The sequence below is a fragment of the Muscardinus avellanarius genome (genome assembly GCF_963383645.1).
Source record: "Muscardinus avellanarius genome assembly, chromosome: 7".
NCBI lineage: Eukaryota > Metazoa > Chordata > Mammalia > Rodentia > Gliridae > Muscardinus > Muscardinus avellanarius.
In genome coordinates, this window is record NC_137793.1 from 55,904,807 (window position 1) to 56,481,522 (window position 576,716).

General features: G+C 39.5%; 3 protein-coding genes across 3 annotated transcripts; 2 read left to right on the forward strand and 1 right to left on the reverse strand.

Annotated features, from left to right (window-relative positions):
• Positions 1-38,760: 38,760 nt before the first annotated feature.
• On the reverse strand, positions 38,761-39,225 carry LOC308264746 (ubiquitin-conjugating enzyme E2 L3; the record flags this gene model as incomplete). The annotated part of the gene is made up of 1 exon (XM_080698216.1): positions 38,761-39,225. One exon carries the CDS (start codon positions 39,223-39,225, stop codon positions 38,761-38,763), a length of 465 nt encoding a protein of 154 aa, XP_080554342.1.
• A 42,751-nt stretch (positions 39,226-81,976) lies between these two features.
• On the forward strand, positions 81,977-436,798 carry BICC1 (BicC family RNA binding protein 1; the record flags this gene model as incomplete). The annotated part of the gene is made up of 21 exons (XM_080698910.1): positions 81,977-82,169; positions 197,342-197,388; positions 301,599-301,668; positions 393,746-393,825; positions 396,497-396,655; positions 399,678-399,731; positions 400,221-400,415; positions 400,643-400,894; positions 403,067-403,198; positions 405,979-406,165; positions 408,087-408,248; positions 408,876-409,072; positions 409,215-409,347; positions 409,881-410,037; positions 412,916-413,081; positions 416,494-416,533; positions 416,944-417,098; positions 424,521-424,677; positions 428,714-428,874; positions 431,464-431,563; positions 436,668-436,798. Exons 1-21 carry the CDS (start codon positions 81,980-81,982, stop codon positions 436,796-436,798), a joined length of 2,925 nt encoding a protein of 974 aa, XP_080555036.1. The 5' UTR covers positions 81,977-81,979.
• Positions 436,799-488,303: 51,505 nt separating this feature from the next.
• Positions 488,304-488,714, forward strand: LOC308264806 (protein FAM107B; the record flags this gene model as incomplete). Its single annotated transcript, XM_080698321.1, has 1 exon — positions 488,304-488,714. Exon 1 carries the CDS (start codon positions 488,319-488,321, stop codon positions 488,712-488,714), a length of 396 nt encoding a protein of 131 aa, XP_080554447.1. The 5' UTR covers positions 488,304-488,318.
• Positions 488,715-576,716: the final 88,002 nt, after the last annotated feature.

Below are 576,716 nucleotides of genomic sequence, written 5' to 3' on the forward strand. Positions count from 1 at the left end.
TGATTAGAAAGAGAATTAAAAGTTCATAATGGTTTGCATAAGTCTCCAAAGGGTCACGCATTAAAAGCTTGGTCGCTAGCCTGTGGCAATATTGAAAGGTGGTAGAACCTTAGGAAGTGGGGCCTGGTGGGAGAAAGCGAGTTCCTTTGGGAAAATGGGGGGTAGGGCCCTGCTTTCCTACTCCTTCACTTCTTGGCTGCCATGAGGCCTCTGCCATGTGCTCTCACCACGAGGTTCTGCCTCACTACAGGTGCAAGCAATGGGGGGCCAATGGACCATGGACTGAAATCTACACATCTATGAGCCCAAACCACCTATTCCTCTTCTTAAGTTGATTATCTCAAGTATTGTGATGTAATGTCATAAAGTTAGCTAGTATAGCATTAAATCAGATGTTATAAAGACAAGAAAACTTTTCTCCCATCAAATTATAACATATATTGACATCTTTTCTTATACACTAGAAAAAGACTAGAAAATGGATAAAACATTTAAAAAGTCCATTATCCTTATAAAACTACAGTGTCTTTTCTTCCTGGCCTTATTCAGAAACAAATGAATTTTTTTCATAGCTATAATCTTACAAACCCAGCTATCCAAACTTTTAAATTATTATTCAACACATTGGATATTTATATTGCTACTACTATAAATAATGAATGCCCCATGAATATGTTTATGTATATAATCAGTCTTTTCTTTTTTAGGATAGATTCTTAGCTATAAGATATCCATATAAAGAATAAAAACAATAGGCCGGGCTTGGTGGCGCACGCTTGTAATCCCCGCGCTTGGGAGGCAGAGACAGGAGGATCACGCAGGTTCGACGCCAGCCCCGTGCTGGTTTAGGAGACCCTGTTTCCAAATAAAAATATAAAAATAGGTCTGGGAGTGTAGCCCGGAGGTAGAAGGGCTTCCAGGAACCCCAGTACCACCAAAAAAAAAAAAAAAAAAAAAAAGAATAAAAACAATAGCCAGGTGTGGTGACACACACTTGTAATCCCAGCATTCGGGAGGCTGAGACAGGAGGATAGTGATTTGTGGACAGTCTCAGCTACTTAGTGAGGTCCTTTGCAACTCAGTGAGACCATGTTTATTTGTGTGTGTGTGTGTGTGTGTGTGTGTGTGTGTGTGTGTGTGTGGTACTGGGGTTCCTGGAAACCCTTCTAACTCCGAGCTACACTCCCAGACCTAGTTTTATATTTTTATTTGGAAACAGGGTCTCTTAAGCCAGCGAGACTGGCTTCGAACCTGCGCGATCCTCCTGTCTCCACCTCCCAAGCGTGGGGATTACAAGCATGTGCCACCACACCCAGCGAGACCATGTTTTAAAATAAAGAATAAAAATAGGGCTGGGGGTGTAGCTCAGGGGTAAAATGCCCCTGGGTTCAATCCCCAGTACTGCAAAAAATAAACATTAAATATTTTCACGTACATTGATATTTAATTACTAGAGCTTTGACATTACAAAGTCCTTGAAGTGATACATTTGATAATCTTTATATTTGAGATCATTATGGAGATTTCAGTAGTGAGATCATTAATGAGGACTTTGCCATGTTTATGAATATAGCCACAGAATCTAGTACAGTGCCTAGTGTACATTAAACCAATACTCGCTGTGTTTTGTGTAAGTAAACTGATGAAAAAGTGAGTGACTAATTCATCTGTAATGTGAGTTTCAACCCATTTCTTGCCATCTGGATGTAGTTTATTTCAAGTGTATTTTGTGTTATTGGCAAAATTTGGAGAGAGTTTACTCCTGTGATCTGGGTTTACAGAAGACTAGACTGTTTCCCCCAAAACACAATCTGCAACAGTATCTGTGTGAGATTTTTGATTTTGCTTCCTGGACTACTGTGGATGTGTTTCCACAGGCTCCCTTTTGGAAAACAGAAAGCAATCTTTTCTGGCTGCAGAAAACTTTCACATCACTTTTTATCTCGGTGAAGTCAGAGGCTAAGTTCAAGCCAGAACATTTAAATGTTTTGACTCTTCTCTTACTGGCTTCGGAAAACAAGTAGGTTTATTCTCAACTTAAATTGGACTACTGTTTTTGTTTTGTTTTGCTGTATGATGATTTTTTTTTTTGGTTCAGGGAAAAAGAAAAACAATTTCGGTTCAGATAAAATTGCTAAAAAAGTTTTATTTGGGATTTAGCCAATCAGAATTATGTACAAGTTTGAGATGGAGATCATATATATATATATATATATATATATATATATATATATATATATATTTGTGTGTGTGTGTGTGTGTGTGTGTGTGTGTCTGTGTGTGTCTGTGTGTGTGTGTATAGCAAGAGATTGAACCCAGGGGCATTCGAACTTCCAAGCTACACTCCCAAACCTATTTTACTTTTTTATTTGGAAACAGTATTATACTATGTTGCTGAAAGCCTCTCAAAGCTGCGTGTGTGGCCAGCTTTGAACCTGTGATCTTCCTGTCTCAGCCTCCCAAGTGCAGGGATTATAGGTGTGGGCTACCACACCCAGCTTCATTTGTCTTTTACTAGCATTTTTTGGCACTGCCTGTTCTGATCATTTTCTTACATATTTCACTTAAATTTAACTATCATAATAACCCCATGAAGTAGGTATCATTATTTTATTTTGCATTCATTAGGAAAATAATACTTTGAGATCTTAAATTACCTGTCCATAAGTACAAAGAAGTAGTAGAGTCAGAATTCAAAGTCAGAACAGATCTGTGTGACACCAGTGTCTATGTTCATATATACATTTACAAAGTACTTGTATGCAGGTTCTACTCTCATTCTTTGCAGCCTGGAGAGGTAAATGGGTGAGTCCTGTCTGGCATAGATGGAGACAGATGGAGAGATTATGTTTCTGCCACCCAAAGTCATCCTGAAGAGTTATCAGAGCCAGGATGTGAATGAAGACCATAAAATCTACCTTTTCCACTCATCAATGCCTTCCTAGAGATATTCTCTTCTGTTTTACTTTATAGTGGAGGAAAAAGGAGTCCAGAATAGTGCAATGATTTACCAAGATCAGAAAGCTAGTTAGTAAAATAAGACTGAAGCTGAGGTTTTCTGCCTCAAAAGCTGGTGTCCATTCTACTGTGTCTATGTAGCAAACAAAAACTAGTTGCTTTAAAGAATGTTCAATGTGAGTTACAGTGCAAACCAGAAAACACATCAATACAAGACATCCTGTACAGAGATTTTTAACTCATTCTCATTTTGTTAAAATGTGCTCTATCATTTGAGATACCTGTTCGGTCTACTAATCATCAAATATGCACTGAACGACTCATGTGAATGCACCCAGCACTGGGGCCAAGCCTGGGGTGGGGTCCCCATCATCAATATATGAAGAGTCTCAGGATTAGCAACTCTTCCTTCCCCAGTATAGACCTCAAAAGCACCAAAGTAAATAGAATTTCTTCCTCAACAGCTGTATTTATTTTGGGCTGTCTTTCTACCTAAGTGACGCTCGTTTGCTATCCTCAGAGCTTCTGAACCTGTTTATTTTCAGCCTCCCAGAGGCAGCCAGCTGTTGAATTCCTATTTCATGGATGAAAGAAGTCAACAAATTCTTCTGAAGGGAAGCAAGTCATTTGAAGCTCTTAAAGGATATGACCCAAAGGAGAGTTTACCAATTGTGGCTATTTTCTAAACAAGACACCATCTTGCTTTCAAATATCTTATTCAAATAATTAAAAGATGGAATTGGAGATAGAACTTGAACACTGAACATTATACAATAATATAAAAATAACTAAGAACTAAGATGCAATATAAGCCTGAGGTTTAAGTGTTATAAAACGAATGTAATTGAACAGAATCTTCCCAATTAGTGGGCCAGACTAAGCTCACAGAAATTTCATTTAGGCAACAAGGTGTGTGTGTGTGTGTGTGTGTGTGTGTGTGTGTGTGTGTGTGTGTCCTGATATTTGAAAAATGGAATTTGCCTTAAGAAATTCAGATTCTGACTATATTGAAACACCAAATTTGACAGCATGTACTTATCCTCATGTGGAGCATCAGTGGGCTGGAATGATCAGTGTGTTGGGTAAATCATCCCTTACTCAGTTTGCCACAGTCCTCAGCACTCCCTATTTTCTTCCCAGTGCTGAGGACAACTCTCAATTGCCATTTCTCTTCCAACTTGCAGGGTTGTTTGTTTTATTCTCATCCACTGCAGTTATGCACTAGGCCCCACAGGCCTGGGAGTGTTTTATCCCCCTTCGGAGTCATTGAGTGCTGTATTGGGAAAGGTGAGGGTGGATATCACACTTGACTGCCTGTTGGTATGTGATCAGCACTATGATAGGCATGACGCTTTATTTAAGACTCATGGCAAAGCCTGACAGGTAGGTGTTAGCATTTCCATTTTACAAATAGGAAAAGTAAGGCTCAGAAAGTTTGATCAGTTAGAAATCAATGAGGTAGCAATTAGCTAGAATTCAAACCCAAGCTGCTGCGGTTCCTCCCCCACAGATACTGCCTCCTGGAGAACTAGGAAATGCTAGAACTGGGCCTCAAACTCCAGCCTTGTGACCATTTGAACATGTCTTAGTATATCAGAGGCTCAGACCCCACTATATGCAAAGGAATAGTTAGCAAACACCTCTTGGTGAATCAAGAGAAACCAGAATAAAAGAGCTATTTCCACTGGGAAATGACTTTTATGTCCAAGAATATATTGAAAATAATATACTGCAATAGTTATTAAATTGTAGGAAGATTAGCCCATCAACAGAGTCCACTGGTGCTTCTGGAGTAAACTGAAAGTTTGGCATGTTACTGGACAACTAGAAAACACCATTAGATATCTGAGGACAAAGAGCAAATCCTGTCACAAAGCTAAATAAAAAGGACCACAAATAACAAATAACTTGGGCAGACAAAGCAGAAGTAAATCTCTATTTTAGACTTTGAAGGGCAAATCTAGACCAACCATCTGCTGAGCAGTGGCCACCAGAGGCCAGAATTTAAATAAAATGAAACCCTCAAAAAGCCTCCCTGTGGGATTAGGGAGGGAGCTCAGTGATGGAACATGTGCTTAGCATGCATGAGGCCCTGGTGAGATCTTTAGCATTGGAAAAAAACAACAAAATACCTCACCACTTTGTGTTTTAGTTCATTCATGCTTCTATCACAAAATACCTGAGGGCAGGTAATTTGTAGGCAACAGAAATTTTTTTTTCCACAATTCTAGGGGTTGGGAAGTCCAAGGTCAATGAACCTGCAGGTTTGGTTGTCTAGTGAGGACTGCTTTCTCTTCCAATGTGGTACCTTGATGGTTCATACACCAGAGGTGTGTGTCCTTAAAAAGTGAAGCAACAGGGGCAAAACATGCTAGCCACACTGTGTGAATTCTTTTATAAGCACCATAATCCTATCCATGAAGAGAAGAACCTGTTTGGCCTGATCATCCCTTATATGGCTCACTTTTTTTTTTTTTTTTTTTTTTGGCAGTACTGGGGGTTGAACCCAGGGGCATTCTACCTTCAAGCTACAGCCTCAGTCCTTTTTTTTCTTTTCTTTTTTTGAAACAGGTCTCACTAAGTTGCGAAGGGCCTCAGTAAGTAGTTGAGGCTGACCAAGAACCTCTCCTGTCTCAGTCTCCCAAGTACTAGGAGTATAAGCATAGGCTACCACACCTGGCTCTTCTTTTTTTTTTAACTGTATGCTTTTTAATGAAATGAAAGAACATTTTATAAACTGTAGTGATATCAACAATAAATGCATAGTTGCATTTTTCTCATATACACACTTAAGTGAACTTCACTCTAGTCCTCCTGGGAATGAGTAGCTTCACGTAGTTAAGTTTCTGAAGTAATGCTGACCTTTGCAACCTCTTTGAGAGAGAGGATGGGCCTCGTAGCACTATCACATCAGCAGCATCTGAGTTTTAGGAAGGACACATTCAAACCATAACACTTTGCATAAAGGTAATTCTGGGTAATGGAAATACAAAAGAGTTGAAGATCAGTTATTCAGTTTTCTATTTATTTATTTTTGTACTAGGGCTTGATCAGGGGCATGCTACCTCCAAGCTACACCCTCATCGCTATTTTATTTTTTTATTAGGTAAATAGGGTCTCGCTAAATGGTTAAGGGTCTCATTAAATTGCTGAGTATGGCTTCAAATCTGCAATCTTCCTGTCTCAGCCTCCTAAGTACTGGGATTATACATGTGCACCACCATGACCCACTTTATTTTTATTTTGAAATAGGGTCTTGCTAGCATTTGAGAGGCTGAGACAGGAGGATCACGGTTCGCGGATAGCCTCGGCTACTTAGTTGCAGAGGACCTCTGCAACTCAGTGAGACCCTGTTTCAAAATAAAGAATAAAAAAAAAATAGGGCAGGGGTTGTAGCTTGGAGGTTGAATGCCCCTGGGTTCCATCTCCAGACCCACAAAAAAAAAGGAAGAAAGAAAGAAAAAGAAAGAAAGAAGGAAGGAAGGAAGGAAGGAAGGAAGGAAGGAAAGAAATAGGGTCTCGCTAAGTTGCTGAGGGTCTAAATTTCTGAGAATGGCCTCAAACCTACAATTCTCCTATGCCAGTCTCCCACATACTAAGATAACAGGCATGTGACACTATGCCTGACTTTTTTTTTTTTTTTTTTTTTGGTGGTACTGGGGTTCCTGGAAACTCTTCTACTCCCAGACCTATTTCATATATATATATATATATATATATATATATATATATATATATATATATATATATATATATAGGCAGGGTCTCTTAAGCCAGCAAGGCTGGCTTCAAACCAGCGCGATCCTCCTGTCTCTGCCTCCCAAGCGCGGGGATTACAAGTGTGCACCACCATGCCCAGCTATGCCTGGCTTTTTTATATTAAAGAAAGAGATTTGGTAAATTTAAAAGCTTGGACTCAAATCCAGGACTTCTTTGATTCTTTTCACTGTAACACTGTTTTCAGAAAACAGATGGGTGAGAGCAGAGGGTAAGGCATTCTAGGTAAAAAGATGGAGTGTTAGGAAATTTTAGGCTATTTAAAATAGCAGAGTTGAAGCCACTGAAATCCTAGTCACCAAGGCACTTGGTGACAAGAGTCACCTGGTTTATTGCTTCACTATCACAAATTTCAGAGGACTGCATATGTTGGCCTCTACTGAAATTTCTAAAGGTTGTGTTTTTAAAGACTACCTTGATTTATTCACTCCTTATTCCTAGCTATGACCTATTAGCCTCACATACAATATCTACTCTGGTTCAGACTTCTGCATCAATCCTCTTCCTGGTCAAGGTAAACTGCAGAATAGTAGCTAAACTATAGGCATGCTTTAATTTGAGTAATGGTTAACAGCAGCAATAAAATTAGTAAAAAACAAAATGGTAATGACTACAACAGTAACAAACAATAGTAATTACTTTTAATGAGCTACTTGCATGTACTAAACAATTTGCATGCTTGATTATATTTATTTATTATATTCCATTGTGAGGTGCAAGGGACTCCCATGTTTCAAATTAACTTTTTTTTCTTTTTCTTTCTTTTTTTTTTTTTTTTTTTTTTTTTTTACAATATTAGGGATGGAACCCAGGGGCATTCTACCTCTGAGCTACATCCCTAGTTCTATTTCTTAGTCTTTATATTTTTTTGAAGCAGGGTCTCACTGAGTTGCAAAGGGCCTCACTAAGTAGCTGAGGCTGTCCATGAACTGTGATCCTCTGGTCTCAGCCTCCGGAATGCTAGGATTACAAGCCTGCGCCACCACCACGCCCAGTCCAGACTAACTTAAAAAAAACAAAAAAACTTGCATAACAGTCTTGGAGGAGAGAGAGAGAGTTTGTTTCCTGTCAGCACTAGGCAGGCATGTTCACTGACACTCATAGAAGATTTGGGTTCCCTAAACTCAGAGTTTCTCTTTTGTAATGCAGCCCTCTTTGCCCTCCCTGGGAGAGTTCAGGCTAGGAGCACTGGTACAAAACCACTATCACTCTGGTCACTGCTTTTACCAGAAATCATGAGCTGTCCTCTGTTTCTAATCCGGAATCTTGTCTTCTAACAGGATCCATGCAATTGTGGAAGACTAACCAATCAGTGTACAAGCAGAGTAGCATCTCAGACCCTACACAGTCCTTTGAAAAATTTTATACTCCCATTTTATAAAACAGAGCTGGGAATGGTGGCACATGCCTATAATCCCAGTACTTGGGAGGCTGAGACAGGAGGATCACAGGTTTGAGGACAGCCTCAGCAAGGTAGTGAGACTCTCATCAACCTAGTAAGACCCTGTTTCAAAATAAAAATAAAATAGGTCTGGGGTATAGTTCAGAAATAGAATGCTCCTGGGTTCACTCCCCAGTACCTAAATAATAACTAACTAAATAAATAAATAAATCAGGAACAGATTTTGGGAGATATTTTCAAATGCTAGTATTAATTACAATTGATCTTATATCTCAGTCTGTAATCTGAAGTCCCCCTTGTAGATATTAAAGCTCCTTTTCAAAGCATGTTTTTTGCACTGAAGTCCCAGTTTTATTCTCTGTTGCACAGAAAATCATCCATCTATCCACCCATCCCAACATTGTTTTTATTTTATTTTATTTTATTTTTTGGTGGTACTGGGGTTCCTGGAAGCCCTTCTACCTCCGGGCTACACTCCCAGACCTATTTTTACATTTTTATTTTGGAAACAGGGTCTCCTAAGCCAGCGTGCATGGCTGGCTTAGAACCTGCACAATCCTCCTGTCTCTGCCTCCCAAGCTCAGGGATTACAAGCGTGCGCCATCATGCCCAGCTCCCAACATTGTTTTTAAAAGTGGATTAAGGGTTCTTCTGTGATAGAGTCTCACTACTAACTGAGGCTGTCCTTGAACCTGTTATACTCCTGTTTGGGGTTCTTCTGTGATAGAGTCTCACTACTTACTGAGGCTGTTCTTAAACCTATGATCCTTCTGTCTTGGCCTCCCAAGTGTTGGAATTATGGTGTGTACTATCATGCCTGGCTTTATTCCAATATTTGATAAGCATACAATATCTTTCTTGTTCTTATTAGTTCTTCTAGGGAATGAAATCTTTCTTTGAAACCCAATTCCTGTTCCTCATAGGATTGTGGTGGGAATTAAATAAAAATAATGGTGTAAAAACATATAATATACCAGATGTGGTGGTGTACACCTGTAATCCTAGTACTTTGGAGGCTGAGACAGGAGAATCACAGGTTCATGGCCAGCCTCAGCAACTTTGGCCCTCTGTAACTTAGTGAGATCCTGTTTTAAAATAAAATAATACAATGGGACTGGAAGTGTAGCTCAGAGGTAGAATGTCGTCGGGCGTGGTGGCGCATGCTTGTAATCCCAGCATTCGGGAGGCTGAAACCTGGAGGATCGCAGTTCGCGGACAGCCTCAGCTACTCAGTGAGGCCCTCTGCAACTCAGTGAGACCCAGTTTCAAAATAAAGAATAAAAACTAGGGCAGGGGGTGTAGCTCGGAGGTCGAATGCCCCTGGGTTCCATCCCCAGACCCGCAAAAAAAAAAAAAAAAAAAGAGGTAGAATGTCCCTGGGTTCCATCCCCAGTATCACAAAATAAATTAAAAATAAAATAATACAATAATAATAATAATAATAATAATAATTGTATTCTCCAGCTTCAGGTTGTACCTGAAATACTAGAATACTTATTTTCAAACAAAACATAGATCCCTAAAGGATCCCTAAAGGTTCTGAATCGGTAGTTCTAAATTAGGACCCAAAATCATAATTTTTAAGGAGTCTCAGATAATTCTGATGTGGGCTTTAGGCTTCTTTGAGATGCACTGGGTATATGGGATAAAATGAACAAGGCATACCAGAATATTTACTATCTAACCCTTGCTTATCTCTTATATTGCCATTTTTTACTATGTGTTTTCTATTCTAGCAACTCTTAACAGCTTCTTCTTCTTTTTATTTTCCCTCTTGTGGTACTAGGGATTGAACTCTGGTCCTTTTTATTTTGAAGTAGGGTCTGGCTAAGGACTTGAAGGCCTTCCTACATTGCTGAGGCTGGCCTTGAACCTGTGATCCTTCTGTCTCAGCCACCCAATTACTGGGATTACAAATGTGCACCACCACACCCAGCTTCCTAGAAGCTTCTCATACCTTCTACTTCCATTTTTCTATACCTGGACCATTTTTCTCTTCCACACAGAGAAGTTAACTTTAACTCATCCTTTAGTTTAGCTTTTTCCTCCTTTACAAAGCTTTCCACTATCCAAGATGAGGGAGGATTTCGTTTCTCTTTCCTCCCAAATCTTGCTGTACTTGCCTCTATCATTCATTTCTACCTTTTACTAAAGTTATCTACTCAATATTAGGTATACAAAGATGTATACCTAATATTGGAGATATTTAATTTTCTTGCTCTGTTTATTTTTACTTTTAGATTTTTGTTTTAATATTCTGTCAATCAATTGGCCTTCCCATATTGGTTAGTTAACTCCTACCCTGATAGATTTTTGTAGAGACTGTTTCCTTCGCTAGTACTTAAGGGAAGAAAATGCAATATATTAATAAATAAAGTCTCCTTCGTTTCCCAAATCCATCCAAAGTACAATCATCTCCATCTGTGTTTCCTCTCTCACTTTAATAATCAGAAGTGGAAAATATTTAGTATCCCACTGAGTACTCTAGTTTAAATCTGTACACAAGATAAATTGCATGGGGGTGTTTAATATGTTTTGCAACAGAACCTTTATCTTTGCCCAGCGGCCTGACTGTAGTTTAATAAAAGAAAGGCCCTTTGAATACATCTTGTGTAATATGAGGTCCTCTATGAATAATTTATCAGACAAGGCTCTTGTTTCTGTTTATGAAATTATATTATGGAAACCATTAGGACTAGACCTGTGCAGTAGTCAAAGTCCTAAGAAGTTCCAGTTAGAAATATGCAGGAAAATGTGGCTATAACTCTTCAAACATATGGCTAAGTTCAGGGGAATTTCTTAGCTTCTTATGTAGCATCCAAAAGTTTCCAATTATCAACAAAAGATGGCATACCAGCCCAATTACTCCTGATGTATTCCAGTAAAGGATTCCAAGTAACCATAGTTGTGTGGGCGTATGTGGTCTGAAATAACAGGAATTGGTGAACATCTCAAGTGTAAATACACAACGGGGAGATCATTTACATATCACAACCAGACAAACGTATCCCACTGAGCTGAATGTGCTTTCAACAGGAAACAGAGGTTTGAGGGGGCCACCTCTCCCCCATCCCCAGCCCTTGTAAAGTATTCGCAATCCATTTTGTTTCCAGATTTGCAAGAGATGACGCCAACAGCTTATTTGCTTCCTGTGTTAACAAACTTGAAAAACACAGTGCCTCTTACATAAGCTAAGCAGAAATGTGAAAAGCTATTGTTAACAACCTGGTTACCCTAAACTTGGACAAAGAAATCATAGGCAGCGAATGGAAAGCCAGTTTATCTCACTGAGCCTTAATATGACCCCCCCACCCCCATTCCTAGATAACTCCTATTCTCATTGGTTTGGGATCCTTTTAAAGGTTATTTATTTTTAGAGCAATTTTGTGAGCCAAAAAAATAGCAAAGTAAAAGAGGGAAAGAAGACTTGTACAGCTTCAGGAAAACACACATCATCTGCTTTGGAGGAAAATCATCCCTGGGGAAGAGGCCAAAGGGAGATTCTTGAGGGCAAATTCCTGGCTTCCCAAATCCTGGGACCACATACACTATTGCCACATACTCTATCTAAATATCAGCAGAAACTACCAAGTCCCTCTCTGAAGTGGTAATAATTAATTAATTTTCTTTCTTTCTTTCTTTCTTTCTTTCTTTCTTTCTTTCTTTCTTTCCTTCTTTCTTTCTTCTTTTTTTGTGGTGCTGAAATTAAACCCAGGAGTATTCTACTCTTAGTTATATACCCCCAGACCTATTTTATATTTTCTTTGAAAGCAGAGTCTTTCTAAGTTTCTGAGAGCCTAAGTTGCTAAGGCTGACCTTGAACCTCTGATCCTTCTGTCTCAGCCTTCCAATTACTGAGATTACAAGCATACACTACATAGCCCAGCTGAAAATAGCAGTAATTTAAGCCAGAACTTCTGCAGATGCAGCTTAATCATGCCACCAAATTTTCTGTTTTTTTTTTTTTTTTTCCATTTATGAAGTCAGCCTGATCTTCAATGCTAAAATAATTTTCTAGTCTTATCATCTGCTGTATTTTGGATCTTAAATGTCTCATTAAGGCCCATGTGTTGAAGGCCTTGGTCCTTGGCCTGGCCCTATTGCAAGGTGATGGAAGCTGTCAAGAGGAAGGGCCTAGTGAAAGGCTTTAGATCACTGAGGGTTTGCCTTGAAGGGGATTGTGAGACCCTGGTTTCTTCCTCTCTATTTCTTGTTCACAGCTGTGAAATGAATGGGCTTCCTCTGCCTCATGTTGTTACCCTGAGGCACTGTGTTATCACAGGCTGCAAACCATGGGGCCAATTTGTTATAAGCCAAAACCACCAAAACTGTGAGTCAAAAAAAAAAAAAACCCTACCTCTTTTTCAATCAGTTCATCTTAGTTGCTTGTTACAGTAATGAAATGCTGACTAATCTTTTTTTATTAATCTAATAAAACCAGATTTTTATGTTGTCCCTGAAATAGCAGCTTCTCATGGTTAAATTCATATGTTCACTTGGCTGGACCAGATATGTGTTCTACATTATTCTGGATGTTTCTATGAAAGTGCTTTTTAATGAAATTAACATTTAATCTACTTCAAGTATGAAAGATTGCTAGCCACATAATATGGGTATGTCTAATTCAATCCATTGAAACAAAAACTAAATACCTGTCCTTACCTCCCCCAGTAAGGGGGAAATTCTGCTAAAAGATGGCTTCAAACAGAAATTGCAATGCTGGCTGTCCTGGGATCTCCGATTGGATGGCCTTCCCTACAGAGTTTGGATTTTCCAAATTCTGCATAATCATGAGACTCTAATTGTCTGGAGGTTTCTTTCATTCCAACTTCTGAGATGATGCAACCACCAAGAATATACTTTATCACCTCCTGTAGTGTTTCTACCTTGGCTTGCCATGGTTTTTACTAAGGGCACTTTCCCCACATTGCCAAGAGACTTTCTGCCGGGTCTTGGCCAGTTAGGGATTTACCAAGGTGCTCCCAAGCACCCAGAGGCCACCACAACGATGCAGTAGGGCATGTCTCTCCTAAGTGGAGTGCCTATTGCACTTACTCAAATAGAAAGGATCCCAGATGCTCCCCCCAATTTTTAGAAATGGTTTCTAGGGAAACTGCAAATAAAGTGCATGAAACCGAAAAGTAACTTGGCAAGGCAATTTACCTCTGTAGAAGAGTTTGCCACTGACGTAGAGTCTGGGTAGCAAGCACACCAAGCAGGCAGTCTGCTTGGCTTTTAGTCCTAACACGATCCTGCCCCTCACCCTGATTTAGGGAGGGATTGGGTTGACAACTTTGTGCAACTGGCTACTTTCCCAGACAGACAATAACTTTGAGGCAAAAATTAACATTTGGGAGCTAAGATGGATGACCAAAACTAAGAAGGTTGACTTCAGGAAGATTTCTGATCAACTAAAAGTCAACTATGAGCTAAAATGGATGACCAAAACTAAGAGGGTTGACTTCTAGCAAATTCAGGGAGTGAATTTGTGTGTGAAACAGATGCATGTATCATTACAACAATGAATGCCCATGCTGTAGTTACAAAATGAAAGGAGTACGCTGCTATGTAATTTGCTACTTCAATAGATAGTTTTGATTTCTTACACTTATGCACACAGGTGCTAATGGTTTTCTCTCACCTTCCCCTTTTGGTACTAGGAATTCAACCAAGGGGCATTCTACTGCCTAGCTACACTTATATCCTCTTTATCTATCTTTATCCTATTTTATTTTGAAACAGGGACTCACTAAGTTGCTGAGGATCTTGCTAAGTTGCTGACTGGCCTTGAACCTGCAATCTTTCTGTCTTAGCCTCCCAAGTACTGGTATTATAGGCATGTAGCACCATGCCAAGCTTAATGAGTTTGTTTCTCAGGATAACCCTAATACATAGAACCAAGGGTTTTTTTGTTTTTTGTTTTTTGTTTTTTGTCTTTGCTCATATGGTATTACTGAGGTGGGAGCTCAGTCTTGTCCTAGTAAACAATTCCTGGATGAAGAACAAAGAACCAAAGTGCATGGTGGCACACACTTGTAATACCAGCATTTGGGAGGCTGAGACTGGAAGATCGCAGTTCTCAGACAGCCTCAGCTACTTAGCAAGGCCCATCGCAACTCAGTGAGATCCTGTTTCAAACAAAATAAAAAGGCTAAAAAAAAATAGGGCTGAGGGTATAGATTGGAGGTACAATACCCCTGGGTTTCATCCCAAGTACTGAAAAAAAAGAACAAGGGACCAGGAGAACAAATCTTCCTCCTCAAGAACCCCTTCCAAGATAAGCATAATTGGGACATAATTTCTGGGCAGCTACAACCATAATGTAAGGCTCTTGACTACTAGAACATGGAATGATATAGAGACTGACCATTATTCTGTTTCTATAAATTGCTTATGCTAGGTAAAATTTTTCCTCATTTCCCCTTCCCAAGAATTAAGTTGGCTATTGTATAAAAAATAAAGCTTGTAATTTTGAGGTTCAGAGCTCAGACCTGGAACTTTGTTCTCTGACTCACCAGGTGAATAAAACTTATCGCATCCTGATCTTGCCTCTGAATCCTGCTCACTGGAAGCAGACTCTCCTGCAACATTACAAATAGAATTGATAGGAATTCTATTAAATCTAGAATGTGTTGAGTACTTACTAAGTGCCAGATACCATGCAATAACTTTCCATGCATTACTTTTACTTAATATTCAAAATGATCTATTGGATGAGGACTCAGAGGTAAGAATCATTCCTTAAGATCATAGAACTAAGCCGAGCGTGGTGATGCACACTTGTAATCCCAGCATTCGGGAGGCAAAGATCAGAGGAACGCGGTTCATGGACAGCCTCAGCTACTTAGGGAGGCCCTCTGCAACTCAGTAAGACCCAGTTTCAAAATAAAGAATAAAAATAGGGCAGAGGGTGTAGCTCAGAGGTCGAATGCCCTTGGGTTCCATCCCCAGACCCGCAAAAAAAAAAAAAAAAAAAAAAAAAAAAAAATCACAGAACTAGTAAGTGGTGGAACAGTAAATACTAATAGCTTCAAACCTGTATGTGTTGCACATAGAGGGTTTTTTGTTTTATTTGTTTGTTTGTTTTGTTCTGGGGGTTGAACTCAGGGCTTCATACATGTTAGGCAAGCCCTTCACCACTGAGCTATACCTCAGCCCCTAAAAGGATCCTTATTATACTGAGTCTGAACTTCCACAAGAAATTACATATTTGAGAAAGTTCATTTTTTCCACCATTTTAAAAACAGAATCTTTTAGTAACATTTCTGAACCTCTTGTCCCCATGGTGAGCATTTGGAGAGTGGGAAGCACATCTTGTGTCTATCGTATCCCATGCAACAAGTCCTATATGTGGTAGATCTGCCATTTATTCCAGGCAACTCCCTGATTACCTGGAAATCACGATTCTACAAAGGAAAGCAAATTTAAACAAAGGGAGAGTTGGTGAGGTTGGCCTCTGGCATGCCAGCCTTAGCTCTGTGCTCCTTTTATCCTCCAGGTCCCATTATTCAAGGTACTTAGCACTGGAACATTGGGAGGCAGAGGGATGCAAAGGTGCAATCAGGACCAGCCAATAGGTGTTAGAGCCAGCTCATACCTGCTCATAATACTCCATTACATGTTGTTGTTTTTAAGTATGACCATTTACACATTTTTTTTTTTTGGTGGTACTGGGGTTCTTGGAAGCCCTTCTACCTCCGGGCTACACTCCCAGACCTATTTTATATTTTTGAAACAGGGTCTCTTACGCCAGCGCGGCTGGCTTCGAACCTGCGCGATCCTCCTGTCTCCGCCTCCCAAGCGCAGGGATTACAAGCGTGCGCCACCACGCCCGGCCATTTACACATTTTATAGAGTACATTATGGTAATTTAGTAAATGTTTACCACATGAAATAATCAAATCAGGATAATAATAAGAATTTTCAACTCTTCAGACATTAGTCATTTGTATGTGTGGGGAAACTCATACTCTTCTAATTTTGAACTGTACCATAGATTATTTAGTAATTTTGAACTGTACCATGGATTATTTCAACCCATACTTTCTCTTTTGGGCCAAAGAAGAACCAGAACTAATTCTTCCACTCTGTTTTGCTGCACCTTACTGAACTTCTTTTCATACCCTCTATCCTCTACCTTTCTCAATCTCTAGTGGCCATTATTCTAGTTGATTTACAAGTACCTTTTCTAAATTCCATGTTCAATGTTGTAACATTGAAAGCTTGAAAATGGTGGTATGGGAGTATTCTCAACATGAAATAAGCAAATATTGCAAATCAGGGCTTGTTTCCCTTAGAGATCTGGCTCATCAATAAACTAGGATCTATCTAAAGATGGCCCAATGGCCTCCTGCTTTTCCTCTGCTGATGGAGGACATGGACGAAGCCTGAGGAACGGAAGGTTCCTGAAAGAGTTACAGGAGATTCTATGAAAGGTGGAATTCTCCAAAACTCTGGGCGTGACCACTGTCTTTCCGGAATTTGCCCCCCAGGACCCACCCGCAACCCGCAAGGTCAGGGGGCTGATCTTAGAGACCTGTAATCATGGGGCTAATCACAAGACCTGTGATGTCACAGGCCTTCCTTTTGTCTTGTTTATGATTGGTGATTTACTTGTCTTTCACTTAATGCCTCACCACTGTTCTTTGGTGTTTACACTTTTCTACTAGGGAATCACTGGGAAATAGGGAAATTTAAAAAATCTTGTGTCTAAAATAAAGTGGTCAGTTGCACGAGAGGCAATGGTCCGTGCATTCATTTCAGGGTAGTTGCTCATCAGGCAATTACATTTCAGTACAGCTACTCATTAGGTAGCTGTTGCTTTCAGGACAGCTGGTCATCAGCCAACTGTCCAGTGTTCAGGGCAGCTGCCCATCAGGTAGCTGTTCGATTTCCCCTCTCAGGTCTCTCCCTCCCAAGTCCCGGAGAAGAATCTCCACACTCTGCTCCCCTAGTCTTTTGGACTTTTAGATCTATAAAGTGTCTTCTATAAGCACTTTTTTTGGTAGGTGATCAGAAGAATACCATGGCTTATGATATTCAGTTCCTCACTTTCGGAACTGGTTTCTCAGTGGAAAACTATCAGATGCACAAATGACATGAATATTGTTATTTGATTATCTCATTTATACCCCCCTCACATTTTAAATTCACTGGCTACACCCCAAGCTCCATTTTGTTTATGTTGAAACAGAATCTCACTAAGTTGTTAAGAGCCTTGCTAAGTTTCTGAGGCTGGCCAAGAACCTGTGATCCTCCTGTCTCAATCTCCCAAGTATTGGAATTACAGCATATACAAGCCCGGCTCAGACTTTACATTTCATGAAACATTTTTAGATGTTCTGCATCAAGACAGTTTTTCAATTGCATTAGTGACAATAAATGGTTATCCTGTGTCCAGATACAGGGTGCTATTAAAAACAGAAAGGGAATGGGAGGAATAACCATGTCACCACTTTCAGTAAAAAAGGATCACTGCCCTAATTATTCCTTCTCTCCTGCAGAAAATGTATCTATGCTCATCCTCTTCTATCAACTCTAATTAAGATTTATTTGTTGCTTATTTATTTGAGCAATTGTTATATGCCACTCACCAATCTAGGTGCTTTACATGTTTACTTTCTTTAGTTATTAGAGTAGCCCTGTGATGTATATAATATTTAAACTTTACCTTGGAGAAGAGGAGCCAGAAGTTCAAAGAAGTCAAGTAAAATGCCCGTAGTTCCAGAGCTGGGCTGCATGCTTATCCACTAACTTGTACTGGCTGCAATGCCTGATCTATGGGCACACTGATGTGGCATTCTCAGGTAAGTATCTGGAATTGGATAAGTTCAGGAATCATGCAAATAAGTGTAGGGACTCAAATAAGTTTAGGAAAATTAAAGGACTTTTCTTGCAGAGAAATCTCAGAGCCCTTAAAAATACTGTGTTCCATAAATCTTTGAGGGACTAGGATGAGTATATAGCTTTTCCCCAAACATCTTTTTATCACAGACCCCCTCCTTCTAGGGGAATTTTTCAACATCTGCCATGCTGAGGGAGATACTTTGAGAAATACTGCTCTAGAATAATGAATTTTATTACTTTCTTTCTGAAAATGTAAGAATAACAAAAATTGAACCCCCCCAAAATTTGTGAAATCAGTCTTTAATGTTTATAGGAATATCTTAAAAATAAAAAGCAGCAAAGGAGATGCCCAGCTTGATCACTCTTCTATTTAAACGTACATGACTTAAAATTAATTTTCTAATAATCATAATCAGCCTCAGATGATTTGTTATCATCAAAGACATTTAAGAACCTGGGTCACAGTCTACAGGGAGTTAGTTACTGGAGAGCGGTTCCCCATCTTCTAAGTTAATGGGCAACTATGTTGGCACAAGTGTGAGCCTCACAAAGACATTGAAAAGGCAATTCTCATTGGGAGACAAATAGCCAATGATGCGAAAATCCCAAGCAGTCTTACCAAAATGAATATATAAAAACATAAGCAATGTCTGTCATTGCTTGATAGGATTATGAATGGGTGAGATTGTTCCTTTTTGGGGTACTGGGGATGGAACCCAGGGGCATTCTACCTCTGAGCTATACCCCCAGCCCTACTTTTTGTTCTTTATTTGGAAACAGGGTCTCACTGAGTTGCAAAGGGCTTCAGTAAGTAGTAGCTGAGACTGTCCTTGAACCGAAATCCTCCTGACTTTTACAAGAGTGCGCTACCATGCCCAGTGAGATTGTTCCTTTTACTTGTATTTTTTTTAATGGTGCATTGTAGTCATACATCTTCATGGAGTACAAGATGGTAGAGCATATATGCACACATCACTCAATTAGCCCTTCTCCAATTTCCACCCCATTCCTTCCCCCCTCCCTCCTTCTCATGTTTGACTTAGTGATTGACTTTGTTATGTTTGTGAATGTACATCATCTACATTAGGGAAATTACCTCTTCCCCTTCCCATCCCCTCCAGTTAGGCCTTCTTATTTGCTCATCTATAGTTTTGCCTCCTTCAGTTAGAGTTTCTTCTCTGACCCTTTTTTTCCCTAGCTTCCACATATTAGGGAGAACATCCAATTTCTTACTTTTTGTGACTGACTAATCTCATTTAGCAGAATGTTCTTTAGTTTCATCCATTTCCTTGTAAATGACAATTTTGTTCTTCCTTATGGCTGAGTGAAATTCCATTCTGTGCATATCCATTTGTCTTTTTATGGACATCTTGGCTGGTTCCATAGTTTGGCAATGGTGAATTGTGCAGCTATGAACATAGATATGCATGTATTAGTTTGGTAGTTTGGTTTTCATTCTTCTGGGTAGACACTCAGAAGTGGCATTGATCTATTATATGGTAGGTTTGTTCCCATTCTTCTGAGGATCCTCCATACTGTTTTCCAAAATGGTTGCACTAACTTGCAGTCCCACCAACAATGTATTAGAGTTATCACTTCTCCATACCCTCACTAGCATTTGCTATTGTTTTTTTTTTTTTTTTTTTTTTTGGTGGTACTGGGGTTCCTGGAAGCCCTTCTACCTCCGGTATACACTCCCACGGGCTACACTCCCAGACCTATTTTTTAACATTTTTATGTGGAAACAGAGTCTCTTAAGCCAGCGAGGCTGGCTCCGAACCAGCGCGATCCTCCTGTCTCCGCCTCCCAAGCACAGGGATTACAAGCATGCGCCACCATGCCCGGCTATGCTATTGTGTTTTGAATGATTACCATTCTAGTTGGAGTTAGGTAGAATCTCAGGATGGTTTTGATTTGCAGCCCTCTGATTGCTAATGATGTTGAACATTTTTTCATACATTTATTGGCCATTTGAATTTCTTTTTCTGTGAAGTGTCTATTTAGTTCACTTGCCCTTTTGTTTTGTTTTGTTTTGTTTTGTTTTGTTTTTTGTTGTACTGGGGTTACTTCTACCTCTGGGATATACTCCCAGACCTATTTTATACTTTTTTTTTTGGAAACAGGGTCTCTTAAACCAGCATGGCTGGCTTCAAACCTGTGCAATCCTCCTGTCTTTGCCTCCTAAGCGGGCTGGCTTCAAACCTGTGCAATACTCCTGTCTCTGCCTCCTAAGCGCACAATTGCCCATTTTTTGATTGGGTTATTTGTTTTCTTAACAGTGAGTTGAACTCTTTGTATACTCTAGATATTAGTCCTCTGTTGGAGGAATAGTTGGAAAAATGTTTCTCCCATTCTACCAGTTCTCTGTTGAGGATCTTGATAGTTTTCTTTGCTGTACAGAAGCTCTTATGTTTAATGCAATCCCACATATTGATCTGCCTTTTAGTTTCTCATGCCTTTAAGGTCTTCTTGTTGAGAAAATTTTTACCTTTGCCTATATGTTGCAGCATTGGACCTATGTCCTCTTCGAGGAACTGCAAGGTCTCTGGTCTAATTTCCAAGTCTTTGATTCATCTTGAATTAATTCTTGTGCAGGGTGAGAAAGTTGAGTTTATTTACATTTTCCTGTATATGGTTAACCAGTTTTGTCATCACCATTTGTTGAAGAGGTTATCTTTTTCCAGTGTATGTTTTTGGCCCTTCTGTCAAAATCAATTGGTTGTAAGTATACGAATTTGTTTCTGAGTCTTCTATTCTGCTCCATTGGTTTAGGTGTCTGTTTTTGTGCCAGTACCATGCTGTTTTTATTAGTTAGAAGTCAGGTATTGTGATGCCTCCTCATGGTTTTTGTTCCTGAGAACTACTTCAGCTATTCTGGTGTTTTTGTTGTTCCAAGTAAATTTTAGGACTGATTTTTCTATGTCTGTGAGGAATAATCTTGGTAATTTAATGGATATTGTGTTGACTCTATACATCACTTTTGGAAGTATGGCCACCTTGATCATATTTATTCTGCCTATTCAAGAACATGGAAGATCTGTGCATCTCCTAAGGGTTTCTTCAATTCCTTTTTGTAATGTTTTTATAATTTCCTTTGTAGAGGTCTTTTACCTCTATGGTTAAGTTTATTCCTTGGTATTTGTGTGTGTGTGTGTGTGTGTGTGTGTGTGTGTGTGTGTGTGTGTGTGATATCCGGAGTGGAAGTGTTTTCTGGACATCTTTTTCAGTGGATTTATGGTTGGCATACAGAAAAGCTTCTGATTTTTTAAGATTGATTTTGTATCTAGACATTTTTTAAATTTTATTTTATTTTATTTTTTATTGATGCAATGTATTCATACATCATAAAGTATCACATCCCTAAGGCTCTGACCAGCAGAGCCTAGGGAAGAAACAAACGAACGCCGACTCTGTTGATGAAGCTACTTCCTCTTTTAATGCTCCTTCTCAATAATAATAGTGCTGCTGCTGCTGCTGCTGCTGCCAATGCACACAGCAGGCAAATATATATCAGTCTCATAACCCCTCCCTCATCACTCCACCAACCCCAAGCTTCCTGCAGCTAGGGCATGCGCATTTCTAACCCTCTCATAGGTGGGCTGGTGGTAACACGAGGCACTGCGTCACTGATCATCCATAGGGTGCCTGATAGGGCTCACTGCGCAGGCTCAGGGCACTGCCGGCCTTGTGAGCCTCGTGACTTGGCTGCAAGCCTAGGCGCCATCTTGAGTCCACGCTGGCAACAAGCCTGGGTGCCATCTCGGTCCAGCCGAGTGGGCCCCGACATCTCCCCCTTTTTGTTTTATTAAAAATAAGGCTCGGGATCGTGCCTGTCTTAGGTTGTCGAACTTCAAGGATCATTCTTACCCGTCTTTGGGAGAACAATAGCATGATTGTTTCCCTGTCTTAGGTTGATATGATCCCGGGGACGATCTTACCCGTCTTTGACTACCGATCCAGCATATTGAGCCAAACCTGAGGAGATGAGCCAACATCAAGGCTGCCATAGCTTGCACCAATATGCGCTGTTGTTGCAGTGTGTGTTGTCGAGTTCGCCTGATATATCCAACCAGGAAACAGCATGCTACCACCAGCAAGAATGCCCAGAATGCCATGCCACCCCAATCTTTTAAGAAACCCAGTGTTCCATGTATCAAGTCCATCCATTGTTGTACTGTGGCGACTTCTACGCGGGTAGAATTAATTGCAATGATAGATGCTCGAAGCTCAATCATGGCATGTTCAAATTCACGGCTCCAAGTTCTTAGAAGCATCTTGCTTAATTGACGAGACAAATTGTCTGAATGGGAGAAATTTTGATACTGCACATACATTATACATAATCCAGATAATTTATGAATACATGGTACCATGGCTATTTGCCCCAGAATGTCAACCTGTTCTTGTAACAGGTCTACTCTTTGATTTACCATTAATATGCCAGTTTTAAGTTGTCCATTTATTTGAGCTTGCTGAGCCATGGCAGTAGCCACATGTGAGGATAGAGCATTCATAGTGGCTGCAGTATTTATAGATGTCGCCAAAGCGGCAGCAGCTGTAACTGCCGCGGCCACAGAGGCCACAATTACAGCAATAAGAGCAGAAATTCCAAAGTCTCTCTTTTCTTGTTTCAGCAAAACTAGAAGGGAATTTACATTCACTCATATTGGCCAAGGAACTGCTATAGGCAGTCGCATTGCTACTGCCCAAGGGTGCCTAGAAGCATTCCAGCAGAGAGTTAGAAAACAGGTATCAATAAAACAACCTAGACTATCATTAACCAAAGAACTATTAGAAACAAGCCAAAAAAATGGAGTAGTTACACAAACAGGAGTGGGTCCAAATGGGAATCATGGTCCCATTGAACAATTTACCTTGACGCTAGCCTCAAAAGTATCGGAAAAATTTTGAGAATAGCTGCAATTTTTTACAGTTCCCCCTGAAATCATAGAAAAATGGTGGCAATGGTGGACACAGGTAAAGGAAGAGGGAAAGCAGAAATAATTCCCCAAAGATCTTTTTCACCCATTCTAATGTAAAACATTACCAACAGAGTTAGCAATATCCATTTGTTGCTTGGCATCTTCCATTGGCTCCTGTACATGGCACACCAATCTTTCAGAAACCCAAATTGGCGAGTCTTTGTCCTGTGGGAAAACACACACTGACCCTCGAGCCCACGTTAGCACTGGATCCGGACCATTCCATGCTCCTGTAAGAATATCTTTCCACATTGCTTGCCCTGCATAGCGCTCATGAGGCCTGTAATGTCTTTCTGCTGCCGTTCGTCCATTGGCATCCAACGTTAAAAAATTTAGAATAAATAATATAAGATTTAGTTTATCTTTTGGTGTGCGCCATTGAGCCCCTATTCCCCCTTTTTGTTCTTTAAAGCAGACTTAATAGTGGCATGGGCTCGTTCTACTATGCCTTGGCCCTGTGGATTATATGGTAATCCATGATTTAAGTGTATAGCCATTTGGGCACAAAAATGAGAAAATCTCTGAGAAACATAAGCAGGTCCATTATCAGTTTTAATTTGGTGAGGGATGCCCCAGGCAGCAAAAGCCTGCAAACAATGGGAAATTACATGTTGGGCCTTTTCTCCAGTATGAGCAGAGGCAAAGATGACTCCGGAACATGTATCCACGGAAACGTACATATTTAAGAGAGCCAAATTCAAGAACATGCGTGACATCCATTTGCCATAGGTGAAGAGGTCGCAGACCTCGAGGATTTACTCCTGTAGTAGGCTGTGGCAATAATGTCAAACAATTTTTGCATTGCAATACAATGCGTCGAGCTTGTTCTTTAGTGATTTTAAATTTTAGTCTCAGCGTTTGGGAATTTACATGAAATTTATTGTGAAATTCTTGAGCCTGTAACACTTTGTCCTCATTTGAAAAAATAAGTACAGTTCGAGTATGAAAATCTGCAATAGCATTGCCTTCAGCAAGCGGTCCAGGGAGTCCTGAATGAGCTCGTATGTGGGTTGCATAGAAGGAACATTTTCGGTTCCAAATATATTGTTGTAACTTAGCCAATAATAAAAGAATAGTAGATTGTCCCTTAATGTGTCCTACACATTCAAGGCTATTAAGTGCCTGTACTACATATAAGCTATCTGAAATTAAATTGAATGGAGTGGAATCATAGAGCATAAATACTTGAATCACTGTCAAAATCTCTACTGCCTGTGCTGATGGATGGGGAAAAAGAAAAGTTTGTGGATCTGAGCCCTCTTTGAATATCACTCCCATACCTCCTTTGGATCCATCTGTAAAAATATTTGGCGCTCCAGCAATCGGTGCAGATCGAGTGATTTTAGGAAAAATAATAGGGTGAGCCAAAACAAACCTGAGCCATGGATGTTGTGGATAATGATTATCGAATTGTCCTCTGGACATGGACAATAGCCCAGTCAGAATTGGTGGCAGCTAGAGTGGCAAGCTGTTCTTTAGTATATGGAGTGATGATAAGATCAGGCTGCATCCCAAATGCAGTCAGAGTTGCCTTTAGTGCCTTAATAATTATTTGTGCAACACAGGCTGGATACCATGGCAACACTTTTTTGGGAGAATGAGGGAGGTGTACCCACATTATGGGACCCTCTTGCCACAACACTCCAGTGGGTGTGAGATCTGTGGTAAGAATACATAAGAGCAGTTTTTTCTGATAATCTATACGATCCACTTGTGCTTCAGATAATCTTTCCTCTACAAGTTGAATACATGTTCGCGCCTCAGGTGTTAAAGATCACGAAGAAAGTAAATCTGAATCCCCTTTTAGCAAATCAAACAAAGGTTTTAGGTCAGCATTACTAAGTCTGCAATATGGTCGAATCCAATTTATATCCCCTAAAAGTTTTTGAAAATCATTTAAAGTTTGTAAATTGTCCACCCTCAAGCTAACCTTAAGAGGACAAATAATAGTATCTTCTAATTTGGTGCCAAGGTATTGTTTAACATTTCTCTGTTGTATTTTTTCTGGAGCTATAATTAAGTTCCATTGTTTAAGACATAGTATAGTTTTTATAAGCATTTCGTCCAAAATTTCTGGGGTTTTAGCACATAATAAAATATTATCCATATAATGACAAATCATGGAAGAGGCAAATTCTCTCCTAATAGATTGTAGGGCTTTATCTACATATATTTGGCACAACGTGGGACTATTAGTCATACCCTGTGGTAGCACTGTCCATTCATATCTTCGATCCACCTACTGATGGTTAATGGACGGTATTGTAAAAGCAAATCGAGGGGTATCTGTAGGATGCAGTGGGATAGAGAAGAAACAGTCTTTGATGTCCAACACAACAAGTGGGCCAATTGGCAGGGAGGGCTGATATGACTGGTAGCCCCAATTGCACTGGTCCCATGATCTCCATACTATTATTTACTGCTCGGAGATCATGTAAGAATCTCCAGTTACCTGATTTCTTTTTGATAACAAAAATAGGGGTATTCCATGGAGATGTGGAGGACTATAAATGTCCTGCCGATAACTGCTCCTGTACCAGCTAGTGGGCTGCTGTAACTTTTTCTTTAGGAAGGGGCCACTGAGAGACCCACACTGGCACATCTGTTTTCCATTTAATCTTAAAATGTTCGGTGGCCCCATAGAAAAACCCAGTCCTCTTTTATCTTTAAGATTGTTTCTTCCCATCATGGGAACAGGGGACTTTCGACCTTGTTCAAATCGGCCAAGCCCACCTGTCCCTGAATAGCCTGCATCATGCATAAGTTGTTGACTTTGAGGGCTATATACAGATTCAGTAGTCAATTTTACTCCCATTTGTTGTAAGACATCCCGACCCCACAAGGATACAGGAAGCTCCAGAACAAAAGGTTGGAATGTCCCTGAATGACCTTCTTGATCTGTCCAATTAAGGTGAACAGCACTGCAGCTTGGACTATTTGCATATCCTAACCCCTTAAGTAATTGATCTGTCTGTTGTAATCCCCAATCTCTTGGCCATTCAGATAATCTAATGATACTACGGTCTGCTCCTGAGTCCAAGAGACCCCAAAAAGAGACTCCCTGTATAGTGAGTTGACACATGGGACATGACCCCATCCATATCCATAGTGAGCCATGCTCCAGGAGGACCTGTAGAACCAAAGCCCTTATCATTTCTTGCCTGTCTTTGACTAGGAAAAAGAGAATGTTTACTAGGCAACAGAATTATCTGAGCAATGCGGTCCCCATCATTTATAACAGAAATCCCACGAGGGGAAGAAACTAATATTTTCACATTGCCTGTACAGTCCTGGTCAATAACTCCTGGATGCACCACTAGACCCGATAAGGTAGTGGAACTTCGGCCTAGAAGCAGTCCTACAGTATTAGAAGGAAGGGGTCCATGAAAATCTGAATCTACTTTTTGAACTCCCATTTCAGGGGTTAATATGAGTCGGGCGGTGGCACAGACATCCAATCCTGCACTCCCTGGGGTTGCTCTCCGTATGGTGGGAGAGGCTGCTGAAATCGAGGCACCTGCCTCATGTCCTGCATTCCCTGTCTCCTGTTGAATTGCCCCATACATTTGAGGGCCCTGAGGCACAGGGCCCCTCTGCCTGTTTTTTGTCCTAGCACTTGATTGCGGTGGGGGAAGAGGCTTTCCATCTACATCCCATCGAGATCTGCACTCTACAGCCCAATGATTGCCTTTTCTACACCGAGGACACAGATTGGGAATCCTCTGGGCTGGTCTAGAAGATGCTCCAGAATTAGTCTGTATACAATCTCTTTTAAAGTGTCCTGGTTGACCACATCGGAAACAATTCCCTGAACTGCCTCTCTGCTTTTGATTGTAAGGCTTGCCCTGCAACCCAGCAACAATGGCAGCAGCTATGGCTTGTCCTTGTATGACAGAGTCAGTTATGTCTCTGCATACCTTGAGCCATATTTCTAGGCCCTTATTTTTATAGGGACGTATTGCATCCCGACAAGGCTTATTGGCTTGCTCATAAGCTAGCTGTTTAATCAATGGCATGGCAGCGTCCACATCAGGGAAAACCTGAGAAGCTGTTTCCACATGCCGTGATAAAAAATCAGCAAAAGGCTCATTGGGTCCTTGAGTAACTTTTGACAAACTGGCTCCTAAATTACCTGTCCCTGATAACATCTTCCATGCCCTTAATGCTGCTTGATATATTTGCCCATACACCTGCTGTGGGTACCCATTTTGATTATTAGCAAATGGTCCCTGTCCCATTAACATATCCAAATTCCAAGCAGGTTGCCCTGTCTGAGCATTAACACGAGCTTGATCAGAGAAATATTCTATATAGGCTGACTTCCAATTAAGATAGGCTCCACCAGACAATACAGCCCTGCACAAATTCATCCCATCATTTGGAGTCATGGAGTATCTTTCAAAGGATTCTACCAGTGACAAGGTAAATGAGGCCTGCACTCCATATGTAGACACAGCTTCTTTTAATCTTTGAACAATCTTCCAATCTAATGGCTCATGATACCTTTGCTGATTCTGGTCAAGAAGCACAGGAAATGCTCCTGGTGTAGGCAAAATCTCCGCCCACGGACTAACCTCAGGTCTCTTCCGCCTATCAGACTTTCCTTTCTCAGTAAAATATGGCGGCGGACTAGGAGAGGGAGGGGGAGGAGCGGAAGATTCAGGATGTTTCCCTTCTCTGCTATAAGACATTTTGAATCTGCGCCAAGATTCTAACAAAGCTTCTTCCTCCTTATCTCTCTCTGGTGGAACAGGCCATATCTCTTGTTCCTCCTCGGAGGAATCGGAGGAGTTGCTTTCAGAGGACTCCTCATCCCTCTGAGAGTCTGCCTGTTGACCTTGCCCTGAAATCTCTTCTTTTGCTTCCTCTAAAACATTAGAGCCTTCAGCCAGAACTTGATGATACCTCCCTGTTTTGTCTGTCAGGCATGATTTAATTAAGCTCCAGATAGCCAATGTCCCAGGTGGGAGAGCCCCTTCGGCATCGGCCTTAAGAAGATCCTGACCAAGACATTTCCACTGAGGAGTGTTAACATATCCTTCCTCTAAAAACCACGGAGCTACAGTTTTAACTGTGTTAAGAAAATTTTCTAAAGTGGCTACTTTCACTTTCACTCCCCCCTTAGACAGAATGTTACGAAGAGCCTCTTTGACCTTCATGGTAGCAACCTTAGACCCCATGATAAGTTTTACTTCTTCGCAAATTCCTGAAAACCTATCGTCGCAAATTCCTGCGAACCTATCGTCGCAAATTCCTGCGAACCTACACAGCGCTGTCCCTTGCTTATCTGCGAGCCTTATTTTATCACTTACCTGTGAATTTTTTGCTACATTGGTTTTTTTTTTTTTTTTTTTTCTCTCTCCCGGGTCTCGGCGCCACTTATCGCATCCCTAAGGCTCTGACCAGCAGAGCCTAGGGAAGAAACAAACGAACGCCAACTATGTTGATGAAGCTACTTCCTCTTTTAATGCTCCTTCTCAATAATAATAATGCTGCTGCTGCTGCTGCTGCTGCTGCTGCCAATGCGCACAGCAGGCAAATATACATCAGTCTCATAACCCCTCCCTCATCACTCCACCAACCCCAAGCTTCCCGCAGCTAGGGCATGAGCATTTCTAACCCTCTCATAGGCGGGCTGGTGGTAGCACGAGGCGCTGTGTCACTGATCATCTGTAGGGCGCCTGATAGGGCTCACTGCGTAGGCTCAGGGCACCACCGGCCTCGTGAGCCTTGTGACTTGGCTGCAAGCCTAGGCACCATCTTGAGTCCATGCTGGCAACAAGCCTGGGTCCCATCTCGGTCCAGCTGAGTGGGCCCCGACAATAATGGTGTAAAGGAAATACTTTTGTAGACATACATGCACACATCGCCCAGTTAGCCCCTACCCGATCCCCACCCCGTTCCCTCCCCATCCCTCTTTCCCATGTTTGGCTTAGTGGTTGACATCTAGTTTTATAGCAATTTATCCAATATTAACAATGATAATCTCACAAAACAGTTTCATTTGTCTGATACCAAGCTTTTGATGACTTAATGATAACATTTCAATATTTCTTTTTTGCTTTCTTTCTTACCAGAGATTATTTTTTCTTTTCTTTTTTTTAGGTGAAGCTATCATACATTTATTTATTTATTTTTCAGAAAAAATCTATCCTGATATGGAATATGGATTCTAGATACCCAAAACAATCCCGAAGATGAACAAAGCTAGAAGATGTATATTTTCTGATTTCAAACCATATGAAGCTACAATAATTGAAACAGTGTAGTACTGTTCTAAAGGCAGATATATAAACCATTGGAGTTAAATAAAAGCCTAGAGATAAATTCTTCCATATATTGTCAAGTTATTTTTGACAAGGTTTCCACGAACATTTGGTGGAGGAAATACTAATCTTTTAACTGAATATTGTTGAAAATAATAATTGCATGAAAAAGAATAAAATTGAACCCTTACCTAACACATATACAAATATTAACTCAAAATAGATAAAAGACCTAAATATAAATCTTAAGACTATAAACTTTTAGAAGAAAATCTGGGTCATAAAACCTCACAACATTGAAATTGGCAGTGATTTCTTGGATATGATTTCAATGGCACAGGCAACAAAAGGGTAAATAAACTCCCTAAAAAATAAAACAATATTGTATATCCAAAGACAATGTAAACAGAGTTAAAAGTTACTGATAGAATGGGATAAAATATTTCCAAATGCTATATCTGAAGGTATATTAATATTCCAACTAAAAATCCTAGAAATTAGCAACAATGAAAGCAAACAATACAATTTAGAGATAGGTAAAAGACTAACATAAATAATGAATCTCCACAGATAACCAATCTTAGTTGTCTGTTGGATGGAAAATCTTGTTTCTCTGATTCTGGTGTGTGTTACCTAATTCTTCTTTGTAGTTAATCTCTTTGAGTATTTTCTCTAGCACTGGTTTTGAAGACATAAATTCCTTCAGTTCTGTTTGTCATGGGAGCTTCTTATTTCCCAATGTAATTTGATAGAAAGTTTTGCTGGGTAGGAAATTTTGGGCTGGAAGTTTTTTCTTTCAGAGTTTGGAATATGTTACTCCAAGCCCTTCTGGCTCTCATGACTTGGTTTGGGAAGTCTGGAGTGATTCTAACTGGTTTGCCTCTGAATGTCACTTGGCCCTTTGTTTTTGTTGCCTTTAAGATTCTCTGCTTGGCTTCCACATTGGTCATTTTGACAATTATGTGGCATGGGGATCCTCTTCTCTGATCCTGTCTAAAGGGAGTTCTATAAGTTTCCTGGATCTGTGTATCAACCTCTTGCTCTATGTTTGGAAAATTTTCTGCTATTACTTCCTTGAAGAGATTGTTGATCCCTTTGGTTTCACCTTCTTTTCCCTCCTCTATTCCAATTATTCTTAGGTTAGCTCTCTTAAAATGGGCCCATATTTCTTCAATGTCAGATTTCTGCTGTCGGATTTTTTTTTTCTAAATTAGAAACTATGCGTTCATTTTTTGAATAATCATCTTCTAGGAGAGAGATTCTATTCTCCATGTGGTCTAATCGGTTGTTTGTACTTTGAATTGAGGCCTTTACTTCATTAATTGCATCCTTTATCTCTCTTTGGCTCTCTCTGAATTGTTGTTGAAACACCTCTATTATTTCTACATTTATTTTCCTGATTTGATCTTCTAGAAATCTCTGAAATTCTGTTTTATCAGGTTCTGATGTTGTGGGCATTCATTGCTCCATTGTTATTCCTCTTTCCCATGATTTTGGAAGTTTGCGCCTTCTCTGGGTTCTTCCCTGGGTCACTACGACTTCATTTAAGGTGCTGTGGATCTCGAGTCTATGGTATCTCAGTTCCCACTACTCCTTTACTGGGTTGTATCGCAGAGTCTCAGACCCTGGGAATCAATGGAGGCTGCTTTAGACCTTGGGGGGTGCCAGATTGGGCGTTCTCCTATGGTGTAATATCTCTGCCACCACCCCTCCCCCACTGGGTCAAGTCCCTTGGAGTACAGTACTGGGATTTCTCCTCTAGGGGCCCCAATTTGACTCACTGTTGAGTGCACAGATGGAGCTGTTGTGAACTCAGTGAATTCGCTGCTGCTGCCGCCGGTAGCAATATGGCACCGCTGATACGCCCTTGCCCGTTAGGCTGGCGTATTTCCTTTCTGTTTTTGAACTCCACTCTGAGTCCCTGCAGGGTGCGCTGAGCCCAGCCCCTGGGAGCTTTATATGCTCCCTTTGCCGAGAAATCTGCCAAATCCCGCCCGGCTGTTCCACAGTGGCTCACCTCGGCTCGCTGTCCGCCGCTCCTCTCTGGAGCTTGGTGGGCTGTTGAGTGCGTTGGTCTGGTGCTGTCCGGTGACCTCGCCGCTACCATCAGCAGTAAGGCACTACTGCCGCGTTCTCGGGTGTGAGGCCGGCGTATCTCCTCTCTGGTTTCTGAGCCCCGTTATGAGTTCCCTTCCTCTCTGGAGCCTGGTGCTGCAAGGCAAAATGTCGCCCGCCGCTTCACGCCGCAGCTCCGGCTGCAGCAGTGTGGTCTGGTTTCTGGTGTCTTGTTTTTCCAGCCCTCTTTTTCTCTGTCCCTTAAAATTACATTTTTTGTTTTTCTGCTGATGGTGTTTTCTGGCTATGAAAGGCGCTGATTTTGTGGTAATAGAGATTGGTTGTTAGCGGGGCTCGTAAGCCCCATTTTGCTCTGTTGCCATCTTCCCGGAAGTCTGTATCTAGACATTTTGCTGAACCAGCCTTGCATCCCTGGTATGAACCCTACTTTGTCATGGTGTATGATTTTCATAATGTAAGTTTGAATATATGTTGCTAGTATTTTGTTTAGCAGTTTTGCCTCCAAGTTCATCAGTGATATAAGCTTATAGTTTTCTTTCCTTGAGCTGTCTCTATGTGGTTTTAGTATTAATGTAATGTTGACTTCATAGAATGCATTTCGGAGAGTTCTGTTAATTTCTATTTCATGAAATAGTTTAGGAGTATTAGGATAGTCCTCAAGAGCTCTTCTATAAAGGTTTATAAAATTCACTTGAGAAACTATTTGGTCCTGGGCTTTTTTTTTTTTTTTTTTGATAGTAGACTCTTTATTGCTGCTAATATCTTTGATTGCTATTGTCAGTTTAAATTTTATATATCTTTTTTACTTAGATTATGAAAGTTATATTTATCTAAAAAGTTGTCAATTTCTTTCAGATTTTTTTGGAATATAGTTTTTCAAAGTAATTTCCCATAATTCTCTACATTTCTACACTGTGGTAATCTCATTTTTAATATCTTATTTTTATAATTTAGATTGATTTTTTTTGGTTGGGTTGAATAGTGGTTTATCTATCTTGTTTATTTTTTGAGAAACCATCTTTTGGTTTTGTTGGTTTTCTGTTTTGTTTTTAATTCTCTAATTATTGATTTCTGCTCCGATTTTTAATAATTTCCTTTCTTCTTCTGGCTCTGGTGTTAGTCTGTTTCTGTTCTTCAAGAGTCTTGAGGTGTGTCCATTTAGTTTATGATGTTGTTTATATTGAAGCCAAAGGAAGAATCTTAAAAGCAACAAAAGCAAAAGACCAAGTGACATTAAAAAGGCAAACCAATTAGATTCAGTCCAGACTTCCCAAACCAAGCGATGAAAGCCAGGAGGGACTGGAGTAACATATTTCAAACTCTGAAAGAAACAACCTGCTGCCAAAGATTTCCTACCCAGCAAAACTATCTCTCAAAAGGCATCTTTACCAAACTTTTGTCTAGATCAGTCTAGTGGTGTGAGAGGAGTGCTGATGTCTCCCAGTATTAATGTATTGGGATCTATGTGTAACTTAATGTTACAAAGAGTTTGTTTTATGAAAGTGGCTGCACCTATGTTTGGGGCATAAATGTTGACTATTGTTATTTCTTCTTACTGGATTGTTCCTTTTACCACTAAAAAAAATTACTTGCTTTGTTGGGCTTGAACTTGTCTGATATCATAGTTGCTACTCCCGTTTGTCTTTGAATTCTGTTGGCATGGATTACCTTGCTCCAGCCCTTCACCTTTAATTTGTTACTATCTTTACTTTTAAGGTGTGTTTCTTGCAGGAAGCATATGAATGTATTCTGATTTTAATCCATTTTGTCAACTTATGTCTTTTTATTGGAGAGTTGTGGCCATTTAAGTTCAGTGTGATTACTGAGAGATTATTATTATTATTTGGTGGTACTGGGGTTCCTGGAAGCCCTTCTACCTCTGGGCTACACTTCCAGACCTATTTTTACATTTTTATTTGGAAACAGGGCCTCCTAAGCCAGCGCACGTGGCTGGCTTTGAATCTGCGTGATCCTCCTGTCTCTGCCTCCCAAGCGTGGGAATTACAAGCATGCGCCACCACGCCCGGCCAGAGATTATTTTTAATTCCTAACATTTTGAGTTTTAACTTCTATTTGAGGTGATGTTTGTTCTTTGCTTAGTTGTTTGCTTGGTGGAAATTGTTTCTCTGGCTCTGGCATTTATTACTTATTTCTTCTTTGCAGTTAATCTCTTGGAATATTTTCTCTAGAGTTGGTTTGGAAGACATAAATTCTTTTAGCTTCCATTTGTTGTGGAAGATTTTTATTTCCCCAACGAATCTGAGAGTTGGTTTTGCTGGGTAGGAAATCTTTGGCTGCAGGTTGTTTCTTTCAGAGTTTGAAATATGTTACTCCAGTCCCTCCTGGCTTTCATCGCTTGGTTTGGGAAGTCTGGAGTGAATTTAATTGGTTTGCCTTTTTAATGTCACTTGGTCTTTTGCTTTTGTTGCTTTTAAGATTCTCCCCTTGGCTTCTATATCAGTTTAGTGATATGTGACATGGTGAGACTCTGATTTTTTCTAAAAAGGATTCTGCAAGTTTCCTGTACTTGTACCTCTTTTTCTATGTTTGAAAATTTTTCTGATATTACTTATTTGAAAAGATTGTTGGCATTTTTGATTTCAGCTTCTATTCCATCTTCAATGCCTATTATTCTTAGATTAGCTCTTTTAAGATAGGCCCATATCTCTTCAATATTCAATTCATCCAATTCATGCTGTTTTTAAATCATATACTATATGTTCATTTTTTTGTGTGTGTGGTACTGGGGTTTCTAGAAGCCCTTCTACCTCCGGACTACACTCCCAGATCTAATATCCTAAAATTTATATATATATATATATATATATATATATATATATATATATATATACTTTTTTAAAATTTGGAAACAGGGTCTCTTAAGCCAGTGTGGCTGGCTTCGAACCTGTGCGATCCTCCTGTCTCCATCTCCCAAGCATGGGGATTACAAGTGTGAACCACCAAGCCTGGCTATATGTTCATTTTTGAAGTGGTCATCTTCTAAGAGCAAGGGTCTATTCCCCAAGTAGTCTAATCATTGTTTATAGTTTGTATTGGTGTCTTCACTTCAATGATTGTATCTTTTCTTTCTTTCAGGCTTTCTTTAAATTCTTTTCAGAAATCCTGTGTCATTTCTCTTGTTAAATTTCTGATTTGTCCTTCTGGAGATCTCTAAAATTCTCTGTTGTCAGGTTTTGTTATTGTGGAGTTGCGGGAGCTTATTGCTTCCTTGTTATTATTCCTCATGATTTCATAATGTTTGTATCTTTGTTGCTTTTGATAGATTTCTCTCAGTCTGTAGGCATCAAATGGTATATACAAGAGCAAGTTGTGTTGTATTCAGTGATGAAGTTTGAGTGAGAAGAAAAATGATGCAGTCAAATGCAAGAATAGGGTAAAATAACAGGAGTGAATAGAATGAGAGTATGAGTTTGATAAGGTAGTATATAGTAGATATTAGAGATAGTGAATATGTAGTCGGATTGTAGTAAATAATGTAGAGTATTTAGTATAGTGATATGAAATGGATTTAACACAAGACAAAAAAAGAGAAAAGAAAAAAAGAAAAGGGATGGAGAGAAGAGAGTAGATATGTAGAAGGGAGGAGGTTTGTAATAGGGGTGGAAGGGAGCAAACAAGAAAGTATATGCACACACACATACACAAAATAACAAAAAAGAAAACAACAAAATAATACAAATATATAAATTCTGAGCAGACTTGGCCTTTGCAGTTTCTCTCTTTGCAGGTGCCAAGTGGTACCAGCACCTTTAATGTGGCAAGCCTTGGTTTCTGAGACTCTCAGTCCATGCAGGCAACCTGTATCAATGGGGCTGGGTCTAGTGTTAAGCGCAGTTTTCCCTCCACACTTTCTACTGATGCTGAGCCCAAGCCTCTCCCTGCCTGAGTAGGTGGTTTGTGCCACTGGAGCCAAACCCAGTGTATACATAGGAGTCCCTGATTTCCACAGGTAGGGTTGGGTTTGTCTGACTTCTTCCTAGTTCCCATAATTGGGTGGTCTGTGATGATCTCTGGAGGGCCTACAAGGGCTCTGAGCTCTCGAGCTGTAGGCTTTTTTTTTTATTTTTTTTGCCTGATTTGCCCTGGGAGTTGTCTGCTAGTCTGAGCTTCTGCTATATCCAACAGCTGACTCCACTACCCCCTACCCCTTTGCCAGGTTGAACCGCATAGTCTCAGACTCTGCAACTCTGTCGCTTGATACATGAGTCCCTGCTGCCAGGCTGGAAAGTCTCCCTGGGAAGGACAGCTTCATTTACAGTGCTGCTCTGGATCTCTGGAGGGCCTGGTGAGCTGGGCCACCAGTGCTTCAATTCATAGCCAGTGTCTGTGGAGAAGGAGCTAATGGCTTACATTTTTTATATTCTGATGAGTTGCAGCCGTTTACTTCATTTAAAATCATTGGCTTTTTTTGCTGGGGGTTTCTGGCAGTCTGGCATGGAGAGGCAAGATGGTACCACTTGCAGCACCTGTGGCTATAGTCATTAGAGACAGGCAAGATCCTTTTCTACTCTCTGAAGGCATTCTAGCTTTTTTCCTGCTGCCTTTCACTTGTTGGTGCTCTATTCAAATTTATGTTTATTTCTTTCTTTTGTAAGAACTTTGTTTTTGTGGCAATAAAGATTGTCAGCAGGACTGATATATGCTGCTTCCCTTGGTTACCATCTTCCCAGTGGTCTTTTATCTGTATTTTTGAAAATGTCTACAATTACTATGCAGTATTTCTGAAATAAGGGAATAACTAAGGTAGGCTGCTTCATAAAGAAAAGAGGTTTATTTGGCTCACAATTTTGGAGGCTGGAATTCCATACAACATGACACAGAATCTCACTAGAGCCTTCCTGGGCTATGTCACATCATGGCAGGAGTACATGTGCATCTGTGTGGTTTTTGCCCTTTCCTTATATAGCCACCAGGATTCAATCAATCAAGCACATGTGACCATAACAACCTCATCTAATCACTTTCTAAAATTACCACCTCTAGATACCATAGATGAATATCATTAACATATGGCTTTAGGAATTAAATTTTATCATAAATTGGGGAAAGGTTTATCATATTCAAACCACAGCAAGGTTTTTTTTTTTGTTTATTTGTCTTGTTTGTTTGTTTGGCTTTGTTTTGTTTTGCAGTACTGGGGTTGGAATCCAGGGGCATTCTACCTTTGAGCTACACTCCCAGCCCTATTTTTTATTCTTTTTTAATTTGAAACAGGGTTTTAAAAAATGAATTTCACAGTTACTTAAAAGGGCAGATAAGTTTTAAAAATTTCAAAGTTCAAAGAGGAAAGTGGCTCTTCCACAAAGTCACACAGTCAGTCAAAGGTCAAGTTGGCGTTCTTGACGCCCTGATGAGGGCCTTCCTTAGAATACTACATGTTCCACCACAGCCACACAAGGTGAGCACTGCTGGGGCTATCCCTTCTCAGGAAAGGAGGGCCCTAAAAGAGGAGCAACATGGGTCCCCTGGGTGGCTTGGTATGCTCCCTCTCCTGACCAGCAGGGAGACAATGCTGCCACCTCTGTGCCGAGGTTCTCCTGTCTGTGGTTCAAGGTTTACTACGATTTTTATGATCGGGGGCATCTCTGGAGAGGGGGAAAGAGCTTGCATTAAAAGTGATATAGAATTAGCCTCAACCTCTATCCTATAATACATGGAGCATTGTGGCTGCTGGTTTTCTTCCAGTCTGTTCATTGGTATCGGCACCCCCAGAAGAGATGGAGAAAAAAAAATATCACATAAACTTGAGCACCCCTCCAGGGAAGAGTGGCTGGAACCACCTAATGGGAAAGTTTGGAGAATCTCTGGCTGCTGAGGTTGGTAGATTGGGAGGTCTGTGGTGATTCTGGAACTCATTTTACAAAATAGACAATGAAGTAATTGATTGATTCACTGTTTTCCATTAAGATTGAATTTTTGTGGTTTTCTTATGAAAATAAGAACTAGAGGGATGATGGTGTAACACTGGAGAAAGGATACTGGAACCTCACCCACCTGGCTTTGCCTTCCCATGCAATTTGAGAAGTGGAAGTTGGAAAGGGATAAATGAGAGAAGAACTTGGAGCAGATATCCTCTCACAGAGACATGGATCTGGAAGGAACACTTAGAAAGCCCTGGTGCTAGCCGAGTGGAGTGGCATATGCCTGTAATCCCAAGTGCTTGCGAGGCTGATACAAGATAACTGCAGGTCCAAGGACAGCCTCAGCAAGTAGTGAGACTCTCACCAACCTAGTGAGACCATGTTTCAAAAAAAAATATCAGGCTGGGAGTATAGCTCAGAGGTAGAATGCCTCTGGGTTCAATTCCTAGCACCACCAAAATAAAAATAAAAAAAAGAAAGCCTTGGTACCAAAAGCTAGCCTCTGCAGTTTTCCTATGGGGAAATTAAATTTTACAGATGAGGAATAGCAACTACTTAAATATTTGTAGAGCATCTAGCAAGTGCCAGATACTGAGCCAGAAACTGAAGCAAAACAGATGGGTCTCTGCCTTCTGCAATCTCAAGACCCAGAGAGGTGAAATAATGTAGACCTAAAGCCAGAATACAGACTCTGTAAGTTCCAATTACTGATTTTTTTCTCTTCTTTCTTTTTTTTTCTTTTTTTCTTTTTTGGTAGTACTGGGGTTCCTGGAAACCCTCTACCTCCGGGTTACACTCCCAGACCTATTTTATATTTTTTATTTGGAAACAGGGTCTCTTAAGCCAGCAAGGCTGCTTCAAACCAAGCGCGGGGATTACAAGCGTGCGCCACCAAGCCCAGCCCTGCTTTGTTACTTTTGTTTTTTGTTTTTGGTACCGGAATTGAACCCAGGTGTGTTCTCTCAAGCTATATCCCCAGCCCTATTTTATTTTATTTTTATTTTGGAACAGGATATTTAAGTTGCAGAGGGCCTTGCTAAGTTGCTAAAACTGGCTACGAGCCTGTGATCCTTCTGTCCCAGCCTTCCAAAACCTGGAACTGCAGATAATGTATCACCATACCTAGCTCCAATTGGTTATTTAAAGAATTTTTTTGTCTTGTATACTTTAAGCACCTAAGATTTTTTATTTGACTGGAAAATTCACTAAACATCTGTGAGCTTCAGTTTCACTAGCATAAAGGAATTTATAGTTATTTGTTTATTTACAAAATATTTGATATTTGCTGAGAGACATCTATAGAACTCACAAAACAGGAGCTTTTAGCTGGGAGCAAACTTTCTTTTTTTTTCTTTTTTTTTTTTTTTTTTTAGAACATCTGAAAATTTTAATCCTTTCTTTACAGGTTACCTAGACCACTTTTGATTAAGAAAACTGTAGAAAGTTAGTAACTGCCGCAAGCGGATGCCAGGCGGTGGCCCGCACCGACTTCCAGAGAGTCCTGCTTTGCGGGGTGTCTGAGTGCGCTGCTCGGGGTCTCTGCTCACTCGGTGGGATCACTCGCGGAAGGTTTAGTCCACAGGTCGCTTTTCCCCATATTTCTTTGTAAACTCCTCAACGTTCTTACAGAATTTTTTACGGTCCTTAGAGTATTCTTCAGCTAGGTCAGCCCGGAGCGGGTGCTCGGGCTGGGGGTCGTTCACCAGTGCTATGAGGGACTGGATTACTTGGTCAGTCTTGGTCGCTGGCTTCCAGTTCTCAGCACTAATCACCGGTAGGCAGACCTGCCCTTTTTCATCGATGTTTGGGTGATAGATCTTTGTTTTAAATGTGATCTTCGGTGGTTTGAATGGATACTCTGCTGGAAAGTTGATTTCAATTCTGAAGGCCCCCTTATCATAGGGAGGGTTGTCAGGAACAATAAGCCCTTGCCAAGTCAATAAATTAGCTTCATCAACCTGGATGTTACGGAAGTTTTTCATTCCACATTTGCGGATCTCTTCAAGCTCCTTCATCAGCCTCCTGCTGGCCGCCATCTTGGATCTGGTGCTGCTGCTTCCCCCGGGAGCATCTGTGAGTGGTTCTCTCTGAACAGTAACCAGCAGATAGCTGAAAGTTCCAGAGTTGGCTGTATTTTCTTTTTGCCATTCAAAGTTGGCTTATTCTTTTCAAGTATCTTGAATACCAACTTGCGTTTTTTCCCCCTCTCTTCTTCCCTTACGACTTTTTTCCTTTCCTCTTTTTCTTTCCCTCCCTCATTTTTTCTCTCTTTACTTATCACTTTTCTATTTGAAGTGAGAATACTAACCAGCAGATTTATGTACTTTGAGGTACACCCTTAGCCCCCCCTTTTTAAATTTTTGGTGGTACTGGGGATCCTGGAAACCCTTTTACCTCCAGGCTACACTCACAGACCTATTTTATACTTTTTATATGGAAACAGGGTCTCTTAAGCCAGCACAGCTGGCTTTGAACCTGCGCGATCCTCCTGTCTCTGCCTCCCAAGCGGGGATTACAAGCGTGCGCCACCACACCCAGAACCTTAGCCCCGTTTTTAAAAAAATTGAAACAGGGTCTGGCTAGGTTGATGATCCTTACTACTTGCTGAGGCTGTCCTTGAACTTGTGATCCTCCTGGTTTAGCCTCCCAAGTACTGGGATTACTGAGATTACATGTGTGCACCACCACACCCGGCACAGGAACAGTTTAAAGTCATAAAGCTGTGCACTTGCATTTGGTATGACTAAGATACTCTTTCTTTGTTGTTGCTCCCAGTGTAACTTTTACTTACTCTTCCTGAATAAGAACTTTTCCTGTCTCAAGGTTTTATTTGACATCAGGGACATCAGTACAGGATCCTATCCACCACTGGATTAGGCAAACATGTTACTGGCATTTATCCCAAAGGCAGCCAGGGTGAGAGGGAGAAAAAGGAAAAAGTGAGATGACATGATTGATTCTTGACAAGTCCAGATAAAGAGGAGGGAAAAAGTACTAGTCTTTTATCGGAGCAAATAGTGTTATCTCTGCAAGGACATAAGAATTTCCAATATTAACCAACCTGTACCCTTTAGAAAACATTTTCTCATAGCTGAAGAATCACATTCATGTTGGCAGGTGATTTATTAGGGCAGGAATGTAGTTCTTGGATCACTGCCTTGTTAGTATGGAGAACACAGAGAAATAAGTGGTCTCATCTGCTTTTATTTCAGTTCACTTGTATATAATTTTTTCTTTCAACTTTCAGAAGATTCATGGAAAATAATTAAAACTAACAAGAGTTTATAAGCATACCACTAAACATTGTATAACAGCACTTTGAGGGTATCATTTAAATAAGTAAAAAGGTTAAATTATATATATAATATAATATATATTTATATATATATATTTATATATTTTTTGGTGGTACTGGGGGTGGAACGCAGGGGCTTTCTACCTCTGGGCTATACCCCCAGACCTATTTTACTTTTTATTTGGAAACAACGTCTCACTAAGTTGCTGAAAGCCTCACTAAATAGCTGAGGCTGGCTTCAAACCTGTGCGATCCTCCTGTCTCAGCCTCCCAAGTGTGAAGATTACAAGACCGCGCCACCCCTCCCCAGCTAAATTATATATTCTTTGAAACATGATTTTTATTTATTGACAAATAACATTAAACATTTTATCATGTACAGCACAATGCTTTGGAAACATACATAAACATTGTGAAACAGTTAAATTTAGTAAATTAACAAAGATAGTAGTATCTATCCTTGCATAGATATTTTTATAGTAAGAACACATAGCCCATTCTCTTTACATTTTTCAAAATTCAATAGTCATCATTAACATTAGTCATCTTACTGTATGACAGACCACTTGACATGTATTACCAGCTCAAAGACAAGCCATCTTGTTGAGATACTCCTGCTAAGTTGAGAGTTCCCCAGGCAATCCATTCACTCCTGGTAGGGTGTGTGTGTGTGTGTGTGTGTGTGTGTGTGTGTGTGTGTGTGTGGTGTGTGTTTTGAAAGGCACTGGGGCCCCAGCAGGTATGGATTATGGGTCAATGGGCTGGCTGATGAAAAGGACAGGTCCAGGCTGGGGAAGCAAAAAGCCAGCCCTCTGCACTGGCAGAGTCTTGACGCTGCTGTGGTGTGACTTCTTGCACTCTGGAAGTGCTCTCTGGGAGACCAAGCATGTGCTGTTACAGACATTTTCCTATTGGTAGGGAAAAAAATGACAATTCTTTTAGCACAAGTTTTTCATCCAGAGCAAGAATATCACAACCAAACAACAGGATGGAAATTAAACAGTTCGCTAGAAAATCCTACTTGATTCTTTTCCCCACTGAGTTTTTACTCTTTTACTTAATGTCTGTCCTTTTGTTTCCTCATCAGAAAAACTGTACCATCATATTTTATATAAAAATTTTCTTTTAGAGTACTACAAGTAAGAGTGTGGTATCTCTGGACACCATTACTATACTATTACTTTCACTCTGTTACTATTACTAGTGCTACTATGTCTAAGCTTACTATTGTTACTATGCTGGGTGTCTTCAGCATTTTATTTGGAATTCAACATCTGTAATATTATTTGGAGGTCCACATATTTTGAAGTTTATCTCTAACAGAAAATCCAACCTATGTTGGATAAAATTAAATAAGACTACTGAGTTTCACTGCTGTTAAAACAGTGAGCTAAGATAACTTGAAATCTCACTATGCATAAATAGAAATGATCTGGATAAATCATATTTCCTTTTTTTTCAGTACTGGGGATTGAACCCAGGGGTATTCTACTCCTGAGATATATCCTAGCCATTTTTATTTTGAAACAGGGTCTCACTTCATTTCTATTCACTGGCCTTAAACTTATGATCCTCCTCTCTCAGCTTCCCAGTGTACCACCATGCCTAAGTAAATTATTTTTAAATGCTCTTAAACTATAAACTTTATTTTTTTAACTGCCTGCATAATTTATTTAATCATGAATGCATTTTAGCATTTGTGCTTTTCAAGGAATTAATTCATCTTGTCAATTTTATAGCTTACTTTTTGTTTTTATGGTGCTGGGATTTAATCCATGAGCCCATCTACTACTGAGCTTCATTCCCAGCGCCCCCCCCCCTTTTTTTAGTTTGAGACATGGTATTGCTAAGTTGCCCAGGATAGCCTCTAACTGGCAATCCTATCTCAGTCTCCCAAGTAGCTATGATTCCAGGTGTGCTCCTTTGTACCTGGTATAAGTTTTAAATGTAGAATTGCTCATTTTATTTATTTATTTATTTATTTATTTATTTATTTATTTATCTATTTATGGTGGTACTGGGGTTCCTGGAAACCCTTCTACCTCTGGGCTACACTCCCAGACCTATTTTTTTATATTTTTATTTGGAAACAGGGTCTCTTAAGCCAGTGAGGCTGGCTTCAAACCTGAGGGATCCTTCTGTCTCCACCTCCCAAGTGCAGGGATTACAAGGGTGCGCCACCACGCCTGGCTCTTTATTTTTTTAATGTCTATAGGATCTGGGTATTATTTTCTCTTTAATTTCTGCTAGCAGCAATTTACATGTGTTTTCTTTGTTAATTTTCGTATAGCTAATTTTATTTTATTGATTTTTCTTACAAGACTTTTGGTTCTTTTTATTTATTTCTTAATTGTTCTTTTTTCAATTTTATTGATTTCTACTTTTCTCTTTACCATGTCCTTTCTGCTTGAATTGATTTTGCTGTACTTTTTTTTCTGGCTTCTTAAGGTCCTTTCTGTTAGCATTAATTCTATAAAGTTCTTGTAACACTGATTTTGAAAAGTCAGCTGCCATCTGGCTATGGCTGTGCACACTTGTCATTCCAGTACTTGGGAAGCTGACATAGGAGGATCACAGGCTTGTGGCCAGCTTCAGCAAGTTATTGAGGCCCTCCACAACTTACTGAGATCCTGTTTCAAAATAAGTGATGTATGTATGTATGTCACTGTCAACATAATTTACATTATGATGTGAGATTATTTTGTAGTAATAAAAGCATATTAATTAAAAAACAAAAATAGGTAAAATAAAAACATATTTTTAGGGAAACATGCATATAGTACAGAAAAAATTAGATAGTACATTTGTTGGAAAAAATAAAATAAAATAGGGCTGGGAGTGTAGCTCAGAGGTAGAATGTCCCTGGGTTCAATCCCCAGTACTACTACTACTATACTACTTCTACTATGGACTATTACTACTACTACTGTATGTGCACACACACACACACACACACACACACACACACACACACACACACAAAATCAGCTGTCAATCTTATTTATTATTTTGTGTGTGGTACTGGAAATGGAACCCAGGGGCTTTCTATCTCTGGGCTATACTCCCAGAACTTTTTTATCTTTTATTTGGAAACAGGGTCTCACTAAGTTGCTGAGAGCCTCACTAAGTACCTGAGGCTGGCTTCGAACCTGTGCGATCCTCCTGTCTCAGCCTCTCAAGTTCTAGGATTACAAGCACGTGCCACCATGCCCAGCTCCCTGTGTCTATTTTTAAGAATTTCTCATTCTTTGTTTTTAACAGTTTCTATAGTATTTAAGTGTGGTGTGTTTTATTTCATTTTGTTCTGCTTTTGTATTCATCCTCTTAAAGATTATTGAGCTTCTTAATTTGGTGAGTTTATATCTTCCATAATTTTTGGAAACTTTTTATTTATATGTTTTCTTATTTATTGTTTGTTTGTTTGTTTATTCATTTATTTATTTTTTTGAAACAGGGACTTGCTATGTTGCTGAGGTTGGCCTCAAACCTGTGATCCTCCTATTTCAGTCTCCTAGGTGCTGAGATTATAGGTATGCACCACAGAATTTGGTTCAGTCATATATTTTCTAATATTGCTTCGGATCTATCTCTTCTTCCTCTCCGTTGGACTTTATTAAGTGTAAATTAAATGATTTGTGATGGGGATTGAGTCTGTATTGATCGTTAAAAAGAACTGTATTAATTGCTAATAAGAATAAGCTTTCATACTTAGGCTTAAAAAGGATAAAAACTCCCCAAGGACACGGGAGGATGATACAAGCCTTCTCTAAAAAGGGCATATACATTGTTAACCAAGTAACACATCTTGCTCAGAACAAAGGCTTGCACCCGAGACAATGGGTGGGCCTGCACCTGCATCAGGTCAGGGGGAGGTAGAAAGACTATTGGTTCATCAGGATGGGAGATAATAAATCCTTATAAAAACTGTTTTATGTTCAAAAACTTCAGTGTCTAACTTTCAAGGCACTCCACTGTGTCCCTCTCTGACGCAGTGCTTTATTGTTCTGCTCTTTCTTTCTACCTTTATAATAATAAAAATTGCTTAAGCTTGCAGCAGTATAGTTCTGGCTATTTTTTCTAAACTAGCTAAGAACAAGAACCCACGTCAACATCTCAAATTGTTACTGTTTGAGTATATCCCATATTTTGATCTATGTTTTATTTTCAGTTCAGTTTTTCTCTATGGTTCAATTTGAATAGTTTCTATTGATCTGCCTTTGAATTCACTAATCTTGACTTCTATTTCCAGATTGCTTTAAAGCGCATTCAATGAATTATCAAATCTAGGTCTTTTCAGCAATAAATTATATGTTAATTTTCTTTGTTTTCTTTTCTTGTGACACTGGGGATGGAACCCAATGGCATTCTACCTCTCAGTTACATCTCCAGCCCTTTTTGTTATTATTATTATTTTTTATTTTGAATCGGGGTCTCACTAAGTTGCAGAGGGTTTAAGTTACCGAGGCTAGTCACAAACCTGCAATGCTCCTGTCTCAGCCTCTCAAGTACTGGGATTACAAGCATATGCCACCATGCCTGGCTTTATGTGCTAATTTTCAAGGTTGTGAGCCTAGGAGTGCTATGATCATAACTTTACATTGAGAAGGTTAATGTGGCTGAGCCTGGTGATCCCAGGTGTGCATTACCTGGGAGACTAAGGCAGGAAAATGGCAGGTTTGAGGCTGTCTCAGAAAAGTGATGAGGCCCTCAATGATTTAGTGAGACCTTGTTCTCAAATAAAATAGGGCCCTAGTTGTACCTCACAGGTAGAATGGCCCCAGGTTCAATTCCTGTGCCACAGAATTAAGTAAGTAAGTAAATAAATAAATAAGTAAAGAAAGGTTAGTGTGTGGCAATACAAAGTTTCCTTAACGCACAGCTTTATTTCTATTCCTAAAAACATTCCTTGACTTTTTCAATCAAATTTCCTTTTAGTTAAAAAGTTAAGAGCTCAGTGTTCTTTATGGCCTCAATTTAGGTTTTAGGAGAGTTTAGTGGCTGCAGTGGAGGACATCTGTTTGTTACAACAATAGTTCAGAACAGCCCTTTTTTTTTTTTTTTGTAGTACTAGGGATCGAGCTCAAGGCATTCTAACATCCAAGATATATTCCCAGTCCTGTTTTATTTATACTTTGAAAAAGGGTCTCATTAGGTTGATGAGAGTCTCACTACTTGCTGATGCTGTCCTTGAACCCATGCCCAGCTGGAATTCATGAATAGAAGGGACAGCATGATAGCTATAGTTTCACCTTAGGGCTCAAGCAGAGAAGACAAGCTAGGGGCAACAAAGAACACAAAATGGAGTCTCAGTAATCTATTGCTGCCTCCTTTGTGGGCAAGACAGCCAGGGGCCTGATAAAACAATACTGCATGTCAATTTCAGAAATGCAACTCGGCCATTTCAGTGTTTCCTTTCTGGGTCTCTGTGGACTTCTAACCCTTACTTTAACAGTAAGGCTATATTATCCTCATTTTCTTCTGCCATCACTTGCTGTTTTTCTTTCTCCTGGGTTCAATGAGTCATTTCCTCAAGTTCTCCCTGGTTTGGCTCCAAAAATTTAGGATAATCAAGAACTGCCCTTTTCTCCCCTCCAGACTTACATTCCTTTTCCATACTAAGAGCTTTTCTCTTTCTTCACAGTGTCTGAGGTGAGTGGGCTCCAGCCAAAAGCCTTCCTTCAACCTTACTGTGTGTCTAGAGAGCTCCCCAAAAAACGGAATTCAAGAAAGAGGTAACAGAATGAGTGGTCTCAGCAAACAGGGAGGAGGCAGACCCTCGAATTATCCAAGTTGCTGATGTGAATGCATCAGTGAAATAGTTAAGCTATCAAAATTTTCTTTTAGGAAAACATGAAAGCATTCAGTGAGTTCTGAGAAACATAATGTATCTTCCCATTCTGCCTTCTAGGGCTTGTATGCTTCCACCTGGTGTAGCTGTTAAAGCACTTGAGTCCTGAAGTAAGACAGATCTGAATTCAAAGCCATACTACCATCTCCTAGCTGTATTACCATTTGGGCAAGTTATTTGACCTGTCGGTATATTTTTGTTTCCTCATCTGAAATAAATAAATGAATAAATGAATAGATAAATGGACATAGTAGTATTAATCTAATAGAATTTCTAGAACAATTACATGAAGAAAAAAACATAGGAAACAACTCACAAATTGTAGACATTATTATCATTCCTATAAGAATCTCAATTGATGCCTATCATTTGGTCTGATGTTTTTCTGGGATGTCCACATAGTATATAATAAACAACTGGGTCTAGACTGAACATAAAAAAAAAAAAAAAAAAAAAAAAAACAGGAGCTGGGTGTAGTGGTGCATGCCTGTAATCCCAGTACTGGGGAGACTGAGACAGAGGATCACAGGTTTGAGAACAGATGCAGCAATTTATAGAGGGTCCCAGCAACCTACCTAGACCCTATTTAAAACAAAAATAAATGGCCAAAAGTGTAGATTGGAGGTAGAATGCCCCTATTCAATCCCTAGTACCACATAAAAAAAAAGCAAACACCAGCAAACTATATCCACCAGCCAGTTCAGGCCTCTGCTCTCTTTTAATGGAATCTAGCCACACCCACATGCTTTTAAGTTGTTTTAGTTGCTTTTGCTTTATACCACGAGAAGCTGAGTACTTATATCAGAGACCTGATGGCCTGAAGGCCAAAAATATGTACTAGATGGTCCTTTATAAAAAAAAAAAAAAAAGCATGTCAATCCCTGGTCTAGATCAGCATATTTAAAAAGTTTTAAAATAAATTGCTTTTAAAATGTTTAAAGTTCAGAGTTGCAATTCCTCTAATTGAAAATGCATATACTAGGCAAGATGAGTGCAAGCAGGATCGCTCTAGAAGTATCCCACTCTCATTGAAACTCCTGGAGTCTGGGAATCTGCAATTGGTTTGGACTTTTTTTGTAGGTTCTTCCATATGCTTTAAGAAGAAAGAAAAAGCAGAATACAACCCTCAGGGACATGAATGTCAAACATCACAGTATATCATTAGAGGTGACTTAGTCTATAGAGGGAGAAGACAGTTTTGTGAGGCTTTAAATGTTTTTCTTTGCAGCCGGGTATAGATCTTGGTAATTGCTGGGCTACTTCTTGGCTGATTTAACAGTATCACTAATTTTTTGGTTTTTCCCCCTCTTTTTTTTTTTTTTTTTTTTTGGTGGTACTGGGGTTCCTGGAAACCCTTCTACCTCCAGGCTACCAGACCTATATTTTTATATTTTTATTTGAAAACAGGGTCTCTTAAGCCAGCAAGGCTGGCTTTGAACCGGCATGATCCTCCTGTCTTCGCCTCCCAAGCACGGGGATTACAAGCGTGCGCCACCACACCTGGCTTCCCCCTCTTTTTTATAATAATGTTTTAATCATTCTGTCTCCCCCTTACCTGCACTTCATACCACACCCTTTCCAGATTGGCCTCTGGCCTTTTGTCTTCTTCCAGCCTTTTTTTTTCTAAAATGGTTTATTGGCCTTTAGTTTTCTACCCTCTGCATCCCCCAGATGAAGAAGTGAGTCGACCAAGTGTCCTAACCACCCTCAACCTCACCAACTGTAACGCTTCCAGCAGGGCCTGAACTCCATGTAGCAAGAGAGACTGAGTCATAGGAAAGGCAAATACCAATGGAAGCCTGTATTCTTTGAAGTCCAGAGTTGAGAAGCAGGGAAACCAGGGAGATGTTTCCCAGTGAGAACTCAAGGAGGTGCTTGAGGCCAAGAAACAAGGCTGTTTGCTCCAGCTCTGCCCTAGACTCAATGCAGACTGGTGGCCTGGTCATTTGTCTCCCCCTACCCCCCAGCCTCAGACTCTCTTTGTAAAATGAAGAAAATAATTTCTGTTCTAATTGCCTCCTTGGGCTATTATAATGAATATATATATATATATATATATATATATATATATATATACATATGTAAGAGCTTTCTTATTTAAAAAAATCTTCCTATTTATTTATTTATTTATTTATTTATTTATTGTGCTAGAGATTGAACCCAGAGGCATTCTACCTCTGAGCTACACTCCCAGCCCTATTTTTTTTAAAAAATTTTGAGACAGGGTCTTGCTAAATTGATGCAAACCTCACTGAGTTACTCAGGCTGGCTTCAAATTGCAATCCTCCTGTCTTAGCATCCCAAGTACTGGGATTACAGTTTTGCACCACCATGCCCAGCTTCTTTTTAAAAATATATGTTCAATTTATATGTTTCCACTTCAAAGCTGCCATGTGCCTATGTGGTATAAGAATGTTTGTCAGTCAGGTATGGTGAAGCATACCTGTAATCTCAGTACTGGGGAGACTGAGACAGGAGGATCTCAGGTTCGAAGCCAGCCTTAGCAATTCAGGGAGACCCTCAGCAACTTAATGAAACCATGAATCAAAATAAAAAAGTAAAATAGGGCTAGGGATATAGCTTGGAGATAGGATGCCTCTAGATACAAAACAAAAAAGAATATTTGCTATATTGTTGTTTTATGGCTACCCAACAGCATCTGCCATCCTTCTCTTGTAGAACCCTGATCTCCTCTGGGGAGCTAACTTGCCATTCTATTGTGTACAGTTTTACTGAGATGGAAATCATAATAGCCAAAATATGGAACCAACCTAGGTTGCATGTAGCTCCTTCATTAATCTACCTCAGCCTTCTTCCTCTCCCATCCTTTCATTCTAGCTTTAGTGAGGTTCTCCTCCATTGTCTGGAGTCCCTCTGGTATCCCTAATACTCCCTAGTTTGGGCATATTAGAGAAAACATAAGTCTCTCATCTTTCTGTGCCTGGGTGATCTCACTTAACATAATGTTCTCCAGGTCTTTCCATCTTCTTGCAAATGACATGATTTTGTTCTTCTTATACCTGAGTAGAATTCCATTGTGTGTATTACCCATACTTTTGCAATCCATTCATCTGTTGATGGGGACCTAGGTTGGTTCCATATTTTGGCTATTATGAATTGTGCTGCTATGAACATGGGTATGCACATGTTACTATAGTTCTCTGATTTGAACCCATTTGGACAAATACCCAAGAGAGGTATAGCTGGATCATATGGTGGATCTATTCCCAGTTTTCAAAGGAATCTCCACACTGATTTCCATAGTGGCTGAACTAGTTTGCACTTCCACCAACAGTGTAAGAATTCCTCTTTCCCCACATCCTTGCCAGCATTTGCTGTTATTTGATTTCTTTATACTTTCCACTCTGATTGGGGTTAGATGGAATCTCAGCATAGTTTTGATTTGCATCTCACTGATGGCCATTTGTACCTCTTCTTTTGTGAAGTGTCTATTCAGTTCATTTGCCTATTTCTTGATTGGGTTATTTGTTTTGCTAGTGTAGAGTCTTTAGAGCTCTTTGTATATTCTGGATATTATCCCCCTATCAGAGTGGTGGCTGGTAAAAATTGTCTCCCATTCTGTAGGCTTTCTCTTCATGTTCTTGATGGTTTTCTTCAATTAGCAAAAACTTTTTAGTTTAATGCATTCCCACTTGTTAATTCTTGCTTTAATTTCCTGTTCTTTGGAGGTCTTGTTGAGGAACTTACTGCCTGTGCCTATATGTTGGAGTGTTGAGCCTATGCCCTCCTCAAATAACTTTACAGTCTCTGGTCTAATTTACAAGTCTTTGATTCATCTCAAGTTCACTCATGTTCATGGTGAGAGGTAAAGATTTAATTCCATCTTTCTACAAATGGATTGCCATTTCTCCTAGCAGTGTTTTTTTTTAACATAAATGGGTGATGGATTTTGTCAAATTATTTTTCAACATCTATTGATATGACCATGTGGGTTTTGTTCTCAGTGCTATTTATGCAGCGAATAACATGTTGATTTGCATATGTTGAACCAGCCTTGCTTTTCTGAGATGAAACCAACTTGGTGGTGTACAATTCTCTTGATATGGCTTTGAATGCATATAGCTAGTATTTTGTTTAGAATACCCCTGCCTGTTTTTGGTCTTCATTAGCATAATATCTTTTTCCATCCTTTCACTTTCAGTCTGTGAAAGTCTTTGGCTGTCAAGTGAGTTTCTTGCAAACAGCATATATTTAGACCTGGGTTGTATAGTCTGGGGTGATTTTTACTGTTTTGCCCCTATATGTCACCCATTATCTTGTCCTCACTTCTTTTAAGATTATTTCCTTGGCCTCTATATTGGTCATTTTGATTATTACATGGCATGGGGAGGTTCTTTCATCTTGTCTTAATGGTGTTCTGTATGCTCCAATTTTTGGAAGATTTTCTGAAATTATTTCTCTGAAAAGATTACAAATGCCCTTGGTCTATACCTGGATCCCTTCTCCAATGCCTTTTATCTGTAAGTTAGGATGTTTCATATCGTCCATAGTTGTTGAATATTTAGGTTTTGTTGCTGTAATAACTTCTGTATGCTGTTGAATATGTTTTCAATTTTGAATGGACTGTCTTCTAACAGTAATATTCTACTTTCCATGTCATCTAATCTTTCAGAATTTCTTTCTGTTGTTGCCTTTATTTCATTTATTGACTGTTTAATTTCATTCCAGACCTCTTTCTGATTCTTTCTTAGCATCTCCATTTCCTTTTTATTTTGTTTTTTTTCTTTGATGTAAAATTGTTAGCTTTTGTATCTTGTTTTGTTACTTTATTCATGTTTGTTTTCTCTCCCTCCCCAAACTTCTTCACACTAGTCTATCTACTCTCTTCTTCACACTAGTCTATCTACTCTCTTCTCTCAAAACTTTATTTTCCCTCACTGTATCTCCATGTTTAATATTTGAGGTATTTTATATCTCCAAACTTAAATATTCAACTAACTACAAGAGTCCTACTATCTAACCTTCTCTCATTCTCAACTAGATACTACCTTATTATACTTAAATTCTTACTCAAACTAATCATATCCTCTAACTTACCCAGATCCTGTACCCATCACCACAGCTCCTCCCCCATTACCCAACCCTCACCATTGGAAAAAGTACTGCTTACCTGTTGACACCTCTAAATTCCTATTACTAAGATTGGATTAGACATAATACCCACAAAAGATGTGAAGACAACAGAAAAATCAGCCTGAGAATCTTGAAAATACGAGAACTAGGAATAGTGAAGAGACAATAGAAATCACGAATACTGACCAAAAAGAAATATAAGAAAGAAAATTCCAAATCCTGATCTACAATATGATGAAAGGCCTCAAAACAAGTGCACAGGGTTGCCTGGTCCTGCTCCAGGTCTCTGGGGGGCTCACTGTGCTGTTGGGTCCCACGGCTTTTCTGAGTGTACACAGTTACCTGGTCCTGCTCTGGGTCTCTGGAAGGCTTTCTGTGCCACTGAGGGTACCGCCTTTAGTGAACACATGGGCTTTTGGCTCAGGCACTGCTCACTGCTTAAAATGTTGGACATTTGTGGCTGCTTTCAAGCACTTGGATTATTTTTCTGAATTTTTTTTGGCTGCCATGCTGGTGTGGGCCAGAGCCAGGACTCATGTTTTTGGCCCACAGCCAGCGATGGCACCGGTGGCTGGTTTGCAGCAGGGCTTTTTGCAGTGGATCTTGCAGTTCAGAGTTATTGATTTCCTTCCGCCATGGTTCTTATTTCTGTTTTGGTTCATCAGCTCTATTTATTTTGCTTGTCTAGACACTGCATTCTTGGTAGTTGAACTTTATTTGTTTCAGCTACTGAGATGTGCTGTATTCCGCAGTCACCATTTTGAGTCTCTACCTTGGTATTCTTACAGGAGACAATGAAAGAGAAGTTTCTCTTCAGACTTTTTGCAGCATCTGTAGTAAGAAGACAGTAGGCTTAATCTTACTTATATATTGAGGCAATAAATAGTAATGAAACTATATGTATGATTTGAAGGTAACAAAACTCTTACCCTCCATAATCCATTCTCTTTATTCCTCAATCAATGCACCTTGGTTTCTTGTATAAAACCATTACATTAAAGTGAAAATCAGAGTGTATCTGAAAAAATAATACATTAAGCTACTGCCCCCATGAACTCTCTAGCTAAAATTACCTCATAAATTTTATTTTAATAATTTTCAAGACCTAAGACAGAGTCTCCCACCTCCCAAACATGATACATGTATACATTTGTGCACACACCCCCATATATATATATATATATATATATATATATATATATATATATATGGTGTATTTTTTGGTACTAGGACTCATATTGCTTTGCAGTTTAATAGCTCTGAAGTATTAGGTTCAGTTCTTCTTTAAAGTTTTTGTAAATTCAGATAGGAATCCATCTAGATCTGGGCTTTTCTTTGATGAAATACTTTTTATTGCTCTTTCTCTTTGTTTGCTATTGATCAGTTTAGGTTTTCTATATCTTCTTGGTTCAATTTAGGTAGGTTGTATGTGTTCAGAAATTTGTTGATTTTTTTCCATACTTTCTAGTTTATTGGAATATATTTTTTAAATAGTCTCTGATGATCCTCTGGATTTCCACAGTCTTTGTGGTGATGTCATATTTTTCATTTCTGATTTCAATAATTTGAGTTGATTCTCTATTTCTTTTGGTTAGTTTGGCTAAGGGTTTGTCAATCTTGTGAATCTTTTCAAAGAACCAGCTTTTTGTTTTGTTGATCTTTGTGTTTTTTAAATTTTTTCATTGATTTATTCTATGATTTTAATTATCTCCTGCATTTTACTGAATTTGGAAACAGACTGTTCCTATTTTCCTAGGGCCTTGAGGTAGGTTATTAGGTTGTTTACTTGGTGACTTTCTGTTTTTCTTATATGAGCGCTCAGTGCTATAAAATTCCTCTTAACACTCCCTTTAAAGTGTTCCATAGATTTTGGTATGTAATGTCTCTTTTTTTATTTAATTCTAGGGATATTTTTGGTGGTACTTCAGTTCCTGGAAGCCCTTCTACCTCCGGGCTACACTCCCAGACCTATTTTTATATTTTTATTTGGAAACAGGGTCTCTTAAGCCAGAGCAAGCGGCTGGCTTCGAACCTGCGCGATCCTCCTGTCTCCACCTCCCAAGCACGGTGATTAGGAGCGTGCGCCACCACGCCGGGCTTCCAGAAGTGGTTTCTATTGAGGTCTTTAAATTCATTTATTAACTCCTTGATTTCTTTCAAAGCATCTTTTCAGTTCTTAAGACCTCAATTTCTGTTGATATGCTCTTTCATTTCCTGTATACTTTATTTGAGGCCTTTGATCATATTGAAGTTCAAAATTTGAAAATCTACTTCTGGAATTTCCTGTAGGTTGATATCTTTTATTTTATTTATTTATTTATTTATTTATTTATTTATTTATTTTTGGTGGTACTGGGGTTCCTGGAAGCCCTTCTACCTCCGGGCTACACTCCCAGACCTCTTTTTACATTTTATATTTGGAAACAGGGTCTCCTAAGCCAGCGCGCGCAGCTGGCTTCGAACCTGTGCCATCCTCCTGTCTCTGCCTCCCAAGCGCGGGGATTACAAGCGTGCGCCACCACACCCGGCTGGTGATATCTTTTATTGTTGAGTTGTGAGAGCTTATTTTTTCCTCACTCTTTTTCATTCTTATGTTTTCGGAGTTCTTGGGTTTTTATTTCAGTTGCCTTTGCATGTTCTTCCACTCTGTGTGTGAATTCTGTGTCTATTGGTAATAAAGTTTAGGCTGGAGGTATGTATTTGCCTCTATAGATTTGTCTCATATAATCAAACTTCTGTGTTTTTCCCCAGATTCTCTTTAACTAGATGTAGTTCTTAGTGCTGGCAAATCAAAGTCTCTGACTAGCTGTAGACTACAGTGCTTCTCAGGGCCAATCTCCAAACTCTGTTGAGAGTATGATGTTCTGTTCAGAGCCTATAGCCTGCTGGTTGAGATTTAATGCCCCATGACACTACTGCTGCTCTGCTGATTATGAACATGTGAAACTCAGAGCGCTGACCTTTAGCCTTTGTGGCTAGTCCTCCTTAGCTCAGTAGGGCCAGTGATTGCTATGTTTGCAGCCTGGCTCACTGAGCTTTGATGACCCCTCAGACACTGCCCCTGATCGGCTGGTTACAATCACATAGAGCACTGTCAGGCACTGGCAAACATGCATGCCAGGCACAAACTCTGCTAGTATAGAGAGTGTTGAGTTCCCAGTCTGTATCTGTAATCACATGAACCCCCCTTGGCTCCTGGCCTCGGGACTTTAATGGCCCAAGGTCTGGCAGGGAGAGATCGTACAGTTCAAACCCTGGGGCTTGGATAGCTCAGTTATTCAGCCCCAGGGACATCACTTCTCTGAGTGGCTGTGACAATATGAGCCATTGTTGGCCTCTGGCATTGGTGCTTGTAGCACCCAAACATGGCTTGGTAGGAGTTTATAGTTTTCACTCTGCAACTCTGTAGGCTTGTAGAGTTATTTCACCTCACAAACACCATGGCTGGCTGTCCTGTGGTGCTTGATGGAGACCCTGCAAGGATACAGCAAACTGCCAACGCTGTGTCCTTCCCACCTGAATTTCCCTAGGGGTTGCCTGCTAATTCACATTTCTGTCTTGTCTGCTTGTAGCCCCCATCCTCATCTCTGCAGGGGTCATCTGAAAACTCAGACTCTGAGTCTGTTCGCTCCAAGCATGTCCCTCTGGCTGAGGAGGGCAGTCTCCCATTGGGACAGCTTGTTAAACCACAGTCTTGACATTGGGAAATATGGGGATAAATGAAGCACAGCTTGACAGCGGGAGAAGATTTTATTCTGGAATAAAACCTTGGAGGAGTCAACTGATTGGCATAGAGAGTCTAAGACAGTCAGGAGCCCCTTCCTTACAGACTAGGGGCTTTTTATGGGAGTTAGGATGGGTGGAAGAGAAAAGTAGTTGTGTATTTTTCTGATTGTTGAGTTTGACACTGAATCAGAGCAGGTAAATCTATGGGGTTGGAGAAAGGTTGTGGTTAGAGGGGTCTTCCTGCTGTTCTTGGAGTAACTTATTCTCGACCTCTTCCAGCCAGGCCTCAGAGTTAGAACTTAGAGTGCCCACAGTAAGCACTACTCAGTTCCCTGCAGGCAGAGATGTGTTCTGCTGCAGCTACAGAATCTAGCAGGGTCATCTGGGTAGTCAGGTCTTAGTTGAGAGTAGAAAGAAAAGTTCGATTGCATTTGATGATGGTCTGTAGTTCCTGGCTTCACAAGATTCTGATGCTTCTTTGCTGGAGTTAGTCTCTGGGAGTTGTGGTTCCAGCAGCCACCTGCTCTGGTGCAGCCTGGCCAAGATAGCACCATTTCCACTTTCTGTTCACCAGGCATGATATGGGGGAGAGCTACTGTCCTTTGTTCTCTCTTCTGCTCCAATTCCACTGACTGTCATTCTATTGCATTTTGGCTGCTTATCTTCCCTTGTTCCAAGTCTTGAAGCACCTGAGGCATGCTGTCTCCCTCTATTTTGCCATCTTTAGTCCTCTAGAAAGCTTTTTACTATTGTGTAAATTTGTATTATTTATGCATTTGTGTTATTTATATAACTTGTGTATTTGTGTGAATTTATGTTTTGATTCTCTCAAGAGTATTTTCATTCTTTAGTTTACTTTTGCAGAGTGTAATGACCATTCTTGTTTGGAAGGAAAGTCATTGATGTCATTTTGTTGGGTAAATTGGTGGAGAGGTGGAAGGAAAGTCTTCTCCACTTTTTTCTCTCCTTCCATCTTTATTTAAGGCTGATTCTATTGGCTCTGAAGACATGTTGTTCTTGTTTATAAATGCCCACTTTGTCACTTTGTGACAGTTCACACGTGTGTGTGTGTGTGTGTGTGTGTGTGTGTGTGTGTGTGTGTTGATTGGGGGCTAAGCCCATGGGCATTCTACCTCTGAGCTGCATTCTTAGCACTATTTATTTATTTATTTTGTGGTACTAGAGACTGATCATTCTACCTCCAAGTCACACTACCAGGCCTATTTTATTTTTTATTTTGAAAGAGTCCCACTAAGTTGCTGAAGGCCATGCTAAGTTGCTAAGGCTGGCCACAGATCTGCAATCTTCCTGTCTTGGCCTCCCAAGTACTGGGATTACAAGTGTGCATCACCACGTTCAGCTGTGACTCTGCCTTTATACACTGATTCTACCTCTTATCTTCCCAAAGGCTATCTCCATTTAACTCCTATGTCCCATCCTAGGGCTTTGAAGGCAAAGAAATCTTCTTTTTCTTCTTTTTTTTTTTGGTACTGGAAATTGAACCCAGGCATGTTCTATCTCCAAATTCTATTCCCCAAGCCTTTTAAAACTAATTTTTTCTTCTAATTTTGAAGCAAGGTTCACTAAGGTTGCAGAGGCCTGCCTTAAACCTGTAATCTTCCTGTCTCAGCCTTCCAAGTGCTATGTGTATAGACGTGTGCCACCACACTTGTGCACCACGCATGGCTCTAGCACTACCTCCTTCCTTTCTTTTGGCGACAATGCCTGCCAAACTGCACCTCTGATGTTTCTACTTCAGGCAGCATCCTCACATCTCAAATCCTCTTTACTTCTGTATCCAACCCTGAATAAGAAAGTGCAATCTTCCTTCTTTGTGAATTTAAACTGACTTTGATCATAAATAATAAGTACAGGAGACTGTGGTAAGACAACATTATCCAGGAAAAGGAAGCTATAAAGATTTTTGTACTTTTATTGCTTTTTATTCTGTTTAGAAAGTAAAACATGCTGGCTTAAAAAGATGGAACAATTTAAAATATATGAATGAGAAAGACAAAGTCTCATGTAACCTCACCACACAAGTGGCAACCACTGATAATATTTTGGGGCATAGTGATCCAAAGATTTTTTGTAATAGTGCTGAGTTTTGAGGTATAACAAATTGGGCATACTAGAGAAGAACTGGTTTCCCAAAACTCAAAAAACCTTTGAAAATACCCAGATCTGCTTTTAGGAATCAGTACAAAACCTTCAATAAATCTGTTCTTTTCAAAACAAATACTCAAAATAGAAAAACGAGTTGGTATTAAACTCACTTTTTTGTTTAGTAACTACCATTACTACAGTATTGATTCACACACTGTTTTCTTAATAAACTAAGTGAATTCCAGATACATAATAGGTAAAACAGGTTTTCATGGCCTAATCTTGAAACTCAACCATAATTTAAAAATATTATTTATGTTAGAAAAATGTACCAAAAACTTTGGCAACATAACTTGGGACAAGCCAATGTTACTTCCAAGTGAATGTAGCTTTTGATCAGAAATACTCAGAAAGGAACTAACTTTGGAGTTGATTTCACTTTATTAGCTGGGAAAGAAAATCTGGCCAGGCATGGTGGCACATGCCTGTGATCCTAGTACTTGGGAAGCTAAAACAAGAGAATAAAAGGTTGGATACCAGCCTCAGCAATTTAGCAAAACCCTAAACAACTTAACAAGTCCCTCTTTCAAAATGAAGATAAATAAGTAGAAAGGGCTGGGAGTGTAGCTCAGAGATAGAATGCTCTTGGATTCCATCCCCAGTCCAGAGAGAGGAGAGGAGAGGAGAGAAGGGAGAAGAGAAAAGAGGAAGGGCAAAGGGAAGGAAAGAAAGGAGAGGAGGGTGAGGAGAAAGGGAGGGAAGAAGAGAACGAGAAGAGAGAGGTGAACACCTCTGGCTTGGGTTGTCAAACTTTGGGTGAGTCATTTAGATCTTACTATATAATATTGTAGCAAATATCATCTGTATGCATGAACATTACATTTTGACTACCAAGAAGGCAACAAATATTGACTTGAGAAAGAAAAATGTGACTGTTTTTAAATGTCCACTCATTATTTTAGAAAACAAGAGTTGATTTTAGGGCTACAACTGGCAAAGGCAGCACATTAAATACAGCTGAGTCATTATGGCATGAAAGTGCAAAGCTGGGACCTAAGGCTTCTCTTGCTGCCCTTAAGAGAGGCCACATTATCTACATGTTTTTCTTCTTTCTGTGTACTGGTAACCCCTGCTCTTCTATATCTTTGACTCATACATGATGACTTTGGTCATGAGCTTGACACTGATCCAGACTTGAATGTCTTTGAAACTTGGCTTTCCCAGCTGAGTTAGGCTTCTAGTGTCTCTATTTGGAATTGCCAGAATAAGAAAATATGGCTTAGATTGTATCAGATGTCCACCCATCACTTTATCAGTTGTGATCAGGGATGTAGTAGGAATTGTGGGTGCGAGTCAGTTCTCTTAGAAAAAGTGGTAGCAGCAAGAACTATCATATTTGATAGAACATCTCATTTTAGGGAAAAAAATGGGGCTTTCTATTCTACACTTCTAATTCGTCTTTGGAGATATTTTATTTCAGTATAATTCAACTCAACAAATACTCAGATATCTTCAATTTGAAGACATACTTTGTGACAATGTAATGTATCTGATATCTCATCACATTCACAACCATTGTTCTATTTAATGATATGGTATGGTGGTATTTTTTCTTTACTTGCCCTCTCCCAGCCCAAAGCTATTATTAAACTGGTGAGGTCTTATTTATCCAGTTATGCATTTATTTATTTGTACTAGGGATTAAATCCAGGGGCATTCTACCTCTGAGCTACATATACTGGCCCTTTTTATTTTTTACTTATGTTGAAATGGTCTGCTAAGTTGCTGAGACTGGTCTCAAACCTGCTATCTTCCTGTCTCAGCCTCCCAAGTACTAGGATTACAGGCATGAGCCACCATGCCTGGCTTAGTAAGATTTTAAAACAGGAAATATACCCAGGCATGCGTGGTGGCACAACTTGTAATCCCAGCATTTGGGAGGCTAAGACAGGAGGATCACAGTTTGTGGACAGCCTCAGCTACTTAGTGAGACCCTTTGCAACTCAGTGAGACCCTGTTTCAAAATAAAGAATAAAAAATAGGGCTCAGGGTATAGGTTGGAGGTAGAATACCTCTGGATTCAATAGCCAGTAATGAAAAATAAAAATAAAACAGAAAATATGGCATTTATTATTTACAGGTCATCAATTACTTTCCATCGATGATATAGTCAACACCTCATTAGATCTGAGGACATGTTGGCAGATGGAGAACTATACTAATATCTTTTTTCCCCCACCATCCATTAATCATGCAGCAAAGAAAAAGGAGAATGTTCATCTTTGTTTTAGATGAAGTCCGTTAAAGATTTTAAGGTGGTCTCAGGAAATACAGTCTAGGAAGAATATTTTTATATTTGTAAAAATAACATATTTTCATATTTATATTTTACATTTTTTTATTTTATAGAATAAGAATTATCATTGCTGACTGAGCAGAAAGTCAATGTCAGAGCATGTGTGAGCACAAAATGTAGGTTCATATGCAATCGATTTCCAGGTAGTTGCCTCATCTAATTCACTCAGAATTTCTTAAAAAAAAAAAAAAAAAAGCTTCCTTTGGAACCCAAGTTCTTTCTACTTGGTTTTAGCTCAAAGGCGAACTTTTTTTTTTTTTTTTTTGAGAAGGTTAAATCTTTTCAGATGTTTTTGAGGTGCACCAAGATGAAGAGCTAAACCATCCTCTGGTATGCGTGTTTCCATCTTCCCATTACCTAAATGGATTTGAACTTAGTTTAGTTTAGTTTTGTTTTCAAAATTGAGAGTTTCATGGTCTTCTCAAAAGTTAGTTTATGGAAAATAATTCCTGTCAAATCAATTCTGAAAATAGAAACTTTTGTACTCATTTAGAAAAGTAAATTTTTTTTAAAGTATGTGAAAGATACACATAAAATATACATATAATCTACACATAGAAACTCATAAATTGGAAAACTGGCAGGTAGAGTTGTTAAAGTTCCAGAAAAAACTTGAATCAAGTACAAAAAAATAGTTAACCTTTAAGGCATATGTGGATTGAAAAAAAGGAGCATTCAGGCTAATAATGGGGGCCTCCTTGGTTCAACTTTGATTTTTGCTAGCTGTGTGTCCTTGATTACATTGTTTTCCCCCTTTCTGTGTCTCAGATTTCATTTGTAGGGGTTCATGGTAAAATATCTATTTCAAGCCAGGCATGGTGACACACACCTGTAATCCCAGTACTTGGGAGGTTGAGACAGGAGGATTGTAGGTTTGAAGCCAGCTCTCAGCAACTTAGTGAGACACTGTTTCCAAATAAAAAATAAAATAAAGCTGAGGGTATAGCTTGAAGGTAGAATGACCCTAGTTTCAATCTCCAGCATCATCACACACACACACACACACACACACACACACACACACACACTCACACACACACACTCACTCACTCACCCACACTCACTCACTCACCCACACTTACTTACTTACCCACACTCACACAATTTACTTCTAAAGGTTGTTATAAGGATTAAATCAAGTAATGACTATCAATGTGTTTTCTATTAATAACATTTAAAACCTCCTTAAGATAATAAAGATATTATTTAATTAAGTAAATATTGCCATTTAGTGATCACTCCATTTTTAACCTCACTTCAAACTCAGTAGTCTTTCCACTTAATTCAGTGGCTTCCAGAGATGCACGAAGTCTTTCTTTGCAGTTGCAGTTAGATGGAAGCATTTGGAAATGGAAAAGATTCTGAGTCTGAGCTCTTCAGTATGCATAGTAAACATTCCATGCTGCTCACTGTATTGCACATTTGGAGATAATCTCCTGACACTTGATATGTCTCTGGAAAAACAAAGGCTGACTCATGTAGAAACAGTAGACCCTCTTGGTTCCCAGCAGACCCAACTGGGCCTCACCACCTCACCACATCACCCCCACTGTTGGCCGTGTCTGAGAACTGTGAAATGTGGGTATCTCTGATGCCACCAAAAATCCTACATGGCTTCATAAAGTTTTTTCATATGATACTAATACATTCCTGAGTTTTAAGAAACCAGAGCTCCAAGCTTCTCATTGGTGACTGTTTTATCAAGTGCCTTAAAACATGGGAGAGACTCTTTGTTCAATGACTTTATAAATGAAGAACAGATTTAAGCTACACATAAATATTGATTTCCATAGTATATATGTTCTAAAAATTATACTGTAGACTAATTTTATAAACAGAATGCGTATTACATTGCTTTTCACAGATTTATAATTTCAGATAATTTCTTTTACTAGAGACATTTAATACTATGGTTTTTATTTATTTTTTTTGTACTAGGAATTAAATTCAGGGACATTTTAACTCCAAGCCCTTATTTATTTATTTATTTATTTATTTAATTTTGAAGCAAAGTCTTGCTAAATTTCTGAGGTTGGACTTGAACCTGCAATCCTCCTGTCTCAGCCTCCCAAGAACTGGAATTAAAGATGTACACTACCATGCCCAGAAAATACTTAAGGTTTAAGTGTTTTTTTTCCTCTTCTTATTTTACATCCTACCAATGCCTATTCCCTCTTCCAGGTCCATATCAAGTAGCTATAAAGACACCCCTTTTGAATTAGAGTAACTAATGCTACTTTCCAATTTACTTCTTACATATTTTGTTTATTTATTTACTTCAGTGCTGGAGATCAAACCCAGGACTTCAAACATACTAAGTATGTATTCTGTAGCTGAGCCACATCCCCAGCCCACTTGCAAATTTGAATTTCCATGTGACAGGTTGTCTTAAAGTAGAAGCATACGTCTAAACATTTTTTTTTTTACTATCAAATGGAAAACAGAAAATAAATTTCAAAGGTAGACAGTTTCCCCAATTTTTAACCCTAGGTTTAGTGAATAGCATCAATCCTAAGAAAATAGGAAATTTGGGGGTAAAATCTTTTAAGGGTAACAAGAAACCTTGTTCATTTATGACACAAAACCCAAGGTATCTATTTTCTCTTAGCACAAATACTATGTGTTGGCTAGCTAGAAATGGTTGTAATTATGTGGCATACAATAAAGGGTTCCCTTGATGTCAAAAACAGAAAAATGAGTGAACCAGAACAGAAATTATGTAATGGGTAAACAGCTTTGCAGACAAATGAATTTGCCTGATTTTAATAAAACGTTTTTTTTTTAAACTTTCAGTTTTATGGATATATAAAAATACTCTGTTTTTTAAACTGAAGTATGAGAGTCAGAATCACGTTTAATTCTATGAAACAAAATAGTCATGTTTAACAGGATAAATAGGTTCTACTTTTGGTACTTTTTAAGACTTTAAAAATACAAAACAACTTAAAGCCAATCTTCATATGCTTTATAAACAAGGTATGGGGATGGTTAGGTCACTCTTGATGAATTATGACATTGATATTTTGTTGTTTTTAGCTTCACTTTTGATCTCAACAAATATACATCTAGTCTCTTGGTCTCCCATAATTTTATAATCAGGGTTTTAAATTTTGTTTTGTTTTTGTTTTTTTAGTGGTACTGGTGTTCCTGGAAGCCCTTCTTCCTCCGGGCTACACTCCCAGACCTATTTTATATATTTTTGTTTGGAAAGAGGGTCTCTTAAGCCAGCGAGGCTGGCTCCAAACCAGCGCGATTCTCCTGTCTCCGCCTCCCAAGCACGGGGATTACAAGCATGTGCCACCACCCTTGGCTACAATCAGGTTTTAAAAAATAACACACCTGGACATGGTGGCGCACACTTGTAAGCCCCACGCTTGGGAGGCAGAGACAGGAGGATCGTACTGGTTCGAAGCCAGCCTCGCTGGTTTAAGAGACCCTGTTTCCAAATAATATAAAATAGGTCTGGGAGTGTAGTCCGGAGGTAGAAGGGTTTCCAGGAAACCCAGTACCACCAAAATAAATAAATAAATAAATAAATAAATAAATAAATAAATAAATAAAATATAAAAAGTAACATATTTGTAATACTATATTTTTCTGAAAGCTGCTTTCTTAATTTAACAGTATATAGTATCAACATTTGTGTGTCACTCTATGAAAGCTTTGACCTTTCCTATATTTGCATAGGATTCATCAAGTCCTGGAGAGAACATTGGATTTGGGAGGTATTCATTTGCTAGACATTCACATAAATATAAGCATTGATATGTTTTAAATAAATAATTTAATAAAGGAAATTGACTAAGCTTTATTAAAAGGCAAAATGGGAACATTAAGGTAATACAGATAAATAATGCAACTATGACTTGTGGCTGGGGAAACTGAGGAAAGATGTAGGGTATTAAAATTCACACTTAAAGGGTCCTGTCGACTGGGAATGAGACTTCCACAGAGGAGGTGATGCCGCACGCAGCTGGTACCTCTGAGGCATGTAACAAGGCTGGCTCTAGCAGTGGAGGAAGAAACTAGAAGCTGGGGCCAAACTTTGTCACTGGATTGAAGGGCACTGCTGGAGCTGCAATGCTAGAAACAGAAGTCTCTCTTCTTTCTCTTAACTCCTCGTCTCCTTCTATTGCTGCATTAATAGAGCCTAACAAAGAGAGATGACATTCACAGAGTTCGGGTCCCAGAATCATGGAGTTTACACAGAAGGTGGTTTGTATCTGAGAATCCATAACTTACCCCAATACAGAGTTCTTGGATATAAATGTGCTTCCCATCTTATAATCATAGGATACTAAGGGATATCTGGACATGTTTGTGTCTCTGATTTTTTTATGACATATTAATTCACAACTATAAACAAAAAACCTATAATCAAAACTTCATTGAAGTAAACATGAGTAATGCCAATTGATTTGTCAGTAGACAAACAGCAGGTGTTTCAAAACTTATAAAAACGTTCTGATAGGAAAACTTTTATTTCACTGGAGACTGAACCCAAAGGCATTCTACCTCCAAGCTATATCCCCCACTTTTTTTTTTCAGTATTGGGGATTGAACCCAGGGGCATTCTACCTCTGAGCTATACCCCAGCCCTATTTTTTATTCTTTATTTTGAAACAGGGTCTCACTGAGTTGCAAAGAACCTCACTAAGTAGCTGAGGCTGTCTGCAAACTGTGCTCCTCCTGTCTCAGCCTCCCAAATGCTGGGATTACAAGTATGTGCCTGGCTCCCTACTTCTTAATTTAATTTTATTTGTTTTCTTTTGAAACAGGATATAACAAGATTGCTGAGAGCCTCACTTCTTGCTGAGGCTTTTCTTGAACCCATGATCCTCCTGTCTCAGCCTCTCGAGTACTGGAATTTACAGGCATACACCACCATGCCAAGCTGACTCTTGAGTTTTAAAAGTGAGAAATCATATGTCAGGGAGACAGTGAACACACATAAATAGCCTCCAGTATTGTGATTTTTTTCTCTATCCTTGCCCCCTGCTTTTCTTTTTTTATTGAGGTTCCTATATTGGCTATCAGTGGAAGAGTTAGAACCCAACCACTGTGACCTTCAAGCCAAAAGAAAGAGAAAAAAGTCAGAAATATGATGATCTTTGCCAAAAGGAGCAAATTTTTCTACTGCTGGTTTGAGCAATTTATGGTACTCAATTTATTAGCATTGGGAAAAAAAACAACCAAAGATGGGCTAAGTTTTTGTATATCTAGCTTTGGAATTTTATAATACACTATTTCCTCTTTAGTTTAGCCAATCACACGCTCCCTTTGCATGTTATTTTAGCCATTTTGCTTTTGGCCTTAGAAAATGCAAATTATACTACTCAAAAACAATTTTAATATAGGAATCAAATCCAGATTCCACTTCTTTTCACCAAGTGCCCATGGTAATCAGAGAATATTGTATAAATGTTGGTAGAATCTAGCTTGGAATTAAAATATGGCAGTAATAAAAATATATTTGAGGGAGAAATTCAATCACTAATATGTGGGGTTTGGGTTGTTTGGATTTTTGAGAAAATTGTCTTGAGCACAGATTGAAAGATGAGTCTAGGAGTTTTCCTATTGATTTTTAAAAGGAACATTTTTGTTAAAGACTAATTTCCCCTTTTGTGAGAAAATAAATACATAATAGTATACTTTATTACTCCAGTGACAGATGTATTGTAGGCAGTGACTATAAGCTATTATAATTTGAACTCCAGCCAGCAAGAACTATCTTTGGTGAAAGACATCAGAGCTGACATTTAATAGGTCGGATCCCCCTCCATGGGACAGGAGGCGGAATCCTGGAAGCTAGAAACAGTGATATCGTGAGACTTCAGGCATCTTGAGGCTGACTCCAGATGCTGAGACTCCAGATATTGTGAGAAGACCAGCATTTCCATGCTGCTAGCCCTACCTCAAGACCCCAACTACATAAATACCCTCACTTACTCTCTGTGACATGACTCTGCTGACCATGATTCTGCTGACAGGTCATCGATTCCTTCCTCCTCAGTCGGCGGACCTGCTCAAAGGTGCCATTTTCTGATTTCACCCCAATTCCCCATATCTACTCCTCCCTCTTCAATCTCACCTAACCTGCACCTTCCCCCCCCACTTCTACCCTCTCCTAAGGGGCCCTCAGACCCCTATTCGAGATTTGATGAACACAGCACTTAAAGTTTTTAATTCCCAAGAGGAACAGGATAAAGTGGAGCATATAATCCGACTCTACCAAAAGGCAGATTTGAAAGCCCGTGCCTTAGTAGCAGCCGTACGGCCAGCAGTGGCAGTTCAGCCTTTTGGATGATGAACGCCACCTAAGGGGTGGAGGACAGCAAGGACAACTACCTCCCAGAGCCAGCTTCTAGCACAGAAAGACCACGCCCACCAATCAAACCATGCCCGGGCATGCGGCCAGGAAGGCAATGGAATGGTGCCCTTGGAAAAGCAGTGAATCCCAGGTACATCAGTGCACGGGGACCGCCCTTCCACACCAGGCCCCACCACTAGCCCTACTTGGCCTGGCCAAAGACTGATGGCTCCCGGACTCCTCAATCTCGATCACCCTTGTCAAGCCCAGGGTAATTCTCAAAGTAGCGGGTAAGCCAATCTCCTTTTTATTTGCCTGCTCAGTACTTCCATCCATTTTGGGTCCCAGTTTTCCTTCTCCAATCCGGGTACAGGGAATTGACAGTAATTCCTCAGCCCATGCACTACAGGCCCTCTTTTACAGGACAAAATTGTTCTGCCCAAGGCTCAGGCCAAAGCAGTCATTAACCTAATACATAATTCCCTACACATTCAGCCTACGGCACTTAAACATTTCCTAAAACCTTTGTTTTATTCTCTCTTCCTTCAACAGCTGATTAGTAAAGTCAGTGCTTCCTCATCTGCTTGCACCACCGTTTCTCCCCAAGGAGGCCTACGCCCCTCTTTTCCTACTCACCAAATGAGAGGACATCTGCCAGGACAGGACTGGCAAATTGATTTCACCCATATGCCTCTCACAAAAAACTAAAATATCTTACCACAGATGACACCTTAATAGGTTGGGCAGAGGCTTTCCCCTCAAAGGACGAGATAGACAGCACAGTGGCCAATGCTCTATGCTCAGACATTATCTCTCGGTTTGGACTTCCCAATTCCTTACAGTCTGATAATGTACCAGCTTTTATTTCTGTGACAGGTGTCACAGGCCCTTGGCATTTCTTGGAAGCTCCATATCCCATATCAACCAGAGTCATCAAGAAAGGCCCACCTGTTTATGTCTAGAAATTCACCATGCAGGAGACCTATTTGCCTCCTACCACAGAATGTTGGACCGACCACAGATGGGATCGGTGCAGTGCTCTATCTCACTTGATGCCAGACAACCATAAGTATTTAACTCTTTCTAAAATCTGTTACTGATGCTCCTGACTCAATAGCATGTTTTCCATTTGGCCAGACTGACCCATATTTACTCACTGCTAAAAAGGGTGGTGTTTCTCAGGGGAAAATGCTGCTATTACATTAATGAATCTGGTCTAATGGAGGAAAATGTCTAAACTCTGGCCAGTTTAAGCAAGAATCTAAAAACACAGTATTGACAGTTTACCTCATATCTGGAAGGGTTCCAAGGGCCAGTAGTTGCTGGCTCCTTCCTTTCCTGGGACCCATTCTCATGATTTGCCTTTTCTTTTTAATAGCCCCTTGTCTGCTAAAGTTCATTCAAATGTGCATTATCGAGCTGTCCAGGGTAACCTTCAATCAACTCCTGCTGCAGCCATACTTCCACCTGCCTACTTCCTAATGACCTAACCTTTTCTGGCCAAGGGGCCCCTATAACGACGTCCCCTCTGACAGCAGAAAGTAGTTATTGACTTGGTCATCACCCAGTATCACCAAAAGGCCAGGATGATAGGTCGGGTCCCTTCCCCTCCTCTCATCAAATAGGAGGTAGAACTGTGGAAGCCAGAAATGGAGATGTCTCAAGATTCCAGACATTGCGGGGCAGACTCTGGATGCTGTGAGACTCCAGATGTCATGGGGCAGACTCCAGATGTCATGAGAAGACATGCATTCCCATGCTGCTAGCCCCACCCCAAAACCCAGGCTATATAAATACCCTCACTTCCTCTCTGCAGTGTGACTTGGCTGACCATAATTCTGCTGATTGGTCATTGGTACCTTCCCCCACAATTGGCAGACCTCGCCTAAAGGTGCCAGTTGATTAAAGAGGCTCATTTTTGCCTCCTTTGTGATGCCCAACTCAACTTTAGCATTGTAACATTGAGACTATGTTTTGTTGGAATAGAAGTAGGGTTTATTTATTTATTTATTTTTGTAGTACTAGGGATTGAACCCAGGGTCATTCTACCTCTGAGCAAACCCTTAGCCCTATTTTTTTATTCTTTATTTGAAACAATGTCTCACTAAGTTTCAGAGCACTTCACTAAGTAGCTGAGACTGGCCCTTAACCTGAAATTCTCTTGTGTCAGCTTCCCAAATACTGGGATTACAAATGTGTGCCACTATGCCCAGCTAGGAGTGGGGATTTGGAATAGTGATTTCAAATAACTTCAGACCTTATGGAAAATGCGTTAATATGAGCATTATCAAGCATTTATTCTTAGCCTCTCATGAATTTTAAATTCAATTGTATTTTTAAGAAGCATTTCAAGTAATCCTGATCACATTTGGGAATGGGATCATAAAATTTTCTTTAGTCTGAAATTTTTCTTATATTAATTTCATTATGCAGAACGGATTGCTAACAAAAAGGCAAAACGTTCAGGACAAGTCTGTTTTTGTTTCTTTGTTTGTTTTGTTGTTTGGGGCTTTTTAAAACAGTACTAGGGATAGAACCCAGGGGCATTTTACCTCTGAGTTACACCCCCACCCTATTTTTTATTCTTTATTTTGAAATAGAACCTCACTAAGTCGTGGAGGCTGGCTTTGAACTTGTGGTCCTCCTGTTTCAACCTACCAAGTACTGGAATTACAAGCATGAACCACCACACTTGGCTTGTTTTAAAATTTTAAATTATAGCTTTCATCTGTTTAGGGGTGTCTTTGTGTCATTTTTTCATTATTTACTACATTAAACTAACTTTCTTTCTTTCTTTTTCTTAAATTTTTTTCTTCTTTCTGAATCCAGGATCTTGTGCATACTAGGCAAGGGCTCTACCACAAAACTACATTCTACTCCGTTAATTTTTTTATTTGGGGACAGGGCAACTAAGTTGCCCAGGTTTGCCTCAAGTCAGTGATCCTTCTGCCTTAGACTCTTGAATAGCATAAGCATTTTCCATTGTGCTAGGTATTATTCAAGTTATTTTCTTTTTTTCTCATAATTCAAATTCAGTCCATTTCTGTTGTTCATTTTTAAGCAAAAGTAGTTTTTTTTTTAACCAAAGAAGTAAGAATACATGGCTCCTGCTATAGCTGGAAACTTCCTTCAAAGGCCTACTTGTTAAAATGTTGGTTACCAGCCTGTGACACTATTGGGAGATGGTCGAGTCTCTAGGAGGTGGAGCCTAGTGGGAGGAAGTTAGAACACTGGTAGCATGGCCTTGAAGGAAATATTGTGACTCTAGCCCTTTCTTCTCTCCTTTTTGCTTTCTACCTGCCATGAGGTGACAGGCCTGTTCTGCCACACACTCCTGCCATGAGGTACTTACTGTGTGCCACATAGCTGAGTGACCAAGAACCGAAACCTCTGAAAAAATGAGCCAAAATAAACTTTTCCTCCTTCTAATTTGTTTGTCCCAGGTGTTGTCACAGTGATAGAAAGCTGACTAAAATAGCTCCATACTTTTAAGATTTGTCTTCTCTGTTTTTTTTGTGGTACTGGGGTTTGAACCCAGAGTCATTCTGCCTCCAAGCTACACCCTCAGCCCTATTTTTATTTTTATTTTGAAACAGGGTCTCGCTAGGTTGATGATATTCTCACTACTTGCTGAGGCTGTCCTTGAACCTGAATCCTCCTTCTACTCCATTGAGAGATGTGACCTGGGAGGAGCTTGGCTTTTTAGTTTTGAGAGTTCACAAGGTACAGAGTGCATCAGCACTAGCAGTCAGAGCTGACTGCCATCCATCACACTCTCCTCCACTTCAAGTCCTCTAGGACTCTTACCATATCCACTGTTATTTTCAAACCAGCTTTATGAGCTTCCAAAGAACAGCTCATAGTAGTTTTGGGTTCTCCTGATGCTGTTTCTAATAGTCTCTGTATTATGGCTTGTGGGGTTATCTGGTCATATGATATATTGTTTGTGGGCTTTTGGATTTCCAATTTAGTTGTTTTGTCTATTTTTTTTTGGGGGGGAGGGCAGGATTCAGGGAGTTTCAGAAAATAAATTCTTAATCCCTTCCTTCCTTCCTTCCTTCCTTCCTTCCTTCCTTCCTTCCTTCCTTCCTTCCTTCCATTTTGCAGTTTTGGGGATTGAACCTAGGGCCTCATGCATGCCAGGCAAGCACTCTACCACTGAGCTGCATCCCTAGCCCCATTATTTATTTTTTAGGTGTATAAATGTCTTATCTACTCAAGTAAATTTCTTAATGTTTCTAGTTAAGCACAGAATAGTTATTAACATTGATATCTATCACTTACTGAATGCTTGCTTTATTCCAGATAGTGAATGAATGAAATGTTTTCAAATCTTCATATAAAGAACTTTGTATATAGCTGTTTTATGCCTATTTTACTTTATTTTACTATGGTACTGGGGATTGAGCCCAGAGGTATTCTACCTCCAAGCTACACCCTGGCCATATTTTACTTTTACTTGAAAACAGGGTCTCTCTAGGTTGATGAAAGTCTCACTAGTTGCTGAGGCTGTCTTTGAACTTGCAATCCTCCTGTCTCAGCCTCCCAAGTATTATGCCCATTTTAAAATAAAGGGTAATAGCCAGGCGTGGTGGCATACGCTTGTAATCCCCGTGCTTGGGAGGCAGACACAGGAGGATCACGCAGGTTTGAAGCCAGCTGTGCTGGCTTTAAGAGACCCTGTTTCCAAATAAAAAGTATAAAATAGGTCTGGGAGTGTAGCCTGGAGGTAGAAGGGCTTCCAGGAACCCCAGTATCACCAAAAAAACAAAGAAAAAAAAAAAAGAAAGAAAAAAAGGGTAATTAATTGGGCATGGTGGTATACGCTTGTCACTCCAGGATTTGGGAGGCTGTAACAGGAAGATATCAGGTTCACAGCTAGTCTTAGCAATTTAGTGAGGCCCTCTACAACTTATTGAGATCCTGTTAAAAAAAAAAAAAGCCAGGCATGGCTGGCATGGTGGCACATGCCCATAACCCCAGCATTTGGGAGGCTGCGACAGGAGGATTGCGGTTCAAGGACAGTCTCAGTTACTACTTAGTGAGGACCTTTGCAACTCAGTGAGACTCTATTTCAAGATAAAGAATAAAAAAAAAAAAAACAGGGCTGGGAGTGTAGCTCGGGGTAGAATGCCTCTGGGTTCAATCTCCAGTATGTCCCCCCCCCAAAAAAAAATTAAAGATAAAAAAAAATAGGGCTGGGGGTGTAACTTGGAAGGAGAATGCCTCATACACAACACACACACACACACACACACACACACACACACACACACACACACAAAGGGTAACTGTAGTTTAGAGTGGTAAAATAACATCAATGGCCATACTATCCTTAATGTGATGTGCCCCCATTTTATCTGATCTTGGAATGTAAGTAGGGTCAGCCTTGATTAGTACTAGAAGGGAGAGGTAAAATGTCTGGTCCTAGTTGAGGACATGTAGTCTCTAAGCATGTGCCAATGATGCTTGGCTCCTGGTATTCTCACCCTTGAATAATCCTTTCTCCTTGAGTATAGGCTGTACAAAGGAACTTAATTCTAATGAACAAAATATAGAAAATATATGTGTGGCCTTTCTGTGATTAGCCCACAAAATGCATGGGGCCTAGGCATTTACTTTTTCTTACTTCCCTACTTACTCACTTTGATGAAGGCCAGCTGTCATGTTATGCATTGCCCTAGGAAGAGGTCCAGGTTGAAGGAAACTAGGGAGGCTTCCAGCCAATAGCAAGTGTGTTAGTCAGCTTTCATAACTGTGATACCCAAGATAAACAACTTAAATGATAAAAAAATTTATTTTGGCTAAAACTTAGAAGTTTTAGCCCATGGTCACCTGGCTCCTTTGGTTTGGGCCTGAGGTGGCATCATGCATCATGGTGGGAATGCTTGATGGACCAGCAAGTGGAGATGGAATGCAGTGACCAGAAAAAAAAATGAGAGGAAGCATCCAGTGTCATATTATCCCCTTAAAGGACACAGCCCCAATTACCCAACTTATTCCACTAGGTACCTCCTTCTACAAGTCCCACCATCTTCTAATAGTGCCATAGGCTGGCAGCCAAGCCATTAACACACAAGCCTCTTGGGGACATTTAAGATCCAAACCATAACAGCCATCAAGGGAGTGAGGCCCTCTCTCCAACAGTCTTGAGGGAATTGGATTGTTCCAACAATAATTTGAGTGACCTGGGAGTTGATCCTTTCTCAGCTTAGCCAATGACTCCTTGATTGCAGACTGAGAGATATCTTAAGACAGAGACCTAAATTCCTGACTCATGAAACCCCACATATAATAAGTGCTTGTCATTCTAAACAGCTAATTTGGGAGGTAATGAGTAATATACAGGTCATATATGTAGTAAGTGGCCCAGTTGGCTGGGAAGCCAGGGATCTGACTCTAGGGTCTGTTTGATTTACTTCTACATGGCCAAGCCTTTGATTAACTTACATTTTTTTTCAGTACTGAGAATTGAATGCAAGGGTGTTCTATCTCAGAGCTATACCCTCATCCATTTTTTTAAAAAAATTTTGTTTTGAAATGGTCTCACTAGGCTGCTAAGAATCTCACTGCATTGCTGAGGCTGTCCTTGAACCTGCTGATCCTCCTGTCTTAGCCTCCCAAGTGCTGGGATTCCAGGTATGGGCCTGGCTAGCCTGTACTTTCATGAGTTACTATTTTTACTACAATGGTTTTGATAAGTCTTTCAGTTCTTTGATTGTATTTATTCTTGATTGAACCTTTGACTAGAAATTGCCTGTTGCTGAATTGAGTAATTATTTTTCAAGAGTATAATTTATTCATATCATGAAAATCTAGAGCTAGAAGCAGCCTAAAAATCATGTAGTCCAAATGAACCTAGTCCCAATTTTTTATGTTACAGTTGGAATGGGACTGTGGGCTCTTCTTCCTCTATTCAATTATGATTTGTTGAATAGGGAAATTGAAACTAATAGGCAGCTTGGTGCAGCTTTAACACGTCTTTATTGCAAAACCAGTAGGAAATAGAAATAGAAGAAAAAGCAGCATGCAGGGATGCTGGAGGGCCCAAAAGTGGAACTCTGTCCCCCCTCTCCTTCTCTGGCCTTTAAATAGATTTTGTATCCGTATGTTCATATCAACGTTACCAAGGCAATAGGCTAGTAACTTATTTCTTAGGCAGGGGTGCCTCTTTGCCTCTGGACAGTACACTTATTAAGTGCAGGAGTCAATAATCTACCTTGCTCCACCTCTATTGTATTGGGCTGTATTGGTTGCTCATCAACTATGGTTGCTTTGAAGCAGCACATGGAGTTTACCTTTCCTATACCGAGGCTGGACACAAAGAAGAGGAGGTAAACAGAGGCAATCATTGCTTTTAGTCATTTCCAGGGCTAAAGGATTCAATTGTTTCTAGGGCTTTTAAAGCTAAAGGCCTTGATTTCCTTTACATTCTTACTATAGGTTAATCATAACAACAAAGGGCAGAGAGAGAGGAGCTCTGCATGTAACAGCTGATGCACCTCCCTGCCTGAATGTCTGCACAGCATCCAGACTCTGTCTGCCTTTTACATTTTGGAAATTAATACCAGAGCAATTTTCCAATACCAGTACATTTTATAGATAAAGAATTAGTCTCAGCAAAATTAAGAGACTTTCCTAACATTACACAATTAGTAAAAGAATAGGAATTAAGCTCCAGTTCTTCTATGTCCAGAACTCTGACTGTTCTGCATGGCGATGGCTCATAACACTACTTTGAGCCTGGAGTGGATTCAGTTTGATTCTCATTCATTTTAGCCAAGAAAAAACAGCAATTTTGAAGGGAATGGCTGACAGATAATAACTAGTATTTTTGTTTCCTATTCTTTTTGTCTCATCTTAAAAAGGAGATCAACAGCCTGTGTTAACTGAATGCCTATCTTCAATTCCTTGACCACAGCACTGGATCCAACATGGAAACAAAGTTCCACGTTGAAAGTCAATTCCAGATGATTTATTTTGGCTGTTTGGACTGCTTATTGAGAAGCATTTCTTGAGCTGGAAAAAAGCTGTGATCGACTAATAATGTCAGCCATGAAAAGAGGTCGGGGGTGTGGTAGAGTATGTACCATGTATTTGCCCATTGGGATTTCTGTGGATTTTGGTCCTGGTCCTGCCTTTGATGAACATTCTCTTTCTGCTATGATCCATTCTTCCCACACAAGCTGCCCAGGAAGGCTCACTTTTAATGCTCCATTGGCCCTAATTTCTGGAATTGATTTCTTCTTATTTGATGTGAGATTTAGCACATAAGTGGCATTGGTGGAATTTACCTTGTAACTGAGTGTGGTATTAGAAGCAGAGCCAGTTCTCACATCCTTGTGGGTTGGATGCTTTAATGGCTTTGTAGTTTTGTTTTTGGCTAGATCTTAAATTCACATTGCCAGCAGACTGTCAGTTCATTAAAAAAAAGAAGAAGAAGAAGAGGAAGAAGAAGAAGGAAGAGGAGGAGGAGGAAGAGGAGGAGGAGGAGGAAGAAGAGGAGGAGGAGGAGGAGGAGGAAGAGGAGGAAAAAGTACAATTTTGCACATGCTTACTTTATTTTTTTTGCAAAATATTTAATTTTTCTAAGTTCCAGGGGGTCATGAGAATCAATTTACACATGAATGTTAGTCTAGGAGTAAAAGGATGACAGTGTAAAATATTGGTATTGTACATCAAAAGCACAACTAATATGTACCTTGAAAAATGGACCACTGAAGAAGCTATGTGGCTGTGTGAAAATATCTCTTTGGGTGATAGTTTCAACAAAATAGTATTGCTGTCTCTCCCTTCCTCCTTGTCTTCTTGGCAAAGTCCTGTGATAGGCAATGTTAGAATTCAAGCAAGTGAGAATAGTTCATCTCTTATTCTTATGACTGCTCCTTAACTTTTTCCCTATTGATCCTCCTGTTCTTTTTCTTTTTTCCGTTATTTTTGTGTGTGTGTGGTACTGGGGTTGGAATCCAGAGACCTTCTACCTCCAAACTACACCCCCAGCCCTTTTTTTATTCTTTATTTTGTAACAGGGTCTCACTGAGTTGCAATGGGCCTCACTAAGTAGCTGAGACTGTCGCGAATCTATATCCTCCTGTCTCAGCCTCCTAGGTACTGGGATTACAAGCGTGTGCCACCATTCCCGGCTTTATTCTTTATTTTGAAACAAGGTCTCATTAAGTTGCAGAGGGCCTCACTAAGTAGCTGAGGCTCTCTGCGAATCATGGTCCTCCTCTGTCAGTCTCTTAAATGCTGGTATTACAAGTGTGCGCCACCAATGCCGGGCTCATCCTGTTTTCTTTTTGATGATCTGTGTTTTCTCTATTAACAATTTTCAGCATAGATGTGTTGAAAACTCCAGTGAAATTTTTTACTTTTAATCAGAAGCTTATTTTATTAAAATAGTAAGAGAATTCTAAGACTTCCTCTCTCACCTGGAAAGCTTCTACCCTTGACTTGGGAAAAACACAAAACTTTGTCTGATGGAAAAGTGATATAAACAGAACATGACTTGATGCTCTGAGCTGTATAATTTGGAAAAGTTTAGGCTCTGCATGTTCTATTTTTACCCATGTGTAAGTGTGTTTGTGCGTGCGTACGCATATGTGTGTGGGTACGTGTGTACACTTGAAGAATTTAAATGTTCTTTGTGTCTTTGAGTCTCAGTTTCTTGATGTGTAAAATAAATCGGATCAGATGATTTTGTAGTTTCAGTATTGGCTATTCAAAGTTCATTTCATGGGACATGGCACTCAAGCCAACTTGCCTCCCTCTTCAAGGCTGTTTCCTAGGTTGCAAGTTGAGAAGAGAATGCTCCTACCAGCTGCTTTTAATTCTAGTGTTAGCATTTTAATCTTTCTTACATTCCTCCTCAGTGTAGTTACTCTATGATCACATAGTTGTCCAAACTATATCACAAATTATTTTTTTTTTGGTGCTACTGGGGCTCCTGGAAACCCTTCTACCTCTGGGCTACACACACACACACACACACACACACACACACACACACACACACACACACTTTTATTTGGAAACAGGGTCTCTTAAGCCAGCAAGGCTGGCTTCGAACCTGCGTGATTCTCCTGTCTCTGCCTCCCAAGTGCGGGGGATTACAAGCATGTGCCACCATGCCCGGCACAAATTAATTTTTAAGCATGCTTTTAGGAAGACAGTTTAAAGCTTGTCCAAGTTTAGCAGGCAATTACCGGGTGTTGGGAACACAGGGTGAAATGACATGTTTCCTGCCTTCCGAAACTCAGACATCAGACAACTTACAATGATGATAAAGTTGATGATGACAGAGATAATAAATGTGAAGATAACGACTTTAATGGGAATAAGCACAATTTTACCTGGAAACAAAAGATAAAGAGAACCTAAACAGGCCTGGTGGGCTGTTTGTGAAGGCCTTGGGCAGGGCAGGGGACCCTGGGGAGAGAATATACAGGCTGGAGAAACACTGTTTGCAAAGAGCTTGAGATGAGAGAGCAGGCGTACACTGGGAATTACAAAGAGCTCAGTATTGTTGGAGTGTGAAATGCAAAAAGAGAAATAGGTGGGATAGTCAAACAGGAGCCTGTTCCAAGCTTTGTAAACTATTTTATCTAACAATACCTGGCCATATGTTGAGATTATTCAAATATAAATGAAATGCCAAGGTTTTAAATTAAAACAGAAACACAGTTTTAATATAAATTCCTGAAACCATTACAAAATACATAGATATTCAGGATTCATATTTTTGTATTTTTGCCTTAAAGAAAATTAATTTAGGAAATCTAAGAATGCCTAGAGAATCAGTTCACTTTTCTTTAAAATGTTCTCTGAAACCAGACATGGTGACACACACTTATAATCCTAGTACTTGGGAGATTGAGACAGGAGAATCACAGGTTCAAGTACAGCCTCAGCAAGTAGTGAGACGCTCATTAGCCAGTGATCCCTGTTTCAAAGTAAAAATAAAGCAGGACTTCGGCTGTAGCTCAGAGGAGAATGGCCCTGGGTTCAATTTCCAGTTACACACACACACACACACATGTTCCCTGAGGAGTTTTTTCATCAGGTGACTGCCAAGCAAGGTTGATATATACTTCTAAACTAATATTCACATCTTATTTTTTCTAAAAACCTCTTATGTGTTTTCATATTTTGTTTAATTAAATATTTGATGCGACCTTAATTTTTTAAGAAAGCCTTACTCCATCTAAAGAAATATCTACACAAATGTATAAACAAATGTTTACTGATCTGTTCCTACACTTTAAGTGGACTGAAAAATATACTTTTATTGAATAAAATGGAAAGACAAAAACACATGAAGCACATATGCTCTATGAAAACAAAAGTATCACCAACTACTTTCACTCTGGTTCCATTTTTGTAGGAAAAGTATAGGACTCAAGTTATGGATTCAACATTTTGCTATTTATTATTTTTAATTTCATTGTTGGTATAATAAGCATGTGTTACTTAACTTCCTTTTCTAAAATTAAATTATGCACCATTATGGTTTAAAGAATCAAATTGTTCTAGAAAACTGTATAAAAACCAGAAATGCCATATGCCTTCTCCCCATCTCTTTTTTGTGGTACTGGGGATGGAACCCAGGGACATTCTACCTCAGAGCTAAACCCCTAATCCCATATTTTATTCTTTATTTTGAAACAGGTCTCACTAAGTTGCAAAGGTCCTCACTAAGTAGCTGAGGCTGGCTGTGAACTGTGATCCTCTTGTCTCAGCCTCCTGAATGCTAGGATTACAAGCATGCACCACCACGCCTGGCTCAATATCTTAAATTTTTACTCTCATTATATTCTTAAATTCCTATATTCCTAAATTTCTAATCTTGCTATATTATAATTTAGGTTTGTTCAATAGTCATGGTTTATATTATAGTTATGTAAATGCTAGTTACAGCTCAGCCATGTTGAATACTCTAATTACTTTGACTTCTCTGCATAGTATTTTGTTATATTTGGAGTTAATAATTATCTTTATTTTTTCATACCATGGTTTTCTATGAATCAATCATTAATTTACCTCTGAAGTCTTCACAACTGTTTAAATTCCCTCTGAATATGTTCATACACTTTAAAAGTTCTATTTCATGTAGAAGAAATCTTGTCTGAGACTTCTCACTTATTCTAATGTGAGTTCTTGCACTATTATCTTGAAGAACTCTTTTGTCTCTATCATGTGCCAGATCTTTCTTTTTTTCAGTATTAGGGATTGAACCCAGGGATCATCTTACCTCTGAGCTATATCCCCAGCCTTATTTTTCATTCTTTATTTGAATCAGGGTCTCACCAAGCTGTGGAGGGCCTCACTATGTATCTGAGGCTGGCTGTGAATCTGCGATCCTCCTCCCAATACAGCAATCAGCTTCCTAAGTACTGGGATTACAAGCTTATGACACCATACCTTGCATGTGCCAGATCCTATGTTTTTTCTTCAACTTGATTAATCTTATTTGGGTGAAACACAATTTTCAGTATTTGCCTCAGTCAGGGTATAAGAAAAATAATTTTTTGGTGGTACTGGGGTTCCTGGAAACCCTTCTACCTCCGGGCTACACTCCCAGACTTTTTTTTTTTTTTTTTTGGAAATGGGGTCTCTTAAGCCAGCGCTGCTGGCTTCACCTGTGCAATCCTCCTGTCTCCGCCTCCCAAGTGTGGGGATTACAAATGTGTGCCACCATGCCAGGCAGAAAATAATTTTTTTTGCGTATAAGATCTCTCATATGCAATAATGAATTTAATCTCATGTTTTGTTGATAGTTTTGCTGGGTATACATTTCTATATTGAAAGTTATTTCCAGTTAGGTGTTGTTCTATTGACTTCGGGTTCCTAGTGCTACCCACAGGGATATTATTACGATAAAATGATTGTTTGCAGGGATGACACTTCCCCTTTCCTGCTTGGTTAATTTCTTCTAAAACTTCTGTTCTAAGTTCCAGAGTGAGTTACTTTTTCTGAGAATCCTCACTTATCTCTTTGAGTGGATCCAGTTATATCTTGAGTTTTATTGCTTCTTGGCCTTTTGGCTAAGGTCAAGTGTAGTATCTTGAGTTTTTATTCATAATGGTTACTATTGGAATAACTTTTTACTTTATTTTTATACTTTTATTGGTGCATTGTAATTGCACACCATAGTGAGATTCAAAATGATACAAATGTACATGCACATATCACTTGGTGTATTTTCTTCCACATCCCCCACACACCTACCTTCCATCTCTCATTTAGTAAGACTGATTGTGGCACCTTCATATCTGGACATAAAATTATAGGAACTATCTTCTCCTTAAATCCTTCTTTTTTCTCTCCCTACCTCCCATTCCCAGTTCTCTCTCACTAGTCTACTGGTCCTTCTCTTCATTTACCTGAAGTCCTTTATGTTTCCTATTTTCTCTCTAGCTTCCACATATGAGAGAAAACATATGACCCTTGAATTTCTGGTTGGTTGACCACAGTATAGGATTCCCTAGTTCCATTTATTTTCCTGCAAATGACATAATTTCATTGTTCTTGATGGCTGAATAAAATTCCCTTGTGTATATATACTACATTTTCTTTATTCATCTATTAATGGACACCTGGATTGGTTCCACAATTTGGCTATTATGAATTGTGCTGCTGTACACATGGATATGCATTTATCATTATAATATTTTGACTTTAAATTTTTGGGAAAGATTCCAAGGGGTGGTATATATGAATCAAATGGTGGTTTCATTCCTAGTCTTTTGAGAAACTTTCATACTAATGTCTATAGTGAATATACTAATTTATAATTCCAACAACAGTGTATATGGGTTTTTATTTCCACACATCCTTTTTCTTTTGTGGTCCTGGGGTTGGAACCCAGAGGCATTCTACCTCTGAGCTATACCCCAAGTCCTATTTTTTATTCTTTATTTGGAAACAGTGTCTCACTGAATTGCAAAGGGCCTGCCTAAGTAGCTGAGGCTGTCCATGAACTACAATCCTCTTGTCTCAGCCTCCCAAATGCTGGGATTACAAGTGTGAGCTACCACACCTCGCTTTTCACATCTTTTTATTATTGTTTGTTATTTAATTGTTTGTATTTTTGGTGAATGTCATCCTAACTGGAGTTAGATGGAATCTCAGTTTAGTTTTGATTTGTATTTCACTGATTGCTAGTGATGCTGAAAATGTGTGTGTGTGTGTGTGTGTGTGTGTGTGTGTGTGTGTGTGTGAGAGAGAGAGAGAGAGAGAGAGAGAGAGAGAGAGAGAGAGAGAGAGAGAGAGAGAGAAAGAGGATCAAACCTAGGGCGCTCTGAGAAAATGAGGATCAAACCTAGGGCGCTCTACTTCTGAGATACATCCCCAGCCCTATTTTACTTATTTATTTTTATTTTGAATTAAGGTCTTGCTAAATTTCTTAGGCTGGGCTTCAATCTGTGACTCTCCTATCTCAGCCTTTCTAGTAATGGGATTACAGGTGTGCGGCACCATTTCTGCAGTAAACATTTTAAACATTTGTTGGACATTTGTTTTGATTAGGTTTATATTTATCTGAGTGTTTCATTTAGTTTTTGGTGTTATTCTTTCTCACTAAAATGTTGACTCCAGGAGCACAGGGATTGTTCACTATTTCCTGGGCCTGAGTGTCCCCCAAATAGTAGCATCTCTGTAAATATTTGTTGACAGAAAAAGATCCAAACATCCCTGATGGGAAGAAGTAGGGATGCTCCCAGGCAGACTCCTTAGTGCTGAAGCTAGTGTCTTGCAGTTCAACCAAAGATAAATTAACAAGTTCAGAGAGGAACACCTTGTGATAAATGAGAGCAGTTAAGCTATGGGTCCTTTCTCAGTTCACCAGGAAGCTACTCTGAGCAGGAGGCTTTTCTGCTCAACAAAGAAGGATTTTGTGGAGATAATGTATCAGACACATGAGTTTGATTCCTGCTCCATTATCTGCTGCTGCGTGGCCTCCAGTTACATCAGTGAACTTCTCATAGTATCCTTGCCTGTAAAGCGCACAACATTACCTAGTAGAATCAATTCTTGCTAACTAGCATTGAAGCTGTAGGAACTTTTATTTACCTTAAGCATATAATGCGATTATCCACAGGCTCAGGCCAATGATTCAGCTTGCCAGCAAGCCTCCCTCTGCAAGGTGACAAAACGCCATTTTCATTCTCCAAGAATAAAAGTATCATAAAACAAAGGAGGGCATGAATCAGTGTGAACTTGGAAAATAGAATTTGCAAGGGCCCCAGCTGGTGCAGCCAACATTCTCTTCCTTGGTCCTTCATGTGTGAGTCTGAGAAAGCTGAGAGAGGTTACTGGCCATCATCAGTGGGAGACTGACTTTAAGGAGAGGAGCCCTCAGTCCCTAACAAGACGGCAGTGCCCAGAGGCTAGAAGGATCCAGTTTACCACCATTTCAATTTCACAATGTCTGTTCTGCTTTTGACCCCATTCCTTGTGAATTACAGGGAAAATGACTTTTTTTTTTCATTCAAGAAACAAAAACCTTTCTTCCTTAAGAATAGAGTGAGCAAGCCTCTTGCTGGCCTCCTTCACAGGCGTGCGGGTGGCACTCTGCAGAGGAGAGAGGTGTCTGGTTTTGAGCTGCTTGCAAGCCTTCTCTCTTCTCCTGATCAAACCTGTGGGATGCACGGGGTCTATGCGTGTTAGGAGTGAACAGTGAGTGGTGTACACACTTCGTGCACTTCACGCGTGGGCTGAGCTCAAACGTGGCCCGTGCCCTAAGTCTGGAGGCCTCGGAGAGTGTGTACACCGATGGAATCCGCACGTGTAAGTGCAGCGAAGTGGTCGTGCGTGCACCTCGAAGCGTGCCCCGCCTGGGCGCCGCGGCCGGCGTGGAGAGCCCGCCCGTGGGGGCGCCGCGCGGGCGCGGGTGAGCGGGCGGCCGGCCGGCCAATGAGCGGCGGGGGCGGGCGCGCGCGCGGGGCGGGCGGGCGCGCGCGGGCGGGATGCGCGCGGGGCGCGGCGGCGGCTGCGCGGGGCAGAGCTAGCGCCGCGCGGGACGGGCCGCCCGAGCCCACCCGAGCGCCGGCGCGACCATGGCCGCCCAGGGCGAGCCCGGCTACCTGGCGGCGCAGTCGGACCCCGGCTCCAACAGCGAGCGCAGCACCGACTCGCCGCCGCCCGGCTCCGAGGACGACCTGGCCGCCGGGGCGCCCGCGCACCGCCCCGAGTGGAGCGAGGAGCGCTTCCGCGTGGACAGGAAGAAGCTCGAGGCCATGCTGCAAGGTAGGCTGCGGCCGCCGCGCAGCCCGGACCTCGGCGGCGGGGGTCGCGGGCCGCGCCCCGGAGCCGCGGGCGGGGACACCTGGCTGCGCCCCGGGCGCCCGGGCCTCGCCTCCGGGAGAGCCCGGGGCGGGCGGGCGGCTGAGGGGCGGCGCGGCCCGGGCCTGACGCGCGCTGGGGTTGCTTAGGCTCAGGAGGTCTCCGTGCCAGGGCTGTCTGACTTTGTCTTTCCGAACCTCTTGGAGTCGAAGGAGAAAAAGAAGTCTTTAGTTTCCCTGGGACGTTTGCAGGCAGAGAAGACTTAATCGTATAGAAATGGAAATAAATTCCGACTTTTTACCTTAAGGATTGGAGTAGACGTTAAGACATCCCAGGCCATTTTGACCTTCCTCAGAAATGTTCATGACCAGAGACGAGGTAGTTTGACCATCGTTCTTAAGACTTGTGAGGACCAAGTATTAGCCTCACTAAGGAGAGTGGTGAAGATTCATTCAGTAGCTAGTGCCCTTTTATCGCAGAAGGACCGGAGCTTTCCAAATTTTGTCTTGTGGCTTTCTGCATAACTTATTTCGACTTTATCAGTCATTATATCGCAGCATGGGAGCGAGTTAGCCCTCCGTGGAAATGCAAGGGCTTTTTAGAACAATTAAGTAAGTTATTTTAAGAGAGAACAACATGTTTTCCAAAACAATAACTTGGTGGAAACAAATAGCAGGAGTTTTTGGCAGGCGTGTTTGGATGTGCTACAAACTGTCTCCGTTGTTGCTTATTTTTATTGATAAACATCTCTAATGCTTGTCCTGTCTCTTTCCCCCCTCAAATTATGTAACTTTCTGGGAGAGTTGCTTCTGTGATAAAACTATTCAAAATAGAGTATTGCAAAGTAGATTTGAAAGTTAAAGCCCAGTCACATTTTAGTAACTCATCTTAGTTACTCATTGTTATAAGGTTCCTTTTGCCTACTTTCTGATTATAAAAGAAAATATTAAATTCATGTTGGAAAAATATTCTGTGATTGTTGGATTGAACTGATAAGACCACATTCCCATGGTGTTCAGTATTTTCAATTTAGTTTCTGTGTGAGTTTGGAGTGATGTGGAAATGTTCTTATCTTTTTCTAATAATACTACATCATTCTTACTTTAGCACAAACAAGTAATAGCAGTGATGTTAGCTTTGGAGAAGCCCATATACATAACCCGGGCTTTAGAAGTGTGTTTCTTTTTCAAGTTAGTTCATTTTCAGTTTGTATGCATGAAGTATAGGTGAGATATTCAAAGGCTAACCCCTTTTAGATATTATATTCTAAGACCAAATTGTTGATGTTTTAAAATTATTTGCAGTGATAAAAGTTTCTTTCTATCTCTCTCTTGTACTTGGAAATGAACCTAAGGCCATCCTACCTCTTGAGTTATACTACCAGCTTTATTTTATTTTATTTTTTATTTTGAAAAAGGGTCTCACCAAGTTGCTGAGGGCCTTGCTAATTGCTGAAGCTGTTTTCCAACCTGCAGTCCTCCTGTCTTAGCCTTCAAGTACTGGGATTACAGACATGTCAACACACCTGGCTGATAACAGTTTTTTTTTTTTTTTTTAAATAAACTAAGTCAATAGCAACTGGGCATGGTGGCAAATGCATGTAATCCCAGCATTCAGGAGGCTGAAACCAGAGGATCGCAGTTCGCGGACAGCCTCAGCTACTTAGTGAGGCCCTCTGCAACTTAGTGAGACCCTGTTTCAAAATAAAGAATAAAAAAGAGGGCAGGGGTATAGCTTGGAGGTAGAATGCTCCTAGGTTCCATCCCCAGACCCGCAAAAAAAAAAAAAAAAAAAGTCAAAAGAATTAACATTTCTTCATTAACTTATATAGAGTGAAATGTTTAGTTAGTGATTGAACACAATACTTTGGTTAACTTTACAAAGTCACTTATAAATGAATTACCTCTTTTGTGAAAAGTAAACTTTGAACACAGTTGACAATAGGACCTAATACAGTTTATCAGGGCATTGTTTGATGCAGGCTTCCCAGTATCAAATTATATAGAGCCATTGTGTTTAGAGTAATAAGACTAGTTTCTGGCATTGAATGTAATAATGTGCCTTACTGCTTTATATCAGGTGATGATAGCAAGTGTGAGCCCTGGAATCACTCAGATCTCTCTTCAAATCTCCATGAGACTTTGGGAAAGTTTCTGGTCCTGTCTCTGTCCTCAGTTTTCCCATCTGTAAAACGGGGTTGATATTAGGGCCTTTCTCTTAGAGTTGTATGAGAATGGAATAAATGGATAGAATGGATAATGCCTAATAAACTAAAACTTGCTAAAATGTTAGTAAATAAAAAACTTCATAAATACGAGTTGCTTTTATTGTTATGGTTTTTATTGTTTGTGGTACTGGGGATTGAACCCATGGGCTTTCTGCCACAGAGCTACACTCCCAGCCCTTTTAATTAATTAATTAATTTTTTATTTTGGAACAGTGTCTCACTAAGTTACAGCATGCTGGCCTCAAACCAGTAATCCTCCTGTCTCTGCCTCCCAGTTACTGGGATTACAGGCATGTACTACCACACCTGGCCTGCCGCTATAATAATTATTATTGCTGCTGCTGCTGCTGCTGCTGCTGTTGTTGTTGTTGTTGTTGTTGTTATTATTATTATTATTATTATTATTATTATTATTTTGTGTGTGGTGGTACTGGAAATTGAACCCAGGGGCATTCTACCTCTGAGCTACACCCCCAACCTTACTTTTTATTATTTTTATTTTGAAACAGGGTCTCACTAAGTTGCAGAAGGGCCTCATTAAGTAGCCGAGGCTGGCCATGAACCCCCCCATCCTCCTGTCTCAGCCTCCCAAGTATGGGGATTACAAGCATGTGCCACTATTCTTGGCATTTATTTATTTATTTATTTATTTATTTATTTATTTATTTTTGCGGGTCTGGGGATGGAACCTAGGGGCATTTGATCTCCGAGCTATACCCCCTGTCCTATTTTTATTCTTTATTTTGAAACAGGGTCTCATTAAGTTGTGGAGGGCCTCACTAAGTAGCTGAGGCTGTCCGCGAACTGCAATCTTCCAGTCTCAGCCTCCCGAATGCTGGGATTACAAGTGTACGCCACCATACCCGGCTTTGCTTTTATTATTTTTAATAGTAAGTACTACATCATGGATTCAAATGATTTCCAATGCTTTCCACAATTTATGACATAAGGCATATACTTAATAAATAGTTGGGGAACCAAAGAATTTTGCAAAGTTTTGTAATTACAGAAGTTAAATTTAGGTAGGAAATATGGCAAGTCAACAAGTTTAGATTTTTTTGGATGGGAAAACTTTTCATTTGAAAGGCTCAAATAAGTAAAGGTTGTATTTGGTTGGGTTTCTGATTATTGGGAATTTGAATTTTCTCTTTTTCTTTTTATAGTAGCCTTAAAATACATGTGGGTTTTTATATTTAAATCTGGATAAGATTGTTGTCCTTGAAGTCTTTAGAGTCTAAATTCATGATTATAATGCTTGGAATTTGTTTTTAGAGAAACTGTCCTGGGGGCAAGTTAATCTTTAATGGTTGTATTTTTATTGGTAGAGAAATTCTTCTACGCAATGGACCAAAAATTTAGTGAGGTTAAAATATGGGTAGTAGTGTAGTAGTCAAAGACGTGAAATACCATTCTTGGGTGATCACTGAATCCTAAAATAATTAGTATGCATAAAACCACCAAACTGAAAATGTAGAGAAAAGTCACTAAGTTTTTTTTTTTTGTGTGTATATATATGTTTTGCTTAGTAAGTACTTTAGAACAGCAACAAAGAATGTCTTGACATTTTTGTTGAAATCTGAATGATAGTTAACTCTTTTCTAGTCAATGTTTTTTAAGTGGGAATATTTATTTATTATTTATATTTATGTTACTGGGAATCAAACCTAGGGCTGCTTAACCACCTAGCTACATCCCTAGCTCTTTTCATTTTCTGTTTTGAGACAGGGTGTTCCTGAGTTGCTCAGCCTGGCCTCAGACTTGAAATGTTCCTGCCTCAGCCTTCTGAGTAGCTGGGGGTACTTCTGTGTACCACTGCCTTGAATGGGAATTTATTTTTTAGTTTAGTTTAGATTTTTGATGAGTATGGTTAGCCTGAGAGTAAATACCATGGGCAGCATTTTATAGTGATAAAAATAATTTTTAGTTCATTTAATATTAGTCTTCAAAATTTAGATTTTAGCTTCATATGAGGTAATAGTGTTGACTCATTTAAGTTAATTAAATTTGAGTTGTGGTATGTAAATAAGAGGGAGAATGTTACAAAGGAAAATATGGAAGAAAATCAGAAATAAGTCAAGAGAGTCAGGTATATATTCTTTTTTTAGTTTTAACTATTTATTCATTTTAAAATTTTTATGTAGATCATATTGAAAATGGCATACATTTACACTTCATTGGTGCCCTTCCCCCGCTTTCCCTTCCCCCCTCCCAACAATGAGTATCCAGATTGACCATGCTACATTTATACTTTTACACATATTTGAATGTAGTTTCTCTATTAATCAGTCTCAGCCTTTTTTCCTCTCCTACCCTTCCATTCTATCTTTGCTGAGGTTTCCCCTCTATTATCTGGAGTCCCTCTTGTATCCCCAACACTCCCTAGTTTGGGCATCTTAGAGAAAATTATGTCCCTTCTCTTTCTGTGCTTCAGGTATACATTCTTAGTATTTGCCAAAGCACTGAGAGGCAAATACAAGGTTCCTATATTCTTTTACATAAAAATATATGTGTATACCATAAAATTGAAAATTTCTACATAAAATTTTGAAGCATAAGCATTTTCAAAGTTCTGAATGCCTTGTTTCTGTAGAGAAAGAAGGGCATTTTCATAGGGTCCAGGGTAAACAGAGATTGACATCTGGTAGGTTTTACCATTCTGCTTCAGAAGGCTGTAGAAATCACGTTGCATTTTTGCAATATGGGGCAGAACTGAAATCATTTACAGCTGCTTGCTTGAGTAACAGAACCAGCCACCAAAGTATAGGTTGTCCTACATGAGTCAAAGTATGAGCAGCAATTTTGTTATCTCTTCAACTCAGCAAATTTTAGTAGAGATTGTCTTTGATTTGGTGAATAGGCATTAGTTTCTCAAATATTGTTTGAGAATAGAAAGAAATAGTAAGCAAAAATATTTGACAATGGGAGAGTACTGGAAATGAAGATAAAGAATAAAGCTAAAATAAATAGATCTTTCTGGTTAATACTTGATCAAGGCTAACAGATAAGAACAGATCAAGTAACTTTATGAAGCTTATGCCCATAAGTGTATGCAGAAGGCTATAGGTCAGATATTGATTTGAAACTTGGTGTTACTTGAATAGGAAGCTTGGTAAAATTTATTACATGCAGTCCTATTTCTAAAACGGAATGTTAGAAATAGTTCTTATGTCTGGGCGTAATGGCACATACTTGTAATCCCAGCCTATGGGAGGCTGAGGCAAGAGGATCTTGGTTGGTAGACAGCCTCAGCTACTTAGGTTCTTTGCAATTCAGTGAGACCCTGTTTCAAAACAAAGAATAAAAAAATCAGGCTAAGGGTGGAGTTCAGAGGTAGATGCTCCTGAGTTCTATCCCAGTACTTGGGGGGTGGGGTGGGGAGAAGAAATCTTATTTCTGGAGGGTTTTTTTTTTTTTTTTTGTACTAGGGATTGAATCTAGGGGCATTCTACTTCTGAGCTCCATCCTCAGCCCAATTTTACTTTTTGTTTTGAAACAGGGTCTTCCTAGGTTTCTGAGAGTCATGCTACATTGCTAAGGCTGTCCTCAAACCCACAGTCCTCCTGTCTCACTCAGCCTCCCAAGTACTGGGATTACAGATGTGTGCCATCATACCTGGCCTGCGGTGTTTTTGACAAGAGGAAAAAAGATATATGTAAAGTATCACATATACTGGCCATATAGTAAGTGCTGAATAAGTTAATTACAATAACAATATTCTTGTTGGTCATGGTGGCTCATGCCTCTAATTCCAGTACTTAGGAGGCTGAGACAGGAGGACTTCAGGTTTGAGGATAACTTCAGAAACTTAATGAGACTCTCAGCAATTTAGCAAGACCCTATTTAAAAAAAAATAAATAAATAAATAAAAAGGACTGGGTGTATCTCAGATAGAATGCCCTTGTGTTCAATCTCTGTTACCCAAAAGAGGTATACATTATTATCTTGAGAATAAAAATCAAGCTTATTGGAAAACATGATTTTATAAATGGTGATCATTCACAGATATCTAAATATTATTATTGGCCTTCCTGGTATCTTGCAGTGTGTTAAGTGAATTAGCCCTTGTAAAAGCAGTAAGTAAATACTGAGTAAGGCTTCACTAAACATGATACTGAAATTCTAGATTTTGCTCAAGATGAGAGGGCTTTAAACCCTCTTTAGTTGTGATTGTTTTTGCTTTGCATATTTTTTACTCATTGAATGGTCCTGAATCACATTTACTCCTGATATTTTGACCAAAAAATAGCAGCAAAATCTATCTCCTACTTATATACTGCTCTGAAGTTGAGTCCTTCATTGATGTCCAGAAAGAAGCTTTTTCAAAGAAAATGCTGTGTCTAAGCTAGCATGTTCTGTTGTCCCATGTGTAAAATGGGGATAATCTTCTGGGGATGTTGTGAGCACTGAAAGAAGACTTAACACGCTCTCCCCAGGGCTAGGCATGTGAAGCTTAGCAAACTTTAGTGCAGCAGCAGTAACATTGTCCCACTTGATGGATAAAGATTTCAAAACACTAGGAAAAAAAAAAAAAAAACACTTGCCAGTCTTATAATTTTCTTAAAATTGAATGGGGGGGATGTTTGATTTATTTTTTTTAATGAAAGTCTCCTTAAAAAAACCAGAAAGTTTGTCAGGGCATTTGCAGTTGCACTAGAACGCAGAATTGAAAGGTAAAATAAAACTGCTTTGTGAACTAATTGAAAACACATCCTAGTTTGTATAGCTGGGCAATGAAGAGCTGCAGAGTTGCCTTCAGACGAGTATGGACAGAACTGTCACTTTACCACTGTGGAGGCCCCTGGAGATGTATGATGGGCTCCTGGGGTGGAGTTAGCACTCTTGGTAACTGTGCACTCTCATTATATCTTTGTGTAGGCATGTGTAGTTTTGGCTAAGTTGATAAGTTCCAGCATAGCTAGAGAGGTTCATTATATCGATAACTTTTATAGGCAGGAATGTATTTGGCTTTCACTCAGAAAAACTTAACACACCATCGTTTACACATATCAGGAGTTTATCTTCTTCCCTTTACAAGAAGTCTGGACTAAGTGGCCCAGGCCTCACATCCACGAAAGGGCATCAAGGAGCCCAGCATCTTCCTGTCTCCTTGGCTCCACTGTCTTCATCCTATGGCCTCAGTCTGCTATATGGATTTGACTGTGGCTGGGGGTCCCTCTGTCTCCATGCAGGGAAAAGGAGTAAGAACAAAAAATTGTTTTTAAGATGTTGTTTTTTTCATGTGACAAAGAATTCTCTCTCCTAAATTTTTTTTCCTTTGTGCATTGTTTGTTACAAGGGAGGCTGGGAATATGTCTTCTTTTTTAATCTCTCTAGTTGAAGTAGTCAAGGGATAAGGAAGTCAGAATGGATGTTAGTGAATGAACTCAGTTTCCCCACAGTGGGCAAAGCAGAGGAGCCTGTGACCCCAAATTCTAAGTGAGAAAGCCGTAGCTTATTTCTATTAGAGACTTGGTCCTGCATTGGTAAACCCTAGACATTTAGATTTTTGGTTATCCTAATAATAGAATTTTTTTCTTAGCTTAATCTAGTAGTAGACCTAAATCCAAAAGAGGAAACACCTTTGATCATCCAGAGCTGTTCTCATCTTGTTACTCGTTTTATCAACAGGACTTAGGGCCACAGTATTTTTTTTTTTTAATGTGGTGCTCAGGATTGAACCCAGGGCCTTGTTGATGCTAAGCATGCTCCATACCACTGAGTTTTACCTCCAGCCCCTGAAACTATCTTTTTGTTTCCATTTTTTTTGTCTATGTCAAATTTTATTTTTATTTTTTGGTATAGGAATTGAATTCAGGGTTATTCTGTCTTTAAACTACACTTTCCGCCCTTTTTATATTTTTTGTTTTGAAACAAAACAAAAAGGTAGCTGAAGCCTCAGCTTCAGGTTAGATCTCTAACCTTGATCTTCCTGTCTCATTTCCCAAGAACTGGGATGACAGGTGTGTGCCACCACTCCCAGTTAGGTAAAGTTTTTTTTAACCCCCAAATTTTGTGACACAACACCAGTGCTCATTTTACTTTTTATTGATCTAACATGTATTTCCAGCCCTTCCTCTTCCCTCCTTTACTCATCTCCAATTTCTTTTGGAATTGACTGGTTCAGTGTAGTGCGAGATTTTGCCCATTTGACCTTATATAGGTTGGTCACTCTAGTATAACCTGCCCAACAAAGCCAGAAGTTGTTCAGAAGATGAGGTCATTTGGAGGCAGTTTGATAGAATCACCATTAATTTGTGCCATGTTTTAGTTTGAAATTGTCCAGAATGATGAGCTGATAAAATTTACCACTTGGCTCATACTTAGTATATCCATTTACTTTTTTTTTGGGGGGGGGTACTGGGGTTCCTGGAAGCCCTTCTACCTCCGGGCTACACTCCCAGACCTATTTTATATTTTTGAAACAGGGTCTCTTACGCCAGCGCAGCTGGCTTCGAACCTGCGCGATCCTCCTGTTTCCGCCTCCCAAGCACGGGGATTACAAGCGTGCGCCACCACGCCCGGCTTCCATTTACATTTTTAAAAAATTTTTATTGGTGCATTGTAGTCATACATCTTAATGGGATAAAAGACTGTGGAGACATACATGCACACATCACCCAATTAGCCCTTACCCAACCCCCACCCCATTCCCTCCCCATCCCTCCTTCCCATGCTTGGCTTAGTGATTAACTTTGATATGTTTAAGTACATCATGAGCTTTAGAGAGTTTCCCTCTTCCACTCTCCCATCTCCTCAGTTAGGTTGCTTTACTTGCTCCTCTATAGGATCTCCTTCTTCATCTAGAGTTCCTCCTGTTACCCATTTCTCTCTAGCTTTTGGATATTAGGGAAAGCATCCAATTTCTTATTTTTGTGACTGAGTAATCTCACTTAGCATAATGTCCTCCAGTTCTATCCATTTCCCTGTAAATGATATAGTTTTGTTTTTCTTTATGGCTGAGTGAAATTACATTGTGTACATATCCCACAGTTTTGTAATCCATTCATCTATTGATGGACATCTTGGCTGGTTCCATAGTTTGGCAGTGGTGAATCGTGCAACTATGAACATAGATACGCATGCATTAGTTTGGTAGTTTGGTTTCCTTTCTTTTGGGTATATATGCAGAGTTTACTTTTAAGATAAAAGTTTTCACTTAAAAAATGCATGCTGGAGCCGGGCGTGGTGGCACATGCTTGTAATCCCAGCATTTGGGAGGCTGAGACCTGATGATCGCGGTTCTTGGACAGCCTCAGCTATGTAGTGAGACCCTCTGCAACTCAGTGAGACCTGGTTTCAAAATAAAGAATTAAAAAATAGGGCAGGAGGTGTAGCTCAGAGGTTGAATGCCCCTGGGTTCCATCCCCAGACCCGCAAAAAAAAAAAAAAAAAAAAGCATGTTGGGCATGGATCTTTTGGGAGGCTGATGTGGTTTGCAGATAGTCTCAGCTACTTAGCAAGGCCTTTTGAAACTTATTGAGACCCTGTTTTAATATAATTTTAAAAAATAGGGCTGGGGGTGTATCTTGGAGGTAGAATGCCCCTGGGTTTTATTCCTAATACCTCAAAAAATGCATGAGGTAATAGTGACCATATATATATATATATTTTATGTAAAATTCTTAATAAACTACCAAGGAGGAGGCACAGGTTTAATGCTCATTTATGATGGCTTTTGTAGTGTGAGGGGATGACCTGGCAAGAAACATGTTGTTCTGCTGCAAGAGTCACCTCAGTTGATTTTTAGTCCTTTGGATCTAGCATTTATGGCAGTATCCAAAACACTCCAAACTCCCAAGAACAGGAGCAGTGGTGTACACCTATAATCCCAGTACTTGGGAGACTGAAATGGCAGGATTTCAGGTTCCAGACCAGCCTTAGCAACTTACTGAGACTCTCACCAACTAAAGCTCTGTTCCTTCCCTTCCCTTTTCTCCCTTACCCCTTTTCCTCCCTTCCTCTCTCCCTTTTTCCTTTTTCTCCTCTTGTCTCCTCTCCTCTCCTCTTTTTGTAGGGATTGAACCTAGGGGCATTTTATCTCTGAGCCTCTAGCCTCATATTATATTTTATTTTTAAAAAATTTAAACAGGGTCTCAGTAGGTTGCTGAGAGCCTTGCTAAGTTGCTGAGTCTGTCCTTGTAACTGCGATCCTCCTATCTCATCCTCCCAAGTACTGGGATTACAGGCATGCACCATCATGCCTGGCTCTGAGAACCTGTTTCAAAATACAAAGGGAAGCTGGGCATGGTGGCGCACGCTTGTAATCCCAGCATTTGGGAGGCTGAGACAGGAGAATCGTGGTTCATGGACAGCCTCAGCTACTTAGTGAGGCCCTTCACAACTCAGTGAGACCCTGTTTCAAAATAAAGAATAAAAAATTGGGCAGGGGGTGTAGGTCGGAGGTCAAATGACTCTAGGTTCCAGCCCCAGACCTGCCAAAAAACCCCCACAAAACAACAAAACAAACAAACAAACAAAAAACAAAGGGGCTGTGGATATAGCTTGGAGATAAAATGCTCCTGGAGGTTCAAACCCTAGTGTAAAAAGAAAATAAATCAAGTGAAGCACTTTATGAGTGTTACACATTTATGCACCTTTCCCCAACTATTATTCTACTAGTGACTGTAGGTGATGAAAGCATTTATATATGCAGCAAGTATTATGTCCTGTTCCTATTTATGATGTTGGCATATAATAATAATATGCTCACCTTCTAGCTACAAGATAGTTCCTCTATTTAGTAAGAAAGACTATATATTAGTCTGCAGTTCAATCTGGAGCTTAACTACCATTTTCACATAGGAAGTGCTTACATGTAGGACTTGAAAATTAGCCATTGCTTATATTCTCCAGATTTAAAAAGCAATACAAAACTTATTATTGGATACTTGAAAGTACAAACAGATGTAAAGAGAAAAAACCCAAAACTCATCCCTATATTCAAAATCCGGCAAAAATCTCTGATGGTATTTTAGGAATTTTTCCTGGTCTTTAAAACTTAAGCCTACACATAATATATTTTTGCAAGACAGATGGAGTTCCTGCCATATGTCAGGTGTAGGTGCAGTTAAGATTTGAGGAGGCAGATGAAACCAAGATAAATATGGATTACCTCTTACCTAATGTGACTTTATTTTTTTTTAATTTTTTATTGGTGCACTGTATTCATACATCATAGTGGGATAAAAAAAAAAAAACTTTTGTAGACATACATGCACACATTGCCCAGTCAGCCTCCACCCGATCCCCACCCCATTCCCTCCCCATCCCTCTTTCCCATGCTTGGCTTAGTGGTTGACATCTAGTATTATAGCAATTTATCCAAAATTAAAAATGATAATCTCACATAACAGTTTCATTTGTCTGATACCAAGCTTTTGATAACTTAAAGATAACATTTCAATATTTTTGCTTTCTTTCTTACCAGAGAATATTTTTTTTCTTTTTTTTTTTTTAGGTGAAACTATCATATATTTATATATTTATTTTTCAGAAAAAATCTATCCTAATATGGAATATGGACTCTAGATACCCAAAACGATCTTGAAAAAGAACAAAGCTTAGAAGATGTATATTTTCTGATTTCAAACACTTAGAATTCTATCATGGATATTTTCTATTTCATTAAATATTCTTTTTTTTTCTGGTGGTGGTACTGGCAATTGAACTACAGTACCAGCTCTATTTTATTTTTTATTTTGAAACAGGATCTCACTAAGTTGCTAAGGGCCTCTCTAAGTTGTGAGGGCTGGCTATGTAGAGCATCCAATCCACAGTGCCCATTGTGGGGCAGGTACTCAAGATATGGCAGTAATGAATATTAATACTTCTGTCCCAAATACATTGACCTGAAGAATTTTTGCATTTTTTATTAACATAGGAAAAGTTCTTACTGATGAATTTTTTTGGGCAAAGTACACGAACATTAAGGCTCTTGATAAATCCTGAAAAATTATTATCACTTTATCATATTGAGGATTGAACCTGGGGACATTCTGCCTCTGAGCTTAACCACCAGCCCTTTTTAATTTTTTTATTTTGAAAGAGGGTCTTGCTAAGTTGTGGAGGCTGACCGTGAACCTGTGATCCTCCTGTCTTAGCTTCCTATGTACAGGGATTAGAGGCATGTACCACCATTGTTATTTTCTAGAAAGGTTAGGAAAAAAGAGATAACAGATTTTGAGGATATCTGCCCTGTTATATGTGATATATATAGCCTGGATTCTTGAGCAGGTGGTTCTGAGATACTAGAGAACACTCAAATTATCAAGAGTTAAGAGTTCTATTTATCTTTTTCTGCACTGAAAAAATTCAAGTCCTGCTTATCTTATCTAATTAGTGTTTGTAGGTATATATATAATTTTTTTTTTTTTTTTTGCGGGTCTTGGGATGGAACCCAGGGGCATTCGACCTCTGAGCTACACCCCCTGTCCTATTTTTTTTATTCTTTACTTGGAAACCAGGTCTCACTGAGTTGCAGAGGGCCTCACTAAGTAGTTGAGGCTGTCCCTGAACTGCGATCCTCTGATCTCAGCCTCCTGAATGCTGGGATTACAAGTGTGTGCCACCACACCCGGCTAGTATTTCTTAATAGTGTTCATGGAAACCATCTGGGGAGTTTGTTTAAAAAACCCTGGGCCTCTGAGAGTCCAGATCTTTAGGTCTGAGGGTGGTACTTGGTAGTAGTGGTAGGGATTTAAATTTTGAAAAGGATCTTGTGTGAGTTTAATGTAGGTGGTCCCAGGACCACACTTTGAGAGACGTTGCTACATGGTTAGTGGATGGTCAGATAATTATAATTAGGAAGAGTCAGAGTCTTCTCTTTCTTTGACTTTCTTTTAGAACGTAGTTTATTACTGCATGTTGTTTACAGTAGCTTGTTATAAGCAACTTGGGGGAAGTTATTCCTATATTCCTGTGAGGACGATGCATTGCCTTTATTATTGCTCAATAGAACCAGAATGCATTTGATTTTCTTACCCATTCCCATTAACTTAGGCATAATTAATAGCGACTTTTTTTTTGCACTACTGGGGATGAAACCTAGGGGCATTCTGCCTCTGATCTATACCCCCAGTCCTATTTTTTATTCTTTATTTTGAGACAAGGTCTCACTTTGTTGCAAAGAACCTCAGTAGCTGAGGCTGTTCTTGAACCATTATCCTCCTGGCTCAGCCTCCCAAATGCTGGGATTACAAATGTGTGCCACCACACCCGGCTTTTATAAAGAGAACTTTCAAAAAAGAAGAATAATCATCAGCAATATCATTATCCCTGCTTTAAAATATAGTCCTTAAGTGTTTTTTCTTTTTTGCAGAACTAGGAATTGAACCCAGGGGCATTCTACCTCTGAGCTACACCCCAGGCACTATTTTTTATTATTTATTTTGGAACAGGGTCTCACAAAGTTGCAGAGGACCTACATAGCTGAGGCTAGCTGTGAACCTGTGATCCTCCTGTCTCAGCCTCCCAAGTACTGGGATTACAATCCACCATGCCTGGTTTAGCCCTTAAGTATTTGCATAGAGTTTTTGTAGTTGTTGTTATACCATTAACTACTATTTATCACTCAGCATTATAATCTATTAACTTTTTGGTAATAGGAACTATTTTCTAAGTAGCTTTCAGAAATAAAATTTTATGGTTGAATAGTAGTACATTTGTTTGAAAAAAATTAAAGTTATGGATTACCTTCTAGTGAATTTGATTACAAAGGCTACTCCATCATCCCTACCTTTTTTTTTTTTTTTTGGAACTGGAGATGGAATTCAGGGGCGTTCTACCTCTGAGCTACACCCCTAGCCCGATTCTTTCTCTTTCTTTCTTTCTTTCTTTCTTTCTTTCTTTCTTTCTTTCTTTCTTTCCTTCTTTCTTTCTTTCTTTCTTTCTTTCTTTCTTGTGGGTCTGGGGATGGAACTCAGAGGCATTTGACCTCTGAGCTACACCCCTTGCCCTATTTTTTATTCTGTGTTTTGAAACAGGGTCTCACTAAGTTGCAGAAGGCTTCACTAAGTAGCTGAGGCTGTCTGCGAACCGTGATTCTCCGGTCTCAGCCTCCTGCCACCACACCTGGCTTTTATTCTTTATTTTGAAACAGGGTCTCACTGAGTTGCAAAGAGTCTCACTAAGCAGCTGAGGCTGTCCACAAACCCTGATCCTCCTGTCTTAGCCTCTCAAATACTAGGATTACAAGTGTGTGTCACCACTCCCAGCTCAGGAACTGTATTCTGAAGAAATAAGTTTAAAGTGTATGGTTACTGAAGATGGTGATTTCAGCAGCAGAAACTGAGTTTTTTTGAGTGATTAATATGTGTGATACACCATTCTTGGTGCTTTATGCTAGTCATCTCAGCCTCCAGGTAACAACCCACGAAACACAAATGCTGTTGAGGTTTGTATTTTTCAAAAGAAAATCTATATCTTTTTTACATTGGGAGCCCTGGCTTCCTTTTGGAATTCCAAGTGGATATAGGCACTAGTTTCCTCTTATAGAAGTTGTAGAGTCTAGACTTTTGTGTGGTGTGGAGAGAGATCACATGTGAGTTCAAGTTACTGATCTCTGCTCAAGTGTAGCTTCCACTGCTTCTAGCTGGAATGAAGATGATCTTGGTGGTCGACACAGGGGTGGCTAGAATTTTCGGTGAGAATGCAAGCTCTGCCTTCTCCCAGCTTTGGTTAAGTTTTCTCATTTTCCTTCTCTGTGAAAAGGGAATAATAACATTTCTTTTGGGAGTTATTGTGAAGATTATGTGATAATGTTATGATTGACTCATAATTGCTACCCTTTGTAAATGGTCTGTAGTTTTTCAAATTCATCTTCTGTTTTTCTCTAGCATGTATCCCAGTGCTGTGAAATAGCTGGACTGTGTTTATAGAATAAATGACCTATGATGGATCTGATTTTAAAACTTTGTACCGTTTTGAGCCCAGTGTATATAGCCTTGGCCCCATGAAATGGAACTTTATTTTTTTACTTTTTTATTTTTTTAGTTCATTGCTATTTAATACTCATGAAAACATAATGTACATCAGATACAATTACTTTGGATAGTGATATACTTTGTTTTTTACCCTAGAGTTGTTAAGTCACTTTCAACACTTATTAGTCAAAAATGTACATGGAAAGCTGATTACTTTTATTTTTATTTTATTTTATTTTACTTTTTATAAGTGGAACATATTGAATATGGTGTACATTTAGATTGTGCTTCGTGCCCTTCCCCCCATTCCCTCCCCCCTCCCAATAAAGAGTGTCCAGGTTAACCATGTTATATTTATACTATTACATATATTCGTATGTAGCTCCTCCATTGAACAACCTCAGCTTTCTTCCTCTCCTATCCTTCCATTCAAGCTTTGCTGAGATTTCCCCTCCATCATCTGGAGTTCCTCTGGTATTATCACTACTCCCTAGCTTGGGCATATTAGAGAAAACATATGTCCCTTCTCTTTCTGTGCTTGACTAATCAAACTTAATATAATGTTCTCTAGTTCCTTCCATCTTCTTGAAAATGCTATTATTTTGTTTTTCTTTATAGCTGAATGGAATTCCATTGTGTGTATTTCCCATAATTTTGCAATCCATTCATCTGTGATGGAGATCTAGTTTGGTTCCATATTTTGGCTATTACAAACTGTGCTGCTATGAACATGGGTATGCATATGTTAACGTAGTTCTCTGATTTCAACCCCTTTGGAAAGATACCCAGGAGTGTTATAGCTGGATCAAATGGTGGATCTATTCCCAGTTTTCTAAGGAATCTCCATACTGATCTCCATAGTGGCTGAACTACTTTGCCCTCCCACCAACAGTGTAAAAGAGTTCCTCTTTCCCCACATCCTCGCCAGCAATTGTTGTTGTTTGATTTCTTCATGTTTGCCACTCTGATTGGGGTTAGATGGAATCTCAGCGTAGTTTTGATTTGCATCTACCTGATGGTTAGTGATGCTGAACATATTTTCATGTATCTATTGGCCATTTGTATCTCTTCTTTTGTGAAGTGTCTATTCATTTCAGTTGCCCATTTCTTGATTGGGTTGTTTGTTTTGCTAGGTAGAGTCTTTTGAGCTCTTTGTATATTCTGGATATTAGCCCTCTATCAGAGTGGTGGCTGGTAAAGATCTCCCATTCTGTAGGCTTCCTCTTTAGGTTCTTGATGGTTTCCTTTGATGAGAAGAAACTTTATTTTGAAGAGATCCCACTTATTAATTCTTGCTTTAATTTCCTGTGCTTTGGAAGTCTTACTGAGAAAGTTACTGCCTGTGCATATATGTTGGAGTGTTGATCCTATGCATTTCTCTAATAACTTCACAGTCTCTGGTCTAATTTCTAAGTCTTTGATCCATCTCGAGTTGATTCCTGTGCATGGTGAGAAGCAAGGATTCAGATCCAACTTTCTACAAATGGATAGACAGTTCTCCCATCACCATTTGTTGGAAAGGCTGTCTTTTCTCTAGTGTATGAGTTTGGCCTCTTTGTCAAAGATCGATTGACTATAGATGTGTGGGTTTGTTTCTCTATCTCTATTCTGTTCCACTGGTCAGTCTGCCTATTGTTGTGCCAATAGCATGCTGTTTTTACTACTATTGCTCTATAGTATAATTTGAAGTCCAGGATTGTGATGTCTCCTGCCTGGTTCTTGTTGCTGAGAATTGCTTTGGCTATTTTGGGTCTTTACTTTTTCCATACAAAATCATAATTGATTTTTCCAGGTCTATGAGAAATGTTGTTGGTATTTTAATGGGGATTGCATTGAATCTATAGAACACTTTTGGCAGAATGGCCATTTTGATGATATTTATTCTGCCTATCCATGAGCAAGGGAGATCTGTCTTTCCATCTTCCAAAGTCTTCTTCAATTTCTTTTTTTAATGTTTTATAGTTTTCTCTGTAGAAGTCTTTTACATCTTTGGTTAGGTTTATTTCTAGGTATTTTATTGGTTTAGAGGTTATAGTAAATGGAATAGTTTTCTTTATTTCTTTCATTGTGGATTCATTGTTGGCATAAAGAAAAGCAACTGATTTCTTTAGGTTGATTTTGTATCCTGCAACTTTGCTGAATTCGTTATTCAGCTCCAGAAGTCTTTTGGTTGAGTTCATTAGATCTTCTAGATAAAGAATCATATCATCTGCAAATAAGTATAGTTTTAGGCCCTCTCTTCCTATGTGAATTCCTTTGATTTCCTTCTCTTGTCTTATTGCTGTGGCAAGAGGCTCAAGTACTATATTGAAAAGGAATGGTGATAATGGGCATCCTTGTCTTGTGCCTGATTTTTAAAGGGAATTCTTAGTTTTTCTCCATTCAATATGATGTTAGCTTTGGGTTTATTTTATATAGCCTTAATGATGTTGAAATATGTTCCTTCTATTCCAATTTTCTGCAGTGTTTTTAACATAAATGGGTGTTGGATTTTGTCGAATGCTTTTTCAGCATCTATTGATATGATCATGTGGCTTTTGTTCTTAATTCTATTTATGTGGTGAATAACATGTATTGATTTGCGTATGTTGAAGCAGCCTTGCTTTTCTGGGATGAAACCAACTTGGTCATGGTGTATAATTCACTTGATATGGTTTTGAATGCATATAGCTAGTATTTTGTTTAGAATTTTTGCATCTATATTCATTAAAGATATTGTTCTATAATTTTCCTTTTTTGAAGTATCCTTATTTGGTTTGGGGATTAATGTGATACTGGCCTCATAGAAGGAATTAAGGAGAATTCCATCTCTTTCAATTTCCCGGAACAAGTTGTGAAGTATTGGTATTAATTCTTCACAGAAAGTTTTGTAGAATTCAGTTGGGAACTCATCAGGGCCTGGGCTTTTTTTTGTTGGCAGAATTTTGATTGCTGTTTCTATTTCTTTGTTTGATATTGGTTGGTTTAGGCGTGCTATGCCTCTTGGTTCAGTTTAGGTAAGTTATATGTGCTTAGAAATCTATTGATTTCTTCCATGTTTTCCAGTTTGTTGGAGTATAAATTCTCAAAATAGTTTCTGTTAATCCTTTGAATTTTCCCTCTGTCTGTGGTGATGTCTCCTTCATTTCTGATTTTAATAATTTGAGTTGATTCTTTCTTTTGATTAGGTTGGCCAGGGGTTTGTCAATCCTATTAATATTCTCAAAGAACCAGCTTTCTGTTTTGTTGATTCTTTGAATTGTTTTTTTGTTCTCTATTTCATTTATTTCTGCTCTGATTTTAATAATTTCCTGCCTTCTGCTGGCTTTGGGATTAGACTGTTGCAGTCTTTCTAGGTCCTTGAGTTGTGTCATTAGGTTGTTTGCTTGGTGGCGTTCTGTTCTTATGTGGGCACTCAATGCTATGAACTTTCCTCTCAACACTGCCTTCAAAGTGTCCCATAGATTTTGGTAAGTTGTTTCTCTATTTTAATTTAATTCTATAAATTTCTTTATTTCTCCCCTAATTTCCGCTCTTACCCACTCATCATTCAAGAGTGTATCATTCAATCTCCATGTATTTAAATAGTTTACTTTGGGTTTCCTGTTGTTGATTTCTACTTTCATTCCATTATGGTCTGAAAAGATGCAGGGAATTATATTACATCTTTTGAATTTGCTGGTGCTTTCTTTTTGTCCCAGAATGTGATCTATTTTGGAGAAGGTGCCTTGGGCTGCTGAGAAGAATGTGTGTTCTGTTGTTCCTGGTAGAAATATTCTGTATATGTCTATTAAGTCCATTTGGTTTATAGTTTTCATTAGTTTTGAAGAGTCTCATCTTTTGCCTTGAAGGTCTATCCAGTGGTGTGAGAACTGTATTGAAGTCTCCCACTATTATTGTATTTGGGTCTTTTTGAGATCTGATGTACAAGAGGGTTTGTTTTACAAATATGGCTGCACCCACATTTGGGGCATAAACATTTACTCTCATTATATTTTCTTGGTGGATTGTTCCTTTTAATAAAAGGAAGTGCCCTTCTTTGGGGCATAAACATTTACTCTCATATTTTCTTGGTGGATTGTTCCTTTTAATAAAAGGAAGTGCCCTTCTTTGTCTCTTCTGTCTTTTTGAGATCTGATGTACAAGAGGGTTTGTTTTACAAATATGGCTGCACTCACATTTGGGGCATAAACATTTACTCTCATTATATTTTCTTGGTGGATTGTTCCTTTTAATAAAAGGAAGTGCCCTTCTTTGTCTCTTCTGATGTGTTTTAGCTTAAAATCTGTTTTGTTGGATATCAGCGTTGTTACTCCTGCCCATTTTTGGCCCCATTGGGATGATATATCTTTTTCCATCCTTTCACTTTCAGTCTGTGAATGTCTTTTGCTGTAAGGTGAGTTTCTTGCAAACAGCATATATTTGGATTATATTTTTTAATCCACATTGCCAATCTGTGTCTTTTGATTGGAGAGGTAAGTCCTTTGATGTTCAGTGTTATTATTGAAATATGTTGTTTGTTTCCTGTCATTTTGTGTTCTATCTTCTGTTGGATATAGTATTTTTCTTCATACTTAGATGCCCTGCTGATCAACTTCATCTCTTCTCTGGTTCTGGAGTCTGCTTTTTTTCTTCTTCATGGTTTATTTCTTTAAGTATTTTCTCTAGTGTTGGCTTAGACTTCATGAATTTCTTGAGGTTCTGCATATCTTGAAACACCTTTGTTTCTCCATCAATTTTTAATAACAGTTTTGCTGGATATAGCAGTTTTGGTTGTGTTGATAATTTGTTTGTTTTCTCCTCCCCCACCCTTCTTACAAACTTCCCCACACTAATCTATATACTCTTTTCCCCAAAAAACTTTTCCCATACTATATCTCCTTGTTTAATATTTAAAGAATTTCATATCTCCATACTTACTCTATTAACTACAAGAGTCCTACTAATTAGCTCTCTCATTCTCAACAAGATATTACCTTATCATACTTAAATTCTTTCTCAACTTAAAACATATCCTCTACCTAATCCGACTCCTGTACCCATCAGACTGGCTCCTCCCCCATCACCCAACGCTCAACATTGGAAAAGCACTGCTGACCTGCAGATACCTCTAAACTCCTAATACTAAGATTGGATTAGACATAATATTCACAAACGATGGGTATACATTAGAATAACAGGAGTGAGAATGTTAAAAATACAAGAACCAGGAATAATGAAAAGATAATAGAAATCATGAATACTGACCTACAAGAAATACAAGAAGGGGAGTTCAGAATCTTGATCTACAATATGATGAAAGGCTTTAAAACAAGTCTACAGAAAATGAAAGGGGAAATAGAAACACTAAGAAAGAATCAGAAAGAGGTCTGGAATGAAAATGAAAAAGTCAAATGAAATGAAGACAGGAACAGAAAGAAATTCTGGAAGATTAGATGAAATGGAAAATAGAATATCACTGTTAGATGACAATTCATTCAAAACCAAAAACACAGTCAACAGCATACAGAAGTCAGTACAGCAACAAAACCTAAGCATCCAGCAACTATGGGACATATGAACTGTCCTAAATTACGGATAAAAGGCATTGAAAAAGGGATAAAAGTACACAGACCAAGGGCATCTGTAATCTCTTCAAAGAAATAATTTCAGAGAATTTTCCAAATATGGAAAGAGAGTTGGATCTTCATGTTCAGGAGACACACAGAACACCCCACATCATATAATAATCAAAATGACTAAAAAATACGCCAAGGAAAGAATCTTAAAAGCAGTGAGAACAAAAGGCAGGGGACAGGTGCCCAGGGCCAGTGCCAGACCTGGGGCAGACGCTAAGACCTGCAACTTCTCTGGACGCACTCAGATACCTGGCTTCCTTGATCAGGTGTCTGAAGGACTCACTGTTCTGCTGTGGTCCCATCTTTGGTGAGCACACAGACTTCTGGATCGGGTGCCACTCGCTGCTTAAGGTGTTGAGGCTCTATATCTGTTTTCAAATTCTTGAGTTATTTTGCCGTGGTGATGTCAGTCAGCACCAGGGATTGCAGTTTGGCGGCACTGGCAGGCAGCCTGGTTGTGTCTGCAGCAGGTCAGATGCCCACACTTTCTTTTTTTTTCTTTTTTCTTTTTTTTGCAGTGGGTCTCAAGTTCAGGGTTTCTGGATTCCTTCCGCCGAGGTACCTTAATCTATTTTGGTTCCTGAGATATATTAATTTTGTTGGTAAAGACTCAGCCTTCTAGGTAGTTGAACTTTATTTCAGGGGTTTGTGAAGCTCCCAGAATCTCTAGGTAGGCTGATTGGTGAATATCTTTCTCTATACAAATCCTATCTGTAAAGCCAGGTGTGGTGTCACACCCTTGTAATCCCTGTGCTTGGGAGGTGGAGACAGGAGGATCATGCTGGTTCCACCAGCCTCACTGGCTTAAGAGACCCTGTTTTGAAATAAAAATATAAAATGGGTCTGGGAGTGTAGCCCAGAGGTAGAAGGGTTTCCAGGAACCCCAGTACCACCAAAAAACAAACAAACAAACAAACAAAAAAACAAACAAAACCCCAAAACAACAACAACAACAAACCAAATTTTATCTGTAAAGACTGAAAGTAGCTATTTTTTTCAGATAAAGCAATCACAACAACACATGAAGAAACAGGGAAAACCAGCTTAAATAAAGGAACAGTATAAATCTCAAAAATGAACTCTGAAGAAATAAAGCTTTATAAATTACTTGGTAAAAGTTTGGTATACTGTGAGAGAACACAGACAATAAAACCATACACTGATAAAATTAGAATATCAATAATGAAATAAAAAATATAAAACAGAACCAAACAAATTTTGGAGCTGAAGATAAAATAACTGAAAAAAAAGGGCTATTGGGAAATCAGCAGGAGATTTCATCACACAAAAGAGAGAGCCAGTGAACTTGAAGACATTAAGATAGGATATTTGAAATTATAGTCATGTGCCACAGAATAGTGTTTTAATCAGTGTCCAATGACATATATGGAAGCTGAAAAATTCCAGGTGTTTAACAATATAGGCATTATAACATTGTAGTATAACTTGTTACATGTATTTGACAGTGCTGGTATAAACAACACATTATACTGAGTGTAAAGAAGTATAACATATACAGTTATACATATTATAAGATCTTTGATAATAGTAATGAATTACTATGCTACTGGTTTACACACTTAATATACTATTATAATTTTAGAGTATACTCCTACCTATTAAAAATAATTACTGTACAATAGTGAGTTCTGTTAGGCAGGCAGCAGTCTCACATATCTATGTTTTCCTTGTTTCTTGACGGTATAAAGGACCCACATTGAGTGATTCACCTATATCATCTAGGTTTGTATAAGGACACTCTAAGATGTTTGCACAGTGACAAAATCATCTAACAATATATTTTTCATAGTGTATTCCTCTGTCCTTAAGTGATGCATGGCTGTGCTATTTCAAAGGAACAAAAACAAAAAAAAATTAAAAAAAATACATCAAGCATAAAGGGCTTATGGGACACCATCAGGTGGAACAATACTATATGTGTATTATGGGTATTTCAGAGGGAGAAGATAGGAGGAATGAGGAAGAGAGCATATTTGAAATTATAATGGCCTAAACTTCCAAATCTGAGGAAAGAAATGGACATCCATGTTCAAGAAGCTCAAAGGACTGTAGCCATGATGAAACCAAAGAAAACCTCACTAGAACACATTATAATCAAACTTTCTTTTTTTAATTTATTTTTTATTGGTGCAATGTATTCATACATCATAATGGTATAAAGAAAATACTTTTGTAGACATACATGCACACATCGCCCAGTTAGCCCCTACCCAATCCCCACCTCATTCCCTCCCCATCCCTTCTTCCCATGCTTGGCTTAGTGGTTGACATCTAGTTTTATAGCAATTTATCCAATATTAACGATGATAATCTCACATAACAGTTTCATTTGTCTGATACCAAGCTTTTGATGACTTAAAGATAATATTTCAATATTTCTTTTTGCTTTCTTTCTTACCAGATAATATTTTTTTCTTTTAGGTGAAACTATCATAACATTTATTTATTTATTTTTCACAAAAAATCTATCCTAATATGGAATATGGACTCTAGATACCCAAAACAATCTCGAAGGAGAACAAAGCTAGAAGATGTATATTTTCTGATTTCAAACCATATAAAGCTACAATAATTGAAACAGTGTAGTACTGTTCTAAAGGCAGATATATAAACCATTGGAGTTTAAAAGCCTAGAGATAAATTTTCCATATATTGTCAAGTTATTTTTGACAAGGTTTCCACGAACATTTGGTGGAGGAAATACTAATCTTTCAACTAAATATTGTTGAAAAATAATAATTACATGAAAAAGAATAAAATTGGATCCTTACCTAACACATATACAAATATTAACTCAAAATAGATAAAAGACCTAAGTATAAATCTTAAGACTATAAACTTTTAGAAGAAAATCTGGGTCATAAAACCTCACAACATTGAAATTGGCAGTGATTTCTTGGTTATGATTTCAATGGCACAGGCAACAAAAGGGTAAATAAACTCCCTAAAAAATAAAAAAAATTATATATCCAAAGACAATATAAACAGAGTTAAAAGTTACTGATAGAATGGGATAAAATATTTTCAAGTGCTATATCTGAAGGTATATTAATATTCCAACTAGAAATCCTAAAAATTAGCAACAATAAAAAGCAAACAGTACAACTTAGAGATAGGTAAAAGACTAAGATAAATAATGAATCTCCACAGATAACCAATCTTAGTTGTCTGTTGGATGGAAAATCTTGTTTCTCTGGTTCTGGTGTGAGTTACCTATTTCTTCTTTGTAGTTAATCTCTGAGTATTTTCTCTAGTGCTGGTTTTGAAGACATAAATTCCTTCAGATTCTGTTGTCGTGGAAGCTTCTTATTTCCCCATCTAATTTGATAGGAAGTTTTGCTGGGTAGGAAATTTTTGGCTGGAAGTTGTTTTCTTTCAGAGTTTGGAATATGTTACTCCAAGCCCTTCTGGCTCTCATGACTTGGTTTGGGAAGTCTGGAGTGATTCTAATTGGTTTGCCTCTGAATGTCACTTGGCCCTTTGTTTTTGTTGCCTTTAAGATTCTCTGCTTGGCTTCCACATTGGTCATTTTGACAATTATGTGGCATGGGGATCCTCTTCTCTGATCCTGTCTAAAGGGAGTTCTATAAGTTTCCTGGATCTGTGTATCGACCTCTTCTCTACGTTTGGAAAATTTTCTGCTATTATTTCTTTGAAGATATTTCTTATCCCTTTGTTTTCACCTTCTTTTTCCTCCTCTATTCCAATTATTCTTAGGTTAGCTCTCTTAAAATGGGCCCATATTTCTTCAATGTCAGATTCCTGCTGTCGGATTTTTTTTTTCTAAATTAGACTATGCATTCATTTTTTTGAATGATCATCTTCTAGGAGCAAGATTCTATTCTCCCTGTGGTCTAATTGGTTGTTTGTGCTTTGAATTGAGGCCTTTACTTCAGTAATTGGATCCTTTATCTCTCTTTGTCTCTCTCTGAATTCTTTTCGAAACACCTCTATTATTTCTACATTTATTTTCCTGATTTGATCTTCTGTAAATCTCTGAATTTCTGTTTTATCAGGTTCTGATGTTGTGGGGTTGTCGGCATTCATTGCTCCATTGTTATTTCTCTTTCCCATGATTTCGAAAGTTTGTGCCTTCTCTGGGTTCTTCCCTTGGGTCACTACGACTTCACTTAAGGTGCTCTGGATCTCGAGTCTGTGGTATCTCAGTCACCACTAGTCCTTTACTGGGTTATATCGCAGAGTCTCAGACCCTGGGAGTCAATCGAGGCTGCTTTAGACCTTGGGTGGGGTGCCAGATTGGGCGTTCTCCTATGGTGTGATATCTTTGCCACCACCACTCCCCCACTGGGTCAAGTCCCTGGGAGTACAGTACTGAGATTTCTCCTCTAGGGGCCACAATTTGACTCAGTTTTGTTGAGTGTGCAGATGTAGCTGTCGTGGACTCGGTGAATTCGCTGCTGCTGCCAATGGTAGCAATATCACGCTGCTGCCACGCCCTTGGCCGTGAGGCTGGCGTATTTCTTTTCTGTTTTTGAGCTCTGCTCTGAGTCCCTGCAGGGTGTGACGAGCCCAGCCTCTGGGAGCTTTAGATGCTCCCTGCGCCGAGATATCTGCTGAAAACCTCCTGCCTGATCTGCAGCGGCTCACCTTGGCTACCTGTCTACCGCTTCTCTCAGGAGCCATGTGGGCTGCTGAGTGCGTTGGTCTAGAGCCGTTTGGTGAATTCGCCACTGCTGCTGGCAGTAAGGCGCTGCTGCTGCGTCCTCGGGCATGAGGCCAGCGTATCTCCTCTGTGGCTCCGAGCTCCTTTATGAGTTCCACTCCTCTCTGGAGCCTGGTGCTGCAAGGGAAAATGGCACCCGCCGCTTCACGCCACGGCTCCGGCTGCAGCACTGTGGTCTGGTTTCTGGTGTCTCGTTCTTCCATCCCTCTTTTTCTCTGTCTCTTGATATTACATTTTTTGTTTCTCTGCTGATGGTGTTTTCTGGCTATGAAAGGCGCTGATTTTGTGGTAATAGAGATTGGTTGTTAGCGGGGCTCGTAAGCCCCGCTTTTCTCCGTCGCCATCTTCCCGGAAGTCTCAGAACCAAAGTTTTCAAAGACAAAAATAATCTTTAAAGTGGAAAGGGGAAAGCAACTCATTGTGCAGAGCATGCTCCTGTAACATAATCAGTTGATTTCTCAGCAAGACCTTTATAGAACAGAATTGAATGAGGTGATATATTAAAAAGTCTGAAATAAAACAAAACTGCTAAGTAAGAAGAATTTATATGGCAAAATCATTTTTAAAAATGAGGGGGAAATATAGACCTTGCTGGATAAAGAAGCGTTAAAGAGTTAATCGCCTATAGACCTGCCTTACTTTAGTCCTTTAGGTTTAAATAAAGGAAAGCCAGAAAGTAGCATGAAAGCATATGGAAATATAAAGTTCTGGTAAAGAAAACACCTGTAGAAGATTCATGAAAAAAAAAAACAACCCAAAACCAAGAAAGCAATCAAAGCATGTCACTGAAAAACAAACAAACAAACAAACAAACAAAAAAAGCAGTGAAATACAAAGGAACATAGTAAGAGAAAAAAAGGGACAAAATAGAGCTATAAGAAATAGAAACATAAGTTGAGTGTGGAGGCACATGCTTGTAATCCCAGTACTTGGGAGGCTGAATCAGGAGGATTGCAGGTTCAAAGCCAGTCTCATCAGTTTAGTGAGGCTCTCAGCAACTTAGTGAGACCCTGTTTCCAAATAAAACATAAAATAGGTCTGGAGGTGTAGCATGGAGGTAGAAGGTCCCTTGGTTTCATCCTCAATACCACACACACAAAAAAAGAAATAAAAAAATAGCTGGGCATACTGGTACAATCCCACACATGGGAGACTGAGACAGGAGGATCGCAGATTTGCTGCCAGCCTCCGCAACTTAGCAAGAGACTTATCAAAATGAAAAATAAAAAGGGATGAGGATATAGCTCAGATGTAGAATGCCCCTGGGTTCAATCTCTATTACCACCCACAAAAGAATAAGAAGAAAAGAAATAGAATATATGATTAAATTAAAAGGCAGTAGTAGGTCCTTCCCTACTAAGAATTACTTTAAATACAAGTGGATTAAAATCCCCAATCAAGGCACATAGCATAGGTGAATGGATCTTTAAGAAGTCCAACTATATGCTTTTTACCAGACTATTTTGTTTTATTTGTAGTGGTGGAGATCAAACCCAGGGCCTTGTTCATGCTAGGCAAGTATTGTACCACTGAGCTACGTCCCTAGCTCTGAGACTCCCTTTTTATATAAGGACATACGTAGACTGAAAGTCAAGGGCTGGATAAGGAATGATAACCAAAAGAGAGCAAGGTGGCCATACTTACGTGAGATGAAAAAAGTCAAAAACTGTCACAAGGTAAAGAAGGACATTATATAATAAAAAAGTCACCTTGCCAGGAAGTTATAACAATTATAACAAATATAAATAACACATGTACTTAATAGAATATTGAAAAATAGAAAGCATTGACAGTTGAAAAGAGAAACCGCACAATAATAGTTGTAGGAACGCCGGGCGTGGTGGCGCACGCTTGTAATCCCCGCGCTTGGGAGGCGGAGACAGGAGGATCGCGCAGGTTCGAAGCCAGCCACGCTGGTGCTAAGAGACCCTGTTTCAAAAATATAAAATAGGTCTGGGAGCGTAGCCCGGAGGTAGAAGGGCTTTCAGGAACCCCAGTACCACCAAAAAAAAAAAAAAAAAAAAAAAAAAAAGTTGTAGGAGATTCTAGTACCTCTCTTTTAATAACTACATGAAACATTAACGTAGAAACTGAAGACTTGAATAACACTTTAGGTCATTTGGACCTAAATGCATATATAGAAAACTCTGAGCTGGGTGGGGTGGTGCACGCTTATAATCCCAGCATTTGGGAGGCTGAGACAGGAGGATCATGGTTTGTGGACATCCTCAGTTACTTAGGTCTTTTGCAGCTCAGTGAGACCCTGTTTCAAAATAAAGAATAAAAAAATAGGGCTGGGAGTATAGTTCGGAGATAGAATGCCTTGGGTTTCATCCCCAGTGTTGCAAAAACAAAAAACAAAAAACAAAAAAGAAAAGGAAGAAAGAAAGAAAGAAAAGAAAATTAAACACTCTGCCAAACAGATTTTTCTCAAGTGCACAAAGAGGAGTCTCCAAGAAAGATCATGGGCTAGGCCACCATACTAGTCTTTACAAATTTAAGGAGATTGAAAGCATATAAAGCATCTTTTCTGGCTATAGTGAGTTAAGCTGGAAACTAAAAGCACAAGCAAAATTGGAAAATTCATGGATATATGGAAATGAAATAACATATTCTTGAAAAATAAATGGGCCAAAAGAAATCACAGAAGATACTAGGAAATATTTTGAGACAAATGAAAATAAAAATGGAACATACCAAAATTGATAGGATGCAATGAAAAGCAGTATTTGGGGAATTTTATAGCAGTAACTATCTACACTAAAAACAACCATCACAACAAAGATTTTAAATCAATAACCTTATTTCATAACTCAAGCAACTAGAAAAAGAACAAACTAAACCTAAAGTTAGCAGAAGGAAGAAAGACAGTAAAAGTTAGTGGCATAAATGAATGAAATAAATACAATAAAAGTCAAAGAGATATAAGAGTTTGTTTTTTTGACAAGATAATGAAAGATAACAAGCTCAACAGTTCCTTAGCTAGACTTAGAAGAAAAAAGATGCAGTAAAAACCAGATATGTAAGATGAGACATTATGACTGATGCCACATAAATAAAAGAATTATAATAAATCACCATGAACACTTTATGCCAGAAAATTGGATAACTGTGAGGAAATAGATAAATATCTAGAAATATATAACTACAAACACTGAATTTGAAAAATTAAAATATTTGAACAAAATCATAATTACTACTGAGATTGAATCACTAATTTAAAAAAACTATACAACAATGAACTTCCCAAGTCTACATGTCTCATTGAAAAATTCATCCAAACATTTAGAGAATAATTGACACCAATCCTCAAACTCTTCCAAAAAATGAAAGAAAACAAAAATTTATTTGATGAGGATGGCACTACCCTGACACCAAAATCAGATACTATAAGTAGAGAAAATTATGGACCAATATTCCTGATTATTAATATAAAATTTTAGTAAACTAAATCCAGAAATATATGCAAAGGGTTATATATCATGACCAATGAAGTAGGTTAAATATTTACACATTGGAAACTACAAAACATTGAAAAGATTAAGGAAAACAAAAAAACAGAAAAAAGAAAACACAAAATGTCATTTTGTGCTCACTGGTTGGAAGACTTAATATTACTAAAATGTCGAAAAGTCCATACTTCCTTAAATGATCTACAGGTTTAATACAAACCCCATTGTAATGCCAATGCTATTTTTGTAGAAGTACAAAAAAAATCCTAATATTAACATGGAATCTCAGAGGGCCCAGAATAGTCAAAACAATCTTGAGAAATGAGAATAAAGCTTAAGGCACATCACTTCCTATCTTTAAAATAGACTGCAAAGCCACAACCATCAAATAGTATGGTAGTTCATAAAGACAGACTAATGTAACAATGTAAAGAATCCAGAAATACTCAATTATATTGTAAAATAACTTTTGACACAGGTTCCGGGGCTCCATAGTCTCTTCAGCACATGGTGCTGGGAATACGGGATTTCTACCTGGAAAAGCATCTGGGAAGATCCTTATGACCCACATAGAAACTTAACTCAGAATAGATTCAATACTTAAATGTAAACTATTAACCTGAAACTAAAACTATTTAAACTCTAGAAGAAAACATAGTTGGAAAGATTCTTGACATTGGATTTGGCAAGATTTGATGGAGATGACACCAAAAGCATAGGACATAAAAGCAAAAATAGACACATATGACTACATCAAACTTAGAAACTTCTTTGCAGCTAAGGAAATAATCAAGTGGAAAGGCCACCTATGTATTTGGAAATATTTGTAAAGCAGGTATCTGATAAGGAGTCCGTATCTGGAATATCCAAAGGACTTCCATAACTCAATAGCAAATAACCAGTCAAATTAAAAAATGGGCAAAGGGCTTGAATCTAAATTTTTCCAACGGAAATATAAAAGTAACCATTAAACATGAAAAAATGCCCAATTTCAAGTAACTATTAGGGAAATATTATTCAAAACCACAAAGAGGTATCACCTCACATCCATTAAGTTGGCCATTATAAGAAAATAAAAATAAAAAACAGAAAATAACAAGCATCAGAAAGGGTGTAGATCCGGGAAGATGGCGACCGAGAAAAGCGGGGCTTAAGAGCCCCGCTAACAACAAATCTCCATTACCACAAAATCAGCGCCTTTCATAGCCAGAAAACACCATCACCAGTGAAACAAAAAATCACCAGGCTCCAGAGAGAAAGCGGACTGAGAACAGAGCCACAGAGGAGATCCACCGGCCTCACGTCAGAGGATGCGGCAGACGCGGCAGCAGCGCCATACTGCCGGAGGCACCGGCGAATTCACAGGATGGCTACAGCAAGCCGAGGTGAGCCACTGCGGAACAGCTAGGCGGGATTTCTCCGCGCAGAGAGCATCTAAAGCTCCCAGTGGCCGAGCTCAGCACACGCTGCAGGGATTCAGAGTGGAAATCAAAACCAAGAAGAAAAACACCAGCCACACAGCCGAGGGCGTAGCAGTGGCGCCATATTGCCACAGGCGGCAGCAGCACCGAATTCACAAAATTCAGTACAGCTCCATCTGCGTACTCAAGAACAGTGAGTCAAATTGCGGGCCACAGAGGAGAAATCCCAGTACTGTACTCCCTGGGACTTGACCCAGTGGGGGAGGGGCGGTGGCAGAGATATCACACCATAGGAGAACGTGCAACCTGGCACCCCCCACAGTCTAAAGCAGCCTCTATCGACTCTCTGGGTCAGAGACTCTGTGATACAACCCAGTAAAGGAGTAGTGGGGTCCGAGATACTACTGACTCGAGATCCAGAACACCTTAAGGGAAGTCATAGTGACCCAAGGGAAGAACCCAGAGAAGGCACAAACATCTGAAATCATGGGAAAGAGGAATAATACTGGAGCAATGAATGCCCACAACCCCACAACATCAGAACCCGATAAAACAGAAAATCAGAGATTTCTAGAAGATCAAATCAGGAAAATAACTGTAGAAATAATAGAGGTGCTTCGAAAAGAACTCAGAGAGAGCCAAAAAAGATAAAGGATGCAATTAATGAAGTAAAGGCCTCAATTCAAAGCACAAACAACCGATTAGAACACATGGAGAACAGAATCTCGCTCTTAGAAGATGAGCAATCCAAAAATGAACTCATAGTTTTTAATCTAGAAAAAAATATCCGACAGCAGGAATCTGATATTGACGAAATATGGGCCCATTTTAAGAGAGCTAACCTAAGAATAATTGGAATAGAGGAGGGAAAAGAAAGTGAAACCAAAGGGATCAACAATCTCTTCAAAGAAGTAATACCAGAAAATTTTCCAAACATAGAGCAAGAGGTTGATACAAAGGTCCAGGAAACTTATAGAACTCCCTTTAGACAGGATCGGAGAAGAGGATCCCCATGCCACATAATTGTCAAAATGACCAATGTGGAAGCCAAGCAGAGAATCTTAAAGGCAACAAAAACAAAGGGCCAAGTGACATTCAGAGGCAAACCAATTAGAATCACTCCAGACTTCCCAAACCAAGTCATGAGAGCCAGAAGGGCTTGGAGTAACATATTCCAAACTCTGAAAGAAAACAACTTCCAGCCAAAAATTTCCTACCCAGCAAAACTTTCTATCAAATTAGATGGAGAAATAAGAAGCTTCCATGACAAACAGAAACTGAAGGAATTTATGTCTTCAAAACCAGCACTAGAGAAAATACTCAAAGAGATTAACTACAAAGAAGAAATAGGTAACACACTCCAGAACTAGAGAAACAAGATTTTCCATCCAACAGACAATTAAGATTGGTTATCTGTGGAGATTCATTATTTATGTTAGTCTTTTACTTATCTCTAAATGGTATTGTTTGCCTTTATTGTTGTTAATTTTTAGGATTTCTAGTTGGAATATTAATATACCTTCAGATATAGCAATTGGAAATATTTTATCCCATTCTATTAGTAACTGTTAACTCTGTTTACATTGTCTTTGGATATACAATTTTTTTTTTTTAGGGAGTCTGTATACTCCTCTGTTGCCTGTGCCATTGAAATCATAACCAAGAAATCACTGCCAATTTCAATGTTGTGAGGTTTTATGACCCAGATTTTCTCCTAAAAGTTTATAGTCTTAAGATTTATATTTAGGTCTATTATCTATTTTGAGTTAATATTTGTATATGGGATTAGGTAAGGGTCCAATTTTATTCTTTTCCATGTAATTATTATTTTTAACAATATTTAGTTAAAAGATTAATATTTCCACCACCAAATGTTCGTGGAAACCTTGTCAAAAATACCTTGACAATATAGGGAAGAATTTAGCTCTAGGCTTTTATTTAACTCCAATGGTTTATATATCTGCCTTTAGAATAGTACTACACTGTTTCAATTATTGTAGCTTTATATGGTTTGAAATCAGAAAATATATATCTTCTAGCTTTGTTCTTTTTCAATATCGTTTTTGGTACCGAGACTCCATATTCCATATTAGGATAGATTTTTTTCTGAAAAATAAATACATAAATATATGATAGTTTCACCTAAAAAATAGAAAAAAAATATTCTCTGGTAAGAAAGAAAGCAAAAAGAAATATTGAAATGTTATCTTTAAGTCATCAAAAGCTTGGTATTAGACAAATGAAACTGTTATGTGAGATTATCATTTTTAATTTTAGATAAATTGCCATAATACTAGATGTCAACTACTAAGCCAAGCATGGGAGGGAGGGATAGGGAGAGAATGGGATGGGGATTGGGTGGGGGATGACTGGGAAAAGTGTGCATGTATGTCTACAAAAGTATGTATCCTACTATGATGTATGAATACAGTGCACCAATAAAAAAAAAAAAAGGGTGTAGAGAAATTGGGATTTTTGTGCACTATTGGTGGGAATGTAGAATGTAGAATGGAGTAACTGCTGTGGAAAACAGTGTGGCTGTTTCTCAAAAAAAATTTATAAAATAAAAATAAAAAGATGAGCCAGTGATCCCACTTCTAGGTATATGTACAGTAGAATTAAAAACAGGATCTTGAATAATATATTTTCACTGCACTATTATTCCCAGTAGTACAGAGGCAAGCTACATGTCATCAGAGGAATGGATAAAGAAATGTGGTGTATATATATATCCAGTGAAATATTCGACCTTTGAAAAGAAGGAAATCCTATCATCTGCTCCAACTTGGAATACCCTGGAGAACATTATACTGAGTGAAATAAGCCAGTTACAGAAAGGCAAATTGCATGATTCTACTTGAATGAGATTTCAAAAATAGCCAAACTCTTGGAGACAAAAGGTACAAAGGTGGTTGCCAGGCCTGGGGAAAGGGGTAAGGATGGTTGTTGAAGAATATAGGGTTCAATTTTACAAAATAAAAAAGTCTAGAAATCATTGCACAACAATGTGCATGTAGTAATCACAACTACACTGTACATATATTTAAAAATGATAAAGATGGCAAATTTTATGTTGCATGTCTTTAACTACAATTATAAAGAATAAACTTTCATCTGATTTTTTAAAATGATAGAACAAATTTGCCTTGGGTAAATATTTATATTTGGACATGATCTTTTAAAAACTGAAAGTTTTAAAAATAAAAGAGCAAGAGCAAAGACACTTGAAGAATCTTAACTGGTTCTTTATCTTTCATTAATAGTTTAAAAGAGAGAGCATGTTCCATTTTCCATCAGAGTGAAAGCAGTTATCCATTGAAACCTGAACCGTGACTGCTTCCTTCTGAGACTTGTATAAAAATCAGTCTTCACGAAGTCAGAGTCCTGTGGTAACTGGAATTTTGTAATAGCATTTACATTTGGTGTTAACATGCACATAACAGGAAAGAGAATTCAGTTATTTTTAAGCTCCCAAATCCAGTGTGCTGAATAGACATTTCTTCTAAAAAGTAAATATAAAAAATGGATTTGTGTGACTTGAACTTTAAAAGAAATGTTCTTGCATTCCACAGTTAACAATTGTAACAGTATCACTTTCTCAAATTTCTGTATTTTTAAAGGAGAGTATCATGGTTTGGCTCAGCTGAGTTAAACTGTTGCTGGCTTGCACATTCCTTTTGGTTACACTATAATCTTAACTTCAATTGGAAAATATGTCATTTTGAATGTTTATTTCAGGGTACTTGGCTTGAAGCACCTCTGTCTAGTCTTGAAGCATGAATGTATATGTGTGATCTGTGTTATATATCTAAAAAGGAAAAAATAGTAAAAAGTATTATACTGTACATGTCAGAAATATACTTCAGAAATTATATGAAAAATAATATTTAGTGTTTTATGATAATATTATGGCATGGATATAGAATATCCCCCCAAATCACACACATTGCAGACTTGGTCCCTAGTGCTGCGGTGTCTAAAGATGGGGCTTTTTGGAAGTGAGTGTATCCCAAGGGCTCTGCCCTTGTGGACTTATCCATTGGTGGACTTGTAATTTGAATGGACTACTGTGGTGGAAACTACAAGCAGGGGTGGCATGAGGAATTAGGTCCTGGGGCCTGCCTGTGGGGACCATGTCTTGACCATAACCTTCCTCTTTCTCTGCTTTCTGGCTGCCATGAGTCAAGTCGCTTTCCTCTGTCATTAACTCCTGCCATGGCAGTGCTTCACCTCAGTAATGGAGCCTACAACTGTGGAGCCAGTGGACCAGGGACTGAGACTTCTGAGACCACGAGCCAAAGAAAATCTTTCTTCCTTGAAGTTGTTCATGCCAGGTAAAACACCTGGTCATATTGATGAAAAGCTAACAGAAAAGTGTGCTTCTGAGTTATATATAACTATAAATATATAATGTCTGTATCTGTTATGTGCTGCATTGTTCTCCCCTGTTCAGTTCAGAAGTTGTAACCCCCAGTATCTCAGAATGTGACCTAATTTAGATAGTGTCTTTAGAGAGGTTGAAGTGAGGTTATTAGGACCTAATCCAATATTCTTCTTAAACAATGGGCCCTTTGGGCACAGAGATGTGCATAGAGGGAAGGCCATGTGAAGAAATTTGGAGAAGACAGCCATCCATAAGCCAATGAGAAAGACATAGAAATGATCCTTCTTTCACAGCCTGCAAAAAGAAAGAACCTTGTTGACAACTTGATTTTGTATTTATAGTTTCCAGAATTGTTGAACCTCCAAGTATGTGGTGCTTTTATGGCAACCCTAGTAAACTTGTCTTATGTATTTATCTACTGTTCCCTACATCAGGATTTACATTTTAAGGTATAATATGTGATTTGTCTTTAAATTTTTTCATATTTTTTAGTATCTCCTAAATATTCAAAGGAAGTTAGTTTCTTAGTTTTTCAAACAGAGAAATTAAGATTGGCCATGATGTTGAAGCTATTGTTTTTGGGAAGTAGACTTGGGTCCTCTGACCCTACTTTGCACAAATAAATATCAGATTTTCTCTTATTCAGAGGTTTATACATTTTTTTTGTAATTTGTAGCAGCACTAAAGTCCACTAATAGATTGAAAAGATGGAAACAAACCACCTACCCTCATCTGGCACCAAAATTTAAAAAAATTCTCAAAAGTACACATATTGGAATTAAGTTTTCTGGAGATTAGAAGCAGATGTTTTCAGATGAACAGTTTTTCCACTGCCCCAAGGTATAAGTGGCATTTGTACTGTGCTCATTTTGCTGTTGGTGGAAATAACAGGGCTTGGGTGAGGGGAGGATGTGGTGTTCTTCAGCTCTGGCCCTCTGCATTCTGTGGCATGCTGGGATGTCTGCAGTTACTACCTTCAACCTATGCAAAACCAAAAAGTGAAGGGTGACCACATGGACAATTGGAATTAGAGAACAAGGAAGCTTATTTAGTACATGTATGCCTCTCCTATCTTGTACTCCATTAAGATGTATGACTACAATGCACCAATAAAAAAAATTTAAAAAGTGTTAAGTATTTTTGTTGTTGCTGTGAAGGTGGGGGTGGGGGGGAGGATTATCTTTGGGTGAAAAAGTTCTGTAACTACTTGAATTTTGCAGCTGAAGATAGTGAAGTTCTGTAACACAAATGATTTCCACAGTAATTTTTAATCAAGGAAAAAAACTATCTTATACTAGCATCCTTTTGTTCATGTTTTTGGCTCTGTTAGTTGTCCAGTAGTTTAGTAAATAAAAATATACAAAGATTTGTTATTTAAAAAGTTTTTAATTAAAGCCGGGCGTAGTGGCGCACATTGGTAATCCCCGCTGATTGGGAGGCTGAGATAGGAGGATTTCACAGATACGAAGCCAGCCTCAGCTATTTAGTGAGGCTCTCAGCAACTTAGTAAGACCCTGTTTCCAAGTAAAATATAAAATAGGTCTGGGAGTATAGCCCGGAGGTAGAAAAGCCCCTGGGTTCCACCCCCAGTACCCTCCCCCCTCCACAGTTTTCAACTAATGTTTAATGTAGAGCTATAAAGGTTGTGATGTATCAAGGAACTGAAACCTTTTGGGAATCTCCTAATGACAGGTAAACTTTATTATCTATTCCCAAAACAAAGTTCATGTTTAGCAAATAGTTAATCAAGAGACATTATATGATTTATTGTGTTTATAAATTGGAGAATTTTCTGACACTATTTTGGGGATAGAATTATTTACTTTATTGCCCATGAGTGCCCTTTGTAAATATGTATGTTTTGTGGGTTTACTCTTTCATCCATTCTAAGCATTTCCAGATCCTTAGGTTTTTGTTTGTTTGTTTGTTTGCTTGCTTGTACTGGGTACTGGGGATTGAACTCAGGATCACTCTACCACTAACTATATCACAGCCCTTTTTATTTCTTATTTTGAGACAGGGTCTCATTAAGTAACTGTGCTCTGGTCTTAAACTGATCATCCTCCTGCCTCAGTCTCCGTAGTGGCTCGGATTAAGGTCTATGCCACTGTACCTAGCCAAATCCACAGTTTTTCAGTTATAAAACATTCTAGTCACTTCATGGTATTTTTGTTTTGTTTATGTTTTAAATTATGAATAATAGTATATAAAATATAGCAAAATTGGATAGTTAAGTCCATTATTACCCTGACTCAAACCAAGAAAAAAAAATTATACCCCAGAAGTATTCTGTTCATGGCCACTCTCTTACCCTTGAAAGCTACAACTATCCATTTATTTATTTATTTATTTATTTATTTATTTATTTATTTAATGGGTTTGGGGATGGAACCCAGGGGCATTTGACCTCTGAGCTACACCCCCTGACTTATTTTTTATTCTTTATTTTGAAACAGGGTCTCACTAAGTTGCAGAGGGCCTCACTAAGTAGCTGAGGCTGTCCGCACACCCAGCTTATCTTTTTTTTTTTTTTTTTTTTTTTTTTTTGGTGGTACTGGGGTTTTTGGAAGCCCTTCTACCTCCGGGCTACACTCCCAGACCTATTTTTTGTATTTTTATTTGGAAACAGGGTCTCTTAAGCCAGCGCGGCTGGCTTAGAACCTGCGTGATCCTCCTGTCTCCATCTCCCAACTGTCGGGGGATTGCAAGCGTGTGCCACCAAGCTTGGCTTATCCTTATTTTTATGTAACAACTTTCTTAGTTTTAAACCTATATGTTTATAAATTCCTAAGTCCTTTACTTGTTTTTTTCTTTTAACCCTTATGTAATAAAATAAATAAAAATAAAAGCCTATAGTATGTAATTGGTTGTTTCAGACATTTCTAATTCAAATTTGAGATTCATCCATATTGTGATATGTATGTATAGTTTATTGATTGATTTTCATACTATTTTCCTTCATCCTAAAAAGCTTCCTGTAGCATTTCTTATAGTGTGATCTGCTGGAATTTTCCTTTGGCTAAATATGTTTATTTCTGCATACTTGATATTTTTCCCCCTGGGGAGTATTACATTATTGAATATATCGCAATTCATTTGTTCCACTATTGGCAGTCATGTTTATGTGTTTTTTATCTTTAGATATGAGGAATAAATCTTGTTTGAATTTTTTTATTGGTGCATTGTAGTCATATATCTTAATAGGTTACAAGATGTAGAGACATACATGCACACATCACTTATTTAGTCCTTCCTCAATTCCTACCCCATTCTGTCACCCCTCCCTTGGTAGACTAATCTTTTAAATTTGTACCTTATGGATGAAAATGACATTTGGTAAGAATATATTTAGCTTTAGAAGATATAATACTTAGTTTTCCAAACTGATTGTACTATCTTACATTCTATCTGTAAAATAAGAATTTTGGTTGGCTATTTGGGTAGTCACTTGGGGGTCACATATATTAAGTGTAGGACATTCTTACATTGCTCCAGTGCCTGACTCTAGCATCTAGCGGAGAGAGTGTCAAGGACCCAACTTGGTTCTCAAACACCTCCCATCCCCGCCCTCTGAATTAGTTCTTGTTGCCATGGAAAATGCCACAGATGCTGTGCTTACCTTCTTGGCCCTCAGTTCCCCACATGGATGAACTTTGAGGATATTTTGCTGAGTGAAGATAGTCATAGTCAAACCTTATATAATTCATGTATGAGATACCTAGAATAATCAAATTTATAGACATAAAAAGTAAAATTGTGGTTGTCAGGAGAGAGGGGAAGAAATGAGTGGGTATGTTCAGATTGAGAAGATAAAAACATTCTAGAGATTGGTGGTGATGGTGACACAACAGTAGGAAGTACTCCATGTCACTGAACTCGCCATCTTCCCGGAAGTCCATGACTGATTTTTCTAGGTCTATGAGGAATGTCATTGATATTTTAATGGGAATTGCATTGAATCTATAGATCACTTTTGGCAGAATGGCCATTTTGATTATATTTATTCTGCCTATCCATGAGTATGGGAGATCTTTCCATATTTCAAGGTCGTCTTCAGTTTCTTTCTTTAATGTTTTATAGTTTTCTTTGAAGATGTCTTTTTTTTATCTTTGGTTAGGTTTATTCGTTTTATTGGTTTTGAGGTTATAGTGAATGGAATTGTTTTCTTTATTTCTTTCAATTTGGATTCGTTGTTGGCATAAAGAAAGGCAATTTATATCTTTGGGTTGATTTTGTATCCTGCAATTTTGCTAAACTTTTAATCAGCTCCAGAAGTCTTTTGGTTGAGTTCTTTGGGTATTCTAGATAAAGGATCATGTCATCTGCAAATAAAGATAGTTTTAATTCCTTTCTTCCTATTTGAATTCCTTTGATTTCCTTCTCATATCTTACTGCTGTGGCAAGAGTCTCAAGGACTATATTGAAAAGTAGTAGTGATAATGGGCATCCTTGTCTTTTTCCTGATTTTAGAGGAAATTCTTGCAGTTTTTGAAATGGTCTCACTGAGTTGTGAAGGGCCTTGCTAAGTATCTAAGGCTGTCCTCAAACCATGATCCTCTGGTCTGTGCTTCCCAAATGCTGGTATAACAAGTATATGCCACCATACCTGACTATATTTTAAACTATTAGGCACATTATCACAGTAGAAATAGGAAATTAATGCAGGTGTCTAGTACAAGGAGCACAGTGTTAATATCAGAAATGAATGTTCTGAAAGCATTCAAAAAATATGTCAAGACAAGTAGTCAATGGATTGTAGAGTTCCATATTTGTTGCTTAAAAAAAAATGAGGCTGGGTATGGTGGATTATGCCTGTAATGCCAACACTTGAAAGATTAAGACAGGAGGACTGCAAGTTTCAGACTAGTCAAGACAGCTTAGTATTTTTTTTTTTTTTTTTTTTTGGTGGTACTGGGGTTCCTGGAAACCCTTTTACATCTGGGTTACACTCCCAGACCGATTTTTATATTTTTATTTGGAAACAGGGTGTCTTAAGCTAGCGTGGCTGGCTTGGAACCTGCACGATCCTCCTGTCTCCGCCTCCCAAGAGCAGGGATTACAAGCATGCGCTGACAAGCCAGGCAGAGAAAGCTTGGTATGTATGTATGTATGTATGTATGTATGTATGTATGTATGTATGTATTTTTGCGGTACTGGGGGTGGAACCCAGTGGCTCTCTACTTCTGGGCTATACTCCCAGACCTATTTTATACTTAATTTGGAAACAGGGTCTCACTAAGTTGCTGAGAGCCTCACTCAGTAGCTGAGGCTGGCTTCAGACCTGTGTGATCCTCCTGTCTCAGCCTCCCAAGCATGAGGATTATAAGCGTGCGCCACCACACCTGGCTAAAAGCTTAGTATTTTTTTTTTTTAAAAGGGCTGGAGAGTCTGTGGTAGAACATTGCAAGTTTTAGTTTTCAGCACCCCCAGCCCACATACTACACCAATTTTGAATGACACTTTTTGTGTCATTTCAAGGCTATTTAGGAGTTTTGCCTACAAAGTACAAAAATTAATTTAGAGGTGTCAGGTTATGGGTTATAGATGAGAAGGACTGATAACAATGTGGCTTCTTGCAGAATTTGAGGTGTATGGTGATCTGTAGGATTAAAAACATTGGGCATATATAGACTTAGCAAGTAGTGAGACTCATCAATCTAGCAAGACACTGTTTTCAAATAAAAATAAAATAGGGCTGGAGTTGTAGCGTGGAGGTCGAATTCCCCTTGGGTTCCATCCCCAGTAACACACACACACACACACACACACACACACACACACACACACACACACACACGTGTGCGCGCGCACGATTTAGAGTTAGATAAAGTGATTTCAGGCTTTCCAGGGAGTACGAGTAAGGTAAAAAGGGAATATAAAAGGAGACCACGATGATTAGGCGGCAGGTTGGAAATATGCTGACTTTCAAGTGTTTATTGGAAATCTAGGAACAAATGTATATACAGTAACTGAAAATAAATGAAAGAACTGTGGCAAATGAGACATCCTATAAGGATGTGTTAAATAAATGAACATAGATTACATGGTGAAAAAAAACATTGGGCAGTTTATATTTGAATGTGGATTATTTGGATGCTGTAGAACAAGAATTTAATTAAAAATTATTTGTATTATGTTATTTATTTATTTATTTATTTATTTATTTATTTATTTATTTATTTTTGGTGGTAATGGGGTTCCTGGAAACCCTTCTACCTCCGGGCTACACTTCCAGACCTATTTTATACTTTTTAAAATTTGGAAACAGGGTCTCTTAAACCAGAGTGGCTGACTTTGAACCTGTGCCATCCTCCTGTCTCCGCCTCCCAAGCACGGGGATTACAAGTGTGCGCCATCGCGCCTGGCATTACGTGTGTTTTAAACAGTTACTGTTAAAGCAAATTGTATTTTTCAAGGGCATTCCTTTTTTTGTGTGTGTGTGGTCCTGGGTATTAAACCCAGGTGTATTTTACCTTTGAGCCACACCTTCATAGCCCTGTTTTTATTTTGAGACAGGGTCTCATTAAGGTGTGGATGGTCTCACTTAATAGATGGGAGGACATGATTTGCAGCCAGCCTTAACTACTTAGTGAGGCCTTTTGCAACTCAGTGAGACCCTGTTTCAAAATAAAGAATAAAAAATAAAATAGGGCTAGGGGTGTAGCTCCTAAGTAGAATGCCCCTGGGTTCCATTCCTATGCCCCTACTCCCAAAACAAAATAACAAAAACAAAATGGATGAGTAGCTGAGGCTGGCTGTGAACCTTGGATCCTCCCTGTCTTAGCCTCACAAATACTGTGATTACAAGCTTGGGTCACCATGCCTGGCTTTCGAGAGTATTTTAAATGAACACAGTTTTCATTGGATGGCTGGTGAAGGCAGGAGTTGACTGAACTCATAGTAGTTAACTTCATATTATCAGGAGCTAGGAGTTAAGAAGACCTGATAAGGTTGTACTAATTCTATCCTGGAGAAGAGCTGAGGGTCACCATTTGTCTCAAGTTAGCTCAGCCATTTTATGGTAGAACCCTGATCAGAGCTTAGGTCTCTGGACTGTAGACATAGTTGTCTTCTCCTGTCTTGCCACATGTAAAGATAGATATAGTGGGGGAATTTTAGGTTCTTCAAGTTGAACTTCAGTGTTCCCTCCAGCCTGTGGTTATGGAACTGATGATCCTAAGAGCCTTCTATCGGTAGCTGTTCTTATGATAAGATAGCAAGCCATTGTTAAAACTCAGACAGGGATGTTCTTATTTTATAGCTCAGTTTCTAAAGTTTCTACATTTTTGGTTTCTCCTTCCAATAGTAGTGGTTTTGAAACAGTATAGTACAGTTTCAAGAAAGTGTAAAAGTCAGATAAAATGTGTGTTATGTTTGCTCAAACAGCATACTTGTGATTAGAATTAATTTCTGTCTTGGACCCATGAAACATAAACATTTGTTATGGTACAAATGAAGGACCTAACTTAAAAATTTTGATTTACCAATCTGATTTTTAAAATACTTACGTAAATTACATGTAAATTTTTATATTCGGATTTTTAGAATTATAGTTTGGGAGTAAATTCTGTTATATATACCTCTTTTCTATTACACATATTAGTGTTTTACTATTTTATTATATTTTAAGCTTAATTTTGATGTTTGTTTCTCTTTTGGTTTTGTGCCTGATCAAGAACATAACTAGAGTCGGGCGTGGTGGCACACACTTGTAATCCCAACATTCAGGAGGCTAAGACCAGAGGATCATGGTTTGCAGACAACCTCAGCTACTTAGGCCCTCCGCAACTTAGTGAGACCCTGTTTCAAAATAAAGAATAAAAAATAGGGCAGGGGGTATAGCTCGGAGATCGAATGCCCCTGGGTTCCATCCCTAGACCTGCAAAAAAAAAAAAAAAAAAAATTATAAACCCTGAACTCATTATTTTCAGTTTGTAAGGTTGTTCAGATTTTGTGGTAAACAGTGCAGTCTTTCAATAATAAAAGAACCAATGAGCCAGGCGTTGTGGCACATGCCTGTAATCTCTACACTTGGGAGGTGGAGACAGGAGGATTGTGCAGGTTTGAAGCCAGCTGCGCTGGCTGTTTCCAAATAAAAATATAAAAAATAGGTGTCTGGGAGTGTAGCCCAGAGGTAGAAGGGTTTCCAGGAACCTCAGTACCACCAAAAAAGAACCAATGATAAATATCTCACATAGTAGGCCGAGTAGAATAATTATTTTTGCTGAAATTTAATTATTTGAAGTAAAAGTGCATTTTGCGGAATACTGGGGATTGAACCCAGGGGCATTCAACCTCTGAGGTATATCACCCACCTCTTTTAATTCTTATTTTGAAACAGGGTCTTGCTAAATTGCCAAGAGTCTCACTAAATTGCTGAGCCTGGCCTCGCCCCTGCATCCTCCTGTCTCAGCCTCTCAGGTACTGGAATTATAGGTATGAGCCACCATAGCCAGTTTAAAAGTACATTTTTGAGATTTAAAAAATAATTTTGCAGCCAGGTGTGGTGGCACATGCTTGTAATCCCAGCACTTGGGAGGCTGAGACAGGAGGATGGCACAGGTTCAAAGCCAGCCTCAGCTACTTAGTGAGTCCATCAGCAACTTAGTGAGACCTTGTTTCCAAATAAAATATAAAATAGGTCTGGGAGTATAGCCCAGAGGTAGAAAAGCCCCTGGGTTCCACCCCCAGTACAACTAAAATTTTTTTTTCTTAAATTACCCTTTTATAGTGTATACAAATGAGAATGATGTAATGTACTTTATTTCTATTCTTGTGACAATCTCAATGTCAGGCTTCTTGTCTACAGCTAAAGAAAGTGGGGTTGTTGGACTCTTTCTCAGGTGACTGGCCTGAATAGCATACTAAAGATTATGACTTTACCTGGGTGTAGTCACACAGGTTTGTAATCCCAGTACCTGGTAGGCTGAGACAGGAGGATCACAGGTTCCAGGCCAGCCTCAACTACTTAGTGAGGCCCTCTGCAATTTAGTGAAACCTTGTTTCAAAATAAAGAATAAAAATTGTCAGGGGTGGTGTTGCATGCTTGTAATGCTAGAGCTTGGGAGGCTGAGACAGGAGTATCACACAGGTTCAAAGCCAGCCTTGGCTACTTAAGAGGCTCTCAGCAACTTAGTGAGACCCTGTTTCAAATTAAAGTATAAAGCAGGTCTGGGAGTATAGCCTGGAGATAGAAAAGCCCCTGGATTCCACCCCCAGTACCCCCCCCCCCACGCATGCATGTGCACAAATAGATAAAAAGGCAAAATAAAGAATAAAAATAGGGCTGGTGATGTAGCTTGGAGGTAGAATGCCCCTGGCTTTCATCCCTGATACCTATACATACATACACATACATGCATACATACATACAATAAATAAAGATTGTGACTTTGGATTTCATGTATTTTAACCTTCACAGCTCTTTGCCTTTGTGTACTGTCGAGGAGAGAACAGGCCATCCGGTTAGTTAAAAGGTAGAGTCATAGTCGGGCGTGGTGGCGCACGCTTGTAATCTCTGCACTTGGGAGGCTGAGGCAGGAGGATCACGCAGGTTCGAAGTCAGCCTCAGCTACTTAGTGAGGCTCTCAGCAACTTAGTGAGACCCTGTTTCCAAATATAAAAAAATAGGTCTGTGAGTATAGCCTGGAGGTAGAAAGCCTCTGGTTCCACCCCCCCACAAAAAAATGGTAGAGTAATTTATAATACTGAGGTCAGTCTTAAAAACATGAGCATAGAGAGGCAAATTTTTTTTTTTTTTTTTGGTGGTACTGGGGGTGGAACCCAGAGGCTTTCTACCTCGGGCTATACTCCCAGACCTTTTTTATATTTTATTTGGAAACAGGGTCTCACTAAGTTGCTGAAAGCCTCACTAAGTAGCTGAGGCTGGCTTTGAACCCATGCTATCCTCCTGTCTCAGCCTCCCAAGCGTGGGGATTACAAGAGTGCACCACCATGCCCGGCTGAGAGGCAAAATTTCTTACTGATCATCATTAAGATTAAAAAAAAAGGCAGCTGAGGTCTAGGTAATACGGTTCTCTCCATGTGCAGTTAGTTAATTTTCCATGAACAGATCAGCATTCTTATCTTTTTATAATGATTAGTAACCCTCTGTAAGGGGAATCTCAGTGAGTGAAAAATGTGGGTCACTGAGGTCTCTCATGTGAAACTAAATGTTGGCCTGGCATCTCTGGAACTCAGACAGTGGCTGAACAGGTTTCGCCTCGGTTAAGTCAAATAGTTTTAATCATTAAATGGAAATAGATGAAGTTGATGAACAAATATAGTGGCTTCAAAGCCTCCAGCTTTGCTTGGAGGTGATGTGGTTTTACTGAGGCTCTGTTCTGTAGGTATTTCTCTGTAGCTGTGTTGTTCTGTAGCTGATTTCTCTCAATATGGCCTCTACTCTGGGGATCACTGTCTTCCCAGTTCTCATTTGAATAAGAATATTAAATTGTATGTTTAAAAACACCTTTTGTTAATTATGGTTATTTAGGTAATTCATAGTATGAGAAGCCTATTTGGCTGGGCATGGAGGCATATACCTATAGTCTCAGCTTCTCAGGAGGCTGAGGCAGGAGGATTGCAAGTTTGAGGCCAGTGTCTGCATTTTAGTGAGGCCCCATCTCAAATAAAACTTCTTTTGAAAAGGGCTGGGAATCTAACTCCTGGGTTCATTCCCCAGTACAGTATGAGGAAAAGTGGGGGTTGGAGAAGAAAGCCTATTTGTAAGACCATGGAATTTTTATTTTGATGTGTTGGGGATGATTAATATTATGATAAATTATTGTCCTGGAATGATTGTAAAACACAACCTGTGTACTTTCAGGTTGTGTTAAAAAATTCTATAGTCTTTCTGGAAGTCTTGATAATGTCTATTATTGGCATAATTGTATGTGTGCAAGATTGCAACATTTTTGAAATGTGGCAATTGCATTAGTAATTCTAAAATAAATTTAATAGGTCAATTTGGTCATGTAGTGAAAATTTCATGTAAGGGAAAAATATACATTCAGATTTACTGAAAGTCTTGTTGGACCATAAATCCACTTAGCACAAGGTTGCAACTTGATTAAGGATATGAAGGGGAAAAGAATTTTGATCAAGAAATGTTATTTTCAGAATATAGATATGGAATTAATGTAATTTTAACCCCTCTAAATGCCAAATTTTATTGTTAAAATTAAATAGCAGTTTGATAGAGCACTTGATACAGGCAGGTAGGAACTTCGTAGGTATTTTTTCAAATCATTTTTCTGATTGTTTATGAATTTTTAACAGCATTTAAAATAGTATAATTATCTAAATATCATTTGTTGAAGAATAAGGTACTGTGGTTGGAGAGATTAAGAAGAAAACATTCTTACATTACTAAATGTACAGATCAGGGGGGGATGACCCAGGCAAAGGACAAGTTTTAAATGTTTGTTTTTTTCTGTTATATTATTAGGATTTTATTTTTAAAGAGTCCTGTATTTTTCTTGCATTATTATTATATTTTTGTTCTATTGGAACTTCTTGAGTAATTTCTTTATATGGGTTGTGGTAGGTAGAATAATCTCCTCCCCAAGATGCTCATGTCTGTATTCCTGGGAATTGTGAATGCTGCCTGCCTTACATGGTAAAAGGGACTTTTGTAGATAGATTAAGGATCTTGATATTATTTTGAACATTATTTCTATTTGATTGATTTCCTTTAATATTATCCTCTAAGATTCTAATTTTGATTTCATTTTTGAAAGATGCTTCCATTGGGTAAATAATTCTAGGTTGACATTTTTCTTTTATTACTTTAAAGACATTCTATTCTCTTTTGTTTTTTATGATTTCTGATGAAAAACTTGACCTTCATTATTGTCTTTGTTGCTTTGTAAGCAGTATGTATTTTTGTAGTTTTTTGTGTCTTTAACATTGATTTTAAGCAATTTGATGATAATATATGTCAGTGTTTTATTCTTGTTTTTTTTTTGCTTGAATTTATGGACTTATAGTTGCAATTAGATTTGGAATTTTTTAACCATTATTTTTAAAAATCTTTCTCCCTTTAACAACTCCATTTACATGTACATTAGACTGCTTGAGGTTGTTTTATAGCTCATTGTTTTTCATTTTCTTGTAGTATTTTCAAAATCAATTTTAGATTCTATTACTCATGACTTTAGCTCTGCTAATTATTTTCTCTACAAAGTGTAATGTGCTGTTAATACTACCCAATATGTTTTTATCTCCAGACAGTGTATTTTTATCTGTAGAAATTTACATGGAATTTTTTAAATATCTTAACATTTTCCATCGTTCCTCTAGCTTTTTGAACACGTAGTGACAATTTTTTTTATGTTGTCTGCTAACTCTACCATGTGATGATTTGGGGTGAGTTTCAGCTAATTGATTCTTCTCCCCATGGATTTTATTGTTCTGCTTAAAGAGGCAGATAAAGTTTAATTGTGAATTTTAATTTGTTATATCCTGAATATCTTTTTCTGTGTGTGGTACTGGCGATTGAACCCAGGGACATTGTACCTCTGAGTTACACCCCTAGCCATATTTTTTATTCTTTATTTTGAAACAGCATGTCACTAACTTGCTGAGAGCCTCACTAAGTAGCTGAGGCTGGCTGTGAACTTGTGCTCCTCCTATCTTAGCCTACCAAGTACTGGGTTTACAAGTGTGTAGCACTATGCTTGGCTATCTTTGTATTCTTGAGCTTATAACTGTTAGGTGATTAATTTAAATCACTTGCCCTTTCATATTTTGCTTTTAAACTTTCTTAGGTAGAACCAGGGTAGCATCTAGGGAAAATTTTCCTACTACTAATGCACAGTTCTTCTAAGTATTTTTCTTGGTATCCTGTTAATTTTGATGCTTTCCACTTTGACCAGTGGGAATAGGAGTTATTACCAACCTGTGTGTGTGAGCTCTGGAATATTTTCTCTAGTACTTTGGATTGATCTTGGGTAGTTACTTCAAGAGCATGGGTTGATTAGTACTCAGCTGAGGAGAAGCCCTTGCAGCTCTCCAGAGATTTTTGTAGCTTTCACTTCTGATACTCTGCTCTGCAAGCCTTAGGCATCTGCGTCTTCTTGGACTCCCAGTTCCAGCTCTTGGATTGAGAAACTGCCAGTTGTGCCTGCCTCCCATGCCTCTTTATGCCATCACCTGGAACTGTATCCCTGCAGAGTGCTGGCTCACTTATGTGATTACTTTGTTTATTGTCTATCAGAAAGGACTTTCCTTTGTTGTTCCATGTCCAATGTAAAACCATGGTTGAAGATATTTTGTCCATTTTAAAATTGTTTAAAGTGTGAGGTTGAATCCAGACTCAGTTTCTATATTTTGCTGGTGAGAGGATGTCCCTTGCCTTGGAGGTCTTAATTATCTTCAAGCAAAATTCTTGGAGTCCATTTGGGCTGCCAGAACAAAATATCAGACTATGAGCTTAAAAATAACAGAAATCTATTTCCTATAGTACTGGAAGTTAGAAGTCCAAGAGAGCTAGCAGTGAAGATGTCTGAGGGCTGGTTCCCCATGCATCTTCTAGTTATATGCTCAGTTGATGGAAAGGGCTTCTTTATTTTACTTTATTTTATTTGCTTTTTTTGTGCTACTGGGGATAGAGCCCCAGGGACATTCTACATTCTTAGCCCTTTTTATTTTTTATTGTGAAACAGGGTCTTACTAGGTTGCTGAGGGCCTTGCTAAGTTGCTAAGGCTGTCCTTGAACCTGTGATCTTCCTGTCTCAGCTTTCCAAACACTGGAATTACAGGCATGTGCCTCTGTGTATGACTGCCCCTTTTAAAAGGTCACTAACCATTTATGAAGCTCTGCCCTCAACAGTTAATCACCTCCTAAAGATTCTGCCTCCCATTTCATTACTTGGGGATTAGATTTTCAGCAGATTAATTTTGGGGTAAAATAGACATTCAAACAATTCCACTTAGGATTGCTCTTTTTTGTTGTTGTTAATGTCATGCGGTGTTTTGTTTAGTAAAAGTATCCTAACCTTTATTCTTCTGCTTGAGACTTGATAAATGACATATTTATGTTGTTTAGGAGATTTATGATGAAATCTGAAAGTTTTAAAATATAGTAAAAATTTTCATAGTTCTACCAAATATTGAAATATTATACTTCCCAAACTGAAAAATTATATTGAAATTCGGCCATTACATATGTTGGTTGATTTATGGAATACATAAAAAGGAGATATATTTTTGGTACTAAGGATTGAACCTGGGGGCATTCTACCTCTGAGTTGCTCTACTTCAGCCCTTTTTATAAAAATTGAAACAAGGTCTTGCTAGGTTGCTGAAAATCTCACTAAGTTGTTGAGGTTGGCCTTGAACTTGCAGTTTTCCTACTCTGCCCCTCAAGTACTGGGATTACAGACATGCACCACCGTGCCCAGTTTGAAAAACATGAACTTTAAATCCAGAAACAATGGCATGTTTTAAAGTTTCCTTTGGTATATCTTAGCAACAGCAAAAATAATTTTCTTTTGGTTGCATTTTTATAAGTGATAAAATTTTTATTGATGTGAGGAGGTTATTGAAATTTATTGAAAAAAGTTGCCAGAAGTTTTTCTGATGTTTGCCCAAGAGATAGTTTGCATATTTGAGTACCCAAACGGTTGTGTTTAATTACTAACAGATTCCTTTGCCACATTTTATTATGACTCTATCTTTTGTTTTCTCAGGTAGAAAAATTAAAAGTCCTGTGCTGTTTTGTAATAACTGTATGTATGTCACCATTTGAAGAGAGAGTAAAAGCTACCATCTTTTTAAAGATTTTTTTCTTAATTAAAAAGTACTCTCAAGCACACGCTTGTAATCCCAGCATTTGGGAGGCTGAGACTGGAGGATTGTGGTTCGCGGACAGCCTCAGCTACTTAGTGAGGCCCTCTGCAACTCAGTGAGACCCAGTTTCAAAATAAAGAATAAAATATAGGGCAGGGGCTGTGGCTCAGAGGTCAAATGCCCCTGGGTTCCATTCCCAGACCTGCCAAAAAAAAAAAAGTACTCTCAAAATTGCACCATTTACAGGGAAATGGATGGAACTGGAGAACATTATGCTTAGTGAGATTAGTCAGCCACAAAAATAAGATGCTCTCTCTAATATGCAGAAGCTAGGGAGAAAATAGGTCATAGGAGGAACTCTAGACAAAGAAGGACAAACTATATATGTGCAAATAAGGTGACCTAACTGAGGGAAATGGTGGGGGGGGATTCCCTAATGTACATGATGTACATTTACAAACACATCAACGTCAGTCACAAAGCCAAACATGAGAAGGAAGGAGGGGGAGGGAAATGGTGGGATTTGGGGAAGGGCTAATTGAGTGATATGTCCATGTATGTCTGTACCATTTTGTGTACTCCATTAAGCTGTATGACTTAATGCACTAGTAAAAAGAAAAAAAGTGCTCCCATTTGAACTTTATATTTTTGTTGCATACCTAAGCCCAGGACAGTAGTTTCAAGTTATTTTCAATATTTCTAATTCCATTCTGTTTGTGGGCTGTTCTAGAAATTATGTGGGTTTGAAGCAGTCTTTCACAAAGTGCTTTGTGATGTTTATATACTATAACTAGTAAATATTGTATGTATATATATATATGTATATGTTTGATTATAACTATTTTAAATACATTTTTGGGTTGGAATGGTGGTGCATGCCTGTATTCCCAGTACTTGGGAGGCTGAGACAGGAAGATTAGTAGATTTGAAGCCAGCCTCAGCAACTTGGTGCAGTTCTCAGCAACTTAGCGAGAAAACCCTGTTTTCAATAAAAATAAATAAAATAGGACTTGGGGTATAGCTCAGAGGCAGAATGTGTCTGGGTTCAATCCCCAATCCCCATTTCCCCCACACAATGAAATCCCAGGGCTATATTAGGCATATTATAAAATATTTAAAGTTTTTTACTATGTATGCTTCTAAAATTATACACTTCCTATGCCTTTTTAGACACAATAGGTTTCTCAGTGTCTTACTGTTCATATTGTGGCATTTGCTTTTACACTACGATGCTCATCATTTTATTTTTATGCTTTCCTGTTCAGGTTAATTTAGCTCTGAAAGTTAGGAACCTAATCTGTTCTTCTTTCTCCTTCTGCTCTGTGGTTCACATGTGTGTGACTTGGTTTAGCAGCTAAGTTTTTTAGGAATTTTGTTAAGTCAATAAGATTCAGAGACAGGATTTAAAGAATAGAGCAGAGTTTTTTGCTGAGGTTTATGGCTTAGTTCAGCTAGTCTCCTCGTGGAAGCCAGAATAATGCCCCCTCCCTCAGGTGTTCATATCCTAATTCCCAAACCTGTGAACATACTACCTTATATGCTATGCTAGTCTGATTCCCATTAGTATAACAGAGTACCTGGGTAAGGTACAGAGGTCTATTTAGCTTATAGTTCTGGAGGTTTCAGAGCAAGCATAGGTTCTGGTAAGGGCCCCTTTGCTATATCACATTGTGGTGCTCCACATCAGGTTGGAATGTGTTCAAGGAGGAGCAATCATATGGAAGCCAGGGAGAGAGTGGAGAGCACCTAGACGTGCTCTTTCATAGTCCTTCACACTCTCAGCAACTAGCTAGGAGCACACCAAATGACTGCCCACAAAGTTTCATCTCTTTTTTTCTTCTTATTTTTTAAAATTGATAAAGTGTGTGTGTGTGTGTGTGTGTGTGTGTGTGCGCGCGCGCACGTGTGTGTGTGTGTGTGTGTGTGTGTGTGTGTGTGTAGTACAGCAAGATGTTTTGAAGCATGGATCCATTGTGGACTGGCTAAATCAAGTTAGTTAACATTCATTGCCTTACATGCTTATTTGTGGTGGGACTATTTCAAATCTATTATCTTAGTAATTTTCAAGTATACAGCATGTTATTAACTCCAGTCAGCACTCTTATTTTCTGTATATTTTAATAACATATTACTTGTACATATTAATGAGCCACATGGGGATATCTCCCCACATGCACATAGTTTGCATTTAGGCACTGCCTCTCAAAGCTCCATCAAGGTCACCTCCCAGGGACCAGTATTCCAACCTGAGCCCTGAGGGAAAACTCTTAGACCACAGGTCATGACTGAGGGACATTCAGATTAAATTGATGATATTGAAATGGAGAAATTATACTGGAGTGTCTGATACCCTATATGACTATCACTGTCCTTATAAGAAGAAAATTACACTACAGAGAAGAGATGGTATGATTGTACAGACACTATAGTGATATTTTTGAAGATGGCAGAAGAGGCTGAGCTAAGGAATGCAGATGGACTTTAATAACTAGAAAAGAGACAAGGACTTTCTCCTAGAGCTGCAGAAAGAACATGGCCCTGCCAGTAGCAGGACTGCAGATCAGAGGTTCCCATTATAGGCAGTGTGGCTCCCCATCCCCACCAGAAGGTGCTGGAACAAAATGTGCATACATAAAATGCGAATTTGTCACTCTATCTTTCTGTTCTTTTAAGGAAGGCATATTTATAGGGGGATTCTTAGTAATATTCACCTGAAAAGGGGCAGTAAGTAAAATAAATTTGGGAATTTATACAAGCCCCATTTAGGATTTCTGATCTACAGAACAGATAATAAATTTGTATTGTTTAGAGTCACTAAGTTTGTAGTAATTTGTTCCAGCAGTAATAGGAAATTAATAATCCCCTAAGGATTATTTTGTATTTTTTCTAAGTATAATACAGAATATAGAACATGCAAACAGTACATAAGAGATAATGATTAAATAACTACTGACTTTGAAGGCAAGACTTTTAATTTTTTTGTTTTTAAAGGCTTGACTTTTTAGACTTAGCATGTATCAGAATGTGTAAGAATGAGCAGGGTCTGGTGGCACATGCCTCTAATCTCAGTATTTGGGAGGACTGTAAGTTCAAGACTAGCCTCAGCAACCTAGTGAGGCTCTCAGCAACCCAGTAAGGCTGTATTTCAAAACAAAAAATAAAAAAGGACTTGGGGTGTAGCTCAGATGTAGAATGCTCCTGGACTCAATCTTATGTAAAACACACACACACACACACAGAGTGATATTTCAGGATAATGGGTTAAAAATAAAGCCCTCTCCTTTCTAAATTTGTAGGATTAATAACAGATATCTTTTAGTTCATTAAAAATCAACTATACTCAGGGATTTAATTTTCTTATTTACTTAAACATAGCTTATATATTTTAAGGCCTTCTTACAGCACAAAAAGTCAAACACTTTTTAAAAGAGGAAAACTTAATACTGAATTTTCTTAAGTGTTACTAATAAGTGGCTAGGGGCCTTAAGAATGGAATTTGTTTTCTCATTGCCAGCTGGTACATGATCGCTATCAATAGCATTGATGGAAAAACAGCTCTCAACACATTCTCCTATTTCATAGGTCAGTTGAATTACCTAAGCCCAAAGTTCTGTCTGTGGTCGCCATCCATGCCTGTGAGTTCTGGCTGCCATGAGAAGGGAGTAACTGTCGATGGTGTCATCTTGGCCTGGCTGCTCTTCCTGACAGTCATGGACTGGGCCTCCTGTGCTTGTTTTGTTTAGGAGATAACTCTTTCCTGTCAGTATACTTGGGAAGGGACCCTTCCAAATATAAGAGAAGAATATTCTTCTCTTATTAATAGTTTCAGCATTTTGCATACCTGTTATTTAAAACCACAGCTAGCTAGAAGTTGCTCACTGGAAGTGTGGAAAATAGGTACCTAAGCCATTTGCTTAGAGGTCATCAGCATGGAACAGTAGAAAACCTGAAGGGTGAAGTTTAACAAGGTATAACAAGAAATAAAAGCAATAAAAATATTCTTGCCGGCAGAAGAATACTGGCAGCTGCTGCATTTCTGGAGGCTACAGCATCATGAGTGGTGTGCATGGTGATGGTCTGGATTGGGCCATGTCTCTTGTGCCTTATGAAAGATGGAAACAATGTTTTAACATGTTCCTAGGAAACTTTTAATGCTTAATTTAAATTTTGTTATTGTTTCAACCTAACAGGATAAACTTTAGTTTTTGTAATAGTCCAAATCCCCAAGGCTGAAGTTTTAAGTGCATATCTCATTAATCAGCCCTTACTATCAGCCTTCAAAAATTATTTGAACTCTCTTTTCTCTCTTTAGGAGAGTTATGTAGAAAAGGAAAAAACAAGGATTTGTTCTCTCTTGGAAATAAGTATAAGGAAGTGTGTGTGTGTGTGTGTGTGTGTGTGTGTGTGTGTGTGTGTGTATGCGCGTGCATGCGTGCATAGTTTATGCTCAGTTGGTTTATTTGATTTTGTTTCAATTCTTAATTCTTTTGAGTCCCTACTGAATGCTATAACTAGAGTTTCTTAGCCAATGGAAACCTAAGACAGCCCCTGGCAGTGTACAGTTAGATTTAAATACAGTTAAAGAGACTACTCAGAATAGCATTTTGAAAGTTCTCCTGTGTAGGGAGCCCCTGAGTGGCTGTGCCTGGGGAGGTAGAGGCATGGCCAGGGGAGGCAGTGACCTCCCATTCTCAGGCCAGCTTTTGAAGAACCTTGAAGCAGAGGGTCCACTATGTAGAGACTTTTAACTGGGAAAGCCTGGAGAACTGATATACCTGGATAACTTGGTGAGAGACTGTTTGATCAAAAGGCTTGGAAAGAGTAGGGAGGAGATGGGGTGGGGGGAGTTCATCTCTCCTAGAGAGGAAAGCTTGTTGTTAGTGTCGTTCTGTTATGGCCATCTGAGTTTGGGTATTATTTCTCATGTCTACCTTGCGTTTCTTCCATGTGTGATTGGTGAGATTCATAGTGTCCATTTCTAGGAGAGCTTCCATAAGGACTGGTTCAGACATCTAGAATTCAGGAGCACACCACCTGGAATCCAGTGTTCTCCCCAGTTATTCCTTCCTTTTCCAGTTCTCAAGACCCCTGCTGACCACCCGTGGCTCTGGGAGGAGGCCGGGCCACCTGGGGGTGGCCTGCAGAAGCCTAGGACTTGGACAAGAAGGGGTGGGCTTGGGGATGCCCCTGCATGGGCACATCTGGCTGCTGCTTTTAGAGAGGAAAGCTCTTTGAGAGCACTATACCCTGGATCCAGCCAAGGCCTTCAAGCACTCATTTTGTTTTTGTAGCACTTATCCTAATGTTCCAGTGTTATCTCTTCACTTCAAAGATTAAGCTAAGAACTTCTGGCAGGGATGAAAGGGAAGGAAGAGGGTTGCTGGCTCTCAAAAACAGAGGAGAGGACTTCCGGGAAGATGGCGACCGAGAAAAGCGGGGCTTAAGAGCCCCGCTAACAACAAATCTCGATTACCACAAAATCAGCGCCTTTCATAGCCAGAAAAAACCATCACCAGTGAAACAAAAAATCACCAGGCTCCAGAGAGAAAGCGGACTGAGAACAGAGCCATAGAGGAAATACACCGGCCTCACACCCGAGGACACAGCAGACGCGGCAGCAGCGCCATACTGCCGGCGGCACCGGCGAATTCACGGGACGGCTAGAGCAAGCCGAGGTGAGCCACTGCGGAACAGCCAGGCGGGATTTCTCTGCGCAGAGAGCATCCAGTGGCCGAGCTCAGCACACGCTGCAGGGATTCAGAGTGGAAATCAAAACCAAGAAGAAAAACACCAGCCACACAGCCGAGGGCGTAGCAGCGGCGCCATATTGCCACAGGCGGCAGCAGCACCGAATTCACAAAATTCAGTACAGCTCCATCTGCGTACTCAAGAGCAGTGAGTCAAATTGCGGGCCACAGAGGAGAAATCCCAGTACTGTACTCCCTGGGACTTGACCCAGTGAAGGAGTGGCGGTGGCAGAGATATCACACCATAGGAGAACGTGCAACCTGGTACCCCCCACAGTCTAAAGCAGCCTCTATCGACTCTCTGGGTCGGAGACTCTGTGATACAACCCAGTAAAGGAGTAGTGGGGTCTGAGATACTACAGACTCGAGATCCAGAGCACCTTAAGTGAAGTCATAGTGACCCAAGGGAAGAACCCAGAGAAGGCACAAACTTCCGAAATCATGGGAAACAGGAATAATACTGGAGCAATGAATGCTCACAACCCCACAACATCAGAACCCGATAAAACAGAAAATCAGAGATTTCTAGAAGATCAAATCAGGAAAATAACTGTAGAAATAATAGAGGTGCTTCGAAAAGAACTCAGAGAGAGCCAAAAAGAGATAAAGGATGCAATTAATGAAGTAAAGGCCTCAATTCAAAGCACAAACAACCGATTAGAACACATGGAGAACAGAATCTCGCTCTTAGAAGATGATCATTCCAAAAATGAACGCATAGTTTCTAATCTAGAAAAAAATATCCGACAGCAGGAATCTGATATTGAAGAAATATGGGCCCATTTTAAGAGAGCTAACCTAAGAATAATTGGAATAGAGGAGGGAAAAGAAAGTGAAACCAAAGGGATCAACAATCTCTTCAAGGAAGTAATAGCAGAAAATTTTCCAGACATAGAGCAAGAGGTCGATATGCAAGTCCAGGAAACTTATAGAACTCCCTTTAGACAGGATCGGAGAAGAGGATCCCCACGCCACATAATTGTCAAAATGACCAATGTGGAAGCCAAGCAGAGAATCTTAAAGGCAACAAAAGCAAAGGGCCAAGTGACATTCAGAGGCAAACCAATTAGAATCACTCCAGACTTCCCAAACCAAGTTATGAGAGCCAGAAGGGCTTGGAGTAACATATTCCAAACTCTGAAAGAAAACAACTTCCAGCCAAAAATTTCCTACCCAGCAAAACTTTCTATCAAATTAGATGGAGAAATAAGAAGCTTCCATGACAAACAGAAACTGAAGGAATGTATGTCTTCAAAACCAGCACTAGAGAAAATACTCAAAGAGATTAACTACAAATAAGAAATAGGTAACACACTCCAGAACTAGAGAAACAAGATTTTCCATCCAACAGACAACTAAGATTGGTTATCTGTGGAGATTCATTATTTATGTTAGTCTTTTACCTATATCTAAAGGGTATTGTTTGCCTTTATTGTTGTTAATTTTTAGGATTTCTAGTTGGAATATTAATATACCTTCAGATATAGCAATTGGAAATATTTTATCCCATTCTATCAGTAACTATTAACTCTGTTTACATTGTCTTTGGATATACAATTTTTTTTTTATTTTTTAGGGAGTTTGTATACTCCTCTGTTGCCTGTGCCATTGAAATCATAACCAAGAAATCACTGCCAATTTCAATGTTGTGAGGTTTAATGACCCAGATTTTCTCCTAAAAGTTTATAGTCTTAAGATTTATATTTAGGTCTATTATCTATTTTGAGTTAATATTTGTATATGGGATTAGGTAAAGGTCCAATTTTATTCTTTTCCATGTAATTATTATTTTTTAACAATATTTAGTTAAAAGATTAATATTTCCACCACCAAATGTTCGTGGAAACCTTGTCAAAAATAACTTGACAATATAGGGAAGAATTTAGCTCTAGGCTTTTATTTAACTCCAATGGTTTATATATCTGCCTTTAGAATAGTACTACACTGTTTCAATTATTGTAGCTTTATATGGTTTGAAATCAGAAAATATATATCTTCTAGCTTTGTTCTTTTTCAAGATCCTTTTGGGTACCTAAAGTCCATATTCCATATTAGGATAGATTTTTTTCTGAAAAATAAATATATAAATATATGATAGTTTCACCTAAAAAATAGAAAAAAAATATTCTCTGGTAAGAAAGAAAGCAAAAAGAAATATTGAAATGTTATCTTTAAGTCATCAAAAGCTTGGTATCAGACAAATGAAACTGTTATGTGAGATTATCATTTTTAATTTTAGATAAATTGCCATAATACTAGATGTCAACTACTAAGCCAAGCATGGGAGGGAGGGATAGGGAGAGAATGGGGTGGGGATTGGGTGGGGGCTGACTGGGAAAAGTGTGCATGTGTGTCTACAAAAGTATGTATCCTATTATGATGTATGAATACAGTGCACCAATTTAAAAAAAAAAAAACAGAGGAGAAACTTGTGTGCAGACTCCCACATTAGTACACTACATCTACTCCAAGGAAGTTTCTCAATCTCCAAAATCCAGCCAGGGTACTTCAGGTAAGGACTGGTCTTGTGTTAGCTGCTTGGAACTTCTTCCCACCTTCTCCTACTCTATGTGCTTCATTGTTGCCCCTTTTCTCTCAAGTCAGTGGATTATCAGAAGAAAAAAGGTAAGGATCACAACTGAAGAATCATATTTGTAAAAACTTTATGCCAATGGGAATTTCTCCCCAGAGCTGCTGGTCTGGAAGCAAGAGATCATAGTTGCTCCTCAGCACCCCCTACTTTTACCATTTGTGTTCCTTAGGAGGGGCATTTGTAAGAGACAAATTAAGGTATCACTTCTTAGGTTATGCCTGAGTTTTCAGTTTGGCTCTTTCCTCCAGTAGCACAGATAGGGAAATGATCCTGGATACTATATATTTTTGAAAGTGCTAGACAAATGATGTTTATGTCTCTTTTAAAGATGCATAGAGAGGTGGGGGTATGAGGGAGATAGAATTTAAAATTTAGTTTCATGTAGAAAACAGTTTGTACAACCAGTAATATTCACTGGAGATGGTGTGACTTAACATCCTCTATGCCAAGTTTCCTGGAAGTTCTCCAGGCTCAAAGCTCTTTAATCATACAGCTTATTGAATTTTTTTTTTCTGTTGCAGTGCTTCTCACCACAAACAGCATGTGTACATGTCATAATATTTAAACATCTTGAGGGCTCTACAAGTGTAATTTAAATGGAATGTCAGGAATGTTTTAGGGCAAATATTTTATGGATATCCTTCAAACCTATAGTTTTGGGAATGATTTCTTAATCAGCTGCAGTAATCAGTAAATAGGCAAACATGATATCAAGCAATAAGAAGATAAATGTTTATGTATTTCTTGGTTCTGGGGAGCTCAAAGCATCTAAATCAGAAAAATTATTTAAAAGCAGAAGACACTGTCCATTTCTGATGCCAGGGTTAGAGAAATCTTTGGCTAAGTTTGTTTCTTTCTTGCCTTGCAACCTTAAAATGTGTGCTGTAGCGTGATGCCGGCCTGTGTTTTTCCTGGCCTGTTGCTCTCCTAGATTTGGCTTTGGTAGATCTCAAGGTTCTCCAAGTTGGCCAACCTTTCTGATGAACTCTTTGAGCCTGATAGGCTGGAGGCGATTGCAGGCGCAGCCAAGATGATTGGATTCTACTGCTGAACGAGGAGAAGGGGAGTTATTCACAACACATGCAGGCTTACTTGATTCAGTTGATCCTATAGATTTTCAACTTTAGAACTGCTTCTTAATCTGGCTTTGTATGTTTATCTTCCCCTTAACTTTCTAGCCATAATATATTTGAGTCAGTAGAGCTTAGAATTTGTGCCTAATTTGGGCAAATACAGTTTGAAAACTTAAAGGTTAGGGAAGCTATGCCAAAATAGGAAATTTGACTTAAACCAGAACTGTGTATTTTCCAGACCTGAACCCATTTAACTTGGAATCAAAAAGCTGACTGCTAATTTAGCATCAACACAGCCTCAACAGAAACAAATGGGAAGCAAGTATCATGTTGATTCTGCTCTTCTAGATGCGTTTACATCTGTGTAACATGAAATAGGATCCTAATTACCCGTATTTGTGAAATGTTTTATGAAACCATTTCCATTTGGGGTTTGCAAAATTACCTCTACCAGTCTACTTTTGTTCTTCTGTGTAAAAATGTTTACTTGGCTGGTCATTTTCACTACTCAGCGAGGTATCCACATCACCATTTTCTCATATCCTTCACCTTCATCTGTTATTGCTTTGTATCTGTTCTTTTTGAAATTCGCTCCTGTAGATCATGCAGTTTGAATTGTGAAGCTGACTTCCCGCTTTTCTATTTCTGCTTTGTAGACTATAAGTTTTTAAGAAGATACTCTTACTGAATTCTCTCATCCTTAGCTGGATAGTTCTGAATGGAGCCATATGATTTCAAAGATTCGCATAATTTTTTAAAAATTTTATTTATTTATTTATTTATTTTATTTTTTGGTGGTACTGGGGTTCCTGGAAGCCCTTCTTCCTCCGGGCTACACTCCCAGACCTATTTTATATTTTTGAAACAGGGTCTCTTACGCCAGCATGGCTGGCTTCGAACCTGCGTGATCCTCCTGTCTCCGCCTCCCAAGCGCGGGGATTACAAGCATGCGCCACCACGCCCGGCAAGATTCGCATAATTTTATTGAAAGAAATTTTTGTCTGTCCAGTGGGCCTATCAAAGTACCTAGCTCATGGAGACTGCTTAAATACTTATTGAATGATAGGGTTAAACAGTGTATTATTTTTATAGATGATTTTACTTAAAACGAGAGTTAAGAAGATTGCCTGGAGACTAAAAAGATATTATTTGTATGGGGATTTCATTATTAATCTAATGTGAACAGATTTCCTTTAAAGTATTTACACATGTCCAGGCAGTGGGGCATTCCTGTATATGATTCAAGTACTCAGGAAGCTGAGATAGGATGATTGCAGATCCATAGCTAACATAGCAATTTAAGCCCTCTGCAACTTAATCAGACCCTGTTTCAAAATAAAAAAGTAATATAGAGCTGGCGTAATAGCTTGGTGGTAGAATGCCCCTGGGTTCAGCCTCTAGTACATAAAAAAAGTAGTTATTTCTTAAAATTACATTTATGTAATTACACACACACACACACACACACACACACACACACACACACACACGTATATATTTGAAAAGCACAAAAGAGCCGGGCATGGTGGCGCATGCTTGGGAGGCTGAGACAGGAGTATCGCACAGGTTTGAAGCCAGCTTCAGCTACTTAGTAAGCTTAAAAAAAAAAAAAAAAAAAAAAAGCACAAATGAAATCTCGCCTAAACACATTCCTCTGTCATTTATATCTTTACATATATTAGAGCACATATTTACACTTAAATAAGTAGAAGAAATATCAACAAGGACTATATCTGGGAGACGTTAAGTGTGAGAAAACCAGATAATCAATGGAAAAAATAACATGCTTTTGGTTTCCTGACATGGGGTGGTGGGGGGATATGACAAACATTTTTATTGTCATCAGTATTGTTCAGTATTATGATTTTCTGTTCTATCACATGCCATCATATGTCATTTGGTTTATTTTGGTTATGCGGGATATGAGAGTAATCTGATGCTTACTATTGATAATTCTCTATCGGTATTAATGGAAGGAAGTCAAAGCACAGGATTCATTTTTGAGATTGGATTCTTTGTTATCTGAGGTTTTACCTCAAACAGAACACTGGTCCAACACTTTGGTGTGGCTTGGATTTTGGAAGCTGCATGTTTTCCTGACTGGCTCTCTTTCACTCTTGTACTTTCTCTTCGGCCTCCTGCCTTTTCTCAAGTTTTAAGTGGGGCTGGTTGTGCAGTAATACTTGAGCTGAATTACTGTCTTCTGTGTCATTTGGTCCAGTTTATATCACATTATTTAATGAATCTTTTTCTCTAGCTACTTTTCTTGCAAGAATTGGTAGCTAGATTCTTCATAAAAAGATAACTAGATTCTGAATTTCAATCAACAGGAAGTCAAATTTCACCTTTGTCATTACTAAAGGTACTGGCTTTGCAGGACAGAAATCCTGCAGCTCTTGAGTCCCTTCTAGGCTGTTGTTAATGTCAGTTTTCATGGTATTCTGTTCTTTTTGGTGTAAGTATCAATAAGTGTAATAGACAGTATAGGTGGGAGCTGTGATACTTCAACAGACTTCTTAAACAGGCAATCTAATGACAAGCAGTTCTCACTGAATTCCACCTCACGTGTAAACCCTTGTAAACCAGGAGGCCCAGTTGAGTGACTTCTTAGACTCAGGGTAGACCTATTTCTCTGGTTCAGTGTTCTCACAGTGCTATGTGGGAAATGTTCATTTAAGGCAGAAGATGCTTAAGCATCTTCATTGATGTCTGGTCATCTAGCAGAGTACAGACCTAAAGGGCTTGGCCTTTCTTGGTTCCTATGAAAAAGAATTTTTAACCTTCATTTTCATAGTTAACAAAGCCTCTGGTATTTATGAACAATAAAGAAGCATTCAGACTCTCCTTGGCTGGCTCTGAGGCCTTCAGGTGCTGAGGAGCGCTCCTGGGGCCATTCTCCACTGGAGGACCACCTCTTCTGAGGCCAGGGTCAGGACCCACTGACGTGCATTTATCCAATAGGAGGTTTTGGTGATTTTTCTTGTATGTGAGAATCATATTGGAAGATGCATTTGGATTTGAAATGCAATGAATTTGAAATATAAGGAACATATTTGTGGTGGATGAGAAAAATTGGAAACACATTGGCTGTTAAGACTGACCTAGAAAACCTGGAACATGTGGCTTCCAGAAAACAGGCCCTTTTAGTTTGCTTTTTTTTTTTTGGGCAGACGCAACTAGGAAGTCAGATAAAAACAGAAGCAGCCTAATAGGCATTTTTACCCCTAATAATTTTATATATATATATATATATTGCATATTATTAGACTTAATTATGTATTTACATAAGTATCAAAACCTATACAACCTTTTTACCATTATCAAAAACTTCAAACATTCTTTTTTTTTTTTTTTTTGGTGGTACTGGGGTTCCTGGAAGCCCCTACCTCTGGGCTACACTCCCAGACCTTTTATATATATATATATATATTTGGAAACAGGGTCTCTTAAGCCAGCGAGGCTGGCTCCAAACCAGTGTTGATTCTCCTGTCTCTGCCTCCCAAGTGTGGGGATTACAAGTGTGTGCCACCACGCCCGGCTCAAACATTCTTAAGACTCCTTTATATTTAATTTTTTCAAAATATTTATTTTGCTATTATTTATTTATTTATTTTTGGTGCTGGAGATGAACTGAAGGTTGCTCTACCACTGAGCTACATCCTCAACCCTTCTTGTTCTTTTTTTGAGACAGGGCCTTGGTAAATTGATGAGACTGGTTTTGAATTTATAATTATTTATATAATCTCAGTCTCCCAAGTACTGGGATTATAGGCATGTGCCACTATACCTGGCTACATTTTAAAAATTAAGGACCCCAAAGGAGATTTCATTTGTGTGGATTATAGCTATTGATATTGACTGTATCTCTCTTTCTCTTTCTCGCACACACACACACACACACACACACACACACATACACATTTTTGTTGTTTTGTATTACTGGTGATTGAATCCAATAGCACTCTACTACTAAGCTATACCTCAGTCCTTTTTTTTTTTTTTTTTTGGTGGTACTGGGGTTCCTGGAAACCCTTCTACCTCCGGGCTACACTCCCAGACCTATTTTATATTTTTATTTGGAAACAGGGTCTCTTAAGCCAGCGAGGCTGGCTTCGAACCTCCTGTTTCTGCCTCCCAAGTGCAGGGATTACAAGCGTGTGCCACCACACCCGGCCTACCTCGGTCCTTTATATTTTTTTATTTTGAGACAGAGTCTTGCTGAGTTTCTGGTAGCTGGGATTACAGGTATGTCATGTCACCTAGCTTGACTATTATCTTTTTTTGTACTACTGGAGACTAAACCTAGGGGTGCTGTACCTCTGAGACATACCTCTAGTCCTTTTTATTTTTTATTTTGAAACAGGGTCTCACTAGGTTGCTGAGAGTCTCAGGCATGTGCTACTGTGTCCAGATGACCATATTCTTCATTGAAAAGATTTTAATGTAGTATTATACTTGATCGTAACATTAATTCTGTTGAATATTAATAAAAGTTATTTTTCATGAAAATCAGAATTTTCCAAAACAAATTCATTGAGGCAAATAGATGTGTTTGAAGTTTTTGCAAACCTCTTCAGTATTTGATGTGCTAGAAGACAGCTGGCTGCTCATATCTGCTTGTGTGTTCATCTGTCCTACTCTCAATTTATTTTTTGTGTCTCTAACAAAAAAACTAAGGATTTTGCACACCCTCACTGCCGCTTTTCTTACAGCCTTTGAAAAACTTCAGTGTACACTTGTGAGAAAAAGAACGAAAAGACAAAAAACACAGTACTAAATGAAAGTAGTTTTGACTAACAGGTGGCAAGGACCCTCAGTATTGCTGGATACTTTGAGATCGATAGCTTCATAGTTTCAAATAGTGTTCTATCACTGACTGTTCTTTTTGCTACTGGGAGAAATAAGTATTGTTTCCATTATAGGGGGGGGAACCTTGGAATCCAACGGCTTGCCCTTTGAGTATTTATGGAAGTCCCTCAACTACTAGAGCAGCCAGTTCTTTTCTTAAATGCAGGTCTTCTGGTAGCTCTGGGTATGTGATTGTTCTTTTTCAACATACATATTTACCATCTGTTATCTTCTACTTCCACTTAGAATTCACATCGAGTGGATTTGTCCTATTTGTCCTATTTTTTTGTGGTGCAGCTATCTTTTAATGCAACTTCTTAATAAGGGATTACTTGTTTGCAGAGGATTATAGTTTTGGGTGATTTTTCTAACATGTTAAGTTTTCATCTGTAATATTTTGAATGATTGGCATTTATGAATAAAATAACTGATAGTATTTACTATTTTTTCATTTTTTGGTAGTACTAGGGATTGAACCCAGGGCCTCAAGCATGCTAGGCAAATGTTCTGCTACTACTTTACATCCCTATCCCTTTAACTTTTTTTGTTTTGTTTTGTTTTGTTTTGTGTGGTGAGTGGTGTGTGTGCACATGTGTGTGCATACACATGCACACTTTAAGTAGGTCATTTGAGGATAGTGGTTTTGTTTTCTCACCGTATGTGGATTATATTTCACGTTTTAGAAGAGTGAGTAGATCTGGCAGCATATTATGTAGCCTCTAATTAGCCGTGTTTGTACTCTTCACAAGCTGTGTCCTCTATGGAGGTCAAAAAAAGTCTCTTTCTCCAGCGTTTCAGAAATAAATCTGTTCTGTGGGATCTGAGTTTTAAAATTTCAGAACTGCCATATAGTGTACCAATTCTTTAATAGTAAGAATGAATTATGAGAAAAAAATTATGAGTAAAGTGAGACACACCAAATAAAAGCTGAATTTTTATTATTCCACCCCATGTACATTCAACAGTTTTTGAAGTCACCATATGAGTATATAAATGCTTACCATTAATTTCTGTTTTATAGTTACTTCCTTGCTCTCTGGCAACACACAGTTCATATACTGGCAGGGAACCACCCTGTAAATAATACTGAGCTTTCTCACCCCATTCTGACCTAGAATATTAGTTATCTTACTTCCTGTCTCTTATCTTCAACCTCACTTCAAACTAGAGAATTCTTATTTCTGCTTCCTAAAATGATAAATAAGGATGGACATTAGAAACTGTTAGAAAAGTAAGGAATGCATATTCAAAATATGAGATGACTAAGGTCCATTACTATTACAAAAATACAGAAACATAAGTCCAAATGACATTGTTCTAAATCCATTTTCTTGACTAAGATATCACCTTTTGACTTGTTTGAAGAGGGAAAATATTGAGAGGGAGGAAGAATGGTTGAAAGAAATCCCAGATGTTTTGAGTTAAGGAGAAGAATGACTGATTGCTTATTTTTTCTTTATGGAATTCTTACATAGTTGTTTTATTGAAGAATTCTGATAAAGGGAGGAATAGAGCTATAGCTGGTCAGAAGGGGTGCTGCTAAGAAACAAGGCAAATAGGTTGGCTGGACTGGAGGAGGCCCTAGCAAAGGGAGAAAGCCGGTTTGGTCTGATGAGGTTGGTTTCCATGGTGCCCAGCTATTGGCTGGACCTGTGATTATGCAGTCCATGCTGGGTTTCCCAAATGCTCTTTGCATTTGGTAGGCAACCACCATGGTAGGTTGAGATTAAAGGTATAATCCATCAAGTGCTGAGCAAGGGCTGGTTCCTTTTCATAGAACTTCACTGAGTCCTCACAACACATGAAAGGAGGATAGGAGAATAGTAAGGCTCATGGAGGTGAGGTTCTTATTCGAGGGCATGCAACTAGTAAGAAGTGAGGCTGGAAGTGGAACCCATATCAATCTGATGCCAGAGCCTCTTGCTTTTTTTCTATTTGTTTTAAATTTTAAAAATTGGGTATTGAGACCTGAGCAGGGCCCACAAGCAAACCATAGCACTCCTGGAACACCAGCATCCCAGTATAGTTTCCTGGCAATTCATACAGTACTTCTCCAGATAAAGAAGATGGAAGATGGTGAAGTATCTGTTTCCAGAAACATTTTTAAGGAAGTCAGAGAAAGGCCAAAAGGGACTTAAGTTTCTCCAGAGAGGAAGTTGAGAAACTCAAGTATAGCAAACCACTAATGCCAGATGTTATTTATCCAAAGGTTTTTTTTGGCTACATTGCAAAACTTTCTGGATCTCTACTAGTTCTCAGCAGTCTTTCCAAAGCTGCTTTGAGCTTTTAAAATATACATACCTGAATTTGAAACCATGGTCATTTAATCCAAAATATGCTCTTAAAACTTTGTAATAATAATGGTAGAGGCACAGAAGGAATCACTCCAAATGATTATTTGAATTATTTTATTCCAAGTGGAAAAAATATTTCTGAGCTGGCAACTATTTTGGTTAGAGTAAGCCATGTTTGTACTTTTTTTTTAAGTCACATTTAGCTCTCTCTTACCACATGCATGTGAAATGTATCCTACTTAAATTTTAATTATTATCCCATAATGGAAGTCTAAAGGATATCATTGTAGCTGTCTCTGATTTCTCTACCTAAATGAAAACAAAAGCTCCTAGGTCATCCTCAGGCAAAAAATAATAATAATTTACTACCCTGTAAATGGTGTGGAGAGATAAATAAGAGTAAGGGCAATTAAAATATTCTTCTCTAAAAAGGGCTAATGATGTATAGCCTTAATTCTCTAATTATTCTTTTCCTGTGTGTTATTTTCAGTAAAAGCACAATTTTAATTTCTTTACTTTTGAGAATAATTATTTTTCTTTACTGAGAATTTTTGAGTTACTCTTTTTTGTTCCTAAAAGTTTAGTTAAAGAATTTCTTCTAATTGTTGTTTTTTACTTTTCTACCAGCATATTCTGCAGTCTTTCTTTGTCTTCTTCAATACAATTGTGGGAGAATATTGTATTCCAACACACTACCCTAATTGATAGAAAACTTTGGGGGATGTATTGTTCTGGTTAATCTATTTTTTTTCCTAATAAAGAGTCATGAAGTGGGTTTTGTTTTCATCCCCTTTTTGATTCTGGCTGTTGAAAACATTCCTAAAACAATAGTTCACATTCCTGCCTTAGTAAGCACAGTGGAAATGATTGACTCCTGATGGGAAAAAACCTTGTGTGCTCTAGTGTAACTCTTCCAGATACCTCTTTTCCAGAAATGAGCGATAAGCAGAGATTTGAAAGAAGAGGAAAAAAGCTCTGTCATAATTGTTAGGGTGACAGTCTCTGGTTTCTGGAACCCCTACCTCCTATCTACATGAGAATCTACATGAGAATTCTTGTCTGAGCTCTGTGCACCACATCTACTTCCAGATTTCGGCTGCCCTTCTCTTGTGAGTTCACACAGTTCTCTGTGCTACCCCTTTTCTCCTCCTCATTGAAAGCTGTCCCTCTGCATTGCCTCCTTTCATGCACACGAGAGGGGCAAGGCAGCCCTTGCTTGAGCCTTTAGGATTCACTCCACCCCCGGTACCGCCAAAATAAATAAATAAAAAAAGATTAACTTAGAATCGTGGCTAATTTATTATTTCTTGAGTTTGTTCCTCTATTTCTTGAGTTTGTTCCTCATGAAAGTTATGTCTCAAGAAGTTTCAAACTTGAACCTCATTGAGAATTGATGAGCAGCCCAAAGGCCTTGTTCACATGATACCAACACTGGTGGTCAATCAGACTGTACCCTCACATGCTCCCCCTAAGGACCTATGACCTTGTGCCTGGTGAGCTCACAGTTTGTCCCTTTGCCACTTTGGCTGAGTCAGGAACTGGTTCAAAAGAAGCTCAGTAGGAATGAGCCACTTTGTGCTGTAGAGGAAACACTTTGATCTTATCTCTGGCTAGGCTGCTTGCATGAGTAAAATGAAAGAAAAGTACAGTAATGATTTTTTTCATACTGGTGCCAAGGTGGTCTTATACTCATAGTAAAACTTGAATTGGAATTATTCCCACTAATAGAGTAACTCTGTGTCAGGCATTATTTGTGGCAAACATCATGACATTAATGGCATATAAGCAGATCTCAGAGCTTGGCCTAGGTGACTTAGCCCTAGTTTTACAATCCACCCCCAGGCAGAGAGATTCTAGGCTCTTGTTGAATGTCTCATCACTGCAAGTTTGCTGCTTCTTTCTTTCAAAAGGGAGGCTAGGTGAAAGTGTTCATGCCTGACTCTTACTAATTTTTTAAGCAGTGGAAGTTTTTTTCCCCTCTCTGACTCTGAGCCAGCAGTGAAGCGCAGGTCCTGTGCCCTTTTTATCCAGTCTCCTTCTGGAGTACTCTGTCCCTTTGGTTGATGGTTAATGTGGTCAATTCTCAAAGAATTCAGGCTAATTTGTCTTCAAGGTAATCTGGTTAGAAAGGTAAATTTACAACACAAAGAAACTACTGTTAAGTGTTCCAAAGTATAAGATTTTGTATACTTACACAAAGTACAAATGGGCTTTTTTGATTATTCATATTTTGGATAATATATATTCATATATAAAATCTTTATACATTATTTTCATTCTCAATCATTCCTTTTTAAAGTTTCATGGTATATGAGAATTGACTGTATTATATTTTCCCTTTATTTTTATTTTTGCGGTACTGGGAATGGAACCCAGGGACATTCTACCTCTGAGATATACCACCAGCTCTATTTATTATGCTTTATTTTGAAACAGAGTCTCACAGAATACAAATATTGTATTTGATTTTGGGGAAGGTTTTAATCAGAGAAGAAAAATGTGCTACTCAAGTTTGGAAATTGATAGTATATACAAAAATTACTCAAAATATTTAAGAATTTTACTTTCATTTAAAAAATAAGTGATGCCTTCATTTTTTGCTTTGAAATAAATGATTCTATTTTACATAGCCAATTAAGTAAAGGAGGCAAAATAATCTGTTTATAGTCCTGCTTTTATAAGAATGACATGAAGTCTTAGATAATTGTGCTTAATAATCTTGAAAGTACCTGTTGAAGAATCTTTTAGGAAGTCTTAATCTAACTAATTTTAATATTTCTTCCAAAATTTGAACATTTTATATCACCACAAAAATTAAGTACTAATGATATTTATATTGAATATAAATTACATAAATTTTGATAATTTAAAGTTATTTATGGTCTATATTATTTTACACACACATACACACACATATATACACAGATATATGTGGTTAATGCTATTTTTAAATGTTTTAGTGTTACTGACTCACAGATAAGATCGACAGGGTTTTTGTTCTGGTCAGCATTCTCACATGGCAACTTTCAGATGATAAAAAAACTTTCAGATCATTAAAAGGTATAATCTTTTTTCATTCATTTAATCATCAAATTCCTCAGTTCTGCCCCTCACTATTTGAACATTTTGAACATTTTATATCACCACAAAAATTAAGTACTAATGATATTTATATTGAATATAAATTACATAAATTTTGATAATTTTAAGTTATTTATGGTCTATATTATTTTACACACACACACACACATATATACACAAATATATGTGGTTAATGCTATTTTTAAATGTTTTAGTGTTACTGACTCACAGATAAGATCGACAGGGTTTTTGTTCTGGTCAGCATTCTCACATGGCAACTTTTCAGATGATAAAAAAACTTTCAGATCATTAAAAGGTATAATCTTTTTTCATTCATTTAATCATCAAATTCCTCAGTTCTGCCCCTCACTATTTCTTTAAAAGATAACCAGGTTTTTATGAGCTTTTTGCCTCCTTCCTGTCATTCATGTATATATAAGCATATATTTTTTATAACTTGTTTTGTTTTTAAACCATAATTGTAGCATTCTCTACACAGTTCTTTTAACTTTGAGTTTCTCACTTAATATCTTGAAAGTTAACTTCACCAGTATTCATTCTTTTAAATTTTTGACTGAATATACTAACATTTAGCTAGTGTGCTGTAGTGGAGATTTCTGTGGATTTCAGTTGATATAAGGACATGTGCATATGCAATCTCAAATAATACTACAAAATTGCTGTCTATAAACCCTCCACTTAAATTTATAGCAATAACGATTGGTTTGCTTAGTTTTCTAAATTTTCACCACCATTGCACAGCCTTTTCGAGCTTTGTTAATCTGAAGGAGAAACTACATTTTAAATATAGCTTTTTTTTTTTTTTGGTGGTACTGGGGTTCCTGGAAACCCTTTTACCTCTGGGCTACACTCCCAGACCTATTCTTTTTTTATACTTTTTTATTTGGAAACAGGGTCTCTTAAGCCAGTGAGGCTGGCTTAGAACCTGCGTGATCCTCCTGTCTCCGTCTCCCAAGTGCGGGGAGTACAAGCGTGCGCCACCAAGCCCGGCTTAAATATAGTTTTAAACGGGCCTTTCCTTTGAGATTAAGCATAAGATAATAATAACTTTGACTTTCAAAATAGTAGATTTGGTCACCAACCTCTGGGGCCCTTTTTAAATCAGTTTATTCTCTGTCTAGATGATACACATTTTTGTTACTGTTAGTTGTCATCTGCTTAGATGTTTCAAAACCCACTTGCATTAGTTTCTTATTTCTTTTGCAATACTTTCTTTTACACTTCATAGCATACACCAACAGAAATAGATTCTTATAGTTTTAGAAGTCAGGGTTTGAACTGGATCTTAGTGAGCTAAAATGAGCTTCTAGGGACCCCAAGAGAGAATCCCTTTTCTTGCCTTTTCCAGTCCCTAGAGTTCACCCACATCTCTTAACTCAATAATCCTTCCTCCATATTTATTTTTATTTTTGGAACTGGTGATTAAACTCAGAGGCAGTCTACCTCCTACAACCTCAGCACTATTTTATTTTTATTTTGAAATAGGGTCTTGCTAGGTTGATGAGTCTCACTACTTTCTGAGGCTGTCCTCAAACTTGCAATCCTCCTTTCTCAGCTTCCCAAGTACTGGGATTACAGCTGTGTGCCACCATGTCTGGTTCTTCCTCCATCTTTAAAGCCAGCAGCAAAGTGCCTTGAATCTCTGATTCATGTGCATCCCTCTTTTACCTATTTAATGCCCCTTATGATCACAGTGAGCTCATTCAGAGGACCTGGGATAATATCTCTCTTTTTGGGTGAACTGATGAACAGTCTTAATTCCATCTGCAACCTTTATTCTTCTCACCATGTGACCTAACATAATTTCCGATTGAGGTGTTAGGACATGGAGCCATTAAGTTACCTGCCACATTGTGCAAACTCTGCATACCCACAACAAAATTCAGTCCTCCTTCCTTACACATGGTCTTCTTCTATGGTATGTGTCTTAGCAAATAGATCTCTTATCTATCAGTGGAGGAATTAGATAACTCAGAGTTATCCTTGATTCCATCTTAGTTTTCTTTTGCTTTTACATATAATCCGTTACCAACACTTATAGATTCTGTTGTTGAGATAGGTGTCAAATAATAAAAATAAAAAAAGAAATCTCTCTCTGCTAAAGCTACTTAGGAACTTCCTAACTGGAATACCACCATATATGTTTCTTCCTGTTATATCCTTTTGACTTTTGAAATTCACATAGTCTCCATACTTTAACTAGAATAATCTTTTAGGAGATGTCAGTTTATTTATTTATTTATTTATTTATTTATTTATTAAATGTATAAATATTCTGGTTGTTTTCTTCTTCTGAAAAGCTTTAGGATAAAAAAGAAAAAAATCCCTTCTCCACCCTTACTCCTTATTCACATTCTCTGCAGTCTTGCTTTCAGTTCCCACCCTCTCTCTAGGCCTTCACCTGTCTTCATGTCTTTATTTAGTTCACTCACAATTGTTTTCATATTTTTCTTAGTACATTTATTTTAGTGAAGTTTCTTGTGGTCCTTGCTCTGTATCAAGGACCCCAATTAAATGCTTCCAGTCCTCCCTCATATACTTTTTCTTCATAACTGTTGTCACAGTTTTGTGTCTTGTTGAGTCTCTCTGTGTTGAAAGTAAACAGGAGGGTGTCATAAACACACACACACACACACACACACACACACACACACACACACACAGTTTTCAGTACTGTGTCTGAACTGTGCTCTGCTGAAATTTTCTGTAAGATATAATATAGCATATACCTTAATGATGTTTCAACTAGGGTTTGTAACTTGCCTTTCCTATTTCTGTATATAGGACTCAATCCTTTTAATTTTACCTCTCTTGTCTTCCAAGCAGGGAAGGGAGGAAATAATTCCTTCTCATGAATTTCATTCTCCTCAAGAAGTGACCATGTGCTGTGTTCTCAGGCCCCTTCATGTATTGACTGGAGTTTGAGCAGGATGATGGTTGTGGAGTTAGGGCCAGTTCTAGTGTTCTTTTAAACTCCAAACTCTAGGAGAAAGTGGCTTGTGCAACAGTCAGTGCTTATTGGCTGCTCTATGGGTATACATTGTGGAGTGTGGAGTGCTGGGTTTAGCCAGGATTCTAGGGTATGAGGATTATTGCTATGGTGCTATTATATAATCTAATTGTCTTTGTGATTAACTGATGTACTTCTCATTGGATAGAAAGGTTCACAAGTACAAGAATCTTATCTGTTTCTTCCTCTTAACTTATTTCTCAATGTAGTGTGATCAGCTCTTTCAGTTTGTTAAGGGCTGAAGGGTTTTGGGGGTATGGGTATTTTAGTGCTAAAACTGGGAATTCTGGGCAAATTGGGGTGGGCTGGTTAGTCTGATTTGAGGGTTTTCTTGTATAGCACAATGACAAAGTGGGAATGGAACATGTTTTGAATGGATAAGTGCTGAAGAGTTTGATAATGGGTAACAGGCAGGTTATAAATAAATTTAATTGTGCTTGTTTTCCTCTATTAATAAAATTTCAAAATAAATAAAGTTTATCACTGTGCAACTCCATTTGTATATGATGAATTTTGTATGCCTTAGATCTCTAATTTACAGTTGTACTTGGCCAGTAGTAATGAAAAATTAGAGGTTAGAGTATGAAAAATGGAATTCAACTGATTAAATTTTATGTGAAGTAGATAAAAATTATTTGTGGTGTTTAATAAGATAGAAATGCTGCAGTGCTGCCTAAGTAATTACTCTGTTTTCCTTTTATTTTGAAATGCTTTGCACTCGGACGAAAAGCTTGAGTAGGTTATGTGGTCTGATCTTACCCAGGGCTGTGATATAACACTTGGTGTTGTTATTTCCCAAATTAATCTTTTTAAAAATCAGCTATGATTTTTAAAATTTGGTTGGACCTCTCACTCTTGACTGGTTCCTAAGGACAAATGCTGTCATTAAAAGATCCAGTGATGCTAGCTAGGCATGGTGACATACACCTGTGGTCACAGTACGTGGGAGGCTGAGACAGGAAGATTGCAGGTTTGAGTCTAGCCTCAGCAAATTAGTGAGACCCTGTTTCAAAATAAAAACTAAAACAGGGTAGAGATATATCTCAGAGGTAGAATGCCCCTGGATTTCATTCCCAGTACTCCTATATGAATTTGGGTGCTCATATTCAAATAAAGAGCTACTTCCTTTCTTGTTTTTCTCATCCATTTTTTCTGTTTTCATTATTGTAATCTTTGGCAGTAATGTCATACAAGCAATAGGTAGATCAGAGATTTCATTGTGAGACCACTCCTTTTCTAAATGCCACCATATACTTATTTTCCCTTCTCTTTAGTAAGAAAACATAGTGGTAAAGTATGCTTATTGTGTGTGTGTGTGTGTGTGTGTGTGTGTGTGTGTGTGTGTGTGTGTGTAGGTAGGTAGTAATCAGGAGAAAAATGGGTCATTCTATATATTGACTCATGCATTTGCTATAATTTCTTAACAATGGTTAACTCACTAGTTTGTCTAATTAAAACAATGTACAGAGTAGTGTATTCTCCCCATGTGTGACAGATAATTATGTACTTTCAAAGAGGTAGTAAAGATGGTTGGTTATACATTAGTGGAAATACAAAGTTTTTATCTGAAAGATAGGGTCTGGTATGCTACATACAAAATACACAGAATTGCCAATATTCACTTTAAGTGTTTCTTCTAGGTTAACTTTATCATTTAAGAGGTACTTTGTTTTAGTTGGGTGCAGTGATGAATGCTGTAATCCTATTAGGAGGCTGAGACAGGAAGATTGCAGGTTTGAGGTCAGCCTCAGCAACTTAGGAAGACCCTCAACAACTTAGCAAGAGCCTGTTTCAAAAAAAGGAGAAGGGCAAGGATGATGAAGCCTGGAGTGCAGTGTCCCTTGGTTAAATCCCCAGTATCAAAAAATTAAAAAAAAACCCAGGAGGTACTTGATTTATGATTTAAAATGTTCCCCAACTGTCACATGATAGTTTATACATGTTTATAGTGTAAATGTCAATTACAATTTTTAAAATCAGACTTAAGTAGAATCTTTAAAATTCTACTTTTCTTTATTAACCCATTTATTCATCCACTCATTCAATATGTATTATATGTCTGCAGCATTTCAGTTGTCATAGATTGGGAGGTAAGTGGAGGTAAGTGGTAAAGTTAGACATTAAGACCCATTTCCTGGTTTGCATGAATTCAAGCTCTGTAGTTGAATATTTTTGATAATTTCTTGTAGAAAAACAATTCCACAAATATTCACTTTTTTGTGTGTTAACCACTGCTGTTATGTGCCCAGAATACAATGCAAATAACACTTGCAGAATTTCTACCCTCATGTGGCGTGTTATAGATTCACACATACTACACACTATATAAATATACATACATGAAAATGTACACATAGGTGCACTGGCATGCAGTTATATATGTATGCCAACTTAAACATGTATGCCACCTGGAAATACATGTTTTATGTGTCTTTGTGTGTACATCAGTTAGCTCATTTCCATAAGTCAGGTATCATCCAACATCATTAACTCATAGCCAGGTTCCTTGATCTGTATTCTTTTGATTATGCAGAGGCACAGGGATCTGCCTGCTAGTTTGATGACAGGGCTTCTTTTTATTTGTCTGTCTTGTGCAAAGGATAAGAATGATATTACCACGTGTGGCTTAATTAAAGCCTCATGAACATATGTCTGATATATAATTTATTTGTCATGAATATTTAGTGCTGCAGGTGCCTTATGAATAGTTAGTACCCTGTGAATATTGGATGCTTCATGCTTCTTCACAGTCTTTATGTTTTCATATGTAAGTTCTACTTGCTTTATCTAATATTGTTACTTACCCGTGCCTAGTGCATCTTATGTAGTTCATTTATTTTCCTCTCCTTTTGAGTAGAATTGAATTTTCTCAAGCAGTATAGCAAATGTACATTGCATCTGTTCAGTTGTAAAGTTCTATGAACTTAGTGGTCAGAAGCTTCAAAAGGAAAAATATTTTCCTAAAGTTTCAAGAGTATGTACACTTATAAATATTTTCCAGTATGTGACTTTTCATAAAATCTTTAGTATATTAAATTTAAAAAATGAGCAAAATTCTTTGGAAAGGACAGTATTCTTGAGAAATTTATTCACATTAGTTGATGGTTTATTCACATTAGTTTATGGTTTTGCCTAAAGCTCAAACCATGAAGCCTGTAAAGGGAGAAGGTAATACTGCTTGCTGGCTTAAGGTTTTTGAATTTTAACTTGCCAATTTCAGTTTTTTATCTTATACACATATTTGGTATATTTATAATTCAAAGTTATGGCATGTGGAAGTGTTACTTTGTATGATAAAGTGGTAGACTAATATAAATAGGTTTTAGCTAGTTAAGAAGCTCTGTTTTATTCTGACCACGAGTTGGGTTCCTGTTAAGCTATTGAGTAATCAGGGGGTTAAAGGTTAACAGCTGCTTGCATTTTGTATTTCTGTGTACAGTGGTTCCCTCTTATCCACGAGGATATTTCAAGACCCCAGTGGAAACCTGAAACTGAACAGAACCAAACTCTATGTATACTATGTTTTTTTCTTTTGTACTATGATTAAATTTAATTTAAAAATTAGGCACAGTGAAAGATTAACAACAACAGCAATAAAATAGAACAATCATGGCAACATGCGATGATAAAAATTATGTGAATGTAGTCTCTTAAAATATCTTAATTTTTTTTGGCAGTGCTAGTGATTTAACCCAGAACCTACCTTGCTAGGCAAGCATCCTACCACTGAGCTATATCCCCAGTCCTCAAATATCTTACTGTATTGTAGTCACCCTTCTTCTTAAGATGATGACACAGTGACTACTTGGTGAGATAAACTGAGATGAATGATGTTGGCAGTATCACAAAGCATTAAGCGACAGTGTAAGGTTTACCTGAACACAAGCACAATAGTACCCCAAGAGTTGATCTGATAAGTGAGATAGTTATTCAGTGACTAATGGAAGGATGGTGTACACATTGTGGATACACAAGGCAAAGAAATGATTCATATCTTGGGTGGGATAAAACAAGATAGTGTTCAAGTTTATTATCCTATTCAGAATGGCTGGCAGTTTAAAACTTAATGAATTTTTTATTTCTGGAATTTTCTTTTTTTTTTTTTTTGGTGGTGGTACTGGAGTTCCTGGAAGCCCTTCTACCTTTGGGCTACATTCCCAGACCTATTTTTATACTTTTTTATTTGGAAACAGGGTCTCTTAAGCCAGTGTGGCTGGCTTTGAACCTGTGTGATCCTCTTGTCTCCACCTTCCAAGCTCAGGGATTACAAATGTGCACCACCATGCCCGGCATGGAATTTTCTATTGGATATTTTCAGACTGTGGATGACATTTGGCAACTGAAACCACAGAAGGAGAAACCTTAGGTAAGGGAAATTTATTGTAAGAAGTAATTTATTCCTTTTTATAATTAAGTGGTCAAGAAGGAACCTAGGATTTGGCATCTGTCTTCCACCTTCATAAAGGATATCATATAAGTTGATTGAAAAGATACTGAACAGGCATAACACTCATCCCACACAGGCTTTGAATGGTGGTTTGTGTACAGAAGTGCTTTTCAAATGTGATCAGAAACAAAATAAACTTAAATTAGCAATCAAAAATATATCCATACTATGAATATTCCATAAAATATAAAAAGAGCCATTCATTCACTCAGCGCCATTTTCCCACCCTCTTTTGGACTATAAAGCCAAGGCCATTTTATGAATGGCTAGAAGCATTTATGTATGTTGAGATTATTTTATAAACATATTTGGAAACAAACATGCTGGTTCTAGGTCAGTGGATGACATGGCTGGCAGGAGCATAGGTGCTTGGGTGCCTGGGCACATCTTACTGGCTTGAATGTTTGGGGCCCTGATGTATATCAGTTACTTTGTTTTACTAGAGGGAAGAAAGAATGTCCCTGATTTGGTGGTTGGTTGAGTTTCTTTTGTGGTTTTTTTTTTTTTTTTTGGTGGTACTGGGGTTCCTGGAAGCCCTTCTACCTCCGGGCTACACTCCCAGACCTATTTTTACATTTTTATTTGGAAACAGGGTCTCCTAAGCCAGCGCATGCAGCTGGCTTCGAACCTGTGCGATCCTCCTGTTTCTGCCTCCCAAGCGCGGGGATTACAAGCGTGTACCACCACGCCCGGCTCTTTTGTGTTTTAATAGGTTGAATTTCTAGTTTAGATTTTTTACTGTACTTCAGTGATGTGATATGGTAAGAAAGACATTTCTTGTATTAGAAGTGCTTATTTGTGGCACTTTGGAGCCATCTAAGTAAGCAGGCAGGTCCTGCAGCCAGAAATGTTCTCTAGTGCATTCAGCTCCAGGGGGACAAACATATGATGCTATAGGTGCCTTGGGTCTCCTGTGTAGTAAGAATAGATCTCATGATTCTTATATTGCTTTGGGGATACAATAGCTGATATACAGCAGTGACTGAGATCAGGCTAAGTGCAGTGCCTGGAGGAGCACGGTTGATCTTTGTGTCTCACTTCTTCAGGGCAGGCTCCTGCCCACTCATAGTGGCATTACGTTTAGCTGCCACAGGCTCCAATTAGAGAGACCAAAAATTACCATGTGGCATGGGTCTGGGGGTTTTCTTGGCATCCTGGACTCTCAGTACCAAACCCAGGGCAAGTTAGTCACTGTGTTTCTCTGACTGTCACCCCAGGCTTTTGTGACCCAAGGAGTGTGCTCACAGTGGAGGCCCTCAGCCAGTGATGACAAAGACTGGAGGGTGGTACCAACTCTAGAGGCACTGAGTTGCCTCTCTGCTGTCTCTGAGAGCCCCACCCCCAAGTGGTCAAATGCCTGTGTAGGACTCCTTTGTTCTAAAACATTGCACTTAGCCAGGCGTGGTGGCACACACTTGTAATCCCTGCGTTTGGGAGGCGGAGACAGGAGGATCGCGCAGGTTCCCCAGCCTCGCTGGCTTAAGACACCCTGTTTCCAAATAAAAAAAGTATAAAAATAGGTCTGTTAGTGTAGCCCAGAGGTAGAAGGGTTTCCAGGCATCAAAAAAAAAAAAAAAATTGCACTTTTCACCTCCCTATCAGTACCTCCTTGGAATGATTACCTTTTGCAAAAATGACTTTCTAGTACTTGTCACAGGGTTGGCTTCTGGGAAATCCAGTCTAAACTATATTGGTAGGAACTCTCTTAACCTTCTCATCCCTTAAAAGAAAACTGAGGCCGGGTGGTGGCGCACACTTGGAATTCCCCGTGCCTGGAAGGCTGAGACAGGAGGATCTCGCAGGTTCGATGCCAGCCTCACCTGGCTTAAGAGACCCTGTTTCCAAATAAAATATAAAATAGGTCTGGGAGTGTAGCCCAGAGGTAGAAGGCCTCTGAGTTCTATCCCCAGTACCACCACCAAAAACAAAACAAACAAACAAAAAAATGAGGTGTAGGAAATATCAGTAGTTTTGTTCAAAGTTGTATAGAACCGGCACACAATAAAACTAATAATGAGCCCTTGGTCATTACCTTAGATACAGATTTTTTCCCTTCCTCAGTCACTTGTAATGCTTCCCAGAAATCTAACAAATCTAATCTACATAATCCTTCATATGGAATTAACAGCAAACAGCCATTAGTCTAGTAAGATTATAGATGGTATGCTCTTCATTTGTCTCTGCTTACTTTAGAAAGTCTGATACTTAGGAATCTGATGGTCTTGTTTTTACTAAGGAGAAACATATCTTTTTTGTGTATATGTGTAGTATTGGGGATGTAATCCAGGGGCATTCTACCTCTGAGCTACACTCCAGCCTGATATATATATGTGTATATATATATATATATATATATATATATATATATATATATATTTTTTTTTTTTTTTTTTGATTTTGAAAGAGGGTCTCTAAGTTGTGGAGGGCCTCACTAAGTTGCTGAGGCTGGCCTTGAACCTGTGAGTCTTATGTCTCAGTCTCTCAAAGTACTGGAATTACAGGCGTATGCCACCACACCTGGATAAAATTAATCTTTTCTATACAGATTATCCCAAACCCCTGAGGAGTAAGTGCTGATATGTTTCATCATGTGTTGTAGTTTGGCCTTGGCTAGAAGCAGAAATTGTGACATCTGTAGCCAGATTAGATGTAAACCTCTTGCTTATGCTAAGGAGTTATGTCTGCCTATTCTGGGCTCCCATTCTGGAGTTCTCTGTGAAATGACTCACTATAAGGAAGTCTATTAAAAACAAATCACTTCCCCTTTTAGAGCATCTCTTAAGAGTTTTCCCTAATGAATTTTGGTGCTTTCAGTTCCTGTAACTGGCAAGAAATTCAGTGTACTCAGAGGAAAGCTTCAATTGCCATAGTACTTGTGTTTTTCTTTTGAAGATAATGATTTGAAATGTGAATATGTTTTCCTTTTTGAAAGACACTGGAGAAATCTACCAGACTTAAAAAAAAAAAAAGATTTCATTTTGCAAATCTACATCCTAACCAAAAGTGCTCTAAGTGTCTCTAATAAATCTGACTTCATTTAATATTCCCATTTAAAATTCTTTCCCATTGTCTCTTACAGTTTTATAGGTTCTTTAGATTATTTGGTAGGAAAAGGCTAGTGCCATTCAAATGATTTACAGGCATAAGATTGTGCAAAAATGTAGACTACAACCTTATGCCCATGTGTAGGAACCAATGGGAAGTATCTACTTTAACAGTGATCTAAAAGGGTTTTTCTTTTAGGAAATGGATTCTTGATCACAGGTGCTCTCTCTGACTTAAAATAGACTTGCTGTTCTAGACTGCATATACTTTTTGACTGTTTCACAGCTCCCTTTTGGGAGATATGCCAGGTTTGGGGAGCATTCACTGCTTAGTGCTGCATGGCTCAGCATGGTTTTGCTTCACATCTGCTTAGCATCATGTATCTGAAGGTGCCACATGCATATGTGCTACAGAGCATGCTTCAGATGCAGTTCACTCATAAAAAGATGAGCAGTTATAGGAAGAATTCAGCCTGTCTTCTCTGGGGACATTTTCCTGGGTCAAGACTGAAAAGCAGATCTGTTTTATCAGTCATTGCATGGAAAAAACCATGGAATGTGTCCAAGACTGTTTGTGCTTTCTTCACAAAATGCTATAATCTGGGTAGCTTCTAAACAATAGGGATTTCTTCCTCATAGCTCTGGAAACACAGAAGCAAGTTTAAGATCAAGGCACTATCAGATTCAGTGTCTTGATTCCTGTTCATAGACTGCTTCTTGCTGTGGCTGCACATGATGGGAATGGTAGAAGGTCTTTCTTGGGTCTCCTTTACCAGGGCACTCATCCCATTCTCTGAGAATCAATGGCTTCACAACATGATCTAACCTCCTTGTGAAGTCCCCTCTTACCATCTCCTGGAGGCTTAGGATTTCAGCATGTGAGGTTTTGGGGGACACAGTGTTCAGATCATAGTAGAAGGTTAAACTTAATTGATGGGGAGATTTAGGTGTGATGAGAAAATTTGTCTGTGCCAGGTTGACTATTAGGTACCAGTAGTGGTTTTAAGAATGCTAGTGTCTCCTGAGAAATTTACTATGTTCCCCATTCACCCTGTAAACACCAGCTTTTCCTGACACGTGTCTGTGCTGTCTCTGTGGACTGTCCAGTAAATGAATTGCCCTGAATTATTCCTGTACCCTTTTCTAGCCTGTGCCTCCAATGTTCATTCATTTGTCAAATACATGTAAAGTAGTGCTTAGCAATGTTTCTCAAATGGTGGTATTTTTTTGTTCTAGAATGTGTAGAATATGTTTTCTAGAATATGACAAAGCTTTGTATTCTGTCTGTACTTCCTATAATTTTCATAAATATGGTTTATAATCTTGCCAGCTTCTCCTTCTTAGCATGAAAATTTCTTTCTTTTTTTTGTGGTATTGGGGATGAAACTCAGGGACATTCTACCTTTGAACTACCCCTCCCCCAGCCATATTTTTTATTCTTTATTTGGAAAAAGGGTTTCACTGAGTTGCAAAGGGCCTCACTAAGTAGCTTAGGCTGTCCACAAACTGAGATCCTCCTGTATCAGCCTCCCAAATGCTGGAATTACAAGCGTGCACCACTACACTTGGCTTAGAATGAAAATTTCTACAAAAACATTTATTACAGGAAAAGTAGCCATTATATTCATTATATTAATTGCCCATATCTGGACACATTCCTTTTTTTCTGTGTTGCAATGAGATGTACATGTCATAATCTATAGTTGAATATTAGTTTTAAAATCAGGATAATATAGCCGGGCATGGTGGCGCACGCTTGTAATCCCCGCGCTTGGGAGGCAGAGACAGGAGGATTGCGCAGGTTCGAAGCCAGCTGCACGCACTGGCTTAGGAGACCCTGTTTCCAAATAAAAATGTAAAAATAGGTCTGGGAGTGTAGCCTGGAGGTAGAAGGGCTTCCAGGAACCCCAGTACCACCAAAAAAAAAAAAAAAATCAGGTTAATATCTGTCTTCTCTTTTATCTTTACTTGTTTTTCCTACTTTGGGGGAAAAGTGGTGATAGAGAAAGTTGGAGTTTTTGAGTTAGTATTTTCAGAGTTTTAGTTGACTTTTTTTTAACTATAGGTTCATCAAAGAATTTTTAAAAATCGCCAATTTTTCTCTTACTTTTTGTCCTCTGCCTCTCCTCAGGAAGAGCTGGGCATAGTATCTGATGAGCATGGCTTGCTTGACTAGTGTTCTAAAGCTAGTTTCCCTCAGTTTTGAGAGCAGGAGGGAGATGGGCAGCCAGACATTTCTTGATGCAAATGTTCTCAGCTACACTCCCAATGTGTGTGCTCTGACCAATGTGATTTTGATTTTGTGATCTTTCACAAAATCTAATTGAAGAGAGGTGGGTGGGGCCACTGGAGTTTATATTTAGGGATTCATTACATCTTTACAAGTTTTTGCATAGAATTATTTCAGTATGTATCCCACAGAAGCACAAGTTATTGTTACCTAACGGCTGGTGGGAGGTTTCTCTTCCTGTACCCAGTGCCTCTGATACTGGGCAAGGTCAGCCTGCTTAGGGGCATCTCACAGCTCGGGCAAGAATGCTAGAAGAAACTGGTTCTCCATTTTTTCTGTTATGATGAGCACACAGCATAGCACCCTATTTTTCAAAGTCCTTCTGTTGGCTTGTGATTGTCCTTGTGAAAGGTGTTTATGTGGAAGCCTTACAGCTGCGGAGTCCTGATGACACCAAATGGGTATGGTCAATTGGATGCATTTCATGTGGCCAGGGCCAGCACCAGGGGATGGAGAAGTTCAGGCTGCTTCTGGGTCAGGGCTGTGGGGAGGAGTGTCCCAGGACTTGCTAGAAGCACACATTCCAGTTCAGATAGACAATAAAAGAATCTGGGTAATATGTACTCTTTCATATATTCACTTTGATTTTGTGATTCTTAAAATATCCTTTGAAAATCAGGCTTTTGAAAAAGTAAGTTTTTTTTTAGATCTGTGAGCCAATAGGAATTTCTAGTAGTCCGTATTTTCTCACAAGTAGATAATTTAAAATATGATTAGTTTAATGAAACCCTCAGTTTGTGTGTGTGTGTGTGTGTGTGTGTGTGTGAGTGAGAGAGAGAGAGAGAGAGAGAGAGAGAGAGAGAGAGAGAGAGAGAGAGATTGACTGTGTGTGTGAGTGATATCACTTTTGGGTGTAATTTTCAAAGTAATATATCAATATTCCAAGAGAATTTGGGAAGTAAAATGTAATATATCATATTCTTTTCTAGCATATTCATTTTGACCTTTTCTTGAAATCCCTAGTTTTTGTCTGTATATTTAAAGAATAATGGTTATAATCATATTGCACATGTCACTTTATCAACTTTTCATATTACTATGTCTTTTTATTGAACTCAGGGAAATTCTGCCTCCAAGCTACACCCCAGGACCCCCCCCCACCCAATTCTTTTTTTTTTTTAAAGCAGGATCTCGGTAGGTTACCAAGAGTCTCACTTATGTTGCTGAGCCTGTCCTTTAACTTGTGATCCTCCTGTGTCAGTTTCCCAAGTACTGAGATTATAGGCATGCACCACCATGACTAGTCTTTAGTTTCTTCCTTTTCAAATGTATATTGTATTGAAATCATTTTTTCTTAATGCTTGAGGCTTTTGTAAATCATTGGAATAACCTTTTCAAATGACCTTAATGTGTTTGAATAAGTGCTGAAATTTAAATTTTCTTAATTCTTTTATTGCTTTCTCCATATTTTGGAAAAATATAGTCACTATTTTTATCTTTGTTTCACTATCTGAATTAAATTCTGAGAACCTAGCCTCCTAGAAATGGAATTACTGGATCAGACACATGAAAATTATTTATTTTTTTTAAGTCCTGGCAATTGAACTCGGGGTTGCTCTACTCTTGAGCTATATCCATAGCCCCTTGTATTTTTTATTTTTTGAAAACAGGGTTGTGCTAAATTGTTGAGGCTGTTCTGGAACTTGTAATCTTCTTGTCTCAGTCGGTATACCAAGTATTGGGATTACAGGTATGTATTACTGTGCCTGGCAGTTTTTCTTACATAGGCCAAATAATTCTTCAAAACAAATACATGAATTTACCCTTCTGCCATTGTGCAAACACTACTTAATATAGATGTTTATGATAGTAGTGAATTTTAGGAATATTATAGTTATGTGATTATAATATGAAGCCCTCATCTGAGGTAAATATTTCTTAATTCCCTAGAATAGTATGCCATTTAAAAAGAATGGATTTTTGAATATTGTATCTGGCCCATTGAAGATCAGAAATTTATTTTCACATCTCTTTGAAATTAACCTAAACAGACTTAGCAAAATTGTAAAGCTATTCTATGAAATTTTTACACTGTCTGTTTTAGCATAGGTGCCTCAGATATAAAAATCCAGGAGTTGATAGAGCATTGTAAGAGTCAGGACAAGGCATATTAGGTTTTTAGAAAGGTTTTGAGATTGATGTATAGCTTAGGCATTTAAATTCTTTGAATTTAACAGAAATGAATTTCATTTTCCCAAAGTAACAGAGTGCAAAAAGCAGTCAATAGAACTGTTCCAAAAAATGAATACAGATAGACCTATTGTCCTCTATGATAGCAGATTCATTTTAATTGAGATTGCATTTTATTCCATAACCAAAGTTACAATTCTTGGGAATAAGAATAAAGTTATGGCTTAGAATATGACCACAGTGTTTGCAACATAAATACATGTACATATTTTTGAAAGGAAATAGAGGCAACAATATCTGTTATAACTTTTATCCTAGGCCAAAGATTATTACCTTAAAATTACTCTTCAAGCATTGTTTGACATAAAAACCACATTTAAATGTGGTTTTTTTTTGCCTACTGATGAAAATCATATTCATATTAACACACTGAAGATTTTAAATGGACTAAATTATAATCAGATGTTAGATTTAGATCTAGTTTAACAAAAACGTCTTTTCAGAGACGAAAATTGATGGCTTAGTTCTTAATGTGTCTGTTTTTTTTTCCCAAATGAAACGTCTTGAGAGAATCTGCATACTTTTGTAAAAGTAGGCTTGTGATTTATCAGCAGTATACTGCTGAGTTTAAGAAATAAGAGCTCCCCTAAATGTTTTCCTAGACCTCTGCATGGGGATGCTTTGATTTATAACTTGATTATTCAAAGACATGTGTTTTAGGAGGTTGAGGTTGACCCTGTTGGGAGTATAGGCCAATCCCCTCTATCTACTCTTCTACTCTATCTACTCTTGTTGCCTGTGTTTGAATATCCATACTCAGTTCATACAGCTGTAGGTCATAGACGTTTTGCTCCTGACTGGAGAAGAAAGCCTCTCAGTTTATGGGACATGACTGCCTATTCTGTCAGCTCTTAAGACCTCATCTAATGAAACAATGTGCAACAGTCTGAGTTCGGCAGGCATCAAGAAGGGCAAATTTACCACGCTTGTAATCCTAGTACTTGGGAGGCTGAGATAGGAGTATCACAGTTTGAGGACAGCCTCAGCTACTTAGGCCTTCTGCAATTTAGTGAGAGTCTGTTTCAAAATAAAGAATATAAAATAGGGCTGGGGGTGCAGCTTGGAGGGTAGAATGCCTCTGGGTTCCATCCCCAGTACCATACACACACAAAAAGGCAAATTTAGAGTCAGTATGAGTGTTAAAGCCTATACATTCTGTCCATTAGTTAAAGGAAAAGCAGTTGTGAATGTAATTTACCATGATCCGGGAGTTAATGTAAAATGTAGGATAGATGACAATGGGCAACTGGGTTAGAGAAAGCCAACTTCAGTGGGAGTTTAGAATTGGCATTGAAGCCAGGCATGGTGGCATACACTTGTAATCACAGCATTTGAGAGGCTGAGACAGGAGGATCACAATTCAAGGCCAGCCTCAGCTACTTAGTGAGGCCCTTTACAACCCAGTGAGACCCTGTTTCAAAATAAAGAATAAAAAATAGTGATGGGGGTGTAGCTCAGAGGTAGAATGCCCCTGGGTTCCATCTCCAATATGAAAAAAAAAAAAAAATAGAACTAGCATCAAGATCACCATGCAATTCTGTTAATGTCTCAATGCTCAAAAGTTAACTCTAAGAAATACCTAACATGGGGGTAAAATGCAGAATCCTGGACTCCAATAAAGATTGATTCAGTGGAATATGTGGTTGGTGCCCCAAAATAGTATTTTTTTCATAGGCACTGAGTATACCTTCATGTTTGTATGCCTATAGTCTACTGGTTAGTGTACTGGTTGGTATGTTTGCTAAGCAGCCCTACTTAATTTTAACCAGTGTAGTATCAAATGATAAAAGATACATTTTGTAGCAGGGCGTGGTGGTGCACGCTTGTAATCCCAGCATTCAGGAGGCTAAGACTGGAGGATCGCGGTTCACGGACAGCCTCAGCTACTTAGTGAGGCCCTTTGCAACTCTGTGAGACCCTGTTTCAAAATAAAGAATAAAAAATTGGGCAGGGGGTGTAGCTCTGAGGTCAAATGCCTCTGGGTTCCATCCCCAGACCTGCAAAAAAAAAAAAAAAAAGTGATAAAGTTTAATGTGTTTTTAACTTAATGCATGTGGAAAAACATACAGATGAATTATCCATTATTTAATTCATAGGTTAATTTTGTGGGGAAAAGACAAAAATTATACAGTGGCAGGACAGAATCCTCCTTACAGTTGAAGTTCTGATCTTTTATAATGCTGTTATAAAAGATTAGGAGTATGTGTGTGTGGGGGTCATTGACATTCTCTAGATACACTTTCTAAAGTAATAAAGGAAATGATAGAAAAATTGACACCTAGGTACTCACTTATTATTTAATGAGTTATTTAGCACTTAATAGGTAAGTGATTTAGTATGTCATAATCACTTAACAAGAAATACTAAGTACCACCAACATAAGGCAGGCTGGTGGAGTTTTTCATGATTTTTTTTTTTTTTTTTTTTTTTTTTTTTTTGGTGGTACTGGGGTTCCTGGAAGCCCTTCTACCTCCGGGCTGCACTCCCAAACCTATTTTTATATTTTTATTTGGAAGCAGGATCTCTTAAGCCAGTGCAAGCTGCTTGCTTCAAACCTGCGTGATCCTCCTGTCTCCGCCTCCCAAGTGTGGGGATTACAAGCGTGCGCCACCACACTTGGCTTCATTATTTTTAAATGAATTCAAATCTATGTATATTTTTTTTGTGTGTGTGTGGTACTGGGGTTCCTGGAAACCCTTCTACCTCTGGGCTACACTCCCAGACCTATTTTTATACTTTTTTATTTGGAAACAGGGTCTCTTAAGCTAGCGTGGCTGGCTTTGAACCTGCGTGATCCTCCTGTCTCTGCCTCCCAAGCGCGGGAATTACAATTGTGCGCCACCATGCCTGGCTATTATTTTTTAATGCTTGTGGGTATTGTCAGCTCATTGCTTTTCCATCTGTGTGACTTTTCTTCTGCTTTCTGACTGGATTCTACACTGCCAAGAAGACTTAAGAGCAATAAAGCCCTTCGAGAGTGTTGCTCTTTGGTGTGTGGTGTGGAGGGCCTACTTAATGCCAGTGGCATCCCCAGATACTCCTAGTATAGTTTTCCCATTCCTACAGGGGAGACACAGACAGTAGAACCCTCAAGACTTCCTACTCCTATCTTGAGGGCTACTGTAATAAACTAACATCTTCTATTTATTGTTTTATAGTTTGATATATAGACCACATAATTTTAGCCCACCTCTAGCCCTGTCCCTCCTTTTTTAGATGGGGTCTTTCTATGTTGCCCAGGCTGGTCTCAAACTCCTGAGCTCAAGTGATCCTCATGCTCCAGCCTCCTGAGTGCTAGAATTACAGGTGTTGCCACCATGCCTGGCCAAAAGTCTTTTAAAATAAAGTGTTAATATATAGACTCTTGGGGCCAAAACAAAGAAATTAAACAAAGGCATAATTTTCATCTTTTATAAATCATGGGTTAACATTAGCTCCACTTTATACTTAGAAAATGTAGTTATAATGTGTCTTAGTTTCGGCTGCTATAACAGAATATCATATGTTGGGTAGCTTGTAAACAGTAGAAAATTGTCTTAGTTCTCCATCCTAGAATGTCCAAGCTCAAGAGGCCAACAAATGTGGTGTTTGGTGAGATTTTGCTTTCTGATGAAGTGTCTAGCTGTGTCCTTCTGGCTGGTGGAAGGCATGAAGGGCCTCTCTGGGTTCTCTTTTATAAGGCCACTAATCCTGTTCAAGAGGTTTCACCTCAAGGCCCCATGTTCAAATATTACCACCTTGGGAGTAGAATTTTTTTGTGTGTATGGTACTGGGGGTGGAACTCAGGGACTTTCTACCTCCTGGCTATACTCCCAGACATATTATATATTTTATTTGGAAACAGGGTCTTACTAAGTTGCTGAGAACCTCACTAAGTAGCTGAGGCTGGCTTCAAACCTGTGTTTCAGCCTCCCAAGCTCGGGGATTATAAGTGTGCGCCACTATGCCCGGCTAGGGGTAGTATTTTAACATATGATTTTTTGGGGGAGGAAACATTAGATTATTTGCTATGGGCTCAGGCCAGATTGTCACATGTCCCTTTTTATTCTCTTGTGGTGTGAGTACTGCACTAAAATAGGCTATTATATGAAAAATTAACATCAAATAATACATGAACAAAGCTTAAAAATAAAATATTATAAGAAGACTTATAAGGAAATCACAGTACCTGTCCTATAACATTATGCTCTGTTACTTAGATGCAGCCATTTTTGATTTGTGCCCTCTCTTCTCTTATTGTCTTTGTTACATAATCTGTTTTTGCTTTCTCATAATTATACTCTTATATAGAAGAAAGGATTTAGTTCTCCACTTATTTCCTTCATTCTCTTTTTCTCAAACTTTAGTCATAGCTTTGGATAATTATTGTTAATTATTCATATTCCACATTCTTGTATTTTTTCCCTGAAATGCCAAGGAATATACAAATATTTCATTTTCTTTTCTATTTTTCCTGGATTTGGTAATTGCTTTATTGTTTTTCTTTGGGATGAATATTTCATGTAATGATTACAAAGTTTTCTACACAGTCTAATCCTCTCAGTATAATTTTTCACATGTCAAGATGTCAGATAATTAGTCAATTATATTTTCTCTCCTGAATAACTTTCACTCTTGAAGCTTTGTCCTCCTTCCTCCCTTACCATTGGCCTGGGTTGGCTTTATAGCTTTCATCTTGAGACTTTGTTTTCATACTGCGACTATCTCTCACTCCTTTTTCTAAATTTCTCAGTTTGCTATTTTAAGGGAAATCTCTGACATTCATGGTCTATTCACATTTTGGAGCATACAACATCTAGTATAAAATAGTAGATAAATTATTTATTTTTCTCTGTGCAATTTTGCATACTTGAAAAAAATCACCAAATTCTTTTTTTTTTTTTTCTTTTTTGGTTGTACTGAGGTTCCTGGAAACCCTTCTGCCCCCAGGCTACACTCCCAGACACCTATTTTTTTATATTTTTATTTGGAAACGGGGTCTCTTAAGCCAATGAGGCTGGCTTCAAACTTGTGTGATCCTCCGGTCTCAGCCTCCCAAGTGGGGGGATTACAAGCATGCACCACCATGCCCGGCAACATCACCAAATTTTATGCTTAGTTGAGAATTTAGCGAGGTAAATAATTTTGGATTAAAAAATTACTTCCGGAGACTTCCGGGAAGATGGCGACGGAGGAAAGCAGCTCTTACAAGTCCCGCTAACAATCAATCTATTACCACAAAACCAGCGCCTTTCAGAGCCAGAAAACACCACCAGCAAAGAAATAAAAATGGTAAATACAAGGGACAGAGAAAAAGGGCTGGAAAAACAAGACACCAGAAAAAAACCAGCCAGAAGTGCCGCGCCCGCCATGGCGCGAAGCGGCCGGAGCGGCCGGAGAAGCCAGAGCCGCAGCGCGGATTGGCCGGAGCCGCGGAGCAGAGCAGCCGGAGCGGAGCGGCCAGAGCAGCCGAGTGGAGCGGCCAGAGCATCCGAGTGGACCTGCCAGAGCAGCTGAGCGGAGGGGCCAGAGCAGCCTTGAGCGGAGCGGCCAGAACAGCCGGAGCAGCCAGAGCCGCATCGCGGAAAGGCCGGAGAGGCCGGAGTGGCCAGACCCGCAGTGCAGAGCAGCCAGAGCTGTGGTGCAGAACGGCCAGAGCGGCGTGGCCTACATCTCCCCTAGCAGCACCAGGCTCCAGAGAGGAGGGAGACTCAAAACAGAGCTCAAACCCAGAGAGGAGGTACTCTGGCCTTGCGGCCTAGGATGCAGAAGCAGCATCTTACTGCTGGCGGCAGCGGCGAGTTCACCGGACGGCCCTAGACCAATCCACTCAACCAGCCACCAGGCGCCTGAGAGGAGGTGTGGACAGTGAGCCGAGGTGAGCCGCTGCTGAATAGGCGGACGGCAGTCAGTAGTTTCTCTGGGGCAAGGAGCGTCTAAAGCTCCCAAGGGCCGGGATCAGCACACCCCGCAGGGACTCAGCGGAGCTCAAAACCAGAGAAGAACCACACTAACCTCACAACCGAGGACGCGACAGCAGCGTCTTACTGCTAGCAGCAGCGGCGCATTCACCAGACAGCTGAAGACCAACGCACTCAACCAGCCACCAGGCTCCAGAGAGGAGGGGTGGACAGCGAGCCGAGGTGAGCAGGTGCTGAACAGCTGGGCGGCAGTCAGCAGTTGGCGCAGGGAACATCTAAAGCCCCCAAGGGCCAGGCACAGCACACCTGGCAGGGACTCAGAGCAGAGCTCAAAACCAGAGAAGAAATACGCCGCATCATGGCCGAGGGAGTGGCAGTGGTGCCATATTGCCAGTGGCGGCAGCAGCGAATACACCGAGTTCTCTACAGCTCCATCAGTGCACTCAACAACCGTGAGTCAAATTGCGGCCCCTAGGGGAGAAATCCCAGTACTGCACTCCCAGGGACTTGCGCAGATAGTTTCCCTGAGTCGGAGATTTTAGCAGTGCAGCCCAGTGGGTGAGTGGCAGTGGCACAGATATCGTACCATAGTCACAACTCCCCGCTGGAGAACGCCCAACTTGGCACCCCCCACGGTCTAAGCAGCTTCGATTGACTCCCTGGGTCTGAGACTTTGTGATACAACCCAGTAAAGGAGTAGTGGTGACTGAGATACCACAGACTCGAGATCCAGAGCATCTTAAGTGAACTCGTAGTGACTCAGGGAAGAACCCAGAGAACGTACAAACTTCCAAAATCATGGGAAAGAGAAATAACAATGGAGCAGTGAATGCCCACAACCCCACAACATCAGAATCTGATAACACAGAAATCCAGAGATCTCTAGAAGAACAAATTAGGAAAATAACTTTAGAAATAATAGAGGACTTTCGAAAAGAATTTAGGGAGAGACAAAAAGAGATAAAGGATGCAATTAATGAAATAAAGGCCTCAATTCAAATTATAAACAACAGATTAGACCACATGGAGAATAGAATCTCTCTTCTTGAAGATGATCATTCCAAAAATGAATGCATAGTTTCTAATTTAGAAAAAAAAAAAAACCGACAGCAGGAATCTGACATTGAAGAAATATGGGCCCAGTTCAAGAGAGCTAACCTAAGAATAATTGGAATAGAGGAGGGAAAAGAAAGTGAAACCAAAGGGATCAACAATCTCTTCAAGGAAGTAATAGCAGAAAATTTTCCAAACATAGAGCAAGAGGTCGATACACAGGTCCAGGAAACTTATAGAACTCCCTTTAGACAGGATCAGAGAAGAGGATCCACATGCCATATAATTGTCAAAATGACTAATGTGAAAGCCAAGGAGAAAATCTTAAAGGCAACAACAACAAAAGGCCAAGTGACATTCAGAGGTAAACCAATTAGAATCACTCCCGACTTCCCAAACCAAGTCATGAAAGCCAGAAGGACGTGGAGTAACATATTCGAAACTCTGAAAGAAAACAACTTCCAGCCAAAAATTTCCTACCCAGCAAAACTATCTATCAAATTAGATGGGGAAATAAGAAGCTTCCATGACAAACAGGAACTGAAGGAATTTATGTCTTCAAAACCAGCGCTAGAGAAAATACTCAAGGAGATTAACTACAAAGAGGAAATGGGTAATACACGACAGAGCCAAAGAAACTAGAATTCTCATCCAGCAAACAACTAAGCAAAGAAGAATAAACAGTATCTCAAACAGAAATAAGATCTTAACATGTTGGGAATTAAAAATTATCTCTCTATAATCACACTGAATGTAAATGGCCTCAACTCCCCAATAAAAAGACCATAAAGTGGCAAAATGGATTAAAAGCCAGAATCCATCCATCTGCTGCTTACAAGAAACACACCTTACAAGGAAAGATAGGAACAAACTCAAGGTAAAGGGCTGGAGCAAGGTAATCCATGCTAATGGTACTCGAAGACAAGCAGGAGTAGCAACTATGATATCAGACAAGTTAGACTTCAAACCCAAACTTATTAGAAGAGACAAAGAAGGTCACATTTTACTGGTAAAAGGAATAGTCCAGCAAGAGGAAATAACAGTAATCAACATCTATGCCCCAAACATAGGGGCAGCTACTTTCATAAATCAAACTCTTTGTGACATGAAGTCACACAAAAATCCCAATACAATAATACTGGGAGACTTCAACACACCTCTCACAATACTAGACCGATCTTCCAGACAAAGGGTCAGTAAAGATGCCTCAGAACTAAAGAACAACATTAACCAAATAAACCTGTTGGACACATATAGAATATTTCACCCAACTACAGCAGAGTTTACATTTTTCTCAGCTGCTCACGGAACCTTCTCCAAACTACATCACATCCTGGGACACAAAATGAGTACTAGCAAATTTAAAAAATGTTACATAGTTCCCTGTGTCATTTTAGACCATAATTGAATGAAACTAGAAATGAACTATAAGAAGACCCAGAGAAACAACATAAACATGTGGAGAATGAACACCACACTTCTGAACGAAGAATGGGTCATAGAAGATGTAAGAAGTGAAATCAAGAAATTTCTAGAAACAAATGAAAATAAAGACACAACATATCAAAACCTCTGGGACACTTTGAAGGCAGTATTAAGAGTAAAATTTATAGCACTGAGTGCTCACATAAGAAAAACAGAAAATCTTCAAATAAATAGCCTTATGACACACCTCAAAGCCCTTGAAAAGCAGGAACAATTGAACCCCAAAGCCAGCAGAAGACGGGAAATTATTAAAATTAGAGCAGAAATTAATGAGATAGAGAACAAAAAAACAATACAGAAAATCAACAAAACCAAAAGCTGGTTTCTTGAAAAAATTAACAAGATTGATAAACCACTAGCCAACCTAACTAAAAAAAAGAGAGAATCAACCCAAATTATGAAGAGAAGAAAAAGGAGACATTACTACTAACAGTGTAGAAATCCAGAGGATTATCAGAAAGTACTTTGAAAAACTATACTCCAACAAAATGGAAAATCTGGAGGAAATCGACAACTTCCTAGATAAATACAACCTTCCTAAACTGAGTCAAGAAGATATAGAACACTTAAACCAACCAATAACAATCAAAGAGATTGAAACAGCAATAAAGAGCTTACCATCAAAGAAAAGCCCAGGACCAGATGGTTTTTCAAGTGAATTCTATAAAACCTTTACAGAAGAGCTAATCCCAATACTACTCAAACTATTTCGGGAAATAGAAAAAAACGGGACTCTCCCAAATACATTCTATGAAGCCAACATCACACTAATACCCAAACCGAATAAAGACAGTTCAAGGAAGGAAAACTACAGGCCTATATATCTGATGAACTTGGATGCAAAACTATTAAACAAAATACTAGCAACACGCATTCAAAACCACATCAAGAAAATCATTCACCATGACCAGATAGGGTTCATCCCAGGGATGCAAGGCTGGTTCAATATATGAAAATCAATCCATGTAATTCATCATATAAAAAGAATCAAAGACAAAAACCACATGATCATCTCAATAGATGCTGAAAAAGCATTTGATAAAATTCAACATCCATTTATGATAAAAACACTGCAGAGAATTGGAATAGAAGGAACATATCTCAACATTATTAAGGCAATCTACAACAAGCCCACTGCCAACATCATATTAAATGGGGAAAAACTTCAAGAATTCCCCCTAAAAACTGGAACGAGACAAGGATGTCCACTTTCACCACTTCTCTTCAATATAGTACTAGACACTCTACTCAGAGCAATACGACAAGAAAAGGAAATCAAAGGAGTACAAATAGGAAAAGAAGAACTCAAACTTTCACTATTTGCAGATGACATGATACTATATTTAGAAAACCCAACAAACTCAACCAAAAGGCTTATAGAACTGATCAACAAATTCAGCAAGGTATCTGGATACAAAATCAACCTTAAAAAATCAGAAGCTTTCCTGTACACCAACCATAAATCCACTGAAAAAGAAATTCAGAAAACACTTCCTTCAGGATCTCCAACAAAAAAATAAAATACTTAGGAATAAACTTGACCAAGGAGGTAAAAGATCTCTACATAGAAAATTATAAAACACTGAAAAAAGAATTTGAAGAAGATCTTCGAAGATGGAAAGATCTTCCATGTTCATGGATTGGCAGAATAAATATCATTAAAATGGCCATCCTCCCAAAAGTGATCTACAGATTTAATGCAATGCCCATTAAACTACCAAGATCATTCCTCACAGACATAGAAAAATCGGTCCTTAAATTTATCTGGAATAACAAAAAGCCCAGAATAGCCAAGGTAGTTCTCAGTAACAAAAACCACGCAGGAGGAATCACAATACCTGACTTTAAACTATACTACAAAGCCATTGTAATAAAAACAGCATGGTACTGGCAAAAGAACAGATATATAGACCAATGGAGCAGAATAGAAGACCCAGAAACAAGCCCACACACTCTCAGCCAATTGATTTTTGACAAAGGGGCCAAAAACATACACTGGAAAAAAGATAGCCTCTTCAACAAATGGTGTTGGCAAAACTGGTTAACCATATGCAGAAAATTGGATGTTAATCCCACTTTTTCACCCTGTACAAAAGTCAACTCACGATGGATCAAAGACTTGGAAATTAAACCAGAGACCTTGAAGCTCCTTGAAGAGGGCATAGGTCCAACACTACAACACATAGGCACAGACAAACATTTCCTCAACAAGACCCCAAAGGTACAACAAATTAAAAGGAGAATCAATACATGGGATTGCATGAAACTGAAGAGCTTCTGTTCAGCAAAGGAAACTATCAAGAACCTCAATTGAGAGCCAACAGAATGGGAGAAGATTTTTGCCACCTATACCACTGATAGAGGACTAATATCTAGAATATACAGAGAACTCAAGAAACTCAAGACTAAGAAAACAAAGCATCCAATAACAAAATGAGCAAATGAACTAAATAGACACTTCACAAAAGAAGAAATTCAAATGGCCAATAAATGCATGAAAAAATGCTCAACATCACTGGCAATCAGAGATGCAAATTAAAACTACCCTGAGATTTCACCTAACTCCAACTATAATGGCAATCATTCAAAACACAAACAACAACAGATACTGGAGAGGATGTGGAGAAGTGGGAACTCTAAGACATTGTTGGTGGGATTGCAAATTAGTGCAACCACTTTGGAAAACAGTATGGAGACTCCTCAGAAGCATGGGAACAAATCTACCATTTGATCCAGCAATACCACTGTTGGGTATCTACCCAAAAGAAAAGAAACCAAACTACCAAACTAATGCATGTGTATCCATGTTCATAGCTGCACAATTCACCATAGCCGAACTATGGAACCAGCCAAGATGTCCATCAACAGATGAATGGATTACAAAACTGTGGGATATGCACACAATGGAATTTTACTTAGCCATCAAAAAAAAAAAAAAAAACTCAATTACATCATTTTCAGGGAAATGGATGGAACTGGAGGACATTATACTAAGTGAGATTAGTCAGTCACAAAAAATAAGAAATCAGATGCTTTCCTTAATATGTGAGAGTTAGGGAGAAAAGAGGAGCAAACAAGACAATCTAAGGGAGGAGAAAGGAGGGGGGAAGAGGAAAATCTCTAAAGCACACAATGTACTTAAATATATCAAAGTCAATCACTAAGCCAAGCAAGGGAGGGAGGGACGGGGAGGGAATGGGGTGGTATTTGGGTAGGGGTTAAATCAGCGATGATTACATGTTTGTACACACAAGTTTTTTACCCCAATAAGTTGTATGAATATAATGCACCAATAAAAAAAATTAAAAAAATTACTTCCCCATAATTTAAGGCGTTAATCTATGTAACTGCCTGTGGCTTAACTGAGATTTCTAATACCATTCTAATTACCTATGATTGATTTTTATTTTTCTAAAGGTTTTAATATTTTTTATTTCAGATGTTGTGAAGCCTCAAAAGAATATGCTTTCATTTGAGTACTTTTTATTCAGTTAGCTTTACTAATATGGAAATATACATCCTTTTATTCTTTCTGGGATTTTTTTTTTTTAAATTTCAGAATCTTGGGTGAAAAGATAGCACTGATTTTATTACACTTTTAATTTATAAGATTTCTTTCTCATTCTTTAAAATTTTCCCTTAAAATCCAATCTTTTGATGGAAATGGATAAAGGAGTATGTTACTTTTTTCTCTTTCTGATAATACTAATTGTATGTAAAATAAGTTTCTCATTCTCTTTTCTTTCCCCCCATTTCCACTGTGTTAGCTTTTTCTGTTATCAAAATGCCTGATAAGATTTATTTTTGCTCATGGTTTTAGAGGCTCAGTCCATGGTTAGTTGGCCTCATTGCTTTGGGCCTGAGGTAAGGCAGAATGTCATGATAGAAGGGCATGGCAAAGGAAAACTTTTCAGCTAATGGCAGCCAGGAAGTGGCGGTGGCAGTGGGGAGGTAGTGTCAGGGATAAGTCATAGTCCCCACTGGCACACCCTCAATGCCCTGCTTCCTGCTAACATGCCCCACCTACCTAATCCTTCCTTAGCATCTGTCTACAGCTTCTACCACCTCCCCGCAGTCCCTTCAGTGGTTTATGGATTAATCTACTGATGAAGCCATCCCTTATTATCTAGTCACTTCCCCAAAGTGCCACCTCTTATCATTCTACATTCGTGACTAAGCCTTTAACACATGATCTGTTGATGGACATTCTAGATCCAAATCATAATACTCACCCTGTCTTTCCCTACCTTTGACGTCTCCCTGGTCTCCTCTTTTCTCCTTCCTTTGTCTCCTCCTTATGCCCCTCCTTCTATTATTTTGTGGGTTTTTTTGTTCATATATTAGAGTGAGGTAGTAAAACCCATTATGTTTCAGTGTGATTTGACTTGTGGTCCTTACTGTTGAGGGAATGACCTTATATGCTGATGGGGTTTCAAAGTAGATTGTTGCTGTGTGGCCATCTTTGACAGAGTAGACTCCACAGGTTGAGTAGTATGTCCCCTATGGGCCTGAGCTGGAAGATGATACATTAGAACCAGGCATATGGGCAACCCAGGATCCAATATTAACCCTAAGTAGGAAGAACTGCTTTAATTTTCATGACAGTGTATGGTGGGGTCCCTGGATACTATCTGTACTACTGAACCTTCTCTTTTAGGTACCCTGTGACAGCCAACCAACCAATAAAACCCCACATGTTTCCAAGCATCCCTCTGGGGGAGTGGTACTCTCTCCTTTAAGGAATCAGTGTAAGCCAATTCATTTCCCCAGGCCCTCAGGAGGTCCGCTCATTTCTTGCTGTCCTGTACCTCTGGCTCCCTCGAGGCACATGTTCTATTTCAGGTTCCTTCAACCATTTAAAGAAGGAATCAAAGTTTCTGAATCAGATATATATGGGTATCAAAACATTGTATGGTATCAAAAAATTCTCTGCCTGGAATTCCCTTTTACAACATCCTTATGTCTAAATCTGATAATAATTAGCTCAAAAGTTTCCTACCATAGTCTTTCTTTGAATTTCTGAACTGTGTTATCTGTGACCTTTAGCCATTTAGAGTCTTGTCATTTTATTAGTTGGCTGTAAATTTTTAGGTCCAGGTTGAGGGCTCCCATTTATTAAGTATATACAGAGTTCTTATTTCACAATTGAGAGATGAAAACAGAGCTTTATGGAGGCCAGAAAACTTGATCAGAGATCCACCAGTAGTAAATGGCAAACTGAACACAAAGTTTTCTAACTCCATAATTTGTTTCTTCTTTCTGTTCTTATAGGGTGCTAAGGAATCTTGTGTAAATAAATTATTATGTGAGGTTTTTTTTTTTGACATAAAGACAAGCAAGAGTAACTCAGATGAAATCAAGCATTTTTTTTTCTTGGCCCTCACCAAGCCCCAATTTTGTGGAGAGAACAGTAAAACAGACTGCCTTTCTGCATATAACCTGAACTTCAGACATGCCTGAAACACATTTGTTTCTGATTTAAAACAAGTTGGCTTGCCCCACTGCCATGTTATTACATACACAAAAGAAACATAAACTTCATTCCATTAAATAGCCATCAACATAAACTCTTAAATAGTTTCATGGCTTTGGGTTGGGCCAAAGCAGGATATTAAGGAAATGATTATTAATGTTACATATTTTATTCAAACTGGCCCTAATTCTTTAATATTTCTACCCCCAAAAAATTACCAAGACTTTTTCTTTCTCTTTCAAAATGTTCCCTGAAGGTTAAGACAGATACAGCTCTGATTTCAAGCTGCTGACTCCAATAATTTGAAATCTTTGTTTTCAATCCCTCATATTCCAGCACCATGCTTTTTTATTGAGTCCTCCCAGGCACTGTCGGATAACAGCTAAGTTATTGCTGTACAGTGGAAATATAATGTGAACCACAAATGTAACTTTAAGTTTTATAGCATGTTAAGAATGGAAAAGAAACGGTGAGATTAGTTTAATAATGTATCTTTATTTAACCTGTTATATAAAAGTTATATCATTCCAAATATAAAAAGATTGAGGTTTTTACTTTTTTTTCTTTACTAAGTTTTCAGAGTCCAGTGTGTATTTTACTCTTGGAGCAATTCTGGACCCTCAGACTAGCTGCATTTTAAGGGCTCACTGGCCATATGAGGCCGGTGGCCATCATGTTGGATGGTATAGCTTCATAAGAAGGTCATTGTAAACTCCCTATGGTGTATTCGGTTCTCATAATTCTGTTAAAGTAGATGAGTAATTTTATTAAGAAAACACGCAGGCTGCTATTATGTAAATACCCAAAGTCACCAAATAGTCTTATAACCTCAGGGCAGACTATATGATGCTCAAGAAATTGTTTATGTAAGAAGAAATAGAGCTGAGCATGATGGTACATTCCTGTAATCCCAGTACTTGGGAGGCTGAGATAGGAGTATTTCAAGTTACAGGCCAGTCTTAACAACTTAATAAGACCCTGTTTCCAAAACAAACAGTCTGAAAGCAAGACATTTGATGTGACCAAAACACCTACCAATCACTTAGACTGAAATCCCACTGATGGGTGTTAGTGTTACCATGAACAGTCCACGGGAAGTCTTCAGTGTCAGGCCAGTAAACCTGAATCCTGAATAACTTCTTAACCAGAGTGCCTGGAAGAGTTCAGTTAAAAGTTGATTGAAAAAGTGAATAATGTTATTTAGATGTTCCCAAGTTTTTGTGAATATCTCTTTTCCTGTATTTGAGAGCAACAGATGTTTCCTGAAACCTAAATCCCATACATTTGCGAGAACTTGCTGCTATGCTTACAGTATATCAGAGCCAGTGCTGTCTAAGACCCCAGCACTGGCATGCTGGCAGGATTTTATTGCCTTGAGAGATGACATGTGGGAAAATATCCCCTGCAAATCCGCATTTTGAGAAGTATAGTCTGCAAAGCCTTAACTCACAGTTGTTCCCATTGTTAGAGCAGGAGACCGTCCCTTAACCCATCATAATATTTATAGTTTTTTATTTGTTTTATTAAAATATTTGGTGGAAAATGCAATTTGAAAAACGGCCCAAACGATGTCATGGTGTAGTCCACTTCCTGGCCCATGTTCTTGTTTCATATTGCCCTGGACAACCCATTTCTTCTTTAATACTTTTAGCTATAGAGTCCTTTTAAGATTATGTTAAACTCATAGGTGTTATCTGTATTGTTCCATATTTTCTTTGACCTTTCAATAAAAAATGGCCTTTAAAGAAAATAGTCTCTAATTTGAAGTGCTGTGTGTGTGTGTGTGTGTGTGTGTGTGTGTGTGTGTTTATCACACCTTTTTCTCATTATGGTTCATATATTTTTGAGTGTCTATTTCTTTCTGCTTTGAATTTGGTTGTGACTCAGAAGTGTTAGATTGTTTAGTGTTTTCAGCTGTAAAACTTTTTTACTATAGGCTTAAATTATCAAAATTTCTCCATTGAAAACTGTACATGAATACTATTTCAATCTATAAAGCACTAGGTTAATGAAGACTTTGATCTATAGAGCCTAGTAAGGTGTCCATTATACTTCTTTGGTAATGCCTTATTTATTGTGTCTCCTTTAGTGGACTCGTATCAGTGTTTGACTTTTACACTTTTGCCAGATTGCCTTTTACACTGTGGGCAGAAAATGATGCTCTGACAAGCCAGTGATGGCACTACCTTGGGTCAATCTCAAATAGGAAGGAGAATTTAAAGATTACTTTTCTCATTTTTCTAAAATTTTTATCATTTTTTTGTTTAAAGATCTTCTGAAAAATATAAAGGAGAAAGTAATAAGTGACTCAGTTCTACCACTTAAATAACTCTTAATATTTCTTTTTTAAATTTTTTATTGGTGCATTATATTCATACATCATATTGGGATAAAAACATGTGTGTACATATATGTACACATCACTGATTTAACCCCTATTCAATTCCCAACCCATTCCCTCCCCGTTGCTACTTCCCTTGCTCCGCTTAGTGGTTGACTTAGACATGTCTAAGTACTTTGTGTGTTTTCAATATTTTCCTCTTCCCCCCTCCTTTCTCCTCCTTTAGGTTGCCTTGTTGGTTCCTCTATAGGATTTCCTTTTTCATCTAGAGTTCCTCCTATGACCCATTTCTCCCTAACTCTCACATATTACAGAAAGCATCTGCTTTCTTATTTTTTGTGACTGACTAATCTCACTTAGTATAATGTCTTCCAGTTCCATTCATTTCCCTGAAAATGATGTAATTGAGTTTTTCTTAATGGCTGAGTAAAATTCCATTGTGTATATATCGCACATTTTTGTAATCCATTCATCTGTTGATGGACATCTTGGCTGGTTCCATAGTTTGGCTATGGTGAATTGTGCAGCTATGAACATAGATAACACATGCATTAGTTTGGTAGTTTGGTTTCCTATCTTTTTGGTAGATACCCAGAAGTAGTATTGCTGGATCAAATTGTAGATTTGTTCCCATTCTTCTGAGGATTTTCCATACTGTTTTCCAAAGTGGTTGCACTAATTTGCAATCCCACCAACAATGTTTTAGAGTTCCCACATCTCCTCATCCTCGTCAGCATTTGTTGTTGTTTGTGTTTTGAATGATTGCCATTATAGTTGGAGTTAGATGAAATCTCAGGGTAGTTTTGATTTGCATCTCTCTGATTGCCAATGATGTTGAGCATTTTTTCATGCATTTATTGGCCATTTGAATTTCTTCTTTTGTGAAGTGTCTAGTTCATTTGCTCATTTTGTTATTGGATGCTTTGTTTTCTTAGTCTTGAGTTTCTTGAGTTCTCTGTATATTCTAGATATTAGTCCTCTATCAGTGGTATAGGTGGCAAAAATCTTCTCCCATTCTGTTGGCTCTCGATTGAGGTTCTTGATAGTTTCCTTTGCTGAACAGAAGCTCTTCAGTTTCATGCATTCCCATATATTGATCCTCCTTTTAATCTGTTGTGCCTTTGGGGTCTTGTTGAAAAAGTGTTTATCTGTGCCTATGTGTTGCATTGTTGGACCTATGCCCTCTCCAAGGAGCTTCAAGGTCTCAGGTTTGATTTCCAAGTCTTTGATCCATCTTGAATTGACTTTTGTACAGGGTGAGAAAGTGGGATTAACTTTCAATTTTCTTCATATGCTTAACCAGATTTTCCAACACCATTTGTTAAACAGGCTATCTTTGATCCAGTGTATGTTTTTGGCCCCTTTGTCAAAAATCAATTGGCTGTAAGTGTGTGGACTTGTTTCTGGGTCTTCTGTTCTGCTCCATTGGTCTATGTATCTGTTTTTGTGCCAGTACCATGCTGTTTTTTTATTACAATGGCTTTGTAGTATAGTTTAAAGTCAGGTTTTGTGATTCCTCCTGCATGGTTTTTGTTGCTGAGAACTACCTTGGCTATTCTGGACTTTCTGTTATTCCAGATAAATTAAAGGACTAATTTTTCTATGTCCGTGAGGGATGATCTTGGTAGTTTAATGGGCATTGCGTTAAATCTATAGATCACTTTTGGAAGGATGGCCATTTTAATGATATTTATTCTGCCAGCCCATGAACATGGAAGATCTTTCCATCTTCGAAGATCTTCTTCAAATTCTTTTTTCAGTGTTTTATAATTTTCTATGTAGAGATCTTTTACCTCCTTGGTCAAGTTTATTCCTAAGTATTTTATTTTATTTTTTTTGTGGGAGATCCTGAAGGAAGTGTTTTCTGAATTTCTTTTTCAGTGGATTTATGGTTGGTGTACAGGAAAGCTTCTGATTTTTTTAAGATTGATTTTGTATCCAGATACTTTACTGAATTTGTTGATCAGTTCTATAAGCCTTTTGGTTGAGTTTGTTAGGTTTTCTAAATATAGTATCATGTCATCTGCAAATAGTGAAAGTTTGAGTTCTTCTTTTCCTATTTGTACTCCTTTGATTTCCTTTTCTTGTCGTATTTCTCTGGCTAGAGTGTCTAGTACTATATTGAAGAGAAGTGGTGATAATGAACATCCTTGTCTCGTTCCTGTTTTTAGAGAGAATTCTTGAAGTTTTACCCCATTTAATATGATGTTGGCAGTGGGCTTATTGTAGATTGCCTTAATAATGTTGAGATATGTTCCTTCTATTCCAATTCTCTGCAGTGTTTTTTTTTATCATAAATGGATGTTTAATTTAATCAAATGCCTTTTCAGCATCTATTGAAATGATCCTGTGATTTTTGTTCTTGGTTTTGTTTTTATGGTAAATTACATGGATTGATTTCAATGTTGAACCAGCCTTGCATCCCTGGGATGAACCCTACCTGGTCATGGTGTATGATTTTCTTTATGTGGTTTTTAATGTGTATTGCTAGTATTTTGTTTAATAGTTTTGCATCCAAGTTCATCAGAGATATAGGCCTGTAGTTTTCTGTCTTTGAACTGTCTTTATTCATTTTGGGTATTAATTTGATGTTGGCTTTATAGAATGTATTTGGGAGAGTCCTGGTTTTTTTTATTTCCCGAAATAGTTTGAGAAGTATTGGGGTTAGCTTTTTTTTATTTTTTATTTTTATTGGTGCACTGTATTCATACATCACAGTGGGATACAAACTTTTGTAGACATACAGTGGGGTTAGCTTTTCTATAAATGTTTTATAGAATTCACTTGGGAAACCATCTAGTCCTAGGCTTTTCTTTGATGGTTAAGCTTTTTATTGCTGTTTCAATCTCTTTGATTGTTATTGGTTGGTTTTAGTGTTCTATATCTTCTTGACTCAAATTAGGAAGGTTGTATTTATCTAGGAAGTTGTCGATTTCCTCCAGATTTTCCATTTTGTTGGAGTATAGTTTTTCAAAGTAGTTTCTGATAATCCTCTGGATTTCTACACTGTCAGTAGTAATGTCTCCTTTTTCTTCTCTTCATAATTTGGGTTGATTCTCTCTTTTAGTTAGGTTGGTTAGTGGTTTATCTATCTTGTTAGTTTTTTCAAGAAACCAGTTTTAAGTTTTGTTGATTTTCTATATTGTTTTTTATTCTCTATTTTGTTAATTTCTGCTCTAATTTTAATAATTTCCTATCTTCTGCTGGCTTTGGGGTTCAATTGTTCCTGCTTTTCAAGGCCTTTGAGGTGTGCCATTAGGTTATTTATTTGAAGTTTTTCTGTTTTTCTTATGTGAGCACTCAGTGCTATAAATTTTCCTCTTAATACTGCCTTCAAAATGTCCCAGAGGTTTTGATATGTTGTATCTTTATTTTCATTTGTCTCTAGAAATTTCTTGATTTTACTTCTTACATCTTCTATGACCCATTCTTCATTCAGAAGTGTGGTGTTCAATCTCCATATGTTTATGTTGTTTCTCTGGGTCTTCTTATAGTTGATTTCTAGTTTCATTCCATTATGGTCTGAAATGACAAAGGGAAGTATGTAACATTTTTAAAATTTGCTAGTGCTTATTTGTGTCCCAGGATTTGATCTATTTTGGAGAAGGTTCCGTGAGCAGCTGAGAAAAATGTGAACTCCGCTGTAGTTGGGTGAAATATTCTATATGTGTCCAACAGGTCCATTTGGTTAATGTTTTTTCTTTATTTCTGAGGTATCTTTACTGACCCTTTGTCTGGAAAATCGGTCTAATGTTGTGAGAGGTGTTTTGAAGTCTCCCAGTATTATTGTATTGGGATTTATGTGTGACTTCATGTCACAAAGAGGTTTTTTTTTTTTTTTTTGGTGGTACTGGGGTTCCTGGAAGCCCTTCTACCTCGGGGCTACACTCCCAGATCTATTTTTACATTTTCATTTTGGAAACAGGGTCTCCTAAGCCAGCGCGCGGCTGGCTTCGAACCTGCGCGATCCTCCTGTCTCCGCCTCCCAAGCGCGGATATTACAAGCGTGCGACACCACGCCCGGCACAAAGAGTTTGATTTATGAAAGTAGCTGCACCTATGTTTGAGGCATAGATGTTGATTACTCTTATTTCCTCTTGCTGGATTACTCCTTTTATCAATAAAATATGACCTTTGTCTCTTCTAATAAGTTTGGGTTTGAAGTCTAACTTGTCTGATATCATAGTTGCTACTCCTGCTTTCCTTCGAGTACAATTAGCATGAATGACCTTGCTCCAGCCCTTTACCTTGAGTTTGTTCCTATCTTTACTTGTAAGGTGTGTTTCTTGTAAGGAGCAGATGGATGGATTCTGGTTTTTAATCCATTTTGTCACTTTATGTCTTTTTATTGGAGAGTTGAGGCCGTTTACATTCAGTGTGATTATAGAGATAATTTTTAATTCCCAACATGTTAAGATTTTATTTCTGTTTGAGATACTGTTTATTCTTCTTTGCGTAGTTTTCTGCTGGATGGCTAATCTTGTTTCTTTGGTTCTGGTGTGTATTACCGATTTCTTCTTTGCAGTTAATCTACTTGAGTATTTTCTCTAACGCTGGTTTTGAAGACATAAATTCCTTCAGTTCCTGTTTGTCATGGAAGCTTCTTATTTCCCCATTTAATTTGATCGATAGTTTTGCTGGGTAGGAAATTTTTGGCTGGCTCTTGTTTTCTTTCAGAGTTTGGAATATGTTACTCCATGCCCTTCTGGCTTTCATAAGTTGGTTTGAGAAGTCGGGAGTGATTCTAATTGGTTTGCCTCTGAATGTCACTTTGCCTTTTGTTGTTGTTGCCTTTAAGATTCTCTGCTTGGCTTCCACATTGGTCATTTTGACAATTATGTGGCGTGGGGATCCTCTTCTCTGATCCTGTCTAAAGGGAGTTATGTAAGTTTCCTGGACCTGTGTATCGACCTCTTGCTCTATGTCTGGAAAATTTTCTGCTCTTATTTCTTTGAAGAGATTATTGATCCCTTTGGTTTCACCTTTTTTTTCCCCTCTTCTATTCCAATTATTCTTAGGTTAGCTCTCTTAAAATGGGCCTATGTTTCTTCAGTCTTCAGTGTCAAATTCCTGATGTCATATTTTTTTTTCTAAGTTATAAATTATGTGTTCATTTTTGGAGTGATCATCTTTTAGGAGCTAGATTCTATATTCCATGTGGTCTAATCTGTTGGTTATACTTTGAATTGAGGCCTTTACTCAATGATTGCGTCCTTTTTCTCTTTTTGGCTCTCTCTGAATTCTTTTAGAAAGTCCTCTATTATTTCTACAGTTATTTTCCTGATTTAATCTTCTAGAGATCTTTGAATTTCTGTGTTATCAGGTTCTGATGTGGAGTTGTGGGCATTCATTTCTCCATTGTTATTTCTCTTTTCCTTGATTTCGGAAATTTGTGCCTTCTCTGGTTTTTTCTCTGGGTCACTATGACTTCACTTAAGGTGCTCTGGATCTCGAGTCTTGGTATCTCAGTCACCACTACTTCTTTACTGGTTTGTATTCTAAAGTCTCAGACCCAGGGAGTCAATCAAGGTTGCTTTAGACCATGGGGGTGACTGGCTGGGCGTTCTCCCATGGGAAGCTGCAACTATGGTGTGACATCTCTACTGCCCCCCTGGGTTGGACTGCAAAAATCTCCGACCCAGAGAGACTATCTGCACAAGTCCCTGGGAGTGCAGTACTGGGATTTCTCCTCTAGGAGGTGCAATTTGCCTCATTGTTTTTGAATGCGCTGATGGAGCTGTAGTGGACTCGGTGAACTCCCTGCTGCCACCGCTGGCAATATGGCGCCATTGCCACGCCCTCGGCTGTGAAGGTGGCGTATTTCTTCTCTGGTTTTGAGCTCTGCTCTGAGGCCCTGCATTGCACTGTGTGCTGAGCCTGGCCCCTGGGAGCTTTAGACGCTCTTTGCGCTGAATAAACTGCTGAATTCGCCCAGCCATTCCGCAGCTGCTCACTTCAGCTCTCTGTCTACCCCTCCTCTCTGGAACCTGGTGGCTTGTTGTGTGCGCTGATCTGGAGCCTTCCGGTGAACTTGCCGCTGCCACCGGGAGTATGGAGCTGCTGCCATGTCCTTGGCTGTGAGTTCGGCATATCTCCTCTTTGGTTTTGAGCTCAGTTTTGAGTCCCCCTCCTCTCTGGAGCCTGGTTCTGTGAGGGAAGATGGTGCCAGCACACACCGTGGCACCATCTGCGGCACTGCAGGCTGGTTTCTTTTCTGGTGTCTGGTTGTTCTTCCAGCCCTGTTTTTCTCTGTCCCTTGTATTTACAGTTTTTATTTCTCTGCTCATGGTGTTTTCTGGCTATGAAAGGTGCTGATTTTGTGGTAATAGAGTTTGATTGTTAGGGGGTCTTGTAAATGCCACTTTTCTCTGTTGCTATCTTCCTGGAAGTCCCTTAATATTTCTGATACCCTTTTAGAATTTTTTCTAACATGTACATGGTATATCCATCTGTGTGTGTGTGTGTGTGTGTGTGTGTGTGTGCGTGTACACACGTGTCATTTTGTATTTGTATTTTTATGTTGACTTGTACACAGTTTCATTCAGAATTAAAATCATTCTGAAATTTTGTCTTGTACTTCAAAAAACCTAATTCAGTTTTGGTTTTTGACCATGGAAACTTATATAAAAATATCCATAATTTTTAAGAAGAAATAATTCTTAATGCAGTTACTTTAAAATAAAATATATTTTGTTTGTTTTTTTATTTTCAGCAGGCGTACATAATTTTTTTCAGAGCAGGTGGTTTTCATTTGTTCACAATGTATTTGGAATCAGGGAAGAAGTTTTGGGAAAGATGGTATCTGAGAATCTCCACACTTACTGTAATACATAGCATTCAGATGACACTTTCACACTAAAATCTAAGCTGAAGTTTAAAGTTAATTCGGAAGTGAAAGAAACTTTAAAAATAGATAATCTATTCTTTCCTCAGTAAGTTCTCAGAGCTTTGCATGCTAAAATGCTATATATAATTCATGAATATTAAAAAAAATCTTGGAAATATATAGAAACTTTGTCTTCTAAGTCTTTTATCGATTCCCCCTTTAATAGCATTGGCCAAGTTGCCAGGGAAGTTTTCTGGAAACAGTTAATATACATAATAAAACATCTGGCATAGCACTTTTAGCATGTGAGTTAAATTGTTACAATAAGTGAAGGTATTACATTTGAGTAAAAGATTTAATGGGAGAATCAGGCTACCTGAGGGCTTCATTTATCTGTCAGGTGACCTAAGCATACAGCAGCCCTCTTAGTTGAAAGTGTGCTGGTTGTGTGGCATTATAAAGAAAGAGGAATGCCCTGAATCTTTACAGATTTGTAGAATTACTTCTCTATTATTTGTAATTTTAACTTTTCTTCTCAAATTCCATAAGGGGGGACAAGCTCCCTGCCTGTCAAGGTAAGGTTTGAGATATTCCAGACTGGTTTAATTGTGAAGTACATCTTACTTGTGTTTTTAGACTTAAGTTAACAAATGATTATATCTTATAACAGAAAAGCATTTCAAAATGAAAAGGATATTTAAATATACGTTTCATTATACTCTAAGGAGGAATTTAAAATGGAACTTTCCATGTTTCCCTTTAATTCAATAATTAACTGGACATGCCATGTAGTTTGGGGGGACCATAATAGTTCACACTTGTTTCAACCTTTGCTGTTTTTATTGGAGGTGCTTTTGCTATTTTTCTTGTGAAGCAGAAATTTGAAATAAAATATGGCAAAGCATTGGAGAAATTATAATAAACATGAAAAATGAATTGTTCATCTCAAAATACGAAGTGCTTCACCTGCACATTTAGTCAGTCATTTTTCAGTAGTATTGAAGTAATTTAATACTGGTGTGTTTCATGTCTTGAAAATAAAGACAGTTGCTTTCATTGGCAGGAATAATCTCAGGCTTTTTTTTTTACATTCAAGGGAATAAACTACATCATTAGGCAGAATTCATATTGTAAAGGCAGTTTTATAAAACCAGCTAAATCATTGTGTGTGTTTTTGTTATTGTGGAATAAAAAAGATGTGGGATTATTAGCATACATGATTTCATAAGACTCTAGAACTCTTTTATTACAGAATATAATCAGACTTCAAATGGTCAAGGAATACCATGTATAAGTATAGGTTAGCTTATTTAAGAGGTAACATTTTACCCTCCAAATAACAAATAAATTTGAGGCAAGATATTAGCATACCAATTTTTTCTTGTAATTCAACTCTGATGGTCTCCCTTCTGTGCCCTTTATGTTTCATGTCTAACTGGAGCCATCCAGCTCTATTGCCGGATTAAGACTAAAATGACTAGCTTCTTTGGGCATTAAACAGAATAACTAAATTAAATATGTTTTAAATTGAATTTGGATCACAGTTACACATTGCGACTGTATAAAGCCCTCTGGGAAAGCTGTCAGTAGAACTAGAATTTAATTTTGTCTTTGTTACCAGTTAGGTAGCTTTGAATATTACATGGGTCAGAGCTATAATCTGAAGGACGGAGACTTGCCCATTTCTTTTAATTAGCATGGGATCCAGATTTTTTTAGAATAATTTTATTGTTACATTGTAATTATACATCATAGTGAGATTTTGCCAAAGTGATATATTTATATCTGTACATAGCACTTGAAGTGTTTCCCTCCTGATCCACTCCACTCCCACCTCTATACAAGAGTGAGATTGGTAGTAAGATCTTCCTATATGGATATAATTTTTTATTTGACTCTTTTATTAAGCCTCATTTCCCCCTCCTTTCTTCCTTTACTTTACCCTTTCCACTATTCTATGGTCGGTCAGTCGGTGTGTTTGTCTGTCTTTCTCTTTGTTTCAGAAGACCATTTAGTTTCCTGTTTTCTCTCTGGCTTCTACTAGTGAGAGAAAAACATATGATGCTTGACTTACTATTTCTTTTTTGGAGGTGAGGGTACTAGGGATTAAAACCCAGAGGCATTCTGTTTCTGAGTTACACCCCCATTCCTTGGGTTTTGTTACTTGCTGAGGTTGTCCTTGAATATGCAATCCTCCTATCTCAGCCTTCCAAGTACTGGGATTACAGGCATGTGCCATCATGCCCAGTCCTTCCTAGAGTTTTGAGGAACCTCCATACTGATCTTCATAGTAGTTGTATTAATTTATAGTGTCACCGACAATGAGTAAGAACTCCTATTTCCCCACATCCTCTCTGGCCCTTACTAATCTTTGTAGCCTTAGTGATTGCTACTCTAATTGGAGTTAGAATCACATTGTAGTTTTTATTTGCATTTCCCTAATTGCTAATGATGTTGAACATTTTTTCATACGTTTTTGGCCATTTGTGTTTCTCCTTTTGAGAAGTATATATTCAGTTCATTTACCCATTTTTTATTAGGTTACTTGTTTGGGGGGTATTAAGTTTTTTAAATTCTTTACATATTCTAGAGACTAGTCCTCTATCAAAGGAGTAGCTGGCAAAGACTTTATCCTTTTCTGTAGTTTCTCTCTCTCCAGATTCTTGTTTGTTTACTAGGCAGAAACAGTTTTTATTTTTTTGTGGTGGTAATGGGGATGGAACCCTTCTACCTTCAGGCTACACTCCCAACCTATTCTATACCTTATTTGGAAACAGGGTCTCTTAAGCTAGCAAGGCTGGCTTCGAACCCGATCCTCCTGTCTCCGCCTCCCAAGCGTGGGAATTACTAGCGTGCAGCACCACACCTGGCTAGGCAGAAACTTTTTAAGTGGATGCCATCCCAATTATTAATTCTTGGTTTTATTTTCTCAGCGTTAGAGATCTTATTGAGGAAGTCTTTATCAGTACCTATATATCAGATTATTGGTCCTATGTTTTCGTATAGTAATTGTAAAGTTTCTAATATAATTTATAGGTCTTTTACCCATATTGTTTTTTTTTTGTGAAGGGTGAGAGATAGGGTCTAGTTTATTTCTTCTACAAACGGAAATACAGTTTTCTCAACACCATTTGTTTAAAAGGCTGTCTTCAGCATTATGTTTTTGACATAAATATTGTGGAATAAAAAAGTGTCCATCTCTGTTCTTTTCTGGGTCTATAAAATTAAAAATTTTCATGCCTGAGTTTATATTGAGAAAAAAATATTTTGCATTGACCTCACAGCCCCACTCACCTTTTAACTTTAATTTCTTGGGAAGAATTTGTATTTCCATACTGAGGAAATTAGAGTATGTTTGAGTATAAGATTCTCAAATTTGGGCACCAAAGAATCCTTAATTGGGGCAAGAGATGGCTTTTGACATGTCCCTCTCTTCTGATTGGCTTCTGCCATTGACATATTTGGTTGCTTGGAGTCAATTGAAGTCTTTCAGGAGACCCAGCAACCTCACAATGAAGTAAAAATGCTCTATAAGAAGTGCCAGTGCCTTGGACTAACCATAGTTGTCATCTGAGATAAACATCTAAGCAGGAATCTAACCAGGGTCTTTTACCAGGACACTTAGGAGCCAGGGAAATAGATACGTCAGAATTTAAGGGAAGTTGGGTATGGTGGCCCATGCTTGTACTTCCAAGTACCTGAAAAGCTGAGACAGGAAGTTTGCTGATTCATGGCCAGCCTTAGCAAATTTGTGAGACCCCCCCCAACAATTTAGTGAGATGATTTCAAAAACTAAGTAAAAATATTAATAGGAAGTGAGGTGTAGCTTGGAGGTAGAATGAACCTTGGCCCCTAGGTTCAATCTATAGTACAAAAAAATTTAAGGAAAACCAGGCTTACATATAGAGTTACTTGTATAGTATCCCTCCCTTACCTATTTTTTAGTTACCTATGATAAGTGGTGATCTGAAGGTATTACATTATTTCATAAATAGATAATATTTAAGTTTTAAATTACATGCCATTTTGAGTAATGTGATGAAGTCTAGTACTGTTCTTCATGAGATATGAAACACTTTTGTCCAGTGTACCCACACTGGATATATGACCCACCTGTTAGTCACTTAGTAGCCATCTCAGTTATTAGATTGACTGTCACAGTTTCATAGTGCTTGTGTTCAAGTAACCTTCATGTGAAAGATGAAAACTACACCTGTCACTCACCTTATTTAATTTCATCACATAGGTGTTATATTCTCGCACATTGTCATAAGAAGGATGAATACAATACAGTATTTTGAGAGAGATCTTATAGTAACTTTCATTGTAGTATATTGTTATAATTGTTCTATTTTATTTGCTATTATTGTTCATCTTTTTCTGTGCCAAAGTTGTAAATCAAACTTTATCATAGGTATGTATGTGTAGGAAAAATGTATATATAGTGTTTGGGAGAGTAGTTTTATTCATCTAGGGGTCTTGGGACAGTTCTATGGAAGATAAGGGGTGACTACTGTTCATTGACTTGGAATAAAAAGGTCAGAGATTTTTGTTGCCAATGAATGTTTCATTTCTGGTTTCTTTCCTGTGACTCCTTTTCAAATTGGAAGTTTTAAAGGTGTGAGTTTCTGGTTAAATTGTAGTTTTAGGGTGAGGATATAACTCAATGATTGAATGCTTTCCCACCGTGCCCGATACCTTTGGTTTAATCCCCAGTAATACTATAAGAATAAACAAATAAAATCTTAAATTTTAATGTTTTCTCCTGGAACATAGTTAATTATGGCTTGGGTCTAACTAAAGAAATCTTCCACTCTTTATTCGTCCAAGGATTAAAGGGCCATTCTGTGAGTTCTGTTCGGTGTTTTGATGGACAACAGGGCTGTGTGAATGCTAGGCAGGTGCTCTACCACAGCACTGCACCCTCAGCCCTTGAGGTTGGGACATGATATGTCGGTCTTGAGCAAAATAGTGTGCTAAAGGAAGTTTCTGTGACAGGATGGATTGTATCATGAAATTGAAACTGATGAATTCTTAGTTGTGAAGGAGTTCCTATGATGAAAAGATGGTTATCTACTTTTTATGATAGACTTTGGAGAATATATTTTATTCTAAAAATTTCTTTTCAAAGAAGAGTTCCCACCCACCTCCCACATTTCTGTCTTTGTCTTGTACTTTCACTACCAAGTCAACATAGGTATCAGTGAGTTCAGCCCCTTTTAACTATTTTTTAACCTTGCACAAAGATAGTCCATGAGACAGCTGGGCTGAAAAGCCCCATGATACTGGTTTCCAGGTTTGTGTCATTAGTTTTAGGCATTGACAATTTATCTTGCTTTGGTGTCTCCTCACAGTCACACTTGCCAATTTGCTTATGATTCAACTTTACATTCTATATTTTTAAAGCTTTGTTATATTATTATTAATTATTGTTATATTTTCAAGTTAGAGTGAAAATAATAGTTTGTAGTAAACTACAAGGAATTTATTTGCAGAAATGTAGCATGTATATCCCTGTCACTCTTGATTATGATGTGAAACTCTAATGCACCAATAAAAGTACATATACTTGTAAATAAGAAATGTATGATTTAAATGACCCACATCAATTCATGCTATTGTGTTGAATTTTAAGTTCCACACTTTAAAAAGTGAAGTTATTAAGGTATTGTTGAAAAGCTATTGACACTGGGAATTAGTTTCCTTTTGCTGCTGTAACAAATTATTACAAATCCAGTGGTTCAGCACAGTGTCCACTATCTGACAGTTCTGTGGCCCGTTGACTAGGGTACATGGCCCAGCTCCCTCCAGGCTATGGGGTGGCCCATTTCTTTGACTTCCAGCTTCTTGAGGCTACCTGTGTTCCTTGGCTAGTTAGCCATCCTTTTCTCCATCTTCAAGTCTTTCTCCTCTCTCTCTGTTCTTGTTGTCATATGCCATTCTCTCCATCTCCTTTATTGTTTATCATCATCTTGTGCTCTTGACCCTCCTGCTTCCTTATGATACGACATGATTATTTTGGGTCCATCTGGATAATTCAGACATTCTTCCAATCTTAAGATCATTCTTGAGATCATTTGTAATTCACATCTGCAGAACCCTTTTACCATATTAGATGATGTATTCATAAAGTCCTAGGGATTATGATGTGGATGTTTTCATTGGGCCTTAATTTAGTCTACTTTGCATGACAATATTATTTATTTATTTGTTTTTTTTTATTTATTGTAGTGCTGGGGACTGAATACAGGAGGATTTTACCTCTTAACTACACTCTCAGCCCTATTTTTTATGTGGAAACGGGGTCTCATGAAGTTGCTGAGAGCCGTCCTCAGTTGCTGAGGCTGGCTTCAAACCACAATCCTTCTTTATCAGCCTCCCAACTACTAGGGATACAGGTGTGACACGACTATTTTTAAAAAATTTTTTTGGCTTTATTCTTATACATTTCCTGAAACATAAATGTGTACTACATCCTATTGTTTTAATTAAAATGTGTTGATAAAAAACTACACAATTTTACAAAAAATTATAGAAGGCACCTTATTTTTAAATGTGAATTTTTGATGAAAAAATAATTTAAAATTCAATATTTATTACTCTGGGTTTTAAATTCTCTATTGAATGTAACATCAGATTTGTAGTAGATATTTTCCAAAACTTGTTAAGTAACAAGTATGACTCTTAAATGATTGCCATACTTCTTATGTCTTTCATTTAACAAGTGTTGTGGGCACACACATGTGTACATGCACACATGAATAGTCATTCTCTTCTCTACTGTGTTATTACCCAGGAGGTATTATGGCCACCATGGTCTTCTAGACTTCATTTTCCAGGAGTTTTGCTCCACTTTCTTTCTCTATTCCTTCCAGAGATGGTTCTTCCATTAACTACTGTTCTGACCTACAGCTAAATCAGAGTCCTTTAACCCAAAGGATACAGTCTGAGGCAGCTTCAAGAATTGTCTCTTTGTCCCTTCAGCACTCCTCACCACCAATGAATACAAAATATTCATAGTCATAAGTTCCTTTTGACTATTGGCAGAAAATTGGGCTTATCCTGTGTTTATAGGCTATTTACATTTACATATAAAATGATGTTCAAATACAGTAATCTTTTTTTTTTTTTTTGGTGATACTGGGGGTGGAACACAGGGGCTTTTCTACCTCTGGGCTATACTCCCAGACCTATTTTATACTTTATTTGGAAACAGGGTCTCACTAAGTTGTTGAGAGCCTCACTAAGTAGATGAGGCTTACACTGAACCTGTGTGATCCTCCTGTGTCAGCTTCTCAAGCACTAGGATTACAAGCATGCGCCAACCATGTCCGATTTACAATAATCTTTTAATTAATCTTATATGATACTGTTATTGGCTGTGACCTTCATCATTATTACTATCCAATACTCATGTTTTGTCTCTGTATGTATGAACAAAGGAGAGAATTAAAGTAGAGAGGATGTCAGCTGAAATCCAATATATTATATTGACATTGTAAAACATAAAACTGAGAGGGCTCAGGAGTAGGTTGTGTCCTATGTAAGGCAGCCTGTGCCTGTGAATTATTGCAGAGCAGAAGTGCGGGGAGCACTGTGGCTGACGACTTCCATCCTTATATATTCCTGTCATTCCCTCACTGTGAAGGGATGAGATCACTTTTATCTTAGTGAGATCAGTTTTATCTTAGTGCAAGACTTAGAATTCTTGCAGAATATTTATATAATGTAAAGTTGTGTGATTGGTCAGAATTAGTGCTTTATTCTTTAGCATCTTTGCCTCTCAGATGAGGCACTGCACTTTGGGAGAGCAAAGATGACATCTCATATTCTCACATCTGATAGCTGAGAGTTTTCTTTTTTGTTAAAATATACAAATTGAAAAGAGAAAATATTTTAATGTGTACATTTTTATTTACAGCTGCAGCTGAAGGAAAAGGCAGAAGTGGTGAAGACTTTTTTCAGAAGGTAAGTTGTTCTTTACTCCTGCCTCGGGGTAAGTGAAGGGAACTGTCTCTATCTCCACAGCTGCACTAGAGGTTCCTGCGATCTCCTGTTCCCAAGGAGGAGAGTAGGTTTGCCAACTTAGCTGCAAACAGTGGGAAGATGATTAGCAAATGCTGTGTGAGGCTTGACCACTCTAAGAAGGCTCCTTGTGGGGCAAATCCAGTGAAGATTTTGTTTGAAAGCAAAGAAGTGGTAAAGGCTGTCAGATGAAGTTCTCATGTAGAAGTCAGCACAGTGCCATTCTGATTATGACCCTTTACTGACATATTGTAGAGATTCTTCTCTGGGACTTGGGAGGGAGAGACCTGAGAGGGGAAACTGAACAGCTACCTGATGGGCAGCTGCCCTGAACACCAGACAGTTGCCTGATGAGCAACTGTCCTGAAAAGTAATTGCCTGATGAGCAACTACCCTGAAAATGAACACACAGACAATTACCTGACGAGCAACTGACAAAAGTTTATTTTCCAAAACCAAGATTTGTACCCTTTTCCAGTGAAATTCCCAGTAGAAAAGTGTAAACACCAAAGAACAATAGTGAGGCATTAAGTGAAAGACATGTAAATCACCAATCATAAACAAGACAAAAGGAAGACCTGTGATGTCACAGGTTTTGTGATTAAGATCAGCCTCAGATCTTGTGATTAAGGTCAGCCCCCTGGCCTTGTGATTAAGATCAGCCCCCTGACCTTGCAGGTGGGTCCTGGGGGGGCAAATTCTGGAAAGACAATGGTCACACCCAGAGTTTTGGAGAATTCGACCTTTCATAGAATCTCCTTTAACTCTTTCAGGAACCTTCCATTCCTCAGGCTTCGTCCATGTCCTCCATCACATATGCCCTGTTTCCTCCTTCTTCAAACTCATAACAGACCTGGGAGGTAGAAAGGAATCCCTCATAACTTTCCTTATTTCTCTCAGGCATGGCCATATGTAGGATATTATAATTGATAAAACATCCTTTGAGACCAATCTCAGGATTGGACAACCGTGGTTATTATGTTCCTATGGGCCAACCATATGTAGCAAGGAGCAATGGGAGCTGGAGCTGATTGAAAGATGAATACAAGAAATTAGGATTCTATGTCATTCTCAAAATGAGTGTTTCATACAAGGGACAATATCTCTCCTTTGAAAAGATGGGCTTGAAAGCATGTATAGAGGAACAGCTGTACAGATGTCCTAGAAGAAGAGAAGCAGGGACCAAGAATGAAGTTAAGTAAATCTTGAGAGCAATATCAGGCCTTTGGAAAACACCTGTGTAGAAAAGATACCTTTTTACAATTCTTTCTTTCTTTTGCCTCTGAGATCCAGTTTTTTAAATCAGTGTTACATTTAAAAAGATTTCTTTCTAAGGGAATAATAGCAAAGCAAATATTGTCAGAGGTGTATTTATGTTGCCATTTTTATTTTGAAAATATTTATTTGCCATCAGCTATGTGCTACACACTGGAGAGATAAAAATGAGCCAGACCTAGTTCCTGCCTTAAAGGAGTATGTGATATCTGGTGATACAGTCACATAAATAGACAGCAGGAGAGTCTGGAATCTTTCAGAGGATTAGGCACTTGCCTAGCACTTTAGGAGATGTGCAAAGGCTTCTTGAAGTCTCTAAAAGTACAGATGTTAGCTAGGTGAAGAGGTAGATTTAGGTGGGTTAGAAAGGACATTTGAGCCAAGGAAATAGAATGTGAGAAGGCTTGGAGGTAGATGAATACATATTGTAGTAGGCTTAAACACTTGGCAGGCACACAACATGTGAGGGGTTTATAGTGTAGGCTGAGGTATGCTGTCCTGTGGTGAAGTGCCTTTCCTTGTATAGGGAGATTTTTCCTAAAGAGAGTCAAATAAAAAATTTAACAATGCTACACTGGCCATTTCGAATATAGCAGACCACCAGTTTCCTACCCCTGCTTTAGGTTCATGAAAATGAAGTTCTTGCACTAAGCTTGGAACGCCTGATGGGGCATTGCCAGGTACTGGTTAGTATCCAGCTGATACTCAGTGCCTGCACATTTTTCTGGGGCAGAAAAAGATAGACAACAGGTCAAGAGAAGACAGCAGACATCATGGATTTGCCTTTGGTTGGCAAAAATGACATAGTAAAGATAGATGCTATCTATGGAAGGATTTCTTCTCTTTAGTGTTTTTCCTTAATAGATGTAAAACGTAGACAGATTGGCTTTTGTGATGTCAGACATTTTCAAAGCTGAGTCAAAATATGGTATATGTAGTCATTTTCAAAGCTGAATCAAAATATGGTATATGTAGTCATAAAGGACTTTCATTCTTAGAAGATTTGCTCTTATTTATCAACCTTTGTGGAGCCATATATACATTCCAGCAGTTTAAGTGGAAACACATGTCTAGATCCAGGAGTACATGTATATCCCATAAACTCTTGAGTTGGAAATGTAGATTCCATCTATGATCACAGATTAATGAGGTCTCTAAATGGGAGTGATTTTTGTCTTCTTGTTTTCTTCTTTATTTCTTTAGAAAGTATCTCCTTGATAGATAGATAGGTATTTCTGTCAGCATTCTTGCAGCTATAATCTAAAAGATTGACCCTATAACTTAAAGGAAAGAAGATTTATTTTTCTACAATTTCCTATTGTCTCTGTGATGCTGGCGATCATGGATCTTGGGGCATGGTGCCTGGCAGTGGAAAAAGGGAGAGCACATGGATTGTTTTCACATCATGGAGGACAGAAGCAAGAGAGCAAGCAGGGAGAGGAGGAGCCATTTATGTCATCTCCAAGGCCACATCCTGCTGGCCTACCAGATACTACTTCTGGAATTACAACCTTCTCCTAACATTAAATGGGCTTTTTTAAGGGAAATTTTATATCTAACCATAACAGTAGGCGTCCATATAGCATTTGGATATTCATGCTGGAAAAAACATGTAACTTAATAAAAGGGAAACACCTCAAGTTCCAGAAGAATAATCTTCAGTGTTTTAACCAGACAGAAATATTCGTTATGATACATAATAATTTTAGTTCTTATTTTTTGGTTGTGTCTGTACTTAGAAAAGGAGGGACTGGATACAACTTTATCAATATTCTTGATAGTTCTTTGTCCACTTCTAATGCCAACTCTATCTAAATGAAACACATGGAAATGATACTCCAGATTTTCTGTGAGCTCTTTTGTAATATTTTAAGCAGTTCATGGCTTACTCACTGTCTGTCCTGTTTCCTTTTAATCACTTTTTTTCTTTGTGAAAATGATTATGATCTGACCTTGGAGGGGAAAATGTGTTACAGTATATTAGGTGGGGATAGTACAGTGATTGGATTATAAGTATGACTCATCAAAGCTGAGTGCTTTAGGAATCTGCCATACTGGTGGCTGAGAAAGCAAGCAAGCATCATAATTGATGAAAGCCAGGTTTCCCTCTCTTAAAGCCCACATCACATATTTTGAATGAAGGGATATTTTATATTCTTTAAAATATATTGAATATTTATTTGGAAAATTGAGTATAAACTATCCTTGTCACAAGAACTACCAGTATGACTAACATAAATGAGATACTGTTCAGTGGCTTGTGTGGTCTGTTTTTATCACCCTCAAACTCACACTTTTTAGGCAAACAGATTACTTTTGGCATTTTGAGACTAGAAAAGTACAAGTGTGGCCCTTCAGGGGAAAATTGATGAGAGGAAAATTTGGCTCCCTCCATCCCTCAGAAGGAGCATATTAGGTGGCTTTAGACAGGGACAACTTGAATCTTTTTGTGGGGGAGTGGTGGCAGCAGAGGTAATAAAATTACTTCTACTCTTTTCCACCAGCCATTATTTTGTATGTGTTGGCTGGACCATATTTCTCTAGTAATGGAAGTAAGTTTTGGTTTAATTATTTAAAAGGGAATTAAATTAACTAAAGCCAGTGAAGGTACTTTAACATTGTCTTGAACATAAAAAACAGACTTAAGTAAAATTAGGATTTTTAAAGTTTTAAGTATTTAATAGTTAATACATTTACATGGTTCATAGTTCACATTTACAAAAGTATATACAGTATACAGTGAAGAGTGTCTGATGTCAGGATGGTTTAGGAGGTTTTTTCTAAGAAGGCTGTGAAGCTTTATAGGGTTGGCCTTCAACTTGCTCATCATTACTAATGGATATTTAAGCACAAAAGCTCATGTGCAGGGACACTGAGCTCAATTACTTGTTACATTATGGTCCTGAGAATGTTTCAGTGAGAGACTTTGTGACCATGATTCTCTCATTCTCCTGCACAGATAGGGATAACAGGCCACCTAGAAGACTCAGGAAAAGAGAGGACCACCTTCCAAATGTTGGCTGATCTTATTCTGTAAAGCTGTACTTTTGTATTTTGGGGAGGGGGGTACTGGGGATGGAACCCAGGGGCATTCTACCTTTGAGCTACAGCTCTAGCCCTAGGTTTTAGTCTTTTTTATTTTTGAAGCAGGATCTCACTGAGTTGCAAAGGGTGGCTGAGGCTATCCACGAACCATAATCCTCCGGTCTTCGCCTTGAATGCTGGGATTACAAGTGTATACCACCACACCCTGCTTATAGTTTATAATCTTCTATTCAGAGCCTACTCTACATGTGAGTTAATGAGAAAAGATTGAGAATAAGATGAAGTGATGTACTCACCATCTGTTCTTCTAGCTGGATGAGTTTTGTCCTATCTGTGCATGTATTTGAACACAGGAAGCCTGATTGTAGAATTCGTGTTTTCATAGCATGTCTTAAAGACACCTGTTTTCTGGGTTGAGTTGCACTGGAATGGTGTATTGTTGTCTTTTATTTTGGCTGTCATTTCATGCAACTGCTTTATGAAAACCATATTTCTTGTTTTATTCTCCTTTCTGGAACCATAAAAGCAGAAAATATCATCGAGATTCTTTCAAACTGTATGCTTTAAAGGATAGTAATAACCTAATTGCTACTATGATTTTTAAAGTGAATAATGATTTTAAATGAATGTCTCCTGAAAGTTTAGTTATTACTGATTAAATGATTTCTCTTTTTGAAACCAAGCTCAAAGCATTAGATTCTATAGAGAATTAAATTAAATTTGTAAAAATAGGTTTTTGAAGAAGGGTTGCAAGTTGGGACTCCATTACTGACTTGCAGTGTAAGTGGTCATGGAAAAGCTCAGTTAAGGAATTCATTGGTATTGCTTTAGAAAGACGTATGTATTATTTTGTAAAATGCTCTCTCTGTGTGGATTAAATGCCTATCTTAATTTCTGCAATTGTTAGTGTTAACTGAAAAATCTTGAGATACAGAACTTTCTTACGTTTGAAGATAATGGCATTAAACAATTAAATCTTAGTAGTCTTTTGTGTAGGTATGTGTATACTTAATTATGCCTTTTCATTGTCATGTGAATAAGATTAGTTTTATATCTTAGGTAGACATAAGACAAATTGAGTATATATATATAACATTATTAGAGATATGTCTGAAGCTCAGAGTATAAGACATTAACTTGGTAAAATTATAATAATTAAAATTGCTCAAAACATTATATTTGAAATATGGTAGGTCTAAATATTGGATTATTAACTATGTAGGTAGCAAAATTATGTTTTTGTGGGTGAATACTTAATGACTTGGAAATCAATTACAGTACAAATACAAAAACAAGGACAAAAGGCACATAAAGAGCTTGACTCACAGTTTTTTGTATATATGCCAGGTTGTTAACAGCACCTATCTTAGTGGTAAAATTATGGTCAGTTTTCATTGTACTTCTCTACAGTGAACATCAGTCATTTCTATAAGCAGGATTAACAACCACCATTACCTTATACCGAAAAGCAGCAAAAATAAGTTTGGCGTTGCCCGTGGATTCATGAATTGTATCCAATTTATAGAATATGGGCTATTTTTGTTGTTGTTGTTGAAAGAGATCTAAGAAGTTAGACTGCCTATTGCGTATTGAAATTCATTCTGTATTACCTACAAGAGGTATAAAGACAGGATCAGTCTCAGATATATACCAAATAGACCATTTTTAGTCAATGCTAATTTTTAGATATCCCCCATTTGTCCCTGTTTTGCTTTTTGGAGGCATAAAAAAGTAAAATTAATTTTTTTACATCCGTGCACCTTCTTTTCTTCAGAGGGAAGATGATTAGTTTCTTATTTTTTATGACTTAGTTCAGTGACCTGTCACCATTCTGTTTACTTTCAGTAGTAAAAACAATGCCATATTTTCAATGTGGCAATAGTGCCTAGGCACAGCCGTTAGGATGTAGTCTGATTCATATAATTACAGTGAGGCTGTAATTCCCACAGCATGGATGTGATCCAGAAGTTCTAAAGGTTATATAAGCTCTGGCACTGCTGACTTGGTCGCAGACATGAAGAATTGACATACCTTCTCATTCTTCACCCAACTAAAGGGAGTAAGTAGAAGCCAATGTCACCATTAGTCATGTGACAGAATATGTGAATACCTCCTGATTTTAGATGGGCAGAGAAAGGCCTCTTACATAGAGGCCATCTACTATGACTCTTTAAGCTCTTGACTTCCAGCTTACCTTAGAGACGATTTGGCAGTGGTGGTGGGCAGAATATGAAAATGTGGAAAGAATCATTCTTTTTTATTTTCATTTTTTAAAATTTTTATTGGTGCATTATATTCATACATTATATTGGGATAAAAAAAAAACTTGTGTGTACATACATGTACACATCACTGATTTAACACCTACTCAATTCCCAGCCCATTCCCTCCCTATCCCTCCCTCCCTTGCTTGGCTTAGTGGTTGACTTTGATATGTTTAAGTACATTGTGTGTTTTAGAGATTTTCCTTCTTCCCCCCTCCCATCCCTTCATTTAGGTTGTCATGTTTGCTCCTCTATAGGATTTCCTTTCTCATCTAGAGTTCCTCCTATGACCCATTTCTCCTTAGCTTTCACATATTAGGGAAAGCATCTGTTTTCTTATTTTTTGTGACTGACTAATCTCACTTAGCATAATGTCCTCCAGTTCCATCCATTTCCCTGAAAATGATGTAATTGAGTTTTTTTGATGGCTGAGTAAAATTCCATTGTGTACATATCGCACAGTTTTGTAATTCATTCATTTGTTGATGGACATCTTGGCTGGTTCCATAGTTTGGCTATGGTGAATTGTGTAGCCATGAAAATAGGTACACATGCATTAGTTTGGTAGTTTGGTTGGTTTTCTTTTGGGTAGATACCCAGAAGTGGTATTGCTGGATCAAATGGTAGATTTGTTCCCATTCTTCTTAGGATTCTCCATAGTGTTTTCCAAAGTGGTTGCACTAATTTGCAATCCCACCAACAATGATTTAGAGTTCCCACTTCTTCACATCCTCGCCAGCATTTGTTGTTGTTTGCGTTTTGAATGATTGCCATTATAGTTGGAGTTTGGTGAAATCTCAGGGTAGTTTTGATTTGCATCTCTCTGATTGCCAATGATGTTGAGCATTTTTTTTATGCATTTATTGGCAATTTGAATTTCTTCTTTCGTGAAGTGTCTGTTTAGTTGACTTTTTTTTATTAGATGCTTTGTTTTCTTCATGTTGAGTTTCTTGAGTTATCTGTATATTCTAGATATTAGTCCTCTATTGCAGGTGTAGGTGGCAAAAATCTTCTCCCATTCTGTTGGCTCTCCATTGAGGTTCTTGAAAGTTTCCTTTGCTGAACAGAAGCTCTTCAGTTTCATGCAATCCCATGTGTTGATTCACCTTTTAATTTGTTGTGCCTTTGGGGTCTTGTTAAGAAAGTGTTTATCTGTGCCTATGTGTTGGACCTGTTCAAGGAGTTTCAAGGTCTCTGGTTTTATTTCCAAGTCTTTGATCCATCTTGAATTGACTCTTGTACAGGGTGAGAAAGTGGGATTAATTTCCAATTTTCTGCATATGGTTAACCAGTTTTTCCAACACCATTTGTTGAAGAGGCTATTTTTTTTCCAGTGTATGTTTTTGGCTCCTTTGTCAAAAATCAATTGGCTGAAAGTATGTGTACTTGTTACTGGGTCTTCAGTTCTGCTCAATTGGTCTATGTATCTTTTTTTTTTTTTTTTTGCAAGTACCATGCTGTTTTTATTACAATGGCTTTGTAGTATAGTTTGAAGTCAGGTATTGTGATTCCTTCTTTATGGTTTTTTTTTGTTGCTGAGAAGCACTTTGGCTACTCTTGGCTTTTTGTTCTTCCAAATAAATTTAAGGACTGATTTTTCTGTCTGTGAGAAATAATCTTGGTAGTTTAATGGGCATAGTGTTAAAACGGTAGATCACTTTTGGAAGGATGGCCATTTTAATGATATTTATTCTGCCAGCCCATGAACATGGAAGATCTTTCCATCTTCTAAGATCTTCGATTTCTTTTTTCAATGTTTTATAATTTTCTTTGTAGAGATCTTTTACCTCCTTGGTCAAGTTTATTCCTAAGTATTTTATTTTTTTTTGTGGGAGATCCTGAGTATAAGTATTTTCTGAATTTCTTTTTCAGTGGATTTATGGTTGGTGTGCAGGAAAGCTTCTGATTTTTTTTTTTTTTTTTTTTTTTTGTGTGTGTGTGTGTTACTGGAGTTCCTGGAAGCCCTTCTACCTGGTCTGGGCTGCACTCCCAGACCAATTTTTTTTTTTTTTTGAAACAGGGTCTCTTAAGCCAGCACTGCTGGCTTCGAACCTGCGCGATCCTCCTGTCTCCACCTCCTAAGCGTGGGGATTACAAGCATGCACCACCACGCCCGGCAAGCTTCTGACTTTTTAAGATTGATTTTGTATCCAGACACTTTCCTGAATTTGTTGATCAGTTCTATAAGCCTTTTGGTTGAGTTTGTTGGGTTTTCTAAATATAGTATCATGTCTTCTGCAAATAGTGAAAGTTTGAGTTCTTCTTTTCCTATTTGTACTCCTCTGGTTTCCTTTTCTTGTCTTATTGCTCTGGCTAGAGTCTCTAGTAATATATTGAAGAGAAGTGGTGATAATGGACATCCTTGTCTCATTCCTGTTTTTAGGGGGTATTCTTGAAGTTTTACTCCATTTAATATGATGTGGCGGTAGGCTTATTGTAGATTGCCTTAATGATGTTGAGATAAGTTCCTTTTATTTCAATTCTCTGCAGTGTTTTTTAATCATAAATGAATGTTGGATTTTATCAAATGCTTTTTCAGCATCTATTGAAATGTTCATGTGATTTTTGTCTTTGATTCTGTTTATGTGGTGAATTACATGGATTGATTTTCATATGTTGAATCAGCCTTGCATCCCTGGGATGAACCCTACCTGGTCATGGTGTATGATTTTCTTGATGTGGTTTTGAATGCGTGTTGCTAGTATTTTGTTTAATAGTTTTGCATCCAAGTTCATCAGAGATATAGGCCTGTAGTTTTCCTTCCTTAAACTGTCTATTCAGTTTGGGTATTAGTGTGATGTTGGCTTCATAGAATGTATTTGGGAGTGTCTCACTTTTTTCTATTTCACGAAATAGTTTGAGAAGTGTTGGGGTTAGCTCTTCTATGAAAGTTTTTTAGAATTCACTTGGGAAACCATCTGGTCCTGGGCTTTTCTTTAATGGTAAGCTTTTATTGCTATTACAATTGATTGTTTTGGGTTGGTTTAAGTGTTCTATATTTTCTTGACTCAGTTTAGGAAGATTGTATTTATCTAGGAAGTTGTCAGTTTCCTCCAGATTTTTCATTTTATTGGAGTATAGTTTTTCAAAGTAGTTTCTGATAATCCTCTGGATTTCTTCACTGTCAGTAGGAATGTCTCCTTTTTCATCTCTTATCTTCATAATTTGTGCTGGTTCTCTCTTTTTTAGTTAGGTTAGCTAGTGGTATATCTATCCTGTTGATTTTTTCAAGAAACCAGGTTTTGGTTTTGTTGATTTTCTGTATTGTTTTTTTATTCTCTACTTTGTTAATTTCTGCTCTAATTATAATAATTTCTTGTCTTCTACTGGCTTTGGGGTTCAATTGTTCCTCCCTATCAAAGGCTTTGAGGTGTGTCGTTTGGTTATTTATTCGAAGATTTTCTGTTTTTCTTATATGTGCACTCAGTGCTATAAATTTTCCTCTTTAATACTGCCTTCAAAATGTTCCAGAGGTTTTGATATGTTGTGTCTTTATTTTCATTTGTTTCTAGAAATTTCTTGATTTTGCCTCTTACATCTTCTATGACCAATTCTTCATCCAGAAGTGTGGTGTTCAGTCTCCACATGTTCATGTTGTTTGTTTCTCTGGGTCTTCTTATAGTTGATTTCTAGTTTCATTCCATTAGTCTAAAATGACACAGGGAAGTATGTAACATTTTTTGAATTTGCTAGTGCTCATTTTTTGTCCCAGGATGTGATCTATTTTGGAGAAGGTTCCGTGAGCAGCTGAGAAAAATGTGAACTCCGCTGTAGTTGGGTGAAATATTCTATATGTGTCCAACAGGTCCATTTGATTAATGGTTTTCTTTATTTCTGAGGCATCTTTACTGACCCTTTGTCTGGAAAATCGGTCTAATGTTGTGAGAGGTGTGTTGAAGTCTCCCAGTATTATTGTATTGGGATTTATGTGTGACTTCATGTCACAAAGAGTTTGATTTATGAAAGTAGCTCCACCTATGTTTGGGGCATAGATGTTGATTACTCTTATTTCCTCTTGCTGGATTACTCCTTTTATCAATAAAATATAACCTTCTTTGTCTCTTCTCATAAGTTTGGGTTTGAAGTCTAACTTGTCTGATATCATAGTTGCTACTCCTGCTTGCCTTCGAGTACCATTAGCATGGATTACCTTGCTCCAGCCCTTTACCTTGAGTTTGTTCCTATCTTTACTTGTAAGGTGTGTTTCTTGTAAGCAGCAAATGGATGGTATCTGGTTTTTAATGCATTTTGCCACTTTATGTCTTTTTATTGGGGAGTTGAGGCCATTTACATTCAGTGTGATTATTGAGAGATTATTTTTAATTCCTAACATATTAAGATTTTATTTCTGTTTGAGATACTGTTTATTCTTCTTTGCGTAGTTTTCTGCTGGATGGGAAATCTTCTTTATTTGGTTCTGGCGTGTATTACCGATTTCTTCTTTGCAGTTAATCTCCTTGAGTATTTTCTCTAGCGCTGGTTTTGAAGACATAAATTCCTTCAGTTTCTGTTTTTCATGGAAGCTTATTACTTTCCCATCTAATTTGATAGATAGTTTTGCTGGGTAGGAAATTTGGGGCTGGAAATTCTTTTCTTTCAGAGTTTGGAATATGATACTCCAAGCCCTTCTGCCTTTCATGGTTTGGGAAGTCTGGAGTGATTCTAATTGGTTTGCGTCTGAATGTCCCTTGGCGTTTTGTTTTTACTGCCTTTAAGATTCTCTGCTTGGCTTCCACATTAGTCATTTTGACAATTATGTGGTGTGGGGAACCTCTTCTCTTATCCTATTTAAAAGGAGTTCTGTAAGTTTCCTGGACCTGTGTATCGACCTCTTGCTCTACGTTTGGAAACTTTTCTGCTATTACTTTCTTGAAGAGATTATTGATCCCTTTGGTTTCACCTTTTTTCCCTCCTCTATTCCAACTATTCTTAGGTCAGCTCTTTTAAAATGGGCCCATATTTCTTCAGTGTCAAATTCCTGCTGTCAGATTTTTTTTTTACATTATAAAGTATGCATTTATTTTTAGAGTGATCATCTTCTAGGTGTGAGATCCTTTTCTGCATGTGGTCTAATCAATTGTTTATACTTTGAATTGAAGCCTTTACCTCAATGATTGTATTCTTTATTTCTTTTAGACTCTCCGAATTCTTTTTGAAGGTCATGTATTATTTCTATAGTTATTTTGCTAATTTGATATTTTAGACATCTCTGAATTTCTGTGTTATTAGGTTCTGATGTTGTGGGTTTGTGGGCATTCATTGCTCCATTTTTATTTCTCTTTCCTATAATTTCAGAAGTTTGTGCCTTCTCTGGCTTCTTTCCTGGGTCACTATGACTTCACTTAGGGTGCTCTAGATCTTGAATCTGTTGTAATCTCAGTCACCACTACTCCTTTACTGGGTTGTATCACAAAGTCTCAGACCCAGGGAGTTAATCGAGGCTGTGCAAGACCATTGGGGGAGCGGTGCCAGGTTAGGTGTTTTTCCACAGGGAGCTGTGACTAGGGTGTGGTATTTCTGCCACCTCTAATCCTTCACAAGGTTGGACTGCAAAATACTCAGACCCAGGGAGATTATCAAAGCTGCGCAAGTCCTGGTGGATGCAGTACTGGGGTTTTTCCTTTAGGGACTGCAGTTACACTTATAGTTGTTGAGTGCGCCGATCTCTAGCTCTCATGGACTCAGTGAACTTGCCAATGCTGCTGGTAATATGGCATTGCTACTGCATCCTCGGCTGTGAGGCTGGCGTATTTCTTTTCTGGTTTTGAGCTCCGTTCTGAGTCCCTGGAGGGCGTGCTGTGCTTTGCCACCGGGAGTTTTAGACGTTCTTTGCGCCAAAAAAACTGCTGAATTGCACCCAGATCTTCCGCAGCTGCTCACTTCATCTCCTTGTTTCCCTTTCCTCTCTGGAGCCTGGTGGCTGTCACAGGCCCGGTGAACTTTCTGCTGCTGCTGCTGGCAGTTTGGCACTGCTGCCGTGCCCTTGGACTTGAGTTTGGCACACCTCCCTTCTGGCTTTGAGCTCTGGTCTGAATACCTTTCTCTTATGGAGCCTGGTGCTGCGAGGGAAGATGGTTCCGGTGTGGCTCCACCATCCTTGCTCCACTGTGCGGGCTAGTTTCTTTTCTGGTGTCTGGTTGTTCTTCTAGCCTTCCTTTTCTCTGTTCCTTTTATTTACAGTTTTTATTTCTCTGCCGATGGTGTTTTCTGGCTATGAAAAGGCGCTGATTTTGTGGCAATAGAGATCGATTGTTAGCGGGATTCGTAAACGCCGCTTTTCTCAGTCGCCATCTTCCTGGAATTTCTCAGCATCATTCTTGAAGGGTTCAACTGCTTCAACATTGACTTCATACTCAGAACTCAAATACAGTAAAATAAATAATAAGGATTTTATGGTCTTTTATATTTTATTTAGATTGGCAGCTTTCAAAACACATTAAGGTTGGTTATATTGAAGTTTGTACCTCTGGCTAGGTTTCTTTTTTTTTTTTTTATTCCTTATAGGAGACTTTAATTATGAGTTGGTAATGATTCTTAAAGTGAGGTAGTCTTTCTTTTTTGTGTGTGTGTATGGTACTGGAGATGGAACCCAGGGGCATCTACCTTCAATCTATACCTTCAGCCCTTTTTTTATCCTTATTTATTTATTTATTTATTTATTTATTTATTTTGGTGGTACTGGGGTTCCTGGAAGCCCTTCTACCTCGGGGCTACACTCCCAGACCTAGTTTTACATTTTTCATTTTGGAAACAGGGTCTCCTAAGCCAGCACACGGCTGGCTTAGAACCTGTGAGATCCTCCTGTCTTCGCCTCCCAAGCGCAGGGATTACAAGCATGTGCCACCACGCCCGGCTATCCTTTATTTTATTTTATTTTATTTTTTTTTTTTTAACAATTTTTTTATTGAACATAAATAGTATACATTTACACTATATTTGGTGCCCTCTCCCCCCCGCCCCCATTTTCCCTTCCCCCCTCCCACCAATGGTTGTCCAGGTTAACCATATCTTATTCATAATTTTACACATGTTCAAGTGTAGACCCTTATTAATCAAGACCGGCCTTCCTCCTCTCCTATCTTACCATCTAAACTTAGCTAGTATTTCCCCTTCAATATCTGGAGACCCACTGGTATTCTTTGTGTTTCCTAGTTTGGGCATATTAGAGGAAACATATGTATCTTCTTCTTCCGTGCTTGGCTGATCTCACTTAACATTATGTTCTCCAGGGCTTTCCATCTTCTTTCAAATGATATAATTTTGTTCTTCTTTATGGCTGAATAGAATTCCATTGTGTGTATTTCCCACAGTTTTGCTATCCATTCATCTGTTGATGGTGATCTGGGTTGGTTCCATATTTTGGCTATTACAAATTGTGCTGCTATGAACATAGGTATGCATATGTTGCTGTAGTTCTCTGAATTCAACCCCTTTGGAAAGATACCCAGGAGTGGTATAGCTGGGTCATATGGTGGATCTATTCCCACCTTTCTTAGGAATCTCCACACAGATCTCCATAGTGGTTGAACTAGTTTGCATTCCCACCAACAGTGTAAAAGAGTTCCTCTTTCCCCACATCCTCGCCAGCATTTGTTGTTATTTGATTTTTTTATGCTTGCTACTCTGACTGGGGTTAGATGGAATCTCAGTGTAGTTTTGATTTGCATCTCCCTGATGGCCAGTGATGAAGAACATCTTTTCATGTATCTATTAGCCCTTTGTATCTCTTCTTTTGTGAAGTGTCTTTTTAGTTCATTTGCCCATTTCTTGATTGGGTTGTTTGTTTTGCTAGTGTAGAGTCTTTTGAGCTCTTTGTATACTCTGGATATTAGCCCCCTATCAGAATGGTGGCTGGTAAAGATCCTTTCCCATTCTGTAGGCTTCCTCTTTAGGTTATTGATAGTTTCCTTTGATGAGAAGAAACTTTTTAGTTTGATGTTATCCCACTTGTTTATTCTTGCTTTAATTTCCTGAGCTTTGGAGGTTTTGTTGAGAAAGTTACTGCCTGTGCCAATATGTTGTAGTGTTGAACCTATGCTCTCCTTTACTAGCTTCACAGTCTCAGGTCTAATTTCTAAGTCTTTGATCCATCTTGAGTTGATTCCTGTGTTTGGTGAGATATAGGGGTTTAGATTCATCTTTTTACAAATGATTAGCCAGTTCTCCCAACACCACTTGTTGAAAAGGCTGTCTTTTCTCCAGCGTATGTGTTTGGCCCCTTTGTCAAAGATTAATTGACTAAAGATGTGTGGGTTTGTTTCTGTGTCTTCTATTCTAATCCACTGGTCAGTATATCTGTTTTTGTGCCAGTACCATGCTGTTTTTACTACTATTGCTCTATAGTATAGTTTGAAGTCTGGGATTGTAATGCCTCCTGCGTGTTTCTTGTTATTGAGAATTGCTTTGGCTATTCTAGGTCTTTTCTTTCTCCATATGAAATTCATGATTGATTTTTCTAGGTCTCTGAAGAATGTCACTGGTATTTTAATGGGAATTGCATTGAACCTATAGATCAGTTTTGGCAGAATGGCCATTTTGATGATATTTATTCTGCCTATCCATGAGCACGGGAGATCTTTCCATCTTCCAAGGTCTTCCTCAATTTCTTTCTTTAATGTTTTATAGTTTTTTGTTGTAGAGGTCTTTTACATCTTGGGTTAGGTTTATTCCTAGGTATTTTATTGGTTTTGAGGTTATAGTGAATGGAATTGTTGTTTTTATTTCTTTCATTGTGGATTCGTTGTTGGCATAAAGAAAAGCCACTGATTTCTTTAGGTTGATTTTATAACCTGTGACTTTGCTGAATTTGTCAATCAGGTCCAGAAGTCTTTTGGTTGAGTTCTTTGGGTCTTCCAGATAGAGGATCATGTCATCTGCGAATAAGGATAATTTTAATTCCTCTCTTCCTATGTGAATTCCTTTGATTTCCTTCTCTTGTCTGATTGCTGCAGCAAGAGTCTCAAGGACTATGTTGAAAAGGAGTGGTGATAGTGGGCATCCTTGTCTTGTTCCTGACTGTAGCGGAAATTCTTGCAGTTTTTTCCCATTCAATATAATGTTGGCTTTGGGTTTGCAGTATATTGCCTTAATGATGTTGAAGTACTTTCCTTCTATCCCAATTTTTTGCAGTGTTTTTAACATAAATGGGTGTTGGATTTTGTCGAATGCTTTTTCAGCATCTATTGCTATGATGATGTGGTTTTTGTTCTTGATTCTATTTATGTGGTGAATAACATGTATTGATTTGCGTATGTTGAACCAGCCTTGTTTTTCTGGGATGAAACCGACTTGGTCATGATGTATTATTCTCTTGATATAGTTTTGAATGCGTATAGCTAGTATTTTGTTTAGAATTTTTGCATCTATGTTCATTAAGGATATTGGTCTGTAATTTTCCTTTCTTGAAGTATCTTTATTTGGTTTGGGGATTAATGTGATACTGGCCTCATAGAAGGAATTTGGGAGAGTTCCATCTCTTTCAATTTCCCGGAACACGTTATGCAGTATTGGTATTAGTTGTTCACTGAAGGTTTTGTAGAATTCAGCTGGGAACCCATCTGGGCCTGGGCTTTTCTTTGGTGGAAGAATTTTTATTGCCATTTCTATTTCTTTGGTTGTTATTGGTTGGTTTAGGCTTGCTATGTCCTCTTGGCTAAGTGTAGGAAGGTTAACTGTGCTTAGAAATCTATCAATTTCTTCCAGGTTTTCAAGTCTATTGGAGTATAAATTTTTAAAGTAGTTTCTGATAATATTTTGAATTTCTTCACTATCTGTGGTGATATCTCCTTTTTCATTTCTAATTTTGATAATTTGAGTTGATTCTCTTTTTCTTTTGGTTAGGTTGGCCAGGGGTTTATCAATTCTATTAATCTTTTCAAAGAACCAACTTTTTGTTTTATTGATTCTCTGAATTGTTTTTTTGTTCTCTATTTCATTTATTTCTGCTCTAATTTTGATGATTTCTTGCCTTCTGCTGGCTTTGGGAGTAGACTGTTGCAGAATTTCTAGATCCTTGAGTTGTGTCATTAGGTTCTTTACTTGGTGGTTCTCCGTCCTTTTTATGTGGGCACTCAATGCAATAAACTTTCCTCTTAGTACTGCCTTCATGGTGTCCCATAGGTTTTGGTAGGTTGTGTCTCTGTTTTCGTTTGTTTCCATAAATTTCTTTATTTCTTCCCTAATTTCTGCTCTTACCCATTCGTCATTCAATAGAGTATCATTCATTCTCCATGAATTTGAATACTTTCTTTCAAGTTTCCTGTTGTTGATTTCTACTTTTATTCCGTTGTGATCTGAAAAGATGCAAGGAATTATATTACATTTTTTGAATTTGCTGGTATTTTCTTTGTGTCCCAGGATGTGATCAATTTTGGAGAAGGTTCCATGGGCTGCTGAGAAGAAAGTGTATTCTGTAGTTCCTGGTTGAAATACTCTGAAAATGTCTATTAGGTCCATTTGGTTTATGGTTTCCTTTAGTTCTAACACGTCTTTACTCAACTTTTGCCTTGAAGATCGGTCCAGTGGTTTGAGAGGCGTATTAAAGTCTCCCAGAATTATTGTATTTGGGTCTACTTGGGATCTTATGTCCAGAAGGGTTTGTTTTACAAATGTGGTTGCACCCATATTTGGGGCATAAATATTTACTATCATTATATCTTCTTGGCATATTGTTCCTTTTAGTAAAAGGAGGTGCCCTGATTTGTCTCTTTTGATGTGTTTTAGTTTAAAGTCTGTTTTGTTGGATATTAGGGTTGCTACCCCTGCTCTTTTTTGGTCACTGGTGGCATGGTATATCTTTTTCCATCCTTTCACCTTCAGCCTGTGAATGTCTTTGGCTGTGAGGTGTGTTTCTTGGAGACAGCATATATTTGGATTATGTTTCCTAATCCACATTGCCAGTCTATGTCTTTTGATTGGTGAGTTAAGTCCTTTGACATTAAGAGATATTATTGAAATATGATTTTTGTTTTCTGCCATTTTGTGTTCTGTCTACTCTTGGGTGGTGTGATCTTTCTTCTTTACTTAAGTGGCCCACTTATTAACTTCCTCTCTTCTCTGATTCTGAAGTCTGCTTCTTTTTTCTTCCTTATGGTTTATTTCTTTAAGAATTTTCTCTAGTGTTGGCTTTGAATTCATGAATTTTTTGAGATTCTGTTTATCGTGAAAGACTTTGGATTCGCCATTGATCTTGAATAGTAGTTTTGCTGGATAGATTAATCTGGGCTGGAAGTTATTTTCTTCCAGGGTCTGAATCACGTCGTACCAGTCTCTCCTAGCATTCCTAACCTGGGTTGTATAGTCTGGGGTGATTCTTATTGTTTTGCCTCTATATGTTACCCGACCTTTTGTTCTCGCTGCTTTTAAGATTCCTTCCTTAGCCTCTATATTGGTCATTTTGGTTATTATGTGGCGTGGAGTGGTCATTCTTTGGTTTTGTCTCAGTGGAGTTCTGTATGCCTCCTGGACTTGAAGATCGAAGTCTCTTTCCATATTTGGAAAATTCTCTGAGATTATTTCCTTGAAGATATTACAGATGCCCTTGGTCTGTACCTCTATCCCTTCCTCAATGCCTATTATCCGTAAATTAGGGCGCTTCATATTATCCCATAATTGCTGGATGTTTAGGTTTTGTTGCTGTAAAGATTTCTGTATATCGCTGACTGTGTTTTCGTTTTGGGATGTACTGTCTTCTAATATTGATATTCTGTTTTCCATTTCATCTAATCTTCCAGAGTTTCTTTCAATTGCTGTCTTCATTTCACTTATTGCCTCTTTCATTTCATTCCAGACCTCTTTCTGATTCTTTTTTAGTGTTTCTAATTCACCTCTAACCTCCTCTATACTTGATCTGAATCCTTTCATCATATTGAACAACAAGATTCTGAACTCCCCTTCTTGCATTTCTAGTAGGTCAGTATTCGTGATTTCTGCTGTCTCTTCATAATTCCTTGTTCTCATATTTGTAGCGTTCTCTGTCCTGTTTTTCTGGTTTCTACCCATCGTTCGTGAGTATTATGCTTAGTCAAATCTTAATATTATGAGTTGGGGTATTGGCTAGTCAGCAGAGCCTTTCCAGTGTTGAGGGTGGGTGATGTGGGAGGAGCTGGGGTGATTGGTAAAGGAGTCAGATTAGGTAGAGGATATGTTTAGGTTGAGAAAGACTTTAAGTATGGTAAGGTGAAATCTTGCTAGGAATGAGAGAGTTAACTACTAGGACTCTTGTCGTTCGTGGAGTAATTATGGATGTAAGAAATACGTAGGGTATTAGACCAGGAGGTATATTATGTGGAAAAGTTTTGGGGGAGAAAAGTATGTAGGGTTAGTGTGGGAAGGTTTGTAAATAGGGGTGATGGAAGGAGCAGACAGACATAAAAAAAAAAAGAATAGAAAAAAAATCCACACAAGGTACCAAGACTATTATGTAATCCAAGAAAAAGGGAGGAAAACCAATCAAAGGAGGAGAATGAAAATAAAGGAAGGAAAGCGGAAGAAAGAGGAAAAAATAACAAGAATAAAATAAAAGGAACTAGCAGCTGTGTGAAATAAAAAAATAAGGCAAACAATCCAATATATATATATATAAAAACAACATGTGAAAGTAAGAGAAGTGTGGGTTAAAAGAAAAAAAAATAAAACAGCAATAACCATACCAAAACAAAAGCACTGTAAAAGCAAAATAAAACAAAACATCCACCTTAAAAGTAAAATGAACAGTCCTCCTTATTTACGCATATGGGATCAGGTCTATATAATATGTGCTATCTGATTGCTTTGGTAACTTTCAGGATACCATCCAATGTCTCTTAGTTTTCTTTGTACTCTATTTTTTATCTACTTAGGTCACTCTGGGTGTTTGGACACCTTGTCTCCTTTAGCTGCTTTAGGTTTATGTGTCCGGATGTCTGGTTTCACTTTTATTTGATTCTGTACAGTTCACAGGTTCTGCGAAATTCTAACCTGTGGTCAGTACCTCTGCACTCACCACCCTAGGCTCCAACCTGTGCTTCCCTACAACATGGGTGGAGAATGACCAAGGTATAATTAGAACCTCCCCCTGAGGTCCTGTGCAGATATTGTGGCCCTCTGGAGTTTCCTGTGTCTCTGGAAATTCCAGCTGGGTTAGCCGGTGTGGTCCCAAGATGTACCCTGGGCAAATGGATGCTGGTTCCTGGATGCCCACGCTTGCTGCCAGAGCTCTGCCTATTCCAAGAGTGCAGGCTGGGTGTGCTGCTTTTACTGGACCCAGGAGTGAGTGGATGCAGCTGTCTGTTGCTGCTGGTATGCTCTTCCAAGGTGTATTGAGCTGAGTTCTCGCTTAGAACTAAGCATCTGGCTACCAGGAGAGTAGGAACACCTAGCGGTGGGCCAGGAGTGCAGGATAGGTGCTCAAGGATCCAGTGCGTGGTGCCCAGTAATGGTCTCTGCCTCCCGCGGGATGTAGAAACTGGGGGGTGCCCCAAGGAGATTTCCGGTTTACACAGGGCTTTCGCAGCCTGGAAGGCCATCTCTGGCAAGGTGGCGGGGGGGGGGGGGGCGAGACACACAGGAAGGCTCCAATTTAGTGAGAGAGTGGCCCAGGCACTGACTGCTAGCAGGGGACGGGGCACAGACAAGGTGCGCAGAGGAGAGTGCTCGGGTCTGAGGCTTGGGCGTGCTGGGGGGGTCTGCACTTCCCTGGGCGCCCGCAGGTACCTGTCTTCCTTGGTTCAGGATTCGTGGGAGTCTCTATGCTGTTGTGGTCCAGTCTCTGGTGAACACACAGAATTCTGACGGTGGGTGCTGCTCGCTGTTTTCAGTCCTGGATTATCTTGCTGCGGGACTATCGGGACTATCGGGCAGGCAGCTCCGCGGGCCCGCGAAAGCAGCCCGCCGCTGAACAGTGTTCAGATCCGATTGTATCTGCAGCTGGTCCGGTGTCCGATCTATGTTCTTCTTCTTCTTCAAGTTCAGAGTTCCCCCGAGGTACCAGGATTTGATTTGGTTCCTGGTATGTATTTATTTTGTTGATTAAGACACAGCTTTCTAAGTATTTGAACTTTATTTGCTTCAGCTACTGAGGAGTGCTGTGTCCCTCAGTCGCCATTTTGGGGAAAAAAAAAAAAACTAAAAAAAAAAAAAACGCTATCCTTTATTTTAAAACAGAGTCTCACCAAGTTGTGGAAGGCCTCACTAAATAACTGAGGTTGTCTGAGAACTTGTGATCCTCCTTTCTCAGTCTCCCAAGTACTGGGATCGGAAGCATACACCATCACACCTGACTGTTTTCTTTTTTTAATGAATATCCTTTGCTTGGTGTGACACATGATCAGTCGCACTGCGCATGCGGCTATCGCCAGCAAACAGAGAGGCGCGTGATCTAGCGCCTTGCCGTGGTGCCATCTTAGAGCTGCTGACCCACCTTGGACCAGCCGAATGGGCTCCGACATCTCCCCCTTTTTGTTTTATCAAAGAAACAAAATGCACTCAGGGTGCGCTGAGGGACTGTGCCTGGCTTAGGTTGTCGAATGCAGCAAATATTCTTACCTGTCATGGGATAAACAACATCATGGTTGTTTTCCTGTCTTAGGTTGATATATCTCTGCACTCGATCTTACCCGTCATTGACTACCAGTTCAGCATATTGAGCCATATTTGAGGAGATGTCCCAGCCTCTAAGGCAGCCATGGCTTGGATAAGGACACATTATTGTTTTGCTGCTTGCCGCTTAATTCGACGTATGTACCCAACAATCATACCACCCATAACCACCAGCAAGAACGCCCAAAAAGTGACTACCCCCAATCCTTAAGAAATCCCACAGTTCCATGGATCATATACATCCATTGCTGAATCGAGGCGATTTCTACGTGAGAAGCATTCATGGTCACAATTGACGCATGCAGATCGGCCATGGTTCGTTCAAATTCCTGATTCCAATTTCCTAAAAGCATATTGCCATTCTGCGGGACAAATTAGCTACACAAACTACATTATGATACTGAACAGATGTGATGCATAAACCCATTGACACTAGCATTCCAGCAGGGGGTCAAAAAACAGGTATCATTAAAACAAGATAAACTGTCATTAATTTCAGACCCACTAAAAACAATCCAACAGAACGGTGGAGCCAAAAAGACAGGGGTTGGCTTAAATACTAAGGACTGTCAACTAGAGCAATTTACCTGTACGCTATCCTCAAAAGAAAGTGAAAAAATTTTGAATATAACTACAATTTCTTACAGCTCCCCCTAACAACATGGACATAGATGTTATATCTGTACAACTACCATTATCCCTGTGGTGATGGGCAGAGGAAGTGGGAATGCCGGAACAATCCCCCACAATTCTCTCTCACCCTTCCCCAGATGCATCATCACCAATAATTGCAGGATCAACAACCCGATGCTTTGGTTCCTCCTCCTGATCTCGAACATGGCGGTACAATCTTTCTGGGACCCAAATAGGCGTTTCCTTGTCCTGTGGAAAAACACACACAGAGCCTCGAGCCCATGTTAGTACTGGATCTGGACCATTCCATCTCCCTGTCAACACATCCTTCCACATGGCTCAGCCTGCCCTTCGCAAGCAAGGTGAACAGTGCCGTTCCGCTGCAGAACGTCCATCCACATCCAATGTTAAAAAATTTTAAATAAATAAAGTGAGATTGAGTTGATCTTTAGGTGCTTTCCATTGTACTCCTATTCCCCCTTTTTGTTTCATCAAGGTACGTTTGAGAGTAGAATGGGCTCATTCCACAATTCCTTGTCCTTGAGGGTTAAATGGCAACCCATGACATAACTGGATTTGCAATTGAGTACAAAATGGGAAAATCTTTGAGATGTATAAGCAGGGCCATTATCAGTTTTAAATTGCTTAGGTTTTCCCCAAGCTGCAAAAGCTTGCAGACAGTGGGAAATAACATGCTGAGCTTTCTCACCAGTATGAGCTGATGTAAAAATAACACTAGAACATGTATCCACAGAAACATGCACATATTTCAGAGAACCAAATTCAGGGATATGAGTAACATCCATTTGCCATAGGTGAAGGGGTTGCAATCCATGAGGATTGATTCCTCGCGAGGGCTGTGGTAATAAAGTAACACAATTTTTACATTGCAAAATGTTGTTTCTGGCCTGTTCCTTAGTAATTTTAAACTTCCATCATAATGTCTGAGCATTTACATGAAATTTAGTGTGAAAATCTCGAGATTGTTGCAAATTATCCTGTCCCATGAAGATAAATACCGATCGGGTATATCAATCAGCTTCGGAATTCCCGCCGGCGGCTAGAGGATCAGGAATCCAGAATGAGCCCTTATATGCATGGCATAAAATGGACATTTTCGATCCCAAATGCATTGCTGAAGCGTAGCTAACAAAGATAATATTGTGGACTGTCCTTTAATCTGATCTACACACTCAAGAGAATTAACAGCCAGTATTACATATTTACTATCAAATCAAATTAAAAGGAAGAGACTTGTATAATACAAATGCTTTAATAACAATCAAAATTTCCACTACTTGGGCAGAAACATATGGGAAAAGAAAAGTTTGAGGCTCATGACCTTCCACAATCAAGGTCCCCACTCCCCCTTTAGAGCCATCTGTGAATATATTGGGTGCTCCTGGAATTGGAACATTTTTAGTCAGTCGTGGAAAAACCACTGGATGCACCAATATAAATTTAAGCCAAGGATGAGCAGGATAATGATTATCAAATCTCCCTGTTATAGTGGTATGAACCACTGCCCAATCCGTGTCCACAGCTGCCAACATCGAAAGCTGATCAGTTAAATATGGAGTGATAATAACATCCTGCTGTTTACCAAAAGCTGTTATGGTGACTTTTATTGCTTTCAATATTATTTGAGCTATACTGGCTGGATACCAGGGCAATACTTTACTAGGGGATGAGGAAGATGAACCCACATTATGGGACCCTCTTGCCATAACACACCTGTAAGGAGTAAAATTGGTAGTTAAAACACACAATAAAAGTTCTTAATATAATCATTTCAGTCCACTTGAGACTCAGACAATCTGAACTCCACTAACTGAAGGCATTTCCGAGCCTCAGGGGCTAATTCCCGAGGGGAGAGCAAATTAGAATCCCCCTTCAACAAATCAAGGGTTTCAAATCGGCATTGCTAAGTCAGCAATAGGGACGTATCCAATTAATATCCCCAAGAAGTTTCTGAAAATCATTTAACGTTTTTAATTTATCTACACGAAGGTTAACCTGCAAAGGGCATACTATAGTTCCTTCTAGCCTGGCCCCAAGATAATGCTTCACATCCTGCTGTTGAACCTTCTCAGGAGCAATTTCTAAATTCTATTTTCTTAGATGGCTAACAGTTTGTGCAAACATCTCATCTAATATTTGCTGATGTTCTGCACACAATAGGATATCATCCATATAGTGACAAATAATAGAGGAGGGAAAAGAATCTCTAACAGGCTTTAACGCTTTGTCAACATAAAGCTGACATAGAGTGGACTATTAGCCATACCCTGGGGTAACACCGTCCACTCATATCTCTGATCCACTTGTTGATGATTAATAGAAGGCAAAGTAAAGGCAAACCGGGGGGTATCCAGTGGGTGTAACGGAGTGGGAAAAAAGCAATCCTTAATATCTAACACCATAGTAGGCCAATCCCGAGGAAAGGCTGAAATTACTGACAGTCCCAATTGCACAGGCCCCATAACCTCCATGCTGTCATTTACAGCTCTCAAATCGTGCAGCAGCCTCCATTTCCCAGATTTTTTCTTTATCACAAAAATAGGAGTGTTCCAGGGCGATACAGAAGACTGTAAATGACCAGCATCTAATTGCTCTTGTACAAGTTGGTGGGCGGCTACAATCTTTTCTTTAGGAAGGGGCCACTGAGGCACCCACACCGGCGCATCAGCCTTCCACTTGATTTTCAATTGCTCAGTGGCCCCACGGGAAAACCCAGTCCCCTCCAATCCTTGGGATTAGCCCTTCCTTTCAGTGGAATAGGGGAGGACCGGCCTTGCTCATAACGGCCAAGTCCCCCTCTACCTGAATAACCGGTTGATGTCATGAGTTGATGGCTCTGAACACTATACGCCGAATCAGTGGTTAACCTAACACCCATTTCTTGTAAGACATCCCGCCCCCACAGGGACACTGGGAGTTCCAAGACAAAAGGCTGGAATGTTCCCGAATGCCCTTCTTCATCCTTCCATTCCAGATGAGTGGCACTGCAATCTGGACTTTGAGCATACCCCAATCCTTTTAATAATTGATCTGTTTTTTGTATGACCCAGCTTTGAGGCCAGTCCGAGGCCTTAATAATACTCCTATCAGCTCCAGAGCCCAACAACCCCCAGAATGAAATTCCTTGGATTTGAAGCTTATACATAGGCCGGGACCCCATACCCATGGTAAGCCATGCACCTGGGGCTCCTGAGGAGCCAAACCCTTGATTTCCTCTTGGACCCTTTCTACTGGGAAAATTGGCATGTGTACTGGGTAATATAAGAATTTGAGCCACATGATCTCCTGCATTAATGACTGATATCCCTCGAGGGGAGGATACTAATATTTTTACATTGCCTTTATAATCTTCATCTATCACTCCAGGATGCACAACCAACCCAGATAGAGTGGTTGAACTTCTTCCCAAAAGCAGTCCCACTGTATTGTGGGGCAGAGGTCCATTAAAATCTGAGTCTAATTTCTGACCTCCCATTTCAGGGGTTAATACGAGTCAGGCAGTGGCACAGACGTCCAATCCTGCACTCCCTGGGGTTGCTCTCCGTATGGTGGGAGAGGCTGCTGAAATCAAGGCACCTGCCTCATCTGTGGCCCTACATTCCCTGTCTCCTGTTGAATTGCCCCATACATTTGAGGGCCTTGAGGCACAGGGTCCCTCTGCCCTTTTTTTTTGGCTTTGCACCCGATTGCAGTGGGGGAAGAGGCGTTCCATCCACATCCCATTGAGATCTGTACTCTCCGGCCCAATGATTGCCTTTTCTACATCGAGGACACAATTTGGGAGTCTTTTGGGCCTGTCTAGAGAGTGCTCCAGGATTAATCTGTGTGCACTCTCTTTTAAAATGTCCCGGCTGACCACATCAGAAACAATTTCCTGAGATACCTTTCTTTTTTTGATTGTAAGGCCTGCCCTGTAACCCAGCAATAATGGCAGTGGCTATGGCTTGTCTTTGTATGACTGAATCAGTTATGTCCCGGCATACCTTAAGCCAGATTTCGAGCCCTTTGTTTTTGTAGGGACAAATGGCATTCCGGCAAGTTTTATTTGCTTGTTCATAAGCCAACTGTTTAATGAATGGTATGGCAGCATCCACATCAGGGAAAATCCGAGAAGCTGTTTCCACAAGCCGGGATAAAAAATCAGCAAAAGACTCATTGGGTCCTTGAGTAACTTTTGACAGACTGGCCCCTAAATTACCTGTCCCTGATAACATTTTCCATGCCCTTAATGCTGCTTGATTAATCTGCCCATATACTTGCTGCGGGTACCCATTTTGATTATTTGCAAATGGTCCCTGTTCCATTAGCATATCTAAATTCCAAGCTGGTTGCCCTGCCTGAGCATTAACACGAGCTTGATCAGAGCAATATTCTATATAGGCTGACTTCCAATTAAGATAGGCTCCACCAGACAGTACAGCCCTGCACAAATTCATCCAGTCATTTGGAATCATGGAGTACCTTTCAAAGGATTCTACCAGTGACAAGGTAAATGAGGCCTGCACTCCATATGTGGACACAGCTTCTTTTAATCTTTGTACAATCTTCCAATCTAATGGCTCATGATACCTTTGCTGGGTTTGGTCTAAAAAGACTGGGAAAGCCCCCGGAGAGGGCAAAACTTCAGCCCATGGATTGCTATCTTGCTTAGTCATATGTTGCTTATAAATTTTTTCTTCAGCAGGGTTATATGGCGGCGGCATTATTGGAGGAGGACTAGGAGCCGAAGGCTCGGGAGGTTTCTCTTTGCGGTGACGCATGATTCGGAAACGCCCCCATTCTGCGATCAGAGCTTTTTCTTCCTCATCCTCCTTTTTCCTAGACCACCCTTCTATTTCCTCATCAGATGTCTCACTATCAAACATTTCTTTTCCCCTCTCTTGATCCTGACATTCTTTTTGACTACCTTTAGATATTTCTTCCTTAACTTCCTCCAAAACGTCTGCCCCCTCTGCTAAGACCTGCCGATACCTCCCAGTTTTATCTGCAAGGCAAGATTTAACTAGCGTCCAAATGGCTAATGTACCAGAGGGCAAGGGCTCCTCGGCATCTGCTCTTTGTAAATCCCTCCCTAAATGCTCCCACTGAGGGATGTTAACAAAGCCCTCTTCCAAAAACCATGGTGCTATATCTTTTACAGTGCAGAGGAAATTTTCAATAGTAGCTGCTTTCACTTCTACTCCTCCCTTACACAGAATTTTATTCAAGGCTTCCTTTACTCTAAAAGAAGAGACTTTTGACCCCATTGCTACGTTGCTTCCCGCGATCCTTAATATTCGTCGCCCTGCCTGGCAAACCTTATCAGCGCTGCCCTTCGTCGCTTACCTGCGAACTTACCAAACTAATCTGTTGTTCCTGGGTTTCAGCCCCACTTATCGTTCCCCAAAACTCCGACCCGCAGGGACTCAGAGAACGACATGGATACCTCTTCAGCTGGAACAAGAATTCTCCTTTATTCACGCAACCACCTGTATATATACAACTTCGAAGGCCCTCCCCCCTGACCTTACAATACAGTTTTCCATTGGCTACTCCATTGATGGACATGATGAACGCAGGCACTGATCATGCACCTGACACATGATCAGTCACACTGCGCATGCGGCTATCACCAGCAAACAGAGAGGCGCGTGATCTGGTGCCTTGCCGTGGCGCCATCTTAGAGCTGCTGACCCACCTCGGGCCAGCCGAGTGGGCTCCGAAATTAGATAAAATATATTACTTTAAAATTACACTGTGGAGCTGGGCATGGTGGCATATACGTGTAATCCCAGTACTTGGGAGGCTCAGACAGGAGAATCTCAGGTTCAAGGCCAGTTTCAGTAACCTAGTGAGTCTGTTACAAAACTAATAAAGCAATATATTGCTGAGTGTGTTTCAGAGGTAGGATATGCCCGAGTTTAGTCCAAAAACGAAGAAGAAAAGGAAAAAAAGTTGTCCTGTGGCTAATTCACATTCTTACTTTTGTCTCTGCGTAGTATTTTTTAAGTACTCTTTAGTATGTGATCATGGTTTCAGCATTTCCATGTGAAAATGGAGAGATACAAGGTAGTATTTGTCCTAACTGAGTCCACTTTTGAGTCCTCAAGCCACAGCAGATAAGAGCACCAGGGCCATTGTTGAAGCTTTCACACAGATGGTGAACATAGCCTGCATGGCAGTTTCTAGAAAATCAGCCAAGCCAAGGTGGTCTCCAGTGAGTTAGGGAACTAATACCTGGCCTGAGGAGGAGTAAGAACAGTTAAGAAAGGTGGTAACATGCACTGAAGCCAGGGGATGACAAGTGTAATGTGTGGAAGAAGCTAGGAGCCAGTAGTAGAGATGCCTCCTTAGATGAGAGAGTAGGTCAAAACACGGAGAGAGGTGTCCTGGCCTGAGAAAGTCTTCTGCCCGGAACCGCTTTGCATCAACATCTGTGGCTAACTTAGGAGTCTCCTTCCCTCTGGTCTGGTCAGAAATGCTGTGAAGCCTAAACAAGAGCCAGCCTAGAATGCCTAAATGGATCTGGTTCCTGAGGTTTAAAGGGGGCTATACACTCACAGTTTAACAAACTTTGGTGTTTGTAGAGTAGTTAGTCCCTCAACAAGTGACTCAATTAAATTATGTCTTACCTTTTTCCTTTCTTTCTCTCTTTTTCATAGAACGAAACCAGATTGGTCTAGAAGTAAATAAGTATGTCTTCCCTTCCCTCCCACTGACTACTTTTTAGGACTTCTGTCACATTCATATTTTCTGCCTAATGTCAAAGTAATGGTAGGTGAGGAATGGGGAATTGAGAAGGAGATGAAACCAACTATAGGGACAACATAGAAGCTTCTGTTTCTTCTTTGATTTCCTATTTTCTCTTTGATTTCCTCTTTGATTTCTTCCTTCACCATCAATTAGTTTTATGAAAGCAGAAGGCTACAAAAAGTTTCTTTCCTATCACCTGTCTACTATGGGGTTACTGGGAAAACTTAATCCCCTATCAGTAAGAACACTTTAAACTCTATTATTTTGGAGTTGTTTTCTTAAATGAGATTTCTTCCTCCCTTTAACCCAGTGGTCGAAATTCGCATGTAAGTAAGTAGAAGCCACTGTTTGAGAAGCATTGTTCTTCTGGCCTGGTTCCTGGATCTGGATCTGTAGGTTTGGAAAGCCCTAGCTTTTCTTGGCTTCAGCCAGAACACAGAGAGGGATATATTAGCAAAATTGAGGAGACATTATTTTCCATTTTTTTTTTTTTTGGTTGTACTGGAGGTTAAACCCAGAGGCTTTCTACCTCCGGGCTATACTCCCAGACCCATTTTATATTTTATTTGGAAACAGGGTCTCACTTAAGTTGCTGAGAGCCTCACTAAGTAGCTGAGGCTGGCTTCGAACCTACGTGATCCTCCTGTCTCAGCCTCCCAAGCGCGATTATTTTCCATTTCTTGATTGGATCATGGATATGTGTTTCTTTTTGAGTATCATTTCACATCTGTTAAGTAGTATGACCAAGCTCCCTCATCATGTGCATCCAAAGCTTTTCCTGCCTTCTTATAGGCTCTTAGGGAAAAAAGCAGATATGGAAATAAAAATCTTCCACAATACACAGAAGCTAAAATAACTTCTATCTTTCAAACCAGCACTAGAGAAAATACTCAAAGAGATTAATTATAGCTTTTGGCCATCGGGTGCAGAAAGTAAGCCGGATTTTTAAGATGGCAACCGAGTAAAGTGGTGTTTGCGAATACCGCTAACAATTGATCTTTATTACTAAAATCAGCACTTTTCTTAGCCAGAAAATTCCACCAGCAGAGAAATAAAAGCTGTAAGTACAATAGACAGAGAGAAGGAAGGTTAGAAGAACAGCCAGACGCCAGAGAGGAAACCAGCCCACATTCCAGCTGTGGCAGAGCTGTGTCGTGGGCGCCATCTTCCCTTGCAGCGCTGGGCTCCAGAGAGGAGGGGAACTCAGAACGGAGCTCAGAACCGGAGAGGAGATATGCCAGCCTCAAGGCCTAGACATGGCAGTAGCACCATACTGCCTCTGGCAGTGGAGAATTTACTGGATGGCTCCAGATCAGCGCACTCAACCAGCCACCAGGCTCCAGAGAGGCGGGGTGGACAGGGAGCTGAGGTGAGCAGATGCTGAACAGCCAGGTGTAATTCAGCAGTTTTTTCGGCGCAAGGAGCGTCTAAAGCTCCCAGGGGCCGGGCTCACCAAGCCCTCCAGGGACTCAGAGTAGAGCTCAAAATCAGAAAAGAAATAACGCCAGCCTCACAGCTTAGGGTGTGGCAGCGGCACCATATTGCCTTCCGTGGCGGCAGGGAGTTCAACGAGTCCACGAAAGTGCACTCAGCAACCGTTGGCATTGGCTACTGTTTACTGTCATTTTGTGAAGCAGAGAAACAAAATTTTGGTGTTCATGGTTCCTGACTTCTGAACCCTGCTTCTCCAACATCACCCAACCCTCACCACTCTAAAAAGTACTGCTTACCTGTTAACTCTTCTAAATCCCTACTACTAAGACTGGACTATACACAGTACCCACAAGCAATGGGAAGACAAAAGAAGAACAGGCCTGAGAACTTTGAAAATATGAGAACCAGGAATAGCGGAGAAACTACAGAAGTCACGAATATTGACCTACAAGAAATGCAAGAAGGAGCGTTCCGAATCTTGATGTACAATATGATGAAAGGATTTAAAACAAGTCTAGAGGAGATGAAAGATGAGTTGGAAACATTAAGAAAGAATCAGAAAGAGGTCTGGAATGAAATGAAAGAGTCAATAAGTGAAATGAAGACAGCAATAGAAAGAAATTCTGTAAGATTAGATGAAATGGAAAACAGAATATCAATGTTAGAAGACAGTACATCCAAAACCTAAATCATGGTCAGTGATATACAGAAATCTTTACAGCAACAAAACCTAAACATCCAGCAAATATGGGATAGTATGAAGCGCCCTAACTTACGGATAACAGGCATTGAAGAAGGGATATAGGTACAGACCAAGGGCATTCATAATCTCCTCAAAGAAATAATTTCAGAGAATTTTCCAAACATGGAAAGAGACTTGGATATTTATGTCCAGGAGGCATACAGAACATCATTGAGACAGGACCAAAGAAGGATCTCCCCACACCACATAATAGCCAAAATGACCAACATAGAGGCCAAGGAAGGAATCTTAAAAGCAGTGAGAACAAAAGAATGGATGACATATAAAGGCAAAACAATAAAAGTCACCCCAGACTATACAACCCAGGTCATGAATGCTAGTAGAGACTGGTACGACATGATTCAGACTCTGGAAGAAAATAACTTCCATTCAAAACTACTCTATCCAGCAAAACTACTATTCAAAATCAATGGGGAAGTATTTCAGGATAAAGAGAATCTTAAAAAATTCATGAATTCAAAGCCAACACTAGAGAAAATTCTTAAAGAAATAAACCATAAAGAAGAAAAAAGAAGCAGACTTCAGAACCAGAGAAGAGAGGAAGTTAATAAGTGGGCCATTTTAAGTAAAGAAGAAAGACCAAACCACCCAAGAGTAGACAGAACACAAAATGGCAGAAAACAAAAACCATATTTCAATAATATCTCTTAACGTCAAAGGACTTAACTCACCAATCAAAAGACATAGACTGGCAATGTGGATTAGAAAACATAATCCAAATATGTGCTGTCTGCAAGAAACTTACCTTGTAGCCAAAGACATTCACAGACTGAAAGTGAAAAGGACGGAAAAAGATATACCATGCTATTGGAGACCAAAAAAGAGCAGGGGTAGCAACCCTGATATCCAACAAAACAGACTTTAAACTAAAACACATCAGAGGAGATAAATCAGGGCACTTTCTTTTTTTAAAAGGAACAATACACCAAGAAGATATAATGATAGTAAATATTTATGCCCCAAACATGGGTGCAACCACATTTGTAAAACAAACCCTTCTGGACATAAGATCCCAAATAGACCCAAATATAATAATTCTGGGAGACTTTAATACACCTCTCACACCACTGGATCGATCTTCAAGGCAAAAGATGAGTAAAGACTCCTTAGAACTGAAGAAAACCATAAACCAAATGGACCTAATAGACATTTACAGAATATTTCAGCCAGGAACTACTGAATACACATTCTTCTCTGCAACCCATGGAACCTTCTCCAAAATAGACCACATCATGGGACACAAAGAAAGCGCCTGCAAATTCAAAAGATGTAATGTAATTCCTTGCATCCTTTCAGACCATAATGGAATAAAAGTAGAAATCAACAACAGGAAACTCAAAAGAAATTATTCAAATACATGGAGATTGAATGATACACTATTGAATAATGAATGGGTAAGAGCAGAAATTAGGGAAGAAATAAAGAAACTTATGGAAACAAATGAAAACAGAGACACAACCTACCAAAATCTATGGGACACCATGAAGGCAGTATTAAGAGGAAAGTTTATTGCATTGAGTGCCCACATAAGAAGGACAGAGAACCACCAAGTAAAGAACCTAATGACACAACTCAAGGACCTAGAAAGACGGCAACAGTCTATTTCCAAAGCCAGCAGAAGGCAATAAATTATTAAAATTAGAGCAGAAATAAAAGAAATAGAGTTCAAAAAACAATTCAGAGAATCAATAAAACAAAAAGCTGGTTCTTTGAAAAGATTAATAGAATTGATAAACCCCTGGCCAACCTAACCAAAAGAAAAAGAGAATCAACTCAAATTATCAAAATTAGAAATGAAAAAGGAGATATCACTACAGATAGTGAAGAAATTCAAAAGATTATCAGAAACTACTTCAAAAATTTATACTCCAATAGACTAGAAAACATGGAAGAAATTGATAGATTTCTAAGCACAATTAACCTATCTAAACTCAACCAACAAGACATAGCAACCCTAAACCAACCAATAGCAATGAAAGAAATAGAAATGGCAATAAAAATTCTTCCACCAAAGAAAAGTCCAGGCCCAGATGGGTTGGGTTTCCAGCTGAAATTTACAAAACCTTCAGTGAACAACTAATACCAATACTTCAGAACATGTTCCGGGAAATTGAAAGAGATGGAACTCTCCCAAATTCCTTCTATGAGGCCAGTATCACATTAATCCCCAAACCAAATAAAGATACTTCAAGAAAGGAAAACTACAGACCAATATTCTTAATGAACATAGATGCAAAAATTCTAAAAAAAAAAAAAATAAATACTAGCCATATGCCTTCAAAACTATGTCAAGAGAATAATACATCATGACCAAGTTGGTTTCATCCAAGAGAAACAAGGCTGGTTCAACATATGCAAATCAATACATGTTATTCACCACATGAATAGAACCAAGAAAAAAACTCACATCATCATAGTAATAGATGCTGAAAAAGCATTCAACAAAATCCAACACCCATTTATGTTAAAAACACATAAAATTTATGTTAAAAACACAGAAAATTGGGATAGAAGGAACATACTTTAACATCATTAAGGAAATATACTGTAAACCCAAAGCCAACATTATATTGAATGGGGAAAAACTTGAAGAATTTCCTCTAAAGTCAGGAACAAGACAAGGATACCCACTATCTCCACTCCTTTTCAATATAGTCCTTGAGACCCTTGCCGCAGCAATAAGACAAGAGAAGGAAATCAAAGGAATTCACATAGGAAGATAGGAATTAAAATTATCCTTATTTGTAGTTGACATGATCCTTTATCTAGAATACCCAAAGAACTCAATCAAAAGACTTCTGGAGCTGATTAACAGTTCAGCAAATTTACAGGATACAAAATCAACCCAAAGAAATAAATTGCCTTTCTTTATGCCAACAACGAATCCAAATTGAAAGAAATAAAACAATTCCATTCACTATAACCTCAAAACCAATAAAACACCTAGGAATAAACCTAAGCAAAGATAAAAAATACATCTTCAAAGAAAACTATAAAACATTAAAGAAACTGAAGACGACCTTGGAACATGGAAAGATCTCCCATGCTCATGGATAGGCAGAATAAATATCATCAAAAAGGCCATTCTGCCAAAAGTGATCTATAGATTCAATGCAATTCCCATTAAAATGCCAGTGACATTCTTCACAGACCTAGAAAAATCAATCATGAACTTTATATGGAGAAAGAAAAGATCCAGAATAGCCTAAGCAATTCTCAGCAATAAGAAACACGCAGGAGGCATCACAATCCCAGACTTCAAATTATACTATAGAGCAATAGTAGTAAAAACAGCATGGTACTGGCACAATAACAGATATACTGAGCAGTGGATTAGAATAGAATATACAGAAACAAACCCACACATCTTTAGTCAATTAATCTTTGACAAAGGGGCCAAACTCATACGCTGGAGAAAAGACAGCCTTTTCAACAAATGGTGCTGGGAGAACTGGCGATCCATTTGTAGAAAGATGGAACTAAAACCCTATATCTCACCATGCACAGGAATCAACTCAAGATGGATCAAAGGCTTAGAAATTAGACCTGAGAATATGAAGTTATTAGAGAAATGCATAGGATCAACACTACAACATACTGGCACAGGCAGTAACTTTCTCAACAAAACCTCCAAAGCTCAGGAAATTAAAGCAAGAATTAACAAGTGGGATAGCATCAAACTAAAAAGTTTCTTCTCATCAAAGGAAACTATCAATAACCTAAAGAGGAAGCCTACAGAATGGGAAAAGATCTTTACCAGCCACCACTTTGATAGGGGGCTAATATCTAGAATATACAAAGAGCTCAAAAGACTCTTCACTAGTAAAACAAACAATCCAATCAAGAGATGGGCAAATGAACTAAATAGACACTTCACAGAAGAAGAGATACAAAGGGCCAATAGATACATGAAAAGATGTTCTACATCACTGGCCATCAGGGAGATGCAAATCAAAACTACACTGAGATTCCATCTAACCCCAGTCAGAGTGGCAAGCATAAAGAAATCAAATAACAAATGCTGGCGAGGATGTGGGGAAAGAGGAACTCTTTTACACTGTTGGTGGGAGTGCAAACTAGTTCAGCCACTATGGAGATCTGTGTGGAGATTCCTAAGAAAGCTGGGAATAGATCCACCATATGATCCAGCTCTACCACTCCTGGGTATCTTTCCAAAGGGGTTGAATTCAGAGAACCATAGCAACATATGCATTCCTATGTTCTTAGCAGCACAATTTGTAATAGCCAAAATATGGAACCAACCCAGATGTCCATCAACAGATGAATGGATAGCAAAACTTTGGGAAATACACACAATGGAATTCTATTCAGCCATAAAGAAGAACAAAATTATATCATTTGCAAGAAGATGGAAAGCCCTGGAAAACATTATGTTAAGCGAGATCAGCCAAGGACAGGAGGAGAAGGTACATATGTTTTCTCTAATATGCCCAAACTAGGGAACACAGAGTATACCAGTGGGACTCCAGATAATGGAGGGGAAATACCAGCAAAGTTTGAATGGAAAGATAGGAGAGGAGGAAGGCTGAACTTGATTAATGAGGGTCTACATCCGAATATGTGTAAAATTAGGACTATGACATGGTTACCCTGGACAACCATTGGTGGGAGGGGGAAGGGAAAATGGGGGCGGGGTGGAGAGGGCACCAAGTATAGTTTAAATGTATACCATTTATGTTCAATAAAAAATTTGTTTAAAAAAGAGATTAATTATAAAGATGAAATAAGTAATAGTTAGAACCAAAGAACAATAATTTTTATCAAACAACTATCAGAGACCCAGAGTAAGCACATAAACACATGATGTACATTCACAAACATATCAATCACTAATCCAAATATGAGCTGGAGGAGGCAATGGGGTAGGAAGTGAAGAAAGGCTACGTGAGTGATATGTGCATGTATGTCTCTATTATCTTCTATCCCATTAAGATGTATGACTACAGTGAACCAATAAAAAATAAAAATATCCCGAGTAACCACATATACACATTGAGAGTGAACATGACACTGCTGAACAAAGAATGGATCATATAAAAAGTAAGGTATGAAATTAAGAAATTCCTAGAGAAAAATGAATATAGAACATAAATCAAAACTTCTAGAATACCTTAAAGGCAGCATTAAGAGGAAAACTCATAGCACTGATTACTCACATAAGAAGAACTGAAAATCACCAAATAAATAACCTAATGATATACCTCCAAGCCCTTGAAAAACAGGAACCCAAAAGCCAGTAGAAGACAGGTAATTATTAAAATTAGAGCAGAGATCAATAAAGAAGAGAATTTTAAAAATACAGAAAATCAACAAAAACAAAAACTGGTTTCTCAAAAAAATAAGATAGATAAGCCACTAGCCAACCTAACCAAAAGAATCAATCTACATTACTAAAATCAGAGATGAAAAAGGAGGTATTACTACCAACTGCAGGGAAATCCAGAGTATTATCAGAAACTACTTTGAAGACATATACTCCAACAAAATGGAAAATCTGGAAGGAATTGACAAATTTCTAGATACGTACAGCCTTCCTAAACTAAGTCAAGAAGATATAGAAAATTTAGACTGACTGATAACAATCAAAGTGATCGAAGCAATAATAAAGAGCCTAGTATCAAACAAAAACCCAGGACCAGATGCTTTCCCAAGTGAATTTTATAAAACCTTTATAGAAGAGCGAATTCCAATACTCCTCAATCTATTCTATGAAATAGAAATGGGACTCTCCCAAATATATTCTGTGATGCCAACATTACATTAATACCAAAACTAAATAAATACATGTCAAGAAAACTATAGGCCTATATTGTTGAACTTAGATGCAAAACCGCCAAACAAAATACTAGCAACATGCACTCAAAACTACATCAAGAAAATTTTACACCATGAACAAGGCAGGTTCATCCCAGGGATGCAAGGCTGATTCAAAATATGAAAAACAGTCTATATAATTCACTACATAAACCGAACTAAAGATAAAAACCACATGGTCATTTCAGTAGATGCTAAAACGCTTTTGAGGAAATCCAACACTCATTTATGCTAAAAGAACTGCAGAGAATCTGAATAGAAGCAACACAGTTGAACTTAATAAAGCAGTATACCATAGGGCTTTATTATCATATTAGACTGGGAAAAAATTTGAGAGTTCCCCCTAAAAACAAACAAGACAAGCCTTTCCATTATCACCACTTCTTATCACTATAGTACTTGAGACTCAAGCCAGAGCAATAAAGCAAGAGAAGGAAATCAAAGGAGTAAAAATAGGGAAAGAAGAACTAAAACTATCACTATTTGCAGATGATATGATACTATACTTAGAAGATCCAACAAACTCAACCAAAAGGCTTATAGAACTGATCATGGATACAAAATCAGTCTAAAAATATTAGAAGCATTCCTGTATGCCAGCCATAAACCCAGTACTAAAGCCAAACAACAGCAGTAACAAAAATGAGTGCCTTTTCAGAGGCAGGGTGAAGGACTGGGGCGATTTGTTTAGGTTAAAAGTGAAAATAGGTTAAAAGTGATTTTATATATATATTCTGAATTATTTCTGAATTAAAAAAAACTTGAACTGTGCAAACCTTCGCTCACATTTTTATGGGTCAGATTAAACTACTGAAGTCTGAACTAAAGATTCTGATTTCATAACTCTAGATGTAAGGCTTAGGCATTAGTTAAAAGTTATATATATATTCTGAATTAATTAATTTTGAACTAATTATAAGTTCTTTTAGTGACAGGCTGAGATGTAAGTGGAAATATTTGAAATCCAGAATAAAACTAAGAGACCATATTGATTCTATTCATTGACTACTGAGAGATAATGATAATTAAGAACAATAGCCAGTATAATCAAGCAGTGTACAATGAAGTTTGCTTTGCTGTTTCTGACTTCTTTATTAATGTGGAGTTGAGGAGGGTATTACTACTGTTTTTCCAGATGATGAATATATTCTCGGGGAGATCGACTTTTAACTATACTTTGAAACATCTTTTCATCTCTTTTGATTTATTCATTATATTTTGGAAAATGATTGCAAAATTCAGAATGATGGCATAAAATAGTTACCATCTTTGAACTTAAGTTCTGAACCTTCTATGATATGCATCTATTAAAAGTTTTTATTTTATTCCAGGAAAATATTTTAAAATTTTGGCTTTGCAGTTTATTTTTGGCAATGTTTTATGGAAATTAAGATTTCTGAGAAATGAATATAAATGATTCAAATTTGGCCTGTATTACAAAATTTGGTTCTATTTGTATAAAATTAAAGAGTCCCTTGAAGCCTCATTGGCCATCTGTTTAGCATACTTTAGTATTATCATTAAGCCACCAGTATGAAGAAGTTTAGAGAAGGCCAAAAATGTTTTAAATCCAGTTTCAAATTCATATGTAGAATAAATACAGCCAATTTTTAATTTCTCAGGGATGGATTTTCTAATAGAATCATTAACTGGAATTCATGTTTCCTTTTCCATTTTTTCACTTCCACTGGTAACCATTTTAGCAAGAGAAAAGTGGAAAGCAAACCTTAGTTCAGGTTTGTCTGGGTCAGATTAAACTACTGAAGCCTGAACTAAAGATTCTGATTTCATTGCTCTAGAAGTAAGACCTAGGCATTAATATTCTTCAAAAGTTCATCAAGTGGCCAGGTGTGGTGGTGCACGCTTGTAATCCCCGCGCTTGGGAGGCGGAGATAGGAGGATCGTGCAGGTTTGAAGTCAGCCTCTCTGGATTAAGAGACCCTGTTTCTAAATAAAAATATAAAAAATAGGTGTCTGGGAGTGTAGCCCAGAGGTAGAAGGGTTTCCAGGAACTCCAGTACCACCACCACCAAAAAAAAAAAGTTCATCAAGTGACTTTAATATGCAGCTGGAATGAGGCACTACTGATAGAGTGTGGATAAGCAAAGAGAGAAATTATATATTCATGCTCTCCCAGTGCTGCTATAGGTTAAGGAAATATATGTTGTATAGATATGATTTATATGTATAATGAAATGTATATATAATATCTGTATATGCATAGTTATTATACAAAATATGTACTTATTCTTAGATTTAATTCTCTCAGAAGTAATTTTTCATGGCATAATTTTCAGGAGGGTATGTTGTAAAACCTCAATTCGTACTACAATAAAAGATATTTTATGAAAAAATACTATGGTTAGGCAAGTCTGAGAAATGCTGTATATCAAGTTATTTCATAAAATCTTCTTGATATCCCTAATGTGGTAGTTATTAGCACTTGGGATTTGTTATAGGAATATGTAAAATGTAGTACTTTCTAATATTATTTGATGAAGAACATTTTTCCTTTAGTGGAACTCCAGTGTACAGAAGTAGGCAGCTAGTGAACTGCTTGGAATCCCTTTGTTTTACTGAGTTCTGTGTGAGGGCTGGGTGTCATGTAGGTGTGAAATGAAGTAGTAGAAACTGTCTTAGCCTATTATGTCCCAAATTTTCAATTCTGTGATTATTTCATCTAAACTGACACAAGTGAATTAAAATAGTTTGGAAGTTATATTCAATAGCTTTATATAGAGAGATATATGTTTTCAAGCGCTGTGATATCCATCTCTTACTTTTCTCAAAAGAATAGATTCTAAAAGCAATCTTTTCCAAATGACCATAAGTAGTATATTTATTTCTCAACTTAAATGTATAGGTGTTCTGCATCAGGGATGATGGGACAAAATGTGTTAAGAAGCTTTTCAGTGAGCTTCATAATAGGGTTGAGAATATAAAATGTTGGAAAGTATCCAATCCTTTCTTAAAACACAACTGTTATCATTTTATATCCATGCATAGAATTTCTTTGACATCTCTTCATTGCCTGTAGGTAGAGCTGGATAGCCATTCATAGGAAGTCTTGTTCCTTCCTACTCTAGCTTTTTCTTTCATTGTTTTTCAGCCCACTCCCCCTTGCATCATCCAGTGATATTCACCAAATTATGATTATTGTTGATTCTTTTTAAAAATTTTTTATTGGTGCATTATATTCATACATAATATTGTGGTAAAAAACTTGTGTGTACATACATGTACACATCACCGATTTAACCCCTACCCAATTCTCACCCCATTCCCTCCCCATCCCTATTTCCTTGCTTGGCTTAGTGGTTGACTTTGATATGTTTAAGTACATTGTATGTTTTAGAGAATTTCCTTCTTCCCCCCTCCCATCTCCTCATTTAGGTTGTCTTGTTTGCTCCTCTATAGGATTTCCTTTCTCATCTAGAGTTCCTCCTATGACCCATTTCTCCTTAGCTTTCACATATTAGGGAAAGCATCTGTTTTCTTATTTTTTGTGACTGACTAATCTCACTTAGCATAATGTCTTCCAGTTCCATCCATTTCCCTGAAAATGATGTAATTGAGTTTTTTTTTTATGGCTGAGTAGAATTCCATTGTGTACATATCTCACAGTTTTGTAATCCATTCATCTGTTGATAGACATCTTAGCTGGTTCCATAGTTTGGCTATGGTGACTTGTGCAGCTATGAACATAGGTACACATGCATTAGTTTGGTAGTTTGGTTGGTTTTCTTTTGGGTAGATCCCAGAAGTAGTATTGCTGGATCAAATTGTAGATTTGTTCCCATTCTTCTGAGGATTCTCCATACTGTTTCCAAATTGATTGCACTAATTTGCAATCCCACCAACAATGTTTTAGAGTTCCCACTTCTTCACATCCTCGCCAGCATTTGTTGTTGTTTGTGTTTTGAATGATTGCCATTCTAGTTGAAGTTAGGTGAAATCTCAGGGTAGTTTTGATTTGCGTCTCTCTGATTGCCAATGATGTTGAGCATTTTTTCATGCATTTATTGGCCATTTTAATTTCTTCTTTCGTGAAGTGTCTGTTTAGTTGGCTTGCCCATTTTTTTTATTAGATGCTTTGTTTTCTTTGTGTTGAGTTTCTTGAGTTATCTGTATATTCTAGATATTAGTCCTCTATTGGAGGTGTAGGTGGCAAAAATCTCCCATTCTGTTGGCTCTCGGTTGAGGTTCTTGACAGTTTCCTTTGCTGAACAGAAGCTCTTCAGTTTCATGAAATCCCACGTGTTGATTCGCCTTTTAATTTGTTATGCCTTTGGGGTCTTGTTGAGAAAGTGTTTATCTGTGCCTATGTGTTACAGTGTTGGATCTATGCCCTGTTCAAGGAGTTTCAAGGTCTCTGGTTTTATTTCCAAGTCTTTGATCCATCTTGAATTGACTTTTGTACAGGGTGAGAAAGTGGGATTAATTTCCAATTTTCTGCATATGGTCAACTAGTTTTGCCAACACCATTTATTGACCAGGCTATCTTTTTTTCAGTATATGTTTTGGGCCCCTTTGTCAAAAATCAATTGGCTATAAGTGTGTGAACTTGTTTCTGTGTGTTCTATTCTGCTCCATTTGTCTATGTTTTTGTGCTAGTACCATGCTCTTTTTATTACAATGGCTTTGTAGTATAGTTTAAAGTCAGGTATTGTGATTCTTCCTGTATGGTTTTTGTTGCTGAGAAGGACTTTGGCTACTCTTTGCTTTTTGTTATTTCAAATTAATTTAAGGACTGATTTGTCTATGTTTATGAGGAATGATCTTGGTAGTGTAATGGGCATTGCGTTGAATTGTAGATCACTTTTGGGAGGATGGCTATTTTAATGATATTTATTTTGCCAATCCTTGACATTGGAAGATCTTTCCATCTTCTAAGATTTTCTTCAATTTCTTTTTTCAGTGTTTTATAATTTTCTTTGTAGAGATCTTTTACCTCCTTGGTCAAGTTTATTTCTAGTATTTTATTTTATTTTTTTGTGGGAGATCCTGAGTGCAAGTGTTTTCTGAATTTATTTTTCAGTGGATTTATGGTTGGTGTGCAGGAAAGCTTCTGATATTTTAAGATTGATTTTGTATCCAGATACTTTCCTGAATTTGTTGATCAGTTCTATAAGCCTTTTGGTTGAGTTTGTTAGGTTTTCTAAATATAGTATCATGTCATCTGCAAATAGTGAAAGTTTGAGTTCTTTTCCTATTTACTCCTCTGATTTCCTTTTCTTGCCTTATTTTTCTGGCTAGAATCTCTAGTACCATATTGAAGAGAAGTGGTGATAATGGACATCCTTATCTCATTCCTGTTTTTAGGGGGTATTCTTGAAGTTTTACCCCATTTAATATGATGTTGGCGGTGGGCTTATTTTAGATTGCCTTAATGATGTCGAGATAAGTTTCTTCTGTTTCAATTCTCTGCAGTGTTTTTTTTTTATCATAATGGATTTTGGATTTTATCAAGTGCTTTTTCAGCATCTGTTGAAATGATCATGTGATTTTTGTCTTTGATTCTGTTTATATGATAATTACATGGATTGATTTTCGTATGTTGAACCAGCCTTTCTTTCCTGGGAAGAACCCTACCTGGTCATGGCGTATGGTTTTCAATGTGTATTGCTAGTATTTTGTTTAATAGTTTTGCATCCAAGTTCATCAGAGATATAGGCCTGTAGTTTTCCTTCCTTAAACTGTCTATTCAGTTTGGGTATTAGTGTGATGTTGGCTTCATAGAATGTATTTGGGTGAGTCCCACTTTTTTCTATTTCATGAAATAGTTTGAGAAGTGTTGAGGTTAGCTCTTCTATAAAGGTTTTTTAGAATTCACTTGGAAAGTCATCTGGTCCTGGGCTTTTCTTTGGTGGTAAGCTCTTTATTGCTGTTTCAATCTCTTTGATTGTTATTGGTTGGTTTTAGTGTTCTATATCTTCTTGACTCAGTTTAGGAAGGTTGTATTTATCTAGGAAGTTGTCGATTTCCTCCAGATTTTCCATTTTGTTAGAGTATAGTTTTTCAAAGTAGTTTCTGGTAATCCTCTGGATTTCTACACTGTCAGTAGTAATGTCTCCTTTTTCATCTCTTCATAATTTGTTTTTATTCTCTTTTTTTTAGTTAGGTTGGCTAGTGGTTTATCTATCCTGTTAATTTTTTCAAGAAACCTGTTTTTGGTTTTGTTGATTTTCAGTATTTTTTTTATTCTCTGTTTCATTAATTTCTGTTATAATTTTAATAATTTCCTGTCTTCTACTGGCTTTGGGGTTCAATTGTTCCTGCCTTTCAAGGGCTTTGAGGTGTGTCGTTATGTTATTTATTTGAAGATTTTCTCTTTTTCTTATGTGAGCACTCAGTGCTATAAATTTTCCTCTTAATACTGCCTTCAAAATGTCCCAGAGGTTTTGATATGTTGTATCTTTATTTTTATTTGTTTCTAGAAATTTTTTTGATTTTACCTCTTACATCTTCTATGACCCATTCTTCATTCAGAAGTGTAGTGTTCAGTCTCCACATGTTCATGTTGTTTCTCTGGGTCTTTTTTTTTTTTTTTTTTTTGAATTCTAGTTTCATTAAACTATGGTCTGAAATGACACAGGGAAGTATGTAACATATTTTGAATTTGCTAGTGCTCATTTTTTGTCCCAGGATGTGATCTATTTTGGAGAAGGTTCTATGAGCAGCTGAGAAAAATGTGAACTCTGCTGTAGTTGGGTGAAATATTCTATATGTGTCCAACAGGTCCATTTGATTAATGGTTTTCTTTAGTTCTGAGGCATCTTTACTGACCTTTTGTCTGGAAGATTGGTCTAATGTTGTGAGAGGTGTGTTGAAGTCTCCCAGTATTACTGTGTTGGGATTTATGTGTGACTTCATGTCACAAAGAGTTTGATTTATGAAAGTAGCTACACCTATGTTTGGGGCATCGATGTTGATTAATCTTATTTCCTCTTGATGGATTATTCTTTTTACCAGTAATCTATGACCTTCTTTGTCTCTTCTAATAAGTTTGGGTTTGAAGTCTAACTTGTCTGATATCATATTTATTACTCCAGCTTGCCTTCGAGTTCCATTAGCATGGATTACTTTGCTCCAGCACTTTACCTTGAGTTTGTTCCTATCTTTACTTGTAAGGTGTTTTTCTTGTAAGCAGCAGATTGATGGATTCTGGTTTTTAATCCATTTTGCCACTTTATATCTTTTTATTGGGGAATTGACATCATGATTAGTGTTGATTGTAATAGTTGTAGAAAAACTGAATGTCTTTTCCTCTGTGTATATATTAATCTCTGATTCTCTCAGGTAGTTTTACAACTCAAAATTCACCTTTTGGAGGTGTTGTAAACTGGCCCAGAGTATTTTCGTCCCCCCAACTTTTCATGACACATTTTCCTTTCTGCATTCTTTTGTTTAGATTTTTATTAAAGTAATTTTCTTACATTGTTCTATCCTTTTGAGTTGGAACTATTAGTACCCAACTAGTTATTTCTGAAGGGTTGTATTGAGGAACTTAATTATTTTAGGGTACGACACATTGTTTTCTCTGTGTATTTTATGCTAAGGAATGTTATAGAATCCTGACACAGTAGAACTGAAAGGGACCCTAGAGATTCTCTAGTTTAGTGTGCAAATGAGGAAAATAAGACCTAGAGAATATAAGTTATTTATCCATATCACATGACTATCCATTTTTTGAAGCTGGAGAGAAACCCACTTGACCTTTCTATTTACTGCACTGACTTCTTATCTTTTAAAAAAAGAATAAATGTGTACCATGTTGTCCCAGGACTTTGGGAGGCTGAGTCAAAAGGGTTGCAGGTTCTGAGATGGCTTCAGAAACTTAGCAAGACCCTGTTTCAAAATAAAAATGTAGCCGGGCATGGTGGTTCACGCTTGTAATCCCCGCGCTTGGGAGGCAGAGACAGGAGGATTGTGCAGGTTTGAAGCCAGCCTTGCATGCTGGCTTAAGAGACCCTGTTTTCATAAAAAAAAAAAAAAATGTAAAAATAGGTCTGGGAGTGTAGCCCGGAGGTAGAAGGGCTTCCAGGAACCCCAGTACCACAAAAAAAAACAAAAACAAAAACAAAAACTAGCTGGGCGTGGTGGTGCACACTTGTAATTCCTGTGCTTGAGAGGCGGAGACAGGAGGATAGCACAGGTTTGAAGCCAGCTGTGCTGGCTTAAGAGACCCTGTTTCCAATAAAAACTAGGTCTGTGAGTATAGGCCGGAGGTAGAAGAGTTTCCAAGAACCCCAGTACTACCAAAACATAATAAATAACTAAATAAAAAATAAAAAATAAAAATAATGTAACAACGGCTGTGGGTGTGGCTCTGAGGTAGAATGCTTCTGGATTGAATTCCCAGTCCAACAAAACTCATCTGTGTTTGTTTAAGAAAATCTAAAATCTCCTATTGGCCTTTTTTGTTAATGGGAAAACAGAGTAAATTAAATATTGGTACTTAAAGCGATAAGAAAGAGTACTGTCTTCTATTTCATTAAACACACATAAAAGATGCTGTAGAGGTTCTTAAGGAACTGTTTTCTGAGATGGACCTGAGAAATAGGTGTTCAAGAGTGACTATGGTGCTCATTCCTTCATATACATTGTCTTCTTCTTTCTCCCTTTTCCATCTACTGATTCTTACCATACTACCAATTCTTACCATACTGTCTCATTCTTACCAATGAGTACTATAAAGGTTACTGAGCAGGGGCCATGAGGTCTGGCTTCCAGTTACAAAATCTGGGGGTAAGTCACCACTTGCAATATCTGGGGATAAGTCTTTAGCAGCTGATCTTCTGTTCTCTTACAAAATACGATAATTCCATAAAACTAATTTTAAAATCATTTGAAATAATTCATTCAAAGCCGGGCGTGGTGGCACACGCTTGTAATTCCAGCATTTGGGAGGCTGAGACTGGAGGATCGTGGTTCGCGGACAGCCTCAGCTACTTAGTGAGGCCCTCTGCAACTCAGTGAGACCCGGTTTCAAAATAAAGAATAAAAAATTGGGCAGGGGGTGTAGCTTGGAGGTCAAATGCCTCTGGGTTCCATCCCCACATCCACATTGAAAGGAGGAAAGAGGATTTAATTAGCTGGAGAAGAACCCATCTATTTCAGTGTTGGCTTCTTCAGGTAGAGGCACCGGACTTACTATTGTAGGATAAGGTTCCATGTCTCTAGCTGCTTGGAAAAAAAACTACACACAGATCTTGGCAGCTTGTCTCTGTTTAGAGATGATGGTTGTGAGTTTTATTTGGAAGGACTGTCTTTTTTATTCTTATATAAGGAAAAGATTTCATTCATTTTATTTAAATGTTTATGTATTTTTTATTTTGTAGTAAAAATGATCCCTTCCTCTTTTTTTCCCCTCCCTTCCTGCCCCTCTCATATTAGTGTTAGTGGTGGTAATGTTCTCATGTATATGAATAGTTGGTCACTATTAGGAATATTGTTAGTCCTTTATTGTGTAATGAGAAATTTTTGGTGTCTGATAGGCAAGATGAGGTTTGCTATCCATAAAGACTGCTTCAGGACACACTGAACTTTGATTTGGGATACAAGGATATTTCTATTTCTCTTGGAAGAATATAATAAAAGAAATCCAAGCAACTTTTTATTTCAGGAGCTGCCAATCATCTTTGTGGCTCAAGGAACATTTTGTGTCTCAGCCACAAGAATTTGCATTTGGGTTCTGTTGTGCATGGTCTTCCTCACATGTTGTATGCTTTCAGCTATGGCTTTGTGGCCCTTTGCTCTGAGGTGGTCAAAGTCCTTTAAGAGTTACTTTTTAATTTCCTCTCTCTAACCCAGTGGTCCACAGGTATGGGTAGTGGGAGCCATACTTAATAAATGTTTTGAAAGCTTTATCAAATATTGAATGCAGGGTAGTGCCTTAGACCTCTGCAAGAACATGATAAAGTTGCAATTCATAGTTGTTCACTGTGAGTAGATGTACATTGTTGGGGGCTGAACAAATGAGGTAACCAACAAATTGGTTCAGGTCTGGTGGACTAGAGGGTATTGAGTGACTTAAGTACTGTGGTAGCCCAGGGAAGCCACTTAAACTGCATCTGTGAGGTGAGGAAGGCCAGGGGACTTTGAGGAGGTCTGCAAACAGGAAGATAAAGGGGCAGTTTTCACTAAATTAGAATATAGGATTTTGATAGTGTATAGTGTTATAATAAAAACAAAAAAAAGCAGTAAAGATGACGTCAGTGTTTCTAATATTGGAAATGAAAGACATAGTAACATCCAGAAGGAAAGCTGCTTTAGAAAAAAGAAGTGTATTTGTGGGGGGGTATGGGGGATACTGGGGATGAAACCCAGGGGCATTCTACCTCTAAGCTATACCCCCAGCCCTGTTTTATATGTTTACTTTGATGTTGAAGTAGAGATGTTTAGAGGAACTCAGAAGAGACAGCTGGGTTGGAAATAGTGACTTACTAGGAATTAACTTGCATTCCAGAAATAGTGAGGTTTTTCCTGTAGAATTGCCTATAAGCCAGACTTGTCTTATTTGTCTCTTTAATACAGAACACAACAAATGTGTTTTATGGTAAGGAATTATGGAATGAAAAAAGCCATTTCATTATTGAATGAAAAAGAGGTTAAAATGTTGGATGGGATATGCAGGAATATATATATTCTTTTTGAAACATGGGTCTGAATTGGGATGATTTGATTCAAGCTATGGTTAAAGGAAGAAAGCTTCATTTGACTCTTGTCTTTTTGGCTCTTTTCCTGCCTCTGGCTCTCTCACTGCAACTCATCTTTCCTCTTTTTGGTCTGGGTACTTCTGAGATGTAGACCAATGTCTTCCTGCAAATATGCATTAATATGTAGGTCACCCAGAGTTCACAACTTGAAAGTTCACTTATTCCAAAGAGCCCATGGGTCACATCAGCTGCCTTTGGGTTTTGTGGTACTGGAAAATGAATGTCAAGAGCCTGCTGGTAGCAGTGGAGCAAAGCAGAGGGGAGACTTCAGAGAAGAGCAATCCCAGTGCTCAGTGACTTTTTGGCTTCTAGTTCCTGTTCATCAAGGGAGGGATAGAACCATGTTGTTGCTAATGTTATAATTTTTTTCCCCTTCTCAGTTCCTTTCTTCTTTCTTCCCTACCCCCTTCTCTCTTTCCAATTAACAGATAAGGATTGCATAGATTTGCAGCATACAACATGATATTTTGATATATGTACCCATCATGGAATGGCTAAATGATACTGCGCAATAGATCTCAACTTATTTCTTCTAAATGAAATTAAATTCTTTTTTTATGTACAAAAGATACATATTTTACCTTAAGTGTTTCTAATAAATAAAATAAGATTCATAGTCAACTTTATGGAATGTTTTTGCTTCATGCAAGATATGCCACTTTTATATTTGTCAAGGCCTTTATTTTTCTAAACCTATCTAATGAAATATAACAGGAAGATCTTCAAAGATGAGCCCGCCATTGAAATTAATGCAGATTAATCTTCTTGAACATCATTTGATACTAAGAAATAGGTTAGGTGCACCAAGGAGTTCAGAGCCTTGTAACTAGCTTTTGTTGACCAAAAATGTGCCATAAATGATTAACTTTTCATTATGTGTAAGGCAGTAATTTTTTTTTTTTTTGTGGTACTGGGGTTCCTGGAAACCCTTCTACCTCCAGGCTACACTTCCAGACCTACTTTTTATATTTTTTATTTGGAAACAGGGTCTCTTAAGCCAGCGAGGCTGGCTTCGAACCTGTGCGATCATCCTGTCTCTGCCTCCCAAGCAGGGGAATTACAAGTGTGCACCACCACGCCTGGCTGTACTTTTTTTTTTTTTTTTGGTGGTACTGGGGTTCCTGGAAGCCCTTCTACCTCCGGGCTACACTCCCAGACCTATTTTATATTTTTGAAACAGGGTCTCTTACACCATCGCGGGTGGCTTCCAACCTCGGTGATCCTCCTTTCTCCGCCTCCCAAGCGCGGGGATTACAAGTGTGCACCACCAGGCTCTGCTGTACTTCTTTTATGATGGAAGCAATGTCGAGTAGAGTTTTTTCTTTTATCTTTTTTTTTTTTTTTTTTTTTTTACTGAGGATGGAACCCAGGGGCATTCTACCTCTGGGCTACACCCCCAGTCCTATTTTTTATTCTTTATTTTGAAACAGGGTCTCACAGAGTTGTAGAGGGCCTCACTAAGTAGCAGAGGCGATCCACGAACGTGTTTCAGAAGTTAAGTAGTTTTAAAGGATTGTATCAGAAAAAGAATTGAATCTACACATTAGTTTTTGTTCTGGTTTTATATCATATGCCGACACATATTTAGCAATATTCCTTAGGAGATTTACTTACTGTTTGGATACTGAAAGGTTGTCATGTAAGAAGAAACCATAGTTACTGCAGAGAGTTTGCATCAAAATATTTACCTATAAACAGGGTTATCACAAAGTGCAATAATTATATTAAAATGGTATTTGGACTTTTATTTATAAGACAAAATTTTGACATATTACAAGTGAAGTTGGATTCTAAAGAAATTGTAGAATGTCTTTCCTTTTCTGTGCGAGTATTGGGAACTAATTTCAGAAATGTCTTTGATACTAATTTAAAAAATGTATTGACTTCAAATGCTTTGGCATTAATTTTAAAATATAGAAAGTAGTCAGAGCCTGGGTGTTGTGCAGGCACTCAGACAGGGAAGGAACCCTGCAGAGCACCCCCCTCAAGAGGGTGATTAGCAAGAAAATAGAGGTAGCCTGGGGTCTTTGCATTTTAAAGAGAAGTTTATAGGGAAAGTAAATTATAGCAGACAAGCTAGGATGTGGGAGGATGGCACAAGCCTTCAAGAGATCCCTGACTTCTAATCAAGTAATACATTTGGGGTCTTAAAGATGTGAGCTTACACCTATAGGAAGACTCTTGGTCAGACAGGATGTAAGATTGTGAATCACCACATCAAAAGACTTGCCCTGGAGAAGGGGCGGAACTAGTCAGGTCAGGAAGATGATTGGTTAAGCAAAGATTCAGAATAAAATTCTTTATAAAACAGTTTTTTTGTTTATTGTTTTTTGTTTTGGTGGTACTGGGGTTCCTGGAAGCCCTTCTACCTCTGGGCTATACTCCCAGACCTATTTTTAAATATTTTTTAAATTTGGAAGTAAAGGGTCTCTTAAGCCAGCATGGCTGGCTTCGAACCTGTGTGATCCTTCTGTCTCTGCCTCCCAAGCGAGGGGATTACAAGAGTGTGCCACCATGCCCGGCTATAAAACTGTTTTATATTAAAAACTTCAGTAATGTTATTTTCAAGTTACACCACTACACCCCTCTGGTGTAGTGCTTTATACGTTTTGTCCTAATTTTTCTACCTTTGTAATAATAAAATTGCTTAAGTTTACAGTAATAGAGTTTTTGGCTATTCTTTTCTAAGATAGCTAAGAACAAGAACCCACGGCTACATCTCATACAGGTACAGTTTTGCTGTACCACCATTACATTTCCTCTTGTGATCTCTTAAATCTCTGAGACCAAAGTTGTTTCTATATTCATTTTATTGTTGACTCTTCAGATGGTGGTTGTAGCCACAGAATTATTATTTTTTATGGTACTGGGGATTGAACCCAGGGCCTTATGTATGCTAAGCAAAAATACATAAAATACACTAAAGTACAACCCCAATTGTAGCCATAGAATTAAAGGTATTCAACATACTTTTGGTGAATGATTGAATAACATGATAAATTTACTCATTAAAATATTTTTTGAGCCCACTCTTGTGTATCAGGTACTGTATTGGACCTTAGGAATACAGGAAAATGATTCCAACTTGAATTCTGACATTATGGAACAAACAAATATGACAGAAAGGGTTAGACACAATACAAGGAAATAAAATAACTATTGATTATAATGCACATATGAAATAAAAATGGGATGGGCTCATTAAATGGATGAACACTTCAAGTATAAAAGGACTCTCCAATTTTTTTAAACAAAATAATTCTGGGCGAGTAGCTAAATTTTAATCATTTGTCTTGGATAGATAGAAAGCTTTCTTAAGTATTTAATCAATTTAATTAAGCAGTTATTTGCTTCCATTTACACCAACTTATTTAAGAAATCTTGCCCATCAATGACATAATTACATTTTCTTTTCATTGTTTTTATGGAATTCTTTTACTGTTCTTCTGAAACAGTAATCCATTTATTGGAGCTGAGACTCATCAAGAATGATTAAGCATCTCATTTGATGTTTAACTCTATTACCTATGAGGCAGTTGGTAAATGATTTCTTTTTATAGAACAGCCAAGGTTGGTGGTGGGGATTTAACCCAATCTAAACAGTGGGATACCCAGGAAATGATTTGGCAATGTGATAGCGGCTATTCATTCTCTCTCTTGTGCTGGACAGACTCAGTATTGTTTGCCTTTTAAATTAGGGCAGTGCTTGGGTTGTGGTTTTGTAGTTGTGTCCTTTCTTCTTGTTGGGATTTTTCTGGAGCTTGTTGCAGATTCAGGAGCAGTTGTCACTCTTCTGAGGATTTTGATGCCCTCTAGGTTGAATCTGTTTACCTTCATGTTGCTGGACATGTCTCCAGCAGTGATTACAACTGGACAGAAATGCTGAGTTGGTTTCTGCATGTTGTGGGCTATTAAAGCAGCTATTATTCACTGAAGACACTAATAATTTCTAGTTTTAAGTTTTAACAATACAACAAAGCTTATTATGTATAACTTAGAAAATCAGTAGCTTCTTGGTTAATAATGTGCTTATGTAGAACCCCCCCCCACACACCGAAGGGATTTTTAAAAATTGTGATGAAATACACATAACAAAACACCATTTAAACCATTTTAAAGTAGACAGTTCAGAGGTATTAAACACCTTCACACCATTGTACTACTTAAGGGATTCTTGCTGTGAAATAGCAGCCCACCCACATTGATATCTCATATTTTGATGGTCATATATTTACAGGGAAAGAAATTTAAAGTTGAATCATAGATAAAAATATTTATCTGGAAACACAAGTTTTGAAGTTGTTCCAAATTTACAGTAATATTATAAATAGCCAGGGCTCTAAGAGGGCAGCTTGCATATTTAAGTGAATAGCAAATTGTGACTCTAAAGCTAGCTCTTGCAATTATTAATCAGTAGGTAGGTGCTGAATGCCTAGAAGGAAGCATGGGGAGGTCTCTGCTTTGTGTGAGTGGTAGGACAGGCTCTGTGCTCCAGGGGTGAGTGAAAATTGAGCAACAGCTGTTCACTGTGGCTTTTTATCCCTAAGCTGTAGGGGATGCTGAGGGCAGAAGCTGAGTACTGTCCTGTGTAGATCTTAGCCTGTCTTCCCTGAAATGTTTATTCAGTCCATATATGTTAGGTTCCTGAATGTGGACAAGTGACTCTGGCCAGGGAGAGGAGGTCACAGAGATGAGTTTTAGGCTGGCATCTTTTCTGGAATGTTGTGGAACTTTTTCTGTAATGAGTTCCTGGTGACTTGAAAACATTTTCAAAACCTTGTCCTCGTGTCTGGCTGTGCAGTCATTATTTCTGTTCCTTTTGTCCTTCCTGACTCTCATCCTCTGGGCTGCCAGTGATCTCACAGGAAACTGTGATTGACTACACAATCCATCATTCCATTACACAAATCGCCAAAAACACATGTGCCCCTGAACATATGAGCTAGTGTTTTTTTTTTTTTATCATTCTAGTGTCTTAATGCCTATGAGGTGTTACTTATTAATGGGCTTATAAACTAGGTATCTCTCCTCTCAGACACCAGAGAATGAAGTTTAGCATTTTCTGACATTTTCAACAATCATTACCAAAGGTAACTGGGATGTGCTTCTCAGTGTAAAACCGGGGGATTGAAATCCTTGCAGCTAGTTAATGCTTAGGATGCTCTGTGATGGTGCCACTCTTGGGTAGGATTGAGAGAAGGCTTCTCACTTACTTGTGAGTCCAAGAGCCTTGCAGGGATTTGAATCATTCTCCTCTGTTCATAGCCCTCTTTGCTATCTTCTTCTTTTGCATATAATTTTGTCAAACCTCCCAGGTATTTCCTGAAGCAATTTTCTCCCTCATTATCTGTTAGCACCTGTCCATCAGAGACATCTTTTTTAAATTTTATTTTATTGGTGCACTATAGTCTCACATCATAATGTGGATCATGATGACAGTGGCATATATACGCAGTACTTGGTGATCTCCCCCCCACTTCCCCTTTTCCCTCCCTTCCAGTACTAAGTGTCCAGGTTAACAATGTTATATTCACATATATACACATATTCAAATATAGCTTTTTCATTGATTAACCTCAGCTTTATTCCTCCCCTACCCTTCCTTTCTGGCTTTCCTGAGGTTTCCCCTCTATTATATGGAGTCCTTCTATCAGAGACATCTTTGAGTTATTCTAAACCTGCTCTTGGCTGGGCTGTGTTAAATACAAAATTTCTGTATCTTTAGAGCGAACCCTGAATGCCAGAGTGGTCAAGTTTTACAGTACATGGTTTTATATCTTGCTCCCCAAAGGAATTTGAAGTGGCTTAAAATTTACACTTAGAAACGTAGACTAAAAATAAATACAAAAAGAAATTGATATGAAAGCTAAGTAAGAGTTGGAAAATAATTTGAAGCAAAGAACAGTAGTTTATATACAACACAGGTAAGAATCTGAAATTCTCTTGTGGCTGAAGCTGAAAGGTAACCTGACCACTTAGAGGAATCTCAAGGTTAATGAGATTAAATGTGAATTAGTGGTTCCCCAACACTATAAGCTTTACTGTCTACTAGTCTCCTAAAGGAGACTCTACAGGGTGTGTCAAGTAGACATGTCCTCAGTATACCTACCCTGCTACCTTGTTACACCTCAGTATAGGAAATAAAATAGTTGCTTCTTCTTCTGTGCTTGGTAAGACTTAATAGCAGTTAGAAATTCAGAATATCTAGAATAATTTATACACCTATGAAACAGACTCCATAGCTATTATTTCTCCCACCTGAGTTACATAAAGTGATTATCTAGCCTGTACTGATTTTATTCATACTAACAATTATGATTCCACTTACAGTATATACTACTCTTTCCCATGTAGCCATATGGTGTCAGACAACATACTAAGACACTTGCTACACAAAGGAGTTCTTAATCCTTGTAGAGACCCTGTAGCCTTGTTCTTATTTTAGAGGAGTAATACTAGTTCAGAGACTATTATGGAATCTATCAAGATTGCTAGACTGCATCCACCTGTGTGCTTGGCACTGCTTCCACCACCTGAGATCAAGTGATTGTTGTGTAAGGGGATAGTTTAGCTCTTTGGAGCCAAATCCCTAAAGCAGCCAGCTTTTTCTTGTATTAGTCTGTGCCATGAACAGCAGAGAAATAGACTACACCCACCGGGGGCCAGGAGCCTCTGTTAGAACCGCCTGGGCTGCATACATACTTTGTGGCATTCCACAGCTGGCTCTTTTTAAGACTCCGTGAAGCTGTACAGCTAGCCCCACAGAAGAGTGGTGGGAAAAATTAGATAAGACACAATGTACTTAAACATATCGAAGTCAACCACTAAGTCAAGCAAGGGAGGGAGGGAAGGGGAGGGAATGGGGTGGGAATTGGGTAGGGTTTAAATCAGTGATGTGTGCATGTCTGTACACACAAGTTTTTTACCCCAATATGATGTATGAATATAATACACCAATAAAAATTAAGAAAAAAACCTAAAGCATGTAATTTACAGAAAAACTCCGATAGAAATACACATAGCAAAATTTTACATTTGTGTAAGAAATATCCTTTCTCACCAGTTAGGATAAAAGCACCTATTTTCATGTGCTTAAGCAAACAATAAACTTTGACAAGTGACTAAAAAAAAAGAATAAGTATTTTCTTGCTTTGATTTTTAAATATTTGTAAGCTTTGAAAATATAATTGAATTTAATTTGGCTAATGTTGTCAAAGACAGCAGTCTTATAAAAAGAAATAATCTTTCATGTAAAGATATTTGAAATGATATTTTTTCTATGTCTTCTTGATTAAAAATTTAAGATAAGGCCGGGCGTGGTGGCGCATGCTTGTAATCCCTGCGCTTGGGAGGTGGAGACAGGAGGATTGCATTGGTTCAGAGCCAGCCTCGCTGGCTTAAGAGACCCTGTTTCCAAATAAAAATATAAAAATAGGTCTGGGAGTGTAGCCCGTACGTAGAAAGTCTTCTAGGCACCCCAGTACTACCAAAAAAATAATATATTTAAGATAAGAGCAATGTATAGATAATATAGATTCAAAAGTTTTAGTAATAAGTCTATCTGCATATTTTAAGCTAGAAGCAAGGTTACTTTTAAATGTCAATTCTTAATATTGTTTCAACTGTTAATGTTATGTTCATATTCTAAAAGGTTTACTTTATAGGAACAGATAATTTGCTTTATATGGACAGAAAGGACAGTACTCTACCCTGCCACACATATACACCCCCTTTCTCTTGTGTACCTGATGTACCTTAGGTCAAGGTTGGGAACTGATACTTTGTTTTAAAGATGGAAAAGATATACAATTAGAACCATATTGGCATTTTGGCTGGTATTTATTTTTCCAGGATGAATGTGCTTTCAAAAATTGCTTGTAGTTGCTAGGCAGACTTCAACAAACACAGAGGACATTACACAACCATCCAACCTGGCTGGTTTCTCAATTTAAATTTTGTGATCCTGGCTTTAAATGTAGTAAATTCTATTACTGTTTGAACTTGGAATACAGAATACTCTTGCCAGCAACCCTATTGGCATTCTGAGGCAGTCATGAAATAGAATTTTCTTCCCCAGGAGGCCAGTTGACTAACTTTTAGTGAGGGCATATTGTCCAAGACTGTGGGCCAGATTATTTGGATTGAAAGGTGAATAGAAACTATTTAAAGAAAATGACCCCTCTTGCCAGCAGCAGCCTTTGCAGTTGGTGCATTCCTTCTGATCACCGGATCTAAATACCCAGATACTCACTTATGGTTGGCCCTTACTTAAACAGCATTTCTAGGTGAATTTGGAGCAGTGTCAGAAAAACTAAAGAAATGCTATTTGTTTTTTCTGGAATATCAATTAGATATGCAAAAGGATTTTTTCCTCTTTTAATTTGTTTAGAATTTTACATCCAAAGGCTTGTCCATTTATTGATCTTTTGTTAGTCTCTTTTGTTTTATGCTGCCTCTTAAGGCCAACTTCTAAGAATGCTACTATGCTCTTTACTAATAGATTGGAAATCCAGACTAATTCTGAAGGATAAGTACCTTAAAGACAGTACCTTTTAAATGTGCCAGTCAAACTGGGATCAAGATTCTGAAACAGAACTATCTCCCGAAATACAGTAAACATACACAGTTGGGACAGTAATAAGAATGTCAGATAGGAAATTTAACTGAATCTTTCATAGGAGTGAATAAGGTATTATTTATCTGGGCTAAAATTCTCAGTAGTAAGGTAACAGAATTAACTTTGTTGTGCTTTCTAGTAAGGAATAACTATCATATCGCCTTTTAAAAAGGTTTTAGGGTTTTGCAGCCTACCCACTTCAACCATTTGGAGGTTCATTGCACAGAAATGAGGCAGTGGGGCTGACTGGAGAGATTGAGTCCCCTCGGCATGTAGAAACTCTCATTGCTATTAAACCTGTTTATTTAGTTTCATGTTGCAACATTTTCATTGAAAATAGAATGGTTTCTGTGAACCTCCTGCATACACCTTTTTTAGGAAATACATAGCAGACATAAGAGATGAAACAATTTTATTTTAAGCTATACCAGGTAATTTGTAAAATAACCAACAACAAATAGATAGGGCTTTAGTTGGCAGACAGTGGTCTCTTTTACTAGTCCTGAATTTTCTAAAAATTAAATAGCACAGTCTGATTTAGGGAGTCTGCTAATTTTAAATATAACAAAATATTTCTTTTCATAGGTTAATATTCTATTTGAAAAAATGGCTCCTTCCTTCCTTTCCTTAAGTAAACATGATTTTATACTCATGAAGAAGGGAGAATACAGAAAAATTACAGAGCAAAGAGTTAAGAGTGGCAAAATTTTCTCCCCAAAGATACCATATGCAAACATCTCTCCATCTTCCCTATAGTCAGTCAGTCAGTCTCTCTCTCTCTCTCTCTCTCTCTCTCTCTCTCAAACACACACGCACGCACACACACACACACACACACACACACACACACACACACACATTTATTTTATAAACTAGTCAGACAGCCTCAGCTACTTAGTGAGGTTTCTTTGCAACTCAGTGAGACCCTGTTTTCAAAATAAAGAAAAAAAAAAAAAACAGGGCTGGAGGCGTAGCTTGGAGTTAGAATGCCCCTGAGTTCCATCACCAGTGTACACACAACACACACACACACACACACACACACACACACACACACACACAGAGATAAACAAAGAAAGAAGAGAGAGAGAAAGAAAGAAAGAAAGAAAGAAAGAAAGAAAGAAAATACTTTGTCTCATAAGTAGCATTAGACAATGGCTGTTTGCCTATCATAACAATTGTAAAAAGAAAATGCCAATTTTTGCTGTAAGCAACTTAGTTCATAAACTAAACTTGAACATGTATTGTTTTGGGATATAGAGTGCATGTCAAAAATCTCTTTGATATTTTGCAGAATCAGAAATCTGTGGTCTTAAGCTGGGTGTGGTAGCACATGCTTATAATATCCAGTACTTGGGAGGCTGAGACAGGAAGATTTTAGGTTCATGGCTAGCCTCAGCAACTTAGTGAGGGCTTCTGAGACTTAGTGAGACTCTGTTTCAAACTAAGTAAAATAGGGATGGTGATTTAGCTCAGAGGTAAAATGCCCCTGGGTTCCATTTCCCAGTACCACAAAAGAAAGAAGGAGCAAGCAAGCTAGCTAGCTAGCTGTAGCCTTAAGCTTACTTCAGAAATTTTCAAGAACTTAAAGATAATTCATGAGTTTGGGAAATACCATACAGAGACATGAATCATAGTGGTTATAATATCACAGACCAAAAGAATGATTTTTCCCCCAAGGTGATTTTTGCCACTCCTGAAAAATACCATCTTCACAATAAACTGTGTGTGTGTGGGGGGGGGTTGTTTTTGTTTTTGTTTTTGCTTGTCAACACTTTGAAAACACATGAGTTTTTCATGTCACAAAGTCTGTTCTGAGAGCTTCCAGCTGCTTTTCTTTTCTTGTTGAGGAGGTGTAACAGCTATCCCTTACTACTATAAGAAAGAGTACATATGGGATTCAAGGGTCCCCTCTATACCCTCCCATTGTGCATGTATGTCCTCATGAGACATAAGTACAGCTCGACAAACATACAACTAGCTAAGTTTTCTCTAGCTCCCATCAGAATAATTTGACCAGAATTACAAAGAAAAGTTGACAAGCATTGCTACTATTTACTGGTTTTCCATGTGAGCATACAAAGAATATACTGTGTTCAGTAATGTATTTTCCAGAACCTTCAACTTCTCCTCCTAGCTTCTATGACATACTGAGCTCTTATCTTATTGTAGTGTTTTCAAGCCTTATTTTAACTGAAAAAGATTAAAAAAATACATAACATATCCCATATGTAAAGCTAGGGAGAAATGGGTAACAGGAGGAACCAGATGAAGAAGGAGATCTTAAAGAGGAGCAAATAAGGTGACCTAACTGAGGGGATGGGAGGGGGGAGAGGGAAACTCTCTAAAGCACATGATGTTATGTACTTAAACGAACATATCAAAGTCAATCACTAAGCCAAACATGGGAAGGAGGAATGGGGAGGGAATAGGGTCAGGATCTAGTATGGGCTAATTGGATGATGTGTGCAGGTATGTCTCCACAAGTCTTTTATCCCACTAAGATGTATGACAGCAATGTACTAATTAAAAAAAAGTTTAAAAAAGCCACAAACATATTTGTAGAAAAACAATTCTGCTATTTCAATAAGCTTTGGGGTCATAAGTAAGGGCAACATCAGTGATTTGACTTAAACCTTCTTCCAGAGTAGAGTGGATGAAGTTATCTGTGTTAGGAGAGGGTGTGGTGCTTTGTAGCCAGAATATAAATATATTTCCACCCCTTTCCTTATGGAGCCATGCTCTTGCCTGCAGCAAGTGGTACATTGTCAGTGCCCCAATGCTCTGCTGATCCTTCGGTGCTGACCCATTTTAAATATCATTTCCCTCTGCCCTTTGCTGAGGAAACTCTTGAATGAATCCCAGCTCCAAAAAGTCATTTCTCATATACATTTTTACAGTGGTATGTGTAATATGTTTGTATGTGTTCTGCTTTATCATGAACTTATGTACTTTCTGTAGAGATGTCCGTCTTTGTTATATAGAGTCATTCTCACTCTACAGTAGAATACTATGGCTTTGATCCTTGGAATAAAGCACAGCATGGCTGCATTGTGTTGAACCCTGTCTTCTATCTGAGCATATTGCTGCTTACTTCTCATGCTTCTCTTGATCCTGAAGACTTCTGATCTCTCTTTCCCCTCTTTACTTTCTGTCTTTCTTTTGATCATTCCACTATGCTTGTTATTATCACAGGACTTGAGTAGAACAACTAGGACTCAAAGTGAAGGGCCCCATGGCCCTAGCATTCTTCAGAGAGCTCTGGAGGACCTGCCCACACTTCAGGCCATATATACCTTTCCTTCACACTCAGCAAGAGGTGGCAGAAACTGCTCTCATAGCAACAGCTGACACCACAGACCACCCGGATTCCCTATGTAACTTCTTCCCAGAAAGATGAAAAAAGGGGAAGCATTATTGCGGGTATGTGAGGAGACCTGGTTACACAACTCTTTGGATAACAGATTTGGCGTGAGTCCCATTGACTTGGGAAATTTGAGAAGGAACTCTCTAGCAGCCTATTACAGGGCAAGTAGTAGCCACGCAGGGTAGCTGAGCTTTAATGCTCTGGGAACCCACCCACAGAACCTGCTGCCTGCCTGTAGAGCCTGGCAACTGGACAGCGGCAGATATTTTGCTGATGCCAGAGGATAAGGAGACCTAAAGAAATCTGTTTTTCTTATGGCAGGAAATCAGGCAAGGGGAACCCTCATGGATGTATTTTAAAAGTTCACAGATACCACAAGAGTTTGTACCTGTCTTAGACCTTCCCTGTAGGGCCTTCAGTAGCCCAGCTAGCATTAGCCAGAGAAGCACTAGGAGGCATCAGTGGGGATAATTGCTGCTGTACCCAGGTCAGGAGGAGACACTTGCTTTTTCTCCCATCTCTTCTTCCTTCTAATAGCTAATTTCTATTGGCACTGTTCCATGGTCTTTCCATATTTAAAGTCATTGAATCCTTCAGGCAAACCCTCAGTTACTTTTCTCATTTTGCATTAAAAAAAAAACTTAGAGAAAGATAGTACTAGGTGATCTGGTTTTGTCTTTTTTTTTTTTTGTAAGCAACCATTAGAAATATATATATATATATATATATATATATATATATATATATATATATATATATTTTTTTTTTTTTTTTGGTGGTACTGGGGTTCCTGGAAGCCCTTCTACCTCCGGTATACACTCCCACGGGCTACACTCCCAGACCTATTTTTTAACATTTTTATGTGGAAACAGAGTCTCTTAAGCCAGCGAGGCTGGCTCCAAACCAGCGCGATCCTCCTGTCTCTGCCTCCCAAGCGTGGGGATTACAAGCGTGCGCCACCACGCCCGGCTAGAAATATATTTTTGGGGAAGATGGTGACGGAGAAAAGCGGGGCTTATGAGCCCCGCTAACAACCAATCTCTATTACCACAAAATCAGCGCCTTTCATAGCCAGAAAACACTATCAGCAGAGAAACAAAAAATGTAATTTCAAGGGACAGAGAAAAAGAGGGCTGGAAAAACGAGACACCAGAAACCAGACCACAGTGCTACAGCCAGAGCCGCAGTGCGAAGTGGTGGGCACCATTTTCCCTTGCAGCACCAGGCTCCAGAGAGAAGGGGAACTCATAACAGAGCTCAGAGCCACAGAGGAGATACGCCGGCCTCACGGCCGAGGACACGGCAGCAGCACCTTACTGCCAGCGGCAGCGGCGAGTTCACCAGACGGCACCAGACCAACGCACTCAACAGCCCACCAGGCTCCAGAGAGAAGTGGTGGACAGCGAGCCTAGGTGAGCTGCCGCAGGTCAGCTGGGAGGAATTCAGTAGATTTCTCGGCGCAGGGAGCATCTAAAGCTCCCAGAGGCTGGGCTCGTCACACCCTGCAGGGACTCAGAGCAGAGATCAAAAACAGAAAAGAAATACGCCAGACTCATGGCCGAAGGCATGCCAGTGGCGCCATATTGCCACCCGTGGCAGCAGCAGCAAATTCACCGAGTCCACGACAGCTCCATCTGTGCACTCAACAGCACTGAGTCAAATTGTGGCCCCTAGAGGAGAAATCCCAGTACTACTCCCAGGGACTTGACCCAGTGGGGGAGTGGCGGTGGCAGAGATATCACACCACAGGAGAACGCCCAACCTGGCACCCCCCCATGGTCAAAAGAAGCTTCGATTGACTCCCAGGGTCTGAGACTCTGCGATACAACCCAGTAAAGGAGTAGTGGTGACTGAGATACCACAGACTTGAGATCCAGAGCACCTTAAGTGAAGTCGTAGTGACCCAGGGAAGAACCCAGAGAAGGCACAAACTTCCGAAATCATGGGAAAGAGGAATAACAATGGAGCAATGAATGCCCACAACCCCACAACATCAGAACCTGATAAAACAGACATTCAGAGATTTCTAGAAGATCAAAACAGGAAAATAACTGTAGAAATAATAGAGGTGTTTCGAAAAGAATTCAGAGAGCCAAAGAGAGATAAAGGATGCAATTAAGGAAGTAAAGGCCTCAATTCAAAGTACAAACAACCAATTAGACCACATGGAGAATAGAATCTCACTCCTAGAAGATGATCATTCAAAAAATGAACGCATAATTTCTAATTTAGAAAAAAAAATCTGACAGCAGGAATCTGACATTGAAGAAATATGGGCCCATTTTAAGAGAGCTAACCTAAGAATAATTGGAATAGTGGAGGGAAAAGAAGGTGAAACCAAAGGGATCAACAATCTTTTCAAGGAAGTAATAGCAGAAAATTTTCCAAACATAGAGCAAGAGGTCGATACACAGGTCCAGGAAACTTATAGAACTCCCTTTAGAGAGGATCAGAGAAGAGGAACCCCATGCCACATAAGTGTCAAAATGACTAATGTGAAGGCCAAGGAGAGAATCTTAAAGGCAACAACAACAAAAGGCCAAGTGACATTCAGAGGCAAACCAATTAGAATCACTCCCGACCTCCCAAACCAAGTCATGAGAGCCAGAAGGGCGTGGAGTAACATATTCGAAACTCTGAAAGAAAACAACTTCCAGCCAAAAATTTCCTACCCAGCAAAACTATCTATCAAATTAGATGGGGAAATAAGAAGCTTCCAGGACAAACAGAAACTGAAGGAATTTATGTCTTCAAAACCAGCGCTAGAGAAAATACTCAAAGAGATTAACTACAAAGAAGAAATAGGTAATACACGCCAGAATCAAAGAAAAGATTTTTCATCCAACAGACAACTAAGATTGGTTATCTGTGGAGATTCATTATTTATGTTAGTCTTTTACCTATCTCTATATTGTATTGTTTGCTTTTATTGTTGCTAACTTTTAGAATTTCTAGTTGGAATATTAATATACCTTCAGGTATAGCATTTGTAAATATTTTATCCCATTCTATCAGTAACTTTTAACTCTGTTTACATTGTCTTTGGATAAACAATATTTTTTTTTATTTTTTAGGGAGTTTATTTACCCTTCTGTTGCCTGTGCCATTGAAATCAGAAATCACTGCCAATTTCAATGTTGTGAGGTTTAATGACCCTGACTTTCTTCTAAAAGTTTATAGTCTTAAGATTTATATTTAGGTCTTTTATCTATTTTGAGTTAATATTTGTATATGTGTTAGGTAAGGGTCCAATTTTATTCTTTTTCATGTAATTATTATTTTCAACAATATTTAGTTAAGAGATTAGTATTTCCTCCACCAAATGTTCGTGGAAACCTTGTCAAAAATAATTTGACAATATAGGGAAGATTTTATCTCTAGGCTTTTATTCAACTCCAATGGTTTATATATCTGCCTTTAGAACAGTACTACACTGTTTCAATTATTGTAGCTTTATATGATTTGAAATCAGAAAATATATATCTTCTAGCTTTGTTCTTCTTTGAGATTGTTTTGGGTATCTAGAGTCCATATTCCATATCAGGATAGATTTTTTTCTGAAAAATAAATAAATAAATGTATGATAGTTTCACCTAAAAAAAAAAAGAAAAAATATTCTCTGGTAAGAAAGAAAGCAAAAAGAAATATTGAAATGTTATCTTCAAGTCATCAAAAGCTTGGTATCAGACAAATGAACCTGTTATGAGATCATCATCATTAAAATTGGATAAATTGCTATAAAACTAGATGTCAGCCACTAAGCCAAGCATGGAAAGGAGGGATGGGGAGGGAACGGGGTGGGGATTGGGTAGGGGCTAACTGGGCATTGTGTGCATGTATGTCTACAAAAGTATTTTCTTTATACCATTATGATGTATGAATACATTGCACCAATAAAAAAATAGAAATATATTTTCCAGTCTAACCCATTACATAAAAGGAAATCCACATAAAAATAAGTGAAACAAATTTTGTGAAACACATGTAATTCAATCTAGTATTTTTCTATTGTTTTTTTTCCTGATAAGTACTAGTCACCACCTTCTAAGTAGATGATCTAGAAGAGGTTTGAAGGGAGAAAGAGCAGTGTCCTATTCCCAAGATGAATACTCTCCTTCCTCCCCACATTCCCATCCCCCTATGAGCTGTAAGTCCAGTTGATCCTGGAGAGGAGAGAGTTTTGAGTTAAGATTTAGTTAAGGTTGTATTAGCCCTCAATCATTTTGGCTATGTCAGGGACTTGTGGTCTAACCAAGGTGACCCCATCTTCAGTCATGGATGGTGCCTGTCACCCATGGGCCATTGGCCTCAGTTGTCTTATTTTAGGTTGAAGTAGAGATGTTGGCCTTCTCGTCTGGTCCTCAAGCTATTTTGTGCTACTGGCCTAGAGCAGGCTTTACTGAAAGGGTTTTATTGTGAAAAATCCGACTTATTAGTGCATTTTTTTGACTTGTAGTACATTGCATTTATTCATTCTTCCTTGGTTTATAATTTTAGTGAAATAGGCCTCTATATTCTATTTTACATCTTTTAAAGTTAACCTGGAACTTCCCTTTGTTAAAAATCAGTCAAGATGTAAAGATGGCTCAGCAGGAAGAGATGAAACTAACTGCACTTCTTCAAAGTTTACAAGACATATGATATTAATGGCAAAACTTGGAGTTGGTCGAATCATGCTTTTTAGAGGCTGAAAAAATTATTAGGCTCCCTTTCTCCCCAACTTACAAATTACTTCCATAGGTACTGAGGAATGCCTGCCATGAACCCTTTCCAGGCTAAAATGATTGTGACCAAGCTCTAAGCTTTGCGACCTTAATTAATTGCCCATTTGTCTTGAAGTCAGAGTGAAGTTGGATGCTTCTTGAAAGGAGATTTTTGCATTCTTCACATATACTGCTTCTGTAGAGTCTTGTCTGTTTGGCACTAGGCCTTCTGCCTATGTTGAGAGATGGGGAAGGAAAGACCCAGCACATGCTAGTCTCATGGAGGACATTCTCCATTGCATGACAGATGGGAACCACTGGGTAAATTGCTTGCAAATCAAATATCAGTGTCAGAATCTCTATGCTTCCACCTTGAAAAAAAAGACTTGCTTTTAGCTTAATGGACAGCTGTGAGTCCTGTTCAAATATGATTTTTCTCTTAGCTTGATAGAGGCATAAATAAAATGTATAGCCTAAGATAGTGATTGTACAAGCCTCATGCTATGAAACTCTATGTTTCGATCCTACTCTTGATTTTATGATTCTTCTCTTCTAATTTTTCTTCTGGGACTTTTCATTTTGATTCTCTTTCTTTTTTATGTTTTTTGTTTCTTATGTGCTTTTTCAGACCTCCAATCCTCATAATAAGACACATACATCTAGACTGATATAACTGAATAGAGTGTGTTTGTGTGTGTGTGTGTGTGTGTGTGTGTGTGTGTGTGTGTGTATTTTTTTTCCCCTGATGGTACTGGAGATGGAACCCAGGGGCTTTTCTACCTCTGGGCTATACTCCCAGACCTAGTTTATACTTTATTTGGAAACAGGGTCTCACTAAGTTGCTGAGAGCCTCAGTAAGTAGCTGAGGCTGGCTTTGAACCTGTGCGATCCTCCTGTCTCAGCCTCCAGTGTGTATTTTTAAGGCTTTAAACATTTTTTTTAAATCTGCTGCCTAAAATAATGGTGGCATTGAAAACAAGTTATGTCCCCAAATTTATAGTGGAAGAGCAGGACTACAGCTTTTCTACAAACTTTGAGATCTTGTTCTAGGTTTTGCAGGGGTAGGTTTAAAATAAAGTAAATTTGTCTTGAGATAAAAGGAGTCATTTAGTTGAAAGATATGCTCAGTAGTTTGATAATATTAAAATTTAAAGAGCCACCCAGATGACCATTTAAATTCCATAACAGATTGCAACAGAAAGAATGTGTAATATTCATATCAAACAGTTCAGAAGAGAAAGAGGGGGTGAGAGGTATTGATTTTTAAAAGAAAAAGACCACTTAACTGTGTTACTTAAAGAAGCCTTTTCACTTTCCCTAAACTGGTTGTCTCATCTATAAAATGAAGACTGGATTAGATGAACATAATGATACTGCTAGCTCTAAAATTTTGTGATTTTACCAAAATAGCTAAAATTGAAACTCAAAAAAAGTACTTACCATTACTGTTTGCATTAAGTAGAAATTGGAGTGTCCTAAGTTTTGAGGCTCAGACCAGAGACTCTAAATGCTGTCTTGTGGCATTGTGACCGGGGCTTCCGACTCAGCACCAGGTGTTTTATTCATAAATCTGAGCATCTGATAGTAATTTCTCAAAAAACAAAATCCAAGAAGTTTTTTGTGCACACAAATGCCTGCATGATTATAGTAGATGTTAGAAAGATTACTTATGCACAATCATCTTCTTGGTGAGTTTTAATGTGTCCATCATAGGTATTCAATGAATATTCATCGTTTTGGCATGGAATTCTATAGCATTATCTTCCTAAAGTGGTCAATTTATAAAATGGTCTATTACTTTGCTTTGGAATTAATTTAAAAATATTTAATTTAAATATAAAATTTTAAGGTTGGAAAGGAACTTCGAGTACTACCTTGTTAAACATTTTTTGTTTTATAATTTTGTGGGAGGAGAAGGTACAATATTACTATTTGGTGGAATATTCTTTGTTTTTACTTCTTTATTTCAGAACTCTTAAGCATATACTGTATGTATAATAGGGGAAAAAAGGAACTGTGCTTAGCATGTAGTTGGAACTTAGTAAATATTCTTTTTCTCCTCTCAAATTGGTTTTTGCTTAGTGGAAAACTTCAAAATTATAAATCCATACACATGGGGCTGAGCAGAATTTTCCTCAATACCTGTTACATATGCTAGAATATTTTGGCCATACAAAATAAAGCTTTTAACCACTAATATAAGGATCACAGAGAAAACAGATTAGTGCATGGTTATTATCTTAAAGTGATTCATTGATTATAATTTATAAAGTCAATGAGAATACAGCATTTAAGAAAGGAATTATGCTCTGAAATGTTTGGTATATTTAGTCAGCATGAATCAGTTTTGGTGTTTTGTGCAACTAATGGTAGCTGCCATATTTCACAAAATATGATGCATTTTCACTGAGCTGGACAGGAACAAACACTGTCCTGAGTTTAGCCAGAAATAGTTTGAGGATTCATGGAGTTTTCTCCGAAATTCCAGGGTTATTGCATCATCTTGCTAGGGCTGGTTTGTTTTCAGTTCTTTTGAAACTGAGCCCTATTAATGATACAAATACCCAATAAATCATACCCACACTAAATATGTGCACACCTAAAGCAGTTGCAGAAATTTAAAACTTCTTCTGTAAATGGCAAACTGTGAGCTCCTCTTCTGAAAAGTAGCTTTATTTTCAGGAAATTATAGACCCCTAGTTCTTCAAAATATGTGAAGTTTGAATTCAAAATAGTCCAGCATGGAAAAATGCTGGTCTGGTTTTCATTTGCCAACTGTTCAGTCCACAGGCCGTGTTCAAATCAGAGTCTTGTCCTTTTAACAAGGATCATTGCTTTTTCCTTGTCCTGGCAAATACAGGTTTAGCCAGATTTTGACCTCAATCAGAAAACATCATAATTTAAATTATAGAGGGTTTTTTTTGTTTGGTTGGTTTTTTTTTGTTTGGTTGTTTGTTTTTGGTGGTACTGGGGTTCCTGGAAGCCCTCCTTCCTCCGGGCTACACTCCCAGACCTATTTTATATTTTTGAAACAGGGTCTCTTACGCCAGCACGGCTGGCTTTGAACCTGCACGATCCTCCTGTCTCCGCCTCCCAAGTGCGGGGATTACAAGCGTGCGCCACCACGCCCGGCTAAATTATAGAGGTTTTGATAAATTTGGATTTCCAGGATTTTTATTCCTTAAGTTACTTGATCTGAGAATATAGTTCTATCACATCATATTTTTACAGCCAGCCAAAAGAATGGAAGTAAGTAGTACCCCGCATTCTGCCAGGATTTTCTCCAACCTTCAGTGAATTACAGATGGCCAATTGCATCTGGACACAAAGAGGTTTATAATATTATAGTGTCTCCATCATGATTTACACAGTTGAACATATATTATGAGAGGGACGGTGACCTGGCCTGGGATTCACTTGATAATTATAAGCTTCCCTGCCTCCTGCATCAGTCTCGCGCTAGCCTTGTCTGTCTTAGCATCTCTGTTTTGGCCAGGTGCTATAAAAATGAGCTATCAGCTACTCCTTAGATGTAACTTTGACATGTCATTGAATCTACTTTAATATCCTCCTCTGTCCCTGTTCTTGCTTTTAATTCATTATTCTCAAAAGATCAACACAAATGCTATTTTTTCATGAGATCTTCCTTCATCATAGGGAGCTGGAAGTGACCTCTGTCTTCTGAAATACTCTGTGTTGTATTGTCTACCATTCTGATTTTTTTTTAATAGTACTGGAGTAGTAGTGGTGATTGAACCTAGGGATGTTCTACCACTGAACTACACCTCCAGCTCAATTTTTGAAACAGGATCTCACTAAGTTCTAAGAACCTTGCTAAGTTGGTGAGGCTGGTTTTGAACCTGTGATCCTCCTGTCTCAGGCTCCCAAGTCCTGGGACTACAGGCATGTGTCACTGCGCCCAGGCCATTCTGAGATTTTTGTTCATGAACCACTGTGTTGCATTACAGTAGATGTGCTATGTGGAAATCATGGCAGGGATTGCTATTCTTGCATTTTTGTGCTCTAGAGGAATATGCCCTGTGAAATTTTGTGTGCCTCAGTAGGAGCTCAACACTGTTGACAGAATGAATGTTCCTTTGATTTAATTGTTAACCACTTACATAGACACAGTGGTTATGGACAAGAGTGGGAATAGTCAGAAGCCAGGGAACTGACCTTAAGGAGGATTTTCTAAAAGTAAAATTATTTTTTTTTCATGTTAAACATTCTTTACTGGATTAATATATTTATAGGATCAAGATTCAAAATATAGGAAAGAACATATTTAAGTTAAAAGATCTTCAGTATCTTTTCACAGCAGGCAATTAACATTTCCAGTTTTGCAACTGTCTTGTTAACTTTAACACTGTATCTAAGAACTTCTTCCAGATGAGTATGTAAAGATCACTCATTTTTATTCTTGTTGCACATTATAGATTATCAAACTCTGTGGGTACATCATATGCTCTTCATCCAATCACTAGTTGCTGGACTTTTAAGTTAATTTACAATGGTGTCTTGTTACAGAGATGAAATTTCAACTATTTGCAAAACTCTAGTTTTTGTGGGAGGGAAACTAGAAGAGAAGCAAGATCTTGAGTCCAAGCATGGATTCAAATTAGAGTTTCAGAGAATCATCTCTGAAAATAGAGACAATTTAGTCGGTACATCTTGTTTTATATAAACTTTTTTTAGTTAAAAAAAATGACAAAAAATTTAAGTTTTAAAGAGACAACCCTGAACTGAGACCATCCAGTGTTTTTCAGATCAGACTCAGACCACTTTCCCCTGTTCTTCTCAGGGCATCATGCTGAGAAATGTACTGTGCTAATCCTACCACTGATAATATGAGCTGTGATCGCCCACTCAAGTTGATTGTCTGAGTTGGTTTGGACTGCTATAACAAACCCATTTGGCACAAGACAGCTGACAGTTATGTTTGATTTCGTTTGTTATTTAACCTGAATTTTTATTTGGAATTTCTGAGGATTCATGAAGCAAGTAATGTATATAAATAATTTGTAGCTTATCTGAGAGCAAAGTCAATAATTAACTTGTGAGACGAATAAAACAACAAGAGACCAAAGACTTGCTTTCTCGCCATCATTAATACTCTCTTCAGTGCTGTCAACACCAGCAGTGTCAACCTCACAGCTTATATCTTTGCTGCCTAAGGCAGGTCATAGCCTGGTAGGTTTGTTTTCTGAAACAGAATTCTCAACATCAGTAATTGTGTTTGCATAAGTATAGGTAAAGTTATGTGTGTTTGCATAGGGTAGTTAAGGATTGTTATGAGTATTTGCATAAGGAGCCTGACTTGGTGGCACAGGCTTCTAATCCCCGTGTTTGGGAGGAAGAGACAGGGGGATTGTGCAGGTTCAAAGCCAGCCTCTCTGGCTTAAGAGACCCTGTTTCCAAATAAAAATATAAAAAATAGGTGTCTGGGAGTGTAGCCGGGAGGTAGAAGGGTTTCCAGGAACCCCAGAACCACACACCAAAAAAGTATTTGCATAAGGAAAGGAAAGTTTATATAATAATTTACATAGTAAATTATTCAGTAGATACTGTGTATCACAGAAGGCTAAACTGGTGGCTCTCAGTTTTGGATTCACTTAACTGTGTGAAGTACTGGTTCGTGGTCTTCACCCAGAAGATTTAATTGGTATTAGAGACAGCCTTCCTAGTTAACATTTTATTGATCTTACCTCATCAGTCGAAGTAGTCTTTTTTTCTGGCATGGAACTCTTTTCTCCCCTAAATACTATAGTGTATAGCTCTTCAGAAGAAGGGGACTCTCTACTACATATATATTTCATGTAATTTGTGAACTCACTCTATAGCCTCCTGACCTATATCTACTTCTGTGCATGGCTTTCCCACTTTGGGTCTTGCTTGCTTTTTGAGGTTGTCCCTCTTCCTTGAATGTCAGTATCTCCATCCTGGGAGACTAAGAGAAAGGAAAGGAAAGGAAGATGGGAATATTAAAAAAAAAGAAAAAAAACCTTGGTATTATTGAGGAAATCAGCATTGATGCCTAAACATTTAATATAAACCATATCCTAAACATATATAAACCATATCCCCTGTTCAGATTTCACCAGATGTCCCAACAATGTCTCTCTTTCCCTTTCTGGCCCTGGGTTGTATACAGGAACTTGGGTTTAATTCAGTTGCCATGTCCCCTCACTCCTCTTCAGTGTGGAACACAGCCCTCATCAGTCTTTTCCCAGTTCCTCAAGTCCTAGATGGACATTTCATTCTGTAGGATAACCCTAACTGGGACTATCTTGTGTTTTCCAGATCAGATTCAGGCCACATTTCTCCTGCTCTTCTCAGGGCATCATGCTGGGAAGTGTGCTGTGCTGATCCCACCACTGTTAATGTGAGCTGTGATCACCCACTTAAGTTGATGTCTGAGTTAGTTTGGGCTGCTATAACAAATATCTTAGGTAGTTTACAAACTATATAAATTTATTCCTTACAGATCAGAGGCAGACACTAAATCTGCCAATTTCAGAGTATTGGCAGATTGGGAGTCTGCTAAGAGTCCCCATCCTCTCAAATGGTGTTTTCTGGCTGTATCATCACAGGGTGGGATTGATTGCACAGCTCTCTTATACTTCTTCTATGAAGTCACTAATCTCATTCACAAGTGTGCTGCCCCTGTGACTTCATTACTCCTTATAGTCTCTATACTTCATACTATCACATTGATGATGGTTTTAACATAGACATTATGGGAAGACACTTTTATACCACAACATTGGAAATGCTAAATTTTTCCACTAGGAGGTCACCATTATCCCCATGGAATTTAGTAATTATTTTGTGAGAACATGCTCTCATACTATGCCAGTATATTTTTCTGCATTAAAATTTTAACTGTAGGCCTTAACATTCAGCAATGGATCCCTCCTTTTTCAAACTGTTGGCTCAGATAATTACCAGTTGGTAATTAGTTAGTTATTTTCATTATTCATCTGTATTGGTTGGCATTTTATAAGAAATAGCTTTATTTTATTTCCTAATTATGTCTTGTTTCATTTATATCAGTATGGATTAATAGATTTCCATTTTATTCATGGATTAAACTCTGATCATTTATTTATTTTGATTTTGAAATGTTTCCAGATTTGGTCTAGGAATGCTTACATCTTAGCTTCTGTGTTCTTTTGATATGTTCCTATTCTTCTTTGAACATTTTCTTCCTTCTTGGCACAAAAAGATATTCCAGGCTTATCTTGTATGTCCCCTGCCCTAGCCTGTATCCTTGGTCTTATAAATGGAAAATAGTAGCAAGAAACCATGTTCTGCATCTTACTTCCACTAGGGCATAATTGCTTCTAGTTTTTCTCACTATATAGAATTAGGAAATGTATCCATGCATGCATGCATATCACACACATGTTGATGACTAATTTCATACCCCACTGTGACTATAACTAAAAGAAAATGAATGTGTTCTGATAGAATTATAACCCAGTTTCTCAGTGTTCTTTTTTGCTTACTCTCTTCTTAAAAGGTGAGAAAGCTGGCTTCCATTATCCCTAATATATTAATTTTATGTCCAATTATTTTTGCTTAATGTAACCAATATCCTAAAAGCAGAGGAATCTTTCCTCTGCCAACTTGGTGCTTCCCCATCACCCTCTTCCTTAGTTGTCAGGTACACAGAGGTGATGCCCCTGCAGGACATCCTCACCCTCATAGCCCCACTTCCCCAGGATGGTAGGGGAGAGCGCCCCCTGAGGTGATTCTAGGTACTGCCAAGGTATTTGACATGTTACATTCCTTGTGTTTTTTCGAATATTTCAAACCACAGATCTCTTTTTCAGGAAATAGTTGAGATTAAAAAAAAAAATCTTCATCATCAGCTTTTCGTTATTTTTCCATTTCTCCTTTAAGTGGAACAGAGTTCATTTCTCATGAATGGGAGGCTGTAGAAGGGTGTTAATAGCTGGATTTGGTTCTCATGTTTTTGCATCCTCTGTGGTAGAAGAACAGTGGTGTACAGTCTGGTGTGACCTGATACTTTGGGACCCACCAAATGTTTGTTGGCAGATTTTTTTTGGAGGGGTGGTTCTTCTCAAATGTGTAACTTTTAAAAGGGCTCATATAATAAGCTTGGGCTATCTCAAATTCTCTCATACCTGTGCATCACTGTGTGATTCATGATGACCTAAGTATTTTCATCTGGTTTTCATTTTCTGAAAATTGTTATGTTGGTTGCTATTATCAACGGTGTTTAGGTCTAAAACAATTTAAATGAAGGTATGGAGTAACCTATGTATGCTGTGTTCAGGTTTTGCTCATTTGTTGGCACAAATTTATCCCACAAAGATTATTAATATGTTACAAGTTTACATTGGATAATCCCTTGCATAGAGGAAAATAGCTGAAGGCTTTGGAAGGTATTTGAGTATGTTCAGTAAAATTCACTTACTTAAAAGTTGAAATATGTATTATTGAATTTATACTGATTTCAAGTCTGATGGAATTTGGATTTCTAAGTATGAGCCTCTGTAGTATTATTCAATGATTAAAGATAAATTCCATAATTTAAATATTTGACACAGTTTTAAATATTAAGCTGGTGCAGCTTAATATACTAGTGCATGTATACAAGTATACATGCTTGTAATACTAGTGCTTGGGAGGCTGATACAGGAGAATTGCAGGTTTGCAGCCAGCCTCAGCAATTTAGTAAGGCCTTCCCCAACTTAGTGAGACCATTTCAGGATAAAAAAAAAAATCAGGCGTGGTGGCACACACTTGTAACACCAGCATTTGGGAGGCTGAGACTGAGGATCACAGTTTGTGGACTGCCTCAGCTACTTAGTGAGGGCCTCAGTAACAGTGAGACCATTTAAAAAAAAAAAAGAATAAAAATAGGGCAGGGTTTGTAGCTTGGAGGTCGAATACTCCTGGGTTCCATCCTCAGACCTGCAAAGATAAAATAAAATAAAATAATTTTAAAAATAGGGCTGGAATTATAGGTCAGAAGTAGAATGTTCCTGGGTTAAATCCTCAGTAAACAGACACACACACACACACACACACACACACACACACACACACTGAAATGGTAAAGGCAAAGATTAAAAACTAGAGTACAATTTGAGAAGAAAACGTTTATTTTTTATAATGTGCATTTATTGGTGCATTATGGTTTCATATAATGTAAAGCACGTTGACAGTGTCATACATGCACATAGCACTTAATGCTCCCCCACCTTCCCATTTCCCCCATTTCTGATACAGAGTACTGAGATTGATGTTGGTATTTTCACATATGTACACATAGTCGATGGTAATATTTCCATTAACAAACCTTAATCTTCCTCCCTCCCTTCCCTTAGACCACCTCCCTAGCTCCACTGAGGTTTCTTCTCCATTTCTCTGAGTCCCTTTGGTATTCCAGTTACTCCCTAGTTTACACATGTTAGAGAAAACATATGACCCTTCACTTTCTGTGACTGGCTAATCGCACTTAACATAATGTTTTCCAGATCCTTCCATTTTCTGGCAAATGACATAATTTTGTTCTTCTTTATTGCTGAGTGGAATTACATTGTATGTATTTCTCATAATTTTGTAATCAATTCATTTCTTGATGGATACCTGGGTTGGTTCCATAATTTGGCTTTTGTGAATTGTGTTGCTATGAACATGGGTATGCATATATGTAGTTCTCTAATTTCAACCCCTTTAGAAAGATACCCAGTAGTGGTATAGCCAGATCATATTATGGATTCATTCCCAGCTTTCTGAGGAATCTCCATACTAATTGCCATAGCAGCTGAAGTAGTTTGCAATTCCATTAACAGTGTAGAAAAGTTCTTATTTCTCTACATCCTCACCAGCATTTATTGTTATTTGACTTCTTGATGATTGCCATTCTGATTGGGGTTAGATGGAATCTCAGTGTAGTTTTGATTTGCATCTCTCTGACTGCTAATGATGTTGAACAGTTTTTCATGTATCTTTGGCCATTTGAGTCTCTTTTCTGAATTTTTTGTTCAATTCAGTTGCCCATTTCTTGATTGGGTTATTTCTTTTTTTAGTGTAGTCTTAAGTTCTTTGTGCATTCTAGATATGAGTCCTCTGTCAGAGAGATGGCTAGCAAAGATCTACTCCCATTCCATAGACTTTCTCTTTAGACTCTTGATGGTTTCCTTTGATGTGCAGATTTTTTTTTTAGTTTAACGAAATCCCACTTGTTAATTCTTGTTTTAATTTCCTGAGCTTTGGGGTCTTGTTGAGGAAGTCTACCTACTTCTATATGTTGCAGTGTTGGACCTAGGCCCTCCTCTATTAGCTTTACAGTGTCTGGTCTAATTTCCAGGTCTTTGATTCATCTCAAGTAGATTGCTGTGTAGTGTGAGAGGTAAGGATTTAGTTTCATTTTTCTACAACTGGATAACTAGTTTTTTCCAACACCATTTGTTGAAGAGGCTTTCTTTTCTCCAGTGTATGTGTCTTGCATCTTTCAATTGACTATAGTGTATGGATTTGTTTCTGTGTCCTCTATTCTGTTTCATTGATCCATGTGTCTGTTTTTGTGCCAGTATCATGATGTTTTTATTTCTATAGCTCTGTAGTATACTTTGGAACCAGGAATTGTGATGTCTCCTTCATGGTTCATATTGCTGAGAATTGCTTTGGCTATTCTGGATCTTTTGTTTTTCCATATGAAATTTATGAATGATTTTTCTAGGCCTATGAAGAATGATATTGATATTTTGGTAGGGATTACATTGACTCTGTAGATCACTTTTTTTTTGGTGGTGGGACTGGGGTTCCTGGGAACCCTTCTACCTCTGGGCTACACTCCCAGACCTATTTTTATATTTTTGTTTGGAAACAGGGTCTCTTAAACCAGCGAGGCTGGCTTCAAACCTGCACAATCCTCCTGTCTTTGCCTCCCAAGTGCGGGGATTAGAAGCATTGCACCACCACGCCCGGCTGTAGATCACTTTTGATAGAATAGCCATTTTGATAATATATTTTCTGCCTGTCCAAGAGCAATTGAGATCTTTCCATTTTCTGAAATCATGTTCAATTTCTTTCTTTAGTGTTTTATAATTTTCATTGTATAGGTTTTTTTATCTCCTTGGTTAGGTTTATTCCTAGGTATTTTACTTGCTTTGAGGTTATTATGAATTGATTTATTTTTAGATTTCTTTCTCTGTGGATTCATGGTCATCACAGAAAAGCTACTGATTTTTTAAGGTTGATTTTGTATTTCATTACTTTGCTGAATTTGTTAATCAGCTCTAGTAGTCTTTTGTTTGCATTTTTTGATCATCTAGATATGGAGTTATATGTCATCTGCAAATAAAGATAATTTTAATTCTTCCTTTCCTATTTGAATTCCACTTTTATCTTTTTCCTATTGCTCTGGCAAGAGTCTTGAGGACAATATTGAAAAGGAATGGTGATAGTGGGCCATCTTGTCTTGTTCTGGATTTTTTAAAAGTTTTATTAGTGCATTGTATTTATACATCATAATGGGGTAAAAAACTTGTGTAGACATAAGCACACATCACCCAGACAGCCCCCACCCAGTGCTCACCTCCCTCCCTCCCAATGCCTCCCTCCCATGCTTAGTTTGGTGGTTGACTTCGATATGAATAAGTACATCATGTACTTTAAAGAGTTTCCCTCTCCCCACCTCCCATCCCCACAGTTATTTTGCCTTATTTGCTCCTCTATAGGATCTCCTTTTTCACCTGGAGTTCCTCTTATGACCCGATTCACCCTAGCTTTCACATATTAGGAAAAGCATCCGATTCCTTACTTTTTGCAACTGACTAATCTCGCTCAGCATAATGTCCTCAAGATCCATCCATTTCCCTGAAAATACTGCAGTTATATATTTTTTATGACTGAGTAAAATTCCATTGTTTACCTATCCCACAGTTTTGTAATCCACTCATCTATTGATGGACATCTTGGCTGGTTCCACAGTTTGGCTATGGTGAATTGTGCAGCTATGAACATAGATACACATGCATTAGTTTGGTAGTTTGGTTTGCTTTCTTTTGGGTAGATACCCAGAAATGGTATTGCTGGATCAAATGGTAGATTTGTTCCCATTCTTCTGAGGATTCTCCATACTCTTTTCCAAAGTGGTTGCACTTATTTGCAACCCCACCAACAATGTTTTAGAGTTTCTACTTCTCCACATCCTCACCAGCATTTGTTATTGTTTGTGTTTTGAATGATTGCCATTCTAGTTGGAGTTAGGTGAAATCTCAGGGTAGTTTTAATTTGCATCTCTCTGATTGCCAATGATGTTGAGCATTTTTTCATGCATTTATTGGCCATTTGAATTTCTTCTTTTTTTTTTTTTTTTTGGTGGCACTGGGGTTCCTGGAAGCCCTTCTACCTCCGGGCTACACTCCCAGACCTATTTTTATATTTTATTTGGAAACAGGGTCTCCTAAGCCAGCGCAGGTGGCTGGCTTCGAACCTGCACGATCCTCCTGTCTCTGCCTCCCAAGCGTGGAGATTACAAAGCGTGCGCCACCACGCCCGGTGAATTTCTTCTTTTGTGAAGTGACTAGTTCACTTGCCCATTTTTATTGGGTTGTTTTCTTAGTGTTGAGTTTCTTGAGTTCTCTGTATATTCTAGATATTAGTCCTCTATCGGAGGAGTAGGTGACAAAAATTTTCTCTCTTTCTGCTGGCTCTCAATTGAGGTTCTTGACAGTTTCCTTTGCTGAACAGAAGCTCTTCAATTTCATGCAATCCCACACATTGATTCGCCTTTTGGTTTGTTGTGCCTTTGGGGTCTTGTTGAGAAAGTTTTTATCTGTGCCTATGTGTTGCAGTGTTGGACCTATGCCCTCTTCAAGGAGCCTTAAGCTCTCTGGTCTAATTTCCAAGTCTTAGATCCATCTTGAATTGACTCTTGTGCAGGGTGAGAAAGTGGGATTAATTTCCAATTTTCTGCATATGGTTAACCAGTTTTTACAACACCATTTGTTGAACAGACTATCTTTTTTTCCAGTATATGTTTTTGGCCCCTTTGTCAAAAATCAATTGGCTGAAAGTGTGTGGACTTGTTTCTGGGTCTTCTATTCTGCTCCATTGGTCTATGTATCTGTTTTTGTGCCAGTACCATGCTGTTTTTTATTACAATGGTTTTGTAGTATAGTTTAAAGTCAGGTATTGTGATTCTTCCTGCATGGTTTTTGTTGCTGAGAACTACTTTGGCTATTCTGGGCCTTTTGCTATTCAAAGTAAATTAAAGGACTGATTTTTCTATGTCTGTGAGGAATTGTTCCTGATTTTAAAGGACATTCCTAAAGCTGGGCGTGATGGCGCATGCTTGTAATCCCAGTACTTGGGAGGCTGAGACAGGAGGATTGCGCAGGTTCTAAGCCAGCCTTGGCTACTTAGTGAGGCTGTCAGCAACTGAGTGAGACCCTGTTTCCAAATAAAATATAAAATAGATCTGGGAGTATATCCCAGAGGTAGAAAGTCCCTGGGTTCCATTCCTAGGACCACACACACAAAAAAAGGGACATTCCTGCAGTTTTTCCTAGTTAAATATGGTGTTGGCTTTGGGTTTAGTGTATATTTCTGTAATGATGTTAAAACACATTCCTTCTATTCCTATTTTTTGCAGTGTTTTTAACATGAATGGGGTGTTTAGATTTTGTCAAGTGTTTCTTCAGTATCTATTGAGATGATCATCTAATTTTTTTGTCCTTAGTTCTATTTATGTGGCAAATATCATGTATTGATTTACATATGTTGAGCCAGCCTTGCTTTCAAAAAATTAAAACATAGAAAACTATTTTTAATATAGAAAACTATATTTTTAAGCCATGAGGATGGTCAGATTTGGGGATTTTTAAAAAATTTCTATGAATGAGGATTAAAATGTTCCATCACTTACATTTTAAATATCTGTGCATCATGTTTCTCTGTATTGAGGGCTTTTGAGAGCCTCTGTGTAGCTCCATTGTCTTTTTTTTTGCATGTTTATTGAAATGCATTTTCATACAGGGCACCAAAGAAAACTTCAGTGACTATGGAATCCGTTGTACCTCCAGGCCAAAATACCATCAACACAGATCATGGAAATCTTCTACTAGGGTATAAAAATCCCAATGCCCTACTGAAAAATAGTATTTTGTTAAAGCACAAAATTTGTAGTTCATTTCTAAATTTACCTGTGTTGTCATATCCCTAAAAGCTTCTTTGTCTAAAGGATAGTCTGTTAAGATATAGCTGAATACTTTTAAGAAGGCATTTCATATGTTTCCAAATGATGATAAATGTGGAAGTTAAATAAGACTGAGCTGTGTTGCCCTTTAGTTCTGGCATTAGAAATGCAAAACTTGGCCGAGCATGGTGGCACACGCTTGTAATCCCCAGGCTTGGGAGGCTGAGACAGGAGGATCGCGCAGGTTCGAAGCCAGCCGAGTAGCCCGTGTAGCCTATGGGAGTATAGCCCGGAGGTAGAAAGGCTTCCAGGAACCCCAGTACCACCAAAAAAAAAAAAAAAGAAAAGAAAAGAAAAGAAATGCGAAACTTCTAGTTAGCTGTCTCCATAGCACTGTCTGTATTTAAAAGGCAAATAACACACTTCAATCTGGAGTTTGGGGAAACTCTTGAAAAGTGAAAAACATTTGCCAAAAATATCAGGTATTTTGCCTAGAAATTTAGTTATCAATTCCTTTGTATCATAGTGAAACGGTGTGATATCATCCTTATTTTTGTAGTTTGATTCCAACTCCTTCTTTTAGGAAACATTGGAAAGAATCATTTTATTGATTACATTGAAGTTTTATATGACTCACTCTAATAAGCATATAATAAATTGCCACAAAAAAGCAGAGACTATTTTATAATAATCTGATTAGAAACTGCAAAAAAGTATTGAGTTCTGAAAACTCAGTTTCATGTGGCAAACTTGTGTTATATTATTTATTTCTTACTATTAGTTTCCTGACAATGAAACTTGAGCAAATGAAAAAAAAATACATTTCCATATAGGAAATTCCACAGCATGGGCACTCAGGTATTTGCTGAGTAAAAAAGTAAAAGATGGCCTGACGTGGTGGCGCACAATTGTAATCCCTTTGCTTGGGAGGCAGAGACAGGAGGATTGCACTTGTTGGAAGCCAGTTGTGCTGGTTTAAGAGACCCTGTTTCCAAATAAAAATATAAAAATAGGTCTGGGAGTGTAGCCGGCAGGTAGAAGGGCTTCCAGTAACCCCAGTACCACCAAAAAAAAAAAAAAAGTAAAAGATGTCATTTTTATTTGTAATTGGTTTTGAAAGCTTAATTAGTAAGTTGTATTTTAAATAACATTTTCATCCCCCAGCCTTCAGCACCTGACCACAATTGATTTGTTTTCTCTTCTCAATGTTTTGTCTTTTCTGGAAGGTTGTGTAAATGAAACCAGAGAGTATTTAGTCCTTTTAATTGAACCCAGCGGCATCCTGCCTTTAAGCCATACTCCTAGCCCTATTTTATTATTTTATTTTGAAACAGTTGTTGAGAGTCTTGCTAAGTTGCTGAGGCTAACCTGGAAACTTCGATCATCCTACCTAGTAAGTACTGGCATGACAGCCATGCACCACCACACTTGGCTGAGTAATTAGTCTTTTCTCTTCATTTTACTTGGGATAAGTGATTTTACATTTATCTAGGTTTTGGGGTGTTTCAGTAGCTCATTATTTTGGTTCTTAGTAGTAGCCTATTGTGTGGATGTATAGTATTTTTTAAAAAATTATTTACCAGTTGATGAGCAATTGAGTTGTGTATAGTTCATGGCAGTTATTAATGAAAGTGCTACAAAATTCACAGACAATTTTTTGTGCAGACATATTTTTATTTTTTTTGAATGAGTGCCTTGGAGTGGGATTGTTAGGTCATAAGGTAAGTCTGTGTTTTCACATTATAAGAACCTGCCAAATCATTTTCTAATGTGGCCATATAAGTTTGGATTCCCACCACCAATACATGGGAGTTCCAATTGTTTTACATCTTTGCCAGCACTTGGTATTATCCATCTTTTTATTTATTTATTTATTTTTAATTTTTTTGGTGGTACTGGGGTTTCTGGAAACCCTTCTACCTCAGGGCTACACTCCCAGACACCTATATTTTATATTTTTATTTGGAAACAGGTTCTCTTAAGCCAGCGAGGCCAGCTTGAACCTGCGGGATCCTCCTGTCTCCGCCTCCCAAGCGTGGGGATTACAAGCCTGCGCCACCACACCTGGCTATCCATCTTTTTAATATTAGCCATTCTAGTGGATTTGTAGTAGTTTCTCATTGTGGATTTATATTCATTTCTCTGGTAACCACTGTTGTTGAAAATTTTTTCATGTAATTATTGGCCATTTATAGTTTCTTTTGTGAAGTGTTTGTTTAGGAATTTGCAAACTTCTTAATTGGGTTGTTTACTAAGTAGTCAGAGTTCTGGATACAAATCTCTTATCATACAGGTTTGTAAATATTTTTTCCAATTTGTAGATTTGTTGTATATTTCAGACATTTCCATTTTACTCTTTTGTATAGCTTTCATCTCTGGTAAAACCTCCCTTTCTTTATAAACACATTGATGCTATTTTAGTTAGGATATTATATTAATGACAGTTATCTGAAAGATCTTGGCCATTTCAGGGTCTGACTTTGTTAACAGTTTTTTGTTGATGTTGGTTCCTCCTGTGTCGGGAATCCAGCCCAACAGCTGGCGGGGCTTGGCGAGATGATGAGTACCGATGACTCGAACACAAACCCACGAGCTGGGAGTCAAGTCAAGCAAGATCTCATTTATTTCTCTCCAAACAATCCTATATATAGCACCAAGCCACGAGGGGAATTCCCATGAGAAATAGCCTAGCCTATCCGGGATAAAGATCACTAGCAGTAGTTCACTGCCAATCCCAGGCCAGTACAAGAGCCATTCATGTGTGCGGAAAGCTCCTTTAAAGGTAAAAAGGGAAAAACAGGCTCAGTCTCCCCACCCATAATGAATGGGGAAACCACGCCTTCCTAGCTTCCTCCAGGTGCCATCTTTAGCCCATTTTCTGCTGAATCACTTTGCTTAAAGTTTTGCCTTAGGCTGTAGGCCACTCAGGCCGAGGAAGGCTGCATCTCCTTAGGCGCTGTATGGACACACCCCATCACTCCTGCCTCTAGCTTATTTTACTCTTGTAATTTTTTATCAAATGTCAGGTATTGTGTGTTAAAGAGCAATGAAGATTTGGTTATATTAAATTAATACAAATAGAGCATCCCTAATCTGATCATGTAAAATCTGAAATGCTCCAAAATCTGAAACTTTTTGTGTAAGAATGCTTTGGAGAGTGGAACATTTCAGATTTTGGATTTTCAGATTAGGGATGCTCACCTGGTAAAGTCACTATGTGAATGCACTCAAACCTGAAAAAACCTGAAATCTGAAACACTTTTGGTCCTGAGCATTTTAGATGAGGGATGTTCTACTTGTACCCATAAATGGTATTTCTCTTTTTCTGTAGTGTATCAGTACTGTCAGTAGTTGACTGGATTTGAATTTTGTTGTTTTTGTAGTAACTTACCTTCAATGCAGTAGACTTCAGATTTTGATAGCAGTAGACTGCTGCTGTTTTACATCCTTGAGTTTAGTATGAGGCCTGCAATGCAGATGGATTTCTCAGTGTCCCTCCTGCACCCTTGGCTTTTAGCCAGCCCTGCATGCCTGTGCCACAGTACCTCTCTGTGTGTTCTTACCACTTTTGGGTCAACATTCCTTCCCTTCTCATAAATAATTATTTTTATATTATTACTATTATATTATTATTATTATTATTATTATTATTAGCGGGTCTGGGGATGGAACCCAGGGGCATTTGACCTCTGAGCTACATCCCCAGCCCTATTTTTCTTTTATTCTTTATTTTGAAACAGGATCTCACTAAGTTGCAGAGGGCCTCACTAAGTACCTGAGGCTGTCTGCGAACCATGATCCTCTGGTCTCAGCCTCCCAAATGCTGGGATTACAAGCGTGCGCCACCACTCCTGGCTTATGAATAATTATTTTTGAAATGTGCATTTCTGGTCATCTTTGTTAGTATTTTGATTCAAACTTTTGATACCTTCTTTATGTCTTTAAGCATAAAAATTCTGTTGCATTAAGCCCGGTATGGTGGTTCACACTTATAATACCAGCATTCAGGAGGCTGAGACCGGAGGATCACAGTTTCGCAGACAACTTCAGCTACTTAGTGAGGTCGTCCGCAACTTAGTGAGACCCTGTTTCAAAATAAAGAATAAAAATAGTGCAGGTAGTGTATATTGGAGGTCGAATGCCCCTAGGTTCCATCCCCAGACCCACCCCCCCAAAAAAAAGAAAAGAAATTCTGTTGCATTATAATAATGTTTATATTAGCTTACCTTTTTTGTAGCTTATTGTTTGTATTTATTCTCACTAACCATGGCTTTCCCCCTCATATTTTTAGTGATTTGCTTATAAGCTCCTATTAATTGGACTTTTATCCATGGGACTTCTTTGAAGGCTGTGTTTAAATTGCTTTGCTCCAGAGAATATTTGCATCTTCATTAGCCTGGGAGCATAGGTTAACTCGGATTACTTTGTTTTGTGATTTCTATCACCATTAGTACATGAAAATTAGCTTGGGTTTGGGAATTCTTAGAGGACACCTTTTCCTCTCCTCTCTCCACTAAGTCAAACCCAGGCACTCATCTACTTCACAGAAGTTCAATAAGGGAAAATTTTGTTTCATTTAATACTCTGGGGCTTATGTGTTTCTTATCTGAACTTTATTTTCTATTCTCTAAACATGTTTGTTAAGATCCAGGGTATAGGCATTGAGCGCTAGTAGACATTTTTGTGGCAAGTGTTGGCCCCAGCCCTTACTTAATTTATTACCATTTTTTAATCTCTATGGAATTTTACTTTCACAAAAAATTTATATTTTACTCAACATTTTAAGGTATTTTCTGCTTAAATGGTTTTATCTCAATGCCTAGTTCACGTAATTGCTACAAGCACAAGTTTCATATACTGCCCTTTCCTATATAGTATAGTAGTTAATATATAGTAGTTAATATATTTTGTCATAACCACATTTTTCCTTCAATCAATATTTTAGTAGCTTGTTGAATGTGACTTTTTGACTTTTGAATTTCTAGCAAAACACACAGAAGGCAGGAGGAAGTGTGATAGAGTATAAAGATGTCATTTTCTCTTCCTTTTCCTTTTCCTCTTTTTCATTCTTTAAGGTTCTGGGGATCAAAACCAGGAGCATTTTACCTCCAAGCTATACCTCATTAAGTTGCTGATGCTGACCTTGAACCTGTGATCTGCCTGTCTTAGCCTCTCAAGTGCTGGTATTACAGGACTACACAGTTGTGCTGGGCTAAACTTAGACTTTTCAAGTATTTATAAACTAGAAGTACATGACCAGCATTTATTACCTGTGTGGTCTTGGGCAAATGACCTAGATTTTTAGTTCCTTTACTCACCTGTTAATAGGATAACAGGCTTACTTTTAGTAGAACAAAAGGCCTCATTAAATAAAGCAGCCCCATAAAAGATCCCATCTTGCATGATAGACACTACCATTAATATTATTCTCTTCCTCTCTTAATTACTTGGTGAATTATTCAGTATGCACTAGAGTACCTCCCTGAAAAGACCTTTAAGATAGTGAAAATAATGATTTGCTTCTTTTTAACCTGTCTTATCTATTTAATATTTAAACTCCTTTGACAGGTATATTGGAAGTGCTTTTTCTTTTTTTATACTGATTCAGTAAAGAGAAATTCAGTTAGTCCAGCCATATAGCAAACTCTCAGCTTAGCACAACTTGGTAGTTTCAAGGAAGGCAAGGACTATTACTTACCAATTAGGATATTATTTTTCAGCTATTTACTATGTGTTCTGTTCGTCTGTGAAATATAAAAAGGATGGAAAAGAAACACTTTTTAAAATTCTTCTTGGCTTTCTAGTCCTTGTAGTCTGGATATACAATTTCTCAGTACCTGTTAGTAACACTTCTGTAACAAACTCATGTTTTTAAATTGGTGCATTGTAGTTATACATTTTAATGGGCGACAAGATGGTAGAGGTATACATGCACACAACACTCATTTAGCCCTTCCTCACTTCCCACCTCATTTCCTTTCCCCTTCTTCCTTCCAGAGTAATGATTTTTCTAGTGAAGATAAGAAGCATTTGAGGGAAGTCAAGTCTCATTTGTTCATTTTGGACATGAAAAAAAGCATTAGGTAGAAATCTTTGAATACTCTTGTAATCTGACTTTAGCAAGTAGTTTTGACTTCTATGTTAAAGATTATTTTTCTCCTTTCAAAATCAGATGATTTACTCAGTACTGAAACAAAACTTTTAAATGCCTTGGACGCAGGGCAAGCCCTTCTTCCTAAGGGTGTGTGTGTGTGTGTGTGTGTGTGTGTGTGTGTGTGTAATAAGAACATTAAAGTTGGAAACAAACAGGAAAGATGGGGTGGATATAAATCTGAATACCTATCACCAATCCTTAAAATATTAAATTTACCTTTTTATGTAATTAAAATGTATAGTTGAGCCTTTTCATTTTGCTTCTGAGAAAATGGAATGTCCTAGAGGTGATTTACAGCTCTAAAAATATACAGTGTTACTTAACATCAAAGCTGAGACTGAAAGATGCTCCTGACTCAGCTCCATGGGTCCTAAACAAGCTCTTTAATCTCTCCAAATTTCCTTTTAAAGTACTCAGAAATTGCCTGCTTCATGAAATTTTGCATATGAAGCAGAAGTAATGTGTACATTTTTATGCAGTGATGTTGCACACCAGGTACTTAGTAAATGTTACTTCCTTTTGTATCATCTTGACTTCTGCAAAATTATATTTTTAGCATAATAAACTAAAAGCTGGCAGTAAACAGTTTACAAAGACTCAAGAATTTATTGGTTTTCCACTTTTAAAGAAAATGTATAGAAAGCAAACTATATGTAAAATTCTTTTAGAAGATTCTCTGAATTATTTAGCTTGGAAAGAGGAGGTATTCCCCTCATCTTAGAACTCTTGATTTTAATTGGTACAGTAGTGTTGTGGGCCCAGTTTACCAATATATACAAAAAAGGTTTTGCAAACTTTTCTTCTCCCTTTCTTTGCTGAATTCCTCTTCTGTGAACTTTTGATTCTCACCAAATGACCTTATAAAATAAAGGGAAAGTATCCATGAAGCTTAAGACTTATATTTTTCCACTCACTTTTTTTTCAGACTATTTCATAGTGTTCTGAATCTCCCTTTTAGGTTTGACCCCGATTAAAAGAATCTCGAAATTCTACTTTGTCACAGCAGCCTATATCCCAGTGGTCACATTGGAGCTACACTACTTCATTTGCCCTTCAAAAAGCATTAATTCCAAGGATTATATCAGTATAAATAGATGTAGTATGTAACTAGAAATGCTGGAGTTGGGAACAACTGTGGCTTTAGTTCACTCTTCCATTCCCTTAACAGAGCATCTCTAGAAAGAGATGGTGTCTGTATACTTCTTTAAGGGTTTCATAATCTTATTTTGGAATATAAAAGGATGGTTAAAAGTTACATATAGTTAAAGTTGGAATTGATAAAATGTATAGTCAGGGAAACTACTTGTCTTAGAATAGTCACCAAAAACTATATATATATATATATATATATATATATATATATATATATATATATATATATTATTTTTTTTTTTTGTAGTACTGGGGGTGGAACCCAGATGCTTTCTACCTTTCTACCTCTGGGCTATACTCCCAGACCCATTTTATATTTGGAAACAGGGTCTCACTAAGTTGCTGAGAGCCTCACAAGTAGCTGAGGCTGGCTTCGAACCTGTGCAATCCTCCTGTTTCAGCTTTCCAAGCGTGGGGATTACAAGCATGTGCCACCACACCCGGCACCAAAAACTGTATTTTAAGAATGAAACCTCATCTGCTAAAATGAGTATAATCCAGCAGGGCACAGTGCATACACCTGCAGTCCTAGAACTTGGGGGGCTTAGACAGGAGTTTTCACAGGTTCAAAGCCAGTCTCAGCAATTAACAAGACCTTGTTTTCAAATAAAAAAATGAAATAGGTTTGGGGGGTGTAGCTTGGTGGTATAATGCTCCTGGGTTTAATCTCTAGTACTGCAAAAAAAGAAGAAAATATTCAATATTAAACCATAGTTTTACACTTAGTATATATAATTAGATCTTTAAAATACTTATGCTACTATATGAAAAATTTTTTAAAAATATGTAGTATCTGTGATAGTGTTTGCCACATAATATAGTCTGCATAAATATTGGATGAGTAAATGAATGAGAGTTGACATAGAGCATCTTAATTTGTAATTGGCTTTGAAAATTCAGTTTATGAGCTTTAACTAAAAGGACAGTTTGATTATTTCCTAAAGATAAATTTTAAGAAAATCTAGCTAATTAGCTTTTAATATTTTATAGTTGCTAGTTTTTTTCAAAGACAGACTTTAAGTAAAATCCTTGTGTGTGTGATAGTAGAAATTAATACTATAGCTCCGGGCGTGGTGGCGTACACTTGTAATTCCCATGCTTGGGAGGCTGAGACAGGAGGATCGTGCAGGTTTGAAGCCAGCCGCGCACGCTGGCTTAGGAGACCCTGTTTCCAAATAAAAATATAAAAATAGGTGTAGGAGTGTAGCCTGGAGGTAGAAGGGCTTCCAGGAACCACAGTACCACCAAAAAAAAAAAAAAAGAAAGAAAGAAAGGAAGGAAGAAAGAAAGAAAGAAAGAAAGAAAGAAAGAAAGAAGACTATAAACAGTATTCCTAGAGAAATATTTTAAATTTCTTTAATGAGTGACATGTTAGTTGGTATGCCAGTGATCTACTTATTGAATAGGTCCTAAATAGTTGCCATAGTATAAAAACTATAAAACAGAATCCCTTAAAATATACGTAATTCAGAATGACTATTGTGTTCCCTGTATGGCCTTAAATAGATATAACTAAGAATGACCACTGTTTTCCCTAGATAAGCTGAGATTGTCTCCATAGTTTTTTCTAAATTAACATGGTTTAATTGATTAAAATGTGCCAAAATAATGCTGTTATAACTCATTTCTGTAAGATACATATTTTGGAATTTTGATGATTTTAAATGACATTTGGATTCTACTATTCTTTTTATTTGAGTTCCATACAAATCTATTAGCAGCAAACATTCATGGATCATTCACAGTAAAAGAAGGTATGGACAAAGAAAGGAAAGTGAGCTCTGTTTATATTATTGAGAAATTTTGGTTCATACTTTTAAAGAAAGGCAGTTTGTTTAGTGAAGTTTTTTTCTAAAATTTTAGAATTAAAATTAAAAAAAGAAAATTGAGAGACATTCGTAGAGAATACCATATCCTCACTATCTAAAATATATAATTACTTTTAAAAAGATAGTTTCTTTATCACATGTAGCTTCATCTATCCTACCTAAACACTAGTCCATCTTATTTTTGATGCATTTAAAACTAACATGCACACATCAGCATACATACCAATGTTCATGTTTGTTGGGACCTTTTTATTATTAAACTTAAATAAAGTAAACATAACATTAAGTATATGTCAACAAATGCATACATCTGTTCCATTTAAACTCTTATTTTTGATGCATTTAAAACTAACATGCACACATCAGCATACATACCAATGTTCATGTTTGTTGCGACCTATTTATTGTTAAACTTAAATAAAGTAAACATAACATTTAGTATATGTCAACAAATGCATACATCTGTTCCATCTAAACTTTTATGAAGACATAACTACATAAGCTTGAGAAAATTTTCTCTTGCCCCTTTCTAAAAGCTCCACTGTATATCTTACCCCTGCCCACCACAGCGACCAGTCTTCTGAGTTTTCTCACCAAGAATTAGTTTTGCTTGTTCTGGGATATTATACAAATGGAAGCATACAGTATGTACTCTGTAGTATAAGGTTCTTCCATCTAGCATGGATTTGTTGAGTTTCATTCATATTGCTGTAGGCCAATAGTTCCTTTTTTTACATTAACGAGTGATGCAACATTTCAATTTGTTTACACATTTGCTTATTCACAGATGCCTAGTTCCAGGGCTTTGCTATTATGACTACAGCTGCTGAAAACAAGTCTTTACTTTCTGAATGGTTCCACTTGACATCTCACAGGAACTTAAAAATCAAGCTCATTGATATGTGCATCTTCTCTCCAAGTGCCTGTTTTCATAAATGTCACTCTCATTCACTGTATTGCCCAAGTCTCAACTTGGAACCATCCTGGATGGCTCCCTTTCCCTGTCTCACACCACACAGTCCCACCCAGATCCTGCAAGCACTCCTTTCTTCACATCTGCTCCCTTCATCCTGGTGCCACAGTACATCCTGTTGAAGGTACCTCAGTCTTTCACATGGGCTGCCAAAATAACCTAACTGATCTTCTTGCCATCTACCTAGACTTTCATTCCAATTTTTTCTCCAAACTACAGCCAGTGATCTTTGAAGAAATACATATGATCATGTTGCTTACATATGAAAAGATATCTAGTTGTTTTGCCATTGCTGTTAGAGTAAAGTTTCTAGCTTGCAAGACTATATGTAATTTGAAACCCCTCCCCCCCATCTTCCCCTTTCTCATCTTTCTGGCTACATTAGTCATGCATGTCCCACAAATTTCCTACTCTGTCAGTCTCCCTAATTAGATCATTCCCATTTTTATACAATTATGTTCCAACATCTCCAACATTAAAAACAGACAAAAACTCTTTCTGTATTAGTTGGAAATAGAACTGTTTTAAAAAACAGAAATGTAAAACAATAAAAATATTTGTTATTTAAATAAATTATAAACATATTTCTCAAGAAGACTTTGTAAAGCAAGGTAATCTTAAGAATGGTGGGTAGTGGTACTTTCCATAGGCCTCAGCAACCTAAGGTGTTTCTACCTTCATAGTTTCCACCCCAAGGGTATGGCTGTTACCTTAATAATATGAGTGTTATCTTAATAATAACAGTCCATTAGCAGGATGGAAAAAAGACAGACAGGCAGTAGATGATAAGATTTCTTCACATCTGCTGTCATTTCCCTGGCAGAACTTCATTACATGGCCACCCCTATCTTCAAGGAAGGTAGGGTACTTTTAAGTGTTCAAATGACCAGCTAAAAACTTGGAATCTACCCGGAAGAAAGTGGATATTGCAGTAAACAGCTAGACACTGCCACATTTTCCATTACAACCCATTTCCAGTCAGCCATTGTTCTGTTTCTCTATTTCTTGGTAGAGTCAAAATTTCTTGCAAGAGCTTTCTATTCATGATATTCTCCTCTTTCAAATTATCTTCTTTCCTCAACTCACTATAACTTCTTTCATTTAAATTGTGGTTTCATGGTTACCCGGTATCTCAGTATTTAAAAAAAAAACAACCTTTAAAATGCTCTGGTTGGTTTGTATTGTTTTGTTTTGTTTTGTTTTGTGTGGTTTTTTTTTTTTTTTTGCAGTATTGGGGATTGAACCCAGAGGCATTCTATCTCCAAGCCACACCCTTAGCCCTATTTTCATTTTTTATTATAAAACAGGTTTTCACCAAGTTGTGGAGGGCCTAAGTACCTAAGGCTGGCTGCAAACTTGTGATGTTTTATTTTTATTAATGGTCTTCAGTTATTTTTCTTGAGGGACTCTGCTATATGGGAATCAGCCTTGGGTTATTTATCTGATTTTATCATGGAAGCTCATTTTCTTATCTGTTTAGTATCTCCTATTCAGTGCCTAAATGTTGAGATTTCTCAAGTCTTATTTGTTTTATATTGTGGTAACATGTATATAAGATGAAATTTCCATTTTAAACATTTTACAGTATACACTTCAGTGTCATTAACTATTTTGGAGCAATTGTGGAGCAACCATTACTATCATCCATCTTCAGAACTTTTTATCTTCCAAAATTGAAACTCCACCGACTCCATACCCATTAAAGAACAACATGCTGCTTACTCCTCCCCAGTCCCCAGGCTAGCTGCTCTACTTTCTATCTCTGAATTCTCAAAGATAGTTTTGCATTTAAATTGCAGGTATCTTTGTCTTTTCTTTATGACCTCCTGGAATGTGAGCCTCAATTTCCTAAATATCAACTATATAAGTCAGATTTATATTTACAATTTAGATTTTTTCTCTAATCTGTAAGTACTTGGATGAAAATATACTTCAGTGACTTTTAAAATATAATCTTTTACTTTCTTATCCTAATTTGTTTTCCTTCTTTCTTCCTAGTCTCTGTGATGTCACAAACCATTTATTTATTAAAGCCAGTGACATTTATTAAAGCCAGAGCATTTTAGCTCTTCTTTCTCTTATATCAAACCTACTTCATATTATACTACAAATTCTACATTGTTTACTAGAACACTACTTTATCCTTACTATCTCTAACCTCTAGTATATACGAATATATAACAAACTCATACTTTCATTCTGTTCGAATCTACCTGAGATTTTACCCTATTCATCCATTTACTCCTGCACGTCCCTCCTTCCTCAACCTTCACTATTAAATATGATACAAACTGTCCTTGGATTTACCAGCTGACACCTAGAAACTGAGAGAAATTCATCAAAAGCAAGAGACAAATGTGTGAAGCAATGAAAAGGAGGAACAACAAATGAGCAATGAGCACCCACAATTCCACAACTACAGAATCTGATAACATGAAATTGCAGAGTTCTCCAGAAGGTCAAATCAGAAATGTAATTGTAGAATTAATACAGGAATTCTGAAAAGAATTTACAGAGATTCTGAAAGAAATAAAGGATGCAATCACTGAAGTAAAGGCATCTATTCAAACTATATACAATCACTTAGACCATATGGAGGGTAGAAACTTGCTCCTAGAAGATGATCACTCCAAAAATGAACATATAGTTTATAACATAGAAAAAACAATTCCACAGCAGGAATTAGACATTGAAGAAATATGGGCCCATCTTAAAAGAGCTAATTTGAGAATAATCGGTATAGAAGAGGGAAAAGAAGGCGAAACCAAGGGGCTCAACAATCTCTTCAAAGAAGTAATAGCAGAAAACTTTCCAAGCATACAGCATGAGATTGATACATAGATATAGGAAACTTATAGAACCCCCTTTAGACAAGATCAGAGAAAAGGTTCTTTATGCCACATAATAGTCAAAATGACCAATGTAGAAGCCAAGGAGATAATCTTAAAGGCAACAGAAACAAAAGACAAAGTGAAATTCAGAGGAAAACCACTGGATGATCACTCCAGACTTCCCAAACCAGGTCATGAAAGCCAAAAGGGCCTGGAGTAACATATTCCAAACTCTGAAAGAAAACAACTTCCAGCCCAAAATTTCCTACCCAGCAAAACTATCTCTCAAATTAGATGGGGAAATAAAATTCTTCCATGACAAGCAGAAGCTGAAGGAATTTATGTCTTCAAAAGTAGCACTAGAGAAAATACTCAAATAGATCAACTACAAAGAAGAAATAAAAAATTCTTGCCAGAACCAGAGAAACAAGAATTTCCATCCAGCAGACAACTAAGAAGAGAAGAACAAACAATATTTCATACAGAAGTAAAATCGCAACATGTTGGGAATTAAAAATCATCTCTCAATAATCACACTGAATGTAAATGGACTCAACTCCCCAATAAAAATACATAAAGTAGCAAAATGGCTTAAAAACCAGAATCTATCTCTATGCTGCTTGCAAGAAACACACCTTATAAGTAAAGATAGCAACAAAGTCAAGGTAAAGGTTTGGAGCAAGGTAATCCATGCCAATGGAACAAGAAGAGAGACAGGAGTTGTAACTATGATATCAGATAAGTTAGATTTCAAGCACAAGCTTATTAGAAGAGAGAAATATGGTAATTTTTTTACTGGTAAAAGGAAATATCCAGCATGAGGCAATAAAGATAATCAACATTTATGCTCCAAACTTAGGTGTAGCTACTTTCATAAAATAAACTCTTTGTGATATTAAGTCACATATAAATCCCAATACAATAATACTGGGAGACTTCAACACACCTCTTACATTATTAGATTGATCTTCTAGATAAAAAGTCAGTAATGATACCTCGGACCTAAAGAACACTATTAATTAAATGGGCCTGTTAGACACATATAGAATTTTCCACCCATCGACAGCAGAGTTCACATTTTTATCAGCAGTTCATAGAACCTTCTCCAAGATAGATCACATACTGGGCCACAAAGTGAGCACTAACAAATTCAAAAACTGTGACATACTTCCCTGTCTCTTTCAGACCATAACAGAATAAAACTAGAAATCAACTATAAGAAGACTCAGAGAAACTACATAAACATGTGGAGACTGAACACCACACTTCTAAGTGAAGAATGGTCATAGAAGAAATAAGGGGTGAAATCAAGAAATTCATAAAAACAAATGCAAATAGAGATGCAACATATCAAAACCTCTGGGACACTTTGAAGGCAGTATTAAGAGGAAAATTTATAGCACTGAGTACCCACATAAGAAAAACAGAAAATCTTCAAATAAACAACTTAATGACACACCTCAAAGCTCTTGGAAAACAGGAACAATCTGAACCCACAGCCAGTAGAAGACAAGAAATTGTTAAAATCAGAGTGGAAATAAACAAAGTAGAAAATAAAAAAAAAATACAGAAAATCAACAAAACCAAAAGCTGGTTCCTTCAAAAATTAATAAGATAGATAAACCACTAGCCAACTTAACAAAAAAAAGAAAGAATCAACCCAAATTTTGAAGATTAGAGATGAAAAAGGAGGTAGCATAACTGACAGTGCAGAAATCCAGAGGATTATCAGAAATTACTTTGAAAAACTATATACTCCAACAAAATGGAAAATCTGGAGGAAATTGACTACTTTTTAGATAAATACAACCTTCCTAAACTAAGTCAAGAAGACATAGAAAACTTAAACCAACCAATAGCAATCAAAGAGAATGAAACAGAAATAAAGATGTTACCATCAAAGAAAAGCCCAGGACCAGATGGATTCCCAAGTGAGTTTTATAAAACTCACTTATAGAAGAGCTGATCCCAATACACCTCAAGCTATTTCACGAAATAGAGAGAAATGAGACTCTCCCAAATACATTCTATGAAGCCAACATAACATTAATACCAAAACCAAATAAAGACAGTTCAAGGAAGGAAAACTACAGGCCTATATCTTTAATGAACTTGGACTCAAAAGTGCTAAACAAAATACAAGCAACACACATTCAAAACCACATCAAGAAAATCATACACCCTGACCAGGTAGGCTTCATCCTAGGGATGCAAGGCTAGTTCAACATATGAATATCAATCCATGTAATTCATCATATAAACAGGACCAAAGACAAAAATCACATGATCATTTCATTAGATGCTGAAAAAGCATTGGATAAAGTCCAACATCCATTTATGATAAAAGTACTCCAGAGAATCAGAATAGAAGGAACATACCTCAACATCATAAAGGCAATCTGTAATAAGCCCACAGCCAACATTATATTAAATGGGGAATAAACATTATCAAAATGGCCATACTCCTAAGCCGGGTGTGGTGGCGCACACTTGTAATCCGCACGCTTGGGAGGCGGAGACAGGAGCATCGCGCAGATTCAAAGCCAGCTGTACTGGCTTAAGAGACCCTGTTTCCAAATTAAAAAAAGAAAGTATAAAATAGGTCTGGGAGTGTAGCCTGGAGGTAGAAGGGCTAGGAACCCCAGTACCACTAAAAAAAAATAAAATGAATGGCCATACTCGATTCAGTACAATACACATTAAGTTACCAAGATCATTCCTTACAGACATAGAAAAATCAGTCCTTAAATTCATTTGGAACAACAAAAAGCCCAGAATAGCCAAAGTAGTTCTCAGCAACAAAAACCATGCAGGAGGAATCACAATACCCTTCAAACTATACTACAAAGCCATTGTAATAAAAAAAAAACAGCATGGTACTGGCACAAAAACAGACACACAGACTAATGGAGCAGGAAAGAAGACCCAGAAACAAATTCACACACTTACAGCCAATTGATATTTGAGAAAGGGGCCAAAAACATACACTAGAAGAAAGATAGTCTGTTCAACAAATGGTGTTGGCAAATCTGGTTGACCATATGCAGAAAAATGGAAATTAATCCCACTTTCTCACCCTGTACAAGAATCAATTCAAGATCGATCAAAGACTTAGAAATGAGACCAGAGACCTTGAGGCTCCTTGAAGAGGGCATAGGTCCAACACTGCAACATCTAGGTACAGATAAACACTTTCTCAACAAGACCGCAAAGGCACAACAAACTAAAAGTCGAATCAATATGTAGGACTGCATGAAACTGAAGAGTTTCTGTTCAACAAAGGAAACTGTCAGGATCCTCAACCGAGAGCCAACAGAATGGGATAAGATTTTTGCCACCTTTGCCTCAGATAGAGGACTAATATCTAGAATATAGAAAGAGCTTAAGAAACTCAACACTAAAAAAAAAAAAAATCCAATCAAAGAATGGGCAAGTGAACTAAATAGACACATCACGAAAGAAGAAATTCAAATGACCAATAAATGCATGAAAAAATGTTCAACATCATTGGCAGAGAGATGCAAATCAAAACTACCTTGAGATTTCACCTAACTCCAACTAGAATGGCAATCATTCAAAACACAAACAACAAATGCTGGTGAGGATGTGGAGAATTGGAAACCCTAAAACATTGTTGGTGGGGTTGCAAATTAGTGCAACCACTTTGGAAAACAGTATGGAGGATTCTCACAAGAATGGGAACTAATTTACCATTTGACCCATCAGTACCACTTCTGGGTATCTATCCAAAAGAAAGCAAACCAAACTACCAAACTAATGCATGTGTATCTATGTTCATAGCTGCACAATTCACCTTTGCCAAGCTATGGAACCAACCAAGATGTCCATCAACGGATGAATGGATTACAAAACTATGGGATATGTACACAATGGAATTTTACTCAGCCATAAAAAAATCAAAATTACATCATTTTCAGGGAAATGGATGGAACTGGAGGACATTATGCTAAGTGAGGTTAGTCAGTCACAAAAAGTAAGAAAACAATGCTTTTCCTAATATGTGAAAGCTAAGGTGAAATGGGTCATAAGAGGACCTCCAGATGAAAAAGGAGATCTACCGAGGAGCAAACAAGGCAACCTAACTGAGGGAATGGGAGGGGGGAAGAAGGAAACTCTCTAAAGCACATGATGTACATAAAAAACTTACCGATATCAACCACTAAACCAAGCATGGGAGGAAGAGAAGAGGAGAGAATGGGATGGGGAGGGGTAGGATTTAATGGGGTGATGTGTTCATGTATATCTACACAAGTGTCTTATCCCATTATGATATATGAATTCAATGCATTGAAACAGGATCTCACCAAGTAGCTGAGGCTGGCTGTGAACCCAAGATCCTCCTGTCTCAGTCTCCCAAGTACTGGGATTACAAGTATGTGCCACCATGCCTAGCTATAATTAAACATTTTTATTTATTTATTTTTTGGTGGTACTGGGGTTCCTGGAAGCCCTTCTACCTCCGAGCTACACTCCCAGACCTATTTTTACATTTTTATTTGGAAACAGGGTCTCCTAAGCCAGCGCATGCAGCTGGCTTCGAACCTGCGTGATCCTCCTGTCTCTGCCTCCCAAGTGCGGGGATTACAAGCGTGTGCCACCACGCCCGACTAAACATTTTTAAAGTAAAAAATATTTAAAATATTTCTCTGTCAAAATCAAGAATATTTAAGTGATTTCATTTAAGATCCAGATGTTTCCTGGCTCTGCTTTCCACATTGATGGGGCATTTATCTCACAGTCACAGGTGGCAATCTGTGACACCTGGGCTACCTGTGTCTTTGTTTTCAGAAATTATAAAAGTCAGACAGTTTCATTCTCAGAAGCTTCTATCCAGACTCTCCTTGGATCACAATGATCATATGCCATTCTTTCTTTTTCTTTTTCCTGTGGTACCCAAGGGTCAAATCCAGGGCCTCACACATACTAGACAAATGCTCTATTAGGACGTCACATCCCTGCCCCACACATGCCTATTTCCAAACCAATTTAATGTACTGGGTCTAGTAGTGGTATCACTCTTACGGTAGTCAAGGTGACTCCCAGATTCTGAGTAGACAATTTACAAAGTCCAGTTGTGTGCAGAAGCTTTAAACATGCCTAAATAACAAGGTAGAGACATGCTTCAATGGTTACGTTTATGAGTCTACATTCTGAAAATAGTAGGGGAGATTTTACATTGGAACAAGTACTTCAGCTCAGTGCTATTGAAGCCTTTAAGAATCAACTAGCAGAAACAGACCACCAAATGTTCAGGTTGCTCCCGGCATTTTCCAGTTGGCAGAGACATGTGTCTTGTCATAGCCAGTGGGTTAGAGGAAGGCAATATGTCTTCTTTCTAGGCCTACACAGCAAATTTTCCATGCAGGGTTTTTCCTTGGACATTAGCTCCTCCATACTTTCTCATGGTGAGGTTGAGGCCACCCTGGGTTTCAAATGGACACCTATCCAGTAATTCTCAGTGGATCACAGACAGTACTCCTTACTTTGCATGACACCATACCACCATAAAAATGATTATGCAGTCTGAAACCATACAAGACACTCAGTATTCAGTGGGAAATTTTAATGATCTGTGAACTCTTAGTAAAATTTTGCCAAAACATTAAAATTTTCTGTCAGTCATAAATGTATGGGGAATTTAAAGAAAAAGTAAAACTAATATTTATTCAACACATTGTATTTGATTTTTAGAAAAATTGAGAATTGTTCTGTTTTAAGAGAAAACTTGTCAGGCATAGTTAACAGTGCTGGTGTTCTTTGTGTTGTATAATTTATGAAACAGAGGGAATGTCTTCTCTGTGCTTTGAGGAACTGTCATACTCAGGAGTTGGATCAACTTCCAACATTTCATTCTTTGTGCTTTCAAAGTCATGAAATATCTCCTAGAGTTTCTTTAATATATAGTTTTTTTTTTGCCATCATTGCTTCCTCTGGTACGGCTTCATCTTTTTTTGTCACAATCACCTTCCTTCCTGTCATTAAGAGTGTTCATTGCAGTCCTGAGTTGTGCACTTAGTCACTGAATTGTCAGCAAAGTCAAGCAAAGTCAGCATTCCCACAGGCGGTTCTTTTTTCTTTGCTCATTGGCAACTGATTTCAATTTTGTTTTCAGCACTGTCACTTTTTTTTTAATCTTTGCTGCACTTTCACATGTTGACTGGTTTCTTCTTTTGGTTCCCTCTTTTTGTAAAATGTCACTGGTTTTATCACTGAGAGACCAGGAATCAACCCAACTACACTACACTCTTTATCTGTAGGTTCCACATCTGTAGATTAAACCAACTGCAGATAAAAGCACTTGTTTTTAAAAATTACATCTGTACTGAACATGTTTACACTTTTTCTTGTCAAAATTGGCTAAACAACACAACAAAAATTACATAGCATTTACATTATACTAGATACTATAAATAATCTAGAGATGATTTAAAGTATAAGAGAGGATATGCATAGATTATATGCAAATACTATGCCATTTTATATAAGGGACATGAGCATCTATGGATTTTGGTATCCCTGGAAAGCCCTGAAACCAATCTCTCAAGGATACCAGTGGAAGACTTACTTGTTTTGCTACCTTTGTAAAACTGATTAACATAGTGCAGTGTGTAATCACGAAAAAAGTGACATGATTGTGAGCATGTTGATTTATATAGTGGTTTGTGGACTGAGGAGCCAGCAGTGAAACTTGCATAGGATGCAACAGCCATGTTAATGAAAATGAAAATCTGTGTTGTGGAGATTCATTTTGTTCACCAAGCTGTGATCACTGAAATTTGTGCTGACCAGAACTGTGTCAAGGAAGGACTGTCTGGCTGCATGTTTTTAGGGGATTTGTCCTGTCCTTGTTGGAAGCTCAGCAACTCTAGTCCTGGCCTTTTTAAAAAATTTTTTATTGGTGCATTGTAGTCATATATCTTAGTGGAGTACAAGATGTTGGAGGCTTACATGCACACATCACCCAGTAGCCCTTACCCAATTCATGCCCCATTTCCTCCCTCTTCCCTCCTTCTCATATTTGGCTTAGTGATTGACCGATATATTTGTGAATGTATATCATGTACTTTAAGGAATTTCCCTCTTTCCCCCCTCCCATTTCCCTCAGTAAGGTCACCTTAATTGCTCATCTATACTATCTCCTTCTTGGTCTAGAGTTCCTCCTATGACCCATTTTCTCCTAGCTGCTGCATATTAGGGAGAACATTCAATTTCTTTTTTTTTAATGACTGACTAATCTCACTTAGCATAATGTTCTCCAGTTCCATCCATTTCCCTGCACTGGACTCCAGAAACTCACAGGAAGACAACAACTTAGTCCTGGCTTCTTGATGCCAATATAGCACCCTGGCCACTGTGGCAACCAAAATGCTTCCCACACTTTCCAGACATTTGGTGGGGCTGGGGATACTTCTTGGTTTGGAACCACTCTGGGGCCAACTCTGCATCACTTCATAAGCAAAGCAGGTGTTGTTGAAGAGAAGCCACTTTGCTGCTTAGTCACTTCAACATTTACGGTAATTCTCAGAGTCTAAACTTTCATAGCCTATGTGGTGCCTTTCATTTTCTTCATTAGCATGTAAGACAAAGTAATGTGACCTAGGTTCTGCCGGACTTACAACACATCTGTCTGCCTCTTAACTTCTTCGAATTTTTGTTTCCTCAACTGCAAAATAGGATTCATATTTACAAGATTACCATGAGGAACAAGTGGAAAATGTATGTAAATACTAGGTAAATGTGAGGAATTGGTATGATGAATAACTGAGCCATTGAGAAGGATTTCTTAGATTAAAATTAAATATAACAGAATCCTCTAATGTCCCAGCAAAATAAACATCCTCAGCTTTTAGACACCCCCCTGTGAGAAGTTCACTACTTTCCCATCTCTGCTCTATTGGCTCTTTTCTCACTTAGCTTCCTTCATGGTGAGATGCAGCAAATTGCCTCTCAGTCCATTAGTAGAAGAACTTTAACCAGCCTCTTCCATAAGGGTTTTTTTTTTTAACCAGCCTCTTCCATAACTTTAACCAGCCTCTTCCATAACTGTTTTTCTTTGATGTAAGGAAAACAATGCAAATTCTTTTAGAGAAGCAAGCTTTAGATGGGTCCCAGCTGGTAGCCATTTTGAAGGATGAATTTTCATTAGCTTAGAATAAAAATGTTGAGTTAGAGAGCTCAGCATTCTTTTCCTGTTCCAAGAATAAATATATCAAGTGAAGTCAGCATAAATAACTTGTTTGGGTTGATTAAAGATGCTGATTACTTACCTGTGGACTTGAACTTTACGTCTGGATTGAAGAATTTGGTAAAATAAGCATGTTAGTAGAATGTTGCCAGTTTGGCAAAGGTCTCCTTCATCTGTAAGATATTATCCTGTAATTGTTGCAGACCTATAAAATGTGTAGTCTAGTGAACACTGGTAGATTTGGCATTGTATACTAATCTGAAATTGTCACAGATGAAATAAATATGATGTGAAAATTGAAGAATATCAATAGAAATTATTTTACTATGGTTGAACTACATGTAGAATTTGATTAGACTTGGTTATTTTATTCTACCTCTAAAGGTTTATTTTAGGACAGTGAAATTACTTGAATGATTCAATGTAAATCTGTGAAAAAAACTGATAGAACTTTTACCCAGTTAAAAAAAAAATCTAGGCTGGGCCTGGTGGTGCACACCTGTAATTCCAGGACTTGGGAGGCTGAGACAGGAGAATTACAGGTTTTCAGCCAGCCTTCTCAATTTATCAAGGTCCTCCAGGTGGGATTTAGGGAGACCCTGTTTCAAAATATAAAATCGGGCTGGGGGTATAGCTCAGAGATAGTCAGTTCCATCCCCAGTACCACCAAAAACAGAAAAAAAAAATCTAGATTATATAAACATTACCTTCTGCAAGCATTATCCTCAACCAAAGAAGGAACATGCACTTTCATATTTATTAGGTACCATTTTAATAGAATAAGAGGAGCTATTTGTCTTGGATCAAGGAACATTACTTCCTGTTTATAAAATTTAAGTGTCAATTAGAAAGTTAAGATGAATATTTAGCTTTCAGAGTAATTACATAACCATAGCATGCTATGTCATCAGATTTTTCTTCATGAAAACATAAGTTTTATAAGGTACAGAAATACATAATCTTTCTGGTAATAGTCTTAGTTTTCATTGCTTCATATACTCTAAATATTGTTACTTTGGGTCAACAAAAATATTTATATTACTAGTGTTTATCCATTGTAAGATTCATAAAATTATCTTCCTATCACTTTGATTTTTTTAAATGTTAAAATTCATAGATAATAATTTAGAATCAGTAGTTTGTTTTTTGAGCTTTGGCTTTGCGAAGGTGGAAACAGGAACAGTAATAAAATGTTTTTTTTTTTTTTTTAAAGAAAGTAAAAACAACTAGCTGGAACTCACTTAAATTTTTTTTCAACCCCAAGACAGTAGTTATTCTCCTCTCAGAGGTTTTGTGGCTTCTTTGATTTCAACCATTTTCCGGACTGCACCTTTTCTATTTCCCCGTGATGATTATTTAGGTCATCTTTTTCTATAGCTTGGTAGATATAGATCCTCTGATTGGTTCACTACCCTTATTTCTGCCTTCATGTCCACTACTCCCAACTCTATGTCATGTGAATCAGGGGAGATGTTTGTGAGCCTGAAGCCCCAATGATTTCGCTTTAGTGCTGGGTTTCCTAGGCCAACCTCCATCCTCAGGCCTGCTGAAAACCATATTACCACTCTCTCCTGATGTATGCACTCTGCTCTAATGTGCCTATAACTTCTTACGCCCAAACGCGTTGATAGCACTGTCAAAGCTGGCGGAAGTGACTTGGAATCACTGTGAATGATGATTTCAAAAGCTTCACTAATAACTTCCTGAGGGAAATTTTGACTTCCTTAAAGTGAAGGACTTTTGGCTGCTTTTTACTTCTTTCTTCTTAACTCCAGCAGTCAGAGTTTATTTATAGCCAGTGACTGCCAAGCAGATACTTCATGGCTTGGTTTCAGGTTTTGAGCATGTGCAGGTGCACAGCTGCAGGACAGTGGAGATGACAGGATGTCTACTCCTGGTCCTGGATGTGTGAGGCAAAGCTGAAGCAGTACAGATTCACCCCTAGGCTCTTGCCTCCCTCCTTTTAGATTTTCCACATGTGTTCCTCCTCTCCCTTCCACATTTTCTCTACTTTCCCCAGCTAGTCAACTTTTCTTCCTTTTGGTTGCAGCATCGATAAGTGTTTCATTGAGGTTACCCATCTTGTTGACCTATAACTGGGTTAGACTCTCTTCTTTACACTCTCCTGTTATCCTGCCTGTTTTGCAACTTGGCACATGGTACCACAATGGTGGGTTAACCTGAGCTCTGGGAGGGTAGGCACCAGCTTGTCTACGTTGTATTGCTAGTGTTTATGGCAATGCCCAATGGTGCAGTCAGTATTTAACAAGGCCTGATGTTACTGAGCCCTCACTATGAGCAAAGTTCTGTGCTTGGGTTTTTCCTCATTAAGTCATCACAACTCTGAGAGCAGTTACTCTTAAATAATTTTTCAGAGGAGGAAATGAGACTGATAGAAATTATATAATTTGCCCATTGTAACACAACTAGAAAGCAGCAGAGCTGGAACTTGACTCCACATACCTGCTCTTAGTGAGTAGATAAGGTGTTGTGAAGATTCATTGGCCCAAATACATCCAGTACTTGCTGTATGCAGGGAATAAAGTATAATTATCTATTTGGTAAAGACAGACAATAAAGAAGTAAACACAGAAGATGGGTTCTCAATTGCTGTAAGGGCTAGGAAGAACATAAGGGCAGTGAGGGGTATGGGTGAGGTGGTGTGAGAGTGGATGAGACAGTGACTTGGATAAGGTGGCAGCTGAGGGATGGGCATGAGAAGGACAGGACAAGAAGGTCTGGGGAACAAATGAGAGCAAACTCGAGGGTCCAAAAGCTTGCTTTAGGTACAGCCACTGTGGCTGGAGCAGAGGAAGTTGGGGAGAAAATATTCATTTTTTAATATGGATGTAGAATTAAGCAAATTAATGGTTAAAACAACTAACTGCATTAACAGGTGTGAGTATAAGAGGAGAGGATGCAGGGGCCAGGTCCTGTAGGACTTGGGTAACAGGTTCACCTGCTACAGAGCCAAACCAGTACCTATGCATAGTGAAGACAGTGTCTTACTTTTGTTTTTCAATTTCAAATCAAGACATCAGTGTGTCGTGCAGACACCATGATAGATGACAATGAGGAATGCAGATGTGATAATGATAATGGCAAGTGGCTTTTGACCTCAGAGTCAGAGCTGTGGCCATTGCCGGGGGCAGCTGAGGGCCTGCTGGCCCTGACTGCAGAGGGCAGCAGCTCCTCTGTGCAGCCAAATGTCTTGGTTCCATGTGCTAAATCTGCCAGGTTTTCCAGAGAACCAGAAATCCAATATGTGAAGTTCCTTGATTTTAAAATGTTGGTTCAAGCTTTAAAGAACCAAACCATGGATAGATAAAATCCATGTATCTATTACCAGCCTGAAACATCTACTGAGAGTCCTAGGCTGTAATAAAAGAGATGTGTTGAAATAATGATGCATGTTAACTACATAGCTGCATGTGCAGTGTGGAGCCAATACCCAGTATAAGAAAGGTCCTTACTGTTAAGGCACTGTAATGTGTTTTAGTGGTTCCACCATTAATTTAGTTAACTAAATCTATAAAATAAATATTCTCTATTTTAAATGATTAATAAATGGTAGTTGCTATTTTTTGCCTATTAAGTTATTCACTTGTTTACTCTTAGTTTTGTACATTTTGTATTCATGTTATAAAAATTAACATTAGCTGGGTGCAGTGGTGTAGGTCTGTCATCCTGGCCACTTGTGAGGCTGAAACCAGGGGAATGTGTAAGTTCCAGGCCAGCCTGGGAAACTTAGTGAGACCTTGCCTGAAAATAAAAAAAAAGAATTGGAGTTGTAGCACTCCTGGGTTCAATCTCCATACCTGCAAAAATAAATTAATAAGCCGGGCGTGGTGACGCACGCTTGTAATCCCCGCGCTAGGGAGGCAGAGACAGGAGGATCACACAGGTTTGAAGCCAGCCTTGCTGGCTTAAAAGACCCTGTTGCCAAATAAAATATATATATTAAAAAAATATGTCTGGGAGTGTAGCCAGGAGGTAGAAGGGTTCCCTCCTTAGTACCACAAAAAAATTAATTAATAAGTAAATTATTTAATCAATTAAAAATAAATTTTTTAAAATAAACTTATATTTGGCAGAATTTATGTGATAAAATTAGCAAGGAATGAAGCTGAGCCTTGTGGAGATTTTGTTTTCTGTTTACTGTCCACTGTCTCTGCTCTGCTATCCCTGTTCCCCTTGCTTATTCTTGTGCTTGGCTTACTTTTGTGTCAAGTCCTCCTGGCTGGTTTTAGCAGCATGTATATAAGTAGCGAGAAACCATGGCATACATGCCATCCTGCACCAAAGAAGGTGGGAAATGTAGTTTTAAAAATGATGTTGTGTTGAGAAGTTTTTCATCAGTCTTAATGAAAAAATGAAACCTTGCCCAAAAGCAAGTTTTTTCTTTTCCCTATGGTTCGGGAAGTCATCTTTAGTATGGCCTAACTCAGGCAGTTTTGTATTACAAGAATCATGTTTGGTGTGTTGCAATCGTTGGCGGCAGTCTTGGGGAATTTTATTCATCGCAAGCATCTCCGTTGGTTCTGGCAACAGGTTGAGTTAATTACTTGTTCATGTACTTTTGGTCTCATCTCTGTTAAAACTGTGGAGCATCTTAGAGAGGAACACTGAGAGTAACAAAATACTTGAATATTTCTAATAGATTAAAGCTTTATAAAAACATTTTTCCCTAGGTTTTTTTCTATTGTTTTTGCGTTGTTTTAAAATGAGATCATTTTGTTGTATCATCAAGCTAGAGACTTGAAAATAAGCCCTTTTTTTGGTGGGGGAGTCTTATCTGTAAATACAATAATTGAGTCAATATTTCTATCTTAATTTTTTGTACAGATCATGGAGGAAACAAACACACAGATTGCCTGGCCATCAAAACTAAAGATCGGAGCCAAATCTAAGAAAGGTAAATTGCAAGGGAGAGAAATTGGCAGTTTTGACAGCTGAGGTGATGGAATTTTTGCAGGCTTACTAGGGAGAAAACCAGCCAAGCTGTATTCTTATCAGTTTTGTCTGAAAATATTTGTCAAATAACACTTTGGAAGGATCCTCACAATTAATACTATCTAGTTTTCCACAACAAAATATTTTAAGTATTAATATTATAATAGAAATGTTACAATATTATAACAACCTAGAATCTCAAGGATATCCATTCACTCAGCTATGAGTCAAGGAAACACTGCATATAATAATGTGTTTTCAACACTTAAACTCCCATCGTTACGCTTTAGAGTTCTCTTTTTTATTTACTACAAAGATTTGATAGCTGCTTCCCCACTTCAATGTGATACAAACTTTAGATTTCCGTGTGTGTGTGTGTGTGTGTGTGTGTGTGTGTGTGTGTGTGTGTGTGTGGTGTTTTACTGGGGATTGAACCCAGGGGTATTCTACCTACATCCTCTTGCCCAGCCCTTCTTTTGTTTGTTTTGATACAATGTCTCACTAGGTTGCTGAGAATCTCACTGTATTGCTAAAGTTCTTTAATCTTCTGTCTCAGCCTCCCAGGTCCTGGGATCATAGGCCACCCCACCTAGCTAGATTTCCTTTCTAGAGTGCTGCTTTTGCTCCCCTGGGACAGTGAAGACTCTACCAGATTTCCTCAGGCTGAGCATTTCCTTTGCTAGTTCTCTGTCTTACCCTTCAGGACACTAGCCAATTCACAATGGTTGGAATGAAAGTATAGCCTTCCTTAGGGATTTTCCTTCTCCCCTTTTAAGATTACATAGTATTTTCAAATATGATCTGTCAGTATACATTTTTCTGGATTTTTTAAAAGCTTGACCTCAGTTTCAACAACTTTGTTGTGTATATTTCTTTAAGACGGGTACAAATGCATGTAGTCATCAGGAGATAATGATAAATACCATGCAACAATTCAAATGCAGTGATTGTGTAAGCTGTGCTATCCCCTGTGGTCTGGTTCTTCTGTTAATGTTTAGTTTTATTGTTAATGTTTAGTTTTATATTGTTGTCCCTTCCCACTAGGACTTTTATTGTTAAATGATAGTAAGTACTACACAATTTCTCAATTTTCTTTCTTATTTTAGTCCAGATTTTTGTTCTTTTAACTTCATTTTATTAGAGTTACTCATCACATGGAATTATCTTATACAAACTCTGATCTTGTTACCTTTTAGTTTGTGATCATAATGGCAAGAAATTGGGAATTAAGTGCTAAGCAGTCATAAAAAACATGGTAAATTTTCACATGTAATTCCATATCTTTGTCAAACCTTATATTTGTCAGTTGCTATAGAATTTGTTCTTAATTAATTTTCAGTAACTTTAATGAAATTTTGGGGCATTTTGTACTATTCTACAAAGAAACTTTGCCATTAGTGGGCTATTTACCTGTCTTTTTATGGCTGTTTATTTTTTTATTTTTTTATTTTTTTGTAATGGTCACACTTTATTACAGGTTCGAACCTGGACCCAAGCGCATCTGTCTCAACAGAGTTAGCAAGGGCCCCAATTCCAGCAAAAGGGGTGCCTTATATACTACTATTTTGCAAGTCATTCTTATTACATCAGCCTTAACATTCTTAACACTTACAACTTCTATATTTTATTTATTTATTTATTTATTTATTATTATTTTTTAATTGGTGCATTGTAATCATATATCACATTGGAATACAAGACTTGAGAGGATATACAAGCACACATCATCCAATTAGCCTTCATCCAGCCCCCATCCCATTCTCTCCCCCTCCCTTGATCCCATGCTTGTTTGGTGATTAACTTTGATACATTTGTTTATGTACCTCCTGCATTTTAAAGAGGCTCCATCCTCCCCTATTCCATACCCTCTGATTGGTCACTTTAGTTGCTTCACTATAGGGCCCTTTCTATAACTTGACCTCTTCCTGTTGCCCGTTTCCTCCTAGTTTTTGCTGATTAGGGGAAGCATCTGATTTTTATTTTCTGTGATATTTCTCTGTGCATGCTGTGTTGCAAGTACTGATCCCACTCTTGACGGCCTCAGAAGTGGCCTGGCTACCCGGTGGACTGATCCAGACCTCGCTGGCTCAAGCAGCGGCCTTGCCTCATGGGAGGCCCTGATTCTGGTCTCGCTGGCCCTGACACCAGCCTAACCCAATCCCGGCCTCGGAGGTCCCAGTAGCAGCCTTGCCTCCTGTCAGGCTCCAATGCTGGCCGTTGGCCCCGGCATCGGCCTAACCCCTCGGCAGGCTCTGATCCCAACCTCGGAGGCCCTAGCACCGGCCTTGCCTCACAGCAGGCTCCAATGATGGCCTCGCTGGCCCCAGCACCGGTCTAACCCCTTCTATGGCTGTTTAAAAGTCCTTCGTCTACTACTTGTGTAAATTGAAACTTGAACATAAACTGGACTCTCTTTTATTGCCAGGTATCTTTATTTAAAGAATGAAATGAACTTTATTACTTACCTAATAACAGTGAAATTTAATCAGTTCCCCCAAGGAAACATGAATTGAAACAATCCCAAATAAGTTTGGATGGCTTATCCTCTTGCAACATCCATGTAAGAAAACAATCACCTTGTAGCATTCTATTACAGTTCCTCTATTGTTTGAGAAACTAAGAACTGATTAAATTTTTACTCAAAATGTGGTTATAACTTCAGAGATTACAGGAAATATTGGAGATGATGAATAGACTATTTTTAGGCTCTTAGATTTTTGTTTGTTTGTTTGTTTGTTTGTTTTTGCCATTGGCACACCCAGCTCTTTCAGAATCGCCAACGATGTCCCACATTTCTATTGTGTATGTTTTGCTTTGGAAATAAAAATGTTTCACCAGTATATCTAAGAGTATTTGGAATAAGTTTCACATGGTGAAAGTTAACCTTTGGAGTTGTGCCTAAGAATTGATCCCTCCGGGCTCAGGTCTACAGACTTCAGTTTATTTTTTATTATTTATGAAGTGCTCTGAATGTGCATAGTACTGCACAGTGAATGGAAAGAATGTGCCAAGAATGAACTAGGAAGGGTGAAAGAATCAAAAGTTTGCCTCTGAGGAATTTACTGTTCAGAATTTACTTGATTGCACTTTTCATGTAAACACATAGCTGCTGAATCAGTTTTTGGCTAACATCTCTGTTAGCCAATTTTAAATTTAAAGATAAAGTTTGTTTGGCTATAATTTATAGTTAGTTAAATGAAAATGGCAAGAGGAATTTAGAATGTAATTATTTACTGTTTCATCTGATGTGGCTCTTTCCTCCTGCCCCTCAATATTGTAGGAGGAAGAGATGGTCTTTAAGTCGTCTTCATTCTCAACTATTATTATTTAAGAGACCAAAGCAGATGAATGTATTTAAAGACTATGCCATGTTTGGGATGATTATTTAATTCTAAATTCCATGCTGATGTGAAGATTTGGAATATATATCAATCTCCGTACTGTGCTAGGGAACAACACACTCATGGGATTGCATAATCCTCACAATGCTTACTGGTTGAATATCTGAGCCTAGACAGACTTGTTTCATGACCACTCTTAACACATTCTGCCCACAAACCTTATTACAGTCTACTCTTACTTTTCAAATTAGTTTCCAGTATCTCTGCTTAACCTCTATGGTTGAACCATTAATCCTTTCTTAGAGTGGCCATATGAGTAGCCAGCTATTTGGCTGCCATGGTTAAGGTGCTGGTAAGATACTTCCTGAGAGGCAAAAAGCCATCACTCTTAATTTACCATAAGTTAAGAAATCCAAATTCTTCTCTAGAGATTCTACCCAGCAGTTCTTGGAGTAGTACTGGGAATCCATTTATTTAATGTACCTGTAGTTGTTATTATAGTAAAACTGAATATGGAAAACATCTCATCACCAGATGTAGAACTATCATGATTTAGTTACTAAGAATGTGACAGTGGAGCCAGGTGTGATAGTGCATGCTTGTAATCCCAAAACTTGGGAGGCTGAGACAGGAGAATTGCAGGTTCATGGCCAGCCTCAGCAACCTAGGATATTCTACAAAGTAGACTCTGTTTCAAATAAAAATTAAATAGGGCTTGGGGGGGGTGAAGTTCAGAGGGAAAATGCCCCTGAGTTTCATTCTAATAACCCCCCCAAAAAAATGTGGCAGGCAGCAGATAATCACCACTATTGAAAAATAGGCCAAGCTCTTAAACAATTGCTTCTTGGCATCCAAAGAACTGCACTGTTAGGGATTTGTGGCACATTTCTTTTATCTTCACAGTCAGTTAACATGGTTAAATTTAGAATGATGATAACTTTGTTCTGTGCCTATGCTAAATATAATTTTGAGCAAAAGAACATTTGGTCTTTATCCTCTCTCTATCCTTTTTCTTCCTTTCTATACCTTCCCATCCTTTCTTCTTCTTGCCCTTTTCCCCTGTCGCTCCCCTTGCATTTACCTTTGACCATATTGTAGACAGATTATAGTGTGTGGGGGGTGGAGGAGTAATAGAAATATTTTCATTTATGTAGTGTATTTTAAAGAAGTGCATGTTTTGTGGTATAAATCAAGATACACAGATTTTTTTTTAAATCTTAGTGTTTGAAATGAGGATGAATCCTCATTAAAGCCAGAAATAATTAGTAACTTAAGATTAAAGATAGTGGGCATTTTTTTTATGCTTTTATGTTGACAGTGACATACATGCACACATCATTTGATACTCCACCGCCACCCCATTTCTCTCCTCCACAATACAAAGTACCCAGATTAACCTTGGCATATTCACATGTATATACATATTCCATGGTAGAATTTCCATTAATGAACCTTAGTCTTTCTCCTCCCCTACTCTTCCTCCCTGGCTCAGTGAGGTTTCTCATTCATTATTTGAAGTCCCTCTGGTATCCCAATTATTCCCTAGCTTATGTATATTAGAGAAAATGCATGACTCTTTGCTTTTTGTGATTGGCTAATCTTAATGTTCTCCACATCCTTCCATCTTCTTGCAAATGACATTTTTCTTCTTTATTGCTGAGTGTAATTACATTGTGTGTTTTTCATAATTTTGTAATCCATTTATCTGTTGATGGACACCTTGGTTGGTTTCATAATTTGGCTATTGTGAATTGTGCTGCTATAAGCATGGGTATGCATATATTACTGTAGTTCTCTGATTTCAACCCCTTTGGAAAGCTACCCAGGAATAGTATAGTCAGATCATATATGGTGGATCTGTTTCCAGTTTTCTAAAGAATCTCCATATTGATCTCCATAGTGCCTGAACTAGTTTCCACTCCCACCAGGAGTGTAAAAGAATTCCTATTTCCCCACATTCTTTCCAACATTTATTGTTACTTGACTTTCTTATGAGTGCTGTTCTGATTGAGTTAGATGGAATCTCAGAGTAGTTTTGATTTTCATCTTTCTATTTGCTAATGATGTTGAACATTTTTTTATGTATCTTGACCATTTGTATCTCTTCTTTTGTGAAATATCTATTCAATTCAGTTGCCCATTTTTTAATTGGGTTATTTGTTTTTCTGGTGTAGTCTTTTAAATTCTTTGTATATCCTGGATATCAGTGCTCTGTCAGAGGATAGCTGGTAAAGATCTCCTATTCTGTAAGCTTTCTCTTTAGGCTCTTAATTATTTTCTTTGATGAGCAGAAACTTTTTAGTTTGATGCCATCCCACATATTGATTTTTTAAAATTTCCTGAGCTTTGGAGATCTTGTTGATAAAGTTTCCACCTGTGCCTATATGTTGGAGTGTTGAACCTATGACCTCCTCTAATAGCTTTACAGACTCTGGTCTAACTTCCAGGTCTTTGATCCATCTTGGTTTGATCCTGTGCAGGGTGAAAGATCAAGAATTAGTTTCATTTTTCTGCAAATGCCACTTTTCCAAGCACCATTTGTTGAAAAGTCTGTCCTTTCTCTAACATATGGATTTGGCTCCTTTGTCCAAGATCAACTGACTATAAGTGTATGGATTTGTTTCTGTATCTTCTGTTCTGTTCCATTGGTCCATGTGCCTATTTTTGTGCTGATACCATGCCATTTTATTATTATTGCTTTGTAATATAATTTAAAGTCAGGAATTGTGATACCCTTCACATGGTTCATATTGCTGAATATTCCTTTGGCTGTTCTGGGTCCATTGTTTCTCCACATGAAATTCACGACAGATTTCTCTAGGTCTGTGAAGAATGACATTGGTATTTTTATAGGAATTGCATTGACACTATAGATCATTTTTTGATATAGTGGCCATTTTGATGATATTTATTCTGCCTATCCAAGAGCAAAGGAGATCTTCCCATCTTCCAAGGTATTCTTAGATTTCTTTCTTTGGTGTTTTACAATTTTCATTTTAGAGGTCTTTTGCTTCTTTGATTAGGTTTATTCCAAGGTATTTTACTTGTTTTGAGGTTATTGTGAATAGAATTGTTTTCTGAATTTTTTTCTCCATGGACATGGTTGTCATATAGAAAAGTTGCTCATTTTTAGCTCTATGTGGTGGTGCATGCTTTTAATCCCAGCATTCAGAAAGCTGAGATCGGAGGATCGTGGTTTGAGGATAGCCTCAGCTACTTAGTGAGGTCCTCTGCAACTTAGTGAGAGCCTGTTTCAAAAATAAAGAATAAAAAATAGGACAGGGGGTGTAGCTCGGAGGTCAAATGCCCCTGGGTTCCATCCCCAGACCCACACACACAAAAAAAAGGAAAGTTACTCATTTTTAAGGTTTATTTTTTTTTAATCCTGCTACTTTGATGAAGTCACTGTTAATTAGGTCCAGTAGTCTTTTGTTTGAGTTTGTTAGGTCTTCTAGATATACAGTTATGTCATCTGCAGAGATAATTTTAATTCTTTTTTTCTATTTGAATTATTTTGATACTCTCTTGTCTTACTGCTCTGGCAAGAGTCTTGAAGAATATATTGAAAAGGAGTGGTGATGGTGAGCATCCTTGTCTTGTTCCTCACTTTAGAAGGAATTTCTTCACGTTTTCTCTGTTCAATATGATGTTGACTTTGGGTTTATTGTACATTGCTTTAATTATATTGAGATGCTTTCCTTCTATTCCAATTTTCTGCATTTTTTTTGTGGTACTGGGGTTCCTGGAAGCCCTTGTACATCGGGCTACACTCCCAGACATATTTTATACTTTTGGAAACAGGGTCGCCTAAGCCAGCGCAGCTGGCTTCGAACCTGCACAATCCTCCTGTCTCCACCTCCCAAACACGGGGATTACAAGCGTGTGCCACTACACCTGGCCCTGCAATGGTTTTAATATTTTGTCAAATGCCTTTTCAGCATCTATTGATATAAATAACATATATTGATTTGAGTAAGTTGAACTGACCTTACTTTCCTGGGATGAAACTTACTTGGTCATGGTGTACAATTTTCTTGATGTGGTTTTGAATGCACATAGCCAGTATTGTGTTTAGAATTCTTGCATGTATGTTTATTAGTGACATTGATCTATAATTTTCTTTTCCTGATGTGTCTTTATTATTATTTTTATATTAATGTGATAGTGGCTTCCTAAAAGGAGCTTGGGAGAATTCCATCTCTTTTGATGTCATGGGATAACTTGTGAAGTATTGAGTTTACTTCTTTTCTAAAAGTTTTGTAGAATTCAGCTGAAAACCTGTCTGGACCTGGGCTTTTCTTTGATGCAAGAATTTTTATTCCTGTTTCTATTTTTTTGCTTGCTATTGGTTGATTTAGATTTTCTGTATCCTCTTGGTTCAGTTTAGGTGGGTTATATGTGTTTAGAAATCTATAGATTTCTTCTATGTTTTTGAGTTTACTGGAATATAAATTTTCAAAATAGTTTCTGATGATCCTCTGAATTTCCCCACTATCGATGGAGATATCTTCTTTTTTATTTCTGATTTTAATAATTTGGGTTGATTCTCTCCTTTTGGTTAGTTTGGCTAGGGGTTTGTCAATTTTGTTAATCTTTTCAAAGAACCAGGGATTTTTTGTTTGTTTGTTTGTTTGTTTTTTAATACTAGGGTTCCTGGAAGCCTTTCTACCTCCGGGCTACACTCCCAGACCTATTTTTTTATATATTTTTATTTGGAAACAGGGTCTCTTAAGCCAGCATGGCTGGCTTCGAACCTGCACGATACTCCTGTCTCCACCTCCCAAGAACGGGGATTACAAGCGTGGGCCACCACGCCCAGTGCTAAGAACCAGCTTTTTGATTTATTGATCCTTTGTATTGTTTCTGCTCTGATTTTAATTATTTTTTGCCTTCTTCTAACTTTGGAATTAGAATGTTTCTGTTTTTTTAGGTCCTTAAGGTGTGTCATTAGATTATGTGGTGAATTTCTGTTGTATGTGGTCACTTAGTGCTATAAATTTTTCTCTTAACACCACCTTCAAAGTGTCCCATAGATTTTGGCCTGCCATGTCTCTATTTTCATTTGATTCCAGGTATTTTTATTTCTCTTCTTATTTTTGCTTTTATCCAATTCTCATTCAAGAGTGTATTATTCAATATTTATGTATTGATGTAATTTCCTTTTGTCTTCCTGTTGTTGATTTCTACTTTCATTTTATTGTAATCTGAAAAGATTCAGGGCAGTATATTACATCTTGTGAATTTGCTGGTGCTTACAATATGATCTCGTTTGGAGAAGGTTCTATGGGCAGCTGAAAAGAATATGTATTCAGCTGTTGCTGGTTGAAATATTCTGTATATGACTCTTAGGTTCATTTGGTTTATAGTGTTCTATAGGTCTGAAGAATTTTTTTCTCACCTTTTGTCTGGAGGTTCAATATAGTGGCATGCGTGGTGTTTTTAAGTCCCCCAATATTGTATTGGGGTCTACTTAAGACCTAATGTAGCAAAGAGTTTGTTTTACATATGTGGGTGCACCCTTATTTGGGATGTAAATATTTATGATCATTATATCTTCATGCTGGATTGTTCCTTTATTAATAATTATTATTCTACTTTGCCTCTTCTGATGTGTTTTAGCTTTAAGTCTTTCTTTTTATTTATTTTTTTTATTTTTGGCAGTATTGGGGTTTGAACCTAAGGGCATCTACCTCTGAGCTGCACCCGTAGCTCTATTTTTTTTTTTTATTCTTTATTTTGAAACAGACTCTCACTGAGTTGTAGAGGGCCTCACTAAGGAGCTGAGGCTAGCCACAAACATGTGATCCTCCTGACTCAGCCTTCCAAGTACTGGGATTGCAAGTATGTGACATCATGGCTGCTTAAAGTCTTGTTTTATCAGATATCAGTGTTGCTACCCCTGCTTGTTTTAGGTCTCCATTTGCATGGTCTTTTTCCCATCCTTTCACATGTAGCCTCTGGATATCTTTGGCTATAAGGTGAGTTCCTTGCAAGCAACATATAGTTAAATTATGTTTTTTAATCCACATTGCCAGTCTCTGTCTTTAAATTAGAGAGTTAAGCCTTTTGATGTTCAGTATTGTTTCCTGTCAATTTTTTTTTGTTCTATATTCTGTTCGTTATAGTGTTATTTCTTCTTTGCTTAGTTGCCCGCCTGCTGGAATTTATTTCTTTCTCTGGTTTTGGAATTTGCTTCTCTTTTCTTTTTATAATTTATTTCTTTAAGTATTTTCTCTAGTGTTGGCTTAGTAGTCATGAATTTTTTACATGTTTGCTTATCTTGGAATGTTTTTATTTCTTCATCAGTTTTGAATTATATCTTTGCTGGATATAGAAGTCTTGATTAGAAGTTATTTTCTTCCAGTGTTTGGAGTACTTCATACCAGTCCCTCCTGACATTCATGACTTTAGTTGAGAAGTCTGGAGTGATTTTTATTTTTACATTTTTGCCTCTCAATGTCACCCTTTCTTTTGTTCTCATTGCTTATAAGAATTCTTCTTGGCCTCTATATTAGTCTTTTTGATTATTATATGGCATGGAAAGAGTCTTCTTTGATCTTTTCTTAATGGTGTTCTGTATGTTTCCTGCATGTGAATTTCCAAGTCTTTTTATATGTTTGGAAAATTCTCTGAAATTACTTCTCTTAAGAGATTACAGATACCTTTGTTTTGTGCCTCTATCCCTTCTTCAATGCCTTTTATCCGTAAGTCAGGAATTTTGTATTGTCTCATAATTGTTAGATGTTTAGGTTGTGTTGTAATGTCTTATGTATACTGTTAATTGTTCTTCTAGTTTTGAATGAACTGTGTTCTATTGGTGATACCCTGTTTTCCATGTCTTCTACCCTACTAGAATTTTTTTCTATTACGGTCTTCAGTTATTTTATTGACTAATTAATTTCATTCATGACCTCTTCCTGTTTCTTTTTTAATATCTCAATTTCCTTCTTCATTTCCTGTATACTTTCTCTGAGGCCTTTCATCATATTGAAGATCAAAATTCGGATTTCTTGCATTTTTTTTGTAGATCAGTATTGATGATCTCCCTTTTGGTTGAGATTTGGGAATTTATTTTTTCCTCACTATTCCTTGCTCTCATATTTTCAAATTTCTCAGGTATGTGTTTCCATTGTCTTGGCATCTTCCTCTTAGTGTGTGAGTCCTATGTTTATTTGCTTCCCCTTAATAATAAGGTCTGTGCTGGGAATATATATTCATTCTTATAAATCTGACTCATATATTCAAACTTCTGAGTTTGTCCCACAGAGCCTCTTTAACTATATATAGTTCTTAGTGCAGGTAAGCAGGAGTCTCTGATTAGCTACAGGTCACTGTGCTTTTCTTGCCCAGACTCCACAGGGCCAGAGACTATGATATGCTATTCAGGGCCTGCAGCCTGCTGGTTGAGACTTAATGTACCCCAGAGACCATTGCTGCATTGCTGCTTGCAAGCCTGTGATACCGCAGAGTGATGACCTCCAGCCTCTGAATAGTGAGCTTAGGCTCAGCAAAGCCAGTGATTTTTATTGGTATGTTCTGAACTTATGGTCCAGTTTGCTGAGCTTTGATGGCCTCTGAGACTCTACTTCATATCTGCTTGCTATGGTCATGTGAGGTACTTTCAGTCACTAGCCTCCATGCATGCCAGGTACAAACTCTGCTGGCAGAGAAAGTATTGAATTCCCAGCTTTTGGCTGTGATCAAGTGATACCCAAGCTACTTGGTGCAGTGTGTCTGATATGATGCTGCTGCCGCTTTCTACCCAAAGCCCAAGATCTGACAGGAAGAGAATGCATGGTTCTAAGTTGGGGGCGTGGGAGGCTGAGTTCCTTAGCCTCAGGGACACCACTCCTGGGGGCCCTTGCTGGCTTCTGGTGCTAGTGCTTTGTGGTGCCCAAACATGGCCAGGTGCAAGTTCATTCTTTCTGAGCCTGCCACTCAGCAGACTGAGCTATTTCTGTCTAACACCACTGTTTGTTGTCCCACGGCGATCCCTGGAGATACTATAATGGTTTCACAAACTGCGGACTGCAGTTCCCTCCTGTTTATCTGTTGAATGGTAGGTTGCACTTCTGCATCCTTCATAGGAATGGTTTGCAAGGCCCTGTGAGTCTATTTTCTTGCCCTGTAAGTCCCTGTGACTGGGCATAGCCAGATTCCCATGCTGGAATGATTTGTTAACTTACAGTTGATGGCTGCTGCTCTGGATCGCTGCCAAAAGAGATGGGTTCAGCTGTCGCCATGGTATCCAACCGGATCATCTGATCTGCCTGGTCCCTGCGAGCACGTGGTGGAGTGCTGATCACTTCTACAGATGATCTGTAGTCAGCCTCATAACAATCCACAGTTTCTTCCCGGGGTCTCTGGAAGCAGCTGCCAGTTCCTCCAGCACAGCATGATCTAGATGACACTATACAGCTCTCCCATCTCCGCTCCCCAGATAGGATGTGGAGTGATATACAGGTCTCTACTCTTTATTCTGGTTCTGGTTCCACCACTTTTCAACTTTCTTTTTTTGTTGTTGTTGAGTTAGTTGTTTTTTTGGTTGTTGTTGTTTTATTGGGGGGGGGGGGTGCTGCTTTTCTTCTGTTATCCAAAAGCAGTCTTTCCAGTAGTTGAGTTTCAAATCTCAGTGCACTTGAATCCTGCTGTCTCACTCTAAGTCACCATCTTAGTTTGATAGTGGACATTTAAATAGATGACTCTAGGATTGTCTCAGTGGGGGTCATGATTGAGAAAAACAAAGCAATACCTAGTGCCTCTTTTGTACAACACAAATTGATTTTGTATATTAAGGAATAAAACATTTCAAATTCTTAAAGTCAGAATAGCTGAACTGTCTTCATAGAAAATCTTGAGGTTTATGCTTCTGAAATCAGTATTTAAGGATTAGGTTATTTAGTAGAGTACAACTTTACTAACATAGAATGCCTATAGGCACTTGTTAAGTTTTTTAATATGCTATTCTGAATCACAGCCTGTTTTAAAATAAATGCAGATTACAATAGCATCTTGAAGAAGTTTGATCATGTTCCCAGGTAGAATTCCTGCCAGACCTGCCTTAATAGATAGATAAAAGTGAAAAGTGATAAAAGCAATTTGTAATGAGAATTTATCAGAATGGAATAATTATGCTGTGAACTCCATGATGCTATATGAATTTGTTCTCTTAAATAATGTAAATATTTTTCTTACAAACTCTTTTTGCTCTTAATTTGCTCATCAGTCTCTTTCTTCTTAGATTGGCAAAGGTAAATGTGAGAAAAAACTGTTTAAAGTTTTTATTCCAAATTTCAACTAAACAAGGTCAACATTAATGAAGCTTTATTGTAGAGTTAAACAAAGTGATAGAAATAGGCCTTTGAAAGTGGTCATCAGATGAAGACTGAAATACCTTAGGGTGAGCAGGAATGAAACGTTGACTGATTGCTTGGCATATCCTGGTTTGGGTGAAACCTGGTACCAAGTTTGGCTCTTTTCTTTCTCCCTGAATAAACAAAAAATTACTCAAAATTCCATGAAATTTTATTTTTAGATATATTTCATCAGAAGAAATGTATCTAATTGAAAACTTCAGCTTGAAAGAAACTTTAGAAAACTGCAGTTTTTTCCAGAGGAAAAGGATATTGTTGAATGTATACACACTTGGAGTAGTCAGTGGAAGCCTTTGTGCAGCAGTGCTCAAAGGTCAGACATGGGATGGTGTGAGATGTTGGACAAAGTGTTTCCTGTGGTGGGCTGCAATCTGTTGGGGTATCTAAAGTTAATTTAGTTAGTTATAACCAGCCCAAAATACTCCCAACTAAATTAGAAAAGAAAACAGAGTGTAAGGAATATTATCTAATGAAACTATCAGTCGTACATGTCACTGCTTGTGTATGTGCGATGTAACATGGGTGACAAAGAGAGGCTGTAGAGCAGGGTAGTGTATGGTTAGTCCTCTAGAGGATAAAGTTCAAACAGAGTTTGTTGATTACTGTGTCCCTAGTGCTTTGTTCAACATATAGTTGGCACTTGGTGGATATTTATAAATCACCAGATTTTTATCTGTCCTTATGTTAAACAACTTCTGGAAGATGGATTTAGGAGGAAAATATGTTCATAATTTGTTATAAATTGTTTAGACAGATTTTGTTACATAGACCAATGGAGCAGGTTAGAAGACTCAGAAACAAAACCACACACTCACAGCCAACTGATATTTGACAAAGGGGCCAAAAACATACAATGGAAAAAAGACAGTCTGTTCAAAAAATAGTGTTGGTAAAACTGGCTATCCATATGCAGAAAAATGGAATTAAATCCCACCTTCTCACCCTGCACAAAAGTCAATTCAAGATGGAACTTGAATCTTGAAGAGGAACTTGAAGAGGGCATAGGTCCAACACTGCAGTACATTGGCACATATAATAACTTTCTCAACAAGACCCCAGAGTCACAAGAAACAAAAAGGTGAATCAATATGTGGGACTGCATGAAGCTGAAGAGCTTCTGTTCAGCAAAGGAAACTGCCAAGATCCTCAACTGAGAGCCAACAGAATTGGAAAAGATTTTTGCCACCTATTCCTCAGACAGAGGACTAATATCTAGAATATACAGAGAGCTCAAGAAACTCAACACCAGAAAAACAAATACTCCAATTAAAAAATTGGCAAGTGAACTTAATAGATACTTCACAAAAGAACAAATTCAAATGGCCAATAAATACATGAAAAAATGCTCAACATCATTGGCAATCAGAGATGCAAATCAAAACTACCCTGAGATTTCACCTAACTTCAACTATAATGGCAGTCATTCAAAACACAAACAACAACAGATGCTGGCAAGAATGTGGAGAAGTGGGAACTCTAAAACATTGTTGGTGGGATTGCAAACTAGTGCAACCACTTTGGAAAACATTATGGAGGATCCTCAGAAGAATGGGAACACATCTACCATTTGACCCAGCAATACTACTTCTGGGTATCTATCCAAAAGAAAGAAAACCAAACTGTCACACTAATCCTTGCGTATCTATGTTCATAGCTGCACAATTCACCATTGCCAAAGTATGGAACCAGCCAAGATGTCCATCAATGGATGAATGGATTACAAAACTATGGGATATGTACACAATGGAGTTTCACTCAGCCATAAAAAAACATACAATTACAGCATTTTCAGGGAAATGTATTTGAACTGGAGGACATTATGCTGAGCAATTAGTCAGTTGCAAAAAGTAAGGAATTGGATGCTTTCACTAATATGTGAAAGCTAAAGTGAAATGGGTCATAAGGAGGAGCTCCAGGTGAAAAAGGAGAACCTATAGAGGAGCAAATAAGGCAATCTGACTGAGGAGATGGGAGGTGAGGGGAAAAAAGCTCTCTGAGGCACATGGTGTATTTAGACAGAAGTATCGATATCAATCATTAAGCCAAGCATGGGAGAATGAGGGTTAGGAAGGGAAGGGGATGGGGATTGAATGGGGGCTCACTGGGTGATGTGTGCAAGTATGTTTACACAAGTTTTTTTTTTTATCCCACTATGATGTACAAATATAATGCACCAAAAATAAATAACTAAAAAAATAAAGTATATAAAATAAAAGTTATGTCTATATAGATATTTCACATAGAGGCCTATAGAAGCTTTATTCATGATTATTAAAACTTGGAACCACTAATATGTCCTTTAATAGGAATAGACAAACATGCTACTTTCATACAATGAAATATTGCTTGGCGCTAGAAAGAATGAGCTGTTAAGCCATGCAAGTACGCGGAGGAATATTAAATGTGTACTACTGGCCAGGCATGGTGGTGCATGCTTGTAATTTCCACGCTTGGGAGGCGGAGACAAGAGGATCAGGCTGTTTCGAAGCCAGCCCCGCTGGCTTAAGAGACCCTATTTCCAAAAATAAAAAAGTATAAAATAGGTCTGGGAGTGTAGCCTGGAGGTACAAGGGCTTCCAGGAACTCCAGTACCACCAAAAAATAAAAATAAAAATAAGCGTACTACTAAATGAAAGAAGCTAATTGAAAAGGGCTACAATACTGTATGATTATAGCTATCTAACATTCTAGGAAAAGCAAAACCATGCAGATACTAAAAAGATCAGTGGTTGCCAGGGTTTTAAGAAGAGGGGTGAATAGGTAGAACACATAAGGTTATTTGGTATGTGAAATTACTCTTTATGATCTATAATGATGGACATGTGTCATTATGCATTTGTTAAAACTCATGGAATAGATTCTGATATTGACAGTGGGAGATCTATACCCATATGGGTGAGGGGCAAAGAGAATACTTTGGACTTCTCACTAAGATTTGCTAAAAAATAATGTCTGTGTTAAAAAAAATAGTCATAGATATTAGCATGACACTTTTACCAGCATTTTAAAGTACCTGTGAAGATTGTGATCAATAATAACTTAGTCTTTAAGAAGAGGGTACTTTTTAAAGGTATATAAAAGGGAAATTTTAAAAAGTCCATCTTAAGCTGTACATGGTGGTGTTTATCTCAGTACTTGGGAGGCTGAAACGGGAATATCTCAAATTCTCAGCCAGCCTCAGCTACTTAGGTCCTCCACAGCTTAGTGAGTCCCTCTTTTAAAAAATAAAAAATAAGCCAGGTATGGTGGCATGTGCTTATAATCCCAGCATTTGGGAGGCTGAGACTAGAGGATAGTGGTTTGTTGGCAGCCTCAGCTACTTATTTAGTAAGGCCCTTTTCAACTCAGTGAGACTCTGTTTCAAAATAAAGAATAAAAAATAGGGCTGGGGGTGTAGCTTAGAGGTAAAATGCCCCTGGGTGCAATCCTCAGAGTCAGTCTCTCTCTCTCTCTCTCTCTCTCTCTCTCTCTCTCTCTCTCTCTCACACACACACACACACACACACACACACACACACGATAGTCCAGGTAATACCTATCAAGATTTTAGAAGCTTCTAGAATGTCTATTTTTAAAAATTTTAGTATAGGGCTGAGATACAGCTCAGTGGCAAAGCGCTTGGCTGGCAAGTGCATCACCCTGGGTTCGATCCCCAGTCCAAAAAAAAAAAAAAAAAAGACGCCTTTTAGAAAAATTTCAGTATATATTTTCCCCTTTTAAAATATCTTTATTTCATTTTCTCCTTTTTTGTAACTTATTAATGATTTTTCTGAGATTTATATACTTTTATCTAGATGTAGTGACTTTAAACCTAGGGTGACTTTGGCAGTGTCTAGGAACATTTTTGGTTGTCACAGCCAGGAGGGCCACTACTGGCACTCGTGGCTAGAGGCCAGGGTGCTACTAAACTCTATACCCTGTGTAAGAGAGTCTCAACAAGAAAGAATTATCCAGCACAAAATGTCAGTAGTCCAAGGTTGAGAAATGCTGAGCTAAAGGAGTGAGCTTATTACTAGGAACCTGCTTTCTTTATTGCACTGGATTTCTACTGGGGCATTTCATACAGCCTGCTGTGTGGTTTAAGTGGCTTTCTTTTTGCAGCAGTAGCCATCAGGGTATTTTATATCAATGACTACCAAAGCAAGAGCATACATATGCAACGAGAGGGAAACTGACAGAATTTCAGTAAAAAAGATAAAACATGCCAAGTGTGGTGGCACATACCTGTAATCTCAGTACCCAGAAGGCAGAGACAGGAAGATTGCAGGTTTGAGGACAGCCTCAACAACCTAGAAAGAACCTGTTTTAAAACAAAAAGTAAAGAGGGCTGGGAGTATATCTGGATGGTAGCACGTCCCTGGGTTCAGTGCTCAGTGCCACACACACAAAAAGATAAAACATACTTGCATGATAGGTCTACACATTTATTTCATTTTATTTTATTTTATTTTTGTGGCAATTATTTATTATTAATGTAATCATACATCACTTTGGAATACAAGACTTGAAAGGATATACAAGCACATATCATCCAATAAGCCCTCATCCAATCCCCATCCCATTCCCTCCCCCTCCCTCGATCCCATGCTTAATTGGTGATTATCTTTGATGTAATTGTTTACTCATGAGTTTTAAAGAGATTCCATCCTCCCCCATCCCCTCCCCTCTGATTGGTCACCTTAATTGCTTCTCAATAGGGCCCTTTCTACTACTCGACCTCCTCCTGTTACCCCTTTCCTCCTAGTTCTTGCTAATTAGGGGAAGCATCTGAATTTTATTTTCTGTGTTATTTCTCTGTGCATGCCACATTGCAAGTTCTGATCCCACTCTTGATGGCCGCAGTAGTGGCCTGGCCACCCGGAGGACTCTGATCCTGACCTTGCTGGCTCCAGCACCGGCCTTGCCTCATGGGAGGCCCCAATCCTGGCCTTGCTGTCCTCTGCACTGAACTAACCCCTCGGGTGGCTCCTCTCCTGGCCTCAGAGGTCCCAGCACTGGCCTAGCTTCACAACAGGCTCCGATCCCAGCCTCGCTGACTCTGGCACCGGCCTAACCCCTCGGTAGGCTCCTATCCTGGTCTTGCAAGTCCCAACTCCATCCTTGCCGGTGCTTAGGCCCCGGCACTGGCCTAACCCCTCTGCAGGCTCCTATCCAGGCCTCAGAGGCCCCAGAACTGGTCTTGCCTCATGGCAGGCTCCGATCCCAGCCTCGCTGGCTTTGGCCCTCGCCTAATGCCATCAGCTGGCTCCAACGCCGACCTCAGGCCCCAACACCAGCCTTGCCTCATGGCAGGCTCTGCTGCCGATGTGACTGCCTCCACCATTTCAAATCTTTTCCCATACCGCATAATGTCCAGTGTTCCTAAGCATGCGCGACAGTATCATTCTACCTTTGGGGTAATTTCTTCAGAGGATCAGGGTAGGTTGGATCAGATGTCTGCCTCTCCCAAATCCAAGTCTCCCCTGCCATCTCGGCCACTGGTGCCGCCACCACCTTCCTCCTAGGTCTCCGCTAGACTCTCTCCTTACAGGTGATGTCCAGGATTCTTAATGATGTAGAGAAGCAGCAGTCCTCCTTCACGGGGAATTTTTCCCAAAGTTCCAGTTCAGATGGATATGTTTTGTCTGCATCTCCAATATTCTAGCTGCCTCTGGGGCCATCTTAACCCCACTCAAATATTTTTCTTTTTTCATTTCCCTTTTTTTTTTTTTTCTTAAATAAGAGAACAGAGTATGTGTGTTTTGGGGAGGATGTGGGATCAGGCACTCGGTAGTGATGAAAATTTTTTTTTTCTTTCCTGGTGGGAGGGGAGTCTCCTAAGGGTGCCCTGCCTGCACCCACCCACCCGCCTGGGTGGGGGCTTGCAGCCTTCCAGATGGGGCGGGGTCGCCTAAGGGTGCCCTGCCTGTGCCTGCCCACCAGCCTGGTGTTGAGGCCATGCGGCCAGGACCTTAGGGTCCTGGGGGGGGGAGGCTAAGGGTGCCCCGCCCACCCTCCCAAGGTCAGGGCCATGCGGCCCAGACCTCAGGTGCCCCCCCCCTGCACGCCCACCCGCCACCTGTGGTCTGGGCCATGTGGCCTGGACCTCTGGGGCCTTCCAGGTGGAGAGGTGGGTGGCCTAAGGGTGCCCCGCCCGCACCCGCCCACCCTTCCAGGGTTGGGGCCATGCCAGGTCTGCACATTTTAAAAGCCTTCAATTGCAATCAATTTGAACTTAGTTTAGTTTTGCGGGTTAAGTAGTTTGTTTATTCTCCATGAATGTCTTAGCTAGGGCTCTGCTTCAGGCCATAGCTATAGGCTACTCCCCTGGAACTTACTCTCTGTGTTTTCCATTCCTCTTTGCTAGAATATATAGCTGTGATAACTGGCAATCCCTGAGGTTTCTGACCATGTTTAAACCATGTGTGGCCATTCCTTCATTTTCTTTGGCTATGTCAGTCACAGCATTGCTGGACAGAATTTATTGACATTTATTGGACCTGTCAGTAGCAATTAAATTATTTTCATGAAGGCTTTTTGCAGTTACAAACATTACTAAGCTAAATGCTACATGGTTGTAGCATTGCTCATTAGCTAAAGAAAATACATTTAAAAGGCTTTTTCTTTATTTTCTCCCAGTGCCCTTTCTTGAGCCATTTAAAGCATGGCTTGTAGTTTATTATTAGATTTTTATAGAAACCTTTATTCTAATAGACATTTTATCAGGAGAAATTAAGATAGCTCAGGAATGAGGAGGTATATTCTCTTTATATCTTATTGCCAGAAATTACTCTTTAATGGAAAACATATTCTGCCTAAAAGAAAATGAGAAAACATTTTTGACTATTTGCCCTAAACAAATAGGCATTACTATTTTATAAAAGAAAGCAAGCTTGCTCTCTGCACACATTTCTGCAATTGAGTTTTGATCATAAAAATGAGATGCCATTATCCATATAAGCACAAAAAAATTGCTATTTTTATAGCTAATTTTAATATCTTTGCATGTAAGTGGAGTATAGCTATAATAGTATATATTACCAAATCTGTTTTGATGGACATTGGGTTGATTTCTCCTTTTTCCACAATGAATTTCAAAGTTACTGTGTCTTTATTTATTTACTTTTTTGGGGGGTGCATTACTAGGGATTAAACCCAGGGGCATTCTACCTCTGAACTATACCTCCAGCCCCACTTTTCATTCTTTATTTTGAAAGTAGCTGAAACTCTCTGCAAACTGCAAACCACAAACCTCCTGTCTAAGCTTCCCAAATGCTGGGATTACAAGCATGTGTCACCATGCCTGGATCTTTTTATGTTTTTATGAGGCACAACTTCTTACAAGAATTCTTATGCAATAAGGTATGAGAAACTTCAGTGTTTTTTTAGAATAGCCACCTTGTCCTCTCAAATGACTATTGAACTTCTACCTCTGGAGACTGGATTCTGGAAGAGGATATAACTATTTCTTCCCCTTTTTCCTAACACTGTGCTTTCCCATCTTCTGATAATCTAAATGTCGAAAAGTAATCATGTCATATGTAGGAAAGTTAAGCATCCGTGAATTATTTGCCCCACATTTTGTTCGTTTGGTTATATACTTTCCCTGTTATAGTGGAGTTTTTCAACTCTTTTCTAACAAAATAAATGCTTGAATTTATGGATAATTTTCATTTCAAGCCAGAAACAAATGATCTTAAATAGTAACAATGTGCTAATTTTTAAAACATGATGAAAATTATACAAAATTATGAAAATTATACAAAATTATTGTATTTCCAAAGGAGATCACCCCAAGACTGTATTTTTGGTTTTAATAGCATGAAAGGGAAGGAGGAATTGGGAGGTAATGGGGTGGGAATTGGGTAGGGGCTAAATGGGTGATGTGTACATGTATGTCCACACAAGTTTTTTACCTCAATAAGATGTATGAATATAATGCACCAATAAGAAATAAAAAAATAGCATGAAAATGTGTGTGTGTGTTGTCAAGGCATGAAAAGTAATTACAAGATTGTACAAGAATCATCAAATTTCAAACTTTTCTTGGCATAACAGAAGGGAGACCCAATAAGTTTCTTGACTTTATTTCCACATATTGGGCTTTGGTTCTCTATTTTAGAGGGGAAAGTTTTTGAATTTTTTGCAGTCTCTTCTGTTCAAAAAAAGGACATGTAACTAAAATATGTTATTTTGGGTTGACTTACAATTCATTTCTACCCTGTTTCCATTTCTAGTGTGGGATCCATAAATAAAAGTATTTATTTTGGGTTATAATTTGCTTTCTCTTCAACATTCAGTTTTCTTAACAGGAGAAGAACCACTTTCTGCATTGTGCTATTTTTGGGGTGCCCCTTGCCATGTTTTTCTGTGTGGTCCATAACTCTTCTTAATTTGATATAGCACTGAAGAGTCTTGATTGGTTTTACTTAGTTTGGAAGTGTGCTTGAATCCAAAAAAGTTAGGTAGAATAAAGGAAAGAGGATTTTCAGTTACTAAGGATGTAAATATGTGAGGTCAAACAATGTTCTCAATTTTCTTTGCTTTCTCAATCAAATAGGTATATTCTCATCTAATCATTCTAGGTTTTTTAAAAAATAAATACCTAATAACTTTTTGTACCATAGTTGCATATCTGCAGAATGTAATTACAAGTATATTTAAAGTTTGAAAATTCACTGAATTTCACTGAAAAATATTTTTGAGTGCTTTGAGTAAAGTGTATTCCAACACCATTGATTTCTGTTTTATCTCCCAAACTATTAGACCATTTTAAATCTTTACCATATTATCTCAGCATTTTCATTGCTGTGACTCATAGTATCTGATAATCATAGCTTAGAGGAAGAAAAATTTACTTGCTCACAGTTTTGGAGGTTTCAGAGGTTTCAGTCCATGTTAGGCTGGGTCACATCTGTAGAGTTCAAGGCATGGCTGAAGTAGAGGCAAGAAAGGGACCTGTGGACATTTATATAGTCCATAAGACTATACCCCCAATGACTCACCTCCTCCAGCCACACTCTACCTGCCTATTTACCACCCAGTAAGTCCATTAATCCATCAGTGGATATGTCCACTGATGAGGTTACGAATCTTATGATTGAATGATATCACCCCTGAACATTTTTGCATTCTAATACACAAACTCTCCCAGGGGACATTCTATATCCAAACAATAACATTTATCCTTGTCTGGCTGTGGAAGGGCCTCTTCATCCTCCCTTTTCTGACTGGTCAGCTCCTAGCTACCCTTTCACATTCATCTCTGGTGTCATGCCTCCCTGAGAAGTCCCCATGCCTCCAGGCAAAGTTTCACATTCTATTCCCTGAACTGAGTTATTGAAGTTATGTTTTGTTGTAAGTATGTATTCATACTTGTGTTATATCAGCCTAGACATTTGCCCTTCCTTCTGGATTTGGGGAATCAGAGAGATTCCTTAGAAGATGAATAAGCAGGTCATGGCAGCTTGATAAAAGCAAGAAACTGGGCAGCCATCTGCCCCAATAGATACTGTGGGTTTGCCTTCTGAGCTCACCCACAGTGACATTTTCCTGTATACTGGTAGCTTCTTCTTCTAGTGTGGGGTTTTACTGATCCACCTGAATGCTACTAGCTCTGTGGGACTTCTTTGGTGAAGAGCACAGAGTGCTGGTGGTGGTGACAGTGGCTCTTGAAGTATCCTAAGGCAGCTTCATCCAGTGAAGACTAGAGTCAGAAAACAGATACACTAACCAAGTGTGATGGTGCAGTCTTATAGCCCCAGTATTTGGGAGGCTGAGACAGGAGGATCTTAGGTTTGCGGCCAGCCTTAGCAACTTAGTGAAATGCTGTTTCAAACTAAAAATGAAAATAAATATAACAGGGCTGAGGTATAGTTCAGAGGTAGAATGCCCTCAGGTTCAATCCCTAGCACCACAAGAAAGAAGAAGAAAGAAAGAAAGCAGATGACTGGAGTAGAATGCCCCTGGGTTCCATCCTCAGTACAAAAAAAAAAAAGTAATCCAAACCAACCCAAGTTCTCATCCCAGAGTCTTTTTGAGGAAACCCAAACTAAAATGCATATCCTGGATGACTGTGCTAATCATTTCACCATGAAAAAATGGATTTGGGATCTTTTCCCAGGTTAATTAGCAGATCTCTTGTCTAATGGGACAAAAAAATGACTGCAGTTACCTCAAGTGTATTTTATATGTTGGTGACTAAAAGATTTAGAGTTCATTGATTGTTTTCAGGGGGAAAAAAATGCTCCAAGCCATCTGCAAAAGTGTTATAGTGAGCCCAAGTGGAACATAGGCACCAGAAGCAGTTTCCAGCACATTAGATTGTTATCAACAAAAAAGAAAAATACATGCTACAGGGAGAAGCAAGAAGGAGGAAAAGGTGTAGAAACTCATTAGTTTAGTGGGTCAGGGAAAGAATTCAAGCATGTGAGCAGGGTGAGAACCTTACACTTGTGGCTCAAGATTCCCATCCAGGTGGCTTAGGATACCCTTGCCTTTGGTAGCTGTGATGTATTTCTTGTCAGACCAGGAAGCACTAATGATCAATCACAGGGGAAGGACCAGGCCATACAATTTTTGCTGTCATCTTGTGCTCTCCTAAAAGTGGCCTGAGACAAGTTAGGAAAAATATTTGTTACTAACAATGTAGTCGTTAAATGTTCCATGGGGGTTCTGAAATATTTACTTGACAGTAATAAGCATTCAAATTTCATTCTTTTGCTGTTTCTCATAATGATCACATTAGCATTAAGAGCTTTAAAAACTCAGCACTTGATGGAATTTTATAGACAAATGGCAAGAAAATTGCTCAAAGCTAAAGGCAACTGTGAATCCATCCGGTTTCCATGAGTAATCCTACCTGAATTCTTCAGCACTTGGAACCAACACATGGCTTAAAAGATGCCTGCACTGGGGTGGTCCTGTCCATTATGTTACCTCCGGAAATGAAGCCCTGCTTTGCTTAGCCCTGTGCTCTATCGTGGACCTTATTCTAGATGATGAGAACTAGGCTTTGTTTTTGTTTTGTTTATCCCTAAGAACTATTAGTTGCACATTCTTAAGAAATGAGTTTAAAACACATATTGTAATATGATCTGCATAAAAATTAAAATATAAAAAATAAACATTTTTTGTTTATCATTTGATAAAATTTGGAGAGTTCATATGTATTACTTTATAATGTTATCATCAAGCACATAAGTGATAATGTAATAAAACATTTGAATTCTCCTTAAGAACATGTATTATTTTTAATCAGAAAATATTTGCTTCCATTATAGAAAACGTACATAGAGGAAAGTAAAATCATGATCATAGTAGTGACTTTTGAGGGAACAATTTCATTAGTCACAGGATAGAAGATAATGATTAGAAAAAAAGAGGCAGCAACTAATCTTGAATGGTGCCTCCCTGTGGGGAGAGGAAATGGATAATAGATGGGATAGATGCTGGATGCAACAGTGAGTTGAGGTGAAATGGGCTTATTTGCTGTTTTGGTTTCTCTTTTCCTGTGAGATTAAGGTCACTTCAATGAGCTTCTAGGCTTAAAAAAAGAACTCGACAGAAGAGATGGACACTTGAGGAAATTGTCAGCCTGGAGCTATCCCTTTGGAGGTAGATTCAAGATAGCAGACACTGCTGGGGCCAGGATTAGCCTGCTCCGGACTGCTCACTTCACTGCGAGTCTTTTCACTGATACTCTGCTCATTTTAGTGAAATAATTTATTCCAGTTTATAGTCCTCATTAGATTCTGCTAGGGATGTTACAGACCTAGTGACCAAGGCATTTATTCTGCCAGACACATGTCCAGTAAAATGCTTGGCTTGTAGCAGGTTCTCAATAAATGTTTATTAAAACTGATATGAATATATTTTTCTGAGTTCAGTGAGCAGGAGAAAAAAGACTGTATTGGACTTGAAGTAAAGGGGAGAAAATTGAGTGTAAATTCCCTCTGCTTTTCTCAAGTCTATTGGGGATTAAAATTATCTCCTAGGAGAATAGGGGATGGCATGGGGACTTGAAAGTGTGGAAGGTTCAAAACAGCTGCTGATGGAAAATGCAAGAGATGAATTAAAAAACTCACCAAGCTGAACTGAGTGTATGGCTGAGGCTTCTGGTTTGGATTTGCAGCCAAGGTTCTTAGAACAATTACATGCTATTTTCTAAAGTTCTTTGGTCATTCAGAAGTGGGAAAAAAAAGAGGTGAACAGGAGAAGAAATGGGGTGGGATGATTATGGAAAAAACCCCAACAAGTGAATTTAAGGGTTTTTGAGAAGGTGAAATGGTCGGGGAGGGGCTGTGATGGTACAAGGTGAATTGAAGCCAACAGGGACTGGAGTCATAACCCAGAGAATGCATATGATTCAGGATATTCTATAGTTACCTTGGTAGAAGATTGTGCCCACAAAAGAAATGACAACTTAGACTTCTTCTAAGAGATAAAATGGTCTGGAATTTGATGAGGTACAATTATACTTGGGTGTATGAGTGGCTAAAGTATAATCAAGTCTCATAATTGAGTGATTTGCAGTATCCTTAGGGTTTAACAAAATTAATTTGGATCCTTTAAACAGGCAGAATGAAACTTGTTAATGATTTAAAAACCAACTAGCATAAAAACAGTTGGTGTCAATATGACTCTAGTTTATGATTTTCTATATGATTTTAAGGCTTGGAGCAGCCAAGCTAGTGTTCCTTTAGTAACTGAGTCTCATATATGGAAGAATGCCTATGAAACAGCCTCACAGTGCTTTTGCTAGCCAGTTTTTAAATGTTACATGTGCAAGTACCTCATTACTTATGCATGTTTTCCAGTGAGAATTACATCATAGGTCGAGAGAAAAAAAATCCATCCATGATTTTAAGATGTTATTTAATATAGGAACTTCATGACTTCATAGTTGCATAATCTAGTCATATAATCTGTAGTCGTATAATCTAATGGCTCTTTACAAAAGAGAAAGTGAAGCAGTTCTTACATTCAGTGAGAATCCTGAAAGAATTGTATGTGTGTAGGTGTAGGGTGTATGCACATGTGATTGTGCAGATACTTAAGTATTAGTTACTTTTTTAAAATACTTATCTAACCTATCTCTCTGGCTGTTTCCCCTATCCTTTCACAATAAACATCTAGTCCACTTTTCAGCTCTAGATAATCCATCCCAGAACTATGTGCAGGATTTCTTAAAAGATGTAAAGAGTACTCTTCATCCTCCTACTCATGCCCTTCATCCCTGGCCTTTGGTCTTGTACCAGTGCCCATTTCTGCCCAGCTCTGTTTGTCCCTCCTAAAACCCCTGAACCTGAACTGGTTTCTGTAGGGCAGTTTCTACTGGTGACTTCCAGGATGTACAGACATTGGCTTTCTCGCTGACATTCTCCAGAACAGGTCTGTCCAAAGCCATGGCTGCCCTGTCTCAAAAACACAGGCACTGCAGCCAGGGCCTTTGATTATCCTTGTACCTCACATTACTAATGGGGGTCTAGGCTTTTTTTGGTGAGAAGGAATTTTAAGGGATGAAAGAGATACAGTCTTTGAGGAATCTCCTGCCTCTCTTCATTGTCTCTATATATGGCATACATGCATATTCTTTTTTTTTTTTTTGGTGGTGGTACTGGGGTTCCTGGAAGCCCTTCTACCTCTGGGCTACACTCCCAGACCTATTTTTATATTTTTATTTAGAAACAGGGTCTCCTAAGCCAGCGCGCGGCTGGCTTCGAACCTGCGCGATCCTCCTGTCTCCGCCTCCCAAGCGTTTACAAGCGTGCGCCACCACGCCCGGCACATGCATATTCTTAAAATAGGGTCTTGCTAGGTTGCTGAGAGTTTCACTATTTGCTGAGGCTGTCCTCGGACTTGTGCCACCATGCCCAGCTTCTGCTTTTCCTATTAAAGTTAACTCTTAGGATGTATTCATTTCAAATCACCCCCCCCATGTCATTTCGGCATGGGGTTGTATTTCTATTTTCTGTATTTCTATCTTTTTAATAAACTTCTTTAAATCTTAAAAAAAAAAGCTAACTCTTAGCCAGGCAGGCATGCAAGCATACATCTTTAAACACAGTACTTGGGATCACAAGGTTCAAGGCCAGCCTCAGCAACTTAGCAAGAACTTGTTTTGAAATAAAAAGGGCTAGGGGTATAGGTCAGAGGTAGAATGCCCCTGGGTTCAATCCTCAGAACTAAAAATAGAAAGAAGGAAGGAAGGAAGAAGAAAGGAAGGAAGGAAGGAAGGAAGGGAAGAAGGAAGGAAGGAAGGAAGGAAGGAAGGAAGGAAGGAAGGAGAAAAGAAGGAGAGAGAGAAAGGAAGGAAGGAAGGAATTGGTAAAAGGGAGGGAGGAAGGGATGGAGGAAGGAAGGCTTTGTAATTTTGAATGGGAAGAGTTAAACATATACAAAATAAAAATGAGATAGATATGCATGTCTGTTTTTATCCAGATAAGAAGGTTCACAATAGATTTGTTTAGCTACTGTCAGTAATAATAATAAATGCTGTAATTTACTGAACACCTATCTAGTTAGGTGTTGGATTATAGAGTTTTCAACTTCCTCTCACTCTGAGTAACAGTTGAGATGAGCATCTCATCTAAAATGTGAAACCAGAGGCTAAAGAGCTTCACATATTGATGCAACTTAATGATGCTCTGGCCATGATTGGCACCACATTTAGCGGTCAGCCTATCCTCTTCCTTGTGCTGAAGCTCCTACAATAGAACCCTAGCACTAAAGTTGAATTTCCTAGTAACACATGCATTTTTAGTACCTTCATTACTAAACCTTTCTAATTTCAGTAGATAATGTTTTTGTTACATGTCATATACACATATAGTAGATAGCTGTTCAGCCCTCATCCAGCCTATCCTATGTCTATCACTTACACACAGAAATTGGCTGGCTATATTTTCATCTGGAGTAACTGAAATTGTCTCTCTATTCTTAAAAGTGTACAACTATGACTATGGAATGTGGTGCAGTTGCTTCTTCAGGCTGAGTAACTCAGTTGATGGAAAATGTGTGTGTGTGTGTGTGTGTGTGTGTGTGTGTGTGTGTGTGTGTGTGTGTTACTGGGGGTGGAACCCAGGGGCTTTCTACCTCTGGCTACAATCCCAGACCTATTTTATATATATTTTTTTAATTTGGAAACAGTCTTACTAAGTTCCTGAGAGCCTCACTAAGTAGCTGAGGCTGGCTTCAAATCTGTGCGATGTTCCTGTCTCAGCCTCCCAAGTGTGGGGATTACAAGCCACCACACCCAGCTGGGGAATATCTTTTAATCTATGTATAAAGAAACAAGTTTGCTCCAGGGAAAATCATAGCTTCAGATGGTTATATGAAATGAAACTTTTTCCTTCTAGAACTTGGCAGACTGAGTTCAGGAAGAAGGGTGTATGTGGGATGGGGGTAATAGAAGAAATGGGAAGTTGCTTGATAAATGTAGTTGGTTAAAAAGTAAGCTTGAATGTTAATATTACAAAGCCTTTTGACTTGTCTCACTTAGGTTAATATATTCCCTTTAAAGATGATGGGATTTTGTATTGCTCTTTTCTTCTGCAAAATTCAACTGAGTTTTACTGAGAAAAAATGAAATTTTCTAATGATTTTCATACTTAAGAATTATTTTAAAAATATGTAAAAGTTATACTTAAAATGTAGATCCTTTTTATAGTGAATATATATATATATATATATATATATATATATATATATATATATATATATATATATATTGGTGGTACTGGGGTTCCTGGAAGCCCTTCTACCTCCAGGATACACTCCCACGGGCTACACTCCCAGACCTATTTTTTCACTTTTTTATCTGGAAACAGGGTCTCTTAAGCCAACGAGGCTGGCTCCGAACCAGCACGATCCTCCTGTCTCTGCCTCCCAAAAGCGGATATTACAAGTGTGAGCCACCACGCATAGCTAGTGAAAATATCTTTGAAAGCTAGATTTATATTCACTTAGTAGCAACCCGAATAATAACAGTAGAGACTTCTTAATCAAGTAATATTTAACACTAATAATTTTAAGAGAGATTAGATACACATATTGCTAAAATAAACATGACTTTGTATGCATCTGTGATATTTCTAATTTCTATGAATCTCTGAGAATAGGTCTTTGTGAAACAATTACCAGTCCTTGGGACAATGCCACATGCATAGCAGATATTCAAGTTTTGTGAGTGAATGGGAGTATATGTGACCACATGCCTGTATGAATAAATTGATGCCATTACTTGAGCTTAATACCTCTTTTTGCTGCCAATACAATTTCTTGAGAATCATATATGAAATATTATTCATCTCATGTTATTTCCTATTACTTAAACATACTTAGATTACTGCTCAGAAAACATATTGGCATAATAATATAGGAGTAATTCCAGGCACCATAACCATAGTAAATTTTAATGGAGAGTTATGTTTGAAGCTGGTATTGTTATAATCAATAATCATGTGGAATAGTCTACCTCATTAGATACTCTGTACCCAATGCCATCTCATCAAGCCTGTTACTGTGGGTTGCTGTTGATGGAGCTACTGGAGCTATTTTCTTGCGACCTGCTTACCCAACCTTGTAGATTTCTCTAAAACCCAGTAAATCATAGGCTGATGGGCTGCCACAAGGGGACACAGGACCAGCCAGCCCTGGCACCGTAAATATGAGTTGAACTGACCTTGGTTATCATGGAGGTATATTTCTTTCTATTCTGAGGATCTTTCTCTCTCCTATAGGGTGCTAGTGAGAACACGGTGTCTTGACCCAGAGCTACATATGCGGTCTTCCAGGGTCAACTACTTACTGGCTATGAAACCACAAGTAGTTTTTTATGCCTCACTGTCCACATCTCAGATGCCTCCTTTGTAGAATGGGTGCACAAGTAGTGGCCACCTCTTAAGGGATTTGTATTGATCTCTGCCTTAAATAGTGTAACCTATACTTCCATCCATGGGAAAAGCCTATGACTGTTGTCACCAATCTGCACAGGGTTTATACAAAAACAAGAAACTTTAACACATAGCATGGGCTATATTAATGATTTATCTGCCACTCTGCCTCTCATCATGTACAACTAATGAGGAGTGACACCCCCCTTTCTGTGGTTTGCCAGCTTGGCAAGGATTTTAGGTCACTGTTACCCTCCAGGTACCAGTCTTCAGTTAAACTCTTTAGAGTCTGTGATCAGTATGATAAAATGTTTGTTCTGGGAAAGTTTGAAAATGCTTTCTGGTTAGAATGAGATTTTTGGCATGTTTTAACTGTGGTCTTCAGCTATAAATTCTTGAAATGCTGACATAGTTGAATTTATTTTTGTTTTAAACATCACTAACATTTCCAAGCTTCCATATGGACTCAATAAATACTTTGCTTCTATTACTCTATATGTGAACTGGATGAAGAGGAACAATTAATGATTTTGAGGAATCTTAAATTTTTCATTTAGCTTGATGCTGAAGTAAATTGGAAATATTTCTTTGTCATCATAATTGGGGGGATTTTAAAATTATATTTGGAGTTTCAGGAAATTGGTGGTAACTTTATATTAGCTTTAAAAAGTGGATTTTAAAATTCTGATCAAAGGCAAATAATGCATTTTTAAAAGAAAAAAATTTAAGATAATTTTTTTGCCAAGTTGACTATAGTAGCTTGAGGTATTACTTGACCTTTTGGCACATCAAGACATTTTTTTCTTTGTCTAAATATTAAATCAGTATTTGGGGAAGGCTACATAATATATAGCATGTAGTGAAAGAGCAGCAAAAACATCAGCCATATATGTTTCTACATCTGCAAGCAGATTTAGTTTCTGTAACTGTCAAGCAGAACTTATTTTCATTCTCTCACTAACTGCCATATAAATCCTAGTTCTCATCATAGCCTTTCTAAAAATGATAGGTAGTGAAAAATAGTACATGGTTATAGTATATCAAATCCTAAGTAGAAGCAAATTACTCCCTCCCCCTATATTATAAGGAAGAAAAATTTACTGAAGCAACTTCTTGAAAACGTGCATTATCTGTGATGTGATGCATTGTGTTCTTTTTAATGGTTTTCCCCACTTTTTGACTGTATCAGGTTACCACTAGGAACATGTGGACATGTGGCCCTGTGTTTGGATGTTGTTGCCAGGGTTTATTTTTCATCTTCCATCTTATGCTGTTGGAAATATTCACCTTCTCTGCATTTGCTCTCTCATGAGTAGAGGGCACCTTCAGTTGCAACATGCCACGCACTGGCAAAGCCTTTTGATGCTAGCCAAATATTACACAGTGCCTTTTAAGGTGTTTTTGTCAAACACCTAGGTGTGCATTTATAACTGCATAATGAAGGGATTGGTATTACTTGTACTTAGCAAATGTGTTAACCAAGATAGGAAAAAGACTAAAACATAATCATATTTATAGAGCCTGCTATATCCCAGTTTCCATGCCAGATAGCGGCCACCTTGCCAGGTAGGGAGTTTTGTCCCTACTTAGAATTGGGAACTGTAACTTGTAGCACTTTGGAGAAACTGATAGGTGCTGATATTCCAAATGGAAGTCTTAAGTCCACAATGGCTACCCTTGGTGGGTTTCATAATAAAGTGAAATATTAAGTGAATAGTACTGAGCTGGAAAAAAGTTTACAGAATTCTACTCCATATCTCAAATTATCATCTTTACAGTATGAAATCACTGTATTAATATGGATTTCTCACAGGTACTTCATTCTTAGCCTGACCCAAAGTAGATTGAGTTAGTATCTCCTTCCTCAGTTTGTTCCCATATCAGCTTATCTTTGATCTACCTTTTGAGCACCAGTGATTCTCCCTGTTATAAATCCCTGTTAGTTGGGGAGAACTTGGGAAAGAAGCAGGGCAGTTGCCATTCAGCTCCTGGTTCAGCTCCTGGTGGAAAGACAGGTGTACGTTGGGGTTGGGGGAGGTCTGGAAAGCACCAGGCTGTGGTGCAGACTTGTCAATGCCTCCATGGGCTCAACAGGAGCTCTAAAGCAAAAGTGGCCTGTTAGAAGCATCCCATTTTGAACAGAAAGGACAAGATCCTAGTACATCAGTTTGCTTGGTCATGGGCTGTAGACTACTTGGGAAGACTGTGATCTGTGTTGAATCCACAAGGCAAGGCGCTGCAGCTGCTCTCTTACCTGCACAGAACCTTCCTTAAGAGATAGATAAAGGATGCCTCCAGTGGCCACCATAGTCACTCCTTTCAGTTCACCTCATCCTATCTCTAGCTATTCACCTCCCTCACTTGGACCCCAGGATGTGGATATTTGTTTTTATTCTTTCTGTCTGCTACACTACAGCTGTTTTATTGAACAAAGTCAGATAAATAAATTGCTTCTTCTTGACCAAATATGTCTGGAGAAAAGACTACCATTTGAAACAGATTCATACAAGTCACATTGTATAAATTATCTTTGGCAGAAATAGGGCTTATTAACTCACATATTGTAGATAACTTAGAAACCAAAAAATAGAGTTCTCAAAGGAGTTATATACAAAAATTCAAATTATGGAAACAGGAAGATTTTCAATAAATTTTTCTCTGGTGTGACTTTTATATTGCTTGTGATATATCAAAGTTTCAAAGTCTTGTTTTGTCTGAAAGGATTCTTTTTCTTTTTGTTAGTGTTTTCAAAAAAAAATGCTGCTCTGGCACACATGATGTATTTTTTTTCAAGTTCATATGATTCCAAAGATGAATGTTTTAATGAACATTATCCTAATACTTTGTTCCCAAACGAAGGTCTTTGAGCATCAAAATAGTGATATGACATCCTGGGTGGAATGACCTGACACTCAGTACATAACCTGAGGCACAATCCTCTTATATCATAATTTTGAAAAACGGACTTTTTCTACAAAGCTTCAGGTAGGTCCACGCTGATGCCAACCAGACCTCAGGGGTTGGGGAGAAATTCCTGTTGTTTTCTTCTTTGTATTTTCCTTTACTTTTGATGTTATCACCAATATTGTTGTTAGTGATCTTGACACACCTTTGTTATAAAACCTTGGGTTGAATTTCAAATAGGACCCCAAATGAACCAACCTCTGCCCACATTTTAGCTTTACACAGTTTCCAGCTGGTAAAACAGAACCCTAGAGATAGTTTATTGTGCAAGCATTTATTGGGGAATGACCTGGAGATCAGTGCCTGTGAGCAGAAAGAGAACTGGGCATGGGGAGTCTGTCTCCAGGGAAGCTTCAGAGCACAGAGGCCTGTCAGATCTGCTCAAGTTGGGGTGAGGGGTCAGGCTTCACTACCCGAGTTGGATTGTCCCTGAATGCCACTGAAAGGAAGGTGTCCAGGCAGGGCAGTTCTCTCCAACAGAGGAAATCCCAGAGGAGGCTGGCAGTGGAGGGCTGTTTGTCCCACAGCACTGCCAGCATCTTCTAGAATTCATTCTTTGACCCTGAAGTTAGACCATTCTTTATTTCATGTTTTTTTTTTCCCAGCCAGTTTAACTTCTCCCTATAGCCTCCAGGACCCGTGAATGTGAATGCCATTTCCTTCACCTAGGAACATCTTGTTTGCCACCACCCCCCCACACACTTAATTCCTGCTCACCCTTTAGATCTTATCCCAGAAGTCTCTTCCCAGAGGAGGACTCTCCCTAGTCTAAACTTACTCTGCATATCTGAAGCACTCCCATTTTCACCCCATTTGTATCACACTTTTAAGTATTCATTTACTCTTTATTCCATGTGAGAGTGAATGCCATAGGAGGGTCTGGTGGCCTCCTACATAATAGGCACCCAGCAAATAGCCATTGACTTACTAACGTGGTACATAGTACCATTATTTTTATAATTATTTTTTTATCAAGTGTTCTCTTTCATAAAAATCAACATAAATAATATACGGAATTCTATAATAAAATTTGATACTTGCTTTAATCAGTACTGCATCAAATATAGTGTTTATGTTCTTCCTGCCCTTGTGAAAATTAAGTACTGAATCACTGAGGTGAGCGGTCATGGAGGGGACACTCTCTGTCAATCTGGAGTACGTTTCTGTAATATCTGAGAAACCCTATAATGCTGTCTTTCCTGTGATTTATTGATATATTTTTAGAAAATATAAACAAAAATTTTCCGGGCATGGTGGCACACGCTTGTAATCTCAGCATTTGGGAGGTGGAGACCAGAGGATCATGGTTCATGGACAACCTCAGCTACTTAGTGAGTCCCTTCACAACTCAGTGAGACCCTGTTTCAAAAACAAAAGACTAAAAAATAGGACTTGGTGTGTAGCTCAGAGGTATGTGTAGCTCAGAGGTAGAATACCCCTGGTTTCCACCCCCAGTACCACACACACAAAAAAGAAAATATAAACAAACCTTAAAATTATCTCCATTCCTATTAAAGAAAGACTAAATGAAAATAAATGCATATTTACAAAGTAGTTAACTTCCAGGTCATTGTATGATACAGAATCCTTATGTTACCAGAAGATTTATTAAAGGATAGTGCTCTTTGTTCACGATGACCTAATACTAGTACAGAGAGGTGAGGGGACATGCTAGGGAAATGTAAATATGAATGACGTGTCCTGTTCAACCAGAATGAGAAACATGGATTTGATTAAACAAGTAAATAGAACTGTTGGGCCAAGTCCTCAGCTCAGGAAATCAGGATCTGCAAGGTCCTTGGCTAACATGACAGAAAAGAATTTCAGCACGTGCCAGTCAGAGACATAGACAGGTTGGGAAAGGGAAGAAAATACACATTCAAGAGAGAATGTGTGCCACCTCAAGATGAGGAAGGCATATTGGGGAATTCAGGGTTCTCTTCTTATAGAGGGCTTTCATGAGGAGTGGGGTAGAGAAAATATGTGAGGATGAGCTCAGTCCAGCAGTTTCAAGGCAGTTTATGGTGGGCAGGTGGTCTGGTTGGCCTGAGGGTGATGATCTCAGTCTGGTCATCTCGAGGCAGTTTATGATGGGTGGGTGGTCTGGTCAGCCTGAGGGTGGATGATCTCGGGTTGATTGGGGTCCTCATTAGCTCACTGATAGATAAACTGGAATATCCTAAATTATAGATTTTCTCAGAAATATCGTTAACTCGAGGATCTACAGGTTTTCCAAGAATTTGGGAGAGAGTCAGGCCTAGGAAAGAGAACTGGTTTGTGGGCTAGAGGCTGAAACACTTATATCTTCTATCCTAACATTAGAACTGCATTTACAAAATTTTGGTTTCATATTTTTATACATTCCTTCCAGATCCATTTTCTCTCCAACAACTCTTACATACATGCAAGATTTTTTTATTCTCCTTGTTTTTTGAGATATTATACATAAATTCAAGCTAAACAGACTCTAGCTATTAGCACTGATTTAACTCAAGTTTATAGTTTTGTCAAGCTAAAAAATCTATATAAAGGCATGTATGTATGTATCTTTCTATTTTTTCTTTTATTTTTACTTTTTTGTAGAACTGGGGATAGGACCCAGGAGTATCCTACCTCGAAACTACACCCCAACTGTTATGGTTGGGGGAATTGATCCGAGGGACCCTGTTGGGCTCCCAGAAGCTGTTTCAGTAGCCGTGGGTTCTTGTTTTGAACTAGGTATAGATAAAACACTAGTCCGAACTCTTGCTGAAAGCTTAAATGAATTTATTATTGCAAAGATGGAAATATAGAATATAGTTTTAATACAGCCGCATACTATAGTATAGGGGGTGGCTTGAAAAGTAGTCAGCGGAATTCAAAATACAAAACAGCTTTTATAGATACATAGTCCCTCATCTTGTTCTACCACGTAATCCTTTGACGTAGGTATAAGTCTGCCCCCTTAACTGGTGCAGGCCCCTTTTGTTATAATTATGGAAATTTCTGGGTAATTATGGAGATTTATGGCCCCCAAGTAAGCCTAGGTTTCTTTGTTAGGACCAGAATGATCCACAATATCAGGGGCCACGTGGTATCTGCTCCCCTTTCACAAAGATCAGTACCCTCCTCCCACACTCTTCCGGAATTCTTAGCTTCTTGCTAGATGTCATTTATTATGCAAACCTGTTTTTATAATGTAAAAGTCCTAGGTTCCAACTCCTCTACCTACTATCTAAATACTTTTAGTGAGGGTACTTTGCATTATAACAGCTACCTGAGTGCCTGGCAGTAACCAGGCCCTAACTACTTTTCTTTTTACAAATTTAAACTCCACTTTCAATAACCAACTTATATAAGTACTAAAACTTCTTTTTCAAATATTTTAGGCCATTTCCTAATACTGTTACACCAAGCCTATTTTCTATTCTTTATTTTGAAACAGTACTTAACTAAGTTGTAGAAGGCCTCACTAAGTAGCTAAGGCTGGCTGTGAACCTGCAGTCCTCCTGTCTTAGCCCCCCAAGTACTGGGATTACAAGTGTGTCTTGTGTGTGTCTTTCTAAAGAAAGTGTGAAGTTTCTCCCTTTATGAGTAAATAAAATACTTTTAATAACTTTATTTAGCAATCTGGGAGATTATTTGAATTTAATAGTCTCAGTAACACTTCGTTATTTTTTTCTAGAGACAAATCATCTAATTGCCCTACCTTTTTAGTAATGTATTTTAGCTTGTGGAATATATGCTTGGGCTGGGAAAATCAGAGTCAGGAGTTGAGTCCTAACATCATGCTGTCTACCTAGGCTACTTAATCTCTCTGATCAGCTTCCTTATCTGAAAAAGAGGGGAAGAGGGAAGGGAAGATGAATAAGGACTCCTACCTGAGAGTGTGGCTATAGATTTAAATGCAGAGATCTGTAGAGAGTGCCTGAGTAGTCCTGGCAGTAGGTTTTCTCTGAATGGTAGTTGTTACCATGACCAATGCCTAGAACTGTTTTGTTTCCCAATTTCAAACTTAATTTTTTAAATGAAGCTTTATTTCCCCCATTGAATTATAAAAGTTTTGCTCATGCATAAAGAAAAGACTTATAATTTAGAAATTTTATTTTGGATACTTATGAGAGTCTTAATAATAGTCTTATGGCTATTCCCTGAAGCTCCATTGACACTTAAAAGTTGTCAAGACACCATCAGATTATTTCTAAATGAGATCAGGTTTGATTCATTTGGGTAAGTTGAATGGGGTCTGAATTGATTGTGTTTAGGCTTTTGCTTCTTTATTTCCCTGGTTCTGGAGGAAGGGAGAGATAGTTTAGTCAAGAGAAAATTTGGAGTAGCTGGGATGTTGGTTTAAAAAAACACTTTTTAGGAATTAACAATAGATCTTTTCAATTTTGTGCTCAAGTTTTAATAGCACCCTAGGACAGAGTTGAGAACAAAGCACAGTAGGATTCACAGGAGTGCCTAACTCATTCTGGAAGACCTCTTAGAGAAGTGACATTTGAGTTGGCTTTGAATAGTGGATTGTACACCAGATTGAGGACTGGATGGGTGTGAGATGGCCTTTACAGACCATGGAATGACATATGAAATGTCAGACCTCTGAAAGTCCATGTACTTCATTTATGGTCAAAAGTTAGTTGCTGGGACAATAAGAAACTAGTGTAAAAGCTGTACCAGAATTATGAAAAAGTGGCTTCCAAAGCAGAGGATGTGGTTAAAATACTGGAAATGGATTTGGGATCAAGTGGAGAAGGGTGTGTATCTTAAAGAGTTTATTCTTTGGCCGGGTGTGGTGGCGCACACTCGTAATCTCCGCCCTTGGGAGGCAGAAGCAGGAGGATCACGCAGGTTCAGAGACCCAGTTTCCAAATAAAAAAGTATAAAAATAGGTCTGGGAGTGTATCCCAGAGGTAGAAGGCTTTCCAGGAACCCTAGTACCACCATAAATAAATAAATAAATAAATAAATAAATAAATAAATAAATAAATAAATAGTTCGTTCTTTGCCTGGAAGGCAGGGTTCTGATTTGCATCTTGGATTTCTGGGTGGAAGATCAGCTGAAGAGAGAAGTTACTGCTAGATGATGACCCTGATCCAGACTACAGATGACAGGAGTGTGATTTTTAGGCCATAAAATTGATGTGTAGGAGGAAAGGGGATCTGACTTTATATTTATTGAATTGCCATATGATAAGATTCGAACTTTGCCTTGCCCTTATGATACCTTGTGAAATAGTATTTTTGGTGAGTTTTTGTTTGTTTTTTTTGGAAGACACACTCATACATTGCTTTAAAATGGATTTTGTTGTCAAAGAAGTTTGGCAGAGAGTAGATTAAATAAAGTAAGATAGTTTTGCTCTAATTATTTTACTTCTTATTACCCTTAATTTGGTTATGTGTTGTGAATTCTCAGGAGAGCAATATAAAAAAACAGAAGTATATTTCAAAACCTGTTTGTTAGTTAAAGCTTATACTTTGTTTCCCAAAGAAATTTCAAAGAAATTTCTTCAAAGACTCACATTGAGAGAGGTTTTATATCCTCATACTACCAACTGGGAAACTAAGACGTAAGTAGATCACATGTCTTTTTTTTTTTTTTTTGGTGGTGGTACTGGGGTTCCTGGAAGCCCTTCTACCTCTGGGCTATACTCCCAGACCTATTTTTTTTATATTTTTATTTGGAAACAGGGTCTCTTAAGCCAGCATAGCTGGCTTCAAACCTGCGCGATCCTCCTGTCTCCGCCTCCCAAGTGTGGGGATTACAAGCGTGTGCCACCATGCCCAGCAGATCACATGTCTTGATCAAGGATTATATACATAATCACAAGCCCTTTATGTTTATGTTCATACTTTTTCATTTTCCATGATACTGTTTAAATATTGAAATTATTCTACTTGAGGTTTGAGGCTAGGAGACAAGTCCAGTCTGAGAGCCTGTGGTACCCACTGATATTCTGAACTGAAGTAGATCAGAATGAAGGGATACTTTTGATTTTGTTTTGTACATTTGGTTATGGACTGGGTAAGCATTTAAGATATGGACTTATTGCATTTGAGATACTTAGCACAGATGTTTAGCAGGCAGTTAAATGCCTCCAGTTTGATTATGGCTTTAAAAAAAGTTCTAAGTTGATATCCAAAACTGGCAAAGTAGTCACTTTCTGAACTTTTGGTTTTTCCCTATAGAGGCAATTATGACTTTACACGTAAGTGTTGTATTTTATTTTGCATATGTATGCTTTGTCACAAAGCTGTATGGAAATTTTTTTCTAATTATTTTCTCTATACTCCTTTTTTAAATTTTTTATTGGTGCATTATATACATGCATCATATTGCGGTAAAAAAAAAACTAGTGTGTACATACATGTACACATCACTGATTTAACCCCTACCCAATTCCCAGTCCATTCCCTCCCCATCCCTTCTTCCCTTGCTGGGCTTAGGGGTTGACTTCGATATGTTTAAGTACATTGTGTGTTTTAGAGAATTTCCTCTTCCCCCCTCCATTCTCCCCCTTTAGGTTGTCTTGTTTGCTCCTCTATAGGATTTCCTTTCAAATCTAGAGTTCCTCCTATGACCCATTTCTCCCAAGCTCTCGCATATTAGGGAAAGCACCTGATTTCTTATTTTTTGTGACTGACTAATCTCACTTAGCATAATGTCCTCCAGTTCCATCCAGTTCCCTGAAAATGATGTAATTGAGTTTTTTTTGATGGTGGAATAAAATTCCATTGTGTACATATCCCACAGTTTTGTAATCCATTCATCTGTTGATGGACATCTTGGCTGGTTCCATAGTTTGGCTATGGTGAATTGTGCAGCTATGAACATAGATAACACATGTATTAGTTTGGTAGTTTGGTTTCCTATCTTTTTGGTAGATACCCAGAAGTAGTATTGCTGGATCAAATTGTAGATTTGTTCCCATTCTTCTGAGGATTCTCCGTAGTGTTTTCCAAAGTGGTTGCACTAATTTGCAATCCCACCAACAATGTTTTAGAGTTCCCACTTCTCCTCATCCTCGCCTGCATCTGTTGTTGTATTTTGAATGATTGCCATTCTAGTTGGAGTTAGGTGAAATCTCAGGGTAGTTTTGATTTGCATCTCTCTGATTGCCAATGATGTTGAGCATTTTTTCATGCATTTATTGGCCATTTGAATTTCTTCTTTCGTGAAATGTCTATTTGGTTCACTTGCCCATTTTCTCATTGGTTGATATGTTTTTCTAGTGTTGAGTTTCTTGAGTTCTCTGTATATTCTAGATATTAGTCCTCTATCTGTGAGAAATGATCTTGGTAGTTGAATGGGCATTGTGTTAAATCTGTAGATCACTTTTGGAAGGATGGCCATTTTAATGTGATATTTATTCTGCCAACCCATGAACATGGAATATCCTTCCATCTCTAAGATCTTCTTCGATTTCTTTTTTCAATGTTTTATAATTTTCTTTGTAGAGATCTTTTACCTCCTTGGTTAAGTTTATTCCTAAGTATTTTATTTTATTTTTTTTTTGTGGGAGATCCTGAGTATAAGTGGTTTCTGGATGTCTTTTTCAGTGGATTTATGGCAACTACATAGGAAAGCTTCTGATTTTTTAAGATTGATTTTGTATCCAGATACTTTGCTGAATTTGTTGATCAGATGTATAAACCTTTTGGTTAAGTTTGTTGGATTTTCTAAATATAGTATCATGTCATCTGCAAATAGAGAAAGTTGAGTTCTTCTTTCCCTATTTGTAGTCCTTTGATTTCCTTTTCTTGCCTTATTGCTTGGGCTAGAGTATCTAGTACTATGTGATAATGGACATCCTTATCTCGTTCTTGTTTTTAGGGAGAAATCTTGAAGTTTTTCCCCATTTAATATGATGTTGGCAGTGGACTTATTGTAGATTGCCTTAATAATGTTGAGATATGTTCCTTCTATACCAATTCTCTGCAGTGTTTTTTTTAATCATAAATGGATTTTGAATTATATCTAATGCTTTTTCAGTCTCTACTGAAATGATCATGTGATTTTTGTCTTTGATTCTGTTTATATGGTGAATTACATGGATTGATTTTTGTATGTTGAACCAGCCTTGCATCCCTGGGATGAACCCTACCTGGTCATGGTGTATGATTTTCTTGATGTGGTTTTGAATGCATGTTGCTAGTATTTTGTATAATAGTTTTGCATCCAAGTTCATCAGAGATATAGGCCTGTAGTTTTCCTTCCTTGAACTGTCTTTATTTGGTTTGGGTATTAGTGTGATGTTTGCTTCATAGAATGTATTTGGGAGAGTCCCGGTTTTTTCTATTTTGTGAAATAGTTTGAGTAGTATTGGGGTTAGCTCTTCTATAAAGGTTTTATAGAATTCACTTGGGAAAGCATCTGGTTCTGGACTTTCCTTTGATGGTAAGCTCTTTATTGCTGTTTCAATCTCTTGGATTGTTATTGGTTGATTTAAGTGTTCTATATCTTCTTAACTCAGTTTAGGAAGGTTGTATTTATCAAGGAAGTTGTCGATTTCCTCCAGATTTTCCATTTTGTTGGAGTATAGTTTTTCAAAGTAGTTTCTGATAATCCTCTGGATTTCTACACTGTCAGTAGTAATATCTCCTTTTTCATCTCTTATCTTTATAATTTGTGTTGATTCTCTCTTTTTTAGTTAGGTTGGCTTATGGTTTATCTATCTTGTTAATGTTTTCAAGAAACCAGGTTTTGGTTTTATTGATTTTCTGTATTTTTTATTCTCTATTACATTAATTTCTGCTCAAATTTTAATGATTTTCTATCTTCTACTGGCTTTGGGGTTCAATTGTTCCTGCCTTTCAAGGGCTTTGAGGTGTGTCGTTATGTTATTTATTTGAAGATTTTCTGTTTTTCTTATTTGAGCACTCAGTGCTATAAGTTTTCTTCTTAATACTGCCTTCAAAGTGTCCCATAGATTTTGATATGTTTGGTCTTTAATTTCAGTTGTTTCTAGAAATTTCTTGATTTTACCTCTTACATCTTCTATGACCCATTCTTCATTCAGAAGTGTAGTGTTCAGTCTCCATATGTTCATGTTGTTTCTCTGGGTCTTCTTATAGTTGATTTCTAGTTTCATTCCATTATGGTCTGAAATGAAACAGGGAAGTATGTAACATTTTTTGAATTTGCTAGTGCTTTTTGTTGCCCAGGATGTGATTGATTTTGAAGAAGGTTCCGTGAGCAGCTGAGAAAAATGTGAACTCCGCTGTAGTTGGGTGAAATATTCTATATGTGCCCCATTCTATATGTGTCCATTTGATTAATGGTGTTCTTTAGTTCTGAGGCATCTTTACTGACCTTTTGTCTGAAAGATCAGTCTAATGTTGTGAGAGGTGTGTTGAAGTTTCCCAGTATTATTGTATCGGGATTTATGTGTGACTTCATGTCACAAAGAGTTTATGAAAGTTGCTGCACCTTTGTTTGGGGCATACATGTTGATTATTGTTATTTCCTCTTGCTGAATTATTCCTTTTACCAGTAAACTATGACCTTCTTTGTCTCTTCTAATAAGTTTGTGTTTGAAGTCTAACTTGTCTGATATCATAGTTGCTACTCCTGCTTGCCTTCAAGTTCCATTAGCATGGATTACCTTGCTCCAGCCCTTTACCTTGAGTTTGTTCCAATCTTTACTTGTAAGGTGTGTTTCTTGTAAGCAGCAAATGGATGGATTTTGTTTTTTAATCCATTTTGCCATTTTATGTCCTTTCATTGGGTAATTGAGGCCATTAACATTTAGTGTGCTTATTGAGAGATAATTTTTAATTCCTAACATGTTAAGATTTTATTTCTGTTTGAGATACTGTTTATTCTTCTTTGCTTAGTTGTCTGCTGGATGGGAAATCTTGTTTCTTTGGTTCTGCTGTATATTACCTGTTTCTTCTTTGCAGTTAATCTCCTTGAGTATTTTCTCTAGCGCTGGTTTTGAAGACATAAATTCCTTCAGTTTCTGTTTGTCCTGGAAGCTTCTTATTTCCCCATCTAATTTGATAGATAGTTTTGCTGGGTAGGAAATTTTTGGCTGGAAGTTGTTTTCTTTCAGAGTTTCGAATATGTTACTCCACGCCCTTCTGGCTTTCATGACTTGGTTTGGGAAGTCGGGAGTGATTCTAATTGGTTTGCCTCTGAATGTCACTTGGCCTTTTGTTGTTGTTGCCTTTAAGATTCTCTCCTTGGCCTTCACATTAGTCATTTTGACACTTATGTGGCATGGGGTTCCTCTTCTCTGATCCTGGCTAAAGGGAGTTCTCTAAGTTTCCTGGACCCATGTATCGACCTCTTGCTATATGTTTGTAAAATTTTTTGCTATTACTTCCTTGAAGAGATTATTGATCCCTTTGGTTTCACCTTCTTTTCCCTCCTCTATTCCAATTATTCTTAGGTTAGTTCTCTTAAAATGGGCCCATATTTCTTCAATGTCAAATTCCTGCTGTAGGATTTTTTTTTCTAAATTAGAAATTATGTGTTCATTTTTAGAGTAATCATCTTCTAGGAGCGAGATTCTGTTCTCCATGTGGTGTAATCGATTGTTTCTACTTTGAATTGAGGACTTTACTTCAATGATTGCATCCTTTATCTCTTTTTGACTCTCTGAATTCTTTTAGAAGGTCCTCTATTATTTCTTCAGTTATTTTCCTAATTTGATCTTCTAGAGATCTCTGAATTTCTGGATTATCAGATTCTGATGTTGTGGGGTTGTGGGCATTCACTGCTCCATTGTTATTCCTCTTTCCCATGATTTCAGAAGTTTGTGCCTTCTCTGGGTTCTTCCCTGGGTCACTATGACTTCATCTAAGGTGCTCTGGGATCTTGAGTCTGTGGTATTTCAGTCACCACTACTCCTTTACTGGGTTGTATCGCAATGTCTCAGACCCAGGGATTCAATTGAGGCTGCTTAAGACCATGGGGGTACCAGGCTGGGCGTTCTCCCTTGGGGAGCTGTAACTATGTTGTTATATCTCTGCCACCGCCATTCCCCCACTGGGTTGGACTGCAAAATATTAGACTATTAAAGCTGCGCAAGTCCCTGGGAGTGCAGTACTGGGATTTCTCCTCTAGGAGCTTCAATTTGACTCATGGTTGTTGAGTGTGTTAATCTGTAGCTGTTGCGGACTAGGCGAACAAGCCACTATTGCCGCTGGCAATATGGTGCCACTGCCATGCCCTCGGCTGCGAGGCTGGCGTATTTCTTCTCTGGTTTTGAGTCCGCTTAGTACCCTGGAGGGTGACCTGAGCCCAGCCCTGGGGAGCTTTATATGCTCCTTGCACAGAGAAAACTGTTGAATTACAACTGGGTGTTCCGTAGCTGCTCACCTCAGCTTGCTGTCCACCCCTCCTCTCGGGAGCCTGATGGGTTGTTGAGTACGCTGATCTGGAGCTGTCTGGTTTATTTGCCACTGTCGCTGGCAGTATGGCGCTGTTGCTGCATCCTTGGCTGTGAGGCCAGCATATCTCCTCTCTGGTTTTGAGCTCCGTTCTGAGTCCCCCTCCTCTCTGGAGATGGTGCTGCGAGGGAAGATGGTGCCGGCGTGGCTCCGCACCACGGATCCGGCAGTGGCACTGTTGGTTGGTTTCTTTTCTGATGTCTGGTTGTTCTTCCAGCCCTCTTTTTCTCTGTCCCTTGTATTTATAGTTTTTATTTCTCTGCTGATGGTGTTTTCTGGCTAGTAACGGCTCTGATTTTGTGGTAATAGAGAGCAATTGTTAGTGGGACTCATAAATGCCGTTTTTCTCTGTTGCCATCTTCCCGGAAGTCCTCTCTATACTTCTTATAGTGCATTTTATGGATTTCTTGATGAGAAAAATATGCCTGAAAATTAATATGCTTCAATATTCTCAATAGTCATTTTTTCTGATTCAGGTTGTACATATAATTTTAAATGTTTTGTTCTAATATATGCCTGATTATTGCGTCCCTACGGCTCTGACCAGCAGAGCCTAGGGAAGAAACACACGAACGCCGACTTGCTGATGATGCTTCCTCTTTAATGCTCTCTCTCTCAGTGTGCACAGCAGGCAAATAAATATATATCAGTCTCATAACCCCTTCCTCATCACTCCACCAACCCCAAGCTTCCCACAGCTAGGGCATGCGCATTTCTAACCCTCTCATAGGCGGGATGGTGGTAGCACGAGGCGCTGCGTCACGGATCATCCGTAGGGCGCCTGATAGGGCTCACTGCGCAGGCTCAGGGCACCACCAGCCTCGTGAGCCTCGTGACTTGGCTGCAAGCCTAGGCGCCATCTTGAGTCCACGCTGGCAACAAGCCTGGGTGCCATCTCGGTCCAGCCGAGTGGGCCCCGACATCTCCCCCTTTTTGTTTTATTAAAAATAAGGCTCGGGATCATGCCTGTCTTAGGTTGTCGATCCTCAAGGATCATTCTTACACATCTTTGGGAGAACAATAGCATGATTGTTTCCCTGTCTTAGGTTGATATGATCCCGGGGACAATCTTACCCGTCTTTGACTAGCGATCCAGCATATTGAGCCAAACCTGAGGAGATGAGCCAACATCAAGGCTGCCATAGCTTGCACCAATATGCGCTGTTGTTGCAGTGTGCGTTGTCGAGTTCGCCTGATATATCCAACCAGGAAACAGCATGCTACCACCAGCAAGAATGCCCAGAATGCCATGCTACCCCAATCTTTTAAGAAACCCAGTATTCCATGTATCAAGTCCATCCATTGTTGTATTGTGGCGACTTCTACGCGGGTAGAATTAATTGCAATGATAGATGCTCGAAGCTCAATAATGGCATGTTCAAATTCACGGCTCCAAGTTCCTAGAAGCATCTTGCTTAATTGACGAGACAAATTGCCTGCATAGGAGAAATTTTGATACTGCACATACGTTATACATAATCCAGATAATTTATGAATACATGGTACCATGGCCATTTGCCCCAGAATGTCAACCTGTTCTTGTAACAGGTCTACTCTTTGATTTACCATTAATATGCCAGTTTTAAGTTGTCCATTTATTTGAGCTTGCTGAGCCATGGCAGTAGCCACATGTGAGGATAGAGCATTCATAGTGGCTGCAGTATTTATAGATGTCGCCAAAGCGGCAGCAGCTGTAACTGCCACGGCCACAGAGGCCACAATTACAGCAATAAGAGCAGAAATTTCAAAGTCTCTCTTTTCTCGTTTCAGCAAAACTAGAAGGGAATTTACATTCACTCATATTGGCCAAGGAACTGCTATAGGCAGTCACATTGCTACTGCCCAAGGGTGCCTAGAAGCATTCCAGCAGAGAGTTAGAAAACAGGTATCAATAAAACAACCTAGACTATCATTAACCAAAGAACTATTAGAAACAAGCCAAAAAAATGGAGTAGTTACACAAACAGGAATGGGCCCAAACGGGAACCGACATCCCATTGAACAATTTACCTTGACGCTAGCCTCAAAAGTATCGGAAAAATTTTGAGAATAGCTGCAATTTTTTACAGTTCCCCCTGAAATCATAGAAAAATGGTGGCAATGGTGGACACAGGTAAAGGAAGAGGGAAAGCAGAAATAATTCCCCAAAGATCTTTTTCACCCATTCCAATGTGAAACATTACCAACAGAGTTAGCAATATCCATTTGTCGCTTGGCATCTTCCATTGGTTCCTGTACATGGCGCACCAATCTTTCAGGAACCCAAATCGGCGAGTCTTTGTCCTGTGGGAAAACACACACCGACCCTCGAGCCCACGTTAGCACTGGATCCGGACCATTCCATGCTCCTGTAAGAATATCTTTCCACATTGCTTGCCCTGCATAGCGCTCATGAGGCCTGTAATGTCTTTCCGCTGCCGTTTGTCCATTGGCATCCAATGTTAAAAAATTTAGAATAAATAAGATTTAGTTTATCTTTTGGTGTGCGCCATTGAGCCCCTATTCCCCCTTTTTGTTCTTTAAAGCAGACTTAATAGTGGCATGGGCTCGTTCTACTATGCCTTGGCCCTGTGGATTATATGGTAATCCATGATTTAAGTGTATAGCCATTTGGGCACAAAAATGAGAAAATCTCTGAGAAACATAAGCAGGTCCATTATCAGTTTTAATTTGGTGAGGGATGCCCCAGGCAGCAAAAGCCTGCAAACAATGGGAAATTACATGTTGGGCCTTTTCTCCAGTATGAGCAGAGGCAAAGATGACTCCGGAACATGTATCCACGGAAACGTACATATTTAAGAGAGCCAAATTCAAGAACATGCGTGACATCCATTTGCCATAGGTGAAGAGGTCGCAGACCTCGAGGATTTACTCCTGTAGTAGGCTGTGGCAATAATGTCAAACAATTTTTGCATTGCAATACAATGCGTCGAGCTTGTTCTTTAGTGATTTTAAATTTTAGTCTCAGCGTTTGGGAATTTACATGAAATTTATTGTGAAATTCTTGAGCCTGTAACACTTTGTCCTCATTTGAAAAAATAAGTACAGTTCGAATATGAAAATCTGCAATAGCATTGCCTTCAGCAAGCGGTCCAGGGAGTCCTGAATGAGCTCGTATGTGGGTTGCATAGAAGGAACATTTTCGGTTCCAAATATATTGTTGTAACTTAGCCAATAATAAAAGAATAGTAGATTGTCCCTTAATGTGTCCTACACATTCAAGGCTATTAAGTGCCTGTACTACATATAAGCTATCTGAAATTAAATTGAATGGAGTGGAATCATAGAGCATAAATACTTGAATCACTGTCAAAATCTCTACTGCCTGTGCTGATGAATGGGGAAAAAGAAAAGTTTGTGGATCTGAGCCCTCTTTGAATATCACTCCCATACCTCCTTTGGATCCATCTGTAAAAATATTTGGCGCTCCAGCAATCGGTGCAGATCGAGTGATTTTAGGAAAAATAATAGGATGAGCCAAAACAAACCTGAGCCATGGATGTTGTGGATAATGATTATCGAATTGTCCTCTGGACGTGGACAATAGCCCAGTCAGAATTGGTGGCAGCTAGAGTGGCAAGCTGTTCTTTAGTATATGGAGTGATGATAAGATCAGGCTGCATCCCAAATGCAGTCAGAGTTGCCTTTAGTGCCTTAATAATTATTTGTGCAACACAGGCTGGATACCATGGCAACACTTTTTTGGGAGAATGAGGGAGGTATACCCACATTATGGGACCCTCTTGCCACAACACTCCAGTGGGTGTGAGATCTGTGGTAAGAATACATAAGAGCAGTTTTTTTCTGATAATCTATACGATCCACTTGTGCTTCAGATAATCTTTCCTCTATAAGTTGAATACATGTTCGCGCCTCAGGTGTTAAAGATCGCGAAGAAAGTAAATCTGAATCCCCTTTTAGCAAATCAAACAAAGGTTTTAGGTCAGCATTGCTAAGTCTGCAATATGGTCGAATCCAATTTATATCCCCTAAAAGTTTTTTTTTTTCATATTTATTTTTAATTGGTGCACTGTATTCATACATCATAGTGGGATACATACTTTTGTAGACATACATGCACACATCACCCAGTCAGCCCCCACCCGATCCCCACCCCGTTCTCTCCCTATCCCCCCCTCCTATGCTTGGCTTAGTAGTTGACATCTAGTATTATAGCAATTTATCCAAAATTAAAAATGATAATCTCACATAACAGTTTCATTTGTCTGATACCAAGCTTTTGATGACTTAAAGATAACATTTTAATATTTCTTTTTGCTTTCTTTCTTACCAGAGAATCTATTTTTTTCTATTTTTTAGGTGAAACTATCATATATTTGTATATTTATTTTTCAGAAAAAAATCTATCCTAATATGGAATATGGACTCTAGGTACCCACAACGATCTTGAAAAAGAACAAAGCTAGAAGATATATATTTTCTGATTTCAAACCATATAAAGCTACAATAATTGAAACAGTGTAGTACTATTCTAAAGGCAGATATATAAACCATTGGAGTTAAATAAAAGCCTAGACCTAAATTCTTCCCTATATTGTCAAGTTATTTTTGACAAGGTTTCCACGAACATTTGGTGGTAGAAATAATAGTCTTTTAACTAAATATTGTTGAAAAATAATAATTACATGGAAAAGAATAAAATTGGACCTTTACCTAATCCCATATACAAATATTAACTCAAAATAGATAAAAGACCTAAATATAAATCTTAAGACTATAAACTTTTAGGAGAAAATCTGGGTCATAAAACCTCACAACACTGAAATTGGCAGTGATTTCTTGGTTATGATTTCAATGGCACAGTCAACAGAAGAGTATACAAACTCCCTAAAAAATAAAAAACATATTGTATATCCAAAGACAATGTAAACAGAGTTAACAGTTACTAATAGAATGGGATAAAATATTTCCAAATGCTATATCTGAAGGTATATTAATATTCCAACTAGAAATCCTAAAAATTAACAACAATAAAGGCAAACAATACCCTTTAGAGATAGGTAACAGACTAACATAAATAATGAATCTCCACAGATAACCAATCTTAGTTGTCTGTTGGATGGAAACTCTTGTTTCTCTAGTTCTGATGTGTGTTACCTATTTCTTCTTTGTAGTTAATCTCTTTGAGTATTTTCTCTAGTGCTGGTTTTGAAGACATAAATTCCTTCAGTTTCTGTTTGTCATGGAAGCTTCTTATTTCTCCATCTAATTTGATAGAAAGTTTTGCTGGGTAGGAAATTTTTGGCTGGAAGTTGTTTTCTTTCAAAATTGGGAATATGTTACTCCAAGCCCTTCTGGCTCTCATAACTTGGTTTGGGAAGTCTGGAGTGATTCTAATTGGTTTGCCTCTGAATGTCACTTGGCCCTTTGCTTTTGTTGCCTTTAAGATTCTCTGCTTGGCTTCCACATTGGTAATTTTGACAATTATGTGGCGTGGGGATCCTCTTCTCCGATCCTGTCTAAAGGGAGTTCTATAAGTTTCCTGGACCTGCGTATCGACCTCTTGCTCTATGTCTGGAAAATTTTCTGCTATTACTTCCTTGAAGAGATTGTTGATCCCTTTGGTTTCACTTTCTTTTCCCTCCTCTATTCCAATTATTCTTAGGTTAGCTCTCTTAAAATGGGCCCATATTTCTTCAATGTCAGATTCCTGCTGTCAGATATTTTTTTCTAGATTAGAAACTATGCGTTCATTTTTGGAATGATCATCTAAGAGCGAGATTCTGTTCTCCATGTGTTCTAATCGGTTGTTTGTGCTTTGAATTGAGGCCTTTACTTCATTAATTGCATCCTTTATCTCTTTTTGGCTCACTCTGAGTTCTTTTCGAAGCACCTCTATTATTTCTACAGTTATTTTCCTGATTTGATCTTCTATAAATCTCTGATTTTCTGTTTTATCGGGTTCTGATGTTGTGGGGTTGTGGGCATTCATTGCTCCAGTGTTATTCCTCTTTCCCATGATTTCGGAAGTTTGTGCCTTCTCTGGGTTCTTCCCTTGGGTCACTATGACTTCGCTTAAGGTGCTCTGGATCTCGAGTCAGTAGTATCTCAGACCCCACTACTCCTTTACTGGGTTGTATCACAGAGTCTCCGACCCAGAGAGTCGATAGAGGCTGCTTTAGACTGTAGGGGGTGCCTGGTTGCACGTTCTCCTATGGTGTGATATCACTGCCACCGCCCCTCTCCCACTGGGTCAAGTCCCAGTGAGTACAGTACTGGGATTTCTCCGCTGTGGCCCGCAATTTGACTCACTGTTCTTGAGTACGCAGATGTAGCTGTAGTGAATTCGGTGCTGCTGCCACCAGTGGCAATATGGCGCCGCTGCTACACCCTCGGTTGTTGGGCTGGCGTTTTTTTTTCTTGCTTTTGATATCCACTCTGAATCCCTGCAGCGTGTGCTGAGCTCAGACACTGGGAGCTTTAGATGTCCTCTGTGCCGAGAAATCCCGCCTGGCTGTTCCACAGCCGCTCCCCTCGGCTTGCTGTGGCCGTCCCGTGAATTCGCCAGTGCTGCGGCAGTATGGCGCTGCTGCCGCTTCTGCCGCGTCCTCGGGCGTGAGGATCTCCTCTGTGGCTCTGTTCTCAGTCCGCTTTCACTCTGGAGCCTGGTGATTTTTTTTTGTTTCTCTGGTGATGTTGTTTTCTGGCTTTGAAAGGCGCTGATTTTGTGGTAATGGAGATTTGTTGTTAGCGGGGCTCTTAAGCCCCGCTTTTCTCGGTCGCCATCTTCCCGGAAGTCCCCCTAAAAGTTTTTGAAAATCATTTAAAGTTTGTAAATTGTCCACCCTCCAGCTAACCTTAAGAGGATGAATAATAGTATCTTCTAATTTGGTGCCAAGGTATTGTTTAACATTTCCCTGTTATATTTTTTCTGGAGCTATATTTAAGTTCCATTGGTTAAGACATAGTATAGTTTTTATAAGCATTTCGTCCAAAATTTCTGGGGTTTTAGCACATAATAAATATCATCCATATAATGACAAATCATGGAAGAGGCAAATTCTCTCCTAATAGATTGTAGGGCTTTATCTACATATATTTGGCACAACGTGGGACTATTAGCCATACAGTGTGGTAGCACTGTCCATTCATATCTTTGATCCACCTGCTGATGGTTAAAGGACGGTATTGTAAAAGCAAATCGAGGGGTATCTGCAGGAAGCAGTGGAATAGAGAAGAAACAGTCTTTGATGTCCAACACAACAGTGGGCCAATTGGCAGGGAGGGCTGATATGACTGATAGCCCCAATTGCACTGGTCCCATGATCTCCATACTATTATTTACTGCTCGGAGATCATGTAAGAATCTCCATTTACCTGATTTCTTTTTGATAACAAAAATAGGGGTATTCCATGGAGATGTGGAGGACTGTAAATGTCCTGCCGATAACTGCTCCTGTACCAGCTAGTGGGCTGCTGTAACTTTTTCTTTAGGAAGGGGCCACTGAGAGACCCACACTGGCACATCTGTTTTCCATTTAATCTTTAATTGTTCAGTGGCCCCATAGAAAAACCCAGTCCTCTTTTATCTTTAAGATTGTTTCTTCCCATCATGGGAACAGGGGACTTTCGACCTTGTTCAAATCGGCCAAGCCCACCTGTCCCTGAATAGCCTGCATCATGCATAAGTTGTTGACTTTGAGGGCTATATACAGATTCAGTAGTCAATTTTACTCCCATTTGTTGTAAGACATCCCGACCCCACAAGGATACAGGAAGCTCCAGAACAAAAGGTTGGAATGTCCCTGAATGACCTTCTTGATCTGTCCAATTAAGGTGAACAGCACTGCGCTTGGACTGTTTGCATATCCTAACCCCTTAAGTAATTGATCTGTCTTTTGTAATCCCCAATCTTTTGGCCATTCAGATAATCTAATGATACTACGGTCTGCACCTGAGTCCAAGAGACCCCAAAAAGAGACTCCCTGTATAGTGAGTTGACACATGGGACGTGACCCCATCCATATCCATAGTGAGCCATGCTCCAGGAGAACCTGTAGAACCAAAGTCCTTATCTTTTCTTGCCTGTCTTTGACTAGGAAAAAGAGAATGTTTACTAGGCAACAGAATTATCTGAGCAATGCGGTCCCCATCATTTATAACAGAAATCCCACGAGGGGAAGAAACTAATATTTTCACATTGCCTGTACAGTCCTGGTCAATAACTCCTGGATGCACCACTAGACCCGATAAGGTAGTGGAACTTCGGCCTAGAAGCAGTCCCACAGTATTAGAAGGAAGGGGTCCATGAAAATCTGAATCTACTTTTTGAACTCCCATTTCAGGGGTTAATATGAGTCGGGTGGTGGCACAGACGTCCAATCCTGCACTCCCTGGGGTTGCTCTCCGTATGGTGGGAGAGGCTGCTGAAATCGAGGCACCTGCCTCATCTGTGGTCCTGCATTCCCTGTCTCCTGTTGAATTGCCCCATACATTTGAGGGCCCTGAGGCACAGGGCTCCTCTGCCCGTTTTTTGTCCTAGCACTTGATTGCGGTGGGGGAAGAGGCTTTCCATCTACATCCCATCGAGATCTGCACTCTACAGCCCAATGATTGCCTTTTCTACACCGAGGACACAGATTGGGAATCCTCTGGGCTGGTCTAGAAGATGCTCCAGAATTAGTCTGTATACAATCTCTTAAAGTGTCCTGGTTGACCATATCGGAAACAATTCCCTGAACTGCCTCTCTGCTTTTGATTGTAAGGCTTGCCCTGCAACCCAGCAACAATGGCAGCAGCTATGGCTTGTCCTTGTATGACAGAGTCAGTTATGTCTCTGCATACCTTGAGCCATATTTCTAGGCCCTTATTTTTATAGGGACGTATTGTATCCCGACAAGGCTTATTGGCTTGCTCATAAGCTAGCTGTTTAATCAATGGCATGGCAGCGTCCACATCAGGGAAAACCCGAGAAGCTGTTTCCACAAGCCGTGATAAAAAATCAGCAAAAGGCTCATTGGGTCCTTGAGTAACTTTTGACAAACTGGCTCCTAAATTACCTGTCCCTGATAACATCTTCCATGCCCTTAATGCTGCTTGATTAATTTGCCCATACACCTGCTGTGGGTACCCATTTTGATTATTAGCAAATGGTCCCTGTCCCATTAACATATCCAAATTCCAAGCAGGTTGCCCTGTCTGAGCATTAACATGAGCTTGATCAGAGCAATATTCTATATAGGCTGACTTCCAATTAAGATAGGCTCCACCAGACAGTACAGCCCTTCACAAATTCATCCCATCATTTGGAGTCATGGAGTATCTTTCAAAGGATTCTACCTGTGACAAGGTAAATGAGGCCTGCACTCCATATGTAGACACAGCTTCTTTTAATCTTTGAACAATCTTCCAATCTAATAGCTCATGATACCTTTGCTGATTCTGGTCAAGAAACACAGGAAATGCTCCTGGTGTAGGCAAAATCTCCGCCCACGGACTAACCTCAGGTCTCTTCCGCCTATCAGACTTTCCTTTCTCAGTAAAATATGGCGGCGGACTAGGAGAGGGAGGGGGAGGAGCGGAAGGTTCAGGATGTTTCCCTTCTCTGCTATAAGACATTTTGAATCTGCGCCAAGATTCTAACAAAGCTTCTTCCTCCTTATCTCTCTCTGGTGGAATAGGCCATATCTCTTGTTCCTCCTCGGAAGAATCGGAGGAGTCGCTTTTAGAGGACTCCTCGTCCCTGTGAGAGTCTGCCTGTTGACCTTGCCCTGAAATCTCTTCTTTTGCTTCCTCTAAAACATTAGAGCCTTCAGCCAGAACTTGATGATACCTCCCTGTTTTGTCTGTCAGGCATGGTTTAATTAAGCTCCAGATAGCCAATGTCCCAGGTGGGAGAGCCCCTTCGGCATCGGCCTTAAGAAGATCCTGACCAAGACATTTTCACTGAGGAGTGTTAACATATCCTTCCTCTAAAAACCACGGAGCTATAGTTTTAACTGTGCTAAGAAAATTTTCTAAAGTGGCTGCTTTCACTTTCACTCCCCCCTTAGACAGAATGTTACGAAGAGCCTCTTTGACCTTCATGGTAGCAACCTTAGACCCCATGATAAGTTTTACTTCTTCGCAAATTCCTGCAAACCTATCGTCGCAAATTCCTGTGAACCTATCATTGCAAATTCCTGCGAACCTATCGTCGCAAATTCCTGCGAACCTACACAGTGCTGTTCCTCGCTTATCCACGAGCCTTGTCTTATTTTATCACTTACCTGTGAATTTTTTGCTACGTTGGTTTTTTTTTTTTTTCTCCCGGGTTTTGGCACCACTTATCGCGTCCCTAAGGCTCTGACCAGCAGAGCCTAGGGAAGAAACACACGAACGCCGACTTGCTGATGATGCTTCCTCTTTAATGCTCTCTCTCTCTCAATGCACACAGCAGGCAAATATATATCAGTCTCATAACCCCTCCCTCATCACTCCACCAACCCCAAGCTTCCCACAGCTAGGGCATGCGCATTTCTAACCCTCTCATAGGCGGGCTGGTGGTAGCACGAGGCGCTGCGTCACGGATCTTCAGTAGGGCGCCTGATAGGGCTCACTGCGCAGGCTCAGGGCACCGCCAACCTCGTGAGCCTCGTGACTTGGCTGCAAGCCTAGGTGCCATCTTGAGTCCACGCTGGCAACAAGCCTGGGTGCCATATCGGTCCAGCCGAGTGGGCCCCGACACCTGATAGAGTTTTGATTCGATTTGCTTAAAAGTTTATACTTTAGTATTACTAAATATTGGTTCACTGAAATCAGTATTCCTTCATTTTTTTCTATTTCTTCCATGATCATTACTACCAACCACATTACTGGGGGCTAGCTATTAGATCATAGGGTGCTGCCTCCTCCTCAAATGATTAGCATTATTGTGCAGCTCTGCTGTAGATACTAGAAGACTTGCATAAAATAAATAAGCAATATGGGTAAAATAGCTGTCTAAATGCAGAGGTCACCTTTGCCAAGTGGGAATCACTGACTGTTTGCATTTGATGGCTTGAAATTTACTCAAGTGGTGGGTGAGGGAAGGTTGAAAGACAGGCATGTATTCATGACAGACAGACAGACAGACAGGTTGGGTTAAGTGCTGGGTTCATGGAATATTGTATTTGGAGGTCAGTTAAAATAAGGTGGTTTATGGCCAAATAGTGGAAAATTTGATAATATGTAATTTATTAATACCATGCCCAGGGTCTCTCAGCCTCTAGGGGTAGCCGTGGACTGGGACTTCTGGTACTTCCATGCACAAGTTTGAGTCTACTAGGCCAATGTAACTTGAGTTGATACAACCATACCCATATGCTTCCAACTACCTAGGAATCAGGGCTTCTCCCCTTCTTTCCACTTTTAATTTTTTCTCTAATATCATCTAATTTCACTATTTACTGCTTTTTAAAAATATGCTTTGATAATTTTTAGGTAAGTGTTAAGGAAAAGATAATGTTAGCTGAATTTCTTTTAAAATACCAACATAAAAACAACAACAAGGAGACAGCAGCTGTGAAAATATACTCAGTTCTCAGTTATGGTCTTATCATGTGAGCTTGAGGGTAGGCTCACAGTGTATATTTGTTTCCATGGCTACCTTCTAGGCAGCAGAGTCCCTCAGGTTGCTATGTTCTCATGTCAGAATTTTTCATGGAAAAGAAATTCAAGACTTTTCAAGTGAAGTCAGTACTTCTTTTTTTTTAAGCAGATGAGATATATATATATATATATATATATATATATATATATATATATATATATATTTTTTTTTTTTTTTTTTTTTTAATGGTTACTATGATCTTTATTTCAAAGTTTTAAGTGAAGCTAGACTTTAGGGCAATGCCATAATGATTTTAAAATTCTGGTGTTTAAATGCTTTCTCCTAGATGGTCCCCGTAACAACAAAAGTTTGAACAGGTATTGAGTATCATCTTTACTGTGAAATATTCATGCCACAAAAGTTTATTTTATCCTTCATGCTATCCTAATAAAGGCAGAGAAATTTAGTTTATTCAAAATGTTAAAGCTGGGCGTGGTGGCGCACGCTTGTAATCCCCGCGCTTGGGAGGCGGAGACAGGAGGATCGCGCAGGTTCAAAGCCAGCCACGCGCGCTGGCTTAGGAGACCCTGTTTCCAAAATGAAAATGTAAAAATAGGACTGGGAGTGTAGCCCGGAGGTAGAAGGGCTTCCAGGAACCCCAGTACCACCAAAAACAAAAACAAAAAAACAAAATGTTAAATGGACAAATATTTCAAAATAATTTTTAAGAACTTAATAAAACTACAATTATAAGGCAACTCTTGAATATCAGACTCTCATATTCTCAGATTGATGTTTTATTCATTTAAAAATAATTATTTTATTTGCAAATTGGAAAAATAATGCTTCATGGTAGAAAATTTTAAATTTGTTAGTCAGAGCACATTTTCTGTTTTAATATTTTAAACTAACACTTGAGAAAACCATATATTTGTTTAAGAGAGGATTTCTTAGCTGGGCTTAGTACAGGCCTATAATCTCAGTACTTGGGAGGCTAAAACTGGAGGATTGCAGATTTAAGGCCAGGCATAACAACTTAGTGGACCCTGTTTCAAAAATCAAAAAATAAAAAGGTTGGAGAGCCAGATATAGTGTCACAGCCTTGTAATCCCAACATTTGGGAGGCTGAGACAGGTGGATCCTGGTTCGCAAACAGCCTCAGCTACTTAGTGAGGCCCTTTACAACTCAGTGAGACCCTGTTTCCAAATAAAGAATAAAAACTAGGGCTGGGGGTATAGCTAGGAGGTAGAATGCTCCTATGTTCCATCCCCCAGCACCACAAAAGGGGGGGGGGGTTAGAAATGTATCTTCAAGGTAGAATGTCCTTGAGTTCAATTACTGGTACCAAATAAAGGACTTTTTAAAAATAGGTTTTTTTTTTTTTCTTGAGTTCGATGGACACTGTATTATAGCCACTATATTTTATGCTTTTTACAGCTTTGTTAAAAACTTAGACTGGCACTCTGACATGATGAATGATGTGGTATCTTATAAACCACTTATTCATTAATAGTATCTCGTATTTTATTTTTTATTTTTATTCATTTATTTATTTTGGTGGTATTGGGATTCCTGGAAACCCTTCTACCTCCAGGCTACCCTCCCAGACCTATTAATTTTTAAAAATTTTATTGGCCATTGAGGGAGAAGCATAAAATCTGAAATTTCAAGATGAACTTTTTATGATCTGATATGGTTATCCGTATCTTGGTAAGAAACCACTTGCTGATTAAGACTCACTTTGTCAAGTCAGATATCTTCATTTGGTAGTTTTCAATACAATAGCCACATCTGGACCAAAATTAGAGAAAGGATTGATGCAGGAAGTCATTGTAATGATATTGTGGGGATGAGGGATGCAAGACATTGGAGGTGATCAGGAATTACACCATAAAAGGGAATTTAATTACAGCAAATGGATGGGATTACTGTCTAAAGGAAAGCAGAAATTTTTAACATTCTCAAGAGTTCTTACACAAGTGTTTTTATTTAATCTACTTCTATTGATTCAGTGAGGTCTTCAGTTAGATTTTCTGTTATTTCCGGCTATGATCCTGTTCTGCTATACCCAATATTCTAAATTAAATGCTAGTACAACAAATAATTTCATTTTCTTTGACTGCACTCTGACTCTCATCTTCTTATGACTCCATCAAGAAACTTCAACTTTTAACCACAAAATATGGCTGTCTAGGAAATAATTTTCTGTAGTATTACATCGTTCATAACTGAAAATACCAGCTTAAGGGCTTGTGCTCTGGAGCCTGAAGACCTGGGCTAGATGCTAAAGTGGGGCGAGTTATTAATGTTTCTTCACCTGTGGAATGAGGATAATAATAATCCCTCATAGGATTCTTTAAAAATAATTATATCAGAAATAGCTAGTATGTTAATTTTTTATTGCTCTAACAAATAATTACAAATTTAGTGACTTAAAACAACACATATTTATAATCTTATGTTTTTGTACATCAGAATTCCAAGAAAGGTATCACTTGGTAAATCAAAGTGGCAGGAGGACAATGTTCTCTTCTGGAGGCTCTGGGGAAGAATTTGTTTCCTCTCCTTTTCCAGCTCCAAGAGGCCACCCGCATTCTTGGCTCCTGGCCCTATTCCTCGACTTTCAAAGACTTGTCTCTGGAGTCACATCTTCCCCTGTATTTCCTACCTCTCTCCTCTACCTTCCAGGACCTTTGTGATTTTAATAGATAAATATCCCTAATTTAAGATCAGCTGATGTGCAACCTCAATTTCCTCTGCTATCTTCATGACTCTCTGCCACATAACCTGGCATATAACAGGACCAGGGGTTTGGAAGTGGGAATCTTTGGGAAGTCATTATTCTATCTGCTTCTTACCTTTACATCATGCTATCCTAATGTAATAGGGTAGATGTTTATATGTTTTCTTCATTATATTCTATTTTGGAGCAGGTAATGTAACACAGACAGATGAGATATACTAAAGAGAAGAAGAGGTGAGAAGACTTATACTTTCTTGGAGCTGCAAAGACTAGAGATAATTCCTTTGTCATATTTTTGTAGCAATCCAATTTGGGCTTGAAGATTTGCTGAAAGCCATTAAGGAGGCATTATATTTTATTATTATTTTATTTTGGTACTGGAGATTGAACCTGGGAGCATTCTACCTCTGAGCTATAACCTCAGCCCTACTTTTGTTATTCAGAGTACCCTAAGTTGCTGAAGCTAGCCTTGAACCTGTGACCCTCCTATCTCAACCCCCAAGTACTGGGATTACAGGTGGGTACCACCACACCCTGCTCTGTAACATGGACTTTATTTAATCCATTTGTCTTTGAAAGGCCTTTTTCCAACCGAAACTTAACTTTTTCTGTCTCTACCCACCCACTAGCACACACGCATACTACTCCCTCCCTACATCCCTCCCTCTCTCTTTTCCATAAAGTATGACCCAACTACATCAGATATTATAATTTAGAGTAGATAAGGTCACAGAACAATGAAATAATATGGATTAACATTTATAAAGTACCTTATAGTTTATAAATACTTTCCATAAAAATTATTTCATTCAGTCTTGTCAGCATTCAGTGAAGTAAAGAAGTTCAAATATTTTAACAACAAAGATTTCTGAATATTTGCTTACTCACAACTTCTGCCAGAGAGAGCAGGAGCAAGAAACATACCTACCTTCAACCTTAATTAAATTCAGCAGAGGTAATGATTGATGAGGAGGAGGGGGGAAAGGAATGAGGAGAAATGAGTTCCCAGTTCTACAGCTGAGAAAACTAAGACAGGAAACAAATGTGCTGGCTGCCCATCAATTGTGGCTGCATTTCTGTCCATTCTGGTCCTCTTTGTTTCTCAGTGTGATCATTTTGCAGGGGTGAGATGGGAATGAGGCATTTTTCCTCTTTCCTAAATCAGGCATGAATATACATCAAGCTATTGTTTTCTAGAATAGTGTGCATTGACCAGCACTCTGATTATATAGAATAAAAAGAAGGTGGAGGGAAAAAATCTGTTCTGAGTTCATAAAACACTAAAAAAAATTAAAGTCAACTGATATGTCAAGAGAAGCAAAATAATTCATTCTCTTTTGGAAGACGATGCCAATAACAATAGCTATGATTCTGGCAACACAGCAGTGCTTCAGAGGATGACATTCTACTCTTGGCTTCTTCCTGTCCCTCCATTTCCAGAGGATGTTCTCCCCAGCAACAGAATCCAAGTGATTTATCCATCTGTCAGCTGCCGAGGTTCACAGGACCACACAGTGTGGTTGTTGAGCCAGGTCTATTGCTCCATGGCTATAATCTCAAAAGGAAGTCTTCTTTATAAAAAGAGAAATATAAGGCAATAAACATACTTATTTGTTACTTAAGGGTTTTTTTGGATTTTATGGAGAATACTAACTTCAGCCAGGTGCTAAAGTAAGCTTGTGTTTAATAAAGTTGTGATCATTTCAACTACTGTCTTTGTTGCCTCCAGATCTTATGAGGTGAAAGAAGTGATAAAGGTGGCCTTTGTAAAATGCCCATCTTGATTATATCTCTGTAAGGAAAAGAAAAAAAGCTAAAAAGCTGGGTATGGTGGTGCACGCCTCTTATCCCAGTACTTGGGAGGCTGAGACAGGAGAATCACAGGTTCAAGATCAGCCTCAGCAACCTAGAGAGATGCTGTTTCAAAATAGAAAAATTAAAGAGAAAAGGGCTGGTAGTATAATTTAGAGATAGAATGCCCTTGGGTTCAATCCCCAGTATAAATAAATAAATAAATAAATAAATAAATAAATAAACAAACAAACACAGAAAAGGACTTAATGTTGACAAACTTAAGGAAAATATGTAATTGATGCAAACTGATAAATAACCACAACTTTTTTTCTGCGAGAGGATAGACAATGAAACAAACATTTATATGCACTCTCTAAAAATATGTCTGATAACTGTGTATAGCCTTCATCTTCATCTGTTAATGTAATTAGGCTTTTAAATATAAAACTAATAATACTTATTTGCTCTTTTGCTTTGATCAGGGTTGGGCAAATTACATTCCATAAGCCAAACCTGGCCCACTCCCTTTTTGTAAATAAAGTTTTATTGGAGTACAACATCAGTCATCATTTACATATTTCCTGTGGATGTTTTTGTGTTATAAAAGCAGAGATAACTAGTTTAACCAGAGACCAGATAATCTACAATACCTAAAATATTTACCATGTAGCCCTTTACAAAAAAATATTTTTCTCAACTACTCGACAGGTAAGGTTAATTATACTAAACTAGGTGATATGGGTTCAAAGATTATTTAAGTCTGAGTTTCTAATACCTTATGATATAGCTGGATAAATGACATTTCAAAATTTAAGTGATAAGTCAAATATCTCCACCCAGTAATTCTTTCTCTGAACTTTTTCAGAATTTCATTTACACATTGATGTAGGGCATTGGCAAAAGTATGTGTACTTTTTCTGGTATGATAGATGCACTTCTGAATGGGAAACAAGAAACCTATATTTTAGTTTCAGTTTAATGTCTGTCTCTCTCTCTCTCTCTCTCTCTCTCTCTCTCCCTCCCTCCCTCCCTCCCTCCCTCCCTCCCTCTCCCTCTCCCTCTCCCTCCTCCCCCCTCTCTCTTTCTCTCTTTGTCTCTCTCTCTCTCTGCCAGGTACTGGAGATTGGACCCAGGGTGTTCTACCTCTCAGTAACCCTCTGCCCTTTTTTTTTTTTTTTTAATTTGAAACAGGATCTTGCTAGGTTGGTAAGTCTAACCACATTGCTGAGGCTGTCATGGAGTCCTTGCTTGATCCTCCTGTCTCAGCCTCCCAAGTACTGGTATTACAGGTGCATACCCCCACATCTGGCTTCAGTTTAGTCTTTTTGACTGAATGGCCTTGTAAAAGTTCTTATCTTCCCTGGAATAAGTAGAGGACTATATCCCTTTAGTGATTCTTAAATTTGAGTGTGCTATAAAATCACCTGAAGCGTTTTTTAAAATGTATTGCTGGGCCTTACCCCCATCCCTGTATCTCTACTTATGGGGGCATCCAATGGGGCCTGATAATTTTCATTTCTAACAAGTTCCTTTGAGAAGATGCTACTGCTGGTCCAGGACCCACACTCAGGAGCCACTAGACCTACATGTAATTGAGATCCTTTCACTTCCTCCATGATTCTTAAACTCCCTGAGGACACTTCACAGCTCTTCCAGCTACATTAGGAAGATGCACTAAACAATAGTTTAGTTACGATGCCTACTTAATATTCAGAGCATTTTACTCAGGAAGAGATTTCAAAGAAATGTTTTTGTTGTTGTTGTTGTTGTTGTTTCTTTTTTTGCAGTACTGGGGATGGAACCCAGGGACATTCTATTTCTGAGCTACACCCCCAGCCCTATTTTTTATTCTTTATTTGGAAACAGGGTCTCACTGAGTTGCAGAGGGCCTCACTTAGTGGTAGCTGAGGCTGTCTGCGAACTGCAGTCCTCCGGTCTCAGCCTCCCAAATGCTGGGATTACAAGCATGCACCAACACACCCAGCTAGAAATGAGAATTTCTAAGCACATGTGCTTTGCTTATGTCCACTTGGATTGTTATCCATTTAATTGATTTGTATGGTTTCTTTGGGAAAACTCATGTACACTAAATTCCAAAGACTGTTTCTGATTTCATCTTCTTTGTATCCTAAATGTACAGTATGCATTAGATGCTAAATACTTGCCAAGCGCACACACGTGTGTGTGTGTGTGTGTGTGTGTGTGTGTGTGTGTGTGTGTGTGTGGTGTGTTACTGAGAATTGAAGTCAGAGGCATGTTACCTCTGAACTAGGCCCCATTCCCTATTTTATTATTTTGAAACGGTGTCTCACTAAGTTGCAATGGAACTCACTAAGTTTCTAAGGATGGCCACAAACCTCAGATCCTCCTGTCTCAGCCTCCCAAGTACTGGGATTACAGGCATGATACCACATCTGGAAAATACTTGTCTATTTTATTTTATTTTATTTTACTTTATTTTATTTTATTTTGCATTGACCTACACTTAGAACTGATGCTTCCTAAGGTCATCTTTCTGAGTCCCTGTTGGTTGTCTATTAAACTTTATTTAGAAGTAAAAACCATGAACTCTACTTGCTGCCAAAACTATTTATAACATGCTCTATTTTTACAAAGTGTATAGTTATTATTTCCTTAGAGGTTCTAGTAAAACCTTCATTGATATTCAGCCTATCCTTCCTTGAGTCTGAATGTTCAACAAGAACCAGTAAGCAAAATTAAATAACCAATATAATACAAGTTCATTATTTTCCATTACATATAACTTACTGTTTTAGTCTGCCTTTTGTTGCTATAACAAAATTTCTTGAGACTGGATGAATTATAAAGAATAGAAGTTATTTGGCTCATAGTTCTAGAAGCTAAAAGGTCTAAAAGCATGATGCTGGCATCTGATGAGCGTATCTCTGCAACCTGATATGGAACGACAGAGGAAACCTGTCAAATCCTGTCTGTTTTCCACTTCCTCTGAAGCCCATGGCCCATTATGGAGACCTCACCCTGATGATTTTGTGTACTCCTAATTGCCTCCAAAAAGCCCCACCTCCAAAAACCATCAACATAGGAATTTAGAGATTAAGTTTCTAACACATGGAATTTAGAGAACACATTCAAGCCATAACATCTATAGCATATATAATTCAGTATAATTATTCAAATGTGACTTTTATAGAACACCCCCTCAAAACTATAATCTTGTTAGAATTTTTTAAAAGCGGGTGCTTTTTTTAACTTGTGTTGCTAAAATACCATGTATCCATAAAAATGTGTAAGACCTTAAATTAGATAAAGTAAGGATTAGAAACTTAATTGTCTAAGAAACCAAGAACACAATATTTGAAATTTTGGATTTTTATCATGGTTTTTCTTTTATCTCAAGTTAAAACAATAAAACAAAACATGTCAACCAACAAAACCTAGGGTTACCAGGTGAACTCCATCAGGTCTTTAGAGTGTAACTTTTCAGATGTAAATTATATAGACATAGTATATGTCTCATAGGTTGGGGGATAAGAAATCTTTTCAAAGATTAAAAAGATTTGAAGTTTAGTGTGTTAGTGCATACCTGTAATCACAGCTACTAGGGAGACTGAGGCAGGAAGATCGTAAGTTTGAGGGCAGCCTAGGCAACTTAGCAAGACCCTGTCTCAAAATAAAGTTTTTAAAAAGGGCTAGAGATATAGTTCAGTGGCAGAATGCCTGCCTCACAAGTGTAAGACCCTACGTTTAATCTCTATTACCACACACAGATATGAAAGAAAGGAGGGAAGGAAGGAGAAAGGTTTGTTGTGGATCTGAAGAAAGAATAAGGTTCAAAACCTAGAGCAGTGTAAGATTACTGAGACCTAGAAGAAAAGTGCATGAGTAGGCATTAAAGCCAGGCAGATGAACAAATATTTAGGGCAGCACGAGAGGCTTATTCATAACAGCAAAAAAGAAAAGTATCTAATGATAGAGAAGCCTAGGACTATAGTTGGAATTCCATCATGTGAAGCCAAGATGGCCCATGGAAAAGCTTTATCCTCAGTTTGTTAGGCAACCTGGATCACCAGCAATGGAAGATCCAGGTTTCTCTGGATTATATTTATGCTGTATTTCAGAGAATCTAAACTGTCATTAATTGTTAGAACCATGTATATAACACTAAAGGACAAAAATTACTACTGTTTAAACTATGACACACTGCTTTACTGTCATTTGGAATTATTTTAAACTGCTAAGAGTTCTTTTACATCATTTTGACACAAGAAATAGGAATATATGAACCTGGTATCCAGGAACTGCATGCACAAAGACCCATAGCATGACTGCCAGAGGACCAAGAGCTATTGCACTCATCTGTTTTAAGATGTCACTGCTTTGTTGGCATTGAAATATGCATCTTATAGTCAGTAAAATACAAAAATACAAGAGGTAAAAAAATTCTCCATACTCAATATTATATATTATGCTATTGCCCACAAACTGGATCAAATGGAAGATATCTAAAACTAAATGCCTTAGAATTTGTCATTTCTTTTTTTTTTTTTTTTTTTGGTGTGTCTGGGGATGGGAGCCAAGGGCATCTGACCTCCGATCTACACCCCCTGCCCTATTTTTTATTCTTTATTTTGAAACTGGGTCTCACTGAGTTGCAGAGGGCCTCACTAAGTAGCTGAGGCTGTCTGCGAACCACGATCCTCCAGATCTCAGCCTCCCAATGCTGGGATTACAAGCATGCGCCACCATGCCCGGCACAATTTGTCATTTTTAACTGAAATGTTTTGTTAATTAAGACATACCTGAAAAGTCAGAAGGGATGTACCTGCTTTCTAACTGAAATCAACCTTGACTCTTTATGAAACCATAAACATTTTCATATAAGAAGGGTTACCACTGAACAGCTGATTCCTCCCTTTTTTCTTTTCTTTTTTTTTCTTTTTTTCTTTTTTTTTGTTTTTGTTGTAGTACTGTGGATGGAACCCAGCATTCTACCTCTGAGCTACACCCCCAGCCCTATTTTTTATTCTTTATTTTGAAACAGGGTCTCACTAAGTTGAGGAGGGCCTAAGTAGCTGAGGTTGGCCATGAACCTACAATTCTTCTGTCTCAGCCTTCCAAGTACTGGGATTACAAGGGTATGCCACCATGCCCAGCTCTGATTTCTCCTTTATGTTTGTGTTTTTCCTTAGAAAAATATTTCTGTGGTTTGAATGTCCCCTCCAAAATTCATGTTAAAGTTTGCCACTGTGACAGTATTGAAAGGTCGGATGTTTAAAAGGTAATTAGGCCATGAGTCCTTATCAGTGGATTAATACTGTTACCAAGAAAATAGGTTAGCTGTCAAAGGTGTGACAGTTATAAAAATAAGAGACAGCATCTCTCTCTCTCTTGTTCTCTTCTTCTCTTGCTCTCTTTATCCATGTTATGATGCAGCAGGTAGTCCCCTTAACACTTGGCCCTTTGCTATTGGACTTCCCAGTCTTCAGAACTGTGAAAAATAAAATAATTTTATTAATTACCCAGTCTGTGGTGTTTTGTGGTAGCAACAGAAATGAACTAGCTTTTCCTTCTCAAGTTTTTTTTTCCCTTTTCCCTGAAAAATGTTAAATTTATGAATTAGAACAGCCCTAGAGGATAAGCTCCTAATCACAGGGCTGAATGACTAGTTTTGAAACAGGAGCTGCACACATCCTAACCAAAAGCTGTATGAGAGTACCACGACTTCATGTTTCCAGGAACCATTCTTAATTCAGGAAAGACAGAGCAGCCACAGGCTATATATATATATATATATATATATATATATATGTATATATATATATATGTGTGTGTGTGTGTGTGTGTGTGTGTGTATGTATATATATATGTATGTATGTATGTATGTATATATGTATATATATATGTATATATATGTGTATATATATATATGAATGCAATTTTTAATACTGTCCATTTAGAACTTGGGGTTTCCAACATTATACAATTTTCCTCGAGAGCCTCAGACAGAAAATCCCTAACAAAGAAGGAGCAGCACCTTCCATGGGGCCATGGTAGCTGTATGACTTTCCCCAAAGATCTGTGACCCTCAGGTATTCTGTGATAAAGAATAAAGGTCATAGCAGGGTTGTGACCAATTTGTGACTTCCTTCAGTGATCATTTATATGTTGAGGTTGCTCCTGGGTAAAGTTTGTTAAGAACCAGAGATATCACAGATATCAATGCAGTCTCTTCTCATGCCTGAGACACCCAGCTCTGATCAGCTGTGTGCAGCTAACCTGTAATCAGAGGCTCCTCTTCTTACTGGCATAGCATAAGGTTTGATATTCTTGGGAGTCAAAACAGTGAAGAAAACGAGGGGAAGCCACATTCTGTTTCTTAGAAACAACCCCAGGAAGCAGCCTTAGAAATGGAGCTTGATTTCTAAAGCTATTCTATAGGAGATATACTGACATTTATGCATTTGTAATGTTTTTCTCTACTATCTTAAAACATTTATATTTAGTTTTACATTCCTTCTGTGGATTGTTAAGCTGGGACCAGAACCATCATTAAATTTTGGGGGGGAAGCCAGGCATGGTGGCACATACTTGTAATCCCAGCATTTGGGAGGCTGAGACCCGAGAATTGCAGTTCGCAGACAGCCTCAGCTACTTAGTGAGGCCCTTTGTAACTCAGTGAGACTGATTTCAAAATAAAGAATAAAAAATAGGGCAGGGAGTATAGCTCAGAGGTCGAATGCCCCTGGGTTCCATCACCAGACCTTCCCAAAAAATGGGGGGGGGGAGATTACATTGAATATTTCAAACAATTAATTAGATTACTCAAAGTCAATAATCTGTCCATAGTTTGTGATCCCTTAAAGTGTGTGCAACATGTACCACATGCACTCATCAACACGACAATTTGTAAGAGCCTCTTGCTATAAATGCATAAAAGTTGCCAAACTGATAATTCTAATAATTCTACTGAATTAGTGGTAGATCCTAGAAGAAGCAGTTATATTGTTACCAATGACATAGTTCAACTAGTACCCCCCCAATTGGGATGGGACAAAGAGGCAGTCTACCATTCCTTCTTGTCTCCCACCCAGCAATACAACTATGGGATTATATAGCAATTCTATTTTGACCCTGTAAACCATTAACAAAACTATGAAGTTTAAAAATTATTTTATCAGCCATTTTTTCCTCACCATTTATTGGTCCAACATAATGAAACAAATGAGACTAATCTCTTTTATTTCTTGTTAAAATCTTCTGTTTTCTGAGGAATAAAAATGGTTTAATTCTGTAAAGTGTGATCAGAGGAAAGAAACTAAAATTAAGATAAATAAAAAACTTATTCATTCCCATAAGATTTCTTTTTAAACCTGGATAATTGTTAAAGCCTAATTTTGATTCCAAGGGTCCTAGTTTGGGTTATTAAAATATTTTGAGAACTATAACTATTTTAGACAAAAAAGATTCATAAAACTTAAAATCTTTTAAACTTTTCTAGATAAAGAACAGCAGACTGAGTATCTGGGAAGAGGGCATTTTGGACTTTTTGCTGACACGTGGAAAGGATGAATTTGTTAATATCAATAGCTTTGGCATATGTCATATATATTTATATAATACCATAAAACATTATTTGCTAAGTTAAACAAATTAAGGAAAACCACTAAATTGTTAGTTATTTTATTTGTAAAAACAATACTTCTGGTTATTTGTTTTTTTAGAGTGTGAACAAAACTCAGTGTTGACCCACTATTTTTGAGATTAAAATTATATTAAGAAGAGGGGCAGAGAAGTAGGGAAAAACTTTGACTTTGGGAAGGGAGTTGTGGTCATTTTAAATATGATGTGATGTTAGCTGCTTTCTATAAACACATTTGAAGTAGATATGTTCTTCACTCTGTTTTTAGCTTTAATAGTATTCCACTGTGAATTTGTGTATTAGGAAACAGAGATGTCTTGTTAAAGATGCCTGGTTGCTGCCAGGTCTGAGAATGGGAATGATGTTCTCAGGTAACTCTTTTTCCAGCAAGGGTACTAAATTACCCTGTGTTATATTCATACAGGAGATAACTGAGGTCCCATATGATAGTTTCCACTATTTTCCAGTGTAGCTATGCTTAGTAGTTTTGTTTCTTATTAAACCATAGCACTCATATATCATGTGTTCTTCACAAAGAAGCTCACATGTACATTCCAAGTGAAACCCCACCACAATAAATACATCACCATTGAATACCACAGAATAGATTTTCTAAGCCATTTATTTAGCTAATATTCAATGCAGAGAAATTTGTTTGCCACAAAAAGATTTGTGGAATCTGCTATAATGGGATTTAAATTGTCTTTATTAATAGCTTTGGGTATTACTCGTCTTGGTGTTAAATGGCAAGTCATGACTCATACAACATAAAATGAACATATGTTGAAGATTTTATTTATCTTATTATTCATGAGAGAGCTAAGGCGATGTCATAACTATTCAAAGGGGAAGCACAAACTTAACAAAAGAAAAGAATAAGAGATAACTTTAGTCTGAAACTGGATTTTCTGATGGTAGGGGGAGTCAAAGAATACTTCCAGGGACAGGATTTATTTCCATCTCTAGAGGTGAGATTTATTTTGCTTTGCTTTCAGTTATCTAAAATTTGGAGAATTATGAAATATTCTAAAGGCAACAAAACACTAGGCTTAGAGAACCCCAAGAGCATGGTCCAAACAATGTATTGTTTTCTATTAGAGACACCAGTGATCCCTTTTGCTTATTATTTCCTAACATTACTAATGAGTGGCATAAATAAACATTTGATGTTACCAGAGAACTAACAGCCTTCATTTGGTTATTATTTTTTTTCTTAATATGGGGATTTGAATGCAGGGATATCTACCTCAGAGCTACATTCCCAGCCTTTTTTTTTTTTTAACTTTTATTTTGAGACAGGGTCTGCCTAAATTGCTAAGGGTTTTGCTAAATGGCTGAGATTGGCCTTGAATATGTAATCCCCCTCTCAGCTTCCCATGTTACTGAGATTATAGGAGTGCACCACCATGCTCTAGTTGTTTTTTTTTTTTTGTTTTGTTTTGTTTTGTTTTGTTTTGTTTGTTTTTGCAGTACTGAGGATTGAACCCAGGGGCATTCTACCTTTGAGCTGCACCCCCAGCATTATTTTTTATTCTTTTTTTTCCCCCAGTTTTTAAGTCTTTATAATGACCTACTCCCACCCTTTTACATGCAGCTGAAAATGACAGGCTAGAAACTTTATACTGGTAGAATTACTGCCCATTAAATGATCATTAGGTAATGGTCACTAAATTTACATATTAAGGAAGTTATATATAGAATACTACAAAAACACAGTCAGAAGACTGAAGTTTGCTAATTTCTGCTCAGAAGTCCCTTCACTCCTAAGCTTCAAAAAGAATGTTGTCTTTTTGGCTCCAAAACAGACTACTATGGTTACTGTTTCTCCTCCTTTTGATCTTCCTTTTGTTCTCCAGTGCCAGAACTTCCAGAGCCTTCACACTCAGATGCCATCTTTTTGTATGCCATCTCAAAGAGCTTCAAAATATTAGGCAGGCAACATCCTCCCTTTATTCTTTATTTTGAAACAGGGTCTCACTCGGTTGCAGAGAGGCACACGAAGTAGCTGAGGCTAACTGCGAAACTTCAGTACTCCTGTCTCAGTCTCCCAAGTACTAAGATTACAAGTGTATGCCACCACACCCAGCTAAGAGTATTCTTTACAAAGATTTCTTCACTCACTATAATAAGAGATGTAGTTTGTTCTCTAAGGGTCTGACTTAAGAGTTTGTAAAGTAAGAGACCAATTTCACACAAATGCGCATAAACGGTAAGTTTGTGTGAAACTACAGTATGATGCTGATAGAAATGGATCACTCATCCATTTAGTCCATACTCAATCCCTGTGTCCCTGTGTATATGTATGTCTCCACAAGTCTTTTATCCCATTAAGATGAATGACTACAGTGCACCAATTTTAAAAGAAAGAAATAGATCACTCACTCTGGCTGGCTGTCTTAGAAGGAGAAAGTTAGGGCTGTGAGGAAAGTTGATTTCCCCCCCTAGTTCAAAGAAAAAGTATACACGCCTAGGGAGGGAAGAGCAGCGATAAGGCTTAATATCTATGTGAGATGAACACTAAGAAATGAGTCAGTGAAAGATTTTGTACACTATTAGGTCTAAATAAGTTTCTCTTTAAAGAAAATAACAGAGATTCTCATCAATATAAAGCTTTAGAGAAGGATAGTTGTGGTTCCTGTGTTAATTAGCTCTACCTGTTCCTCTTTTTTATTTTTTTTTTCACAAAATCAGAGAAATGTGGAACTGTGTATGTGCTTACATTATAATACAATGGAAAAAAGAGGTATATCACTGAAGGTAAGGTTTTTTGAGACAAGATAATTAAAAATACAGGGTGCTAATTCTTTGAGCCTAGTGTAAGAAAACAAAAATGAAGGGGGTGGTTGGGTTCCTCTTTTGTAGATTGCAAAGCAAACATTGGTATAGGGATCTTTGGGGTTTTTTTTTTTTTTTGACAGTATGTCTTCTTCAGGAGTCTAGTGTCTGTATAATATTTTTTATGAACACACATCAAGAGCTGAGGAATAGTAAAGTTCCTATCAATCATAAATAAAGATAGCCACTTTCATAAGAATTTTCTTTTCTAGGAAAATCTTTATGAAACATTTCTTTCAGGAAAGAACTGGGTGCCTAAAGTCGGAGGAAAGATAGGTCCCACTACAGAAATCAGCTTTGTTTTGGGGGGTGTGAGTGAAGAATTCTGTTTGGAACCAAACTTCCTTTACAGTGTTTGTTTTCAATTCTATACCATCTTCCTTCTTGATGTTAGCTTCCCCACACAACATAGTTGTTGATTTGCATGGAAGACAGTTTGTATGTACATGCTCTGCACCTAGCCTGTTGTCAGCCAGGTCCTCCTTCCTTCAACAGAAATTTGTGTTCAGAAGACTCACAGATCTGATCCAATTCAATGTCAATTAAGTGAAAGCTGAAAAAGGCTCAAGCATAGAAAACTTAAAATCATAGACACCCAAAGAGATAAAAATTGAGAGAGTGTAAAAAGTGCCACCAAAGTGAGGAAACATGGTCATGACACTGAGAATTGCTTTTCAGCCAAGTTTGATAGGAATATGTGTGAATATTGAAGAATATAATGGTCAGGTTTGCTGAATAAGGGGAAAATATCTAAAGCATACAGTGGAACGGCCAAAACCATAAGGTTTTATTTAATATATTGTATAGTAGTAACTGGCCAAAAATGTAGTCATTTTTGTTTTCTTTTAGTTTCTTACTGTGTGGTAAAGGAAAGAGGAATAGGTTATAAAGTGGCTAGTGCTTGTCTTTACATGTTCTGGGGACTGTAGTGAGTCCTGTTGTAGGTAATATCCAGCCTGTCCAGTTAAATGAATGTATGGGCTGTTACAATGGACCATTTCAGTGCCAAATGGTATTTAAGACTTTAAACTGCTATACATATCCTTTTCAAAACTGTCTCTAGCTGAAATTGATGGGATGTTTTTGTGAGATAGAAGTTAATAAGCATTGGCCAAATTTGCAAATATACTTAGGAAACTTTAAAAAGCAGAGGAGAATCTCTTTCCAGATTATAATTATATAATAATACTCAAGTGGTACCTTCTTTACATAAAGGATACTCACAGATCTGTTCCAATTTAAGGTAAATTAGGTGAATGCTGAAAAAGGCCCAAGCATAGAAAACTGAAAATCATAGACACTCAAAGAAAACAAAAATAAGACAGACAGTGTTAAAAGTGCCACCAAAGTAAATGTAGCCTTCATTCCTTTTTTAACTTTAATTTCTTATTGGTGCATTTTAGTCATACATCTTAGTGGGATACAAGATGGTAGAGGCATACATGCACACATCACCCAATTAGCCCTTACCCAATTCCTATCCCATTTCCTGTCCCTCTCTCCTTCTCATGTTTGGCTTAGTGACTGACTTTTATATGTCTGTGAATGTACATCATGTACATTGGGGAATTTTCCTCTTCCCTTCTTCCATCCCTCTGAGGTCACCTTATTTGCTCATCTGTGTTTATCCTTCATTGTCTATAGTACATCCTATGACCTTTTTTCTCCTTACCCTCTGCATTTTAGGGAGGACATGTGATTTTTTTACTTTTTGTGACTGACTAATCTGACTTAGCATAATGTTCTCCATTTCCATTCATTTCCCTGTAAATGATGTAATTTTCTTCTTTATGGCTGAATAAAAGTCCATTGTGTACATATCCCATAGTTTTGTAATTCATTCATCTGTTGATGAACATCTTGGCTGGTTCCATACTTTGGTAACTGTGAATTGTGTAGCTATGAACATAGATATGCATGCATTAGTTTGGTAGTTTGGTTTCCTTTCTTTTGGGTAGATACCCAGAAGTGGTATTGCTGGTAGGTTCTTTCCTATTTTTCTGTAGATTCTCTATACTAAATATAAAGTGGAGTCGGCTCTATTTTTTGTTGTATCAAGGCACTGTTATCTTTTACACTTGTTAGCAGAAACACCATTGAGTTTTGAATTGTTAACATGATTTTATTCCTAATATCCAGGTGTAGGTCTGTCAGATTTTCAAAACTTGACACAGGCTTGACTATTTCTACTACAGAGAAAAATAATAATTTTCCAGTAACAAACTCTGAAAATATATGGTAGCTATTTTTAAAACATTGGAGATGTTGGGGGGATTATTGCTTAACTTAAATATGTGTGTGTGTGTGTGTGTGTGTGTGTGTGTGTGTGTGTGTGTGTGTTTATTTTGCGATACTGGGGATGGAACCCAGGGGCATTCTACCTCCGAGCTACACCCCCAGCCCTATTTTTTATTCTTGATGAAACAGGGCCTCACTGAGTTGCAAAGGGCCTCACTAAGTAGCTGAGGCTGTCCCCGAACTGTGATCCTCCTGTCACCCTCCCAAATGCTGGGATTATAAGTGTGCACCACCACGCCTGACTTGTATTTTCTTTTAAAATCCTGTTAGTTCACTAGTTAGTGTAACTTGATGTCATGGATTTGTCAACTTTTAATGATAATTTTAAAACTATGTGAATATATGTGAGTATAGCCCTGAACTTTTCACAATAGAACATCCCAAATAACAAGTCAAATAATGGCTTAGGTGGAGAAAATTTTATTTCGAGATGTACATAGACTCAATAAAACTTGGAATTATTCAAAGAAGATAAAGAGCCTGGTTCTCCTAATCGTGAATGGTGCTGCCCTGGTCAGGACTTCTACAGATGAGAGACACACAGGGGGGACTTCCCAGAGGAGATTAGCTTTGACTGCAGACAAGTGCTTGTAGTATAAAATCATACACCTGTGATTTGTTAAACTTGAATTGCTTTTTATGTAAGCATGTGGCTTCCTAAACTGTGGAGAGCTCCATTTCTTCCAAAAGGAGTGAGAACAATAATGAATTTGGGATCTGGCATGTAGACATTGAAAAGCATGAGGAGAGTGAGAAATTGTTTAAAAGGCAGCTGGAACTATATCTGGGAAGCTCAGAAGAGAGGCTACAGCTGAGAAAGTAGAATTGGTAAGCAGTAGAGCACTGGGTGACAAGTTATAGGAGTAGATGCTCTAGGCAAACGCCATGGAAGGAAAGGAGGGTGCCAAATAGGTATTTTCATGGGCAGGGACAGAGAAGACAGAGTCTGCATCAGCACAGCCAGAACTTGAACTTGTATTACTTTGATGATAGCCAGTTGCCTACATTAGGCTTACACTTTAACTAGGCAAACCCAATAAAACAGAGCTAGAAATGGCAGTAAATTATCAGAAATGCAGTTCTCTTGGGGATCCATAATTGAACTTCCATATACAGAGATCCTAGACTGAGCCACAGATATAGAAAAATCATGGTGTACATGACTGTGGAGAAAACTCTACACATGAAATGCTGTATCTGGTTTCAGACTCATTGTTAGCAGAAAGATCTACATGGAAGGGAATTGAAATTCACTTGAGGATAAAAAAGCAAAAGAAATAAACGTGTAAGGCAGTAAAAGCATACATAAAATGAAGGGGAAAAGGTGACAAGATATGTGTGTGCTGATGTAGCAGAAGGATAAAAAAGACCTGAGTAAGTGTAAAACCTGTTCTGGAGTCTGGAGGAAAGAAGCATGGAACCTGGGACTTGATCATCAATTTCCTTCACTTCCTCTCCTCTTCCTCTTCCTCCTTTTTTTCCCTTTGTTTCTGTCTGAAAATTTCTCACTTTGTGCCTCCTATGACAGGAAAAGGGTTGGCTTTAGATTTTATGACTTTTCTATTTGTTTTTTTTTTATTTTATTTTTGTGGTACTCAGAGGCACTCTTCCTCTGAGCTACACCCCTAGCCCTATTTTATTCTTTTATTTTGAAACAAAGTCTCACAGAGTTGCTGAACCTTCAGTCTTCCTGTCTCAGGTCCCAAGTACTGAGATTTCAAGTGTGTGCCACCACATTTAGCAACTTTAACCTTGCCTGTTAGAGATAAAAGCATAAAATCAGTAGGCTGAAATTCAGGAACTCAAAACAACTGAAAAAACATAGGCATATGTTACTATCCTGTCTGGAATAATCAATATCTTATATGAGAAATAAATATTTTAGTAATTTGCCAATCTGGATTAATGATGTGTGTGTCATTTAGGAGAAAATATGATTCCAAAAGTTTGAGGATTTTCTTTCTTGCCTTTGTATTACATAACTACCTTATAATTTAATATTTCTTGGAAGACCAGCTTAATGATTCGTTAATGTAATTTTAAAGGTGGTATGTGGTTTAAACGAGTGTAGATTGGTCTTCATCAGGGTCTGATGATGTTTGAATAGGATCTTTCTTGTCCAGGCATTTTTTTCTTTACATTTATTTACTTACTACAAACTTATCAAATGTAAAGGTGAAGCCCATCCCAGCTAAAACTTTAATAATATATGTGAATCAGCAAAAGTTATATTAATATGGTTGCACATAATAAATTCCAGTGTGAATCCTGAAACAGGTACTGTTTTAAAGACTTTTATAAAAGCCCATTAGTATGTAAGATTTGAAAGCCTATCTAACAACATTTATGGATAGGTTAGTTGATAACATTTTGCCACCTAAAACTTTATATTCTAACATAAAGACTCAGCTTAAAAGAATATCATTGCTCTAGAAGTATATCATTAATGCCCTTCACTTCTTAATAATCAAATTAGAAAGGCTGAGGCCAATTTCATTTCTTCTGAACTCACATTATTAAAGGAAAAAAGACCTACTAGAATTTAATCAACAAAAGCAGGTGTTAAAGGGAGGGGTCAGTTTGTATAAAGTTGCCAGTGAATCCAAATACTTTCTCTTTTCCAGACATATAATAAAGTTAGTCTATAAGGGCATATGAAATCTTTCCAGTCCACAATTTCATAGAATATGCATCGTGCTATTGGAAGTAGTACAGAAATACTCCCTTTGGCTCAGTTCAGTTCTTGGTCACTCCCTGAGGTTGCCTCCTGCTGATCTGAATGTCTGGATCATCTCAGCAGCTTAGTGGCATTTCTCTTCAGCTATTGCTGCTCAGTAGCTGTTAGTTGCAAAGGTGGTTTATATTGCATTGTATTCCAAGTGAAAAACAATCTTTGACCAGATAGAGGCCAAATTTAGTGTCACATATAGTGCCATGTAATGAGGATAAGAGAGGGCTGGCAGGGACTCTGGCTAGCAGAAAGTCTGGAACTTGATGAAACAATTTATTAGAAGAATGACTCCATATGTATTTTTGTTTGGTTTTGTTCCCCCTGAAATAAATATGGTGGGGATAATAATTGGGGATGAATGTAGGAAAATGGTTCACTTCATTAGCATATATGTTTCTATTTGCTTTATAATAAAATTTGGGTCATCTCATAGTTTTTGGTTGAAGGAGCTAGTGAAGAAGCTTTTCAACAGTAAGAGCTCATGAAGAGTGATGTCAGCAAAATGACAGATTTGGATCTTTCTACTGTCATCTCCCTGCAGAAGCATCAATTTAACAACCACTCATGGACATGAGTGTCTTCTTGGGAGTCTGGGGGTGTAGTAAAAAAGATACAGCCTGCATCTGGAGCAAAAAAAATCCAAGAATAGACACATTAAAGAGGCTAAGAAGCATTTCACTTTACCTGTATCACCCCTTCCAAAAAGCAGCACAGTTCAGTGCCAAGAGAAACTTACTTCGACCTTGATTCCTCCTGTGGAGAAAGTAAGTGCATAGTAAATGAGCATCCAGCTTCTCCAGCTGTGCAGAATGTTTCCCGAGAGGCCCACCCACTTCCCACTCCACCCAGAATACTGAGAGGATCAGCATGACTGACCAGCTGAAAGAAACTGGAAATAGAGAAAAGGGGTTAGGAGTCACTGCAACCATGGGTCAAACGTCAGTGGAAGGCCACATAAGGCACTAACATTTCTCATACTTCGTCAGGACACCTGCCTATGAGCTTATTGGGACACTTTTTAGGAACACGAAGATGCACCTGAGGGGCTTACAGGTGCCCTCATGCTCCACATACCTCTCCGCTCCACTGGCTAGTCCCTGGGCACAGTCCTTAGATGATAAATGTGAGTCTTTAGAGATGGCTCATCAGCACTGGCGGCCCATTGTCTTGACTCTGTGGGCTTGGCAGAAGGTATACAGCTGAAACATTTCAGGGCATCACCTTAGGAAAAAACACAGCACATAGCCTGATTTTGCAGGATTGAGAGAAGGCATACAATCTTAAGAATTACTCACCAAAGGGGAATAAGAGAGGTAGAGTGGCTGCATCCATAGGAAAGTTCTAAGAGCCTCAGTTCTAGCCAGAGTGAATGGTGAAGTTAGTCTTCTCCCAAAGTCAGCTAAGATGGTGACTACTTCTTCAAATATTCAGACAACAAAACAGGACTGAAAGGAATATGAAAAACCAAGGAAATATGATGCTAGCAAAAGAACACAGTAATTTCTTATTAAATGATACATAAGAAATGGAGATCTACAAATTGCCTGGCACAGAATTCGAAAGCAACTGTTTTAAGGGATCTCAGTGAGAGAATATAGATAAGCAACGCAGTGTAACCCGAAAAACAATAAATGGACCAAATGAAAAGTTCAGCAGAAGAAATCACTAAAAATTTTCAAACAGCATGATGGCACACACCTGTAATCACAGTTACTCAGGAGGCTGCAGCAGGAGGATCACATGTTTGAGGCCAGTCTCAAACAACTTAGAAGACCCTGTCTCAAAATAGAAAGGGCTGAGAAATTTCTGTGGTAGAGTATCCATGAGTTTAATCCCCAACAACACACACACACACACACACACACACACACACAGAGAGAGAGAGAGAGAGAGAGAGAGAGAGAGAGAGAGAGAGAGAGAATAAAAAGGAAAGAGAAGTAAGATTGACTCTGGACCTGAAGACTACAATAAATGAAATTCTAAAAACTGGAGAGCTTCAGAGTTTGATCAAGCAGAAAAAATGTATCTGTGAAGTGGGAAACAAGTCATTTATCTTCAGAGAAGAAGTAAAAGAAGGTTGTAGAATGTATGGGATACTTTTATGACAGATTATATATTATAGGAGTCTTAGAAGAAGAGAGGAGAGAGAAGGAGATGGGGAAAGAGAGAATAGAGCACATACATACACAAGAGAGCATGTTTGTAAATAATGGCTGAGAACTACTATATGAGTAGTACGTGGGGCTCAGAGATCTCCAAATAGGACATACTGTATTGTGGATCTCCTGTAATGTGGATCTCCAAAGAGTACTTACCCAGCGTATGTTACGATTCTTGTAATCCCAGCATTTGGGAGGCTGAGACAGGAGGATCATGGTTCACAGACAGCCTCAGCTACTACCTAGGCCCTTTGCAACTCAGTGAGACCCTGTTTCAAAATAAAGAATAAAAAATTGGGCAGGTCCCATCCCCAGACCCAGAAAAAAAAGTGAGGGAAGGTAAACATATAAAAAATCAAATAGCATATAAAAATTTCTCTTAAATATCTAGAAATAAGTCATTTGGGTTTCATCATATATTTTTAAAGGAAGATGTTAGCAATATAGTTGAAGTTTTTTTATTTTTAAAGAAGAAAAATATACGAGCATTAATAAAATAAAACAAATATGAGTCACTTGAAGCTAATTTATACTAAACCCATAATAAGTTTATCCAAGGAGGAGAAATCTTGAGCTTAATACTAGCTGATATGAGAAGGCTCTGGAATTTTTGTTGTGCAAGAACCACTGTATACCAATGTGACAATGTCTGCAGTGCTGTCTTAGGCACATTTAACAGAGGGATTGAGAGGTTATATAGACTGTTGTGCTCTGCTAATCATACAACATCTCAAAAAGAGATAAGAGGAAATAATATGTCCAACGAAGAGCAATGAAAGAATAAGCTGAACTACAGTGAAGAATTACAGTGATCATTGCTATAGTAATCTTTCATTTACTAATAATAACTAACATTGATGGAGCACTCACTACATCAGAGACATTGTGCTAAAGCCCATATGTTATTCTACTTACTATTATTTAATCCTCACAACTATCTGTATGTGTGGAATATCTACTTTATCTTACAGCCTATGCCAGAGACTGAGAATTCAAAACATTTACTGTTGCCTGGCTTAGTATCAGTTTATAGAAAGACCAACTATGAGAAATGTAGTGGTTTCTGAAAGACAAAATGCTTAAGGATCTACATGGGTTGGACTTTAAGTGTGGAGGAAGAGTTAATAAGTGCATGTGGATTGTTAGGAGGCAGGGAATTGACAATATTGTAATATATAGCAGGATATTAAGAACTGGGCATAGTGTCTTCTATCAGATAGAAGGGCCTACAGTCTTAATGAGAGATGGATGACAAGTTTGTAGATAACACAATAGCGTGTAATAGTGATGAGCAGTATTATAGGAAGCCAGCAGAGGTAGAGATTTACTTTGCACAGGAAGGACGTTACATAAAAATGGCATTTGGGTTCACCTTATGGCACTGAGGGTTGGAATGATTGAGCTAAAATTGGTAATAGTACATTGTCTGATTTCAAGCCCAGAGGCATGCAGATAGAAAATCATATAACATTTTGGTACAATAGTGTTTTGATTTGGCTCTAGTATAAATTATATAAAGGGAAATAATGGAAGACAAAGTTGAACAGCTGGCACAGTCCTGGCTTTGAGGGTTTTGAAAACACACAGAAAGTTTAAACTCTTAATTCTGCCATATTGGGAAAAACATTGAAAGATTGTTTTGAGAAATATGGGTATAAGGAAATAATTTTAACTGCTAACTTGTTGCTTTCTGTGATTAAAAAAAAAAAAAAGATGGATTTTTGGTCTCTTTAAGTGTGGAAGTATAGATGAAAGTTTGGGAGGAATGTTATGTGGAGCATGCCAGGGGTGAGAAATCTTTAAATCTGTGGTCATGGCTCAGGTTAGGATGTTATCTTCCCTGTGGCTTTACTTCACAGGATGTGCCTGTCTCAAGGCAGACATTTGGTGAAGCTTGGCAAAGAGTTCTGAGAAAGAACTGGAAATTCCACTCCAGGGCTCTGTGTTTTGTTTTGTTTTGTTTTGTTTTTTAATATAATTCTATGAGTTAACATAGATTCTAAAACTAGATTTTATATAAAGATCTAGTTCTACAAGTGGCAGAAAGGATAAAGGTTGTACATTTTTTTTACTCCAAGGAAGTCTTTAAAGTTTGTAAAAAAAATAAATAAATAAAAGTTAAATAACGTGATTCAGTTGTGGCCTCTCTCACAAACCTTTCATTCTTGCTCTTTCTTACTATTTTCTCTTGTGTCTCTTAAAATAATTGAAAAAGAGTAATGTGAATTCAAATTTAGTGTCATCTTATTGGTCAGCATCCATGTTTAAATATAATTGCTGAGATTATATTAGAAATTGTTGAAAATTTTAAAACAGAAGAAAATACCACCTTGCAGTAATGCCAGACCCAAAATGAATCCTAGAAGTATTTCAAGGTGTGTTTTTACTAATGTCTTTATAGATTTAGTTTTCGAGCATGTAGATAAACTCAGAAAATACATCAATACACACATGACAATCTTTGAATGCAATTACAGGTAGATTTACAAGTTCCACAAAGATAATCTAGGAGGTCTCCCCCCAGTAATAAACTGACTGATTCAATAGTGACTAAAATTTTACTTTAGTAAATTTGAATTTGGACACACACACAAAAAAGATGTTTGTAGGTATATAAAATAATAATTTTTGGATGAATCATATAAACAAATGCCTTTAGAGGTAAAAATTGTATGTAATCCAAGAAAATACTAAAAAAATGTAAAAATACTGATGAGTCCTCACATATTTCTTAAAGGGTCCTATAAACATTACATTTGTCAAGGAACATCCAAAACCACCAAGATAGTTTTAGTAATGACATGATCACATAAAGAAAAGTATTTGCCTAGCCTTGGAGGAAAGGAAGGATTTAGGAAGGGAAAGATAGAGAAAGTAGAATAAATTGCATTAGTGGTCTCTGCTGTAGTTGTGACATGTACTTTTATTGCACAATAAAGTTGGAAAAAATCTTAACATTTCAAAGAAGTAACTAAGACCTCAGGAATATTTTTGTTAGCTTATGTAAAGCATAGACTATGTAAAGCCAATGTAAAAGCTATGCTTTTGTGGAGAAAGGAGATGAGCAAATTTACTGAATGTACCACCCATTCTCCCTTACACACCTTCTCAAGAGAAGGAATTAGTAGAAAAGGTATATGTCAGTCTTGGACTGCAGAAAACAGAAGTAGCTGCAAATTACTTAAGTGAGAAGCTCTAACTAAGAGGATGCTTAGTTACATTTATCAAGGAGCATCCAAAATCACCAAGTAGACAGGGTTAAGGACTCAAGCAAATGGATAGTAATAAATGATGAGGCACAAAATAAAACAAAACCTGTCAACAGCTGGAAGCCCTTAGTCTTCCTTGGCTGGAGAGGTAAAGAGGGAGCAAGGCATTGTGGGAGCCCAGTGCAGAAGAAACCTGTAACAAGAGACTACTCTGTGCCATTATAAATAAACACAGCTCCTGACAGAGATGTTGGTTCTGCCTCCAGAGAAGAAAGTGGGGCAGAGCAAAAAATAGAATGTCCCTGTGGCCCAGGCTAGCAGAGGATAACCATGCACCATAGCCAACTCTTGGACTTCTTTGTCAAGGAAACAAAGAAATGGTCTTTTTAGTTGTCATGTTAATTAAACCATTTCTTATGAGGGCACTGTCCTGTGAAGTTATTATTCACTTGTATTAATAGGTGGTTTAATCATACCCTGAGAGGGATACATAAATATTGCTTTTCTAAGTGTCCTTTCTTAAAGGACAAGGAAGGAAATAATGTTTTTAAAGTTTTTTTTAATTCCTTAAAGAAAGAGCATTTATACATCTACTACCAGGATTGCCCTTCTTTCCATTTATTTTGGAAACCATTACTGAAGAAAGAGACATAGCCATAAATGTTTGAAAGAATTCCAGGTGGTGAAATTCTGATGGCCATAAATACAGGGCCTTCACCAACTATTTGGACCTTGTTCTAACCATGTGTATTAAAGTGGCAGTTAACCCCATCTTTGAATATTCTTGTTCCAGTTTCATTGGGGAATTCTGTATTTGAAACAAAACTATGTTAGACAAGAAGAGTAATGGCATAACAAATAAAAAGAGAGAATTGAAAATCTGTATGGCAAAAAGCTTGTCACTGAGAAAGAAGGAACTCTACTTTCTAGAAAGTTGAGAAAGCATTGCTACCATTGTCAGTAAGATTTAAAGTTCTCGATTTTTAAGGAATTTCTTCTTGAAACATTGTATTTTAAAAATACAAAGCTCTGACTTAAATAATTTTTTTAAAGTAAAGGATTTAATTTGACTAAATTGATCTCAGACTATTAGTGTAGATCTTTTAAATTCTGAATATTTCTTCCACATTATAAATGTTCACAATTGAAAATACAGAAGAGCTTGAAGCATAAAATAAAAACTACCTGTGACTCTATTACTTAGAAGTCATCACTGATCCCGGCCTCGTAGGTCCCAGCACCAGTCTTGCCTCATGGCAGGCTCCGATCCCGACCTTGCTGGCCACGGCACCAGCCTAACCCCTCAGCTGGCGCCGATCCCTGCCTCGGAGGCCTCAATAGCGGCCTTGCCTCACGGCAGGCTCCAATCCCAGCCTCATTGGCCCGAGGACTGACCTCACCCTTCGGCAGGCTCCAATGCAGGCTTCGCTGGCCCCGGCACTGGCCTAACCCCTCGGCAGGCTCCTATCCAGGCCTTGGAGGCCCCAGCACCGGTCTTGCCTCACAACAGGCTCCGATCCCGGCCTCAATGGCCCCGGCACTGGCCTAACCCCTCGGCAGGCTCCGATCCCAGCCTTGGAAGCCTCAGCGCCAGCCTTGCCTCGCAGCAGGCTCCAATCCCAGCTTCGCTGGCTTCGGCACTGGCCTAATGCACCAGCTGGCTCTGATCCTGAACTCGGAGGCCCCAACACCGGCCTTGCCTCACGGCAGGCTTCGATTCCAATTAAGTTGTTTTCCTGAATATGTGAGGATTCTTAAAATGAAATTTTGAGCTATGTGAGTATGATCCTTCATTAATACTTTCAAGATGCTTTCCAGTCATTTTACACCAATATTTACTTTCACCAAGAGTGTCATATGAATTAACTATGTTTTGTTGAAATTATAAATTTGAAATCTATTCTCAACTTAAAGAAATTATTAAAATTGAACTTTATATATTTGCTTACTATTTTATATTGAATTACTTATTCATCTTTTGCCCATTTCTCCTTTGGAACATTTTTTGTTTTATTCTAATTTATAGGAGCTCTATGTATAGAAAAATGTTATTTAAGAGGGTCATTTTTCTTATTAGAGAGAATGGGACAAGCCAGACTAGTGGCACATGCTTATAATCCTAGTACTTGGGAAGCTGAGACAGGAGGATAGCAGGTTCACAGCCAGCCTCAGCTACTTAGTGGGGCTCTCTGCAACTTAGTGAGACACTGTTTCAAAATAAAGAATAAAAAATAGGGCTGGGGTGTAGTTCAGAGGCAGAATGCCCCTGGGTTCAATCCCCAGTACTAATTGATTACCTTTAGCAGATGACTTTTATGCTCTCTAATTTTTTTTTAAAAGAAATCCCTTCTTGCTTTCAGAGGAGAAGCTAGTTTTAATACACTGAACTAAAATTTTTTATTATTTAATCTACCATACATAGATTTTGGAAAAGAACTCAGTGATAGAGCACTTATCTGGTATCCCTAAGGTCCTAGATTCAATCCCCAGCACTGTAAAATAAACAAATAAAAATGTATTTAAGCAGGAATAGTACATCTGGATAAATTTTTGGTGAATTGTGACTTAGAAATTACTAAATTACTAGGTTTCAAGGAAACCTTAGATATTAAGAAAAACTAAGGATTGATTTGAAGTTATTTGACATTGTAAATTATACATCCCCCCAAGAAATTCATCTCTTAAGCCTGAGAGATGAAGACTCTTGGTTCCTACTAAGCAGAATCAGTTATCTAACAGTACGAGAAAACAAGTAATATAAGTTGGAGAGAAACATGGGAATATTGTTGGCAGAACATGTAGCTTCATTTAAAAAAAAAAGCCTATAACAGCTCTTCAGTTACTCTGTAGAGAGTGAGAATAAGAAGAGATTGGAAAATAGGTGGGTTTTTTTCAAATTATAGGTTTTTTTTCTTTAAGGCCCATTTACCCAACATTAGGCATTTTGTTTTTTGTGAAATTTTTCAACTTTCATGAGATCATGAACAAACTTGAAATACAATCTTTAACATACAGAGTCAGTTGAACCCATAATTAGCTCTTCTTCATAGTACTATAAAAACTTTCTCACTAGATCTGAGAAAGGTGCAGGGTATGATGTGGTCATGTTCTTTATTTACGGGGCTTTCCTATAGTTTCATGTGTGTGAACTCTAAAATACATGGAGGCTAATCTTGTAATGGCAACCAACAGTTGTGTGTTAAGATGTTTCATGAATAGCCCCAGCTGTTGTAAAAAGGAACAGTTTGTCTTGGCTACAGATGACAGTGCTTTGGGTTTACACCACAAGCAATACCTCTGGGACCTGTCATGTGCACTGTGAACATCAGTATTCCTTGGAGGGAGAAATGAAGATTAGTCACTTCTGGCTCTTAGAAATTTATGCATAACTTGCATTTATCTCAGTACAGTTTCCTGGGGATGCTTTGTCCTGGCACGTTCTACTACTCCCACTTAACAATGATCCCTCCTTCATTTAGTATCAGACTTAGATGCTACTGCCATTTTGGAGGACCAGTATTCAGTTTAGCTCTCTTTTTTCTATTTACTTCTTCATCCTGGGTCCTGCATCACTGTTTTTATCATGTGGTATTGTTTGTGCTTTATTCCATTGTCACAAAGTTGCCTGCCCCTACTGCATGTGAATGACCTCCCTGCAGGGACCTAGCAGTACCTGGTTTTCTGCGTAGTTGTCATTTACAAATAGTTCCAAGGATTACAGATTTCTTCCTGGCACTTAGTTCTACTCCTTCTCCTTCCCAGAATCCTCTTTATCTGTGGAATATAGTGCTTTGATGCCAAAAGGCAGCAGGAAGCTAATTGAGCTAGGCTTTGTAATTCTCTTTTTCCACTCTTTGTGTTCCAAAGCTAAATTTCTTTTGCATTTGGGACTTTTAAATGCCCTTCTTCCACCTGAACAGCAACTCTGAGGTTAGACTTGGAGATTAGTTTACACTGTGTAAAAGAAAGTGGTTTATAAGATAAGGTTGTTTATTCTTTTTTAATTCTTACACTCCTTAAGTACATCTGTTCCTGATTATTTTTTCTGGTATGCCTTGATTTTTGCTTCATACTTTGCATTTTTGTTCTTTTCTAAGATAGGTTTTTGCTGAGTCTCTGTAACTGTTTCTGATTAAACAACTTTGATAAGTCACATAGGAATTTTAACAGAGAAGAAGCATATGTACAATTTCCCTCGTCCCTCCTTTACACCTTATTTTTTCCTGCAGTTGAAAGGTCAAAGGAGAACAATTATGTGTGCATTAATTACCTCATTCTATTTTGAAGTATTTTATTGCTGATTATATTGGAAATCTGGCATTTTATCAGTAAAAAGGCCTCAGTTATCTTCCAGCTACACTTGGGTTTTCCCTACTGGTAACTCTTTTCTATTCAATGTAGGACCCATCTACCTCCCACCCTTTCCTTTTATTCAGATAGAACCCACCTGAAGTGGTCATTCCTGTAGTATAAGTATACCTCATCTCTAATCATGGCCAACTGAGCTGAAAAATGTCTTGTAGAACTTATGATACTTTCTTTTGATTTACTTATGTCATTTTCATATCAAGAATATACTTGCTTTTGTTGAGTATTAAGTTTCATTCTGCCAAATGCATTTTGCTGGGAAGTTGTCATGGTGCCTTCTGATATTTAGACTGATTGTGGATACCAGTGGAAACATTATTCTTATGAAGACTAGCTTTTTTAATTTAAAATACATTCATAATTACATAGCGGTTTATGTCCTTTCTTATGATAATGATATTCTGTTCTAGAACAAGAGAAATGGGGATTGTTTGTTACCTCATTATATGTAGTTGATTTAAGGAATATATATAGCAGTTTATTTCCTTGTCTCTTTATTCCAATTATATCATCTCAATGTTATAGCTCCCCAACATATTGCCTGCAGTGCATATAGATTGAGCTGTTCCATCCCCCACACCTTGGGTGCCCTTTTGTTCTAACTCAGGTTACTGGAATTCGTGTTGTCCAAGACCACTCCTTGGACAAAATGTGGACTTTTTACTACTGACTACACAATAAGCTAGAAGCACATTGGCTTCTTATTATCTTATTTCATTCTTTTAAAATCATTTCCGATCATTTTTAATCAGTTTTTCCCATCTCTTGGTTAAAGCATATATCTTCATGTAAAAGATGTGATAGTGGTAAGTTGTTCGATACCCATAAAGTTTTTATTCAAAAAGAAATTTCGTTTCCCAAGAGGCCAGGGGGAACCTTATTTGTTTCACAGTAAAATAATGGGGAATGGCCAGTTGCCCAGGAGTTGAATTCACTTTTGCTGATCACCAAAGTGATGATGGTTCCCCTGCCAACCTAAAGAGAAAGTGATCAACATAGCAGACATCATAGATGGTGTCCAATCCTGAGCTGCGACTTGGCTCAAGAAGGGTCTGAAGGAGAACTCTGTCTCCTTATGGGGTTGTCAACACATTTTTGTGTGTGTCTAAAAGCACATTGTTCAGGAAATGCCAGTGGGGCACCCACTGCTTTTCATCCACTTTGATACAAAATCACACATTCTTTGAGTGTGCAGAAAGGAAGAAAAAGCCAAGCCACTGTCTCCAAAGCCAGTAGTCATCTGTCACTGAGGTTTCGAGGCTGCTCTTCATCCATCCAGAAGCAGAGCATGATGTCAGACACGTCTGTGCTTACTGCCCACAACTTAAATTTCTTGGAAATGTTTTAGCTTTTAGATGAGCTATATATGATGACACCCTAAAACCATAAAATAAAGTTCATCAGGTTTGTTTGATTTTGTTTAAGAACTTTATAGTACTGCTTTATATCAAAGAAATTTAAATTTAGATTTATAAGGAAGTGACCGATTTTTTTTAAAGAGAAACTGTTCCACAGATTCATTGGCTCTTGGAAGGTAACAGAGCTTGTTAATGGCTAACTTGGGATTGAATGTGGAGTCCACATATTTTCACGATGACATGAACAAAATCTGTAGCCTGGAGTAAAAGCCATTCAAAATTAACACATTGTGTTCCTGTATGCTGGCTGTTCCTGGATTTCCCCTGTAAGATTCCAAGTCAGCCAGTGCCCGTAGGCAGTCTGAGGCTTTTTCTGTGATTTTATATATATTGACTATTTGACAGAAATCCTAAGCCAAATGCTCACAGTCTTGCTGATACAGATGAAGCATCCTTATGCCAAAAATTCAAAATCTAAGGTACTCTACAATTCAAAACTTTTTAACCTTTGACATGACTCCACAAGTGGAAAATTCCATACCTGACCTGACCTCGTGGTAGCTGGAGTCAAAACATAGTCATGCTAAAATAAATGAAAAATATATCTTTAGGTGATGTGCACAACTTCTATATGAAAAATAAATGAATTTTGTGTTCAGACTTGGATCCTCTGCCCAAGATATCTCATTAGATATATGTAGATATTTCCAAATCTAAAAGAAACAAATTTGAAGCATTTCTAGTCCAAAGAATTTCAGATAAGGTATACTTAAATTGACTTTAAAAAATTGGCCATTAACAGTTTGCAACTACTTTCTATTGTTGGTGGCAGGGACCAACAGATCCAGGCCTCAGCTAATATCTCTGTTGATTACACAGTGATAAAGGCTGTTTCTTCAGGAAGAAATTAGTCTTAAATTGGAAGGAGCTCAAGCCAAAAAAAGTGAATTCGGCCCACTGATTTTTTTCTTTATGGATTCAAGGCTATTTTGATATTTTGTTTATGTACATAAAATGTACCAAAGCCATCCTTATCTCAGGACCTTGATGTAAGACTTTTTCCCATTAACAAAAGTGCAACTCTAATAGGGTAACTTTTATTTTGGGGTGTTGTGAGTGGAAAAGGGGAATCAGTCAAAACAAGAAGTTTTCTGTTGCTTTCTTTCCCTAAAATAACATGCTGAGAATGAAAGGTTTTTAATTTGGGGGGTTGAATCTTTTGCTCAGCAGCACTCCATTACGGAGACAAGAAGGTAGCTACAAACCGATTATTGGTGAAAGACTGTTGGCTTAAATTTATCATCTGTCAATAGTACATTACTTTCCATAGTGCAGTAATTGCAAAGAGCTGACCTAAGTATTTTATGTATGTTTTTCTATGGGAAAGAAATGAAGGGAGAAGGAGGCTTAGAGTTGAGGAAAGTAAGAAAAAGCAATAGAATTCACTAATGTTTTCAGGGATGAGAATGTTTTCAGGGATGGAAAACCAGAGAATAGAAACCAGACTACCAAGAAATAATCTTTTTAAAACCATAACTAAACTTTCCTTGGGTTCACAAAAATATTTTAGTTCTTTTAAATATTTAGTTTTGGAAAACATATGAGGAAGTAACCACTGAGCCTTGAATGGAAGGATAGGAGAGGAAGAAAGCTGAGGTTGTTCAATGGAGGAGCTGCATATGAATATGTATAATAGCATAAATACAACATGATTAACCTGGACACTCTCTATTGGGAGGAGAGGGAAAAGGAGGGGGAACGGAATGAAGCACAATGTAATGTACACCACTCTCAATATGTTCCACTTATAAAAAATAAAAATTAAAAAAATAAATATTTAGTTTTACTGAAAATGTGGTCTTTTCCAGGTATTCTTTAAAAAGCAGTTATTACTATGTCAAATACTTAATGAATTTCCAGCTCGAAGTCATAACCCTTTTATAAAAAGGTTTAGCTATACAAAAGGATACATTTTTTCTCTTTTGTAGTATGCACACATAAAATATTCATTTCACATGCATGTCTTTGACCATTTCATATGACTTAGTAAAGGTTGGGTTTCCATTAGGTGTCCTCTCTTCCATGGGATGACACCAGAGAGATGTGAACAGTGGGTGGGGCAGGGACCTACAAACAAAAAATGTCTATTAAATATTGAACGGGTACTATGATCAGAATATCTGAAGTCAAAATTGTTTTGGGACATGTAGGACAGATAGTCATCTTGAATATGAGGATGAGACTCTTCCTGCAGACTTCCATCTCCTTCCTCTCTATCTTTAGCTATGTCCTATGGTATGGGAGCCATCAATTCATTCAGTAGCACTGTGATGAGTATCTACCACTTATTTGACACTGTGTATTACACAATCAAATAAGATATGATCCTTGTGTCCAGGAATATTAAGGGTTAGTTATAAAATAGTGAATATTATTTTTAAGTAAATGTCTCCAAATGTTATGCCTAAATTGAAGTTATCCTTCAAAGTAATTAATTTTATGAAAGTAAAGCTATATACTTTCCCCCTATATCACTAAACATCTTTTAACACTCTTCCTAGCTAGCTGGCATTTTCCTCCATTTTTATGTTTTTTAATATGGTTAATACTTTGACATTTCTTTTTCTGATCAATTATTTTCAGAATGGATATGAATTAAATTAGTCCCTTATGGTATTACAGACAAGTTTGATCTGTAAATTTCAATAGGCATTGTATTTCAGTTCTTGAAATGAGCAACTTGAGTTTAACCTAAATTAAGAGCACATCCTATGATACCTCTTAAATGAGGATTAAAGGTACTGAAAACTATGCCACTGTCCATATAAGTAATGCATACCAGAATTTTTTCACTTTAGTCTTTCTCTATCTGTATTAATCTGGACTAAAGAACCACTTTCAAAAAAATACTAATTCAAGTCTTGGATACTATTTTGTTTATGTTTTGTTGACTACCAGTATGTCTGTGTCCCTTGGTAATTTGCTTTCTTATCACTAGATGGTGCTCTTTCACTTTGAAATAGTCTTGAAGCATTTGCTTTTTTTAAATGCTTATTCTGTGTTCTGTGGATGCTAAGATGGTAAACAGTAAAATTCTTCCTTAAATTGGGCCTGAGGCTCCCTATCCCTCCACAGTTGCAGAGGAATTTTAATGTGACTATCCAGTTTATAAAGTGATAGATTTATAGGTTATTGGAGCATGTGTGTGTGTGTGTGTGTGTGTGTGTGTGTGTGTGTGTGTGTGTGTAAAAAATATTTGTATCCTGTAGAAGCATTTTATCATATGTATTAGACACATGAGATTACATATATGTATTAGACCTAGAAATTACAATTTAAATTCTCATATGTTTTAATCTCCTGTTTTATGTCCTTAATATAAAAATCATTTGAGAAACCAGTAAGACGCCGATCATGGGGTCCTCTAATAACCTGTGTTTTAGCAAGTGCTAAAGTGAGTCTGATTCTCAGTGAGGGTCTGGGAGACACTGAGTTCTCCTCCCACGGTGGGCTGGAAGTGGTGAGTGTTTTCAATATAAAGTCAATATCTGCCAGCAGAAACCCAAACCCAAGCTAAGGAGAGTTGAGACTGAAATTTTGAATGTAGACAGTTATTTATGTAAATATTGGCTGGAGAATTTAGAATGGACATTCTGAGAATTGTGCACATATGGGTAAAGCTAACATATTACAGAAAAAAGGCCAACTCTGTCCTTGTTAGGATGGGGGAGAAGCAGGCCGTGTGGAGGTGCCCTTCCCTCGGAGTTTTCCCAACCTGTTGGGCCTCTCAGTACCTTGTTACCTACTTTCAGAAGCCTCTTGAAATGAACTCTTGATATTTAAGCATTTGAGAAAGTTTTGAACCATCTTAAGGTCTTTGATCTTTTCAGAGTTCCCTTGACCAGGCATATGTCAAAGAAGGGGATTAAATACCAGATAAGAAGTGTCTGAGGCCAAGAGTGCAACCAGTAGACATGGGAGAGGGGGGCCTCAAACTCCAGGGAGGCCCAGCTGCTGGGACTCTGTCTCAAAGGCCAGAGCCTTTCTGCCTCTGAAGCTTCATGGGCCCTCTTGTTAACCATGACTTTACCCTCCTGGTCCTGTGTGTACCTGGTTTTAAGAAAGTATTTTAATATGTTCAGTAATTTATTTGGTTCCTGTTGCCTCTCTGCGCAAGGACAAGGTCTCTTTTCTTCATTGATTTTTCCCAGGTACTGTATGGAGATGACAGATATTCAGCAAATATTTGTTGAATGAATGAATGCTTTCCTATATACTATTTAGTAATAAATAACATATGTATATATTAGTCATTCAGTAAGAATTCTGGATAAATAGTAAGTATTTCTGAATCAAAATTAAAAATTTTCTATTAAGCCTGATTTGTGAGGATGTCTCCTCCTCCTCCTCCTCCTCCTCCTCCTCCTCCTCCTCCTCCTTCTTCTTCTTATTCTTCCTCCTCCTCTCCCTCTCCCTCTCCCTCTCCTTCTCCTTCTTCTCCTTCTCCTTCTTCTTCTTCTTTCTTTTTTTACGGTACCAGAGATTGAACCCAGGGGCATTCTATTTCCGAGCTACACCTGCATTCCTATTTTTTATTCTTTATTTTGAAACAGGGTCTTACTAAGTTGCAGAGGGCCTCACTAAGTAGCTGAGGCTCTCCTCGAACCATAATCCTTCTGTCTCAGCCTCTCAAGTACTAGGATTACAAGCATGCGCAACCATGCCCTGCTGAGGATGTCTTTTAAATTATTACATAATTTAGTCGGGCATGGTGGCACACACTTGTAATCCCAGCACTTGGGAGGCTGACAGGAGGATCGCACAGGTTCGAAGCCAGCCTCAGCTACTGAGTGAGGCTCTCAGCAACTTAGTGAGACTCTGTTTCCAAATAAAGGTCTGGGAGTATAATCCAAAGGTAGAAAGCCCCTGGGTTCCATCCCCAATACCACAAATACATACATACATACATACATACATACATACATACATACATACTTAAAGTATGGATCTAGGCTGGGGAGACTTTGGGTTATAATGACTAAGTTTCTCAGTGGTTTTCTGGAGCAAGTTACTTAACCACTTTGTGCCTTACTTTCCCCTGTTTAAAGAAAATCACAAAGCTTTGATTAAATAAGTGTGATTAGGTGTGGATTAAATAAATGTATTTAAACCATTAGAATAAAACCTGGAATATCACAATAATTCAATATGTCAAATTTATAGAAGCCTCACTTATTTTAAAAATAATTTGTATTTATTTTGCAATTATATACTTATTTTGCAAAAAAGGTAAATGGCTTAGCCAGTTTTCAGAAAGAAAAGGCCATAAATAAGTGTACAAATAAATGTACATGCTTGTTTTTATTGTCAAACCTTATTTCTTATGTTGTAACATCAATTTTAAAACATAATTTGAGAAAGTTGGAGAATTTCCTATGAGCCTATGTTTCTGATTTCTTACAGATCCCCATATTAAGGTTTCTGGAAAGAAAGAAGATGTTAAAGAAGCCAAGGAAATGATCATGTCTGTCTTAGACACAAAAGTAAGTGAATGTTAAGGACTCTCAGATATCAGAACCTTGTCTATACAAGGGCTACTTCATGCTTTTATGAAAGAACCAGTTGGAGAAGAAAAACCAGGAGAATGTAATGTTGAGTCTTAAAATAAGCACAGTGGATGGGAAGTTTTATTTAATATTTGAGTATATTTGCTCATGCCGGGCAATTGAACAGTACTTATATGTACACATATATATACATGTGGTATTTATATATGCACATATATTTTTGCATATGGATAGGTGTACATATATACCATCTTCACAAATAGACCTTGGGGCTAGTTAGTGTAGTGTAAGTAATAAAGATGTAGAAATTAGCATATTGGCCTTTATCATGCCAGTGGGTGACCACAGTGAACTCTGTAGCTCTATGTTCATCATGTGATGGTGTAAAACTGGTGTGCATGCTTGACAATTGTGTTCTCTCTCCCACTGCCAGTGTGTGTATAGAGAACATGAAAATTTTTACTCATTTGTGAGAATCTACTTACCTTGAGTTCATTTATACTTTGCCAGGTCCTTTGCTAAGCCCTATACATGTTACAATATTAGTTTAATTTTTATAATGAAACACAGAGATATTAATCTGCTCAGAATCCCAGTGCTGGTAAGTGGGGAGGTGGGATTCAAATCCAGGCTTCAGGTTCTTAATCACTTTTTTTTCTACTTGCTGTTTTATTGAAATGATCTCTGACCTCTTTCTCCTCTTCTTTTCTGTTTCTTTTTGTTATTGTTCCATTAAAAATGTTTTAAGAATGCTTTAAGATTATCAGTTCAATCCCCAGCACCATAAAATTAATCATAATTAACATAATTGTTAAATTATTTTGGAATATTCCCCAAAAAACATTTTACTGTATTTCAAAAGTTAAACTGACAGAATTAAGTTTTTAAAATATTTAATGGATAGAAGTTAATATTTCTCTCTCCTCTCTTCTCCTCTCCTCTTCCCTCCCTCCCTCCCTCTCCACCCCCAAACTGGGGATTGAACCTAGGGGCATTCTACCTCTGAACCTTCAGCCCTATTTTATTTTCATTTTAAAGCAGAGTTTCACTAAAAGTTTCACTAAAAGGGTTGCTGAGACAGACCTTGAACCCATAAACATCCTGTCTCAGCCTCTTGAGTACTCGGATTATAGTCCTGTGCCACCATACCCAGCTATACTTAGACATTTTAATTTTACTTGTTAAAGACTGTGTAAATGCAGTAATAGTTTTGTAAATGAGAATGATTTCATGGTGTTCTTTATAGTTTTACAATACTCAGTTTCCCAAAATTAAATACACAGATTACAATATGAGCACTGTATTTTTTCATGTCCTGGAATGTTGCATTTCGCTTCAATTAATCTCTGTATTCAGTTATGTGAGCCATTCTTCTGCCAAAGGTTTAGGCTTTGTGATTGTTTCCCCACCCTTCTTTCTGCCAACAAGAGTAGCAGATGCATTTTCTAAAGTTGGACATACTACAACATAGTAGTTGTAGAAACAACACTTATAAATACTTCCTTATTCACAGTTTTAAGCTTTATTTTTATTTCTAGTTGTCTGTCATCTTGGTTGCATAGTCCTTCAATGTTACGGATTGGGAGAATATGGTTTGTGGAAACCGTTCCCCGGGGACCCCTGCTAGGGTCCCGGACACACTTTCCCCCAACCCATAACAAAACCCAAAACGACCCCAAACAAGAAAAAAAAACTGCACTGAATAATCTGCCTGGAGAGCAGATTAGCCTGGCCTTGTTTACTGATCTAGCTCAGAGATATGGGGATGGGGTCCCATTTACAAAGACCTTGGCCAGCAAGCTGGAGATTAGAGGCTTTGACCTTGTGGGTCCCCTACCCTCGTCCTTGAATCCTGCAACCTGGGCAGCTGGGCTTATGGATCTCCATTCTATTTCCAATCCTACCTTACTTCTATATCTTAACTCTATATTTTAATACCTTATTTCTAATCCTAATATGGAAGAAGACTTCTCTAGTTAACTTCTAATACTAGGGGGAAAGCGCTTCTTCCAGCCCGCTTTCCAGCACCCCTACATCTTTAATTTTGTTATTATGTTTTCATCTATACTTAGTTATTTGAATGAAATATTTCATGAATAATGTTTTTTAAAGGAAAAAGTAATTTATTTGTAATTGTAACTGACTTTTTTTGAAGACTACTTACCAAAAACTTGTGTTCATAAAGAACATTTCTGTTTATTCTGACAAATTTGTCTTAAAATGAATTTTAATAACCAAAGAGAAATTTATAGAAACTGATTTTTTGTGGAACTGGGAATGGAACCTAGGGGCATTCTACCTCTGAGCTAGACCTCCAGCCCTATTTTTTATTTATTTTGAAACAGAGTCTCACTGAGTTGCAAAGGGCCTCACTAAGTAGCTGAGGCTGCCTGCAAACCATGCTCCTGAGATCCTGAGACACAGGAGGATTCTCCTGTCTTAGCCTCCCAAATGCTGGGATTACAATGTGCACTCTATGCCTGGCTAAAATTAAATATTTTTAAATTGAGATTATTTTATTAAGAAATCTAAGCTTTCCCACTGGGTCATTTCTTGTTAATACTAAAAAAACATTAAGGGCAAAGTATTTTGGGTGTTGTTCCTTCCTCTTTCATGCCTCATGAAGTAATGCATTATATCTGCATAGAGCAATCGTGTCACATTGAAGATGGATGTGTCCCACACGGAGCACTCACATGTGATTGGCAAAGGTGGCAACAATATTAAAAAGGTGATGGAAGAAACAGGATGCCACATCCACTTTCCAGATTCCAACAGAAATAACCAAGCAGAAAAAAGCAACCAGGTGATTCCTCTTTCCATGAGAACTTTGATGGAATGAATTACAGTCTTAATTTCAGTATGTGCACCTTATTTGAGAGATGAAAGCAAAAAGTAATCCTGCCGATGGCATGCAGTATAGACTGTACCAGCCCCACAAAGAGAAGAAAGGTGCTGTGCTTTTTTGAGGATGAGCTGTAAGTAGGGCGTAGGTGCTTGACCTCTAAGTAGTTGGTCAAAAAAGGGAGGATTTGATGGTGACAAAGTAAAGCCCCTAAGGAAAGGCTGAGAGAGAGCATGTCGGTTAGGAGAGGGCCTAGAAGTTTGGCCAGTCCAGAAGCCTTTGGGTTCTGTCTCTAAAGACCCAGATGTCCTCATGCTGTATCCTCTCACCTTCTGAGGGGCACTACATGAGGGCCCAGCTTCCTCACATTGGCTGAATCATGTCTCTCTTGAGTTTCTACATACTTTTTGAACTCACCTGCCCACATGTAAGCACTTTAAACTCTTGAAGAACAGATCATGTTATTTGTTCTATTTGGAAGTGTTCTCTTTTCTAAACTAATTACAAATTTGGAAACTGTTAGCCACAAAGATGAAGAAGATGTAGTCTTTTTCTCTTCAGGTCCTAATGGTGGTCATGGGATATGTGTAAGGGGATAGATGGAAACCCCTGAAAAAAGGCAAGTGTGTCATTCAAAATAGCACAGAGCTGCTATAGCCTGCCCGTCAGCCCTGAGGGCAGTATAGAGCACCTCTACCCCCACCCCACCCCAGAGTGAGAGTGTTGCAATAGTTGGTAGGTCATGGGAAGGCTCGGGGGATCCTGGGAAGACTGGGGTGTTGGACAACTGATTTTTTACCAGCTGGTGTGATATTCAATATTTTAAGAACTGAGTATTGCCATATCATTGCATGTCAGGGTGTGTGTGTGTGTGTGTGTGTGTGTGTGTGTGTGTGTGTGTGTTATTCAAAGAATTTAAAGGGAGAAAAATACCATGAATAAGAATAATTATAACCAGAGCAGGATGGCCTTATGGGGTCTAGGTAAGTATAATGCATGATGTAGATCAGTTGACATAAACCCCGAGGGTCCTACTAAAATGCAAATCCTGGTTAAACAGGGCTGGATTGAGGACTAAAATTCTTTATTTTAAACAGTTCTACAGGGGAGTGGTGAGTTGGCCCAGGCCACCCTCCCCCCTCATGCTATTTTGGCATGGGGCTGTAACTGTTTTCTGTATTTCTATTTTCTGTATTTCTATCTTTTTAATAAATTTCTTTAAATCTTCAAAAAAATAAAAAGTTCTACATATTATGGTTTAACACTTGGCAAGATATACAGTACAATGAAAAATTCAATCAGTCAAGGGGGTTCTGTCAAAGGTGAAGAAGTTAAGTCTACCCCTATTGTTTCACAAATATAATTAGTATCATGAATGCTAGGATAGCTGCTCCTTTCACACTTTGATAACTAACCAGAGAATGTGCAAGTAAAAATACTTCCCCTTCTAAAACTGGACTGGGTAACCACCACCTAGACCTTCTGCTTTCATCTCCATATCACCTTTCAAGGTCTTTGCCACACATCCTGACTCCCCAAGCTGCACTGCTTAGTTGTACCTGAATTAAAGCAAAACAAAACAACTTCCCTCAAGCTTCAAAACAACTGCTTTGAGATTCAGTGTGAAATAATATCCATTGACTCCTTAACTTTTCAGCCTCGTAGGTATTTTCTGTACATGCATCTCACAGTGGGATAATAAATGTTTATAAGTTTGCAATTTAAAAAAATAAATCCTACAAATGCTAGGTTTTACACTTACTGTGGCAAAACTCTGGAATAAGCATATCTTTGAAATAACTCAACAGGCAAACATTTAATGCCTACATATGCATGCATACACACACACACACACACACACACACACACACACACACACACACACACACGATTCCCTCCCACCTTTAAAAACCTGTTTACATGCATGGTAGTTTAGGCAACAATATAAACTCACTTTGTAGGAAAAAACTTTTAAATTATAGAATAAAACATACCATTGCTCCATTTTACAAAGCAATTAAGCAGAGACTCATCTTGATGTGCTTTAACTAGAAGGCTTTGTAGCAAAGTTGAAGACTGGCCACCACCAGAACACAACACCCGCCCACAGCAGGTGCTTCTTGTCCTCTCAGTCTTCTCCATCTAAGATGAATCTCAGTCAGGTCTCCCACACTAGGCACAGTTCCTTTTCTATTCTAAGAAATAAATGGAAAGTAAAATCTGTTTAAAATGCACATTTCATGTTATATTATCATTTATATTCAGTGCAAGAACTAGGTGAATTTTTCATTGTACTATATATCTTGCCAAAAGTGAAACCATAATATGTAGTTTATGAAAAAATGGAAGGCTCCAGGCATGAATAAAGCCTGTTAGGGCTAAGGAAACTAACTTTTTTAGCTGTTCTCAGCAAATGAAAATTATAATGGCCAATTGAGTCACCATTTACTAGCACTGTACAATATTATAAAGGTAAAAGCAAAACACTAACTAGCACATTGTGCTTGGCTCTTAAGGATGGCTTTACCCCATTACATTAAATGGACATTATGCACAGTGCATTGTAATTGCCATTTCTTGCAAACTTAAAATACTTTAATGTAATCAATTAACATTCTAAAGTATTAAACATACAAAGAAAATACTAAGAGCAAGCATTTATAGCAGTACTCTGAAATCTCCAATAATTGTTTTGATTGTTGTCTTTTGCTCTTTAGTGCAACTTTTCTGCATTGAAATTACTGTGTTGCTTTATATTTCATGTTTTTTACACCCATGACTTCAGAATTACTTGTACACCAAGTATTGCGATCACCTTTCTCTTATTGTACATGCAATGTAACTATTCTTTTTCTTTAATAAAGGATATTTATTTGAAAAAATAAAGAGCTCTAAAACAATACCACATTTGAGTAGCAAGGATATACTTAACTAGCAAAGCAATTTTTTATTGAAATAAAACTTCATTTTCTTACTTTTGCAGGTATCTATAGCAGGACTACCAGCAGGAGTAGAATCAGCCCGAGTTAGAATTCGGGTAACTATAAATAACCTAAATAATGTAAATTGATGTCAGCAATATTTGTGTTATAAGGCATTTTATAACCAATCATATTTCAGTAAATAGGAATTAGTGGCAAAAGTTATTATGTGCATCTTGGTGTCCATTTTATAAATTTTAACTATACACATTTTATTATCAGCATTTTAGAAATAAGGTTTTTTGTTATTTATAACTCTTTTCTTTTGAATATGTTTCTTAAAGATGTTCTAAATTCACCTGACTCAATTTCTCTGGTGGTTTTTACATAGTCAAACATGGGCTTGTGGAAAAATGCTATAGGTAGGGTGAATCACAGCTCTCAAATTTTACAAAAGCCTCCTTAGTCTACTAAGCTTTTGCTACCATAAGAGCAACTTATGTTTTAAAAACATCTTCAGGAAAGAGCAAATGAACTGTATACATACACCTTTAAATGTATGATGCTTTAACTCTCTGCTTTGGGTTCTTATAATACTGTTCTAGGAGCTGCTTCCTTTGGTGCTGATGTTTGAGCTACCAATTGCTGGGATTCTTCAACCAGTTCCCGATCCTAATTCCCCTTCTATTCAGCACATATCACAAACGTACAACATTTCAATATCATTTAAACAGCGTTCCCGAATGTATGGTGCTACTGTCATAGTACGAGGGTCTCAAAATAACACTAGTGCTGTGAAGGTAAATGACTTAGATCATTCTCCATATTCTAATCATACAGATAATGCATCTTTTATTTTTAAGGGATATTAGACTAATATGCTTTCCAAATTTTTCCTTTGTGTTACATTTGGCTTTGTAGAATGTGCTGTATTTTTCCATGGCTCTTAGAAGTGCAATGGAATCTTTTCCTATACATGGACAGTCATGTTTTATAGGACTGTTTTCCTCCTGTCCTCTCCTGCTAGGAAGGAACTGCCATGCTGTTAGAACATCTTGCTGGGAGCTTAGCATCAGCTATCCCTGTGAGCACACAACTGGACATTGCAGCGCAACATCATCTCTTTATGATGGGTCGAAATGGGAGCAACATCAAACATATCATGCAGAGAACAGGTGCTCAGATCCACTTTCCTGATCCTAGTAATCCACAAAAGAAATCCACTGTCTACCTCCAGGGCACCGTTGAGGCTGTCTGTCTTGCAAGGCAATATCTCATGGTAAGATTACTGAAATGTGTCTTAATTTTTTTTTTTTTTTTGCTTAACCTGTTTGGATACAATGCGTGTTATTGCACTCAATGTACTGTGATATTTAAGAAAACACTTGGGAAGCTTAGTCACTAAGTTTCTCCAGGGTAAAAGTGGAACAAATTGGAAGAATAAGGTTCATAGTGCCTCAAGAGGATTGATCTCATTACAGAGGTAAGTCATTTTCTCATAGTATTTTTTTCTTAGACTTAACACAGAAGAGGATATAATGAAATAACTGAGCATATTTTGTAGCATGGATGAAAGGTGATTATTTTCACCTGACATATAGTACTAGTATGCAGTTTGCACTTGACAAAATTCTTCCATTTAAACAGAATAGTAAAAATACTATTTAAAGCCGGAAGTGGTGGCGCACGCTTGTAATCCCCGCGCTTGGGAGGCAGAGACAGTTCGAAGCCAGCCGCACGCGCTGGCTTAGGAGACCCTGTTTCCAAATAAAAATGTAAAAATAGGTCTGGGAGTGTAGCCCGGAGGTAGAAGGGCTTCCAGGAACCCCAGTACCACCAAAACAACACACACACAAAAAAAATACTATTTAAAGTTCATACTGAAAGATGTAACTTTTGGTGACCTGAAACATTTGCATATCTCATAAATTTCTGATATAATTAAATACTGTTTGAGCCATGAATTTGTTATTTATTAAAAACATACTTATGAAAGTTATATGTTATGATTTGATACCACTTCTAATTTAGAATTCATAATATTTTTCTCCTTCCCATATTTTTTAAAACTCCAGTGTAAATCAGGCACAGTGGCACATGCCTGTAATCCCAACCTTGGGAGACTGAGACAGAAGAATTTCAAGATCCAGGCCAGGCTAGGCAACTTAGCCAAGACCCTGTCTCTAAATAAAATAAAAAAGGGCTGAAGGCATAGGTCAGTGGTAGAGCACCCCTGGTTTAATGTCCAGTACCACAAAAACAAAACACCCTCAGTGTATAAATTGATATATTGTAATAAAATCAATGGACATAATCCTGGGCTTACAAATATTCTTATTAAAAACAATGCTATATTTTCTTGTCCAGTGTTTTAACTTTTACTGATATTTGAATTAATAAGTATCAGGTGTAACCTTTGCTATTATTAATTTGCAGTATTTCTTTTAGAGGAATTTTTGGGAAATCCAAATTTATATTGTTGATTCCACTCATTTAGGATTATAATATGATTTTAAGAAATTTATTTTTTGCAAATGCTTTCTATTTTGACAATGTTCATTTTATCAGGTTATTTTAATATACTAATCAGGTATCTAATTCATATCTAAGAATTATAATTGCTCTTCATATTTTTAAGCTTTTATGTGTTATCTTTGAGTTCATTGAACTTTTTCAAGCATTCTATGTAGTTATGAATTGGTGTTAATACTTTGATCACACCTGCCCAAAATACAGCTCTCCTGTGAGACATGATATTGAATAATATTGAAAGGAGGAGGGGGATAAATTAAAAGACTTCACCTATATTGTTATCACCTTTTTACATAGAACTGTCCTAAAAAAGATCACTTTTATCCACAGTTGAAATGGCAGAATTTTATTTTGGTCTTAGTATGTTTAACACTAGATTCTTCCTATATATGCATATAAAATCCAGCAAGTGAGTATCCTATGGGTCAGAAAGCATGTTACATGGTTCCTATACCCAGTAGATTAAGGACAAGAAAGAAGGCCAGGCCTGAAAAGTGGAGCTCTTTAAATGCTGATACATGTTTAGCTTTCATTCAGGATGCAATAAAAATCTATCACTGTAAGTTTTTGAGCAGAGGCACAAGGTCAATGTCCCTGGTGTGGTTGAGTCTCATTTCTACTCTAACAAAACCAAAGTCAGAGAAGGAAGGAATTTTCCAAGGCAAAGAGTGGGTAAAAAATTCAGGCCAAGACCAGAAACTTGTGATACACAATTTTGTTATCCTAAAGATAGTTTCTTCCTTATCAAAATTGTTCCCACACCAATTCAATCCTTTAAGCTATGTGAATGTACCTAATTTAGCTTTAATACTTCAGTTTGCTCTTTATATCTGTAAAACAATGCATGATTTGCAGGCATGTTCAGTTACCAGGTTTTAAAACAACTCACTCCTATAAATTCAATTGTGACATTTTCTAGGGTTGTCTTCCTCTTGTGCTGATGTTTGATATGAAGGAAGAAATTGAAGTAGATCCACAACTCATAGCTCAGTTGATGGAACAGCTTGATGTATTCATCAGCATCAAACCAAAGCCAAAACAGCCAAGCAAGGTTGGTTCAGTCTGGACTCAAAGAATCACATTTTATACTGTTTTATTTAACATACAAGTGTGTATTTGCACTTACACATAACTAATACTGTAATATATATGTTATTGTATAATTATAGCAATATAAATTTGTAACAGTATTTATCATTGATCATCGTTTTCTTCATATATTTGTTGGGTTTTAGAGTCCATTTCTAGTATCCATTTTTTCTTATAAATACATGTGAAAGGAAAGCATTTCTTTTAAATTCCCAATCTTGGTAACTTTAAGTTTTACTTAGTTACCAAAGAGTTGGTTAGGTTACTTACACATTGCATGTATGTGTATGTGTGTGTACATATCCAGTACAATTCAAAAAGTATTCAAAGCACTTACTAAATGCGAGCCACTGTGTTTGCCCCCAGTGATTTAAAGAATAGTTACCCATCCTTTTTTTTTTTTCCTGTACAGGGGTGTTCGAACCTGGGGCATTGTGCCTCTGAGCTACCCCCTCCCCCAGCCCTAATTTTTATTCTTTTTTTTTTTTTTTTCGGGTCTGGGGATGGAACCCAGTGGCATTCAACCTCCAAGCCACAACACCTGCCCTATTTTTTTATTCTTTATTTTGAAACAGGGTCTCACTAAGTTGCCAAGGACCTCAGTAAGTAGCTGAGGTTGTACGCTAACTCCAGTCTCTGCCTCCCAAATGCTGGGATTACAAGTGTGCACCACCATGCCCAGTTTGACCATTCTTTTTTCTTTTTTTTTCTTTTCTTTTTTTTTTTTTTTTTTTTTGTGTGTGTGTGTGGTACTGGGGTTCCTGGAAGCCCTTCTACCTCCATGCTACACTCCCAGACCTATTTTATACTTTTTTATATTTGGAAACAGGGTCTCTTAAGCCAGCACGGCTGGCTTCAAACCTGTGAGATCCTCCTGTCTCCGCCTCCCAAGCGCGGGGATTACCAGCGTGCACCACCACGCCCGGCTTACCCATTCTTTTTAATGAAGACTATAAGTAATTAAAATGTTCTGCTATAGTGTTGGAACCTCTCCTGTACAATGTTGCAAATTTTAGTAATTACACTTACAGTAAAATTTTAATGGGATAATATCTGATACTAAGCACTAGTGAAAATGTGAGGGAAGAGGAATGTTTCTACATTAACATCGTGACATTTGAAAATTGGCACAGCAACTTTTAAGAGCAATTGGGACCATCTCATCACACTGAGAATACAGATTCCACACTTGCAGCCGTTCTGCTTCTAGTTACTCAAGCTGAAGACACTTTTGCACAAGGAGTCAAATAGCAAAAATGTGCTGAGTAAAAAAATCAGATCACATGGCAGCAATTCTAAGTGGTAGACTGTATGCATGTAAGTCTTTTGAAGTACAAAGCATTGTCTGGAAGGATGCACAGATTCGTGATGAATTGCCTTTGGGCTCGGAGGGAAAATGGAATTAGGAAACAGAATGAATACTTATTTTTTTCAACAGAAGTCAGAAACAAAAATAAGTCTTAGGATACTCAGTATATAAATGCTATAGCAACCTTGGTTCTTTTATGTTTAAACATTTCTTCAAGATGAAAGGATTTATAAAATAGAACTGTGTTAAGTTTATGGAAGGTTTATAAGAAAAAAAAATTCCTGAACTGAGTCCCCCAACTTCTTATCATAGATAAAACATCAGTCAAGCCTTCTCTTTTTTATTTCTAAAATGTAAACTTATCGTACATATATAGTGGATTGTGTGTAACATATTATCTATAATTTGGGGTATGTGTAAATACTATTTATTGTCCAATGATCATACCTTCAAAATCCCTGATTCTAAGTCAGCTTGATATAGTTTTAAGTTAGAGAATAGGACATTAGTTTTATGTATCATAAAGCTTCATGCTTGACCTATCTGAGTCACTAGAGATACAGAATCAAAAGATAAGACAGAAGAGAATTGGAGGACTTATGCATATATAGACACTCAGGCACAAGAATAATTCCAGCAGTTCAGTAAGAAATGGGCAGTTATTGGGGAAAAATAGATTGTGCCTGAGAACTTTAAAACCGTGCAGCATCCCAGGGCCATTTAGTTAGGCCAGCTGGCTTGGTCCTATGACTTTACTCTTTAGCCACAGATTTTCTTATTCTCATTTGGATTTTTTCCCTTTTTTTCACATTTCCAGTTTTATAGATGAGTCCATTGAGAGGGAAGGAAGATTTATTAGATTTTTTAAACCATAGTTTTGCTATAGATATGTTCTCTGTGGAATAGCGGCACCACAAGGTTTATTCGTTAACTATTGAGCCATAAATGTGAAACTTAAGTGTTGTTAGGCAGTCTGTATATGGTGACAGGTCTGAATTGGTTTGTAAAGGTGAGATACAGGGGGAAATCGTATTGTAAATACCGGAGGCTATGGAGTTATAGGTTTCTTGCTGCTGTTCTAGAACTCCACAGCTGAGCTTTAACTCTTGACTAAGTCTCTTAACTTGCTGCATTTGAATAATGACTCCACTCCAGAAGGTCTTGGTGTAAAATGGGACATTTGTGCAGCTTCCATCTCAGGACCTAGGCCACAGCACACCTGCAGTAAATGGTAAATAATGTTTCACAGGTTTAGCAGAGGAGTGAACCTAAGAAATAAGTGGTTAGAATTTGCAATTGATTTTAAAGCAGCATTGATATATCCTGAGTGGAATTCCTCTTAACATATTCACTTTCCACCCACCTCCCTCCCTCTTCATTCATTGTAGACTACATGCATGTCACTTTTTTTCCCCCATTATGTGTTTTCATAGTCTGTGATTGTGAAAAGTGTTGAGCGAAATGCCTTAAATATGTATGAAGCAAGGAAATGTCTCCTCGGACTTGAAAGCAGTGGGGTTACCATAGCAACCAGCCCATCCCCAGCATCCTGCCCTGCCGGCCTGGCTTGTCCCAGCCTGGATATCTTAGCTTCAGCAGGCCTCGGACTCACTGGACTAGGTATATAATTTATTATTACAGTGCTTCTCAGTCACTTGGGAAATGCTGTGCTGCTTCCCTTTCCTTCTTCCATTTGGGTCATTTAAATGCTTTTTTAATTTTTTTTTTCTTTCTTAGGCCCTAAGATCAGGTGAAAAACAATAAAACTTGAATGAATGTATTTGGGTTGGTTTTTGTTAGGCTCAGTGGATTTTGGTTACCCAGATTCTTCTTTTGTTGGCATAAATAATCAAGGTCTGTTTTATTTCCAGTGGCTGTGTTTGTTCTTCTAAAATAAGAATGCCTTTGAGATTGAAGTGAGCAGGTTGACTCTTGTATTTTCAATATTGCCATCAGTCTATAGAGATAAGGCTTATCAAGTTTGCTTTTTAAAAAGTTATTGCAAATCTATATATGGAAGTGTGGGGGGGAGAAGCAATCAGAACCCCACCCCCAGAAGGCAGATCTGCCAAGCCAGACACAGTTTAGCCTAGCCTGCACCCACTGAGAAAGCAAATGGACCTCTATTTATATATAAAGCAAGGAATAGAAAAATGTTTGAACATTATCCTCTTGGTGCTTTAGTTAAGAAAGCAGGGTGAGGCCAAGAGGCATCTTGGCCACAGTGGTATTTATGGCCTCACTATGGATTTCGATCCTATAGCTGAAGTCAGTTGCTCCGTTAAGGTCATGCTGGGGCTATCATTTTTCTGCACATTTTTCAGTTGCTCTTGTGTAAAAAGTTAATGTAGTAATCCTAGCCATTAATCCTCTTCAGCATTCACCAAAAACAAAAAAAAATTCTCAATAATCTTTAAAATATATTTCCTAATGTCTGTTTTTGCTTTTTAAAAAATATAATATGAAGCCAGGTATGATGGCTCACACCTGTAATCCCAGTACTTGGGAGGCTGAGTCAGAGGATTGCAGGTTTGCAGCCAGCTTCAGCAACTTAGTGAGACTCTGTTTAAAAAAAAATTAAAAATTGGCTGGATGTATAGCTCAGTGGTAGAATGCTTCTGGGTTAAATCCCAATACCAGAAAAGCAATATGATTTTAATATGATTAAGATTCTAAGGTGCTGTGCTTGAATATTATTAAAATATAAAAGATTTTTTTTCTTGGTTCATAATCCACCAAACTTATTCCTGCCACAGAGACCTGAACAGAGTCATAATAAAGTGATGCCTGTGAGCCAGTAAATGCCCATCAGGCAGCTTAGCAGAAGCCAAGTTTATCTGGCACTAGGGAGAAAGGAAGCAAGCAGAGATGCAGTTTCTGAACCCTAAGCTTGCTTTCATGGCTACCCCATCCTGTAATACTTAATGCTTTCTATGTCTTACTGGGAAAAAATGCACATTTGTAAACAAATGCACATCTTTGAATATATACCCAAAGAGAAATTTTATTAGTTTAGCTAAGTAGTCATCATATCCTTAAAATAGAATAACAAATTTTTTTCTGATGGAAGCTTTATCATTGGGATGTAGCTGAAAAAAGTCCTACCTCTGTTCTCACATACATATGAAAATTGTTCAGGTAACTCAGCTGGCCTATAAAGGGACCAAATGAATCTGTTCTATCACATGAAAATGCTCCCCAATCATTGCTAAATGTGAATGCTTTGAAAAGGAAGCAGATGGCTAGCTGACACAAATGCATGACACCTGGCCATGCTCCATGACCCTGACCACTGTCCTACTTTGGGCACATCTGTCTTCTCTTTTCTGACAGCATCTCTTTGTGGGTATTCTGGTTCCTGTGTTAGAGTTGTATGAAGAAATATTTCATGTGAATATTTGAAAGAAAAATCTGTCACAGCATATTTTATACTTAAAAATACAAGATTATGTTGTTGTGTATTCCAGATGACAATACTGGCATCATCTGTAGTTTAAAATATTGAATTCATGTGTATTAACTTGCCGTTCTTTTATTTCAGGTCTTTTGGGGCCCACCACCTTATCACTAAACACATCAACAACCCCAAACTCACTCTTGAATGCTCTTAATAGCTCAGTCAGTCCTTTGCAGAGTCCAAGTTCTGGCACCCCCAGCCCCACATTGTGGGCACCACCACTTGCTAATACTTCAAATGCCACAGGTCAGTATTATTAAAGTATAGTCAAAGGCATATGGTCTTAGGTGTTATCAGTTTTTAAATAGAATTTACCAATGATTTTATTTCCCTAAGGAAAAATTATGGTTCAAAGCATACTCCAACTAAACAGGAATTCTTTGATGTGTAAATTAGTTAAAATTAATCATGACAAAGAAGTGACTCATTCAAAAAAGTGTCATCTTCAGGTATGATAAGCAGATTAGGCAAAGGAACTTGATAGAAGCATTAGTAAAGAAAGCGGTAGTAACAGCATCTGAAAGCAGTACACTTGGTGATTAGAAAACAGGCTCTCTCTGGACCAACTTACTATATAGCCATATAAACAGGCTGAACCTGACTAGTTTCCTCATCTGCAGTGAGGGCCTTGGAGTAAATACTTTATGAAGCATTGTTTCATTTTTAACAATCTTCTGTGTTTTATAGTAACACTAATCCTATTTATAGAGAGATAACAAATTTGAATTATCTTTTGCATTTGCAGGAACAAAAATGATGGGGTTTTTTTTGTTGTTGTTGCAAAAATGACATTTTTTTTCCTGAAAATAATAGTAGTTGTGTGTGATTTCTCTTTTCCTTTCTGATATCTTTCTTCATGAAATGTTACCATAGGTTTTCCTGCTATACCACACCTTATGATCCCATCTACTGCCCAAGCCACATTAACCAATATTTTATTATCTGGAGTGCCTACCTATGGGCACACAGCTCCATCACCTCCTCCTGGCTTGACTCCTGTTGATGTCCATCTTAATAGCATGCAGATAGAAGGCAAAAAGATCTCCGCTGCTTTAAATGGGCATGCACAGGTAATGCCCTTTTGCTAAGATGTGGTGGTCTTTGCTGTTTATAAGAAATGAGCCATTTTTGACATGTTTCAATCTTCACCTGAAATTAATTGTAAATTGTAAAATTATGGCTGTATCTGTGTGTTATTTCCTATTATTTCAGTCTCCAAATATAAAATATGGTGCATTATCCACTTCATCACTTGGAGAGAAGGTGCTGAGTAGAAATCATGGGGACCCGTCCCTCCAGACAGCCGGGCCTGAACAGTCTTCTTCCAAATCAAGCCCTGCAGAAGGTCAGGACTATAAGTCTCCTCCTGAACGTACTTTGCCTCTTTGTGTAGAGCAGGTTGTAAAGAGTCCATGCAGTCATTCTGAGTTGACATTACTAACCAACTGACTCATCCTGTCTCAGCCATGTGGGGAAGCAGTATCTTGAATGAAAATCCAACAAGCATGATGAAAGATTAACTGGAAAGCACTTTCCACAGAAATACCACTTTCTGCTTACCTAAGTTAAAGTGATTATACTTGTGTCACAGGAAAGCATCAACTTACTAAAGGTTTTTTTTTTTTTTTAATGTAGCTGTATATCTTCTCCATCCAAGTAGAGTGTCTTTTTGTAGCTTTTTTTGCTCCTAACAATCTTGAAAATGTAGTCTTCAAATCTGGTTTGTATGACACCCTGAATCTGTCGAAGAGTTCTTTTTGCAAGTGAGTGCTGTTAACACCATGTCTCTATAGAAGGGTCTGATTCTTTTCCTTTTCAGATATTGACAGCTGTAAGGTGATATTTCATTTTTCACTTTCTCTTTTTCTCCTCCCACAGGTTGTAATGATGCTTTTGTGGAAGTAGGCATGCCTCGAAGTCCTTCCCACTCTGGAAACACCAGTGACTTAAAACAGATGATGGGTCCTGCCAAGGTGCCCTGTGCCAAGAGGCAGACAGTAGAATTATTGCAAGGCACAAAAAACTCATACTTACAGTATGTATTTTAATCTTGAAACCCTTGATTCTGTGAAAGAAAGTGGATAGCAGGTTTAATTTGTTTTAAACTCAATGCTTAGTTCTCTTTAGCTCAAGTCAGGGTAGATCTTTTTCTTTTCTCTTTATAATCATCTTTGAAGAACCTTTTTAAGGAATAATAGCTAATAATTTTCATGCTTGCCTATATTTTTATAACATCATTTTTAGTTGATTTGGTTTATAAATCTGTGTCTCTAAACCATCTATATTGCTCTGAAACTAATATTCTTTCTGCTTTTCAGTATTCAGTTGGGACAATTTTTACTCCCAGATATTTGCTATTAGAAATCTCCCCACAGCCGGGCGTGGTGGCGCATGCTTGTAATCCCTGCACATTGGAGGCAGAGACAGGAGGACCGTGCAGGTTCGAAGCCAGCCACGCTGGCTTAAGAGACCCTGTTTCCAAATAAAAAAATATAAAATAGGTCTGGGAGTGTAGCCTGGAGATAGAAGGGCTTCCAGGAACCCCAGTACCACCAAAAAAAGAAAAAAGAAAAAGAAAGAAATCTCCCCACATCCAGGTTTGGTGGGACTTGCTTATTAACCCAGTACTTGGGAGGCTGAGACAGAAGGTTTGCAGGTTTGTGGCTTGCCTCAGAAACTTAGTAAGGCCATCTGCAACTTAGTGAGACCCCATTTCAAAATAAAAGAAAAATAAAAAAATAGGCCCATAGCAGGGAGGTAGAATGCCTTTGGGTTCAATTTTCAGTTGAACAGAGAGAGGGCGAGAAAGAGGGAGAGAGAGGGAGGGAAAGAGAAATAAAGAGGGAGGGGGAAAGAGAGAGACAGATGGAGGGGGAGTAGGAGTGGAGTTTTGAATTTTTTTTTCTTAAACTGCAGCACTCTTTTTTCAAGGTAGTTAATTGCAAACTTTTCCACAAGTGCTTAATGGCAATTTTGACAGATCATATTGGAAACAGATGTGTGGGCTGTACTAGATATAGCACCCCTGGCCACAGCACGCTTTCTGGGGGTGTCATTCCTGCTGCATCTCTTCTTCCCATTGCACTGTTTGCTTTCTTCTTCTCTAGAGTGAGAGGTTCTCCTCCACCCCTCTCCATCCAACAGCTTTCCTCTAATGTCTCCTTAGTTCCTCATATATCTTTAGAGTATCTTTATGCAAATATTAGCAATATATTCTTCTTTCCTTTTTTACTAAAAACCATGTTGCTCTATAAACTCTGACCTCATTTTATCCAGTTCTGCTTTATCTGTGTTTTTCTTTATATGGCATTAATGGCCCAAATTAACATTCATAGGCATAGGTTAGAGAAGCAATTTTGCTTTCTTCTAGCTATTGGCACATTTGTGGCATACACATTTCCTGTCATGATTATGTTCTGAACCTTCTCATCTCCCTGGTGGACTGAGCTGCAACTTCCAGAAGAGCTTCCTCACCACTAGTTTCTTAGCAGCTTGATCTCTCCTATTTTTGCTCTAGTAAGTGTGTGTGTGTGTGTGTGTGTGTGTGTGTGTGTGTGTGCGCGCGCGCGCATGTGAGTGCGTGTGTGTGTTACAGAGGATTGAACCCAGGGGCATTCTACCTCCAAGCTACACCCCAGCCCTTATTATTTGTTTTTTGTTTCTGAAAAAAAGGTTTTGCTAGGTTACTGAGAGTTTCTCTACATCGTTGAGGCTATCCTCCAAACTGCTGTTGTGTTGTCTCAGCCTCCCAAGTACTGGGATTACAGACATGCGCCACCACACCTGGCCATAATCTTAAAAACATATATGAGTCTGATTTTGTCACATTCTGGCTTAACACACGGACAGTCTGGAGTTAATGCTTTCTTTCCATCCTTACATTCTTCTTTCCAAGATGTTGTTCTCCTGGCCTTGGCACAGTGAACTGGTGATGCCCTCAATCCCCAGATCAGGTGTCTTCAGTGAGCCTCTGTCAACTTTTGTCAGACAACCATTGTTCCTCCTTCTGTATTCCATTCACCCTTTCTGAATTCCTTTAAACTCCTCTAACACAACTGAATAGTTGAATAAATAAGACCATGAAGAAATGCACAAACAAGTTTTTCAAGTGCTACTGTATCCTTGTTTTATTTAAACCTAATGGTGTAGTTGGATTTGAAACAGAGGTGCATGTAGCTTGCATGTCTAGTGTGCTATATTTCAGGTGTACTGCCTATTAGAAGAAGCACTTCCATGCTCTGCCCATCCCCCTAAACAGGCTCTAGAGAATATTTATGTATCTCCTATCTTTACTTCTTACCAATATCATATGTATCATCAGTATGCCTTCAGATTTATTCAGCTTCTATTTAGACTTTGTATACATGAATCATTGATATTTCTCTGATATATAAAAATTAAAAATCTTATGCAGGGTGTTATAGGCCTTTAATCCCAGTACTTGGGAGGCTGAGACAGGAGGATCACAGGTTCAAGGATAGCCTCAGCAACTTAGCAAGACCTTCAACAACTTAGTGACACCCTGTTTCAAAATAAAAAAATAAAATAGGATTAGAGATGTAGCTCAGAGATGTGACTCTGGCTTGGATTCAATATCCAGTACCAAAAAAAAAAAATTACAAATCTTGTCTTACATCTCTTCTCTCCCTACCATATGTTATATACCATATATAATATACAGAATGTGTGATATATTGTGAAAGAGGTTCAAACTCTAGTCCTAGAGTCAAAGTCTTCATTTACCTTGGGGGCATGACCATGAACAAGGTGCCTACTTCACTCGTGAGGGTTAAGTGAGGTCATAAGTGCAGTACGTGATGATGGTAAACATGCTTGGTAGATATGGCCCATAGGAAGCATGAAATGCATTCGTGAATATAATGGAGTATTAAATTGCAAACTCTGTTTCACAGCAGCACTGACAGATTGCTCTCAGACACTGAACTCAGTGCTGCAGAAAGCCCTTTAGCTGACAAGAAGGCTCCAGGGAGTGAGCGGGCAGCAGAGAGAGCGGCAGCTGCCCAGCACAACTCTGAAAGGGCCCGCCTTGCCCCAAGGCCATCCTATGTCAATATGCAGGTAATGGGGGAAAAGAAAAAAAAGGGTGCTTGGATGAGGACGTAAAGAATTCATTGGGTATTCTACAGTAGTGCAGAAATTAGTGTTTTCCTCCTGTGCATTGATCAAAGTAAATTGAAATATATGTATAGTAGTTGGGTTCTCTGTAAACATTAAAAAAGAAATGCAGGATTCAGGTTAAGTAAGAATAATTATTTCAAATATAAAAATTATGCCAAATTATCTGTGTCACTGGATCTTATGCAAATAACATTATTCATCTGTTATTTGAAAAATTTAGATAAATATGAGAGACTGTTTCTAAGTATCACTGCCTCATGACAAAGTTTTAGATAAATAGATCTAATATTCTTCTGTCAGTGAAATGGAGATGATAAAGTTGGTGCCATTTTGAGATGGTTAGGAAAATAACTAATATGAAAGTTTTAGTTCTTTGAAAATAGATGGTATAAACTGGGTGTGGTGGTGCACGCTTGTAATCCCAGTGCTTGGGAGGCTGAGACAGGAGGATCGCACAGGTTTGAAGCCAGCATCAGCTACTTAGTGTGGCTCTCAGCAACTTAGTGAGACCCGGTTTCCAAATAAAGTATAAAATAGGTCTGGGAGTGTAGCCCAGAGGTAGAAAAGCCCCTGGATTCCACCCCCAGTACCACACACACACACAAAAAAAAATAGATGGTATAAATATTATTGAAGATTGTGTTGGCTCACAGATTTTTGATTATTTTAAACAACTCAGAAGAACTCTCTGTATCCATTTTCAAAGTTGTTAGATTAATTACTCAATGTATTCCTTACTGAAATTCAGAAATATAATTTCCATCTGTATTACAGTTTGAGAGAGAAGAATTTCATGCTTTTTGTTTTTGAAAATTCCTATAAACATTTTAATTTTCAATACCAGAATTACTAGTTAGACTTGTCTACCTTGTAATAAAGAATTTGTCTCCCTCATCCCTCCCACCTCCAAAAAAGATGAAAAAAAAAAACTTTTATGAAACTGTAAGGGATTAAAAAAAAAAGAACCTGCTGTAGCTCTGTATGTCACAGAAATAATTCATGGAGCTAAGTTCTGCTACTATAATTCCAGGATGAGCTATAGTTCAGTTCTCCTTGTCTATTTTTTAATCCTGTGTATTTGAACATTTCCATGAGTTTTTAGGTGAATATTTTTAGAAACCAGGACCATTCCAGGCGTAGTGGCACATGCTTGTAATCCCAGCATTCAGGAAGCTGAGACTGGAGGATTGCTTTTCATGGACAGCCTCAGCTACTTAGTGAGGCTCTCTGCAACTTAGTGAGACCCTGTTTCAAAATAAATAATAAAAACTAGGGCTGGGGGTATAGCTCAGAGGTAGAATGCCCCTGGGTTTTATCCCCAGTACCATAAAAAATAAATAAATAACAGGACCTTCATAATGTGCCAATGCAAAAAAAGAAATATATTACATTTTCTCTGGTGGATTTGTTTTTGGTTAATATAAATTAAAATTTGCCCATTTTAGAAAAATCAGGTTCCCTTTATAATCCTTTTGCAGTTTTTGTTCATCCTGTGATTCCTTTGTTCTTTTCTATTAAATTTATACCTTTGGTGAAGCAATATCACATTCCTTTCTTTTAGAACAGATGAAAATGTTCTTGATGTTATTATTTCAACATAAATAGAGCACATGTACTTATGCAATTAGTGAGTAGCTCACTTCTAAAATCACTAGAAAATCAATAATTATAGTCACTGAGCATTGATAGGAGAAAATTTAAAGATGTCCCTGATTTCTTTGGCTTTATCTGTCTCCAGATTGCTCTTGAATACCAAATCTCTAGCCATCTCTTTACACTTACCTCATTTATTTTATAGTTACTTCTGTTTAATTCAAATCTCCTAAGACTGTAAATCATAAAGGCTGTAGTTTATTTATATTCACTATTATATTCTTTCATAAAGCTCAGCACCTTCTCTTAACAACTAGGCACTCAATAAATATTTATTGAATAAGTGAATTTAGGTTTTCCCCATACCTTGCCTTTGGACATTAATAATTAAAAGGTGATGTTTAACTTCCAAAACCATTTTAGAATGATTTCACGAATGTCATCATAGTGTTATTTAAAAGTCTGCCTCTCCTAATATTCTGCCATGTTCTTAGAATTGCAACATCTCCTTCCTGGTTTGTCTGGGACACTCTTTGTTGACCTTGATCATCCTAACCTAAATACTCTTCATAGCACATTTCACTCCCAGAAGAGTCCTGTTTCAGGCCATAAATTACATGGGCACCTGCTGTGCTATTAGACACTCTTTCTGGGAGTACTCTGGCCATTTTGCAAGACCCTGACGGTTGGTCTTTAAACACCTTTAAATCAGGTCTTAGTTAAGTTCCCAAGCTGGGGAATTGAAAACACTAGGTTACTATTTGAGAGGTAGGTCTAACTGCACTACTTTCTTCAGAAAGACCTCTCTTAGTCTTTTCATATACCTGACTGCATCTTGGTGACACATGCAATGTTAATGGAGTGAATGTGTGGTACTATCCTAGTCCTATGCCAAAAACGTTTAGTTTTATTGAGTTTTAGTTTTATTTAATTTTATTTTATTTTAATTTTAGTTTTAGTTTAATTTTAGTTTAAGTTTTAGTTTAATTTTATTGCATTTTAATTTTATTGTAGATAAAAGCTAGATATTTCCCACTTCTCTCACTTTGAAAGCAAAGATTATGCCGATTAGGCTAATAACTCCTTAAGTTGTCCTGACATCACACAACCTCAGGTCATGCTTATCTAAATGAAGAGGGGGTTTTGAGACAAGAAAGAAGAAATAGGTAACTGGCACATTTTGGTAATGTACTATTTTGAGACCTAGCCTAACTATTAGGTTGTTCACTACATTTTAGCATATAGTGGCCCTGGTATGCTAGATATTCTTAGTGAATAGGATTTTTTTTTTTAAGGGAAAACTCTAACTCGATACCACCATGACTTCAAGTTAGAAATAGTCGTTTGTTATCCCAGTTAATTTTGATAGCATGTTTAAATTTATCATATTTTCATTGGATTTGTCACATTGTGGTGCAAAGCAGAATCATGGGAAATAGTCAAAAACCTTCATTTGGTCGGGTGTGGTGACGCACACTTGTAATCCCCGCACTTGGGAGGCTGAGGCAGGAGGATTGCACAGGTTCGAAGCCAGCCTCAGCTACTTAGTGAGGCTCTCAGCAACTTAGTGAGACCCTGTTTCCAAATAAAATATAAAACAGGTCTGGGAGTATAGCCCAAAGGTAGAAAGCCCCTGGGTTCCACCCCCAGTACCACCAAAAATAAATAAATAAATAACCTTCGTTTGCTAACCATGCTTATTGGCATGACATTTAGAGAAACTGTCAATAAAAACTGTTTCTTTCTGTTTCATTTTCAGGCGTTCGACTATGAACAAAAGAAACTATTAGCAACCAAAGGTATATGATATACGAATGATTTACTCCTTGACTGTTTTTCATTTTGCCCAATAATGATGTTCAACTATTTGTGATGAATTGAGAAATTAGACACTCATAAAAAGAAACCTAAAATGTTCAAGTTCAAGTTGCTAAAGTTCTGTTGAGATTGAATGTATTTTGTCGAATAGATCAACACTTGATCATTTAAGAGATTGTGAAGCATTCTTTTTTTCATTTATAAAATGGGTACAATTTTTTTAGACGTTTGGTTTCAATGTTATTAAAATATTTTCAGGCATTTTATGTTAAGAAATAACATTGTTATAATTTCCTCACATATATTAAAGAAATCATGCTTGTCATCAGTATTTTACTTAAGAGATACATTAAACATGCCAAGAATTTGTGTTATATTCTATTTTCCAAAGCTATGCTAAAGAAACCAGTAGTGACAGAAGTCAGAACACCTACAAATACCTGGAGTGGTCTGGGGTTTTCTAAGTCCATGCCGGCTGAAACTATCAAGGAGTTGCGGAGGGCCAACCATGTGTCCTATAAACCCACAATGACAACCACTTATGAGGTTTGTAGAGTTGCTTCCCACCCGTTCTTCTTGTCTGCTCTCTCAGCAGAAGAAAGGGGTCACAATGGCCTCACTGCCCCATTCTTTATAAGCATAAGGAAAAATGATCAGTAGTAAAGTGTTCTTATTTCTATTCTTAAAATATGTTGTTATAAAATCAGTGCAGTCTTATATGGTAGGCTTTCTGTCTGTCTGCTCTCAAGTTAAAGGGATATGAATTTGGGCCAGTGTGTTTTTGTTGGGAGGGAGCTATCATAAATGACAGAGCAGTGCTAAGATTAAGCAAAGAGCAGTTGTAATACTCCATAGAAATATATAAAGAGCCCTTTTGTCTGAGGATATCATTAGCAAGGCCACCATAGGGGGAAAAGGCAAATATTCAACAAAAACAAGTTTTCAGATATGAGTTTAAAATGCACAGTGTTCAGATGTGCCAAGAACACAGCAGGAAGTATCTCAAATAAGAGCTCCAACATTTTTATGTTTCCCAGATGTTGGCTACACTTCTCAGGGTGAGTCTGGGAAGCTGGCATTCTTAGCATATGGAGGAGGATCCAGAGTTCCATGCTCCTCAGCCAGGCTCCATGTGACTCACCAAACAGGCCTTTTCCATCAGAGTCTTAGATTCTGGCTTGAAGCCTTGGGGAGCGGAGGAGGGGCTAGAGAGCAGCCTGCATACTGGCACAGTACAGAGAAACTAGAAACCAAACATGGATGAAAATGATTAATCTGAGTCTCAGCATTCAACCAGAGCACTGTAGGCTAGAAAAAATGCTAGTTAGAATGGCTTTCATAATTATTAGTCTAATAACTAACACTGGTAGATTGACCTCCTTTTCTCCACCCATTTTCTTTTAACAAATTAAACTATTGATAAAATAAACCCTGAAAATATGCTCATTTTTCTTTGTTTGTCTACTTAAGCAAGTGAAAAAGAAAATAATGTTGAAATACTAAAAAGAATAGTCTCTTATGAATTTCATTATCAAAGTTCCAGAACCCCCTGGCAGTTGTACTTGAAGACTGAAGTGACCTTCAGCAGTAAAAACATAGGAACCATTATAAAAAATTTAGAAGTTATAGGATATATCCTCTTTCTGCTATTACAACTCTGAGAGAAAATATACACCTCCATTTGTCAACAGAAATCTTAAAATGCTGCTGTGCTGATCTTTAGACTCTCAGCTGATATCTCCTATGGTCCATCAGCCCTTTCACTCACCTTTGTTTTGGGAAGAGTGAACTGCTAGGTTGTTGATTGGGTGTCTGTAGTTTTGGAAGTGAAACATTTAATTTTATAAATGTTATTCGGTTCTGCTCTCTAAAACCAATAGTAAGACAAGTTAAAAGTGATGACTCTAGCCAGGCATGGTGGCGCACGGTTGTAATCCCCACGCTTGGGAGGCAGAGACAGGAGGATCGCGCTGGTTCGGAGCCAGCCTTGCTGGCTTAAGAGACCCTGTTTCCAAATAAAAAGTATAAAATAGATCTGGGAGTGCAGCCCGAAGGTAGTAGGGCTTCCAGAAACCCCAGTACCACCAAAAAAAAAAAAAAAAAAAAAAGTGATGACTCTTTCAGTAATGTAGTTGTCGAGTGCAGTGCTGTGAGGGTGGATAACCACCAGCTACCAGAAGGTAAGTGACTGTGTTCCGCCAAGCCTGTATTATCATTTGGATTGTGCTGAGGAGGACATCAAAGAAGGTATGCATTGCTTAGCATGGTGCACAGTACGCTCTTAGTGGGCAGCTGTTAACCCCATTAGAAAAGCTTGTCCCAAAGAAAGTGAGTGGCCAGCTAAAAGATGAGATTGTGTATAGGAATGCTCATTGGTGGAACTAACTGTGTACAGTCCAGCTACATGTATATTTTGTATCTAAAAGAATACTTCAGAGTATTATGTTAATATATCACATATCAGTAATAATTATCTTAAATCATATTCATTTATTCTTTTTGGTTATAAAGGTACATTTTCATCCACAAGTTTATTCAGTTCCCACAAGCTCCCAGGGACAGAAAAGCAGCCCAAAATGATAAGTGTTTTCCTCAACATCATGGTCAGTAAATGTGAGAAATGGCCTGAGTTCATTATACAAAATGTCTTTATACTGCTCCCTCCTGGTGATTCACCCTGCAAGGTACATAGCTAAAGGTGACAGGAATTGATCTAGAGCCATGTTGTCATACTTCTGTGTGCTTAAGAACATTTAGAGAACTTGCTAGAAATGCAAATTCTTCCTCCAGTATCTCACTCATCAGGTAGTGAGTAAGCCAGCCAGGTATCTTGTTTTCAGTAAGAACCTACAGTGATTTTATTTAATTTAATTTTGTGGTTGTTGTTGGTGGTGGTGGTGCACTATAGTCTCACATCATAATGTGGGTCATGTTCACAATGGCATATTTTCACACAGTACTTGGTGCCCCCCTTCCCAATTTCCCTTTCTCCTGAGGCTAAGTGTCCAGGTTAACAATTATATATATTACACACACACACACACACACACACACACACACACACACTCACACATCACATATTCGCATGTAGCTTTTCCATTAATGAACCTCACCTTCCTTCCTCCTCTACCCTTCCTTCCTAGCTTCACTGAGGATTACCCTCTATTATCTGGAGTCCCTCTGGGATCTCTAATATACCTAGCTTGAACGTATTAGAAAAAAACATATGTCCCTTCTCTTTCTGTGCTTGGCTAATCTCATTTAACATAATATTCTCAAGGTATTTCCATCTTCTTATGAATGGAATAATTTTATTCTTTATTGCTGAGTAGAATTCTATTGTATATATTTCTTATAATCATGCAATCCATTCATTTGTTGATGGAGACCTAGGTTGGTTCCATATTTTGGCTATTGTGAATTGTGCTACTATGAACATAACTATGCATATGTTACTATAGTTCTCTGATTTCAGCCCCTTTGGGAAGATACCCAGTAGTGGTATAGCTGGATCATATGGTGAATCCATTCCCAGTTTTCTAAGGAATCTCCACACTGATCTCCATAGTGGCTAAATTAGTTTGCATTCCCAACAACAGTATAAAAGAGTTCCTATTTCCCACATCCTTGCCAGCATTTTTTGTTATTTGACTTCTTTATGCTTGCCACTATGATTGGGGTTAGATGGAATCTCAGCATAGTTTTGATTTGCATCTCCCTGATGGCTAATGATATTGAACATTTTTTCATGTATCTATTGGCCATTTGTATCTCTTCTTTTGTGAAGTGTCTATTCAATTCAGTTGCCCATTTCTTGATTGGGTTATTTGTTTTGCTAGTGTAGAGTCTTTTGAGCCCTTTCTATATTCTGGATATTAGCTCTCTATCAGAGTGGTGGCTGGTAAAGATCTTCTCCCATTCAGTAAACTTTCTCTTTAGGTTCTTGATAGTTTTCTTTGATGAGCAGAAACTTTTTAGTTTGATGCCATCCACTTGTAAATTCTTGCTTTAATATCCTGCACTTTGGATATCTTAATGAGGAAGTTACTAATTGTGACTGTATGTTGGAGTGTTGATCCTATGCCCTCCTCTATTAGCTTCACAGTCTCTGGTCTGATTTCCAGGTCCTAAGGTGATTTTGATAGGGGTGTTTTTCAGGAATGCTGCTATAAAGGGATTTAACCCTAAAGGGGGTGATAGCAAAGTGGGCATAGGAACCTGAGAGGCTTTTCTGCTCCAGTCCATGATCAGGTAGACCACCTTCTAAAGGTAGAAATGTATAAGGGCTGAACCCCTTCCACATGGCTTTTCTTGCTTTGGCCATCATTGGGCTGGCCTGCCTCACATTCTGGCTGGTGATTAGCAGCCTGTGCTGGACAGTGGGAAGGGGAGTCAGGTGTGATGACCAGCTAGATGGCAGCATGGGCATTCGCCATGCAATCTGCTTTCCTCTACCACCCCTATAAATGCTACTAAACAAAAGGTATGATCCTTCTGTCTTTAGGAATGGTATTCTAGATTTTCCCTGAGCCTTGAACTTATCCTTACATGTCCAAGTCTATTGAAATGAAAGGAGAGGGCCCTCACAAAGCATTGTCTAATTTTCTGTAGAAGGTGCTACACGCATGTGCTTACCTTCCCCTTATTTTTCCACAGCTCAGAGTGATTAAAAACAGGGCAATAAGTGTGGTTTGTTTCCATGGGTTACAAGACAGAGAAGGACTTGGGGAACAATAGATAGAACAAATCTTATTAAGAGATAGACAACATCTATGCATATAGCACTAATATTTTCAAATTATAAGGTGTCTACAAATTATAAGGTGTCTCCTCTTCCATATACTTTTCCCAAAGAAAAAGAGAATCAAATGTACAAGTAGAATGCTAATCTATAATCAGCAACATATTCAGCCAATAAATCCTGATAGGTGAACACTGCTTACTCACTGCCAGGGTTTCCTGGTCCAGGAAGTTTGCTTGAGGCAAAAATATGGTATTTTCAGTTACAAATTCAAAGAAGCTAGACTTGAGCAGTTTTTTTTCAGTTTGGGACAGCTATGAGAAATTAGTCTACTCCAAGAGCTCCAGCTCCCTTAGGTAAGAAGTAGGCTCTTTAAAGATTTGTTGTTGTTGTTTCCAAAATACAAAATAAATGACTTTATCCACTTGTTACTATATTGAGATACCTGAAGTCAAAAGGCTGCTGTGAACTCTCTCTGTCCCATCAACAAAGAAACAAAGAGGCTTGGGATTTTCCTTTTTTGTGTGTGTGACCCATCTAAGAGATAAAATAAGTAATGGTCACATATTCTCTGAAGCAAAGAAAAACTTGCATGGGAAATCAAACAGTTTTCAATTTCCCCAATGCTAAATAGTGAGGGTGTCTGATCATTTTAAATCTTACAGATCTAAGAATGTAGGTGAATTTCCTTATGTGGATATTTTAGACTAGTTAGTAGCTAATTACCTAGTAAATATAACAAGGTTATATTTTACTTAATCTTTTCAGAAATCACCATGTGTCACAGTTCTGATGTAGCTATATGAATTAACTCAGTGTAGAGCTCAGCTGTGTGGCAATGTATACTCTAAAAAGAGTTTAGATACAGACTTTGTAATATGTAAGTAGCATATAGGGACCCATTAATGCTTCTGATAATTACCATGTTCTGAACAGGTTACTTCTCTTGCTGCATAGGATTGATTTTGGATTAAGTATAATTTTTTTGTGTGTGGTACTGGGGTTCCTAGAAGCCCTTCTACCTCCAGGCTACACTCCCAGACCTATTTTATACTTTTTTTATTTTGGGGAAACAGGGTCTCTTTTTTTTTTTTTTTTTTTGGTGGTACTGGGGTTCCTGGAAGCCCTTCTATCTCCGGGCTACACTCCCAGACCTATTTTTACATTTTTATTTGGAAACAGGGTCTCCTAAGCCAGCGCGTGCGGCTAGCTTCGAACCTGCGTGATCCTCCTGTCTCTGCCTCCCAAGCGCGGGGATTACAAGCGTGCACCACCACGCCCGGCAAAACAGGGTCTCTTAAGCCAGCACGGCTGGCTTCAAACCTGCGCTATCCTCCTGTCTCCGCCTCCCAAGTGCGGGGATTACAAGCGTGTGCCACCATGCCTGGCAAGTATAATATTAAAGATACTTTCACTGGAAAATTTATTTTGGGGAGATTCAGGAGTCTTATATCCCAAAGGTCAGCAAAGGCATTCCACAGATGTAGGGAAGAGATCTGGGAATCTTTGTTCATTCAGTACTTGTATAATATTAATTACTATGTGTGTTCTATACATTTCTAAGCACTAGAGGTACACTATTTGAATGCAAAGTTCTTTTTTGTGATATTTTCTGGTAGTTAAGATAAAATAAAAAAGTAAACAAGAAAGTAAAAGTCCCTGATAAATATAAAACCAAGGCTACTTTAGATTGGGTAGCTAAAAGTAGACCTTGTGTGCAGATATGGCATTCAAACTCTGAAACCTAGTTGACAAGAATTTCAAGATTTTCACAAGAGCCAACCTTGTGAAAATCTTGGGCATGAGTATTGGGCCTAGGGAGCATCTGGCATGATCACCTTAAAGTCAGATCTAACCGGGGAGTTCTTGGATCACAAGGTAGACAGGATCATGGAGCATTAGTGATGTCCAACAGTGGAGAACCTCCACCCATGGTAAAGTACTCTGCAAGCACATTACAAAACTTTACAAAAAGGTGTGATTTGTTCTAATTTGCATTTTTAAATGTCAGTCTTGTTTTATTTGCAGTGAATTAGAGATAATTGATAGAACTTTTCAGTGGTTAGGGTGTGTTGGGGGATGAAGTAATCAAAAATGGCCCTTGATATTTGGACTAGTACAAATGGATGACAGTGTAACTTGCTGGGATTTAGGAATTCAGAGAAAGTAGTAGATTTGGCAGTAGCTATAATTGGCAGCTCTATGATTATGAATTTCAATAGATCAGTCAAATGTAGTGGTAGAAGCTTGGGAATCATTGGTCTCACTGAGCTTTGAAAGAGGTTTGACATTAGCTAGTGAGAAAGTACATAGAGAAGAAAGGGGTCCTAGAACCAACTCTAGGCTAATCTAACATTTAGAATGAGAAAAAGAAAAAACCTACAAAGGATATATTGAAGTGTGTGGAAAATCTGGGGGTTGGGGCATTATGATGCTAAAGATGGAGGCATTTACAGCCAGTCATAGTCAGCTATGGTCATGCTGCCACAGGGTGAGCAAAGTAAGTTTCCTGAAGTGAACAGTAAAGGATTATCTTGGAGTTATGCAGTGAACATAAATCTTTGAAAAATTAGAGAATCTTGACTTTGTTACTCTAGTACTGAATACCTTAAATACAATGATTAACAAATGGTTAAAGTAACTGCAAATTTGAGATGTTTAAATTTGTTATTTTTAATTTTAATTTTGGAGAATTTAAGAAGGTAAGTTATTCCAGGCATCTAGAATTTAATGGTGAAGTCATATACTTGTTTGGGGGAAAGTATGCCAGACTTGTCTTTATCCTTGGACTGCTGGGCTAGGAGTTTGATTCTTCTCAAAACATTCTATCTACCTGCACCTCAGCCCTTTTATCCTCCTTGTATGAAACAAGGCAAAGAATCTCTGTAATGCCAGAGAGAAAATTTGCTTTGTGATTCCTAAAAAAATAAGGAGGAATCTCAGCAGCCACTTCTCCCAGAATTATTACAGTGAGGACTCCCAGAATCTGCTAGATACTCTCATAATCATCTCCCCCCTACGAGTGGAAAAATAATCCACTGTGTATATTATCATATGCTGGAGGACCAAAGCCCACAGACAAAAGATCCCACAAGCTCCTCCTGAGAATCAGTGCACAGTGTTAGAGAAAGCAAATAGTGATGGTGTAATTTTGGACTCATTTCTCTTCCCATCATGAGAATCCCACTTTATTAGACATTTCTTTATCTGGTTTTGACTATTTCCAGGGCTCATCAATGTCCCTCTCAAGGTCCAGCAGTCGTGAGCACTTGGGAAGTGGAAGCGAATCTGACAACTGGAGAGACCGAAATGGAATAGGACCCACAAGTCATAGTGAATTTGCAGCTTCCATTGGCAGCCCAAAGCGTAAACAAAACAAATCAAGTGAGCTCTGACTTTTATTCATACTTTTAGGCAAAAGCAGTTATAAATGTTTTTCTTGGTTTGAGGTGATGTTGAAGTACAGTTTTTGGTGTGGTTCACATTCTGCCACTTCTGTGAAGCTTTCCGTTTCTCCCAGTGAAAGCACATCACGTGGCTCTCTCCTCATTGTATTTTGTACATGCTTCTCTGTGCACACCTGTTATCCTGAAGTGTAATGATTTATTCACTTTATCAGTTTGTCCTTATAAAATTTGAGCTCCACAAGTCAGGGACCATTTATTCAATAAACATTTCTTGAATGCCCATTTGCCAGGCATTCTGTTAGGCTATGTCTTGTTTTTTTTCCCCAAACACCTAGCAGAGTAACCTGAGACTTAGGAGATTTGTACTCAGTAAAATTTGGGGACTGAATCAGTAATACATGCACAGATGTCCAGATGACAAGGAAAAGACAAGGGTATAAGAAAGCCATTGAGAAAAATAACAAATGAGCATCTTGGGCAACTGAAAGAATGGCCAGTGGGTAGCTGTTAACAGTGAAGAGTAGGATTTGTTTTGTAAATTAAAAAGATATAGTTAGATAAAAACAAGAAAAGAATCACTTCAGAGCTTGAGCATCTGAGCAAATATAGCCAGAATCAGCATGCACCAGTGTTTTGACAGCAGTGACACCCATACTTCTGGGCCATATCGATAGATAAACAGACAAGAATTGACATAGTCATCACACAGTATGTTCCTGTTGCTTTCTTTCTGGGTTTTTGATAATTTTTGAATTCCCAAACACGCAGCTTGAAGTATGTGAAGAGTACCTGAAGGAAGATAGTCAATATGAGCACAGTAGACACTTGATAACAACTAGTTGTTACCATCACTCCAGTCGGCTGTGTTGTCAGGAATCTAGGTTTGAAAAGACCAACCGTGTTTTTAGCCAAGTTTAAATAAGAAAGCACGTACAACTCTTTCATTCCCAAGTGTACTATTAACAGTAGCCTGAAGACTTGCTATTCTTCACTGGCTGGACACTTCACCCCTGATAGTATGACTGGGCTGCAGGGTAGGTGGTGCTAGGTGCAAGTCCAGAGATGGAAATGATGTTCAGTCCATATAGTGTAAGTCAGTTTTAAACTATTCTTTCATATCTTTATTTCCCTTCCCTTCATTTAGTATTGGTTAATTAAAATTAGTTGTACTAAACAATTGAATTGAAGCTAAGGGTTAAGATAGACACTCATTAAATAAAAGAAATTGTTAAAGAATTCCAGTTATTTGGCTTTTGTCAGATATTTTAAGAGTAGAGGGAATATAAAAGAGGATGTAAAAACTATCAGTTAAGACCAAAAAACATAAGGAAAGATATGAGCCACTATAAACATTTATCACTAGGAATTTTATTTTCAGACATCTGTTCTTTAAATTTTTACTAATCAGACATATGCAATTTTTTTTGTGTGTGATACTGGGGATTGAACCCAGGGGCATTCTACCTTTGAGCTATACCACACCTCAGCCCTATTTTTTATTCTTTATTTTGAAGCAGGGTCTCACTGAGTTGCAGAGAGCCTCACTAAGTAGCTGAGTCTGGCCTCAAAACTGAGATTCTCTTATCTCAGCCTCCCAAGTACTGGAATTACAAGCATGCACCACCATACCAGGCTTTATATAAAAATTTTTACTTAGCCCAACATACATAAAAAATTTATCTTAATAAGATAGTTTACATTATTTGTTATAAAAAAGTCTTTAAAATCTGTAGTGTGTTTTATACTGGTGTGTGTGTGTGTGTGTTAGTTACTGAGGTTCCTGGAAACCCTCCTACCTCCGGGCTACACTCCCAGGCCTATTTTTTTTTATACTTTTTATTTGTAAACAGGGTCTCTTAAGCCAGCGAGGCTGGTTTCAAACCTGTACGATCCTCCTGTCTCCGCTTCCCAAGCACGGGGATTACAAGCGTGCGCCACCATGCCCAGCCTGGTAAAATATTTTATTTCCCACTAGCCACATTCCAGGCGCCTAATAACTGAATAAGGCCAAAGGCTGCATACTGAACAGCACAGTTTTAGATAATTTTTCTTATGACCTTTGATTTGGGCTCCAAGCTTCAGCTTTCCTTGGGCATCCCTGTTTATTACAAATTCCTTAAGTGTAGTTTTTGGTAGCTTACCTTTTTCTCTCCAAAGAAAGTAAATTTATTTTTGGACAATAAAAGATCTGGTCTGTCTGCCAGGGATTTCTGTGTTCTCATGCTCATAGTCACTCTGATGTGCTCACCGCACCCTGCCTGTGTCCACTCTGACCCAGCACCTCACTAGTCACCTGTCCTGAATTTTTTCTGAGGACGTGGGGACCACTCCTTCACCTTTAGATGGTAGAGAGCTTCAGGACTTGTTATTTCAGGGTTTCATTCTAGGCCTAATACATCTGTTGTTTTATTTTGGTTTTGGTGTGTGTGTGTGTGTGTGTGTGTGTGTGTGTGTGTGTGTGTTTTGTTTTTTTGTTTGTTTGTTTGTTTGTTTGTTTGTTTGTTTTGGTGGTACTGGTACTAGGGGTGGAACCCAGGGGCTTTTCTACCTCCAGGCTATACTCACAGACCTATTTTATACTTTATTTGGAAACAGGGTCTCACTAAGTTGCTGAGAGCCTCACTAAGTAGCTGAGGCTGGCTTTGAACCTGTGCGATCCTCCTGCCTCAACCTCCCAAGCGCGGGGATTACAAGCGTGCAACATCATGCCCAGCTAAAACATCTGTTTTTAAGAGAACAAGAAACCTTATGAAGAAATTTCTTCCATTTGAGATATACAGAAGACATCTCAGTTGAGACATGAAAACAACCAGTCATTACTGGCACCAGAAACAGTACAAACAAGATTCTTAGATTGGGCATATATTTGGATCCTTAGGGCAGATTTGAGGGATCTGACTGGCTTAAGGTGAGTGTTCTCCTCACCCCTCTAGGAATCCCTCCTGAAACTGCATTCACGGTGTAAAGAACAGATTCCCATATAGCTGAGAGATAGTTGTTGTTTGGGAAGCAGGTATGGCTACAAAGCTCTGCTAGCATCTTCAGAGCTGTGTGTGTGTCTGTGTGTGTCTGTGTGTGTGTCTGTGTAGGTGGTATGAAGTATCTGACTTGGTTCAAGGTCCATTCTCTAGCCTTATCACTTGACTTAGAGCCACAATGTCTTGACACTTTTATCCACAAGATCAGATGCACTTCTAGAATTTTTCCCAAGAGAGATTTGTCATAAATCCAACATCATTTTCTTTTATCATTTCATATATCACTCCCAGTCTTAGAAGTGCTCCGTTTGGTGTACTTGCTGCCAAGTTATATTTTTCCTGGGAAATGATATTTATATGTGATATTATATAGTTCATTGACCAAAGGAAAGCACATGAATATAGAAGACCATCATGCCATCCAACAGAGCCTAGACTTATAATTAAGTTCCATACCTTTACTGTGCTCCCAGAGATTCCCCCTTCCAACTCCTTATTTAACTCACATCAAATCAATTATAAAAAATGTGTCTGGATACTTGAAGAGAATATGATGTACCACACAGGCACTGCTGCTGTTTCGCAAGTGTAACTTATAAATGGCAAGAGCCTCCCTGAAAGCAATTATCAGCATTTCCTTAATGAAAAGCCAATATTTCAGTAATAGATTGCTGTGTCTCTACAGCTCCTGCTCCATTCAGCTAAACAATGAAATCTGAAATATGTGGATGTTTAAAACTTTTAAATAAGCTGGATGTGGTGGCGCACACTTGTAATCCCTGCACTTAGAAGGCTGAGACAGAAGGATTGAGCAGTTTCAAAGCTAACCTCAGCTACATAGTGAGGCTCTCAGCAACTTAGTGAGATCCTGTTTCCAAATAAAATATAAAAATAGGTCTGGGAGTGTAGACCAGAGGTAGAAGCCCCCTGGGTTCTATCCCCAGTACCACACACACACACACAAAAACACTTTTAATTAAACCATGTTCTCTTTGGGCATTTACACTTCTAGCCTGTCTCTCCTTTGCCTTTCAGCGGAACATTATCTAAGCAGTAGCAATTACATGGATTGCATTTCCTCGCTGACAGGAAGCAATGGCTGTAACCTGAGCAGCTCTTTCAAAGGCTCTGACCTCCCAGAGCTTTTCAGCAAACTGGGCCTGGGCAAATACACAGATGTCTTCCAGCAACAAGAGGTTAGTCATGTTTTCTTTCCTGAACATCTTTGTTCTGACTATGTGGATGCCCACCCCCAGAAGGAAGTCATTGATAGGCAACTATGCTTTCCCTGAGCTTTCACTCAAGTCTCCTAGGTTATTCTTGCTGCCAAGAAAAATTTCATCTTACTTCTTACTTATTTGGTGCAGTTAATAAACACAGGGCAGCAGAAATATAGAAAATTATGTTTGCAAAACAACACCATTGCTATCCTTCACCAGTTTTAACCAAAGGACCTAATTGATTTTCAAGAGCTTTTGGAGTTAGGGCTCACTAAGGTCAGTATCAAGCCTGCAGTTCATAGGACTTGGCACTTGGAACTAAATAGCAACATCTGCAATAAGATCTATGGCTGTTTTTGATCCATCCTAGTCGCTGAAGTCTATTTTTACAGATTTTGGCATTTTAACATCATTTATTCATTAATGTGCCATTTGATTTTTGCTTGAACTGAAACAGAACTGAGATTTTCTGAACCCTCACTACCAGAGACTTTGATCAGACTGATCAAAAATATCCTGGTATGTACTGGTGCACAGAAAAAAAAGCCCCAAGCATGATTTGTACTAACAATACTATCATATTACTAGGTCATAGTAACCTAATGCATCAGGAACTTTTTCTTGTGTGTGTGGTACTAGGGATGGAACTCAGGGGCATCGCACCTTCGAACTACATTCCCAGTCCTATTTTTTAGTCCCTTTATTTTTGAAACAGGGTCTCACTGAGTTGCGAAGTGCCTCGCTAAGCAGCTAAGGCTGTCCGAGAACCAAGATCCTCCAGTCTCTGCCTCCTGAATGCTGGGATTACAAGCATGTGCCACTATGCCTGGCCATCAGGAACCTTTAAAAGGTTATATAATCTTATATCTTTCAAATCAAGACCTAGTCCATGTTTGGTGCAGGTTGGCTCACTTTCATGTTAGAGAATATATTAGTAAGTCAGGAATTCCCAGGCTAGTATCAGTTAACAAAGGATTGACTTTTATTAGACACTTTGCATAATAAATTCAGTGTATTGCTTATGGCTTAATAATTAAACTTAATTACTGAATATTTTTGTTTATTACACTAAAAGAGAGATTTTCATGAATAGTTCGGGTTTCAGGGAATTAATTTTATTTTCTTCCCTCTAAATCTAAGTTAGTGTTTGTTTGACTAAGGATTTTCTAAGTTGGATAACCCACTAAAGTGCTGTCTCTATTTAGTCTTGCTGGTTAGATGAGGGTGGCTGATTGGAAAGCAGAAGAGCAGACAGTTTTAACCTCTCAAAACACAGAAGGAAATGTTACTCCTTGATATCTGGGTTTAATTTTATCTATATTCTCTATGTAAAGAAGCATAGTGATAAATTCACCTTAGGTACTTCTTACCCTAGGAATTACTCTAGGAAAAAAGATGACATGCAAATATATAGCCAGAGAGATTGATCTAATATTGCATTTAACTAGGGCATGGATCAGCAAACTGTGGTTGGCAGGGCTGATGCCTAATTGTGTCAGTAAATCTTAATAAGGGCACGGCCACATCCACTTGTTCATGTATTATCTGTGGCTGCTTCCTAGCTACAGTGTCAGAGCTAAGTAGCTGATTGGAGACCATACGACCCACAGGAGCTAGAACATTTATTATGTTCCCCTTTAAGAAAAAGTTGAGAAACTGGAACTAGAGAGTATGTGAAATAGAATTCCACAAAAAAGTCTTTAATGCTTAGATTCCAACTCTGTCATTGCCATTGTGAGTACTGAGAGTTAACAATGCTAAACCTTACAACACTAAACATTACTTTTAGGTATAAGGCAATAAGCTTGTCAGAAGGGTTAAATAATGGGCATCTATGATTAATAGTAATATATATTGATATGTTATCTATTGAAGTTGCTAAGTGAATTTATAATATGCTTACAATAAATTTAATATCTTAATTGATTTGTTTATATATTCAATATCTTGAATTTATTGTAAGCATATTGAAAATTCAGTATCAAATTCAGGCCCTTGACTGTTGGTTTCCTTTCTGGTGCTCCTTGCTATCCTAAAAGAAAGAGGAGAGCCCTTGGGCTACTCCCTCCATAGTTCTGTTAGCAATAAATGCAATTATGCTATTCATAAAAGTACTTCTGTGACATTTTAAGAGATAGTCTGCTGGATTAAGCCAAATGAACCATAGATCTGAGATGGTCTGGACATTCTTTATCAGTTTCATGTAGAATACAGTGGAACATTCCATCATCTCTTGTATTACTTAGTTCCTTCATATGAAGATATCTTTTACTATTTCAGAATTGAAAGTGAGACAGACATGTGTTCTTCCTTTTATTGGTTCACAAAAATGTCCAACATTTATATTTCCTTTTTTGCCATAGCTGCTTGGACTACATCTTCTTGACCTATCACTTTCATTTTGCCACCTTATTTCCTAATCCTTGTCCTTTGTCCACTACCATTAGGTTTTGGAAAGAGTCATAGCATAATTAATAAACAGGTATGTAATATTGAGCTGTTTCTGCAATGATGGAGAAAATAAGTACTTGACAGATTGGCTGTAGATTGTCTTTTTACCCACAGATTGATCTTCAGACATTCCTCACTCTCACAGATCAGGATCTGAAGGAGCTGGGAATCACTACTTTTGGTGCCAGGAGGAAAATGCTGCTTGCAATCTCAGGTGAATACAAATACTCAGTTCATATTTTACCATCTGAAGGAGCTTTCCCAGTGTCTCCGCTGGTGGGGCTGGTTGTGCTCATCAGTCATTGATCACCAGACTTGGTTCAGAGAGTTCTCTTGCCAAGGTGTGACAAATGCTGAAAATATCCAACTCCTCCACCCATGCAGTACCTGAAAGCCAACTTGGGACAATTCTGTTTCTTAAAATAGATCTCTCCAGAAATACCTCACAAAAACTGCCCTTGCAAAACATACAAGGGGAGAACAGTTTATTCTCTTGTTGCCATTGTTTTGAGCAATAATTGTGGGTTTGTGAATAATTCTTGATTGGATATCATGTTCAAATGTGTGTGTTCTTGCACACCAACTGAGATCATCACACTGGGGGGGAAAGGACATTGATTGGGTAACATACCTTGGAACCTGGCAGCATTATTTGTCTTGATGCTTTTTCATCTTTTCAATGTTTTAATAAAGTTTGTGAGTCACAAAAGGACGTAACATCCAAAAGGCAGTTACAGAAGGAAGGAAAAGATTGTCTGCCTCCTGAGAGCAACCACCTTTCACATATTCCACATATTAGAAAATGCTCTGCACATATCTATTGGGTGCCACACATTTGAATAGAATTGAGCCATATGAGTAAGCAAATACATAGTAATGTACCTCAAAACTGTTTTTAGAGAAATCTGGCAGTAGGGTGTGAGATTAGCTTTTCAAGTTTTCCAGTAAGGTTCTTCTGAGGTCAAATTTATATGTTCATCAGTCAGACACTAAGGGCAGAAGCCAGGAGCCATGTGCCATGAGAAAATGAGTTTTTTACAAAGCATTCCATTTGCAGGCTATGCCTGAGGCCAACAGTTGCATCAAACTGGTAAATGTCCATTTCAGACAGCATTCACTAATCAGATCAGCAAGTAAAATTTAAAACCTCAGTGGTTTCTCATTTTATTTAACAGCAAATTGCCCAATCTATCCACTTCTCTATAAGAAATCTTTTAGCTGAAGCAGATGTAGGTAGAGAAGCTTTGAAATCAGGGTGGAGACCCAGCCAGTGGGCTTTCCAGTGGCAGCTGTTCAGCTCTTCCATGAATAAATAGTTTCACATACATGGGCTTTAGAAATCTACCTCAATCTTGTATACCCAGGAGGCTGTATTGATGGCAGTCGGCAAGATAGAGCATAACTCCTGTTTGCTCATTAGATCATGATATAGTGAAAAGAACACTAGATTCAAATAGAAGACCTTAGCTTTGCCCCTGCCATGTCATGAGTCCTTGGGTGAGTTTCCAAACCTCTTTTGTTTAGGGTTTATTAATCCTGAAGGCAAGTTGGAATAAATGATTGTGTGAGGTCACCTTCCGTTTCTAAGACCTGTGCTTTCATGTAAGAAATCATCAGGCTTAATGAAAAAAAGACATGACAACAGTGTGTTAACAGTATATATCACTAGGAGGATACTTCCTTATTCTTTTTTTTAAGCCAATAGGCTTTTATTTCAACTCCTTTGTACATCCTAAAGCTCATCCTCAGAGGGCTATTTCTAGACTCAAATTAACTTTATATATTTTCACTTTATTTTATTAATTTACAAGTGAAATTGTTACACTATTGAACTTTGATGAACTCACATGTTCACCAATATATATATATATATATACACACACACACATATATATATATACATACATACATACATACATATACATACACACACACACACACACACACACACACACACACACACATACATACTATGGAAATGTGTCTATAGGCCACAGAAGTGAACATTCCAAAACTCCAGAATCTTTCTCTAGAGCTTCATGGAATGGCAGTGACAATATAATGAAAACTAAGCTCTTTCTTTGTATACAAAATTCCAGACTCTGTAAAGCTTCAGTAACAAGCAGACTTTCCTAGGTTGCAGATGGATCAACAGTACTTTTGCTCTGGGTTTATCAGTACCTTTACTCTGGGTTTTAGAATCTTCTTTTAAAAAAAAATCCCCCCTGTCATCTTCAGTGAAGGCATATGCTCCCTCTGTAGACTGCCTCTCTCTGGGGGGGTTCACAGCTCCTCTTGCTTTTAAAGGGAATGAGAGATGTTGACTAAGATGCTTTATGAATGTTTTGCACAGAATGAAGCATTTGATTAAGGATGGGTTTGCCTTACTTTGTTGAGTGTATTTGTTTGAACCTGGTAAATCATTTTCTCTACAAGTAATAAGTTTTTAGTGAAAAGTCCTTCATCAAAAGGCCTCTTTCTTCAGTTCAGTTTATCTGATAACAGAGACATGCACCTGCAGTCCCAGCATACTCCATTTCCAGATAGACACAGATGACCTGGGAAGCCCCTACTCTAATTTGTCTTGTAGTTAATACAGTTTGCTCAAAAATTCAAGATTTTAAACTTTATAACTTATAATTGGAGGTGGTCTTTCAGTGTGATTTTTTTTAATGCAGCAGGAAATACAGTTTATCTCTTAAGAGGGACCAAAGAATAAATTAGATCTTTTTTTTCAATTTCATGATTTAAAAAAATTACAGATCTCTCTCAGAATAGCATGGTCATTTGTTAGCTAGATGTACAGAGACTCAGCGAAAGGAAGGTTAGTGTCCTGTTGACAGGCTTCCTGCCAGAGACTCAGGTAGATCTAACATTTCCCGACCTATTCTTTTAGTTTGTGACTCTGTTCAGATCCGCAACAAGATCCTGAGAGCTGCCAGGATTGTGTGAACCTTGGAATTTCAAAGAAAAAGGTTGGTATTTTCCCAAAACTATCCCTTAGGCTTACAGAGGGGAAAAAAAAGCAGAGGAAGGAGTTTGCTTTTTAATTTCAAAAACAACAAAAGCCCTAATCTCTTCTTTTCAGTATGATTTGATCCTGGATAGCCTCTCTGGAAGATTTATATCTGGGCCTAAAATTTGGAAAAATATCTATATATGTACTTTGCATCTTTAGGGAATAGCTGGATTCCCTCATGACCATTTTACTCTTTTAAAGTTCTAGTTGACTGGACTTTTCAGAAAAAAGTTTTCACGTTTATCTTTAAAAATTGCTTTCACTTGTGCAATTGTTTTCATGTACTCAGTGCATATGTTGCTGGCCTTATGTCTTACTTTTCCTTCTCTGTCATATGGAAATGTCCTCCTGATTGGAAGATGTTTATTTCCCCTGAGAAAATGGAGACCAAAGCTAGTCTACAGGCTTGAATGTGATAAGACATTCCCAGGCTGTGTGCTTAAAGAGATTCATCTATCCTTAACTCTCCTGTGTATTTGCCTTTAAGTACATTCCATCTTGATTTCTGCATTTTGAAGTGCTAATTTGCATTTCTAATGATAAATTTGGCATTCCACCTTTGATTCTGCAGGAACTTGAAACAGTAACTGTCAGTACTCATGCCTTATGTGTCATTTGTTTGTAAGGATATCACCCCTTTTTTCAGAGTTCTTAAGCGTTTTTCTATTTTAAAAATAGATTTGGAGCCGGGCACGGTGGTGCACACTTGTAATCCCAGCATTCAGGAGGCTGAGACAGGAGGATCAGAGTTTGCAGACAGCCTCAGCTACTTAGTGAGGCCCTCTGCAACTTAGTGAGACCCTGTTTCAAAGTAAAAAAAAATAGATTTGGTCCAAGAATATGAAATACTATTCACAGGGGGGTGGGCTGTGGAAGGCCTGGATTCACCATTTCCAGGCTGGTTCTGTAGTCAGTGCTCACAGCACTGGTCTTTTGCATAGGGAGGTGATAGAGATGAGTGGACATGTGACTTCAACTATTTTTAAAATCAGTTTTAGTATCTATAAAATAGAGGATGGTGATAAGGAAAACTTGAGTAGGACAAAGAAATGTAAAATGTTTGTCGTGTACTTATAGATTACTGTTACCTTTCTTTCCTAAGCACTATCTGTGAACAGAAGAGGCGTTGCCACTGGCACTATGGCTTCTGCAGGGCAGGAATTTAGCTTTTAGAAAGCATTACGGTACACTGTCAAGGGTGTTGGCCCATCGGACTGCAGGTGGCCATCCATAACTACTTGTGACCTGTTATAGAGCTAAGTCTGTATTCTTATCCTTAGCATTGCTATAGCCAGCCATAGCTTACAGTGCAACTTCAGAATTCAAAAGGGATTATGTGTGAATGTGGTTGAAAAACAAAGTTTCAGCCACACTCCGAAAAATAAAAAGACTACTCTAAGCAAGTTAACTCTTTAATATTTTTACTCTGTTTGAAATTAAATACATCTGAAGATATTTACATTTTGTAGTTACTGGAAACTGATTTTCTGCCTGTATGAAAAATAGTCATATCAATGATCCCAGAATCTGTTGTGGGGTGAAGGACAGAATGTGTGGTCAAAAACAAGGTAGTCTGCTTCAATTAACTTTTTACCTCTCTGGTTAATACTTTTATGCTTGACAGTAGACAAACTAAACATTGTTTTCTAAGTGCTGTGGTTTCTTTAAGATTAAAATAAGATACCACACGTTTCCTGAATATTTGGATTCAAGAATTTGTTATTTTCAAGTATCAGCTTTCTAAGCTGAGCAAGGTTGAATTTTTATTAAAGGGAAACATTGTGCTGATACGTTGTTTCATGAGCTGGAAATCCCTGGAGGCTGTCTCAGTACTTCAGGGTACTGCTCCAGGGTCCTTGGTCTGAGAGGTGAGGTCTTTTTTTCAAACCTGACTTTACTTTGGGGTTGCTGATGGATGAGTTCGGTGAGTATAATGATCGTCGGTGCTGGTTGTATATCCTCTCATTATCTTTCACCAACCTCGGCTGCCCCCCAATGACCTTGTAAGATGGGTCAAACTGTTTCACGTGGTTGGAGGATTCTGAGAATGAAATATCCCCAGAGAGTTTAACAAACCACAATGAACACTATTTGCCATCCTTGCTTTTCTAGGCTACAAGTGTGCTGCCTCTCACAGACTTCTAGTATTTTCAAAATGCCTTAATCATTAACTGGAGTTTTCCTTTTGCTACCAGACTTGCTTTCCCCAAAAACCTACCATGTCACCATTTTCTAAGCTTTAATGCCATATCCTATAGTATATGAAACTGCTAACAATTTTCTTTCTTTCTCTTTCTAGAACTAAATAAAAACCGAAGAAAGCTTTTTGAACCGCCAAATACACGCACCTCTTTTCTGGAAGGTGGAGCCAGTGGGAGGCTACCCCGTCAGTATCATTCAGATGCTGCTAGTGTCAGTGGCCGCTGGTAGCAGTACCCTCGAAGCACACGCCCTCCACTCACTGTAGCATTGGACACAGGAGATGTTCACAGTGAACAGCCTTCACTGCACATATCCTTAGCACTCTGGATGGCTGGTATCAGGACCAAAGCATCTTATTCGCACCTATATTTTGTGGCAAGAAATGAAGAAAAGAGAAGACATTCTCATGTTGCCATATAAAATCCCAAAGGTGAATTACTCTTTTGAAGTGGCAATTGGACAGATTTGCAATATGAGAATAGGGCTCTATTTCCTATTTTTATTTACCTATATAACATATGCACTGATTTTTTTTATGTAAAATGAAGGATAAGTTGACATCTGGAATGCCAGAAAACTTAGAAGTTATTTTGTTTGCTTGTTTTCTTTTGGTATTAGGGGACTTAAAAATAATCAAGGTAGAATTTTCTGGTATTGCTTTAAAATAATTATCGAGGTCTTTCAGCACTTTACATGTTCTAATTTCTTGTCCTGTGGAAATTCTCCTTTCTCTCTCTCTCTCATGCCACCTGATATATTGGTAGGTCAGAGTCAGTCATGTTTTTCTGACCAGTCACATTTTTATTTGAAATGGTACTGGATACTGTTTTCTACGCAGAATATTCGTGACTTCGGGAAATGTGAATCCCCTTGGTTATGGACCAATTCTGTTTATTGATATCAGCATACTGGAAACATTTAGCAGTGAATCTCGTTCACAGTAACAGTGCAAAAACAGACCAGATGGACTTGGCAATATTAACCTTTTGCAGTCATCATATTTAGCTGCCACCTATATTGCTAAAATGATTTTAACAAATGTTTGAAGGTACGGGGCTGTTTTTTTTAGCATACTTCTAGTAAAGGACATTTATTTATATCAAACTTTTATTTTTAGATATTATAAGCATCAGTACATAATTGATGAAATTGATATTTACTAGAGATTTATGGTAGAGAATGGATGGCATTCAATAACTGGAGCCCTAAATTGTCACTTTATTTAAGAAGATAAATACTCATCTGACAAGACAGCACTGTTGCCATTATGAAAAGAGAAAGACTGTGGTCCTCATAATTTTTGTATGGCCATAGGACTTTCCTAAACTATATCTGTCTTCTTGAGTTGACTTGTATTTGTTGAGAAAGGAAAGGCTTTAAGTCTCTAAGGTGACAGTTTATAAAGTTTGCTGGATACTAAAGGGAAAAAGAGACTGTTTTCTAAGTGGCTAGATTTATTGTTAGAGTCTTATAATGTGAAAGTTCAAGAAATCAGGCAACATTGTTTTCTGAGTCTTTTCAAACATCTTATTGTGGATTTATGAAGGGTTTTCAATCTATGAAGAAAATCACTAAAGTGCCTTTTTCCTTCAAAGCAATATTACTTAATATTGCTTAATGTTACTTAATTTGTTGGGAAAACTTTCCCAAAAGAAATATTGACACTTGCAATGATTTATGTTCAGTGTTCAAGACTATTTTTACACAAACATAACCCACACTCAGCAGAAGGCATTATCAGATAAGCTTACACAACAATTGGGACTTACACAAAAGTGGGATAAGGAATATTTGCCTGACACTTTTTTATGAATAAGTCATATCTTTAAATGAAGAACAAGAATCCAAGAGATTATTTTTTGCACACAGAAATTTTTTTACTTTAAAAAAAATAGTATTGGTTACCTCTACATCATAGACCATAAGCCTGTCATAAAGTTAGCAGTTGTACCCAGCTGCCCGCCCCTGAACTATGCCTTATGTGCTTACTATAGAACCAGGTATACTTAACTTTGCAAGTGCACTGTGCACAAGAACACAGATGATCACATGGAGCTCCCTCACTTACTTGGTTGTATTAATGCACTGCACTAAACACTCAGAACAGCATAACAAGCCCAGATCTGCTTCCTGTGCACAATTCTCTAAAATCTATTATTTCTTTAATAAGATCTTCCCCAAGTAAAAAATAATGATAATCATTTGGAGCTCTTTTCCCAGCTTTCCACCATGTGTTTGCAGTAGCAGGAAGATAGAATGAACATGCAGTATTAAATTAGAGATTATTATGCCAAAAAGAAACTGCCCCACTAAAACTAGATTACATAGGGTGGCTAAAAATATAAAACACTGGAAGTTATTTCTCTCACTTTCTCTGGATGCAATGAAGGGAATATGACACTACAGTATACAGAATCGTCAGTGTTGTATGATGCACAAAATATTTGGATTATTTGAATAAATGTTAGCTTTTAATCAATCTGCGCCTTAATACTGACTGGTTATCTGTAAATATAGACCAGATACAGATTGTATTTTTGTGTGGGTTTTTGTCCTTTTAGCAACTTTAAAAAATGACAGATGGAATTAACATTGAAAATGGAATTTTTCTAAACTAATCAATTGTTACATGAAAAATAAATTTATATAATCCCTTTGTATTGCCCTTGCTAGATAGAACGTGTGTTTCTTTTTTAAAAAAATCTCTACCTATAAATTATATGTATATCTTTGTTTTCTAAGAAAGCTATTGTTTTATTTTTTGCTAATTTCAGCAGTTTAAAGATGTTTTCCGCACCAGAATTGAATATACATTCTCTCTTGTTTTGCATTAACAAAGCTCATTTTCAACCAGAAGCTAAGGTACTTTACAGGACCAGTAATCCATCACTTTCTCTGGGATCCCATAGATACTTAAAATAAAACCTTTTTGCTTTTTTATTTTATAACACTCAAGTATATGACTCCTTTGACAACCTCATCTATCAGCAAAGGTGCTCCATACTGAAGTGCACTGGGCTTTCTGGCCTTAGTTCTCATTTTGAAGACTGACTGTTGTGCTGTCTATCTCACTCCATGCTCACCAGTGGCCTGCATGGAGATGTTGACTGGGCTTATTCTCACATGGAATTGGTACCAAGTCTTGAGATTTGATTAAATTTTAAAGAAACCCTAGCCCTCCATCCACTTTGCTCCCAGGAATATCATCACTTGAATTATCTATACCAGTGGCTCTTAATAATTGTTTCTAGAAGAAGAGTTTTTTTGATAATTGAAATATTATCCGTGACCCAATGAAAATTATTCATTTAGTCACTCATTCTATAAATAGTTTTATACACACACACACACACACACACACACACACACACACACACACAGAGTAAGTGCCATCCCTTGGTCTAGACAGCGGTGAATAGAATAGGACCTCTTGGCCTCACTAAACTGACAGCCTACGTGGAGAAAGGTAGAGTTGATGCGGTTGGAGGATGAAATAACCGCCCTTAAACCCAGGGCTCCATTTGTGTATCATCTTCCAAAGGGCTCTTTGGAGCTGTCTAGAATTCCCAGTTTTAAAACTGTTCAAAGTATCCACCACAATGAAACAGACTGTGCTATCAAATGCAAAATATTCCTTCCTCATCACCATTTTTGCCAAGTTCCACAGGTTTAATCACATTCTCAAAAGGACAGTCTGGAATGATAGGGACCATTACATCTTAGCTTTGACTCCAGGTCGATCTTAGTTTGTAGAAATCAAGTTTACTTTGCCATAATTTTGCTACCACTATGTCTGCTCCAATCATGCAATAATGACTTGGAAAATAATTCCAAATGTAGACCTCCTACAAGATACTCGATTGTGGTATAAATGGAGTATCTTTAGGTGACTATTACAAAGGGAAATTTATGCAGATTTGATACTTATGAATTACATCAATTCATATATCTTAAAGTGGATTTAACCTAATTTTGACAATAGGCTGACATTTATTTGATGTATAATTCTACATCATCACTAGAGACCAGGATTCTTCTATTATCCTGCTCCAGGTAAGTCAGTTTCCTTTCATCACCTCAACAGCCTTTTGATAACTTTAGGTAATCTGGCAAAAAGACTGGACTTTGTAGTTTGACAAGCTTGTAATTAATGTTACCTTTAAGCCTTGAGAAAATTTCTCTACATCAGAGACTATAGGTGAGGGTTAGTTCTCCTGTACCAAATGAAAAAAGAACTCACCTTTGAATGGTTGAAAGGAATAAAGGAAGCTTCCTGAGCATCTCCTGCACAGTATGGGGTGCATAGTGATACAGTAGCAGCTGCTGTTACTACTAAATGGGTATTCCCTTCACTGCAAGGGCATTTCTTTGCCAATGAAGAATCATCAGTATGTTCTGTCTTCTGCATCAGAAGGCTTCCACCTCCTGAAAAATAAAAGCAACCAAATACAGTATAGATTCCTGTACAGTGTGTAAGGCCCCAAACCCTCAGGACAGTGTTCTGACTTCAACGGACATCTTTTAAAAGCACACACAGATATACCTATGCTATGTCTCCAGGAAATTATATAGTTTACCATGTCTCAAAGATACTTGAAAGCACATCCAAGCTCTTTGTGCCATGTGGAACAACATAAGTGGCTACTAAAAGATGCCTATGACTCTTGATAATTCCATGAATGTTTTAGAAAACATTAAGGTTTCTATTATGAAAAATTTAAAATTGAACAGAAAGAGTAGATGGCAGATAGGTGTAAATTCAAGAAGTGTTTTTTTCTGGTCTGTGGCAGATAGAGTTAAATTTAACAACTTTTGTAATAATTGTATACTACCACATTACCATATTTTACAAATGTATTAGCCTGCAAGAAGTTTAAAAAACTGGTTTTTCACTACACATGGTTTGATAAATATTGATGTAATAAACAGAACCCTTCATACAAAAACACCATATGAAGAAGATATAACAATGGGCATCTAAAATATTTTGCTTCTGTTTCTTTAATTCTTTTACAGACTTCTCTTACTAATTTGTCATTGCTTTTGGAAGTAGTGTGAACAGAAAATCATAGATTCATTTATCACATTTATACTTTCTATTATATAGATACTTCAAAAAGTTTTGCATTTGTACTAGGCTTATTGTGTGTGTGTGTGTGTGTGTGTGTGTGTGTGTGTGTGTGTGTGTGGTACTGGGGGTGGAACCCAGGGGCTTTTCTACCTCTGGGCTATACTCCCAGACCTATTTTATACTTTATTTGGAAACAGGGTCTCACTAAATTGGTGAGAGCCTCACTAAGTAGCTGAGGCTGGCTTTGAACCTGTGCGATCCTCATGTCTCAGCCTCCCAAGCACTTGGATTACAAGCGTGCGCCACCACTCCCGGCTGTACTAGGCTTATAAAAATACATGGGAAACATCTACCCATTCATCAATCATTGATAATTCTTTTCTAACTCAATTCTAAGTTCTCTGATGTTTTTAAGTAAGTCAGTTATTTAAAGGCATTTTATTACATGGTGTGCCTGATTTAAAGTTTATTCTGTGATGAGCAGAGCTGTGACTAATTCCCTCCCCCTCAATCTTCAGTTTTCTAAATGGCTTAAGGAACCATTTGAGGTCTGTGTGTGTGTGTGTGTGTGTGTGTGTGTGTGTACATGCACATTGCACAAGAGCTTTTAAGACCATAAAGGAAGTAATAGGGTAAGAATTTCCCCTCATTTAGGAATTCAGTTCAAATTTGTGAAGCAGAATGTGGCATAAGTTTTCATGGTGGGCATGTTTCAATCCATAGGAAGAATGTGCATAGAATTTCATTTGGCTCTTGTTAATGTCAATTCGTGATTCTGACAAAGAGGAAAAGAGTAAGAAAATGTAACCCCACACATCACCAAACTCACAGAGCTGGAAAGCTCTATCTATGGTAACACTGAATCAAATTACATCAATAGCTTGGACAGTCAGTTGTGTGTGAGTGAAAATTTTGTTTGAACATAAATTGTTTTCTAGATGTTTTTCTTGAAGTCTTTTAATGTCTATTTCCCACAGCCTTTCTATGACAGATTAAGAATTACTACAGACAGTGAGCTCACAGTCATCTGTTTTCTCTGGCCTTGAAAAAAGGGCCACACACCCAACTATGGAGCTACACTTTTTTCCTTCTTGTAACCCATCCAAGAATTCTATTATGAAGCTGAAACCTTTCAGTTAAATGTAATTTTTTCCTAAAGGTCCTGGTTCCCACACTGAAATTCTGCCTCTAAAGTCAGACTCAGATTCCAATTCCCAAAATTTGTTCCAAAACATCGATGAATAAAGCCTTGAGAAAGGGAACTTTGAGCTTGACTTGTCCCTTTCAGAATGAGTCAGTCTCTTAAAAAGCAACAAAAATGTGAAGTCCCTTGATGAAGTGTGTTTTGAGTGTACTGGCCATGTCTAGAAGAACAGTCAAATATTTATCTAACTCTACTCACTTATTAAAGTGAAAAACAACTAAACTTAGCACAAATATAGGCAAATGGCTTCAGAAAGGAATAAAAGTGAGGTATATTGAGAAGCTAGAGAGTAGATGGCCTTGATTGAAGAGAGCATGTCTCTGAAAGTAATTAGAATATGACAATTAGGAACAACCTAAGTGGCTACTAAAGTATTAACATCCAGGCATGGTGGCACATGCTTGTAATCCCAGTACTTGGGAAGCTGAAACATGAGGGCAACAGGTTCAAAGCCAGCCTCAATGATTTAGTAAGAGTCAGTTTCAAAAAAAGAAAAAAAGGAAAGTGTAGCTCAGAGGTAGAATAACCCTGGGTTCAATCTTCACTACAAAATAAAAAAAGTATTAATTCTTTCTATCCATGCGGAGAACATAGTTATCAGGTGGATAAGACTTAAAATAAAAAGCAACCAGCATGGCAAGTTTAAGGATGAGCCATGACCAGGTCCCGGACACAGAATCTTCTTTGATAAGTAAATGCACCACCTATAGCTGTGTTTATAGAGAGTTCACTCTAACTGGGAGGGACTCTAGCTTCCTGTTGTCAGCCCACAGCAGCTATACAGAGATTGCAGTAGTGCCTCTTAGCTGCTGGGGACAAGTTCCAAGACTCACACAGTGGATGCCTGAAACCACAATAGTCCCAAGCCGTTTCACCTATACATACATGCCTACAATAAAATTTAATTTATAAATAAGGCACAGTAATTGATTACCAATATCTAAAATAGGATGCTTCTGACCATTGTAGTCAGTTATTTGAAAGTTATTATTTGTGGAATATTTTTGTGGTTCTGGGATTGAACCCAGGGCAGTTTACCTCTGAGCTGCACCCCTAGATCAAAACAGAATCTCACTGAATTGCAGAGGGCCTCACTAAGTAGATGAGGCTGGCCGCATACCTGTGATTCTCCTGTCTCAGCCTCCCAAGTACTAGGATTACAAACATGTGCCACCACACCCAGATTGGAATTTTCCATTGAACTTTTTGGACCATAGTCAACCATTGGTGATTAAGACCGGGGAAGGAGTGGCTCAGGTGAGGAGAAATGACTGCTCTTCCTGACCATGTTCAGCTTTTTCACTTGTGATGTGTTTGTCCATGTTGTCTTTAATGCTTTTAGAAACAGATTCCCCAGCTCTACCCAAAATGACTCAAACAAATCTCGATTTTTCTAAAAGCTTCCTAGGTGGTTCTATCACACTGGGGCTGGGAGACCCATCTTTGAATGCACTGGACAAGTCTCCTCCCAAAGATGGATACTAGTGGCTCCAAGCTCACTGCCAAGAGGAAGAGAGCATCTTTCCCAACACTTTAGTTGAAGACTCTGCTCATCAGCTTACCATGATCACATGACAACCCCTGACCTCATAGTTGATTAAACAGGCTAGGATTACATTTCCACTCATGAAGCATTGTAATAAGTATATCCCAAAGATCCACATGACTGACTGGAGGAGGGATAGATACCCACAGGAAAAAAAGTTGTTGGAAGAAGTAAGGACAGAAAAAAAATCTGCATTATAGGGAGATGCTACCCTCATTTCCTCTTCTAGATAAAATCAATACAGACAGGTTTCCTGGTTTGCTAATGGTAGTACAGCCAGTGGGGAGGCAGCTTAGGTTTATACATAAGCTCTTTTGCTCTAGAAGTAGAATTTACCAATTTATCACTTTGCTGAGCTGCAGAAGATCTGGAGCTATGCAGGCAGATTAGCTGCTCGTAAATTGTTTTTTGGAGGGGACTATGATCAGAACACTGGAAAATGATTTGAATATAGTTTATCTTTCTACATATGCTGGCGGGAAGAGACAGAATTCCATGCAATGTGTCCACTCTAGGCAATACAGAAACAAGATTACCTGCACAGGTGAGGTTCAGAGCTGAAAAGGTGCACAGCATGGAAGTGGCAGCACCTTCTCTGGGCTATGAGTGGAAAACACTTGACCTGGAAGAGCCCTCTTGGAGCCACTTGACCTGGTGCTCAGCCCTCTTGGAGGATTCACATGCTCTGATCTTGCTAATTGCTGTAGGATCTAAAGAGGCCTGGATTTGAAAAACAATCCAAAGTCTGTGATTTCTACACAGATTTTCTTCAACCAGTCAAGAAAGTACTTAAACACAAAGCAGGCAGAGGGCAAGAATTAGCCCTATCTTCCCTCCCTCCCCTTGCTCCTCACCCTCGCTGAAGGGTAGTGAACATCCGGGGTCTGGCTCCCTCCTTTGGCACTGCCTTAAAAGTGCTTGATCACAAAGCCCCTGCTGTGCTTTGCCAAGTAAGCTGATGGAATGTGCTGCTGACCAAATATTAACTTTTGGATTCAGCCCACTTAACTGGCTCTTCATTATTTCGGGCAAGTCATTTGGCTTCTCTGACACTACTTCTTCATCTGTAAAATGCAGGTAATGAATATCTACCACCCAGGGCTATGCTGAGGATTAAACAAAATAATTTGGGTTAAGAATTTCAACCCAGTGCCTTTCAATTAGGGTATGCTCAATAAACATTCAATTCTTTTTCCCTCGTGCCCTAGATCAGTAGTGTCTTTTGGACAACAATTCAGAAACTTTAGGGAAAAAATTACTAATGTTATTCAGTCAGAAGTGTCATGTTTCATAATCCATCATACAGAGCCCCTTGCTTTTTGTGAAGTGAATTCACCACATAAGGTGGTGGAGAGACCTTCAAGACAGCTCACCAAGACACACCTGTTGATAACTTGGGCTTACTACCCTTGGTAGGAGGAAGAACACACACCAGTGGTGTGTGTTCTCTTGGTGAGTAAATGCATGTTAAAAATGACTTACTGGACTTGGACTCTTCATGTGGGGGAGAGGAGTTAAGGAAGAGAGTTTTCTCTGTATTAGATGCCAGGAAGCATGGTAATTCTGTCACTAGGTTTCTTAATATATCATATCTGTAAGGATATAATGATAAAGCTATAATACATAGAGAACCAGCAGCTCATATTAACTAGGCATGGAGGAAGTTGGGGATTTTGCAAATTGGAAAATGTTTTTGTCTGAGTTCAGATGATCATAGGGTGATACTATTTTGTCTTGATCCATCATATGCAGAGTGGCTTTGTCTAATGTGATGATCTGCCAAATTGTTTACATTCATCAGAATACCACTGTCTGGCTATGCCAGGCCAGCTCAGATGTGAGGCGCTACCCTCCTCTTCATGACTTTGTTTTTGTTCTTGTTGTGTATTTTATTTAATACACACATACAACATTGACTATCTGGTATATGCCAGAGATTGTTCTAGATGCTTCATAGATATTAGTACTTTAAATCTGTAATAAAGCACTAATAGGTTAGTGCTTTTGTTACTTCCATCTCAGAGATGAGATTATGGGTCAGAAAAATGAAATAACTCATTTAAAGTTACACAGCTCATGGGAGATACAACTAGGATTTAACCACAGTTCTGAGCTAGACTCCTAATATCTATGGAGGGAGTTTTTTTTTTTTCTACAAGGTCCTGTTCAGCAACCTCCATCCTCTAGCCTACCCCATGTCTACATTCTTACCCTTTGAGATAACTAACATACTGCTGAGAGAAGGGAAGATAATTTGAGAGGGTATTTTCTTAGTCTCCTGAAATCTGGGAATAACTGTTCAGAACCAATCCTAGGACAGCAGTCTCCCTGCTCTGCCACACATATGTTTAAGAATCTGTACCCTGGCACCTGTTTATAACTACACAAGTGGAGATCACTCTCCTACTGTTTGGATGATTGTAAAGAAGATTTTGAGTCTTAAGGCTTTGTCAAGTAACAGCTCTCTACTTGCCAGCACTTTGCCTGTATTTCCAACATCTGAACCAATGAGATGAGGTATTGTTCACATCTGCAGGAGCTCTCCACAATTCCAGATGTTGCTTGACCAGAGGAATAAAGTGGGAGATATGGCCAATTTGTCATGGTGGCACAGGCCCATAAACCCAGCACTTTGGAGGTTGAGATAGGAGAATCCCAGTTTGAAAATTGCCTCAGGAACATAGTGAGACTCCTAGCAACATAGGGAGACCCTATTTCAAAACAAAATATAAAAAGGGCTGGGGGTGTAGCTCAGGTAAAGTGCTTCTGGGTTCAATCCCCAGTACCACAAAAAAAAAAAAAAAAGAAAAAAAACACAAGGGAAATGGCCGATAAACTGCTCACCACTCTTGACATTGGTGTCAGAGACAGTGGAAAAGCATAGAACTGGCTCCAAAGCAGCTGACTCGAGGAAGGAGAATTTGCTTGTGAGTTCTCTTGGCAGTGCATCCTCCAAGGGAACTGTGAGAAGACTCTTCCTGAAGCAATCTGTTTCCAATATTTCACTAGAACAAAATGCTGCTGACAAGGCCCCAAACGAAATGGAAAATAAAGGTGAAAATGGGAGCAAGGAACTCAAAGCTGGTAGAGAATCGAGACAACAGCTTCTAGGGTCAGATATCAGTGGGGGGAAAAAACCCATCCTCTTTCCAGGAGTCCACCTTGTAGCAACTATTTCCTTAAATTCTACTACATCCTACAGCTAAGTAACTTATCTGCAAGTAAAGTCATTGGAGATAAGCAAGGTTATCTGTATGAAAGGCTGTAGATTAAATAATTACTGACAAGCTCTGCACTGAGCTTTCCCTCTGCCTTCCAGACTCTGATCTGCCTTACACCCTCACCCCTCGGCAGGCTCTGATCCTGGCCTCAGAAGCCCCAGCATCGGCTTTGCATCATGGTAGGCTCCGATCCTGGCCTCACTGGCCCCAGCCTCACCCCTTGCCAGGCTTTGATCCTGGCCTCAGAGGCCCTGGCACTGGCCTGGCCTCACAGCAGTCTCCGATCCCGGACTCGCAGGCCCCGGCACCGGTGTGGCCATCTGGCTGGCTTTGATCTCAGCCTCGCTGGATCCAGCACCAGCCTTGCTTCATGGCAGGCTCCAATCCCGGCCTCACTGGCCCCAGCACTGGCCTCACCCCTCAGCAGGTTCCAATCCCACCCTGGGAGGCCCCAGCACTGGCCTTCCCTCATGACAGGCTCTGATCCCGGCCACGCTGGTCCCGGCACCAGCCTCAACCCTCGGCAGGCTCCATCTCGGCCTCGGAGGCCCCAGCACCGGCCTTGCCTCATGGCAGGCTCCGATCCTGGCCTCGCTTGCCCTGGCACTGGCCTCACCCCTCTGCATGCTTCAATCATGGCCTCAGAGGCCCCGGCACCAGCCTTGCCTCAGGGCAGGCTCTGATCCCAGCCTCAGAGGCCCCGGCACCGGCCTTGCCTCATAGCAGGCTCCAATCCCAGCCTCGTTGGCCCCAGCACCGGCCTCACTCTCGGCAGGCTCTGATCCCGACCTCAGAAGCCCCAGCATTGACCTTGCCTCACGGCAGGCTCTGATGCCGGCCTCGCTTGCCCTGGCACCGGCCTCAGCCCTAGGCAGGCTCCGATCCTGGCCTTGGAGGCCCCAGCACTGGCCTTGTGCACACCTGGTGTTGGGGTTTTTAAATAGTCACACAGGTGTTCATCCCGTGACAAAATGAATTCACCATATGAATAAAAAATGTAGAGAGGATGCCGTAGAGAAAGAAGAGCACTCTACTTCCATAATGCCTGCCTTGGAAATCTTATCTCAGGCATGTTTTTTAGCAGAAGGAGATAGAACAAAACTGTTATTATATATATCTATATATTGTATAGATATTTATATGTTTATATATTATAATCTGTAATGTCTATATATTGTAGTCAATATTAATGTCTATGGATTGTATATATATTTATATATATAGTCTATGTATATTATATATTATCTATGTTATTGACTCATATATTGTCTATATATTAACTGTATATTGTTTATGTATTGTCTCTATATTATATATTGTCCATAGATAGCATATATATATACATATAATCATATACTTCGATATATTATCTATGTATAACACATATTTTCAAAGCCAGTCATGGTGGTTCATATCTGTAATCCCAGTACTTAGGAGGCCAATACAGGAAGATCACAATTCAAGGTCAGCCTCAGAAACTTATTGAGACCCTTAGCAACTTGAGACACTGTTTCAAAATAAAAAGGGGTGGGATATAGCTCAAATATAAAATGCCTCTGGGTTCAATCCCAAGTACAAAATAAAGGAAGGAAAGAGAAGGAAGGAAGGAAAAGAAATGATCCCTGTAATTTCTATTTACAAGTTATTCTTCAGTAGTTCTCTTCTTACTTTAGGCTTTAAGATCTTATTAAAGGTTTTTATTTATTTTTTCTTGTTATTTATTTATTTATTGGCACTGGGAATTGAACTCAGTGATATTCTACCTCCAAAATACATTAAGTGCTTCTTATTTTTTAATTTTGAAACAGGGTCTTGCTAAGTTTCTGAGGCTGTCCTCAAGCCTGTGACCTTCCTGTCTTAGCCTCCTACATACTGGGATAACAGGTGCACACCACCATGTCCCGCTGTGTTCTGGGTTTCAACCAAAGGAAACAGGACACATTCTCTCCTGAATGTGCATTCCAAAAAGTTAAAAAAGTAACAGAGACCCAGGAAAATTCAATAATTCCAGATCCACCTCTCTGTAGGTGCCAGTGCTAGAAGACTTGCTATCTTTCCAGGATTCCTACCCTGCCCTCTTCCATGTCCTCCTGACCTGACAGCTTTCATTAGGCGTGTGGCTTTAAGCTGCTCTTGGGAAATTCAGCCTGTGCATTTCTATTTGTGGTGGCTTAATAGCCTTTTAGTAGTCTTGACAAGAAGACTTCTAAAAAGGATGAAGAGAAAAAGTATAGTAGTGGGGAAGGAAGAGAGGAAGTAAAAGGAGAAGGAAAGGAAAGGAGGGGAAGAGGAAGGGAGGATTGGTGGTTTTGTTATAGAGAAAATATGGTATATTGAAGATTCTAGCCTTTGTTCTGTAGTATTTAGAGAATAACTTTGGGTAAGTCATTTTTTTCTCTGTAGACCTCCATATGTAAAATGGATTTTAAAACATATATTTTTTAAAAGAGTCAAGAAAACCCAAACCAGGTGGCCTCTTTAAGCCCATCAGGCCTAAGGTGAATCATCTCTTCTATATCAGTGGCCTGAGCTTTTGAAGAGAAACTGATTTTTTTTAAATACTCATGAGCACAACTCTCCTTTTCAAAAAAGTATTGACAGAGCCAGGCATAGTGACACATGCTTGTAATCCCCATGCTTGGGAGGCAGAGACAGGAGGGTGGAAAGTCTTGCTTAGATGTTAACAGCAACAAATTGTTTTAATTTTCACAGTGGCTGTTGGTGTCTTGTCCATAAATGACAACTTAATCCAAAAGAATGAAGCATCAATGGTAGAATATTGGAATATTAGCATCAACTATTTTTCCTTTCTGGTTTTTTTTTTTTTTTTGCAGTACTGGGGATGGAACCCAGGAGTACTGTACCTCTGAGCTACACCCCAACCCTATTTTCTTATTCTTTATTTTAAAACAGGTTCTCACTAATTTACAAAGGGCCTCACTAAGTAGCTACGGCTGGCCTCAAATCTTCAATCCTTCTGTCTCAGCCTCCCAAATACTGGGATTACAAGTGTGCACCACCATACTCAGCTTGATATTTCCCCTTTCTAAAAGGTCTTTACTTGCAAGTCTTTGTTGCTCTAGGAGAGAAGACTTCTGGAACATCTCTCCATAAAGATGCCAAAAGCACAAAGTGACTGGATGGGAACCAATTCAGACAACTAGAGAATGAAGGAATTCAACCCCCTAAGCTATTAAAAAGCAGGCGGTACACTTTAGGGGAAGACTAGATTGTGGTGACTTGCTTCTTACAGCTTACTACTATTGTCTCTTAAAGTTGAGTTTTTGTTTAGGCAACACCAGCACATCCAAAGTTGGAGTGGTCACAGTCACAGGAGATCTTTGTGTAGGTAAAGGACAGAATACTAAGATTACTCCTCTATCATCATCCTCGTCATCGTTGTGGCTAATATTTATGGAGATTAATACTCACTTAATCCCCATAACAATCTTAGAACATATGTGCGGCTTCACTATTTCTTATTTAAAACCATTGGGTTGGAGGACAAGATGGCTCAAGACAGGTGCCCAGCACTTACTACCTCCTCCACCAAGAATCAAAGTAACAGGTGAATAGCTGCATTTTGAGGTGGTGAACCATGAGAGAACACTGGAAATCAGTCAGAGAGATTGAAACCTGGTAAGATAAGGAGACTGGGGATAATAACATAGGAAAAAATCCTGGTATCTGCCCCCTCTTTTAGCTCCATAACCAAGGGAGTGGAGTCTCTCTGTAGCAGGGATGAGGATGAGAAAGTCCCAGTAAATCTTCACTGTAAACCATGGCAGTCCTAACTACTAGAAAGTTTACAATCCTCACAGGCTTGTAGCCCACTTAGATAAGTAACCTGAAATCTAGAGGCCTTTCTTTGGGAACAGATCTCATGTCAGTCTCCTAGAGTGCAGTAACCAGGGCTCATGTTGAGAAGGCAGTTTTTTCTGAATTTAGCCCCTGTATATTCCCATCTTGGGATCCCACAGACATTCCACTGCACTGGCCAGTAGAACTGGGGTAGCATTCTCACAAACCCATTTGGCCCAGCTGAGTGACTGTGGCCAAACTGAATGGGATGGGTCCTGTGACAACAACCAGGAGGTCAGAGAGCTTACCCTCTGAGACCAAGGACATGGCCAGCTGCATACAGATGGCATCAGTGCCATATGGAAGGCAGGTGCCTATATGGGTCCCAGCAGCCTTTCTGCCTGCACTTTGATTAAGCACCTGTTACAGAAGGGAGGGCACTGAGTCCTGATGCTGCTCTACCCCTAAGGAGTGCTGTAGGGGCCTTCAGCAGACCCTGAACTCTGGTTGCTGCATCAACCCCAGGTACAACATGGCTGGGGGGTCCACCAAGAGGAACTTGGCCCATCTCCAGCCAAGGTCTCAGATGGGCACTGCCACTGGAGCAGCAGAAAGAAACAGCTTGGCTCCTGCTGCCAACCCCACCTACATGGTCCTCACCATCACTCTTCCCCTGTGCATTGTCTGACTTACACTGCTGTCATGACTGTGTGTGAGTGCCACAGAGGGGATGCTTCAGTTTCTATCACCACTTCTTCTGACCACAACTGGTCAGAAGACAAGTGCATTATGATTTAAAAGTGTAGGCCTGGCTTTTGTCAAAAGTAAACAAGCTCTGTTCAAATAAAACTAAAGATTTTGAAGTTTTTAGATTTTTAAATTTTTTTATTGGTGTATTGTAGTCAAAGGTATTAATGGGGTACAAGATGGTGGAAACATACATGCAAACATCACCCATTTAGCCCTAACCCAGTTTCTGCCCCATTCCCTCCCCCTTCCTCCTGTTCATGTTTGGCTTAGTGATTGACTTTGATATGTTTGTTAAAGTACATCATGTGCATTAGAGAATTTCCCTTTTCCCCTCTCTCTCCTCAGTTAGGTCACCTTATTTAAAACTATGCTTTCCTTTTCTTCCCGATTTGCCTCATTTCTACCTAAATTTTTATTTCTTCTATTCTACCTCATTCTCCCCTACCCCAGATTTTGGTTCTTAAATCTTAAGGGTCATTGAAGGTTGGCATTACATCTTCGATGTCTTCTTCTCAGCTGTCAAGGGAGTGGAAGCTCTGCCTATCAAGGGACCAAAAGTTTCATCCTGACTGATCTAAAGGGGATATGGAGAAGTCAGGTTTTGTGGTTGGCTGCAAAACCATCGTCCTCTGATGTTCTGGCAAAGAAAGCATAAACAAGCAAGACAACAGCAAATCAAACAACATAAAAATATACCAATGCAAAGTATACTGGCAAATAAAATGGGAATTTTATCCCAAAAAGATGTTAACCAATTTTCTTGAAAGGGGGACATTTACCAAGGTAATCTAGATGAACTGGAAGTGAGTACAAGCACACAAATCCAACAGGCATTTTTATCAGTATCACTGGTATTGTTGTGCCCAGTCCAGGAAAGGATGGCTTTTCCCTGGAAGAATTATGTAAAAATTAGAAAACAAATATGTTTTTGGTCCCTTTGTCAAAAATCAAGTGGCTGTAATTGTGCGGATTTGTTACTGAGATATATATATATTTTTTTTTTCTTTTTTTATTATATATATATATATATATTATTGGTGCATTGTATTTATACATCATAATGGGGTAAAAAGACTTGTGTAGACTTAAATGCACACATCATCCAGCCAGCCGCCACCCAGTACCCACCTCACTCCCTCCCCATCTCTCCCACCCATGCTTGGTTTAGTGGTTGAGTTCGATATGAATAAGTACATCATGTGTTTTCAAGAGTGTCCTTCTTCCCCCTTCCCATCCCCACAGTTAGGTTGCCTTATTTGCTCCTCTATATGATCTCCTTTTTCACCTGGAGCTTCTCCTATGACCCCATTCACCCTAGCTTTCACATATTAGAGAAAGCATCTGATTCCTTACTTTTTGCAACTGACTAATCTCGCTTAGCATAATGTTCTCAAGATCCATCCATTTCCCTGAAAATACTGCAATTGTATTTTTTTTATGGCTGAGTAAAATTCCATTGTGTACATATCCCACAATTTTGTAATCCATTCATCTATTGATGGACATCTTAGCTGGTTCTAGAATTTGGCTATGGTGAATTGTGCAGCTATGAACATAGATACACATGCATTACTTTGGTAGTTTGGTTTCCTTTGTTTTGGGTAGATACCCAGAAGTGGTATTGCTGGATCAAATGGTAAATTTGTTCCCATTCTTCTGAGAATCCTCCATACTGTTTTCCAAAGTGGTTGCACTAATTTGAAATCCCACCAACAATGTTTAGAGTTCCCACTTCTCCACATCCTCACCAGCATTATTTGTTGTTTGTGTTTTGAATGATTGCCATTCTAGTTGGAGTTAGGTGAAATCTCAGGGTAGTTTTGATTTGCATCTCTCTGATTGCCAATGATGTTGAGCATTTTTTTATGCATTTACCGGCCATTTGAATTTCTCCGTTCATAAAGTGTCTATTTAGTTCTTTTGCCCATTTTTTGACTGAGTGATTTTTTTTAGAGTTGAGTTTCTTGAGTTCTCTGTATATTCTAGATATTAGTCCTCTATCAAAGGGGTAGGTAGCAAAAATCTTTTCCCATTCTGTTGGCTCTCAATTGAGGTACTTGACAGTTTCCTTTGCTGAACAGAAGCTCTTCAGTTTCATGCAATCCCATGTATTGATTAGCCTTTTGATTTGTTGCACCTTTGGGGTCTTGTTGAGAAAGTGTTTATCTGTGCCTATGTGTTGCAGTGTTGGACCTATGCCCTCTTCAAGGAGCTTCAAGGTCTCTGGTTTGAATTCCAAGTCTTTGATCCATCTTGAATGGACTATTGTGCAAGGTGAAAAAGTGAGATTAATTTCCAATTTTCTGCATATAGTTAACCAGTTTTGCCAATACCATTTATTGAAGAGGTTATCTTTTATCCAGTGTATGTTTTTGGCCCCTTTGTCAAAAATCAATTGGCTGGCCAGGCGTGGTGGCGCACGCTTGTAATACCTGTGCTTGGGAGGTGGAGACAGGAGGATCGCGCAGGTTCGAAGCCAGCTGCGCTGGCGTAAGAGACTCTGTTTCAAAAAATATATAAAATAGGTTTGGGAGTGTAGCCCGGAGGTAGAAGGACTTCCAGGAACCCCAGTACTACAAAAAAAAAATCAATTGGCTGAAAGTGTGTGAATTTATTTCTCGGTCTTCTATACTGTTTCATTGATCTATGTATCTGTTTTTGTGCTGGTACCATTCTGTTTTTATTACAGTGGCTGTGTAGTATAGTTTAAAATCAGGTATTGTGATTCCTCCTGCATGGTTTTTGTTGCTGAGAACTACTTTGGCTATTCTGAGCTTTTTGTTATTCCAAATAAATTTAAGGACTTATTAAGGACTTATTTTTCTATGTCTGTGAGGAATTATCTTGTTAGTTTAATGGGCATTGCATTAAATCTGTAGATTACTTTTGGAAGTAATTACTTGCTCCAGCCCTTTACCTTCAGTTTGTTTCTATCTTTACTTGTAAGGTGTGTTTCTTGCAAGCAGCAGATAGATGGATTCTGTTTTTTAATCCATTTTGCCACTTTATGTCTTTTTATTGGAGAGTTGAGGCCATTTACATTCAGTGTGATTATTGAGAGATGATTTTTAATTCCTAACATGTTGAGATTTTATCCCTCTTTGAAATACTGTTTTTTCTATTTTGCTTACTTGTCTGATGGATGGAAGTTCTTGTTTCTCTGGTTTTGGCATCTATTACTTATTTCCTCTTTGTAGTTAATCTCTTTGAGTATTTCCTCTAGTGCTGATTTTGAAGACAAATTCCTTCAGCTTCTGTTTGTTATGGAAGCTTCTTATTTCCCCATCTCATTTGAAAGATGGTTTTGCTGGGTAGGAAATTTTTGACTGGAAGTTGTTTTCTTTCATAGTTTGGAATGTGTTACTCTAAGCCCTTCTGGGTTTCATGACTTGGTTTGGGAAGTCGGGGGTGATTCTAATTGGTTTGCCTCTGAATGTCACTTGGCCTTTTGTTTTTGTTGCCTTTAAGATTCTCTCTTTAGCTTCTACATTGGTCATTTTGAGTATTATGTGGCACGGGGAACCTTTTCTCAGATCTTGTTTAAAGAGAGTTCTATACGTTTCCTGAACCTGTGTATCGACCTCTTGCCTCTATGTTTGGAAAATTTTCTGCTATTACTTCTTTGAAGAGATTATTGATACCTTTGGTTTCACCTTCTTTTCCCTCCTCTATGCCAATAATTCTTAGGTTAGTTCTCTTAAGATAGGCCCATATTTCTTCAATGTCCAATTCCTGCTGACGAATTGTTTTTTCTGTTATAAACTATGCTTTCATTTTTGGAGTGATCATCTTCTAGGAGTGAGATTCTATTCTCCATGTGGTCTAATTGATTGTTTATAGTATGAATTGATGTCTTTACTTCAATGATTGCATCCTTTATTTCTTTCAGACTCTAAATTCTTTTCTAAAGTCCTGAATTATTTCTACGGTTACATTTCTGATTTGATCTTCTGGAAATCTCTGCATTTCTGTGTTATCAGGTTCTGTTATTGTGGAGTTGTGGGAGTTCAGTGCTCTGTTGTTCCTCTTTCCCATGATCTCAGAAGTTTGTACCTGTTGTTTTTGGTAAATTTCTTTCAGTCTCTAGGTGTCAGCTGGTATATTCAAGGGCAAGTTGTGTTCAACAGTGAAGACTGAGTAAGGAGGGATGAGAAGGAGTAAGTGGAAGAATAGGGTATGGTTGGATAGGGTTGAATAGTATGAGCATATGAGTTTGTTAAGATAGTATATACTAGAGATTAGAGATATTACCAATTTAGTAGAATTCTAGTAACCAATGTATAGTTTCTGGTATAGTGATATGAATTGGCTTCTATACAGGAATAGGGAGTGATAAAAAGAAGAGAAAAGAAAGATGAAGGATAGAGAGGAGAGAGTAGATTTGTACAAGGGAAGAAGCTTGGGAGAGGATTTGGTATGGGGGTTAAAAAAACAACAACAAAAACAAAGCAAAATGAAAATCATAAAAACAAAACAAATTAAATAAAGAAAAAAAGCAAAAACCAATAAAATACACACACACACACACACACACACACACACACACACGAAAAAACACAAGCAATCCCAACAATGAATTGATTTGACTCTACAAATAAATTCAGAAGTCTCTTTCTGTGTAGATACCGATTGCTATGGGAACCTTTCTCTCTGTGATTCTGATTCTTTGAGTCTTCTTGGTCTATGCAGATGGTCGGTATCAATGGGGTTGGATTTAATATTGAGTGGAGGTCACCCTCCACACTTTCCACAGATTTGGAGTCTAGGTCTATCCCTGCCTCTCTTGGCAGTGTATGCCTCTGAGACCAAACTCAATGTAGGAGTCTCTGTTCTACATAGCTAGGACTGGGCTAGTGTGACTACTCCCTATTACCCAAAATTGAGATGTCTGTAGTTTTCCCAGCAAACCTACTCATTGGGATTAAAGTTAAGTGTAAATTTTCCTCCACACTTTCCACTGATCTGAGCCTGAATCTGTTTAAGCTTCCAATATGATCAACAGGGGATCCCACTCCTACCTTCTCTGGGTTCTTCTCCAGTTCACCACGACTTCACTTATTGTGCTCTGGATCTCTGGGGAGTGTGGTAATCTCTGCTGCCACCACTCCTTTCCTGAGTTGTATCTCAAAGACTCGGACCCAGGGAGTTTGTCAAAGCTGCACCAGACTCTGAGGCCGCCAGGCTGAGGGCTTTCCTTCTGAGAACTTCGACTACTAGGGTGTAGTAATTTCTGCCACCCCTGCTCCTGCATTGTGTTGAACAACTATATCTCCAATCCAGAGAGTTTATCAATGCTGGTTGAGTCCCTGAGGGTGTAATGCTGGGATTTCTCCTGTAGGGACCACAATTACACTTACAATTGTAGTGGTGCTGGGGTGGGGCTTCCACTGGAGCTTTCCTGGGCGTGTTGAACTCCTGGGCGTGCTGATGGCAATATGGCATCTCTGCCATGCCCTCGGCTGTGAGTCCGGCATATCTCCCCTCTGGTTTGAGTTCCGCTCTGAATTCCTGGAGACCGTGATGGGCTTAGCCACTGAAAATGGTGGCTCGTCTTCATGCTGAAAGAACTGCTGAATTATATCTGACTGGGCAGCAACTGGTCACTTCAGCTCCTTCACTTCTCCTCGCTGGAGTTTAGGTCTGTGAGGCAAAGTGACATAAGCATGGCAGTTGCCGCCATGGCAGGCAGATTTATTTCCTACCTCTCTGGTTATTCTAGTCTTTTTTTCTGTCTCTTGTATTTATAGCTTTTATTTCTCTAATGCTGGTATTATCTGACCCTGTAAGGCGTTATTTTTGCTGCTATGGAGATCGAGTGTCATCTGTACTCATAGAAGCTACTTTACTTGATCGCTATCTTCCCTCTTCTCCCTGGTTCTTCTATTCTGCTCCATTGGTCTATGTATCTGTTTATGTGCCAGTATCATGCTTTTTTTTTTATTACTATAGCTTTGTAGTATAGTTTAAAGTCAGGTATTGTGATTCATCCTGCATGTTTTTTGTTGCTGAGACTACTTTGGCTATTTTGGGTTTTTTGTTGTTCCAAATGAATTTAAGGGCTGATTTTTCTGTCTATAAGGAATGACCTTGGTAATTTAATGGGTACTGCATTAAATCTGTAGATTACTTTTGAAAGTATGGCCATTTTGATTATATTTATCCTGCCTATCCATGAACATGGAAGATCTTTCCATCTCCTAAGATCTTCTTTGATTTCTTTTTTCGATGTTTTATAATTTTCTTTGTAGAGATCTTTTACCTCCTTGGTCAAGTTTATTCCTAAGTATTTTATTTTTTGTGGGATATCCTGAGTGGAAGTGTTTTCTAGATTTCTTTTTCAGTGGATTTATGGCTGGTATACAGAAAAGCTTCTGTTTTTTAAAGATTGATTTTGTATCCAGACACTTTGCTGAATTTGTTGATGGGTTCTATAAGTCTTTTGGTTGAGTTTGTTGGGTTTTCTAAATATAGTATCATGTCATCTGAAAATAGTGAAAGTTTGAGTTCTTCTTTCCCTATTTGTACTCCTTTGATTTCCTTTTCTTGCCTTATTGCTCTGGCTAGAGTCTCAAGTACTAAATCAAAAACATACACTGGAAAAAAATAGCCTGTTCCACAAATGGTGTTGGAAAAAATGGTTAACCATATGCAGAAAAATGGAAATAAACCTCACTTTCTCACCCTGTAAAATATTCAATTCAAGATGGATCAAAGACTTAGAAATTAATACCAGAGACATTGAGGCCCCTTGAAGAGGGCATAGGTCCAACACTGCAACACAAAGGCACAGGTAAAAAGGAATGAGAAACTAAAAGGCAGATCAATACGTGGGATTGCATTAAACTGAAGAGCTTCAGTACAGCAAAGAAAACTCTCAAGAACCTCAACAGAGAGCCAATAGAAGGACAATTTTTGCCACCTACTTCTCCAATAGAGGACTAATATCTGGACTTCACAGAGAACTCAAGAAATTCAGTACTAAGAAAACAAATAACCCAATCAAAAACTGGGAAAAGGAACTAGACACTTCACATAAGAATAAATTCAAATGGCCAATAAATGCATGAAAAAATTCTCAACATCATTAACAATCAGAGAGATGCAAATCAAAACTACCCTGAGATTTCACCTTACTTCAACTAATTCAACTTATTCAACTTCAATGAATAGCAGTCATTCAAAACACAAACAAGAACAAATGCTAGAAAAGATGTGGAGAAGTGGGAACTCTAAAACATTGTTGGTGGGACTGCAAATGAGTGCAACCACTCTGGAAAACAGTATGGAGGATCCTCAGAAGAATGAAAATTAACTTACCACATAATCCAGCAATATTACAATGTATCTGCCCAAAGAATAGAAACCAAACTACCAAACTAATGCATGTGTATCTATGTTCATAGCTGCACAATTCACCATAGCCAAACTATGGAACCAGTCAGGATGTCCATTAACAGATGAATGGATTACAAAATTATGGGATATGTACACAATGGAATTTTACTCAGCCATAAAGAAAAACACAATTACATCATTTACAGAGGACATTATGCTAAGTGAGATTACTCAGTAACAAAAAATAAGAAATCAGATGCTCTACCTAATATGCAAAAGCTAGGGAGAAAATGGGTCATTGGAGGAACTCTAGACAAAGAAGAGATACTATAGATTAGCAAATAAGGTGACCTAACTGAGAGGATGAGAGGAGGGATTAAGGAAATTCTCTAATGTTCATGATGTACATTAACAAACATATCAAAGTCAATCACTAAGCCAAACATGAGAAGGAGGGAGAGGGAGGGAATGTGGTAGGAATTGGGTAAGGGCTAATTGGGTGATGTGTGTATGTATGCCTCTACCATTTGTAATTCATTAAAATGTATAACTCCAATGCACCAATAAAAATTAAAAAAAAGAAAACAAAATGTTGATATTCTTAGTCTGTATAAACATAATGTAGTTATAAGGAAAAGCACAAAAACAACATTTTGATTCAGTTTTTTTTGTCCTATTGAATAACACTTTTAAATCTTTCAAAGGCTCACAAGAGTAGTGTTCCCAGGTCTTATCAACATCTGGAAGCTTATTTCTGACTTCATAACTTTGATTCTGTCAAGACTGTCAAGTCTCAAGAAGATATGATTAATTCTAGACATATGAATCCAGGAATTGTGTCCTTGTAGTTTAACAGCTGTGGGAGTGCTGAAAAGAACTTGGAAAGGACCATTCATTCCACTTTGGGAGAGGCTGAACAAATTATCAGTCTATTTTGTAGGTTTCGAGTAAGACATAATCACCTCACTGGACTTTATCCATGTAGGTTAAATTATCAGGAGTTGAAAGAACCTTATTGTCATAGTCCAGTAAAGCATTTTGTACTTGCCCAAGTTAATTATATATCTAATTATTTCCTGTGTTCTAGAATCAGTGACAGGATCTGAGGTTAGAAAATGCCTTCCATAAAGCATCTCATAAGGAATCAGTTGGAAAGAGGTTTTAGAAGCAATCTTAATCCTTAATAGAGCAATGTGCAGTAAGTGTAACCAGGTCTCTGAGTTCTCTTGGCATAGTTTTCCTAAGATGGCTGTAATTTGTAAATTAGCCCTTTCTACCTTTCCTGACAATTGAGGATGTTAAGTGCTAATAGACATTAAGTTATGACAGAGCTCATGAAACCCTCTGTGTTACCTTTGAGTCAAAGGAAGGCCCATTGTCCCTTTGAAGTAACTGGGGAGCCCAAATCTAGGACCATGCTTGATGGAGGAATTAATTTTTTTCTGTAAAGAGTTCCTTTTCTCTCTTTGTTATTCAGCATGAGTATCGATAACTAAGAAATCATATTTATCATCTGCATATACATGTATTTGTTTGTCTTTTCCCAATTTCAAAGCACTGGTGAGGACAATTATTTCAGACTTTTGTGCTGAGGTGTTCAGAGAAAGTGTCTTTGCCTCTATTACTTCCTGAAGGCTCACTACTGCATAGCCTGATTTCCAAGTTCCCTCACTCATGAAGTTGCTCCCATCTGTAAACCATTCCACATATGGGTTAGTTAGAGAGGCTAATCCTTAAAATCATGCCTGCCAGTATACACTTGTCTTATATCTCTACATGAGAGTAAACTTAATCATCTTTTTCTTCTGGGATGGAAAGTAAGGTTGCTGGATTTAAGATTTGGCAAATATTGAGAATAACTTCTGGATTTCTGGACTCTAACAAGAGGACTTAATATTTAGTTAGCCATCTTCCAGTTAACCATTGATGTCCTTTAATGTCAAGAACACTCTGAACCTAGTGAAGGGTTTGGACCTCTATTTGAGTGTCCTAAAGTTAATTTAGCAGTTTCTTCCAGAAGTGCTGTGGCAGCCACAGCCTGCAAGCAACCAGGTCACCCACATGACACTGAATCTAAGTGTTAAAATAAGCCACCATCCTTGGATATCTCCTAGGTTTTTTTTTTTTTTTCTCTCTTTGTTTTGTTTTGTTTTGTTTTTGGTGGCACTGGGGTTCCTGGAAACTCTTCTACCTCCGGGTAACACTCCCAGACCTATTTTTATATTTTTATTTGGAAACAGGATCTCTTAAGCCAACGCAGCTGGCTTCAAACCGGTGCGATCCTCCTGTCTCCACCTCCCAAGCATGGCGATTACAAGTGTGTGCTACCACGCCCAGCTAGTTTTTTTTTTTTTTTTGTCTTTTTTATTTTTTTTTCTAGAACTGGGGATCCACTGGAACTGGGGAACCAGGGTGCCACACCTGCAAAGGAGGCACTTTGCCACTGAGCTACACTCCAGCTCCATCTCCTAGTTTTTGAACAAGAACTCCCAGTACCATACCTCACTTTTCTGCTACATAGAGCATAAATGGCTTAATCAGGTCAGGCATTCCCAGGGCTGGGTCAAATATCAGTAGGTCTTAAGTTTTTGAAAGGCTTCTTGCTGTTTTCCCAGCCCCTTTGGGGACTCATGATTAGGCCTTTGAGTGGTCTCATAGAGTAGTTTAGCTAGCTGTAAGCCTAACATTGGGAATCCAGATTCTGAAAAATCCAGTTATACTCAGGAAAGTACTAAGCTGCCTTCTGGTATGGGGTGAGAGTTCACTCCAATGGGATTAAGATATAGCCTAAATATTTTACTTTCTACTGTAAAATCTGAGTCATTTGTGGAGATACACGATACCCTGCAGCTCTCAGATGATGAATACTTTTATGGTATGGTCATCAGAATCCTGTTTAGTGCGACTGTATACAAGGATATCATCTACATACTAAAGCAGAGCTCCCCTTTTAAGATTTAAAGGTTTATTTCCTTTACTAAAGCATTTCCTAACAAAAGGGGCTGTCTCAAACCCCTAAGGTAGTACTATCCATGTGTCCTGGGAAGTTTCCATACTGTAAGGGTCAGTCCACTCAAAGATAAAAGAGATACTGCAAATCCTGATATAATGGAATGAAGAATACATTCTTGAGATCTAAGACAGTGAAATATTTAGTTTTACTTGGTATCTATGTCAAAATATTTGTGAATTAGGACCTATAGGATGTAGTGAAACTACAGACCTTATTCACTGCCCTTAGATCTTTAACTAACTGATATTCCTCATTTTTTTTAACACCAGGAGAATGGGTGTGTTACATGGGGAGAAGTAGTGAGAAAAGGCCATATTTAAGAACACTTATTAATAAGAGGCTGAAGGCCTTGACATGTCTCTGGTTTGATAAGATATGTTGCTGGTTGGGGTAAACTTTTGGAGTTTTTAATGGAATAGAAACCTGAGAATTAATTGTCTTTCCTGGAACTTCAATATCCCAGACCTGAGGACCTATTCAATATAAAATATCTTCAGATCTATTTTTGTTTTTTATTGGCTTTTTCTACTAATGTACCTAAGAATGGGAGAGCATATCTTGGTGCTAAATTAAGAGTCACTCCCAGAGAATCTAGAAAATCTGTCCTAATAAAGGAGTGGGACACTCTGGAAGAGAAGATTTGGGTAATAATTAGCTCTCCAAATATACAAGTTAAAGGCAATATGAATCTTTTGGCCTTGAAGGTACTGTCAACCCCAGTTACAATACAAATTTCTTAAGAAAGAGGCCCAGTAGAAGCAATCAGAGCAGAAAAGCAAACTTTCATATCTAAAATAAAATTTGTATCTTTACCTGCTGTGTCAAGATTTACCTGAGGCTTCTCTGTTTTGATATCCAGCTGGTTAGAGGGATGATTAAAGGGGGCCTTGCTGAGCCTTGGGCATCCTCAGTCTTTGACGGCAGCAATGATGGGAGCAGATGGTTTCACTTCTCTTCAGAGGCGAAGGCAATTATGCTTGCAATATTTTTCCTCTTTGCAGAGGGGGCACAACCCAGGCACAAATGGATTCCATTTAGAACAGTCCTTGATCCAATGCCCAGGCTCTCTGAAGTAATGGCAGTTGCCAGGTTTCATGTTAACTTCCCTATCTCTGGGAGGAGTCTTTGGGTATTTCTGAAGGGGCAGGGACTTACACCTGATGCCAGGCAATTCAGTGTCTGCATTTGTCCTTAATTTTGTTTACCTTGTCTCTGTCATTGAAAACCCCAAAGGCCAAATTTAAAAGGTGACTCTCTTAGCTGGGCATGGTGGCTCACGCTTGTAATCCCCACGCTTGGAAGACCCTGTTTCCAAATAAAAATATAAAGAAATAGGTCTGGGAGTGTAGCCCAGAAGAAGAAGGGTTTCCAGGAACCCCAGTACCACCAAAAAAACAAACACACAAATATATGTGTGTGTGTGTGTGTGTGTGTGTGTGTGTGTGTGTGTGTGTATGACTTTCTTTAAAGAGTCTGAGGTCCCCTTTCCTGCTTTTGGAATTTCCTTCTAATATCTGGGGATGATTGGCTAACAAAATGAGTCCACAATAATATTTTCCCCACACATGAGTCTGGGTCAATATGAGTATATCTCCGGAGGGACTTAATTAAGCATTCCAGAAACAGAGCAGGATTTCATCCTTTTCTTTTGTTATCTGATCTTATTATAATTAACTGACTTGTTCATACATCTCCTCATTCCTTCAATTAAACATGTGACCATATGATTTCATTTGTTAAGATCCTCACTCCCACTTTAATAATTCTGTTTAGGGTTTTGAACATGGATAGCCTCTTTCTGGGAAAAAAAAAAAAAAAACACATTCCAAGTAAACAGGATCCAAGTGAAGGACAGAGACCATCCCCAGCAGATGGCACCGTTTCCTCTTAACCATTTAAAAGACAAAATCAGATTTCTTTCTTTCTTTTATATTAAATACAAATAGGAGAAAATAATGCAACATACTTCCATCAAGGCAAAATCCTGAAAGTGACCTCCCACGTGTTTTGCTGGTTCAAAAAACAATTACACAAAAACAATTTAGAGCTTACACTTATAACAAAAGGCTTAAGAAACTAACAGATTGGCCACTAAAGTATACCAGGTCCAAATATATGAGGGGTTTGTTATGGTTTTAGTGATGCTGTGGGCTCCTTTTCCTCTATTCAACTAGAATTTGTTGAATAGGAAATTTAAAAATAATAGGCAACTTGGTGCAGCTTCAACAAGTCTTTATTATAAAATAAGTAGAAATAGAAAGGGAAGAGAAGAAAAGCAGCCTGCCTGGGGTATGCTGGAGAGCCCAAAAGTGAAACTCTGCCTCCTTCCCCATCACCAACCTTTAAATTGATTTTGTATTAGTATGTCTTATCAGTGTTACCAAGACAATGAGCTAGTAATTTATTTCTTAGGCAGGTGGTGCCTCTTTGTCTCCAAACGAATAAGTGCAGGGGGCAATAATCTACCTTGATTCCACCTCTATTGTATTAGGCTGTATTGCTTGCTCATCAACTACAAGTGCTTTGAAGCAGCACATAGATATTATGCTCTTTGGGTCCTTGGAAGTGAAGGATAGAGACTGTACACGTATATTTACACACATAATACATACACTCACAAATCAAATATTTAAAAACAAGGCTGGAAACAACCCAAACATTTTTAGTGGATTTACAAATGCCTTTCTTTCTTTCTTTCTTTCTTTCTTTCTTCTTTCTTTTTTTCTTTCTTTCTTTCTTTCGTGGTGGTACTGGGGTTCCTGGAAGCCCTACTACATCTGGGCTACACTCCCAGACCTATTTTTTATTTTTGGAAACAGGGTCTCTTAAGCCAGTCCGGCTGGCTTCGAACCTGCGCCATCCTCCTGCCTCCGCCTCCCAAGCGCAGGGATTACGAGCATGCACAACCACTCCCGGCGCAATGCCAATTTCTTTGACGACCCATGTTGGGTCGTCAAAGAATATGTCACAGGAAAACATGATAATTTTGAGGAAAGTCCTAAGAAGTTCCCTGGTTTGGGATTGGGAAAGGGAAACTCAATTCAGGGCCCTCAAGATCCTTAGCAAAAAAAGAACAGAAGCCAGGCAGAGATTTAATTCAAGAAAAATAAAGATGCACATTTAAGGTGAAATGCAGGCCACCTTGAGAGTATGAGAGCAGCCCTCCCTGGGATCTATTGCAACTTTTTTTTAATATAGTATACCTAGAGAAGGGGTGGCTAGAAGCACATGGTGGGAAATGGGGCAACATAGATGGCAGTCTCTATTCTTTGAAGTTTCAAGCTGAACAAAAGTGACAATTTCTTGGAATAAGGAATTCCAGGGTAGGAGATGAAGAGCCAGGCTGAAGAAAATGTGTGACTTCCTCTGGGATCCAAGTGAATGGAATGTGGAGCAAAAGTATAATTTTCTCTGGAATTTTTTTCCCAGAAAATTGAAACTCTGACAAAAGGTAAAACTCCTTCTGAATTCCCCTGGGTTCAATCCCCAGTACCACAAAATAAATAAATATGGTCATGATACAATTTAGAAATATATAAAAATAAAACTTAAAAAGAATGTCACTAAGCTGGGCATGGTGGTGCATGCTTTTAAACCCAGCGCTTGGGAGGATGAGACAGGAGGAATGGACAGGCTCAAATCCAGCCTCAGCTACTGATTGAGGCTCTCAATAACTTAATGAGACCCTGTTTCCAAATAAAGCATGAAATAAGTCTGGGAGTATAGCCTGGAGGTAGAAAAGTCCCCAGGTTCAACCCCCAGTAACACACAAAAAACGTATGTCACTATTAACAATTTTTGTTTAGAAAATATTAGCTTGGCAAAGTATTCCCTTAAACTTTGCATTTCAGAAGCTACTTAGGGAATAAAAAATATATTTAATTTATAAAGAAGTGATTAATTTCACAATTGCATAAATATTAATAATCCTTATTATTGCAGTGAAATTTAGTTTTTACTGCTCAGTAAGAGAACTATAATTAAGGCTTTAATTAGGTTAATAGCAATGAGAAAAAAATCAAAGAATAGCTCTAGATCATTTATAACTCTCACTAAGTTGCTGAGAGCCCCACTAAAGAGCTGAGGCTGGCTTCGCACTTTTACAATCCTCCTGTCCCCGCCTCCCAAGCGTGGGGATTACAAGTGTGAACCATCACGCCCGGCTAAGCTTTTATTTTTTAATTTGTATTAGGCCAAGCCAGGTAACAAAGCCAGGTAACAAAACTAGTTTTTTTCTTCATTTTTCAATTTGGTTTTTTTTTTATGGCTTTCATTTATTTAAAACTCACCCAGGGATAAGGTTTTACTTATAACATAATTTAGAATTTTTTATTTTTATGTTTTTTCTTTTAAATTTTTTTATTGGTGCATTATATTCAAACATCATATTGGGGTAAAAAACTTGTTTGTACAAACATGTACTCATCACTGATTTAACTCCTACCCAATTCCCACCCCATTCCTTCCCCGTCCCTCCCTCCCTCCCTTGCTTGCCTTAGTGACTGACTTCGATATGTTTAAGTACATTGTGTGTTTTAGAGATTTTCCTCTTCCCCCTCCTTTCTCCTCCTTTAGATTGTCTTGTTTGCTCCTCTATAGGATTTCCTCTTTCAAGAGCTCCTCCTATGACCCATTTCTCCCTATGCTTTTCAGCATCTATTGAGATGATCATGTGATTTTTGTCTTTGAACTGTTTATATGATGAATTATATGGATTGATTTTCATATATTGAACCAGCCTTGCATCCCTGGGATGAACCCTACCTGGTCATGGTGTATGATTTTCTTGATGTGGTTTTGAATGCGTGTTGCTAGTATTTTGTTTAATAGTTTTGCATCCAAGTTCATCAGAGATATAGGCCTGTAGTTTTCCTTCCTTGAACTGTCATTATTCAGTTTGGGTACTAGTGTGATTTTGGCTTCAAAGAATGTATTTGGGAGAGTCCTGGTTTTTTCTATTTTGTGAAATAGTTTGAGTAGTATTGGGGTTAGCTCTTCTATAAAGGTTTTATAGAATTCACTTGGGAAACCATCTGGTCCTGGGCTTTCCTTTGATGGTAAGCTCTTTATTGCTGTTTCAATCTCTTGGATTGTTATTGGTTGGTTTAAGTGTTCTATATCTTCTTGACTCAGTTTAGGAAGGTTGTATTTATCTAGGAAGTTGTCGATTTCCTCCAAATTTTCCATTTTGTTGGAGTATAGTTTTTCAAAGTAGTTTCTGATAATCCTCTGGATTTCTATGCTGTCAGTAGTAATGTCTCCTTTTTCATCCCTTATCTTCATAATTTGGGTTGATTCTCTCTTTTTTTTAGGTAGGTTGGTTAGTGGTTTATCAATCTTGTTAATTTTTTCAAGAAACCAGCTTTTGGTTTTGTTGATTTTCTGTATTGTTTTTTTATTCTCTATTTTGTTAATTTCTGCTCTAATTTTAATAATTTCCCATCTTGTGCTGGCTTTGGGGTTCAATTGTTCCTGCTTTTTAAGGGCTTTGAGGTGTGTCATTAGGCTATTTATTTGAAGATTTTCTATTTTTCTTATGTGAGCACTCAGTGCTATAAATTTTCCTCTTAATACTGCCTTCAAAGTGTCCCAGAGGTTTTGATATGTTGTGTCTTTATTTTCATTTGTTTCTAGAAATTTCTTGATTTCACCTCTTATATATTCTATGACCCATTCTTCATTCAGAAGTGTGGTGTTCAGTCTCCACATATTTATGTTGTTTCTCTGGGTCTTCTTATAGTTGATTTCTAGTTTCATTCCATTATGGTCTGAAATGACACAGGGAAGTATGTAACATTTTTTAAATTTGCTAGTGCTCATTTTGTGTCCCAAGATGTGATCTATTTTGGAGAAGGTTCCGTGAGCAGCTGAGAAAAATGTAAACTCAGCTGTAGTTGGGTGAAATATTCTATATGTGTCCAACCGGTCCATTTGGTTAATGGTGTTCTTTAGTTCTGAGGCATCTTTACTGACCCTTTGTCTGGAAGATCGGTCTAGTATTGTGAGAGGTGTTTTGAAGTCTCCCAGTATTATTGTGTTGGGATTTATGTGTGACTTCATGTCACAAAGAGTTTGATGAAAGTAGCTGCCCCTATGTTTGCCCCTATGTGTTGGGATTTATGTGTGACTTCATGTTACAAAGAGTTTGATTTATGAAAGTAGCTGCCCCTATGTTTGGGGCATAGATGTTGATTATTGTTATTTCCTCTTGCTGGACTATTCCTTTTACCAGAAAAATGTGACCATCTTTGTCTCTTCTAATAAGTTTGGGTTTGAAGTCTAACTTGTCTGATATCATAGTTGCTACTCCTACTTGTCTTCGAATACCATTAGCATGGATTACCTTGCTCCAGCCCTTTACCTTGAGTATGTTCCTATCTTTACTTGTAAGGTGTGTTTCTTGTAATCAGCAGATGGATGGATTCTGGCTTTTAATCCATTTTGCCACTTTATGTCTTTTTATTGGGGAGTTGAGGCCATTTACATTCAGTGTGATTATAGAGAGATAATTTTTAATTCCCAACATGTTAAGATCTTATTTCTGTTTGAGATACTGTTTATTCTTCTTTGCTTAGTTGTCTGCTGGATGGGAATTCTTGTTTCTTTGGTTCTGGCGTGTATTACCCATTTCCTCTTTGCAGTTAATCTCCTTGAGTATTTTCTCTAGCGCTGGTTTTGAAGACATAAATTCCTTCAGTTCCTGTTTGTCATGGAAGCTTCTTATTTCCCCATCTAATTTGATAGATAGTTTTGCTGGGTAGAAAATTTTTGGCTGGAAGTTGTTTTCTTTCAGAGTTTCGAATATGTTACTCCACACCCTTCTGGCTTTCATGACTTGGTTTGGGAAGTCGGGAGTGATTCTAATTGGTTTGCCTCTGAATGTCACTTGACCCTTTGTTTTTGTTGCCTCTAAGATTCTCTGCTTTGTTTCCACATTGGCCATTTTGACAATGATGTGGCATGGGGATCCTCTTCTCTGAATCTGTCTAAAGGGAGTTCTATAAATTTCCTGGACCTGTGTATCGACCTCTTGCTCTATGTTTGGAAAATTTTCTGCTATTACTTCCTTGAAGAGATTATTGATCCCTTTGGTTTCTCCTTCTTTCCCCTCCTCTATTCCAATTATTCTTAGGTTAGTTCTCTTAAAATGGGCCCATATTTCTTCAATGTCAGATTCCCGCTGTTGGATTTTTTTTTCTAAATTAGAAACTATGCGTTCATTTTTGGAGTGATCATCTTCAAGAAGAGAGATTCTATTCTCCATGTGGTCTAATCTGTTGTGTATACTTTGAATTGAGGCCTTTATTTCAATGGTTGCATCCTTTATCTCTTTTTGACTCTCTCTGAATTCTTTTCAAAAGTCCTCTATTATTTCTAAATTTATTTTCCTGATTTGATCTTCTAGAGATCTCTGGATTTCTGTGTTATCAGATTCTGATGTTGTGGGGTTGTGGGCATTCACTCCTCCATTGTTATTTCTCTTTCCCATGCTTTTGGAAGTTTGTGCCTTCTCTGGGTTCTTCCCTGGGTCACTACGAGTTCACTTAAGGTGCTCTGGATCTCGAGTCTGTGGTATCTCAGTCCCCACTACTGCTTTACTGGGTTGTATCACAAAGTCTCAGACCCAGGGAGTCAATCGAGGCTGCTTAGACCATGAGGGGTGCCAAGTTTGCATTCTCCAGGGGGAGTTTTGACTATGGTGTGATATCTCTGCCACCACCATTCCCACACTGGGTTGCACTGCTAAAATCTGCAACCCAGGGAGCCTATCTGCGCAAGTCCCTGGGAGTACAGTACTGGGATTTCTCCCCTAGGGGCCGCAATTTGACTCATGTTGTTGAGTGTGCTGATGGAGCTGTAGTGAACTCGGTGGATTCGCTGTTGCCGCCGCTGGCAATATGGCACCACTGCCACGCCCTCAGCCGTGAGGCTGGCATATTTCTTCTCTGGTTTTGAGCTCCACTCTGAGTCCCTGCCAGATTTGCTGTGCCCGGCCCTTGGGAGTTTTAGATGTTCCCTCTGCCAAAAAAAACTGCTGACTGCCGCCCAGCTGTTCAGCAACTGCTCACCTCAGCTCGCTGTCCACCCCTCCTCTCTGGAGCCTGGTTGCTGGTTGAGTGTGTTAGTCTTTAGCTGTCCAGTAAACTTGCTGCTGCCGCCAGCAATAAGGCACTGCTGTCACATCCTCGGCCGTGAGGTTGGTGTAGTTCTCTGGTTTTGAGCTCCGCTTAGTCCCTGCAGGGTGTGCTGATCCTGGCTCTTGGAACTTTAGACACTCCTTGCGCCAAAAAAACTGCTGACTGCCGCCCGGCTGTTCAGCAGCTGCTCACCTCGGCTCGGTGTCCACCCCTCCTCTCTGGCACCTGGTGGCTGGTTGAGTGCATTGGTCTAGAGCCATCTGGCGAACTCGCCGCTGCTGCTGGCAGTAAGGCACTGCTGCTGCATCCTAGGCCGCGAGGCCAGCGTACCTCCTATCTGGATTTGAGCTCCGTTCTGAGTCTCCCTCTTCTCTGGAGCCTGATGCTGCTAGGGATGATGTAGCCTGTGCCCCTCCACGCTGCGGCTCTGGCCGCTCCAGCTGCTCCGCACTGCAGCTCCAGTTGTTCTGCACCGCGGCGGCCGCAGCACTTCAGGCTGGTTTCTTTCTGGTGTCTCGTTTTTCCAGCCCTCTTTTTCTCTTTCCCTTGTATTTACAGTTTTTATTTCTTTGCTGGTGGTGTTTTCTTGCTCTGAAAGGCACTGGTTTTGTGGTAATAGAGATTGACTGTTAACAGGACTTGTAAGTGCCGCTTTTCTCCGTCGCCATCTTCCTAGAATTTTTTAAAGCCTGAAATATGCATTCCTCATTATCTTTTAAAAGCCAAACATTATTTTGAGCAGAGATTAGCAAAGAGTAAGCTCCTGAGTTAGCTCATAGCTATATGACAGCTTTAATAATTTCTTTGGTAGAAGTGCTCTGTAAACCATTTTCTGTTATACTTTGCTTTAATTCCTTAAATACTTGAAAGGGCAAAGATTTATGTCTTGGATTCTGCTCTTGAGCCCAGATGATTTGGAATGTCTGTTTTCTCCAGTGATAGTAGCCTCCCATAAACAAGAAGCTCTGATCTTTCAGAAGGCACAGCCAGTGGAAGTGACAAAAAAACTTTTCCTCCATGTGTTTATAGGATTCTGACTCCATAGGAGACAATCTGTCCTATAGTGAGGCAGAGGATTTAGGCCTTTTGGAAAGATTATAGAAAGACAATATAACTTTTAGTTGGACATAGGATGAAGTAAGAAAAGACCTCTTACTCACTGTATGTAATGGTTCAAGCACAGAAGCTATGAGACCACATAGAGAAAAATAGTTCTGAGCAAGGTTGCACCCCACCTGTGAGAAATCCTTAGATTATATTGTCACTTTCATTCCTTTTGCTTTTATTTAACTATGAACTTAGTTGATTGCCTATTATAAAGAGTCCCTGATTACTCACAGTCACAAGCACACAGTATCTCAGGCTTGCCAATTCCCTTTGCTACTTAGAGTTTTTCTCTTCTTCTTCTTCTTCTTCTTCTTCTTCTTCTTCTTCTTCTTCTTCTTCTTCTTCTTCTTCTTCTTCTTCTTCTTCTTCTTCTTCTTTCTTCTTGTCTCTTCCCAGGCATCAGTAGCTATGATCTGCATGGCAGTCATTCAGGGATGAGAGGGATGGTACAGTAATGAGAAACAGAATACAAAGGTAGTGGAACCTCCTTAAGTAGAAGAAATAAATTTATTTGGAAGCAGTAAGCTTCTATAGTGCATGCAGCAACAACAGCTTACAAGAGCACTAATGTAAATATGAAGCCAATGTTGTCACTCAAAAGTTTAGTATTTATCTTAGCCAGACCTGTATTTAAAACATTATCTGGGAACATCAGCAGGCACATATTTTTATGGCTCAACACTTGCCAACAACTTCTGCTAGCCATTCCTGATCCTTGTCAAGAGAAGTAAAGTACAGCTTTCTGCTCTTTGATGATGCTTACCATGGTTTTAGTTATGTCCACAATTACTGGCCTTCCAAGATACTGATTCTCTCATTAATAATGTTTAAGCAATATCTTCCAACAGAGTTGACAAATCCTCAAGGAATTCACATTGGGCACACATCAACAGTGTCCAGAACCAAGTATAATATAGAGCTGTGTGAGTTTAGGCCAAGTTGTGCCTGATTCTGATGAGTTATCAGAGACAAGAACTTATAATTGAATTGCCATAATGGGGCATGATACCCTCATACAGTTCTCCTGGGAGTGTGGACCTTGAGCAAGTCTCTTTAGTCTCAGAAGGCTCAGATGGATTTAACTTCAACATGGAGGTCAGACCAGATGAGGAATGAAAGGCTCCCTTGGAGTGATTACATCCCTAATTTAATCCCATATCTGAGTATAAATTAGTGTATGTAAAGGAAAGATCATCATTATGTGGCTAGAAGGCATTTGCACAATACATTGGTGACTACAGAAAGAACAATAAAAACTTAAAAGTAGAGAAGGGGCTAATTGTCCGGCATAATTGGTTAACACGATTCCTTTGGGGGTTTCTTAGAAAACAGAGGAACATTCTTTGTGTTAACACCTTACCAAGAGTACATTTGCAGGCAAAGTGGAGTGAAGTGAAAATATAATGAGTCAGAGAAGGCAGAATGGTAAAGAAAAAGTAGTGCATCCCCAAGCTGACCACAGCTTCAGGGCAAGATGACTTGGAGGCCTTGCAGGAAGTCTTCCAGAAGAGAAGCTCTATGAATATCTTGCCTCTGGTCAAACCAGCTTTTGGTAACAGGGTCTGGAGACACATTCATCTTTATCCTGCATTCTGCTGGTCAACTTCACACTCTCCTGTACATTAACTCCTGCACACTTCCAGGTTGCACATACCTGGAAAGTCCCTTAGCATCTCTCACATCAGGGGCAACAGGTAGATAGATAATCCACAGAATGGGCAAGAAGCAAGATTGTCATGATACACTCAAGAGGAGCTGAAAGAGCAGGATTGGGGCACAGCAGGACCTGCAGTCTGGAGAAGAGGTGGTGGCAGCAGAGACCTGGCTTCTTGAGAATAGAGCCACACGGGTTACTCTACAAGGATTGCTCAAAAGGCAAGGCAAGGGTGCAGACCTAGCACAGTGTGTTTTCTATTGTCTCTGGACACTCATGAGACTATAGAAATAAAGAGAACAAGAAAATATGTCTCTCACCACTTTGGTAGAAAAAAATCAAGAAAGCTTAAAGAACAACAAAGAGAAGAGGTGAGTCAATAGCCAATGACACTCTTGGCAAAGGCATTTACCTCCATTGTTCAGCACAATGGGATAAAGAAATAGATCAAAATTATGGAATCCAGAAAATATAGTTTTTGATTTGGCAAAATAATCCATAAAATGATGTCACCATTTAGAAGAAGAGATTGGATGTTTTTATTTTTTTGGTAATATTTTTTATTGGTGCATTGTAGTCAAACATCACAGCGGAATACAAGACTTGTGAGTGTATACAAGTATATATCATCCAATTAGCCCTTATCCCATCCCTGTCCCATTCCCTCCCCATCCCTCAATCCCAAGCTTGATTTGGTGATTAATTTGTTTATGTACATCATGTGTTTTAAAGAGATTCCATCTTCCCCCATCCATCCCCTCTGATTGATCACCTTAATTGCTCTTCCATGGGGCCCTTTCTTCAACTAGCTCTCCTCTCATTACCCATATCTTCCTAGTTTTTGCATATTAGGGAAAGCATTTAAATTTCTATTTTCTGTGATGTTTCTCTGTGTATGCCACATTGCAAGTTCCATTCCTGCTCCTGAAGGCCCCAGTGCCGGCCTTGCCCCCTGGCAGACTCTGATCCCAGCATCGCTGGCTCCAGCAATGGCTTTGCCTCATTGCAGGCCCTGATCCCTGCCCCGCTGACAGCAGCTCCAGCCTCACCCCTCGGGAGACTCTGATCCCTTCTTCAAAAGCCCCAGCACCGGCCTTGCCTCACGGCAGGCTCTGATCTCAGACTCCCTGGCCCTGGGATCGTCCTCACCCCTCGGCTGGCTCCATTCCTGGACTTGGAGGCCCCAACACCAGCCATGCCTCACAGCAGGCTTCAATCCTGTCATGCTGGCCCAGTCTCGGGCCTCACTGGTGCCTCAGCAGGCTCTGATCCTTGCTTTGGAGGCCCCAGCTCCAGCCTTGCCTCATAGCAGGCCCCAATCCTGGCCAGGCTGGTCACAGCACCAGCCTCACCCCTCAGGAGGCTCCAATTCTGGCCTCAGAGGCCCCAGCCCTGGCCTTGCCTCATGGCAGGCTATGATCCCAGCTTTGCTGGTCCCAGCACCAGCCTCACCCCTTGGCAGGCTCCGATCCCGGCCTCAGAGGCCTCAGCACCAGCCTTGCGTTATGGCAGGCCCCAGTCCTGGGCTTGCAGGCCCCAGCACCGGCCTCACTCCTCGGCAGGCTCCAATCCCAACCTCAGGGGCCCCAGCACTGGCCATGCCTCATGGCAGGCCCTGGTTCCGGCCTTGCTGGCACTGGCCTAACCCCTCGGCAGGCTACAATCCCGGCCTCAGAGGCCCCTGCCCCAGCCTTGATTCATGGCTGGCTCTGATCCCAGCTTTGCTGGCCCCTGCACTGGCCTCATCCCTCGGCAGGCTCCAATCCCAGCCTCGGAGGCCCCAGCACTGGCCTTGCCTCATGGCAGGACCCAGTCCAGGCCTTGCTAGCCCTGGCAATAGCCTAACCCCTCAGCAGGCTCCGATCCCGGCCTCAAAGGCCCCTGCACCAGCCTTGCCTCAAGGCAGGCTCCGATCCCGGCTTCGCTGGCCCCAGCACTGGCCTCACCCCTCAGCAGGCTCCGATCCTGGCCTCGGAGGCCCCAGCACTGGTCTTGCCTCATGGCAGGCTCTGATCCCGGCTGTGGTGGCTCCAGCACCAGCCTCACCCCTTGGAAGGCTCCAGTCCCAGCCTTGGAGGCCCCAGCACTGGCCATGCCTCACAGCAGGCCCCGGTCCCAGCTTTGCTGGCCTTGGCACCGGCCTAACCCCTCAGCAGGCTCCATTCATGCCCTCGAAGGCCTCTGCACCAGCCTTGCCTCATAGCAGGCTCCTATCCCTGCTTTGGTGGCCCCGGCATCGGCCTCACCCCTCTGCAGGCTCCAATCCTGGCCTCGGAGGCCCCAGCACCAGCCATGCCTCACAACAGGCCCCGGTCCCAGCCTTGCTGGCACCGGCACCAGCCTAACCCATCAGCAGGCTCCAATCCTGGCCTTGAAGGCCCCTGTACCAGCCTTGCCTCATGGCAGGCCCCAGTCCTGGCCTCGCGGGCCCCAGAACTGGCCTAACTCCTCGGCCAGCTCCAATCCCAGCCTCCAAAGCCCCTGCACTGGCCTTGCCTCACAGAAGGCTATGATCCGGGCTGTGGTGGCTCCGGCACCAGCCTCACCTCTCAGAAGGCTCTGATCCCTTCCTTGAAGGCCCCTGTACCAGCCTTGCCTCATGGCAGGCCCTGATCCTGGCCTCACTGGCCCCAGCACCGGCCTCACCCTTCAGCAGGCTCCGATCCTGGCCTCAGAGTCCCCAGCACTGGCCATGCCTCATGGCAGGCTCCGGTCCCGGCCTTGCTGGCACCGGCACCAGCCTAACCTCTCAGCAGGCTCCAATCCCAGTCTCAAAGGCCTCTGTACCGGCCTTGCCTCACAGCAGGCCCTGGTCCTGGCCTTGCTGGCCCTGGCACCAGCCTCACCCCTCAGCAGGCTCCAATCCTGGCTTCAGAGGCCCCAGCACTGGCCTTGCCTCACAACAGGTCCTGGTCCCAGGCTTGCTGGCCCCAGCACCAGCTTAACCCCTCGGCAGGCTCCAATACCAGCCTCAAAGGCCCCTGCATCTGCCTTGCCTCATGGAAGCCTCCAATCCCAGTTTCATTGGTTCTAGCACCGGCCTCACCCCTTGGCAGGCTCCGATCCAGGCCTCGGAGTGCCCAGCACTGGCCTAGCCTCACAACAGGCTCTAGTCCAGGCCTCACTGCTCCCGGCACAGGCCTAACCCCTTGGCAGGCTCCGATCCCAGCCTCAGAGGCCCCAGCCCTGGCCTTGCCTCATGGCAGGCTCCGATCCTGGCCTTGCTGGCCCCGGCACCGGCCTCACCACTCAGCAGGCTCCAATCCCGGCCTTGGAGGCCCCAACTTCGGCCTTGCCTCATGGTAGGCTCCTATCCCAGCCTCGCTGGCCCCAGCACCGGCCTAACCCCCACCTAACCCCCACCCAGGACCGGGCTTTCCAGGGAGCAGGGCACCTGCCCCCTGCCCAGGACCTGGCCTTCCGGGAAGCAGGGCCTGGATGTTTTTAATTATTCAAAAAATAATTATAATAAGATTTTTCTAGTTTTCCTATTAGCAGTTTATTCTTTTTGCAATGTGATATGAAAGAAAAAACAAGAAGAAAAGATTAGTAAGATAGTATAGGTGAGTACCCTTTTTTGAAGGTGCTAAGATATTTGGAAACTTTTGAGAAAGCAGTGTCAATCAGACAGATAGTCTCAATAGTTCCCATCTATGTTTTTATTTCTTCTTACTAAAAATACATTCCACTTCCAAATCAGAGTAAGAAGAAATTGAATGTATGAAGTCAATGAATTTAGAGTATTATGTACAGATAACAAAAGACCTTGTGGCGAAACCAAATAAGGAGGGGGATCTGGAAAACAATTGAATCCTATAACCACAAAAAGCAAACCAAGCAGATTAAGTACAAATCTTAATGAAGAGCTCTTCAGAGCATTACCACCATTATAATGAATAAAACATCCACCACATGCTAAGGAAGTGAAAAATCATTAGAGGTGTCACCAGGCATAGAAGTCCAGTGATAGATCTGAGAGCTGTATCCAATAATACTTCTCCCCTAGATAAGAGCCTGCTTAAAAATATGAGGTAGCAGAAATGAAAGTTACCCTTTCTTAAATACTCCCTACTTCCTCTAATCAAGGTCCAAATCTCTCACCAGAGCTCCAACCTTGACTTCTAAAACTCATGATTTCAGCTGTCCAGTCTAACTAAACAGCTAGAACTTCCTGGAGAATGTTTAACATGTCCCTGCCCTCTGTGCATTTGCTTGTGCTGTGTCCTCAGCCTGGGACACCCTCTCTAACACTCTGGTTGTAAAAATTCTTCTTACCCTTCCAGGTCCAATTAAATGACATACCCTTATCTATTATCTCATTTATCTTTGAATTACTGTAGCCCTATGTACCTCTCTCACATGGTTGACCAAATGTTTCCTTGTAGCAGCTATTGAGAACAGACATTATATTTCACTCTTCTCTTCGCTCACTAGGGCCTAGGATTGTGTATAAGATAACGGCTATGGCATAAAGAGAAACCAGCAAATATTTACCAATATCAATTGGGCCCAAGGGTTTGATGAAATAGTAGTAGATGCCTACAGAAAGATGAGTGGGAGTAACCAGCATTTCTTTTTCCTCTGAAAAAGACTGGCACTTAATAAATGTCGATGAATACCCAGCCATAATGGAGGATGTCATGGACATGAATGAACTAAGTCAGCAAGTAGAAGTATGTGAGGCTTGACATCTAATTAATGCTTTTTTTTAATGCAGAATATGTAGTTCTCAAAATGGACAGAAAAACATACTCTGCAGCAGTTCAGTGTCATTTCACAGCATGACCCATCTGCTATAATTGTTCTCTGAACATTTGTTCTGATATTGGTTTGACGTGCGTGTCAAAGACCAAATGATGAACTCAATACAAATTAGTCAGAATAGCCCTAAACTGAAAGGGGAAAATGGTACTGAAAACAAAATGGAGGAACTCAGACCTGCCAAATAACATACTTAGTAACAAGGACTTCAATGGCCTTAGAAGAGGTTAAAACTGGAAATTAGGAAGTCTAAATTCTTTTAATAGTTCAAAAATTCTCTAGCAGCTCCTATTGACCTCAATTTTTCTATCTATTAAATGGTTCTGGGATATCACACCAGCCATATCCCAGAAAGACCTGGGCACATAAAATATATTCCTCTTTTAACTCATGACCTTATAACTCCCAGGCCTTTAATTTTATGAGTAGTAGCCTAGCCAGGCACAATGGCACATACCTGTAATTCCAGTACTTGGGAGGCTGAAACAGGAGGATCACAGGTTCAAGGACAGCCTTTAAAACTTAGCAAGACTCTAAGCAACACAGTGAGACCCTGTTGTAAAATAACAAATAATTTTTACAAAAAAAAAAAAAAGAAGTCACACATTTGCCAGGCACCCTGGCACACATTTGCCTGGCATGATGCCTTCATTTTCTGGGATTCTTATCTTAAAAGAAATTTTCACTTTTTGTCAGCCTGAAAATTCAAAAAAAGGAGACTGTCATCTCATGTTGCCATGTACCCCTAGCCACACCCCTCTTTAGGTGCCTTATAAGAAAAGGATTGTAAAGATCCCAGAACTGCTCTCACACTCTTGAGATGGCCCACATTTTTCCTTAAATGTGTATCTCTACTTTTCTTAAACTAAACCTCTGTCTTTGTCTCTGGCTGGTGCATGTTGAGATTCTTTTCACCAAGAAAAGCAAGAATCCCATGAATTTATCATTTTCCCATGACAAGGCCACAAACTCAGAACATAGCAATCGATGAGTTTATTGAGCCTAAGCCCATTGGACACAAAGGCCAGAGGTCACTACTCTGTAATATTACAGGCTCACAATCAGCAGAGCAGCAGTAGTATTCATAGGACACTAAATCTCAACCAGCAGGCTATAGGCTCTGCACAGAACATCATAGTCTCCAGAGCTGCAGAGTTTAGACTTGGAGAGCATATCATTCTGCAGCCAATCAGCGTCTCTTGTTTGCCTACACTAAGAACTATATCCAGTCAAAAAGGCTCTGGGGGACAAACTCAAAAGTTGGATTATATGAGTCAGATTGGTAGGGGTAAATACATACTCACAGCAGAGACATTATTATAAAGTGATAACAAGTAAAAACAGGACTCACAAAGAGGAAAAGGATGCAAAGAAAACAGAAATACAAACTTGAGAACTCTGAAAATATAAGAATGAAGAATGGTGACAAAAGAATAACTCCCATAACCCCACCACAGGGGAGATTACCAATACTGCTCTTCAAAATATGCAAGAAGGCTGGGCATGGTAGCACATGCTTGTAATCCCAGTACTTGGGAGGCTGAGACTAGAGGATCACATGGGTTTAAAGCCAGCCTTAGCTACTTAGTGAGGCTCTCAGCACCTTAGTGAAACCCTGTTTCCAAATAAAAATATAAAATAGATCTGGGAGTGTTGCTCGGAGGTAGAAGGCCCCTGGTTTCCAACCCCAATACCACAAAAAATATGCAAGAAGGAGAATTACATATTTTTATCTTAAACATGATGAAAGGCCTCAATGGAAGTATACATAAAATGTAGTAATAAATTGAAGACCTAAGAAAGAACCAAAAAAGAATCTCTGAATTAAATGAATGGATCAATAAATGAATTATAGATCATAATAGAAAGGAAATCTGGTAGTCTAGACCACATGGAAAACAGGGCATCACTTTTGGAAGACAGTTTATTCAAAGCTAAAAACACAGTCAACAACATACAAAAGACATTACAACACAACCCCAACATCCAAGAAACACAAACACTGCTAAATGTCCTAACATATTTAAAAGGCATTGAAGAAGGTCTAAAAACACAAACCAAAGATAGCAGAAACCTCTTCAGAGAAGTAATTTTCCAAACAGAAAAAGAACTGAATATTCACATACAGGAGACATCCAGAACACCACTAAGACAAGATCAAAAAAGGACCTCCTCATGCCACACAATAATCAAAATGACTAACATAGAGGCCTAGGAAAAAATCTTAAAAATCTTAAAAGCAGTAAAAACAAAAGAAAGACATTTTGGGGCAAAACAATGAAAACTCATCCCATACTTCTCAAACCAAGTGATGAATGCCAGGAGGGACTGGTATGATGTACTCCAGACCTGATAGAACTTCCAACCAAAAACTTCCAACCAAGACTGCTACATACAGCAAAGATAACATTCAAATTGAATGGATAAATAAAAATATTCCAAGACAGGCAGAACTTAAAAATATTCATGACTACCACACCAGAACTAGAAAAAATACTTAAAGAAATAAAACACAAAGAAGAAAAGACAGCAAATTCCAGAACTAGAAGAGGCAAACTCCACCAGGTGGACAACTAAGCAATAGAGAAATAACACTACATCAAACAGAAAATAGAACTCAAAAGGAAGGAACAAAAAACATATTTAAATAATAACAGTGACTGTTAAAGGTCTTAAGTCCCCAGTTAAAAGACATACATTTGCAATGTGGATTAAAAAACATAATCCAACTGATAGGTCAGGTACCTGCCTTCCTCCACAGAACCCCACAGCGGGGATAGAAGGTAGAATTCCTGAAGCCAGAGCGGAGATGCTATGAGACTCCCAACATCACAGAGCAGACTCCAGAGGTCGTGAGACTCCAGATGTCATAAAAGGACCAGTATTTCCACGCCACTAGCTCCACCCCAAGATAAATACCCTCACTTCCTCTCTGCTACATGACCATGACTCTACTGCTCAGTCATCAGTCCCTTCCCCAATGGTCAGCAGACTTCACCCAAAGATGTCAGTTGATTGAAGAGCCCTGTAGTAACTTGGCTGGTTCTTGCCTCCTTTGCAACCCCCAACTGAATTTCAGTGTTACATCTGGTGCATGAAACCCAGGAAGATTTTTTTTTCTCCTTTTTTTGTTGCTTTACCCCTTCTTGAGCCTTATGACTCCCCTGGGAACCCTCCTCTTTACGCCCAGGAATCTGTACTCTCTGACTCTTAACCAGACTAACCACTTCTGCTTTCAAATAGGGTAAGTTCCTTTCATTCCTCTGGTCAGTGGGTCCTGGGTTCTTGCCTTCTGGATTCTTGCCTCTGGCTTCTCTGTTATCAAAATGTGTGGCCGTATCAGAGTTGCCTCCGGATGACCAGGTCATCCGCTAGTTTGGAGAAGGGAGTAGAGACATTTCTCTTGTCCATAACCCCCATTCCCAGATGTTGATTGAGATAATCGGGAATGCCTGTTTCCTATTCTTTGTTCTCACCCGCAGACCAGACATGGCAAGCCAGAATTCCAAAATAATGGGTCACTGTGGCCCAAAAACAGAACTCTGGATTTTAATACCCTGACCAGGATCAGCAACTTTTGTAAGCAGTCTAATAAATGTTTGGAAGCCCTTTATGTCCAGGCCTTTTTTTTTTCCTGTTGTCCCATCCCTCTGACCATTCTCCCTCATCAGCCACCATTTTGTAATGGTGTGGTCATGACCTGGTAATGTCACAAAGTCACCATCTTGGTCACCCCATTGTGGCAGTGCATGGTCACCAGCTTGTGACCTTTCTGAGTTGCAGACACCACTTTATGAAGACCCTGATTCCCAGGATCTCTCCTCACCACCCCCAAACACCAACCTACCTTAGGACAGCTTTTCACTCTAACCCACTCCTCCCCTTTCTGCCATTCTTCCTTAAGGAACCAACCCTTACCTCCCCCTCGTTTTCCCCTGTAAACTACCATGCCCGCTTCAAGCACTCACCTTCTTTTTTTTTCTTTTAACAATTTTTTTATTGAACATAAATAGTATACATTTAAACTATTTTTGGTGCCCTCTGCCCCCCGTCCCCATTTTCCCTTCCCCCCTCCCACCAATGGTTGTCCAGGTTGACCATGTCTTATTCATAATTTTATACATGTTCAGATATAGACCCTCATAATCAAGATCAGCCTTCCTCCTCTCCTATCTTTCCGTTCAAACTTTGCTGATATTTCCCCTCCATTATCTGGAGTTCCACTGGTATCCTCTGTGTTTCCTAGTTTGGGCATATTAGAGGAAACATATGTACCTTCTCCTTCTGTGCTTGGCTGATCTTACTTAACATAATGTTCTCTAGGGCTTTCCATCTTCTTGCAAATGATATAATTTTGTTCTTTATGGCTGAATAGAATTCCATTGTGTGTATTTTTCAAAGTTTTGCTATCCATTCATCTGTTGATGGAGATCTGGGTTGGTTCCATATTTTGGCTATTACAAATTGAAGCACTCACCTTCTATCTTTGTCCCACTCTGCGAAGTGGCCAGTGCAGAAGGCATAGTCTGCATCCATGTCCCTTTTTTCCTCCCAGACTTTGCTCAAATTAAAATAAAACTGGGTTCTTTTTTCACCAATCCATTTGGTTTTATTTAAAAATTCAAATACATTGTGCAAACGTACAATCTCATATGGCGGGATCTTCATGTTATTTTGTTTATTTATTTATTTATTTATTTTGTGGTACTGGGGTTCCTGGAAGCCCTTCTACCTCCAGGCTACACTCCCAGACCTATTTTATATTTTTGAAACAGGGTCTCTTATGCCAGCACGGCTGGCTTCGAACCTGCGCGATCCTCCTGTCTCTACCTCCCAAGCACGGGGATTACAAGCATGTATCACCATGCCTGGCTTCATGTTATTTTAACCTCTGCCTTAACTCCAGATGAATGGGATCATATTGTAAAGGCTGCCCAAGAATGGGTGGACCAGGCTCTTTTAACTACCTATGGGAGCAGCTGTGGTACCTTCTGAAGATCCCCACTGGGAATATTAGCCATCCCCAAATGGTGAGGGTGAAGGATTAAAAATAAAAGACCATATGATACTATGCCTTCTCAATAGCATGTGGGATGCTTCTCATAAGGCAGTTAATTATGATAAACTTAGAGAAATCACCCAATGTACAGATAAAAACCCAGCCATTTTTCTTAATTGGCTTTGCTTTTACCCTCTATAACTGCTTAGATCCATCTAGTGAGGCAGGATATGTAGTGTCAGCAACCCATTTCATTGGGCAATCACCCCAGCTGGGTCATCACCCAATATCACTAAAAGGCTGGGATGGTAGGTTGGGTCACTCCCTTTCCCCACAGGATCCCGCAGTGGGGACAAGAAGCAAAGCCCCGGAAGCCAGAGAAGAGATGCCATGAGATTCCCAACATCACAGGGCAGACTCCAGAAGTCATGACACTCCAGATGTCAAGAGAGTATAAGCATTTTCATGCCTCTAGCTCCACCCCTCCTCACTTCTTCTCTGCCACATGACTCTGCTGACCATGACACTACTGCTTGGTCATTGGTCCCTTCCCCCATGGTTGGCAGACTTTGCCCAAAGGTGCCAGTTGATTTAAGAGGCCTTTAATAACTTGTCTGGTTCTTGCCTCCTTTGCAACCCCAACTCAATTTAAGTGTTACACCAACTATATGCTACTTGCAAGAAACTCACTTTATATTCAAGGACATTCATATACTAAAGGTAAAGGCATGAAAAAGATATACTGTTTAACAAACACCAAAAAACAAGAAAGGGTAACAATACTCATATCTGTCAAAACAGATTTTAAGCTAAAACATATCAGAAGAGACAAGGCTAGGCATTTCTTATTAATAAAAGGAACAATCCAACAAGAAGATATAATACAGTAAACACATATGCCCTAAACATGGGTGCACTCACTTTTGTAAAACTCTCTGGGACATCATGTCTCAAATAGACCCAAATAAAATAATATTGGGAGACTTCAACACACCACTCATGCCAGTAGATCGATCCTTCAGATAAAAGTTGAGTAAAGACTCTTCAGATCTAAAGAACACTATAAACCAAATGGACCTATAGATATATAGCAAATATTTCAACCAGCAATGGATAAATACACATTTGTCTCAGTTGTCCATGGAACCTTTTCTAAAATAGACCATATTCTGATCCACAAATAAGCACTAGAAAATAAAAGAAAATGTAAGATAATTCCTTTCACCTTCTCATATCATAACAGTATAAAAGTAGAAATCAACAACAGAATGACCAAACGAAATTACATAAATACATGGAGACTGAATAATACACTTTTGAATGAGGACCAGCTCAGAGAGGAAATAAAGAATGAAAATACTTCTTGGAGTTAAACAAAAATAGAGACAAGATGTACCAAGATCTATGGGACACTTTGAAGGTAGTGTTGAGAGAAAAATTATAGCACTGAGTGCCCAGAAGAAAAACAGAAAGTCACCAAATAAACAACCAAAAGACACATCTCAAGGATCTAGAAAAACAGGAATAGTCTAATCTCAAATCCAATAGAAGACAGAGAAAAAATCAGTGAAATAGAGAATACAAAGCATCAAAAAAAAGTTGTTTCTTTAAAAAGATTGACATGATTGACAAACCCCTTACCAACCTAACCGAAAAAAGAGAGAATCAATGCAAATGATTAAAACCAGAAATGAAGAAGGAGACATCACCACAGCGAGGAAATTCAGAAGATGATCAGAAACTATTTTGAAAATTTATACTCCAATAAACTTGAAAACATTAATGAATTGACAGATTTCTAGACAATGCAACTTACCTAAATTGAACCAAGAGGATATAGAAAACCTAAACTGACCAATAGCAAGAAAATTAATAGAAACAGCAATAAAAAGTCTGCCTATAAAAAAGTCCGGGTCCAAACTGGTTTCCAGCTGAATCCTACAAAACATTAAGACAAGATGCAAACCTAATACTTCATAAGTTATTCACCAAAATTGAAAGAGATGTAATTCTTACAAACTCCTTCTATGAGGCCAGTATCACATTAATACCAAAACCAAATAAACATCCCTCACAAAAAGAAAATTTCAGACTAATATAATTGATAAACATAGATGCAAAAATTCTAAAAATCCTAGCCATGCACATTTAAAACCACATCAAGAAAGTTGTATACTATGACCAAGTTGGTTTCATTTCAGGAAAGCAAGATTGGTTCAACAACAAATTGTTCGCCACATAAATAGAACTAGGGACAAAAATCACATGATCACCTCAATAGATGCTTAAAAAGCATTTGGCAAAATCCAACACTTATTCATTCAATATGGCAGAATCAGAATAGAAGGAACATACCTCAACATCATTAAGGCAATATACAATAAACCCTAAGTCAACATCATATTGAATGGAGAAAACACTCAATATGTAAGAATTTTCTTTAAAATCAAGAACAAGACAAGGATGGCCACTATCACTTCTTTTAAATATAGTCCTTGAGACTCTTCCCAGAGCAATAAGACAAGAGAAGGATATAAAAGGAATTCAAATAAGAAAAGAAAAATTAAAGTCATCTTTATTTGAAGATGTCATGATCCCGTGTATAGAATCCCAAAAAAACTCAGCCAAAACACTACAAGAGCTGATCAACAAATTCAGCAAAGTAGTGGAATACAAAATCAACCTTAAAAAATCAGAAGCCTTTCTATATACCAACCACGAATCACTGAGAAAGAAATCCAGAAAACAATCCCATTCACAATAACCTTAAAACAAATAAAATACCTAGGAATAAACCTAACTAAATAGTTAAAAGACCTCTATGATAAAATTTATAAAACATGTTAGAAAGAAATTGAAGATCTCAAAAGATGGAAATATCTCCCTTGCTCTTGGATAGGCAGAATAAATATTATCAAAATGGCCATTTTATCAAAATTGGTCTACAGAGTCAATACAATCCCTATCAAAATACAAATGTAATTCTTCACAGACATAGAAAAATTAGTCATAAATTTTATATGGTGGAACAAAAGGCCCAGAATAGCCAGAGCAATTCTCAACAATAATAACCATGCAAGAGGCATCACAATTTCTGACTTCAAAGTAAAATACAGAGTTATAGTTATAAAAACAACATGGTATTGTCACAAAACAGGCATATAGACCAATGTAACAGAATATAAAATACAGAAAAAAATCCACACACTTATAACCAATTGATTTTCAACAAAGGTGCCAGACATATTTATTGGAGAAAAGACAACCTCTTCAATAAATGGTGTTGGGAAAACTGGCTATACAGTTGTAGAAAATATAGAACTAAATAACCATTACCTCTCAACCTGCACAGGAGATGGATCAAAAACCTGAAAGTTAGACCAGAGACTGTGAAGCTACTAGAGGAGTGCACAGGTCCAACACTCCAATAAATAGGTACAGGTAGAAACTTCCTCAGCAAACCCCCTATAAGTCAGGAAATTAAAACAAGAATTATTAAGTGGAATGGCATTAAACTAAGAAGTTTCTGCACTTCAAAGGGAAACCACCAAGAGTCTAAAGAGAATACCTACATAAAGGGAGAAGATCTTTGCCTGTTATTCCTCTGATAGAGGACTAATAACTAGAATATAAATACAAAGAATTTTTAAAACTCTACACTAATATAAATACAAAGAATTTTAAAAACTCTACACTAAAAAAAAAAAGAAAGAAAAAATGGGCAATTGAGGGAGACATACCTCCTGAGAGTCTGGCTGCATCTGTTGGGTCTGCAATGTGAGGATCCCCACAGCATGTCACTTCTGTCCCCTGGTCTGTGCAGTGTCCGCCTGGCTAGCCATCAGAGCCCTGACTTGGACCTGTCTGATTGGCTGGAACTTGTCTGGCCTGAACCTGACTGGCCTGAACCTGTCTGGCCTGGACTGTCTGGCCTGGCCTGGGCACTGCCTGTGCCAACTGGCCACAGCTTCTGGACCGGGTCTGGAGAAGCCTGCAGTATTTCTGCCAGGGCAGGTGATGCTAGGCTTCGGCCAGGGATCCATGCTGCTGGGCATCCCCATGGGACACTCATATCAGGCATACTTTCTTTTTTCTACAAATAAACCAACTTTAATAGATATTATTTTGTATTTATATAGTGCTTTCTTTTATAACCTTAGATGCTTTACAGACTTTCAAAGAGTATTTCTATGGGAAAATCTGCAGTGGATTGAGGCTCCTGAGTGCCCAAAGACCAGAAAAAAAACTTTGATTCTTTAGAGTCACTATTTCAGCAATTCAAGGAGATATTGTAGAAGCTAAGAAACAACTAGATTTATCAGAATATTTGAAAAAACTCAAAGGTGACAATTTTTTCCAGGTTCCCAAAGGCAAAATAATGAACACACACTGAAAAATTATCTTACTTTCTCATTTTACTGTTCATAACCATGCAGTCTCATCTTGCTTATACTTAAATTTTTTTTTTTTTTTTTTTTTTGGTGGTACTGGGGTTCCTGGAAGCCCTTCTACTTCTGGGCTACACTCCCAGACCTATTTTTACATTTTTTTTTTTTATTTGAAAGCAGGGTCTCCTAAGCCAGCGCGCGCGGCTGGCTTCGAACCTGCGCGATCCTCCTGTCTCTGCCTCCCAAGCGCGGGGATTACAAGCGTGCGCCACCATGCCCGGCTATACTTTAAAATTTGAACATTTACTATGGCAGTAAATTAGGCAGTACAATATAGTTGACTCTATAATGCTTCACAGTTAAACCCATCATGCTATAGTACTAAAAGATTCATTTAGAAATCAAAATTTTTGTAATACGTTGAATAAAATGAATCACTAGAAAGATAGTGACTTACCAAGGAAATAAAATGTATGTAAGTATGTGTAAGAAAGTCACTAATTTGAATGAGAATTACTATTCTCATGGTAAAGTACCACCTGTTTTTGTTACTATAGCTCTGTATTATACTTTGAAGTCAGAAATTGTGATGCCTCGTGGCGGTGCTTGGCCAGACCCGCTAGCTGGCGGGGCGCTCGGAGCCACCCTCGAGCCGCCTGGGAGCCGGCCGCGGCTGGGGAGCGGAGCGCCTTTGTGAGGCTGAGACGGCCCTCTTGAGGACCCCAATCCTAAGGACTTATTTCTCATTCCAAAACACATCATGGCGGAGCCAGACTATATAGAAGATGACAATCCTGAACTAATCAAGCCCCAGAAACTGATCAATCCTGTCAAAACATCCCGGAACCATCAGGACCTGCACAGAGAGCTCCTCATGAATCAAAAAAGGGGTCTTGCCCCTCAGAACAAGCCAGAATTGCAGAAGGTGATGGAAAAGAGAAAACGGGATCAGGTAATAAAACAGAAGGAAGAAGAAGCACAAAAGAAAAAATCCGACTTGGAAATAGAACTTCTGAAACGGCAGCAGAAGCTGGAGCAGCTTGAACTTGAAAAGCAGAAATTACAAGAGGAGCAAGAAAACGCCCCAGAGTTTGTGAAAGTGAAAGGCAATCTCAGGAGAACAGGGCAAGAGGTGGCCCAAGCCCAGGAGTCCTAGGCCCAGGCTGCCCAGAGACCGGCGTGTCCTCGCCATTGCCTCCTCTAGGAGCTGTGTCTAGGTGCCTCCTCTGTGCTTCTCAGGGGCCAGAGCCCCGGGAGAGATTCCAGCCAGCCAAGAGTCTTGACTAGAAAAAGGATTTGGTTTGATTTTCCTGCAATCTGGGTGGATCAATTATCTCTGACACCTACAGTTCCCATTCGCCAAATGAAGGACTCTGACCAGCACCTAAGTTGGAATAATGGATAATGGACCTGTGTTCATAGACTAAGACAAAACCAAACAAGAAACAAAAAGAAAAAGGAAGAGGACACAGGGATAAAGTCCTGAGAGTTGCACTACTCAGTTTTTCTTCCAATCCAAGTTTGATGGAGCCGAGCTTTTTTTTTTCCTTTTAAAAACTAAAAGAAAATGTGTTGAATTCTTTTGGCTACCTAATAAATACATAGATTGCATAGAAGTTCATTTAATCTGTTACATCCAATATTTGTAAATTTTTTTTGAGAATCCAGAATTTTCTCATTCAGTTCATACTTTCACCCATGTTAGAATTAATAGCAGAGAATGTTAATGTTCATGGTGAGCACAGTAGTCATCTTGGCACTAAAATTCAGAAATAGAGGAATAAGATTTAAAAGCATGTAAATATCCATATTGATCTATTTTTTGGTTTTTTTTTCTGTGTGTGATTTATTTTTTTCTAGTCTTTATGTAAACAGCAGTATTGATTGCACTTCCAAGAAGGTACATCATGTTAATTCATTTATTGCTTTGATAACCAGTAGGCTTTTGGTTCAGTTTTATTTTTAATTTTTTTTTGCTGAGCTAGTCCTTTTAATTAAATAATTCCTTGTTCCTTTGGAGAATGGGGTTCGTCTGGATAGCCCAGCTTCAGTGTCAAAACAAGAAGGTCCAGCATCTTTCAGTTTCTCCTGGGAGCATTGCAAGCCCTCAGGAGCTGGCCGATGAGGTCTTCTTTAGGTATTTTAATGTGAAACAAAGTATAGATGGGTCTTAAGGAAAATTTTATAGTGTTTGTACATTTTAACTATCTTCAGAATTCAAGCTTTGAAAAGTTTTGATTCATGATTGTGTATTCCTTTACCTTTTTTTTTTTTCTTTCTCATTAAGAAAGACTAATTCACCACTCTCAGCGTGGTGCTGTTGGTAAGGATGATATCGATGACTACTATATCACCTCTCTCAGGAGAGGCTGGGGTGCAGGGAGAGGAGGCGCAGTCTCCTCGTGCTAGCTTTCATGCTGTTCAAGAGATATCCAAGTTACAAATAACAGCAAAGGTATTGTGCAGAATTAATTTTATAGTGCTGGTATGGAAGAATCTTTGTGGATTTAGTATGTTCTTCATAGAGATGATTCAGCCAGTAATTTCTACATTGAAGACTTCTCATACTTTTACAACTCATAGGAAACTGGGTCCAGAACTTTGGGGTCCTTAGTTAGCACAGTAGCATTAGCTTCCTGTGGGAAAGCTTTAGTTTTAGTAGTTGACAGGCTCTTATTCAATGCTTATGTGAACAAGATAAAAAGTAAATGGATGATAATATACGGCTAGTTAGAGAAACATATTAGTTGATTATACCTGAAATGGATTGTCTCATTAGCAAGTCCTATTTAAATAAACTATGACCTGCTTAAGATAAAATGTTGCTCTATAATAGCTTGCTTTTTGAAGATTGGAACGGAGACTCTTCATTCATCATTTCTTCCTTTTGAGAGAAGAAAAGTGAGGTAACTGGTCATCCTGAAAGAGCATATCTGATTGTACATTGATTAGAGTTCTTTTCTTCCTGTATATGGACAAGTGGTGTGATATGTAAGTGAAAATTCAAGACTGGCTCATATCTTTTCATCTGAATGGATGTTAGTTCTGGAGATCTGTCTCCTTGAAGCAGCTCTCCACTCGACACAATTCTCAAGGGTCAGATCAGGCGCCTTTAGAAGGACCAATTCTGTTCTTAGGACTTTCCTGGGATTCATTCATCACTGAAAACCAATTTAAAAAGCACTTTCTTCCTAATCATACTCAGATCTGGATTATTTGTAGTTATACCACAAGGTCTGGCCAAAAGAAGACATGTAAATAGCCTAAAGTGATGGGTAATGATACTAGTGGAGTAGACAGGTAGCTGACACTCCTTGAAGTTGTCTGATCAGCTGGGCTACACGCCCAAGTTTAAAAAGGGGGTCACTCTCTTTCTGCACCTGATCTGTACGGTCTGATCCCCGAGGACCCATGAACATCTGAGCAATTTTGTGCTTTGAGCCACTTTTTGACAAAAATGGCTCCATTTTTCCATTTTGTGATTTTCTTAAAATAATTTTCAGTGTTTTATAGTCTCCTAGTAGTAAAGTAGTCTTGCTTTCTAAGCTATAACAGTTGACTTTATTCTTCTACTCTGAAAAATATCTTGCCTTGTTTGAGTGTATATAACATATATATAAAGGGAGCCTTAATGGATTTGTTTTCATAATTTAATATTTTTTGTATTTGCTCTTGTACAATTGTTTTTAATGGAAAGTATTACAGAATCAAGGGTGGAATTCTTAGAACCAAAGTTATTCTTAATAAAAATCACCACATGCTTGGACCATGAAAAAAAAAAAAGAAAGAAATTGTGATGTCTCTTGCATGGTTATTATTGTTGAGAATTGCTTTGGCTATTCTGGGCCTTTTGTTCCTCCATATAAAATTTATGACTAATTTTTCTATGTCTGTGAAGAATTACATTTGTATTTTGATAGGGATTGTATTGACTCTATAGATCACTTTTGATAAAATGGCTATTTTGATAACATTTATTCTGCCTATCCAAGAGCAAAGGAGATATTTCCATCTTTTGAGATCTTCAATTTCTTTCTTCCATGTTTTATAAATTTTATCATAGAGGTCTTTTAACTATTTAGTTAGGTTTATTCCTAGGTATTTTATTTGTTTTAAGGTTTTTGTGAATGGGATTATTTTCTGGATTTCTTTTTCGGTGGATTCATGGTTGGCATACATTATAGCAAATGCTTCTAAATAGAGAAAGCTTTTAAAAGTAATGCATTAAACAGAAGTTTGACAATTTAGTATGAACCCAAGGAGGAAAATACAGATTACTTGCGATATATTGTGCATTAATATATTACTATCGATATGAAGACATGTGCAATTTTGTGTTTCCCTTGTGAGGCTATTTCACTTCACTGTCTCTGTTACTGTGTAGAGTTACCTCAATTCTAAGTGGCCTAAATTCCTTCTATCATGAGTGTTTTTCAGAAAATTCTGTAGGTCTGGTTTCTGTGTTGGATAATGAATATTTCTTAAGACTAGATATTCTTGTTTTTAGCTGGGCATGGTGGTTCATGCCTGTGTTTCCAGTGCTTGGGAGGATGAAACAGAAGAATCACACATTTGAAGCCAGCCTCAGTAATTTAGCAAAATCTGTTTTTAAAAAAGGGGGAAGGCTGGGGTGTAGATCAGAGATGGAATTCCCCTGAGTTCAACCCCAGTACCTAAAGAAAAAAAAGATATTCTTCAACAATTTTTCTTAACTTTGTTTTTTTTCCTTTAAGCAAATACCAGTATCCATTTTTGCAATTTGGAATATCCTACAACTATACACTTAAGGGATTGCATGAATGGTGATTAAGTGCATATCTATGCCTGCATTTTTAGAAAAAACAATATCTTTATGTTTCCTTGAGATTTATATGAACACATAGCCATTCATTTACATGTACCAGTTTCTCTCTCTCTTTTATTTTTCATGGAACTAGGGATTGAACTCAGGGGCATTCTTCCTCTGAGCTATACTCCCAGCCCTAATTTTACTTTTTATTCAGAAAAAGGATCCCACTAGGTTAATGATAGTCTAACTACTGGCTGAAATTGTCCTTGAATCTGTGGTCTTCTTTCAGCCTCCCAAGTACTGGGATTGCAAATGTGTGCCACGACGCCTGGGTTACTAGTTTCTTAAAAACACAAAATGCTTATTTTTCCCCTAGGGAAACTATTTAAGAGCCAATTAAACTATGCCATAGAATATTTATATTTAATATGATTATATGTTTCAGAGAAAATGTAAAATGTTGTAATTATGTATGTACAATATAATTTAATGCTAGTCTGAAGATTACTTATAGCTTGAGGGAAAGGTATGAATAAAATTTTAGTTAAATAATCTTTTAAAAATGAACAATTAAATTGAATAGACACTTCACAAAAGAAGAGATACAAATGGCCAGTAAAACATGAAAAAATGTTCAACTTCATTAGCAAGGGATATGCAAATAAAAACTACACTGAGATTCTATCTAACCCCAATCAGAATGACAAGTATAAAGAAGCAAACAAAACAAAACAAAACAATAAATGCTGGCAAGGATGTGGGAAATAGGAACTCTTCTACACTGTTGGTAGGATTGCAAACTAATTTAGCAGCTATGTAGATTAGTGTGGAGATTCCTTAGAAAACTGGGAATGAATCCACCATATAATTCAGCTATACCACTTCTGAGTATCTTTCCAAAGGGGTTGAAATCAGAACTCTAGTAATATATGCATACCCATGTTCATAAAAGCACAATTTACAATAGCCAAGTTATGGAACCAACCTAGGTACCCATCAACTAATGAATGGATTACAAAATCATGGAAAATACACACAGCAGAATTCTTTATTCAGCAATAAAGAACAAAACTATATAATTTGCAAAAAAAAAAATGAAAGTACTTGGAGAATGTTCTGTTAAGTGAGACTAGCCAGTCACAGAAAGTGAAGGGTCATATGTTTACTCCAATATGCACAAGCTAGAGAGTTATTGAGATACCAGAGGGACTCCAGATAATGGAGGAGAAACCTCACTGGAGCCAGAAAGGCGGTCTAATGGGAGGGGAGAGGAAAGAATGAGGTTCAATAACGGAAATACTACCTTTGGCTATGTATACATATGTGAATATACCAACATAAATCCCAGCACTCTGAATTGGCAAGGGGGAAGTGGAGAGGTGGGAAGGGGGCATCAGGTGCTGTGTGCATGTATGTCACTGTCAACATTATTTACATTATGATGTGAGACTAAAATGCACCAATAAAAGCATAGTAAAAAAGGTTCCTAATCAATTTTCTTCTTATGGAAGAGAGATGTGGAGATCTCTCCTTTACTTCCTTCCCTTAGATATTTTATGATGAAGAGTCTCTATGGCAGCTATCTTGTGATCATGAGGGGAAAAAAGCACTACTTACAACCAAAACATTCTAGCTGATTTTGAAAGTTTCCCAGAGACAATGAGAACTAGGACTTGAAAGATGATGGGATTTCAGTGGCAGAAATGACATAAAAGTCAGGCAGACTTCCTATTGGAGGTTTAAACAATGGTAATGGAATGGGAATTTGTCTGATCATGTGGCTGATGGTGCGGGGACTGCAGGCTGCTATAAAAAAAAACATCAACTGGAATTATTGTGCTTTTCTTTGAACTCATGGTATTTAATCTCTCTATGTGTTTGGGTTTTACAAATGTTAATTTTTATGCCTTTTTTTTTTTTTTTTTTTTTTAGTATGATACTGGAGATGGGACCTATGGCCTCATGCATGCTAAGCAAGCACTCTACCACTAAGCTATGCCCCACCCCCACATACAGATTCTTGTCTATAGGAGGAGAAAATTGGTTGGCTCAAGTGCTGGAGATACAAGAGGACAGAACAGTTTTGCTCTAGCCCTTGATCTCCTGGCTGACCCTACATGCGTGAGCTGCAGTGTCAGGGAGAGTGGCTGCAGGAACTGCCGTAATGGGGTATTCTGTGAGTCCCACCAACAGGATGTCTCTGGTTTTCAGGCAACTAAATGTGACAGAAAGGGAGAGACTTTCTCTGAGACTGCGGAGCTGTGGTGACATTGATGTTATTAAGCCACTGCTCCCTAGGGATTCTCTTACAGCTGCCTGGCAAGGGCACAGAGGGAAAGACTACACAAACTTGAGACAGTCCCAAGGACACAGAAACAGCAGCATGAGAAACTTGGAGGGGAATATAAGCCTTTTGTTCCCCAGGTAGCAGGCAGCCTGATTGTACGAAATGACAGTTATTACATACAATTAGTGTTTCTATTGGTGTCCTCTGGCAAGTGAGTTCATCAGGACTGCTCAAACTCAGCACTACTGACTGACACCTTGGGCCAGATAAATCTGTGTTGGGTATAGAGAGTTGTAAGAAGTGTGTGTATTTAACATGTTATCTGTCATTTAGGTCTTTTCACTTAAAAAACACAAAGCTTCAGTGAATCCTTTCCAAGTTTAATTTTATTTAACATCTTTATTTTCTTGGGACAATTTCCTAGACATGGAGTTGTTTGGTGCAAGAATGAGTTGAGTGGTGAGATTTAACTGCTTCAATCAGATGAAATATTTCACTACTTGTTATCTCATAGCCCAAGGAAAGGTAGAGTTCTATAGGTTTAAAATTTAACCCTATTAGTTCAAGTTGCCAAATCTTGGAATTAGTCACCAGATAAGCTGCTGTCAACCTGAGAACGAGAGATTAGACATGAAAAATGATGCATTTCACCACTTAAAATATTCTTAGCTACAAAATAGTGCCGTCAAATGCCCTTAATGAGGAATTCTGATGAATTGTTGTACACTTTAGGGTACAGTATATACTAACTCTCATAACTGATCAAAACAGACATCTGGGATCTCTTTGGAACTTCAATGGCAAGGAATGCCATAGCAAATCTTTCTGAACCCCATAGATCCTGGGCAGATACACTCTCACTACATAACATAGTATATTTTCATGAGAGTCATGGAAATCACTTAACAACTGCCAGAGGATTTAGTTACAGCCTCAAGATTGCTTTCCAGCCATAAATGGATGTTTTGCCTGTCTGGAGCCCTCTCAGGACCAGACAGTATCTGTAGAAGAGCCAACTAGGGCAGGGAGGTCCTTCTGTACATGGTGCTTGCTGTTGCATGCCTGGTCCAAAGCTTGCCATGTGTCTTCTGTCCTTTTCATCCCCTGCCTGGATGGATGCCCTTATGCTACCCTTAATTTTTTCATCTGCTACTGGTTATCTGATATGAGTGTAAAGCTGAGTGAACAATACAGTTGTACCATGGATATTTGCTTGGGCATTTATTAGTCATCTATAATTTACCATGGCTGAGCCAAACCTTTTTTAGCAGGTCAAATAAGACCCAGCATACTTCCATGACACATGCATTATGCTGAGAGAGTCATAGAGGTCTATCAGTGATGAGAAGACTGGGGAGTAATCTTTGACAAGGGCATGTCCAGGGAGGGGCTATAATTCTACTGTGGTGTAGTGAGGATGAAGAGATAGACCAAGGTGGAGCTTTTGGAAGACAATCACACTAAGATGACTGTGGAACAATGGGTTGGGAACCAAATCGAGGGAGATGGAGGGCTGAGAGACTCAATCTCCTGCAGCTCACAGTCTTCTGATCTCATCATTGTAGGTTCTATCTGTGCTCTCTAGAAGCAATAAAGACTCTGGTACTTTTAGTTTTTCAGAGTGCAATACAAAAACTTCCCCAAATCTCTATTCTTTAGACAACAGTGACTCACTGTTTGGGGTAGTTTTGCACTACCCTATATTCAGGCACAGACTATAATTTTGGTTTCATGATACTAGGGATGCAGCCTAAGTAGGTTTTCCTGGATCTGAGTTAGAAGACATTCCATTTTTACACTGCCCAACCACCTCATTTTTGTCCTTTCTTGTGGAATCTCAGGGGGCCTGCAGTCATGGGAACAAAGCAAGGACATTTTTGAGGGGAGTTTTCTATTCAGAGAGCTCAGGCATGTGTAAGTGGTAGGAGAAGTGGGATGGTTTTAACAGGCTAGATCCAGGAGAATATAGGAAGAGAGGGTTTGGAACTTAGAAGGGAGATAAAGCAGCCCCAAATATAAATTTGGCCTTCCTGGATATTCCTGTGGAGTATTGATTATGTTGCCAACTAAGTTGTTCTGGCTGTTTATTTTTCTTTCTTTCCTTTCTGTGTGTATATGTGGGACACTGGGGATTGAACTCAGGGGCATTCTGGCTCTCAGCTACACCCCCCAGCTTTTTCTTTTTAATTTTTGAAAAAGATCTTGCTAAGTTGCTGAGGCTGGCCTCAAACTGTGATCCTCCTGTTTCAGCCTCCCAAGTACTAGAATTACATACATGTGCCATAGTGCCTGGCTTGTTCTAGCAGTTTCAGTGGGCATTCTTACTGCTGTGATCCAATACCTCACACACAAAACATAGAAAAAGAAAGATTTATTTGCTTATGGGTCTAGAATTTTCAGTCCAAATATATAGTCCATTTACAATGGCCGCCAAGCAGGAGCTGAGGCTACAGGTCCTTAGGGCATGATGATGGGAAGCAGAGAAAAGGCAAGGAACATTTGGTACCCAAGGTCATACCCCATGGACCCACCTCCGAACAAGGCTGCCTCCAGAGCATGAGGTCTAAGGGACATTGTACTTCCAACCCACAATACTAACCAACAGGAAATGAGGGTACTGCATTTTTTCAAAGGCAAATAAGTTTAGCAACCCACACTTGTAGTCTGATTACAGTAAATTCTCACCCAAATCATTATGTCTTTTCTTTTCTAAATTTTTTTATTGGTGCATTGTAGTCATACATCCTAATGGAGTACAAGATGGTAGAGGCATAATGCATACATCACCCAATTAGCTCTTACACAAATCCCACCCCATTCCCTCCCCCTCCCTCCTTTTCATGTTTGGCTTAATGATTGATTTTGATATGTTTGTTAGTGTACATCCTGTACATTAGGGAATTTCACTCTCCCCCTGTCATCCCCCTCAGTCAGGTCGCCTTATTTGCTCATCTATAGTATCTCCTTCTTTGTCTAGAGTTCCTCCTATGACCCATTTTCTCCCTAGCTTCCACATATTAGGGAGAGCATCAGATTTCTTATTTTTTGTCACTGACTAATCTCACTTAGCATAATGTTCTCCAGTTCCATCCATTTTCCTATAAATGACATAATTTTGTTCTTCTTTATGGCTGAGTAAAATTCCATTGTGTATATACCCCATAGTTTTATAATCCATTCATCTGTTAATATCTTGTCTGGTTCCACAGTTTGGCAATGGTGAATTGTGCAGCTATGAACATAATTACACATGCATTAGAAGTGGTATTGCTGGATTATATGGTAAGTTTGTTCCCATTCTTCTGAGTATCCTCCATACTGTTTTCCAAAGTGGTTGCACTAATTTGCAGTCCCGTCAGCAATATAGTAGAGTTCTCACTTCTCTATATCTTCACCAGCACTTGTTGTTGTGTTTTGAATGATTGCCATTCTAGTTGAAATTAGGTGAAATCTCAGGTAGTTGATTTGCATCTTTCTGATTAATGATGTTGAGCATTTTTTCATGTATTTGTTAGCCATTTGAATTTCTTCTTTTGTAAGTATCTATTTAGTTCACTTGCCCATTTTTTGTTTGGGTTATTTGTTTTCTTAGTGCTGAGTTGGAGAAGTAGGTGGAAAAAAAATTTCCCATTCTGTTAGTTCTCTGTTAAGGTTCTTGATAGTTTTCTTTGCTGTACAGAAGCTCTTCAGTTTAATGCAATCCCACATATTGACCTGCCTTTTAGTTTCTTGTGCCTTTGGGACCTTGTTGAGAAGGTTATACCTGTGCCTATGTGTTGCAGTGTTGGACCTATTCAAGGAGCCTCAAGGTCTCTGGTCTAATTTCCAAGTCTTTGATCCATCTTGAATTGACTCTTATGCAGGGTGAGAAAATGAGGTTGATTTTCATTTTTCTGCAGATGGTTAACTAGTTTTGCCAACACCATTTATCTTTTCTTAAAGAACCTTTTTTTTTCCTGAAAATATGTATTGTTCTTGGAAAATGATAAACCTATAGTCTTCTAGGCCTGATCCTGATTGGCTCTGTAGCTTCGGTGCTATAGATCAAGACAGATGCTATAAGATGTACCCAAGGCCTAGTGTGGGACTCCCCTGATTCCCTGGGTTAAAATTTGCTAAAAGCCCTTTAATACAGCTTTATCAAGGCTTCACGGGCTGTTTGTGATGATAACTGATCATTATCTGGGTCTGAGTACCTCATATAACCTTCCCAATAATTCATAGCTGGAATGGAATTTTGATCCAACATTAGAATTTTATAAGGGCCAATTCAAGAAAATGTTACCTCACAGTTCATGTTGCATGAAACATCTAAAATAAAACCTGCAGGCTGTTTGTGATTATTTAATTTTGTTCTGGTACATGATATACTCAAATGCAAAATGAAATGCAATTTATTCCAATATGCCAAGAAAAAAAATAAATACAGAATATTTTACTTGTTAGCAGAATATGGTAGGAGAGATCATTTAAAGTTTGTCAAAGACAACTTCTCCCTCCTTCCCACCAAGTACTTTAAAACTGGGTAACTGACATCACTCTCCTCTCTTTTTATTTTTATTTTTTTGGTACTGGGCATGGAACCCAGAGGCAGTCTGCGTCCAAGCTACACCCCCATTTTATTTCTTATTTAGAAACAGGGTTTCATTAGGTTGCTGAGAGCCTCGCTAAGTTGCCATGGCTGGCTTTGAACCTGATGTCCTCCTGTCTCAGCCTCCCAAGTACTTGGATTACAACCATGTGCTACCACATCCAGCTACACTTTCATCTTTTAAAGCAATAGAGAAAGGTAAGAGGCAGTTTATTTTTTTTTAATTCCTTTCTGAAGAATAAACCAATCAAAAGAAAGTTTGCACAATAATGTTGATAATACTGAAATCACTTAGAATAATGTGTAAAATGCTGTAAATGAAAGGTGATATGATTATGTAAGAATAGAAATGAGACGATAAAGAACTCGTCTACTTCTAGAAGGAATTTTCAAAGGATGTTTCAAAGGCAGAGGCACAGTTCCCAAGACTAATGGAAGACCTACAGCTGTTGCTGCCATCATCTCCAGAACCTGTTCTGCTTTTTGTTTCTGCTTCTGTCAGAGTCAGTTCTTGAAACTGAACAAAGATTCCACCCCTCCTCTAATTAGCTATTTATTTAAACAGGCATCAGAAGGCTAGCTGAACATTAGAAATAAAGTATGACCTCCAAAATAAGATGAACCAGGAAATAAAATGGGGCACATGTTGAATCAAGATGGAAGGTATCGACTGGAGAAACATACACAGCTCTTGTTCAGACACTGGAAATGAGACCTTCTCCTCCATCGCTGGTGCAACAGTTTTCCTGACACAGTCTTATAGAGCTGAGAATGCTGAACTGGCCCTAGAATCTATCTCTTTCCTTTGCTACATCCAGAACTCTTTCTTGGGCATAAGTTACTTTCCTTCTGGCTGATGATCTCAGGTAAATACAAGAATTTGAGGGTGACAAGTCTATGTGCCTGGGTTGGCTGGTTTGATGTCCTTTTCCTCACCAACCATATTATGAGGTATCCCCCTAAACTGTGCCCTCGTCACTGAGAAAAACACTTTCAAACAGAGAATTGTCTTTTGATCAAAAGCAAGTTGTCCCAGGAAGCAAAGCAAAATGGCTAACTAGAGGTGCCTAATGTTGGTCGTCCTTGCAAAAAAGGAACAAAACAACTCTAATTGGACTAAAGTAAAGCACTGGAGAGCAGGTGAGTGATGCTTGTGAAGCAAGGAGGTTAAGGACAGCTGCATAGAGAAGAAAGTGAAATGTCCACCTTTCTAGTTTGAATCAGCTTAGTAGCAAGATACACTTCCCCTTTCATGCAATAGCTAAGCTGGAAGCCCCCAGCAGCCCTTGTTAATGCTGTGAGCACCTGCAGTCTTTGCTGCCAGGGAATTCTGCAGTACCCGCAGGCTGTTAGCCCAATATAGAGAGCTTCCTGGAGCCCTCATGGTTTTTTCATTCCAGAAAAGGAGCCCACTGTGTGCAATCTTCTTCCCCCCTTCATTGCAGCTGTATGAAGCCATCTTGAAACTGCTAGAGTGTGTTCTCCTCTGGGAGCCAGTAGCCACAGCATCTCTCCATCCCTGCAGCTGTACAGTGATTACACCATATTCACACTATAAGATAGTGCACCATTCCCTAGCTAAGCTGCTACAGCTCCCTAATGGTGAGAACAAACTCCTGAAGAGCTCCTTCCACATTATAACAATTGCAGAGCCCCAATCCCAACCTCTAGGAGCCTAGTACAGCAAGAAATTCATTAAAAAATATACTAATTAATATTCCACTTTCATTGATGAACTGATCATCCTGAAAAATAAAAAAATAGCAAAAACCAAAACAATTGTGTGTGTGTGTGTGTGTGTGTGTGTGTGTGTGTGTGTGGTAGTGGGGAATGAACCCAGGGACATTCTACCTCCAAGATCTACCCTAAGCTATATTTTCTATTTTTGTTTTGAAACAAGGTCAGAATCTCAACTACTTGCAGAAGCTGTTCTTCTTGTCTTAGTGTCCCAAATACTGGGATCACAGGTATACACCACCATGCTCGGATTAACAACATAAATTTCTTTAAAAAATCAGGGCTAAGCCAGGCGTGGTGGCACATGCTTGTCATCCCAGCATTCGGGAGGCTGAGACCAGAGATCGCGGTTCGTGGACAGCCTCAGCTACTTAGTGAGGCCCTCTGCAACTCAATGAGACCCGGTTTCAAAATAAAGAATAAAAAAAAAAATAGGGCAGGGGGTTTAGCTTGGAGGTCAAATGCCCCTGGGTTCCACCTCCAGACCCACACACACACACACACACACACACACACACACAAAAATCAGAGCTAACCCAGTATTGATGACTGATAGTGAAAATGAAAAGCCCCTTGTGCTATGCCTGAGCAGAGAGATTACAAGCAGCTCTGCCTGCTACACCCCAGTGCTTGTCCCTCCCTTTTCTCTGGGACCAGGCCTTGGAATGCAGGGTATGCAAAGCAGGCTGTCTGCACCAGCATTTGAAGAATGGCTGATGCATCTCTGATAGAAAAGCAGGCTGCTGACCTGTTGGCATAGCAACCTGGATAAAAAAGACAAGTTAGGGCACAGCAAAAACCCCATTTAAGACCCAAGGTTTTAGGGAGTGGCCGTATTCCATTGGACACTCTGTTGTGTTCTCTTGGAGGTTTGGTGCTTTTCTCTCTCCCATTTCTCTCTCTCTCTCTCTCTCTCTCTCTCTCTCTCTCTCCTCTCTCTCTTCCCTTTCTCTCTCTCTTCTCTCTCTTTCTCTTCTCTCTCTCTTCTCTTTCTCTCTTTCTCTCTCTCTTCTCTCTCTCTCCTCTCTCTTCTCTTTTCTTTTCTCTCTCTCTCTCTTCTCTCTCTCTCTCTCTCTCTCTCTCTCTCTCTCTCTCTCTCCTCTCTCTTTCCTCTCTCTCTCCTCTCTCTTTCTGGATGCAAAAAAAACCTACTTAAGTTTTGCAATTGGAGTTTTTCTTGGCTCTTTACTTCTGTAATTAGCCAAGGAAAAGGACCAATGGTGACACCAAAACCATAAAAAGAGCTAAACTGTATCATTGATGGAATGACCTAATAGACTTTGTTAAAAATATTTCATCCAACAGCTGCAGAATATACATTCTTTTCATCAGAGAATGGAACATTATATAAGATTTGCCATGTTTTAAGCATCAATAAATTTTAAGACAGCAAATCAAAACAAGCCTCAATAAATTGAATATCAAAGTCATATCATATAATCTCTCATCACAAGGAAAACAACAATAAACAACAGGAAGAAAAATGGGAGGAAATTTAGAAACTTTATAAATACAAATTAAACATGTTCCTGATGGCCAATGAGTCAAATAAATTAAAAGAAAAATTTTAATTTTGAAATGAAAGAAAATAGAAACAAAACATACCTAAATCTGTGGGATACAACAAAAATGGTGCTCTTATATGCTCCAGTATTTTTTAAAAGTAGGTTTCACAGATGGAGGAATAGAGGGAGACAGTGGACTTCAAGTGCCCCAAGACTGGGAACTCAACCAGCGCAAGACTGCTTCTCCACCAGGGAAGAAAAGCAGCCAAAACTCAACAGAACAGCAACAGTTGCAACACTATGGAACTGGAGGCAGAAAGGAGAGCAGAGGATAGTAAAGAGCCCCCTATACCTCCCCTGGTGAGCCGACAGCATGGTGGTGCCGTCGGGCTCTCAGAGACCAACTCCAGGAAAAAAGTAGCAGATTACTCTGAAGCAAGCAAATACAGACCATCATCAAAAGAAGTCACACTTTCCTCTTCACACTGGACAAAGTCCTGACTCCGCAAATGTCCCAGCTAGATTCTGTAGCTGCAGCTAAACCCACCTTAAGACCATGAGTCAACAAGGCATCTCAGTGGGATACCTCCCTGAGCAACCACAGGAACTTGTGTGGCATCTAGCAGGGTCTGTGAATTTGCAGATCGCCCCTAAAGAGGGGGAGGTGGGGCTACAGTGGGACAGAGAATAAGCTTGAATTACAGACAGCCCCTAGGGACATTTGAGCTATAGGGACCTGGAGTCCGCAGTTAGCCCTATGTTCTTGCAGGGTCTTCTGTGATCACCACAAGACAGCCAGCCAAGGTGTCTGTGGGGGCAAAATAGCTCAGCCTATCAAGTTGCAGGCTTGGAAAGCTAGAAACTCCCACCCAGCTATGTTTGGGTGCTAGAAGCACCAAGGCCAGAGGAAAACAAGGTCTCATGTGATTGCAGCATCTGGAACAGCAGCCCCTTTCCTGAGGCTGAATAACAGAGCCACCCAAGCCCCAGGCTCAGAATGGTAAGATCTCTCCCTGCCTCAGCTTGGGCCCTGAAAGCCCAGAGGCCAAGAGCTGAAGGAAGTTATGTGATCACAGCTACAGACTGGGGACTCAACAACTCTCTGCAGAAGACTTTGTGCCTGGCATGAATGCATGCAAGTGGCTGGCACCGCTCTACATGATTGTAACCACCAGATCAGAGGCAGTGTCCCTGCGCCAACAGAGCTCGGCAAGCCAGGCCACAAGCTGGGAACTCAGGCCCACAGGGGTCAGTTAGTGCTCTGCAGCTTAACAGGTTCACAAATCAGCAAACATCAGTGATGTCTACGGAGCATTAAATCCCAATCAGCAGGCCACAGGCTCTGAAGAACATCATAGTCTCTAGCCCTGGAAAGCACTGAGGCCTACAGCCAGAGATTCCTGTTTACCTGCACTAAAAACTAGATCTTGTTAAAGAGGCCCTGGAGAAAAACTCGAAAGTTTAATTATATGGAAAACAGAGTATCACTCTTAGAAGACAATTCATTCGAAACTGAAAACACAGTCAACAATATAGAGAAGACAATGCAACAACAACAACTAAATATCTAAAAATAGGGGATAATATGAAACAACTTAATCCAGTGGGAACTTGAACCTGGAAGAGATGTTTGCAATTTCCTTTGCTGCTTGTGTCCCCTCCAAACTCTGTCCTTCCTGTAGACAGGAATTACTAAGACTGTGCCTTGCGCTCTACTCCACTAGAAAAAACAATGTCCTTGCATACATCCAAACCCCTTCTATGCAGGATTCCAAGAGGAATGCCATGTCTGAGTTCTCCTGTTATTATTGGGCTGTTAGCCCCATCTACTGGTGAACATTTGAAATTACAGTTATTTTAGCTATTGAAAACAGCAATAACTAAGATGTGTAGGACCCCACCCAGACAAGGAAAGAGGGAGCGACAGGCAGGGAAGGATAAATTGAGGCAGAGGTAAGAGTGGCAAAGCCTCACACGTGTTCCTGGTGAACCGTGAGGCTACTCTCTTGAATCCCCTGAAAAAGCACTTAGCCAGACTCACTCCGGCTGAGCTTCAGCTCCTCTCAAGAGATGTGTACTGGAGCGTACTATTGAGGGCGAGAGACCTTCCCAGCACAAACCAGTAAGCATATTCTCTCTGTTATATGGGATCCCTGACGTCCAAGGTGAAGCTCAAGCCCCCCGGTGTGCATCCTCCATCATTGGGATAAGTTTGACCCCTAAGGCCTTAAAGAAAAAGGCTCCCTTTTTCTTTTCTTTTCTTTCTTTCTTTCTTTTCATCCCCATGGCCATGATACTCACTGGGAAATGGAGAGTAGTGGCCACAACAAGGAAGCCTAAATTGTAACACTATCTTGAAATTAGATTTACTCTGTAGAAAGGAGGGCAAGCAAAACAAAGTGAGTTATATTCAACTTTCCTATTACCTCTGAAACCATCCAGATTTATTTAAAAATAGCAACATTTAAAAAATCCCTAGTAAGACCAGGTGTGGTGGCTTGTAATCCCCGCGCTTGGGAGGCGGACACAAGAGGCTCGCGCAGGTTTGAAACCAGCCTCGCTGGCTTAAGAGACCCTGTTTCCAAATAAAAATATAAAATAGGTCTGGGAGTGTAGCCTGGAGGCAGAAGGGTTTCCAGGAACTCCACTACCATTAAAAAAAAAAAAAAAAAACCTCCTGGTAGCAATGGCTGAGTCAAGACCCAAAGACCATTCTGCTTGGGAAAAGCAGACAGCCTTGTAAGAGCTGTGGCACCAGCAGAGTCCCCTTTAACATTTACAGGAACTGTGCATAATAGGTCCTTTCCAGATCATAATACTGCTGCCTCCAAGGAGGGGACCCAAGAGGTATGCAAAACTAAGAAACAACAGTCAGGACTAGAACGAAGGGGACAAGAAGGAATGTTTCCCCTTGTGGTAGTGGAAGGAAGAGAGTGTGGACCTCAAATTGTCCATGAACTCTTTCCTCTGACAGAGCTTAAGGAAATAAAAATGAACATACCACCAAACCAGACCAATATGTGCAGGCATTCAGGTTACTAAACTCTTTTTTTTTACCTCATATGGAAAGATATTAATGTGCTCCTAGATCAGATCCTAAATTCACTGGAAAAAGAGCAATTTATAAAAAGGCTAGGGAAGTGGGTGATAGCTATTATGCAACCCAAAATACCTTTGCAGGGATAGACCAACAGGTCACAATGGGGGAGAAAAACGGTCCCATTGGAAGGTCCTCTGTGTGACCCTAAAAATGAGAGGCATGACAATAGAAAACACACAACCTGAACTGCACTCAGGAAGAATTAAAAAGGGCTAAAATCAAACCTCATAATTATGGCTTAGCAGCCAGTCATCAAAGTTCAGATGAGTACCCAATGACCTTCTTAGAAAGATTAAAGGAATTCATGTTAAAATTCACCATCGTAACTCAAAATTGGATAGAAGGGGAGATCATTCTCAGAGACAATTTCTTAACTCAATCCACACCAGATAGAAAAGAAAGCTTCAAAACTTGGTGTCAGAGTAAAAAAATTCCACCCTGATGCAGGTTGCTAATTCTATTATAATAGAGACTTAAAAAGGTAAAAATAAAAGGAAAGGCATCATGGAGAAATTCTGGGTGCCATGTGTGTGTGAGTGGTAATCCCACAGGAGCCCAGGCTCAGGTTCACTTTAATCCCACAGGACCCCAGGCACCAGTCTGTTTTAAATGTAAGAAGCTGGGGCATTTCAAGCAAGATTGTTCTGACCAGGAGACCATAAACAAACATCCTCTAGAGCTCTGCCCATACTGCGAAGGGGATCACTGGAAGTCTGAGTGCTCCCAGATCAGGAGGGACCTGACCTCAAATCCAGACCCCCAGTGATGGGTGACAACCTCTCCAGACACCCACCACTGGATTAAAACCAAAGAGCCCCAGGTGACTTTAAAGTTGGTTTCTCATAGACACAGGCACTAGGTTCTCCACACTGCCTTTCACCCCCGGTCCAAGGTCTTCTCATAAGGTAACTATTCACAGCATATCAGGCCAGCCCATGAACATTTCTTTACTCAAGCCCTAGCCTGCTCCTAGATTGACCTCCACTTATCTCATGTATTCTTGATTATACCAGATACCCCAGCTCCTCTATTGGTAAGAGATACTTTCAAAAGCCAAGGTGGGACTAGCATTCCCTTCAGAAGGACCTAGGTGTTTCTCCCTTAATAAAAATAGACATCAATCCAACAACTGTCTAAAATGGTGGGAAGGGCCCTAACTGCCAAGCCAGTCTTCATAACATTAAAGGACCCATCCACCTTTCCCCAACAAAAACAACACTCGCTAGACCTGAGGTAAAAGAAGGACTATTACAGCTGGGTGTGGTGGTGCACGCTTGTAATCCCGGCATTTGGGGGGCTGAGACAGAAGGATCACCGTTCACAGACAGCCTCAATACTTAGTGAGGCCCTTTGCAACTCAGTGAGACCCTGTTTCAAAACAAAGGATAAAGAATAAAAAATAGGGCTGGAGGTGTCGCTTGAAGGTAGATAGGTTCCATCCTCAGTACCAAAAAAAAAAAAAAAAAAAAAGACTGCTACCCTTTGTTAAGCTTAGGCTTGTTCATAGAATGTGCCGGCCCCTGAAACATCAGTATTCTGGCATGAGGAAAGGGAGGGACAGATGGCATCTGGCACAAGATCTCAGGTGTCGGATCCACTCCACATTGCCACCCCTACTTTACTAACACAGATTCCCAGAAGAACTCAGCACTACTTATCACAGTTATAACGATGCTGAGAGCTCTTTTCCTTGATTCATTTTAAATTTGTTGAATCAGGAAATTAAAACTAACAGGCAGCTCAGTTACAGTTTCAACAAATCTTTATTACAAAGTCAGTAGGAAATAAGAAAGGGAAGAGATGAAAAGCAGTGTGCCTGGCAGACACACTGGAAAGCCCAAATGGAACTCTGCCCCCTCCAACCACAGCCCTTAAATACAGTTTTCTTATTGATACATTCTTATCAGCATTACAAAGGCAATGGGCTAGTAACTTATATTTTAGGCAGGTGGTACCTCCTTGTCTCTGGACAGTGCTTTTACTAAGTCAATAATCTACCCTGTTTCTACCTCTATTGTACTGGGCTCTGCTGGCTTTCCATGTTGAGACTGGGTTGCAAAGAATAGAAGAAAAACAGAGGCACTGATTACAGCCAGTGTAGCTATGTATATATGGCTACAGGCTTTAGTTGCCTTATGTCTTTCTTTCTTTCTTTCTTTCTTTCTTTCTTTCTTTCTTTCTTCTTTCTTTCTTTTTTTTTTTTGTGGTACTGGAGATAGAACCCAGAGGCATTCTACCTTCAAGCATCACCCCCAGCCCTATTTTTTATTTATTTTATTATTATTTATTTATTTATTTATTTAGCAGTACCAGGGATGGAAACCAGTGGCATTGTACCTCTGAGCTACACCCCCAATCCAATATTTTAGTATTTATATATTTTGAAACAGGGTCTCACTAAGTTGTGGAGAGCCTCACTAAGTAGCTGAGACTGTCCATGAACTTCCATCCTCTTGTCTCCACCTCCCGAAAGCTGGGATTACAAGCATGCACCACCATGCCCGGCCTTTATTCCTTATTTTGAAACAGGGTCTCACTAAATTGCAAAGAGCCTCACTAAGTAGCTGAGGCTGGCCTCAAACTGTGATCCTCCTGTCTCAGCCTCCCAAATGCTGCATTACAAACATGTGCCACCACACCTGGCTGCCTTCATGTATTTCTAAAGCCAAATGCTACAATTGTCTCTATGGGATTCTAAGGCTAAAGGCCTTAATTGCCTTTGCATTCTCACTATGGGTTTGAGTTAGGAAACCCAGTCAGAGCCTTGAAAATATTGTTAGGAGTTTAGACCTAAGATAAGTAAAAAATAATTTTTACATTTTCCTCAACCTCTCCCCCTACTTGCCACCATGCCTGCCTAATCCTTGGTTTTGTCCCAACTTCAACCTGTCCCTACTTTACACCAGGACAGATTTTCTTTCCACAACTTTGTGTGTGTGTGGTGCTGGGAACTGAACCCCAAGAGGGCCTTCTGCCTCCAAGCCACACCCCCTAGCCCTATTTTATTTTTTTAAAACCCTATTTTACAGGGTCTCACTAAGTTACCCTGGCTTTGAAGCTGAAGCTGTGATCCTCCCATCTCAGCCCCCCAAGTACTCATATCATAGGTTTCTGCCACCTGCTGCACTGGCTTTTCTCTACGTTTAAAGGTAACAATTCCTCATGGTGGTGGGTATGGATGAAGGTGAAGGATCCCTGAGGAGGCAGAAAGTGTGAGGTAATGGGAGAATGTCAGAGCCGCCTAGAAATCGAGATTTGGGGTCCCTTCTGGGAGACCTTCCAAAGGAGTGGTGGCACTTGGGGCTTACAAATGCCTGCTCTATGGCCACTCACTCTTCTCTGTGGCCTGATGGGGTAGAGCTCAGCTGAGAAGAGGAAGACTCAAAGCTAAAAGCTAAGTCCTTACTCTACTACCAAGAATCAGTGCAACCTTGAGGGAGATTTCTCTTCTCTTCTTCTCTTCTCTTCTCTTCTCTTCTCTTCTCTTCTCTTCTCTTCTCTTCTCTTCTCTCCTCTCCTCTCCTCTCCTCTTCTTTCTCTCTCTCTCTCTCTCCTCTCTCTCTCTCTCTCTCTCTCTCTCTCTCTCTCTCTCTCTCTCTCTCTCTCTCTCTCTCTCTCCCATCTCTCTTCTGTGCTGAATCAAAAGTGTTCTACTTCTCTTCTGATCTACACACTCAGCCCTATTTATTCTTTATTTTGAAACAGTGTGTCACTGAGTTGCAAATGGCCTAAGTAGCTAAGGCTGTTCCTAACCATGACCTTCCTGTCTCAGACTTCCAAATGCTGGGATTACAAGTGTGCGCAACCACGCCTGGCATTTATTGTTTTATGTATTTACTTATTTTTGGTACTGGGGATTGAACCCAGGGGCATTCTATCTCCAAGTACACCACCAGCCCTATTTTATTTTTATTTTGAAACAGAGCCTTACTAGGTTGATGAGAGTCTCACTACTTGCTAAGGCTATCATCGAACGTGTGATCCACCTGTCTCATCCTCCCATGTCCTGGGGTTCCAGATGTGCACTAGGGTACCTGCTGACTTTTCTCTCCTCTAGAACAATCTCCCTCTGGAGAGGTTTCTCTCATGGTAGTCCCCTTTCTCCCAGGCTCGATCTTGCTGTGTACATCAAGACCATTCATGACAGTAGCTGCTTAGCTGTGGTTGAGTAGAGCCCTCTGTGCACCTGGCTGCAAAATCAGACTCCATTATCACAAACATTCAAAGTAGATTGGGTCACCATTCCTACTTGCTCGAGCTAACAGGAAAGGGCCAGTGGCTGGTTCAGGTTACACACCAGCTAACTAAAGCCTGGGTTTGACTTTGAAGTAAATGATGCTCTGAATCCCGATTTTAGGAAGCTTTCTCTCTCCCTGGCCTGGGATGAGTCTTTCTGTGAATATGCGTGAAAGGTTCTAAGGGCTGAACCCCGATATCCTGCCTCTTGCTGCTCATGCATGGTGGGTCATCATCAGAAGGCTGAGAGCAACGCCTAGTGGTGCATACCTGGAATACCAGTACTTGGGAGGCTGAGACGGGAGGATGGAAGGTTTAAGGCCAGCCTCAGCAATTAAGTGAGTCCCTGTTTCAAAATAAAAAATAAGCTCTATGTGGTGACGCACATTTGTAATTGCAACACTTGGAAGGCTAAGACAGGAGGATTGAAGGTTAACAGTCAGTCTCAGAAACATAGTGAGGCCCACCCCTCTGCAACTTAGTGAGACCCTGTTTCCAAATAAAAAATTAAAAATAGGGCTGGGGGTGTAGCATAGAGGTAGAATGCCCCTGGGTTCAATCTCCAGTATCACACACAGAGAAACAAAATTAAATTAAATTAAATTAAATTTAAAAATAAAAGGGGCTTGGGTGTAGCTAGGAGGTAGAGTGCCCAATCCCTAGTACAGACCCCACTAACCGCACACAGGGCAGTTGGGCAACACACCTTCCTTCCCTACCTGGGCAATCTAGTTCTTCTAGCTTCTCCAAAACTCCCTCCATCCAGTCCTCTCTCTCCATCCCAATTCTTCTCTTTAACTCATCGTTCACTGCTCCCAGGAACTCAACAGCTGCCTGTTGCTGGATGCAGTGACATGTACCTATAATCCCAGTGCTTGGGAGGTTGAGACCGGAGGTTCAATGCCAGTCTCAGCAATTTAGCAAGACCCTGTTTCAAAATAATAATAATAATAATAATAATAATAATAATAATAATAATAACAATAGCACTTGGAGTGTAGCTCATAGACCACACCTGGGCTCACTGTGTGGCTTCCTGCTCAGGGTCTCCCCTGCCCCATGGGGGATCCACTTTTTCTAAGGCCTGCATCTCAGCCACTGATGTGCCATTTTTTTGGAGGGGGGATAGTGGAGAATGAACCTAGATGCGCTATATCTCCCAGCCACACACCCCAGCCGTGTGTGTGTGTGTGTGTGTGTGTGTGTGTGTGTGTGTGTGTGTGTGTAACAGGGTCTCACTAAGTCGCTAAGGTTCTCATTAAGTTGCTGAGGAGGACCTCTAACCTGAGATCCTTCTATCTCAGCCTCCCACATCTGGGGGATGACAGGTGTGCACCCACACCCGGTTTTTAAAAAGTCCTTTCAGCAGACTTTGGAGTTGCTGACTCCCTCCTCGAATTCTCCTCCCTGCTGGCTCTCCTCCGAGCCGAGCCACCGTGCCTATGCCTGCCTCTTGCCTCCCATCACCGCGTGAAAGCTTCACAGGCTCCCAAACTCAACATTTCCCACAATAAATGCTTACTTTTCTCTTTAAGCGACTCCTTCACACCCTTTCTAGTCTCCATCCAAGTGGTAAAACCAAAAAGCTCAGCCTAGTTTTTACCTGACCCCAAGTCGTTGGCACCAGCCTCTCCTCCCTTCTTAAATCTAAAGAGAGACTATTTAACAATTAACACTTTAATCATTTAGGTGGGGCTTCTCTATAGAATGTATAATTGGGAACACTAGGCAAAGCTGAGGGGTGGTCAGGGGGCAGGGGAGGGGTGGGTCCAAGGGAGGGGGAAGCCACCTGGACCTCGGAGGACAGCTTTCCCGAAGAGCTGTGAGGTTGCACTTCCGCTCTGGAGGTAGCACGTATCTCCAAAGAGGTGCACTGGGGTTTTGGTGGTGTGGCTGAGTCATACAGTTGGAGGTGGCTGCCTCGCCCTGGAGTGGCTTTAACCACCACTTCTGAAGGGCAACTATGCCTGTAATCTATTACATGCATGAAATGTAAAAGCAATTTTATCGAGATATGCTTCTAAGCCTGCACAATTGACTCATTTAACGTGTACAGTTTAACTGGTGTGGTGACATACACCTGTAGTCCCAGCTTCTTGGGAGACTGAGGCAGGAGAACATTTGAGTCCAAAAGTGCTGAGGCCAGCTTGGCCAACACAGTGAGACCCCATCAGAAAAGCAAGCATTGAGCTGGGTGTGGTGGTGCATGGTTGTAATCCTAGTACTTGAGAAGATGAGACAGGAGGATCTCAGATTTGACGGCAGTCTCAGCAAGTAGTGAGACTCTCAATACCTTAGAAGACCCTGTTTAAAAAAACAAAATAAAATAAAATAGGGCTGGGGGTATAGCCTGAATGTCCCTGGATTCATTCCCCAGTGCCACACTAAATAAATAAATACATAAAATAAACAAGCAAGTGTTGAATGTTGTGATGCACACTGGTAATTTCAGTATCTTGGAGGCTGAGTCAGGATTCGAGATCAGATGGAGCAATTTAGCAAGACCCTATTTCAAAATAAAAATAGAAAGGGCTGGGGTGGGGTATAGCTTAGAGGTAGAATGTTCCTGGGTTCAGTCCCCAATAACACACACACAAAAACACACACACACCACATACATATACACACATGTAAACACATGTACAATTTAATGGTTTCAATAAGTTGATAAAATCCATATACTATATACATATATGTATATATCTATATCTATCTATATTTTTGTAATGAGGATTTGAGCCAGTCTAGGGGCATTCTATCTCCAAGCTACACCCTCAGCCCTTTTAAGTTTTTAAAAAATTTTGAAGCAAAATATCACTAAGTTGATGAGGCTGGCCTCGAACCTGTAAGACTCAGTTATACACATTTTTATATTTAGTATTAGGGATTGAACCCAGACTAGGGTCTTCCTTTCTCTGAGCTACACCCCCAGCATTATTTTAATTTTGGAACAGGGTCTCACTATGTTGATGAGAGTCTCACTACTTGTTGAAGTTGTCCTTAAACCTATGATCCTCCTGTCTCAGTCTCCCAAGAGTTATGATTACAAGCATGCGCCACCACACCTGCCTCTATTATTTCATTGATTGATTGATTGATTGATTGTACTGAAGGTTAAACCCAGGGGCATTCTACCTTTGAGCTACAACCCCAGCCCTTTTTCTTTTTTTTTGGTTTGAAATAGGGTCTTGCTAAGTTGCTGAGAATGGCCTCAAACCTGCATTCCTCTTGTCTCAGCCTCTCAAGTACTGGGATTACAGTCATGCACCACCACATCTGGCAAGTGTTTTCTTTCTTATATAATTACACACACACACACACACACACACACACACACACACACACACCCCACAATGACCAAAGGCATTTAAGCTGGTAATGTGTGTGTGTGTGTGTGTGTGTGTGTGTGTGTGTGTGTGTGTATTTGTTTGTTTTGTTTGCTATTCTGGTGTAAGGAGCTAAAGAGAAATAAGCAGGCAGGGAAGGCTGGGCGGGACCCGAAAGAAAGGTAAGTGCCGTCATGAGTGGAAATGTGGGGCTGCTGCCTGACTGCAGTCAGGAGACCTGCAGGGTCTCACTTGGGCGCAGTGAGAAAGTGGCCAACATGGAGAGCCAACGCAGATGCACTACGCCGTGATGTGGAGAGACAGCGGCCTCCCAGTGTACGTGTCTCCAGCCAGAAAGCCGGGCCACTGGGAAGACTTGTGGCTTTTTCATTCTAGAAAGTCACCTACTTCGGACCTTTTTGAAATGTTATCCTTGTTCTAGGCACATGCTAGGTAAGCACTGAACTGTTCCCCTGGCCCCATTTCATGTTTGAAACAAGGTCTCACTAAGTTGCTGAGGGTAGCATTAAGTTCCTCAGACTGACCTCAAACCAGCAATCCTCCTTGCTCAGCCTCTTGAGTAGCTGGTATTACAGGCATTTGCCAGGCTTTTAGGCTAATTGCTATATAACTATTATTCAGTCCATAGTTTAAGTCCCACTGAAGTTCCTGAAGTGTTCCAGGAACCAGAGATTTTCAAAGCAGTTAATACAAAGCTCTTGCATTGAATGGCTGAACAGGAAAACAAAATGGATGGCATGACATTTTAAGTATTAATTGAAAGAGAGATCAAGGACTCAGAAAGCCAGCTGTGGCTGGTCAGTGGTATGCAGTTGTGATCCCAGTACTTGGGAGGCTGAGACAGGAGGATTGCAAGTTTGAAGCCAGCCTTAGCAAATTAGTGAGGCCCTCAGCAACTTAGTGAGACCTTGTTTCCAAATAAAAAATAAAATAAGGCAAGGAATGTAGCTTGGAGATAGAATGACTCAGGGTTCTGTCCCCAGTACCACCAAAATAAAGAAAGAAGGAAAGAAAGAAAGAAAGAAAGAAAGAAAGAAAGAAAGAAAGAAAGAAAGAAACACAGCCGTGGATTCCGAGTGAGGTGGGAAAGACAGCTTTTTGCTTCATGTGTGAGTGTGTGTACGTGTTTCTGGGGACTGAATCCAGGGCCTCCTGCATGCTCTCCCATTGGACCACACCCTCAACCACCATACCTAGGTTTTAGATTATAGCATAATTGATTTAAAAAAACTATTAACTCTCATTCCAAGAAATATCTCTCAATCAAAATTTTTAAGACTTTATCAAAATAAGTTATAGAGAGATTAAGTGTCCGGTAAGGCAGAGAGCTTGCTCGACCTTGAGAGGATGTGGACGGTGGCCCCAGGGCCCAAAGCTCAGCAGTGTGGATGGCATCTGCCACCTGAGCTGCTTCTCACCTGTGTTTGGTATCTCAGAATGGCAGCAAATGTCTTCAGTTTCTAGTAGCTAGTCTGCCGGACACATTACGCCTTGAACTCATGGTCCCCTGAAATCTGGACTCTAGCACAGTCTGAGGGGCCGACCAAGCCTTTGTTGTCTTTGCAGATGTGATTGGTTAAAAACATGCACATTTCATAATCATTGGTTAACTCCCCTGAGAATACACAATGGGAGCAAGGTGATGTTCTACTCCAATCAGACCACAAAAGAGAATACTGACTTCCTCAAAGCATTACTTAGCAAATTAGTATATTAACTTCTAGTGACTTTCACTGGGCTTTTCCATGAAGATTCAAAGCCATGGCTGCTGCCACAGTGGAGCCGGAGAGAGAGCTCTTCCTTGAGGGTTAGTGATGCTGCCCTTTCTTTCTTTCTTTCTTTCTTTCTTTCTTTCTTTCTTTCTTTCTTCCTTCCTTCCTTCCTTCCTTCCTTCCTTCCTTCCTTCCTCCCTCCCCCCCCTCTCTTTTCTTAGTCATCTGAGGATTGAATCCAGGGGGATTCTACCTCTAAGCTACACTCCCAGCCATATTTTATGTTTTATTGAAAACAGGGTCTCGCTAAATTACTGAGAGCCTAAGTTGTTCAGACTGGCTTCAAACCTGCAATCCTCCTGTCTTAGCCTCACAAGTATTGGGATCACAGGTGTATGCTACCATGTCCAGAAATGACATTTGGGATGTGTGTGTGTGTGTGTGTGTGTGTGTGTGTGTGTGTGTGTGTGTGTATTTTACTGGAGTTTGAACCCAGGAGCAATCTACCTCCTAGCTGCATCCCCAATCTTTTTTGCCCTTTGTACAGAAGCAAGATCTCACTAGGTTGCTGAGAGTCTCACTACTTGCTGAGGCTGTCCTCAAACCTGCAATCCTCCTGTCTCAGCTTCCCAAGTACTGGATTACAAGTGTTCGCTGCCACGCCTGGCCCGAAGAGGTGATTATAAGAAGATCCAAGAAGTTCCCAGAGAGAGGACAACATGACTCAGAACCAGAGTGTTCTTGGCTTGTGTGATGCAGAAGAATTTCATCAGGTGCTGGTCAGAGACATAGACACAGGTTTATGTATGTATGTATGTATGTATGTATGTATGTATGTATTTATTTTTGATACCAAGAATTGAACACAAGAGCATCTACCTCCAAGCCACAATCCAGCTGCCCCGTCTTTTTTTTTCTCTTTTTAATTTTTTTATTGGTGCATTGTAGTCATACATCTTAATGGAATGCAAGATGGTGGAGATATAAATGCACACATCACCTAATTAGCCCTTAACAAATTCCCACCCACCCCCATTCCCTCCCATTCCCTCTTTCTCATGTTTGGCATGGTGATTGACATTGATAGGTTTGTTAAAGTACATCATGTACATTATAGAATTTCCTTCTTCCCCCCTCCCATCGCCTCAGTTAGGTCGCTTTATTTGCTCATCTATAGAATCGCCTTCTTCATCTAAGTTCCTCCTATGACCCATTTTCTCCCTAGCTTTTGCATATGAGGGAAAGCATCCAATTTCTTATTTTTGAGACTAATTTAACTTAGCATAATATTGTCCAGTTTCATTGTAAATGATGTAATTGTGTTTTTCTTTATGGCTGAGTAAAATTCCATTGTGTACATATCCCATAGTTTTGTAATCCATTCATCTGTTGATGGACATTTTGGCTGGTTCCATAGTTTGGCAATGGTGCAGCTATGAACACAGATATGCATGCATTAGTTTGGTAGTTTGGTTTCCTTTCTTTTGGGTAGGTACCCAGAAGTGGTATTGCTGGATCATATGATAAGTTTGTTCCCATTCTTCTGAGGATACTCCATACTGTTTTCCAAAGTGGTTGCATTAATTTGTGATCCCACCAACAATGTAGTAGAGTTCCCACTTCTCCACAACCTCACCAGCATTTTCTTATTTTTTTTATTTTTATTTTTTTGGTGGTACTGGGGTTCCTGGAAGCCCTTCTACCTCTGGGCTACATTCCCAGACCTATTTTTACATTTTAATTTTGGAAACAGGGTCTCCTAAGCCAGCGTGCGCGGCTGGCTTCGAACCTGCGCTATCCTCCTGTCTCTGCCTCCCAAGCACGGGGATTACAAGCGTGCACCACCACGCCCGGCCTTATTGTTTGTTTTTGAATGATTGCCATTCTAGTTGGAGTTAGGTGAAATCTCAGGGTAGTTTTGATTAGCATCTTTCTGCTTGCTAATGATGTTGAGCATTTTTTCATGCATTTATTGTCCATTTGAAATTCTTCCTTCTTGAAGTATCTATTTAGTTCACTTGCTCACTTTTTGATTGGGTTATTTGTTTTCTTAGTGTCAAGTTTCTTGAGTTCTTTGTATATTCTAGATATTAGCTCTCTATCGGAGGAGTAGTTGGCAAAAATCTATCATTCTATTGGTTCTCGATTGAGGTTCTTGATAGTTTTTTTTTTTTTCTGTATAGAAGCTCTTCAGTTACATGCAATCCCACATATTGATTCACCTTTTAGTTTCTTTGTGCTTTTGGGGTCTTGTTAAGAAAGTTTTTACCTGTGCCTATGTGTTGCAGTGTTGGACCTATTTCCTCTTCAAGGAGCCTCCAGGTCTCTGGTCTAATTTTCAAGTCTTTGATCAATCTTGAATTGACTCTTGTGCAGGGTGAGAAAGTGGGGTTTATTTCAAATTTTCTTTATATGGTTAACCAGTTTTGCCAACACCATTTGCTGAGCATGCTATCTTTTTTCCAGTGTGTGTTTTTGGCCCCTTTGTCTGACAATTGACAAAAATCAATCTGATGACTGATTTTTCTGTCTGTGAGAAATGATCTTGGTAATTTAATGGGTATTGTATTGAATCTGTAGAATACTTTTGAAAGTATGGCCATTTTGATGATATTTATTTTTTCTATCCATAAACATGGAAGACCTTTCCATCTTCTAAGGTCTTCTCTGATTTCTTTTTTCAATGTTTTATAATTTTCTTTGTAGAGGTTGTTTAGCTCCTTGGTTAAGTTTATTCCTTAGTACTTTATTTTTTTTATGGGATATCCTGAGTGGAAGTGTTTTCTGGATTTTTTCCCAGTGGATTTATCATTGGTATACAAAAAGCTTCTGATGTTTTGATTTTATATCCAGACACTTTTCTGAATTTGTGGATAAGTTATATAAGCCATTTGGTTGAATTTGGTGGGTCTTCTAAGTATAGTATCATGTCATTTGCAAGTTGTGAAAGTTTGAGTGTTTTTTTTCTTAATTTGTACTCCTTTGGTTTACTTTTCTTGCCTTATTGCTCTGGCTAGAGTCTCAATTACTATATTGAGAAGAAGTGGTTATAATGGACATCTTTGTCTTGTTCCTGTTTTTAGGGGAAGTTCTCACAGTTTTTCCCCATTTAAAATGATGTTGCCTTTATGATGTTGAGGTATGTTCCTTCTATTTCAATTCTCTGCAGTACTTTTAGCATAAATGGATATTGTATTTTTTTCAAAAAACTTATTTTTTGGTGGTAGTGGGGATGGAACTTCTACCTTTGGGCTACACTCCCAGACCTATTTTTTGTATTTTATTTGGAAACAAGGTCTCTTAGGCCAGCAAGGCTCAAATCTGTGCTATCCTTCTGTCTCCGCCTCCCAAGCATGAGGATTACAAGCATGTGCCACCACGCCCAGCTTCAAATACTTTTCAAGTGTCTATTGAAATGATCATGTGACTTTTGTCTTTGATTCTGCTTATATGATGAATTACATGGATTGATTTTCATGTGTTGAACCTGCCTTGCATCCCTGAGATGAGCCCTACCTGATCATGTTGTATGATTTTCTTGATATGGTTTTGAATGCATGTTGCTAGTATTTTGTTTAGCAGTTTTGCATCTAAATTCATAAAAGATGTAGGCCTGTAGTTTTCCTTCCTTTAACTGTCTTTATTTGGCTTTGGTATTAATATGATGTTGGCTTCAAAGAATATATTTGGAAGAATCCCATTTTTTTTTCTATTTTATGAAATAGGATTGAAGAGTATGAAGAGTATTAGGATTAGCTCTTCTATAAAGGTTTTATAATATTCACTTGGGAAACCATCTGGTCCTGAGCTGCTCTTTGGTGGTAGGTTCTTTATTCCGGTTTCAATCTCTTTGATTGTTATTGATTGGTTTAAATTTTCCGTATCTTCTTTTTTTTTCTTTTAAATTTTTTTATTGGTGCATTATATTCATACAACATATTGGGGTAAAAATCTTGTGTGTACAAACATGTACTCATCGCTGATTTAACCCCTACCCAATTCCCACCCCATTCCTTCTCCGTCCCTCCCTCCCTTGCTTGGCTTAGTGTTTGACTTCGATATGTTTAAGTACATTGTGTGTTTTAGAGATTTTCCTCTTCCCCCTCTTTCTCCTCCTTTAGATTGTCTTGCTTGCTCCTCTATAGGATTTCCTCTTTCAAGAGTTCCTCCTATGACCCATTTCTCCCTATGCTTTTTCAGCATCTATTGAGATGATCATGTGATTTTTGACTTTGATTCTGTTTATATGATGAATTACATGGATTGATTTTCATATATTGAACCAGCCTTGCATCCCTGGGATGAACCCTACCTGGTCATGGTGAATGATTTTCTTGATGTGGTTTTGAATGTGTGTTGCTAGTATTTTGTTTAATAGCTTTGCATCCAAATTCATCAGAGATATAGGCCTGTAGTTTTCCTTCCTTGAACTGTCTTTATTTGGTTTGGGTATTAGTGTGATGTTGGCTTCATAGAATGTATTTGGGAGAGTCCCGGTTTTTTCTTTTTCTTTCTTTTTTTTTTTTTTTTTTTTGGTGGTACTGGAGTTCCTGGAAGCCCTTCTACCTCCGGGCTACACTCCCAGACCTATTTTTACATTTTTATTTGGAAACAGGGTCTCCTAAGCCAGCGCGTGTGGCTGGCTTCGAACCTGCGTGATCCTCCTGTCTCTGCCTCCCAAGCACGGGGATTACAAGCGTGCACCACCACGCCTGGCACAAGTCCCGGTTTTTTCTATTTTGTGAAATAGTTTGAGTAGTATTGGGGTTAGCTCTTCTATAAAGGTTTTATAGAATTCACTTGGGAAACCATCTGGTCCTGGGCTTTCCTTTGATGGTAAGCTCTTTATTGCTGTTTCAATCTCTTGGATTGTTATTGGTTGGTTTAAGTGTTCTATATCTTCTTGACTCAGTTTAGGAAGGTTGTATTTATCTAGGAAGTTGTCGATTTCCTCCAAATTTTCCATTTTGTTGGAGTATAGTTTTTCAAAGTAGTTTCTGATAATCCTCTGGATTTCTATGCTGTCAGTAGTAATGTCTCCTTTTTCATCCCTTATCTTCATAATTTTGGTTGATTCTCTTTTTTTTAGGTAGGTTGGTTAGTGGTTTATCAATCTTGTTAATTTTTTCAAGAAACCAGTTTTTGGTTTTGTTGATTTTCTGTATTGTTTTTTTATTCTCTATTTCGTTAATTTCTGCTCTAATTTTAATAATTTCCCGTCTTGTGCTGGCTTTGGGGTTCAATTGTTCCTGCTTTTTAAGGGCTTTGAGGTGTGTCATTAGGCTATTTATTTGAAGATTTTCTGTTTTTCTTATGTGAGCACTCAGTGCTATAAATTTTCCTCTTAATACTGCCTTCAAAGTGTCCCAGAGGTTTTGATATATTGTATCTTTATTTTCATTTGTTTCTAAAAATTTCTTCATTTCACCTCTTACATCTTCTATGACCCATTCTTTATTCAGAAATGTGGTGTTCAGTCTCCACATGTTTATGTTGTTTCTCTGGGTCTTCTTATAGTTGATTTCTAGTTTTATTCCATTATGGTCTGAAATGACACAGGGAAGTATGTAACATTTTTTAAATTTGCTCGTGCTCATTTTGTGTCCCAGGATGTGATCTATTTTGGAGAAGGTTCCGTGAGCAGCTGAGAAAAATGTAAACTTGGCTGTATTTGGGTGAAATATTCTATATGTGTCCAACAAGTCCATTTGGTTAATAGTGTTCTTTAGTTCTGAGGCATCTTTACTGACCCTTTGTCTGGAAGATCGGTCTAGTCTTGTGAGAGGTGTGTTGAAGTCTCCCAGTATTATTGTGTTGGGATTTATGTGTGACTTCATGTCACAAAGAGTTTGATTTATGAAAGTAGCTGCCCCTATGTTTGGGGCATAGATGTTGATTATTGTTATTTCCTCTTGCTGGACTATTCCTTTTACCAGTAAAATGTAACCTTCTTTGTCTCTTCTAATAAGTTTGGGTTTGAAGTCTAACTTGTCTGATATCATAGTTGCTACTCCTGCTTGTCTTCGAGTACCATTAGCATGGATTGCCTTGCTCCAGCCCTTTACCTTGAGTTTGTTCCTATCTTTACTTGTAAGGTGTGTTTCTTGTAATCAGCAGATGGATGGATTCTGGCTTTTAATCCATTTTGCCACTTTATGTCTTTTTATTGGGGAGTTGAGGCCATTTACATTTAGTGTGATTATAGAGAGATAATTTTTAATTCCCAACATGTTAAGATCTTATTTCTGTTTGAGATACTGTTTATTCTTCTTTGCTTAGTTGTCTGCTGGATGGGAATTCTTGTTTCTTTGGTTCTGGCGTGTATTACCCATTTCCTCTTTGCAGTTAATCTCCTTGAGTATTTTCTCTAGCGCTGGTTTTGAAGACATAAATTCCTTCAGTTCCTGTTTGTCATGGAAGCTTCTTATTTCCCCATCTAATTTGATGGATAGTTTTGCTGGGTAAAAAATTTTGGGCTAGAAGTTGTTTTCTTTCAGAATTTGGAATATGTTACTCCATGCCCTTCTGGCTTTCATAACTTGGTTTGGGAAGTCTGCAGTGATTCTAATTGGTTTGCCTCTGAATGTCATGTGGGCTTTTGTTTTTGTTGCCTTTAAGATTCTCTTCTTGGCTTCCACATTAGTCATTTTGACAGTTATGTGCTGTGGAGATCCTATTCTCTGATCCTGTATAAAGGTAGTTTGATAAGTTTCCTGGACCCATGTAACGACCTCTTGCTATATGTTTGTAAAATTTTCTGCTATTACTTCCTTGAAGAGATTATTGATCCCTTTGGTTTCACCTTCTTTTCCCTCCTCTATTCCAATTATTCTTAGGTTAGCTCTCTTAAAATGGGCCCATATTTCTTCAATGTCAGATTCCTGCTGTCGGGTTTTTTTTTTTTTTTCTAAATTAGAAACTATGTGTTCATTTTTGGAATGATCATCTTCAAGAAGAGAGATTCTATTCTCCATGTGGTCTAATCTGTTGTGTATACTTTGAATTGAGGCCCTTATTTCAATGGTTGCATCCTTTATATCTTTTTTACTCTCTCTGAATTCTTTTCAAAAGTCCTCTATTATTTCTAAAGTAATTTTCCTGATTTGATCTTCTAGAGATCTTTGGATTTCTGTGTTATCAGATTCTGATGTTGTGGGGTTGTTGGCATTCACTGCTCCATTGTTATTTCTCTTTTTCATGATTTTGGAAGTTTGTACCTTCTCTGGGTTCTTCCCTGGGTCACTATGGGTTCACTTAAGATGCTCTGGATCTCAAGTCTGTGGTATCTCAGTCACCACTACTCCTTTACTGGGTTGTATCACAAAGTCTCAGACCCAGGGAGTCAATCGAGGCTGCCCAGACCGTGGGGGGGGTGCCAAGTTGGGCATTTTCCAGTGAGGAGTTGTGACTATGGTGTGATATCTCTGCCACCACCACTCCCCCATTGGGTTGTACTGCTAAAATCTCCGACCCAGGGAGACTATCTGCGCAAGTCCCTGGGAGTACAGTACTGGGATTTCTCCTCTATGGGCCGCAATTTGACTCACGGTTGTTGAAAACCTTGTGCAGAAGTTCCTCATACCCTCACTCCCCGAGCCAGGCCCAGTGCTCCCACATCTCTGGAAAATCTACAAAGTGTAGATTTGGGATAGAATCCAAGGGCATTATCCCGCCATGCTACACCTCTATCCCTGTTTCATTTTCATTTGGAATCAGGATCAGAGAGCCTCACTAAGCTGCTGAGGCTGGCCTTGAACCTGCAATCCTCTCATCTCAGCCTCCCAAGTACTGGGAGCATGTACCACCATGCCTGGCTCACTCACAGTCTTAAAGTTACTGGAAATTCACTCATTTATGAATTTTACCCTATTAATTATCCCAGAAATAGAGAGTATAAACAAGAAAGATAGGATATAGGTTGAGAAATCTAAAATTTAGGTGACTTTCCAGCATTATCTATTGATAAGATGATGATCAGCCTAGGCATCCAGAAAATGACCAGACTCAGAAGCCATCTGTGACCCCCAGAAAGATGGCACCTCACACACCTACCCAAGCCACTCTTCACCAAGCTTCCTTAAAAGAAGAGTTGCACAGAGTGGGAGGGCACGTGCCTATAATCCTTCCTTTATGTACCTGGCCCTGGCACTGGCCTCACCCCTCGGCAGGCTCCAATCCTGGCCTCAGAGGCCCCAGCACCGGCCTTGCCTCACAGCAGGCTCCAATCCTGGCCATGCTAGCCCTGGCTCCAGACTCACCTCTCCGCAGGCTCCGATCATGGTCTCAGAGACCCCAGCACCAGACTTGCCTCATGGTAGGCCCCGACTCTAGTCTCACTGGTCCCGACACCGGCCTCATCCCTCGGCATGCTCCAATCCCAGCCTCAGAGGTCCCAGCTCCAACCTTGCCTCACGGTAGGCTCTAATCCCAGCCTCGTTGGCCCTGGCATCGGTCTCACCCCTAGGCAGGCTCTGATCCTGGCCTCAGAGGCTCCAACACCGGCCTTGCCTCACAGCAGGCTTCAATCCTGGCCTCACTGGCCCAGGCTCTGGGCTCACCACTCAGCAGGCTCCAATCCCAGCCTCGTAGGCTCCAGCAGCAGCCTTGCCTCACGGCAGGTCCTAATCCTGGCCAGGTTGGCCCCAGCACCAGTCTCATCCCTTGGCAGGCTCTAATCCCAACCTTGGAGGCCCTAGTGCAGGCCCTGCCTCATGGCAGGCCCCAATCCCAGCCAGGCTGACCCGGGTGCTGGCCTCACTCTTCGGCAGGCTCCAATCCTGACCTTGCTGGCCCCGGCACCGGCCTTGCCTCATGGCAGGCCCCGATCCCAGCCTCACTGGCTCTGCCACTGGCCTCACCTCTCGGCAGGCTCCGATCCCGGCCTCAGAGGCCCCAGCACCAGCCTTGCCTCATGGCTTGCTCCGATCCCAGCATCGTTAGCTCTGGGATCAGCCTCACCCCTTGGCAGGCTCCAATCCCAGCCTGGGAGGCCCCAGCACTGGCCTTGCCTCACGGTAGGCCCTGGTCCTGGCCTTGCTGGTCCCGGCACTGGCCTCACCCCTCGGCAGGCTTCGATCCCGGCCTCAGAGACCTCAGCACTGGCCTTGCCTCACGTCAGACTCCGATACCGGATTTTCTGGCCCTGGCATAGGCCTCACCCCTTGTCAGGCTCCAATCCTGGCCTTGGAGGCCCCAGTACTGGTCTTGCCTCTTGGCAGTCTCCAGGCTCGGACTCGTTGGCCCTGGCACTGGCCTAACCCCGCGGCAGGCTCTGATCCTGCCTCGGAGGCCCTAGCACTGGCTTTGCCTCATGGCAGGCTCCAATCCCAGTCACACTGGCCCTGGCATTGGCCGCACCCCTTGGTGGGCTCTGTTCCTGGCCTTGATGGAGGCCCCAGCCCCGGCCCTGCCTCAGGTCAGGCTCCAAACCCGGCCTCCCTGGCCTTGGAGTCGGCCTAGTTGCCCGACAGATTCCTATCCTGGTCTCAGAGTCCCCGGCACTGGCCTTGTTGTGTACTGGGCTCTGTTCTCTGTCACTATGGGCAGGTCGTCTACAGATGTTCCCTTTTTTCTTTCTATTTTTCTTTTTTCCCTTTTTTTGGTACTTGGTTTCTGGAGACCCCTCTATCTCCAGGCTACACTCCCGGAGACCTATCTCTCTCTCATATATATATATATTTGGAAATAATGTCTCTTAAGCCAGAAAGGCTGGCCTCAAACCAGTGCGTTCCTCCTGTCTCCACCTACCAAGCATAGGGATTACAAGCGTGCACCACCATGCCTGGTGTTCTTTTTTTTTTTTTTTTTTTTTTTTTTTACTATGAAAAAGCAGTACATGTCTTTTGCAAAAGCTGGGACCCCAAATACCTAGTGTCAATAAGTTTTGTCTTCCCTCCCGAGGCAAAGGTCCATAGCTTCTCTTTAGAAAGTAGGTTCTGCCTTCCCACATGGACCATTGCCTCCCACTCTGTGCAGAGGAGCGTGGTGGTCATAAGGGCTGATGATTCCCAGAACACGCAACATGTAGTCTCACCCCGGCTATGCGGGGCTCCCTCTGATACCTCTGATACCCTTTGCCACTTAGCGTATTCTCCAGGCTTCTTGATCATGTGTGGCAGGTGCGGTCAGTCCTGGCCACCCGGCAGACTCTGATGCCGGCCTCGCTGACTCCAGTACCAGCCTTGCCTCATGGCAGGCCCCGATCCTGGCCTCGCTGGCCCCAGCACCAGCTTCATCCCTCAGCAGGCTCCGATCCCAGCCTCAGAGGCCCCAGCACCGGCCTTGCCTCATGGCAGGCTCTGATCCCAGCCTCGCTGGCCCCGGCACCAGCCTAACCCCTTGGCAGGTTCCAATCCCGGTCTCAGAGGCCCCAGCACTGGCTTTGCCTCACGGCAGGCTCTGATCCCAGCCTTGCTGGTTCCAGCTCTAGCCTAACCCCTCTGCAGGCTCTGATCTTGGTCTTGGAAGCCCCAGCTTCAGCCTTGCCTCATTGTAGGCCCCGATCCCGGCCTCACTGGTCCCGGCACCAGACTCACCCTTCGGCAGGCTCCGATCCTGGCCTCGGAGGCCCCTAAACTGGCCTTGCCTCATGGCAGGCTTCAATCCGAGCACCCTCTTCACACAGCATGTTGTCCCAAGTTCCCAAGAATGTGTGGTGGTAGCGTTCTGCCTCTAGGGTTATTTCTTCAAAAGATCCATGTGTGTTGCATCAGATCTCTGCCTCTCCTAGATACTGGCTGCTGCCGTTGCCGCTGCCTCGACCATCTCAATTCTTTCCCAAACTCTTTTCCCACACCACATGTTGTCCGGTATTCCTGAGCATGCGCAACGGTAGCATTCCACCTTTGGGGCAATTTCTTCAGAGGATCAGGGTGGTTTGGATCAGATCTCTGCTTTCCCCACATACAAGCCTCCACCGCCATCACAGCCACTGCTGCCAACACCACCTTTCTCCTAGGTCTCCACTGAGCTCCCTCCTTACAGATGATGTCCAAGATTCTTAAGCACGTAAGGAAGAAGCAGTCCCCCTTCGCAGAGAATTTTTCCAACAGTTCCAGGTCAGTTGGATATGTTTTGTCTGCATCTCCAGAATCCTGGAACCGCGGCCATCTTGACCCCTCTCCAATGTTTTTTTTTTTTCTTTTCTTTTTTTCTTTTTCTTTATTATTATTATTATTATTATTATTATTATTATTATTATTATTATTGTTGTTGTTGTTTTTTAAATAAGAGAAGACCATATGTGTTTTTTGAAGAGGTTCCACCAACTGTGACCAGCAGAGGGAAGTGAAGCACTGTCTCCACCTCATTCCCACCCCTCCTGGCTGTGTGGGTTCTGAGATTCTTCCAGGTTATAGGGAATACATTTGGGTGTCTGCACACCTGAAACCTGGACTCCCTCTCCCTCTGATGGCTGAAAATGGAAGCCAGGGCCTCATATTTGTTAGGAAAGTGCTCTGCCACTTTAACTACATCCCCAAACCTTGAAGGTTCCTTTAAAAATCAGGACTATGCCGAGTTTAGTAATAAACCCGAAGTACTGTAATCCCAGGACTTCAAAGGCTGAGACAGAAGGATCACAGGTTTGAGGCCAGCCTTGACAACCTAATGAGACCTGCTTCAAAATAAGTAATAAAAGGAACTGGGAGATGTAGCTCAGTAGTAGAGCCCTTCTGGGTTCCATGCCCAGCACAACAACAACAACAACAACAACAACAACAATTTATTATACAATAATTATAGAAATAATAATAATAATAATTTTTTTTATTGGTGCACTGTATTGATACATCATAGTGGGATACAAACTTTTGTAGACATACATGCACACATCACCCAGTCAGCCCCCACCCGATCCCCACCCCATTCTCTCCCCATCCCTCCTTCCCATGCTTGGCTTAGTGGTTGACATCTAGTATTATAGCAATTTATTCAAAATTAAAAATGATAATCTCACATAACAGTTTCATTTGTCTGATACCAAGCTTTTGATGACTTAAAGATAATATTTCAATATTTCTTTTTGCTTTCTTTCTTACCAGAGAATATTTTTTTCTACTTTTTTAGGTGAAACTATCATATATTTATATATTTATTTTTCAGAAAAAAAAATCTATCCTAATATGGAATATGGACTCTAGATACCCAAAATGATCTTGAAAAAGAACAAAGCTAGAAGATATATATTTTCTGATTTCAAACCATATAAAGCTACAATAATTGAAACAGTGTAGTACTGTTCTAAAGGCAGATATATAAACCATTGGAGTTAAATACAAGCCTAGAGCTAAATTCTTCCCTATATTGTCAAGTTATTTTTGACAAGGTTTCCACGAACATTTGGTGGTAGAAATAATAATCTTTTAACTAAATATTGTTGAAAAATAATACTTACATGGAAAAGAATAAAATTGGACCCTTACCTAATCCCATATACAAATATTAACTCAAAATAGATAAAAGACCTAAATATAAATCTTAAGACTATAAACTTTTAGAAGAAAATCTGGGTCATAAAACCTCACAACATTGAATTTGGCAGTGATTTCTTGGATATGATTTCAATGGCACAGGCAACAGAAGAGTATACAAACTCCCTAAAAAATAAAAAATATTGTATATCCAAAGACAATGTAAACAGAGTTAAAAGTTACTAATAGAATGGGATAAAATATTTCCAAATGCTATATCTGAAGGTATATTAATATTCCAACTAGACATCCTAAAAATTAACAACAATAAAGGCAAACAATACAATTTAGAGATAGGTAAAAACTAACATAAATAATGAATCTCCACAGATAACCAATCTTAGTTGTCTGTTGGATGGGAAATCTTGTTTCTCTGGTTCTGGTGTGAAATCTTGTTTCTCTGGTTCTGGTGTGTGTTACCTATTTCTTCTTTGTAGTTAATCTCTTTGAGTATTTTCTCTAGTGCTGGGTTTGAAGACATAAATTCCTTCAGTTTCTGTTTGTCATTGAAGCTTCTTATTTCCCCATCTAATTTGATAGAAAGTTTTGCTGGGTAGGAAATTTTTGGCTGGAAGTTGTTTTCTTTCAGAGTTTGGAATATGTTACTCCAAGCCCTTCTGGCTCTCATGACTTGGTTTGGGAAGTCTGGAGTGATTCTAATTGGTTTGCCTCTGAATGTCACTTGGCCCTTTGTTTTTGTTGCCGTTAAGATTCTCTGCTTGGCTTCCACATTGGTCATTTTGACAATTATGTGGCGTGGGGATCCTCTTCTCCGATCCTGTCTAAAGGGAGTTCTATAAGTTTCCTGGACCTGTGTATCGACCTCTTGCTTTATGTTTGGAAAATTTTCTGCTATTACTTCCTTGAAGAGATTGTTGATCCCTTTTGTTTCACTTTCTTTTCCCTCCTCTATTCCAATTATTCTTAGGTTAGCTCTCTTAAAATGGGCCCATATTTCTTCAATGTCAGATTCCTGCTGTCGGATATTTTTTTCTAGATTAGAAACTATGCTTTCATTTTTGGAATGATCATTTTCTAAGAGCAAGATTCTGTTCTCCATGTGTTCTAATCGGTTGTTCGTGCTTTGAATTGAGGCCTTTACTTCATTAATTGCATCCTTTATCTCTTTTTGGCTCTCTCTGAGTTCTTTTCGAAGCACCTCTATTATTTCTACAGTTATTTTCCTGATTTGATCTTCTAGAAATCTCTGATTTTCTGTTTTATCGGGTTCTGATGTTGTGGGGTTGTGGGCATTCATTGCTCCAGTGTTATTCCTCTTTCCCATGATTTCGGAAGTTTGTGCCTTCTCTGGGTTCTTCCCTTGGGTCACTATGACTTCGCTTAAGGTGCTCTGGATCTCGAGTCTGTAGTATCTCTGACTCCACTACTCCTTTACTGGGTTGTGTCACAGAGTCTCAGACCCAGGGAGTCGATAGAGGCTGCTTTAGACTATGGGGGGTGCCAGGTTGCACGTTCTCCTATGGTGTGATATCTCTGCCACAGCCCCTCCCCCACTGGGTCAAGTCCCAGGGAGTACAGTACTGGGATTTCTCCTCTGTGGCCCGCAATTTGACTCAGTGTTCTTGAGTACGCAGATGTAGCTGTACTGGACTCGGTGAATTCACTGCTGCCGCCGCCGGTAGCAATATGGCACCACTGCTACGCCCTCGGCCGTGAGGCTGGCGTATTTCTTCTTGGTTTTGAGTTCCACTCTGAGTCCCTGCAGCGTATGCTGAGCTCAGCCACTGGGAGCTTTAGATGCTCCCTGCGCCGAAAGATCCCACCTGGCTGTTCCGCAGCGGCTCACCTCGGCTTGCTGTAGCCGTCTGGTGAACTCGCCACTGCCGCTGGCAGTATGGCACTGCTGCCGTGTCCTCGGGCATGAGGCCGGTGTATCTCCTCTTGGCTCTGAGCTTGTTCTCAGTTCGCTTTCTCTCTGGAGCCTGGTGATTTTTTTTGTTTCTCTGGTGATGGTGTTTTCTGGCTATGAAAGGCGCTGATTTTGTGGTAATGGAGATTGGTTGTTAGCGGGGCTCTTAAGCCCCGCTTTTCTCGGTCGCCATCTTCCCAGAAGTCCTCAAAAATAATAATAATTATTATTATCATTATTATTTTTTTTTTAAGCTGGATGTAGTGGCCCAAAATTGTAATCCCAGTCCTTGGGATTCTGAGGCAGGAGGATTGCAGGTTCAATGCATTGTGTGTGTGTGTGTGTGTGTGTGTGTGTGTGTGTGTGTGTGTGTGTTATTGGGGATAGAACCCAGGAACAATCTACCTTAGAACTACACCCCCAACCCTGTTTTATTTTTTATTTTGAAACAGGGGCTCACTAAATTGCTGAGGCTGGCTTCAAACCTGCAGTCCTCTTGTCTTTGCCTCCCAAGTACTGGGATTACAGGCTTGTGCTACCACACCTGGCTGGCTTGAGGCAATTTAGGAGACCTCAGCAACAAAGTGAAAACCTGTTTCAATTTAAAAAAATAAAATAAAATGGCCTGGGGGTGTGGTTAGGAGGTAGAGTGCCCTGGGTTTGGCCCCCAGTACAAAAATTTAGAAACAAAATAACTAATAAAACAAAACAGCAGGAATCAGGACTGGCCCAGCACTCATACACTGTAAAGCTTTTGCGCTTTACAGTTCCAGGTCAGTTCTCCTGGGGCCTCAGGACCCTCTCCTCTTGCGTGGGATGGCGGTGCAGCGATGCAGGCGCCAGAAGGAGGGAGCGCTCTGGCTTCAGAGCAGCGTCTGGGTCTGGTGTGTGGAGGGCTCACAGTTGTGCTCTACCCGTCCACCCCCACCTCCCCCGCCTGGCCCCAGGGAATGAGACCCCGGGGGAAATTTTACATCCAAGCTATCATAGGCCCCTCTCTCATTCATCCCAGAGCGGGGGCTCCGTGAGGGTGACTGAGGTGCCTGACACTGTAGGAGGCTGGCTTGCAAGGCAGGTGTCCTGCCACAACTCCACAGGAGGCACCACCTGCCTGAAGACCGGTGCTTCACCCATTCACTGCATGAAAATAAGGAGCAGACTGAGGTTAGACCATGTCTGAGCTCATGGGCTGCTGACCAGGGACCTGAAAGGAGAAAAGCTGGAGGTACAGCAAGCTGAAAAAGGCTCCCCATAGGTCCTTGTCCTAACTTGGAACCTGTGAATGAATGTGACCTTATTGGAAAAAGTGTCTTTGCACCTGGGATTTCAGCATCTTCAGACGAGATGAGGTCATCCTGGGTTATCTGGGTGGGTCCTAAGTGCTTTCACAAATGTCCTTATAAGGCAATGGCAGGGGGAGAAGATTAGGCACATACAATGTCTGTGGAGACCACACAGCAGACATGGGGTGATGCAGCCACGTGCCCGGAGATGCTGGTCTGTTCTGGAATAACCAGGCCATTGTGTGAGAATCCACCCCAAAACTAAAGAAGGAGGCAGACAGGTCCGGAGTGCACAGGGTGCAGTTTACTGGGAGAGTTGCTGACAGGAGTGCCCTTTGGAGGAGGCTGGAGATGTGGCTCAGTGGTAGAGCACTTGCACAACATGTGCAAGGCCCTGGGTTCAATCCTCAGCACCACAAAAACAAACAACAAACAGCATAATTTAAATCAGGCATGGTGACATGGCGCTTGCCTGCAGCCTGTACTTGGGAGGCTGAGACAGGGGGATCACAGGTTCGTGGCCAGCCCCAACAACTTAGCAAGGCTCTCCACAACTTAGGGGGACCCTGACTCTAAAATAAAAAATAAAATAGAGGTGGGGGTGTAACTCAAAGGTAGAATGCCCCTGGGATCAATCTGCAGTAACACACACACACACACACACACACACACACACACACACACACACACCATACTGGGCTGTAGCAAGACCAAGTGGATCTTGCAGATTCCCAGAGTTTGGGGTCAGAAAGAGAGGTATATATTATATATTGGTTAGGACAGAAGTGACTTCATAACCCAGTATGGTGGCCCACGCTTGTAATCCCAATATTTGGTATTGGGGAGGCTGAGACAGGAGGCTCACAGATTCATAGCCAGGCTTGGCTACTTAGTGAGGCCCTCTGCAACTAGAGACAATGTTTTAAAATAAAGAATTAAAAATAGGGCTAGAGGTGTAGTTCAGAGGTAGAATGCCCCTGGATTCCATCCCCAGTACAGAAGGAAAAAGTGACTTCATCTTAGACTGGACCTGGTTTATCTTAGGGGAATATTAAAGAGTTAGGCTATTCCTGGGTATAAGCAAGGTCCTGCTATAAAGTTCCACGAACCGTTATGATGTTGTATTTTATTTTATTAGTTTTCTTTTTGGTGTGATACTGGGGATTGAACCTAGGGTTTGGCAAAGCACTCTACCACCGAACTACGTTCACACCCCAAATTTCTGTTTCTGTTTTGTTTTTGTTTGTACTAGGGTCCAACCTACACACACACACACACACACACACACACACACACACACACCAGCCCTTTTTATTTTTTATTTTGAAACAGGGCCTCGCTAAGTTGCTGAGGCTGGCCTTTAACCTGGGATCCTTCTGCCTCAGCCTCCCCAGCACTGGTATAACAGGCATTTGCCATCATTCCTGGCTCACCTCTCCATATCTACCTGCTTCCTACCTTCAGAGTATGTTTCCTGGGGGGAGGCGGAGGAGCTCAAGAGCAGCCAGTGGGAGGCACGACCTGAGCATCCCTGACATTTCCTGGGGACCGTGTATTTGTAGTCTGTCTCTGCTCTCTGCAGCCTCTTACCACTCAGGTGTCCCATGGTAAGAAGGGAAGTACTTTTCTCCCTCTTGCCTTGCTCACCCCACCCTCAGAGGCCTCTCTGCCCCGCCCCACCAGATGGCCAATCAGAGGCGCCCCGCCCCGACGCCCCGCCCCTCTCTAGTTCTCAGTTCCGCCCCCACCAGACACTCAGACGATCCAGTCCAGGGGGTCTCCTGGGTCAACCTGGGCCGCTGTTCCATCGCCAGCAGGGGTTCCTGCTGTAAGCAGCCTGGTGGGTCAGCTTTCCCCCGGGAAGTAGCCTCACTCAGGGAGAGCCAGCAATGGCAACCAGGGGCAGGTGAGGGGCGGAGGCGTGCCATTGTGTGCCTGTGATGGTTAATGACAAGGGCCACATCTCAGGTCTCTTCTCTGGACCAGCTCCCCCACTCCCTCCCACCCTCCTCCTTCCTTCCTTCCATTTTTCTTTTTTGGTACTGGGGATTTAACTCAGGAGCATTTTACTTCTAAGCTACACCACCCTCCCCGCCCTATTTCTTGTTGTTTTTTTTTTTTTTTTTTGAAACAGGGTCTTGCTAAGTTTCTGAGAGTGTCCAAAGTTACTGAGGCTGGTCTCCAAACTAAAATCATACTGTTTTATCCTTTTTTCTTTTTTTTAAATTTTGTGTCTCTGAGGGGTGATATGGGTGATGGAACCCACGGTAATTCTCTGAGCTACACCCCAGCCCTTTTAGTTTATTTTTGTTTTTGAAACAGTTTGCTGAGACTCTCGCTAACGTTACTGAGGCTAGCCTCGAACCCGCGATTCTTCTGTTTCAGCCTCCAAGTACAGGCCTGCATCACTATGCCTTGCTTATGATCTGATATAGAATGTCTGGTGGAGCTCATGTATTAGCTAGTGCAGCTGGTGTGAAGGCAGGACAGGGCTGGAGGAGGCAGGGCACAGGGTGTGGCCTTGAGGAGGCTTCTGCCTCCTCCCCTTTTCCCTCTGCTTCCAGCCTCCAGAGCTGAGCTTGGGTTTTCCTCCTCTACCATGCCCTGAGGCCCTGCCTTTAGGCCACCTGCTCCATAGGCTGGCTGACCACGGATGGCCTCTGAAGTCTTGAGTCCCGTATAGGTCTTTCCTCCTCTAAGTTGTGCTTGTCAGATGTTTTGGTCACTGTGATGAAAAAGCTAAAACAGCACAGTTTCTTTTCCCATACTCAGTCTCATCTTGGAGGTCATGTGAGCTACTACAGGGAAGCCTGTACCACCATCAGTTTCTTTTTCCTTCCTTTCTTTCTTCTCTTAGTTTTTTATTTATTTATTTTTGAGATGAGGGTCTGGCTATGCTGCCCAGACTGGCCCTGAACGTCTGGGCTCCAGGTGATCTTCTGGCCTCAGCCGCCCGAGTCACTGAGACTGCAGGCCCAGGCACTGAGCCTGGCTTACCGGCAGTTTCTGGACACTTTCTGAGTATTCACAGTCCTTGCTGTGAGACAGTAACTCGTCAGAGATATGATTTCTGGCGTTAAGCTCAAAATGGGTCTTCCGGCAAGCCTGGCAGAGTGGTGGACCTCGGTGGCAAGGCCAAAGTGGCCTGGTTAAGTGATTTTGGTGACCAGCAACAGAAGAATGAAGGCAAGAAACCATCCGTGCTGGGTAGAACGGTCTCATAAGGATGTCCCTGGGGCCAGTCAGTGAGGACACAGCCTCGGGCCTTCCAATCACCCTGAACACTGTGTGAGTTCTAGGACACTTTTACTAATATAGCATGCTATTAATACTCTGTACACTTTGCATATGCAGTGCTCACCTCTGAACTTCACTTTTACATTTTAGAGCTTTTTTTAGCCTGTGGGCTCAATAAACAAGTCAGCAGGCCATCTCTTTAACATTGTGAAAATTAAAAATGTGGGGCTAGAGCTAGGTGTGGTGGCGCACGCTTGTAATCCCAGCTTTTGGGAGGCTGAGACCAGAGGATCACGGTTCACGAACAGCCTCAGCTACTTAGTGAGGCCCTCCACAACTTAGTGAGACCCTGTTTCTAAATTAAGAATAAAACCTAGGGCTGGGGGTGTAGCCCGGAGGTTGAATGCCCCTGGGCTCCGCCCTCAGACCCGCAAAAAAAAAAAAAAAAATGTGGGGTGAATTGAATGTAAAGGGCTCTATCTGTCTGTCATTTCTAGGGCCTCCTTTGCACACAATTGCCAGGCCAGGGTGGTAATGTGAGTGAACCTTTTAGTTGTCCAGGAAACACCAAGTGGTTTGGGCTAGGATTATTTCCAAGTTTAGTGTCTGATCATAAGGAAGACAACATCACAAAGGCTTGAAGAGCACCAAGCACAGTTATGCACACCTGTATTTCCAGTACTTAGAAGGCTGATACAGGAGGATCACAGATTCAAGAACAACCTTGTCAGTTTATCGAGACCCTCAGCAACTTAGCAAGACCCTGTTTCAAAATAACAACAACAAAACCAAGAAGGACTGGTTGTGTAACTGGGAAGTAGAATGTCCTTGGGTTCAATCTCTAGTAAAAAAAAAAAAAAAAAAAAAAAAAGAGGGGGGGAGCCAGGTGTGGTAGCACGCGCTTGTAATCCCAGCATTTGGGGGGGCTGAGAGAGGAGGATCAAGGTTCACAGACAGCCTCAGCTACTTAGGCCCTTCACAACTCAGTGAGACCCTGTTTCAAAATAAAGAATAAAAAATAGGGCTGGGGCTGCAGCTCAGAGATAGAATTACCCCATCCCCAGTACCACAAAATAGGGGGCTTGAGGAGTCTGGCCCCTTTTGAAGGTAGAATCATAAGTCCCCAAGACTACAAAGACACCAGACCATGTGCAGAGAATGGTAACCCATTGAAGAAAGTGATGTCCTCTCTCTCCCCTCCCTGCCTTCCTTTCCTTTTTTTAATTTTTATTTACTTATTTTTTTTATAGCACTGGGGATTGAAACTAGGGGTATTCTACCTCCTAAATACACGCTCAGACCTTTTTATTTTTTTATTTTTATTTATTTACAGTTTTTTCTGTGGGTCTGGGAATGGAACCCAGGGGCATTCAACCTCTGAGCTACACTCCCTGCCCTATTGAGTTGCGGAGGGCCTCACTAAATAGCTGAGGCTGTCTGCGAACCGGGATCCTCCAGTCTCAGCCTCTCAAATGCTGGGATTACAAGCGTGCGACACCACGCCCGACCTTTTTATTTTAAAACAGGATCTCATTAAGTTGCCGAGGCCTTCGCTAGGTTTCTGAGGCTGAAAGAAAAACTGTGCTCCTCCTGTCTCAGCCTCTCAAGTACTGGGATTACAGGTGTGCACCACTACGCCAAGCTATGATAGTACTAAAAACAAACAAGTAAGGCCCACACACAAACCGGGTGTGGTGGCACATGCTTGTAATTCCAGTACTTGAGAGGCTCAAGAAATTTACTGAGGCCTCCAGTGACTTAGTGAGACCCTGTTTAAAAAAAAAATAGGGCTGGGGATGTATCTCAGAGCTAGAACACTGCTGGGTTCAACCCCAGTTTCGCAAAAATCAGGCAAACAATTATTAACTGGGCATGGTAATACATGCCTGTGATCCCAGTACATGGGAGGCTGCGACAGGAGAATCACAGGTTTGAGGCCAGCCTCAGTAATTTACTGAGGTTTCTAGCAATTTAGTGAGATCTTGTTTAAAAAAATAATGTTGAGGCTGGGAATGTTGGGTTCCATTTTGTTGCTGTTCCAACAAACCAAGATGCCAAGGAATCCCCAAGCCAGGGACCTTGGACTTCACGGAGATACTTTGAACCTTTGGAACAAAGACAGAAGGACTGGCTGGAAAAAAGTAAGAGGCTTCCCAGCATGTCATGTCCAGCACAATGGTCACTGAAGAAAGGCCAAGTCAGCCATGAAATCAACAGAAGCTGAGACCTACGTCCCTCCCACTCCAGTCCCCAGGCTCAGCTTACCTGCTGGTGTGGGTGTTCCCAGGCATCACCAGCCACCCCCAGGGCAGCACATCTTCTCAGAGACACAATCCTGCTCACTGCCAGGTAGGATTCAGGCTGGTCATGAACCTGCAGTCCTCCCATTTGAGCCCCCAAGTACTGGGATTACAAGCATGTACCACCTCTCCCAGCTTACTTTTCTTTTCATTTGAGTACTGGAGATTGAACCCAGGATCATTCTAACCTCTGAACTACATTCTAGCCCTTTTTATTTTTTGTTTGGAAACAGGGTTTCACCAAGTTGCTGAGACTGGCCTCAAATCTACAATCCTCCTATCTCAGCCTCCCAAGTGCTGGGATGACACACATGTGCCACTCACTATTTCAGGCCCCTGATGGACCGTCTCCCTCCTCCAGGCTAAGACCAGAAGTTCCCCTGAAGCTGCAGAAGCTCTTACTGTGTGGCCTGAGCTCCTGAGGAGGAGCCCTGGGCAGGGTGGGCACACAGGTGCTTCTCTGTGTTTCTGTCCACTCGCCCAACCCAAGCTCTGGCCTCTTCTAGCCTCTAGCCTCTGAATGTGGAACCCACAGCATCTGCCTCCAATCAGGTGCCCCTGGACCTACCCTGAGCCTCGTGCCTGTGCCATAAAACCCCAGAGAGGGAGCATGGCCTCCCCCTGTACTTCTGAGTCAGGACCCGTGGCATGCATGATGGCACAAGTCTATAATCCCAGTACTTGGAAGGCTGAGATAGGAGGATGGCAAGTTCAAGGTTGACAGTGTTGATGGCAATTCGGCGGCAGGTTCAGGGGATGCAGAGACCTTGGCACCCAAGGGCCTCTCTCCAGGCTAGCCCACTTGGCCTGGGGCAGAAAGGTGCGTAAAGAGGCCACCAGCAGGTCACGGCTACAACATGGCCCCAGGGGCCCTGCAGCACTCAGGGGCTCACTCCACCTCCAGTCCTCTCCTGGTCACTGGTGTGGCGCTGGGCCCTCAGGAGCTACCAAGGTGATTCACAGAGCTACAGGAAGCTGCCTGAGTGCCTTGGCAGAGCTGAGCGCTGGGCTCAGAGCAGCAGGTCCCAAGTTCAAGTCTAGCCTCTGCCATTAATGACTAGACTTCCTTGAGCCTCTGCACAGTTGAATGGAGCTGTCCCCACTGCTGGGAGGGGCGATGGACAGGAGACAGAACCTTCCTGCTGTGACCAGCTCGCCCCCATGTCTCAGCACACAGCTCTCCACCCAGTTCCAGCTGGCTGCTGGCCAGGTGGCTGCCAAAGGAAGGTTGCTTCCTGCACAAGTCCCCGAAAAACTAAGAGGAGGAGCACAGCCCTTCATGTGCCAGTCAACAAGCCAGGAAGGACTCCTGGGACTGTCAGATGCTCTGCTGCCTTCTGCCGGTAGCATCAGGAAAGTTCTGTGGGAGGCCCTGCTGAGCCTGCAGGGAGAGAACCGGGCACAGGGGAGGTTCTCAGCCAGGAGAGTAGCACACACACGCCTGCGGTCCCAGTGCCTGGAAGGCGAGACAGGACCACAGGGCCAGGTCATCCTCAGCAGCCTAAAGACCCTCAGCAACTTAGTGAGCTGCAAAAGGCTGAGGGTAGAGCTCAGGATTTGAATGCTTGGAGGTAGCATGGAGCAGTGCAGTCTCCAGTACCCTCTCAACACACACACAAAAAATGAGAGAAAATGAGCATCTCTCTCACATAGATAATAGTGTGTGTGTGTGTGTGTGTGTGTGTGTGTGTGTGTGCTGGGAACAGAACCTAGGGGAATTCTCAGCCACCCTCCCCCAGCCCTTTTATTTTGAAACAGGGCCTCACTGAATTGCTGAAGCTGTCCTCAAACCTGTGGTCCTCCTGTCTCAGCCTTCCAACTACTAGGATTACTGCATTCAGTTCACACTATTGATATTTTTAAGGAAGAAAAGCAAGACTTTAGGGAAAGATAGGGGGCTATTTCCTCAGTCTCAGGGACAAGGCACCCCTCCTGGTGGCAAAGCACTGGAATTTCACCTTTCTTTGCCTCCAGGGGACTCCTGACCCGAGAGAACAGCCCCATGAGTCCACCTTAAGCATCATCAGAACCCAGCAGGTACTTTTATTTTATTTTTGGTACTGGAGATTGAACCCAGAGGCATTCTACCCCCAAGCTGCACCTCTAGCCCATTTTTATTTCTTATTTGGAAACAGGGACTCACTAGGTTGCTGAAAGCCTTGCTATGTTACCGAGGCTGTCTTTGAACCTGCAATCCTCCTGTCTCAGCCTCCCAATTACTGGGATTACAAATGTGTCCCACCATTCCCAACTCAGCAGGTAATTTTAAATATATAACTTGTTCTTTGCTCTGAACAAAATCAGATACTTTCTATTTATATTTAGCTATAGTCTAATGTACAAATAATGCATGAACATGTTTTGTTATTTAAAACAGTGAGCCCATACAGATGCAGTTGGAGGCCTTCCACAAGACCTTCTGCTCCCTGCAGGTGAGGAGGTCACTCCTAGGAGTGTGTGCCCCTCTGGACAGTTGGCTAATGTGCTTTTGTCCACTTGGGCTTTGTCCGTGTTAACACACATGGTTAACATGAATGGTGTCCTCTTGCATCTCCACAGGTCTGCAGGATGCTTTGCTACTTCACAGTATAATCTTGGAATTATTAATGTGTAGAGGATGACCTCATTTCTAAACAGCCAAATACTGTTCATTTATTTCTGCTTTTTTCATATCAATAGACATTGGGGTAATTTCATTTTATATACTTGTATTATAAACAATGCTAAGTAAACATACTTGTATAGCCTGTTCATGCATACTGTTTGAAGTGAAATTTTTTGGTCTAAGAGATTCCTCCTCCTCCTTGTTCTCCTCCTCCTCCTCCTCCTCCTCCTCCTCCTCCTCCTCCTCCTCCTCCTCCCCTTTCTCCTCCTCTTTCTCCTCCTCCTTTTTGTAGCACTGAGGATTGAACCCAGGCATTCTACCTTTGAACTATATCCACAGACCTATTTTATTTTATTTTTTAAAGTTTTGAACCAAGTTGCCTAGGTTGGCCTTAAACCTTTAATCCTCCTGTCTCAGATTCTCAAGTACTGGGATTACAGATGTGCACCACCATGTATGGCTCCCAAACACTTTTTAAAGTTTTTAAACAACTGAAACAGGGTCTCCCTAAGTTGCTGAGGGTCTCTGCTAAGTCCTGGGGCTGCCCTCAAACCTGCAATCCTCTTGTCTCAGCCTCAAAGAACCAGGATTATAGGGGTGTGTCACCATACCTGACTGTACATTTTCATTTTAGTAGCTATGGCCAACTGTCCTCAAAAAATGCTATTCCTATTCAGCTCCCATAAATCCTAAATATCACCAGTATTCAGTGTTTACCATACTGATGAATGAAGGTGTCCTTTTTACCTGGAGGCTGCCCATTCTGCCATGTGTTTCCTGATCATGTGCAGCTCCTCCGCTTTCTTTTTTTAAAAATCATATCTGCTTGCAACTGAGTTGTTGAATTTTCCTTACTGTATATTAGGGATTGTTTTGTCTGTTATAAACATGGTCATGGGCCAGGCATGGTGACACATGCCTATAATCCCAGTACCCAGGAGGGCTGAAACAGGAGAATCACAGGTTTGAGACCAGCCTCAGCAATTTAATGAGATTCTCAGCAGCCTAGAGAGATGTGTGTGTGTGTGTGTGTGTGTGTGTGTGTGTGTGTGTGTGTGTGTTACTTAGCGAGACCATCTCAGCCTCCCAAATACTGGGATTACAGGCCTGGGATTATCACCAGGCCTGGCTTCAGTATAGATTGTATTTTTTCATTTATAAATATATTTTAATTTTCACTTTAAATTTTATATTGTTGTTGGGATAGTTCCAATAAGCATATCACACATATTTGTTTTAGCATCATGAGATAGTGACACACCTTCATGAGATTACAAATGTACATTCAATCAACCCAGTACTGTTGTTGTTTGTTTGTTAGTTTGTTTGTTTGTTGGTTGGTGGTAATGGGTTTCCTGGAAACCCTTCTACCTCAGGGCTACACTTCCAGTACTATTTAATATTTTTATTTGGAAACAGGGTCTCTTAAGCCAGCATAGCTGGCTTCGAACCTGTGCGATCCTCCTGTCTCCACCTCCCAAGCACAGGGATAACAAGTGTGGGCCACCACGCCCAGTTTTTTTGTTTTTTAATGTGGCACTGGGGATTGAACTTGGGGGCATTCTACCTCCAAGCTACAACCCCAGCCCTATTTTTATTTTTATTTTGAAACAGGGTCTTATTAGGTTGATGAGAGTCTCACTATTTTCTGAGGATGTCTTTGAATTTGCAATCCTCCTGTTTCAGCCTCCCAAGTAATGGAATTACAGTTATGCACCACCACAGCAGCTCCAATAACATTAAAAACACACACCATATTTTACTCTTTTTTAGTTTATAGGAAATTTCTAAATGCATGTTTCAGTTTAGGACATTAGTTTTATTTTTTTGAAAGCGAGAATATATTTTACCTTTTTATTCTTACGTATTATTTCATCCCCTATAGTAGTTCATCTTATATATGTATGCATATATATACACACATATTTTATACTTTTATTGGTGCATTTTAATTATACATCATAGTGAGATTCAAAGTGAAACAGATATATGCACACGTTGTGTGTGTGTGTGTGTGTGTGTGTGTGTGTGTGTGTGTGTGTGTTACTGGGAATTTAACCCAGGAGCATTCTACCTCTGAGCTACACCCCTATCCCTTTTTATTTTTTGTTTAAAAATAAGGGCTCACTAGGTTGCCGAGAGTCTTTCCAAGCTGCTGAGGCTGACCTCAAACCTGCAATCCTCCTGTCTCAGCTTCCCAAGTACTGGGATTACAGGTATAAACAACTGCACTTGGCTCACATTATCACTTTTATTTTTTTCTCTTTGTGGTACTGGGGATTGAACCCAGGGGTATGCTACCTCTGAGCTACACCCTCAGCCCTATTTTATTATTATTTTTTATTTTGAAATAGCATCTAAGTCGCAGAGGGCCTCACTAAGTAGCTGAGGCTGGCCGCAGACCTGCAATCGTCCTATTTCAGCCTCCCAAGTACTGGAATTACAGGTGTGTGCCACCAGGCCCAGACTTGTCTTCTTTTTTTTATAATTCATCATTGCTGACAGGTAGGAGGGCATGCTGTAGACAAATAGAACTTGCCACTTAATTGAAATTATTATTATTATTATTATTATTATTATTATTATTATTAGTGGGGATTGAACCCAGGAGCCCTCTATCTCCAAGCTATACTCCAGCCCTATTTTATTTCTTTTGAAATAGGGTCTTCCTTAGTTGCTGAAGCTGGTCTTGAACTGTCTTATCCTCCCAAGTACCAAGATTATAGGTGTGTACTACCACACCCAGCCTGTTTTCTTTAGTTGGTCTTCTGAGGGTCTAAGTTGCAGCAACTGAAGCAGAAAGATGCATGCACCCCACTGAACTCTGCCCAGGGTCCATGCCAATTCAGAGAGCCTCTATGTTCCCAAGGGCCTGATTGAGTGTTCTTCATTAATGGTGTGAGCTTTAATTCTTTCTGCTATTGTTGTTGTTCTGTCACTAAGGGACTTATCAAAGTGCTCTCTCCAATTTTTGGAGGCCCCATAACCACTACCACTATTGGTGGGGCTCTAATGGAATTCGATCAGCCACTGGAATGTGATGCTTTTCTATCTTTAAATCCTGAGTACTATTTGTAAAAAGACAAATGGATAAATCTACTGTCAGAACAAGAAAAGGTCTCAACCTTATAAGTATAGATTTTATAGGAAGGAGAATAGATAATTCATAAATACTAACTTTTATTTCCATACTGGGGATTGAAGCCAGGGGCATTCTACCTCAGCCTTATTTTTTATTCTTTATTTTGAAGCAGGGTCTCACTTAGTTGCAAAGGGCCTCATCAAGTAGCTGAGACTATCCATGAACCTTGATCCTCCTGTATGAGCTTCCCAAATGCTGGGATTACAAGTATGTGCCACTACACCTGGCTAATTAACTTTTGTTTTGTATGTGTATGTTGAGGGTTGCTAAATTGAACTCAGGGTAATTCTACCTCTGAGTTACACTCCTGTTTTATTTTTTGTATCATTATTATTATTATTGAGGTGCTGGGGATTGAACCCAGGGGCATTTTATATGCCACTATTGGAAAACTGTTCTAGTATTAATTTCCAAAATGTAAAAAGCAGTCTGGGCCTGGGTGCTACACAGGCACACAGGCAGGGAGGGGCGGCAACTGTTACACTGCAGAGCTCTCCTTTCTCTCTGTCCTTTGTTCTAATGATTAACCTCTAGTAAAGATGTAAAAGAAATTAAGGCCTTTTCCTTAAAAAATACTTAGAGGCAACCAGTGCCTCTGTTCCCCCCTCTCCTTTGTGACCCAACCTGGCTATAGGAAAGGTAAACTCCATGTGCTGCTTCAAAGCACCCATAGTTGATGAGCACCCAATACAGCCCAATACAATAGAGATGGAAACAAGGTAGATTATTGATCCTTGTACTTAGTGCCCTGTCCAAACACAAGGAGGCACCACCTGGCTAAGAAATAAGTTATTAGCCCATTGCCTTGGTAATGCTGATAAGAACATACCAATACAAAATCTATATTTAATGGCCAGATGTCGCAGACCGGCTCAGTCCTGTTGGGGTGCGAGTCCACTCGCGGTCGAAAACCTCAGCAAAGATGGGGAAGGATTAGAGTGAAGTACTGTAGCCTCTTCTCTGCAGCGATTCTTTCCCTTCTAGGAACTAAGAGTTCCTAGTGACGGCGCTCTCTAGAAAGAATCTGACATGGACAAAGGCTTCTCGAGCCAATGACACTTTATTACAAGAACCCCGAAAAATTTATACCCTTCACCAGTAAAGTTAATAATAAGAGAAAAGGAAGTGAATGCAATCACTGTGAAACAATAGTGAATGACACGTAAACAAAGGTAAAAAAAACTAGTCCGGTTTTCAGCTGGCTTTTGGCTTTCAAGAGATTAACTCCAGACCTTCTCCCCGATCTTGCAGACAAGCAGTTCCAAAGCTCAATCTTCCAGAAGAAACGGGCACGCCCAAGGCTTGGAGGCTTCTCCGGGAATCTTCTTTAATTTTCTTGGAACTTTCCATCTTTTGTGCTCAGTCCATATAGCAAGTGTGGGGAGATGTGGTGATTCAGGTGGATGTGATAGAGTTTCTTCAGGTGTTGGCTGAATGATTGAATGAGCGTGTGTGTCCCCCAGTCGCATCGAGACACGCAGAGATCCATAGTAGATATATGGATTCCTTTATTCGTGGGAGATCGGCCTCCAGCCCCCGCGTGGCCGCGGGGGCCGGTGGTGGGGGATAGCGTGTGTCCCTCCTTCTCGGGCTCCTCTCTGAACTCTGCACTCTCTTCTTCCGGACCCGGGAGGCCTGGTTCCCTCCCGGAATCGCAGAGCTCCACCTCCTAGCTTCCGGCCCTGCCCCCTGCGGGCCAGGGGCGACTCAATCCTTACATTGGCATCTTACCTTCTAAATCTGAAAGCTTAAGCAAACTCACAACACAGTTTGGCAGACAAAACACCACAAACAACACCATGAAGTTCTTGGATTTAGTTGTCAGATGTATTTCCTTAACTGCTGAACACTCTTCTTTAGACAACAAGTCTGTTAAAAGCCTATTCATCTTTAATAATCCATTTCCCTGTCACAAACCCTCTGCAACCTGCTTCTAACCTTCTAATTCCTTTCTTTCCCAGTTGGGACGTTCTTATGATAAGCTCTTCCTCATGCAAAAATGCTTTTCTTACTCTTATGGTATTTCCTTTCCTTCATACATATATATATTTAGAACATCTGTCCTTTATTTTGTCATATTCATTCCTAACCATGCGGCCAGTCTCTCTGTCTCCGGGAATGCTCATACTGGGCATAAAAGATAACAATCTTTTTTCTTCGGTTCTATTGTATTTGGGCAACTAAGCTGTTCATCAACTAAATTGCTTTGAAGTCACACACAGTTTTATCTTCTCTGTCTCTAGGCAGGATCTCAAGGATAAACAGAGTTACCTTAAACTGAGCTACCGGTTACCGGAGTTAATGGCTTAACCTAAGTTAGTGATAGGAGTGAGGATTGGAGACCATTTGTGATTGCTGCATCTGGAATGCTTATCACAGGATCTGAGTTCTGGTCAGTTTTTTCATTACTATTGAGCAGAGCCAAGGGCGTTTAGACAAATTATTAGAGAATTTATTTCCACGGACTCAATTTCTTTCATAGTCCTGATCTCACATCACCGGAGCAATTCGTATAGAGAGTTAAAAGAATACTAGAAGAATAATAGGTATGCAAGAATATCTAAAAGTGGAAAATGCTTTTGGCCAGCGACCACACCTTCTCTCGGGGCTTATTTCTCACTTTGAGATTCTGCCTATAAACTGCGATAATGCAGATGCTGAGAGGGCGTGGCTTTTGCTGGTATCTGCAGCCAGAGATTGAGAAGAGAGCCAAATTTCTTTGGGGGCTTTCCAGTGTGCCCCAGGCATGCTGCTTATCTTCTTTTCCCTTACTATTTCCTACTGATTTTTTTTTTTTTTTTTTTTGGTGGTACTGGGGATGGAACTTAAGGGCATTGTACCTCTGAGTGACAACACCTATCCCTATTGTTTATTCTTTATTTTTTGAATCAGGGTCTCACTGAGTTGCAAAGAACCTCACTAAGTAGCTGAGACCATCTTCAAACTGTGATCCTCCTTTTTCAGCCTCCCAAATGCTGGGATTACAAGCATGCACCACCATGCCCAGCTCCTACTGATTTTATGATAAAGATTTTTTGAAGCTGCAGCAAGTTTTCTATTAGTTTTAATTTCCCTATTCAACATTCTGATTGATTAGAGAAAAAAAGCCCACAGCACCATTAAAACTGTAACATTTTACCTCTGAGCTACACCCCTGTTGTAGACAGTGTTGATGTTGATTGACTGATTAAAAGTCTCTCACAGCACACCTGTAATCCTGTGCTTGGGAGGCAGAGACAGGAGGATTGCGCAGGTTCAAAGCCAGCCATGCTGGCTTAAGAGACCCTGTTTCCAAATAAAAAATATATATAAAAAATAGATCTGGGAGTGTAGCCCGGAGGTAGAGGGGCTTAAGGGCTTCCAGGAATCCCAGTGTCATAAAAAAAGTCTCTCACATAAAAAACAATGGAGTCATAATGATTTTTAGAGAAAGAAGGCAACAGAGGGGGCTGGGAAGGAGAAAGAGAGTTCTTCTAGCTCTCCTTCCACCAGTGTCTTTCTTATATTGAGGGTTTTAACCAAAACATTGTAAAAGTGATTAATCACAAGGGATGGCAAACTGGTAGTGGGGCGAGTCAGGGAAAAACGTCAAGGTAGTCACAAATGAATCAGAGAAGGAAAGAGTAAACAAGAAATGTGTTGGGTCTTTGCTTAGTGGTCTCACTTGGTCCTTGGAGATTTGTATGCATGCAGGAATCTCCACTTGGATCAGCAATGTTTTTCTCTTCCAAAGCAAGACCAAGGTGATCTCAAAGCCAACAAGGCTTCCAACATTTCCTCTTTTTTGTCTTTGAGAAAAGGCCAGTAATATTTTTCAGGCTGGAAGAACTGTGGCCGGTTTTTCCAGCTGCCACAAGATATAATCTAACATGTAACAAATCTGACAATAATAGATTTGACAATTTTGTATACCTAAATGGTGATTGCTAATTGTTTCATTTTAGCAATGCAAAGTAAAATTGGGTAGAACAACTAAGTGTTAAAATTAAAACCACCATAAATCCCACTAATAAAGTTAGTCTTAAAGCATTTATGACAAAATTTAGAGCCAAATGTTGTGGCCTGAAATGTGGTGCTCTTCAGTCTTCTGTTGTGCACCATCTTGTCAGCTTCTGAGTGTGACAGGGTGAGTTGTCCTTCTCAGGATCAGCTTGCTTGACTTTTTTTCTCATGAGCAGCCTAGTGGGTTGTCTCTAGAACTGTACACTCCTGGGCTTCTGGCTTCAGGTGACTGTGATAGACTGAGAGAGCTAAACTGGCTGGTATTTGGTCTAATATCCACTTATACATTTTTAACATTTGGAAAGGAAAGCACAAATATAGATTTACAGTTACACACTTTTGAAATAAAATTTAGATAATTATAGAAAATAGACTAGAAAACATAGGAAATTATCTTAAGAGAAACTCACTATAAACCTTTTGAATAATTTTTAAACATAACCATCTTTATCACACATGTAATATTTCTTTCATAAGCTTTAGCCTACACAAACATTATATGACATGCTCAAACCTTTTGTGACTTGCTTTTAGCCTTCTGAATTTATCCTATTCCTTCCTTTCCCATTTGTAGCAATCTTAGGATAAACTTTACCATACAAGATGCTTTCTTATTTCTAAGATATTCTCCTTTCCTTTCATCCTTCTTTAGTAAAATTTCTCATTCTCATGTACTTTCTTTGCATCTCTCTCTTATTCCTATATACTGGCTCCTTTTGCCATAATTCCTGCCTTCACTTTACATTTTGAAATAATTTTGTACATTTTTTAACAAAATAAGAAACAAATTAAAATCATCTATCTAAGTTTTACAGTGGGTTGGACTTTAAAGAGTTACAGTTTTTCTTTTCAGCTGTTCACATTTTAGGCATCCTTGGACAGCAAAGTTATTTTAGTATAATTTGAAGGAGAGGGAAAAAGAGAAAGCCAATTCAGTAACTAAAATGTAGCAGTTTTAGTTCTCCCCCCTTATTTTAACTTTTTAAAAACCCAGTTTTGTTTTCTCCTTTTTTTTTTTTTTGTGGTACTGGGGTTCCTGGAAGCCCTTCTACCTCCGGGCTACACTCCCAGACTATTTTTATATTTTTATTTGGAAACAGGGTCTCTTAAGCCAGCATGGCTGGCTTTGAACCTGCACGATCCTCCTGTCTCCGCCTCCCAAGCGCAGGGATTACAAGTGTGCGCCACCACGCCCTACTATCTCTAATTATTTTTCCTAATTTTTGTTGTCTATATGTTGAGTGCAGCTCCTACGTAATGCCCAGGGAAACTGCCATGTTCGGGATGACTTTTGTGACAAAGGTTGGTCCATTGTTTTTAAGTCTGATCTCCCTGAGTGAATTTTCTCAGCATCATTTTACAGTCCTGGATTGGTGGCTTATCTCTTTGTGACAGCAGGATGACTAGATTCAAGGTATGTAACTCCTTCAGCTATAAATGAGAGTTATCATACAGTAAGCCTAGCACTGATTGTTGGACCAGAACCTGGACTGCTGTCTTTCTTTTTTTGAGACAATCAAGGTGAAAGGCAATAGTTGGGCTGCATCTGATTATTGCCTCCAATTTTCTAATTGATTACTAGACTTCTGCCTTTTGTGGCCAAACTATGGGAGATAGGATCTCACAGCCAAGGGGGATTTTTAATAGAACCAAATTTTAATTTAAGGGAAATGGTATGAACTTTCTGGGCTACCTGTGACTTGTTCCCATATGCACAGGGTAATGCTTAGATCTAATGATATTTATGACAGCCAATCCTCTCCAAAAGTTCAACTTTTTACTTTGTACAGGGTGTGCAATTTTATTGGGGTTAGTTTGGCTCTATAATAATCTGTGCAAGCCCCTTTTTAAAAAAAGTTTTTTTGCCGGGTGTGGTGGCTCACACTTTTAATCTCTGCGCTTGGGAGGCTGAGACAGGAGGATCACACAGGTTTGAAGCCAGCCTCAGCTACTTGGTGAGGCTCTCAGCAACTTAGTGAGACCTTGTTTCCAAATAAAATATAAAATAGGTCTGGGAGTATAGCCCGGAGGTAGAAAGCCTCTGGGTTCCACCCCCAGTACCACAATAAATAAATAAATAAATAAATAAATAATTAAAAAAAGTTTTTGATCATGAAGGCAAAGAGAGTGGGCTTGCTCTTTTTCCCTCCCATTCTTATCTAGAAAGTCTGGACTACTCCTGTGACTCCAAAAACAGATAACACAGATAACAGACAAACATTCATTTTGTTTATGCCCAGTTTCTCTCTCCAGGCAAGTTTTAAGCCATCTCTTGGCATAGGCAGAGTGATATATAGCCTCAATTCTGTCAGACCAAGGACTTTTTAGGGTCTCTGTTGAATTGCCACTTATATGTTACAGGATGGCCTTAGATTTATATTTGTAAATATCTCTTTGTATTTATTGGGTTTTCTTATAGTTAAGATAATCTTTAGAAAATATTTTAATTTATAAAAATTATATTTTAAGTAAGATCAATACTTTATTTTAAAAAGTTTTTCTAACAACATATGGTTTAAAATTCCTTAGCCTTTTATATATAAAGTCACATTTTAATTAGTCACAATTCAATTAACTTAGAAATTTCTGTTTAATTAACATTTAAAAGAATGCAATCACAAATACATTTGATAGACTGATATATTGTTTTTTGCTGAAGTTATAAAGGCAATATTTTGTATTTAGCAATTTAGTATTTTAAATTACTTATGCATATTTTTATAAAAATTAAAGAGATATCTACAAAACTTATACCATTTATATGTACTCAATTCACCCATTTTAATAGTTGTTTTAGAGTATCTGTGAAAATCAAAACATCAAACAAGCATAGTTAGCATTTTAAACCTATAAAAAACCAAAAATCCTATAAAGAAACAAAAAACATAAACAGAAAATATATGTTATACTTTAAACATCTTACAAAAATAGACAGATACAATTCTGACTGGCAAGCATCATGAAAAAGAATCATGTTGATTTTTTTTTTGTGTGTGTGGTACTGGGGTTCCCAGAAACCCTTCTACCTCCAGGCTACACTACCAGACCTATTTTATACTTTTTATTTGGAAACAGGGTCTCTTTTTAAAATTATTTTTATTGGTGCACTGTATTCATACATCATAATGGGATAAAAATAAAAAACTTTTGTAGACATACATGCACATATCACCCAGTTAGCCCCTACCCAATCTCCACCCCATTCCCTCCCCATCCTTCCTTCCCATGCTTGGCTTAGTGGTTGACATCTAGTATTATAGCAATTTATCCAAAATTAACAATGATAATCTCACATAACAGTTTCATTTGTCTGATACCAAGCTTTTGATGACTTAAAGATAACATTTCAATATTTCTTTTTGCTTTCTTTCTTACCAGAGAATATTTCTTTTCTTTTCTTTTCTTTTTTAGGTGAAACTATCATACATTTATTTATTTATTTTTCAGAAAAAAAATCTATCCTAATATGGAAACAGGGTCTCTTAAGCCAGCACGGCTGGCTTTGAACCTGCAAGATCCTCCTGTCTCCGCCTCCCAGGCACAGGATTAGAAGTGTGCAGCACCACGCCCGGCCATGTTGATTTTGAATAACATCTTTTACTCTTATTTTATTAACAACTTTAAATAAACTCATGACTTAAGGATTTATGTCACATAAACTAAAAGGTATTTAGATCCATTTTGTTGTTGTTGTTGTTGTTATTATTATTATTATTATTTATAAATATTCATTTATTTGAAAGCTAATTTTGGTACCATGTATATAACAGACAGACAATATACTTATATATACAGACATATATAAACATAGGCAGAAGACAAATATATTGAAACTTAATTTGTCAGACATTTTACTTTTAATAAATGTTACTAAACTTAGTGCCAAATTTAAAGTTTTAAATATTAAAACATAACCTATTACAACATTTGTTTTGTACAAGTAAGCAACAGACCATAAAATAGAGAATATAAGCACAGAAGTCTATACACCAGAGGATGCTGGGTCAGGGTTCACCAGTCAAGGGTAACACTAAGTCAAGTGATTTAGGTGGCCATTTGTATTTGGTATTGGAAAATTGTTCCAGTATTAATTTCCAAAGTGTAAAAAGCAGTTAAGAGTCTGGGTGCTAGACAAGTACTCAGGCAGGGAGGGGCAGCAGCTGTTATACTGCAGAGCTCTCCTCTCTTTATCTGCCCTTTGTTCTAATGATTAACCTATAATAAAAAGGAAATTAAGGCCTTTAGCCTTAGAAGCCCTAGAGGAGACAACTGAAGTCTCTAGCCCTAAAAATATGTAGAGGCAATCAATGACTCTGGTTACCTCCTCTCCTTTGTAACCCGGCCTGGTATAGAAGAGGTAAACTCCCTATGCTGCTTCAAAGCACCCATATTGATGACCAAGCAACACAGCCCAATACAATAGAGATGGAAACAAGGTAGATTATTGACCTCAGCACTTAGTAAGTGCACTGTCCAGAGACCTGGCTAAGAAATAAGTTATTAGCCCATTGCCTTGGTAATTCTGATAAGAACATACCAAAACAAAATCTATTTAAGGGCCTGGGATGGAGAGGGGACAGAGTATCACTTTCAGGCTCTCCAGCATGCCCCAAGCACACTGTGTATCCTCTCTTCCCTTTTTAGTTCTTACTTATTTTGTAATAAAGACTTGAAGCTGCAGCAAGCTATTAGTTTTAATTTTCCTATTCAACAAATTCTAGTTGAATAGAGGAAAAGTGCCCACAGCACCATCAAAACTGTAACAACGTGTTGATCCTTGAGGATGACTCCATACCAGACACCACTACCGCTTATCCCCTTCTCAAATAATTAAAGAGAATTAACCCTTGAATTTATGTTAAGTAGAAGGAGAAAAATACTAAAAAAAGAGACCTAGGAATTCTTTAGTTAGTCAAAAGAAAAATAAATCAGAACAACATAGACATGTGCAAAATCCCAAGGTAAATTTATAAAAATACATGAGCTCAAAAACTAAAGGCTGTGGTTTCTGTAGTAAAAAGTTATGTTTTGCTTTAAATTTGTCTTGTTATTTCTTTTTGTTTGCCAAAAAGAGGGTTAAGATACAGAGTTTTAAAATCCTAGAATTAACTTTTAGAGTATGAGAGAACAAACAACATTAGAAAATGAAATTATACAAATTTTAAAGCCTGATGTATGCATCTGTCACTATATATTTTTAAGCCAAATATTATTTTAAGCAAGGGTCAGTTATGGGTGATTGAGGGCTTTTTAACAATTTAAAATCAAAAGTGGCATGTTTTCTTAAAATTTGCTGTGTATTATTTGGATTAGGATCTAGAATAATCGATTATGACAGATATCTGTTGAAAGAATCTCTGTCACTTTAACCCTTATCCAGACCCTTCTTAAGGGCCACATATAATGGAGTAGGGAGGATTAAATCATTCTAAAAGAAATATTTAGGAGACTAATTAGTGGGTGAAGGAGGAAAGGCATAATTATTTTCACGTTTAGTATTCCCATGGCCAATGAAGTAGGATTCAAAGGCTGCACAACAGCATAGGGCATCCCAGGCTGAGAAGGAAAACATCAGGAAAGTCCCACAGGAAACAGCAACTATAGGAAAGGCCTGAATTTCTCAAAAAGGTTTCAAGCAAGCCCCAGTGAGAGCCCAAGCAGAGAAAACAGCAACCTCCATCTCCTGTTTAAGCAAGCAGTGCATATGAGATGAATTATTATATTCCTCAAATGTTACCCAGCCCTGAAAAAAATTTCCCTTCCAAGCTGGTCATGACCTTGGCATGGAGAGAACTCACCCAAACTCTTTAGGTTTTCTCTAGCCTATGTTGGATGTTATTTGTTGCAAACAGTGTTAATGTTGATTGATTAATTGAAGTCTCTCACATGAATGACAATAGAGTCATAATGATTTTTAGAGAAAATTAGTATTATTGGAGAAAGAAGGCATCATAGGGGAGAGAAAGAGAGAGAGAGAGAGAGAGAGAGAGAGAGAGAGAGAGAGAGATCTTCTATCTCTACTTCCATCAGTGTCTTTCTTATATTAAGGATTAACCAAAACATTGTAAGAGTGACTAATCACAGAAGATAGCAAAGCAGTCATGGGATAAGTCAGGGTAAAACATCAAGGTAATCACAGATGAATCAGGGAAGGAAAGGGTAAACAAGAAAGTTGCCAGATTTTGTTTATTGGTCTCACTTGGTCCTGGGAGATTTGTCAGCGTGTAGGAATCTCTACTTGGGTGGGCAGTCTGTTCTCCTCCCAAACCAGACTGAGGTAACCTCAAAGCTTATGGCTAACAAGGCTTTCAACACACCCCAGACTATTTTATTTTTATTTTGAAACAGGGTCTTGCTAGGTTGATGAGAGTCTCACTAGTTGCCAAGGCTGTCTTCATACCTGCAATCCTCCTATCTCAGACTTCCAGCTACTGGGGTTAAATATGTGTGCCACCATGCCTGCCTTTTTTTTTCTACTGAGTATTTGATTTCTGCTTCATTACATTCTGCTTTCTTCTCTATCAATCACCATGTTCAGTTCTTTTGGGGTTATCTTAGTGTTTACAGAGAGGTGGTCTGGTCTTCAACTGTCCAAGGCTCACAGCTAAAATTTGACCTCCTGGCCCCTAACGTACAGTCCAGCTAGTGGAGGAGAAGGGGACGGGACGTTGGCAGCTGGCAGCATTTGCATGACATCTGGGCACATCCCTGCCCCAGTTTTACTGAAAACATCCAAGGACTGCCTTCAGTGACAGCCTGGGTGCTGTCCTTGGTGCTGACCAGTACAAGTCCTTGAACAGGGCTGCCTAGGAGCCCTGGGACAGACAGTGGGTTTTCTCATCTCTGGATGAGGCTGTAGAGTTGCAAGGTGCTGAGCCTCCACCCCAGTGGATGCCGAACACCACCTGGCTGACCTTAGCCTCAGAATGAGTTCTGAAGCCCTATGGGGACCTGCTCCTTGTAGGGCAGCTGCAAGGTGCGTGTCCCCTCCCTGCCCAGATCAGAGGACATCAGTCCTGGCTTTGCCTAAATAAGCATTGCTCTGATGTTGTTTCCTTTACCTTTTCAATGTAATTAGACAATCATGTTCTGCAAAATGAGAGAAACTAGCCATTCTCCAGGAGACAAGCTAGACTCCAGCCTCAGCTAAGGTGGGGCCAGGGTCCCTCTGACTCTGCCCTGCTTCCAGACTCAGCACAAGGGCTGAACTTCAGCAGTGCCTGCACCCCCGCCCCACAAATACAAGGATGTCCTGGCCCAGCCACAGGTACAATGCCCAGAGGTGTCCAACCATGATCTGGATCATATTCACAGTATAGTCCACAGAGCTATTTGGGTGATGTAGGAATGGGGGGGCCCAGGTACCTCACACTCAAACTTTCCCCAAATTCCCCAGAAACCTGCGGATTTTACACTGAAAACTGCAACCCCAGAAAAAGCCTGGTAGACAGCTGCCTTTAAATGGGTCCAGGTGAGGTGAGCCAAAGTGTATTCTGGAGGCATTTTTTTTCCAGTACTGGGGCTTTAACTCAGCCAGGACCATTCTACCTCTGAGCCATACCCTCAACCCCATTTTTATTATTTATTTGGAAACAGGATTTCAATAAATTGTGAAAAGCCTCACTAAGTTGGCTGTGAATCTGCAATCCTCTTGTCTCAGCCTCCCAAGGGTTAGATTAAAAGTGTGTGCCACCATACCTGGCTTCTGGGGGCATTTCAAAGGGCCAACCTCCTTTGCCTTTCAGCTCCTCCTGACCCAGCTAATTTGCCCAAGGTCCACACTGTGCACTATCTTTCTCTGCAAGTTCTTAGCCCAGGAGAGAGGAAGAATAGCTCAGCAGGGGGTCTTGGCACATGTCTGTAATCCCAGCAACATAGCTAGCCTTCAGCAACTTTGTGAGACCCTGTTTGAAAAGTTAAAGAGCTGGAGATGTAACTCAGAGGTAGAATGCCCCTGGGTTAGAACCCAGTACCAGAAAAAAAAAGTTTCAACTCATAGGACTTGTCCATAATCATGTGTGAGAGGCAAGATCTGGCTTTTGTACTTGATACAATAGATTTCTAGATAATATAGCTACATTTGCATGGAGCCCTAACTTGTTTTATGTGTGGGTGGTACTGAGAATTGAACCCAGGGACATTCTAATTCTGAGCTACACTCCCAGCCCTTTTTACTTTTATTTTTTTCTTTATTTTTTGTGACACTAGACATAGAGCCCAGATACACTCTACCTCTGAGCCAGATCCCCAGCTCTATTTTTGTTTTTATTGTGAAACAGGGTCTAGGTTGCAGGGGCTGACATGCAATCCTCCTGTCAGCCTCGCAGGTACTGGGAGTAGAGGTGTGCGCCACCACGCCTGGCTATAATAATTTTTTTTTGTCCTGGGGATTGAACCCAGGAGCGTTCTACTGAGCTACTCCATCAACCCTATTTTATAACTGGATTTGAAACAGGGTCTCACTAGTTTTCTTAGAGTCTCACTGCCTTGCCAAGGCTGTCCTCAAATCTTTGATCCTCCTGTCTCAGCCTCCCAAGTATCAGGATTACAGATTACCACTATGTCTGGCCATATTTTCTTAAATAGTTGAATATTTTCTTGTAATGTTTTTGCCTATTTTGTTATTAGGATAATGCAGGCCTGGTAGAGTGAGTCAGGAAGTGTTTCCTCTGCTTCTCTCTTATATAGACAATAGATTATCTCTTCCTTAAATATTTGGTAAAATTTACCAGGAAACTCACCTGGGCCTGGTGATTTCTGTTGTGGTGGGAACCACAATTTGGAAAAGATATTTTAAGACAAAGTGTAGAGCTACAGACAAGTTTATTCAGGAAAGCAAGAAATACTCAACGGAGAATGTGGGCCTTCTCCAGAGTGAGAGATACATTTGGGCATTCATGACTTCTCTTTTTGGGGTACTAGGAACTGAACCTAGGGCATTCTACCTTGGAGAGACACTCCCAGCCCTACTTTTATTTTTTTGTTTTGAAACAGGGTCTTGCTAAGTTGATGAGTTTCTCACTACTTGTTGAGGCTGTCCTCCAACCTGTGATCCTCCTGTCTCAGCCTCCCAAGTACTGGGAATACAGGTATGGCCTACCATGTCTGGCTTTGTGACTCTTCTTTGATAGGAGATTTCCATGAAAGATGGACAGAAGGAGGTGTGTGAGGATGACATCTGTCCAGCAGTCACAAGTGATTCAGTGTTTGGTCATTTCCCAGGTCCTGAAGGGGCCTTCAAGAACATGTTGTTTTCTGTTATCTTTCTTGTAATAAAGCAGGGCTTGCAACTGGGAGGCATCCATTTAGTTGCAACAGAGCAGGTGGGGCTTGGTCAGAATACTTATTCTTGGGGATCCATTACAAAAACTAATTAAACACAGATGCCAACCAGGTTATCATAGGGAAGAAGAGTAAGGCAGTCATAAGTTAAGCTTTAGGGAAGAGCAAACATTTCAGGGAAACAAAGAAGATATCTGTACTGCCAGTTGATGCCCTCCAGTCCTTGGAAGTTTTTCTGCAAGCAGACAAATTCTATTCAGCCAGGTACTATGTACATAGCCAAGTTGGTCCGACATGGTAATCTCACATGCAGGCCAAGATGGTTCCCAACACCAAACCAGCTTCAGGACCCTAGCAAGACCCTGTTTCAAAACAAATAAATAAAATAAAATAAAATAGGGCTCAGAAGTAGAACACCCCTGGGTTCATTCAATCCTAAGTTCCAAAACAAAAAGACAAAAAATCCAAAAATAATCCAAAAAATGATTGATTCGTAGTGAGGTGTGGTAACACATGCTTATAATCCCAGTACTTGGGAGGATGAGACAGGAGGATTGCAGGTTTGGAGCCAGCCTTGGCAATTTAGTGAGCAACCTCTATGGGGTATAGCTTGGAGGTAGAATACTCTGGGTAAAAAAATAATAAAATAAATTTATAAAAATTACTGATTTAATTTGTACAGTGAGTATAGATTTATTCAGCTTGCCTGTTTTCTCTTGTGTGACTTTTGACAGATTGTGTCTTTTGAGGAATTTGGTCCATTTTGTCTCAGTTATTGGACTTGTCTATATTATTTGTACTTACTTATATTTGTATGGTTTATGTAATTACATTATTTGTTCATACTATCTTTTTTTTTGCAGTACTGGAGATGGAACCCAGGGACATTCTACCTCTGAGCTACACCTCCAGCCCTATTTTTTTTATTATCTTATTTTGAAACAGGACCTCACTGAGTTGCAGAGAGCCTCACTAAGTAGCTGAGGTTGGCCGAAAACCTGGATTCTCCTGTCTCAGCCTGTCAAATTCTGGGATTACAAGCCTGCACCACCACACCCAGCTTCATACTATCTTTTCAAAGTCACCTGCTTTTCTTTCCCTGTTGAAGCTTTGCCTTGGAATCCTCTTGCCTTCTTTTGGCTGGTCTTGATATGAATCCATCTCATTGCAGTAGATCTGTATCTTGAGTTCAGTGCTTTTCCACATCCTGAGCTGTCTAGTGATTTCTCTTCAGGAGGTGGTGGGAACCTGCACATCAGTTCAGCAGGTCAGACTGTGGGTGGCCTGGCCCCTGGGATGGCTGATGCTCTCTGGGGTGTGGGTAGTTTTGTGGGCTGGTGACAGTGGCCTGTGGAATTTTGTTCACTCTGGAGATGAATCCCACACCTGTTCTGCACACACCTTTCTAGACTGGCCTCAGTACAGACCCACTATTCCTCACCTGCCTCAGGGCCCAGGGCCTGCAGCTTACCTGTTGGCAATCTTCTTACCAGGTTACTATTTTTTTCTTTTCCTTTATTTTCTGGGGGGAAGAGGAGAGTACTGAGTATTGAACCCAGGGGCATTAAATTATTTAATTACAACCTAGCCATTTATACTTTATTTTGAAACAGGTTCTCCCTAAGTTGCCCAGGCTGGCTTCACACTTGCAGTCATCCAACCTCAGCTTCCCGAGTGGCTAGGACCATAGGCATGAGCCACTGCATTTGGCTTCCAGGTGCTGTGTTTCATCTCTTTCCTGCTTTTTGTCTCCAGTGAGTATTTATCTTCCAACACACAATTCAAGTTACCAGTGTGTTTTATGCTTATTATAGTTATCCATATCTAGACTACCTAGCAGGAAGAAATTATTATTTTATTTTATTTTTTGTGGTACTAGGGATTGAACCAAGGGGCATTCTATCTCAAAGCTGCATGCCCAGCCCTATTTTATTTTTATTTTGAAACAGGGTCTTGCAAGGATGATGAGAGTTTTGTTACTTGCTGATGCTGTCCTCAAACCTGAGATTTTCCTGTTTCAGCTTCCCAAGTACTGGGTTTACAAGTGTTTTCCACCACATCTATTCAGGAAGAGCTTTGCTTTTAATCTGTCTTGGTCACAGCTCTATCCCAATACCTAGCATGTGGTAGGTGCTCAAAAATTTTTGTTTACTGAATTAACAAATGTTTATAACAGTATTGTACATAATACCAAAAATGTCAACTGTTCAAATTTCTATTAGCAGTGAAGTGAATAAATATATTGCAGTACATATTTAAAAATTAGTGGGGACTTCCAGGAAGCTGGCAACCGAGAAAAGCAGTGTTTATGAGTCCCGCTAACACTAGATCTCTATTGCCACAAAATCACCACTTTTCATAGCCAGAAAACACCATCAGCAGAGAAATAAAAACTGTAAATACAAGGGACACAGAAAAAGAAAGCTAGAAGAACAACCAGAGACCAGAAAAGAAACTAGCCCGCACTGCAGCAGCGGAGCCGTGCCGGCGCCATCTTCCCTCGCAGCACCAGGCTCTGGAGAAGAAAGGGACTCAGAATGGAACTCAAATCCAGAAAAGAAATAAGCCAGTCTCACGGCCGAGGGTGCAACAGCAGCGCCATATAGCCAGCAGTGGCGGCGAGTGCACCACGCCTGTGACAGCTCCAGACCGGCTCACTCAACAACCCACCAGACTCCAGAGAAGAAAGGTAAACAGAAGCTGAAGTGAGCAGCTGCAGATCATCCAGGTATAATTCCCCATACCTGACTTTAAACTATACTACAAAGCCATTGTAATAAAAACAGCATGGTACTGGCACAAAAACAGATACATAGACCAATGGAGCAGAATAGAAGACCCAGAAACAAGTCCACACACTTTCAGCCAATTGATTTTTGACAAAGGGGCCAAAAACATACACTGGAAAAAAGATAGCCTGTTCAACAAAAGGTTGGCAAAACAGCTTAACCATATGCAGAAAATTGGAAATCAATCCCACTTTCTCACCCTGTAAAAGAGTCCATTTGAGATGGATCAAAGACTTGGAAATCAAACCAGAGACCTTGAAGCTCCTTGAAGAGGGCATAGGTCCAACATTGCAACACATAGGCACAGATAAACACTTTCTCAACAAGACCCTAAAGGCACAACAAATTAAAAGGTGAATCAACACGTGGAATTGCATGAAACTGAAGAGCTTCTGTTCAGCAAAGGAAACTGTCAAGAACCTCAACCGAGAGCCAACAGAATGGGAGAAGATTTTCGCCACCTACCCCTCCAATAGAGGACTAATATCTAGAATATACAGAGAACTCAAGAAACTCAACAATAAGAAAAAAAAACATCCAATTACAAAATGGGCAACCGAACTAAACAGACACTTCACAAAAGAAGAAATTCAGATGGCCAATAAATGCATGAAAAAATGCTCAATATCATTGGCAATCAGAGAGATGCAAATCAAAACTACCCTGAGATTTCACCTAACTCCAACTAGAATGGCAATCATTCAAAACACAAACAACAAATGCTGGCGAGGATGTGGAGAAGTGGGAACTCTAAAACATTGTTGGTGGGACTGCAAATTAGTGCAACCACTTTGGAAAACAGTATGGAGAATCCTCAGAAGAATGGGAACAAATCTACCATTTGATCCAGCAATACCACTGTTGGGTATCTACCCAAAAAAAAAGAAACCAAACTACCAAACTAATGCATGTGTACCTATGTTCATAGCTGCACAATTCACCATAGCCAAACTATGGAACCAGCCAAGATGTCCATCAACATATGAATGGTTTACAAAACTGTGGGATATGTACACAATGGAATTTTACTCAGCCATCAAAAAAACTCAATTACATCATTTTCAGGGAAATGGATGGAGCTGGAGGACATTATGGTAAGTGAGATTAGTCAGTCACAAAAAATAAGAAATCAGATGCTTTCCCTAATATGTGAAAGCTAAGGAGAAATGGGTCATAGGAGAAACTCTAGATGAAAAAGGAAATCCTATATAGCAGCAAACAAGACAACCTAAATGAGGGGATGGGAGGGGGAAGAAGGAAATTCTCTAAAACACACAATGTACTTAAACATATCAAAGTCAACCACTAAGCCAAGCAAAGGAAGGAGGGATGGGGAGGGAATTGGGTAGGGGTTAAATTGGTGATGTGTACATATAGGTACACACACGTTTTTACCCCAATATGATGGATGAATATAATGCACCAATAAAAAATTAAGAAAAAATAAGAATTAGGTACTGCTTATTTTTGCGGTGTTGGGGATGGAACCCAGGGGCATTCTACCTACAAGCTACACCCCAACCCTGTTTTTTTATTCTTTATTTTGAAACAGGGTCTCACACAGTTGCAAAGGGCCTCACTAAGTAGCTGAGGCTGTCTTTGAACCGAGATCCTCCTGTTTTCACCTCCCAAATGGTGGGATTACAAGCATGTGCTTAGTTACTGCTTAATAAAATTAACAAATTAAAATTGTGCACATTTTGGTGTGCAACATGCCATTTTAAAATATGTGTACATTGTGGAATGGTTAAATTGAGCTAATTAACATATGCGTGCTTATCATTTTTTTGTGGTGACATATCATCATATATTTGTATAACAGTTAATAGCATGAATAAATTATAGCTAGCCAGGCAAGGTGGTACATACTTGTAATCCCAGTGCTTGGGAGGCTGATACCAGAGTATCACAGGTTTGTGGGCAGCCTAAGCAACATAGTGAGGCCCTCTGCAGCTTAGTGAGACTTTCTTTTTATTGTTGTTGTTTTGTTGTTGTTGTTGTTGTTGTTGTTGTTGTGTGTGCATGTGTGTGTGTGTGTCACTAGGGGTTGAACCAAGAGGCATTCTACCTCAGAGCTACATCCCCAGCCCTAATTTATTCTTTTTTTATTTTGAAACGGTATCTCACTAGGTTGATGAGTCTCTAGTTGCTGAGGCTGTCCTTGAACCTGTGATCCTCCTGTCTCAGCCTCCTAAGTACTGGGATTACAAGCATGTGCCATCATGCCTGGCTAGAGAACCTGGTTCAATATAAAAAGTAAAATAGAGCTGAAGGTGTAGCTCAGAGGTAGAATGCCCCAGGATTCCATAACTAGTACTGCAAAAAAAAAAAATAGCAAACAAAAATAAATTAGACTACTTTCACAGTTATAATATTGATGATGCAGATTGAATGTCTCTTATTTAAAATGCCTGGGGTCAGAAATGTTTGGGACCTTAGACTTTTTTGTGTGTATGGGGTAATAGGGATTGAACCCAAGGGATTCTGCCTAAGTGTTACACTCCCAGTCCTTTTAAAAATTTTTTTGGTTTTGCTTTGAAACAGGATCCAATGGGGTGCTGAGACTGTTCTCAATAGTGTGATTCTCCTGTCTCAGCCTCCCAAGTTATGAGATTACAGGTGTGTGCCATCACGCCCTGCCCCGCAGCACTATTTCTTAATCCAGGAAGTGATTTTGGAGGTATTCTTGTTTTGACTACTCTGAATATTGTACAATCTCACTTAATATCGTATGTATAGTACATACACGTAGGACATATTTTACCAGAGTGGGGGTTAACCCCCCCCAACCCCTGGCGGTTATATCCATGTCTCAGTTCTGGGCGACTCCCAAGGGGCTGATACATGCAGGACATGTGGGACATATTTTACAATTTAAAATAAAAGAGACTGGGAAGGCTGTGACAGGAGGATCACAGATTTGAGGCCAGCCTCAGCAATTTGGTGAGTCTCTGTTAAGAAAACAAAGGGGAGGGGCCAGGAGTGGTGGCAGGCTTGTTATCCCAGTACTTGGGAGGCTGAGACAGGAGGATCACAGGTGCAAGGACAGCCTCAGCAATTTAGTGAGGCCTCTGCAAATTAATGAGACCCTATTTCAAAATAAAAAATAAAATAGGGTTGGAGGTGTAATTCAAGAGGTAGACTGCCTCTAAATTCAATCTCTAGTAACACACACAGACACACTAAATCAATCAATCCAGGCATGGTACTGCATGCCTGTAATCCCAGTACTTGGAGGCTCAGAAGGAGGATCGCAGGTTTGAGGACAGTCTCAGCAACATAGCAGGGCTCTTAGCAACCTAGGAAGGCCCGGTTTTAAAACAAAATAGGGCTGGGTTGTAGGTCCGGGTTAGAATGCCTCTGGGTTTGACCCTCAGTCCAAAGGGGATAAAAACGACGGGGATGTTTGGATAGGAGGGCCCAGGGCTCAACCCCACTAATACTGACACTAACACGGCGGTGGCGGCGGTGCACTGGGCCGCGGGGCCGCCGGGTTCGGATTCTGGCTGACTCCCGGGGCGGGTCCCTGGCCTCCGGGCTCGCGCCGCCTGGCCATGGGAGCGGGCGCGGCGGCTCGGCCCGGGCTGGGCCGCGCACCTGCGCCGCGGGCGCACGGAGGAGCGGGAGCCGCAGCCGGCGGCGCGGGGGCGGCGGTGGGCGGGGGCGGCCGGCCGAGCGGGAGCCGCGGTCGCCGGCCGCGCGGCGCGGGCCCCACTGCGGCGAGGGCGGCGCGGGAGCGAGGCGGACGAGGTAGGCAGCGCGGCCGGCACGGCGACCCTCGTCCCCGCGGCCCGCGCAGGCAGGGCGGGGCTGGGAGGCGGCCTGGAGCCCGCGCCGAGTTGCGGAGAAGTGGCCGCCGCCCGCCCGCCCGCGGCCCCCAGGTCCCCGCAGCCCCCAGGTCCCCCCAGGTCCCCGCAACCTCCAGGTCCCCCCAGGTCCCCGCGGCCCCCAGGTCCCCCCAGGTCCCAGGTCCCCGCAACCCCCAGGTCCCCCCAGGTCCCCCCAGGTCCCCAGGTCCCCGCAGCCCCCAGGTCCCCGCAGCCCCCAGGTCCCTGCAGCCCCCAGGTCCCCGCAGCTCCGCCGCTCTCCGCAGCCCCCCAGGTCCCCCCAGGTCCCCGCAGGTTCCCAGGTCCCCGCAGCCCCCAAATCCCCGCAGCCCCCCAGATCCTCGTTGCCCCCAGGTCCTCGCTGTCCCCAGGTCCCCCCAGGTCCCCGCAGGTTCCCAGGTCACCGCAGCCCCCCAGGTCCTCGCTGCCCCCAGGTCCCCCCAGGTCCCCGCAGCCCCGCGGCGCCCCCAGCGTGGGGGAGGGGCGGAGGCCCCGATCCCTCTGCGCAGCTGGAAGTTTCCACCCGCGCCCCTGCGTGCGGCCCTTGCCGGCCGCTCCCGCGCTCCGGGTCCGCATCGGAGGGAAGAGGCCGGGCCTGGCGACACGCGCCCTCGGGCCCCCACCGTGGGCCAGGGTCGTGGGAAGGACCTCGCTCTGTGCCCAGGCCCGGGCCTGGGACCCAGCCGGGGTGAGGCAGGTGTAGGTGCGGCTGGTTCTGGTCTGTGTGTGTCTGCGCGGGAGGGGAGGGTCCGCGTGGAGGGGTGGACAAGCTGGCAGGTCCGGCACCCCGCACCTCTAGCTGCCTCTGAGCGCCCAGCGGGTGGATTTGTCAGCGAGGCCACCGCCTGCCCCTTGGGAGTCGCCCAGGCCGAGCCGCCAGGGTCCCCCTTCCGTGCTCAGGGGGTGAACCCCCACTCTGGTTCAACCTCCCCACCACTGTCATTCTCCCTTCACTGTCAGGACAAGGGGAGGGCCCACATGGCTACCTGCCCCAGGAGTCCAGGACAGATAGGGTCAGGTTGGCAACAGGGGACGCTTACAGGGCCTTGCGCCCACCTCCCTCTGGACTCTGGCCCCGCACAGCCTGTCCTGGGTAGGTCTCTGCTGAGGAAGAGGCCTCCAGAGCAGCGTAGTAGCCCCTGTCTTGACAAAGTGCCAGGGAGTGGGGTGACTCCTGGAAGACTTAGACTCAGTTTCCCCATCAGCAGAGTGCCATCCTTCAGGATGATGCTTGAAGGCATATGCACACTGAAGTCCAGGGACTGCTTTGCACCCGGCCAGGAAGAGGAGATGCTGGGTGGAAGGACACAGGGGCCTCAGCTGGGTGGCCTGGCGGTGAGTGGGTGGGCTCTCTATGCCCCTCCAGCCTTCGTCCTTAGGGTTAGGCTAGGTGACCCAGGGGCCCTCAGGGTGGCCCTCAGCCTGAGGGGGTGCAGCAGCTCCACAGGCTTTGCCCCTGAGAAGGGAGAAAGCTGCGTGCTCCTGCACACACCCCTCCTCGCTTCGAGAGTCCAAGCAAGTGCCCCAGGTACCCTGGGTTTGCTAGTGAGTTTGTTTTTCCCTGGGCGGCATCTTTGAGCTGCCAGCCTAATGGCTTCCTTCCACCTGGCAAGTCGTGGAAATGGAACAGTTCATACAGAGCAGAGGGGTTTTTGGTGTAACTTAGCAACTGCAGGCAAAGGAAGAGGGAGAGGAGGAGGAGGAGGAGGAGGAGGAGGAGGAGGAGGAGGAGGAGGAGGAGAAAAATGGCAGAAGCTCATTTGCCCATGCAAGTGGGAGGGGCTGGGCTCTCCCTGGTCAGGTGAGGACCAGACCTGTGGTCCCACTCTGGTCCGCTGGGGGTGGGGAACAGGTATGGCCTGTATCCTCACCCTGTGGAATGATGGCCCCAAAGGCAGCCTTGGAATAGCAAGCCTAGGTTGGCTTTTGATTTTTTTCACCCAGAAGCACACATTTTACAAAAGCCAAATTTGGCACGTAGATCAAGTGAAGGTGCCCTGCTGAGGCAGGGCAGGGGGCTTTGAGCCCACTGCTGCCTCGGTAAGCAGCTGGGTGGGCAATTGTGGGATGCATAGGTCCTCCAGGCCCTTGCCAGAGTCCCTGATCTGCTGCTGGTGGAGTCCCAGGAGAGGGGAGGAGAGGGGAGGGAGCCCCACAAACCATCTTCCCAATCCCATCCTGCTGCCCCTGATGGGACGCCTCCCTTCTTCCTCCCCTCCCTCTTCTCCTGAGGCCATCTGCTTCAGCCCTGGTCTGCTCGGCTGTTTTTCTCTCTTAGAGCTTCCACTTGCTGAGCAGAAGTCTGCCTCTCCCACCCACTCATCCCTGCTGCCTCTGCCTCCTTGCCCTGCCTCCCACCTCCCTCCTGCGGAGTGCCATGTACCCAGCAGCACAGGAGGGAGGCAGGGTGCTGAAGTGGCCTGTTCAGGGGCGATGGCTATCGGGGAAGGGCCCCTGATACCCACCAGCTGCCTCCAGGGCCCTGACCTTTAGGGGTCTGGAGAAGACACTGGTCCTCTTTTTGTTGTACGGCTTTCTTCCTTCCTTTCTTCTTTCTTTTCTTTTCCCAATTGAACGTTGGGACATTCTACCTCCCAGCTAGATCCCTTGCCCTTTTTTACTTTGAAGCTAAATTGCTGAGGCTAGCCTCTAACCTGCAGGCCCCCGTCTCAGCCTCCAAAACACTGAGATTACAGGATGCACCCCAGTACCTGGTTTGGGGCACCTGACTTCCTCACTTCTTTCTGGGGCACAGAGCCTGACCCTGCATATGTGGAAGAAGCGGCACCGGGGATGCCCTGGCCTGGCCCACAGTGGGCTGCTGTAGGCCCAAGCAGACGCTCCTATGCCAGGGACACCAGGAAGTTCCCACCTAGCCACCTGGAGCAGGGTTCAGACACTTGAGCAGATATGGCCAGGTATACCCTGTGAGGGAGAGTCCTAAACTCCTGGAGGTCCTGGCCTGCTCAGAGTATCAGAGGGGTCTGGACCATGGGAATTCATGTTCTGGGACAGGTTGGTGGCCTCAGGCACTCTAAGTCCCATAGTGATGCCTGCCAGACAAGGAGGCAGGGGTATAAGTGTGGGCAGCGGGGTGGCTGCCAATGTCTGAGGATGACAGGGAAGTTACACAGAGGGGAGTTACACAGGGAGACAGTGGCCTCAGGGGTCAGGATACTCTGCCTGCAAAAGTGTCTTAAGGATGGCTTGAAGCTGGATGTGGTGGCCCACACCTGTAATGACAGTACTTGGGAGGCTGAGACAGGACGATGGCAAATTTGAGGCCAGCCTCAACAAAGTAGCAAGATTTTGTTTAAAAATAATAATAATAGAAAGGGCTGGGGTGTAGCTTGGAGGTAGAATGCCCCTAAGTTCAATCTCTAGTAACAGCAACAATACCACATGGTGCCTTTGAGCATGACTGGGGGCAGGCTCCCCCGGGGTCCTGCCCTGAAGCCTTTTCCCACGGAAAGTTCCCTGAGTCATTGCCTGCGGAGGGGGCAGTGCTGCTCAGGGGCTCTGAGACCTGCCTTCCCCCTTAAACTGGCTGTGATTCTGCATGCGTTCAGGGAGCAGAGATGGGAGCCAGCTGGAGGAGGGGAGCCTGGGCTCATGCTGAGCCTCCCAGGTTCCAGCACAATCGCAAGGCAGGCACTGCCCAGGTGGGGTGTGACCTCTGTCCAGAGGGGTGTCCACTCCAGCCCGGGGCACTGTATTGAGGGGGATTGTGTCCTGAGACTCGGGGCCTTCCTTTCTACCTGCCCAACTCCCCAGGCCATCTGCTCTCAGGTGACAAGGCACTGCCTCAGTTGACAGATAACCTGCCTTGGAGGTGGAATTATTTGGGTAAAGTTTCTTCTGTGTGTGTGTGTGTGTGTGTATGTGTGTGTGTGTGTGTGTGTGTGTGTGTGTGTGTGTGTGTTACTAGGATTGAACCGAGGGGTGTTCTACTTCTGAGCTATACCCTCACTAGTCCTATTTTATTTTTTATTTAATTAATTTATTTATTTATTTATTTATTTATTTTGGTGGTACTGGGGATGGAACCCAGGGGCCTTCTACCTCTGGGCTACACTCTCAGACCTATTTTATATATATTTTTTATTTGGAAACAGGGTACCTTAACCTGCATGATCTTCCTGTCTCTGCCTCCCAAGCGTGGGAATTACAAGCTTGTGCCACCACGCCCGGCTTATTTTTTCTTTTTTAAAACAGGATCTCACTAAGTTGTGGAGAGCCTCACCAAGTTGCTGAGGCTGGTTGTGAACCCACAATCCTCCTGTCTCAGCCTCCCAAGTACTGGGATTACAAGTGTTAAAAAAAAAAAAAAAAAAAAGCCTGACAAATCTATCTGGGTGTGGTGACACAGGTACCTGAGAGGCTGAGATAGGAGGGTTGCAGGTTCAAAGACAGCCTCAGCAACTTAGCAGATCCTGTTTCAATGTTAAAAAAAATAAAAAAGGGTTGAGGTATAGCTCAGAGATAGCACCCCCCTGGGTTCAATACCCAGCACCACGACAAATCCTGTGTTTCCCTCTCCTTTCTCCCCTCTGGCTCCTTCCTGCCTCCTCGCCACAGCACAGTGGCTCTGAGACAGCTGCCTGCCTTCTCAGTGCACACCCTCACTTGCCTCTGGCTCCCAGCCCACGGCAATCTGCTGCCCCCTCCATCCAGGGAGACTGTCTTCAGCAGCTGTGAGTGTACCGACCATACTCCCAGTGCTCTGCATCTGGGCTCAGCTGCTTGGCCCTGGTTCTCCAACTCCCTACTCCATGGGCTTCTCTGTGGCTGCTGCCCCTGTCCCCTGACACTCAGTGTCCCTGTTCTCAGGACCTGGGCCTGCACTGTCTTCCCAGCCACAGCTTTCCTTCTCCTCCATGCAGAGCCTGTCCCAAGTGTGGTTTTTTTTTTTTTTTTTTTGGACAGGAGATTGAACCCAGAGGCATTCTACCCCCCAGCTATACCTCCAGCCCTTTTTATTTCTTTATTTTGAAACAGGGTCTCACTAAGTTGCTGAGGCTGGCCTTGAACCTGTAGTCCTACTATCTCTGCCTCACAAGTACTGTGATTTCAGGCATGCACCACCATGCCCGGCTTGCCAGTCCCAGCTTCTACCAGTACCATATGGAACTCCGGGCTCCTTTAGCCAGTGTGCTGCTGGATGCCTCTGGGGCTGTCATCATGCCCTCCAGCCTCTGCTGCCACAGGCTCGCCATCTGAGCAGGTGGACAGCTGCATGCTCCTCGAGTGGAGGGCAGCCAGCCCAGCCCACTCCACACAGACCTTTCTTCCACCTTTTCCTGCCCATGCCACCTCTGTGTCTGGGCCTGGACAGTTGAGTGGCCTCCCGGTCACAGCCTCCCTCCTCAGAGGACTCGGACTTGGCCCCTGCTGGGCATCCTCCCTCTAGCTCCCCATTCGGTTTCATTCTGGGGTGTAGAGAGACCTTCCTCAGAGGCCCTTGCCAGCAGTGCTGCCCCAGGCATCCGGGTCTGTCTCTGATCCTCTGGTGGCCCTGCTGGTGGGAGACGTGAGCCAGCCCCCGAGCTGCCGTGCAGTGGGGGCAGTGGCAGATGTATGTCTGGGAGCCCATGCAGAGGTGCCTGGTCTGGCCTGTGCTGTCCCCCTGCATCTGAGAGAAGAGGGACAGACCGTTAGCTCTGGGCTGCAGAACAAGGTGATGGGGTGGGTGCTGGGGACTGGAGCAGTCCAAGAAGGAGTGGTGGGGTGGGGCTGGGAGGCCAGGGCCTTGCTTGTTGTTCCCCCCTTCTGTTTCTCCAAGTGCCACCCTCAGATTCCACCTTGAAGAGAGCTTCTCTCTCCCTGGATCTGGTTGCCATGACAACACTGTTAACAAAGAGTAGCTGCTGTGTAGGATGCTGGCTAACCCACAGGGTGAGGGCGGCAGGAGGAGGTGTCCACCCTGATGGCTCTATCAGCAGAGGGAGCTTCTCCACCCACCAAGGGCACCCCAACGCCCAGCCCTGGGGGCTTTTCATGTTTCTAGTGCCCTGACCCACCCAATGTGAATGTCTTGGAGCCTTGATTCCATCTGGATGTGGCCTGGATCCCAGCCATTAGTTGGTCCCTGAGGCAAGTCTTTGTACTTGGAGCACAGGGATCTGCCTGCCCCTGGCCGCAGACCCTTCCCAGAGCTAGGAGTTGGTTTCTGCTGCAGAAACCCAGGTTTAAGCTGGGTGCAATGATGCATGCATCTAATTCCAATACTTGGGAGGCTGAAACAGGAGGATCTCAGGGTCAAGGCCAGCCTCAGCACTTTACTGAGACCCTCAACAACATAGTGAGATCCTGGTTCAAAATTTAAAAAATAAAAGAAGAAAGAAAAGGTCTGGATGTAGCTTAGAGGTAGAATGCCCTTGAGTTAAATCGCCAGTGCCAAAATTCAGGCTCAAAGGGCTGACTTCTCCTGCCTGCATGCCCCTACACACTGAGTCTGTGCCGTCTCTCCTAGCTGTGAACTATGCATCATTCCCCTTGGGTTCCATCTCCTTCTCTCTAGGCATTGTCTGAATTAAATGAGATAATGCTGTGCAGCCCTGAGCTTAGGAGAGGAAGGCCAACCTTGGTTGCTGGGCTCCAGATCTTTTCCCTGAAGCTGAGAGGATGGACAGGGCGGGCAGGTGGACACTGGGCAGATGGATCAGCAGATTAGAGTTTAACCAGATTGGAGACAAAGAGGAAGCTGGGGCAGCCCCTGGGGGCATCTAGATGCTTCCATGAGGCTGTCAGTCATTCATGTTGTTGTTGATAGTTGTGGGTGGCCCCTGCAGGTCTGGACTAGAGTGGAGCAGGTGAGCATCCAGGCTGCCCTGCGAGGGAGCGCCCAGGTGTTTATGGCAGTGCCCACTTGGCCCTGCCACAGGGAGGGGCCTTCCGTGCCATGCCCTCCAACCTGCCATGGGTGTCTCTGGTGGCACCAACTGGCATGAGCTGTCAGGTCTGCTGTGCAGCTGGGTGAGCCACCTGCAGCCCCATGAGGGGATGGCAGGGCACTGGCAGTGGTCCCAGCTGGCACAGCTGGCCTGGATCCAGGCTGTTCCTGAAGGGCAGGGTCAGAGGGAGCTGCTTCCAAGAGTGGGTGGGGCAAGAGGGTCTCCCACGTGGCCGGGGCTGGGAGGGGGCACTCCTGTAGTCAGGTGAATGTCGGGTGGCAAAGCAATTTTTTTTTTTTGCCACAGTGCAGTTATGAGAGAAGTGAATAATAACACATAACTCTACTGTCATGTTTGGGAATGTTTTTGGTACTGGAGGTTGAACCCAGAGGTATTTTAGTGTGGCTAAGAGGTATTTATTTTAGTGTGGATTTTGAAACAGGGTCTCACTGGGTTGTTGAAGAACCTCACTAAGTTACTGAGGCTGGTCTCCAATCTGAGATCCTCCTGTCTCAGCCACATGTCCAGCTGTGTTTGGGAAACTTAAAGGGTGTGTATGAATAATGGTCCAAGAGGAAATAGTGGGTGCCACAAAAAGCTTAGGGTCACCTGAGAAGCCCAGTGGAATATGGCTGTCATGGTGCCACAGACTGGTCCCTGTGCCCCATGCAGGGCCCGTGTTCTCCACGGCAAGTCCACGTGTCCTTGGCCCTGTGACAGAAAAGGCCAGAAGTGAGCACCCTGGGAAGGGGCCAGAGGCAGGGGAGCCAGTGGCCAGGCCTGCGGAGGGGGGGCTGCCTTCCCTCAGGGCTCAGCATAGGGCTCAGGCTGGGAGCTACCGGGCCAGTGACCTATGAACAGCAGAATTAAATTTATTTATTTTGTGGTACTGGGTGGGTGTTGAACCCAGGGCTTTCTACCACTGAGCTATGTTCATTTATTATTTTGAAGTAAGGGCTCAGTAAGTTGTTCATGTTGTTCTCAAATTTGTGATCCTCCTGTCTCAGCCTCCCAAGTGATAGAATTATAGGCATGAATCACCACTCCCAGTCTCTGCTCCTTTCTTTTTTTAGGGGATTGAACCCAAGAACATTCTATCTCCAGCCTACACCCCCAACCCATTGTATTTTTTATTTTCAAACAGGGTCTTTATAAGTTTTTGAGGTATCATTAAGTTGCTGAGGCTGGCCTTAAACCTGGGACTGGGATCCTCCTGTCTCAGCCTCCTAAGTACTGGCATTATGGACATGTGGCACCACCACACCTGGTCCCTGTGCCATTATACTGATGCCATGGTCCCCATAGCCCCTGTCTGTCTCCTGGGCACATGCTCTGGGGAGGCCACAGCCACTCAAGTAGCCAGCTCAGCATCCAGCACCAGGGTCCCCACGTATTTCCCAGATACAGGCTGTTGTGCATCAGCAGGGGTTCGACCCTGGCAGAGCTGTGTCCCGCTAGCCCCCACCTTTCCTGCCTCATCTCGGCCCCCCTCCCTTTCCCTGGCTGCCCCCTCCTGTGACCCCTGCAGAAGCTGTGCCTCAGTTCTACCACCTCCAGCTGTCCTTCCAGCAGTGCAAGGTGACCCCTCCCCTCCCAGGCTCACTCCCTGCTGAGCCAGTGTGGACCGGCTGTCCTCAGAGTGCCCGAGTGCCCCGCGACTGTTCTGCTCATGTCCTTGGTGGGTGTCTTGGCCCTCTGTCACAGGTGATAATCTCTCCTAGAAATAAATCATTATACAGTAGAGATCTTTTCCTTCATTCTTGCTTTCTGCAAGAGAAAGACTGCAAACAGAAAACCCAAAACAGGGCTGGTGGTGCTAGCTGGGCATCTTGGTGTGCCTGGAATCTCTATACTTGGGAGGCTGAGATAGGAGGATTGCAGGTTTAGGCCAGCCTCAGCAACTTAGACCCTCATCAACATAGCAAGACCCTGTTTCAAAATAAATAAATAATAAAAAGGGCCTGGGTTATAGCTTGGAGGGATGACCCTGGGTTCCAGCCCCATTACAGAGAGAGAGAGAGAGAGAGAGAGAGAGAGAGAGAGAGAGAGAGAGAGAGAGAGATATCAAAGGGTTACTTTCCAGAGAAAAGGTACAGTTCCTTCTTGGAGAAAGGCTTTGGAACAGGTCGCTTTCTGGAGTGGAAAACCCATGAGTCTTCACATCGCCAGCTTTATTGAGTCTGGAAGCCTTCACCCGTCACGCATGTATGTTTGCAGTGGGCACCATCTCTATTCCTGCCACAGCTCAGAGCGCCTGCACCTGCACCGTTCTTGCCTCATGGAAACTGTGGACCCCGCAGCCCTGCAGTGAGTTGAGCCTCTGAGTTCCCTTCTGTTCTCCAGCTGCAGGTAGGTGGAAGTCCCAGATCTCCATTCTTGAGAGCCTACTTACCTTTCCCCAGGTCTCCCCCAGTCTTCCCTGCTGACTGGCTCCCCGCTCCTCTTGCATTGGGGATTGAACCCAGGGGCATTCTACCTCTGAGCCATGTCCCCAGCCCATTTTGATTTTGAAACAGGGCCTTGCTAAATTTATGAGGCTGGCCTTGAACCTATGATTCTCCAGTTTTAGCCTCCTAAGTGCTGGGATTATAAGGCATATGTTACCAGCTCTGGCTTAATATTAATTGCACTTGGCAGTCTACATCTAACTCACTAACTGAGGTGGCAGGGCGCAGTGGTGTGTTCTTATAATCCCAGCAACTTGGAGGAGTGCCAGTTTGAGGCCAGCCTGAACAACTAAATAAGAACCTCCCTCAAATAAAAAATAAAAAGAGCTGGGGGTATGGCTCAGTGATACAGTGCTTGCCTAGCTTGTGCCAGGCCTCAGTCTGATTCCTATTTCAAGATAAGTAAATAAATGTGAATTAGTGGTGGGGTGAGGGAGGTGGCAAGTAACGGAGTTACTGGTGGTGGTGACCATGGTGATGGTGGTGCTAGTTCTGGTGGTGATGGTGATGGTGATGGTGGTGCTGATGATGACTGTTGTCACCTGTCCTAGAAGGCCCCTCTCAGCATTCCTGGTCTATGCTATATTCCTCTTATACCTGTGGAAGCCTTGTGTCTCATGTCATGTACCTTTATGTCAGATCATCTCAGAGTCCTGCTCTCAAAGTCCAGGCAGTGGCCTCACACATATTTGATAGATGCTACCAGCCTGTCCTCCAAGCAGTTACCGGTTTATACTTCTGTTTTCAATGTGAATCCTTGCCAATCCAATCAGTGAGAAATATCTCAATTTTAGCTAGCATTTTTCTTGTGATAAACGAGATTGAACATCTTCCTTATGGTAAGACCCATCTATATTTTCTGTTGTTATTACTATTATTGTTACTGGGGATGGAATCCAGGGGTATTCTACCACTGAGCTACATCCCCAGTCCTTTTTATTTTTTACTTTGAGACAGGGTCTCACTAAGTTGTTAAAGGCCTCGCTTAATTGCTGAGGCTGGCCTGGAATCTGTGATCCTCCTGTCTCAGCCTCCTATGTCCTGGAACAACAAAAGTGCACAGCCATGCCTGGCTTTCAGATTATTTACATAGTATTTCTTTGGGATGCCCATCATTTTCTTGATTCATAAAAACTCTTTTTATATTAAGGAGATGGAAACTTTTGAGTGAGTTGTACTTTCTCCAGTTTATTATTTTCCTTTGATTGGGTTGGAATTTTTGCCATACAGATTTTTTTTTTAAATTTAGGCAGTCAGAGCCTTTATTTTTAAAAACAATTTTGAAGTTTTTAATATTTATATTGGGTGTGAGTCCTCTGAAATTAATTTCTGAGAATCACAAGTTTTTGCCTCTCAGTAATTTCACAGGGTTTAAACTAACAGAAAGGCCTTTTCTACTCTGAAGTTATAAAGCAATTATTATGGGTTCTTACAGGCTTCTGGTCTGTTTTTAAGTGTGATTATCTATCTGATAGGACTCCAATATTTGGTCTGTTTCCTTCTTTAAGCTTCCTTCCCCCTCCCCACCTGGCCCCCTTCCACTGTTCTGCTGGTCTCTCCTCATTTTCATGAAGTCCCTTTTCTTGCTGATTTTCTCTTTAGCTTTCACATATGAGAAAAAGCATATGACCCTTGACTCTCTGAGACTGGCTGGTCTCACTTGGTTCTGAAGTTCCATTCATTTTTTGTGCAAATGACATAACTTTGCTCTTCTTTATGTCTGGGTAAAGCCACATCATATGTATATAAGAAAACAGACAATAAGAAATACTGGTGAGCATGTGGGGATATAGGTGCGGTCATGCACTGTTGGGATTGTACATGAGCACGGCTGCTATGGAGATCAATGTGGAGGTTCCTCAGAGGACTGCGACTGGGGCCACTGTGTGACCCAGCAGTGCCACTCCCTGGTATTAAAGTGAGAACACCATAGGGATAGTGCACATCCATATTTATTACTGCATGAACTTTTATTCTGAAAAACTTCAAATACACAGACAGAAAAAGAGAAAAGAATAATCCATTACTGGAGTCCAGCAGTCAAGGTCTACCTGTCTTGCTGCATGGACTTCTTTCTCTCCCTTCTCTCCTCCCTCAGCTCCCCTCCTCCCCCATTCTTTCCCTTTCTTTCTCTCGTTCTTTTCTCCTTTGGCTGGGGCGCTTAAGTAGCACCTGACCTCAGCATACATACACTTTGGATGCGGATGTCTAGAATAAATAAGCCAATGAGGACACTCATCTACAAAACCACACAGTCAAGATCACACTTCACAGGATTAGCAGGAACTCCTTGCTATCATCCAACATGCCCAGTGCCTATTTACTTTTTCCCCCGCTGTCTGGAAAATAGCTTTCCACCAATGGTTTGTGAAGTCAGTAACCAAATAAAATTCCCATGTGCATGTCCCTGGTGGTGGTTTCCTCAAGTCACTTGAAAGCAACCTCTCTTGGCCTCCTGCTCCCTCTGCACTGTTGGTTTTTAAGCCGTCGAGTTGCTGCAGAACTCTGGTGGGCCGCCTGCAGAATGTCCGACCTTGGAGGCTTGCCCGTGCTTGCTTTCTTGCTGTGTGATTAACTCATTCCTCCGTCTCAGTGTTCCCTCTGAGCTGGGATTCCCACTTGGTGGGTGCTGGGTCAGAGCCCTGGTGTCTGACACTGTCTGCTGTTACAGCTTCGACCATGGAGGAGCGCTGAGTGGCACAGAGACGGAGGAGGGCTGAGTGGATAGAGGACTGCGCGTGCTGTCCACTGCTGGTGCTGGCTGCAGCTGTCCCTGACCATCTCCTGGTTGTGATGTGGATTCACACTGGTGCACAAGTGGCCACCCCACCTGTTTTCCCTCCAGGTTTGGTTTGTTTGTTAATTAATTTATTTTTGGTACTGAGGATTGAACCTAGGGGCATTCTGCCTCTGAGTTATACCCCAGCCCTATTTTATTTTTTATTTTGAAACAGGGTCTTGCTAAGTTGCTGAGGATGGCCTTGAACCTGCAATCCTCCAGTCTCAGCCTCCCAAGGTCTGGTGAGGTAGAAATGCCTGCTTTAGTGTGGAGTGGGGGCCTGGGTGGTAGGAAACTGGTTTGGGATGCAGGCTGTGTGTGTGTGTGTGTGTGTGTGTGTGTGTGTGTGTGTGTGTGTGTGGTGAGAGAGAGAGAGAGAGAGAGAGAGAGAGAGAGAGAGAGAGAGGAGAGAGGAGAGAGGGAGTGTGAGCGTGTGTGTGAAAGCGTGCACGCAAGCGTGAACCCCTGGAACTTCCTGTTAATCACTATGGCACCCCTCTTCACCCTGTGGCCAGGGACCCCAAGGACAAGCTGGCCACCTGTCTGCTCTCTCCAGGTTGCAGGTGGGGACTGTGGACACCCGGACTCCAGAGAGGGCAGGCCCAGGTCTGCCCTGTGGGGTGGGAGGGCTCCTCTCCTCAGAGGAGCCTCCTGGTTCCAGACCAGGCAGGGGACCAGGCCATGTGTCAGATAATGGCGCCAGCACTTGGGTGGTTTGCTATATATGGCCCATAACACAGCTGATTCTGTCACAACCCTGGGGACAGGGCTGTTCTGATGACCATTTTACAGATGAGGAAATGGGTCAAGGGGCTTGAGGAGGCCCGGTGGCTCCAGGCCACCCTGTTGATTGGGCAGGGGTGCTCAGTAAGGGGCCTCTCAGTGGCCTGGGCTTCTGCAACCCTTTAGCAGGTGCCCTGCGGAGGTTCCACAGAGCTGCCCAGTTCCTCCCCGAGGCCTGGGCACCATAGGGCTGGCTGGTAAGACATTACGAGAGGCCCAGGGATGTGAGCGGGGGTCCTGGCAAGTGTCTACAGGCAAGCCATCCCCTGGAACAGCCTCTGGCCAGGGCCATTGGCCTCGTCTCACTTTCCCTCTGGTCACTCCAAGGCTGTCCCTGCTCACTGGACTCTGTTGCCATGCCAAGGGGAAAGGCCCGGCTCTCTGGCCACGTGTAATCGGCTCCATTCCTGACAGGCTTGACTTCCAAATGTTCCCCTAGCACCCCAGTAGAGCTAGGCCTGAGCTGCAGATCCTCAGCTGTGGTTGCTGGTCAGGGCAAGGAGTGGGCACTGCACTCTGGGCCATGAGGGTTGACCCAGAGCCTGGCCAGGCCCAGCCTCAGTTTCCACATCTGCAAGGTGGATAGTCAGATGAGGGCCACCCCCTCTCCCTAGGTTGCACTGTGGACCAGGAGGCAGCCCCAACTTTCCAAGGTACTCTGCCTATGAGGCCATGCCTGCATCCCCTGAGAGGCCTGGGTCCCCGGTGCTCTGGTGGGAGACGTGTCACAGTGTCCCACTCAAGAGCTGCTCGGCTGTGCTTCTGCCCTGCCCCATGTCTGCCTCAGCCACCTGCAGTTTCAGACCCTGGCTCCTGCCCGTCCAGGCTGAGCCCTCCTCCCAGCTCCTCTGCAGGTGCAGAAACACATCTCTCTCTCCTATGTCAAGGGGATGATCTGGTGTGGCACTTGAGAATCACACAGGTGCAGCCCGGCCCTGCACCCTCCTGCTTTAAGCAAGCACAGCTCGCTCCAGGCCCCACATGCTGCCTCTCGGGAGAGGGTCACTGCCTGTCCTGAGGTGGGCACTCAGTGCTCTTCCTGGACCATGGCTCCCAGGCCTGGAGGATGCGCAGCAGAGGTTTCCTGTAGCCAGGCCCACTGGAGGGAGGGGCCAGTCCCTTCAAGGGCCTCCCCTTGCACAGTGCTGCCCAGGCAAGGCGCAGCCTCCACTGCAAACAACAGTCAGAGGTGGTGGGGAGGAGGAAGGCCAAGGGCCCTTCCTGATTCCCATGCATGATGTTGGTTTTCATATTGCTTGGCAACCAGAGGAGGCAGGACCTTGGCACCAAAGCCTCCACCCACTCTGAACTGGTCCTGCTGGGCAGGTAAGTGGAGTGTCAGTGGGTAGATGGGGCCAGGAATCATCCCTGGTGGCCCTAGGCTCGCCCTCCAGAGGGTGTTCCACCTGCCTGGTGGTCTGGAGCAGAGACCAGGCTTCCCCTGGTCCCAGCACCAGGCTGCCCCGATGTGGAGTCTAGACTTTGGTTTCTGCTGTGGCTCTGACCTGGGCAGGACTTGCTTCTTTGGACAGCCCTCTGACACCCCTGTGTTCTGTGCCTCTGTACGGTAGCCCCAGACCTCGCTAGGTTATGGCAACTCCAAGCGGCCGACTTGGCAGTGGGGTTTTCAGTCCTGAGAGCAAGCTCAGCACCAGAGGGATCCTGCAGGCACTGTCCCCTGTTCCCAGGCCTTACAATCTGGGAGAAGATGAGCTGACTGTCCTCAGCCTCTCAACCAAGGGGTGCAGCCCCGAGATGTGTCCAGGACTGGGGTCAGCATCCCGCCTTGGCATGCTCTGCTATCTGGAAGCTCCGGGCAATGTTCAGGCCATGGGTGGAGCAGGAAGGAGCACTGTGGGCAGGCCTCTGTGAGGGGACGGGGTGCTGGCTCCTGGGTGTGGCTTTGGAGGGTTTCCCAAATCCCAGTGAACTTCCTCTGGGCATTTCCACCTCGGCCCAGCCCCAAAACAGCTGGCCAGAGAGGTTGGGCTGGGCAGTGACCAGGCAGTGGTCCAGGGGCTTCCCATGAGGGGCTGAATCCCCCAATACTTACCAGTTTCCTCTCCAGATTCCTGGAAATATGGCTCCTCTGCGTAGGGGATCTCCACTTTCCCAGGGTGCTCTGTGTCTGGAGCTGCAGGGGCC